The sequence below is a fragment of the Equus przewalskii genome, chromosome 17, assembly GCF_037783145.1.
Source record: "Equus przewalskii isolate Varuska chromosome 17, EquPr2, whole genome shotgun sequence".
NCBI lineage: Eukaryota > Metazoa > Chordata > Mammalia > Perissodactyla > Equidae > Equus > Equus przewalskii.
Window position 1 is genome coordinate 72572458 of NC_091847.1, and position 576716 is coordinate 73149173.

The 576716-nt window shown below is 39.6% G+C and overlaps 1 protein-coding gene, 1 long non-coding RNA gene and 1 pseudogene across 6 annotated transcripts; 1 reads left to right on the forward strand and 2 right to left on the reverse strand.

Annotated features, from left to right (window-relative positions):
* The first annotated feature begins 17576 nt into the window (after positions 1-17576).
* Positions 17577-327855, forward strand: PLCL1 (phospholipase C like 1 (inactive)). Of its 5 annotated transcripts, XM_070580508.1 has the most exons (7): positions 219951-220063; positions 221294-221355; positions 258150-260624; positions 262974-263177; positions 283295-283370; positions 285525-285634; positions 326197-327855. In XM_070580508.1, exons 2-7 carry the CDS (start codon positions 221326-221328, stop codon positions 326377-326379), a joined length of 3078 nt encoding a protein of 1025 aa, XP_070436609.1. In that variant the 5' UTR covers positions 219951-220063; positions 221294-221325; the 3' UTR covers positions 326380-327855. The 5 variants fall into 5 exon arrangements, with proteins under 5 accessions (XP_070436607.1, XP_070436606.1, XP_070436608.1 ...); XM_070580506.1 differs by lacking the exons at positions 219951-220063; positions 221294-221355; positions 326197-327855 and adding exons at positions 17577-18309; positions 286374-287504; XM_070580505.1 differs by lacking the exons at positions 219951-220063; positions 221294-221355 and adding an exon at positions 17578-18309.
* On the reverse strand, positions 31489-31908 carry LOC103563424 (large ribosomal subunit protein eL33 pseudogene; annotated as a pseudogene).
* A 186229-nt stretch (positions 327856-514084) lies between the features above and the next one.
* Positions 514085-534832, reverse strand: LOC139076668 (uncharacterized). The gene is made up of 4 exons (XR_011528505.1): positions 534411-534832; positions 526522-526600; positions 524322-524463; positions 514085-514793 (listed from the first exon to the last, which is right to left on the reverse strand). It is a non-coding gene; the product is annotated as an uncharacterized lncRNA (long non-coding RNA).
* Positions 534833-576716: the final 41884 nt, after the last annotated feature.

Genomic DNA, 576716 nt, shown 5'->3' on the forward strand with positions numbered 1-576716 from the left:
CGGGCGGCCTGGCCGGGACCCGCGGGCCGAGAGCCGCCGAGCAGCGCCTGCCGTCGCCCCGCCGCGGAGCCGCTCGGGATGGAGCCGCCGCGCCGCGGGTGAGGACCGTGCGCCGCGGCGGGAGCCCCGGGGTCTCCTTGAAGGAGGACCGAGTGGCGAAAAGTTTCTAAAAGGTAGCGGACCGTCATATATATCGCCGATGTCACCTGTCGACGACATGTGTATTCTATAGCCAGGTTGTCAGTAATTACAACTAGCAGCCTAGGTAATAAAGGTGATGGTGATGGTCGCTGGCGCGCTCGGGAGTGGCCGCATCTGCCGGCTCGCAGCGGCCCTGCACGTGGCCGCGCTGTCGTCGGCGTCTCACGGGTGAGGAGCTGGAGATGCAGCGAAGTGATGTGCTCACGCTCTAGAGCTGTGGACGATAAGCGGGGATCTTTCTGACAGCAGTTCCCCTTAACCGTTTTGGCATGTGTTTTAAAACAATCAGCGGCGACAACTGTTAAAAGTTAACGCCAGTAATAACTTTTGTACTCTATGTTGTAAAAGTTTGACTTTGGGTTATTTTACTTTCAAGGTAAAAGAGTTAAAAAATAAGCAGCGTGACTATATCAATTTTCAATCTTTTCAAAGATTAGCTCTCGTATTATTTACCAAAAATAAAATGGGAAACGAAATTTTTGTTTCGTTGAATACAGTTCAGCTGAAGCATCCTGAAAGTCATTATATATTTCTGCATGCAGTTTGAGCTCATTTTCTCAGGTTTTAGTTTCTGTGGAAACAATACAAACCTATTCAAATTAAAACATACTCTAGAACAGAATAATTTTGCTGTTCAATACCATTAGAACTGATGTTCTTTGGGCATCTTTTTCCAGTGGTAATGATGGATTTGAGTAGATATTACTATTTTCTCTGTTGCCCAAGTTTTTTCCGACTAAAACCAATTATTTTTGAAGACTGTTCACCACAATAGGTGTTCAATCTGCGACATAGAAAGTAATTAACACAATTTAGAGAACACTATTTCAAGGCCTGCGTTGGGTGCTAATGGAATATACTGTATTTACAGTATGGTAACTCTCCATTCTGTTTATAACCCTTTTAATTCTTAAAGCAAGAGGAGTTTTTTATTTGAGAACTTGAGTAAATCGTGAAATTATTCAGTTCAACTTAGTACACATTTATAGAGTCCTATTATGTGCAGTACATAAGGCTGTGTGCTGTGACAGGAAAGACCAAACGAGTTCAAACCTTTGTCCTTGAAGTATTTTCAATCTAATAATGATTATTATTCAAAATAATGATTACATCAAAATATGCTTATAATAAGATACAAGCAGAATAGGATAAGTCCTATATGAACCATGATCATAGGTCTTTGGGAGTGTGGAGGACAGCTTTGTGGAGCACAGGGTCCAAGGCTGGTAAGGGCATCGTCAAGGCTGAAATACAGGTCTGGGTGGGAAGGGGGGAGGAAAGATATTGAGTCCTGTCATGTACCCAGCACTGGGTATGACACGTTCTTTTTTAATCATTTTGGTTATTGTCCTCTTTCTCTCTCTCTGGAAATCTGAGCCTTAGGTAAAAGTGACTCGTGTAAAGTCACATTGCTAGTAAGTGGTAGATGCACTTTGCAAACTTAGTTCTATTTGACTCCATTGCCCTTGCACAGTGCACTCTGCCGTGTTATTTATCCCACAGTAATAAGGACATAGAATTTTATTCTGGAGACCTTTGTAAACAGAGGGCCATTGAAGGTTATTGAATCAGCAAGTTATAGAATCAGAGCCAGAATTTAGGAAGATATTCTCAGACCTGAGAGGAGTTTTTAAGGGACTGGAAAAACAGAATTGAATTAGGAGACTAGTCCTCTAGTGAAAGTACTGGGGAGCTAAACAAAAGTGGCGGCAATGAGAATAAAATACTGGGAAAGGGGTAAGAAGAAACCAGAGAGGAACTGAGACTGTTGGGCATGAGTGATGATGGAGAGGGCTTGGTGAGAATCCTTCAGAAGTCTCAAGTTTCAGATACTGGACATGACGTTGACAAAGGTAAATATAAAAGTATGATATGTAACATATTGCAAACCTAAATATCCCATTTTCTTATGTTTCCGGCTAGAATCCCATTGTCTCTCATCTTTTTCCTTCACACAGTCTGCTCAGAGCATAGTTCTTGTTTCAGGGAATTGCCCAAGCCTGCTCTCCTTGTTTGCCTCCCCTTACTGGCAGTTCACCTGTTCCTGCCTCCAGTTTTCTAGCTACAGTCTAACTCGTAGTATCTAATTCAGGCAGTCCTTTTCTTGATAACCCTTTTGATGCGTTCTCTAGCTTATAGACCTAGGTAACGGTTGGCCTCTGTGCTGTGGACCAGTGTTTACTCGAAGGCAGGGGATGTACCAAGGATTGAGACCTGGTTCTTGCTTGCCAGCAGCCCGTGGTCTAGTGGAAGAAAGAGCTAAGTAAGTAGAAAGTTTATATACTCCATGTGCTAAGTGTAGCAGTAGAAGAGTTGCCAGGTGCAGAGAGAGCCCAGACCAGGGAGTGACTTAACTTGGCAGATAAAACAGAATGAAAAGACGTGTTTGGAAGATGCCTCTGCTTCCATTTCATTTATTTCTTGTTCCTAGGTCTATTAACCTATTGTATTTCGGAGGATTATTAGGTGCTTGCTTTTTCTCTATGATGGTTGGATATTTGAAATAGGAGAGATGAAGGACAGGATTTAAAAGAAAATCTGCCTTAAGGAAGCAAAGCGGTCCGTTCAGATCTCCTTTTCCTCTATGGGGAACATAATACTTACACTTAGAGAGGCTGTTACAGAGACGGTCTAGGCTAGAGCAATATCTAATGTGTTGGAAAATTCCTTGTAAAAATTAATTGGTTTATTTGATTATGCTGTTTACTTTGAGCAATTACTTAGACACGAGAATATACAATATAGAACTTACTGTGCAGCATAAGGTAGGAACTCAATAAATATTTGTAGAATAAGAGACTAAATGAACAGACAAGCCTCACCTCACCCTCCACTTTTTCCCCACCTCTCACCATTTTACTCTTCCTTCTGGCATGAGAGTGAAGAACAGTCATTGCCAGAGAACCTTTTTCTTGATTCATTCACCCAAGTGAGGTTTGATAATTATGCACATGTTTCCAGTTGCTTTTTAGGGGAAGACCTTATGTTTGGAACATCTCACCTGCAGAATCCTTTAACATTCTCAGATACTTCCTTAAGAGCAAATAATACTATCAAACACAAAAATAAGACACATACAGCAAGACTTCAGCGCGAGAATGATCACCCAAAACATACCATCCACTCGTAGACTCTATCCTACACTGTTTGCCCTGGCTTGTCTCCCTTTATCATACCCTTACTTGCTCTCACCTCCTATCGCTAACTTTGCTGTTTTTTGGTTTGTTTGGGTTTTTTTTTGGTGAGGAAGATTGGTCCTGAGCTAACATCTGTTGCCAATCTTCCTCTTTTTGCTTGAGGGAGATTGTTCCTGAGCTAACATCTGTGCCAATCTTCCTCTGTTTTGTATGTGAGACTCCACCATAACATGGCTTGGTGAGTGGTGTTTAGGTCCATGCCCGGAATCTGAGCCCACAAACCCTGGGCTGCTGAAGTGGAGCTCAAGAACCTAACCACTATGCCACCTGGCCAGCCCCTAACTTTTCTGTTTTTTAACCTCTTTCCATTCTTATCTCCTCCTTAGATTTGATCTGTAGGGGAGGAAGAAGTTTCCCTCGACTCTCTTAGGGTCCCCGGCTGGGTCTGAAAATTAAGCTGACAAAGACAGATTAGCAGGAGAAAAAGCACACAAACTTTATTGAATTTTTACATGCACATGGGACCCTTCACAAAAGAATGAAGACCTGAAGAAGTGAACAGAGTGGGAAGCTTTTATATGTTTTAGACAAACAATACATTTGTGAGGAAGTGACAAAACAAAGGAGTTTGGGCTAGAGATAGTAAATGGTGAAGAAGTAACTAGGAAGATAAGGGTTAGTTTAACAAGGTTTGTTTGCAGATTCCTCTGGTGCTGGTCTCTGGGCTACTAAGAATCTGTCTCCAGTAAAAGGAAAATTCATTTCCTGCCTGTAGGCAGAAAAGGGGGAGCTTTTTCTACATTTACTGCTGCTTAATTTCTTTCGACTCAAAATAATTAGTATGTCAGAGACATATTTTGGGGTAACATTCTGGTTTCCTTCACATGCCTCAATTCATATTTCGTACACCCTTAGGCATCTTGGCAAAACTTCATATCCCTCATGTCCTATTTATGATGTTTCAAACATCTGTGTACAAACATTTGTTGAATTGCATTGTTGCTTGTTTACTCCTCCAGCAACTACAGTGTTTTCGAGTAGTGGGTAGTTGTTCTCTTGGTGCCCTCTGATCTTATGTACCTAACACAGGCCACCATGTACTGTTGTGTAGATTACTTAATGCCTAAGGGTGTCTGGCTAAAGGAGGGAGTAGGCTGAAATCCAGCCCTTGCTGCTCCACTCACAGAACCATGTAGCCACAGGGCCCCATCCATTCAATGGGAGGGCCATTTTCTAATTCATAAAAAGGTGCTGAATGATCAGTGGCAGCCCTGCCTAAATATAGCTCCTTCACTGTAAGATGGTATCAGTAAACACTGATTTCCATTCATCATGCTTTGCTATCACATTCTCAGACATCAGTAACTGCTTGACATTGGGAAAAATTTTTGCCTTGGTGAATGTTGAAAGTTGGGTTCCTCAGGAAACAGACTTTGAGAAATCTGACACTCTGAGAAATGCAGGACTTTTTTGGGGACCTGAGCTTAGGAATGCACCTGAGAGGAGTGAGGAAAGCAGGACTGAGAAAAAGAAGCTGATGCGATGTTGCAACCGAGTCCTCAGCAATCCTAGGATGACCTTCAAAGTTGTCTCTAGAGACCAGGCTTCCCTGCGTCACCCGACTCCCATCCAGCCATCTACAGTCATTGTGATGAGGATTTTTGGTCTGGTTACTTTTAAAACTGCAGATGAGAAACAGGCTCTGAGGAGCAGAGTTTGCTTGCCCTTTGTTGAGAGACATTTACATTGGTGGGTGAAACCTCCATCTGTAGAGATGCCTCCCTCTCTGTGCCAGGAAGAAGGCGGGATGGCCTTATCTCTGGAAATTCTTAATGGGGAAGGCAAGGACTTAAGTTGGTTACTGTCTGGCAACCTCATGTAACTGATTTAGGGTGGTGGCTTCTGGCCTTTACTTAATCCGATTTGATTCTTGTCTAAAAGTTGTGGGACCACCCCATGGCCAGACCCCACCTGCACTGATACCATTTTAACTTTTTTACATGTTCTTTCCTTTGTCTTGTAAAGAGATGGCTCACGTACCTATCCTTAAATTTAGCCTTACTCTCTCCACCCATGTTTGCAGCAGGAGCGGGGGCAGCAGCAGCTCCTCCTGCCCGTGGGCCCTGTCCCCACGCAGCAGCCTGAGTGCCCATGGGTCCTGTCCCCATGCTGGCAGCAGCAGCTCTGACTGCCCATGGATCCTGTCCTCATGCTATTCCACACTATTCTCTAAATAAAAGAGCACTACTGCAGATCTTGAGAGTCCAAGAAATCTTTCTTTCTACTCCTTGGCTTACTGACCCCACATCAATTGGATGCAGGCTGCTCCCAGGGAGGACACCTGACTTTGGACAAGATGGTTTTCTTTGGCTGAGGGCAGTTTCTGGAGAGGGACTCAGCTGAGAACAACCCACAGTCTCAGCATCTGGTGGAACAGGGGCTCAGTACTGAAGGGGTATTTGGGTACACCACAGCATATGCTAAAGTGAGTTTGTGCCATCGAATGATTTTTTCTCCACAATAGGATTAAGCAGGTTACTACTGCTTGCTTTTGGTTGAAGGAAAATATGATAGAAAAGTCCAGGAAAAATCCAAACTTCTTTTTTCTTAGAGAGGGCACCTCACAAGTTGCAGATGGGGTGAATATCAAGAGCATAGATTCGGTAACCTAAGATTGTGACACCGAAAGTTCAGATTGCACGTCATATTCAATGACTGCAGGCTTGAAAACATCTTTCCATGAGTTCGTTCTTTGTTGTTTCCATACTCAAGAAAATATCCATATTGGTTTTCATTAGAGAAATATAATTGGAAAACAAAAGCTTTGCCTAACCCTGAAAACCTCTCCACAAAGGTTAAAGAGACAGGAAACAGTTTCATTATTGAATGAACATGAAACCTGTGGTGTGCATCACAGGCAATCCACAAAGATGTTGCAGAGACTCTCACCCCCTTATATAGGCGAGCAGATACAACCAATTACATCACACATAGTTCATCTTAATTTTAGCTGGTAATTTGGGGGACCATCTTATTGGCTTTATCCAGAGGAAAAACAAATTTTTCATACGTTTATAACAGGAGGTAATTTTCCAAAGGGAACAAGGCAACCATGCAAGTTAGGCTTGATGAAACTGGGGCTATCTGCCTTGATGTTTGCATTTCAAAAAGATGGTTCTTGAGGACATATTCCTGAGTTGTGAGACTGGCAAGTGGCTTTTTTAGCCATTATAAAGATTTGCATACATTTCCAAAGAAGAGAGGAAATTCTGAAAGACAGGAAAGGGGGAGAAGTCTCTTCCCTTATTTTCAGTGGGGAGAATTAAGCCTCTTATTTTGATTTGTATTTGCCCTCACATTGTATATCTGGATCTGTTTAAGGTTGGGTCTCCTTGAAGCACTGAGAAATTTTATAAGCAACTAAAATTCAAAGCCATCATTCAAGCATGTGGAGAGCTTCATTGACAGTCATCTGTTGATAAGCTTGGGTAATGTCACGTTTTGAGAGGCAGTATTATAATATGGTGATTCAGTGGTGGTGGGGCTTTGGATTCTGACTGCCGTGTGCCCTGGAGGGAGTTATATAACCTGTGCTTTTCACTCCCCAAGTAAGGATAAGGATGATAACATCTACTACTTCTGGCTATTGTGAAGGTTAATTGAGATAATGCATGCAAAAGTCCTAGGACAAAACCCACATTCATAAGAATAGTAAAAAGTTGATTAACTTAAGTACTTTGTTTATAATACAAATATAGTCACACGAAAAACTCAGTTTAATTTAGTTTTTTTTAGGGTACTAGTTACTTTGACCCACTGGATTTATTAACTTAATTTGGGTACAGCTTATTTGATTATGAACTCAAAATGCCACATTTCCTTTAACTTACTCTTTTTTCCCTTGGGAACAATGGACATGAGCAATGGCTGTCCATTGTGGGAGAATGCCTTGGGAAATACCTTGACAAATGTGAATTGTTCTAATGGCTTGAATGCTGTGCTGATTCCTAGCAGAACAGACCAGTTTCTCTTCATGAAGCTTTTGCTTTGTTCCTATTTGCTTTCCTAGACTCTTCTTCATGCTTCCTTTCCTGTGATTCCACCATTAATTTCCCTTCCATCCTTTCCCCATAGCTTAATTCATTGTAAAGAAACTCCTGTCATTCTCAACATATTCAGTGAATGCTTTCTCTACCTTCTTTACCTAATAAAATATGAGTATACCCTGAGGACCTCACTCTTCTGCAGGGGTCTCAACACTTTGTACACTTTTACTGGTTTTTGAGGATTTCCAGCATCTATTTATTTGTTTATCTATTATATATGTGTTTCACTTTACTAGTATTTATGCACATCATAAAACACACAAAAGAATTTTTAAAAGGTGAAGCAAACATTACTTTAAAATGTTTTGCTAATGGTCATTGCTTCATACTACCATTAGCTATTGTCTTAAGATACAATATCCATTTAGGGCCTTCTGTTATCTTTAGAAGTGGGTGTACATCCACATAATAAAAAGTCAATTTTTTTTTGTTGACTTCTTGTCAGATATATTGTCATTGTTTTTACCTCATAATATGGCCAGTGATGTCATTGTACAGGAAAAGGAGAAGGGTCAGCTCTGCCATTTTTGCAATGTTCACTGGAATTTCTTTTTTTTTTTTTTAAAGATTTTATTTTTTCCTCTTTCTCCCCAAAGCCCCCTGGGACATAGTTGTACATTTTTCGTTGTGGGGCTTCTAGATGGCATGTGGGACGCTGCCTCAGCGTGGTTTGATGAGCAATGCCATGTCCGCGCCCAGGATTCAAACCAACGAAACACTGGGCCGCCTGCAGAGGAGCGCACGAACTTAACCACTTGGCCACGGGGCCAGCCCCCTGGAATTTCTTTAATTCATGATTTTTTCCAGGAATTTTTTAAGCCATTCATCCATTTTGAGTTAGGTTAGTTTAAACTACACAATGTAATTTTTAGATGTATTTAACTGGGTTCACGTATCAGGCTGAGTTGGCCATGTCAAATTCTCCATGTTCTGGAACTCCCAATCTCCCCTTAAAATACCTCCTTCTCTGACATAGGGATCAAGTGATGGTGCCAGTGGAACCTGCATATTAAACGTTGGCAAAGATTGATTTACTTCTTGTTCAATTTAGATAAATATAAATATAAGTCCTAATATTTTCTTACCACCCCCCTACAGGACCACTGCTCTAGTTCAATAGTTTAAGGAACATTTATTGAATGCCTGTTTTATATCATCATTGGGTTAAGTTCTTAGTGTACCAAAAAATGAGTTAGGCCTGAAATTTTACAGTCTAAAGCAGGAGGCAGACACACTTAAAAAGAAGTATCAATATAGTACAGTAGGTACAAAATGTCTGGGTTTTGGGAAGGCTTCACGGAAAAGATGATGTCTGAACTGAATTTTGAAGAAAGAATGATGGTTAGTTTAGTGAAGAGAGGTGTGGGAAAGACATTTCATGTAACCAAAGTGTGACAGCATGAAACAGCATGTGGTATTCAGTGAACTTCAAGTAGCCAGATAGTCCTAGAGTAGGAAGGAAGAGAAGTGGAGTAGCCGGAAAAGGAAGCCAGTGATATAGATAGGAGCCATGGCCACATATGCCAAAGAGCCTGGGCCCTATTCAGCTGGCACTGAGTAGCCAATAAAGCTTCATAGTGGGGAGTCAGATTTGCACTTTAAGTAAACAAAGTCAATAGACAATGGTTCTGGGAAAAAATGTTATTAAAGCAGATGATATAATGAGGATAACATCTATAATATCCTGATTGGTTTCTCTGAGAAGCCTGTGGAGTTAGAGGTGCAAAAGGTTTATTGGAAAGAAAGAAATATATGTAGAGGGAAGGGGGAAGAGCAGGATTGGGCAGGAAGAGCCGAGATACAGACCTGACAAAATCTCAGCCAGCCCAGGGGGCAGCTCTGGAGCAGTGATTGCCCGTTGGAGGCATAAACTTACGTGTCTGTATTAGTCAGGAGAGGCTAGGTTCTACTACAGTTCCAAATGACCCCCAGATCTGACGAGCTTACAACAAAGATTGTTTTTTTGCTCACGTTACATGTCCATTGTAGATTGACTTCAGCTCTGCTCCATGCAATTTTCACTCGGGATCTAGCCTCAGTCTGGTGAACAGTTAATCTGGTGGCGGGGAAAATGAGATCGTTGTTAAGTATGTGCTGGCTCTTAAAGCTTCTCTTTAGAAGGGGTTCTTCCACTCATGTTTCATTGGTCAAAGCAAGTCACATGGCTGAGCCTGTTGTCAATGGGATGAGAATGTATAACCTTCCCACAGAGAGGATCAGCGAACATCTCCCAGAGTAGGAAGGTCTGCTTCCTGACAGAGTGTTAATGAAGTGTTTCTATGTGATCATACTGGTGAATGTTATTAATGATCGGTGAGTGTGGAGAATTAAGATGAGAAATAAGAGAAAATACTTTTTTTATAATTAAATCAATGCTGTTTTTCTCATCCACTGGGTGTACAGGGAAGAGATACTCCTTTTGAGTTTAATGTAGTTTCAGTCACAAATCACAGACCATTGTTTACATTTTCAGAAAACGAAAAAAACCATTTTAATCCATATTTTAAAGATAGGAAAAATTAAGTAGATGGAAGGGTAAGGCTCTATTTTGTCCACATATTTTATTTTTCTGAAGTTTAGAATTCACAGCAGTATGTTGATGATAACTGTAATTATTAAAAATCAGAAAAATATTCCTTCCTTTAGAAATGATAGTCAAAAATAATAGTGTTAAGTACTTTTTGCCTAAAGTTTAAGTATTTGCTCATAAAGAATCTTCCAAATAAATTATATCTGCAGCTCTCAGTTTAGTTATTAAAATCCCATTTGGCAACGAGGAAGTTTAAAGAAAGCTCTATAGCTTCACATTAAACTAAATGTAGTATTTTATATTGTTGTTTATGACAAATAAAAATGGCAAGCAATAGGATATATTGGAGAATATGAGGAAGCCATTTGGTATAAACCTAATTCAGCCTAATTCCGCCTGACCTTGTCTCTCCAAAAGGGCCTGATCAAGGCCGTTGAGCATGCATTGTATATCTGCTTTAGATATTCCCTATGGCAAGAACAAAGGCCCTTGAGATAAAGGTGCAACTTCCCTCCCCCTCCCAATGTTGACATTTCTTTAAGGATTAAGCATCTTTCCTTAGGCTAGAAACTGATTGCTGCGCTCACCTGTGACCGCCCAGCTCGAGACAATAGACTTGCCTCCTGCTACGCCCACCAAGATGGCAGACCCACTACCTGCTGTGTCCATCAAGCGCTGTGCCAACAGGGCAATCTTGTGACTATAGTGGGAGGGACATTTCAAGCATATGTGAAACGTCCTGCTTGGGGGTATATAACCACTCTGTACACCTCACTTCTTTGGTGCCCTTTCTTCCTTTGGGAAGAAAGCCCCTGGGCCATGGTCCTCAGATTTCAGCTCAGAATAAACTCACCCAAATTTTCATTTATAGATTGGTTATGGATTGTTTTCGTCGACACATCCTAGGGTAGAAATCAGAGCAGATCCAAAGCAAGCCACTGCAAAATTAGAAGGATGCTTATAAATTGGAGTGACTTGAAATCTAGAACTAGACTGAAAGACAAGTGATAGGCAACTAGCCAGATCCAGCAAACCTGAGAATACCTAGCCTAGAATCAAAGACCAGATATGTCAACGTAGTCCTTGCAGCCCAGGGAAGTCACTCCAGAATGCAGAGCCTAAAAAAACAACCCAGCGAGAATATTAAGATTTTCTACTTACTACCAGGAATTCAGAGATGGGGAAGAGAACTCATTCTGGTAACTGCTTGCTATATATCAGATAAGCCTCTATGAAGTATTCTGATCTCCACTTTACAGATAAGGAAACTAAGGATCAAAAGAGTCAAAAGCTTGCTCAGAGTCAGAACCAACAGGGAGTGATGGAACCAGGATTTCAGTCCTAGTCAGAGACTTTGAAGCTTGTGTTCTTCCTGCTACACGAGGCTCATGGGGTTCAAGTCCAGTGACGGTCCTGTAGACTAAATCTATTCTGAAAAACCACTCCTTCAGATATGGGGCCACTCACATTAGCCACGATGACCTCTTCGCTCAACATCTGCAGTACCTCTATGTCATCAAGATGGAGTATGAGGCCGACTGATTTATCACTGGGTGAGGAAACACATTTATCCTCTCACCCACATATATGTAAGAGAGAATATTTTTATATTAAGAACCCATTCTCCTGATAAGTTCAAAGATGCTTTAAACATGAGCACAGGATTTTCAGCAGTCACATATACCTTTATATTCACCCATAGCACGCCTGGATATCCATTGTAATCATTTCAATTTGCTAGTTCAAGAGAACAGGATTTGTAGAATAATCTGTAGTATAAATATTATAGTAGAGTAAATATATACAAAGTCAATAAAAGAAAAGCAAAACTTAAATATATACTCTCTTAAAATTCAGAGGGTTTTTTTTTTTCTTGAAAGGTATTCCTTTGTCCCTTATATTAGCAATTAAGTGGGAAATTTCAGTAACTAAAACATAAAAGTCAACTAATTTTATTTCCAAGTACAAGTAAACTCCATTCCAGGATAATGGTCCTACAAAAATGAAAAGTTACAAATTGTTTAGATCCAGATTCACCAGTCTAATAACTCTTCAAAGTACTTGAAAGGCAAGAAATTTAAGAAATCTCTAATCACGGCCAATGTTCTTCAATGTCTGATGGATGCTTCTTCTTTCAGGTGTTGTGAAACCTATAAGATCCCAGGAGAACACAATGCCCAGGGGTCTGTCCATTAACACTGCCCTCTCAGGAATCACCCCATGTAGACTCTGAGGCTAGGATACACTATCGGGAGCCCCAGGCCAGTCATCTGGGAACAGTCTGTATGTGCAGGGCAAATGTCTTTTAAAAATAGACAGTCAGTGTTGATTTACTTTCTATGTATTAACTTACTTTGACATGGATCCTGGAGTTGGGGTTTATGTTATGATTATGCTCCCCACTGATGCAGAAGCCACAGAGGCATTGAAGACTAGTACCCCTGGAATGGCCCCCAGGAAAGCTTGTTTCTCTTCTTTCTCTATTTTGTTTGATGGCCTGGGTCTTTTCCAGGTATGAAGTTATAATATAAACCTCTTCAAATCATACTCCCGATGCCTGACACTTGCGATACAGGAGGGAATATGGGGTAGGTTCCACCTCTTCTCCTCCAACCCACGTAAATACCCCATTCTAATTCATCTGCCTGTGGTGGGGGGGTGGGGGGGTGGGGGGTCCTCCTATTTATGCCAAGACATGAAGTTTATTAATGCTTTTCAGCATCCTAGGACCCATTGGGAGAAAATACTGAATCTCATTTCTTTCTCTAAGGCACTCCTTTCCTTTCCTTTCTCCTTTCCTTCCATAATACAATGATGTATTACTCTTATACCTATCTTGTTAACCTTATTGATATGCCTTTGTTGCAATCTACCTCAAATCTTTTGAGAGGAAGAAGCAGAGTGCAATATTTAAATAAACACAAAATCATAATGCATGTTCTAAATTAAAACAGAAGATAAGAGTAAAGTATGGTCTCTTTTGTAAGCCCTTTTTAGTGCCTAGCAAGTTTTCAGGTTTATAGTTCTTTCATTAAGCATAATACGAGTTTATCTGCTTTACAAAAGCAGGAGTTATAAAAAGTGAGTCCTTTCTTTTAAAAAAAAAGAAATTCATTTGAGGCCAAATGTCTAATGAAAGCCGGATTGCTAGCATTTGCTGTGTCATTAACCCCTGTGAGAATCCCACCCTCCCTGACTCACCATGGATACAGCTGCCTCTACCCTTAGCCCACAGTGGAGGAGCACCAGCTGTGGAACTGCACTTGGGACTCCTGCCATTCTCTGTTCTCCATAAAATGTACTGGTGAAACTGTTCAGATAATGTCACATTGTTTTTGAAAGATTAAGGGAAAAAAAGCATGTTGCAGGAATCATCTGAAATATTAAGGAGAAGCAAAGGATTGAAATTTAATTTAAACTGTAAAGTGGGATAATAAATGTCAACGAAAACAATCCATAACCAATCTATAAATGAAAATTTGGGTGAGTTTATTCTGAGCTGAAATCTGAGGACCATGGCCCGGGGCCTTTCTTCCCAAAGGAAGAAAGGGCACCAAAGAAGTGAGGTGTACAGAGTGGTTATATACCCCCAAGCAGGACGTTTCACATATGCTTGAAATGTCCCTCCCACTATAGTCACAAGATTGCCCTGTTGGCACAGCGCTTGATGGACACAGCAGGTAGTGGGTCTGCCATCTTGGTGGGCGTAGCAGGAGGCAAGTCTATTGTCTCGAGCTGGGCGGTCACAGGTGAGCGCAGCAATCAGTTTCTAGCCTAAGGAAAGATGCTTAATCCTTAAAGAAATGTCAACATTGGGAGGGGGAGGGAAGTTGCACCTTTATCTCAAGGGCCTTTGTTCTTGCCATAGGGAATATCTAAAGCAGATATACAATGCATGCTCAACGGCCTTGATCAGGCCCTTTTGGAAAGACAAGGTCAAGCCGAATTAGGTTTATACCAAATGGCTTCCTCATATTCTCCAATATATCTTATTGCTTGCCATTTTTATCTGTCAGATGGAATTCTAGGATCCTTGAGGATGAGAAGTTCTATTGTGTGGGAAGCGACAGAGCCATTTTTCTTTATCAGAAATAGTTGTTTTGTTCAGTCAGAGGACTGCAAAGGTGAAGATTCTGTCCATAAACATTTACTGAGCACCTACTCTGTATCAGGTGCAGTTGTGGGAGCTGGACATACAGCAATGTACAAAATAGACAAAGTCTCTATGCACATGCAGATTATGTTCTTCACTTCAGTGGGACAGAGATAGGGGGTCAGTATGACAGAAGATATAAGTAGACAATTCCATGGACAGGATAGTTTATTCACAGTGATAAAATCCTACGAGAAAACAAAACAGAATAATATGTGCAACGTGGTATCTGTGTGGGGTTGAAGGAACAAGTTGAGATTTGTGGTCAGAGAAGGCCTTTCTGAGGTGGTGACATTTGAACTGCCAATTCATTACTCTTCTTCACATCCCTTCCCCCTGCACCCCTCAACTTCCAATCTGTCAATCAAGTGATTGCCGGGTGACTTGGTGAAAGGGTGGGAGGCGGGAACTGTGGGTGATAGTAATTTGGAAAATGGGGGTTGTTAATGGAGGATTATGAATGTGCCTGTGGCTGCTGACTTAATCAAATCTGGCTAAACCTTTCTCTTAGTCTCGGGAGTGGGGCCACAGAGTGGAATCTGTCCCCAGGTAGGAGCAGGTTCAATGGAGGGTTCATGTTTTTTTACCTGCAAGTATGAGTATCAGGAGAAACCTTCGGCACTTATGCTAGAAGACAACAGTATGACAGACTTGCAAGATCAGGATCGAAATATTTCCTCAAAGTAGAATGAGTTAGACAATAGCCTTTAGGAATAGACACTCAGAGTAATGGATTCAGAGGTGTGTGTGTGTAAGAGAGAGACTGAGCATGTACGTGTGTGTGCATTTGTGCCTGTACATGAGAGTGAGAGAGAAGGCTGCTAAGGGAGAGAAGAGAAGAGTCCAACTGGACATCATCAATTGAAACTTAAAAAATTTTGGACACTGTATGCTGTACTTTCTGGTTTCTTTTGTTTCTTTTTTTTTTTTTTTTTAAGATCACTGCCCTTAAATGTAAGTAAGGTGACACTAATTTTAATACTTTAGAAAACAAATTATTGAGGCCAGCCCAGCAGTTAAGTTCAGTCATTCTGCTTTGGTGGCCTGGGGTTCACCAGTTCAGATCCTGGGTGCAGACCTATGCACTGCTTGGCACGCCACGCCATGTATGCGTCCCACATATAAAGTAGAGGAAGATGGGCATGGATGTGAGCTCAGGGCCAGTCTTCCTCAGCAAAAAGAGGAGGATTGGTGGCAGATGTTAGCTCAGGGCTAATCTTCCTCAAAAAAAAAAAAAAAGAAAAACATTACTATCAGAATGGTATACAAACCTGTAGGATGGGAAATCCTTGTAAATGATATTAATGCTGTAGGACGAGACATTGAGTGAGATAAATGCAGTTTTACATTTCTCAGAGGACAACCCAAGACGGACTTTTTGTTAGGGTAACAAAGAAAAATGAATCCCTGAAAGCAACTGTAGAAGACAGAAGGAAACCACAGTAATAGTTGAATATCAAAGAAAAAAATGATAAGCTAAAATAGGTTGTGTTTGTGAGCATAGCAAGTAAAAATAGTTCCTATACAAGATAGTTGAGAATTCCCTGAACTAAAGCAGATGAAGGACATGTTTTAAGTCTGGGGCCCTTTTACTTCCTTCTTCCAGTCTGTGGGTTATAAAGGCAGATCAGTTGAAAAGAAAACTGAATTGGGTTTCCTCTCCTGTCTTTTACATATCAGGAAGAAAGAAAAAAGCATTTGCTATTATGCATGCAGTTCTCAGAATCTCACTAGAGGGTGGTGTTGGTTGTAAAACCAGAGGTTACTAATTACAGGACATTCATTGCTGGGCTGCATTTATATTTAAAGAAAAGGTAAAGTACAGCCTTTTCAGTCTTCCCTAAAAGTTGGTAAATGTCAAGTCTGAACAACAACCCCCCCCCCCCCCCCCGGCCCCCCACCCCGCCAAGGGCCTCTTCCAGTTCTGGCTGCTTGCAGGCCCCGAGGAGGAGCCAGATAAAGTAGTGAAGAGATTACTGGAGGAGTTAAGTGGCAGATTCTAATTTCAGCTCCTATGCTACCTACCAGACAAGAAACTAATGCTCCCTGGGCTTTCATCTTATCTGTAAAATTAAAGCGCTACCCTAGATGATCCCTAAATCTCCTTGTATCTCTCAAATTCTGAGATTTTAACAAATTCTGGGCCTAAAAGCTGAAGAATTTCTCATGTTCTTGGCCAAAGGAAAACATAACATATCTGTTAAATTATCAATAATTAGGTGCCCGCCCCATGGCATAGTGGTTAAGTTCGCGGGCTCAGCTTCAGCGGCTTGGGGTTCACAGTACCTGATCCTGGGCGCAGACCTATGCACTGCTCATCAAGCCACGCTGTGGTGGCATCTCACATAAAATAGAGGAAGAATTGCCACAGATGTTAGCTCAGAGACAATCTTCCTCAAGCAAAAAGACAATGATTGGCAACAGATGTTAGCTCAGGGCTATTCTTCCTCACACACACACACACACACAAATTATTAATAATTAAAATATAATTTAACGTTATAAATGATATTTAATATAGATTCTAACATTAAAAACCCCTTTAAATTAAAATGTCAAGTCTTCTGTCCTTACCAGGGAAACTCAGAGCCATCATTTGCATCTATCTGAGCATTGTGGGGTTAATTTCAGTGACAATGCACATCATCCAAAGATGTGTTTCTTCTTGGTGGCTAGCTTGCTGGAAATGAGCAAAATATGTTTATACAGCATTATCTAGACAAAGGAGGTGGAACCATTTTCAAATAGGGATCTTTTAGGATAGAAACTAAATCCCTCACCTCACCTTGTATTTAGCCAACTTCCATCATATCTGTGGTTTGTTAGGAGTCAGCTCTCCAAAGGGATACAGTGGGTTCAGTTTCCTATTACCGTCACCTGTTTTATCTGATTTCCTTTCCTTGTCATATTTATTCACATTGCAGAGTGAACTGAAGATCTTTTCATGGAAGCTAAAGCAAGTTATTCAGTTCCAGGGTTCCAGTAAACCCTGCTTTATCTCTGCATGGACTTAACTTCTAAGGGTTGGCGTGAGAGCCTGCAATTAACCCCCGATGGAGCAAAGCTGCACTCTGTCGCCTCAAACGCTTTGGTATTAATACTCAACACCCTCTTTCCTCGAAATTGCTTTTGCTTTGCAAGCTTTCCTTCCCCCACCCCTGGATTTTGTTGCATCTTCAGGCTCATTTCGAACATCTAAACTTCCCAAAATATACACGGAGAGCCTGCGGGTGCGCACACGCGCGCGCGCGCTCCCCACCTCGCTCGAGTACACGAGCCCGGCTGGGCCGGCTCCCAGTTACAGACCACATTCCATTCTTCGCGCTCGGGCACACCCCTCCTCAGTGGGGATTGGTCGGGCCGACCCCCGCTCGGCGAGGCGAGGCTCCTAAGAGGCCCAGACGCCTGCCAATCCCCACGGGCTGTCAAAACAAGTCTTCCCTCCCTGTCACAACAGAGCGGAGCGGAGGCCGCCGCCGCCGCACTTCCTGGGGCCGCTGCGCTGCAGTCCGCGGGCAGGTGGCGGGTGCGCCGGGCCGCGGCCGCGGTCGCCGGGCTCCGGCCCCTCTCCGGCCTTGCACGTCCCGGCCTGGGCCCGACCAGGCGCCGGAGCCCTTTGTCTGGCGCAGAGCGGGCGTTTGCATCACACTTCGGACACCTCCCTCTCCTTTTCGCCTCTCCTTCTCCTTCCCGCTCACATCTCCTCTCCATCCCTGCCGCCATCCCCCCGCGGACTGGCGGTCTCCTGGACCAAAGCCGCGGACGTCTCTACCCGAGCGATGTCTCCTCTCCAGAAAGTTGCCTCCGCCGCCGCCGCCGGGCGGTGAAACAAAGTCTGGCGGGGCCACCTCCCAGTGCGTGAGCGCACCCTTGCCCAGTGGCCGGGCTCAGCTGCCGGGCGTGCCGTCTCCCTCCGGGGAGCCCGAAACGCGCCGGGCCATGGCCGAGGGCGCGGCCGGCAGGGAGGGTCCCGCGCCGGCCGACGCAGCCGGGGGCGAAGACGACCCTCGAGCGGGCCCGGACGCCGCCTCCGGGGACGGCGTGGCGGCGGCCCCTGGGGGCCGAGGGAGGGACCGTCGCAGCGGGGTCGCACTGCCCGGCGCTGCAGGGCCCCCGGCGGACAGCGAGGCCGGCCTCCTGGAGGCGGCGCGGGCGACCCCCCGGCGCAGCAGCATCATCAAGGTAAGGGAGGCCGCGCCGCCCCGGGGCGTGGGCGTGGGCGTGGGCGCTGGGTGGGTCGGGGGCCGGGGCAGGATGTACGGCGTCGGGAGGCATCGCAGGCTCGGCATTGTTTTCTCCCACCTCCTTCGTTACCAAACCTCCCTTCCTCATCCGGAGGTTCCCAGACTCAGCTCTTGGCCCCGAGAAGCAGAAGTGACTTTTTTTCCCTGATAGCGGAGGAAAAGTTCCGCTCTGCGACTTTGCGTTCTGATGGATGTTTTCCTCATTTTCTCTGAGAGCTTCATTAAACCTTTGATGAAAGGAGGAAGGGAGGACTCAGCATAAATCAGACCCACGGGGTGGTTGTACACCCCTCTCCTGTGAAAGGTTAGCTTTTCCCGCACAGTAGCGGAAATGCAGAGTTTACCCTCAAGTGAAAAAAAAAAAACCCCAAACCCAAAAACCGTCCAGACTTAAATGACCTCAAAATCCCAAGAAGCGTGAACTTTCTCGGCAGATAGGCAGAGTTTTCACTGGACCCTGTGGCAAAGTGAAAAGCGATAGTGGAGCCGTGAGTTTTTGTGCTGCAGAAAGCGCGACCCAAAAGCAGTCAGTCCCCTAAATGTAGTCTCGTGTCCCTGTGGTTACCACCGCATCCAGGGAAAACGCTTCCTGACCGCTCAACTACCGGCCAGGGTTTCCCTCCATCCATTTGGCAAGAAATTTATTAGGCTTGCCTCTCCCTTATCTCTTTCTGTTTTCCTTCCACTTGGGGCTTGTTTCCGGTTGAAGATTTCATCTTTCGGGTGCATGACTTCGGAGTAAGGTTTCCTGGAAGTCAGAACCCTCCCACAAGCTTTGGAAAAGGGCCTTTCAGCATAAATGCATGTGAATGATATGCATATGAGATTAAAATCGATTTTGGTAGAGCAGTCAGTATGAAACTACTTGTATATAAAAGAGAAGCCAAAGATGATAATGAAAGATGGACTTGGAACTTACTTGCTGTGCTAATACATTCAAAACCCTTGTTCAGGTTTAAGCTGTGTAACCACTGCAGAATGCATGTCTCTTTCTCAAGCTCTAAATTGGAGCTCCCTCCTCCAGTGTGGGTAGACTGCTCTCACAGTACATCTATCCAGCTCGCTCCAAGTATGGTCTAGGCTTTTCCCCAACACTGATACATGGAAGTTTAAAACCAACAGAGAGGGAGATTTCTATATTGAAAGAAGAGTGGGTGGTAATTGCAAATGACTTGTAGTAGTTTCTGTTATTTTGTGACTTTTAGATTATGTGAAAAGAAGTGTTCAATTCTGGGTGTGAATTTGGATAAAAAGCAAATGATCCTTTTTTTTCCCTTGTAACCCACAGGTCAGAAAGCCTATTGTTTAGAAACTTAAAAAAAAAAGGTCACAATTAGGAAACATATATTTTGGATTCTAAGATACTGATAACTACATGTGGTCCTCTGTGTGTGAAAACAGGCATCTCAAGAGAGTTTAAAATATACCATTATAAAAAGCAGTGGGCTCTGTAGTGTTGTTAAAAATAAAAGGAACGAGTGTAAGGAATATACAAATTCTTGCAGCTAAATCTGCAACTTTTAAATTGTACTATGTGCTAGTTTATATTCTCAGAAGAGTCCTTGCTGACTAATGGTGCTTGTTTTGAAGGTCTTTTTGTGACAAAAAAGGAGGGAGGCATCAGAGTATCAACTTGATCTTTTCCCTATTTAATAGTAAAATAAGTGTTTAATAAATGACCTTTAAAATTAAAGATGCTAGAAAATGAACTGAATTATTATTATTATTTTAAATTAGATTTTATTGGAAAAGTAATATATGCATATGATAAAAACAAATGTCGCAAAGGAGTATGAAAAGAAGACTCCTAGCCACTCCACACTCTTGTATACATAGTCTACTACCATAGCTGTTAACACTTTCTTGTGTATCCTTCCATAAATATTCCGTGTATATATATTCTTAAGTCTCTATACGTGTCTATAGTGAACTACTGATGCTCCTGATTTATATAATAAAATTTGGCTAGAGTTTTACAGGGCTCTTATCTTCAGATTTGCTCCAGACATTTTTGATGCCTAGAAGGTTGTTTAAGGTCATTGTGATAGGTCAATTAATCTTCAAGGATAACCTGGTAGGTCACAGTGGGCATCGGTCCTTGGGGTCTATTCCCAGAGGCCTTCATTCCCTTCTAGTGGGGAAGGAGGCAGGTGGTGGGCTCTCTTTCACTCCCTCTCAGAGATCAAGGACCTTTCTGTCTTAAATCTACTGCCCCATAGTTTGTTCACTTCAGCTTACTAAAAATGAGAGTTCCTAAAAAATGTCTAGATCATATAAGAAATATGTAGCACATGTTCTGTATTGAGAGAAAAATATGTTCTTCATAGTTTTGCCAAGAGTTCTTTTTATTTGGCGTAGAAATATACACAAAAAAGAAAGGCTTTAGTACATATTACATTAAGCAAACTATTAAATGCTGTTCCAAATAGCCTTACTACAGTAATAATTGATATTCATGATCATAACTCTGAGCCACTGAAAGATTATGAAGCATCAAATATGAAATTATTTTCAGCTCATTTTAGGGTATTGTTTCTATTCTAATTATTTGACTGCTAATTCTCTATTAACTTGAGTATTAGATAAATCAGAATAGTGTTTTCCTCTGTCATGCCAGAAAACAGACTCTCTCGTATATTAATAAAAGGAATGTTTTCAGTAAATTTGCCCTCACTAATTTGTGAAAACATGTGTTTAGTTAATTTCCTTCTCAGCTGATGAAAACAATGACAACATTTATCTTTACACATCTTCGGAAAGTCTTCTTTTTACTATGATTGTGTTTCTTCCCTTCTATGCCCAGTCCTAAATTTTAAAAAATTTAATGTGAAAATTAAACTAGGTTCTTTTTACTCTGACCATTTTTTCTCTATGTTTTTCTGTGATTGTTTTTGACAGCATTGACATTGATAAATGTTGCGCGTTTTTTGGTTAGTGCATTTTTGTATACCACAATATTGCAATAGACTCCATCTTAATTGCTTCTTGATGACTTGTGGTTTAAAATGACAAGTTAGTTACATGTGAGATTGGTACCATCTAACAAGTATGTACTATTGTACCTTTGAATATTTCTACTTAAGAAATTAGACCATTTATGTATCTGGTACTTGATATCAAACTTACATGTTTAAAATATTTAACATTTTAGATTCTAATTTATAGCTCTATAACTCTGTAATGTTCTGAAAATAGAAAGCGGTGTAGCTTAGTCCCTGTACTAGATGATGGGGATTGAGATACACATTTTTTTTTTTTTAAGATTGGCATTTGAGCTAACATCTGTTGCCAATTTTCTTCTTTTATTCTCTTCTCCCCAAGGCCCCCCAGTATATAGTTGTACAGTCTAGTTGTAGGTCCTTCTGATTGTGCTATGTGGGATGCTGCCACAGCATGGCTTGATGAGCTGTACTAGGTCCGCACCCAGGATCCAAACTGGCAAAGCCCTGGGCCACTGAAGTGGAGTGTGTGACCTTAACCACTTGGCCATGGGGCCAGCCCTGCACATGTTTTTAAAATAGCAGTTGTGTTTTCTTCCATTATATGTAACATATGAAGGATTCAATTTTTTTCCATTTCCTTTTGATTCTACTTAAGTATGAATTCTCTAGAAGAAATTATCACATGGATCTCATGCACACAGGTGTGTGGGATGAAGACAGGAGTTGGGAGTGAGGTGCTGAGACCTGCGCCGAGGCAGCTAACATAATGGTTTTCGGGTTATGTATGTCCTGTCTTGTTATTTTTGTGTCATGGCCTTTGTCATTCTGTCCTGTTCATTGTGGGGCTGGCTGGCACAGTGGGTTTCTGAACCACAATCTCAAAGATGTGCTTTGGGTACCTGTTGACCCAAATCAAAATTATGGCTCTCCTCAGAGGGGCCAGGGGAATTTTATTCACTTTTATGAAGTGCTGCTTACTATGAATCAGGTACTAAACTAGAAGTTTCCATACATTATATCTCTTAATCCTCATAGCAAACCCTCTGAAGTAGACAAGGGAGGCACAAAGACCTACCGATTCAGCGTGGGGTCAGGATTCATACCTGTGTCTACTTGACTCCAGGACTTGTGCTCGTATGCTGATTCTCAGGTACAGGACGCCCACAGTCCGTGAATGCTTTCTAGGTTAGAAACAACACGAACATAGAAGAGAGGGGCGGAAGAGTCTGAATCGTGGGCCCCAAGGCTTCTGGGGTGAACTCCTCCCTGCTCCTCCCCAATTCAGAACACCTGGAGGTGGGTGACTCTAGCAAGGGATTGCAAACTTTCCTATCTGTCGTCATTTTGTGAGGCCTGCACTGTTTTTGAAAAGGCAGAGCAATTTGGCAGATGTTCTGCTTGTTGTCAGTATATGGAGAGCACATCTGTTGTTTTACGCTGGGCCCTCTTCTCCCATGCCCTGCAGACGGTTGAGTTTGTGAAGGGTTGTATTCTCTTTTAGATGGATATATAGAGGAAAGTACCTGGGGGATGGGAATATGTATTATTCTAGGGGAGTGATGGAATAGATGATGTTCAGTTGCAGCTCTGAAAGTATTTTTTTATAGAGACAGTTATGATTGAAAAATAACAATTTTAGGCACATTATAAGTTAAATAGGCTTCCTTAGATTGGCCTGGGAATTAATCAGCATTTATAGACTTTTCCTTTGCCTGTTGAAATATGTGTTAAAAGTTTCAAATAACCAACTTATGGGTGACTTTTGGAAAAACAACCTGATTGTACTACAGAGCTGGCCAGCCTTTATTATAAAGGGGTGCTGTGAGCATGCCGTGGTGGCTTCAGTTGGGGGGTGCTCCTTCTAAGGTATGACTCAGCTGTATTAATAGCATTAAACTTCTTGGGTGGATATGTTTTGTTTTCCCAGTAACTACAGTCAGTGTTTACTTTCTTTGAAATTGTCATAGAAACATGGTCACATTTCACCTTAGAAGTGGTTACTTCTCATTGTAGTGCCTTTCTGATGTGATTTCTTATAGCATCTCTCAAGAGAATTAGGAATAGAATTTAAAGAGGCCTGTCGTATTTTGATGAAAGATTTTAGAAGTGCCTGTTGATTACGGTTTGCTACTACTACCAGAATTTACACTATTTGTTTTCCTTCTTGGAAAATATATTAAGGTTCAAAAAGTTTAAGTTACATAGCCATTGAGGGGTTAAATGTACATTGCAATTAAGACCAAATGGTTGTTTTCCCAGCCTTTCTCTTTTTACATTAGAGATAGGTAATTAAATTTTGTGCAGTAAAATGTCAAATGAACATATATTGCCAAATCACACCTCAGGCACAGCAGGGTGTTATGAAAAGACATCGGGAGACAGCCGATTTTTTCTTCGGTGCTACTGAACAAACAGTCCATTAATGCTTCTAGGTAATGCTGAGCAACTGGTCAGGCTGCAGGCAGGGAGTAACTCCAGTTAAGAACTGCAACCATCTTCCCCGTTCCCCCAGGGACTTCTGTTCAACTTTAATAATTGTGGACATTAAACACAATTCCATTTTCAGGAGCAATGTTCAAACTGAGACATGTATAAGTTTGTACATTAAAAAAATTATCCAGCTTAAAATGACTAAACTGAAGTAAGAGGCAAGAGTAAAGTCACTTTCTGAGTTTCCTCTTGGGATCTCAGCACCAGTAAATGAAACATTGGTTTTTTGATGGAGAGAGAGAATAATCTGATTGTACTTTCAATCTAAATCTAAGGTAATAAATCAGTAAACCTTACTCCAGTGAAAACTGTCAGTTCTGCAAAATCTCGTATTTTGATATGTTTTGATAATGTAAAGAAGGTTTATTTGTAGTTTTATCGAATCTGATTTGTCTCTTTATCCCAGTTCATCTCTGTATCCCAGTTCCTGTAATAGGATACAATAGACAGAATTTACTGTAATTAATGAGTATGCTAAAGTGATGATAGCAGTTAGGAACATATGGTCAACTTCTATAGCAACAACATTTTGTCTTCTTTTGAGTCTTGGCGGATGTATCGTGTATTTCAGTTAACATTTGATGGCAACAAATAGTATGACAAAGAATTGGAATAGTCCCTTAGATTTAAAATTAGATTGGATTTGTAGTTTTATTTTGTAAGACCTTACGTGGATGTGTTTAAGAGAGACATAATCTAGGTTATTTTCAACAGTACTGTTTGAACTCACCTCACTAATAATTAGTCTAGCATTACTTTGAGAAAAGTAGGATTGTACATGGTGAGCCAAAGAGAATCATTATTTATATTATCATCACTCCAGGAAGAGGAAAGTCAAGTTAATTTTGAAAACAATTCAGTCCATCCAAAACAAAACAACACAACTAAACTATTTTAGTAAGTGTACTTAGTTTCCAAAGATTTCTTCCTTTGTATTTGTAAATTTATGGAAGTGTGTAGCTGTTACAGGCAAGGATATTGTGTTTTCCTTAACCATACAACTTTGTATTCAAAAGTTTAAAATATCTTTGAAAGATAATATCTGCTTTGTTAATTCTTTCATGCTGACCTGTTCAAGAGCCTTTAAAAGATGCCCAGTCTTGCGGCTGGCCCTGTGGCTGAGTGGTTAAAGTTCCACACGCTTGGCTTCTGTGGCCCAGGGTTGGCTGGCCCGGATCCCTGGCGCGGACCTGCTCCACTTGTTGGCCATGCCCTGGAGGCATCCCACGTACAAAGTAGAGGAAGACTGGCACAGATGTTAGCTCAGGGCTAATCTTTCTCAAGCGGAAAAAAAGAGGAAGATTGGCAACATATGTTAACTCAGGGCTAGTCTGGACAAAGCACAGGCGGTAGGTGTAAGTAGGCAAACATATTATGGTATGGTACAATGAAATGGGTAGAAATGATGGTGAGATTGTTTTCAGAACACCTTTCCTGTGAGCTGTTGAGGGAGATAAATGCACGAGGAAGGCAAAAAGAGACAGAGGACACTTTACTGTTAGCGGGGACCAGATTACAAGGCAGAACTCTAGAAGGCTGGTGATAACTTTGTAGGTGCTTTTCCCTAAGGCCCAAGTGACTTCAAACCGAAGCAGACCAAGTAGCCTGTGTTCTTAAAGCCCCCACCCCACATCCCGGATCTGACAGCTGGGGATGAGGGTGGGCTGCTCAGGAGCACACTCTCTGGGGTGGAGAGTGAAGGGTCAGCAGGGGGAGAATGCGTTTCCCCTCCAAGCTGCCCTTGGCTCAGGCTGGGCTAGGGTCTGGCTCCAGAAAAGGGCAGCTGGGTGGGAAGAGTGAGTGCAAACTGCCCTGCTCTGTTCCCCCTCGAGTCAGCCCATTGTTGGGTTGAGGAGAGAGAGGAGACCATGCTATGTGCACTCTGACCTTCGTCTCCTCACCTGCATGAAATATAGCCCATCAATGTCTTTGAACTTGCACTTTCTTAATCATTTATCATGACTAATTTTTGGAACAGGGAGTAGGGGTGGGGGTAGCGGGGAGGGAGTCTGTGCTCCCCCTAGAGGCTGACATACAAGATGCAAAGATATCTTCAGCCTTTGGTGAACTCTTGTTGAAATATTTTGGAATGATTGATTCCGTGCTATAATTAAATATTATGTATTTATAAATGCTATTAATAATTAAATAGCTTTCTTTTTATGTTTAATCTAATAGATAAACACACAGTAAACATCTTGAAGAGGTTTTCCTATTGAGAAATTTTCCTTATAATAAAAGCGAGTGCTTATATAGTTTGCATTATGTGTCTAGCATTGTTCTAAGCACTTCATGTGTGTTAACTCAGTCAGTCCTCACAATAACATATAACTATATGAGGTGAGTATTTTTTATTATTATCTTCATTTTTACAGGTGGAGAAATGTTAAGTGACGTGCCAAGATCACATAGCTAGTAAATGGCAGAGCCAGGAAATGGACCCAAATAGTCTAGTTCTAGATGTTGTTTTCAATCTTTATGGTATACGTTCTCTTAAATCATGTTAACTTAAACCTTAGCTATTGCGGATGAAATAGCAGACATTTTATGGTTACCTTAAAAACTAAGTTTAGCTGACAAATCAAAAAGAAATGATTCTGAAAACAGTTTTGGGAAACTTGCTTAAGGATCATTTGAGTATGTATTTTTAGTTTCATAACCTTTCCTGTAAAATACCCATGACTTTACATTATCTCATACTCCACTTTCCCTTGAGAGGAGTGGAACTCTTGTTAGTATATTTTTACTCTTTGACCAGAATTAGCATCTTTACCATGAAGCAAGAGTTTATGATCCAACTTTGGTATAAATGACATAGGCTATGGATTTTTGTCTTCTAGCAACAATAAATCAAGAAGGAGTATCCGAGTTTCTAATCCAAGAATGTTGCAATTTTGTTAAGTGGTGGTGGATATGATGTTGTATGATTGAAATTTCCTTCCAAATACACTTGAGGTGGATATAGTTCCTCACACATAGGAGAAGCTTGGTAAATATTTGTGGGATTCCATTAAACTGAAAGTCTCTCTAATCATTTAATTCCTTTTTTTGGTAGAAATTACAAGATCAATATGTGGGAAATTCAAATATATGATTATGTCATGAAATTGTGCTTGTGGCTGCTTTATTGTGTTAAAGGTAATGAGTCCCTTATGCTGTGTAGTGATACAGTATGGTGGCCAAATGGTACCCAGAGGTTTGTCCCCATCACTTGGAGACTGGCCAGGTGTTAAAGGCACAGTCAGCTTTCTTGTTGAAACACTCACATGTCAGCTGTAGTTATCTATCTGCGGTTATGTTAAATTATTGAAGGGTTATTGGACTTTGGCCTTTAGTTTCTTTCTCTCTCTCTCTTTTTTTCTATTGCAGCATTTGTACAATAAGATATTGGGTAAAATTCTCTTAAAGTGGGTTTTTGTTTTGGAAAAAAAAATAAGGCTTTCCTCAAACATCTGAAACTTTAAAGGAAATATTTTTCCTAACACTTTCTCATGTTCAGTTAGCATGAGATCAAGCTAGTTTTGTGAAAAATGCAGTGGTATGTGTGTGTGTGTGTGTGTGTGTGTATGTACACACACTTGTTGCTAGACACATTGGAAGTGAGAAGCCTCAACAGCAGGTGACCTTTTGATCCCCAGCTTTCTTACAGCTGGGATGATGGTCTTTATCCAAAGACATGTTTGTCACAGAAGTAGCTGCATGGGCTGTGAGAAGCACATTCAGAAGTGTTAGTAGTTAAACTTGACCGGAAGTTGAGATTTCTGGGGTTTGGGGAGAAGAGAAAGAGAAGGATCAAGGTGTGATTGAGGGGAATGGAGTCAGATGGGACCATATTTATAAGTGGACAGGGTAAATGGCTCGACAAATGTCTCTTTACCTGGATCATTCTGCCAGAAGTTATATATTTGGGATTTCAATTTTTTGGATTCCGATGGCTTTTTGGTTCTTCTGGAGAGCCTTTTAACTAATTAATACCTCACACCTTAACACACCTAGCAGTAGTTGCTGGGCACAAAGCCCTTTGAATCTAGAGATTCCTGGGAAGGATGTAGGAAGGATTGGTCTGGGTTGTTGGTGGGAATGCTTGGCATTAAAGATAAACTTTGTCTATTTTGCTGTTTTGCTACCCCTAGCCCTGGTAAAGTCCAAGGAAATTCTTCATAGTTGCACCCTGAGCATGACAGGTTCTCCAATATAGAGAAATGGCTTCTGACAAATAAATCATCATAGAAGTTGGTGTAACAGGATGGAAGTAGTTGTGAGTGCTGGAATTAACCATCACAGCTTAAAAACAAAAGGTCTAAGATTCCACACATTCAGGGGACTGTGAGCTGTTGTGTTCAGCCACCACCCCCAGTCTTATGGAGAGGCAGCCTTCACTACTCCTCTTGCCCACCCTTCCTCCCCAGGCTAAATAAGGGGAGGACTGGGAGGGAGGAGGTAACCTTGAAGGGAGGTTATGCTTCCTGAAGAGAGCCTGTTCCTTCCACTTTCCTCATTGGGGGAAAAAGTGCTCAATACCCTTTCTGAGATTGAGAAAGAAAGGACTCAAGAGAATGTGTGATGGTGATGGCATCCAAAAGACTGCCTCTCTACCAAGTATCCCTATAAGTTGGGACTGATGCTAATCTCTTTTCTGGAAGGTACTGAGTTACTGGACCATCAGAGCCCCTAATGCTATCCTGGGTGTGGAGGACACTATAGAAGATGGCCAGGCCTCTTGCTGGTGCCCCACCCGAAAAGGCCATTTGGGCAGAGGGATTCTATTAACAAAATGCTGAGACAAGGATTGGGAGGAAGAGGTCACTTTTCAAGCCAGATCTCTAACACCAGGGTGATGAATATGCAGGGAAGAAAGGCACCGTGGAGAACCAGCAGCTCCACAGAGGGTCACCATTTGGATGCCTGCCTCATATGGTAGAGACAACCAATGGCCAATTCAGTGTTAACCTGAGGAACAGAAAATACCAACCCAATGGAGCCTGCAGCATCCCTATGGGGCCATCTCTGGGGAAACCTTGGCCTCTCCTATCTTTCCTCCAGCCCAACCCTAGAAGGGAAGTCCTGGGAGGAAGAGGAAGGGAGAAGTGGTCCCAGGCACTGTAACCACCATTCTAACTTGCTTTGGGGGTTATAGGGTAGAGAAGAGCACCTTGAACTGAATATGAGATTGAAATCTTAAAATGAACAAGACTAAGTTTTTAAGGACTTGAAAGAACCCTTCTAATAACTGAAAGAGACAGAAACATTATGGAATCTGAGTAAGCTATTGGTAATAAGTAGAGTACCCGGGGCAAAGGGATCTGAAATGGCATAGTTTGGAGGCAGCAGTTGTGGGAAAAATAAAACTCACATGTTTATAGTTCAGCAACTTGAGACTGCTTAATTATCCAATTACATTATTATAGAATTGGAGAATTTAGAGGTCATTCTCTAATTTTACCCCTTCATTTACTAAGCTTGGCTGTTACCATCTCTCCCATTCTTCCAGGGAGCCATTAGAGAGATTGTTTATGATGCCAAAGATAGGTAATGGAGGGTTCTTTAGAGATTTCATGGTATAGAATAATCACGGGCACTAACATTGCCCAGATTGTACATTATCTTTCATTCTTATAACAGCCTGGCAAGACATAGCTATCATTATTATTTCAACCTTACAGATGAGGAAGCCAGGCTCTGAGAGGTGCGGAAACTGCTTCCGGGTCTCACAGCTATTAAGTGTGTGTGTGTTTAGTAGGGTGGTGGAAGGGCAGAATTTTCCTCCCTATTTTCTTTTATCCACCAAACCAACAATACCCCAAATTTCAAAAAAACAGTGATTTAAGAACATGTTGATCTGGTTGGAATTGGGCCAGACAGAAAGCAAAGTTAAGGTGGTTCAATCTTGCATTTTTCTACAATAAAAGCAACCACCATTTATTGAGCCAACACATATACCTCATTTCATTTAAGTTGACTTCAGAGGGATCTAAGAAACAGCAATATATCTGATGTGATTGTTTTGGCACGCCTCCTAGATCGGAGGTTTGGGTTTCTTACTTTTCAAAACCTGCATTTTAGAAACCCTAAATATTAATTTCCTATTGCTGCTGTAACAAGTTACCACAGACTTAGTGGCTTCAAACAACACAAATTTATTATCTTACGGTTCCGGAGGTTTGAAGTCTGCAATGCGTCTCACTTGGTTAAAATCAAGGTATTGGCAGGGCTGTGTTCCTTTTTGAAGGTTCTAGGGGGAAATCCATTCTCTTAACCCTTTCAGCTTCTAGAATCTGTCTGCATTCTTTGGATCATGCCCCTTCAGCCTTCAAAGCCAGCAATGGCCAGTGGAGTCTTTTGCATATCACACCATCTTAACTTTCATTTTCTGCCCTTCCCCATTCTAACTCTTCTCCCTCTTCCAATTTAAACATCCTTGTGATTACGTTGGGCTCACCCAGATAGTCCAAGATAATCTTCCCAGTTTAAAGTCAGTTGATTAGCGATCTTAATTCTATCTGTAATCTTAATGCCTCTTTGTCGTAGAACCTAACATACTCCATATTCAAAAGTTGTGGGGAATAGGACATATAAATTTGGGGAGGTCATTATTCTATCACATCCTAGTTTCACAACTAGGTCGTTGTTATAATGATTATTTTTTCCAATTCTAGATAAATTTTATTAGATTCTTTAAATAAAAATATAATTTGTTAACAAATATGAAGAGTCCACTGGGTTAAGATTTAGGATTTTGATAGTAGTTAAAAAAATTAGTTTATGGATTTTAGGAACATTTCATTTATAACTGCTGCTGCAATTTTACGTAATATACTTTTTATACTTTAATATGTAGAACATTAATAGAATATTGAACTGAAGGAACTTTTAGAGTTTACCTCCTAATAGTTGCATCTGCCTCTTTACGTTTTGGAAACTGAGACTTACTTCCTCAAATCATTAAGCAAATTACTGACTTCCTCAAATTATTAAGCAAATTGGTGGAGAACTGGTACCAGCGTCTTACAACTTTTTATGACCTCATAAGGTTTAAAAAGAAGGGGATTCAGATTTCTGGATTTTATTCTTACTGTATCTTTCACAAGAAATGAAGGACAATTTTCATACTTAGAACATTCACATGTGTTTGACTTGACTCTGAGTAGAATGTACCTCTGAAAACTTTCCAGGAAAATTGATTCAACTGATATCTATGTTTGGGCATATGTCCATTTCTATCCTCGCTATTAAAAGTGTAAAACTTCATAAATCATGATTGGAGAAAGGGATGATGTTCCAGACAGAGGAAGATTTTCTGTGGTTAAAGGTGTAGGTAGTTTTGTTTGGAATGAGTCTTTATTTTTTTCCTTAAGACATATTTTGATGAGTCCTGGTGGCTAGTGTTTAAAATCAACTATTTATTTTACCCCCTTTCAACTTTACTGAATAAGTTTCATTAGAAGAATCATATTGTGGAAGGTACTCCTAACACCCATACGTGAAACACGTTTACCTGGGCCTCAGTCATTATCCTGTTTCTGTCCATACCGTCACGTATTGCTTGGTGACGGGGATACATTCTGAGAAATGTATTGTTAGGCATTTTCATTGTTGTGTGACATCATAATGAAGGGGAACAATATTTGCTACCCTAAAATGTATTTCTTTATTTTCAAAAAAAATTTTTAGTTTTTACAAATCCTCACTTATTTATTTACTTTTTAATAAGTTTAAATCCTTGAAGACTACAGCATCACACGGATTCTGTATCCAAAGGCCTTAGCAGGAAGGTTGCTTCAGAATTTGGTACAAAGCATGCTACTGTTTCCATGAGCAGGAATTACCTTTCCCCAGGCTGCTCTGGTTTTGTTAGGTTTGCCGCCAGGAGTCACTGTGCTGTTCTTTGCTTTGTACACATAAGCACATCTCTTGCCTAGATGGAATTCAGTTTCACCTCGAGCATAAACGCCTTCAATTGTAAGAAGGGCTGTGTGCTCCCTTTGCTTCTGGAGACCCCTCTTATGGCCAGCAAAAATGGCCTTGGACCACAGACTTCCAGAAATACTTATCATTTTAGAAGTCCTGTCTCCAGCAGGCGTCCACAGCCTCCAAGATGGTGGAAAGAGCAAAGTGTATCTTTTTAATATGAGATTACTTTAGACTGATGATTTTTAAGAAAGAAAAGACTCAAAGTTTTTCTTGTTATCTCTCCCTTGACTGCCTAAAAGAATTTAGATTAAAAAACCTATCTCAGGAAGTGAGCTATCACCTTAGTTTAACATGAACTAGGTAGTAAACAGGGAGGAACCTAGAAAAGCCTGTTTTTGGGGCTCCCCTCTGTGTTCTTCTGTTTCTGTGTGACCAAACACTTGTTTTCTGAATGTTTTCTCCTTTTCACCTACCTGTGAATTGCCTTCCTTACCTTTGAAATCCCTGACTTGCTCTACCCCAACATCTTCTTTTGTCTTTAGCTGAGGTTGATATTTAAGGTGAGGGCTTTCACAATTTTGGCTAGTGACTTGATTTTCCTAGGTTTCTCCCATGTATACGTGTTGTTAAACTTCTGTTTGTTTTTCTCCTGTTAATCTGTCTCATGTCAATTTAATTCTTAGACTAGCCAGAAGGACCTAGAAGGGTAGAGGAAAATCTCTTCCTCCCCTACAATACTGACACAAACCTAGATGGTATAGCCTACCGTACGCCTAGGCTATATGGTACTAATCTTATGGGACGACTGTCATATGTGTGTTTGGTCATTGACTGAAATGTCATTATGTGGCACATGACTCTATTGTCAGTGTAAGGGGGTTTCCAGCCTGTGTGAAAATGTAAGATGTGAAAATAAGAATGAAGCCCACAGTTTCCTCAGTGCTGCATGTATTAAAGGGTAATTTGCATGCAAGCTCACATTATAGAGAACCAGTTGCTCTCTGGTTTCATGGATAATAAGACCAGCTTATGGAATGTTTTCCATTGCATAAAGCCTATTAAAAGCCAGAAGAGAAAAACAGTACTCTCCACTGACATTGGGATCAACTGAGAATGTGGTGGTTTTAGTGGCATTACATAACATAAAAAAAGTTGGAATCATAATTTTAAAAATTCCTAGATGTAGATAATAGGTATTTACTTAAATAATATGAAAACTCTGCAAAGGATATTTTTGTCATACTGGGCTCCTTTAAGAAAAGTCTGGAGAAAGCCAAACTGTGATTTAAGTCCTTTAACAACTATTCCTAGTATTATCTTTTAAAATTTGCTTTTTTACAAAGTACGAAAACATTGCTCTGAGGCTTTTTCCGGACATAAAACCTTAACTTCGTGTTTATCTGATTTTGTCTTAAGTCTTTACGAACTTTTATTCATGGTTTCAATTTTGATTTTTAGTTTTTACAGCTGAAAATGGCTAAAGCATTTTGAAGATCAAGTAAGTGACTAAGGTAGATTATTTGTGTTATTCCAATAAGGATCTTGGTGCTATGACCCTTGAGGAACTCTCTTTGTAGTTTTCTTCAAGTACTCTTTTTCCTTTATCACTTGAGTCTTTTTCTTTATAAACTATTCTGTTTCCAGATTTCAGGAAGTATTCTGTTCATGATTGTACCCGGTATCAACCACCATTTAGGTGGTTGGTTTGATCTACATTAGAATTTAAAATTTCACTATAAAAATGTTTATTAAAGGTGGAATTTACCTGAGAATATTTATACACAAATCTCTGAGGCTTTGAAATAAAGGAGTTCACTCTCCATATTTAGAAACACTTGCATTTGTTAGGAAGCTAAGTTGCTCTAACAAAGATCTCAATATATAGTGGCTTAAACAAGATACAAGTTTATTTCTCTAATAAATAACATTCCACCAGTAGGCAGGTTATTCTGAATCAGGTAAGTGGCTCTGCTCCAAAAGTAAGATGTTGTCTTGTCCCTTTGATTAAACTGGCCCACCATCACCACATCCTCCTTCTAGCCCATAAAAAGGGGGAAAAGGAAAGTGGAGGGCAAGTAGCTTTCTTTTAAGGAAGTAACCTGTAAGTTGCGCATATTGCTTCTACACATATCCTATTGGCCTGTTAGTCATGTGGCCATACCCAATTGCAAAAGGCTAGGAAATGTAGTCTCTATCTAGGTGGCCACCTACTCAGCTTAAAGTTTAGGAGATTCTTGTTAGTAAAATGAAGAAAAGGAAACTAGAAGTGTTTGTTAAGGTTCAAAGAATTAGTCATGAAATATATTCCTAACTTGGAGAAGGAATCAAAGTGGTGTGATATGAGGGAGTTAAACATTATGTTTTGAGTTTACATTGTTTTATCTGGTTAGGACAACTGACAAGAACATGGCTCATGTGCTACTAGGCCTGTTTCAATACCTGTATGAACCAGTTAACTTCAAAGTTATGTCTCACAGACATGGCCTGCACTTTTTATCCTTTATCCTGACTCGCAAAAGCGTACCATATGTGAAACATGGAGAAATCCCCCAAAGAACAATACAGGACGTTTTGAGTAACTACTGCGTGCAACACACTGTGGGAAAGACTCTGATGGACTGTCTTAGGTGAGCCTCTGGAGGTTGTCGGGTGCAGGTAACCACTCGGGAGCAGGAGTCCCTGGGACGTGTGGGTTTTGGTCTCCATTAGCAGGGAGTCCCTCTCTCACAAGGGAGCCAATTCCATTTTCAGGCTGCTTTTGTTGTTTGAAAACATTGTTATGTTGAGTCCAAGTCAAATTGTTCTCCAATACATTTTCTAGTCAGTTTAATTTCTACCTTCAGGGTCTAGAAAGATTAGTTTAAGTCCGCACGTGACAGTTCTTGACATGTTTGAAGGGAGTTACGCGGATGTCTCCTCCCACACTCCCACCACGACAATAACCCTGGATATTTATTGAGTGCTTACCATGTTTCCATGTTCTAAGCACTTTAGATGTATTAACTCACATAATTCTCACTGGGCTTATGAAGTAGGGACTGTCTACTCCATTTCATATAGATGAAGAAATTGAGGCACAGATAGGTTAAATAACTTGCCCAGATTCACACAGCAAGTGAGTGGCATGTTCTAATTTGTCAATGTTTCATTTAAAATGTTGTCCCTAGACCATAACACTGGTTGCTATACCAGATGCGCTATGGTCCCCTGTAGGGCACTGTTTTACCTCCCTTTCTCTGGATGCTATATTTCTATAAATATAAATCATCAGGAGAATTTTACTTGTGGGGAAAAAAACCATATTCCATTGACAGCAGTTCAGTAAGTTGTCTTTATATTAAAGAGGCTATGTTCCTGAATTTGAGATGATATGATGGGTTGACTGAATGCAGGCTTGATATGGCAGCTGCATTCAATTTAATATAATCTGTAAAGCCATTGCACTTTTCTTAAATAGGAAAGTAATTAGTAAAAAAAAGAAGTTAAGAAAGATTTTTATTAATACCTGTGTGAAACAATGGAGATAAATCAGGGATTAGGAGAAAGGCTAGAAGCTTCTAGAATTAGGTGCTATGTCCAGGAGGTGCCTGCCATTATCACACTGCCCTTAAAGGGTGGGCCCTAGTATGGGACTACCAGTATTGCAGTCCTGATTCTCTTTCTTTTAGCTCTGTGACATCAGGCAGGTTCCTTAATCTATTTGACTCTCAACGTCATCATTGTAGCAGAACCTACATCATAGGGTAGTTGGGAGGACTAAATGAAAGACTTAATGTGGAGTGGTTAGTTAGGTAGTTGATACTGGTAGATAGTCAATATATGTTGGTTATTATGTGGAAATAGACAAGATAAAATCTGAGCTGGTTTTGAGGTAAGAATAGTCAGGACTTTGCAGAGATATAAAGGAATCAATACTTAAAAATAATTCTTAAGATTTTGATCGTGAAGGGCTTTGAATAGAGTGGTACCTTTTGAGTCATGGAGCAAAGCCTGTCTTGTGGCTGCCGGGTATAACCTGACTGGGGTTGAGGTGGTCACTCTTCTGAAGTGATGGGGACTCCAGTGCCTCTGCTCATGGTCTTTGGAGTTGTAGAGCTTGGTCATAATTGGTTTTTCTCTGATTTCTTGCAGCATTACAAAGAAAAATGTGCAGAAACTTTTATTTTAGTTGATATAGTCAGTAGTTATTAAAAAAAAATCTTCCTATCCCTCCCAAAAGAGTTCTGTAGACCATCCAGCAGTATTTGTAATTGTGACCCTACTTGCTCCTTCTTGAAAAACAGTTGTACAATTTTTGCCGTAGGGTCGTTTGTTCAGAGATGAGTTTCAACTTCCTCAAATCATAGAGTAAACGTATGAACTATAAATGAATTTAGTTCAGCAAATGATTTTTAAGTACTTAACTGCATTTGACACTGTTCAGGTTGATTGTTTCATGTTGATTGAAATTTTAGGAAAAACCCCCTAACTCCTACCCTGGCACTAACTCAGGCTTAAGGGACACCTAAAACTTGGTAAAGGCCTCGATTAGAAATAGCTTCCTCATTAATTTAGTTGAACTGATTTCACCTTACAATTCAACTGAACCTTTCCTTTTTATTTAACAAAAGATCTCTTCCAGCTAATTACTTCAGACTCTTTTTTTCTCCTGGAATTATTCTCATTTTGGGAAAGTTTGGGAATATGTACAAGATGTGAATGAAAACTTGACTATTAAAAAAATCATGTCTGACTCAGACTCAGGTTTTCTGCATGTTTAAATTTCTTTTTTCCTTGTTAGGTTGTAAATTCTTTCAAAGCAAGACCTCTTTCAAACTGTTTGGTTTGTGGTCCTTGGATGGGACCACAAAAAGATAGAGTATAATGTGCTGTAAAGATGGGGGCCTTAAATAAATAATGACCAATCTTAAAATAAATCTTTAAAATTAAGGAAAGGAGTGAACCATAAAATTGGCAGCTATTACTCAATTTATTATGAGTAATAGTATGGTTAAGGGGCAACATTGTCTGTTTTTTTCTGCAACCTTTTTAATCAAGGCTACTGAGAATCTGAGAGGCCTCCTCCTGGGCTCCTGTCTTAGGTGTTGCCTCCTGCTAGGTTCTGATGGGTGAGGTGCTAGTCAGTGGGTGGAAGAGACTACAAAGGATGCAACATTTTCTGCCTCTTTATGTTCATTAGATTTAAACACAGCTTCCTTTATTAAGGCATTCAGAAAAAATTGGAATTTTGGCTGGAATTCTTGTGCAAAACAATCATGGATTCACTCTGAAAGGTTGTCATGAGAACTAGAAATAGTGTTTTGCTGAATGACACTGGGCCCAATCCCAGCAACCCCTAGTATTCTCTCAGCTTATCAACTATAGATAATCTTGATTTTGACAAGAAGGAATTAAGTTAGAAACTATGCTATAATCACTGGGAAATTACAGTGTCCTTTGTTTATTCTTCGTTAGAATCATTTTACCAACTCTGAAGAGAGGGACCACGTTTTAGACTTTTCTTGTGTCCTCTATAGCTCCTACTAAGTGTTAGGCACATGCTTGATTTATTTCTCTCCCCAAATTGAACCAAGATGACTTCTTCTCTTCCATATTCCTGAAAGGATCCTTGACCTTAGTTAACATGGTCTGTCATCACTAGGTTCACTTTACTTAAGAGGAACTTAAATATTTAGGGGATAGCTTGGGCGGGGAAGAGGATACAGACTGAAGAATTCCATCTTGGATCCTGGAATCTTGGCTTTGCTACTTACTAGCTGTGTGATCATGAGCAAGTTTTAAAATTTTTCTGAGCCTCAGTTTCTTCATTGGTAAAATGGGAATTACGCCTGTCCCTCAAGTTTGCTGTAAGGCCCGGAAGTGAGGAATACAACATATTTATATAAATATATTTAAGATATATTTTAGGCTGTTCCTAAAAAAATGAAGACTTGACAATCCACTTAACTAGCAGCTCCTCAAATAAAAATACTGCCCATTGGCCGGTATGCAAAGTCTGTAAGTCTACGCAAATCTTTATGACATGGTCTATATACGTTCCGAGCAGCTGCGGCCAGTACTTCCTTCTGAATGGCTTTTCACCCAACCTCATGACAGCGGTGAACTAGTGTTATAAGAAGCAGTCCTACTAGCTGCCACCATCTCTTAATCAAACCGCGTATGACATTCATTCAGTTACATTATCCTTCAGTTGTCTTAAGATGCCTTGCCTGCAATAGTTTGTGAATGTGTGTGAATATGGGCCATATCTGGCATCTGAGCCCTGTCATTTACCCACACTTCATTCTGTGAGTTACAACTAAAATGAAAACAATGTTAACTCTTTAGGTAATTATATATTAAGGAATTTCTTAGTTATGATAGATTTTGACTCTTTCATTCAAATATTGAAAATTGAATTGATTATAATAATATATATGTCAGGGTGGGGAAAGATGTGGCCTTGTGTCTCATTATTCGATGTTGTACATTATTAAATCTTTAAATATATGCTTAATATTTCTTCTGTGGAGCCAAGGTCATTGAAATTTGACTCTATTAACAGCCTTTTTGGTAAGGCTTATCAATTTCTTTTCACACTATAATACATTTGGCAAGGTTACTTTTACCTTTTTTTTTTTGAGGAAGATTAACCCTGAGCTAACATCTGCCGCTGCCAATCCTCCTCTTTTTGCTGAGGAAGATTGACCCTGAGCTAACATTCTTGCCCATCTTTCTTTACTTTGTATGTGGGTGGGATGCCTGCCACAGCATGGGTTGCTAAGCGGGGCATATGTCCGCACCCGGGATCCAAACTTGCGAACCCTGGGCCACCAAAGCGGAATGTGTGAACTCAACTGCTGCACCACTGGGCCGGCCCCATGGCAAAGTTACTTTTACTGATTGATTCATTCATTTGTCTGTTATTGATGCTTCTAATATTTGCGACAAGACCATACTTTGTAATATAGAAATTCAAAGATGAGGCAGACATACTTTATAGCCAATGTATTAAAACTATAGAAATGAGGTGCTGTAAAAGAGGTATAGATTGGACCTAGGTGCTTAAAAATGCTTACTGCATGAATGAATATATCCAGGGCTGTATATTTGTTTGCTGGATATTTCTACAACCCCAGATTTGCCCTTCTCTGTGTTCCCCATCCCATGACAGCACTATCATCTCCGCAATTGCCATTGCCAGCAATCTAGACGTCATCTTTGGTTCTTTTCTCTCCCATCACATCCAGTCTATTACCATATTCTTCTCTTGGTTCAACTTCCTGAATAGTTCTCACTGCTACTCTATTTCAGGCTACTCCCACGCTGACTTCTATCACCACGGCATCTTCCTAGCTGGCTTCTGCCTCCAACCAACTTCTTTTTCCTAATCCATTCTCCAGAATAGTAGCTAGAGCCTTATTTCTAAAAGGCAAATCTAATTGTATTATTTTCCTGCTTAGAACTTTTTGAATACTTCCCACTGCCCTAGGAATAAAGTGCAAATCTCTTCTTCACATGGTTCGGGAGGCCTGGTACAATGTGGACTCTGCTTATCTTTCCAGCTGCAGCTCCTACCTCTTCCTACCTCTCACATTCCATTCTACGAGATGACACTATATATAGAGCACAGTGCCCTCCCCATAGCTGCTCAATATCTGTTTAGCTAGTCTTAGTATTCTTGATGTGCCTTCTCTGAAAGTGGCACAACTGGAAAAAAATGTTTTCAGGAGCATTAAACAAGGGAGATTGAAAGGGAGAGAAGCTGAGTTGGTAAGAGTATGTAATAATATAAGCTAGGTGTTGGCAACTAAGTAGACACCATGACACAAATTAAGAAATTATTAAATCCATTAAACTTTTGAAAGACATGTTTTTGAGTTGGTTTTGAAAAATAATTCGGTGTAGCATATAAAAAAGGACTCTCTTGGATCTTAGGTTTATTTTTTCCTGAGATTATGATCTAGTTTAGAAAAGTCACCAGATATTCGCTCTTCAAGATTTACATTGTTTTCCAAAGCCCCTGAATGGTCATGCTACTGTTGTTAAGTGCTTAGTTGGCCACAGAATTTCCTTAAATTGTGGTTTTTATTCAATGGAATATGATGACTCACAAGGAATGTAACTATTTTCTGTTTTAGCTTACTGATCTTTATCTTTACATGGCCAAAAGTCTATGTTTCTATTACTCTCACAGATTAGCAAATGTGTTTGTGTATAAGGGAGGAAATAAAATTTAATTTAGCTAACATTTTGTGTCTAGCCTGACAAATATTATTAATAACTTGAGGTTGAATCATTTAGGTCATGCTTTAGAGATGACTGGAGAAAAGTTCATTACTACTGTTTTTCTGTAGTATTGTTATAATTTGGGTCAAAAGATTAATTTTCATTGGTTTGGAGTAAATAAATCCCTTGAAAATACCAGTATTTCGGTGATGTTGCTTTACTTAATGAAACGTTTTGCAAGAGATTGGTTGGTTTGTCTGATGACTGTTGTCGAATATCTTTGGAATAGTATAAATACTACGTAAAGGATTTTCTTATATTGTTGAGATGTTTTGATGATGAAAATTACCTTTGGGTTCAAAACTTAAGGAAACTGACAGTAAAAAAAAAAAACCCCAAAAGGCTGAATGCCTTTGAATTTTTAAATTGGATTCAAAGTTTTAATTTTTTGCTAATTCAAAATATATGTTTTTTTTTTTTTTTTAAAGATTTTATTTTTTCCTTTTTCTCCCCAAAGCCCCCCAGTACATAGTTGTGTATTCTTCGTTGTGGGTTCTTCTAGTTGTGGCATGTGGGACGCTGCCTCAGCGTGGTTTGATGAGCAGTGCCATGTCCACGCCCAGGATTCGAACTAACGAAACACTGGGCCACCTGCAGCGGAGCGTGTGAACTTAACCACTCGGCCACGGGGCCAGCCCCTCAAAATATATGTTTGATTAGGTAGAATTGTTATCTAGCATAGGATTTAAAAATTCTTATGCTTGGATGATTATGATTTAACAATCAAGTATGGATTTTGGAAAAACAATTAGTAATGGTAATTTGGAAGTTTAGAATAAATCTTTTGAAATTTCTCATAGCTTTGCTATGTCAAGGAAACCTTTGTAAAAGTATCCACATAGTGATGTGAAATGCACTTATATGTGCAGAAAATTGATTGCTGTGATTAATTTTATAATTATGTGCATAACTCCATAATTAAATATTCTAATTATTTCCATTTGGATAAAAACAAATACTAAAAGCTGTTATTCCCCTTAAGAGGCATATTAAGAATAGATGGCAACAGAGAATCTTTAACTGTCCTGAAACAATTCTATAAATGGTTACCACTTTCTTTCAAAAGTTAGAAATCCCATTGAATCCATTACAGTTCGTTACACGGGCTGCCAGCTGATTGTGTAATTACATGCCGTATAGCACAAACGATGATTTATGATGCTATTGTGATGGCGTTCTTACTAAATAGGAGAATCAAAAATAGAAAGTATAGTATTAGCAGAAATACTGTAGGTAAGGTCGTTAGACAAAATACAGGATGCCCAGTTAAATTTGTGCTTCAGATAAACAACACATAATTTTTCAGTATAAGTATGTCCTATGCAAAAATTATTTATTGTTTATCTGAAATTCATATTTAATTGGGCATCTTGTATTTTTATTTGTTGAAACTGGCAATCTTGGTTGTGAGTGATTGGGTAAAATATGGGTAACAGTGAAGGAATAGATTTTTCTGAACACACAGAATTTTTCCTTAAAATTCCTCCAGAACCAAATAAAGAATATCTTGGTCACCCAGCTGGTAAGGCAGCCTGGAGCTGGGATTTGAACCCAGAGTGTTAGCCTCAAGAGCCGTGCTCCATCACTACCTCTCATATACTGGTGTTTATGTTAGTGAGATGAACAGTAATTCTGATATTGCACATTATTTCATCCTATATTATATTGCAGTTTTGCATCCATTACAATATATCTTTTATTTTCCATTAAGAAATTAACTTGGTTCATAAATTGAATTTTTCTTTTTTCTCAAGTTAGGTGTTTTTGACTTGAGAGTTTTAAAAAAATATGTAGGCTTTTGCTGTTCTATTTTAAGTGGTGTTCATTAGTTTAACCAAATGTTTTTGTTTGCTGCATGATTAATAGTGCTTTGCTTTTAATTTTCTTGTTAAGACTGAATTGCTGTGTTTGCACCATGCAACTGGGAAGCAGCCATGATTTGGAGTCGCCCACTGCTCTGCTTGTTTCTTTAGCTTGGCTGGCCTCCAGCTCTTCTGTTTTAGCCATCCGTCATCCAGTGCTCTTTCCATGCTATACAGGACACATTTTTTCCCATGAGTGACAATGGCTGCCTTTTATGATTTAGCTCCCATTAATAATTAGGCGGGTACCACATATGATATCTTGCAATAATTCATGATCTGCATTCATTCATTTATAAATATAAATGCATAAAATCTAACACAGTCACAGAAGACTTGAAACTGGAACCTCTTAAATACAAAGGTGAAAACATTGCAAGCTACCTTGTTAAAAGTAAGCTCTTGAGAATGGTTGAAATGACTTAGTTCGATTTTTGTTTTTTAGCATCTTTTTGTCTTTTCTGTTCTAAGGGATCCTTTCCTCATAGGGACACCTGATAGTAATACCAATTTAGAATATTTAAGAGTAAAGAAGGAGAGGGCCGACCCTGTGGCTGAGTGGTTAAGTTTTCGTGCTCCAGTGTGGCAGCCCAGGGTTTCACCGGTTTGGATCCTGGGCGCGGACATGGCACCACTCATCAAGCCATGCTGAGGCGGCATCCCACATGCCACAACTAGAAGGACCCACAACTAAGAATATTCAACTATGTACCAGGGGGCTTTGGGGAGAAAAAAGGAAAAAAATAACATCTTTAAAAGAGTAAAGAAGGAGACACTTTAAGAAAAATTATTTTTTAATTTTAATTTTTTTGGTGAGGGAGATTTGCCCTGAGCTAACATCCATTGCCAATCTTCCTCTTGTTTTTTGCTTGAGGAAGATTAGTCCTGAGCTAACATCTGTGCCAGTCTTCCTCTATTTTGTATGTGGGACGCTGCCACAGCGTGGCTAATGAGTGGAGTAGGTCCAGGCCTGGGATCCAAACCCACAAACCTGGGCCACTGAAGTAGAGCACGTCAAACTTTAACCACTTGGCCATGGGGCTGGCCCCTAAGAAGGAGACACTTTGATTAAATAATAGGAGAACAAACTAGGAACTATTTAGAAAGATGATAAGGGCTTATTTACTGATTAATTAATTTAATCAAACATACTGTTATAGGACTATAGCAATAAATGGACTAATGTCTTTCAGAGTTTTTTTTTTCCTTAGTCTACATTTTATATTTTAAAAACAAACCCTGTGAAAGAATCTAATGAGATCCTAATGAGCGGTATAAAAAAGCATCAATTACAGTGATACAACATTTGCATTTAAAAATGTTTATCGTTATTTCAATCTGCAGCTTCAGATTATCTTGAAATTTCTTGCTAAGAAATCATGTAGCTGAAATATCCAAGATTTTTTTTAAATTGAGGCATAAGTGACATAATGTTATATTAGTTTCCATTGTACAATATAATGATTTGATATTGGTATACAGTAGGACATGATCACCACAATAAGTCAAGTTACCATCCATCACCATACAAAGCTACACGTTTTTTTTCCTTGTGTTGAGAACTTTTAAGATTTACTCTCTTAGCACCTTTCAAATATGCAGTAAGGTATTATTAACTAGAGTTACCATGCTGGCACTACATCCCCGTGACTTATTTATTTTATAACTGAAGGTTTGTATCTCTTGAACCCCTTCCCCCATTTAACCCATCGCCCAACCCCCCTGCTTTCTGGCAACCACCAGTCTGTTCTCTGTATCTGTTAGTTTGGTTTTATTTTGTTTGTTTTTGTTTTTTGTTTTTTAGATTCCACATATAAATGAATCATGTGGTGTTTGTCTTTCTCAGTCTGACTGATTTCACTTAGCACAATGTCCTCCAGGTCTATCCATATTGTTGCAAATGGCAAGATTTTATTATTTTTTTTATGTCTGAGTAGTATTCCATTGTATATATATACCACATCTTCTTTATCCATTCATCCATCGATGGACACTTAGGTTGTTTCCATATCTTGGTTATTGTAAATAATGCTATAATGAACATAGGGGTCCATATATCTTTTCAAATTAGTGTTTTTGTTTTCTTGAATAAATACTCAGAAGTGGAATTGCTGGATCATGTAGTAGTTCTATTTTTAACTTTTTGAGGAACCTCCATACTGTTTTCTACAGTGGTGGCACCAATTTACAGTCCCATCAACAGTGCATGAGGACTCCCTTTTCTCCACATCTTTGCCAACATTTGCTTTTTCTTGTTTTTTGGTAAGAGCCGTTCTAACAGCTATGGGGTGATATTGTGGTTTTGATTTGTGTTTCCCTGATGATTAGTGGTGTTGAGCATCTTTTAATGTGCCAGTTGTATGTCTTCTTTGGAAAAATCTCTATTCAGATCCTCTGCGCATTTTTTAATTGGATTGTTTGTTTTTTTGTTATTGAGTTGCATGAGTTCTATATATATTTTGGATATTAACCCCTTATCAGATATGTGACTTGCAAATATCTTCTACCATTCATTAGATTACCTTTTCATTTTGTTAATGGTTTCCTTTGCTGTGCAGAAGCTTTTTAGTTTGATGTAGTCATACTTTTTAATTTTTTCTTTTGTTGCCCTTGCCTTTGGAGTCAGGTCCAAAAAATCATCGCAAGACGTGTGTTAAGGAGCTTACTGCCTATGTTTTCTTCTGGGAGTTTTATGGTCAGGTCTTACATTCAAGTCTTTAATCCATTTTGAGTTAATTTTTGTGCATGGTATAAGGGAATTGTCCAATTTCATTCTTTTGCCTGTGGTTGTCCAGTTTTCCCAACACCATTTATTGAAGGGGTTATCCTTTCCCCATTGTATAGTCTTGCTTCCTTTGTTGTAAATTAATTGATCACATATTTCTGGGCTCTCTATTCTGTTCCATTGTTCTATGTGTCTGTTTTTATGCCAATATTACACTGTCTTGATTACTATGGCTTTATAACATAGTTTCAAATCAGGGAGTTTGATGCTTCCAGCTTTGCTCTTCTTTCTCAAGATTGCTTTGGCTATTTGGGGTCTTTTGTGTCTCCATATAAATTGTAGGACTGTTTGCTCTATTTCTGTGAAAATGCCATTGGAATTTTGATAGGGATTGTATTGAATCTGTAGATTGCTTTGGGTAATATGGACATTTTAACAATATTAATTCTTTCAATCCATAAACATGGAATATCTTTCCATTTATTTGTGTTCTTCAATTTCTTTCATCAATGTCTTATAGTTTTCAGTGTATACGTCTTTCACCTCCTTGGTTAAATTTATTCCTAAGTATTTTATTCTGTTTGATGCAATTGTCAATGGGATTGTTTTCTTAATTTCTCTTTCTGATAGTTGTATATATAAAAATGCAACAGATTTTTGTATATTGATTTTTTACCCTGCAACTTTATTGAATTTGTTGATTCTAACAATTTTTTGGTGGCCTCTTTAGGGTTTTCTATATATAAAATCATGTCATCCACAAATAGTGACAGTTTTAATTCTTACTTTCCAGTTTGGGTACATTTTATTTCTCTCTCTTCCCTAATTACTCTGGCTAAGATTTCCAATACTTTGTCGAATAAAAGTAGCGAGAGCAGGCATCCTTGTCTTGTTCCTGATCTTAGAGGAAAAGCTTTCAGCTTTTCATCATTGAGTATGATGTTAGCTGTGGGCTTATCGTATATGGCCTTTATTATGTTGAAGCATATTCCTTCTGTACCCACTTTGTTGAGAATTTTCGTCATAATTGGATGTTGAATTTTTTCAAATGCTTTTTCTGCATCTATTGAGGTGATAATATAATTTTTATCCTTCATTTTGTTAATGTGGTGTATCATTGATTGATTTGCATATGCTGAACTATCATTGTATCCCTTGAATAAATCCCACTTGGTCATGGTGTATGATCCTTTTAATGTATTGTTGAATTGAAACGTCCATGATTTTAAAGACTTCTGAACTCTATATTGAAGTTATAGAATTTGTAGGAAACCAAAAAAATGGGTATGATGTTGAACACTATTTTTTTTATTGTGGTAAAACATACATAACATAAATTCATCATTTTAACCACTTTTAAATGTACAGTTCAGTGACATTAAATACCTTCACGTTATTGTGCAACCATCACCACTATCCATCACCAGAACTTTTTCTTCATCCCAAACTGAAAGTCTGTACCCATTAAACAATAACTCCCCATTGCCTCCTCCCCTCAGACCCTGGCAACCACTAGCCTACTTTCTGCCTCTGAATTTGTGAAGGCTGTTTTTAATAGTGCTAAAAATTGATACCCACTATTAATAGGAGCAGCACGAGAAGATCTGGGACTGGAGTCAAACCCTTTCTTCCATTTTCCAGTTTGTAATCTGGATCAATATATCTGACCTTCTGAGCACCAGTTTCCTCACCTCTAAAATGGAACTAGTAATTTATTGTGCTGTTGGGACGATAAAATGAGATGATGTATGTAAAGCATCTGGCTCATAATAGGCATTCAATAAATAATATTATTACGTATATAAGAATGTTCCTAAAATATTAACTCACTTTTTCAGTTAGACAGTTTTTAAATGACTTCTGGAGGAGCCAGTGAAAAAACAGTTTCAAATCAGGGCACTGTGAATTCAAATCTACCTATTTCCCAGGTGGTTTATAATATGATACAAATGACATTGTTTTACCTTGGAAGGTAGAAATCGTAAATTATTGCATTTTACAAACTGAAGTTTTAAACTGTTTTGATATATCTACAGAAATAAAATTTTTAGCTACTGCCAGTAGAACAGTAAATAGTGATTTAACTCATGAATTTTATTTTTGGCCTCTTTAAAATCACTCTTTATCGTTCCTATTCAAATTATCCTATTTGTAAACAATCCATGTTCTTTTGTCCAAGTCACTATTTGTCACTTCCATCTTAGAGCATATAGAGGAAGTAAAAGGAGGTTTAACCTAAGTTTGCCAAAATTTTGTTAGCTCTAGTAAGGATTTATAAAACAGGTTTTCTGTATTACAGGATTCAAAGTGTGTGTTAAATGACCCAAATAATCAAGTTGTGCAAATTTAGTCAAATTCCTATATTTTTATAAGTCACATATTAACTAATTTTGATTTATTCATTGACAAATATTTACCGAGTGTGTTCTAATTGTAAAGTATTAGGGATTAGTTTCTACAAGGGATTAAAAAAAGTCTAAAAGATAGTCTTTTTCTTCAAAGAGTTGACAATCCCCTTGGAAAGGGAGACCACCTGTGCATTAAAGTTGACAGTTGCAGTTCAGCAAGTTCGGGGGCATGCATTTTGAGAGAAAGATAATGATTCAGGCTGTAGCCGTGGCGTATCTGAGGTGAAGATGGGACATCCTCATTTAAATGAGGCCCTGGGCCTCAGGACAAAAGATTGGAGAGTTAGCTCCATAAAGGGTTTTATACACACTAAAGATGAAAAAAGCAGAATCCTGGCAGAATTTATAAATCTGGCTCCCTAAATAGTAAGTATATTTTAAATGTTGAACAAAATGATCAAGTTTAATAATAGTTTTCAGTTGTTACTTCCCTCTGTGGTCTCCACTTGCTTAGCCATTTTCTCAGAATCGTTGCTTCTTAAAGATAGAGGAATCTGTGTTTGAAGGGTGTCAAGAATATATTAGGATTGCACCTCAAGCTCAGTCCAGTCAGGCCACATATCTTCACCACTTCCTCCAGACAGATGGATGCCAAAAATACATTTTGGCTGCACTAAAGGTGGGAATTGAAGGATGAGGTGTAGAGAGCCAGCACTGAGTAGGGCAGATAGAAAGGCTTCCAGTAGTGTCCAGAGGATGAACCATTGAATCAACTGAGTGGAGAATTTCAGTATACAAAGTTAGGAGATAACATGATTAACTAAAATTAGATTTCTGAAAAAAATTTGGGGGCTTTATTCCAAAAGTTATGTCAATCTTTAATTATCATAGGAATCATTTGGTCCATGTTGGAAGGGGAAGAAAATATTCATCCTAATTAGAATATTATGCAATTTAGCATCACTGAAGAGGGGAAACAGTAGAAGTATTTCTGTTTGAAATTGAGGCTTCTTTCTTCCAATTATCTTTTTGTTTTGTGAGGAAGATTGGCCCTGAGCTAACATCTGTTGCCAATCCTCCTCTTTTTGCTTGAGGAAGGTGGTTGCTGAGCTAACACCTGTGCTAATCATCCTCTGTTTTATGAGGGATGCCACCACAGTGTGGTCTGACGAGCGGTGCTAGGTCTGCGTCCAGGATCCGAACCTGTGAACCCTGGGCCGCTGAAGTGGAGCGTGCAAACTTAACCACTACACCACAGGGCCTGCCCCTTTCTAATTATGCCCAACCTTTTTTAAAGGCTGTTATAATCTGTGATTTTTTTTCAGAGAACAAAAAGTCATTAGTAAAATAAATTCAGTCGTGCATTTAATAATTATTTTATTCTCAAATTTGTATGTGATGCATAAGGTTTCTTTCCTCAGGAGGTGAAATTGGCAGGTCGAATTAACGATGAAAGTATCTAGCATCTAAACTGGTCTTGAAGGAGGTGGCATGTTTCTGAAGAAGCCCACGTCAGGGGCTGTGGGCTTGTCTGAGTTCTGTTGTTCCTGGTGACGCTGGCCCATCATCTTTCAGGGTTTTAGTTTCTACTTGGCTATCTCAAGAGGTCAAGTCTCATAAACTGGCTTTTGCCTTCCTCGCTTGGAGGGGAGAGCCCATATGCTTCTGCATCTGAAGAGCTTTCAGTCTCTCCAAAGAAAAGCACTTAACCAACTAATGAATCATGAGTCCTAATGCCTTTCACTGTTAATATTTAAATTCTACTTTGCAGTGGCAGAAAAATCTAGACAGTGGTTACTTCTTCAATTTTAGCGACAAGAAAAGATAAAGCTGAGATTTTCAGGAAATGAATGATTTTCTAACTTGAGAAGCAGTGGCTTACAAAGAACATGGGCATGCTTTCAGTTTCTTTTAGGAACAAAGTCATGAATTGGAAAAGTCTTAAAAAGCCTCTGTTTATACTAGGTACTTCTATACCATTAGGACCTAAGTCTGGGGACACTGTTCAAAGGAAATATAAACATGTACATCACAGAATGATTGAAATTTGACTTTAAGTGGGTGAGCGGCGGTGAAGCTTCTGCTAAATGCCTGTTTTCTTTCACAAGGAAGGATGGAGTTGGCAGTAGAGGAACTGACTTGGTTCTACGTGGCTATGTCAGTAGCGTGAGCCAGAGCTGGCCACATCCTGGCCCACAGCAGGACCAGTGGTTCAGTTTAAGTGACCCGTGAATGATTTTCTCCCTGATTCATCTAAAGAGGCCACTTTGAGAATTCTCTTAGGAACCTACTTTATCTTGGAAATATCACAACTGGTAAACTTGCAAATATGAACAATCTACTGTTTTAGTGCATATGCATTTAAGTAGAAGACTATTGAGTGGAAAAGGTATTGCCTTATATATCCACTTTTTTCAGTTGTTGAATCCCCAATAATGTTACCTTTTATAAAAGAAAAATTTAATACCACATCATTTCTTCTTATATCTAATTTTGAAAAGCAGTTGTTCTCAATACTACCCGAAATACTTAAAAAGAAAAGCATTTCACTCACACAAGATGGATTATTTAATATCTCCCTGTCAACAGTATACAGGGTAGTTTTATAAAAAACTTTGAAAACAACCTTTAGAAATAGTCCAGACTCATAGTTCATGTCAAACAAACTTATACTCTAAATAATAGTTCTAACAAGCCACGTTAATATGAAATGCAAGAGTACAGTGCATTATGGAATAAAATGTTGTGTAGAGAAACAGGTTTTATATTTCATATCTCTAGGGAGTCCTTTAAGTCAGTTAGCCTACTCAGAAAAATTACCAATATATTATTTTTTAAAAATTGCATTAGTATGTTCCAGACCTGCATTTTCATTTCTTTTGTGGTTTTAACCTTTGGAGAGCTCAGCTAGAAATACTTATTAGAGATGAATTCTAGGAAAATAAATGTAAACAGAAACTCAGGCTGAATTTATTTTTCATCTCTACAAGAACTGTTTAAAACCTGGCAGCAGAAGACTCTTCTCCTGTTTACAAAGTATTATAGTAGAAAATGCAAGGTCATCTGTAAATACACAAGACTGTGGATTTCTAAGGAAAGAATATATCTTAAGAAGAGTAAATGAGGGGCTGGCCCCGTGGCTGAGTGGTTAAGTTCGCGCACGCGCTCCGCTGCAGGCGTCCCAGTGTTTCGTTGGTTCGAATCCTGGGAGCGGACATGGCACTGCTCATCAGGCCACGCTGAGGCAGCGTCCCATATGCCACAACTAGAAGGACCCACAATGAAGAATATACCACTATGTACTGGGGGGCTTTGGGGAGAAAAAGGAACAAAAAAAAAAGAAGAGTAAATGAAAGAGTTGGCTAGAGAGGAAGGGAAATTTCCTTATTTCACCCTGAAACTTGGCAGCATTTCTGAAACAGAGCTTGAAACTTTGGGACAAATTAAAGATAATTTGATTCCCCTTCTTTGGAAGCTCTTTTGTACCCAATTTACTTTCCACATTTTGGGTCAGTAAGTGACTACATCTTCAGAGATTTTGCAAACTTTGCTGGTTGATTAAAATATGAATAGCAACCTTTTGATAAGAAAATAATTTCAGTTTTGTCAGTTTGGGAGATCTGTCCACATGCAACATAAGTGAGATAAAATATGTTTTCAAATCTGAATATTTATGTAGGCTTGTTCGTTAACTTCTGTTTACCAGCTGAAGCCCACTCTTTCAAGCTACTTTGCTTTGTGCATTGTGGGGAGACTGAGGATGGGTAAGTGAGAGATTTCGGCGCAGCTCAAGCTGATTAATTGTATTTTAAACAAGTCCTGACGAAAGGCAGAGTCCTGTTCTCAGCACCATCTTTTATAGAAATAAGATGAATAAACTCTTCTAAAATATATGCAAAGGAAGGAAGGATAGGATAGAGGCCATGGTGTCCGGGTCCAGAGATATATCTATCTCCAGATTGTCTCTCTCTCTCTCTCTCAGTCTAGATCTCGCTCCCTCTATATATGTATGTGTATTTCTATACAATTCGGCTCAAGGCAGACATTAGGTGGGTAAGTGTTTTGGTGCTATGTATATAGGCTATAGTAGATTAACAAACTATTTCAATCTTATTGCTGTGTTTTCACATTTGAATCATTTAATATTTGTGGAACTTCCATAAGATAAGATATTAAGATGTAGGGAAAAAAGTGACACAGGAACTCTGAATTCCTGCCTCTGTGGAATAGCATATAATTTTGTCAGGGGAACGACGAATATGAATAAGGAGACCACAGACCTCAAGAAACTGACAGTTAAATCCAGTAAAGGACTTAAGATAACTGGGATGAAAGATAAAATATTTTGTGATGCATGAGTGTCCAGCAATTTACAAAATAATTATTTCCTAATTTAATTTGACGTAGGTAAGAAAGAAGTAGTGCAAATATTTAGGGTAAGAAAGAAGAGTTGCACGAATATAGTGGTTTGATGGCAAACGTTGGCAAAGCAGAGCCAGATGTAGTTGATAGACTCTCAAGGATGTTTTATGGGCTTAATATATTGATGCTGAAAAATAGGTCCGCTTCTTTAGGGAGGGGAAGGATCTGGGGAGTTGGGCAGTTGTCCTGCTGGTATGGGACTCATGGCTTTTTTTCCACATTTTATAACTATGAAGTAGTGGGTTGGGTCATTGAGCAAATGTGTGTTCTTTGGTTTGCATGAATGGTATGTACTTTGAATTCTCAAAATAGAACTCCAGTTTATTTTCTCAGTAGTCCCAGCGAGAAAAGCTATATTTCTTAAATATGGTCAGAAAGCACTTGGGGAGGAGTGTTTACTATAGGAGCCTGTGATTGTCTGCAGTCACCGGCATAAATATGTTTCCATTCCTGAGCCCAAGGGATAATCTCGTTATTAAACCTGTGCGACATTCAAGTCAGTTTACGTCTTAGTGCTTCTTTTAGTATTGTAAACGCAACAAGTGAACATGGAAAAAAGTTAAACAATATAATGAAGTATATAATGAATAGGAAAACCCAGATCCCCAGCACCCAAGCGGCGACCATAGTTAACAGTTTCTAGTGGTCTTTCACACGATGGATGTTTTATTTTTATAGTGAGAATGGTTTTTATTTTACCTCTGGAAGATGTAAAGGTAACTATAGTTCTCCAGCAATGCAGTCAGCAATGATCTTCAACTTCTTTTTCCAAGGTGACTTTGAAACATGAGTTTTGAGGAGTGGGGTTAAGCGCTGTGACCTAAGAGATGTAGATATTTAGATTTCTGTGAAGACGTGTCCCCAGGGATAGTGACATTTGGAAGAACTGGAATTAATAGCTTTGTTCCTTGTGCTAATACATGGGGGTTTAATGCTTTGGCTCTAATTATGCATTTATGTTATATTCTGAATGATGCAAAGGAAAATATTCAAACATTTTAGACCATCAGAATACTTTCCCCGCTCTCATTGTATTTGTGCTGAAATGACAAGCTACACATAAGACAGAGGAAAAGTTGGCAGTCTCTCTCTTAGAATTAGCTTTCACATGCAGCTTCAAACACCTTTGTGGTTTGGGTTGTATTTTGACAGTTGCTAGGTAGCTTGAATCAGAGTACAGCTGTGCAATTTAAAATGATTTTTTCCTTATCCCAGCTTCTAAAGAGAGCTAAATGAAATGAAACTATAATCAGACTTCTAAAATGTTGAAGTTGACCAAACTATTTAAATCCACACAATCGAACAAAATGGATGAATTTCGACTAAAGCACGTATACACTAAAGTATACCAGTGAATTTAAGTCAGACGAAAGTAGGTAGCGTTCAGCATAAACAGATGAACTTCTGAAATTTTTAACTGTTTCACTGAAAAGGAAACGCGTCTTGGCACAGGTGTGTTTGGCGTTCATTAACCACTAAACTGCAACCTGAGCGTGCTGTTGATGAAGAGTCAGGGAGAGACTAAGACTTCTGAAAAGAAAGAGTAGAAGAAAATACAGAGATCCACCTTTCCTAGTAAAGTGGGAACACGTCGGGATTTGAAATTTAGAAGTGGGTTCTTGTAAAAGAAGAAATGAAGATAGCTATTAAAGGTTTCCTATTGTGAGAGTTGTTCTAGTTAATTTTCCTGGAGACAAGGACAAGGCTGAGGTATGTTTGATGTAAGTGTGGACAATCATTTGTTAGGACTGTAGTGGACTGCTGTTGGAGAACATTGTTCACAGAATAAACAGAAAAGGAGAATCAACTAAAAACTTCTTGGAAACTTATTCAAGGCCTATCCTACAGGTGGGCAGACTGAGAAGAAAAACTAGAACAAATGACTATGAAAATGGACTAGGTCAAGATTTTTGGGGGCAAGTGGGACGGTCACACCAGCTAGAGGTGTTGTGTTGCTGCCTCGAAATTGGTTTGGGCCTCATTCCTGTGATGGAATGCCAGACTGTTAGCCAGAGCAATAAAGGGCCATGGGACGGGAGAAGTGCTACCAGCACTGGGGATAGAGTAAGAAATAAAGGGAAGGGAAAATTCCTTCTTTAACTAGAGAGAAGGGTCCCTGCAGCCACCTGTGTCCTTACATATCTGTGTCTCTCATGCTAACACTTCAGAAGGTTTGTCTTATGCCCTAGGTGCTTGACTGAGTTCATGCTGAAGACTGGGTATTGAGGGAATTAAAGAGTAGGTGGGGCTCTGTTCCCAAGGCCACAGTCCACAGGGCATAACCCTCCTCCCTGCCATCTCTAATCCCTGGATAATGGTAGCAGGCAAGGGAGTAGCAAATGCAGGGAACTGTGGGTGTGCAGGACTGTGGGCATTCTGCCATACGTGTAATTTAAAAACCACAACAAAATAATAATAGAAAAAAACATAGGCTTTTTGTGTGTGTCGGGGGTGGGTTTCTTTTTTAAACTTTGCCTTGAATTTTAAAGGAATGATTTAGGGGCTGGCCCGGTGGCGCAGTGGTTAAGTGTGCACGTTCCGCTTCGGAGGCCTGGGGTTTGCTGGTTCGGATCCCAGGTGTGGACATGGCACTGCTTGGCACGCCATGCTGTGGCAGGTGTCCCACATATAAAGTAGAGGAAGATGGGCATGGATGTGAGCTCAGGGCCAGTCTTCCTCAGCAAAAAGAGGAGGATTGGCAGCAGTTAGCTCAGGGCTAATCTTCCTCAAAAAAAAAAAAAAAGGAATATTTACCCATCTGTATGATGAAACTAATTATGAGGTGTCCAGTTGGCAAAGAGTAAAGGGAAATTTAAAATGTATCGGTATTGCCTTTTTCCTTCTGCAATTACAAAAGTAATACAGGCTCAAAGCAAGAAATTTGGAGAAACAGAAGTAGAAGAGTGGCATTTTAAAGTAAAATATTTTTTTTTTTAAAGAGTTAATTTTTCCTTTTTCTCCCCAAAGCTCCCTGGTACATAGTTGTGTATTTTTAGTTGTGGGTCCTTCCAATTGTGGCATGTGGGACGCTGCCTCAGCATGGCTCGATGAGCGGTGTCATGTCCATGCCCAGGATTCGAAACCATGAAACCCTGGGCCACCAAAGCAGAGCATGTGAACCCAACCACTCGGCCACGGGGCCAGCCCCAATTCTTTTTTTGTTTTAATGCTTTTTCTCCCCCAATCTCCCCAGTACATAGTTGTATATTTTAGTTGTGGGTCCTTCTAGTTGTGGCATGTGGGATGCCGCCTCAACATCGCCTGATGAGTGGTGCCATGTCCGTGCCCAGGATCCGAACTGGTGAAACCCTGGGCCGCCAAAGTGGAGCACGCGAACTTAACCACTCGGCCATAGGGCTGGTCCCCTAAAGTAAAATATTCTTTTCTTAAAATATTCAGTGGTGGGGTGGAGTGGGATGAGGGGAAGAAACTTCACAGACTTTGAGGGACTCAAGAATGTTTAAAGAGTAATAAAAGAGATTGGACACATTTCCTTTAGGATGTATGGAACTGGCCTTAAGTCACTTTGACCAAACGTAGAAATATCTACCAAAGAAAGATCTCTCTGGGGAGACTCTTAAAAAGAGAATAAATTATCATTTTAGAGACTGGCTCAAGGTGCTTCTCAAGTGCCACTGACCTTTGAAGCACGTGTCTGATGTCACCTTCTCACCCAAATGTTCATTTACTTCTATTAAACACAAACTGTGTATACACACTCACACACACACACAAGATTGGCAGCCAGGAAGCCCGGCCCACTCACCAGATAGTGGTGTGCCCTTGGGTAAGTGATTTCACTTTACTGAAGTTAGCAGTTCCTGCATTAGTAGTGTGACAGAATAGGATCAGATTTTTTCCAAGGTTCCATTCAGCTTTAACCCTTCTGTTCTGAGGCACTGATCCCATTCCCTCTGTCTGTCTCACTCTGCCATTTCCTCTTGGCCCCACAGTAATTAAACAATTCCCAGTTCAGACAGTGAGCTAAGTGTTTTCTGAACATATGAACTCAAGGAGAGCAGGAATGATTTGAGAAAACGTAAACCCTGCCTGGAATCCAGAATACGTGAGTGCCAAATTGTCTTAGTAAATATGAGTGTGTGTTTGTTTGAAATAGAGAACGCACATAGGAGATGGGAACAACTGAGCAAGCTTACAAGTTTTAGTAATATTTGGAATGAGAAAAATTAGGATTGTGTGTTACTTCATGAGAATTTGGGTTTCATAAAGAGATTAAACCTGAAGGCCATATACACTTCAGGAGAGTTGCTTTATTGCTTATGCTTTTCTCTCCCTTCCAATCTTGAGGAAGACAGGTCATACTGTTTATACAACAACTATATCTAGCTACTCAAAGTCTTCACCTTTTGTTTTATGTGAATGCGATTTTTTGTTATATGGAGATAGGATTTCTGGAAACTTTGGACTCTGGGGACAGTTCTTTATATAAAAGTGAGTAGAACAAATAAAAAAACTCGCTACAGATGTTTTTGGTAATGAAGTGACTTATGGATATCAAGCAACAACCAGCCTCAAACCTGAAGATTTTTCCTGCTGCGCAGTGATGCGAGTATTTGTTACATTGGCTGCAGGGGTCTTTGTTTAAAGAAGCACATGAAGGACTTGGTGTTTATGAGAAGGTGTGGTCTGAACCACTGTGTTCAATGTCCTTGCTCTGGAAAATGTTTCCTATGACCCAAGTAACGACAAGAAAGACTTCTCCAGTGATCCTTGAAACCTGGCTAAAAGTGAGAGGAGAGAGGAGACAAGAAGTGGGGAAAGTGGTGAAAAGCAGCAGAGACGGTGAGGAAGAAAAGACAGTGGCTCTGGGAGAGCAACTTCACTTCTCTCGGCCCTCACTTGGAGGTCCTGGTGCAGAAAGAGGCATGGCAGAGGAGGCCAGGAGGTTAGGAGGGTACAGCTTTGGACCAAGTTCAAGGGGCCTTTCAACCCACATAAGGTGAAAAAGGAGATCTGGCACCTGGTTCCCTTCACTTGACTCCCTCTCCCGCAAGCTCTGACGATTATCTGTTCAGATGGAGTTTCTGCACCAGTGTGAGGCCACGTGAAAAATCGCTTGTGGCCTGGCATTTGGACTTGCCATTAGCAGAGAAAGGTGAATGTAGACAATTTCCAAATGACACTCCTCTCATGCATAAATAAGGACGGTTGGCATTTGATTTTGCTATACATTTGAAAGCTGTGGCAAATGCCGTGAATGAATTCTGTGACAGGCTTTGGCCATGTTTTTGATGTAGTGGGTGGTGATACTTGGAGGTAGGAGAGACATAACAGCATGCAGAATGAGGGCAAAAATGTCATCCAAGGCAATGTGCCTCTCAATTCCTGGCAACCCCGGCTGCACAGCTGCAGTGTGGCAGGGTGGGGGAGGGAGCAGAGAGGGATGACAGGGAGACAGTGCCACTATGCGCAGCCATCTGCCCTGGCTGGCCAGACTCTGACACATCAGCTGGGGAGTACCAATCCTGGCTCTAGATGGTCATCTGATTACATATTATTTTACCACATTTATAACTACTATATGTTTACTCTGCCTTTTGAATAAATCTTTGTGCATGTAGTGATTAAAAAGTTAGGCAGCACGTAATATGCTCATTCTGCATTTATGGTAGGTTAAAGGAGGAGACGAAAGTCTGTAACTATCCTTTTAAATCACTTTGCTATCAGGATTAATGCATCACATTGCTTCTTTGCATTTAGAAATTTCATCTTTGTACTGATTGATTTTTCTTCAGTATTCAAATACATAGAGAGATATTGATAGGTGTCAGTCACTGATAATTGATATTATGATTCTAAGGTGGTGGTGGGTTGTTGGTAGTTTGGGCCAAACTCTTTAAAACTCTATTTTGGCCCTAAGGATGAAACTAGTTAGTCCTTTCATGAATGAGCTGGCTTGAGTCCCAAAGCAGCCACTAGGACATATATTTTTGTTTAAAAAGTTTTTATTTTGGTAAAATATACATAATAAAATTTACCATTTTAATCACTTTTAAGTGTAGACTTCTATGGCATTAAGTACATTCACCTTGTAGTGTAACCATCACCACCATCCATCTCTGAGCTTTTTAATCTTTCCCAACTGAACCTCTATACTCATTAAATAATAGCTCCCCGTCCTCCCTCCCCCTAGCCCCTGGCACTATTCTACTTTCTGTCTCTATGAATTTGACTACTCTAGATACCTCATATAAGTGGAATCATACAATATTTGTCCTTTTGCAACTAGCTCATTTCACTTAGCTTAATGTCTTCAGGATTTACCCATGTTGTAGCATATATCAGAATTTCCTTCTTTTTTAAGGCTGAATAATATTCTATTATGTGTATGTATCACATTTTGTTTATCCATTCATCTGTTGATGGATACCTGGGTTGTTTCCATCTTTTGGCTAGTGTGAATAATGCTGCTATGATCATGGGTGTACTAATATGGTTCAAGTCTCTGCTTTCAATTCTCTTGGGTATATATACTCAGAAGTGGAATTGCTGGATCATAGGTAATTCTGTGTTTAATTTTTTGAGGAACTGTCTGTCTTAGTAAGTTTGGGTTGCTATAACAGAAGGTCATAGACCGGGTGGCTTAGAAACAACAGAAATTTATTTCTTACCATTTTGGAGACTGGAAGTCTGCGACCCTGGTGCCAGTATGGTCAGGTTCTGCTGAAGGCCCTCTTCCTGGTTGTAGATTGCCATCCTCTCATTGTGTCTTCACATGGCAGAAGGGGCGAGAGAGCTCTCTGGATTCTCCTTTTTAAGGGCACTATTCTCATTCATGAGGGCTCCACCCTCATGATGCAATCACCTCCCAAAGGCCCACCTCCTAAAATCATCACATTTGGGGTCAGGATTTCAACATACGAATCTGGGGGAACACGAACATTCAGTCCATAACACCGCCATAGTATTTCCCAGGACAGATTTGTGTGTGTGTGTAAAGAAGATTGTCCCTGAGCTAACATCTGTGCCAGTCTTCCTTTATTTTATGTGGGCTACCACCACAGTATGTCTTGACCAGTGGTGTTAGGTCTGCACCTGGGATCCGAACTTGGGAAGCCTGGGCCACCAAAGCAGAGCACATGAACTTAACCACTACGCCACGCGGCCTGCTCACCAGAACAGATTTTAATCTCTCTGAGCCTCATTTCCCTCATTTGTAAAATAGGAATAATGATCCTTAGTCCGAAGTGGGTTGTGAGGCTTAGAGACAACGTAGGTGAAGCTCCAGCATCATTTCTTGCCTCAAAGACTGTAGCAACAAAATGTGTAGTTTCTGCTCCAACTTTGCTGTTTCTCACCTGTCTCTGCTCTTCTCACCTCTCTGTAATATCCTCTCTTGCCGGGCTCCCTCCTACTTACCTATAAGACTTGACCAGGGGCCACCTTTTCCAGGAAGTTGTTCCTGCTTCTCCCCAAGCTATGAGACATGCCTCCTTTTATGCCTTTATGGCACCTCTATTACTACACCTACCATATTGTCTAGGGATTGTGTCCTCATTCCTCTATCTCCTGTTTGTAGATTCATTCAATACATACTGAAATATTTACTATGTGCTCAGTGCTGGGGATTCAGTGGTGACACACGTAGAATGTATTTGCAGGGAGCTCCATCTGGACCAATTTTTCAGGGTGTGGCTTAAAAGACGACCTACAGAGAATTACCTGGAAGGTTTGGGAAACCACTCTGGGCCCAGGCATCTGAATTTTTCACATTCACCTTGGGTGACTCTTGTGCACACTGGCCTGTGAATTAGGAGATTGCATGAGGGTGAGCCTGCGTTAGTTCAGCACCTCATCCTTAGCCCTGACACAATTCCCGGCATGAAGTTGGTACACAGAAAATATGTGTTGAAGAAGTAGAGTACTCTAGGACTTGTATACTGCCCCTTTTTGCTGAAGTATAGAAGAGATAGGTTTATTTTTGAGCATTAACGTGAAGGAGAAAAGGTGAGTAGACAAATTATTTAAGGGCCTGAAATTACTAGCAGTCAGGATCTACTTGAGTTAATTATGGAGTGGCTAAATATCATTCTGGATATTACTTGTGTTTAAGATAAAGACAGACTTTTTGCAGCCAGTCCCATGGTCGTTGTGAATATTCTTTTGGATAGCCAAGGTGGTCAGGCACTAGGACAAATATCCCTATGGTAGGTGAGGCCCTCTTTCAGCTAATACCCTGGGAGCAAATAATTTAATAAAACTCATAACTAGTTAGGTTAGTAAACTCTTTAGTTTAAGGAAAATGCAGAAGGAATTTTGATAAACTGAGCATTGGACCAAGAGAATAAGATCTTTCCTTGCATCTGTGCTTGTGATTGGCACCTGGCGTTAGTTTCCTCTCGTCTGAAATGCTTACCCTTCTTTCTCTATCTTAACTAAATCTGAGTCTTCATTTTAGTTTTGCTCTCTTTCCCAACACTCTGCTATGTTTTAGAGCTGAAGCCACTTAATTCCCACATGTGGGTTCTGCCCTCTTTTAGGTTTTGGTACCAGTCCTGTTCTTGGTCAGGGGCTTAGTCTTGTCGTTCACAACACATCAACCTTTGGTTGGTTTTGCTATGCCCTTGTCTGATTCTGAAAATAGACCTTATTCTTGTTCCTTGTGACCAAGCTTCTCCGTTATTGCCTTCCTTCCACCTTGTCTGCTAGCCCAGTTATTCTGGGCCTGGGCTCCTACTTGGCTTCTATAGTCTTCTCTGGAACAACCTAGTTGGCTGGGTTTTAATTTACCTGCTGCCACGTCTTCCTAATGCCAAGAGCGTGGTTCCTCAGACCTCTGTCTAACTCTACTGGTGCCTGAATAGGTTTGTCCACTTGATGGCCTTCACCTGTCCCAAAATATCTTCCCCTTGGGTGAGTCTATTTCATCTTTGTGTCCTAGCCTGCCTTAATATGGCTCATTCTGCCTCAGCTGAGTCCCAGTTTGGAGAACCAAAGACCAATTCAGTGGCTAAATTTTTGACATCTATGCTTTTGATCACTAAAAGATAAAGGTCCTGGTTAACTTCTATGTCTCAATCAGATGTTCAAATGTGCCATTTGAGCAGAGTAAAATATGTTATTTCGGAATGTTACTCAGTAAGGGCATCTGTTTTGCCTTGGCTGCCTCTTTTTGACTGAAAACAGAGTTTAGCCGTATCTAAGCAAAGGTCATCAATTTTCTACCATTGTATAAGCTTTACTTTCTAAGGTGATTCTGAACTGAACTTTAAGAACACAACAGGCAATTTTAATCTGCTTGTTCATTTGTGCTTTTTATTGTATGGACGCTAGAGAAATCATACATATGTACAACATTTTGTATACAAATTCGGGAGTTACACAGGTCTATAGGCCCAGCCCCATAGGCCACAGTGATGCCGTGATAGACTGTTTACCTTCCCCTAATGGTTGTCATGTACTATTGTAGAGACAATCTATAAATGAGGTGGAAGTTGAAGTAAGTTAGAAGAGAATGATGCTAAATCCTCTTTAGCCTCGTGGGCTCTCAGAGTTATGCTGTTCAGCTTGCTGTTACTACAGTGATAATTTTATAAATGTTACTTTTTAAAACAACCTATCAAAAGCTACGTATGCATGGAATGAATGTGAAAAAATAAGAGAAACATTTATTTTGAACAGCATGTTATTGTCAAAACATTTTTCATTTATTCTATGTATGCAGTTAGAAATGACATAAAAATGAATTTTGGCCAGCAACCAAAGACCATATTTTATTTGAATCATTTGGAATTTTATTAAAATTCAGATCTAGAATATTTTAATTGGAAGTAGAAGAATTATAGCTAGCCCAGGGGTTTACATAACGTATAAGATCTGAAAACCTCTTGAAAGGACAGTTCACTGGTTTGTTGCCAAGTTTCTATAACCAACGTACAGATAAAGATGAAATGAGCCCTTATTTTGCCATTATTTACAATATTGGTGACTTAGAATTTATTAGCTACGTTATCCTGTTGTTTAGACTACTAGTTGAAATACATTTTGATGAGGCTGTTTGAAGCTTTTTTGGAAAGTGAGATTTTTCAAGTCTTTGAAAAGATTGTATTTTTAGAATTCCCATATTTTAAAAAGTATCTATTGAAAATTGAACACTTTTTAAAAAAGATCATGTAAATAAGGATAAAGGAGAAAGTCAGTAGATTCGTAGAGTTTTACAGCTGAAGGGACCAGGCCAACCGTTTCTGATGGAGGGCCAGAGATGGCATGTGGCCAGTTGATGTCTCTGATCCCGTCCTGTGTCCTTTCTGCTGTACCAGGCTGCCTGGCCTGCTTTAAATCACCACCAGTACCACGTCTGCAGAGAGCTTCAGCCGTTTTCCCTCGCGGCTTAATTTTTCTCCCAAGGTTAAACCTTACACAGAAAGTTTGTTCTCTGATAGTACATTGAATATGCTACTGCAGTATCGTTGGTCAGGACTCTGACCTTGAAGCTGAGCTACAAAACAAATGATCAGCTGATTGTAATAGCTTAGTGAGGTGAAAAGCTAGGAATTCCTTGCAAACAAATAGCCTATGTAAATATTAAACAAGAAGAAATCTGGTTTCCATGCTGCAGTAATGGTTTACTGGTTTTCCAGTAGAGGTCATTTCAGAGGAGAGGGAACAGTGATGGATATAGCTGAACACAGAAGGATTAGAAATAAAAATCTGCCTTCATTTTGGGCTGATTCTGCATAGACAAGTTTAGATCTGGGCTTGTAGGAACTTGATACAAATAGACCAGGCAGGAGGGGACCATGCTAGGGAATGAATGGAAAAGTGCAATGGTCAAGGCACAAACAGGTAGAAAGCAGGATAGCTGTACTTAGTGTTTTTGGCCTCATATAAACTTGCCTATGATGAAATTGACATATTGTAAAAGGAATCATGAAAGAAAGAAAGGAAGCTAAAAAAAAGGTCTCTGATTTAGGGCATTCACCCTGCAGTTTCTTCACCTAATCAGAGAAATGGACAGGAAGCCAGGCTCTCTGGGCGCTGCTTCACAGGGCTGTTGAGCATACCTCATGAGATGAGAAATGCCTACATGGGCTTTTTCAGCCAACTTCCATTTCCTTGGGGATATGGAAGTAGGGGTGTTTTCAGTTGATATAAAACTTGGTGTGGAGTAGATCACAAGGTAAAAATGAAAATGTGAGTTGTACAAAGAGCACATGTTTTGGAGAGAAAGGAACCTGAGCTCAGATCCTGGCTCTTCAACTCACCATCCATGTGCCCTAAGATGAATGATAGCCATTCAGAGTTGTAGCTCCTCTTTGTAAAGTGGAGTGGTCGTGTAAACTGTTGAAGTGAATTTCCTATGAAGTTAGTGAAGCTTAGTTCATGAAGCTCCCTGGGAAGGACCCTAGCCATGTGTTCCCAGGCCGTGTATTTTTTTTAAGCTTCTTTCATTCTGATTTCTCCTCTATCATGCTTTCCCTTGTGTAGAGTGGCACTGGAGTGGCCTTGGACATCTTTGGCTTTAGTGTTGTATCTTTATGTCCTTTGTATTTGTAATTTTGTCTTATTTTCTTGTTATATGTGGTATTTTTCCAAGAGAACTCCCTAAATTGTAAAAAACTTCAAGCCTCACAAAATCTGGATTGGCCCTGGTTCACCTCCTAAGATTCTTACCAAGATTAAGTGAAATAACCATGTAAAGCACTGTATCTGTTATTTATTGCTGAATAACAACCCACCCCCCAAATTTAGTGGCTTAGAACGACTACAGTCATATATTGCTTAATGACAGGGATACGTTCTGAGAAATGTGTCATTAGGCCATTTTGTCATTGTGCAAACATCGTAGAGTGTATCTACACAAACCTAGATGGTGTGGCCTACAACACACCTAGGCTATATGGGACTAATCTTATGGCATGACTGTCATGTATGCGGTATGATGTTGACCAACACATCATTGTGTGGCACATGACTATATTTTATTTGCTCACAATTCTGTTGCTCAGCTTTTTGGCCTAGACTCAGCTTGGTAGGTCTTCCGCTGATCTCTCCTGGGCTCACTCCTGCAGTAGCAGGCAGTCGGTGGCTTGGCAGAGACAAGATGGTCTTAGATGGCCTCACTGAAATGTCTGGCAGTTGTCTGACTGCCAGTCAGATTACCTTGTTTCTCCTCCCTGGGGCCTCTCCAGTGGGCTAGCTGAGAGCTATTCACATGGCACTGTATTCCAGGAAGGAGAGTGAAAGCTGCAAGGCCTACACCCCCACAGTGCCACTTGTGTTGCATTCTATTTGTGAAGGCAAGTCACAAGGTCAGTCCAGATTTAAGGGGTGGAGAAATAGACTCCACTTCTGATAGAATGAGTTGCAATGAATTTGTGGCTGTTTTTAATCTACCACAAGTTCTGTGCCTGAAATAGAAGACGCTGATATATGTTAGCTTTCTTTTCTTCTTCCTCTTCCCACGTTGCTTCTTATTTCTGCTGAATATAAATACATAAGAATTGACGAGAGGCTTCCATGGAAGAAGAGAAAAATTGGACATAAGTAAGGCTTCCACTGATGTGTCTGATATTTAATTTTGTAAATTCTTAATCTGTCATTCAAATTAGATTGAATTTTTAACCCGGTTATACCTTTATAAAAAATAAAATGCTTGGGGGGCTGGCCCCGTGGCCGAGTGGTTAAGTTCGCGCGCTCCGCTGCAGGCGGCCCAGTGTTTCGTCGGTTCGAATCCTGGGCGCGGACATGGCACTGCTCGTCAGACCACGCTGAGACAGCGTCCCACATGCCACAACTAGAGGAACCCACAACGAAGAATACACAACTATGTACCGGGGGGCTTTGGGGAGAAAAAGGAAAAAATAAAATCTTTAAAAAAAAAAATAAATAAATAAAATGCTTGGAATTTTTATGGTATTTTAATTAAAAAGTATATATATGAGACATTAAACGTCTTACTTTTATTCAGTTTATATCAAATAGAGAATTTGCTAAAGAAAGCTTAGTTTTGGAATAAAAGTGAATTAATAATTTAAAATAAAGAAAAAGGGATATGGTTAGCTTTATTAATAAAGATTTGTGATACTCTTCTAGTTTAGTGGAATCATATACATGGCATTAGGACAATCTAATAAAGCAAACTTCTAGGATTTTCCCCTTTAAGTGATAGTTAATGAGGCAATTAACTTATTGAGCAAATCAATCAGTCTAATGATAGATGAGTTACGTGCTGTGTTTAATGATTTAGATTAGCATCTATAACTTTCACAAGCCTGTTAAATGGTTATGAGAGTCAACCAGGTCTTCCTGGTGATGCTATGATCACGCTAATCAGCATCACAACTAAAAACAGTCATTTGGAGGATTGATTTGAAGCACTTGTTCTTTATATAGTTGACAACGAAAAGAGTTTCTCTTATGAATGCTAAGTTTCACTTTAGGACTAGTGAAGAGATAGTAGGAGTGAAAAGAAATACAGCAATAACAGGAAAAGGATATACAAGCTGTTAGTTGTCTTTAGTTTCTTTAGTTGCAAAGGACAGAAAACAAAAAATGGGAAATTACTGGCTCCTATAGAGGGAGAATCAAGAGGAAGACGTTTGGGTACCACTGGATGCAGGGGCCCTAGTAGAAAATGAGGACCCAGTTTTTCTTTCTCCATGTGTTGCGTCTTCATCTGTGTTGGCGTCAGTCTCAGGCGTAGTGTGGGTCAGTTTGGCTGTGGTGGTTTAGATCCCTGCCTTCTCTTAGGTTTCAGTACAGTGGAAAAGAGTGGTTGTTTAGGAAAAGCCCCTGAGATTAGCTCTGACTAGTCGTGCTGGGTTTGGCATGAGTCATGAGTCTGTCCATCCCTGCAGAAACTGGTATGACCAGGAGGATGACATACATTACTTGTCTCAGGGCTCTTTCGTGCTTCACATGCTCTCCTTCTGGAGCCAGGTCAGCGACCCCCATCCCAACCCCACAGGCTGAGGTTGGGAAAGAGTGGATCCCAATCAACGATTGGGAGCTGTTGCTAGATGTAAGGTGAAGATATAATGGCAAGCCAAACACACCTAAGGTCTGTTGCATATGTAATGTACATATTCCCAGCATATAGTAGAAGCTCAATAATGTGTCTTGAATTAGAGATGGTTGTAAGCAAAGAATATTTTAGATACTTCTTTTGTGTAGTTATTTTGCTTTCAGATCTCTGCTGAGTAGACACAGGTAAGAATTTGCACTTTCTGGGGGCTGGACCTGTGGCCTAGTGGTTAAGTTTCGGCATGCTCTTCTTTGGCAGCCCAGGTTCATGGGTTCAGATCCTGGGCGCAGACCTACACCACTTGTCAGCCATGCTGTGGTGGAAGGAAGTGGAGGGAGATTGGCACAGTTATTAGCTCAGGGCTAATCTTTCTCAAGCAAAAAAAAAAAGAGGACTGTTGACAACAGATATTCGCTTAGGGCTAATCTTCCTCAGCAAAAAAATTAAAAAAAAGAATTTTCACTTTCTGATCATTTTCAAAGCATTTCAAAACATTTGTTAATGATTATGTTCCTTTCACCTAGCTATTTAGCAATAATAGTGTTCCCATTTTACAAACGGAAGACACTGTATGTGATGAAGAGGCTTGATGGACAGTATTGGATAAATGTAGAAGAAAATGTTTTCTCCATTAGGAAATTTTATAAATTGTGTTTAAAAAAGTACTCAAAATAGATAGCTATATTTATTATATTTGCCCTAATCAGTTTTTAAAGGTAGTCTCTGATTGTTAGTCTGCTAACAGATAGATAGATGTGATATATTATTGCATGCCTTTGGGAAGCTTGTCATATGATACTATTTGTAGAATTTTGGGGCACAATTGATGTATTACTTTAAAAACCAAAATAGATATTCTAATTTATTTTAGCTTTTAGTGAAATTCAAGTCAGACATGAATTAGCTTCTGCCAACTTGGCCTACTTAAGAAGTTTGGGGGCTTTATACCATAAGGTATTAGGAAACTGCCTTTCATTGTCACAGATTACTGTATAAATAGGTGATCATGTAATCAATTGTCCAAACCAGGACATTGTTTCAAGTGAAAGGAGAAAATTACACTGAGAGACCAAGTATAATCCAGACAGACCAGGCTTATAGTAGTCATCCTATGTATAAACAATAGAACTTTTATTAACTGTAAACTTGATGTTAAATTCTCTATTTGAGGGACAATGTGAGAGTACTTTTTTATTCTGCAAAGCACTGATGAGAGAGCTCTTAGTCATGTGACTTTTTTAGCATGGACAGTTTTTCCTTCGAGAGATAACGATACTTTAAACAGTTGTAGATCATGATAGCGTTGGAAAGCCCCACTGCTTCTTTCTGCATTTTCTGGCGGAGTATTTAGTACCTAGAAGAATTAATTTTTTGAGTGACAGATTTAGCTCTTTCACCATGTTGCTTCTCACCTATTAGATTGATTTAGGCCACACCAGGTAAACTATGAGAGTAATGCCTGGTAAAGGTGTCTTGATGGTGTAATTGACAATCCCTCAATAAGGCAGTGGAAGTTGGAAGAACACCATATCTGCTACTGTTGTCCCGCCTTGGCCTTGCCAATTTCAGTATATCATACGAAAGTTATTCGTCCCGTATCCTTGTCTCTCTGGGTGGCATTTAAAATTTGAGTATCATGGTAACAGAGAGCCAAAGAATGAAAGCAACAAATCTCATAGTAACTCTTCCTTTTTCTGTTGCTCTGTTTCTCTTGTTTATTTTTACTTTTTCAAGAATGAACTCTCTTTGTTAAGTATAATTTTTGTTCTACTATAGTAATTTAATCCATATTTAATGGTGTGATTTCATATGTCAATAGCATTTTTAAAAGCCATAAAATCGTGTTAAAACCCAGCAATTACAGAAACAGCTGGGATCTTCCTTGTGAAAGCCCAGTGCACAGAGTACTTATCTTCCAAGTCGTCTGAGTGCTCTGAATACTAATTGCACCTTGATCTGAGCCACTTTACATTAAGCCATCTAGTTAGTTGGATCCTGAGCCCACAGCACAGAGAGCTTCTAATTCTGCATAATGACTTGCACTTTAGTGCTCATTCAGTGCTCGAATCAAAGTAGTAAGCAGCACACATCTTTTTCTAATTGAAGAATCTGAGGTAGGGCAAAGTAAGTGACTTCTTGAAGGACAGAGAGTTGAGAATAAAATCTGAGGTGTGGTTGCCCACGTGGTGCTCTCGTGGGAGAGCTCCCCCAGTCCTGTGGTCCTTTAGTGAAACTGGGGAAACTAGCCGGGGAGGCGGGTCGGAGAGTTTATAAAGGTGAGTTACAGACTGAATATTATAAGGGGCATTTCTCAGCACTGGAGAAATTCCACTAGGTTCTGATTCTCCTTTTCAAACTATTAAAAACAAAACAGGATTGGCTTTTAAAAAATTAGAAAATAAGGCTTACTTCTTGTTAAAAGTTTGAGAAATACCGAGAAGTCAAACAAAAGAGAAACCTCCATGATCCACTGCCTGGAGAGATCACCTGTTCCTGTTTTCATTTGATGCCTTCTGGTTTTCAGGTTTTTTTCTTTTTCTCTGAGTATATGCACTTAAATGTTACAAAACAGGGGTTGCATCATACCTAGTTTTGAAGTCTGATTTTTAAAAATTTAATATACTGTGAGCCTGTTTTGATTACATCCTTAAATTCTTGTTACACACACACACACACACACACACACACACACACACATATTTTGCATAGAATTGTGATTTGGAGATACTATAATTTATTTAAAGATTCCGCTATTTCTTTTCTGTTTAAAACTGTTCTAAACACTGTATGGCTATTTCTTTAGTATACATTCCTTGACAGAAATGTAATTTCATAAGGTTTTGGACATGTATTGCCAAATTGCGCTCTCAAAGAGATTTTTTTTGAGGAAGATTAGCCCTGAGCTAACATCTGCTGCCAATCCTCCTGTTTTTGCTGAGGAAGACTGGCCCTGAGCTAATATCCATCCGTGCCCATCTTCCTCTACTTTATACGTGGGATGCCTACCACAGCATGGCTTGACAGGTGGTGGATAGGTCCACACCCGGGATCCAAACCCACGAATCCCGGGCTGCCGAAGCAGAATGTGCGAACTTAACCACTGTGCCACCAGGCCAGCCCCTCAAAGGGTTTTTCTAATACATTCCAGAAGCAGTGTATGAGAGCACCAATTTTCCTGTATCCTCCACAACAATGAGTAGTTATAATTTTAAAAACTCTTTCCAAATTTGGCAGATAAAAAGTGGTATTTTATTGTTTTAATTTGGATTTATTTGATTTTTAGCAAGGTTAAATATTTTCTTATGTTTATTGCCAATTTGTATTCTTTTGTGAGTTGCTTGTATAGAACCTTTGCACTTTGGGAGTTCATGACTTTTCCTTATTGATTTGTAATATTTTTAATGTATTAAGAAAAATAACTTTTTCTATCCTACACGGGCAAATATTTCCCTCCATTTAACATTTGCTTTTAATTTTAGGGTATCTTTTTAAAACAATGAATAGATGTTTTAAGTTTTTGTGTAGTTAAATCTATCAGTCTTTTTCCATATGATGAATTTCTGGCTTTACATGTGTGTTGACAAAGGCCTTTTTTTTAAAAAAAATTTTTAGTCAGATACATTCTTACCTATATTTTTTTATAGCTTTAAAATGTATGTATATATTTATGTCTTGAATCCATCTGGAATTTACTTTGGAGTATAATAGGAATTAGTTATGTAAATTAATCCTCCCCCAATAGTTAAATGTTAACTACAGACTATATAATAAAAAATCCATTCTTCTCTACTGATTTGAAAAGCAAACTTTATCATATGTTAATTTCCTATGTATAGTAAACCTCCTAATGCTTATTGCCGGCTTTCCATTTAGTTCTATTGATTTGCCCACCTTTTTTACTATCTGAAGATTGTCTAATTATCCCAGTTTTGAAAAAGAAGTCTTGTTTTGCAGCGTGGTTAGTGGTGGGAGTGAGGGCTTTCGAGTGATCAAAGTATGAACTCCAGTTACTCCCTCTGATGAGTGAGGCCCAAGGTTCCCCATCTGTAAAATGGGAATAATAGGTATCTGTCTACCTTGAAGGATTGCTTGAAGATTATGGATAATTTTGTTAAATGCCTGGTATGTAGGTATTATTTTTATGCTACTCTTCCTAAAACACTGCTCAGACATTCTAGTAGTTTCCTTTTTGCCTTCTCTGTTTGGCTTACAAGGCTCTATCAATCTGGCTGTCATCTAGAGGCTGGTGATAAGTGATGAAAAAGACAAAGGAGATCTCTGCTTTTGTGGAACTCATCTTTTAGTGATGTAGGTAGATTAAATTAACTAAGAATATTTCCAGTTGAGTTAAATGCCATGGGGAGACAAAATCAGATTTTATCATGGAGGGTGCTGGGGGTGGTTGACATTTGAGCTAAGATCTGAATAAAGAGAAGGGGCAGCCTTGCTAAGATCCAGCGAAGAAGAGTCCAGGCAGAGCAAATGGGAAGCACAAAGGACTGAGGCAGGCACAGAAATCAGTCCAGAGGGGTTGGAGCATGGAGAGTAAGGGAAAGAAATGTGGGAGATGGAATCAGAGAGATAGGCAGGGCCCAGATCATGTAACTTCCCAGTATGCATCCGAGTCTTCTTTCAGAGTCTCCTCACTGACCTCTACCCTGTCAGGCCCCCTGGATGCCTTCACTCATGCTGTTTTCCCTTTAACTGAAATACTTTCTCCTTTCTGTGTTTCCAACTTCTATCCAGTCTTAAAAGCCCGGTTAAAGTTTCATCTTCTCTCTCTTTGAATGAATGTAGCCCATACTGGTCTTGTCCTTCTCTGAGTTCCTGTTGCTCCTACGGTCATATCCATAGTTCTGTGTGTCGATCTCTCCCTGCGTCCTTCGCCCCCCTCTGCCTGCTGGATGATGATGTCTTTGAGAGTAGGGGACTGGATCTACTTTTTCTTTGGTGTTCCTTTTTAAATGTCTGGTATAGTGTTGGGAACACATTGGACACATCATTTGCTATTCTAGATCGAGGCTTAGGACCTTAGGTTTATCCTATTATAAATCTTTAAAAACAATTTTGACTTAAAAAGGCCCAAATATAGATAAAAATGCTAATAAGCACTTTAAAATAAATGAAACGTATCAATAGAACCAAACCATATGCTTCAAATGATATATTTTAATATTTTAAATGTTTATTATAGAGTAAGTTGAGCAAAATTGAATAGCTAGACAAAAATTTATAATAGCTTTTCTTAGATTAAACTAAAAATATCTTGAACATTGGCACTGGCTGAAAATGTTCTGTATAAATAGCAAGAACAAAGCTGCAGTTTTCATTATTTTTTTAAAAAAGAATCAGTTATATTTCCTTGTACTTTCACATTGAGTTAGTCTGTCACTTATTCTAGTGGACAGACAAAAGTAGAGCTTGTTTACCTGAATGTTGATATAGCAGATTCTGCCAGCACCCACCCTTATCCCTGGGACCTTTCACTCTGCTCCAGTGGTTTTCCAGCTGTCAGCATCTGCACCTCTGTCTGAGCACTGCCCCTCAAAGGCCACTTTGTCATGGTCAGCAAGTCAGTTTTGGGCAATTCCCCCTTCCCCTGCAGGCTTCATCCAATAACTTTCTAAGGCAGACATACAAAATACCCCAGCTCTCTGCCCTCAGATGAGATAATTCTAAGTCTGTGTTTTACACTATTTCCCAAGGTTTCCCCAGGGAATTCAACTCCAGGCATCCACCCTGGCAGCTAATTTGAGAGATCACCCTTTGTCAGATGCCTGTCCCTTCTTTGTTCCCCTCCCCACTTCCCTGCCATCGTCCCCTGTACCTCCCCGGTAAACAACTTGCACTTGAATCCCTATCTTGGGATCTGCTTCCCAAACTAAATCCCATTAGGCATGATTGTTATTACACTTCTATGCACCTCCTAGATTCACCCCGGGGAGATCATGATTTAGGAGTTCTCAAGTGTTTTACATAAAAGGCATTGTTCTTAAAGCCAAAGATGGCCCTGCAGGATCAATAGTGCACAGTAATGGATTGAAGAGTTATCTGGAGTAAGCCAAGATGCATCCGCAAACACAGGAAATCTGGCCTTTGGAGGAAGCCCTTGACCTGACCTGGAGAGTAAGACTCAAGTTAGAGTGATGAACCTTCCTTACGCTATGTCGACATGGCTTTGGATTTGCCGCAGAGCTAGCAGTCCAGGGAGGAAGATTTCTGCAATGACTTCTTTTACCTTACATTTCCTTCCTTGCCTGATTGATGTTGGCAGTGATCTCATCTTATTATTTATTCCTAAATCTTCCACAGCACTATACACATAGATAGTGATTACTTGTTGATTAATGGGCCAGTGTGTGCCGAACACTGTGCTGTCAGGAACTGTATCAAATTCTGTTACATCAGTTACTCTTAGTATCTGTGGGTCTCTTTTGGATCATAAGGCCCCTGTTCTTTGTTGTTATTACGTTATAGAGCATTGTCAAATATTTTATCTTCAAGCAATCCTTGGCAAGATTAGCTTCTAGTTATTTATTTTTGAAAGCTAGTGATGAAATAGTAGTGAAATAAATACTACTTCTGACCTTTGTTTCAACTCTCATTAGTTCTGTGCAAGTTCTGGCAAATGAGGACTTTGATATGCTAAGGAAATCTCCAGCCTTCTCTGGCTGTGGTTTGCTGGGATCCCCAGGGCAGTAGTTGGGTGAAAGCTATCATCCTCTGCTCTACTCTGCTCAAGGATTTCCAGCATGGCTCACCACGCCCAACCTGACGTCCTTATCAGCAATTCTTTAGAGCTGTCACTTTGACTCTTGCAGAGATCTCACAGAAATACTTGGAAAAATGGGAGACTTGCTCTATGCTGTGAGTTGCCCTTCTCAGTTGGAGTCATACCACTTTAACTGCCTTTAATCATTTCAGGGGCAACTGCCCGTGTGTACTGTATACTTTAAATATGACAACGCTGGATCCTATAGGTAAAATACCAGATGATAAGTGAAAACAAGGAGCAAGGATTTTTATAATTAAAAAACCTACCTACCCCATTACCACTGTATTATTCATTAGAAATGGGTATAGTCTTAGCTATTATAACTTCTTCTGGAAATTGTGTGAACCTTTTACGTCCCAACAAAACTCACACTCTGCATATGTTTATGAATATTACTTCAAGCTAAACAAGTGTTCATATCTGTATTTTTCTAGTTAAATACATTCTTAGGCTTTTACTGGCAAGTGAGCTGATTACCGCAGCCTCTTTCTTATCAGCTGTTGCTTATCTGGCAACCTCAAGTCGGTGGAAGCTAGCCAGGAAGCAGGCAAGGAGCGGAATTTATCTGGTGAGATGACTAAGAGATATCCCGTGTCTATGCAGTACCTATTCTTGTACACTTTTCTCACTGAAGAGCCCCTTGAAGACCTCCATGCAATATCTGTTTTTTTTAATTTTACAAATGATTTTAACAGGTTTGGTTCACTTATGCGATTTTCTGGTTAGTACCAAAGTAGAAGTGGGGGGAGAATATACTACTAGAGAAAAACACTAAGAAACTATATTAATACTTAGATTGTTAAACTTGGTGGAAGAGTGGGTTTTAGTCATATTTTGATTGAAAAATTGGTTACAGTTGTGTTAGAAGGCTTCAAACTGACCCTCTATTGAGTGGCTGTTAATGTGCCAAGCAATGCAAAGCCCTCCTTACTGGTGGCCTCTCTCATCCTGACAGCCTGTCTTTAGATAGACATCGTTATTGCCATCTAAAAAACAAGAAAACAGCTGAGGCTCATATGAGGGAAATGATTTGCTCAAGGCCAAGTAGTGAGTGACTGAGCCAGAATTACACTCCACACTGTCTGATTTAAAACCCTCTGTTCCCGTCATACCAAGCTGCTTCCGTGGGGAACGTGCCATAACGTACTTGGTGGAATTCTTATTTTAAGAGCACTGCTCTTCTTCGAAGCACTTAATACTAGCTTCCTCAGACTCTCCTGAGTTTACATCTTGTCTTTTTTGCCCCTGAATGGATATGTAGAAATCTTGATTTTTTTTTTTGGTTTACATTTGTATGAATAACTTTCCCACTGTGTGTAGATTGGGTTTGTGACTCCAACAATACTGTTTCTGGCCTCAGGCCTGACGCCTTTCGATATACTTGCTCTTTGAATGTTTGTGGTGAGGGATTGTGTGAAGAAAGAAGCAGCCAGAAAAGCGTCAGAACCCTTTTCAAGATAATTGTGGCAACTGCCATTGGTGGTACGGTGGTTAAAAAGAACAGATAGTAAAAGTGTCACTTGGTTGTCACTGTCACTGACGGTTGTCACTGTCACTGACGTAGAGAGCAAAATAACGGGCACAGATGTGACTGATAGAAGCTTGATGTTTTCGTAGTGTTTGGTTTTCATTCCTCTCCAGCCCTTAATACTAATGGTTTTTATATGTTGCATAAAAACAGCGGCCGCAACCCCGAGAAGGTCTTCAGCAATAACAAGTTTCATGGTGAGATTTCTTACGTAATTCAGGGATTGCAAGACAGAAAACCACGTTATCTTCTAGCTTCTTATCTGATTTAGTAAAAAGGTTTGAGCACACATTTTTTCATACGTGTCATTTATCAGAAATCACAAATGGTAGAAACCAAACTTTGTTAAACGTGAAGGGTTATAAAATTCCAGCGTGGCACAGAGGCCAGGCAGCACCGCACGGCTTTTGTTTCTCTCTGGAGTTAACTGGTTTTAGTACTTCTCTGAAGTTGAGCTAAAATGAATTAAAAAAAAAAAACAAAACCCAAACGAATCAGAGTTGGTTTATGCCAGAATTAGAATCAGTAAAGCATGAAGAAATTGGAGTAAATTCTAAGGGGAAGTCTGTTGTGAATTGTGATCTGGTCACTCAGTGCCATCAGTCTGCTGATTCCAGCCGGGTACCGTGCAAGGAGCACTCAAGCAGGCAACCTCTGAAGCCCTATCTAGTCTCACATCTGGGTGAGCCAGATTGACCTTGTCTTTCGATTTTAGCATAAAATGTGGACTAGAGGTCTATCTAGGTTATCTATCCTCTTATTTCCTTTTTCTGGTGTTAGAACCCCACCCTGGACCTGTTGAATTAGAATCTTGGTGTAGGGCCTAGAAATGTCCATTTTAAGTATCATCCCCAGGTGAGTCTCCTGAATGTTTGGGAACTGCTGCATAGACCTCCTAGGTATGATAGCACCTTTCAAAACCTTTAAACCCAACTTTCTTGGCCTAATTGTGTTTCGTTAAAAGAAAGGAAATTTCTGTAAAATTTTCCTTGAGCTCTAACAGCTCCTTCTCCTCAGGTGTGGAACTGAGGTAGAGTGGATGGGAATGACACTCTTCCTCAAGCAGAGATTCTTAAACAATATTTAAAAAAAAAAAAGACCCAGCTGCCTCTATTCTGATTCACTGTATTTGGTAACTGTGGTTCAGATGCTCAGCCCTGGGTAAGAGCGTGTCTGAGTCTGTTTGTGCTGCTATAACAAAGTACCGTGGACTGGGGGGCTTGTAAACAACAGAAATTTATTTCTCACAGCGCTGGAGCCTGCAAAGTCTAAGATCAAGGTGCCAGCAGATTCTTGGGGCTTTGAGAGCTGTTTTCCTGGTTTGCAGCTGGCCTTCTTGCTCTCCCTTCACATGGCGGAAAGAGAGGAAGAGAGCTCTCTGGGGTCCCTTATATAAGGGCACTGTCCCGTTCATGAGGGCTCCACTTTCATGACCTCATATAATCCTAATTACCTCCCAAAGGTCCCATCTCCTAATACCATCACATTGGTAGGTAAGGTTTCTACATGTGAATTTTGGGGGGGGGGTCGCAAACATTCTGTTCTTAACAGAGCCGTTTTTCTAGAGTAGCATATGTGATGAGGAGTGAACATTTTGTGTTTGTGTAAAATTCCATGTTTGGGCTGGTGTTAGAGTTGGGGACACTTTCCTGGACTTACTACCAAACAAAGAGTTTTGGCACCCTCGAGTAGAAATGAGGAGACACATTCAAATTTGTAGTCCCTCATTTAGCCTTCTCCTGGAGAGCTAGTCCAGGGGTGTAGGGCCTGGAGACCTGCAGACTCACTGGCTTGACCCCACCCCAACAGATCCTGTGCTGAGACTGGGAAGAAGTCCCTGGTCTTCTCCACAGTTCTTGCTTCAGGTTCTCTGAGACCCATTCTCAGAATGAGGGTCATGAGAGGAGGGCGGTGTGGCCTCTTGAGGCCAGAGGGTATAGGACAGGGCAGAGGTTCTCAGGTATTCATGGGCACCAGAATCACCTGGGGCACTTGGCAAAATGCAGATTCCCAGACACTGACCTGGCTCTACCGAGGGTGGTGTGTTAGTTTCCTAGAGCTGCTAACACATATTACCACAAACTTGCTGGCTTAAAACAGAATGTATTCTGTCAGGTTTGGAGGCTGAAATCAAGGTATCAGCAGGAGATTCGGAAGGAGAATCCATTCTATGGCTTTCTCCCAGCTTCTGGTGGCTGCTGGCAATCCTTGCTGTTCCTTGGCTTGTAGACACATCACTCTAATCTCTGCCTTCATCTTCCCCTTGCTTCTCTGCTCTGTGTCTTCTGCCCTTCTCTTTTGAGGATACCATTGGATTTATCACTCACCCTAGTCCAGAATGATTTCGTCTTGAGATCCTTAATTACACCTGCAAAGAGCCTTTTCCCAATTAAGGTCACACTTACAGACTCTGAGGATGTATCTTTTGGGGGTCGTTGTTCAACCCACTACAGGTGCCTAGGGATCTGCTTTTAAACAAATCCCCCAGCGAGTCTGATATAGATGGTTTTAGGACTGCCCTTTGTGAAACACTGAGATGGACGTGTCAGTCTCTGTGGCTGCCAAGGTTGGATTCTTTTGCACTATAGACACTTGAAAGAGCATATAATTGTTAGAATTTTTTATAATAATAGCTGCCAATTATAGAGCATTGTGTTAAATGCTTTAATGTACATGATTTTGTTTAATAGTCACAATACTCTGAGAAAGAGAGAATATGGTCTCATTTTGAAAGGTTAAGGAACTGCCAGTGTCACGTAGTAAGTGGCAAGGTGGGGATTTGAATCCAGGTCTTTGTGATAGCCAAGCCGGAACACGGAATCACTTTGTTATACCATCTCCAAACACTTGGTTCATCTCAGGCGTGACCTCCCCAGGAAGCCTTCTTTGAACTCTCCTCCCTCCTGCTCCCCCCAAACAATACAAAACCAAAACAACAAAATCCACAACCTAAATTAAGTTGGGTGGTCTCCTTAGTGGCCCCCTCCTCTAGCGCTCTGCCTCAGTCTCTGGTCGGTCTGGTAGTGTTTGATGGGGAAATTTGTGCTTTCCCTTCTATACCATATCACCCACCACCCCCAGAGGTCTGGAGAAGCTCTTCAGCCCGTCAGCCCTGTGACCTTCCTAAGCACCTTGCCTCCAGCCGGCAGAGCTGGGATGGGTAGCTCCTTGACTTCTCGTTGCTCAGCTGGGCTGCACCTTTATTGCTGTTGATACTAAATTCCAGTCTGGGTTAAAAACATTTTGTGAGCAACACTTTGAGTAATATTTACAATGCAGGCAGACATAAATAAAAAAATGTCAGCTGACCTGAAATAGTTTGTTAGGTTTTTTCCCCTGGCCTAATCCAAGAGCTTTTTGCTTAGGTCATCAGGCCCTTCTGTGACCTTAATTTAGTTTTAGGTAGCAAAATTCCTGCTCCACAGTAGTAGAGGAAGTTCTTTGAGTTAAAAACAGCAAAATCAGCACAATACCACACAATACCAATCACCTATCTAATTAATTCCTTTATACCAAGTCTGGAAGGCATTTAGTCTGTTGAATCTCTTTGCTTGCCGGCTTCCTCCCTCCCTCCCTCCCTATTTATATTCTCTCTCTCTTTCTGTTTTACCTCTTTAAACTGTTTGCGGACATCACTGCCAACCGTAAATTTATACCAAACATGTGACTGGCACCCCTTGCTGGGAGGCATTGTACCCTGATTGTTAAGGGCTGTGTTGTAGATCCAGGTTTGTATTCCAGCTCTACTATTTGCTAGCTTGTGACCCAGGGCAAGTTATTCAATCTCTCCAAGCTTCAGTTTTCCCATCTGAAAAGTGGGGATGATGAGAATGATGATACCTAGCTCATAGGATGATTGAGAGGATTAGGTGAGATAATCCTTATAAAGTGCTTGGCACGTAAGTTCCCAGTGAGTTTTAGGTACTTTTGTGATTACTGTTATTATGATTATTATTTTATTATTGTTGCTGTTGTTGTCTAAACTCTGCTTTCTCTATTCTGTTTTGTTGACAATCTATATAAGATAGACTTGAAAAAAAGTTTTCTCATAATAGAAAAGAATCCAATGACAACAGGATGATAGGCTGAAATACAGTTATTTGGAACTTGGATTAAGATCTTAATAGGTGTTAGCACCATTCTAATGTGTCTCCCATGCATGATCTTGTTTAATCATCATGCCGTGGTAAGAACTACTACTACTACCCCACTTTCCTGATGAGAAAGCTGAAGCACAGAGAGATTAAGTAACTTGTGCAAAATTTCTACCACGCACCATGTTAGAGTTATTCTACCTGCTTCAATACTCCAGAATAATGAAAGGAGAATTTCCAAATTACTTATTTTTATTATAAAATTATTCAACATGAAGTTTTTGGTTATCTAATAAAAATTGTTCACTGCAAAGTTATTAAAAAAACTGTTCCATTTCTATACATATCACAAACACATGTCCTTTGGGGAAGGGGTGAGAAGCCTCAGTGTCTGAACCTCTAGGTGGGAGCCTACAGGTGCAGAGTGCTTTTTTTCTCCCTGATGGCTTCTCAGGCCACATAACTAGCATGAAGCCCAGTGCCTGTGGCCGGTGGAGGAACAGCATGGACTCGGCAGTGATACGGTGCCTTCAAGCTGTGATGGTCAGGTTCCTAAACTCTGTGGTGGAGAACTTCCTTGCTCAAAGATGCTCTTCTGGGCTGTGGCTGCTCATAACCGGCTATAACTGGCCTCTGCAAAGTAGCAAGCACGTGGGCTTTGCTCCCCCCTACCCATCTGGCCCTGAGTTTTACGCATATGCAAATAATGGAACCCTTATTCGTGGCTATCCCTGGGACTTATGAGTCACAACTCATGCATCCATATGGTCTACAATGTCATGCAGTGAGGGGTGGGTGGGTTGGTGGGTGGGGGGATAGAGCTTTCAGATTCAGGCAGTCTGCCTTCACTACCTCTGTGCCTCATCACTGCATCTGACCACCTTCCTTGAATAGGAAAGTCTTTAAAATAAGTAAATAAATTAAAGACTTGAAATTGGTGTCTCAGTCTTTGCCAGATTTTTGGCATACCACCATCAAGGCTTGAATTGTGATGCAAAACATTCTGGACAAGACTTGACTAGACTGAAAAAAATAAAAACAAGCCTTTGAAGTTTAATGGCTTAGCACTTCTAGTTTACTTATTTGTTTCTTCTTGACCTCACAGGATAGTTCGTTTCATCTTCACACTTGATTGTGATAGATAACACATTTGTATTTGCTATCATTGGCTTGAGTAACGTGATACTACCAATAGTATCTAGAATGGCTCTTTTTTTTTTTTTTGGTTAGGAAGAATGGCCATGAGCTAACATCTGTTGCCAATCGTCCTATATTTTGTATGTGGAATGCTGCCACAGAATTGCTCGATGAGCGGTGTGTAGGTCATGCCCGAGATCTGAACCTGTGAACCCCAGGCCACCGAAGCAGAACACGTGAACTTAACTGCTACATCATTGGGCCAGCCCCTAGAATGGCTCTTTAACCAAAGTAAGCATAATTTCAAAGCAAGCTTATGAAATTTTACTTAGACATTTTCTTTGCCTCTTTCAAAGATAAAAATAAATGGATAAACCATTTATTTTCTGGTTTATCCAAACACTTATACTTGATTCAGTGGGGAAGGGAAACTGGATTAATTTCTGAATATTGCAGTTTGAAGACTGATGAAATTATTTTCATTAAACAAAAAAGTAACTTTTATGATTATAATAGTTACAGTTTAGAAGCTTTAGAATGTATAGATAAACAAAAAAGAAGAAAATAAAATAGTAATCTCTCCACTCAGAGATAACCATTGTTAAAGCTTGATTTTTATAATGAAATGACTTTTTAAAATTACTGTTTATTACAGGAAAATATATTAAGAGAAAATGAAATGATCTGTTTAGATTAACCTTGATAGATTTTTCAAAAGAGGCCTGAGTCCTACAAACCATTAAAAAAAGCAAGAAAAAGCTCATCTGAAATTTTAAAAGGCAGAAAAAATGGAAATTAAATATTAGATGTTTCTTACACAGATGTTTTAGATTTAGATTAAGTTTAGGATTCAATAGTTATATTTGTGTATCAGGTAGCATAATTTTGTGTTGGGATACAATTTGCCTATGATACACTGAGGTTTCTTATACACTGATAGTGTGTAGTATATTTGTACCTGTTTTCTAGGCTTTGGAGCATAATTTTATTAATTTAAATTTGTAATAGTCAAAACAGTCAAAATGTTCTTTAACAGAGCAGATAAATAGATAAATAATGGAATAGATAAATAATGATTTACATTATTATATGGAATAATATGCAGCAAGGAAAATAAGTGAACTATAGCCGTGCACAACAACATGGATACATCTCAGAAACATGTTGTCTGAAAGAAGCCAGACACAAAGTAATATGTGTACCGTATGACTGTATTTGTATAGAGTTCAAACATAGGTATAACTAAACGGTGGTTGGGATAATCAGGATAGTTAGCAAGTCAGGATACTTGTTGCTTTTGGGAGGCAGAAGAGGTTAGTGATTGAGAAGGGCAGAGGGAACATCAAAATGATCTGCTGGTTGACCTGGGTGGTGGCTACATAGGTGTTATTCACTTTTTAAAATAATTCCTTAAACTTTATTTACGTTTTGTGTGCTGTTGTATGATATACTTCAATATAAAAATGTGAACAATTATTAAAGAAGTCCTATTTATTTGATGTCTACTCTTTGCTGCCACATAACGTTCAGTCTTCTTATTGTTTCCTCAGGGAAATATGATCTGCTTTACCGTCATTCATTCATGGTTTCCAAGAATGCATTGGGGTTAAAAAAAAAAAAAAGGTAGAACTGTAACCATTTGCTTTTTCTCTATTGTGATAAAATTTCCAAGTCATTTAAATATTTTCTAGATGGTTGATAAATTTTGTTAGTTCTTGTGCACAGCAGATATGTGAGACAGGCTGGTATTGCTGTCTCCATTGTTCAGATAAGGAAAGTAGACACAGGGAGAGCAAACGTTTGGCTGAGCCTGAAATTGGAATGCAGTTCTTTTGACATTCCTCTGTGCTGTCTGATTATAGAGCTCTGCTACAGTCATAGATATCTTAGAATTTCAAAAAATCTTGGACTTCAGGGAAAAAAGATTTCCGTGAGCCTGAACAGACACTAACTATAAAAATATTTTTGTAGATTAAATTTATATTTGTCTCTAAGGACTATGGATCAGCATGTTGCAAGAGTGGGGAGCGTACTCATTGATTCAACAAGCGTTTTTGAGCACAGGTTACTGTGCCTGCCTCTGGGGGGAACAGACCCAGCAGTACCACTATAGCACGGTATGATATGTGAATGATGGAGGTTTGCGCGGACTTTGTGGGACCACAGATGAGGGGCCAGTAACCAGCTTCAAAAGAAAGGAGTATCTGGGAGGTCTTCTGAAGGAGGGAATAACTGAATCTAATCTTAAATATATAAGGTTATATTTAAAACTAGATAGGTTAGTTAGATTTCCTACATTATTCCATTGTGATATTTCCACCTCCCAGTTTTAGGAAACTAGATTCTCAGAGAACATAGATCTTTCTGAATTTGAAACACTAGGTTGATTTTCCAGAGATGGCAACTGGATGGTAGCTCCCTGAATACAGGGTGTCTTATTAATACTTTGTTTTTTTGACAGCTTCTAGCAGCATAGCAGTCTGTTCATTAAGACCATTTTGGGGCTGGTTTTGAAGGGACTTGTATTTTTTTTAAAGACTTGGTTTTTTAGAGTAGTTTTAGGTTTGTAGCGCAATTGAGAGAAGACGCAGAGATTTCCTATTCACCCGCTGCCCCCACACATGCTTGCCTTCCCATTATCAAAATCCCCCACCAGAGTAGTACGTTTGTTACAGTTGATGAATCTACACTGACACATCATAATCACCCAAAGTCCATCGTTTACATTAGGGTTCACTCTTGTTGTTGTACCTTCTCTGGGTTTGGACAAATGTATAATGACATCTATCTATCATTATAGTATCACAGAGTATTTTCACTGCACTAAATATCTTCTGTGCTATGTGGAAAGGGCTATTTTTGGTAGGAGTACTTTCTTCAGTTTTATACCGCATTTACCTTATTAGTCAGCATATATAAAGTGCTGAGCTGTTGGGTTCAAGGTTGTTCAGATGTTTTATTTCAGCCAAATTCTAAGGCCATCAAATCATGCATATCAAAATCCAATTGCAAATAAATTCAGTTGAGCTGCATTGAGCCTGTTGATGGTAATAATTTTTAAAAATAGGCTGTGCTGTAGATTTCCTTTATAGGCATTTAAATGAGCTTAAAGTTCCCAAGAACCAAAATCTCCTGTATATTACATAACGCCAAAACAGACGACCTCCCAAGGTTGACATTTTTGTTTGTCAGATCTGATGTCTGCATCATCTTATTCTTTTTATTATGTTCAGTACATGACCTCTTGTTTGTAAACAGAGGTCAGACCTAACCAAATTTCAGCAATGAGATTCAGTTATAGAAGGAGTATATAATTGTATCAGAACCTTTATCCAGAAGTATTATTTTGCATTTCCCAATAGATATATCCTAGCATCTCTAATGGCATTCACTAAGGTGGTTCTCTAAAGTGTTTTATAATCACTGCTGGAGTAGTTAGGTAATAAACAGATAATTCCTTGAATCCTGCCTCTTTTTTATAGTAGGAGTGCCTTGAAAGTTCAAGTGGGAGAGAGCAGTGATAAAACAAAGAGGACACTTGAAGGCTCTGTATTCATTTATGGATTTTGATAGTTGATTATACCATTAAAAAAAGTAAAATGGAAATATGGGGCCATCTCACATGGGAGCTGAGGGAAATATCTTTTGAAAGTGATGCTTTCATACTCTGCCACTTTTCCACATCACCTATTTGTAACAAAATAATAATGGAAAGGAAAAAGCACTGAAGTCCAGAAATTTAAAAAGCACACGTTTTAACAAGTGAATGGTAACCTACTCTTAGCCAATACAATAACCTAATTTATCTGCTCAGGCCTGACTGACTTAAAAATGATTGTAATTCTCAAACACGGAAGATTATTTGAATATATGTAAACAAGAAAAGAAATGCATGCAAATGTGCTGCCTTAACTTCTTAGAGCATATCCTGAAATAAATGTTTTTGGAAGGTTAGCATAAATGAAAGAAAAATGAAATTATAGTACTTTTGCAGTAGAGTTCTTAAATAAGAGCCTTTGGATGGACTTCTTCAGGGAGTCCTTGAACCTCTTAAAATTGTGTGCAAAATGTGGTGAATCAAAGCATTTTTTTCAGGGGGAGGGTGTGTCCTCCACTTTTATCAGGTTCTTCAAAGAGTTAGGAACCATTGATTAAACCAATGTGACCAGTGTGTGTTTATTAGAGATAATCAGTAAATAGTTGGAAAATATAACAAGCCTGTAAAATGCGTCCATGTATATGGTAACAAAGATGAAAGGTTCTTAGACTTCTGGGAATGCAATAAAAGCTGTGTTATTGCAATGTTTGCGTAGATTACTTTATTCTCTTGGTTGAAATGCAAAACTTTTATTTTCCTCTGTGCCATGTTGCTTTGCTCTGTAAATAGTGAGAAATAATGTTCTCCACTCTCAGAGCTGTGTGTAAATCAGAAGTTTGGACTTTTTCTGTTTGTTCTTCTCCTGTTACTGCTCTTTGCTTGTCCCACATCGCAGACTGAATGATGAATAAAGCAAGTGGACCTGGTAGCAGAAAGCATTTGACTTGTCCCTGAGAATGAGCTTATTGGATTTTGAATGGGTTTACTTCATACCCCTGAGAACAATTTGCAGCTAAGTACATTTTGCTTTTTGTTAAGACCAAAGACAACTGTAATTAAGGTCAACCTGTCTTTTGGGATATAAATGTGTTTTAAAGGATTTCCATTTTCTTGGGTACACACAAGCATGGTGTCCCTTCACTCAGTGATGGAAGTGCTTGAGAAATGATTTGTAATCCTGGATCTGTAAAACAAAAAAAAACAAGAAAAAAAGAAAGAAAAGTATGTGTGTGTGTATAAAATTTGTTGAAGAAAGAATGGTAGGAAAATAGTGTCTCCCTTAAGATCAAATTGAAGTCTCCAAGGCATCTTTAATCCTCCTTTGACTAGACTCCCACAGTGACCTCCAAGACTGTGCATTACCAAGTTGGTGGAGGGAGAGTCAAGGAAATATTTTACTTCTTTCTTTCTCCATAGTTTCCCTGAGATCTCAAACTGGCAGCCAGCTGGCTGAAAACTGCCCACAGACATGTTTTATTTGGCCCATGCAGTGCTTTGAAAAATTTTGTTTCAACATTTTAATAGGAAGATTTCACATGCTAATCTGCATTTTTGGCTTGTCTTGAGAAATCAGAAGATGGGGGAACAGCTGGCTGGAGCTGAGGGGCAGCTGTCCCCTCCTCCTGGGCTGCAGCCCGGCTCTGCAGCTCATTCAAGTGCCCCCACTCTCACAGTGTACTCACACAGTTATCTACCTGCTGGAACACGGAGGCATCTGAATTTCAGAGCGGTTTAAAGCTGCCTTGAGACTACCTTAGTCTTCTGATTAATAACCAGGTTTTGTGAGACAGCTATCTCCTTGATCCTTGAGAGTCTTATTATTTATCATCACATTGACATCTGACTATCAAATCTAATAATTTTCAGCTTCAAAGGATTTAGAATTTGGGCACAGAGTGCAGATAGAACAAAAGTGCATAAAATGCTTCTCTTTCCTAACAAACATCCAATTTCTGTTGTTTTCTACTCAAACTGGTCTGAAGCTGTAATTTCAGTGGTGCTATAGCTAAATCGTGCTTGCTGGTTTTGGAATTTGATAATGAAAAATGGTTTGTTTGTTTGTTTGCATTAAGAAAAACAGTTGATTTATTTAAAGGCATCAAAACATATAGGCTCCTAGACATTATAATTTCTTTATGCTTTGAAGTGCAGTGGACAAAATCCTGAGGAAAATTTAATAGATTTTGGATTATCTCTTTTATTTATGAGGTTGCAAATTTCTGATTTCTAAACTTTCAATTATTTTGGTCAGGATAGAGGGGTATGAAAAATGGTTTGTTTGTTTGTTTGCATTAAGAAAAACAGTTGATTTATTTAAAGGCATCAAAACATATAGGCTCTTAGACATTATAATTTCTTTATGCTTTGAAGTGCAGTGGACAAAATCCTGAGGAAAATTTAATAGATTTTGGATTATCTCTTTTATTTATGAGGTTGCAAATTTCTGATTTCTAAACTTTCAATTATTTTGGTCAGGATAGAGGGGTATGCAAATTCAGGCAGCCCTCCTTTCCAGTTCTTCTGAATAACCCTCTCTGGTGAAAACAGAGAAATCTTGCCAAACTCATATTCAACTTGGAGCTAGACTTTATCTTGTTCTCTAAGGTGTACTCAGACCACTTTGAATCCCGGTAAATTCTGCAGTTTAGTTAAGATAGAGGGGCTGACTCATGAGGTGTTTAGTAGTGTCCTGAATGTGAAGGTAATTAGTATTTAAATTTTAAAAGAGAAAAATAAAAACTTTACAAATGTTCTAACCTGTAGCTGTTATATTTCCTTCAAAACAATTTAGTTTTCATAAAGTGCTGGACTAGCAATGCAATAGAAGCGTAAGAGCATAAACGCTCAGGGGACTTGAATGTGGAATGGGTAAGTGTTTTATAATGAGAGCGAGAATTATTATCCAACTTTAGGAATAAAAGCTCCACACAATTATGAATGTCCAAATCAATAACATTTTTTATATCTGTAAATCATTTTGGGCAATGCTTATTTATGAACAGAGAAGTAATCTAATGATTATGCAATTAGGTGACTTGGGTTTTTTCCTCCCTCTGTTTTTCTTTTCTCATAGAGGCAGCCAAGGGACTTTGAGTCAACTACTTTAGCTTGCTAAATTTCCCCGAACAGTGAAATTTTTGGAAATATGTACAAATGTTCTGAGTACGGATTATATTATTTCTGTGATTTTTTTGAGACTGACCAGAGGAGACATCTATTTTTATGTGAAAAGTAAAAACAAGATACCTTAAGAGAGCTGAATTTGTTTTGTTTTGTTTTGTTTTGTTTTTTTACTGCTTTTCCACTTTTTAAAGTCATGCTATTTCTACTATACAGTGGAAAACACAAGAAAAAAGTTGAATTCCTTCCCTAGTCTATCAGGGGAAATGCAGTCTATTCCACGAGAACTAGAGGTGAGAATATACCCTGTTAAGATTTTATCCAGCATGTCTAGGGTTTAGGATGAAAACTTTTATGAATACAAAGAAACATTTGTAGTCTGTGTAATTTGGTCTTTGTTTCTTCACTTATGAAATGTTAATTAAGTACATTTTTACTCTATGCTAGTTTGTCCTAACATGGGCTTTGCCATCAAAGAGCTTAAATCTCCTTGAGAGTCATTCATCTAGCTCCCTTATGGGAATGTCACCTGAGAGAATGTTCCAAATATAGGTGTCACAATCAAAAGCAAACATTTACCAGTGCCTGACCATTTTTGTCTTATAGGCAGTTGACTTCACCTTATTAGTCCCTGATGATTGACTGGTTAGAATAGAACCATACCTGGTTTACTTATTTATGCTGGCTTATTTCTTTAAAATTAGGCACAAATGAAAATGTCAAAATGTGCGGAAGTGTAGTTTTTAAAGGTAAGTCAGTGTGAATCTAGAGCTATATTAGGGACTTGAGGTTGCTGGAGTACCCTGTGGTTCTCCTTCAGAACTGTTAGATTAATAATTGTCTGCCAGCCCGGGAGCTCCGAGGGCAGGGGCTGTGCTTATCTCTGCAGTCGCTCCAACTCTGAACGCGCGTCTTGGCATATAGTGAATGCTCACTCTACCCTGTCTGACTGACAGTGATTGGGAATCAGCCACGAGGGCTCCTGCTGCTAGGTCTCAGCACCCTGAGGAAGCCGTGTGACTTTAGGAGAGTCAGAGGTTAACTCCACAATCATGCCAATAAGCATAACATTCTTGCCTCACTGGTTTGATGTTCTCTCTTTAATAAGGGGGACAGCCCCTCTTAATTTTGTGGGCAGAGCACAACTTGCGAAATAGCCCCTGATTTCTAGCCCTGGCTGGTGTCTCTTTTGTCTGAATTCTTATGCATGTAGCTTGAACTAGCTTCATGGCCTTGACGTCTACCACTCTGCATTGCAGCAGTCTGAATGGAAGAAAGAGCACTCTGTGTGTGTGTGTGACCCAGTTTTCAGTATCACCTCTACCACCAACTGTGTGACCTTGGCAAATCACTTAACCTTTAGGCCTCAGAGTCACTTCTTTCTGAGTGTTGTCTTCACTTTAAAACGCCAAGGTTGGGATGCATAACTGCTATGGCCCCTTTAAATTCCCATTGGCTATTTGAGTGCATGTGTTAGCATTTGTATTAGTCCGTTTGCTCCTGGAGGTCAGAGACTGTCTTACACGTTTTTGTTTGTGTTTTAACTTTTTATTATAGAGAATTTTGGACACACACAAAAGCAGATAGACCAGCTTAATGAACCCCCTAGGATTCATCACCCAGCTCCAATAGCCCATTCTCATACCCTCCTTTATTTGGAAGCAAGTTTTAGATATATGTCATTTAATATGTAAATATTTCATCTTTGCATATTTTTTTTTGCTTCTCAGGCACCTAACGCAGAACCTTGTGCACATTAGATAATAAGAAGGTAAATTTTGAATAAATGAATGAGAGGGACCTGGAAATGGGTAAGAGGTTAGCACCCAATCCACATTCAAAATTGTACATATTTTAAACATTTAATAAAAAATTTGTTGGCCTTTAGTTTCTCAGAGTGGAGGAGGAGGAGGAGAAGCCTAAGGCTTCCAGTTATTGGGAATCTTTATAGGGTTGGAGTATTAAAGGGCTTCTTTACTTATTACATGTAATCGCCCCACTAGGGAGCCCCAGCATGCTCCAAGAAGTTAAGGTACAAAGATCGGCAAAAAGCCATCCAATTTTAGGGGTGCATCTCGAGGAACTATCTTAGTGGTAGTAGATGCACAACCCAAGGGCCAAACTGATTATCTAATTCACTGGAAGCTTGACAGTTCATCGGAAGGACTTGACCCAGCGACTTCTCTCTCTTTTCTGTTTTCTAGTATGTGTGTCCTAAGCTCTGTCTATCTCCTTTTCAACAGCCTCTTTACCCGCTTCCTTTTCTTTTCATTATTTTCCTAACAATGCTCAAGTCCTCATGGGAATTTTGCTCAGAGCACTGAATTAGGCATAAAACATTTTAGCCAAAGTACTGTGCTTGCTTTGGATGTATTACTCCCAAATGTATAGGCAATGTTTGTATAACATCACGAATAAAACAAAAAACAAGAATAAAAAACTCAAAAAGTGAAAAATCTCCCTTAGTATACACTGAAAGACTTGGACAAGAACTTTCATAGCAGCATTATTTATCATACGTAAAACTGCAAATAATTCAAATGTCCATTAGCAGAATGGATAAATGGAATATTCTATGCAGTAATTAAAAAGAGTAAGCTATGGTTATCTGGAACATTATGGGTAATTTTTATGGATGTAACTGTAGGGGAGGAAGACATTTCCTCTTCCCAAATGTGGGTTCGTCTGGCTGGAGAACGAATTAAATTCACATGAGACAGAATAGCAGGAGAAAATTAAACAAAGATTTATGAGGAACCATGGCCCAGGGCCTTTCTTCCCAAAGGAAGAAAGGGCACCGAAGAAGTGGGGTGCACAGAGTGGTTATATACCCCCAAACAGGACGTTTCACATATGATGGAAATGTCCCTCCCACAGTAGTCACAAGATTGCCCTGTGGTCACAGCTCTTGATGGACACAGCAGGTAGTGGGTCTGCTATCTCGGAGGGCGTAGCAGGAGGCAAGTCTGTTGTCTTGAGCTGGGTGGTCACAGGTGAACACAGCAATCAGTTTCTAGCCTAAGGAAAGATGCTTAATCCTTAAAGAAATGCCAAAGTTGGGAGGGGGAGGGAAGTCAGTTACAGGAGGTTACCAGACAAGCACAATAAAATGCAGATTTAAGTCCTTGCCTTTGGCATTGATTAAGAGTTTCTACAGAGAAGGTCATCTCCTTTCTTATTCCTGGTACAGAGAGGGAGGCACATTTTACAGATAGAGATTTACCTTACAAATGTAAATGCGTCCTAAGGAAGGGCAAGTTCCATTCCTCAGAGCCTCCTTCCCTGTCCCAGTTTATCAAAAGCAATCAGCCTCAAATAATCCTGATGCCGAAGAGACATATCTTGGGGTGGCCAATTTCAGGTCCCTGCGTAATGTTACGTGAAAAATTATGTATTGCAGTGTTCCGTTTATATTAGGTTCAAAACCAGGCAAGATGAATCTGTGGAATCAGAAGTCAGGACAGTGGTTAACTTGATAGGGGGATGGGTGGTGACTGGAGGGGCCTGAGGGAGAGTTCTGGGTGTTGGAAATGTTCTGTAACCTGATCTGGGTGGTGACAACACAGGGGTGCACACTTTGTAAAATTTCATCAAGATATCCACTTAAGGTCTGTATACTTCACAGTGTGTATATTATACTTCAATGAAAAAGTAAAAGAAAAAACTTTCCCTTAGGAAAGGAAACTACTTAGGAACACCTAAAATTTAAGCCAGTTGTCCACTTGACATTATAAGACAGAAGGCTTGCCTCACTAATCACATTTTCTCTGTTTTATAGGGCAGAACTGGGAGACTGAGGAAGGAGTGATGGATGCATAATGTTGTTATTGTACAAAACATTTGTTTCCCGGCTTCAGGAGATAATCGTCAATAACCTGTGAAGCTGTGGCCCAGAGGAACCGCTGCTCAGATCTGTTGGTGTTGGGGGCTCTGGAGAACTTAGCATTGCTGTCCTATGAGGGGCATAATCAATGGGTCACGTAAGGGATGGTCCTGGCTCAGAGTTGGAATATGTAGTATTAGAATCCAGAATTACCAAGAGGAATTCAGAATGAAGTTCAGCATATATTTAATTGCAAGAGACTGCGTAAATATAAGTAGCTTTTTAATAGCATAAATATAAAGCAGCATTTTAATACAACAGAAATAAATCTGGGGCTGAATGGATCAGGTGAATATAGTTAAAAATATATTGCCTTACGATAAGGGTAAAGCAAGCATGGCACAATACTGACATCGTGTAAGTAGTAACACCTTTATAGAGGAGCTGATTCTTCCTTCTATCAGATGAGGTAGGGCTATTTTGGGATACCATGTGCAGAACTGGTGCTAGTCACGCTTGTGCTATTGGAGACATTTGACTTTGGTGCCTTCCTTTTCCTTTCGTTTTTCGGTACAGGAGGGTATAGTGTAAAAACGTGAACTTTGAAGTGAGACTGCCATTGTCTTAAATCTTGCCTCTATCTCAAGCCGTCTGACTACGGGCAGATAACCTCTCTGACACTCAGTTTTCTCATACTTAAAATAGGGACTCTACCTAACTGGGATGTTTAATAGGCATATCATATCTATCTTTACATCTGTGTTTCGGTTAGGATTTTGTTTGGCTGCATGAATCAGAAAAATCAAAATAACTGTAAACATGCAAGAATTTATTCCACTTAAAAGAAGCCCAGAGATAGGCAGTCCAGCACTGGTATGTCTGCCCCCCAAAGGCACCGACAATTTAGGCTCTATTTAAACTCTTTAATCTGCTATGCTTAGTGGGTGAGTTCCATTCTGAAGGTTACCTCATGATTCAGGTGGCTGCTGGAGCTCGAGCCGTCTTCCTCATTACAGGCAGCAAGAAGGAAGATGGGGCATACAACTCCCAGCTGAGTTAGCTCTTTTCAGTTACCCTAGAAGTCCTATAAATTCTTCTACTTATTTCTTATTGGCCAGATTTAGCCACATGACTTCTCTTAGCGGTAGAAAGAGGCTAGGAAATGGAGTCTTTTAGCTGGAATAAAATTGAGGCTCAGTTACTTGGGAAGCAGTGGAAAGTGCATTTTGGGTTGCCACTAGGAGTCTTGGCCACAATGTTCACAACAGAACTTGCCCTCCCCTCCACTCCCTATCTTAGTAAATGGTACCACCACCCACCAGATAACTTAGTCTAAGAATCTGGGATTCATTCACCAATCCTTTCTTTTCCTTATACCCCACATCCAAATTATCACTAAGTCTCACAGCTCTGAAATATATCCTGAAATCTGAACTTTCTCTACTTCTCCACTATTAAATTCACAATTCAAGTCACCATGGTTTCTCATCTGGATTATTTCAGTTGCCTCCTGACTGATCTTCCTGCTTCTTGTCTTGCCTCCCTACAGATCATTACCTGCACAGTAAACAGAATTATTTTCTCATAAAATAAGTGAGATCCTATTATTCTCTTGCCCAAAGAACAGCTTCCCATTGCGGTAAAAATAAATGTCTTACCTTGTCCTACGAGGCTTTACATGGTTTGGCCCCTGCCTCCTTTAACTCATTGTCTACCTCTCTTCCCCGGGTCCACATGCTCCAAGCATAGTGGCTAAGTTTGTATCCCTTGAATGTACCAAGAATGGGCTACCTCAGGTCTTTGCCCTAGGACATTCTCTCTATTTGTGTGGCCAACTCCTTCCCACAGTTTTGGTCTCAGCTCAAACATCTCTCCCTCAGGTAGGCCTTTGCTGACCACTCAGCTAAAGTAGTTCTTTCTAACCTCATGTCTAAGTTGTAGGGGAGCAGAATTTGCCACCCCAAAATGTGTCTCTTTGGCTCAATTATTTTGAAGAACAAAAGACTCAGGAAGAAACTTTGACTTTTCCCTTAACTGCCTAAAAGAATTTGAGAGAGAAGGCCTGTTTTAGGAAGGAATTATCCCCATTGATAACTGCAGAACCTAGTTCTAACTATAATATGACCTAGGTAGATAGACAGGGAGGAAGCTAGCTAGGCCTGTTTGGCCACAGTCCTCTCCATGTCCCATTGTCTCTGCCTAGCATGGTAAAACATTTATTTACCAAATGTTTGCTTTTCCATCTCCATGTGAATTGCCTTCCTCCACTTTGAAGTCCCAAACCACTACCTCCAACATCCTTCTTTGCCTTTAGCTGCAGATGGTATTCAAGGTGGTGGCTTTGGCTATTTTGGTGGGTTACTCAGTTTTCTTGGGCTTCTCTCATGTATGCATGTTATTAAACTTTGTGTGATTTTTCTCCTGTTGTTCTGTCTCATGTCAATTTAAGTCTTAGACCAGCCAGAAGAAGCTAGAAGGGAAGAGCAAGATTTCTTCCTCCCCTACAAAGTCATCCTCTGTGTCACTACCTAATAATATTTGATTCAGTGCTTGACATGTACCTCCACCCAGCTCCACTAGCTAGACAAAAAGTTTGGCCTTGTGCTGCATTGACCATGGTGTGGGGAAAGAATCGCTCTCCTACGCCATCAGTGGAGAATGCATTGGTTAAAACCTCTTTGAAGGGCAATTTTACATTATCTATTAGAACTAAAATTACCTTTATGAGGGCATGGGACTGTAGCTGCAGTAGGAATTTGGTAGCTTGTTGAAAGAATGGTGATTCTGAGGATTAAATCACAAAGGGTCTGATCCAAGTTTTTTCTCCCTCATTTTTTGTCCATGCCGTTCATCTCATATTTAAAGTCTCCTCTGCTAAGATGTTAATACATGTCTTTTAAAGTCAAATTCTTCAAACTGGTGTATCTTGGCTCCTGGGGCAAGGGCCCAGGATGAACCTAGTGCATCTTCCTGGAATGTCAATTTTATTTGAAGAACTGTGAGAAAAAAATATTTTTCTACCAAAAAAAGTATGGACATATTAAGTTTGAGGGCCTTTTGATGTACCTTCTACTGGGGGACTGAGCTCAGTATCCTAGACATTAGGGCCAACTGGGTAGAAAGGTTTGAGAAGTAGTGCTTACAGATGTTACCTCTTGGGTGGATATTTGCATATTAATAGAGAATTTTCTATCTATCTATCTATCTATCTATCTATCTACCTACCTATTGTGAAGTGTCTATTGAGGAGTTGTGCTTGCTGGGTTTAGCTAGAGGCAGTAGGTGCTGGGGCAATAAAAAGTCTTCCAGAGTTGTTAGTAATAAAACAATGACCAGGATGCCTTACTGTTGTGTATTCTCTTCAGTCAGCAAAATACTTTAACAAATATTATTTTATCTAACTGGATTCTTACATCAGCCAAGTTGAGTATAAGCATGGAAGCTGCCTGCAGCCCACAAATCAAAGGATTACACTAGGCATACAAAGGATTAAACATTTCAGATGGTATTAAATTTTAAAATAACGAAAATGTAAGTCTTCCTCCCAAACTAGACTCTTGAATCCTCAGTCGCCTTCTATACAGGGGAATTTCTTAGGTATCTTTCCAGAAATATTTTAAGTACACACCATCTTGGATTTAGGGTACAATCTTTGCATACTTTTTTTCTTATACAAATGGGGAGTATACAATACTATTCTGCTTTTTAAAAAAGTGTAATGTTTTACATTGGAGCATGGTGTTCTGTCGTACAAAGTACACAAAATTGGTTTAATTACTTCCCATGGGTAGACATTTGAGTTGTCTTCAGGATTTTGCTGTAATAACAGATGCTTAACAAACAAACATCCTTTACGTGATGGGCATTCTTTTCATTTGCCCACATAAATAAAATAAATTCCTAGGAGTGGAATTGCTGTGTCGAAGGATATTTGTTTTTGGTTCTGCTAAATACTATAAAATTGCTCTTCGAGGAGGTTTTAACCAGTACCTTCTCCACTGACGGTGTAGGAGAGTAACTTTTTCCCCGTCATGGTCAATTCAGCATATGAACAATTTTAAACTTTTGTTAATAAGATAGTGAGAAAAAAAGTTTAATTTTACTTGCAGTTATTTAATTGAGATTGAGCATTTTTTCCCCAAGTGTTTCAAAGGAATTCGCATTGAATTTTTTGTAAACTCTCTTGTTATCTTTCTCTCCTAATTTTCCATTGAGTGTTGGTCTTTTTCTTCTTTTAATTTGTAAGGACACAAGATATATTAAGGATAGGAAATTACTCCTTTTATGTCATGTATTTTAAATATTTTTTCCCAAGTAATTGTTTATGAGCAATTATTTACTTTAGATTAGGTAAAAACATGCTTTATTTGAAACGTTAAAGATTTATGAACTGGTGGATGAGAGCCGAGACTCAGGAAAAGGTCAGGAGGTTGAGTCATGGATCTGGTGCTTTCTAGCCTTATGACCTTGGACTATTACTTAATGTCAGGGAGTCTCAGTTTCCTCAGCTACAGAGTGGAGATGATTCCAATACTTCCTCATAGAGTCATGAAGACGTAGTAACATCGTGCATGTGAAAGTGCTCTATACATAGACATAAGTGAATATTAGTTTTTATTACTGATTTGGTAACTGATCTATCTTGTACATGGGAATATAATATTTTGGGGAAATTTGAATTTCTGCCTCCAGCTATTTTTTTCAAAGACAAAGTTATTATTACTATATCTCAGATTTTTTTTTTGCCTTTAGCTTGTCTCATGATTCCTGTTGATTCAATAGTTAGGAAAGACAAATTTCTTTCTAGTCATGGGACTGGAAAAAAAGGTATGGTTTAATGAATAATAAAGGATGATGCAAATATTTAAAAGTGAAATAATTATGTTAAAATGATAGGTTTATGTTTTCTTTCCTTTTTCAAAATTTTATTGGAAAAAATCTGCTAAACCGCAGTTCTTTTATTTTCAGTTTTCATAGATTATAAAAATATGATGTTTTCAGTTGTGTATGTGTGGAGAAAATGTGTAAAATTAGAGCTTTAAAAATTTTTGACTTGGAAAGAACCTAGAGATAATTTAGCTCAAGCCTACGTTTACAGATGAGGAAGTCAGAAATTCTGAGAAGCAGAGTGACTGGAGTCATGTGGTCCCTGCAGAACAAAGGGCAAGAACTTTTGTCTGCTCCCTCTTGGCTTAGAGCCCCTTCCACCATCCTGTGACGTTTTGGATGCCCAGGTTGCACATCTACACATTGGGGGTTGATGACAATAGCTATACTTCTAAACTTGTCAAATGAGCAGCCGTGTTTCTTGAACCTAGTGGGTAATAAGTCATAGTCACATTTTTACCTTTTTGGACAGATTATTTTGAGCCAGGTTAAAAAAAACCCTGGCTTTAAAAATTCTTATATTTCAATTTACACTGAATTTTAATATCCTATCAAGGCTTTTAAAGTTTTTTTTCCCCTCTGTTTACTTTATGTTTTCATGTAGTAAGGACATTCTAGGAGAACCCAAGTAGGAAATATGTTTGACTTATTAACAGTACATATAATATTATAATACATACATAGAATAATACTGTAATAATACATATTTTTTGTTGATATTATTCAAGCAGAATATATATTTAAAGCATTCAAAATTGGTCCAAACTATAATAAAATCCTAGTAGTGACTAATAAAATTATTTCTATGTTTTCTCTTTGCAAATCTTTGTTTTATTTTTGCTTTAGATTGAATGTTGAAATTAATGACAAAAATACCAGATTAATTGATGTGTTCCTCCTGTTGTTGGAGGTGTGATTTTAATGTATTTTAGTTATTTTTCTTCAAACTATCTTCATTTCATGTAAAATATTAATTGAAATGAATTTTACTTGTAGGTTTCCCTTACAGCAGAAGAGAAAAGGCTGGAGGCATCTTTTATCCTCCCCACTCATCCTTCTCAGAGCAGAAGCAATGCCCCAATTTGGTGATAGTAACTGAAAGTCATTGACATCAGCTAGCACATCCAGTTTGGGTATTGTGCTAAATAGAGTAAAAGACAGTATTTACCAAATGCATGTTACAAAAGCGAGAGAAGAGCCAACAGGGGAAATGAGATGAAGTTGGAGGCTGATTTTTATAACTGAAAAAATTGACAATAGATCATTTCTTTATACTGAGACTAACTGATATTGTCAAAATTGTTTCCACTGGAAGCCACAGTTTTTATTAGTAAAGTGTTGTGTAATAAGATATTAAGGGACATTTAAATATTTTTCTAAATCCCGGACAATAGGAGGTACATTAGTGAGAGCCAGTTTCTAAGGACTACCCATTTCCTATTCTCTCCTTCTTAGCAACAACATGGCCAACTGTTGGTTCATTGCCAACCTTTGGATCACTGCCAACCTTTGGAAATCCCTGTCCTTAGAAGCTGAATAAGTGAAGCTATCATTTACTGTAACAACATTCATTCCATATTCCATTTAAAATAGGAATAGCTTTAAAATTTTTAAAAGTTATACATGCTTATTGTAAAAAATTCAAATAACAGACATAAAGAAGAGAATAATGTCATTCAAAATACCACCACTCAGAGATTATCATTGTTAATGTTTTGGTGTAGATTCTTCAAGATCATTTTATACTTATGTTTGCAATTTGCTTTTTTTTTGCAATATATCCTGGATATCCTTCCAATCAGTAAATAATCAGTCATCGTTTTTAACGAATGCCTAGTATTCCACTGAATGGTTGTACTGTAATTAATTTAGGTAGTTTCCAAAAGATGGAGTGTAAGATTGTTTTAGTTTCTTTTTTCGTAGCATAAGCAGTGCTGCAGTAAATTGGCATATATTGAACATTTACTCTGCCAGACAATGTGCTAGAAGTTGGGGCTACACAGATACATAGTACACATGTCCTGCGTTCACGGACTCAGAGAAGGAACAGGCATGGAAATATGTAATTGCAATACTGTGTGAGGTGGATAACAACAGAGCTGTGGATGGGGCCAGTGTTGGCACTAAGGATGGAGTAAGCCTGTCTGTTTGGGCACATTGGGAGAAACTTGATCAAGGATGAGAGACTTAGTCTGAAAGGATGGGTGATTCTTTACCAAGAATCACCTGGGAGAGCTGATTATGATCATTCCTCCTCAGTTTTATTTCCTAGAGAACGTGATTTAGAAGGTCAAGGGTGGGGCTCCAGGTGGTTCTGTTGCAGGTGGTCTGCTCTTTACGCTTTGAGAAATAGGCAATGGGGCACATGAAGGGGCTAGGGTGGAACACTGAATTGGAAAAGGGTTTGCTGCCAGAAGATGGAGGACCTTGGCTATCAAACTAAGGACTTTAGAGTTTATTTGGTAGATGATAGGAAGTCATTGAAGGTTTTGAGTATCATGATTAGGACCGTGTATTAGGTAAACTAATTATGGAAGTGTTTTCCAAGCCTCTTGTGTTGAGGTAATTAACTCTTCTTGGTTTGCTGTTATTTTCATCATCAATAAATCAGAACTAAATGCTGGCTGGGCAGGGATCAGTGCTTCTCAAACTTGAATGTGCCTATGAAGCACCTGGAATCTTGTTAAAGTATAGATTCCTATTCAGTTAAGTCTGACGAAGGGGGCTGACATTCTGCTTTTCTAGCAATCTCCCAGGTGATGTTGACAGTCATGATCTGTGGATTACACCAGCATAGAAGATGTACTAGTAGAGGGTTTTGGCTTAAATGAGCATCTCTATTTTATTTTTCACGTGTGAATGTGCCCTATGATCTCAGGACTTCAGTAAGCTCACTTTGCAAATCTGCTATGTTAATACCCCAACAAAGTTATATTTCAATTGATCCCTTTCTCTGTGCAAGTAACATCCTTTTTATTCATGATTTACTATGTGAAAGCTTTGATGCGAAGCCCTCCTATGTATGTATGTAACTCAGTCAATTTTTGCGTTTAATCTTAAGCATTTTCAAAGAACTGGAAAATGCTATTAAGTAGAAGGAGCTTTCACAGAAGAAGAGGTTTGGCATTGGTTCAGTGTATTGTGTCATAAAGCCACAATTACGTATTTCTTGCTATAGTTGTTCCTTAGTCAAATACAACCAACCAACAGATGAATTAAAAAGTATGCTTTAGAATATCCGTAACTTTAGAGTACCTTTTTGTTTGCCTTTACTACACTTATCCTCCCTCTCATTGAACTTGAACTCCTCCTGGTATACAGATTTTATGTTGACTAGAAAGGAAGCATAAGTATCTTATAGGGAAGAACAATTTAAAAACCCGTTAAGTAGTATCTTATTGAATGTTCTTCCATCAACTGAGGCCCATCGTATGTTTGCTGTAGGATTTAGGGGTGAGAGAGGTGGCAACTAAATACATACAAATAGCATGCAACTGTTACATTCATGTAGCACATTAGGGTTTATTCAGAGTCAGGTCCTTGATTTGACCCTCATAACATCATGTGAGGTAGGCAGGACACGCATGATTATCCGCATTTTACAAATGTGTGGAGACTGAGGCTCGGAGGGGTGAAATGATTTGCCTAAGGTCAAAAGCAGTAATTGTCAATGCCTGGTTTAGAGTCCAGTGTGTTATCCATCACAGCGTGCCAAATTCAGAAAGTAAGATAGGACTTAAATGCTCTAGTTAGCTGGACTTTAGGTGACATTGTATCTGTTAGGGAAATGTTCAACTTCAAACAACAGAAAGCTTGACTCAAAGCAGCTTAAACAAATGACGTTCAATATTTTCATGTAACTAGGAGCCTGGAAGTATGCATTTGCTGGTCCTGGTTCTGCTGCTCACTGACCCAGGCTCTTTCTGACTTTTCGCTCTGCCTTTCTTATACTCATTGACTTTCATCCTCATAGTTACAAGATGGCTGCCCCAGTTTTGGGCAGAAAGGGTATGGAGTGCGTGTGCAGTAGGAGAGATGCTACCTTTATCTGTCTCTCTTATCAGGAAAACAAATAGCTGCCCAGAAATTCCACCAGCTGACTTCTATAGAAGTTGTGTTGGCCAGAGTTGGCACATGTCCGTGAGTCCCCTCTCTCCTCCCCACAAAAGAGGCAGAGAAAGTCAATATTTGGCTTTTTCAACCTTAAAAATAGAGGTAGGCAAGGGAGAAAGGTGGTCGGGAGTGGGTGTTGGGTGAGCCAGCCTGCAGTGTCTGTCACAGCCTTACTGTAATTCCATTTGGAGCAAACAGTATTGGATAAACATCCAGTGAACATCCCTAAACATTCCTGCCATTGTAGGAAGTTTGTGATTATTGCTTCTGAGTGCTGGGTAGCTTTTTCTGATTACCTCCTGAGAAAGTCAAATTTAAATAACTCCCATGTCATTTATTTTGGCGTCATTACATGGGGGGAGCGAGGTGGGAGTAGTTTTGCTCAGTAGTTCTTTCCCAGCATATCTATTTCATGAGATTATTTGTGAGATAGTTACATGCCTACTTTATCATCCTTTGTAAACATTGGTTTTCTGCATGCTTGTAAATTAGTAAAGAGAAGGAATTAAAATGTGCTTGTTGTCTCTAAGAACGGGGTGTAGGATCAGCAGGCCTTGGATTCTGTGTTTGCCTAGAGCTGAGTGTTCTTATGAAGAAGCGCAGGCCTATTCATGGAGCTACTTTAAGTTGTAGCAAAATGATGACACATGTGACTCTCCCAGGTGAAGGGAGCAGGCAGCACAGTTCTGGAGTCAGATGGACTTGTGTTACGATCCCGGATCACCTTCTGAACCACAGTCTTCTGGTTTTTGAAGTGTCGGTAACGGTGCTCACCTCAGAGCTGGAGGATTCATGATGCGACGTGTGACTGGCAGCACCGCAGAGCTGGGTTAGAGAAGGAGTGTGCTGTGTCTCGGCTCCCCTTTCTCTCTGTAGTTCCTTGCTTCCTCTACAACACCCTGGCTTGTTGAACTTGGAAGCAGTTTGTTTCCCTTGATAGAAAGGTTTAGTTTTTGTTTCTTACGGAAAGGGGAAGTAATTTAGAAACTTTGGCCCAGTGGACTTCCCTTCTGATTAAATCCACAGTAATCCTGTCTAATGAAAGAAAGGCAAGTATCTAATTAAATGATCATTAAGTTATCACTTTGGAGAAAGGATACTCTCGACCCAGGATAAAAGTTCTGCCTCAAAATGGAATCCATTGCCGTCCCCTACCCTCCTTTCCCCTTCATCCCACCCCAGTAAGTTATCCGGAGTCAGAGGAAGTAAAAAGTGCTATTGTAAGGTCATTTTGAAAGGAAAACGCTAATTTGTATGTGTGAATCTAAATGACTATAGGTAAATCAAAGATCATTTTAATTTTTCTTTTTGTTGTATATTTTTCATATATATGTAACCAAATTTTCATATATAGAAATTCATGTAATTCTTAATGAAGTCAATGGGGGCTACTTTCTGAGACAGTTGGTTTTGTGATATTTATAAAGCAGGTTGTAAATTATAATTAAATGCTACCATCCCTTTGGTTTGCTAGTTCCAATGAACACTTTAGAAAATTTAATCATATTTACTTTGTTTTTAATTTTTTTTTTTAAAGATTGGCACCTGAGCTAACATCTGTTGCCAATCTTCTTCTTCTTCTCCCCAAAGCCCCCCAGGACATAGTTGTATATTTTAGTTGTGGGTCCTTCTAGTTGTGGCATGTGGGATGCTGCCTCAGCCTGGCCTGATGAATGGTGCCATGTCCTTGCCCGGGATCTGAACTGGCGAAACCCTGGGCCGCCGAAGTGGAGTGCATGAACTTAACCACTTGGCCATGGGGCCGGCCCCTACTTTCAACAGTATACTTTGAAAACAGTTTTTTGCACAAATTTGATAAACAACCAAGAAGTGCTTCAGTGATAAGTTGGGTTTCACCTTACAAAGGCCATTTGTATATAGTAGAAGCCAAGTTTGGAACTTTGCAGTTTGGTGTCATAGAATGATCATGAGAACCAAAATTAATGTGTGAAATATGGGCCTAGAGTGAGAAGGCTTGAGGAGAAGGAAACACATTGTGAAACTCTAAGGCATGGTGGTTTTAAAGCTTATTGGAAGTATACCCTGCACTTCCTACTGAATTGATCATCTTTTGGGGATACTGTCACATATAATGAGGTCTTTTTTTTCAGTAATTGCTGTCCTCATTCAAGGATTATATGTCACCCTTCATTTTATAGGCCAAAATGCATTTTTGAAATGACGAGTTGAGATTAAAATGATAAATCCGAGTAATAGAAGAAATCAAACTAGGTCTTAAGAAAATGAAACCTATGACTTTGTTGTCTAGTTGTCCCCAGGCTTTCACTGAACTAAATGAGGCAGATTATAAACTGTACACTATTTAGTGGAGGCATTTGCATCCTGCTCATACTCTGAATTTTAAATTATTGGCAGAGATTATTTTATCCGGTGTATGAATATATACCAAAATTAACACAAATGCAATATGTACTTTAAAAGCTCTTAAACAGATTTTTTAAAAAAATTTCTTTATGAGATGCATCAGATCTATGCATAAGTAAGTAGAATAGTATAAATAAAACATCAAGAGAATTGCATAGTGAACGCTCATGAATCTCCCCCCAGCTTCAACCATTCACAACTCGTGGTCTGCCTGGTTTCACCAACTCCTCCTTCCACTTCCTTCTTTTCCCAGTATGGATTATTTTGAAGTAAGTCATGTCGTTTCATTCATAAATATTTCAGTATGTGACTCTAAAAGATAAAGACTATTCCCAATATTACACAGTTTGAAATGGCTTTTTTAAATGGTAGAAGTGTAAAATGTGAGAATGGCACTTAACATCAGGCATATCGAGTTGCATATCCATGTGGTTTTTACACATCTGTCTGCTTCCAGCCTCATTTTCTACAATCCACCACTTTTGCTGCTTAATGTTTGGTGGCCTTTGTTTACATATAATTTAGTTAAAATGTTAAAACAGCTTTGAGTTTGTTTTCCTTTCATGGGTGACTTTTTTCCAGGTGGAAATTTTTGTCTCCACAGGGTAGTTGATCTTGGTTTACATGGAAATGTTACCTCTGAGAACAGTTCCACATGACCTCTGATGACTCTCTGACAGCACTCTTCTGTCATGAAACCACTCCATGTATTTGAGAGCTGATGGAAAGGAAACAAAAACCCCTAAATTTAAGATTTGGGATTTAAGATGGACATGCCGTTTTCATTTGAAAAACTGTATATTACTTTTAGTATTTTCTGATTAAGCTGCAAAGTATAGTTGAACATTTTCATAATGATACTTTTTGGGCCAGGACTATGACCCATTTTTTTTGTTTAATTCTGTTATGTGTAGTATCTATTTGTTCTGGATTAGAGGATTTGGTTTGACATGGGTGGATTTGCAGATTAGTGTGTAAGGACATACATTATAATGAAGTTTTATTTTTGTTAAAGACAATGGAGGCGATATAGAGTCTTGTGGTTCAGATTGTGGTTTTTGGGGTCAAACTGCCCAGAGTTTGAGTACCTGCTCCACCAGCTAATAGCCATGTGCTCTTAGCTAAGTCACATAACTTCTCAAAGCCGAAGTTTCCTTATCTGTAATAGAATAATAATAGTACTTACCTCCTGTATTTTTTTGATGTGGATTAAATGAGATAAGAACAAAAATTATCATTAGTTTTGCCTTAAATTCAACAGAGGTATTTATTTGTTACTGAAAAATTTTCTAATGCTGTATTTTCTTTAGTAACAAAACATAAGCATTGTTGGTTTCTGGATGTTAGGTGAATGTGCATTATAAATTTAAAAGTATTAGGAGGCAAATTTGTTATTCTGAGGTTTGGTAGCTACTTAAAATTTTCTATGAGAACTTTCATACCCTTCAGGCCTGTGATCCATTTAGTTCCAGTATTGCATATACTGTGCAACATTGCCTCAAGAAGCATGTCATGGAAGCTGAGGCTGGTCGTCTTTGTCATCCTAGAAGTGGCCCTAGTTTACCTTGAGTCCCATTTAGATTCATTTAAGAAGCTGTTAAGTGTGTTTGTGTTTTCAGTTTGTGCCACATGTTGTAGTAACGAGCGTTCACCATCTCCAATATAGAGCAACAGGCACTTTAGCTGAAATGCTCGTGTCCGCTTTGAGGAGGCACAGCTCAGCTGCAGTGTTCTGGCATTTGCTCCTTAGGACTAGGCCTGACAGGGCTTGATATCCTATCCTGAACACCAAGCCTTTGATTTGGTCAAATTTCAGTTCTTGGCTGGCTTGGTGGGTCCTTGGGGCCTTTAGTGTTAGTTAGCTTTGTCCTGGTCCTGGGATAGGTTACCAGGCCCAAGGGCCTCGATAGATCAGAGGACAGTGGGACACTGTAAAACAGGAAAGTAGTACTGAAATGGAAATTGGAGAGATACCTACCTGCTTCCTGGAGTTGCCAGATCCCATTCTTGGGTTATGTGAACTTAGAGCTTGTCACTCTCTAAGTATACTTTGTTTTATTTTTGTCACATTGGCATTTCACACCCCAGAGATGCTTACTGTGTCATTTGCAAAATTTGAAACATCAGATTACTCAGTCTCTTCTAGTCCATTTATAAAATGTACAGCGAGGCTGATTTTGGTATCACTCCAAGAACCCTTATGTTTTGCCCTTCTTCCATCTGAGAAGTAACTGTTTATCCCTAAATTTGTGCTCTGTTCCTGTTTCATGTTCCTGATGGGACATTTCTCATAATATCTATAACTTATTAAAATGGGATTTTGTGTGCGTATGTTTCCTTGTTCTTTGACTCAAACATCCTGGGTTCAAATCTGAGTTCTGGCACTAAAAAATTGGTCACGTTTACCTCTCTCAGTCTCTGTTTTCTAAACAGTAACATAAGGATAATGATAGTATCTGCTTCATAAAGTTGGGCATTCTACATAGTGTACTGCAGAGCATTCAGTACAGTGCCTGCCGTCCCTTAAGGACTCACGGAATATTACCGGTTTTGTTATTGTCATCACCACACCACCATCGCCTCTGACCAAAATAACACAGCACATTTCTATCTCCTTTTTCGTATTCCTGTTTGCTCTTCAATATTTATTGAGTGTCTAGTGGACAGCTCAGGGACCGTTTTTCTAGGCACTGAGAATATGGGGTTGAGCAAAACAGAGTCTCCATGAAAATCAAGCTTTTGCTTCTATTACTTTGGTAAAATTGCATTGGCAAAGATCTCCGGTGACCTTTTTAACAAGTCCAAAGAATTTTTTGGTCCTGCTCTTGTTTATGCTTTGTAATATTTGAAACTGTTAATTATTCCCTTCTTTAAACTCTCTCTTTCCTTGAATACTCTAACACCACACTTTCTTTTGATTCTCTTCCCAACTTTCTGACTGTTCTCTCTGACCATTGACCTAATTTCTTGCCCTTTAAATTATTCCCTAGATTTCTGTTCCTGATCCATTTTTTCTCCTTTACTTTTTCAGGGATTGTAAACTGGTGTCCTGTATGTCAAACCAGTATGCTATTGAGCTTTTTGGCTGGAACAGAATTAAAAAAAAATTTTTAGTGAGTTGCCAACTTAAAAAAATTGGCAGATTTCATATAACAATTTGAATTTCACTTGCTCTTGAAAAGAACACATCTCATTTTTTCCCAGTAGCTTCTAGTACTAATTACATGCTGTGAGACCAACATATTTTTCTTTACACCTGATGTTGTGTAGGCATCAAGACTCAATCTGTTCACAACTGAACTCATTATATACCTCATTTTGTCTTTTTTATTCTAGTTGATAAGGTGCTGTTTACTGAGGCACTCAAGCCAGGGCCTGATGAGTGAGAAGCCTGTGGGAGAACCCATGGCACTTCACTTGTCTGGTCTTCCCATTACCTCCGTGGCTCCCAGGGCCTTCTCATTACCTCTTTCCCCTACCCTGCACCATGGGATTCACGCTGGCAGACATCTAGCTCCCTGACATGCTTCTTATTTTAAATGCCAACTTAAGTGTTTTGGCTATCACTTTAGTAATTTTAGGCTTAATTCAATTCCTTTAAGAATCATACATTATTTCAACAAATGTTTATTGAGTGTCTGATAAACAGCTCAGGTACTGTTTTCTAGCTGCTGAGGATAGAGTGTTAAACAAAACAGACCCGTTGCTTTCATGGTGCTTATGTTTTAGTGGAGGAGAAACACAACATATAAATAAATATAATGTTAGTAGTGATAAGCATGATGAAGAATTCTTAGACACCTATCTAGTAATTTGTATACATTTAGGTTGTCACTTCATTTACTGAGACAGACTAAGGCGAAGAGTAAGAACAAGACTTTGGAGGAACTGAATTACTATCACACGAAGTCGGGCATCAACATCTCGGATGCTTTAGATCCAGGATCTGGTTTTGTCCATCTAGAACTATCTGAATGCTTGCTAGTACTCAGCAATAATTAATTCACGGGGATAGTGTAGTTTAGATTATTTTGTACTTTATATGGCCATTTTTATTGGAAAAGTAATTTAAAAAAATAGTATAAAGTTTATGAGCCTTAATTAAATGAAATCTTTAGTTGATGTAATTTGATGAGCTATAGCGTTTCCTAATGATCCATCGCTAGTCCTTGCCCAGACCAAGCAGGCTCCTGCCTCAGGGCCTTGGCACTTAAGTTCTTTCTCCCAACAATGTTCTTCTTCTAGATTTTTGTAAAATTGTCTCCCTCACTTCACCCTTCACCATGCTACCCAAAATAGTGCTTTCTCCCCAGCACTTTCTGCTTCCTTACCCTGCTTCACTTTTCTTTATAGCATTTAACACCTCCTGACATACATGTGTCTGTTATATGTCTATCTCACTAAAGTATATGCTCCTTATGAGCAAGAATTTGTGTGGTTTGATCACTGCTATGTTCTCAGCACCTAGAATAGTGAATGACACATAGTGGTCAATAAATATATTCACTAAGTAAATAAATCAATGCAAAAGAGTTTACTGACTTTGCAGAGGAATGTTTTAGAATGTGTTAAGTAGGACAGATTAAATTCTATGTTTAGGGGAAATCTATCTAAAGATCGAGATTGCTTTCATAAGAGGAATCAGACAAATAGTGATTGATGTTAAATGGAATGGACTCTTGGAGGAAATAAAATAAATCTTAGTTGGGGAAATTAAGAAAAGAAAAAGGAATGGGGCAGGCAATTTAATGTTATTCATTTGAATACATTGTCCAAGAGTACAAATACTCAGAAATATCTGAGTACAGAAGATGCTATGGAACAGCATCTCCATCTGTGAAAGAACAAACCATCCTTGGACCTTAGGATCATTGTCTAACTTAGCTCTGGTGCAAAATCCCTGAAGAATCTGGGCAACATAAATTGAGTGATTGGCATCTCATTTCAGTTTTTATTACTGCCTCTTAGTCTCCTGTGCTCTTATTGGTAAGTTTTTATTTTCCTCTCAATTAATGTATTTATTGGTTGCTTACAAAGTAAAAGTGTTGTCATAGATAACAGTTTTCAAATAAAAAAACAACTTCTGACCACCAGTAAAACCTAAGGGGTTTTCTGGAGGATGCTTGCTTGAAGGTGTAAGAGAAAGGTGGTTGAAGTGGACATCCTGTCCCCACCCCCAAAGTTTTCACAGCTACAGTGATTTTTCTCCAAAGATTGTAAACATTGTTTTTTTTTTTTTTAACCCCCCATTGCCATCCTCTGTCTTCCACAACTTTACCAGCTGGAATTTTGAAAAAAAGTCTCTAAACTAGAGAAACAGAAAAATGAATTAGATACATATACATTGAGAACTGATGTCTTTCGAGATTGAATCTGTGAATAGCAGGTAGTTTGTTCAATCATAAAGATACGTGTTTCTAAAGTGTACCCCTTTCGTGGTGGGGACTACAGATGATAGAAATTAAGCTTTTACTAATCAGAATCTGCATTCAATATGTGAGGAGCATTTCAATCTATTTTATTCATCATTACATTATTACTCAGCACAGGTTGAATGCTTATATGTGAGACATTATAAGGTGTACAAGACTAAGTAATAAGCAGTTTATAATCTAGCAGAAGGGATAAGGCAAATAAGCTACCACTGCAATACAGGTGAGTACTATAGTAAATGAATAAAATAAAAGCTGACAAAGGGACGGCTCCTAGTCAAGATGCAGAAAAGGCAAGAGGCAGGAAGTAGTGTTTGTGCTGGATCTTGAACAAGATTTTCTGATGAATGGATAGGCAATCTATATGAGCAGATACATGGAGGTGGAAAATTATGGGTCATGTTAATGCAACAGCAATGTTGCAAAAGAGGCAGAAGGAAATGAAGTCGAGAGCCAGGGTGGAAAATTTGCCAGTGATAAGGAAGGATACCGCCAATTTAGAGAGAGAAACAAAGACTGAATATACAGAACAATGTGAGGTAGAGGAGTGGAGGAGATTCGTTCATAGCTTCCAGCTCATTAGATTAGGGGGCAAGGTCATCTGTTGAGAAGGAGGGGGATGGAAGTTATCTTCAGATCCACTTATTCCAAGAACTTTATTTCAGAGATATATGTCTTGAGAGGTTATGGCCTTGTCCATGGTGACAGTTTGATTCAGGAAACTAGAATCCAGGTCCTCTGATTTCAACTCCAAGTGTTCTTTCTTGGCAAAAGTCAAAATCCCCCAAAGACCTATATACCAAAAATAATTTTCTAAGTTAAGCATTTCTCATTAAATATGTAACTTTGATCTGTGAACATGATAATGCAGGCTATAAAGGAAATCAAGTGAACTCTTATAAGAGTTTATAAACGTCTCTTTTTAAAGGAAAAAAAAAGAAGAGATTTATTGTTTTCAGTTGAAAGATCGTAACAGAAGCACTGTGTGTCAAACAAGGACAGCATCCTGGCTGTGGCTCAGGAGACTATTGGGGTCTACCGAATGGCCCCTTTTTCTTTGCTATCATACTGTTTTTGTAGGCCTGGTATCCAGCTATCCTGGTAACCAAGAAAGAGCACTCTTGGTCTGCTGCTCTTGTGGATCTGTAGATCCTGAGATGGATAGTTCCAGACAATGTCTTATCTTCAGTTACTTTCGTGGGTTTTGCATAATTGGAAGTTAGACATTCAAAATGGTTTCTGGTCATTCATGCCACTTGATCGTCCAAGGATGAAGGGGTAATATCGGTAATTATTGGACTTTAGGTAGCATGGCACGTTTGGGGTTGGCAGCTGTCGGTCTCAAGTGTGAATGCAACATTGTATCATTGGTATCGCATGAGGGTTTAGAAGAGAACAAGGAGTTAAGGTTATACAGAGCAAGTTTGCCTAGACAATATATCCCTGTTGTTTATCTCTGGCAGAGGAAGCTCCCCAATAGTTTTGTAGGCTGAAGGATTATTTGCACAGATATAAAAATGAACTTGCTGGGATGACGAGCAGGATGGACTTACCACCCTGGGCTTTTAAAAATGGCGAATGCCAAGCTTTTCCGTGTACATACATACGTGTGCTAAGAGACTGAAAATCTGGAGATAATCCTTGGGGAAACGTTGGATTGAGTCGTGGGAATGAACCTCTCTGATTCTCTAAGTGAACACTGACCCTTTGCAAGAGGAGGTGTTTTAGGTTTTGAGATTTCCTAACCAGGATTTCAGATTAGTTTCAGAGACAGATCTTAGCATCCAGAACATGAAATTGCTGATTTTGCACTCCTGTTACTATTGATCTAGAGGAAGTTGCATTTTGCACAAAATTCGTGTCTAAAATCTGTTGACATGGTTCATGAGATTTTACAGGCTGTGAGACAGTTAACCTAAACAAATGATTTATGGAATACCAAAAAGAAATTTTGGTCCATTAGTGGGCCAACTTGTGTTAGCATATTTTGATACAATATTTTTCTTAACATGAGTCTTTCTTAGTTAGGAGAAGTCATAATAATTCTCTAGCTCAGGATTGGGAGTCTTTTCTTAAAGGATCAGATAGCAAATATTTTAGGATTTATAAGCCATACAGTCTCTATTGCAAGTTCTTAACACTAGCTACTGTTTTAACACAAAAGCAAACACAGAAATTATGCAAACGAATGGGATTGGTTATGTTCAAATAAATCTTTATTATAAACGCATGTGGTGAGCCATAGTTTGGTGATCTTTGCTCTAGTCCAATGACTGTATTTTATTAAATCTCAGATAAGTGTCTGGCTAAAGGTTACACAAGGCAAGCTTGGGACAGAAATCTAGATATTTTCCTTTCTTCTCCATTGAAATTTTTTTAAAAAAATTATTTTAATTATTAAATAATTACAAAAGAATCTTCATTAGGTATGTAGAAGGCATAAAGAATAACAATAAAGTGAACATCTGTGTGACGTCAGGAGTCAGTTTAAGAGGAGAACGCTACCGTTTCATTGGAAGCGCTGTGCATGCCCCTCTCCAATCCCTTCTCTTTTCCTCTCCACCCCAGAGGCATCTACACCTGGATTTAGTGTTCTTTTTTCCTCTGTTTTTCTTTATGGTTTGACATCAGGTATTTATATTCTTTTTGTAGGGTTTAAAAAGTTATTCTTAGATAGTTTCATTTCATTTCTCTAGTATTAAAAGTTTGGAAGAAGACAGCCAAAGTTTGCTTAATGAATAGTTACTAAGCAAAATTTCTCCTTGGGTTTATTCTTGGCAATATGCTGAGAGGTCCAGGAAGCCAGAGTGGAGTGCCTGCAGTATCTGACTCTCATTCACTTCATGGCCTCTTCTTGGGTTTCTTGTGCCAGAGCAGAGAACGTCATGGGCTGACAGACAAGTGTAGGAGTTTAGTGGCTTTCTACTCCCACCTCTCTTCCTGAGGAAATTGCTGTGGTAAATGAGGGCTGTTTCTAGAAATGGCAAGGTCTATTGGTCTAACAGTGATTTTGTCTTTCAACTAAATGCATATGACAGTACCATAAGTTTTTTGGAATATATTAATTGGAGAAATTTTTTTTAAAGAAAAATTTTGTTTGTGGCATATAATTAATAAAAAAGATCAATCTCAAGCATAATATTTGGTCAACAATCAAAAGCATAACTAATTCTAATCTTTGTGAATATTAGATATGTGAATGTTAGATATTAGATTATGATTTAGATGGATACATTTCCTTGCTTTCTAGGTACCCAAAACTTTTTTAGAATCTAATTTTTCAGGGCTTGACTTTGGTGACTCTATATGAAAAGCATTTTGTGATCTACTTACACAAATGCTCCGATTTTTTCCCGTACATCTGTAGATGATTTGCCTGGCTCCCTGTAGGTTGTTCCCCAGGGATAGTGAGAAGCTTGAGCTGATCCATCCACATTCCTCATCTGGTCACCTCTGTGGGATGACCGGCTTGTGAGTTTTAATCTCTGACGATGGCATGGAATGAAAAGAACTGGGGTTTTGCCATGAGAGGTTGGCACCATGCTCCAGTATCTCTCTCAATTATCTCAAGATGTTTTTCAGATTTCCATCCTAACTGCAACTGCTCTAGTCTATAATTTCTTACTTTGATTACATCACTACTTTCCTATTTGACCTTTTTGCCTCTTTTTCAGTGGTTCTCAGTTAAAGCTGCACACTGGAATCACCTGAGAGCTTTAAAAATTATGCCTAGTCTATCCCTCAGAGATTTCGATTTAATTGACCTGGGATACAGTCTGGGCATATTAAAATCATATTAAATTTTTAAAAGCTCTCCAGGGGAGTCTCGTGGGCAGTTAAGTTGAGAGCCACTGCTCTAGTACAAGAGGGTCATCTGTTTTAACCTATCATCTGATGTAAGAAATATTTGAGAGGGAGAATGGATAGGACTTGGGGAGTGATCGCACATTTGGGATGAGGAAGAGGAATGTGCATAGGATGTTGCTTAGGTTTTGTGCTTGTTCAATGGGTGGATGGTGGTGCCATTTACTGAGATAGCAAAGATCGGCATGAGGCTTAGGAGAGAAAATAATGATTCAGTTTTGGATGACAATTTGAGCAACCCATAGAACATCTATTTGGAGATAAAGAAAGAGCATCTCAAGTATTAGAGCTGGCCAAAATTGGAATAGGGGTTTACTCTTTATTTGTAAATATATTAAAGAATCCTTCCAGGTGTTATTCACTTTTGCTTAAATATTTCTAGCAATAGAGAATGAATTACCCATTCTATCTTTGAACAGCTAAAATAGTTCAGAAGTTCTTTCTTACATTGATGCCGAATATGCCTTCCTCCTAAGCTCTCTCCAGTTAGTCCTTTTTTTGCTTTTGGGGCTTTGCATCGCAAGTCCACTTTCTCTTCCATGTCTCAGAAGAAATTTATTCTCAAATGTTCTCTTCCTTGGGATCAAGGTTACCAGTTCCTCATTTAACATGTTTACAATAGCCAGACTTTCTAATATATCTTCTTATCAAGCCTTCGAAAACATAAGTGTTAAATACCTTAAGCTTGATTAATTAAGAGAATAAGCATTTCTAGATCATGTCTTCATCTAAAGACATTACATGTCATAATTCTTTAAAAAACTCTGTATGTTTGCAGTGTAGAAGAGGTGATATTCTCCTAAATAGTTATTTTTCTCTCTTTCTATGCCCTATTATATTAAAACAAGTTAGATTTAAAAATAGAAAATTCATGTAAAATACATTATACTTTGTTAAATAAAAGATCACTTATAATTATCTTGACTTTATCTCAATCTGGAAAAATACTTGACCTCTTTGTTTCAAGAGAAGAATATGCTTATTTAAAAGTCTGTAAAGTTGGGGCCGGCTCCATGGCTGAGTGGTTAAGTTCGTGTGGTCTGCTTCCTGGCCCAGGGTTTTGCCGGTTTGAATCCTGGGCGCGGACATGGCACCGCTCGTCAAGCCATGCTGAGGCGGCATCTCACATGCCACAACTAGAAGGACCCACAACTATGTACAGAGGGGCTTCGGGAGAAAAAGGAAAAATAAAATCTTAAAAAAAAAAGTCTGTAAAGTTGTAGAATATCGTCACTTAAAAAAAGGCCAAAACATGAGACTTTTGCTGTTCCTCTTGTGGAATATTTAATCTTCAAGGATAAATGTGGCATTCAATTTCCCACTGCTTCTATTCCAGAAGGTACGCACACATTTGGACAACTGATCGCTCTTTTCTTCCCTCGGAAACTGTTTTGAGCTTGGAATTTGCTGTTTAGATCATGATTCATACGTCAGAGAGGAATTGGAGAGTCTCCTTTAGGTACTTGGCAGAGCCAGGACATGTTTCCATATATAGCTGGAAAAACCTTTGTCGCTCATTCTGGCTTGAGAGAATGTTATTAAAAGTTGATTCCTGAGTTCTTTTTTGCTAAGAAACAGCTGAAAATTTGTGCCTGGAAGAACTAAGGTTTGCTCCAATATAGAGGACTGGCTGTGTGTTCCAGAACCTTCCCTAGGTGTCCTCGGTCACTCCCTTCACAGCTCTTCCATGGACATATGTGGGTGGCTGTTGTTGATTCCTTCCTGGCCCACTTCCTACTCTTGGCCATGGGAAGCCCCACAGGCAGCCTTTGCAGAGCTGAATCAAGGCAGTGTCTAATCTCCTGAGTCACGGCCAGAGGCTCCTCAGTTACTCTCTGAGGATGGGATCTGTTTACCTCAGAGTTCCCTCTCTGAGAGGATATTTGGAATTTTGGATGGTGGCCTGGAATTTTGGAGAGTGGAGTTCTCTAGGGAAAAGTTGTGCTAGTAGCCGTCAGCTTATAAAGTTTATACTGTCTGCCCTTTGATAAGGGTCAGATGATGTAGTAAATGTTCTTTGGGAAAATGAAAAGTCCAGTAAAGCTTCAGTTCTGGCTTTGCACATCCCGTGCCCCGCAGGCATCAGTAGAGGGAATGAGGAGGGAGCCCTATGTGCCTTTCCTTCCAGCTCCACGGATTGTAGTTCTGCTCAGCTTTCAAGCTCGTCTTCAAGTCAGACTGTGATAGACCTGTGTTTGCATCTTGGTCCTTATCGAGTATGGAATTTCAGTCGAGTGAATTTGCTGCTTTGGACTTGTTTTCCTCATTTGTGAAAGGGAGTTAACAAGGTCTACTGCACTCGGTGTTAGGTGGGGATTAAATGAGATTAGATGGATTAATGTATATAAAGTGGTCAGCAGATCCCAGGAAAGCAAGTGTTTTCACTCAAAAGAGCATGAACTTAGGAACCATTCACATTTGGGTTCTGTCCTGTTCTGTTCTTTCCTAGCTGCGTGCTGTCTAATTAAAGATGTTCAAGCATTTATGTTCTGCAATCCTCAGCTTTATTCTGTGTAAAACTATCATCCTCAGAAGGCTGTTTTACGATTTAAGTGGACAGCCTTGCCCTACTTGGGCTGCAATTAGTAGACTCTTAACAAGCATTAGCTCTGTTTCTCACTCCCCTTCTCCGAAGGTTTTTCCCGAGCCCTTCCTCCATCCCACCGTTCCTCAGAGGTGATTATTCCTTTTCTGGCTCTTTCAGTTTTCTTTTTGTTTGTTTTTGTTTATAACCTTATGCCATAATTTATTTCATTCTCTTTCTCTTTGTGTGTCTGTCTCTTCTCCACTTGATGGCCATTACTTGGAAGCAGTCTTCATCTCGTTGTTCCAGTCAGCCTCAGATATTGAACCACATTCCTTGCTTCCCAGCAACTTGGAAAAGTCTCCCTAAATTCTTTTAAACTTGAATTCCAGGTTAATTCAAAGTTAATTTTTTAATCTTTTCTGCCCAACTCAAATATCCTGTAATAAACAACTAGAGAAGTGAATAGCGTTGTGTTCAGTGTAATGCATATTACATTTGGTATTTACTTCAAAGTCCAATAACTTTGTGTCATTATTGTTGCTCTTCAAAGTTGTAAGAGAGAAGCTAGAATAAATAAAGATTATCCAGAAATGAAAGCTTTACACTTTGATATAAAACTAATTGACATGGTGTTCATTTAAAACAAACTAAGCTTGCACACATTGTAAAATGAATCATAATCCAGAATGTTGATATTTGGGGTACAATGTACCTTATTTAAAAGCCCCAAGAGCACATATTTGTGATATTGATTTAGTTATCTTTTAATAATAGTTTAGCAATTCGGATAAGAGAAGATTTTGAGAGAATATCCAAAAATCAGATTTTCTTCAAGAGTAGAAAAAAATCTGGTTTCCCTCAGAGATGATAAAGGTTTAAATACAAATTCAAACTGCATGGCACAGGAGGTTTTATTTGTCTTTGAAGATCATGCCTTGCTTGCAGGTATCATATTAGGCAGTGAGAATTCAGAAGTTCCCAATACTGTGAATCATTCCTCTCTTTTTCTAGCATCCTGCTTAATTTGTGTGGAATGCATCATGTCCTGAGTCGGGTACCTGAACACTTTTAGAATATAATGTTGATTGGAACAACAGGTCAAGAATGGTTTTCGGTAAAACATTGAGCGTTTGCTTAATGACCTGTAACATAGCCTGTGCTTTTTCTCCTGGCCTCTAGTATCTGCTGCTCCTGAGTCTGTGCCAGAACACACAGAGAAGCATTCCAGGCACCCCTGGAATGCATTCTTTGCATGCATTGCAATCTCTGGAAAGTTATGCTTTTGAAGAAAATGGAGAGAAGTGCTACACTTCATACATCTTTACACGTCCGGGGTTATTTCCTAATACCAGACCCTTTTAGGCCTCATTAAAAATAGATTTGAGCAGCAGCATTGGCCACTGCTACAGGGAATACTGAAGCTATATTCACGGCCTTAGCTATCACGTAAAATGACGGCTGAGGAAAAGGGTACTGTCTGTGAACATCAGCTTGGTTTTCTAGCTAGGCAAGGAATACTAAAATCTTTTTCCTTTTTGCTGGACCTTCAGATTTTGGTTTGGGAAAGGACCATTGACTTCAACAATGTAAGCTGAAATACAGAGGTAAAATGATTGGAGAAAGGCAGGAACTGTGTTTTATCCTAAGGAATAGGGAGTGAATACCTTCCCCTGTGATGTGACTTCATGGGTATTTCCCACTCTTTCCTTCTGGAGGCAGAGGTGGCTTTTAGTTACTAGGCAAAAAATGCCTGTGTAAAAAGACTTGGAATTGAAGTCGGGTACCTGATGGTTACTATGGATTTTCAATAAGTTTTCTTCTTTAACCTGAGGGGTGACTCAAGGGTTCTGAGGACTTGTGAGCCCGTTTTGTGGAAGAAAGAGAATGCATTTGGGGAGGTTGCAATCACTGTGGCCAGCCCTCAGCTGCCCTAGACTCCCAGAAATCAGATTGCCCAAGGGCTTCTCTGGAGTGAAAGATTACCCTATTGTTTCTCTGAAACTCCTCCTGCCAAGCCCTAGCTCTATAAACCCTCCTGCTTTCCTCTCTTGTTAAGGCAGATTTGAGAGAATCTATCCTCCCACCTTCTCATTTTGGCCAATTCAAATGAAACTTTCTCTATCTCCAACCACCAGTGTCTCAGTGTTTGGCTTACTGTGTATTGGGCACACGAATTTGACATTAAGAGATTTGGTATCAGAAGGTTTTCATGTATATCTTAATCCTATTTGGTACTCCAAATACTCTAACTGGGCCAAGCTAGAGTCCTATACCCTAATGAGGTTGCTAATCTGTTCTCCACCAATGATATTCAGCTGTAGGAAAGGCTGCTTCATAGTTAAAGCTTTCTTAGCATAAAGTACTAAGAATAAAATAAAAACAAAAGCAGCAGCAAACAGCAACCAATTTACAGGGGTGTTGCAAACTGTCCTAAGCCAATGTGTGGTGTAGGACTATTAGGTTCTTTTTGATAGATAACAGCTACAGTAGTTAGGGGTGGACAAAGGTTAGCTTCTCCACTACAATCCCCATGCAGGTTACAGTGCAAGTAAGACTTGACCACATTCCATCACACACAGAGGCAAGTTTTAGATAAACATTTATTAGACAACTTGTTCTGTAAAGTTGATGAAGTTGCAAGTGATCAGCAAAGAAATGCTTTGTGCACACACTGCATGAGAGGTTTACTCAAGGCAGATAGAGCAATATTCTAGGAGCAAGATTCAGTTAACTCTTCCCCAGATTCCTCCAAACATGCGACTGGACACAGGATTGTTTAGATCAGACTTTGATGCCATCTTGGAGGGTGGAAGCGAAGGGTCTCTTAGGTTCCTACATCCTTTTCACATAAGGGTGGAAGTATCTCTGTAATATTTTCTAACCAATTCATGTAGCTTGAATATCCCTAATTGTTCCAATGACATTCCATTTTTAACATCTATTATAGTAAATAATAAGCCATTATTTTCACTTTTGAAAACTCATCTCTAACATTCATTATGTTAATTAGTAAAGCCTCTGGTTATGACCAGAGATAAAAGATTTGAAGCATTTTTAGTGGCCACTAATAGTGTGGCCTTTCTGATTAAGAGTTAGCTAGCCATCCAAGGGGTGTGAGTCCCTGATTAAGGTAACTGAAACACTTTAGTGTAGCTTAAGTTTATTCACATGTTCATAATGTTGGAGCATTTGGGAGTAAATTGCAGACATTGTGAAATGGAGTGTAAACAAAAAGGAAAAAGTGCATCACAGTGAATATCTGATTTATACTTTTGTGCAAATGCATAGGTCCTATTTGCTTTTGTATTATATTTTTATGTTGAAACATTTTCTCAGCACGTGAAAGAGATATTGTTCAACAGCTTTACCCAGTAAGGACCCCGTGTGTGTCAGGATGATTAAGTCAGTTAAATCAATAAACATTTATTGAGTACCTACTGTGTGTGGGGGATACAAAGATGAATCTTGTATTAAGAACAACCCATCTTCCTAATGAGATTGACATGATCAATAAAGTTGGAGCTCAGAAGAGGTTTAATCTTCAAATAATCTGCTAACTTTACATGATTAAAGCCGATCTCAAGGATCATCCAGTAAAAGAAGTAATGGCGGTGTCAACAATGCAAAATAAACTGGCAGGATTTGTATGTAAACAGCCTGATTTTCCAGAAAGCCAGGAAGTCCAAATCTTACTTTGCCTGTATTTAAATGGGAAATGAGTTCAGGAGGGATTTCAAGAGTTATGTGTGAAAGAAAGAGGAGAAATAGAAGACATTCTTTCCAGGAACTCTGTGGATAAAGGGAAGTTTTTGCTTAAACTCAAAATTTTACTTTCCAGAAGGAGATTAAAGGAAGAAAACAAGTCCCCGTGACAGCAGGATACGAAGCGCCCAAGTGGAGTGGCGCTGAGATTTAAGCTGAAGAAGATGGAGCATCTTTCTTAACAGCATGTGCTCCTTTCACAGAAGTGGCTGGCAAATACTCAGGGAGGATTTCAGACAGCCTAATGATGATTTCCAGCCCAGAAGCATTCCCCTCCGTGAGGCACTGATACGCTGTTTGTGTCTGAGAAGGTGGTGGTTTCCCCTCCATCTTGAGCTCCAACTTGTGCGGCTGCAGGGCCTTGGTGGTGGGGAGGCTGGGAGCATTGAGGAGTCATTCTTTTGCCAGTGACACTTGCTGAGGTATTTTAGTTGCTGTGATTTCTAGAATCAGCATAAGATTTTTCCAGGGACAATGGGAGAAATGGCTAAATTAGCACCAAAGAATACAGCAGCCACTTGCTACAGCTGAGGAACCTGGTAGGCATAGGTCTGTGCTGCTTGTGGTCCTACCATGCTGTGACTTGGAGAGGGTGAAACCTTCCTTTGTGCTAAGCATTTCATCCTTGAGGCAAGAACTATGCTTCTCTGTACCTTAACTTCCTCTGTATCTTGCTCAGTAGCAGTACGTTTCCAGCATTAAGATACATTATTGTGCCTGCTCATCAGTTATGGAGATGAGTGGTTTGTTCCATACCTGTTTCTTATGTAGTGATAATTTTTTTACCGTTTCCAGAAATGACTGATTTGGTGTCTCGAATGAAGTATTTTTAAGAACTGAGAAATAATATAAATTGTTTCTAGCTTTTTTGCCATTAGTTTCTAGGCAGCATGAATATTCCGTACTGGTTAAGATCACAGGCTTTGGACTCCTCCTTGGATTCAAACAGTGGGTCAGTTACTAACTATAAACCTGGGCAAGTTTCTTAGTGTTCCCTAAGTCTCAATTTCCTCATTTATAAAACAGGGACGCTGATAGTACCTACCTTTTAGGGTTGCTGTGAGGAGTAAATGAAATAATGTATGCAGTGCATTCAGAGTATCTGGCACATCGTTAGCACTCAAAACATATTAGCGTGATCATCATGATCATTGTCATCATCATTATCATCGCAAGCTGCAGCAGCTTAGAGGTCAAGATGGGAAAAGTGTAGGCTTTTAGAGAAGGCCAATTCAAACTGCATACCAAACACTCCCCAGAAATTAGAGTGAAAGGAAAAATCAAGGATGAACTCTGATACCCAGAGCCCAGGAAAATAATCTACACTGAAAAGTTATCACTGAACAAACCCCGCACTAAAGAAGATATACAGATGACAAATAAGCATGTGGAAAGATGCTCAAAGTCATTTGTCCTAAAGGAATTGCAAATTGAAACAACAGTGTGATACCACTACATATCCTTTAGAGTGGCAAAAAAACTGACAATACTAATCGCTGGCAAGGAGGCAGAGCAACTGGAACTCTCCTTCATTGCTGGTGGGAGATAGTCTGGCAGTTTCTTACAAAGCTAAAAATAGTCTTACCATACAATCCAGCACTTGCTCTCTTAGGCATTTACCAGACTGCTTTGAAAACTTATGTCCACGTAAAAACCTACATGTGAATATTTATGGTAGCTTTATTAATAATCACCAAAAACTGGAATCAACCAAGATGTCCTTCAATAGATGGATGGATAAAAAACTGTGGTATATCCATAGAATGAAATATTATTCAGTGATCAAAAGAAATGAGCTATCAAGCCACAAAAAGACATGGATGGATTTAAATGCATATTGCTAAGTGAAAGGCTATATACTGTATGATTCCAACTATAAGACATTCTGGAAAAGGTAAAACTATAGTGACAGTAAAACTATCAGTGGTTGTTAGAGGGGAGAGGAGATAGGATTCAATAGGAGAAGCACAGGAGATTTTTTAGATTGGGGAAACTATTTTGAATGGTACTATAATTGTGGATACATGGTACCATGCATTTGTTAAAACCTATAGAACTTTATAGCACCAAGAGTAAACCTTATTATATGAAAATCAAAAAAATCACTTAGGAGGTCAGGGGATTCTAGGATTAAATGCAGAATCTGACAAAACAATCTAACTGTATTACAAATATATGAAACAACTTCACTGAAGAGAGTGATAGAAAAAGGAGCTGACCTAAGTAATTTTAGAAATAAGTGTAAGACGAAAGGCAAAAGAAACTGTACATGAGCACTGTAATCTAGTTAAAAAGTTATTTTCCGTGGGGACGTGGGTTAACAATTCTGGAATTAAATGAGTGGTGGATGGTTGGAGCCAGGTTTCTCACTTTTGGAGTGGGAGTTTACAAATAAACCAGGAGAAGAGACTAGAATAATCCATATGGTAATGGATTAGAGTTGGAGACATCAGTATGAACTCATATTTAGCTTAGTATAGATAAAAGTGGATACATATAGAGATATTTATAGGTATGTGTATATACATGAGTTAGTATACACTCATGTATCTCCTTGCTCTGACAGCTGAGAGCACTTATAAACAATGACACACCAGTAGCAAATGAGCACACCTAATGCCCAGATCTTGATCTTAATACCATTCTCCAACAAAAGGAACCAGGGCTTCTTAGAGAAATGGATGATTCTACAACTGGACAGGAAATATACAAGATGAGCCCGTAGCATTTTGTACTGCTGGAAAGTAAGGAAGTGCTCAAAACTAAACCAAAACAACAATAACAACACTCCCCCCAAACCCCCACAAAAACAACAGCATCAAAAAACAAACCCACAATGATGGGTTATATCAAAGGGACACAGGAGCCAACTGAAAGACTCCCACCGGTCAAAACTGGAACTATTTGAGCAACAAAATAAAATAGTGTTGGATTATAATCTAAAATATAAAATAAATATCCATGGGTCCATACTGGTACAAGAGTAGAGTACAGAAAGGAGGGATGAATAACTTTATAGTGGAGATACCTGACAAACATCAGCCATGAGGTCAAGGTCAACATCAACAGTGATAAGTGATTTGATAATATATATTATTGATATGATGTGATAAAAATGGTACTTTACTTTTTTGTAATCTTCCTCTTCCGAACTGATAACCCCAGTCTGATCATGAGAAAAACATCAGACAAAGCACAATTGAGGGATAATCTACAGAATACTTGACTAGTAGTCCTTAAGACTATCAAGGCCATCAGAAACAAGGGAAGTCTGAGAAACAATCACAGCCAGGAGGAGCCTAAGGAGACATGATAATTAAATGCAATGTAGTATCCTAGACAGGTTCCTGGAACAGAAAAAAGGTACTAGGTAAAAACTAAGGAAATGTGAGTAAAGTATGGACTTTGGTTAATAATAATGTTATCAGTATGGTTCATTAACCATAAAAAATGTATCATTCTAAAGTAAAATTATAGGGGAAGTTGAGTGTGAGGTATGTGGGAACTCTTTGTACTATCTTCATAATTTTTCTATAACTCTAAAATAGTTCTAAAAATTAAAATTTATAAAAAATAATAATGGTTTAGTTAAAGGATAATTTTAAAAAGGTAAAATCACGACTCATACAGAAATAAAAATTATTGTAGTCTTAAAGCTTTTGTTTATCTAATAATGAAGGAACCAGGAAGATGTTATAACCCTTTAAAGAAGGGTCTAAAGATTAGACATATTTATAGATCAAGAATATTGAAGTAAATGTGCAAATAGAAGCAAAACTCACTTCTTTCTCCTTGAGGGAGGCAAATCAATTTAACCTCTACTGGACAAGACAGAGTTTGTGTGTCTATAGACAAGAATCATTTTGCATTGCAATCAGTTATCCAGAGATTTGTAAAATATTTATGGAGTTGTAAAATAATACCCATAGATTCAGAATTGGATAACCCAGAGGGATGTTTTCTAGATAGTGCATAATTTTCCACTGAAGCATTTTTCTTCCCTACAGCATATTCCCATTTACTGTAATGATATTTCAACATAACTGAAAAATATTGAGGTCCTTCTTGGAAGCTCCACCTTCTTGCCAATTCTAATGTTGTTCCCTTTGTCTTTGGAACCCCCATTCATTGACTTCCTTTATGGTTGTCATTAGTTCTCTTCCAAAATATTTTGGCTCCCTGCCTTCCTGGCACAGGATAAGATTGCATTTCCCATCTGCTTTGAAGTTTGGCATAGCCATGTGACTTATGATGACCAATGAAATAAGAGAGGAAATGACTATGTTCATTCTAGAAGGAAGTTTTAAGAGCTGTTTGAGATTTGTCACGCTTCTGTTTCCTGCCTTCATAAGGAAATATGTGTTTTCCTTCTGTATACCTTCCTACACCTCCTTCTTTGACTACGAAGAACAGAGCCTCCCTGACAACCTGTGTTGAACTTGTAGCAGGAATGAGAAATAGACTTTTGTTGTGTTAAGTCACTGGAAGAAAAAGTACAAGTTCTTAAGTCAGATTGCTTAGGTTTGAATCTTGGCTACACCATTTACTAGTTTTGTGATCTTAGACAAACCCCTTAACCTTTGATTTCCAAATATGTAAAATGAGGATGATAATAATGCCTATGTCTTAAGATGGTTGTGATGATTAAATAAGATAATACATGCCATCCCTTGACACAAAGTTAATAACAACTGGGTCCTTGTTTATTCTTTGGTGTTTTTGCTTCTATAAGTCAAAATATATCTGTGGTGCCACAAATTATGCATTTGAATATAATATATTAAGCACAATCCTGTTCAGAATCGTACAGCTATTCCTACAGGGTTTCACAGGGACAGCTGTTCCACAGACTGTCTCAGAATGCTCCCTGGCAGGCTCAATTGTATCGTCTTTCTCTCCAGTGCTTTTGATGTTGAGTGGTTTGTGAAACATGAGGAAACTGGATACCACAATGTAGTATGAGATGCTACATTAGCGACAGCCCCAGGACAGAGTGCCTGAGGAAGACTGAGATTTCTTTCTTGGAATTGGAAATTGTTACTATTTTTCTAGCTCCTGAAATGGTATCCTCATATTTTTTTTTTATTATTAACCAAATCACTGCTTCATTTTATTGTAACATTTCTGCTAAGTGGAACAATTAAAATTAATGAAATGATTGCAAAATAGAGCAAGTGTACAATAAAATATGCAAAAAATACCTAAAGTTGGTCACATAGGTTAATGGGTACTCAAATTGTGGTGTATATGTATTAGGGACAGTGTCTAGTGTGAAAAGATACACCTGCTATCATCTTGTGCCTAGAAGAAGTCTAGAAGAATATATATATAACTAAGAAAGAAATGAGTTGGCATGTTTTCTGTAAATTTGTTGCAGCTGTTTTCTAAAAGTGGACAAATATCCAGCATTATTTGCAAGCCAATTTAATATTCATTGCAAACAAAAGCACACAAGCCCTTCATACTTTGATTTATGAGCAGTTTAATTCCCCAGCTCAATGAAAAAGGATATAGAGGTGAAATTGAAGGTATTTTATGCCTTTACTATCTAGTGGTTATATTTCTTCTGAAAAGTTGGTTTATATTGAATGATAGCAAGTATCTTTTTCCATTTAGGCTACTATAACAGAATATCATAGACTGGGTAGCTTACAAACAATAAAAATTTACTTCTCAGAGTTCTGGAAGCTGGAAGTCCAAGATCAGGGCGCCAGCAGATTTTATGTCTGGTGAGGGCCCACTTCCTGGTTCACAGATGGCTGTCTTCTTGCTAAACCTCACACGGTGAAAGGGTTGAGGGAGCGATTTGGGGCCTCTTTTATAAGGGCACCAATCCCGTTCTTGAGGGATCTGCCAAAGGCCTCTCAGAGGACCCCCCTACAAATACCGTCACATTGGGACACAAATATTTAGTCTATATCAGTAAGCCACTCAGGTTATGTTAGGCATCTATCATTTGCTGAGTGTTACTTACAATGGCATGGAACCTATGAAACAGGTAAATAAAAGGCACCTTTATTAATTGGGGTCCTTTTCAAAATTTGGGGGTGAAAAGCTGTTAGATATGATAAAAATGTATGCCTTGATTATAAATACTGGCATGCAGAAAATGTACTCACATTTACTTCTGACAGATGGAAGCTTCTACTAAAGGGAATGTAATTTAATTAAACAGACAAAAGTTGAAAATAAAAGAAATAAAAATTTACTAAATAAATAAGCATTCCTTTAGCTCACGCTTGGAGAAATGTACCTGTACTAGCCCACCAAGATATCTCTGTTTTTGTCACTTAATTTCTATGCATGCTCCACTCTTGTCTCTACTTCTTTACCTTTGATCACACTATCTCGCCACATGAAATGCACTTCTTGGGCTTAAGGGCCAATAGAAATTGTACATCTTTTCCAAAGTATCAGCTACCTTCTCTGTCCCACACTGATCTTTCTCAGAATTTCTACAAATCTTGTCGTTGGTATCTTATAATCTAACAGTTAGGCGATCTTGTGTTATTATTTCTATATTTCATGTTTCTGTATTTTTTCTGCTTTGCATTTGGGCTGTGTTATTTAAGGAAAGCACCCTTATTTAAGGAAAGCACCCTATCTACAGAATTTTGGGTACTGATGGAGATAGTAAGTGCAGGTTGATGGATGAATTCTTAATTGCTGGGGAACTGAAGGCAGTTATATTACAATATACAAACATCTTTTCAGATAAACCTTCCATTGGCATTGACAATGGAGGAAACTGATAGATTTGAGTTAATTTGAGTTGTGGCAAATTTTAATAACAACAATAATAATAGTAGGAGCTAAAATGTGTATAGGGCATTATATGAAGAATTTTACATGCACCATTCTGCTCACTCCTCACAACAACCCCATGAGCAAGACCATTCTCGCCAACACTTTACAGACGAGGAAACTGAAGCACAGAGGGCTTAAGCTGTTTACTGAAGGTCCCACAGAGCTGGGACTGGCTCCAGAGCTGCACTCCCTCTCAGCTTGGGGCAGGCAGCAGCTTGGTTAAACATCCTTCTCGTTCTGTGGGTCATAAGTAGAAAAGTATTCATTATATTCTGAGGACTTAAGCGGTTGGCTGAAAATTCTGAGCACTTACAGATTAAAAGATGAGGGTTTCCATAATAATTGGGGATGATCTAGAACCGAATGTAGCATAAAGTGACAAGAACACAGATTTCTAGCTCTGGTTTTCCTACCAATTTGTTGGTCAAATTAAGGCAGTAGACCATATTGTGGTATAGTGTAAAATGTATGTTTTTGAGATGGAAAAAGTGGCTTATAATTCAAAAGATTAAGAATGCCTCTTGACTTTTCTTGATGCTCTTTTGTGAACAGTGATATAATTCTTAATAATCTCCAATTTATGAATGTACTGCCTAGGAAATTATCAATAATACATGCAGTTTCCCAAATTGAAAACATTTAAGTATTGAGAAAAAAAAAATCTGTGTTTATTTGGGTGATAAAGTAAAAAATATAAACTCTTCATAGATGCATAGGATTTGTATTAGGAAGTATTAAAAATCAGTTAGCTAGAAAAATCAGCTTGAGGGGCTGGCCCGGTAGCGTAGTGGTTAAGTGCACATGGTCCACTTCGGCAGCCTGGGGTTTGCCGGTTCAGATCCCGTGTGCGGACATGGCACAGCTGGGCAAGTTACGCTGTGGTAGCCGTCACACATATAAAGTAGAGGAAGATGGGCACAGATGTTAGCTCAGGGCCAGTCTTCCTCAGGAAAAAGAGAAGGATTGACAGCAGGTGTTAGCTCAGGGCTAATCTTCTTCTTCTTCAAAAAAATCAGCTTGAATTTTGGGTGGGGTGGCTCAGTTCTAGCCAGTCGATTACTTAATTAGTCATCCATGTTCAGCTTCTGGGAAGAAATTTATTCCCAAGTGAATACAGCAGATTCTTGGCTTTCCCAGATTTAACATTTTTAGTTTCCAGTACTTGGCAATGAACCTTAAGCTCTGCAATGCAGTGATTTATAATTCTGTCAAATAGTAAATATGACATTGAGAATGCAAGGCTGGTTTGTTGGAGCCACTCACAGCCAAGGAGAAAGTATGTACTCACATCTTCTCAATGTGTGTTTTATAGAGGAGATCATATACTATGCTAGTATTTACAAAAACCCAGGGACATCCATCACAAATGCTAATGGTCTATTAGTTGTACGTAAATTAATATTTTTTCCATTTACTCATTTACTCACTCACTCACTCACTCAGTGAGACCGCCTCTGTGCCTCCCTCCAAACTCTTCCCACACCTTTGTCATTGGCCTTCTCTCATTTTGATCTCTCTTACCGTTGGCGTGATTTTTCTGCTCAGTTTTAAATGCCCTCAAATATAATATTTAAGGTCACTTCTTTCTTAGCACATCCATCTTCTTTTCTCCTGTATTCCAAAAACATTCTGAATCAACTTTAATCTTGTTTTGAAGGTCATCTTTCATTGTACTCCAACTATCTGTCTGCCTGTTATGGCTTTTCGTCCCTCTTTGAGGGGCCTTGTTTTCTCTCTCATCTTTATGAATCCTTACTTTGTGCTCTACAACGTGCATGAGCTTCCTGCTCACAGCATGTCGGCACATAACTCGTCAAATTTCAGTGGGCTTTTTGTGATTCCTTTTAACCTCTAAAGAGTATATGGAGTAGACTCAATATCTGCTCCAGGACGGCAATGCTACAAAGCCCCAAACCAGCCCTGTGAGAGAGGTGGGAGTTGCCCTCAGATCCTGCACTGGAAACTCAGAAATGAGTAGTGATGTCTGAACAGAGGATATCAGAAAGTCGCAAGCATGGGCTGAAGCCACCTCTGGCTTTTCCACTGCTCTTATACTTCCCTAAGCAGAAGAACAATTTCTGTTCCCTGATGCCAGTCTCTTCTTCTAGAGCCTTTCCATGTTAACATTCTACATCTCTGTGCAATGTTTCCCAAATGTCAGCCATTCACGGCTGTTCACCATCACATTTTTTGTTTTGTTGCTTATAACAAAAAATAATTTTGACTTATTATGATTTAAACTCAAATTGTAATATACTTGATACTTAAAAAAATCTCTCTGTAACTTTAATATATTTATATGAAGTTTCTATTTTTAATCATTACCATAAATTAAAGAAGCCCACTGTCAATTGCTATAAACATAAATATGATGAAAAGAAAACAGTCTTTTAATATTTTCTACTGTTAGCCTGGGCATTTGCTGAACCTGAGCCTATTCTTTTTTTCTTGAAAAGGGAAAGAAGGAAGTGTTCTGGTTGCTGCAAAACAAACCACCCAAAATTTAGCGGCTTAAAATAACGTTTTATCACTATCTCTCATGGTTTTGTGGGTTGACTTGGGTCCTCTGGCAGTTCTCATGTGGGTCTCCTACAGTTTCAGTCAGCAGCTGGGGCAGGAGTCGTCTGAGGGCTCGATTGGGCTGGACGTCATGATGGCTCTCCCTTGGTAGGCAGTGGATGCTGCTGTCCGCTGGGATTTCTCCGGCGACTGTTTGCTGTAGTGCTCATTGCTTCTTCATGTGACTTGTCTTTCTCACACATGACAGCTGGGTTCCAAGAGTAAGTGTTTAAGGAGATCTGGATGGGCACCATGGGGCTTCTTATGACCTAGCCTCTGAAGTCCCATAACATCTTAATCACTTTCTATTGGTTAAGAAGTCACTAAGGCCAGTTCAGATTCAAGCAGAAGAATGGCAAAGGGTTTGTGGTCATCTTTAATCAACCACAGCTATACTTAGAGTGGTGTTAAACACTAGTGCCAAACTTAGATGTTCTCCATGATGTAATCAGAAGGATTGAAAGAGAACTGAAAGGGGAATGGCTTTCTCACATGTAATTCCATGTTATTTAATTCTGCCTCCATTCATTACTTGAACTCAGCTCGGTGCTGCCAATGGCAGTGAGCCCCTCCTTAGTGTATTCACCCTCTTCTGTGTGCCTCTTGCCTTTGAGATTTGAAGGGTTAGTTTGGCTGGTATATTCTCATGTTCTCATTCTGAGGGTTACCTTCTGCCTTTTGCTAGTGCTAGTCATACAAAAAAAAAAGGTAGAAAGCCAAAAGAAGCATTGTAAACAAAATTAGCTCTTTCAAATATTGTATAAGGTATTGTATAAGTCAACTTTGAGGACTTCTTTACAAAAATTCTGGAGAAATGGCTACACTGCATTCCAGATTAAGAAACTTCTCTGGCTCATTTGGAAAGACTATTTGGGAGGAGGGATTCTCAGTAGACATCTTTCTTCAGGGCTCAGATTTCTGATTCAAATGTGCGTGGGTAACATATTAGTATTTTCCCCAAGGGTTAGATGGTGTGGTTCTGTTTCTAAGATGAAATAATTCGATTATCAACATCCATGTGTATTATGGAAAATTTTAAGGTTATGTGGTTTGTCTGGAATAATCCAGATACTTATAATTAGCGTTAGTGAAGTTGTGGCAAGCTCATGTGAAAATTGATAAACAAATAGGTGTAGTTTTTTCCTCTCTTAGGGAAAGCACAAAGAAGGACCTATTTTTTGAGAAATGCACAAACTATTAAGCTTAAATTTGGAACCAAAGGTCATCTTAATTGATATTTGATGGTATGAAAATTTGTTTGAATTGGTATACTGCTTTAGATCTGCATGTAGTTATTATGTGCATATATTTCAAGTAAAGGTATAAGGTTTCAGAACCTTCCTTTCATACAAGTGTCAAGTTTTCCTTTAGCATTGCTCAATACATTCTGTTGTGGATAAACATACAGAATGATATATTAGCTCTTCATTTTGGACAAGCAATTTTTGCTAATTTACATTATCACTTAACATAAATGGCTTAAGTGTCAAGGGTAAATCTCCTCGGCTCTGTGCTCAGTGGCATTAAACAAGCAAATGTTGCTATCTGGTAGTGAGTCCTAATAGTGAAGAGCTGTTAGGAGCTTCTAGGCGGTTACTGACAGAAAACTTTTCCCTTGAGCCCATTAGATTTTTTAAAGAAGAAGATAGCTACTAGCCAATGTGTGGAATATATTTTGGATACATATTCAAGATGTTCTGAGTGGAATCCATGCTACCATTATTGTCACCGGTACAGTTTTTAGTTGTGAAGTTTCCTAAAATGGCTTATTTTTTGAAAGTGTGGTTAAACACTCTTAGGAACCTGTTTTTCTCTCTCTCTCTCTCTTAAATTACACTAGATCCCACAATTTAAAAAATACTTATGAGAATAATAATGATGAAATGTTAATGATGGAAATGTATCTTCGAACTTTCTTTTGTGTGTGTGTTAAATCACTGACGAGTCACCGTCTCTACTTTTGCTTAATTTCAAGATTAAATTCAGTGAGAAATATGATATTTATAAAGAGTTGTTAATAACTTAGATGTTGCAGCTGTAAATGAAATAACAGTTGCCACAATTAAGTACACATTTGGGCACAATATAAAAATAAATATACCTACAAAACTATCCGGGAAAATATACCAGCATGTCAATAATCATTGTCTTACTATGTTTGGGGGATATTTTTGCCCTTTGGTGGTTATTTTCTTTAATTTTAACTTTTCTAGGATGAGAACATTTTGGCATGGGCATGTCAAATAACTAAACGAGATCCTGTAGTTGCTAATGTTTATGCTTCAGCTGAATCCTTAGCTTTTAAATTATGTTCATGAATAAATAGTAAGGAAAAGTTTCTAGGTCAGCCGTTTTCTAGCTTCATTTGTGCCATAGTGACATTTATTATACACATCTGCCCCCTTTTACTTGTACACGTTTATTTTAGTGGTCTTATAAACATTCCAGGTGGAAACAGCTCCAGCTTCCAGGTGATGAGACTGTATGTTCCTCTCCCAGTGAATGAAGATGCTCTCCTTCTTTACTCTTTGTTTGGTGGCCAGGAAGTCTCCCATTCTTCACTTGGAAGTGACTGCAGCTTTGTTATTAGCAGACCAGAAGGAGTGGTCTGGCCTGTTTCTGTGGCTCACAGTGACTCACTGGGATCCTCAGCAGAAATTCCTTCCTCTTCTCTTGTCAGTTTTCAGGAGCTTCAGAAGGTTAGATAGAAGGGAGATGAGAGAGTAAAGGCTATTTTACGGGAATAATTGAAAGCTGGGCATTTTATATATTTTGATTCTAGGGTAGAGGACAGGAAATCTATGCATTGGATTCTGGGTAGGTGTGAGTTCTCATGGATAACCGTGTAAAACAATGTTAGGTAACCAGCAAAGTGAGTGATACATTTGTGCCTCTTCCATCTTTGTTTCTTATTCTTTGACTTGTGTCATCTGTCATTCTTTCTCTACTCTATCAGTGTGAGGTTATAGAATAATGGAAAAAAAGAGAAAACAATATGCTTAATACCAGTCCATTTATTGAGTCAAACTTATTGCCTAAAGTTGTTCTGTTGCCAGTTTTTTCTTCTGGAATACACAAATATCTCATTGAATGAGAGAGAAGAGGAAGTCATTCTCATGTGGTGAATCTGCGTGGAAGAGCGTGCAGTAATTTGTGCAAATGACTACTAGTCACAGAACTTCTGGAGTAAAGAAAAATCCATCACTACTGCTCTGTATAAGTATGAACAACCTAAAAGTAATTGAAATGGTTTGAAGTGGGATATGTGCCGCTTGGGTTCTTGTTACCAGATCATGCTTTTATAAGAGAAGAGAGTGGCCCTTTAGTATGTCAGACTTAGCACATATCCCAACCTCCCATTTTACAGAGATCCTTTTGAAAATTTCAGTCAAGGAGGACCTTCAGTTACCACGTTGCTTCAAGAAACCGTACAATTTTGGTGGTTAGGAACACTGCTCCAACAGATCTGTTCTTCACAAAATGGAATACATGCAAATGATGTGACTGAAGTCAACCTCATGTTTTACACTTGAGCTATTTGGTGCTGTATCTTGAGAGAAAGATGTTTTAGTTCTTTTATATTTGGTGACTTTGGATATGTGAAAATTAAGGGGTTGAAAATAAAATGAAATAACTGGGTCTTTTATTTTTCTTCTGAATAGTTTTTTTGTAAAGAAATCTCATTTTCCTACTATGCCTTATTCTTTGATACTTTTCATTTCCTCGTAAGCTTAGGAAAGATGATGTATGTTCGTAGGTCTCTAGTTTATCGATTTGTATAAGCAACTGCTTTTTTCAGTGGCCAGGCCTGCTGAGCTGCAGAGTGTGAACACTGGAGGGGCCTCTAATCCAGTAGGTCATCTGCCTCCATCATTTTCAGAGACCATTTTGCAACTGCCAGGATACATCCTGAGGGGCATGTTTGCAGTTTTATTAATTGCATTTGTGACTCACAGAAGTTCTTACACAAGGAGCAGGATGGGCAAAGTTTTTATTTCCTTCTGGAAAGGGTTTATTTGGTATATTGTATCTTCTATCTCCTTTTCTGTAACAATAGTTTACTGAATGATGTAGAATGTTACTCTTTATGATATTCGTGATTCGTTCTGTATCAAAGCTCTGAGTGCCTAGGGGCTGTGGACAGCAGGGTCATGAGGGAGGGGTGGGCGAGGATGGCAGGGAAGGTAAGTGAGGGGTTTGGGCCAAGTCACATTCTGTGTTCCCTCTCTTAAATTTCACATGGAATGAAAATAAGGGCCACCTTGACAGGGAAAGGGAGGTGGGAGGTGTCTCAGAAGGGAAGACAGAGCCTAAGCAGTGTCTGTTGCCAGCCACCAAGCCTGGGCTCCCTTTGTTCCTATAAAAGCGTTTAGGTCAGGCAGGTGGAAGTCATTGTCATCATACACTTCCCTGGTGCCTCACTCCTCTCAGAGCGGCAGTCTGGAACTGGTGCTATAATTTATACGACTCTGAGGATACTTCAGGTTTGTTTTTTTTTTAAGAGGATAAAGTCATGGACCTGGAGTAGCGTTATAGGGGCCTCAACTGTTGCTGTGGGTTGCGACAACTTATAAGGCAGTCTGCACTGGCTGGTCCTTAATTAAGTTACTAATTTCTCTCTCCAAATTTACTTTGTTCTTTTTCCTTTCAAGGCAGAAGCTACCAGTACCTTTACACAAATGGTCTTGGTGGGGATTCTGTCTTCCTGTTTAGAGATGTCCTTATTGAGTATGATTTCAAGGACTTTAGGATGGACCTCTTGCCCTCCTCCAAACAACCGACCAGCCAGCTAACCAACCAACCCACCTTCCATTCTTTTTACCCTGGGATGGGGCCCTTTATTCCCAGGTTTAAATTCAGTGTGAAGTATAAAGGACTAGGATACAGTTCTTTCTTGAATGTTTTCCTTACTACAAGGTCAGTTGAACATGAAAAGGGAAATGTAGAGGTTGAAGTTGTGGGGGAAGGTCATTGAAACAGGAGGGCTCTGGTCATTTTACACACTTTACATATATATTCTCAATTTTGTTTAGGGCTAGACTATCAAATATCCTTCTTGGATCAGGACTGGGCTATTTTAGAAGAAATTCTCTTGAATGGTAAATGAGTAAGACATGGTGCGACTAAAGGACCCAAGTGTCACCAGGTTCTCCGATCTCAGGCATCTGCGGTTCTCCCCACACTTTCTCTGTTTGGCCACTGGTACTCATGCTGATTGCTGGGCCCTGATACTTAGCGACCCTTCCACAGAGTTACCACCTGAGAGCATGTGGCCAGTTTCAGTGCTCTCATCCTGTGGAAAGAGGTTGTGCTGGGAACTTTGGTATTTTCTTCCGTTTGTGACGGTTTAGGAATTGCCATCCTAAGACATCTCTACCACACTGGGCACAGTTATTCCCATTTCTAGGTACTTATGCTTTCTTTGTAACGCATTATTTTGTGTGTTTGTGTGTGCATGTGTAGAAAAGGGTTTTCAATTTAGTTTAGTTCAAGAGCTATTCCTTGGTCACCTATGATGAGTAAGACACTATTCCAGGTATTGCAGGGGTTCCAAGTGAGGCATGAGTTAATGTTAAAGTAGGGTGGGAGATGGGGTTCAGAATGGTGAAGAGATGGAAGACAGCACTGTCAGTACTTCACTGTGAGTGTTAAACGGAAAGGAGGTCACATCTAATAGGAAGGCATCCTGATTGGCGCAGGTCTGCTCGTTTGGCTTTGTCTTCTCCTCCTCCTTCTTTTTTGGTGAAGCTTAGGATGGATCTATAAAATGTGAGAAATTAATAAAGGAAATAGTTTAAAGTACCCGCTCCTAGAAACAAAACAGGTTTGAGTAGAGCAGTTGCTGGCTCTCAGCTTTTTTAGAGGCTTGCCCTTGACCAAAGGCTATGGAAAGAGAATTTTTGAAAATTTCAGTGAGTGGGGTGGGCACTGTTTCTTAGCTGATTCTAATATTCAGGAGCTCATTGTCTAGTTGGAAAATTATCCCAGTTGCTGTCTTTTCTTCCTCCTTTTCTTTCTGCCTCTCATCTGATCTTTGTGTCATTTCTCTATATTAATTCCTCCGTAGCTGGTAGAAAAGAGAATAAAAAGATTAATTACAAATCGTTAGAAAGCTTGGTTGAGGAAAAAGCTGTGATGTTTGGGCAAAATGAGGGTAATTGATGAGTTGACTGTTTGTTGTGATTCATGATCATCATAGATAATGACTGATAGAAGTCAACGGAACTGGGCCTGGAGTGACTTTAAGATCAAGGTATGTCTTGGACAAGAGTGGGAGAAAGGATGTTCTGGATGTTCACAGTTTTTCCTTATTTTATATGTTGTCCTGAACGATAGCCTGCATTATATAATAACTTTGAAAGACTTTATGCTTATCTTTTTTTAAAACAGTATTTAAATTTCTGAGCCTAAAATAAACTTCCTGGAAGAGTAAGCTGGGTTAAAAATGGTTATAGCTGCAGAGATACATGCTGTGAGATGCTTCCAGAAATCTGTAAGGCAAATGCGAGAGCATTTTGGCTCAACACACTCAATTCTAATGCATCTCTGCCAATTAGAGTTTATGGCAACTGTCATTTAATATTAGCAGCTATAGTTAAAAGATGAGTACTTTGAGATGAAAGTGTTCATGGTTCCTTCTCTTATCTCAGGAAAAATGGTTTGGTTTACCAGCAAGCGGTTTTTTGTTGGGATCCTTTCTAGGCTGTAAATGGACAGAAGCTGTCTTCCAAGGGATATTTTTCTTCAGCTCTTTTAAGAGCAATGTGAGCAAGGGATAATATGATAAAATGCCTAATGGATCCCTGAACCCACTTCCACTGAGTTCATGGAAGTTTATAAATGTGCAGCTATAGTGGGGGAGTGCTCATTAGAGCTGAGAAGGAGATTTCTGTTCATGCTTTTGACTTTGTGAGGGCAGCATGTCCACTTCCACAATGTCTTTCCCATAACTATAGCAATCAAGCCAGAAGGTCTATCTCTCACTCATATTCAAAACACTATTAAGATGATTCGTACTATTTGAATGAGTACTTTCAGATAAGAGAGGCGTAAGTTTAATTTCTTATCTCTGGATAAAATTTCCTAAGTGCGTTTCTCTCCTCGTCTCACCTCCCTCACCAGCTGCTTCTATAGATTGTGGTCACTCAGCAGCCTGTGATGCTCTCTGCCACACTGGCCTCTACATGTTGCAGAGATTCTTTGGATAAAGACATTTTAGGAATAAACTTTAGACATAGAACTTTGAAAACAAACACAAACTATACACAGGTACAATGAAAGATTGAATAGAAATCAATTACATGTTTGGTATAAGGATTAAAGACCTTAAAGTCAGACCCAAAGAGAAAAGACTATAAAATAAAATGAGGAAAAAAAGTAAAAGACTTATGATTTCCCACGTAGAGGAGTGATTGGCTTGGTCCCTATACTGTTCCCTAAGCATTTAAGATGGGATTTGGACGGCTGTGCTCGGTTTGCTCTTTGTGCTTGGCATGGGTCGTGCAATGATCCAAGGCTGGTGATGAGTGGAGAAGTTACTCCCAAATTACCTCTGGAACAGACTTGTTTGAACTTTAGAGTCATGCCTTCAACTCTGATCTGACAGCTCCACATTGGTGTCTCACAGACATCTCAAGTTTTATATGGTTCAATTTCTTGATCTTCTCCTAGAAATGTGCTTCTCATCTAGTCTTCATGAATAAATAATGCCTCTATCTTCTTAGAACCTTGGGAGCCATCTTTTGCACCTCCCTCTACATCCAGTGCATCATCAATTCACATTGATTGTACTTTGAAAGTGTACCTTTGCCTCATGAACTTCCCAAGTCCACCTCCATTGCCACGGTGTCAGTCCAAGTCCCCAACTCCTGTGCCTGGACTTCCGCAGTAACTCCTAACTGATCTTGAAACTCCCACATTTTCCTGTCTTCAAACCCTTCTCCACACAATGGTTATAACATGATACAAGCTATTCTGCTGTAACGTAGAGTCCCCAAAATAAAGTGTTTCAGACAAGATAGACATTTAATTCTCTCTCAAGTAACATCTAAGCTAGATAGGGTGTCTTCAGCTGCTGGGCTGTTCTGCTAGCCTCAAAGCACGGTGTCTTCTTTGGGCCCTAGACTCCACCTGTTACCCTCTTCCACGAGCAGGTAGGAGGGAAGGGCTAGGGGGACACATAAGTAGTCCTTTTAAGGGGGCTGCCTAGAAGCTTGGAGAGTTTCTATAGCTTCCTGAATGTCACACAGCTATTTGGTGGCAGAGCTGGTTGGATCTAAGGTTTGTGTGACTTAGAAGCCACGAGACCACTCTTAGGGGAAAAGAAACAAAACATAGAGCTGTTGCACTCCAAATTAACATTGATCCTATTAAAATCCATATTTTGAAATAATTATGTAAAGTATTCAATTCTGTAAAGACAAAAATGGCAGTATTAGTGAAGAGATAAAGAATTACAAGTAAGAACGTTTGAAAACTACATCTGTGAATGATAGGAAAGAAATATATCACCACCGTAAGAAAAAAATAATACCTCCCACTGTGGGGGGTGGGAACAGAGGTGAGAAAGAGTCAATGGCACCATCTCTTGTGGGAGTTCTTAACTGGGTATAGCAAAGTCCTCAATAAAATAAAAAACTCAATTTTCTATTCAATTTCTTGGTTATATCCATGAAGCTATTAAATGAGGAGCTATTACAAAGTAAGTAGCTTCTCTCTCAAGTTAACATCAAGTAGAAAACTGCTGAAGTCAGGCTTCAGGATACCTAAAGCAGTGGCTCTCAACCCTGGATACACATTAAAATCACCTGAGGAACATTTAGAACGCCCTGATCCCCGGCCGCCTCCATGCCTATGGCATCAGAATTCCGGGGTTGGGACCTATATTAGTTTGCTAGGGCTGCCATAACAAAGTACCACAGTCTGGGTGGCTCACAATTATTTGTTGATTTTGTGCGATTTATTTTCTCACCATTCTGGAGGCTAGAAGTCTGAGAACAAAGTGTCCACAGGGTTGATTTCTTTTAAGGCCTCTCTTCTTGGCTTGTAGACGGTGGTCCTTTCCTCTCTATTCCTTACATGGTCTTCCCTCTGTACCTGTCTGTGTCCTAATTCCCTTTTCTTATAAGGACTCCTAGTCTTATAAGCATTAGGGCTCACACTGATGCCCTCATTTTACTTCTTTAAAGAACCAGTCTCCAAGTACGGTCACATTCTGAGTTACTAGGTGTAGGACTTCAACATAGGAATTTTGTGGGGGGACCCAATTCAGCCCATAATAGAACCAAAGTGTGTTTTTAACCTTTGCCCCCAAGTAATTCTAATGCACAGCCAAATCTGAGTGCCCTAAGTAGAATTCTTAAAACTGGCCACATTAGAATCATCTGGGTAGCTTAAAAAAAGTCAAAAACACCAATGCATAGGTATCGCCCTCAGAGATTTGATTTGATCCATATGGGATGAGGTATTATTCGATTCTAAAGGCTGCAGGTGATTTAAATGTGTAGCCAGGTTTGAACACCACTGTCCTAAAGTATGTGTTTCTTAACTGTATAAATGAAAGCATATTTCTTACCTTTCTCTAAGTTTTTTCTTTGACAATTTATAAGAAACACAGCTCCTTGTTTTTCTTTTTCCTGAGGAAGATTCACCCTGAGCTAACATCTGTGCCCATCTTCCTCTATTTTGTCTGTGGGTCACCGCCACAGCATGGCTGCTGACAGGTGGTGTAGGTCCATGCCCAGGAACTGAACCCTGGCTGCTGAACTGGAGACCGCTGAACTTAACCAGCAGGCCATGGAGCCGGCCCCACAGCTCCTTTTTATGAAAGATGTATACCCAGTGAAGTAGTATTCAGGTCTAAAAAAGAGCTAAATAGTTCTAAGGTGGTGTAGTTTCAAATGTCAAGCATGGGTTTTGTGATATAATTTTGCAGGCAACTTACAGGGTTTTTCTGCTTAAGGAAAATAAATCAAAGGAATTGGGCGTATCACTCAGAAAGCAAATGAAGTGATGTAACTGACACTTTAATGATTAAGTTGACCAAAATGTCATAACCTTTATTGAGGAAATTTCTTGATTAAAGAAATGGTGTTTTTCAGCTTTCAGAAGGAGGTTAGATTTTCCTTTCCAGATGATATCAAAATCTGATAGAAATCCATTGATTTAATCAGGCCAATTTCTGTGTTTTGAAGTAAAGCCACTTATCTGGCATTTTTCGTTAAGCCGTGACAACAGCTGGCTGCTTCCCAGAATGCAGTACTGTGACAGATTACTTTATGAAACCAGGGATCAGCTGCCTTTGTAATTTGCTTAAATTGATTATGTGTACATTTCCTTACTCTCTGGGCTTCAAAAAGGCTGCACTTCAGTGAGGAAACAGTATTATTGTTTCAGTGACAAAAGACCATTTCTACCCCGCTGTGTTACACACGGGTCCCCTGGCTTCCTCATTGTGCCTTCATAGTATTTTTGGTTTCAGTTTTTTTGGAAAGTCATTTTTAAATACTATGATTTCTATTTTGACTGAATTATATAGCTTTAATCCAGTGATTTAGAAGCAGTATTTAAGATCAGAAAAGCATTATTTCAACTACAGAAGTGTATAGTTCCAGGAGAGTCGTTGACTTCTGTCTTTTCTCTCTGCTGATTTCAGACACAGAGATTTGAGGAAGTGAGCTTTTAACTTAAAAAAAAAAAAGCAAAACCCGGCACTTTTCTTATGTCGCTATCATACGTGATCACTTTCTAAAGTTGTGGGGTACCCATGTCTTGCTGAAAGCTCTGCAAGAATTTCAAGGGCTGAGATTAAACTAGACAAATATATCAATAAGCTTAGATATCTTATTTTAAAACACTTAAGAATACAGCCTTGGAAGTTCACTAGCAAAGGAACCAAATTATGTTTTCCTTTTATTCAAATTGGGGATTGACCTGGGACACAAGTGCCCACGTGGACTGAGGTAATGATTTTCTCAATGAAGGGAGCTACTTTTGATTAGAAATGGGTTGAATAAAAACGAATGAGAAATGAGGTTTTGTGTTCTGGTTTTAATCATTTTTGCCGTGGAACCAGAAGGAAAGGTGTGGTCAGCAGCCCTGTGCTGCTCGAGAGTGCCCAGTTGTTGTGTGGATTATCAGCCTCGCCATTCCGCTGTCTCTCTCTCTCTTTCTTCCAGTGTTGGGAGTCTCTCTATCTTCCAGAGAAGAAAACAAAGCCTTAGAAATATGACTCATTGCAAATGTTTACATTTTGGCTTCACAGGTGCCTTTAATAAGTGTTTGGGATTCTTTTATTCACATCTTGGGGAATCCCTAGCCAGTGGCTTCTGGACTTAGCTACTCGTAAAGATCCCCTCGGGAGCCTGCTAAAAATCGATCCCCACTTTCATCCTGGGCCTGTTGAATGAGAGTTTCTGTTTGACCCCCTCCCTGGGTGATTCTTGGGGAAGTCAGCCTTTCCCTGGTCCAGGAAACTGCCTGTGGGGTCTCCTGGTGGTCCACCCTTGGAGAATGACCCTGCTCAGTTCCTTCCACTCTCATAAGTTCCCCTTAGAAGATGGCTGGGTCCTTTCACTCAAAAACTAAGGCCATCCAGGAAATATCCCTTATATTCCCTTCTGTTTCCCTCAGAAACCTGTCTCTAGATAGTTATCCTCTTTCTTTGAATTTCACAGGAAAGGGTTTCCTGGTTGAAAGGTAAACTCCTCCACTTTCACTTTTCAGTTTATTCATTTTCATCTTTAGTTTCCCTTCACATCATCATCTATCTAACCTTCTTTTTTTGGTGAGTAAGATTGACCCTGAGCTAAATTCTATGCCAATTTTCCTCTATTTTATGTGGGACGCCACCAGAGCATGGTTTGATGAGTGGTGCTATGTCTGCACCCGGGATCCAAACCTGTGAACCCCAGGCTACCGAAGTAGAGTGCACAAGCTTAACCACTATGCCAGTGGCCAGCCTCTAACCTTTTTTTTTTTTTTATTGCATCTTTCCCCTTTGCCTTTGAACAATACAGATTTCTCCTATCTAGAAATTTCTTTCTCCCAGAATCCCTGCTGCCATTGAATTTCTCAGTCTTTTCCCCACCAAAATTCCAGAAAGAATGATTTATTTCTTCCTTACCACCAGGTTTTGTGGCTCTTGTTCTTTCTACTCTAAACCTCCCTCCTCAGTAATTTCCTCTAATTATGAAAGCACTTTTCTAGAAGTTAAGTTAGATTGATGTTTCAAAGCAGGAAATAAAAAGTATGAAGAGGGAGGCCAGCCCCATGGCCTAGTGGTTAAGTTCGGTGCACCACGCTGCAGCAGCCCGGGTTCTCAGGTTCAGATCCTGGGCATGGACCTACACCACAGATAAAGTAGAGGAGGATTGGCATGGGTGTTAGCTCAGGGCTAATCTTCCTCAGCAAAAAAAGTGTGAAGAGAATTATAAAAAGAAAAAGTTTTTCTTCATCTTCTTTAGAAAATCAAATTAGAAATATACAAAGGATAGGTGAATTTTGTCTATTATGAGCCTTTGTTGAGTAAGTATGGTTGCCCCAGTAAAGATTCTGGCTTCCCCAAAAAGATAAGGTCAGAAGAGAAATCTGTCCTGATTTATCCTAGACATGTTCATCACAGGTTCTCTTGTCTAATGGTTCATAACTAAGGTTTTGATTATAATACCCAATGGTGGATACTTTCAGATTATTGCAAGATGTTTCAGCCAGACCTCTCCCAAATTGGAAATTTTTTTCTGTTGTTACAGTATGGAAATCCCTTTATTACTAGAATAGCATAATAATTTTCACATTCTCTGGAGTTGCCCATAACTTATAGACTTATTTTATTTTTCTTTATTTCTTAATTATTTAAATTAAAAATTATGGTGAAAGTATTACATGAAAATGATTAAGGCAAATGTTTCTGTAAAGCATATAACAATAGACAGTATTCTTTTCTCTCTTTTCTCACTGCCCTATTCCACTTACTGGAAGAACCCCTTCAAGGTTTTTAGCTGTGTGTTCCGGTATTGAACTCCTCCTTTGAAAACAATATCCCTCGTGATTAATCAGTTTACGTCCTATTAGGGTGTTGTAGGATCTTCACTCACTTCTACCTCCTCTTCCTTCAAGTTCAAAGTCTCACCATGAGGTGCTGTCCTTTCCCAGCATGCCTGGGCCTGAAATGTGTGTGCTGCACAGCTGCACGGAATAATTTGGTCTTTGTAGCAAAGCAAAAAACTTCCCTTCCTTCCTGTATAATTTATTATGTCTAAATTTTTGGTTACATCTTTTTCTATTATTTTATGACTATGTAAGTGTTTTCTCACTTGAGTGGTCTACTGTGTGACTGCATTTCTTTTTTTTTTTTTAAAGATTTTATTTTTCCTTTTTCTCTCCAAAGCCCCCCGGTACATAGTTGTATATTTTAGTTGTGGGTCCTTCTAGTTGTGGCAGGTGGGACGCCGCCTCTGCGTGGCCTGATGAGCGGCGCCATGTCCACACCCAGGATCTGAACCGGCAAAACCCTAGGCTGCCAAAGTGGAGCGTGTGAGCTTAACCACTCAGCCATGGGGCCGGCCCCTGCATTTCTTTTATTTTTGTTGTCATTTTTACCTCTTTTTTTTCCTTTGTTTAATTTTCCTTGGATACTGTGTGTGTCTTCCAGCATCTTCTAGCAGTTCTGTAAGGTATCTCTCAGTGCAGTGTTCCACATGCTCAAGTAGTCAGCTAATTTGCCAGCTCCTTTTTTATTCCTGCTTCTTGGAGCCTCTGCCTCCCGCCTCAGTGTACACTGTTTACTAAGCCTGAGGCACAGCTGTTACTCTGGAATGCCCATTGCCTCTCTCCTGCGTTTGCTAAATGCACATCCTCTTCTTTCATGGTGTACTCATTTGTTTTGGCGGGGTATATCCTGTAGTGGCTTCCTGAGAAAGTGTGCTTAGGAAATGAATTTTTAGACCTGCATGTCTGGGTGTACTAATTCATTGTAGGATGATCAGACAAGTTAGCTAGATTTTTCATTGAGCAACCCCCACACCCCCCAGTATTATTAAACATAAGTCTTTTTTCTCGGGCAGTTTAGTTCCTCCATAGAAGAATCCCCTGTCTCCTGACAGGAGAATGCAACCTGAATGCCAGCGTTCCGGGGTTGAAGGAATTCAACAATCAATATACAGATTCTCCCATATTCCTCCTATTTTCAGCGCCGTACCTCTCACTTGCCCTCTTTTGTCACTGCTGTGCCTGAGTCTGAAACCCCAATGGTTCACTTTCTTCGGAGAATAAACCTCAGATTTCTAGTGGGTGGTGAAGGTTAGGACATGGGAGCTGTGGTGTGCTGGTAAATGTTCAACAACTAGCTCTCTGGAAAAATCAAAACAAAATGAGACTCTGATCGGTAGAATTTGCCAGTTTCTGTAGTGTAAATATTCCCACTATGGTTGATTTCGAGCTACCCATGTGAGGTCACTGCCGAGGTCACTCTTGCAAGCTGGTATAAGCCAGCTGCAGCCCACCAGTGATGGAGAGTCTAAATATGTCTTCATTTTAGCAACTGCCCTTACTTTCATCTTCCAAAGTACCCAGTGCCTCCATTTCCTAAGCGTTTCCAGGGCAAATTGGCTTGGTTCTTGTAGTCATTGGCTTGACTTTTCTCCTCTCTGCTAAAATGTTTCCTCCATCTGCTTTCCATCTTCAAATGTTGGATTATAGTCACTTCTTCATTTCACTGAAGTTAGAGTTTTGTTTTTGTTTCCTGTCATCTTTGTGGTTTTAGAATCTTGAGAGAAGAAAGGAGCAAAATTGTCTTTACTTTGCCATCGTGAAGTACAGTCCTACTCATTTTTCCAAATGAAAACTAAAATTATAAAATAATACCTGTTGTTGTTAATAGTATTTTGAATAATCTTGTCTGAATCTTGAAAAATCTAATTTATTGTATAAGATGCTGAGAAGTAACTTTTGACTTGCTGCATAGACCGGATTATTCTGTGCAGCTTTGTAATACACACTTTTCAGATCGAATGCTTGGAAATTTCAGCATTTCATGGTGGGATCTGAACTTAAAAGATATGAAGGAATGTGGGTTAGTTGAGAGAGGTACAAAGTTTTCAGTTACCTTGTATTGGACGTTCATAGGTCCTTTATCAGATGTAAGGCATTAGAGACTTCTGAGGTAGGTGTTTTTTTTGGAGGTTGGATGAGGGTGGGGAGGGGGTATGTTTACTCAATTTTCATGTTAGAAATACAGAAGTCCCAATAAAACGTGTGCACTGTTTAGATGTTAATAGCAAAAACAACCTGTTGCTCTTTCCATTTTGTGGTCGACAATGATCTGCGAGGCAGGATTACAAGTGGTTAGGGCATAGGATCCTCAGTGCTTCCGTCCCAGAGTGCGCCTCTGCCGCTTGCCACTTGCCAGTCATGGGACCTTGAGCAAGTTTGTTCATCTTTTGGTGCCCCCATATTCTCATTTGTGAAATTAAGATAGGAATAGAAACTCCTCATAGGCTTGTTCTGAGAATGAAATGAGTTACCATGTTTAAAGCGCTTACAGTGTGTGAAGCATAACAGGTGCTTGACAGATGTGAGTTATTATTATTGTTACTCTGTTGGCACTAGCGATAACTAAATTGCTATTGTTTAACACCTGTCCACTTTATTCATTAAAATGTACATTAAAATACATTAATATCACATTAAAGTCATGTATGAACGCACGTTTTATTGGAATGTGTTGTTGTGTGTGATCCATAACTATTTTGTACCTTTGTCACTCTTCTGATAATTTAAACAAACGTAAATTGAGTGTCAACCATGTACAATTTTATTATGCTAAATGTAACTAAGGTTACAGCGTTTCCCAAATGGACTTGTTATTTGGAAAAAAATAAAATTGGAACCTTTCCTCGAACTTTACACCAAAATGAACTCCAGATGGATCAAAGATTTAAACCTAAAAAAAATTAAAAATAAAGCTATAGAAGTACTGGTAGGATATATGGATGAATATTATAGTGTATTTGGAGTAGAGGAGGTTTTTCTATTTATAGATGAAAATCAGACACTCTAGAGTAAACAGTTGGTATATTTGAGTAAATAAAGTTTTAACTTCTGACCGACGGAGCAGTCGCCAAAGCAAAGGCAAGAGGGAGACACAAACTGGGATAAATAGTGACAGCACATCTGATCGACAGGAGTAAATGATTACCAGTCAATTAGAAAATGGCAAACTGCCTAAAAGAAAAGTACACGAACAGGCCATTCCCAGAAAAAGAAGTTACAAATGGTGAGTAAAGTATAGTGAGAATGCAAAGGTTCTCACTAGAATTTAAAGAAATTTAAATCAAATAAAATGTATTTTTCATCTATTGGGAATGGCGGTGTGAGTGGAGGGTGGGAAGAGACTTGCACATGAGCAGATAGACTCAATTCCCAGAGTCCCCGAGTCAAGGGAAGATATCCCTCGGGGGCAGGATTATGTTGTCCTCTGACCTGAGCGCCCAGCCTCCTCCTCATCTCTGCTTTCAAGACACCCTCTTGAATGCTGTTCCCCTGTAGTTTCGTTTCCTTGGAAAGATGCCCTGGCAGGTTACCTGAGATTTAATGAGGGCTTTCAGCTGTGCATTAGTCACAGGTAGCAATTACTTCACATTTGTACGAGCCAAGCATGTTCAACATTTAAAAAGGTTTCTTCTGAAAGAGCTGAAGTTGGCTGTGTGACCATTTGGCTGGATTTTGATCTTGTTTTCTGAGACCTTCTTCTGTAGATACCTGTGCACATCTTCCTCAGGGGTCCTGTCTCTCAAGGAAAATAAAACAAATCCTCAGAGCTTCTCGGGGAGAAAGGGATTACATTGGTTTGTTTGTGGGTTCATTTGTTCAATAAATATTTATTAAGTACTTACTGTGTGTTGGACGCTGTTCTAATCGTTTCGTGTATAGGAGTTAACATAGGGCTTATATTTTACGGGGGTAGGGACAGGCAGTAAAAAAAAAAATTAAGATGGCTGCTATGAAGAAGATAAAATCAGGTAATAAAGAGTAGAGGGATGGCGGTGGTCAGATAAATGTATACACATGTTATATATATATAAAATGTACATACACACACACACACACCTAGTAGTGCTTCTCAAACTTTAGTGTGCCTCAGAATCACTTGTAGGACCTTATTAGACACAGATTGCTGGGCCCCTCCCTCGGAGTGTCTGATTCAGTAGGGGCTGGGTGTGGGGCCTGGGAATCTACATTTTTAACGAGTTGTCAGTGCTGCTGCTACTGCTGCTCTGGTGACTACACTTTGAGAACCACTGGTGTAGGGTATAGGGTGGTCCTGGAAAGCCTTTCCAAAGAGGTGGTATTTGGGTAAAGACCTGAATGCTGAGAAGGAACCAGTGATGTGAAGATGATCAGTGGTGGAGCGTGGTGAACAGCCATGAAGAGAGCTTTCCAGGTAAAGCAGAATCTGGTTTGAAGGAAGCTAAGAGGCTAGTGAGGTTGCAGTGTAATGAATGGAGGGGACAGTGGCAGCCGATGTAATCAGAGAGGAAGATGGAAAGAGGGCAGGCCATGGAGACCGGTGATCCTCTACTCTGAAAGCATACTTGCCACCTCCACAGACTCTGATCTGATTTATCTCGGTGGCACTTAGGTAGTTTTAAAAGCTCCTCAGGTGAATCTGATAAACAGCCAAGGCTGAGAATGATGGATACAGACCCTTTGTAGCGTGTAAAGTTAAGATTTTATTTCAAGCGTGCGGGGGAGCCACTGAGCAGTAGAGAACATAATTGGATTTAGTTTCTAGCTGCTAGAATGAATTTTATAAGAGATTAATAGCGAACGAAGAGACCAGTTAGACAATGTTACAGTTGTCCAGGTTAAAAGTGAGGTTGGCTTCATTTAGATGGTAGTGGTGGGGATGGTGAGAAATGGGGTACAGGATGGTGCATGGAATTTTGGGAGTAGAACAGAAAGGATTTGCTGATGGATTTGATAAGAGAAGTGAGAGAGAGGGAGTGGACTCAAATATGACTGCAAGGCCACCTTTCAACGGCGTAAAAGGTGACGCCATTAACTGAGAACATTGGAGTAGAAACAGGTTTGGGGGGAAATTAAAATTTTTATTTTGGACATGTTAAGTCTAAGATGTCTTTTCAGAACACTTAGGAACCAGATTGTTTTTAGGGAAAGGGCGTGGGACTTAGGGTAGACAGAAGCCTTGCTCCTTTGACAGGCCCATTCTGATAGCTAGCTAGGAAAGGGTTACTTTTCATGTGGATTTCCTGTGCATCTTGGAAAAGGTAACCTCTCCTGTAATGTGTGGCTTTTTAAATTGATGAATAGAATCATGGTAGGAGGTTTCTAGAGGCTTAAACCTGTGAGCTTAAGCTAGTGGGCATTCGATATATATTTGTTGAATTAATCACTGAATGAATGAGTAAACTCACTGTTATATATCAAGCCCATTTATCATTTTGATGGACAGTGTGGATTCAGATCACATTGTAGAGGGGACATCAGATACCCAGTGGTTAAAGATTATATCTTGATTAGATTATCATAAAGTATTTAACTGGTCAAATGAATCCACTGAATCCAAAAGGGCAGAGGGTTTTTAGTGTCAGCAGTGTTGTGTTGCTTGTGTTATGCAGGGCAAAGGGACAGTAAATAGGATCTCCTAAGACCTGTCTGGGTCTCTAGTTCCATGTCTCTGTCATTTTGCTTTTTCTCATGAGCCAATGCCATCTGTGATTTCAGCAGAATCAGATTTGGAACCTGACTTCACAGAAAGTCCTTCTGCTTCTCTGTATGCCAGGGTCTTCCAGGCACAGTGGGGAGAGGGTTCAGGGGTAAGAGCTCCTATTAGCCAGCTTGGTACAGTGTGGAATGTTGTAGCTGGAATCATAGCTGATTTACCTAAGACTTGAAAGAAGATCACCATTTACCTGTAAGTGCCTCTTCTGATGAACCAAAAGTCAGAATTATTTTCTGTAAAGGGAATTCAGTTCCACATTCACAGCGATTAGAGAAGTGCTGAGAACTGTTCCCAGACTGTATTCAGATGCCCAAACTTGTGAATGAGCAGGTGGAGTCTCTCCCTAGTCCAGACTGCTGTATCCCTAGATTGCGGAGTAGAGAGCCACCCAAACTCATTTCTCCATGTTAGCTCCATCTAGGGACCAATGATTCCACTTCAATCTTTTTCTTTTTTTTTTTTTTAAGATTTTTAAAAAAATTTTTTTCCTTTTTCTCCCCGAAGCCCCCCAGTACATAGTTGTATATTCTTCATTGTGGGTCCTTCTAGTTGTGGCATGTGGGACGCTGCCTCAGTGTGGTTTGATGAGCAGTGCCATGTCTGCGCCCAGGATTCGAACCTACGAAAACACTGGGCTGCCTGCAGCAGAGTGCACGAACTTAACCACTCGGCCACTGGGCCAGCCCAATCTTTTTTTTTTTTTTTTTGAGGAAGATTAGCCTGAGCTAACTGCTGCCAATCCTCCTCTTTTTTACTGAGGAAGACTAGCCCTGAGCTAACATCCATGCCCATCTTCCTCTACTTTATAGAAGACTAGCCCTGAGCTAACATCTATGCCCATCTTCCTCTACTTTATACGTGGGACGCCTACCACAGCATGGCTTTTGCCAAGCGGTGGCGTGTCTGCACCCGGGATCTGAACCTGCGAACCGTGGGCCGCTGAGAAGCGGAACATGCGAACTTAACCACTGCACCATCGGGCCAGCCCCTCCACTTCAATCTTGAGTAATGGGAGTTAAACGTTAAATCTGTGATCTTAACAGCTGTCACTCAAGTTCTTCTGAAGGGCAGAAAACTCTATTTGTGAAAATACATTGATGATTCACTTAGGAGCACAAAGTGAAACTGGAGAACATGTTGGAGGGTAGACTCAAGGTAGCAGAAGAGAATGGTTGACACTGTTGTGGGGAGGGAAATTTCTTGTGCTCTTTCCAAGGAAATAAGTAGAGAATGGCGGGAGGAGAGAGGAGCTTGCAGATGCCGCAAAACTGGGTGAAGGGACCTGTGGAAATAATCCAGTGGTAAGATGGCCACAAGATAATTTAAGAAGAGAGATGTTCAGTGTTCAGTTTGAAATTGTTTACTTTGCTGTCATGTAAACCCCTTTTATGCCTTCCTTTAAATAATTGACAAGGTCTCTTACATTCATGGAAGCTTTGTTGAGTGGGGTTTCGGGTGGGGAACTCAAGAAGCTTGAGCTCTGCATCAGGTCTAATGGTGGAGAGCAGAGGGTTATGGAAGTAGGAGTTGAGCTGACTTTGAGAACCCACGTGCTGCCCTCCATCCCCACCCTAGACACACCTAAGGAATCCTCAGAAACTTCGGGCAGGGCTTTGGTGGGAGGCCCAAACTCCAAGTGACACTTCAATTGTAAAATTTTGGATAGTAAAGATGATTTCTCTCTACAAAATTTAAGATTTTAGCTCTTTTAAGGTGATTTGGGCCTCAGTGGATCTTCTTCGGCTTTACTAGATGTTTCATTAAACCCATGCTTCTGACTCACAATCACGCCACTGTCTGCATCTCCAACTAGCTCAGTCTCCTTTGTCTGATCTTCCTTTGTTTCGGATCTGGTTTTCCTTCCCTTGCTCCTGCGGCCATGGGAGACCACTGCTTCAGTTCCACACCTGGGGACCTGTTGTACCCCGCCCAGCATCTGAATCCAGGAGACCTCTGATCAGCCAAGATGGGAGGTCAGACATGACTAACAGTCAGGAGATTGTTTTCCTGAGCATAAGTATGGGTGGGGCATTTCTTTTTCAAATATCATGTATTGCATGATCACCTGGATTTAAACAGGTAAGGATATGGCATATCAACTAATACTAATAGATCATTTCAATCAAGAGAGGAAGAGGACAACAAAAGATTCATTATTAGCCATATTGTAAACCTCAGAACCAGCATCTTGAAAATCCTTTGCATACTGCTGACATCAAAGTCAGTGCGCATGTTTTTGGAGGAGGTAATTACAAATGCTAATATAAGGTAATTAAAATATTTTAATATTGCTACTAAGTCTATTTTTCTACTTCACAATTTGCTAACTGTAACTAGATAGAATTTTAAGGTAGGAATGTGGTTTATATGTGGATATTGACCTTTTGACTTCACTCTAACAGTTGCTCAATATTCTCCTATAATTAAATTGTTTCCAGTAATAAAATTGCATTACAAAAACTTCTTAGGTTATCTGAGGCCAAACTTAGACACCCAGAATAACAAGAAAATAATTCTTACCTCAGGGCTGCTCTAGACAAAGGAAGCTTGGTTGTGAAATCATTGTAAATGTACGCCCTCCTGTAGAAGTTGCTACTTAGGAGGTTCATCGTGTTCCAGCTGAGTCTGGAGGTGGGGATGGTGGGAATAGTGGGCTGAGAAGGTCAGGGATACAATAGGTTACCTGGCTTGAATGGCTGTAAAATTTATGGCCTATGGTTAAGATTGGTGATGGTTTATTTACAAAATGAGCAAACATATATGTTTTCATACCGTGCTGATCATTGAAATAAAAATTGCATATAAATATAACTGTAGCGTCTGCCATTGTTGTCTGTCCAACACTCCCCTCAGCTTTTCTTCTGGGAACAGTGCCCTTTCCTTTGGGAATGGCTCAACCCTCCAGTGGGCACTCCCTTGTTCTTTATATACCCCTGTCTCTTCCCTACTCCCTTCCTTTCCCTTACCCGGGTCACAGTGCGCTGGCCAGGAGTGGGTATCTGACTCAAACTGGTCTTTCCCCTGAAATTTTCAAACGAATTAGGAAAGAGTCAATTCCTTTTGGCTGTGGAATTTATGAGATCTGGAACCCAGGAGGTTCTGATAGCCAGGTTTGCTGCCCAGAGAAGGAAGCCAGTCTGCAGTCTGCAGTGGCAGGGTCGGATCATGGAGAGAAGCATACTTCCTGCAGTTTGAGTGCTCAATCCCTTAGTATCATAGGTTTCTTTCATATGCTTCCCAAATATTTTCACTTTGCTTAAGCTAATCTAAGCTGGGTTTCTGTCACTTAGCAAAAAGAATCCGGGTGAACACATAGGCACTGTGCATAGGAAAAATATTTTGTTAAAGGCTGGAAGGCTGTTGGCGTGAAAGGAATCCTGAGGTTTATAGCACTCTGAACTGGTTGGTTGTTGGACATGACCGAGGGACAGGGACTTGTGTTGGTAGAAATCCTATTGTTTGATTGAGTGATTGATTGTCTTCTGATAAATATTTAACGTTACACAAGGCCAGTCAAGAGACCTAAAGACTAGTCAGTCTCTTTTGGTTAGTCAGGACAGTGGTCCAGACTCATTCTGTCTGTGTGATGAGAATTCATACTTAATCTGCTAGGACTGATAGGACCGGTTAACTGTGTTCCCTAGCTGAGAAAACATGTCGTTTCTGAAGCCTGAGTCAGCACAGGCTTGGAGAATATACTTGAGGCTGTTTGTTGGTAATATTCCATTCCAGGGACTGGAAGTTTCTGTTCTGTCTGGAACCTTCCCAGCCCTCAGTCAGTACTCTCCTGATGATCAGCTAAGGAATTGATAAACTCTCTGCTGAAATAAAATTCATTGATAATGGCTAATTTTGTCATCCCTTCCTGTTAGTACTCACCTTTAATTCACTGGAGTGAGTTATTGTGAATTTAAGGTACTGAAGTAAGAAGCAGGGGAAATGACTTTTTGTGGAAGCAGCGCCAATAGTAGAAGCCATTGAATTTGTTGATGCTGAAATTCTTCCTAGTGGTGAGCCTCTCAGAGATCATAACCAGTCTTGGTAAATAGTATTTTATATCATGTTTATATATGTTCTGATGTGGATCCTACGTCATTGCTCTCGTGTGGATGATCATACTTCCCTATAGTATCATAATAGATCCCATTTGTTGAAAGCTGCCATGTGCTACATACTGCTGGTGCTTTCCCACTTTATCTCATTGAATTCAATCTTCTGAACAATGTTAAGAAGTAGATATTATCCTCATCTTACAGGAGAGGAAAACAGCACAGAGAAGTTAAGCAGCTTGGCTAAGGTCATATGGCTAATGAGAAGGCATAACTCAGAAGACACTCACCAGTGCTGCTTTTTTCCAATTGGACTTCTTGCCTGTATGAGTTACCTTCTTACCTGCCTTTAGGTGGGGAGTGGACAGTGGTTGCCATGGTAATCCCATGGGAACAAAAAGCCTTGCAAGCCTGGCAACTTGCAAGGATCATGATCTAGTCCAGCTGTGGATGAGTCTTGATATCAACCAAGAAACACTAAATGATACACACAGACTGAGTGCAGATTGATTGTCTGCTGTTTTGATCAGAGGCTAATTCCTTGGGGTTATTGGGAATTATTAGGTAATACGTTATGGTGACTGAGTTACTGATTGAGAACCTATGGGTCTTTTAATAACTTCTTATGATTCTGATTCCTAGATGTATATCAGAGATAGTTCATACCTGAAAGTTCTAAATGAATCATACTTTTGCTTATATATTAACATATCACTAATCAGCTCTCATTCTCTGCTCCATTTTAGAGGCATCTGGATTAATGTATTGGTATTCTCCTACTAAACTGAATTAGACCTATAAGGATCAAAATCTAAGTGTTTTTATTATCATTTCGAAGTGTTTTTAATAATGCTTTATGTATTCCCAGAGTTTTTTAAATGTCCTGTTTTTGCTGGCTTTCTAAGTGGACACCAATGCCATAGTGGAGTAAATCTTCATGTAATAAATCTGCATGAATCTTTACTGGTCCACAATCTGGAAACAATACACAGCTCCATCATGAGACAAAGCTGTAGCAATCTTGCCTTGTGTGTATATGGCTGGTCTTTTATTTTTCTGCCTTGACTGTGACCCAGAATATAATACTGGGGCTGATACCCTGTCATTTGGGTACATGGATATTTAGAAATGAAGGCTTATGAGAGACAATGTGGAGGGTACTGGAAAGAACCTTAAAATGGCAGTGAAAAGACATGCTTTGCCATACCAGCTGTAGGACATTGATCCTCATTTTTCTTGGCCTTGGAATGAGGTGACTAAGAGAAAGGATCTGCAGGTTTCGTTTCAACCTGAAAGCTGAAATTCTCTAATGCCAGATAATTGGAGATTTATTTTCTGGTGTCTGATCACAAACCCTTTTGGAAATAGAAGAAAACACCACAAATTATGTTGTTCCTGTGTTGGGATAGATATTGAAGGCAGGAAGACATGCAGAGAGCCTCAGCTTAGTTTCTCAGATGGCTTGCCTCCTGTTCTCTTCAAAATGATGGGGAGAGATTTTAATCTCTATCGTTTCGGCATCTGTGGTTTCTTTCATGAGCAACCATCATAGTGGGCGTCAAGAACTGTGTGGTAATTTACAGTTATTCTGCTGCATCACGTAAGGTATACATTTGAGAATAATAGTTTTAGAGGTATTTGTTTACTGAAGTATGATTATATTCAGAAAGGAAGAGCTTTCTAAGTGACAGAATCTGCAGACTTCTATGAATTTCATGTTTAAGCCCATTAATGGCAGGGACTGTTTTTGGCTTTCTTCACTGTGCACTGTTTCTTCGTCTTTCCTCTACATGGCAATTGCGGGAGAACCTCTGACAGTGATAATGGTGATTTATTTTAAAGTAGAGGCTAAAAAGTATTGAAAGAAAATTTCTCTTTGAGAAGAAACATTTGAGGAATGTTTTAAGAATTTGAGGATGGTATGTCAAGAATTACCATACGGGAATGGGAAGTTTCTAATTCCAGTGGACATGTACGTATTCATTTTCTAGGCAGTATACATGCTAATTAATATCAGGACATTCCACATTTTAGGAACAGGTATCGCTTCCATTAATCTTTTCCTTCCCATACCTATATGCATTCCTTTAGTTTTTGTTTATTAACACTCTTCTGAAATAGTGTAGGAGTCTCCTAGTTTTTCTCCTGGCTCTCACTCTTTTCTAAATGCCACCGTGAACCTCATCATATAGATCAAACCCAGCTATGATCAGCACAAAGCCTTCAGTGGCTTCCTCCTGTCTAGCAAATAAAGCCAAACACTGTAGCTTAGCAGTGAAGCTCTGTGACAGTGGGGTGGGGTTCCAGCCTTGTCCCCATAACTCTCCAGCCAGTACTCTAGGCCCTAGTGGATTCAACTACTTACTTTGCTTGGTTGTTCTCTGTTCTTTCCTTCACACGCATCTTCTTGTGCCACTTCTTCATATATTGCTCTCCTTCCACCTTATAATCAAGTCAAGCCCGACTGTTCAGGCCTACTCAAAAGCCCTTGACTCCATTCATTCTTTCCAACTCACTTCTGTTAGAATAATCCTTCCTTCCTTTAACTTTGCTAGAATACTGCAACTCACTTAAACATTATGATTGTTCCTTTGTGTTACTGTTGTTTCTTGTGTATGTGTTCTTTCTGTTATATCCTTTGGCAAGCTTGTAACTTTTTCGGGCAGGGTCCATGTTTTTTTGTTTTTCATTTTGGTTTTCCTTTGAATAGTACCTTGCATAGGGTTGGCCTTGCTAACTGCTAGTTGAACGGGCCGGTAGCTGAAGGATTTTGATAAAATCCCTTCCCTGGCAGCTTCTTTATTCTTGTTTCTCTCTTTGATCTAGAAATCCCTCGCTAGTGTGAAGTAGGTGACTTTTGTGTGATCTTGAGTACATGTAAATGGGTTAGTCTGCCATTAGGTTGATAAGTTGTAACCACTGGTATTCTAGTCCTGAATCTAGTCTCAGATTGCTGATCCTCTCACATATTCTCATACCATCTCTTCTACAGGGAACAGCCACCCCGCCATTGGCCCATGTGCCCCCACTCAATGAGGAGAACCCTTCCTGGAGAGCCCCTTATCCGGATTCAAGATCTAAATGCAAGAGTGATACTTTTTATGCCCAAAGCCTTATTTTGCCTACATCCTTATTTTATATTTTTTGGCATCTTCCCTCTCTTCTAAGTCAAATCCTGTAGTAATTCTTGGTTTCCATCATTGTCATTTTTCACCTTCAACGCTTTAATTGTGCCACGTGGGATCTGCAAAATATTTCCCATGTTTTAAGTTGTCCTAAAGCAGATCCACTCTGTTAGAAGACCACTTTTAGCCTTCTCAAATTCAAATGCAAAGTGATCCCAAGTTTCCATTCAGTTCTAAATGATCAAAAAGACCACAGTATTTCTGGCCTCTCTCCATTTTCTCTCATATGGCTTCCCTTTACTTGTGTGCTAATTCCTGTGTTTGTGCAGGTTCAGTTTATTAGCTGATAACTGCTCTCTGGTTAAGAGTTTAGTGGGATGAAAAATTGAAAGATGAGTAAATTGCATTTCTAGGGGGGAGCAGGGTAAAGACTTAAATATTCCATGTGTCTGTATTGTTTCTAGCCTAATTTTAAACTACTATGTGTATATGTTTTAGATATTATCATGAGAATTTCCTAGTGAAAGAATGTTGGATCAAAGCTATTATGTTATGGTGAAAATTTAATTCAACAAATACTTATTTTGAATAACTGTTACGGAGGCAGTTTGAGCTAGGGGCTGGAGAGCCAAAACGTAAATAAAATGTAGCCTCAAGCTTTATAGAAATAGAGAAGAGGATCAGTGGATTACAGAAGGACCAGACTACCTACGAAAATGTCTCTCACCGTCTTTACACTGGGTGCTACACATGTACAGCAAACTCTCTGTTAGATGTTATCGTCAGCTGTGGTATCCAGGCTAATCGAATGTTTTAATCTCTGGGAAGTTACTGTAGATATTATACACAAGTTACCAAGTTGTGAACAATTTGCATAAAATGAAACACACAGCATCTAACATTGATATTTGCTTTAGAAAGTATTTCAAGATCTTAAAGTGCCACTGTGGTCATCACTATAAATATGGATTAGCGTGATATTGAAAATGTTCCAGAACACCTGTGACAAGAGTTTAGTAATAATAGCTACCATTAATTAAATGCTAATTATGCATAAGTGTTTGCAACCTTTCCTTGTTCAATCCTCACATATTCTCTGCCGTGCGAGGTGTCAAGTATACTCTACTCTGAATCATGGGGGTAAAGTAACTGGCCCAAGGTCACTGATGTAACTGGTAAGTAGTGAAGTTGGGCTGGCGATTTGACTCCGGAATCACTTAACCACTCTGTATTGCCTCTTAATCACTCCTGTGTTCTCACTTTGGTGTGCATAGGACTTGGGGAGGTGCCAAGATACGGATTCCTGGTCCCCAATCCTGGAGAGCTGGATTCAATCAGCTGGAGCTAGGCTTAGGAATCTGCATATAAACAAACAAGTACATGATTCTATAGTGGTGCAACTACACTGTCAGAAATACATGTTGTATGTACTGTCTCAGGTTTTTGTAATGTATATACACACACATAGCCATATCTGTAATGTCATCTTACACTCCACATGAATTACTGCTCCAGTATAGTATACTGGAACGTACACTGGACAGAGAGTTAGAGCAATGCTTTTTTTTTTTTTTTTTCCGCCCAAATTAGTTATGTGACTTTGGCCAAATCAATTGTGTTAGTCAAGGTTCTCCAGAGAAATAGAACCAATAGAATATACATATATATATACAGAAAGAGATTTATTATTAGGAATTGGCTCATGCGATTCTGGAAGCTAGAGAGTTGCAAATCTGTAGGATGGGCCAGCAGGCATGGGACCCAGGAGAGCTAAAAGTGCAGATGAAGTCTGAAAGCAGTCTTCTGGAGAATTCTTTCTTACTCAGGGAGCCCACTCATTTTGTTCTATTCAGGCCTTCAGATGATTGGTCGAGGCCCACCCACATTAGGGAGGGCAATCTTCTCTAAATTGATGGATTTAAATGTTAATCTCATCCAAAAACACCCTCCAAGTTGACAGGGAAAATTAACCATCGCATCACTCAGTCCCTATGGGTTCCATAGGTAAAATCCCATTGGTAAGATTGTCAGGGATTGGGCCAGGTGCTCATAACTATATAAAAGAGGCCCCGGACAGTGACCAGTGGGACACACCCTGACAACTGATGGTTTCAGCTTGGCTCACCTAGAGTTGTCCTACCCAGTATTTTTTAAAATTTGAATTACTGGTAGTTGCTAACAAATTTCACATGAAAATCTGTATTTCTGGTTTCTTTAAAAAAAAAAAGGCTGATCTGGCAACATTGCATGGCCACAGGGTAGCTGAGTCACAGATGCCCCATGTAGGAGGGGCTTGCCATCTCCTGGATCTCCACCACTCCCTGTATCTCACTCGCTTGGTGCACAGCATTTATTTCTTATTTTCTGTGAGCTGCTGAGCCCCTGTGGGCATTTGAGGTTTTGACCCTCAAAAACTCAAGCCAGCTTTGCTAGTTACTCTCTGTGGCAGCTCCACCTCCCTGATTAAAAACGACAAAGGGAGAAGTAGGATTTGTAAAACACATGAAAGCCTCCGCTTGGTTGGGCAGTGGCTTTGCTTTATGGTGTGCGGTGTGGGTTACCACCTTTCCCAGGGCTGCCTTCTTCTCTCTGGGCTCTCAGATCACCACCTTCTTTTGAATTAACAAGAGGGATGCTTTTATATTTCTGCATACTTTTTTGGTAATAGATGATAGAAATGGGGAACTGGCTTTTTCAGAGTCACTGAGTGGGGTCATCAGATAAAAAGATAGAGGAACATTGATGTGAAATGAGAATGTGCTAATTTTACACAGAGTTAAAGTGGTTTAAGAAGCAATTTCAAATGTGAGGTTTACCTTTCCTATGGCAAAGTTGGCTTTATAGGAAAGCAGAATGGGCCGTTGTTAACAGTAAGATTTCAAACGTAAAATAGCCTCATAACTTCCCCAGTTGCTCTCTGAATGCTGAAATTACTTCAACCAGGACAAAGGCTTTTATTTCATAATGGGAAGGAAAGCAGAGACCTCTGAGAGTAGGAACACATGGCCTAAATTGACACAGGAACAAAGTGGGATATTAGATCCATATTGCAAATACATTCTGATGGGAGCTAGGAAAAGGATGAAACCCAGAGGCCTTGTAGGTCTGAAATAGTAGAGGAAAAAAAGGGTACAGTAAGGGAGAGGCTTAGAGGACCAAAATTTACTTTACTCACTGCTTAGTATGGCTGGCCCAGCCACATCCTTTTTTTCATGTTAACATGCTTATGGCCATTTTTTTTTCCTGGACAAAATATATATAAATTGTCTTCAGGGCCTTGAAAATTAATTCCATCAGGAATATGGTTTGCAAATATGTTCTACTTTTCTGTGTTTAAAAAAAATGTATATCAGATGTGTAGCGTTATTATGGTTTCTCTAGAAGTCATCCTTCATACAGGTAATTCAGGAATGTTAGAATCTTTGTCGGTTTCTTGGCAAACAGTGTTCAATTATATATTTACGCTCCATAGGATACACAATTTTAGAAATGTTCTGGAATATTTTCAAATTTTATTTTGGAACTCAGCATTTGGTTACTCTTTATTAATCCCAATCAATAACAGTTTATAATAGTCATAAATATGTTAGCTCTAAATAGCTGCCATAGTCCATTTCAGCAAGACTGTTTTTGCTGTTGCTTTTCCCAGAGTCTATGTTTGAATATTGATTTTTGTGTGCCAGGGTCTTTTCTTTGATACTTGGATTCCTGTGGATAATTTGTATGAAGATCATCCAGAGAGAGAATGCATAGGTTTTAATGACTAATGTTAGATTTTCTGCTTGGGAGGCATATGCTTGCCTCTAGATTTTCCATTCTTAGAGCATTTCCTATTACTTTCTCTTTCTCTTTCTATTAATTTTTAACATATTAAGATCATCATTAACTCTAGCCGATTGCTTATTTTCATCTTAAATAGATTTGTAGCTTTCTGATTCTTAAATCTACCTAGTAGTTTATTTCTAAATCCCTTTTGCTTTAAATCATAGAAAGAGAAATATAGTTAGCAGAAGTTTTCTGCTTTCTATGCTGTCTTTTGGAGTAATTTTAGTAAATTACTGACTAGAGCTCTTGGAAGATTGCTTATTATGCCATTCTGTTAGGAACTGCAGTCTTGTTTGGCTCAGAGACAAAATAAGCTTAGGTCCTAGGGCCATGGGAGTTAGCATCTTTTTCCTTCAACCAGACAATAGACTCTATGTGAGAGGTGGTTTTGGAAATGAAATGTCAGACCTCAAGGGGTTATTTTTGATCTACAAAGATAGGTGATAATGGTGCTTTCTCTTGACTGAAAGCCTGAGATATTTCCTTCCTCTCCATCCAGGTAGAAGGTGGAAAGTAACAAGAAATCTATTGTGTTTTAGAGAAATAAATAAATAGACTTGGAGGAAGACTGCACCTGTTTAGAGGCATTCTGTTATAATTAGAAGCATGAATAATTTGTGTTTGAAAGAAAGAAGTAACTAAACTATCTTTGGAGTTTACACGGCCTAGTGTATAGTAAAGTTTTTCTTTTTAAATGAGAGAAAAATAAATTATAAAAAACTGTCCTCAGAATAGCTTGTAGATTTTGTTCGTAATGCCTTTATCTTCAGTCTTGTCCTCCTTCTCCCTTTAAAGATATTTAAACACAAAAAGAAAGACGTACATGTATTGATGGGTCATTTAGAGTGTCTGTGGAAAGACCACCCAGTGTGCCCACGAGCAGCCTGCTGGCGCGCAGGGTCACCGGGTGCAGTTCGGGGCATTTAAACAGGAGTAAAGTACACATGGTTTGTCTGCATTACTGCTTGATTACCCACAGGTAGGTTACCCATGGTGGTTTCAAAATCTCTGGTTAGTATTTTTCTTCAACTCAGTGTTCTTCTGGACCACTCATTGTTTGCTGACTAATGCCAACTAACTTCTTGTACAGCCTAGGCCCTAGGGTAGTGTCAGAGTCTGGGGCACAGCCAAACCGGGAAGAGATTGCTGCTCCAGCTTGGAAATTAGAGGGGCAGGGAGCTGAGCAGGCGCTGACAGTGCGGAGCCCCGGGGAGGGCTTGTCCCTGCGGCCTTAGGAAAACCTGCTTTTCTACAGTGTGGGAGAATCTCCATTTATGTTAGAGGGTTCGTTCACTTTCTGCTCCTTCATTAACAGCTGTCCTAAGTTGATAAGTAACCTGGCTATCATTAGATACATACCAGTAACTGGAATACATTCTAACCTGAGTAGTTAGGACTGAGGTTATTAGTCTGCTCAAAGGAAGGAACACTGCCTTCCATTTTGTTTCTTAGTTTATTTTAGGGGTTTCTGTAGTGACCCTCCAATCACTTATATGCATATTCATCATCTACTTGATAGTTAAAAAGTTGGTCAGAAAAGTTATGTTGCCCTCATGGTCCTAAATGAAAAGGTATGAAACCCAGAGGAAAAATTGTGTCTTCTCTCCTGGCTTATTTTTAATATTAATAAAATGTCAGTGCTTTTTAAATGCTGAACTTTGTAATGCACGTGTACTTTGAATTATTTTGTTCTATAGAGAGAAGTATGGAAAAAAATTATATGCTTCCTCATGTAGCTCCAACGTCTGAGCCATTAAAGCTGGAAAAGTTACAGTTGTCTTGGCTTTCTTTCAGTGTCTCCCTCCTTCTATAAGGCCCACTCTCTTCCACACACTAATGTTCTAACAGCTTCCCACTGATGGTCTATGTCTGGCTGAGGAACTTCTAGTGATCATAGTCATTAATTGTCTTTCACTTATTATTCCAGGGACATTCTCTTACCTCACAATAACTTACAAGTCTAATTTACCTATGTGGATGATGCTTTTGTACATTACATTATGTTCCAGAATTTGAAGGCTCTAAAATTATTTTCTAGTTTCAGGGGTCCCCAAATCAAACTGTTTTCCATTCTCTTCTCTCTCTCTCTTTTTTTTTTTTTTTGTGAGGAAGATTGGCCCTCAGCTAGCATCTGTGCCAGTCTTCCTCTATTTTGTATGTGGGATGCTACCACAGCATGGCTTGATGAGTGGTGTAGGTCTGTGCCTGGGATCCAAACCCATGAACCCCAGGCTGCTGAAACAGAGCATGTGAACTTAACCACTACACCACCAGGCTGGCCCTCCATTATCTTCTTTAATCTTCACAAGCAAGTTGGATCAGATTGCGTGGACCTCTGGTCTTTGGAGAGCTAAGCCCAAGTGGTCACATAAAATCCAGAAACTGTGAAGGCCCCGAGAGGCCAATCCAGAGGTCCCAGCAAGGTGAATACACTGCATAGAATGAGCAGGGACCTCCTAATTATAATAATAATGAGAATAGCTGTCATTTTCGTGGTTCTAACTAGGTTTTGGACTCTTTATGTATGTTATCCTAAGGCAATCAACTGGGAGCTAAGAATACAGTTCAAAATCCTTTCCTTTGCATTGAAGGGCTTCCCGCGTACCATGGTGGCTACTTACCTTTCCAGTCTTCGTTTCCATTCCTGTACTAGCAAAATTGTTTTATCTGGTCAGAAAGGTTATTTATGGTTCCCAACAAACACAGCTTGCAATTTTTTAAAGAACATAACCACACAATTCACCTATTGAAAGTGTACAACTCGTTGGTTTTTAACATGTTCCCAGAGTTGTGCAGCCATCACCACAATCAATTTTAGAGCATTTTCGTAACGCCTCCCCCTAGAACTCCATATGCCTTGGCAGTCACTCCCCCTGCTCCCCTCCACCCACTGATCTAGTCTCTGTCTCTATAGATTTGCCTATTCTGGACATTTCAAGTAAATGGAACCCTACCATATGTGGTCTTTTGTGACTGGCTTCTTTCATTTAGCATAGTGTTTTCAAAGTTCATCCATGTTGTAGGATATATCAATACGTCATTCCTTTTTATTGCCAAATAATGTTTTATTGTATGAATATACCATTTTTTTAATCCATTTATCTGTTGGTAGACATTTGGGTTGCTTCTACTTTTTGGCTATTCTGAGTGTGCTGCTATGAACCTTCACGTACAAGTTTTCGTGTGGACACGTTTTTATTTCTCGTGGGTATATATCTAGGAGTGGAATTGCTCAGTCATATGGTAGCTCTGTCTTTAACCCTTTGAGGAAGTACCAGACTGTTTTCCAAAGCAGCTGCATCATTTTACATTCTCACTGGTATTGCTTAGGGTTCTGATTTCTCCACATCCTTGATATTATTATTATCTTGCCTTGTTATTATTTACCTTTTTGGTTTTTTTTGAGGAAGGTTGGCCCTGAGCTAACATCAACTGCCTGTCTTCCTCTTTTTTTTTTCCTCCCCAAAGCCCCAGTATATAGTTGTATATCCTAGTTGTAAGTCACTCTAGTTCTTCTATGTGGGATGCCACCACAGCATGGCTTGATGAGCAGTGTGTAGGTCCATGCCCAAGATCTGAACCAGCAAACCCTGGGCTGTTGAAGCAAAGTATGTGAACTTAACCAATTGGCCATGGGGCCAGCCCCTATTTTTTTGATTATAGCCATCCTTGTGTGTGTGAAGTGGTATCTCACTGTGGTTTTGATTTGTATTTCCCTGATGACTAATGATGTTGACCATATCTCCATGTACTTATTGGTCATTTGTATATCTTGTTTGGAGAACTGTGTGTTCAGATCCTTTGCCCATCTTTAAAATGGATTATTGGTGTTTTTGTTATTCAGTTCAAAGTGTTCTTTATGTATTCCAGATAAAAGCCCCTTATCGATTATGAGTTGCAGTATTTTCTCTCCTGTGGGTTGTCATTTCACTTTCTTAATGGCGAAGCACAAAAGTTTTTAACTTTGATGAAGTCCAACATGTCTATTTTTTCTTTTGTTGCGTGTGCTTTTGTGGTCATAGTTAACAAGCCATTGCCTAATCTGAGGTATTAAAGTTTTACCTGTCTGTTTTCTTCTAAGAATTTTATAGTTTTAGCTCCTACATTTATCTTTTATCCATTTTAAGGTAATTTTGGTATATAGTGTCAGGTAGAGGTCTGAATTCATTCTTTTGCATGTGGATATCCAGTTGTTTCAGCACACACCTTGCATTTTTGAACTTTTATTTCTCCCCAGAGTGCTCTTCTCTCTTCTTCTTGGCTGTTGAAATCCTTTGGGCCAGCTTGCTTTCAGCAGCCTCTGAGATATCTTTTGACCACCTTAACTTAAAGTGATTCTCTCCTTTTAACTTTTCTTTTCATAGGGATATGCCTTTTTTTTCTGCAGAGCTACAGGCAGGGAACTGTATCTTACACTCTTTGTGACCCACAGTATCAACCGATCAGTGTGGCCTTATGCCACTGTCAAAGTCAGTGGAAGGCTGGAAGAGCAATAGGGTTTACTTCGCGCTGTAATTCTGACACTGTTAGTAGTCTCATATTTGACTATGTTTGAGATGCAGGAGGTAATCAGAGGTGTTACAGCTATTTCTTGATGATATTCTGTAGATTATTATGACCTTACTAACAATTATGTTAAGTATATTAAAAACTCTAGTATCTACTACATTTTTAAAGAACAACAACATTGATGTTTATTTAAAGCCTTCAGGATTTAGTAAATAATTGTCTAACATTTGATTTTTGTGTGAAAAGAATTAGGGGACAAGGTTTCTTCTGATGAGAAATTCTATCTGTTATTATGAATATCTAATATGGTTTTACCTTAAATGATTGATAGAATGAGAGGCATCTTTTCTGGATCACTGGATCAGTAGATATTCTTGAATTCTTATTGTTCTTTTCTGGATTATGCATTAGTGACCCTGCCATTTCCAGTGTTAATAGAGAATTGTCTCCCATTTGGTTTCTGGGTGAGGAAATGGTTTAGGGGATAAGGTTACATTTCGTGAGAAATACTATAGGTTATTTTGCATATCTAATGTGCTCCCTTTAATGATTGACAAAGTGGGATGTGTGTTATGCAATAGGTGGCAAATCAGTAGATATTCTACTAGGCATAATTGTCTTCTTCTGAGGTTTACATTACTGAGCCACCCACTATACAGACATGGGAAGACAGGTTGTCCTCTGTTTTCCATGAGATATTCTTGGGAAGGTGGCATTCACCAGTTCTACTGTCTTTGATAGTTTTTAATACAATACTCTCACAGCTCTGTAATATATAAAACATTCCCAGTTACAACTCGCATCTCTCTAAATGGTCAGGGGAGCCTACAAGGGCAAAGGAGAAGGTCTCTCAACCGGACGGTCTCTCAATAACTTCATAGGATGTTGCTTCGGAAATGGAAATTGTCCTCTTGATACTTTTCAAGTTTTTCATTGCATTTCTTGTTCTGCTGAAGGTTTTCAGTGTTTCCAGAATAGAGTGCACTGTTAGTCCCTGCAGATTTCTCCCCCCGCTTCCCCTCTTCTCAGATCTTAGAATGGTCTGGGCGATCTGATGGCTGGTTCCAAGACGGCTGTTTTTAAGACTTCAGAGTGAGTAGTTTAAAAGGACAGTTTACACAGAACTACCCTCAAAGTGCAAGTGCAAGTCTAGTATACATTTTTATAGGGTGTGTGCTGTGGCAATTTGTACTCTCTAATAGAGATGAGATAGCTGGTTTCTCAAGGCTAGCCTCTGAGTTAATTAGGTAGCACCGTCTTCCAGATGTGTAAGATAGTTCCAGGCAAGTACTTACTGTTTATAGCTGCTGCTCCATCGGTGCCAGAAGTAACTTGGCTCTCCCCTGAACACGCTCAGCATTTTATCTGTCCCTTGCTGAGTGCTCTCATCATCTCCCAGGCCCTGTTGTAGCTTAGCTCTAGCTATCTGCCTCTTTATCTCCCTTCTTGCATTTCACATTGTTTGACTCATGATGTTTGCTAAATAGATGTGGTAATCACTGGTGTTGGACAGCAAATAGTCCAGCTCTCAGCTTGCTGGGCAGGTGATATGATTACACTTCCCACTGCCTTTGGCTACATAACTTGCTTTGGCGCAGAAGTAATTCATGTCACTTTCAGGTGGAAGCACTTAATAGCCAGTGTTGAACTCCTACTTTTCCTTCCTGTTAACTGTGATTATATGTAGAGATAGAGCCTGTGTCTCCAAGTGACTGTGAAAACCAGAGGCCCCTGCTGACCCACAAAAGACGTGTTGTAGCTTGAGCGAGAAATGCATTTTTGATGCTTTAAGTAGCCGAGATGTTAGGGTTGTTTGTACACAGTGTAACCTAGCCTCTTCTGACAGATGCACTAGACCTGAGCTTCCGATACGATAGCCACCAGCCACATGTGGCTCTTGAGCGCTTGAAATGTGGCTAGTCCAACTGGAGATGTGCCGTAAGTATAAAACAAACACTGGATTTTGAAGACTTAGTATACAAAAAAGTATGTAAAATATCTCATTAGTGGTTTTGAACTGTTGTTTACATGTTGAAATGATATTTTAGATATATTGGGTTAAATAAAATATATTATTAAAGTTAATTTCACCTGTTTCTTTTTGCTTTTTACAAATTATGCCTGTGGCTTGCATTATGTTTCTGTTGGATGGTGCTGTACTGAGCTACAAGCTTATTGAAGAGCCCTGTCTGTTTCATCCTTGTTTTCCTACAGAGTCTCAAATATAGAATATATTAAATAAGTATAAGTTTAATGAGTGAACTGTGTCTCCGTTCACATTTAGTTTAACATTTAGAAAACAATGCCATCTTCAACATGAAGCTTGTTTGTATTTTTGTGTTTAATAATTCCCTCTTTTAGTTCGTTAAGCTGAAGGATAAAACCCCTTAATATTTTTAAGCCATTCAAATTGAATGCTATGTTTTTGTGTTATGTTTATATTATGTTCATGTTTTTAAAATATTTTACCCTGCAAAAATGCTGGGATTATGGTCATTAAACACTTGCCCTGATCAAATTCTTGCTGAGGTCACTCTTTATGGCTAGCATTTTCTTATCTTTGTAAGAGAAACCAAGAAGTCCCTCTTTGTTCAGTCATAATTGTGACCTTTATTTACTTGACAATGTCATCTATTTCTGTTATTTGTTATATTGTCTCACCCTTTTATGAGGCCTTGTGCTACAAATCAAAAGGAAACAGAAAGGGAGAAATAGCGCGGCCCTGAGGACCTTCTGCAATGGCAGGTGCATGTTGGGGGGGTCCCTCATGCCAGGAAGCAAGGCTTTCAGTTTCTAGACAAGTGAGACAGAAAGCAAAATAGGCAGTTAAAGGAGCCCTCGAAAGTAACAACACGTCTTTAAAAAATGTAAGTGGAGGAAACACAAAGTAACAAAGTTTCTGGAAAAAATTCTAAGCACTTAATGAATTATAGCTCTAGGCATGAGTGCATGAACCCTGAGGGAGTTATGGAAGGACATACACTAGGCTGTTCCATTGGCTAAGGAGGGGTGGGAGAGGTGGTACGGGGGAAGCATCAAACGACTACATCCAAAGACTGTAGGAGAAGCAAGGACTTGTCCACAAATCAATTTGTATACTGTTCTATTTGCACAAAATTGTATACATATTTTGTGTATGTGCATGGAAAGACATATGACATGGCAGTTACCCAAATATCAGTGATGATTCTTTCTCTGGTTGGTAGCTGAATTTCAGGTGATTTTTAATTTCTTTGTTATACGTTTTGAATTTTTTTTCTCAAATGAGCATTTACCATTTGTATTGTCAGTAAATAATCTGATCCGGCATTTTTGCATTTATGTGTAGCATCAGGACAAAAGCTTAAGGACCCTACTAGAAGTTGTCTATATTATTTGTATTCTATTGAAACAACTGTCAAATTATTATAAATAAAAAAAGAAGTCATCTGAAATGTACTCAGTGAACACATTCATTTCAGTTATTAGGGAATATTTTAAATGCACATATTTATAGGCATGGTACCCGCCTGCCTGAGTCAGGCTCCAGTTGACTTCCTAACTGACAAAGGGAAATAGCTGGCTCAGATCGTGGAAGCATCTTATCTGAAAGTGAACATTTCTTCAGAAAGAAAGAAAATACTTTTGTAAGATTATAGAGGATTTGGGAATTATGCCATGAGGGCACATGCTGAGTAATGTCAGTTTTCAAGGCAGGCTGCCAAGTTTTGTCAAAAAAAAAAGGCAAATATGGGGTTTGTTTTGAAATATCTGGAAAACTTGGAACTCTAATTTCTTGGAAAATCTTTCCAAGATAAATTTAGTGTGAAGGCATTCTGCTTCAAAAAATTACATGTAGCAAGAGGAAAGGAAAAACAAAGTGTAACAAGATGTGAGATGAGAAGGAGGTTTTCTTTCCCTCAAGAGATTGTGACCTTGTTGAATTCAATTACGTGTCTGACAACCTCATAGAAAACATCCTCATAAGGTTAGTTTTACTGAAACTCCTGAGCAAGAGCGAAATAAAGAAATTATCTTTCACGATCAGTTCGTTTTTCTTCATCTGTAGAAATGTGCACAAGATAAGGTGTTATGTATTAAAAACATTCTGAATTGCTAGGGGATCTTGTGCAAGTCATTTAAATTTTCTGGGTCCCATTTTTCTCATTTGTCAAATCTGGAGGATTTGGATTGTAAAACCTGCTATGATCTTTTCTAGGTTTTATCTTTTAAAGTAAAATAGAAACTATTTACTGATTTTTGACACATTCATATACTGTTTGATATATATCAGCAAAAATAATATTTTTAATCAAGGTCTAATTCTTCTATGGTGTGAAAAGCATTGAGCGTGACTTTATAGCATTGCCTAGAACTATGACTTCCCCCAATGTCCCTTCAGGTTCTCTGCACTCTTTGACAGCCTTTGCATGGTTGTTACAAGAGTCGTGGTAATTGACGGGAAGAATCCAACTGATACAGGTTCACGTCTGTACCTACCCGATGGCTATCCAGAGCAGCAGACTCAGCAATATTCTCCTCGTGGCAGGTGCAAGCATCTCTTGGAGCCACTCTGCTGCTGGTGACCCTGCTGGCCTGAGGGGGGAGGTCTGCTTAGGTTCTTCGAGAAGCAGAACCTGGGTCTTTGTCAGGCGAGTCCCAGCTGCTCTGAGAGGCTCCCAGCCAGAACAGCGCGTGCAGGGATGAATTATGAAGCTACAGAGGCTACAGGTGCACTTTTCTCTAGAACTGTTTGCCTCCTTACCCTCTCATCAGCTTGGGAGCTGGTGGGAATCAATCCAGCAGATTTCCGAGCAACTTTTGAACTGAAGGTGAACTCCAAGTGACCTTGAGACTTGCTTGTCCCAAGTAGGATGATACATTAAGCCTGTCTGATGTGTTCGCTATACCCCAATTGAAGAAAAATTCTGTGTTGTTTATTCATGAATTCTACATTTATTGAGCGCCTACTATGTACCATCTTGGTGACAAGTTTGAAAAAATAAAACAGTATAATGCAATAAAGACCAGAAGGAGATACTAGTTAAGATTGTTGGGGACAGTCTCACTGAGGAGGCAACAATTCCTTCTTGGTGAAAAGAAGGAGCCAGCTATAGAAAGTTCTGGTGCTAGGAAATTTCAGGCAGAGGGACTAGCTAAGGAAAAGTGGAGATGAGCTTCACAAGTTGAGAGCACAGAAGGAAAGCCAGTGTGGCCAGAGGGAGGTGTCTGTGGGGGAGAATGAGGGGAGTTGAGGTCAGAGAGGTGGGCAGGCATGAGATCCGGTGAGCCTTGTAGGGAAAAGTGTGGATTTCATTGTAAGAGCAATTGACCATTAGAGGGTTTGACCAAGAGAATGACACCATCTGAGTTGTGCTTTTCATGATTCCTCTGTCTGTTAGGTGGAGAATGCATGGTGGAGGAATAAGGAGAATGGTTAAGGAGTTAGTAGTCTAGTAATCCAGGTGCGATGACGGTGACTCAGACAAGATTAGTGGCAATTGAGAAGCAGAGAAGTGTCATGGCTTTGGGACATATTTTAGAGGAGAGCCCACAGAGCTTGTTAATGGATGCTTGTAGGAGAATAAGAAAAAGCATGAGTCAATGATGATTCCCACGTTTTGGGCTTGAATAACTGGGTGATGGTGGTGCCTTGAGGAGGGGGAGACCTGGGGAGGGACTGGTTTGGAGCCATACCAGGAGTTCTGTTTTTGCCATGTTAAGTCTGAGCTCCTAATCGATATTGAAAGGGAGATGTCAGAAAGGTCTCTTGGACCTCAGTGGAAAGGCCCGGACTGGAGATTTAAATGTGGGAATCATGGGCACCCATCTAGTATGGACTGTGAAAGCTAAATAAAATAAAACCAGTCCTGTAATTTATCTTGAGTGTGTGCAACTTCCAGTCAGAAAAAAATCTCCTTTGTGAAAGGATATGGTAATTATTACTTATTTTTGTAGTAGTTGATTATCAGGCAATTAGAATAACCACGTCACTTTTATCTGATAATTAGAGTTAATTTGCAAGTACTGACAGTAGGCTGAGTCACTGAATAAACAAAATACAGAGCATTAAGTTTGTCTCTACAGTCGTATGTGTGTTCTTCAGGTCTTTCTAGGCTCAGGGCTGCTGAATTACTGCAGTTTAATGTAGAATTTTCATTGCTAGGCCAATGGCCTTATTCTCTAATAGTACTGTATACTTTGAGAGGAATGCTGTTAGGGGAAATTCTTATCCCCCCACTCGCCCTCATCTGAGCTGCACCTTCAAAAGCTGTTTGCACTGGCATGCCCAGAAGCTTGGAAGCCGATCGTAGTAACAGAGTAATGCTCCACCTTACTGGGTGTCTGCTAAACACCTGTCAGGATGCTCCTTGTTTTGTATAGATTATCTTGAAATTTTATTAAAACTCCTGCAAAGTAGGCATTTTAATTTCCATTTCAATTGATGAGGAAACAAAAGCTTAAGGCACGTGGCTAGTAAATGGGAGAGCCAGGGCTCGGATCTAGGTCTGTCTGCTTCCAAATTTATTTACAAGTTTTATTCTGCCAGACTGTTACACTACCAAAATTCCCCTTGGTTTATTCTCCCAGCCCTGTTTTCCCCTATCAATGCTTTTATGTCTTTCTAGCCAAATACCCAGTTAACTACCACCCACATTTCTCTTTTTAAAAATGGTCACCCGAGGTGCACATGCCCACACTCTGAGGCTTCTGCTTTCTGTCTATAGATTTCAGCCTGAACCTCCTCTGCCATGCCTGCCTTCTCTCCAGCCATGCTCTTCTCCGGCACTCTAGTATTCTATTAGTTAAACAAAGCTCACCGTCTTTAACCTTTCCTTCAACATTTCCCTACACTCTTGCCAAAACTCAGTCTTGGCTTTATTCTCAGTTATAAGTTCCCGAGCCAAATTCGTCACTAGTGGTCACTTCTTCCACTTTCTCTGGCTCTCAGAGTGAGAAGCAGGGGTCAGCAAATTTCCTGCTTCCCACCATCACATCCAGACTATTGTTTGCTCATTGTCTCTCAAGAACTTGTGTTTTGAACTCTACTCTATCCTTGTATACCACAATTTTTCCATCTTATTTTCAACTCATACCTTCTGCTTGCTTCTCACCCCATTAAGAGTGTGCTTTTGCTATCTTCCTCTCCTTCTTCCACCATCTTCAGGAACCTGAACACTTATTTTGGGTTCTAATCCCCGTCCCTGGAGATCTTTGGCCGTTGGACCTTAAGGAACTTTATTTCCATGACACTCTTGCTCCTTATAGGCACAGCCATACTCCTCATCTAAACTTAACTTCTCAGATGGTGTTGGTTGTGGTTCTACTTCTTCTCAATCTTCTGTCCTATTGGATCTTAGTTTTATTCTTACTGTAAGAACCCCTTGCCCTCTCCATGGCCTTGATGTGCCGCATTGGCCTCACCTGCCTTCCTATCCATATGGACCTTTTGGTCTGCCACTTAAACTCGCTTCTTACTAGCTTCATGGCCTTCAGACTCTGGTCCCCACGTCCTATTTTACTTGCTCTGCAAATCTATGAGTCTGAATAGACTCTACCATCTGATTTCTCTACTCCTACTTTCACATTACTGAGTAAAAAAGAAAAAGTCATAAACTCTGATTCTTTTTTTTACAATAAGGAAAATCTATTATAACATTTTAGCAGATAGCCAAAAGTCTCATGGTTAGTTAACCAATGACTCAATAACATCATCAAAAGGCCTGAGATCTTTCCATTCTCTCCCTGCCTCATTCCTCCTGTTAGGTCAGCTTCGGTCTGCCTACTTATCTTCTTGATTGCAGGACAACTGCTGTAGGTCCAGGGGCCGTTCAGAGACAAGACCCAGCAGAAAAATTGGTCTGATTGATCTTACCACAAATATCAACCCACAATGAGACCGTCTCTGCCTCCATTGCAACGTCATTGCTAATTAGCTTCCAGCTGTGTTCCCTACGGGGACTAGTCTGAGTCTTTTCCAGTCCCAATCTTATCAAGCCCCACCTACTTTCTTTTTTTGCCTCAGAATTTTCTCCCGTATTTGTTCCTATTGCCTCTTCCTATGCTCCCACTCACTCGCTCCATTTTATGTACCCCTGACAAGTGATTCTTCCTGAAGCACAGTGTTGAGCATGTCCCTTTTTTGGTCAACCCATCTCTAGTGGGTCCCTCAAGTTCAGACTCCTCTGTGTGGCATTCAAGGTCCATCATGACCTGGCCCCATATTACGTTGCATTTTCAATATTAATTTCCATTATTCCTGTTCATGTACCCAGTGACCACTCAGACTGTAAGTCCCTGGCCATTCCTTCAGGGCTCCCAGATTTTCCCGCTTCTGTCTTTGTTCCCTTTTTCTGAGAAGGACTTCCCCTCAACCCTACAAATGAAATGACTGCACGCTTTAAGGTCTGACGCCAGTGTCATTTATTGTTAAAAGCTTTCCTGATCTCTCTCATTCCCAGCAAGAAATTTCAGTCTTTTCTGAATTCTGAAGTCAATTTGTTAGGTCATTTTTTATTGTACATGATTATTTTTATATACCTCCACTATCGATTGCCGTGTAGCCGCAGTTTTCAGTATTTCCCACTAATATCATTTGAACAGTTCTTCAAGTGCTTTGTGTTTGGTTGTTTTAGTTGTTGTTTAGACATTTTTTTCTGGCCTCTGATCCTACCAAACCTCATAGTATCTGTTCTGTGCTTAGAGGACATCCGGCTTTAGGGCCCTCTGGGATTGTAAATAATTTTGCCTGGAAAAAGCCCAAACACTGTAACGAAAATTGTTCCCCTGGGTACTTAGTTCTATTGATATGAGTTGTTTGTGTTTTTTTTCAGTTTTAATTCAGTGTTTTGCTTAAGAAACGCAGCAGAAAAGATTTAAACAAGTATTACCAAGTTAATATTAGGGTACCTGGTTTTTCCTAATATCACCCAACTCCACTGAGTCTACCTTTAAAATACGTGTGAAATCCGTGTCCTTCTCTCCATTCACGCTGCTGGTACCTCCTTTCTGACCCTGACCACCCCTCGCTGCCACCAATTCCTTCCCACTGCTGTCTGTCCACAGCAGAGTTGTCGCCACTCAAAATACATCTGGTTATGTCACTCCTCTGCTAATACATGTTTTCTGATTCTCTGTGTCTTCTAGAGTGACTCCAAATTCACTTGTGGGACCTCAAGTTCCCTTTAGATTCTCAATTGCCTTACCCAGGTTCATCTCTTGCCACTTACTCAGCTGTCCCGGCCATGCTGAGAGCTTCAGTACTCCCAGAAAAGCCCGTGATCTTCTGAGGCCTGAAATATCTTCCTCATTTCTTACCACCCTGGCCAATTCCCACTGACCATTTAAGACCAGCTCAAATATCACCTTGTCTGTGAGTTCTTTCCTGACATCTTCAGAGAGTGGCTCCTTTTCTGTTTTTCGATATAATTCATTCATTCATGTATTGAAATCCAGGTGGTGAAAAATGCTGCGATACAATGACACATATCTCCTTACGTATGGACTGTAAGAGGCCGTATAGGGAGATGTACAAACAAGTGACAATACAGAGAGAATGGAGGGGATCAAATGCAAACACAATGCATTAGAACAAAATACCAAGACTTAGTGCCTGATTAGAAGTGGTAAGATGCAGAAAGTGGAAGAGAATAGGGTAATCCTCAGATTTCTTCCTTGAGTGACAGAACAGATATGTGAACATCCATCGAGATAGGAAATAAAAGGAAAGAGCAGGTCAGATGGGAAGTATGAGTTTGGTTTTGAAGTGCCTCTAAGATATCTGAGTAGATATGTCCAGCACCCACTGGGATGCAGTGCTTCCTCTTATCTGTGGGGGTCACATCCCAAGACCCCCAAAGGATGCCTGAAACCGCAGATAGGACCAAACTCTACATATACAATGTTTTTTCCTATACATACATACCCATGATAAAGTTTAATATATGACTTAGGCATGGTAAGAGATTAACAAAAATAACTAATGATAAAACAGAATAATGATAGCACTATGCTATAATAAAAGTTGCCATAGATCTAAGTAACCTTTTCTTCCCTTATAAAGTCTACAACTTTCACCTTTTCACTTGAAGGAAGCATTTTATGGCTTTTCTTTGGCATATCCAAATTGCCAGCATCACTACTCTTGCACTTTGGGCTTATTAAGTAAAGTAAGGGTTACTTGAATGCAAGCACTGTGATACTGAGACAGTTGATCTAATAACCGAGATGACTAAGTGGCTAATGGGTGGGTAGTGTATACAGCGTGGATCCGCTGGACAAAGGGATAATTCACATCCAGGGCGGAATGGAGCAGAGCAGTGCAAGATTTCATCATGCTGCTCAGAATGGTGCATTTAAAATGAAAACTTATGAATTGTGTATTTCTGGAATTTTCATTTAGTATTTTCGGACTGCAGTTACCCACGGGTAACTGAAACTGTGGGCAGTGAGACTGCGGATAAGGGGGACTGCTGTATAAGGATCAAGAGCCAAGAGGAAGTAAATTTCTGGGAGATTCCAGCAAGCAAATGGCAGTTGATGTCAGGGTAGTTTCTGAGCTTACTGAATACTTGCTTTCTACCTTCCTTTTGTTTCCACACTACGTTGTAACATAATGATCTGTTGATATGCCTTGGTTCCCTCATAAGGACACAGACTCACTTATTAATTCACCTTGTGTCCTATCACACTGCTTTGTACATAAAAATTTCATTTCAAATGAGAGAATGAATATATGAGTTCACTGAAGTGTGCCTTAATCGTGAGTGAGAGAAGAATGTACGTAATCCATTTACTAAATAACTGATCGAGCACCTTGAATGTACTGGGCAGTGTCCTAGACACTGGAATACAGCAGTGAAAATGAAGTGGGGGGCTAATAAGAAAGTAAATAAACAAGATAACATCTGATAATAGCTAATACTACAGGCTCTGTTCTCAGCATTTAACATGGATTTAAAATGTTAATCCTCACAGAATCCTATCGGGTAAGTGGTAATAAGTTCTATGAGGGAAATTAAACAGGGTAATATGGTGGCAAGTGACTCAGGTGGTGGGTCGGAACTTCGGTTAGAATGGTCAGAGAAGGCTCCCCAAGGTTACGTTTGAGCTGAACTGTGAAGGAGCCAGCTATCGGGAGATCTGGAGGAGGGATGTACTGTGCACAGTTCAAGTAAATTAAAAGCCTTCCTTTTTCTTTTTGGTGAGGAAGTTTGGCCCTGAGCTAACATCTGTGCCAGTCTTCCTCTTTTTGCTTGAGGAAGATTGTCTCTAAGCTAACATCTGTGCCAATCTTCCTCTATGTTGTATGTGGGATGCTGCCACAGCATGGCTTGCTGAGCAGTGTGTAGGTCTGTGCCTGGGATCCATACCTGTGAACCCTGGGCTGCCGAAGTGGAGCACGTGAACTTAACCATCATGCAACCAGGCTGGCCCCCGTTCTTGTTTTTTTTTTTTAATGCTAAAAGAATAAAGACTTTTCTTAAGCATTGAAGTTGCATTCACTAGCCTTTACATGCACCACACCTCAATCCGCCTGCAATCAATCAAACCAGCAGTTCTTGCTGTACAATGTGAGGTTAGAGCAAAAGATCTTTCTATGTGCATTAAGACGCTCACTTAGTTCCTGTGAGTGGGAATTTGGAAATTACGGGTCATTTCTAATCACTAATACACAACAAAGATTATCAAGAAAATTATATGAAAACAAATGTAAAGAAATGATTCTGATTTTGAAATAGGCTAAGTTTGGAAACACAGAAACAGCAAAGTCAGAGAGGTATGCCTGCTTTACCTGCTCACCTCCTCAAACTAAATTCTCAATGAGGAAGTTCTCAAGAACAAGCAATTATAAGTTATCCCTTTTTTATTCATTTTTCCTTCATCTATATAGGTACTTTGCAAATACATCGTATTGACACATAGCTTTCAGTCTTTGTCAATCATTCAGGGTAACTATAAAGACTTGTAGTTGGAATTCTAAGTTTTGTTCCCCTTCCTTTTCTCATATGGAGTTTTTCATGAGACCGTGATGGCTAAAGGGAGAGAGGGAGTTCATTACGGGCCTGAAATGTCTGTCCTAGAAGGGAGCCTCCACTTTCCAAAATGAATCTATCTATAACAATTAGTAAAAGGAATCCATGTAGAAAGACCTCTCAGACTGGAGGCGTGATGAAAGTTAGTGCCGTGCTACAGGAAAGAGGTCGAGAGGGGATCCTCTAATCCAGTTTCCTCAGTTTACGAGTGAGGAAAGGCCAAGTGTCTTCCCAAAGCCACAGCCTTGAGGGGAAAGGATGCTGGGTTACATTTCTTGGCAGACTTGCGTGTTTGCCTAAAACTGTGCATTTATAATCTTATCTTTAGGTTTTGATCGTTTTAACTTAAAAAGGAGGCTTTGTAATACAGTTGTGAGTTTTAAATTTAATTATATTCTTTTTTCTTGAGGAGCAATGGCTTAATTTATGTGTATTTAACCATTCGAAAGTAAAAACTCTTGTTCTATTTGGCTTACTAAATTAATAAAGAAATTTATTTTTGTCTGAATTTTTATTAAAAGTGATGTGCTTTGACCAGTAGAATGTGTACGTATATTGTATTAGTCACCTTGGGCTACCATAACAAGATACTATGGACTGGGTGACTTAAACAATAGAAATTAATTTTTTTATAGTTCTGGAGACTGGAAGTCCAAGATCAAGGTGCCAGCAGGGTTGCTGTCTGGTGAGAGCTCCCTCTCGGGGTTATGGATGGCTGCCCTCTCTCTGTGCACTTGTGGTCTTTCCTTGGTGTGTGCACGTGGAGAAAGCAAGCGAGTGATTCTGATGTCTTGTCTTATAAAGACACTGATCCTCTGGGATCAGGGCCCCACCCTTATGACCTCATTTAATGTTAATTACTTCCTTAGAGGCTCCATCTCCAAATACAGCCACACTAGAGTTAGGGCTTCAACATGAATTTTGGGAGGACTCACACATTCGGTCCATAACATACACAGAAGTCTAAAACGAACAAAATAAAAAGACAATGAATGTTAAGGGGCTCTGTATAACTCTATCTTTTTGGCTTCCTATTTTCATATTACAGTAGTCACTTGGCATCCACGGGAGATTGGTTCCAGGACCCCTGCGGATACCAAAATCTGAGGATGCTTAAGTCCCTTGTATAAAGTGATGTAGTATTTGCATATAACTTCACACATCCTCCCATATATGTTAAATCATCTCTAGATTATTTTTATTTATTATTTATTTATTTTTGTTTTTCAGCTGTTGTCAATCTTTTTTTTTTTTTTTTTCTGCTTTATCTCCCTAAACCCCCCTGTACACAGTTGTATATCTTAGTTGCAGGTCCTTCTAGTTGTGGGATGTGGGAGGCCGCCTCAACGTGGCCTGACGAGCGGTGCCATGTCTGTGCCCAGGATCCGAACCCTGGGCCGCCACAGCGGAGCATGTAAACTTAACCACTCGGCCACAGAGCCGGCCCCTCTAGATTATTTTTAATACCTAATACAATGTGTATGTTATGTAAATAGTTGTTATATTGTGTTTTTTAGGAAATAATGACAAGAAAAAAAGTCTGTACATGTTCAGTGTAGATGCAACCGTCATAGGCCTTTCAATCTGGTTTGTTGAATCCTTGGATGCAGAACCCTCAGATACAGAGGGCCAACTATATTTCTACTTCTGTTGATGCCCAACACTTTCCAAATTTAAGTGCATAATCTCAGAGAACAGTTAGGAATTTGCTGAAGGACAGTAGAAAAAGCTATACTTTTAATGTCTTTAAACCTTCCCCCATGGAAACAAACTAAATGTCCATCAATGGATGAATGGATAAAGAAAATGTGGTATATACATACAATGGGATATTGTTGAGCCTTAAAAGAAAGGAAATCCTGCCATATGTGACAACATGGATGAATCAAAAAGCATTATGCTGAGTGAAATAAGCTAGTCCCAGAAGGACAAATATTCCATGATTCCACCTATATGAGGCAACTAAAATAGTTAAACATGTAGATTATGCACTTAAACCTTTGTTCAGAGTGTAGACTTCATGTTAACTGTTCTTACCACAATAATAATGGTGAAGAAAGCCTTCCTCATGTTTTGTAAGAAGTTTAGTCTTTTTCTATTTTTTGATTTCTTTCTTTCTGTTTCATTTGGTACTTGGCCAACTCTTGCCATTCTCCTGCAGTTTAATCTGAATTCTGTTTCCAGAATTTTACCAATTTCAAAAGTTTGAAAACTACTGACCATTCTGGATAATAATCAGTTATGGAAGCTTATATATATAAAGATTAATGTACTACTTCATATTTTAAGTGGGCTTTCCCATTGTTCTGCTTCCTTTCATAATATAAATATGAAGTAGCCTGAGCTATTGAGAGAGTAGCTGTGATCCGAGTTGAGTGACTTTCCCCGGATACTACAAGCCAGGGTTGGAGCCTTGAATGAACTTGATTCCATCCTTAGCTACAAGTCAACCAGCTTCTCACAAGAAAAGAAAAGCCTCAACAGTTTGTTGATTCAGCCCTTTTAAATATCATTATTTTTCCATTCATAGTTTTACTTGTCTAACTTTTAAGATATGATCTTTCTCTCAGCTAAATGTCTGCTTAATTTTAAAGAGGAAACCAAAAATTGGCTTAAAAATAAACCATCTTGATAGAATAGATTTTAGTTTATCATTTGTAAAATATTTTTCTTCCTCCTGATACCTCTGTTCAAGTGAGGAGCTAGGGAGGGGAGTGGTTATTTGTGTTGTAAAACTTCTCTTGGGTTTATAAATGGGCTTGCTGAGGAGCTCTTTGCAAGAGTGAACTCCTTATTTCATTTAAAATAATATTACAAATATATAGGTCAGCATATTTGTTCATTCATTTAAAGTTTACCTAGTATTTCGTACTATCAGGTTGTTTTGAGGCATAAATAAGCCTTTTCTGTAACAGACTTATTGGCACAGAAGCTGGCATATGGAAAGGCTAGAATTAATGTTAGCTGTTGTTTCTACAGTTATTATTGCAAGACCCTGTGCTAGGCACTGAAGACAGAAAGGAGATAAAAGGACACTCTTTCAAAGAGATCAAAGCCTGCTATGAGGCCTGTAGGGAAGGAGTTAGAATTACCATTGTTCTCTGAAAATAGAATTTTGGCTATTTTGTAGGTTGGGTCCAGAGCCTTCTGTCAGCTCACACTCCAGGTCTATGCATCTACAATTTAATGCATAGATATGCAAAATGCACAAAGGCTTACGGGGGATGAATAAAGTGTAATATTTTCACCATGACATAGCATTAAGCCTCAGAATCCTCTAGTTAAAAGGTTTGACTATGCTCCCAGGTTTTTGATTTTATTTTATCAGTTGCATCTTCCGTATCCGTTCGAGGGAAGTGTAGCTGGACCGCAACTACTAGTTGTGTTTATATTAACCTTCATCTGATTGGTTATCAAAGCACGAATCTTGCTTTGCTGAAGAACTTTTTAGATTTGTTTTTATTAGTGTACTGATTAAGCAGATCTGTGGAAAATGGGTACTTTCCAATTTCTTGAAAATCTAAACATGTTTTGATGGTTTGTTTCAACATGTTTTACTTTCTATGTTTCAGTAACTGAAGGCAGATTACTGATTAGAAGACAAAGAAACTCTTTGGATTTACTTTATTAATTTTACATTTATCCCTTATCGTAATTTATAGTTAGAAAAATTTGGTAACCTTCAAAACATTTGAAATTAATTTTTCTTAGCACCTAAAATGGTAATGTTCAGATGTGTTACAAAACCTTCAAGAGTGACTGGCTCTGATTTCCAAGGAAGTTAAAGGTACATTACTTGGAAATCAAAGCCAGTAGATTGAATTTTACAAGTGGTGAACAAAAATCTGTTGAAAACATTTTCAGTATTAAGCAAATGCATTAAAAAAACCCATTTAAATATGATTTACCAAATCCTTAATATAAAGAATATCATATTCATAGTGTCTTTCTGCTACATATTTGGATTTTTTAAATAATGAGGTTCTTTCCTTTTGATGATTGCCTCCTGGGTGGTCCATAATATCTATTTTTTAGATTTGCAAAATAGATTTGTATTTCAATTTTAAGCACAAAAAAAGGCAAAACAAGTTTCTGGTGACATTGTAGCAAGAGGGTGAGAAGGCCCAGTGAAAATGCCAGAGAAAGGATTTATCTTATCTAGAAAAATCTACTGCATTAGAAATGGTCCTGTTACTACTGCATTGACTTCTTCTACAAGAGAGTTTGTAAATAAACCTTGTAGGCCCAGTTGAAAATAAAAGGATAGTGAATGGAATTTAGTCTTATTTTTCCTCTTGTTTTCAAGCATGATTCATTTCAGCTAAAATTTTTTTAATGCTCACTTTTATTATGAACATTCTTTAATGAAAGTTTAATGAGTATCCATATCTCAGACTAGCTCGGGAATTTTTGGAGGCATTCAGAAATTCCTGAGTATACCACATGGGCAGCTGAATGCTTGGGTGGAAGGGCAAGGCAGGGTCAGAGAAACCTAGGATGAAATCCTGACTCTGTCATCTACTAGCAGTGGGGTGTCGAGCCAGTTGATTAAGCTTGCTCAGTCTCAATTTCCTCACTTGTAAAATGGGGAGCAAAATAACCACCTGATAGGGTTGCTTTGAGAAGAAAGCGAAATCCATTATCTAGAGCATCTCGCAGTGTTTTGTTAGTTTTACTTGGCATCCTTTTTCATAAAAATAATTATTCTTCAAAAGTTCAATATCAAATGATTTAGGATACAGCTTACAGAATGAAGCGAATAAATAATCCTAGCCAGGGGCTGACAAACTACGCCTCTGCCTTTTTTGTAAATATGGTTTCATTGCAGCACAGCCACGCTCGTTCATCAGGTACAGTCTACGGTTGCTTTCGTACTACCACGGCAACGTAGTTGCAATGGAGGCCTTGTGGCCCATAGAGCCTGCAATATTTACCATCAGAAGAAGTTTGCCCATCCCTGGTCTAAGCTGTTGTCAAAGGATTGCTGAATTGATGTTGTAAAGTGTCTTGGTTTGCACAAATGGGAGGATCCACTTTAAGTGAGGCGCCATGGGAGTAGACTGCAGTATTACTTAGCTATTCCTGGGGTTAACCAGAGAAGTCTCAGGATTATCTGTGATTGGTGGTGAGGTCTTCTGGAACAGTTGGTAAAAACAAATCTAGGCCCTGCAGAAGAGGCTTTGTACAGGACTGAAACTCTTGTGGTTCAGTTTCAGAGTGGGGAGGAACTAGAGACTGATACCACATCTCACTGTGTGGCGTCCTGTGTCAGCCTCCCGCTGTGGAAATTGTTCAGACCGCTCATTACAGTGTGCATTCAGACACTCTCAACAGGTCCTGTGTATCATTCTAAGTTCTGAGTTATAAGATTGCCACCAGGTAATCTAACTAGAGACCTTGAATTGAGTGGATTTTAACCTGGTTATTGGAGTGGATGCTTCAGGTGCCAGAGTGGGCCAAACTAGAAAAGGCTGTACGTCTGCTACAAATTACCTGAAGGTTTGAGACCACATTCCACTTAATTCAGTAATTTTGATAGATTTGACATCAGAACAATTATTGGCCTCTACAGGAAGTTTTGAGAGGTCTCTCTCTTTTATTTTTCACAATAAGTAATATTCAGCTAGTCTCAAAGTCTGTTTTCTCTCTGGAATTGATCTTTGGGGAGTTAGACGGTGCAATAATCGTTCCTGGGAGCTGTTTGGTGCTTTAGAGCTTCAAAGTGCTTCCATTTACACAATTTCATTCAAATGTCCCCATCACCCTACAAGTTAGAAGGATTGGAATTATCCCTGTTTTACAGATAATGAAAACTTCAGTTTCTAAGAAATTAAGCTACTTGCCTAAAGCCATACAGCTCGAAAGGGTGAAGGAGGTACTTGAATTTGTCTTCTGACCTCACATCCTGTGTTTTCTCTGACTTGTCATTTTGTCTGATGTTCCCTCTTAGCCAAGTTTATTGAAAAATGGGTAAAATATAAAATCTCATTAGTTTATAAAAGAAGTATCTAGAGGAGAGAACATAGAGAATTTTATATTAGAAAGAAAGAAAGATCGTCTAAACCCAAGGTTGTAAACTGTTGGCGTATGGGTCTCATCTGGCCCACAGATGATGTGTCTGGCTTAGCCTAGACAATATCAGCCTGCAGACAGTTTTACTCAAAAAATACATAGGCTTAGCTATCAATTAATAACACAGATGAGTTCTGATTTCCAGATTCTTTAGACAAGTCAGAAGATCTGGCCGTAATGGGCCCACATTCCTACATGGCAGGAGGCTGGATTTAAACACTTGTCTCATTTGGAGCAGGCACTAAATTTCCAGTTTCCATCAGTGCCCAGCACTCCCTATCATCCTCCCAGCCAAACCTCGCTTCAGTCATTTATAGTGCCTATCTGGCTCGTGTAGGTATTTGAGCTTGTGACCCCTGATCTGGACTAGAATACTCACTTTGTGAATGAGGAAATGAAATTCGAAGTAGTAAGGTAATTTGGCAGCACCAAGATTATATCTCGTTTTCCTCAGAGCCCTTTCCTGGGCTCTGTCACCATGTCCATAGTATTCATTATTCCTGAAGAATAATGGAATAGCTAGGGAATAGTAATTAGTCAAGAAATGATGCAAACTTCTTAATAATTGGTAGTGTTTTGGTGAGGGTATGCTATGTCTTTTATATTTATGCTGCATGAGCCAGACTTCAAGTTTTTCATTATCAGACTATGATTTATAGGTTTCAGGTCAGAAAACATGGTCATGTAAATTGAACAAATGAATTTTATTTTCTATATTGGAAAAGTGGTCGGAAGGTGCATTTTTGAATGGATTTCAGCGTAGAGACTGAGTTTTAGTCTAGAAGCAGAAATATGTTTTTCTCTTGTGCATAGTGGAAGCATTGTCAGGTGTGTGATAAGTGCCTCCTTTTTGAAGGCCTCATCCTGGGCAATAGTGTCTGTTAAAGAAAAACTCGGGGGGGGGGCCGGCCCGGTGGTGCAGCGGTTAAGTGCGCACATTCCGCTTTGGCGGCCTGGGTTTCGCCAGTTGGGATCCCGGGTGCGGACATGGCACCACTTGTCACACCATGCTGTGGTAGGCGTCCCACATATAAAGTAGAGGAAGGTGGGCACGGATGTTAGCTCAGGGCCAGGTTCCTCCGCAAGAAAGAGGAGGATTGGCAGTAGTTAGCTCAGGGCTAATCTTCCTCAAAAAAAAAAAAAAGAAAAGAAAAAACTGAGGGAAAGTGAGGCAATTATAGATAATCCTGAGTATATACTGAGAGACAGGAAAGAGGAGTGCTGGCTGGGCAGACTAGCACGCTGTCACAAAGAGGAATACGGCGAGGCTGAGTGAGTGTGGGCGGTTTAAAGGAATTGATTGTGGGACCTACCCAGTGATAAGAAAGGGTGTCAGGTGTACAGACAGGCCGAGGGAAGCACAGTGTTTCGCACTTGTTTTTTCTGAAGTGTAATTTCTAGGATGGATTGTATAGTTCAAACCCAAAGGGATAAATTATATCCTATTGAATGAAACAACTAACTGGAGGGCTCACAGAAAAGTAACTATAGTAAACAATGAACAGCTGACCTTCTTGTTTTGAGTGAAACTTTAAAATGCGTAAAGCAGACTGTTAGAGGAATACATTTCCAGAAAGTTGTGATTGCTCTCCTTGTTATTCATTCATTCAGTAATTATTTATGACAGTTTGCTGTGTGTGGGGCACCATACTGAGCAGTGGGGAGTATCCAAAGGGAGAATCGCTAGTCCCTGCCTGTGGGCTGCTTTCAACCTGCTTGGGGAGTTAAGATAGGAAGATGGGAAAAATTCCGCACAAGCCCAGCCCTCGGGAGTCAGTGTTGGCAGTTTCCGGGAAGCAGACTCCCCTCCTCCAGGCTGGATCTGGAGAGAGAATGTCTGACGGATGGGGACTAGGGATTTGAACTGGACCTTGAAGGATGAGTAGAATTTGAAATACCAAAGGAATGGTAGAAGCTTCTTTAGAGAAGTCTAGTGGCTGAACAAAGACCCCGCGGCAGTGAGCTGCAAGGAGATGAATGTGGCTGAAGGGCGGGAACTTCCTGGCAGAGTTGGAAGAGAGAGCTGGGCAGGTTGGAGTGGGCCAAATTGTGAAGGGCCTTGAGACCTAGGCTAGAGAATTTGCATTTTAAAGATATGGTTTCCATGGTTGACCAAGGGAGTTTGGTGCCAAGATTATGGTATACATTTACAAGCGTTTGGGAGTGGATAACTCTGCATGGAGCTTGTAAAATGCCTTGGTTAATAGTTGCAGTTTAGAAGACAGTTTGCTCAGGAGAGAATCCAAACCTTCCTAAGCAGAAATAACTCCCCCAATTCTCACTTGGCATCCACTTGGAGACACTCCAAGGCATAATGTAGGAGGGATGGAGACCAATGTCTTACATGGAGGGCAGATGTACGGGACACTGCCTACCAGGTAAAGGTTATGGTTGTAGGACCTTGTCTTGCTAAAGATGGTATGAATCTGGAATGTCATTTTCTTTTCAGTGTCTGTATATGCCTACGGGAGTCACCTTATATTGGAGTCCTTATAAAGTCTCTCATGTTACAGGGCACTTGCTCAATTACCTTATTTCGAACAGCCAAGTACTATTTCGGGAAGACATGGTAGACTGAAGTGACCTCAATCAGTGCTATTTTTATTTGCTCATAGAGGTGTGCTGACATGGGAGTGAAAAAAAAAGACAAGGAAATTTAATGCAGTTTCTCTTATTATTCCTGGAGCTATGAGTCTGCAGTTGCAGGTGCTGGATATAATTTTAAACAAGCAGGACAGTAGGTATTTATATTAAGGATATCACAAATGTACACCTCACAACAAAAGGAAAACAAGTCTCTAACCTAATGACTGGGAACTCCTGGCTTGTAATAAAATTTCCAATGAGAGTAACTTCAGAAAATGTTGTTTCTCTAACAATTTAGGCAGATGGGAAGATGGGTTTTTGGGAAAACACAGTTTGAGTAGAAGTTTGGGTAGAAATGGAGAGTCTCAATAAAACTGTTTCATGAAATTTGCAATATTCTAAACTTAATATATCATTTTATACGATGTGTGTTTGAAAACATGGACAATTAAATTAGCCATATAACCAGTAGGTTTGAACAAGTATTAGTCACAGAAGGTAATCATCAGGAAACTTAATTTTTGTCACCTGCTGTTCTTTTAAATTTATTCTGTGTTCCTACTTACTCTTCTTGCTCTAGTTTGAGGTTAGATAAAGCCTCATGACTCCTCCAGTCACTTCCACTTCCTTTGGAAGGTTGTGAAACACAGTCTCTGTTTAGTAACTAATATGTCCAGTCCAGGGTATCCATCTCAAACTTCAAATTTTATTAAAGTTAAAGCTTCCCCTTCTCTTAGTGCAGGGCTGTTGCAGACTGGCCGTCTGCAGTGGGAGATGTGCCGAGAAGCATCTCGCTTTCCCACTCAATGCTTCTACTTCTCCTCCCAGCTTTCGAACCTTGAAGCGCGGTGGGTGTGTAGTCAGAGAGGAAAGGTTGGGGGAGGAAAGCACTCACTATCTTCTGTGGGTTCTGGAAATGCCTCCATCACTGGGGATTGCTTGCTTGTAATTTTCTTACATGGGTGGCAGCGTTTCTCCTGGCTGGTCCCTCATGATGCTTTGCTTGGCTCCTAGCTTGTGGTTGTACACCTCCAGTTCCTTTTGTTGATGCTTCTCACCTGCTCATTAGCATTCTTTTTTTTCAGTTGTGATAAAATATACGTAACATAATGTTTGTAAATTTGATGATTTTTAGGTGTGTAGTTCTGTGGCGTTAAGTACATTCACATTGTGATGCAGCTGTCACCACCATACATCCCAGAACTTTTTCATGTTTCCAAATGGAAACTGTATACCTATTAAATACCAACTTCCCAAAACCGCCGCCCCTCAGCCCCTGGCAACTTCCATTCTCCTTTCTGTCTCTATGAATTTGGCTAGTCTAGGCACCTCACATAAGAGGAACCATACAATATTTGTCCTTTTTTGGCTGGCTTCTTTCACTTAACATAATGTCTTCAAGCTTCACCCATATTGTAGAATATGTCAGAATTTCCTTCCTTTTTAAGGCTGGATAATATTCATTAAATGTGTATACCATATTTTGTTTATCCATTCATCTGTTGATGGACACTAGGGTTGTTTCCACCTTTTTTCCGTTGTGAAAAATGCTCCTGTGAGAATGAGTATACAGATATCTGTTCAAGACCCTGGGTTCACTCTTTTTGGGGTATATGCCCTTAGTATAATTGCTGGATCCTATGGTAGCTCTAGGTTTGATATTTTGAGGATCCACCACGCTGTCTTCCGTAGCGGCCGTGCCACTTACCGCTGTGCATCAGCAGTGCACAAGGCTTCCCTACCAACACTTGTTATTTTCTGTCCTTTTAAAAAAAATTTTAATAGTTATTCTAATAGATGTGAAGTGATATCACATTGTGGTTTTGATGTTTGATTTGTATTCCCCTAGTGACTGGTGAGGTCGAGCATCTTTTCGTGTGTTTATTGGCCCTTTGTATATCTTCTTTGGAAAAATGTCTATTCAAGTCCTATGCCCGTTTTTTAATTGGATTGTTTATGTTTTTGTTGTTGAGCATCAGCATTCTTGGATAGGATATTAGGCGACCCCAAGCTGGCCCCTTTGTGCTGTATCATCTGGGTCTAGGAAGGGTGGCACACGCCAGCAGAGGATTTCAGGAGAGTTTGGTGAAGGGACTATTCACAGAAGTGTGGGCAGAGTTACAGGACGCCAATAAGGGATGTTAAAACACCCATTGTTAACAGTGTAGAACCATTATTGCCCCTGGGCCTAGGGGACAAAGGGAAGAAGTGATGACAGAGAGCCTGGAGAGAGGTCTATCTGAAGGAGAGGACTGCCCAGCAGGAGGGGTGGGCTTCCCGGAGAGCCTCTGTTAACTTACAGCCAGCAGGGAGGGAAGTGGGGGGATAAATAGCCCATCTCTCTCCTCTCTTGTTCTCATCTTTTGCTGAGACCTCCCATTGGCCCAGCCTAACTGGAAGCCTCATTGATACAGTAAACAGAGGTCAGCCTCCCTCCAGGGCACGGAGCAGGATGGTAAAAGGTGGTGGCTGGATCTGGATTGCTAAATAAGACGTCCAGATAGCATTCCCATTTGGTCCACAGGACCTTGTATCCATCACTGAAGTGCAGTTACTTCTCAAACCGCAGCCCCTCCTTTGCTGTTCCAGGCCATTCAGCCAGCTTCTTGCCCTTTAGAGTTCTCAGGTGTGTGTCAGTTGCCATTCCACCGCATCCAGGAAACACAAGTCGCTCTAATTCCATTGAAGCTCCTCACCACAGGCTTGAGGTGAGGGGCAAGTCCTTCCTGGGCCCCTCCCTCATGGAACGAGGATGAGGCTCACAGCACACCAATAGCTTTCTCAAATAGGCTCCTTTATTTTACAACTACTTAGCCTTTTATGCCCTCAATATGGATGAGGAAAAGCGGTAAAAGCCGTGAAAATGCAGATCTTGCACGGTGATCTCACACCTCATTATGAAATGTATCAGCTATGGTCTAGGGACATCAGCAGAAACTGGGGCTGAATTAGTGCTGTTTTATCCTCTTGTTACAAACATCATATGCAGTCTGTATCCCTAAAAGTTTGTATATTTGAGTTAATGTAAACTTTTTTTCTAATCGTCTCAGTGGGAAATGGGGAAGACTGCTTCATATTTGGGAGCACTGTATTTGGGGACATAAGATATGCTTTCTTTGGAAGCTTTTCTGATGTAGAAACACAGGTCAGTTAGGACAGTTCATGATTTCCATGGAATTTACTCAGATATTATTTAGCTTTAAGGAGCTAAAGCTAAGTTAGGTAAATAAAAATTTTTCAAATTTGATAAGGTGTGCCTAAATTAAACTTTATACTAGAAATATTCTTGTTCAATTCCAGGTAAGTTCAATAGAGCCTCTTCCTTGGAATAAATAATTTTACATCTGATTTGTTTATACTTTTCGATTTGTTCTGATTGTGATGGCCTACTTTCTGAATTTATCTTAGAATGAGCTTTAGGCCTTTTTCTTCTTCATGTATATGCTCTCTCGAAGCAGATGTGTTCTAGGTGCCGGTCTTCTTATCTGGTTAGAGTGACAGTGGACAAAAGCGGATCCTGTCATCTGCGTTCAGAAACAAGGTATTAAGCTATCATTTCTCGAAGCCGTCTCCTAATACTTGCTCCCTAATTTTAAAGTTTTAAAAAGATTTAGTGGAACTTTGAAGCTTTAACTTGTGACATATATCCATGACTTTAATACGTTACAGATATTAAAGGTTGTCTTTTCTGGTGTAGATGTGATGTCATTTTGCTCTGTTTTCGCTTAAAGCTTCAGCCTTCTTTCTGTTACTGATGTAGTTTCATGTGCTCCCATTTTTAGGTAAAGCCCTTCCTGTTGTCTCCTGTGAGTCTCCTAAGAATGGACCCATTTTGAGAGCCAGTGGTTCCGGGAATGTGGGAGGGGTAGAGGGCAGGGATGGGTACGTGGAGCACAGGGCATTTTTAGGGCAGTGAAACTCTTCGGTATGATGCAACAATGGTGGATGTATGACATTATGTGTTTGCCAAAGCTGTAGAGCTGTGCAACACAAAGAGTGAACCCTAATGTCAACTATGGACTTTAGTCACTAATAATGTACTGACATTGGCTCACGTACCACACACTGGTGAATGTACCACACTAATGCAAGATGTTAACGATAGAGGAAACCGTGGAGGAGGGGGAGGGAGTACATGGGAACTCGGCACTTTCTGCACAACACTTTTGTAAATCTAAAACTGCTCTAAAAAATAAAGTCTATTAATTAAAAAACTTTTGCCTGTGGAGATCAGTTATATGCACAGCAACTTTACTTTTGCAGAGTCTCTTTGGTGAGCTTACTCTTTTCAGGCTTACATAATACAGTTAAGAGAAAAAAAACCACTCCTCTCGAAGAGAAACAATCAGTTGAACAAATCGGTAGTTATCAGAATGCAGGCTGTAGTACATCCTGTTTTTCTAACTCCTCCAATTTTCTAGTAAAGCAACCCAAACTGCATGGAGGAGGGGAAGACGTTGCTTGCTTTTAAGGCTGCATTAATGCTATTAGGACCCCATTAGAACACTGGAGGAGAGTCTTCAGTCTAGCAGATTCTAGCATTTTTGAAAGAATCTTGTGTCACCTGAAGGAGACTCAACTGTAAAATATTTTCAGTGTAGTCTTTTGTGCTCATCGAATACCAAGTACCACTGTGTGCTAGGCTACTGCCGCGCTCTATTTTCTGGTCTTGGTGTCAAAGCTCAAATGATTTCTTGTGGTCTGTGGGGGTCAGTCTCTATAGTGAGTAGTGATAGGTGGTGACTTTCCCTTTTAACCTGCAACCAAGCAGTGTTCTGTCCCACGCTGCACTCCCAGTTCTGAAACAGTGTGTAGTGGAAATGGTCCTTTGTTAATGGAGTGTGTTCTCAGCACTGGAAGATCTTCCTGATTCACACCCACAGAAGGCCTTTCTGAGGCCCTGTGCCCAATGTCTGTTTGAGGTCAACAGCTCCTCTTGAATCTCTTCAGTTCAGTTCAGTTCATTTCAAGCTGGTTTCTGAAATTTAACTAGGTTCAATTGAGTTTGGTACATTGTAGGTCTGAGGAAGCATGCCATTCCTGATCTTTTTCTTCTGTTTCATGAACCCTTGGAGTAGACCCATCAAGAAAGAAAAAACAGAAGAAAAAAGGCCTTGCATTGGTTTGACAAGGTTGTGACCTAGGTAGTGAAATTTTGAGCCACAAGAAGGGTCCCTTTGCCACCAAAAAAGTACACTGAAGGCCAGTTCCTTTAATTCTATAATAATGCACTTAGTAATAGTTTAGATCAAGGATTGTCTTACGTTAAAATATAAATACCTCATGGGTATAACTCGTTTCAACCATCTTCTTTATGGTGAGTGAGTTATTGAGCTCAGGCATTGATAAGACAAATGGAGGATAAAGAATGAGGGTTTGGTGGCCTGATTTGGGTGGGAGTGGAGGAGAGTGATATTGAGGGACACAGGAAGTGAAAACTGAGGCCAATGGAAGAGAGCTCTGCTTGTTTATTCAGTTTTCCCTGGGAGTTTCCTTGAGAGGAATTGAGCAGGGTGAGTGCGTATTATATGAGAGATTTTGTGTGTGTGTGTGTGTGTGTGTGTGTGAGAGAGAGAAGAGAGAGAGAGAGAGAGATGTGTATGGGAAGAGCCGGACATTTAGTCTATTCTGCTCAACTAACACGCATCTTCTTAGGATGATGCTAGGTTCCCTGGAGACTTCATGATCATGGGTACAGAGTCTTTGAGGGGTTGTGCATGTGTGTGTGTCTGTGGGTAAGGGGGCAGGCAGTACACAGTGATGCTTTCATAGATGTCCAACACACCACTTTTGTGAAGCCGCTGTTTGTCCTTTCTTGATCTCTAGCCCGTTACAGTAATGTATTTATTGCCCATCCAAACCACTTCCTCCAGTCATGGGGGCCTCTTGTTTCTATGGTAACGGAGGAAATCAAGTCTGTGGATGATGTTGCATCAGAAAAGGTTTTGTCTCCACTTGGTTTGAGCCTGACAGAGGAGTTGGTGGCATAGCACCTCCACAATCAGCTGATCCAGGGACTTAAAATGAACCTGCCCCTACGCCCCAGCCCTCCACAATTAAGATCTGCTCATTCACCCAATCCAAAGTGTACAACTCCTTTACTTCTCTCTCTTCACTCTCTTAAGACCTTATCAAACTGATGATGCACTCAAAGGAGTAATTGAAGGGGACTTTACAAAGATGTGCGTGGGAAAGGAACAACAAATGATGTTGAATCACCCAGGGACGAGCAACAGAAGGAAACATTGCACCCTTAAGCCTGAAGGGGACAGAGGAGACAGAGTTCATTGTTGGAACTAGTGAGAGCTGCAACTCCGAGTGAGGGACCCCTAAAAGGAGCTGTGGCCATAGGTAGAAGAATTCAACCACTTCAAGGCCACCGCCTGGCAGGGAAAGAGCAGGGAAGGAATCAGTATCCTGATATTTCTGTCTTCAGCAGATCCCTCCATTGGTGGAAGCCCAAGAGAAGCGTGAGGAGCAGGGTCCATAGGGGTCAGCTTCCTGGGGCACAGAGCAGGACAGAGAAGGGTGTAGGATCTCAGTTTCCCCATCTATAAAATGAAGATGTAGACTGCCAGGATTAAATATAAAGATCTATATAATCATTTAGCACAGCACCTGGAGAGTAATAAGTACTCTATAAATGTAGGCTCGTAGGAGTAGTAGTAGTGATAGTAAGATTAGGGCATTTTTACTGCGTTTTAGCTATATCATCACTAAGCAGCTCTCCCTGTACCCCAATGGTTAACTTGCCTTTCATATCCCAACATTATCATGGAACAGATTTAAGTAAGACCTGTTTGTTTTGTCACACTGATACTTATAGGTACGAATTCATAGCTACATGCCTCTTTAATTTTGACAGATGGAAATGTGCACAGTTGTAATTTAATCCTTATTTCAACTGTACAGAATTCTGTAGATTAGATGCATATAGCATTGCAGCCCTAATGGATATGCATCACAAAGAAATAGCCATTCTATTCCTTTCTCAATGTATATCTCAATGTAGATTCTGGAAAGGAGGGGATGGACCATGAGCTTTAAGTTGAATGGATAGATATGGCTATGGAAATTATACAGAACCAACAGTCCCTTTTTTCTCCTGTCTTTCCTCTCTTTATGTGTGTATATGTGTGTGTATGCACAGAATGTGTGAGTTTGAGAAGGAAAACAGAGATACAGATGCCTAAGATGATGCAGCTGCACATAGCTAGAAAGCCTAATGAGCTGTTAATTATGTTTCTGTTTGGAGCAAATTATTAAATGTATGAATTGCCCATTTTCATTGTCAAATTACCCAAAGTATTATCTCCAGTAACCTTTGACCTCCCAGAGTTGACGACAGTTTTATGGTGAAAGTAGAATCTTCTTTTGTGCACCCACAGTGTATCTTAAATCACCTATAAGAAAGGTGATGTCAGAGTAGCTAAGGAGCGAGACTTCAGTTTTGTCCCATTTCAGGACCTATAATTGCAATGCTTTGCACCCCATAGATACTTGTGGGTGCAGAGATGTCTGCTTAGTTTGGAGTTTTAGAAGAAAAAACTAATGAGATTCTGTTTAACATGAGAGATATTCCCTTCTCCCCCAGGCCCATTTAGTGAGCCCCAAGTTGAAAAAGTAATGCTATAATAGCATTATGTACTTTTTAGAAGTACTTTGACATTTCATAGCCATTTGTGGTGCCTTCTGTGGGGTCATGGAGGCCTAATATATTACACTTCGAAGGGATCAGAGAAGTCATATGGTTTAGACACTCATCTTATGAATGAGGAAACTGATAGCCACAGGGACGCAGTGACTTATGCAGGGTCACAGCACCAGTGAGCTAGAGAATAATCAGTCATCACTTTATTTACTTTCAGTTTTTATGTTAGAGACTTTGATTAAAAAGTACCAAATTTTCGTTTAGACCCATATTTATGAGGTCTGAGTGTTCTAATTTGGTTATTCATTTGAAAATATTTATTAATCTTCTATTGCATGCTGGGCACTGGGCTAGGTATGTAATCTGTATATAGTGGTAAAAAAATATATATGGTTTCTGCTCTCATGGAGCCTGCAGTTGATTTATGGATATTTATCCTTTTATGGTATGAATCGTCATAATAAATCACTACATGCCAGGCGCTATGTTATACAAATATAAAAACAGGAGCTGAGTGTTATGTATAGCCTCTCATTTATTTAACACTCAGAGAACTCTGTAATAAAGATGTCTCTAACACCAACCACAAGGGGTAATTCAGATCAGACTTTCCAGACATGATGGGTGGTATATGAGGCTGAGTCAATTTTGTTCTCCCAGGTCCGCCAAACTGAGTGTTAGAAGACTGAGGTGGTAATAACTTAACTTCTTAAGCCAATTATTAAGCTTAGTTAAGCTAATTAACTTTTCAGAACCTTAAGTTTACTATAGACCCAGCAAACTTAGTAAAAGCTTGGGCTTTGAAAGCAGAAAGGTATGGTTTGAAGCCTGGTTTTTCTGTTGACTAGCTATGTAACCAAATCACAGGGGAAGAATAGCCCTATTATGGGGCTGCTTAGAGGATAAAATGAGGTAAACTACATAAAGTACGTGATGTTTGTTTCCTCCCTACTGCATTTGTACATTGGGAATAATCTTGCACAACCTGTCCACCACACAGGATTGCGATTGCCGTGGGGCCATCGGATGGGAAAGGGCACTGTAAACGATGAGCATTACTGTTATACTGCTTATTGAAGGATTTTTAAAAGTTTATTTAGTTATTTTAGTATAATCCTTCTATGAAATTTAACATGCATACAGAAAAGTATACACATCATTAGGTGCGATTCCATGAATTTCATAAAGTAAACATACCCATGTAATCAGAAGCCAGATCATAAACTAGAACATCCTAGAAGGTCCTGTGGCACCACTTCCCAGTCACTACCTCACCACAGAGATAACTATCTTGACTCTAATGGCACAGGTCAGTTTTCCCTATTTTGGAACTTTTTATAGATGGAATCATACAGAATGTTCTCTTTCATTTCTCGCTTCTTTAGATCCCATTGTGTTTGAGAGGCTGATCCACTGTGTTCCGTGTAGTTGTAGTTCTTTCGTTCTCATGGCTTTAGGGTATTCTGTTGTATGTATACCACAATTTATGTATCCTTTCTTTAAGTGATGGATATGTAAGTTGTTTCCAATTTTTGGCTTTTATGAATAGTGCTGCCATTATCATTCTTATCCATGTATTTTGAGAACATACATGTGTATTTTTGTCATGTATATATCTTGGAATGAAATTGCTGAGTGACATATGGGTATAAATATGTTTGATTTTAATAGATACTGACAAATAATTTTCCAAAGTGATTGTACCAATTTGTACTGCCACAAATAGAATGTTTTAACATCTGTAAAAATTCTGTTAAATCCATAATAGGATTTTACAAAAATACAGTTTGCATCATGTAAAAAATGGATAAGTACAGTTTGAATCATGTAAAAAATGGGTACATGGTTTTCTCTTTTGTTGCCATGCTATTTTAGCTATGTTCTTAGATTGCGTGGAACAGAGCCTTGTTGCCATTAACTTAGCTCATGGGGAGGGATTGTTATTATGGAGATTCATATGCACGTGAAATTAGAAAAAGCTGAGCTATATAGCTTTAGAAAGATCACAAAAACGCAGAGGGTCTAGGCTGTGGGATCTTGAGTGTTCTGCTCTTTAGTCTTGCTTCTTCCTATAAGGTGTGCTGGTATCCTGAGGGACAGTCCATCCTCGCTGGGCCTGTGTTCAGCAGGCAGTTATTACAAGTACTGCTGTGAGCTGGCATCCATGCTGACTGTTCGGGCATCTGTTCTGGTCGATTGCTCCTCTGCCATATGCTTTGTTAAACATTTGATTATCACCTCTGCTTAAGGGGAGCTCTTCTTTGCAATCAATTGTTGGGATTTCCAGCCTTCTATCTGAGCTACATACCATTCCTAAGGCAATCAGCCTCTGGAAGCTACCTGCTCCCATCAATTCCCAGGGAGCAGATGTATGCACCAGCTAGCCTGCTAGATCCAGGGGTTGACAGATACGCTTTATTTATGTTAGATGCTACATGAAATACATAGTAGTAAGTGAATCATAAGAAAAATTTAGCTGTTTTTTAAACTTAGAACATGAGATCTTGTTTTACAATAGAAATATTAATGCAGGCCTGTACTAAGACTTACTGTTTCTATGGATCTTTATAGCCTACAAACCAGGGATAGGGCTTGCCATTTTGTGCTAACTTAGTCTACTCTGGTTCAACTAGTCTCGGTCACGGAAGAAATCTCTTAAGGGAGACAGGGAAGACAGGTCTAAACACTTCTGCACTTAATGGGCAAATAAATGGATAAAAGAGGTTCTCCTTATGGAAGCCAGGCATGAAAACCATTCCTGAAACTGCCACATCTTGGAGTTACTTTCTGGCTCAATGGGTTTAGTTGTAATGTGGGAAGTGATAGCCAGAAACGTATACTCTTGCTTCCAGCTTTTAGACTCCACTCAAGATAGAGGACCCATCTGTTTCACCTCATCCACCTTCCAGTCCACCTTCCAGATAATTTCCCCTGGGTGTTTTCTTGGCCCAATTTATACTTAATATTTTTAGCTAATCCCCACTTTGTCATCATCTGGGTGGTTTGCTGAAAGATATATGGCCTATGCAAATAATTTCTTACTTTATGTTCTTTATACAGACCTATACAGATATTTCCATAGCACTTCTGAACTGGAGGTGAGGCCCTTATAAAGTGTTGTCGTTGGAAAAGTTTGGACTTCTGAAGAGTTCAGGTTGTCCTTCAAGACCTCTTTCTACCATAGGCACCCAACTGAAGGTCCTAATCAGAGAATATGTGAAAAAGAACTTGACCTAGTCTGTGTCTTAATTTATATGTGTGAGGCTTTTCTGAAAGTGAAGTGATTAATCTTAGTCAGTGCATGCATAGGACCAGAAAGTCTTGTTCTAATAAGTTATTAAACTAACAGGGTAATCAAAAATTGAAACTAAAATGTCATTTCACTGCTGTATTCCTATAATTTAAATTAAACTGTAAGCATTATTTAAAGGCTTCAATGTAATATTTTTTAGCTTTTTTTTTTTAAAGCAAGTCTGGAAGCTGGGTCTATTTCTATAAATGTTCTGCTCAGTAGCCAGCCTTTTGTGGAAACATTAGATTTTAAACACTTGGATCATTTAAATTACTCCTCTTTTTGCTTTCAAGAAAGATTGAGAAGAGTTACAGGGAAGTTCAGTGGATTAGTCATGCAGTTCCTTGATGGATCATTCACAGGTCCCAATGCCAGCAAACATTTAACTGATTAAAACGTTCTGAATGAATTTGTTATTTGACAGTACTCTTTGAATGAATGTACTTATTATATTGAATATATCCTACTGATATTATTTAAGCTTCCTTCCAATATTAATTCCTAAAAGGCTCTGGCTAACTTCTCCATAGAAGCTCTGTCCAGGTCAAGTCCATGATGTATTTGGTTAAAGAATCTTTGTGGCTCTTGAAAGAAATACAGGAATTTAACAGTCAGTATTGTTTATAAAATCTAGGGTGGTCATGTTTAAATGATAATAAATTTAAGAATGAGGCGATTAATTTTACAACTTTTGTTTGGTGACAAACCTTAAATACTGCAAAAAATAGATTCTTTAAAAAACCCCTAATATTTAAAACTCAAGTTTTGAAACATATATCAGTCTCAGTCTCATATACAGAAAAATCTAAACTTATAGCATTGTTGACCAGCCTCAGCGCCTCCTACATCCTTTTGTATGAGAGGTTTCTTGAGAGATAATAGATTTGCCATGTCAGACTGATTATTTGAAATCTAAGTTCTGTTTCCAATTTCAGATTCTTAACAAGGTCTGGCTTAGCCAGTGAACATAAAAGTGCTTACTGCTAAATTAGCTGCAGAACATGAAAGGAAATCACGAGGCCATTAACACATCTAGAAATAGTCCTTTCTAGCCTTCGGTTCCTAAGATAGCTTAGCGAAAATGAAATATTCAGATAAGGTAGGGCAGGGAGGGGAGTTTTTAAAGTATTTTCTTTTAAACTTTCCTTCCTTCCCACCCTCCATTACTTCCCTCCCTCCCTTATTTCTCCTTCTCCAAGTGTCTTCACTTAAAACGTCACATTCAAGATCTTCCTAGTGCTAAGAGATGGGGGCAGCGAAGTACACACTTTATCCCTGTGTGTACAATGAGGGAAAAAGACGGGATAAACAGCGACTTCACCACTAGATTTCAAAGATTAAAGTGCCCTTTTTGTACCAGGGTTCGATGTGACTTTCAGCAGAACACGCCCACTCTGTTGATGGGAAAGGAAAGTTCTCCTTGAAGGGCTGAAATAGACACTGCACTTCAATTACACCCTGAGAATCCCTCCAGGCTAGTACTCAAGAAAGATCTCCATTGCCCTCATCCTTTTATTTCTTCCGTACAGAATACTTATAGACTGCCCACCGTATGTTAGACACTGAGCTGGGTCCTGGGGTCTGCCCACAAGATTAAAGTGTTGAGGGAGAGGCAGGCATTAATTACAGACTCACACAGATGCCAACTGACCCTGTGGCATGAAAAGGTGCACGATGCTGTGAGAGTGTCTAGCAGGGTGGGAGGTGGTCGGGGAAGTCTGAGACTGGTCAACTGGGTGAAGCGGGCAGAGAAAGAGGCTCCAGGCAGATCTCTTGAGGAGAGGGAGTCAAGGCTGCTGGCCGGGAGAGTGCACTGTCACACAAAGTGATGCCAGAAGATGCAGAGGACCGAGGGCCTCTTTCAGCTGGGCAACCAGTGCAGATTTCTTCCACTCAGACTATCCCTTTTATAATAAGATGGGAACATCCACATCTGTATGACACAGCCCATGTGTGTATATAACAGCTGCTTAATAAATACTTGTTGAAATTGGAAGGCTGATTCAGGCTCTAAGGCCAGCAGTTGAAGGATGCTTAACACATTCAGAGATGATACCTGGGTATCTAGAAAAGAATATTTTAAACAAAGAGAAGGGAGAGACAGTTTAACAGTTTCTCCCCTTGAAAAGAAGTAACATAAAGGCCGGGGGTTGTTAAAAGTGGGGGTGAGATGTCTGATGACAGAAAGCATGAGAAAATTACGTTAGTGGTGCTATGATTCAGAAGTAAGTTACTGTCATTATTAAGAGTGATAATGGCTTTGGTTTTGTGAAGATGAGCAGTTCTTTTCTCCCATTAAATGTCAGTGTACGTGTGTATACCATGTATGCGTGCATATTTGAGGCCAAATTAGATTTTGGTGAAAGAGGGTAGGGTTGCCAGATTTAGTACATAAAATATGAGATGCCTAGATTTGAATTTTATGTAAACCTAAAGAATAATTTTTAGTATACATATGTCCCAGATACTCTACAAGAGGAGCATTTTTCCCCTAAGAACTTCGGAGATGAGTTGTCCATTTCTCCATATTTTAAACCATTGCATATACAATGTTTATGTGTACGTTCATTTATTCTCAGTTCATTTCTGCCATATATGTTTTTAGAATTGGATTTTCCAAACCTTTGGAACCTCTGGTGATCAAGGATCCCTTTCCTGGGGAGCCTGATGATTTATAGCTGAGACTCTGCCTCCTTGATCTGGGCTTCTGTCTCTCCAGTGTTAATACCCCAAGAATGAGACTAGAGGATTTTACTGACGGTGGTGTCCTTTGGAGCGCTGAAACAGGGGGCAGCCTTCACGCAAAGGCCCCGCAGAACGATCATTGATCTGCCTTCTAAAAACTGAGCTGTGGCTCCAAAGCCGCTTAGTGGTCTCAGAAGGCATCTGCTGCTGCTTCTTGAGAAGATCTTTCAGATGAGGGAGGGGAACTCTTTGGCTCTAGAATACTAAGTAAACAGCTCACTGTGTGTAGATACTGTGAAAGAGGAACAGATCCAGGAAGATAAAGACTAGAAGGTAATCTACACGAAGGAAAACAATTTTTGCTTTGGATGGCAGGATTTTAAAATGTTTCTCAATATTGATGATGATGACGATAATGAATTAAAAAAATAGATCATATTACGACACGTAGAAGCAGCTGTAATATGCATAATGGTCTGTTTTACTAAAGAGGAAAGTACAAATTTAAATGTTAATATGAGATGTTAATGTTAATATGGGATGTTAATGTGAGAAATGATATGTCAGATGAAATACTGTCAATGAAAATGTTTTGTAAACCATGAAGTACTCATACCCCTACAATTTAAAGGCAACACATTATTAGAATTAATAAATGCCCTAAAGTGAGTAAATTCTTTTGCTTTAAATGTTAGGACACTTTGAATTAAAATTGTAAACCATCAAATCCAGCAAGTGGTGTTAAAGATCAACTGAGCTCTTATTTCATTGATGAGGCTTAGAGAAGGGAAATGATTTATTTTAGGGTCACCTGGCAGATTAGAACCTGGTATAGAATCCACATATCCAGATAAACTCTCCAGTGCACTTCATACCTCACTTGGCTATGTCAGTTTTTTTTTTTGAGGAAAATTAGCCCTGAGCTAACATCTGCTGTCAATCCTCCTCTTTTTGCTGAGGAAGACTGGCCCTGAGCTAACATCCATGCCCATCTTCCTCTACTTTATATGTGGGACACCTACCACACCATGGCTTGCCAAGTGGTGCCATGTCCACACCCGGGATCCAAACCAGCGAACCCCGGGCCGCCGAAGTGGAACGTGTGAGTTTAACCACTGCGCCACTGGGCCGGCCCCAGCTACATCAGTTTTGAAGCTTCCACTATGGGCCTCAAATCCATGTTGTTGAAACTTTCATACAAGGAAGTGGCTATTTAGCATATTTTGCGTATAGCACAGATTATAGTTCACAGGGATTACATGGTGTATCAGTTTCCTGAGGCTGCTGTAATAAGCTATCACTAACCTGGTCACTTCGAGCAACAAAAATTTGTTCTCTCAAAGCTCTGGAGCCCAGAAGCCTGAAATCCAGGTGTCAGCGGGGCTGCGCTCCCCCTGCCTGCAGTATCCTGGGGAGGGCTGTTCTTCACCTCTTCCAGCTTCTGGTGGCTGCGGGCACTCCTTGACCTGCGGCTGCATCACTGCAATCTCTGCCTCTGTCTTCACAGCGCCTTCTCTTCTGCGTGTGTGTCTTATCCCCTTCTGCCTTTCTTTTATAAAGACGCCTGTGATACGTAGGGCCCACCAGCATAATCTCCTCATCTCAGGATCTTTAATTTATTCACGTCCGCAAAAACTACCACATAAGGTCATATTCACAGGTTCTGGAGGGCTGATATCTTTGGGGATCACCCTGCAGCCTGCCACACCCAGTAAGGAAATAAAGCTCCTGGGAGACCTAGAAATTGAAACAAAAATTGTCCTATCCCCTTGATTTGTCTATATTCTCTTCTGATAACCTACTAGCTGTTTAGTTATATTATAAAGTGGTTTTGAGTTTCAAGAACCCACACAGAATAGCTGGACTTACCAGTCTCAACAGTGACAACCAACATACAAGCGTGTAACTTGATACATGCATTAAAAATACCAAATTTACAATATTACGGGCAAAACGGCACCCACTGAGGTGAACTTTCACTGAAATGATGCAAAGATGTTCATTAAATGTCACTATCTCAAAGTAAAGGAACCCTTGTATTAGTGGGGTGTTAGCCCTCTCTTTTATGACTCAGTTATGCCAATTTCATAAAACCCTAAAAAAATACATTTAGCACCTGGAGGTACTAAAGATTTGTATAAGTATTTTCATCAACTGGTTGTTTAAAGTTCAGATTCCACTCCTCATCCTCCACAGCCATTGATATTTCCTAATTTATTTATAATTTCTACCCTGACCACCTCCAAAAACGATATAAAGTGTCTTACCATGAAAGATATATGCCATTAGAAATAAAATTTCAAGCAATTGTTGAAAGAAAGGGAAATAAATATGCTTCCCAAACCTAGGCTAATATTTTCGTTGAGAATGAGTACAAATACTTATTTCTAAGCTTCCCGGCAGCCGAAGCAGATGGGGTCTCCAGTACTCTAGCAGAATACTCATTGTGTTTACTTTGCTGCTTTCCCACATCCCAGGCTGAGATTGTTATAGAAATGTTAGCGATCGCTTCCAGTCGTAATTATTGACTCCAGAAATAAAGTTAAATTTTGATTTGCAATCCCACTGAACTCTTCCAATTTTTACATACTAGATTACATTTGCTTGACTAATTCTTTGGGCCTGTTTTAGATTTTATATAGTAATAATTGAAAATCCACCTGTGATGATACATGCGATGACTCAACGACACTGTCATCACCATGCTTCAACGGTGGGCGCTTTATTAGGATTGTTGCTTTTCCCTCAAGGTCTGTTTTTGTTTTCAGCTGAATCCCATTAAATGACTCAAGGCACCTTGAGAAAATCTTCTTCCCCAGAGACTCTAACCATGTCTCCGTACCATGTTTATAAAATATTACACTGGGAAGGGGTTTGCTATTTTATTCAACCATAGCTTAACTGCACGTCTTTTGACGTTGACTAAGGAAGTCTGAAAAAGCATTCCACAGGTGGTCTGAACTTAAGGCAAATATGAGCAGTGATTAGACAAATTATAGATGTGTGTAAGGAAGCTGTGAGAAGGTGCATGAGATGAATCATTATTAAACTCCAGTAAACCAACACAGGTGGGGATTTAGACATCTGTGTAGGCTTAATGTATCATTTTATATATACAAACCAAGTTAATTTTTTTTTTTTTTTGCTGAGGAAGATTGGCCCTGAGATAACACCTGTGCCGATCTTCCTTTATTTTGTATGTGGGTCACTGTCACAGCATGGCTGCCATGAGTGATGTAGGTCCATGCTTGGGAAATGAACCCAGGCCACCAAAGCTTGACCATTAGACCATGGGGCTGGCCCCCAAATTAAAACAACCTTTTGTGTGAGCATTAAACTTTTCTTTCTTAAGGCTGAATGCTATGGGGATTTGGCATCACAGAATTACTAATTTTCAGCCCTGGTAGTTCACCCCTCTTCTGAGATCTTTATGTTATTTGTGGCCAGTTGGGCAGGTGGGACTGTGAAGCAGTGATCTCTGCTTTCTTCATGGCCACAGTTTTTGCCCCTAATTCCACTGGCCTGTTTCAACCTGTGTATCACTGCTCCTAGGCCGAAGCAGGCAAAAGAATGTTGATGGATCATCACTTTTGGAAAAGCATCTCAGAGCATATTTCATAACAACAATTGGTTAACAAAGTAATCTTTTTATTTTATAGGAAGTAATACAGTCTCATGTAATGCACCGGTGTGCTATTTATGAGGACGTGCCCTGGCTTAATGATTCTTTGGCTATCTTAGGAAGGAAAGTTTGAGTTTGGAAGAAAAGTGACATTTGTTTCAAAGGAGTGGAAATTCTTAGGTTTTAACTATAGTTTATTAGTTAAGAGCTTAGCCCTGGCTCAAGGGTTAGACTGCTTGAATTCAAATTCAAATTGCTCCATTTACCATCTGTGTGACCTTGGACAAGTTGCTCCTCGAATCATTAGTTTTCTCATCTATAAAATCGGCACAATGATAGGACCACAACATAATGGGTTCTGATTAGAATTCTGTATCCTACTCTGTGTAAAGCACAGTACCGGGCACATGGCAGGCGCTCAAAGATACTAACTCTTTTTGTTGTTGATGTTGTCTTCATTATTATCATGTGGGAAGTTCGTGCTGAATGATAAATGGTACTGGATTTTTTTATAGAGAATGTGTGATAGCATCTGTAATGAGCACATAAACAATTCTTGCTTTTCCCCAAGTGCCTAATTCATTTAAATGAAAGATTCATGACTCAGTTCAAATGTACAAGTAGATTAGCCTTTGCAAATAATTCACTTACTAGCAGCTACACTATGTACCATTGTTTTAAAGTCTTTGATTCTCTGGGAGGTGTACAGAGGGGGTCTCCCTGTGCAAATTGCTTTCCTTTTTATTTCATCAATTCTGAATACATAGGTTGATTACAGGAATTTTTTCCCCCCAAAGATTTTTGAAGTTCATGCAACTGTGTATAGCTGTTGCCAGGAAAGTGGTCCTAATTGCTTTCTCTGGAATAGTCACTGAGCCATTTTGTCCTAATGTTTCAGAACTTGTTGTCTGCTTTACCCTTGGCACTTATGTGTTCAGAGGTTCAGAAGAAAAAGAAATGAAGGGACTCTCTGATTCCCACCCCACTGGAAACCGGGCACAGAAAAAAGTGACAAGATGTATATCCTATTTTTATTTTGTTTTATCAGATCTGAACCCTGGGGGAGATTGCATGTTGGACATCTTCCTGCTCATGCCTGCTTCCCTCCCTCCCTCCCTTTCTATCTATCTGTCTATCGTCATCATCTGTCCATAGCTATCTATCCATCTCTCTATCTCTATCTTTCTCTATCTCTATATCTGTCTATCATCTATGTATGTATCAGCTCTATCTCTCATCTCTATCTAAATTTATCTGTTTATTTACTTATCTAATCTATACAATTCATTTTAGGGGCACAAAGAGGAGTTTAATAGGAATACAAAAGCAGAGTAACAAGTCTCATTGGAAGATACATTTATAAGAGTGGGAAATGGTAACTACTTAGCAAAAGAAATTTCAGAAAGCACGTTTTTCACAAATTCTCCACAATTTAAATAATCACTTGAAAAATCAGAAAGCAAAATTTATTTGGCCTAAATCTAGTTGGTTTGTAGTAAATCTTATTGGTTATGGTGAGCAATCAATTAATAGCTATTAAGAAATACTTGACTTAATAAGACACATTGACTGTGTTTTTTGGTGTGGAAATGATTTGTTTATTTAAGAAATATTTATTGAGCAGTCTAGATACTGTCTTAAACACTGGTAATACACAGGGTGAATAAAACAGTCTACAGGACAAAGGGGGGGGACAGACAGTTCCAAGTTAATAAATAAATAAAAATATAATTATATATGTGATACAAGTAGTGCAGACAATGAGGGGCGGTCACGCTGGTGGTGGTGGTAACCTACCTTAACTAGTGTACTCAGAGAACTGGGCTCGGTAAATGAAGTTGTTGCAGCATGTTTAAAATGTTGGAACCAAAATTTTGAGTACCCGTCCAAAATCACTTTTTTATAAGAGAGGAGCTGCACTTAGAATGATGCATTAAAAAAAATTTGTATGTATGTATGTATACATATATATATATGATTATCTCTTTGAAGGTAAACTTATCCTGCAACTTTACCTGACATGATCTTTCCAAGATTACAATGGATTTTATGTATTGGAAAACATTTACGTGAAATGTACAAGTTTGACACGTGACTTAAAAAGTTGTTTTTACTTTCAAGATTGCTATTAAGTGCTGTCTAATATCATAAAACAGTGACACGAACGCCTCGCTCAGCGGGGATGCAGAGGCTGCCGGGGAGGGAGAGATGAATGGTTCCGTTGGTAGCGGCGCATTTGAAGTTCTGGCTGATCAATAGCGTCTTTCACTTCTAGGGTCAACGTGGTAGCAGCCAATTAAAAGGAGAGCAGGCAAAAGAGGAAAAGATCCACACACTGGTGTTACTTGTGCTGTTCACAGAAAGCAAACCAGTTTTGTGTGAGAAAATTGCTTTCCCTGGACTGGAAAGCATTGAGAATTCACTCCCCCTCGACCTTTCTTTGCTGTGCCTCCCTCAACTCCCATATGGCTCTCTCCGTTCTCAGAGAGCCTCTATGAACTGCAGCGCTCTTTACCACTGGGAGCGTCTGAGGCTGTGGCCTGGTGCAAGTGATTTGGGAACAGAGGTAGTTCTGAATTCAAATCCCAACCACGACTCTTTCTAGCTGTGTGATTTGAGCAAGTTATTTAACTTCCTAGATCGACTTCATTGACTCTAAAAGGGGGGAAATATGGGGCCAGCTCAGTGGTATAGTGGTTAAGTTCCTGTGCTCTGCTTTGGTGGCCCAGGGTTCACAGGTTTGGATCCTGGGCGTGGACCTACACACCGCTCATCAAGCCATGCTGTGGCAGCCTCCCACATACAAAATGGAGGAAGATTGCCATAGATGTTCGCTCAGGGCCAATCTTCCTCACCAAAAAAATAAATAAAATAAAATAGGGGAGAATAAAACGTCCTTTACAGGGTTGTGTGGGGATTACTGAGATGACCATAGGTAAGGCTTCTTGTACAGTGTTAGGCACTTGGTTGGTTCTGCTTAATACTTAAGGCTCAACTCTGAAAGCACTTGAGGTTACAAAGCTCAGTGCCAGGTTATTTTCATGCTGTTTCATCTGTGTCTCATTGGCCCCACAGTGTGGTGAGAATCTTGAGGGCAGGAAACATATTTCATGCCTCTTGTCTACCTTCCATTGCAGAGTCCTAGCAGAGTCTGCAGTGCCAAATCAGCACTTATAAATGTTTATATTGCAACTTCCAGACTGTCTTTTGCAAAGTTTCTTAAAATTAGGGACCACGAAGGATTTGGAGAATGGTGCTTTTCACACAGTGCTCCCACAGATTTGGGTAGGGATAGGGGAAAGAAGGTGAAATCATATGAAATCAACTCTTAAAATCATGATGGGAAGTAGGAAAATAACATGTGCCATATCGTTTGGCAATCCCTATGTGTAACCAAAATTGCGTAATGTGTTTTATTATGATTAAAACCACAATGATGTATGTTGCCCATTTAGCATGCTCCAAAACACAATGGGAATTCACCTTTATGAAGAACAATAGTCATGGGGCCAAGACCTTGGATTCTGGCCAATTTTAAACATCTGCTTCCTCCTGAGACAGTCTGGAATTATCTTATGGGAGTCAGCCCTAGAACTGGGCTCGGGAGCAGAGGGCCTGGGTTAAATTCTATCCGGGGAGACCCAGGTTGGCTGAATGTGCAGGGTGGCAATATGTCCTGTCCTAATAAATCTGCAGCGGCTGTATTCTGTCCTACGGTGGAGATTTTCCAGGCACTCTGTCAGCACTGCAGTTACCTACCGTAATACAGGAATCCAGGAAAAGTGTTTCACATAGCAGGCCCTAGATACTTATTTAATGAACGAAAAGTGGAACAAAAGAGGTGTTCTCTTTGTATACCAACATGTAACCCTGAGATTTCCAAGCTGATTTTTGGCATTATTCTAACACAGCATAAAGATTTGGACAGACTCAATTAGCATGTTTTAATGATATTTGGCTTGTTGATTTCTCAGCTCTCAGGAGATCTTAGCTTTTGGCAATAGAGACAGATAATAGTGTTCTTCCCTTTAATGCTTTGGGAATAATGTAGCTGTCCAAAATGCTAAACTTTATTCTGCAAAGTTATAACCTGAAACAGAGTTTTAAGCAAGTTTATATGTATTCCCTGAGCAACATTGGTCAAACATTCATTTAACAGTAAACGTTTATTTAAGTGCACACTATACACTGTTCTAGGTTGTGTGGGAGTTTCAAATATAAATGAGGTTCTGTCTTTGCCACTTGAGACGTTACAGTTATTTACTATATAGACACTATATTTTCATGTCTTGAAGAAAGTGCTGGTTAAGAATTACTACGAGTGGTAAATATTTTTATACTAATATCTTCCTTTATGTGGCATCATGAGAAATTATGAATAGATGAATTTCACTAATTAACTTAATTCCATTATTCTTAGAGACTTTAGTATAAGTTCTAATGATGTTACCATAAACAACAGCGCTATCAAATATGATTTTCAAGGTTTCTTTGTGGTTATTTTTATCCTTAGGATATTTCCTGTTGGGATGTATAGTCAAAATTTGGCATTTTATTTATTAATTTCTTTATTTTGTTGAGTTCATAATAGTTTACATCATTGTGAGATTTCGCTTGTACATTACTTCTTGACTGTCACCACGTAAGTGCTCCCCTTCACCCCCTGTGCCCCCCCACCCCCCTCCCCTGGTAACCACTGAACTGTTTTCTTTGTCCATGTGTTTGTTTATATTCCACATATGAGTGAAATCATATGGTGTTTGTCTTTCTCAGTCTGGCTTATTTTGAAAATTTGGCATTTTAAATTCAACTTGATATACGATTAGGTTCATTTGTTTCTTATTTTTAGACATTGCCTTATTTTTCCCTTTTGATTTAACTTTGATTTTTAGTGATCTAAAACTTGTATGTGGTTCTAAAATCAAAGCTATAAAACAAGGTACCTTTGGAGAAATTATTCCTGTCTACTCTTTACCCCTATTTAAAAAACTAATTTTTAAAATTAATTAATTTATTTTGTCTTTTTGTTTCTTTTGAAAATATAAGCAAATATATACACACATGCATATAAAATAAAAGATAAATATATGAATATTTATACATATATCTATTCATAAATCTCTTCCTATTCTTACACAAATACGGTATACTAGACACTCTCTTTTGGACTTGCTTTTTTCACTTAAAAATAGATCTTGAAGGGGCTGGCCCCGTGGCCGAGTGGTTAAGTTCGTGCACTCCGCTGCAGGCGGCCCAGTGTTTCATTGGTTCGAATCCTGGGTGCGGACATAGCACTGCTCATCAAGCCACGCTGAGGCGGCATCCCACATGCCACAACTAGAAGGACCCACAATGAAGAATATACAACTGTGTACCAGGGGGCTTTGGGGAGAAAAAGGAAAAAAATAAAATCTTTAAAAAAATAATAGATCCCGACGATCACTCCATTTCTTTTTTTTTTTTGAGGAAGATTAGCCCTGAGCTAACACCTGCCAATCCTCCTCTTTTTTTGCTGAGGAAGACTGGCCCTGAGCTAACATCCGTGCCCATCTTCCTCCATTTTATACGTGGGACGCCTGTCATGGCATGGCTTGCCAACCAGTGCCATATCCGCTCCTGGGATCAGAACCAGCAAACCCCGGGCTGCCAAAGCGGAATGTGCGCACTTAACCACTGCACCACCGGCCTGCCCCTCACTCCATTTCTTTTTACAGCTGCGTGGTATCATATTATGTGGTTACACAATATTTTATTCAGTAGCTTGCTTATTGATAGACATGTGGTTGTCATATCAGACTTTAAATAATATTTTCCGAGATGTAAAGGAAATGGGCTTATCGACCGACCTGAATGTCTATCCTGTTGGTGGGTATATTTCTCATTGCAGACTAATACTTAATATAAATCAGTTGTTTTGTGTGAGTTTGAATATAATTTTTTCAGTTTTGGCACAACTCTGAGGAAAACGCTAGAATCACAGACTTTTTGCATCCAGTGCGACTAAAGCTGCCAAGACATAACCTTCCACGGAGGACTTCTCCTGGATGGACTAGGAAAGCTCCTATGTAAATGTTAAGAACCCAGAAAAAGGAATGTTTAAGGGCTGGTAGTTATCACTTAGGATTTTTTTCTCTTGAAAATCTGAAAAATGTTAAATTATGAATTTTTAAAATAGTTATTAATAATCTGTTAGATGACTTGTTCTGGAGCCATTGGACCAAAAATTTTGTTCAAACTGAAAATAAGGTAGAGTTTATCATATTTGTGATGGGGCCATTTGTTGGTTTGATTTACAAGGTTGGCATTAGAGTCTTTTAAAAAAAATTCCTGGGCGCTGTGTCTGAGATCTTGGTAGAGGCAATCAGGTGGGTGGTGGTGTATATATTAGCTTCGTGGACTCATGCAGCATTTGCTGCAGCTTCCTCTTGGGAACAACGTATATGCCTGGGAGCAGAGTTCCATGATCGAATAAATTTGAAAAATTCTGACTTAGACAAGTTTCTTTATTGCAAAATTTCTCAGAGCCTTTAATAACCAATACATATGTGACTTCGCAAGACAGGGGTATAAAATGCTGCTCTTCACAGACTATTTTCTTTATAGAGCCTGTTTTTCATGGAGCAAATTTTAGGAAAGTTGGATGTAATGGTTAAGCTTATGGTTATGAATGATTTAGAGAGTGAATTGCAAGGGGAGAGAGAATCAACAGGGTAGCTATCATTCCTGTGTTACAGGGGAGGAAAACGAGGCTCAGGTGTTCATGATGAGCCTATCATGGATTGAGGGCAGATCTTCAGATTGCACATCGATAGCATCACCGTATGTAAAGATTCGAAGAAATAAAAAAATCTGGAAAGAGTTTAGTAATTTTCTTAAAAATATCCTTTCTTAAAAATTTCTTAAAAATATCCAGTTGCTACGTCTAATGCAAAATTTTTCTGGTGTCACTAGGACTTTTTATTTTAAAAGTAAAACATTTTCTAGGCCACAGATATTTTCAGAAGGAAAGACACTGAGATTGCCACCGGCCTTCCCTCTCTGTGCGGAATTTTAGATGAACGTACAGACATCAGATGTTGGTGCCTTTGCTTCAGACGCCTTGTAATCAAAACCCCTATAGGAGGATTTATCCTGTTTTCCGCTTAGCAGAAAAAAGGAATTATTTTATCCTTCAAACAGTTCCGTTTTTTACTCTATTTCCCATTCCCTAAATTTTTTTTTCCCTGACTAGAGTAAAACTAGTTATTCTTCATGTGACACTGGAAGAGAGAAGTCATAGTCGTTTTTGTACACAAGCTTTCTGTACCTTACATCATTGTTGACCTTTTTCTGTTCAGGGAGAAGGGTATTAGTTGCCTGCCTTCTCACCAAGTTCCTTTGTTTTTGGTGTTCAGAGTTGTTATAAAAGCAAATTTGAAATTTCACGGAATTGTTTTCTTTGATTGAGGCTGGCCTATTAATACAAACTGTTCTGTCTCAGAATTTCCTTTTTCTTTTTACAGAACATACATTTTAAGTCTATTTCAAGAGAAGAGATTTTAAACAAATATACAATGATTGTCAAACGTTCTGAAATTGGATACAGATGGATTCAGAGGAATTGAACCAATAAATGAACGACAGTTCTTGACCTGGTATATTTACTGCATGTCAGTGAAGGAGTAGCTAGATTTCCTTGTTACTCACAGCGTGGTCACGCAGCTCAGCTGGTGTGGCCATCTCTCAGATGGTGGGACTGAGTAACGCATCTTCGGAAGGATGTCCTGTCTTCAGGAAGGAGATAGTTCCTGTCTGGCTTTTCTGATACTTCTCACAACTTAATTGTTCTCTGCATGCTCATTGCTTACTTTACTTTGTTGGTTAGGTCCAGCACTAGAAAGTCAGATTGATTTTGTCTGTTTTATCAAGCTCAGAAAACATGATGTTTGAGAATGCAATTTAAAGATTTTCACAAACATAAGAACTTTTCTACTAGATAGCATCATTAGAAATTATATTTTTCTTAGAAGTGAGGAAGAGAATTGCATTCTGTTTGGGATCTAAATTGCTTTGGTGGCAGGCATTTTGTGTATCGCTATTCACTGTTTCTTTGAGGAACGACTGGACCACAGGAAAAATAGTATTTTAGACAAAAGACAGAGGGGTATACCATGTGGGCAGATGGCGACAATTGGCATCACCATATGGAGGCTTGGGCCCCTTTGCAAGTAGAGGAAGTGGAAGCCCTCTGCAGCCAGTGCCAGCGTGGCTGATCATTCTCCCAGCATGTCCCTTTCTCTCTGACTATTGTTGAGTTAGGGAGTGGGGAACAGTGCCTGGTGATAATGCTGTCACCTCACACTGTCCTCCAAAGTTTTGGATCCCAGAATTACTAAAAACTACGTAAAAGGCTTTCCTCAAATTGGGGGAAGGAAGATGAGAGAAGTTTATGAAGCAGAAAAGGTGGTAATGGAGTTGTTAATAGCCTTCCCCTCTGTGTATGTATGGGATTGACGTGGTGATTGAACGTATATGTACAAATGAAGCAAACTAGCAATAATATGATGATAACGATAGTAGAAATTATAATTTATTGAGCACTTACTGTGTGCCTGACACAGTGTAACTACTTTACATTCATTAGTGCAGTGAATTTCCTTAACCTCTCTGTGAGGAAAGTGCTTTGTTACTGTTACTCATGAGAAAATTGCAGCTTAGAGAGTTGAGTGGAGCAACTTAGCCACGGTTATACATTAGAGGGAGAATTCTCATCAAAGCATTTCCTACTGCATTTTCTCTGCTTGGACCCAGGAGGTGTGGTAGGTACCTGTACATGAACTAGTGAATGTTGTACCAGAGAACATAGACTTCCAGGGTTCAAAGGGCACATGGGTCTGCCAAAGATTTCCTCTTTTGCTTCATTTTACATTTTATTCAAAGATTCAAAATTGGTAAGCTTGATTAAAATATCAGTTCCTTAATACGTTTCCCTAAACCATGTTTAAACAAAATCTTGTACATCATACTTTAGTTGTTTTAGTGATATAAATGAATGGTAAATGGTAAAAAATGTAAATAAATGGTAGAAATATGGTAAATAAATATTTTCTACTTTTTGTGATTGCATCGTTGTTAATTTTTAAAAATATAATTTAGTTTTAACATGTTGAATAAATATAGTGATTTTGGGATTGGCTCATATGCTGGCATGCAGTTATCAGAATCTTTTGAGTTAGTGGGTATTTAGTTTAAAACAACATTTTTGGTATTATAGTTGGTTATTTTAAATTATGATGTCTACTTTAGAAATAGCAGCAACATTAAAGGAAGGGGTAAAGTTTTATATTTATCAACTATAAGGATTACCGTTCAGTGGCACTTTTTCTTTATCTCTTCTTACACATCACTTTGGTTTTATATTATTGTTACTCCAATATATGTCTTCTTTCTCCCTATTGAATTGGAAGCTCTTTGAGTTTTTTTTTCATTTCATAGGCCCTCAATAAATATTTGTGTCATGAATGACTGAATTTTTACTCATTGCTATTAAACTCATTCCTCTCAGTATGTTGGATGACAATCAGAAACTGATGATAATTATTGGTTATCAAAAATAATTTGAGAGCACAAATCCTATAGCCTTGTTGTGTATAGGATGGTATGTATAGATTTAGGTTATTTTTCATTCTTTGGGTATGTGGAATGAATCCATAAAATTTGCTGATAGTAAAGCTTATTTCTGCATGTGTATTTAGAGAGACATAAAATATTGATTCTTCTCCTTGGGAAAAAAGAAAAGTTAATGACTAAAATTTCTTTGTGATCTCTATGACACTTTTATCACATATGTCTCCAAAAAACTAATCATTTTCTAAGAATGAATCTGTGTGCTAACAGACTGTGAAAATCTATCCATTGGTTTTCTTTTCTTTTCTTTTCTTTCTTTTTTTTTACCCAAAGCCAAAAGAAGTCAGCCTTTAAATATTTGGACGTTTTTCTCTAAGATACAGCTGTCCTAGGCAAACACACTGGCATTAACATTTCTAAAGCAGGCTCAAAATAAATGAGATTTTCAAAAAAACCAAATGCCTTCCAATCCCTATGTTAATTGTCATTTTAATTAAAGCTTCTGGGTGTCATCAGTGGCAGGAGATTGCCTCAGAAAGATAAAGTAAGACTGATTCTGGCTTTGGCTTTCATAAGGGCAAGAGGAATGTGCAAGAAACCAAATAACCAGATAAAGCTGCCATTGCATTAAAATAAAATTTGCCAAGCATCAGATAAACTATATTGTTAGTTGATTAACATCCTTTTCTTTAGATTATTGCATTTCCTAATCTAACTTACAGGTGGATTTCTTGGTCTGGGGGCTTAAGCTAGTATGTGCTAGACTCTTCTAACACAGATGTTTTGTGGAGATAAAGGAATCTGGAAACGGAAATCACTTTTTTCAGTGACTTTTGATTTGCAATTTTATTTATTCAAGTTACTACAAGGTTGTGAGATCAAATAAGAACATGCTTGAAAGAGCTTTGTAAAATGTAAAATGTTACTTGTTATCATCTTAATTATTATTATCTGGACAACAAAGTAAAATGCCTGTGTTTATTCAACCCCTCCTTCTGACCCACATTGCTCTGTTAGGAAACAGGGAATTTTTTTTGGTCCATCAGTTTAAAAGGTAAGAACTAGGGCTCGGGGTTTGCTGCTCAAGGATTCCTAGCCCAAGAATCCTAAACTTTACAAAATGAAATAAATATAGGGTCATATAAATATACGGTCGTATAAAATCGTATAAATATAGGGTCACTAAATACAGGCAGCATGCAAAGAGCAGTGTCATCATTCCTCTCAGCTTCTGGGCCAAGTTGAAAATGTGTTTTGTTGTAGAATAGGTAAAATCTGATTCTTGTTAGTGGAGAAAAAAAGAGTAGTTTTAATGTTGAAGACAAACCTAGAATCGGAACCTCAAAAATGAAATACAGTCAGAGAAGCACTGAAGACTACTCAGGGCACTCAGCACCCAAAAGTCCCAGGCGCGGCATTGGCATCTCTCGAAGGCCCTATCTTAATTCAACCCAGTCATCTCAAATGACTTTGGCGAATGCAGGTTCTCCCACGAAGACTCTCATTCCGTGCTTCAGGGAGAGGCAGTTTTCCAAAGAATTGCATCTTTCCGGGAGGGAACCCAGACAGGGGGGCCTGGACTCACTGCCTTCAAGAACGCTCCATCTGAGAGCGCTGTGAAGATGGAGGTTTGGAGATACCAGATGTTCTCAAGTGCGACAGATTTTACAGATACTGTTTTCTCATAGGAGCCAGTACAGTGTCAGCCCCTTGAGGACAGTGTCTGAGTTTCTGTGTGTCCATCATGAATGCCCACACTTCACATATTCACAACATACATGTGGTTGAATGAGTACTTTTGTGCCCAAACTGCAAACCTGTAACTCTTTATCCAATCGCACGTTGTTTACTTTATGCAACTTTGGAAATCACCCAGCCCTCCTCCTGTTACACTGTCCTTAACTTTCTCGATTGTCCTTTTACATCATTTATTGCTACTTCTTCTTTCTTTTTCTGAACCCCAGATCCCACCCCCTCAAGCTGGCTATCTCCTATGATTCTGTTCCTAGCCCTCTTCTTTATATTCTTTGTCTGGCTGATTGTGCATTAGAATCACCTGGGAGCCTCCTCACCCTCCATCCCCCTCTGTAACACGTGTGTGTGTGTGTGTGTGTGTGTGTGTGTGTGTGTGTGTGTGTGATGTCCCTTTATACCTCTGTAGACTTCCAAAAACGAGGACATTCTCTTATATAACCAGAATACAGTTATCAAAATCAACAAATTAATAATACTGTTATCTAACCTACAGACTTCATTCCAATTTTGCCAGTTGTCCCTAAAGACTAATGTCTTTATAGCAAAAGGAAAAAAACCCCACAATTTTTGTGGTCTAGGAATTTAGTCCAGGATCACAAGTTAATTTCGCTCTCATTTTTTGTAGTCTCTTTTAATTTGGAACAGTTCTTCCGTATTTCTTTGTTTCCATGACCCTGACATTTCTGAAGTGCACAGGCCAGTTATTTTGGGTTTATCTGATGTTTCCCAATGATTAGTTTTAGATTATATATTTTTGGCAAGAATACCACAAAAATGATGTTGTGTCCTTTTTAATGTCTCATATCAGGGGCACGTGCTATCTACTTGTGCCATTATTTGTGGTCACTTAGTTAATGTGGTATCTATCATATTTCTACACTGTAAAGTTATTCTTTTTCTCTTATAATTAATAACTATCTTGTGCGGAGACACTTTGAGATTATGAAAATAAATACATCTATTATGGATAATGAGGGTCTTCATTGTTAGAGAAGAGAATTATAAATATGGAAGGGCAGAAGGCTAGAATGAACCCATGTGGTATTGGATTGGGATTGGATATATCAGTAGGGGCTCATGGTTTTTTATATCTATATAGATATAGATGTATGTCCTTCTGTCTATCTGTCCATCCTCCTAGTTCTATCTTCTGAGAGGATAAAGAAGCAATGATAACTCAGTCACAATGAGCACAACTAGTGTCATATCTTGTTTTCTAAATACCATTCTCCAGTAAAAATCAACCAGATCTTCCTTGCTGTGGTAGGAAAAGAACAAGAGAAGCTAGAACAGCTTGTTTTATCAGAAAGTAAGGAAGTGAGCAAAGAATGACGCAGACGTGTCAGAAGGACACAGGAGTCAGCTTGAAGGGCTAATTCCCACAGAACCTAAAAAATAATTGGTAGTAACAGATGGAATAAAATAAGAATCTACGAGTCCATAAATAAATAAAAAAGGAAAGTTATTCCTTACAATAGAATTCCAATGTAGCAGGGATGGTTGAATGAAAATCACCGTTTGTCAGCTACCATAGTAATTGTTGTTTGAGGCAAGAATCATCAATGGATTCTTCCCACTTTTAATAATGTTAGATTTGCTCTTCCTGACTCCTCCCTGACCAGTCATTCAATCCACAGCTTTTAGCACGCAATTATATCAAATTTGCTTTTAAGCTGGCCTTCCCTCTGTGCATCCTGCCATGTGCCCGAGTATCTAAGGCCAGCAAATACCCTGCTTTCTCACTATTGGATTAATGTCTTATCCCATCTGTTCAGATTCTTCAGACTTTCCACGGGAACATTTAGGTTATTTTATATCAGTCTGTATCAAGATGAGAGCTAGAGAAAGTCCCTGGAAGCATCTTTTCCTGTCAGCTAACATGAGTGCATTTTCAAACACTCTATTAGTGAAATCCAGGTAGGGAAGAGGGGGCTGTCTGTCTGGGAAGCAGATAGAAGGGAATCTGTCGGGGACAACTAAGACTTTTGGGTCTCTGCTACATCATAGGATAGATGGGTAGATAATTTCTTCTGCCTTGGAGAAAGGTGTTAAGAACTGACCTAAGCTGATGGCCATGCACAGCCCTGAGGGTCTTTTTCTTTTGTCTTGTTTGTTTTTCTTTTTTCCCCCTTGTTTCTAATTCAGAAGAGATTTGAGGTGAGTATCATCTACTACCTCAAACTTTGCTTCTATGTTATGATAAAAGCAGGTCTCGTACTAAATGCTGCTACACACAGAAACAGTAAGTAAACACATTAGCAAGCAAGCAAAAAACAGTTTATACAGCATGTTATACAGTCTCGTTCCACTACCTTACATAAAGGTTCTTTCAAGGCAAACAGAGTAACGTTTACAGGCTGAATTCACGACCAGCAGGCAACCCTAACGCTTTGTAAACCAACAGGTGGATACTGGATCATTTAGAGATCAAACTTCAGGGCATCTCCATGGGGAGAGCTTCTGTGCATCCTTATATTCTGTTCAAACTAGAGTGGAGAGTGTCTCCTAAATAGTTTTGCTACTCCACATTATTCTTTACTGTCTTTAATTTTACTTATGAGAGTCTACTTCTAGATTCTTCATATTAATTAATAAGCCACTAGTTTCACCAATTAAAATACGTTGCTAACATTCGTTATACTGGTGATCAAAGTCTTAGGTGTTAATATGGACAATAGAAGTTCTTATACTGTAATAAAAAAATGGATAATAGAAGTGTTTACAGTGGTTGCTTCTGGAGTGTTACCTTGCCAATAAAATACGGGCTGAACATGGAGTCTTGTTTAGGGCAACTTACTGCCCCTAGAGTTAAAACTTGAACTAAACTAGCATGTACCCACTATCACACTATCCATGCTGAGGTTTTAAAAAGAGAAAAAAAAGTTGGAATTGGGGGAGGAGGAGATGGTCTAAGCACCAGGATGTACCCAGGAACCCCAGTCCCAAGAGGTGCTTTGTGGAAACAAAGTCCTTGATCAAATATATTGGGAAAACACTACATTCTATGACACCACCTTAGAAATTAAAAATGCGCGTTAGCTGTTTAGAAGTTAATGTCCTACAGTATAGGGACCTACTTAGCTTTGTTTCGTTTCGTATTTCCCCAACTTAGTTGACCACAGAGTCCTTTTGTTCATCTCACTCTTGAAATTAATTTTCCCTGGGACGTACTTTAGAAAACACTGCTTTAAAGATTATAGAAGTTTTCTTGACCAACATCCACTTATCTGACACTCAGCATTCCTCTCCTGAAACTTGCGATCAATAGGCTCCTCGCTAATATGCCCTCCCATCACTTGAGTTGTATGGTTACAAAGAGTCAATTGAATTTTCTCAAAACCTGTTTATTCCATTTGTACTTGTAATTACAATTACATAACTTAATTAAATATTACATAATCCTGTGACTTGTGAGTGTAAACATAAAGAGTTATTGTTTCTTTGTAAAATAAATTGAATGCTTTGGAAAGACACAGTAAAGGATAATTGTGCAAGTTTTGTTAAATTAGGTGAGAGCTGGGCAACTATCAAAGATTATGGAAAAAAGTAATACAAAAGGATTTTTTATGTAGATTGCTTTGCAAATGTCTAAGTTACTGATTCATTTTAATTAAAAAAATTTTTTTTCTGCTTTCTCTCCCCAAATCTCCTCAGTACACAGTTGTATATTTTAGTTGTGGGTCCTTCTAGTTGCATGTGGGATGCCTCCTCAGCATGGCCTGATGAGTGGTGCCATGTCTGCGCCCAGGATCCAAACCAGCGAAATCCTGGGCCGCCGCAGTGGAGTGTGCGAACTTAACCGCTCGGCCATGGGGCCAGCCCCCTGATTCATTTTAAAGAAACTGAAATGTATCATTATTCAAGAAAGATTAAGTAGAGAACTTGAATTTAGTGGCGCCATACTCAAAGCCTTACATTTAAATAAGGTACATATATACCAATTTTTATTATTTCCCACTTTCACTGAATTTTTTGAGTAAGTGACAAATTATAGGCCCTGTGAGTGTCAGATAAAAGGGCTTGTGTTCTAGAGACAGAAGTGAAGAGGTGCCTTCACAAAGGGAAATGTATATATTCTCTGTGGTATGTTTTAAAATATTCAGCGTGGATTTTGTCCACTTCACTAGAGCCGGGCTCAGCTGTCTTTAGAACCTTTGCCACCCTTGAGCTGTTGCCTTTGTTCTTTTGGTTTTCTTGTAAGTCCATGTGACTGCTTAGTGCCCATAATGCTGTTAAGAAAGGAGGATTGAAATTTTAATTTCTCTCTGGGAGTGGTCCATACGTATACACATGTGCATCCTTTTGATTCCCATTCTCTGTCTTTGGTTTTGTGGCTGGGAACAAATTTTATTTATTACTAGTGTATTTTTCCAGTCTTATTTTATAGTAAAAGTTCTTGAAAGAATGTGCAGTAAATAACATTTGATTTCTATCTGGGTTCTCTTAGACTTGATCCCACGGCAACCTACAATTTAACGTCAAGGTTATGTAGCTATTTAAGAATTTTTAGGATCTGTACTCATACATGCTATGTAAACAAAACAATTACTCTATTGTGGACCAATTTTTTCTTTTGAAATGCATAATACAGCAGTCATTTTTCAGGTTTCGTTAGGACTGTGTTTGTAAAGAGATATCTGTAGTTTATAAACACCTTGAATCAAGGAAATGCTTTTATTATGTATAAAATGGGACAAAAAGAGACAATATTGCCTGATCCTTTGATGAAAGAAAAAAAGGACACTCTTAGGCAAATTTGGAATTCACTCAATTTTTTATCTTATTTTTTTTCACAAATACCAGAAACAGAGCCGTAAGAGTAATTTGTCAAACTACATATTAAACTGGTATTTGAATATGAAAAGGATATTTCCACCCAATGTGATATTGCTTTTTTGAAACATTAAAAACCTTTATTTTAGGATGGTAATTGAATGAAAGATTAAAAGAAACAACCCTGTGTGCTTTATTTTGACAGAGTCTTTGTACGTTTTCTTTTTAGGGTAACCATGTCAGGATGTAGTGGGACTAAGGGGGGTGGAATTGAATAGCGAGCGGTGTAGGGAGATAGCTCTTCACTCTCAAGAAGACTAGTAGTTGGCAGGAATGTTTTGGGATCTGCATGTAGTTGTTTTAGATTCAACATGGAAAAATTGTTCTAAACCCTAGCTATCCATCTGCCCATACTTTATGCCAAATAGCGTAGGTTACTCGCTATCAGTACCTATAGACTTTTTAGGAGCCTTCTTGATGTAATGTTGAAATTTTATTCCTATAGTTGTTGACCTGATTTTCTACAAAACTCCTTGTGGAACTGATATATAATTATTTCTCAGGATTAGTTTGTTACCGTAGTAATGGAATCTTTTCCTGTTTCTTGGTATACCTACATGTATTGTTTTCTTTCTTTTCTTTTTTTTTTTAAGATTTAAAAAAATTTTTTTTCCCTTTTTCTCCCCAAAGCCCCCCGGTACACAGTTGTATATTCTTAGTTGTGGGTCCTTCTAGTTGTGGTATATGGGATGCCACCTCAGCATGGCCTGGCGAGCAGTGCCATGTCTGCGCCCAGGATTCGAACCAGCGAAACCCTGGGCCGCCGCAGCAGAGCTCGCGAACTTAACCACTCAGCCACAGGGCTGGCCCCTGTTTTCTTTATTTTCTAAGTCCAGTGAAATAGGGATGACTTTTTGTGCTATTGTAATTAAACTCTTGAACCATCTTCTTGAGGGGTTTTCATGTTTCTGATCATTTTGTTATGGTTACCTGATTATTTTTTGTTCCTTAGGGCAATTTATAGGATCACAATATAGCACTTTCAGAAATTTGGGGAGCTTTTATTATGGTAGGAAGATTAGACGTTTTAAATGTGCAAATACATAACTCAGTCACTCATTCACTGATCTGTGGGTCAGATAACTGCTAAGCCTAGAGATTTTAAGATAAATGAGAGAATTTTCTAGAAGTTTGCTCAATATTCCTTTTTCAGTTGCTACTTTCTAGAAAATGTATAGTGCTACATGAAAATATCATTGAAATGGAGAACCTAAGTTATTTTCTAGAATGGGCAAACATATCTCTTGATCTACATAAAAAACATGGGAGTGAGATTGAGATTGGGGTTAGAGAGAGAGAATGCACCAATACGGACATTGTGGCCTAAGTAGGGCAATCAATTGTGTCCTAAATAATACTCAGTTCCAAATTCCAAGAGTAATATTTGCAGTAATATTTCTTTCAGGTGTACTTCCTTTTTTAAATCTTACTTTGTAACAGAAGTCATGAAACATGCTGGTGTTCCCAGCATAGAGTGCTGGTTGAGGAGTGAAGGGGAAAATATAGGCAAAGTGGGACAGAATTTTTGGCAGGTGAGCATTGGCTTGCTTGAAAAATTGGCTTTTGGTCTATGGCAATCAGCATAGAGGTCCCTCTCAGCCATTATTTCACAGGAGGTAATATTTGCTCTTTTTGAAAAAGCAACCACTGTAATACTATCACGTGGTGTTGAGAGCAGTGCAGGGGGAGAAAGGAAGTCCTTTTCAGCTTTGCCTCAAGGACTGTCGTTGAATCTTCCTTGTCCTGGTGGAGACAGGGGAGGAGCTGCAGAGAGAAACCTGGCAGCTAGCAATGGTGCCTGCATGCAGACTGCCCCTCCGTAGAATTTCAGCTTCTGGGGAGGACCTGAGGTTTAAGAGCCTTCCTGTGAACTGCTTCCTTCTGCCAACTTCTGAAAGGCTCTCCTCATTCAGGCCCAAGAGGAATGAAGCAAATGCTGCACACCTTTCTATTCTGTGAGCTCCATGATGCGTCGTGAAGCTGCAGGTTTTCTCGTTGGAGAAAACATATTCCCACACATTTTAGATGATCTGCTCAGGAAATAGGACAAGGAAAGGGCCACAAACAAATGATAAGGACTGTTTAAAAATCTGGTCGCTGGGGCTTGGGGGAATTGTGTCTCTTGCATAAGTTGCACCAGTCTGAAATCTTCGTGCACTTCTAAGGCTGCTCTGTGGCTGACAGCAGTGTTAGGCGGAGATCTCTTAATCCCCGCATAGATCAGCATCTCTCTAAAATAAGTCCCTTGACTGCTCTCTGCTTCACATTACATCACAGGGAATGGCTCAGAAGACTAGCCTGCAGATTTGAAATGTCTGCCAACTGCTTCTCTACCTGATGATTTGGAATTTTACTTAGCTCTGCTAGTCTTTAGAGTTTCCTCAAAGGAAACAGATTATATTTTTCTACCTTCGTCACTAGAGTGAAAATATAATCATTATTATTTTCTTGTCCGGTGGAGTATATTTTGACTGAAATAAGTAGATAATGTACTGTTTTCAAAGACCCAACCACAGTGTTTTTTTACATTTAGTAATTCATGTATTGTTCTTTCTGGGCAATTAGAGAATTTTTCAGTCAGTCAGTAATTTACTAAGCACATATCATGTTTTCAATGCTGTGCGAGGCACTGGGGCATGCAAAAGAAATCTGAGGCACAGTTCTTGTCCGTAGATAGGTTCTGGTATTTGCAGAGAAATGAAACTAAGTTACAGGAAACAGAAAAAAAATTAAATGTTCAACTGTATAGTACTCACTATAGGAACCACATGTATGTAAATACTAAATATGGATGAATGAATGAATGAAGTGTTTGTTCAAGGAAGAAGTCAATGTGGACTGGAGTATGTGATGGAGTAGATGGGATATGAACAGAGCCAAGAAGGAGGAATAGGATTTGGCAAGCAGAGAGAAGTGGAGAAAAGGTGTTCCGGGCAAAGAGAGTGAAGGCAGAAAGGTGGAGGTGAGCATGGTGTATGTTTGGGACTGTGAGAGATGAGGCTAAGCTGACCAGAGGACAGCTTAGTATGCAGGAGGAACAAAACTAAAGTTGCGCATCCCCCTTCTTCCTGGATGAGTGAACCTCAATTTTGTGCCCACCCCCAAGTGATGGGTCATGAGAGCTCTAATCCAGCCAGCCTCCTTTCCAGACAGGACAGCTCTGTGACCTCATCCTGGCCAAGCTGGAGAATGCCGATGCCATGTCTGGATGTTTTTGTTCTCTTGATAAAAAGGTGGAACTCACTTTCCCCTCTTCCCTCCCTTGACAGAAGATGCAAAGTCTCAAGCCATATAGCAACTTTGCTGCAACAAGGAAGAGACTAAGAGGTGTTGTCTCTGACACTGCTGAACTCCTCTACCTATACCAACAACTGTCTACTTCCGGACTTCCCTTTATGTGAGAAAAACCAACCTTGTTTATGTGAAACCCTCTAAGTCACGGTTTTAAGTTACTTGCAGTGCTTTAACATTATTTTAAGAGGACTAATCTGTAATAGTGTGCAAGGTGAATTGGAAAGGGATAAAAATTGAGGTGGTTGTTGTAGCAACATAGGCCTGAGGTGAAGAGGTTCTAGACAAGACTTCTGGGAAGGGGGTTAGGGAGGGAGGCAGACATCTCAGAGAAGAAGTAAAAGGATTCAGTACAGAGTCAATGAAGGAGAGAAGAAGCCAGATAACTTCAAAGTTTCTAAACAGGAAGTTAAGTGGGATAGCCATACAGCTTTGGGGAGAGGCAACTGAGGATAAAGATCAATTTTGAGTTTGAGATGATGATGGGACATCCAAGTAGAAAGGTTCTATAAGTACTTGGAAATACAGCATTTGAATTCAGGTGAGTCTATAGAGACCTTGGACATGGAAAGAGAGAAAAGCATTGCACGATGCCTCCAGTTATGAGTTGAGAGGAAGAAAAGAGGTCAGTTGTGTAAACATGGAGACAGAGAAAGGAGATAATAGAGGATTAGAAGATTAAATAGTGTCCAATGCCGTCAAAGCAAAGGTCACATAGTGGGACATCAATAAATACATGTTGCAGGGATGAATGAGATAATCATCAGTATCCAGTTCTCTAGAGAGGTCAAGGAAGATGATAGCAAGGAGAGAACAAGTGAATCTGGTAAATGTAGGGCACCAGTGATTTCCAAGGAGGAGTTTCTACAGACTTAAGAGCCATATATCAGCTGCCTACAGGAGGCATGGGGTAGTAAGTGGGGAGAGAAGGGAGTACAAGCTGAAGGTGGTAGAGAAAGATCATTCATTGAAGGAGTTGGGAATTGAGATGAAGGGCTGATTCTTGCAGGGGTGGTAGACTTAGCAAAAGATGGCTTTCAAAAGATTGAAAACCAAGAGGGAAGAAGTTAGTGGAAAGGTCCAAACACACATAAAAAGTAAATCTATGGGTGGTGTTGGAGAAAGACTTTAGTTTTAGAGAGGCTCAGATGTTCCTCTGAAGTTGGAGGCAAAGATGATGACAAGGGAGCTGTGCAAAGATCAACAGGCCTAAACTAGGTGAGATGGCAACAGTCTGTCAAGGGCAAGGCTGCGTGATTTTGTCTCTTCCTCAGGCAGGACAGTAGCAGAGAACCAGGAGCCATGGAGGAGACGCAGTGTCACCTGGAGGTTTCATGGGGGGGTAGCAGAGGGGAAGGAGGCTAGAACAATGTTCTTGGGGAGGGAGGAGGATGAGGAGTCTCGTGTGCCAGGAAGAGGGAAGATTGTCCAGGGGACAGAAGACAGATTTGGAGGGTGTGGTGGGGGGAAGTGACAGAGAAAGTGGTGGTGACCTGAGAAGAGTAAATGCCAATCTCAGACGTGGAGCAGGACCTTGAGAGGGTGAGGCCCAGGCACTGCCTGTTAGTACTCAGACACAGTGGCTTGTTACAAGCAGAGATTTCGTTCTTTTTCTAATATTCTTTTTTTGTAGAAAAACACTTGCGCAAAACTACATGGCATTTATTTAAAATATACTAGTATATTATTACAGTTTAGGCTGAGTATAAGTTAGGCACAAATCTAATGAGGTTTATCCATTTTGGTGAGACTTCCCAAATACGAAATAAAAAGCTACTGATGTTCCAATTCTGGCAATATTTTGCCCTTCACACAGTCAACCACACTCTTGCTGGATTCAGCCTTGGGTTTCTGACAGCATTGCTGAAAACTGCCATCCATTCACAGTGGCTTCTCCTAGTAATCTCTATGAAGCACAATTTTTAAAATGTCCTTAAAAAAGCATGCTACTTTAATGAGATGCCAGATGGTATGTTGCGTGGTTTCCTAACTGGTGTTACTTCCACACTGTAATTGAACTATATAAAGAACTTGCTCTCAACTCAAGAGGAATCCTGTGAAACTCAAGTTTATATTAACTTATAAAGAGATAACTTCTGTGTATTGGGACTGGTTTCGTAGCACCCGTTTTGTTATGTAAAAACTACGCATAAATCATGAGGGATAAAAATGATAGATGCAAATTGTGAGGACTTTGTACGTATTCACATTCTTATTTTCTTCTGATTTTTAAAAGTGAGGCAATATCATGGTAGAAAATTTGAAAAATAGAAAAAAGGGGAAAGGAAGTAACAATTGCTCCAACTTCCTAGAGATAACCACTATTAGCTTAACTTTTGGTGGGGGGAGGGGCACATTTTTTCTGAAACTGGAATCATATTAAATGTAACTTTGCATTCTACTTCAGTAGGTCAGTTCACTTCTGATTTTAGTTTTGTTTTCTGAAAAATCTCTAAAGTCAGCAAGAAAAAGGAGGTAGCATGTAACGAAAGAGTCAGCAGAAAGCTTAATTTCTGTGGGAGATAGAAAAACTGACTAATCTGTGACCTCCACTAACTTTCTACTCAGAAAAATGTGGTTGCAATGAGTCAAGTCTCCATTGCCCCCAATCTTTAGAAGATAATGATTTAACTGTTATGATTTATACTATATTCTTTTCAAGATTAACTGTGAGTATAAAAAAATCTTAGTTTTATACCTTGATAGTAACTATTTACAGCTCAAAATATGGGAAGTAATTTTGGGTTGAAAAGTTCTTTTATGTTGTCAGTTTATTTTCCTTTTGACATTTGTGTATGGTTTTTTGCATTATATTTTCTAATGGAAATCAACTGTCCATGCGGGTAAATCAACTGACTATGCAAGTCAGATTTGCTTTAGTCTTTCAGAGTTTATTCAGTTTTATTTAATATTGTAGCTTTATGAGGGTTATGAATCATAGGAATGTACAGAATATGAACCACGTGGCGTTATCTTAGATGGAAAGTTAAACTGTTTGTAATTTGGATATGTTGTCCAATTTTTATTAGATAAGATATTTTCACTGTTACTTTAACTATGGAAATATTTAATGTGTCAGTTCATCTTGCCTTTTAGAATTTCCATTTTGAAATTGACAAAGAAAAGGAGTAATTATTTTGCATTAATTTATATTTAATATAAGCACTTGAGAAGTAACCAGGAGTGGGACAGAAGGGAGACGACATTCAAGGATATGCACTCTAGAGCACGTAATGAATTTTAATTGCCAGAAATCAGTGGATCAGCCAAAAACTCAAATGTTTATCTTTAATAAATAGACATTTACTTAGGAACTGATTTCTTTGGGCTCACGTGAAACATAAAAATAACTGAAAATTGTCAATAATGGTATATAATTGCCTATTTGAGTTTAGCTGTGATTATTTCTGGAATAAAATACTCAGGGATGAGGTGGGATGTAAGAGGCCACAAAAATCTTGGAAGTGAGCCCTCCCAGGATGCAAATGTACCACTTAATGTGACAGAGATCTTCATTGAGATTTATATATGTTATCACTCAATTTCACTTTAATGAGCAGTGACAAACTTCTTGCTGAGCTGAGTTTGAATTACAGTGGGAAGTGGCGGAGCGGCAGTATATCATTGTCTCCTCTGATGTTTTCGTAGTTTGAGTAATGTTGGCAAACTGGCCTATAGGCCTGGTCCAGCTGCTGTTTTTGTAAATAGGGTTTGATTAGAACACAGCCACACTCATTTATGTATTGTTTGTGGCTGCTTTCACACTACAATGGCAGAGTTAAGTATTTCCACAGAAGCTATGTTGACTGCAAAGCTTAAAATATTGACCATCTAGCTTTTTACTGAAAAAATTAGTCAACTCCTAGTTTAAGTAAAAGTTTTAAACTTTTTTGTTCTAGTATTCTTTAAACCTGACTGTGCTGTGGTTTGCATGTCAATATGGAATCAAGTTACCAAGACGGTAAGAGAGAGAGGAAAGAAGTGAAAAACCTGTTCCCTGCCTTGGAGAACTTTTCAGACAAGACATACATAAATGAAATAACCAGAGGAAAATATAACACTTTATGATCAAGGGCTAAATTGTGTGATAGTAGCAAAAAAAAAAAAAAAAAGCCCACTACAACTGTCCTACATTTTATATCATAAACGTATGTGAATTGAAAGTCATTTTAATCTGGTTAGAGTCAGAGTTCTCAAAATTACAATGTGAGCACACTAATATATTAGGATATTTTTGACTTTATGACTTGCAAATGGGAGCATCAACTTTTTGCCACATAGTTATATAGTCGAATGTCATTTAGGCAGGGTTCTAAAGGAGTCTGGACCTTTTCTAGAAATAGTGGGGTCAGAAAGGATGATGTACTAGGCTTTCTTGAGTAAGCACTAGGAAAGAGGTAGTTACTTCAGGATAGTTCTGTGATCAGTGTATAGGGATGCCTCCTCAACTCTTTCTGAAAAATGTAGTTTTAATAGAGACTTAGGTGGAGAGGCATGGGATCCAAACATAGTGGATCTCTATCTTCAAGGACTGAATGGAGCTGAGAGAAATAACCTGGCACACAATTGAACATACGTGGGGAAAAGGGTGAACTTGGAAGGGGCAATTATAAATTGGTGTGAACTTACATGCAAGCATGAGCAACACGAGATGATGTATGTGTAATTTGTTTCATTTACATTTAGTTTGATTTTGACTTTCATGCGTTATAACAAAGCAGCTCCCAGCTTTAAACAGGGGAGTGTTTCTCTTCTATATTGAAAGGGCTATCATAGGGCAGGGAGGTTAATATCAGAGTGGGGTACCCACTTGCCTTATCTAACTCTTCTATGTGAATGTTGGCAGATTAAGAACCTTCTATAGTAGAACTATTTTGTCACACTATACCAACTACAAAATGCCACAGGGATCGGATCAAAAGAAAGGAGAGTCAATGTGGTAGTCTCGACTAGCTAGGAAAAACTTAGTGGAGAAATTGGATTTGATCTCAGTTTTTTGAGAGAAGTATGAATTTGGTTTGATAGAGAAGATGGTGACTGTGAAATTTGAATGAACATGGTTTGTGTGGAAGAAGAGCTTGGGTGCAGCAAATGGTTTGTATAATTAGTTGAGCAGCAAGAAGGGTGGGGAGATAAGCGGTTAGATGGGTGGGTTGTGGAACATAAAGGAACTAAGCTGGTTTCTGCGATTCCATTATATTATGGGCTTGAGGGTTTAATGCTCAGAAGCACCACCTGAAGAAAAGCATAGAGAGGTCATGTGGTGTGAGCGGGTCTGCCTTGTTTGGGAATCAACAGCATGGTTTGCCTGCTCCTCATTGTAACTGATGACAAATCACATTCCTGGATGGAAGGATCATCAGGTGCCTAAAATACAACAGCATAAATCCTCTTTCTTATTTTTATTTTTTTTTAAAATTTTATTTATTAATTAATTTATTTATTTTAAGGAAGATTAGCCCTGAGCTAACATCTGCTGCCAGTCCTCCTCTTTTTGCTGGGGAAGATTGGCCCTGAGCTAACATCCATTCCCATCTTCCTCTACTTTCTATGTGGAACACCTACCACAGCATGGCTTGCCAAGTGGTGCCACGTCCACACCTGGGATCCAAACCAGCAAACCCCAGGCCGCCAAATCAGAATGTGCACACTTAACCGCTGCACCACCGGGCCAGTCCCTAAATCCTCTCTCTTAACAGGCAGCACCTGCAGCTTTCTGGCCCTCTGCTCTAAACCTTTTATAGGGGCATATAGGGTGTAAATAATGAATAATAAAATTATCTCCTGATTTTATTTGACTGTAGAGCTGGTTGGGAATCTCTCTCCTTTTGAGAGCAGTCACAGAAAGAAGGAAAACAAAACAAAGTTAGGACCCTTTCTCTCATTTCCCCAATTTGACTTTCCTGGTGAGTGTTGCCTTTTTAATGGAGGTACATGGCAGAGCAAGCTTTTCAATGAGTTTAACCATAAATTCTCCTAAGAGGGAGGGAGTGCTGTCCAATATCCCAGGGCATGGCGGTGGAGTTGGCAGAGGCTGCAGAAGCAGCAGGTGCTTACAGGTCCAGAAATCCCCAGCTCATTAGCACTCCTGTAAATCACAGCATCTTTCACGCCTTTTGAGGGAAACTTGGCACCTCTAGTTCACTACTGTGTGGTGGTCACACCATCCCTGTGTTCAACAATATTAATAGATGGCGCCTTCCATTGAACAATGAAACTGGGTGGGCCTGAGCCAGTATGATGGATTAGGAGGCTAAAGGATTCTCTAGAGGAGAGAGTAAGAGGATGCCAAGGAAGCCTGCCTTTTTGTAAGTAAAGACTAGTAAAGATGAAGACTGGATGGGCGCATCTGTCACCCACAGTGTCACTGCATTCTGGAAGAGCTTGTGTGAAAGCTGTGGGAAAAGCTTTGGCAAGGATGAATGTCCCAGCACCTGGATGAGTGTGGGCCTTAAAGGCAGGGCTGGTTGGGGAGGGGTGAGGAGGTGAGGTTTATAACATGCAAGTTGGCCTCCTGTCGTGTTCAGTCTGATGTGGAAAGAGTTCTGGTTCACTCTTGCCTGGTTGGGCCTTGGAAATGGCTCCAGCTTAATATTCAGGGCTTCTGTCTGCCAAGGCTGGTTTCCTTTTCTTCTTTTTTCTTCATGGTTATTATTGTATGTAGACAATGGTAGGTGGGATTTGGGAGAAATAAGAGATTTGAGGAAAATAGACTTTACCACAAAAGTAAAAGTAACTCTTTTCAGTATGTAATAACATGACTAATATACAGATGCTTAAAGATCATTTATCCCTCTTGCATCCCTTGGAGGCTGTGGGATGTGGGGAGCAGAGGGAGAGAGAAAAGAAGAAAAGAAAAAAGGATGTCTTCTATTTGAGTATATAAAATGAAGATCTAGGAAAGGCATCATTTTGGGAACCTTGGGAGTGATAAAAAGAAAAGAAAACACTTAATAGAACTCTTTTAGTTTAAAGCTCAATGTTAAAAGATTGTTTTGTCTGATGTGTGCCACAAGAAGGTTTTAAAATATGTCATAGCATTCCTTTGCCTTAGATGGTGGCATCTAAGACTTACGTATGCCAGGTGTTAAGCACTTGGCCAGTTTGACAGATATGAAATGGTCTCTAATTAAAAATTCCTCTCTCTAGCTTTCTGCCTAAAAAGTCCCTGGCTTCTTATACTGTTTTGCTCCCCTTTGCCTCTTCTTTCCTACTTCTTCCTTTATTTTCTGTCATATGCTGAAGAACATCTGGAAACTCACTTTAGAGGCTTCTAGGATCCTAGATTAAGCAGATTGTTACCCAGTCAACACCTTTGTGAGCTATTTTTGATTTTCTGAAATTGGTTATATAACTTCAAATATTATATTTGAAGGTGCTATATAGTATAATTATTATTTTTATTTTTCCTTTTTCTCCCCAAAGACCCCCAGTACACAATTGTGTATTTTTAGTTGTGGGTCCCTCCAGCTGTGGCATGTGGGACTCTGCCTCAGCATGGCTTGATGAGCGGTGCCATGTCCGTGCCCAGGATTCAAACTGGCGAAACCCTGGGCTGCTGAAGCAGAGTGTGCAAACTTAACCACTCAGCCACAGGGCCGGCCCATAGTATAATTATTTGAAAGGCAAACATTTTAACATGGTACAACCACAATGTGGAGAATGGAAACTAAGCTGAGTGAGTTCTGTTTCAAGTTCAAATTGCCATATTTTCCTGACTTGAACACAAAATGAAATCAGATGGAAGGATCAGGGGTGACAAGAAGGCTATGAGAAGAAAAAGCCATTGGCAAGGGGACTGAAAAATGAACAAGAGGAACAAACACGGGGGTCTTCCATATCAATGGAACGGCATTCTGTAGGAAACATGGAGATTTTAGATACAGAGTGGATTTAAAAATAACATTTTTATTTTGCAATAGTTTTAAATTAACGGGAAACTTGTAAAGATAGTATAGTAGTTCCTTTACCCAGCTTTTCCTAATATTAACATAGTTTTGTATTTTCAATGGTTATGATAAAGAGGAGTCTGTGGTTTATAGATGTCACTACTTTCTTATATTATTAGAAATAATAAATTTTCTACTCAAAACTTCAAATTCTTGTTTATACATTAAGGCTGTATAATATCTTTTGGGGCTCCTAGCGCCCATTGGTGTGGTCTGTGCAATTTGGGGAGGGAGAATTGCTTCCTTCACTCTATCACAAGTCCTCTACCCTGGCCTTTCTACCAGAGCAAAGTGGGTAAGGTTTGTTTAGGGGCCCTCACACCTGTTTTGTACCTTTTCCATTTGTTAATGGCAACTCCTGCTTAGCTCCATAGTCAAACTGAGGCACTCAACATCTCCTCCTTCTCTACTGTTAAAACCTGCTTTAGGAAAGACTCCCGACTACCTTCACATCAAGAAAAATAAAAAAGACATAGCAATAAAATCTGATAATAGCCTAAAGAAACTTCCTTCTCCAGAGTTACTTACATTTTAGTGGGGACACAAAGCTTTATGCCTAAGCCTATGCCTAAGCTTCCCAAATTTAGGCAGGTTACCATGGCACATTATCTGGGAAATTGCTTCTACTGAAACATTTTTTGGGCAAAATCTCATTATTTTTGTATTAAAATGCACGTGGAATTATTATAGAGCATAACGTAAAATTCATGCAGTTTTTAAGGTAAGATTTATCTTGAACTGGGACTCTTTGGTTGTCTCTGGCAGTGTGGAAACCCCAGAGGTAGAAGTTTACCCTGCCTTAAAGTATGGCTCATAGGTTGAAAAAAAAAACTGAAAAACTGCTGCCTTAAGCTAACTGACCTAAACTTTGGAAGTAAAATTTTAGCACCAACCAGTGCATGTTCCCCAGCTTTTTATAACTCTTCCTCCCTTTGGGTAAACATTTAAAAAAACATGCATACATACCCAGAGTCTGACTAACCCTCTCTTATTGAATATCATTGAATAGGCATGTTTCAGCATTTGATAAACACTTTGTAAATAAAGAATGAAAAGATGGAGTATGATTTTGGAATGTGGGGCCTTCCCTGTGTCTCCTGAAATCCCACCCAGGAAAGCCAGGCTCCCCTGATCAATCCCTTGTGTTCTGGGCCTTGGCCGGGAGAGAATTGACCACTGCAAGCATCAACTTGAGGGGATGAGGGCCTTTGCAAAAGATGCGGTACCTCACTCTTCATTTCTAGCCTGGGAGAAGGCTGGATCCTCGGGATTAAAGTTCTAGTCCCTGTTTATTATTTAGAAGTAATCAAGTGCCAAATGTCGTTATGGTGTAAATGTTATAGCTGAAAAGTGACTAGCAAGAGAAGGCAGTGAAGGCTGGGGAAGAAAAAGGAGTTCAGAGCTGGTGAGACCAAGGCTCAAACCTCGGCTGCACCACCTGAGACCAGGTATGGTACTTATCCTCTTGAGACTAAATTTCCAATAAGTAAAATGGGAGTATCAGTTGTCTCTTGTGAGAACTAACTATAAGAGTAGATTTAGCTTCTGAGCTGGTCTTTGGCCGTTTCGCTATCAGATCTGTATCTTGTCTCCTACTCCCCTTCTCTGTGTGGCAGACGGTTCAACCCCTGCAGGCAGACTTCCCAGCTTCCAGCTGATGGGAGGCACTGGTAGGAGATGGGAGAGTACAGCAGCTGTGTTTGCTTGTGGCTCCAGCTTCTGCAAGACAGGCCTACTGTGGTTCCAGCTTCTTTCTTGACCATGGCCCTTGGGTACTGGGAACACCACCTCCTCCTTTTGTCCCTCCAGGTAGGAATGGAGTAACTGCCTGCTGTTTCTAATCTCTGGGTTGCCTCTTGGCTTCTCAGCCTTCCTAGCACTTATATATCCAATGTCTTATATTGAATTCTCTCTCTTTTAAACACTTGGAGTGGTTTCTGTTTCCCTCATTAGACCCTTATTGATATGTCTATTTCAGTAGTCTGTGAGCTGAGGGGAGCTTCAACTAGGCTGGTTGTGATAGGAATAGAAGAGAAAGAGAGATGTGTTAAGGGAGGAAGGGACAAAGCAGCGACAAATTAGATAAAAGAAGCAAAGATCAGGAGAAGTCAGGCAGTTCAGATAACGGTGACTGCCACTGATGGAGATAGGCAGTTGGAAGGGGAGCTGGCTTTGGGGTAGAAGCTATGGGTTTGGTGTAGAGCATCAGAGAAGAAGCTCCATGATTTCACTGTCTCTGTGCCCTTTGCCTTTCACACTCAAGTGTATCGCAGCCGCAGGAGTATTTACGGAGTTGCCTTTCTCTCTTGGGAAAGGGCAAGGGGAGAAGTTCAGAGGGAAGAGAGGAGAGCAATGTGTGGCCCAGAAGGGAATGTCTTCTGGTGCCCTGCTGAGCCTGGAACACATCTTTCTGATACCATTGCCTCCAGCCCCATCCCTATAACCTTTTCTGGGAGTAGAATTGGAGATGGGCTGCCCAGAACCCATTCTTTGCCAGTTGGGCAGCAGCTCTTCACCAAAGGGACTGAGATGAGCAGGCTGTTCGTCTTGCCAGTGCAACATTTGCAAAAGGAGCGCTGTGGGAGGAGATAAAAATTGACTTCCAAATGGCCTGCAGAAATCAAGACACATTTTTGGGACCAGCTTTTAGGTCGAGACTTAGTAAACAAAACAGCAGATACTCAGGATTTTCTTTTCCCTGTGGGCTAAGATAGTTCATAGCAGGGACAGTCTGTAGCGCTATAGCAGGCTGGAATCTACCTCCTCAATGTGCATGGCACTATGGAAAATAATCTCTGAGGGAGAAAAATGAGTCTCTTCTTCAGGAACAATGTCTAGATATATTAAGAAATGACCTCAGATGAAAAGCGAACATAAACCCATTCTGGAAAATCAGAGAGAGCACATTAGGTGGCATTCATGATGTGTTTTATATGTGTGTTGGGAAAGAGAAGAGTCTAATAAATGAAGACAAACAGGAAGCCCTTCCCAAATTCTCGTCCCAGATACTTTTCAGTCACGTTGTGCAGGTCGAAGGTTCTGGGAAGAAGCAGCTAGTGCTCTGACCTGCCTTCTGCAAATATAACATTTCCTGTTTTGTAGGAACATGGGGCTGAAAAATGCACAAACCAATTGACTTAAACTCTTAAACTCAAAATATTCACGAACTTCAAGGACTACTGGCTGAAGCCTTTGTGTGTGTGTGTGCACGCGTGTGTATGAGAGAGAGAAAGAAGGAGAGAGGCAGAGAGGCAGCAAGGGAGAGAGTCCAGATGTCCTTGCAGTGTCACATTATATCTAACTTCCAGATAATCTCCAGTTAATTGAATAATTGATTCAATTGAATGTTAAATGCATCAGTATTTTATAGTTTCCCAAAGTAATCTTTTATTTTCTATGGTCTTTTTCAATTCTGAGTGAATTAGGTTTGGCTGGAGAAAACTATTTATGTTATGTTCTATAAAATAGGATGAGGTAAGCACGGTTCTCCTTGGATTGATGTTTACATTAATAAAGCTTTGTTCACAACAATCTAAAGAATATAAAATTAAAATCAGCTGCTGACCTCAGGGAACAAGCAGATTTTTTGATAAGGGTTGTATAGCCCCCTTTCTATTTCTTCCTTTTCTTTTTAATAAATGATGAAAGCTCCAGTGTTGTCATAAAGTTGCATTTATTTATAGTGATAAGGATAAAGCTAATCTGATCAGCGGTCACACAAACACAATGGAACCTGACATGCTGGCAGCTTTTGCTTGTTACAGCTTTCCAACCAACCTCCAAGCTCATGGCTGGAAGTCAAATGGGGTGGGCTGGTTCCAAGGAAGAAAGAAAAATAATTGGCTTTGGAGAGAGAGGGATTATTAAAATTTCCATATGAAATTTCCACTACTTCTTGGCGGAATGGTCGTTACACTAAGGTGCCTCTGTTTCAATTTTGAAATTAAAAGCATTCCAAGAGACGAAGAAAATTATTATAGACAACAACTACTTCCATAACATTTCCCTGTCTAATGTTGTTTATCCCATTATTAATTACCTGCTAATTAAAAAACAAAATAACTACAAAAATTCTAGCAACAAAATTTTTCAGCAGGGAAGCCTTTGGTTAAAGAACTTTTTCCTATCCTTACAATGTCTAGCTGTCCTCCCACCCAAAAGGGATTGATGAGGTTTTTAAATTGCTGTAGACATCAGGGAAAGAGCTTTATGAAACATCGGTGCGGATAAAGGCAACTTTTCTGGACTTCTTGTCTTTAGAGACAACCGCTTTGGGAGTCCAACAGACCCAAGCTTAAATGTTTCATGATCTCCTTGACCTAAGCTTGAACCTCCAGCCATGTCTGCTGTGTGGTCTCAGGCAGGTTACTTCATCTCTCTAAAGCTCAATTTCTCCATCTGCGAAATAGGGATAATGAAACTCCCATGAAGACCTGTTGTGAGGGAAAAATAAGGCAATGTATGTAAAGAGCTTACGTGACAGAGAGGCTGGCACATAGTAAGATGCAAACCATAGTAGCTGTTTATGACTCTTATTATTTGTCCATTTGTTTTTGTGACTGTTAGCGTTTGGCAGTCTGCTTACTGTGTTACTAAATTTTGTCTTCATAGAATAGTCCCTGAGTGATGATTGAGACTTCACAGATGAGATCGAATCGTGGAAGTGTTGGGTGTTGCTGACTCTCATTCGGACCCTTGGGTACCCCATATAGCACCTGTATAGATTTAGCAGCAATGGCAAAAAATAAATTCCATTTCTGTCAGTGCTACCCACAATCCTTGATTTTGGCTTTTTGAATAAAAATAGGATTTTATGCTTGAGGATATAACACCCTTTGAGCTGCTGAGTGAGACTGCACCTGGCTTGTGTGGGTACCCTGGTGCAAACCCACAGAGCTTTGCCTTTCATTATATTTTTAATAAAACTTAGCAAGTAGCAGAATTAAACTTGTGAATAATTCTAACAACTACTTTCATTAATGGAGATGAGCCTTTTCATCTCTTAGTAGTTAATACTTTGTGGTTCTAGATTAGGATCCTTGATGTGATTGTATCCCTCTCAAGCATTATTAAGAAATTTTACGGTAGAGAGGCTCGTAATTCAAGAAGTCAGAGGAACAAGGCGATCCAGGCTTTTGGTGGCTTTGGATTGAAGGAGAGGACGAGCTCGTTGGGATATGGCCAGGATGTGCTCTCTCGTGTGGTGAGAAGTAGGGAGGAAACTCATTTATTTTCTGTGTTCTAGAAGCTTTGCATATATTGTTTCGTTTAGTCCTCTCAGTGCATCTTTAAGCCATGTAGTATCATGCCCATTTCATAGACTCAGAGAGATGCTTTGTCTGGGATTACAGATAGCGAATAGAAAAGCAGTATTAAAAGAAGAAAATATCAGTTCTGGTTACACAGTGTATTCTGTGAAAATCCATCAAGATGTGTATTTATAATTTGTGCTCTTTTCTGTGTATATGCTGCACTTCAGTAAAAGTTGCTTATTAAAACAAACGGATCTGCCTGGCTCAAAGTCTATGCCCTTTTCTTTCTATTGTGCTGCCTCCAAAGAAGCATATGATGGATGGAACTGCAAAGAATTTCCTCCATCAATCACAGCCAGGTGTGGCCAGAAATAGTGCTACCCTTATTAACTAGACCTGGCTTTGAAAGACTTGAATATTTCCAAGGACAGATACTCTCAGAGGAGTGCGGTTTCCAAAAGCTGAGGATGCGTATTTGTTAGACTTAAAAGAGAATTCTAAAGTGGTGTTCTGAAAATGCATTGAGCCTGTTGGAGAGTTGTTCATAATAGTGAACAATTGGGGGGAGCATGCTGAAGTATCCATAAGGAGGAATTAAGTAAATAAATGCTATGTGGTTTAAAAAACTGCTTAGTTTGAGTGATGCTTATGTTGTGGGGTGAAAAATGGTTATGGAATTGCTTATATAGTAGGATGACATTTTTATAATTTTTTTGTTTATATAATAAATGTTTGCAGAAGTAAATGTCTGGAAAGATATTTGCTAAAATATTAATAGTGGTATGTCTGCATTTTGTGATATTGGTTGAATTTTACTTTCTGTTTTATGTCTTTCCATATTATTTGACATTGTTTTCCCATAATTCTATAAACAGGAATTGTTTTAATTTTTAATAAAATAATACCTTTAAGCAAAGGCTGCATCCTGAGTTAAGTATATCCCTTGTCAAATTATCTACTGTGAAGGAGGAGATGCTCATTTGACTGTGTGAGTTCTGACACATTAAAACAATATCATATTACCTTATAGTCAAGCCACAGGAGAGCATTTTCAGAAGTACAAAGAACCATTTTGTGAGATCAAACGTGCAATTACCAGACTGCTTGGTTTCTTTAAGCATTTTTAAAAATCATTTTAAGGAAATAGTTTAAAATATTAAAAATAATAAAATATTTTAGTTCTGTTCTATATAAGAAGGATGTTTTACCTCCCTCTACCAGGTAGTATAGCAATCTGAAAAATAGCTGTTTTACTTTCTCAGGTATGTGTCATTTATGGCTCAGTTTCCAAAACTCTCTATTCTCTTTAGATTTTAGTGTAATGATCAAGACATATGACTGCTTTATTTTGTTTTATTCCATTTTATTTCATTCTAGTGACTTTCTTCCTTCAATCAGGCTAAACAAAGACAGACTTGAAATCATACAGATTACATTTCATGCAAAAACATCATAGAGCAGGATATGACTTTCTCTTTTGTCTTTTTCTTAAAGATTTTCAAGTAACTATTGGAAGAGAATCCTGAGTACATCTCTGTGTGGATGTCATTAATATAGCTGTTTCATCACCCGCACACCGCATACACAGCATGAGATCTGGCCGAGTTCCTATAATGACTACCCCTTGGGCAATTAGCAGTCTCGACAACATTTTCCCCTTTTGGATAAGAAGATCCCCAATTTGGAATGTTGTCCCCTACACTTAACTGAATTTACCTATCAGAAACCATCTCAAGCGTTTTGGGCCCAGCAAGCTCTCTCCTTTGAACACATATAGCTGTGAAAATGGACAATGTGGTCTGACAAAATTCTCTTCCTGTTTGTGAATTGATGTGTATGAAAAGGTTTAGAATATATAAAAAGAAAGCCAAAAGTTTGTCTTTAACAAATTGCATTGATTAAAAAGAATGTATGAAGGATCAAAATTTTTTTCTGGGAAGTCTAGCTGTTTGGACTCTGTAGAGTACCATAACATTGATTTTTATATTTTATGTTTTATGTATCATGGGGTAGGAAAATGTCTTTACATTAACTGTGTCTGACTGACACCATCTCTTTTACCTAAACAAGGTATTTTGTTTTGGGAGAAAGGAATACTTTGCTCACCCGAGAAAGAAGAGATGCTTACCAGAGAAAGAAGAGACCCTGAGGAGTCCGGTTGTAGTTGGAAGACATAGTTTGACCTTTGAGGGAGACGAGAGTTGAGGGAGGACAGAGAGAGTGGAGTTGGGGCCAATGAAATGGCTGTCAGGTGAGACCCCTGCCTCCTCTGCCCAGGACACATACGTTCAGAATCTTAAGTAAAATCATGAAGTTTATTTATGTGTGGATTTCTGAGGAAGTTGGCAACAGTTCTGAATTCTATGTTTGGCATGCAGGAACCTTCTAGAATAGAGGTAGCCCAGGCAAACAGAGGCCGGAGATGGAAGGCAGCATGAGGGCGTTTATGTTGCGAGAACTTCAGAGATGCCTGTGGTCAGGGAACTTTGGGCCGTCATGGGCTGTAGAGTTGTATCCAGGCCACACCGAGCCCCGTGTCTGAGCGTGTGGGTTGGCAGGGCTGGGCAAGCGTGCCTGGCTGCGCGCAATGTTACAGGCAGGGGATGTGCCCTCCCCACATACACACGCAGGAGTGGTATATGCCACTGACAGTTCACAAGCTTCTGATATCCTACTGGATTTGAATCCTTTAAAAAAGACCACCAGTCAGCTTTTCTTACTTCTGTTTCCTTAAAAATGAAATCGGAAACTACCATTCCACTTAAAATGCACAGAAGGAAAGCCTTTGATGGTCTGTCGGTTCACTTCCCCCCATCTTCACAACAGAAGCATGTACTAACTTTAAGGGACCAAGGTAAAGGCAGTGGATCCAAATTCAATATTCAGTAGAAAATTCAGTTTCTAATTCTGATAAAGGTGCATGATTAGTCAGTGAGTTGAAGCTGTTTCTGTGTAAGTCACTACTGATGTTAAATTTAGCATAGACTTAGAAATTCCCAGACTGCAGAATATTGCAGAACACACTCCACTCAAATGAGCTGCTTGTTGAGTTGTTCTCAGATGAATTTTCCTGCTGAGCTGCAGCAGGAGTTACAGATGAATCGGAACACTTCAGTGCGATAGTCCACTATCACGCTGTCAGTGTGTCCATGGAGACGGCTATGGGAACGCGTGAACACACACGCGCTCCTGAAATCTTCATGGTGTCCTTCTTTCCCTCCCCCTGCCCAAACTTTCCTACAGAACTTTTTGATTAATACATTTCAAATTATGTCTTGAAAATAATTGAATTAGGTTAAATTAATCAGAGCTTTCTGCCTTTGCATTACTATTCGTTTAAGAAAAAATGCCAAACTCTTTGTTATAAGATAGATGTAGACTTCATTTCCTGAGGTGACCTGAAAAATGTCTTTCTCATGTCACCCTCCTTTAAATTACCATTAGATAAAATGAACGTAAGGAATGTTAATAGGAGTGTTTCAGGATCAAGGCACTGATGTCGATATATCAAATATTGTGGTTATTAGCAGAAAGTGTTTGTCAATACTGTTGGGTATAGAAGACCCAAACCCTCTTTAGAAAATTCATTAGCAGCTGTATTGAACTTTCTGTTTAACTTTTTAGTCAGCTACTCTGGCTGTAAACGAGTCCCACTTGGAAGTAAGGATTGCAAATTTGACTCAGTAAGTGTAGTGATTAGCATTGGAAATGTCCCATTGTGGAACTCTGGTTCCATCTGCTAGTGAAAAAAAGATTAGGAGTAATTACAGTTAGGAATTCAGTGTGTGGCAGTGGATTAGATGTGAGAGGAATGACTTCTGAAAGCCACTGATAATGGAGGGAGGCGTAAGGAATGTGAGAATTTCATTTGGAACCTATGCAGCACATTTTGTTAATTAGTGACTCTCAATACCTTTATCCTACAGGTAGAATTTCCGTTATTTCTTGAATATTGGCAAACGTTAGGCTGTGAATGTTTCCTGGTATACTTTGTACTACCTACACATATTAAAGGGATGTTACCCATTCACTTCCTCTATAACGACCCCCAACAGTGAAGGAGAGTGGTGGGGGTGGGGAGGAGCAGCTGTTCCTGAAGAGGGAAAATGTGAGAAGGGAGCTAAGAGGAATCCGTGAAACTGGCTTCACTGTTGTATAGGCTGGGAGAGTGGGAATTGTGAAATTATTCCTCTCTTTCGAATGCATTATTAAGATCAACAGATATGTTGATTCTTACTTTTTCCACTGCATACATATTGATGATGCTGACAGAGAAGGTATTTTACCCTGCCTGGTTGACGTTAGTAAGTGACAGCTCCCTTCCTCTTCATCTGAGTACATTTAACAGCTACAACCTATTAACCAGAAATTTGAATCTTCTAGAACATGGTGGACACTGGACACTACTGCTCAGGAAATTTAAGTGGAGATTTAAAGTAAGCCCCAAACCAGCCCTTCAAGTTATTTATTTATAATAGGGTTTGCCACACTTACACATAACTATTTTTGTGTGTGTGTGTGTGTGAAATGGCAAAGATTATCCTTCCTGGTAAATTTTGTGCATTAAAAAAATAAGTTTTACCTACACTAGAAGAGCTCCAGATTTGTATAAGACTGTCGTGATAAATTTTTTCTTAAAGCAAGAAGTCCTTTATGACACAAATAGAAACCCTTTATTAATTTCTCTACACTTGAATAGATATTGGGCTTTTCTCAAAGCTGCTACAATTATATGCAACTATTAATCTCTGGAACTCTGGAATTATATTAATTATCTAGAACTGCTTATCTAAAGCAGTATTTCCTAACATTTTTCAAGTGATGGCTCCCTATTATTTTTCTTGATTTTCTGATATCCTTCCTCTTCGTCTTGAACTAACAATAGATTTTAAAGTGTTGAAAAAAATATGGTTTCAATATACAGATATTCTTACCTTGGAACTATCACATAATTATATGGAATATTTACCTTTTTAAAAAATAAGTGTACAAAGTTGAATATCCTGATTTGGTGCAGTGTTTTCAGCTTTCCCTGACCGTAAGAATCCTTTGCGGGTGAGAGTAGGTTGTCATTTGTTAAAAATGTGTATTCCTGGGACCTACCTCAGACCTACTGAATCACAGGGGCAGGACCTGGGAATGTGTTTGTTTGTTTTTTTTTTTTTTGATTTTTTGTTTGTTTGTTTTTGTTTTTGTTTTTTTTTGGAGGAAGATTAGCCCTCAGCTAACTACTGCCAGTCCTCCTCTTTTTGCTGAGGAAGCCTGGCTCTGAGCTAACATCCGTGCCCATCTTCCTCTAGTTTATACGTGGGACGCCTACCACAGCATGGCTGCCAAGCAGTGCCATGTCCGCACCCGGGATCCGAACCAGCGAACCCTGGGCCGCCGAGAAGCGGAACGTGCGAACTTAACCGCCGCGCCACCGGGCCGGCCCCGGGAATGTGTTATTTTAATGAGTGATCTTAGGCGATTCTTATGGTCAGGTAAAATTGGGACAAGGGACGTAATGCAGTAAAACTTTAGGGTGCATGAGAATTATCCTTGTCTTATTAAAATTCAAATTTCTGGACACCACCTCAGATTAGGTGGATCTGAGGTGAAGCCTGCAAAATCTACATTTGTCAAAAATTCCCTGGTGGTGCTTTTGCTGCCGGTCCAGGCACCACACTTGGGCAACCAGCGATGTAGTGAGAAGAATGTAGGCTTGAGATCAGATACATCTGCATCCCAATTTCATTTATTAGTTGGGAAGCTTTAGTGTAGTTATTTAATAACCCTTAGCTTTTTTCTCTTCTTTCTCTGTTTTCACTTTTTTTGCATATACTTAAAGTTAAATAAATTTATAAAATACATTATACATAATATGTATGTATATTATGTTTGGGAAGTGCAATATCAGTGACACTGGTTAATTATGGAGCACAGATGGAAACTGAGAAGGAGAAGACAGACATGAAAGACAGGAGGCTGAGAAGTGGGTAAGAGGGAGGGTGAGTGGTCAGCAGAGTAGAAACTGTGCTGGAATAACCAGATCCTCATAAAACAACATACTCTGACTCTCACCCAAGAATACGGAGTGAACCTGTTAAAAGTCAAGCTAACTGTTAACTTTGTGAGGAGGGAAGGTCACTTGGCTGTATGAGTTTGACAGCACTGATTAATTGGAATGCTTTGTCTGAAATCGTATTGTCGAGATTCTGTAAGTTCAGATACCGAAGAGAAGAAAATAATGTTGAAATGGAGAAACCAATCATCTCAGAGCTCTTTCCCATGTCACTTGAGGCTAAAATCATTGCTACTTCCTCTCTTTATACATAAATGATGACATATTTGTAAATTCAGTTGAGTTCTAAGAAAGAAATATAGTCATCACATTTAGGGTTTAAACACCATTATTTAGATATGTATGCTTTGTTCCATATCTTCTCATGGAAGTCAAACATTTAAGAAGTATTTTTTTCCCTCATGATGTGAGAACTAAAAGCCAATTCGAATATAAGAATCCAATGTTCACATCGAAGCTGTGTGTCGTATGGAGATAGTGTTCTCATGGAGTGGAACTCCGGGAGGAGCTGTGAAGAGAAAGGGCCCAGGAGTCAGGTGCCTGGGTTCAAATCTTGCTTCTCCCTCTTAGGCTGGGCCCTTAGCACAGTGCCTGTGCCATAGTAAATGCTCAATCAGCTAATAATAATAACCATAGCACGCAGCTATGGGATTTCTACAAGCTTTTATTCAATAAATATTTGTCAAGTGCCTACAGAGAACTGGGCATGGTCCACGTACTAGGGACATCTATCTACTCAGAGGGCATGCTAGGAGACAGGCAATAAACTTGTGAATGGGGAAGTTGCTATAATATTATTAGGTGCTAAGCATGGAGCAATGGGCAAAACAGAGACAAGGTCCTTATCTTTGTGAACTTCCATTTAATTCTCTTATATTTAAGTTTATTCATATTATTCTGGCTCACATAGCTTAGCTTTCCTGACCAGAGTTTTCTGATTTAACCATCACACTGAATTCCTTAATTCAATGATTTAACAGAGATTAAGTTTGCAACTTGAAAAAAATATTCATTTCCGTCCTCTCTTAGGCATCAATAAATTTTGTCCAGATTACCAGTAGAAATAACAGTGAACTTTCTATATTTTTACTCTCTACTTGACATGGCTGTAATTTAAGACTTACCCACAATTAAATATTATAACAATAATTCTAAAATTTACGTTCATTTTATAACTTCTTAGGAATTCTGTTATTTATAATTTAGTAATTTTCATTTTCCTGAGGACAGATTTGACTAGGAAATCTAGGAAACTATTGATTTCTACTAACCTCATCATTTTTATAGTCTTATGTTTGAAAATTAAGTGAAATTTGTTTCCTGGGCCAAAAGGAGAGTGCTATTTTAGTTTTGCCAAAATATGCCAAAGTTGTATTAATTATTAAGCATGACTTATTTATGACTGTACTTCCTTCTGTAAGATTGTAACTAATTTAAAGCAAAGACTAAATGAAAGTCTTTATGTTTTGCAGACAATAGAGCACTCGTTTGTCCTCAGGCATATGAATTGTTGGAAAAATAATTGCGGGGCACCCTTTGGAATAGGGAATATTATGGAGGCAAATTTCCTTCTGGCCTAGGGACCAACCCCATTTTCTCTATGACACAAAGAAGACACCGTAACATTGTTTCTGCTCTAAAGTCTACCCACCTGGAGGATTTTCAGCGTGATCAGTACATACTTTAGTGGGATAGATTTGCCTATTGGCGTGAATGTTGAAAGCTAACAGAGCCCCAAGGAAGCCCCCAGATCAAAGGGCAAAAGCGGCTTAGTGATGGCAAGAAAACACCAAAGTGGAAACTTTAAAGCTTAATGTAGATATGAAAAAAATATGACAGAGTTATTTAGGGTTGCAATGATAACTGGAATGGATCAGCATGTGAGATACAAAAGCAGTATCATAAAAGGTATGTAACAAGGAGTACTGCCCTAGGAGCCTTGAAGTAGTAGTAATTATATCAAATGGCTAATTATACTACATATCAAAGGATTAGGTATTATTATTGAAAATTGCAAGGAATTTGGTTTGTTTAGTGGAAATCCTGAGGTTACTGATATCACCATAAGTTAATGATAACCAGCATCCAAATGGACCCTCAACAATGCCTTTACTATCATTTCTCTAGTAAGTTATTCTCCCACTCTCCCCAAGGATTAGTATCACTCTATCAGTCAGGATGCCTTTGCTTGCAAGTGTCAACGATCCAACTCATACACTCATATTCTTTCAAGCAGAAGGGGGTATTGGCTCAGAAACTGATGTCTAGGAATATCTAGCTGAATCCAGGGCAACAAAAAGTCATCAAGATCTCTTTTTCTTTCTGTCTTTTAACTCTGTGTTCCTCAGGTTTGCTTCCCAGATGGGATAAAGACGGCTGCCAGTAGTTCTAGACGTACATCCTACCGTGTTAGGAGCCTCAGAGGAAAAAGTGTGCTTCTTCCCCAGGGGCTTCTTCTTTCCCAGTGGTTTCATCAAAAGTTCTGGGTTTGGGTTTCACTGGGTTGAAGCAATGACTAATGCAAGGGTGGTGAATGCTTCAGTTGACCTGACCTGAGCATGCCCACCGCAGGATACAGGTTGGTAGTGGGAGGGATGGGGATGGGAAGGGAGGAGAGACTAGTGTCAGCTCCATCTTGCAACCATAGACTGAGGATGAGGAAAGGTGATTCCCTAGGGAAAACACTGTTAATAAGAGTGTGAATGGTGGCTGAGTCAGCGAAAACAACTGAAGACTGTTTCCTTTCCACTTTTGTCAAAACTCTGATTTTTTTCTATCTCCTTTGCTACCCTTAACAAATGAGGTTGCCTTGTTCTTTTTTTTTTTTTTAAAGATTGGCACCTGAGCTAACATCTGTTGCCAATCTTCTTTCTTCTTCTTCTTCTTCTCCCCAAAGCCCCCCCGGTACATAGTTGTGTATTCTAGTTGTAGGTCCCTCTGGCTCTGCTATGTGGGATCCTGCTTCAGCATGGCTTGATGAGCGGTGCTAGGTCTGTGCCCAGGATCTGAACTGGGGAAACCTGGGCCACCGAAGTGGAATGCATGAACTTAACCACTTGGCCATGGGTCCGGCTCCTGCCTTGTTCTTTAGAGATAAAACAGAAGCCAACAGATGGGAATTCCCCTATTTTACCACCACTCCTTCCTGTCACTTACTTATTTTTGCAGTCATCCTCCTTTCCTTTCTGTTAGAACAGAGGAAGAATTTCTATGATCAAAGCTATTCCCTCCACAGGAGCCCTGGATCTCCTTTTCTGCCTCTTCTCAGTTACCTACCCACCTCCCCCTGCCCCTTTCTTTCTCCTTAGCACAATAGCAAAACAAATAAAAAACCTCTTTAATTCATCTTCCTCTCCAGCCGTTGTTCTGTCTTTCAACTCGCCTCCTCAGCCAAACTTTTGTAAAGTATTCTATACATATTCCTTCTTTGATCTACTACTTTCTATTCTCTATATCCACTCCACCTCTCCGCTGATACTGCTCTTTCTAAGATCACCAATAGCATTCATGCTATCAAATCCCGTGGACACCTTTCTTCATCTTACTAGACCTCTTACTAGCGTTCACCACGGTTCACCACCCCTCCTTCTTGCAGTGTTCTCTTCTCTTGGCTGTCATGACAACATAGTCTTCTGGTTTCCTCCTACTGCTTTGGCTTTCATTATCCATCTCCTTTCTTAGCTTTTCTTCTTCTAACTGATCTCAAAATGTACTTTCCCAAAGGTCGTGCTAGATACGTTTCTCTTTTTATTCAGCTCTCTTTCCCTAAGTTATCTCATCCAGTCCTATGGCTTCAGATACCACTAACAACCTGACAGTTCCTAACTCTCAAATTCATATCTTGAACCCAAATGTCTATTCTGAGGTCTAGTCCCTTTTTTGCAACTTCATTCTCAACACTTCCAGAACCACTCACAAATCTGTTCTTCCTCTGTTTCTACGAATGGCTCCTCCAACCTCTCAGTTGCTCAAACCAGAGATCTGAGGGTCATTCGTGGTATTCCCGTCTCCCTCTCCACATTGCCCCACTCCAGATCCAGTAAGCCCTCAAATAAACCACTTCTCTTTTTGCACGCTAGTTCAGTATGTTCTGATCTCTTCTGTAAGCGGCACCTAAGCGGAATTCCCCTTCATAGTTTTGTATCCCCGAAATCCATTCTCCAGCAGCTATATATGAGCTCATATATGTACGTATTTATGAACTTTCACTTCTCTGCCTTAAAACGTCCATAGAATAAACTCCAGGTTTTTAAGAAATGGCTTCCATGGCCCCACCTGTTCTGGCTTCTGCCTGACCCTCCAGCTTCGTTTCACTTTTTCCTCCTCTCACTGCGCGTTTGCCGCACTGGCCTCCTGTCAGTGCAGTTACTTCAGGGTCTTCCCGTCTTGGTTCTTCTGCGTGGAATATTCTTCCCACGCTATTTGTCTGGCAATTTGCCTAGCTTAAAAGTTAGTTCCTCAGGGGACCTATAGGACCTCGCCTTAGTCTAAATTAGCCCCCTTTACCTAAAATACCCTATATTTTCTTTCAGAGCATTTCTTATCATTTTTAATTACATGTTTGTTTGATTATCCTTTAATGTGTCTTCCTCCTACAAGTGCTATTACAGTGTACCTGCCGTATACCTAGCTCAGTGCCTGGCACTCACTGGGGGCTTCATAAATGTATGCTGAAAGCATTTCAAATATTCCAAAATTAGGAGGAATTTTCCATACCATATCCTTTTTTTGTGGCCCCTCTTTGTGAGGGGCATTTTTGCCAAGAAATACAGCACCATTGGGAAGAGATAAGTAGTGTAAATGTCAGTCCTTTTTATTCAACATCCAGTGGGAGAAAACAGCAATGGCTGTAAAACTTGCACCCCTTCCCAGGGTGAAGGGGTGGAGAAACACACTAGGAACTGGATGAGTATAGCGGTAAGTGCAGAGGTAGTGTGAGCTTGTGGAAAGAGACCCCGCCAGGAAGGGGAATGGCTGGGGGTGGAGGCCGACTCTGCCCCTGATCTATATGCTTTGGGCATGTTCTTCAGTTTCCATGTGGCAATCTCATGAGGAAATGAGTGTGGAAGCCTTTCGAAAAGTATAAAACTTCTTTAGGGCCAGCCCCATGACCGAGTGGTTAAAGTTCTGTGTGCTCCACTTCGACGGCCTGGTTCACAGGTTCAGATCCTGGACGTAGACATACTCCACTCATCAGCTGTGCTGTGGAGGCATCCCACATACAAAATAAAGGAAGATCGGCACAGATGTTAGCTCAGGGCTAATCTTCCTCAAGCCAAAAAAGAGGAGGATTGACAACGGATGTTAGCTCAGGGTGAATCTTCCTCACACACACACAAAAGTATAAATCTTCTTAGAAATGTGAGATGCTCTTACTCTCCTTATTTTGATTTTCGTTTATGAACATAAAATGATTTTACCTGGAGGTTGTTAAAAGAATAATGAACTTAGTCACTCTCATCAATAGGAATAGCTGTCACTTTCTCTCAATTTATACAAGTTACCATGAAGAAACCATCTAGGGATGATAATATGAAAGTAAGTAAGTGTAGTGAATTCATTATGGATTTCCTTTTTAATTCTTTACAAGCTTTCCTGGTAGCACTGCTAATTAAATTTAAACATGTTGATGTGTCAAGTCTCTTTTTCGAAGAGATTCACTAGAGATTAGTCTCTAAGCTATTTGTAAATTACTGTGCTTTTTCATTGTAAAGTGTTTAGGAGAAATGCTGTTTCAGGAAAATGATTATAGATTATATATGGTTTCATTAAGTACTTTGTTTTCCTGTCATTCTACCAGTTCTATAGTAATAAATGACTTTAATTTTTTTTTTTTTACTGATAATTTAGATGAAATTTAAGAGATGAAACATTGTTTTGAAACAAGTTTGGTTTAATTGACCCAGCATGGCTTGAATTCTTGCTGCCCATGATCATTTTATGATTAAGTACTAAAGAAGAATCTGTAATGTGAATATTTTTCTTTTATTTCTTCACAATGGGATTCATGCTCCCTGGGATAAAATATCTTATCCTTTTCAGAGAACATTAGTAGACATTTAGAAATTTGTCCTCTCAGGCCTTGTCAGATAGTTTCATCAACAAATGGGATTCGAAGCCCTTTGGTAAAACTAATGACTTTATATAACAACTCCCCCGACAACTCAAATTGTGTTTTAAATATCTCCATGTTCAGACAAATTGATAGCCTAGAGATCAGTACGTGTTAATTTATAGTCCTGTAAAAGTCTGTGATGTTCATCCCATTTTTAAAACTGCTAAGATGAGCAAGCCTAACCATTTCAAATTTCACAGGGTTTTGTAAACTTCTCTCGGTGCCAAGAAAGCAAGCCACCTGGCAGTTTTTTCAAACAGTGAGCCAACGTTTAAGAATGTGCACCAGAATTGACTGCTAGTATTTCAACCGAATTTGACATAGATTTACATGGGATATGAGAGTATTTTTGTTTTAGTTACCATTTCTTAGCATTTCTTATGATTATATTTTCTTGCTGCAGATTACATTCTCATGAGGCAACCATCCTGGTAGTAATTGAGCAGATTTAGTATGTTTTAGTATATTGGCAACCATGATTTTTCCTGAAAGTGTAAAAATGATTTGGAAAAATATTTGTTCTTTTATGTAGTATTCAAGGTAGAATATTGGGTTCCTTAGTTGAATGTCCTGAGATTGACGAGTTGAATGTAGAGTTAAGTGCAGCTGGTGGAAGAGTGTTTTAAGTTGCCAGGATGGACAGAAGTTGCTTGGTGAGTTGAGATTAGTTGGGTTTAGACAAGGAACCTCTATTAAAGAAGAAACTCTGTAGCTATACTTAAAGAAATAAAGGAATGTGGGTTAGGAGACAATGAATGACACTTTTTTGCACTATAATATATTTTCTGAACACTTGGGAGTGTGTTAAGGAGGATAGATGGCCAAGGGAAGTTTGGAGTCATGTATCTAGACATGAAAATAGAAGGCTGGGCCAAGGCCACCTGATGAAGAGCTTTTAAGGCTATACTTTGCATTCAATGAAAATGGTTGAAATTTTTATAATTAGGATGTGTGCTCTGAGAGATTATAGTTCTTGTACCTTTATGGAATTTTTGCTGAGTTCACTTTCTTTGAAATATATTTAAATCCTAATTTAATACAACAGATTTGAATATCATTATCAGTGGAGTGCATTTAATTGAAATCAAATTGATTTAAATAGCTAGCCAAGAAATCTCAGTTTAATCTCCTTTTCTTCCTCTGGGAACATTCATTTACTTGTATCTACTCTCAAAGCTTAGAGGTAGCAAAAGTTTGATTTATGAGGAGACATAATTTTCATTTAAATTAATTGTTTAAGTACTTTTGAGGTTAATTTTATAGGTACATTATAAAATTGAATTGCGTGTTGGACATTCTTTTCACCAAGGCTAATTGAAGTTACTAGTTCTAAAGTGTAAGATTCTACAATAATTTCCAAATCAAAGGTTTGTCATGATATTTAAGGGATATTTTGCCATGCTGTATAAGGAATGCATTGACCATTCCCTAGTTCCAAGAACAATAAATGTTTAGTATGTTATATTTAACTAAAATAACAGCAGTGTAATTATTTTAATAAAAATAAACCCATGCACTTTAATATTTTATCCATTTTTGTTATGCCTCAAGTAAGTCTTAAAAGATAGATATTGTTAAATATCTCTACAGATAATTTTTGCGTCTTTCTGATAATTAATGAGGTAATTATTGGATTCGTGCTATGGAAATAGCTTTATGTTTTCTTATAATATATGCTAATATATGCTAATTTTAAATAATTTGAGCAAGATAGTGAAAACTAATTCCATAATTCTGCTTCTTTTTCTCTAGAGATAACCACTATTACCAATTGGAATATATCTTTCCAGACTTGTCAAATATAAATAATGAGATCTCATACTGTATGTATTCTTCTATATGACCTACTTTTTAAGTACACACACACACACACGCACACACATACTATCCATTTTAAGATTTGTAGATCTGTGTCGTCCATTATAAGGGCTGCATAGAATCCCGGTGCATGCATGTACCATAATTTATTTTGCCAATCCTTACTGAGGATGGGTATTTAATTTATTTCTAATTTTTTTAATATCATTGACAGAGTGGCATTGAACTGCCTTGTACATATATATTCGGCCATTTGTTCAAATATTTCCGTAAGATACGTTTTCAAAAATGATATTGCTAGATCAAAGTAAATGCATTTTTAACATTTTGAAACATATTACCATATTGTCTTCCAGAAAAGTTGTACCAGTTTATGTTTAATATAACATTGTATGAAAACCCCATTTCCCCATAACCTCACATTTTTAAACCGTTGATAATCTGATATGCACAAATAACTTTATTTGTATATCTGTATATATACATATAATTATTTGTGTTTGAGCATCTTTTCATGTGATTTTTGAAGCAGTTATATAATTTTGTGAATTTGTCTTTTCCAAAATTTGTTTGTGAACACTTTTTATAAATTAAGGAACCCATAGCAAATATTTCCCTGTTTGAGTTTTTTAAAAAAATATTTGAGCATAGTTTTAAGTTTTTTGTTTGTTTGTTTTGCTGAGGAAGATTCACCCTGAGCTAACATCTTCCTCTATTTTGTATGTGGGATGCCTCCACAGCATGGCTGACGAGGGGAGTAGGTCTGCACCTGGGATCTGAACCTGCAAACCGGGGCTGCCATAGCAGAGCACACAGAACTTTCACCACTTGGCCACAGGGCCGGCCCCAGTTTTAAGTTTTTATGTGGCAGATCTATCAGTCTTTTCCTTTATGGTTTCTGGCCTTGATGTATTTGTTAAGAAGAGATCTTCCCCACCCCAAAACTATACAAACATATACTTCCTTATTTTCTGGTACTTCTATGTTTTATTTAATCTTTAATCTATCTAAAATTATTTTTTGGTCTGACATAAAGCAGAAATCTAGTTATATCTTTTTGTTCAAATGGATAGTGAATTTTTTTTGACACTGATAATTGAATAATACATTGTTTCTTTTGTTACTTGAAATGCCACTTCCACCCCTACCCCTTGAACAATCCCATGGGGCTTTTCATGACAGTTTTATTGTATTTGTCTACTAGTTAGTGGAGAACTTGAATCTTGTCAATGTTATCTTTCCAGTAAGTAATTTTTTCTGCTTTCATTTATTTGATCCTTCCTTTTTTGACTTTAAATGAAATTAAATTCTGTGTATAATTTTTGCACATATCTTGTTGTTTTTTTCTTGGCTTGTTTATAATATCTGTGGTTAATTTGAAATCCCCTCACTCCCACCCACCCCTGCCATTACATTTAAAAGTAGGTTGACATAAGACAGCTATTAATTTTTCTATATTTATATTTTATTTTGCCACCATCACTTTTAGTCTAATAATTTTTCAGTTGATCTTTTCGAATTTTCTAGGTAAATAATTATATTCTCTGCAAGTAGTAATGACCTCTCACCTTCTTTATAATGTTTTATACTTAATATTTCAACCTTGCCTTATTGCTTTGGCTTACATATCCAAAATTATGTTCAAATTATTTATTTGAACCTATTTATTTATTGAATTACATTGACGGATTGCCTAATGTTGATCCATTCTTACATTCCTGGAATCAACCTGAATTTTTGAAGAATATATTGTTCTTTTAATATACTGCCTTATTTTACTTATGTTCATAAGTGAGATGAACCTATAATTAACTATTTTGGAATTTTATGCTTTTCAAAATGCTTTAGCATGCTTTTTCCCCTCTGATCCTTAAGCCAGCCCTATGAATTAGGCCAGGAATTATTATAGTCTTTTGCAAGTAAAATCAATAGTCATAGAACTTTTTGCTTGGCACGAAGTCACACAAGAAGGTAGTGATGGTGAAAGTAAAATCCATTAGTTCCCAATCCAATGCTTTGGGGAGAAGGAATTTATTTCATTAATTTCTATTAGTAAGGTATTTATGGACTTTGAATTTTATTATCTCAAATAAAAACTATCCTTACATAGTTTCCTTTTATGTTTGTCTAAACTGAGACAATACATTTGCTTGCACTTTGACCGTGGAGACCTCACTGGGTATCAGCGGGAGAGGGAGGGTGTTCACCCTACAGGAGTCTCTGTGCTGAGAATGTGCATTCTCTGAGATCTGCCATCTGTTTGTTGCACTTGGGCAGATGCTGATGTTCAGTTAATCAGAGATAATACAATAAGGATTAAAGTGTTAGATGGTTCTAACCCATTGCGGAAGTTATGGATAAGACTTAAACCTTTAATCAGATTCATGTTGATGTTCAACTTAAGTTGAGCCAAAGCTTTTATATGTCCATGGTAACTAGTCCTGAAGCGCATGTTCTGTTATCACGATAAGAGAAAAAAATGTAAAGGATGTGTTTGCACATTGCTTTGGGTCAAGAGAATTCACATTCTATTTTATATGTGATTCAGGGATTACCTTAGAGAAAGCTCACAGATTGCTCTTAGGGATTTATTACAGAAAAATGTTCAATTGGGAAGTTTAAAATAATTTAAATGTAAGTTTTGGAATCTATAAAGACTTAATACAAATGCAAGAAATGGTCCATTTGTTAATATATACATCCATTTACTAAATGGTAGACTAGACTTCTCAAAGTCTAGAGAAAAATGAATTTAGACTATAAATGAATTGTTTCTTAAGTTTGGTTAGAATTATGCAAGTTTGAATAGAATGATGCTTTTATAAAATTGACATTTAATTTCCGTGTCCCAAGTCACACACATTTACAAAATGTTATTAAAAAGTAAATTCATTGTTTTTAAATCTCCTGTAAGATTTTTTTTCTTAATGAGAAACCTACATGTGTCTACTCCTATATAGTACAATGGCACTGATTCCATCTCTAAGAAATATCATTAGTAATTATATGTTTCATATATACCCTAATTGGAATTTATAAATGATCTTTATAATCTGAAGTCTTGTCCTTTCCAAATATTGCACAGAAAACTCTGAATTCCTGGAAGTTGACTTTTTTTCAAAGTCTATTTTGTTAATAGAACTTTATGCTCTGAAGCAAGGCTGATTATATCTCTCATTTCCATTTATGCTAATATAACTCTATGATTTTTAAAAGTTGAGATATAATTGACATATAACATTGTTTTAGTTTTAGGTGTACAAAATAATGATTTGATACATGTACATATTGTGGAATGATTACCAGAATAAGTTTAGTTAACATCCATCACCACACATAGTAAAAATTTTTTCTTATGATGAGACCTTTTAAGATCTACTCTTCTAGCCACTTTCAAATTCTAAATGATTTTCTTATTTTCATAAATTACATCTGTTTCTGAAACTCAGTCCCAATAACAGCCTATGATAACAAATGGTAGCCCTCACATAGTATTGAAATATATTGGGTATTTCTTTTTCAGTTTTAAATATGCTTCATTCAAATTTAGATGACTGGAGAATATGTTTAAATTCCAAAATAACTAAAATCCATGTAAATAATATATTGGGTTCCCTTAATTGAAGGTAAATATTACCATTAAAAATTGAAAAGTCACAATGAAGGAGAAACTATTCTGTAAACTGGCTATTTGGTACACAAAGGAAAATGGGAAATTTTGTCAGGAATATTTGTGAAATGAACTCCATTTAATAATGTTCCATCAAATAAAGTAGTGTAAGTAAGTGTGCAACATTAGTTAGAATGAAAAAAATAAAATTATGCCTAGATTTGAAGGCCTAACTAATTATTTATCAGTTTCTGATGGATGGTCTAATTAATACCTATGAAATAATTAGGGCATTACATTTAATCTCTACAATAATACACTGAAAGACATGCATTAGTTATAGGTGTTAAAAGTATACGTTTACATATTCTTCATTATAGATTTTCTTTTTAAAGGGACCATAACATGCTGCTTTCTCTCAAGAGCCCCTCTGATTAATCCTCACACCAGAAACAACAAAGTCGGTGCTGGCCTAAGTTCAGCCAGGATTCCTGGGCCCTGCTGTGCAGGGAGTCTCGTGAGGAAGGACCGAATCATATCTCAGTCTCCAGGCCCACTTGGTTCTTGGCATCTCCGCTGAGAGTTGCTCAGGCTACTGATGAATTTTAAATGCAGTGTTTTGGAGTGTGAGGTGGACATGTCTTGTAGGAACAGGATTGATAGCAGCATGTGATTCCTCAGAGGCCGTGGAATAACTGGCAGATGACCTTTACTGGTGTCTACCTCATTTTGTTCAAAGTGGGCTGCTAAGGCACGGTACTGCAGCATATTCTCCTGGGACTTATAATAAACGAAAGCATGCATTGCAGCAGTAGGGTTAGTTGAAAAGGTCATGTTTTAAACTAGGAAAATGAGAGTGTTAATTTTCCTTGTAACTGTGTACAAAGTAGATCGTGTAGGATGCAAGAGGAGATTGCTAAGATTGAAGTGAGAAATGAGGCCTTTTCCGTGAAAGCAGTTGACACATAAAGGAGCATCTATGCTTGTGAACTTGAAGGGAAATAAGAGTTGAGAATAGAAAGCTCATCAGTCAGTGAGGTTTCACAATAAACAATTGCATGGTCTGTGCCCTAATGCTGTGGGGAAAACAGCAATGGCAGGAATCAATGGAACAATAGAGTGAACCGGGTGTCCAGAGATACAGGCTTCCAAAGCCATTGTCTACCTGGACTCCTCTGTGGCCAGTCTCTTCACCTATATGGATTTAATTTCCTCATTAAAAGAGAAAGAAAAATTCCAAACAGGTGAAACAGTCTTTGATTCTACCTGTGAGTGTTGATCTATAATGAAAGGTCAGTGATTTTCACTAGCTTTCAATGATTTTGCTTCTTGAATGAATTACAGAGATGGAGGAATATAGAAAACGGTTCAAGGAGAGGTAATTCTTCACCTTCGCTCTACTGTTGTTGAATAAACATCATGTAAGTAGATTTGTTTCAGATGTTTAATAAATAACATTTTAAATATATAAATCAGGATATGGCGTTCTTTAAATTGTGACTCAGAAAAGATATTTTGGTATCCTTTACTGTTATTCCTACCCTTCGTTTGAGTCAATTTCTACCCAGTTTTTGTTAAAAATTTCAAACCAAAGCCTTTTTAGTCTGAGACAAACATTATGGTCTAGAGGAGGATAAAGAAACCTCTTGCCTCAAAAACGAAAATGGAAGAATGTGACTTCTTAATTCTAATTTTGCTCTTCAGTTACTTTAGGAGGCATTGTAAAATTATTAATCTGTTGAAAATCTAGTACCATTTGGGTTAATCATGTGCTTTCTAGTCTGACGTTTAGCAGTCACTATGAGAGCATGATAACAGGACCTTGGTGTGACTAAACGCACTGATGCCATCTTCTGGGTCCCTGCGGCACACTCTTACAAGTCACACTGTTAGTGGCTTGGTCTTTCTAGCACATCTAGGAATAATGGGTTCCTGGGTAGAACTGCGTAATTTAAGACTTTTTTCCATGATGTAAAATTATAGTGAGGATCCACATGGAAGTTGGCTTTTTTCTTGTTAAATGACAATGCTTTTAAAATTATTTTTCCTAAGACCATCTTGATAGATTTTGAACATTTCAATGCTTAACTTGTTTTTTGTCTGGTTTTAAGTATCTCAGCAAATTAAAGATATAACTTCACTATACATAATTGCTGTAGCACTTCCTTTTAATATTGCCTCATCAGCTCTTGTGCCCCTTTGTGGTCTTGGTTCTCAAACGTCCTTGATGTTTTTTAAAGCTGTTGTCATTTATTTAGAAGCATTCATTATATGCTTTGTTCTAATCATTAAATTTGATGATTTTTGTCATTATTCTATTTACTAATTTCATCAGTTGTAAAAACCTAGACATTAAAAGAGTGATGGAGAGAAAGCATTAATTCCAGGCACTGTTAGTATTGGGATTAATGATCCTTTAAACAACGAATCACTAGGACGGAGCCTTGCACAAGGTAGGTGCTCTGTCAGTCTTTGCATAAGCGAATGCTGCATTTTGAAATAATACATGGACATGCATGGTAAGAGTCATACTTGCAGAAAAACTCTAACTGGATGGAAGCCATGCAGCAGAAGAGCTTGAGATAGTCCCTTTTATTTAGAGGCGCTTCTAAATGAGTTCTAAGGAGTGAATGATTGCAGTGAGATAGAGCGCAGTGGAACCTTTCTCTGCTCTACACAGCAAATCAGTGGCATAAGAACCCACCGTGAAATGGACTCATTCTGTTCTCTATCCCCATCTTTGCCTATAGAACATCAATTATTTTTGCTTTCAAGTGAGGAGAATCATTTCAGAGATGTCATTTGGGAGAATGTTTAGAGGGCCACTGGCTTCCTATAATTCAATTAGTTTCCTCTCCCTTCCGCAGTGTGTATGTATTGGAGTAGGTTTCCTACAGGAGATGGCTTTAGTGCATTTTAGTAAATGGATCACCTTTTATAAATAAAATGTAATGTTAAATACAGACATAAAACTTAATTGGCAAGAGATATGTGCACGCATACACTTAGCATTGCCGTTAATTAATTTTGTTGAATTATAAGATAGTGTCGAGAATGAGTGCTTCCTTTATGGATAATAAAATAGCTATTCAGCTTTTTACCAACGAGGCTTAGGGAGCCACCAGGGAGAGCCGGTGGTTCACAGAGCTTGGGTCAGACTTCAGCCACTTCTCAGCAGTGAATATCAGGACCTCCACCTCCAGTGTACCATACAGTGCCATCAGGGAGGGTCACGTGGTATTAAAAATAAGTAAGTTGTGTCACCTGTTTGTGACTTTGCATTAAGTAATTTGAACTTACTGTGAGAAAATAACTTTGGGAATTTTAATGTGGAATGAATGGTATAATTCTATAGTTACCTGGGCCTTGGAGGCAGAGGATGTGGTGAGGATACACCTCCCCCATCTCCTTGAGTTTTGTGTGAAGAGTTAGACCTTGTGTGTGGAGGTGGGTTTTCTCTGTTCTGCCTAACTGCCAAACCTGGATGTGGATTTGGGCGTAGGCCCTTTGGACAGGATACATTAGGTAAATGTGTATGTTACATATATTGGATGTATACATCAGACCTGAATTCCATTCCTTGAGCTATCACCAATCCAAGCCAATAGAGACAGCAGTTTTGAAGATTGTCTTCCCCTGCATTATCACTCACACAGTTGGGGCTACTCTCCCTCTCACTTTTGACACTTTAGTCACCCTGGCCTTCTTTCCCACTGAAGGACCTTTGTACCTGCTCTTCTCCTTTCCTGGAACACTTTTCTCTCTTTTCAGGCTACAGCTGGGCTCTCAGTACTATCCTCACCAGCTTGAAGGCAACATAAGACATTCTCCCATCAAGGTTACCAGTAAACATCTTAGCGGCTGAATCCAACAAGCTGTTTTAACATCTTATTTTCCAGTACTCACTCCTTAAAGCCTGTATGTTGGCTTCTGTGAGAGCTCATGCTCCTGGTTCTCTTACCTCAGGCTTTTTTCAGGTCTTCTCCTCTGTCCAACCTCTTCACCTGCATGGCCCGTGGTCATCTAAAATCCACCGTGGCACAAAGTCAACTTAGGTCCACTTCAACTTCTCCTTTCCTGGTATTCCATGTCTCAGTTAGCGATATTTCCACTCACTTGTCGTTGAAACTGGAAACCTAGAGGTCATCCTAGACCCAGTCAAGAACTTATGATTTTACTTCCTATTTTGTGATACTTCCCGCTTATCCCCATCCCTTTTATTAGTAGCCTACCTCAAGCCATCACCATCTCATTCCTTTGATGCTGCAGTAGTCACCTACTGTACCAGCTTCAGTTGTGTCCATATCAAGTCCTTCTAGTGCACATGCAGAGTGAACCATCTAAGGTAAAATTCAGACCTTATCAGTTTCTTCAAAACTGTACAATGTGCTAGTCCCTAGCATGGAGTAGGTACCTATTGTTTGTTGAATGAATGAATGAAGAATGGAGACCAGATGCCTCTCAATATCCACAGTTAGGGCTCAGTTGGATTCTGGAATATATTGTCCACAGTCCTTTAAAGATTTCATGTTTTAACCAAACCTTTTATTTCTGAGTTTTGTGCTTATAAGTTTGTAAAACCAGAATGAATATTGTTAGTATAGTGTTTAGTTCATAGGTTGTCTATAAGAACAAGATAGGATCCCTATGGTGAAAATAAGATTTATGTGCCTATATTTTTGTTTGTCTTTTAGTTATTATCTATTAAATTTGTATATGAAGACTTTAAGAGAACTCTTCAAAAATAAGTGTGTTCCCCCCTGTTATGTTAAAAGAGAAAAGTGAGCATCACTCTTACTGTATCTGCATTTATGTAGCTGGATTTCTGCATTATGAGACAAAGATCCTTCTATTCACAGTTTGACAACTGGTGTTTTGGTTGCTATTCTTTAAGGTTTTGTAAATTTGTTCTGTTTTAACAAAGAATCATCTTAGAACCATTTGCTTGAAAACAACTTGCCAAAAAAGTGAAAAGAAGACGTGACAATGTAATTAGATGTCTAAACATGTTCATCAGGGCGGAGGTGGGGAAGCATAGGTATGATGTCTCCTTTACTCTTAGATTTTCCTACAGTGCTTCAGTATACTCTTATTTGTGGTAAAATATATATAACATAAAATTTATCATTTTAACCATTCTTAAGTGGCCTTAGATAAATTCACATTTTTGTGCTACTTCAGTGTACTTTTTTCCTGAACTTTATTATATTGAAATAATTCAGTACTTTCATGATTGAGACCTAAAGCTGTGCATGCATTGGATAAGCCAAGTTCTCTCTGGGGCTGATCAGAGTCTTTGAAGAAAAATGATTCTGTTTGTTGAGTTTTTGTTAAGAAACTTGCAGCACGTCCAACCTTGTTGGGCTCAGAGAGCAAATGCCAATGGGAAATTATGGGAACAGGCTTAGAAATTTGGCTTATTTGAACATTTTTTTCCAATTTTAGTTTCATAAAACATATTTAGGGTGCCATAAAGCCTCTACAGTTGTGTAGGAATCTCATTTAATCATGATTGGTGTCCTATTTCTAATAGTGAATAAGCAACAATATTGTAGAAAATAATGAAAAATTAAAAAAACTAAAACAGCATTTGGCTATTTCTCCCTAGTATTTTGAAGTTATTTCTGAGATCAGAAATCAACCCTTACATCATGAGATTATATGGAAATTATTTTTATGATATGAATATATTAGAAACAGTGCTCATTGACAAATCAGTGTCTTATATTGTTTCTTTTTTTTTGGAGGAAGATTAGCCCTCAGCTAACTACTGCCAGTTCTCCTCTTTTTGCTGAGGAAGCCTGGCTCTGAGCTAACATCCGTGCCCATCTTCCTCTAGTTTATACGTGGGACGCCTACCACAGCATGGCTGCCAAGCAGTGCCATGTCCGCACCCGGGATCCGAACCAGCGAACCCCGGGCCGCCGAGAAGCGGAACGTGCGAACTTAACCGCTGCGCCACCGGGCCGGCCCCAGTGTCTTATATTGTTTTAATAAAAGGGTGAAGCATTTGTCTGTTTTACTTCACTAGTTTATGAGACTCTTCTCTATTCTGATTAAATCCTGATTATAAAGTATTAATTTAAGTAATATAAAGTAATTAATTTAAGAAGATAGTAGTTCCAAAATGTAAAGTATTATCTGGAAATGTTCAGAGACCATATAAACACAATTTGGTTTATTTGTTTTTATTATTCAACTCTGTTTAAATGTAATCCCTTGTTGTGAAATGATAATTTGGAAACAAACATAGAATGTTAGAAAATAGAAAGGATTGAGCTCAATGCCTAATTCTTGGACCCACTAGAATATGAGGCCAAGCTCTAATTTAGGAGACAGAGGTATCACAATGTGCTGTTCATTCTAATAAATTTAAACCTTTTTTTGGTAAGCTGCTCTAAGAGAAATTTTGGGAGGAATTGGTACTTTAGCCTTTTTCCTTCATCCCAGAGTGAGGAAGTTTAGCTTTGAAATAAACAGAAAGTCCTTACTTTATAATAATCTCCCGGATGGACGTTATGGTCATGAGAATCAATTCAATCATCTCATATGCTAGAAGCTGACAAGAGCACACCTGAACTGATAACAAACTTGGTTTCTCTTGGAAAATGCCAAAAGTACCTGTCGTCCTACTATACACGTAACTGCAATTGATTTGCTCTAATTTCATCATCAAACTTTTTTGTATTTATCAACAAGGAAGATCTACAACCAACGCTTCAACTATTTCCAGTTGAGGATATCCCCTGTCTGTTTGCCTGAACAGTCCCCCTTCCCCACCGCCAATCTGCCAAGATCTTCTTGAGGGAAATAAAGATGTGGTGGTGAAGGGCTCGGCAAAGAGTCCATGGTGGTGAAGAAGCTCAGGAGATCTGGAGTTCTCAATACTCCCTGCCCACTCTAACACGTTTTCCATCTCACCTCCTCCCAACTCTTCAGAGCTAGTGCATAGCATGACCATTGAAAGAACAGACCTAGGCAAATATCAGAGCCCTGAAACTTTTCCAGGATATTTTGAGTATAAATAATCTTGGCTCTAGTCAATGGCAGACAAGCTAATTATTTGTTCACATGTGCTTTGGCCAGTTTTTTTCTCATTTGGGAGCTTGTAATAACTTTGGATTTTGTCCTTTGCATGAAATAACACCCATAGGTTGCACATTTTCCACTGGTTCAAAGTTTTAAGGCATTTTGGGATGTCTTATAATCATGTAGGAGTTGGAGGTCAAAGCAAGAAATAAGCATTACGTGAGGCAAGTGGATTCTTTTGTAGGCTAGATATAAAACATTTATCTCTTGAAGGCTTAACTTACTAGGAGAGAAAGTCTTGATTTAAGGAGATATCACCACAAAGTAGAGAGGCTGATAAGAGAAAGCTATTCTGAGAGCAGTAGTTTTGTTCTCATAAATGAACAGAGGCTCAAGAGCGTTAGACTGTGAAGGTTGGTGCAGGGACTATATACATGCGTTTAGAGGAACACTAATTTCCCATTTAAGGTTTGTTAGGAACTATTATAGGTTTTATAACTCTGTTGACAGTAATCCTATTTGGAACATGATCTGCTTATATAAAAATAATTTTTAATATGAAAGGTCTCATTAGCTTAAAAGACTAGTTGAATGGTAGCTTTCAAAGCTGAGTCACAGTCTAATTTACCAGCACAATTCACAGTTTCCCTCTTTATTTTTCTTGGTAGATTAATCCCATCTCACTAGTGCCATTAGGTGCTTGCCTTGATGGTGTGGAAAAGTGCATACAAACATCTGATGTTTCTCAGCATGTGGGTTGTGACAAATTTAGATGTGTTCTAATAGTGCATCTGCGTGTAAATAGCTGAAGATTTATAGTTGTTTTTTAACTTATGCATGAGGAAATTGACCACGATGGGATAATTAAAAATAACAACTCTCTGGAAAAGCAGGAGATAAGTTCTTAAATGCTAGAACACCAAGGGACAATATTCTCTAACCTAAATTGGATAATTTATATCTTTGTCACTTGAAGATCAGATATATATGTTTGAGTTAATGAATTATCCCACCAACATCCTATAACTAAAGCAAATTTTGTTTCCTTTTCACAGGCAAGGTTTTAGTCAATTGAGTAATAAATCATCCTGCCTTTTCCTGAATTATAGGACAGGGAGCTTCTTACAGGCAAGACTGCAGTTAAATGAGGCCCTAGAGGAGAGAGTCTACCCGTGTAAAAAGAATGCCAGCGAAGAGATGGCCCAGGCTACTTTGGCTAGAATTTTCAGTGTTTAAAATAGTAATATCATGTGGCTGTTTTTAAACATTTTTAGTTTATCAGTGAAGATGTATTTTCAATGCTCAAAGGTCAGGAATGAATCAACTTCTTGATAACCCCAATATCCTGGTCACTGCCTACTGATGGTCCTACAGTGACCAGATGTATGAGAAAATGTTCCTCTCCCTTGAAAAAGAATAACCTTACAAGCACGTACAGTTTACAAAGAATATTCATGCTCATTTTCTCTTTTGAGTCTCACAATAACACTGTGTTATATATAAAGATTATTAGTTCCTATTTAAAAGCAGAAATTAAGATTCAGAGAGGCTAAGTGACTTGCCCAAGGTCATATATCTAGCGAGTGGAATAATCACAACTTGAGACTAGTTATTTTTGTCCTAAGGACAATGCTTTTCTCATGCTACTCTTTGTTGCCTGTTTGATATGCTTATCAAATCGGTCACTATAAACATAGATGAAGGTGCTTTTGGGAAATTTGTTCCTGGGAGAATTGTCTGAATCGATGATGTGGTTGAGAGCATTATTAACCTGAGTCTATGACCTGAACAGGAATGTATAAAGAAATATCCAGTTTTAAGCGGCATCGGTCAGATATTCGGTATAAATGAATTGGGACTCGGTGGACTGTCCGGGACTAGAGCAAATCCGTCATCTTATAATCATGAGTATTCAGAGGACTGGACCTGTAATTTAGGGAAGACAATAGGTGAGAAGGCCTGGATGCACCCGAGAAGGAAACAGACGCAAGAGATGATTGACCTGCTAAGGACACACTAAGCTGAACGGGTGAAGTTGGTGCCCTGTTGGCACTGTTGTGCAGGGATGGGTGAAACGGGCTGAGGAGACCCGGATTCTGTGAGCCTGAGATCCATGGACTCTTCCAGACGTGGGTGGAAGGCAAACTGCAAGTGTCCCCTGGGAAATCTTATGGCAAATGCTTGGAAATTAAATTTACATCGGAAGAACTGTAAATGTTAGTGGAGCCATTCATATTTCTCTTTGGTTCTAAGCTGTGACTGCTAATAGCATTATACTGCACTGCAGGTGTGAATTCCCATCACGTTCATTTAAAATATTTACCTCAGTCTGAAAATTTGCTCAAGTGAGAGTCATTTGTCTATCGTTAGCACTCAATCTGACTTTCAAGACACATATTCTTCAAAATAATTTGAGAAAAAAAGTGATTTTTAGTTAAGCTATATTGTAAGTCCTTTGTGATGTAAAATGTGTTCAGGTAAAAATCTTTTATTTGAACTAGTGTTAAGTATAAAACTTAAACTGTTGCAGAATGTGAATGAGGAGAACCTTTTAAAGAAATCCAGCTTTATTGCTTTCACAAATCTCTAGGGACTTAGTTGGGTTATCAAAGTACCAACAGGTGGGGTTCTTAGGACATCTGCTTCAGTGGACAAATAACAGTGATTTGCAGTTAACTTAATACTTGATTTTATTTCAAAGAACATACAGGCATTTGAAAAATAAGCTTTTTTTTCTGAACCTAATAAGATAATTTTCTTGGCGATGTCTCTTTTCTGAAACAGTGAAAAGGTAAATTTTAGGCTAGCGTCTGTCCAGATAATCACGATGTCTGAATGGAGTCTGAAGAGTTCATAGAGTATTAACTGAATTTGTCTGTTTTCTAAAGGAAATTGATTATTTTTAAATTATTTTACAGGATCCTTCAAACCAAAAATGTGGGGGAAGAAAGAAAACTGTGTCTTTCAGCAGCATGCCATCGGAAAAGAAAATTAGCAGTGCGAGCGACTGCATCAGCTTCATGCAAGCTGGCTGTGAACTCAAGAAGGTCCGGCCAAACTCCCGCATTTACAACCGTTTTTTCACCCTGGACACAGACCTCCAAGCTCTTCGCTGGGAGCCTTCCAAGAAAGACCTTGAGAAAGCTAAGCTTGATATTTCTGCCATAAAAGAGATCAGACTGGGCAAGAACACAGAAACGTTTAGAAACAATGGCCTTGCTGACCAGATTTGTGAGGACTGTGCCTTTTCCATAGTCCATGGGGAAAACTACGAGTCTCTGGATCTGGTTGCCAATTCAGCAGACGTAGCAAATATCTGGGTGTCAGGGTTACGGTACCTGGTTTCTCGGAGTAAGCAACCCCTTGATTTTATGGAGGGCAACCAGAGCACACCAAGGTTCATGTGGTTGAAAACTGTGTTTGAAGCAGCAGATGTTGATGGGAATGGGATTATGTTGGAAGACACCGCTGTAGAGTTAATAAAACAGCTCAACCCTACCCTGAAGGAGTCCAAGATCAGGTTAAAGTTTAAAGAAATCCAGAAGAGCAAAGAGAAACTAACCACTCGAGTGACAGAAGAGGAATTTTGCGAAGCTTTTTGTGAACTTTGCACCAGGTCAGAAGTATATTTCTTACTTGTACAGATATCTAAAAACAAAGAATATTTGGATGCCAATGATCTGATGCTCTTTTTAGAAGCTGAGCAAGGAGTCACCCATATCACTGAGGATATGTGCTTAGACATTATTCGGAGATATGAACTTTCTGAAGAGGGACGCCAAAAAGGGTTTCTTGCAATTGATGGCTTTACCCAGTATTTGTTGTCACCAGAATGTGAGATTTTTGATCCTGAGCAAAAAAAGGTTGCCCAAGATATGACCCAGCCCTTATCTCACTACTACATCAACGCCTCTCACAACACCTATCTCATAGAAGACCAGTTCCGGGGGCCGGCTGATATTAACGGGTATGTCAGAGCTTTGAAAATGGGCTGTCGAAGCATTGAACTTGATGTAAGTGATGGTTCAGATAATGAACCAATCCTCTGTAATCGAAATAACATGACAACACACCTTTCCTTTCTAAGTGTCATAGAGGTGATAAATAAATTTGCCTTTGTTGCTTCTGAATACCCACTCATTCTGTGCTTGGGGAATCGCTGCTCCCTGCCACAGCAGAAGGTAATGGTCCAACAGATGAGAAAGGTTTTTGGCAATACGCTCTATACGGAAGCACCTTTGCCATCAGAATCCTACCTCCCATCTCCAGAAAAATTAAAAAGAATGATCATTGTGAAAGGAAAGAAATTGCCTTCTGATCCAGATGTTTTAGAAGGAGAAGTAACAGACGAAGATGAAGAAGCTGAAATGTCTCGAAGGATGTCAGTAGATTACAATGGTGAGCAGAAACAAGTCTGGCTGTGTAGGGAGCTCTCTGATTTGGTATCTATCTGTCAGTCTGTTCAGTACAGGGATTTTGAACTGTCTATGAAGAGCCAAAACTACTGGGAAATTTGTTCATTTAGTGAAACAGAGGCCAGCCGAATTGCAAATGAGTATCCAGAGGATTTTGTAAATTATAATAAGAAGTTCTTATCAAGAATCTATCCTAGTGCCATGAGGATTGATTCCAGTAACTTGAATCCACAAGACTTTTGGAATTGTGGCTGTCAGATTGTGGCAATGAATTTTCAGACTCCTGGTCCGATGATGGACCTTCACACAGGCTGGTTTCTTCAAAATGGGGGTTGTGGTTATGTTCTGAGGCCGTCCATCATGCGAGATGAAGTTTCTTACTTCAGCGCAAATACAAAGGGCATTGTACCTGGGGTGTCTCCTCTGGCTCTTCACATCAAGATCATCAGTGGGCAGAATTTTCCAAAGCCCAAGGGAGCGTGTGCCAAAGGGGATGTCATAGATCCCTATGTTTGTATAGAGATACATGGAATTCCGGCAGACTGCTCCGAGCAAAGAACTAAAACCGTACAACAAAACAGTGATAATCCTATTTTTGATGAAACTTTTGAGTTTCAAGTAAACCTGCCTGAGCTGGCCATGATCCGCTTTGTTGTTCTGGATGATGACTACATCGGGGATGAGTTTATAGGGCAATACACAATACCGTTTGAATGTTTGCAGCCTGGATATCGGCACGTTCCCCTGCGCTCTTTCGTGGGTGACATCATGGAGCACGTAACCCTTTTTGTCCACATAGCAATAACTAATCGAAGTGGAGGAGGCAAGGCACAGAAGCGCAGCCTTTCGGTGAGAATGGGGAAGAAAATTCGGGAATGCACCATGCTCAGGAATGTCGGTCTTAAAACCATAGATGACGTCTTTAAAACAGCACTTCATCCCTTGCGAGAAGCCATAGATATGAGAGAAAATATGCAGGTAGGAAAAATCCCGTCCTCTCCCCCCGGCCCCTACTCCCTCCTCCCTTCTCTTACTGGTGAACATTGTGTTTTATTAATAGTCTGATTCCTCAAAAAATTATCAGAAAGATTGTGTAAACCCATATACCACTGAACTAAGTTCAGTGTTGCCTGTAATAAAGCAGATGTGTTTTATGTTTCTATTCGTGAATGCTGTGTTAAATTTGGCCTGAACTAAGTGAGCCAGGTAGTGGAGTATCAATGTAGCAAAATGCCATATACCCATTAAACATCGCTAGTACATAACCAAATTGATATGTGGAATGTGTATATGAAGAGAATAGAGTACAAAGTATTGTATGTGTGTCATACATAAAATATTAAATAAACACGCGCATACTGATTAGGAGTGTATGTGTAAAATATTTGCTTATGTGAACACGAAAGGGAATTTTAAGTCATATGAAACAAATGTAATGTCTGTTGTTACTTTTTAGTTAGGTGTACAACGATAATAATAAGTTATTCCCCACAAGAGCAAACAAAACTAAACAAAATTTAGCACTTGAACTTGCTGAAAACTATGTAGGTTTCTCTTAGAAATGCGGTTTAATCAAAAGGACGTGGATTCTGGATTAAACTCTAGCCCCATGTGATCTTGAACAAATTATTTCAGCTCTTTGATCATCAGTTTTCTCTACATAAGGTAACAAAAATAGTAATACTTACATTGCAGGATTATAATGAGAAATAAGTGAGAGTTTCTGTAAATTGCGCAGCCTTGGCATGTAGAAATTCAATGTTAGTTTCTTTCCCTTCATTAATGCTTGTAATCAGAGATGGCCACAAACTTTTTTCTTCAATATCGTTTAACGTATTTATTCCAGGCTCAATGTCACTGAGAGTCCATCCACAACAATACTGCGTTTCTGCACCAGGCAAGGAGGTGCTGGTGGGCAGAAGCAACAGCAGTCTATGTACGAGAGTGAAACAGGAGAGGAATATTTTTCAATGCACTGCATTTGCTCCTTTAGCTAACATTTTTAAAGTAACCCTCACCGGAAAATCCCCACTTCAAGACAGAAAACAAGCTTGAAGAGATTAAATAATTTCCCAAATATTGCTGTTAATAAATAGCAATGTCGGGCTTTAAATCCAGACCTACTGCCACAACCATGGTCCTTCCTGGTTTTTAGTCATGTGATGCTGATCCTCAAACCCACGACTTGGTGAAAACTTTATTTTTACATTATTTCACAGAGGAATTCTAGGATTGACTTAAAATCAATTTTAATAGCCAAAGTGGTGGAAAATAGTGTGGTACATAAATGATATGTAAATCCTCAGACTGTAAGCATTTAATTTGAGGTGGGGTCTCTTAGCCACTATTTTAAAAACAGTCTCCAAATATTAGCATCTTCTACCTGCCTTTTCCTGACATAATTCTGTAACTATTATAAATCCCTCTATGAGATTAGTTATAAATCATTTCTACATCTAAATTTATAAATAGAAGTAGATTTTGTATATTTCTATATAATTCTTGAAATATATCCTTTATATATATTATGTGTTTAAAATACATATTAAGGAGAGTTGGTTATGGATAAAGTTTTTCCAGGTAGTACTGATAATTTATATCGTCTCAACAGAAACTCTTTTGGGTTGAGGATTATTTGGAGCCTAATCAGTAGAAAAATGAGTACTATCATTGTCACTAAATTCAGGAGACATATAATAGGTTAGGTATTATTTGCTGTTAATAAAACATAAAATAGTCATAATTCTTATTTCAAATGAATTTTTTAAAAGCCTGTAACATGGACAAACATAGCCCAACATGAAATGTGTTTTAGTATGTGCATCTGTGAGGTGCATCTCTGATGGGATGACAAAGAGTACCATTGATGGTTAGTTAAGTGCACGTGGTGAGTGATGGCAGCCTGCTCCCTTGAGGGGAAGAGCCTGAAGGAGATGCACTCCGATGGACAACCACTGACATGCTTTTATGACCATCAGGATACAAATAAAATAAGGTGTTCATGACTGGCCAATGCTAGTTTGTATGAATATTCCAGTGCTTGGCTTTGAAAAGCACTGTGTAGCCTTGAGTCTCAATCTGCTTTGCTTTGTGGCATATTTGTAGTGGTTGCTGAAAACTGAGAAAGATGAAGTCTAATAGTGAATTAGCTCTGTGTTATCTGTGTGCATAACACAACCTTTCTGGTTGGTTATAATCCAGTTTGCTCCACACGATATCTGTATTTAAGGGTGTTCCTTTATGAATATGGTTTTGTGTAAGCCTAGGAGTGCTGGGGGTGAAGTGTCATGTGGTCAGAAGTGTAATTCCATGTTTTCTTCCCCGCAGAATGCCATCGTGTCTGTTAAGGAGCTGTGTGGACTTCCTCCTATCGCCAGTCTAAAGCAGTGCCTGTTGACCCTGTCCTCTCGGCTCATCGCCAGTGACAATTCTCCCTCAGTCTCTCTTGTGATGAAAGATAACTTCCCTTATCTGGAGCCTCTGGGGGCAATTCCAGATGTGCAGAAAAAGATGCTGGCTGCTTATGATCTGGTAGGATATTGTGACGCTGTATTTCTTATCTATGCATGTGGGAGATCATATGGCAGGGCTCTTTCATGGAACTCTAATGAATAACACAAAATCATTGCCTTTGAAACCTGGTTTGGGGGTAGCAGGCAGAGTTGGCCCTCTCTGCTTCCCATAAGCCCCAGTGGAGACTCCGAGGAGGTGCTCTGAACCCAGAGCTCCACAGAATGCAAATGGAAAATCTCCGCTTTAGCGAAGAATGAATTATTGATTAAGTCCTCAAGGGTATAAACAATTTCTCATCCTCCAAGTGACTTTAGCCTGAAAATAATCATTTAATTGCACACCTCTAGCAAGTAAACTTATGTCTCAGGGCTGCCTTATGATGGTTAAAACTAGGCATTTCTCTGGAGTTTTTATTTCTAAGCTCATAATGTTATCTGACTTTTCTGAATATATAATAGAATTTATGTAGCAATTAAATTTAAGAATAACTATATTTTTACATCTCCTAATTCCATAAAAAAAATTAAGGAGCAAATGAAAAACTGGGAAAATTTGTAACATGTGTGCTAGATAAAGTGTAAATGTCCTTAAAATAGAAAGAACACTTAAAAATAGATAAGGAAAAAAATACCGTGAAAAGAATCTTACATCAATCAGGATTAAGTTCAGCTTCATGAACCAAAAAATGCAAACCAGTCATGGCTTAAAAATACAAAGTTTTATTCTCTCACATAAAAATCTGGAGACCAGCCATTGAGAGTGGCACGTCCACAGTCTTAGGAACCTGGGCTCCCTCGAGCTTTCTGCTCCACTGTCCCTAGACCATCCTCAGAGTCCAAAATGGCTGCTGAGCTCCAACCATAACATCTGCATTGGAACCATCAGGAAAGATGAAGAGGAAAAAGAGGCATATCCTCTCTTTTTAAGTATATTTCTGTGAAATAGCGTGGATCACTTTTGCTTATATTTCATTAGCCTGGAATTGACACATAGCCACACTTAGCTGTGAAGGAGAATGGGAAATGTCTTTATTTCAAGGGGCTATGTGCCTAGCTAAAAGTTGTCTCTTCGGTTACTAAGAGATAGAGGGAGGGTGGATATTAGGGGACAGCAGATAGCTGTGCTTCAGGGGTGAACAGGCAATTCATGTGTCTCCTCCCCCTAAAAAAAACCCAATGAAAATGCAAAGACATATTTAACGTTAAAGTAAATTTTTAATTAAAGATATTAAAGAAATGAAGTGAGATACTTGCCCTCTCCATCAAATTGGCATTTTTCTTTTCTTTTTAAAAAAGTACCTCTGATAAAGAATTTAAGGAAATGGATACTCTCATCCATCCACTTCTAGCGGGAAAATAAAGTGAGATAATTTGGGGGGAAAAATTTGGTGATGTAATTTAAAATGTTTACCCCATTTGAGCTACATATTTCCTTTCCAGGGATTTATTATAAGTCAATAGAGATTTACGTAAACATATAGGTTTAATGATGTCAACATAGAAGGATTGGTTACAAAAAATACAGTAAACCATGTTATAGACTCTTTTGAAACCATTAAAATAATGTGTTAGAAGAATATTTAATGATGTGGGGAACTCCTTATAATATGTTTTGTGAAGAAGTCTGGTTATAAAAAATATACACTATAAGATTTAAATTGTATTTATATGTGTACATAGCTAAAATACTAGCAGGATATTAATAGTGATTATTTTTTTTCTAGGTTTAAATAAGCTTTTGTTGGTGAAACTCATGATATATTTTATAGGGTAAATCAAAGGCCTGGAGATTTGTTAATATCCTTTCTGTTTTTGACCTGTTCTTACTCTCAGGATAATCACTGACTACCTCTTTATAAAACTGATTATGTACTTTAATAGAAGATTCTACCCTCTTCTCTTCTTTTTTTTAATTAATTTTTTTATTGTGCCATAACAGTTTGGAACATTGTGAAATCTCAGTTGTACATTATTATTTGTCATACACCATATAAGTATGCCCCTTCACCCCCTGTGCCTACCTCCTACCTCCCTTCCCCTGGTAACCACACTGTTCTCTTTGTCCGTAAGTTTGCTTATGTTCCACAAATAAGTGAAATCATATGGTGTTTGTCTTTCTCTGTCTGGCTTATTTCACTTAACATAATACCCTCAAGATCTATCCATGTGGTTGCAAATGGGACAATTTTGTCCTTTTTTATAGCTGAGTAGTATTTTATTGTATATATATATATGACATCTTCTTTATCCAATCATCAGTTGACGGGCACTTGGGTTGCTTCCGTATCTTGGCTATTGTGAATAATGCTGCCATGAACATAGGGGGTGCATAAGCCTCTTTGTATTGTTAATTTCAAGTTTTTTGGATAAATACCCAGTAGTGGGATGGCTGGATCACATGGTATTTCTATTTTTAATTTTTTGAGGAATCTCCATACTGTTTCCCATAGTGGCTGCATGAGTTTGCATTCCCACCAGCAGTGTATGAGGGTTCCCTTTTCTCTACATCCTCTCCAACATTTGTTTTTCTGTCTTGGTGATTATAGACATTCTAACGGGCGTAAGGTGATATCTAAGTGTAGTTTTGATTTGCATTTCCCTAATGATTAGTGATGTTGAGCATCTTTTCATGTCCCTTTTGGCCATCTGTAGATCTTCTTTGTAAAAATGTCTGTTCATGTCCTCTGCCCAATGTTTGATCAGGTTGTTTGTATTTTTGTAGTTCAGTTGTGTGAGTTCTTTATATATTATGGAGGTTAACACTTTGTTGGATATATGATTTGCAAATATTTTCTCCCAGTTGGTGGGGTTTTTTTTTTATTAAGGTTGTGAAAGTTAACATCCTTGTGAAATTACAGTTGTACATCATTATTAGTCATGTTGTAGGTACACCACTTCACCCCTAGTACCCTCCCCCCACCCCCTTTCCCCTGGCAATCACCGATCAGTTCTCTTTGTCCATATGTTAACTACCACCTATGAGTGGAGTCATACAGAGTTCGTATTTCTCTGTCTGGGTTATTTCACTCAACATAATGCCCTCAAGGTCTATCCATGTTGTGGTGAATGGGACGACTTTGTCCTTTTTTATGGCTGAGTAGTATTCCATTGTATATATATACCACATCTTCTTTATCCAATCATCAGTTGCTGCGCACTTAGGTTGGTTCCATGACTTGGCTATTGTGAATAATGCTGCGATGAACATAGGGGTGCATGGAACTTTTGGAATTGCTGATTTCAGGTTCTTAGGATAGATACCCAGTAGTGGGATGGCTGGGTCATAAGGTATTTCTATTCTTAACTTTTTGAGGAATCTCCATACTCTTTTCCATAGTGGCTGCACCAGTTTGCATTCGGGTGGGTTGTTTTTTCATTTTGATTCTGGTTTCCTTTGCCTTCCAGAAGCTCTTTAGTCTGATGAAGTCTTACTTGTTTATTTTTTCTTTTGTTTCCCTTGTCTGAGTACACATGGTATTCAAAAAGATCCTTTTAAGACTGATGTCAAAGAGTATACTGCCTCTATTTTCTTCCAGAAGTTGTATGGTTTCAGGTCTTACCTTCAAGTCTTTGATCCATTTTGAGTTTATTGTTGTGTGTGGAGAGAGATAATGGTCTACTTTCATTCTTTTACATGTGGCTGTCCAGTTTTCCCAGCACCATTTATTAACAAGACTTTCCTTTCTCCATTGTATGTTTTTGGCTCCTTTGTCAAAGATTAGCTTTCTGTGGGTGGGTGGTTTTATTTCTGGGCTTTCGGTTCTGTTCCATTGATCTGTGTGACTGTTTTTGTGCCAGTACCATGCTGTTTTGATTACTATAGCTTTGTAATATGTTTTGAAGTCAGGGATTGTGATGCCTCCAGCTTTGTTCTTGTTTCTCAGGATTGCTTTGGCTATTTGGGGTCTTTGCTTGCCCCATATGATTTTTAAGATTCTTTGTTCTATTTCTGTGAAGAATGCCATTGGGATTCTGATTGGGATTGCGTTGAATCTGTAGATAGCTTTAGGTAGTAGGGGCGTTTTAACTGTGTTTATTCTTCCATAATAGTGATTATTTTTAACTAAGGAGCATGAATTTTATTTTCTTATTTATGTTTTTCCATATTTTTTCTCTATTTGCCAAACTCTTTATAGTGAACCTGACTGATTTTTATAATTGAATAAAAAGAAACAGTAAAGAAGAAAAGAATAATGTTTTATCATCAAACACAACTGGAAGATGTTTAGGATAACCATTCTACAGCTGAAAAAGGAAAAAATCCCATAGAGTGTATTTTGCTTATGAGTGATTGAACCTCTTATAAACTGTACTTCATGGCTGCTGGGGGAAAAGTTCGCCTATTACCTGTATCTCATTTTTCATGAAATCAATTTTTTCATCATAAAAGTAGGGACTGAAAGCTATTCAGTGAATAGGTATAATTGCCATCTGAGAGGTGAAATTAGGGTACTAGTTGCCATAGAAACAGACAGTGGAAATCACTCCAATTCCCTTTTAAGCTAAGCAAGAAGAATCATTCACTGAGAGGGGAGCCTGGTCCCCCGGAGCTGGGCCTATAAGAAGCAGAAAAGCACCTGAACTGTGTTTGGCCCATTTCCATTTCACATCCCCAAGTGTCCGATGGGGTTTTGTTTTTCCGTTTTATCTGCTGGTGCCAAATGTGAACATGAGCTTTTTCTCATTTGTATTTTTAAAATGCAATTTGTAATTATAAGCATAGCATAGTTTTCCAAAGCTTAAAATCAAAGGCTACCGTGGACAGCAGAAATACTTATAACGATGTCTTCTTTTATAGTTCCCTATGGAAATGGCTTTTCATTTTGGTAAGGAGTTGAGTATAAATATCCTTACATCAAATGGTAAACTCAGCAGACTGTGGAAGTGATCGAAAATCCTGCTGACGTCTCTGTTTGTTGTTTCTTTTAGGGGGTGGGTGGGTAGGGCCAGATGAGTGTTGTGACAGTATTGAACGTAAAAATGCCATTTTTAGCTTTTAGGTTTTGCTTTGTATTGGTTGGCATTTTTAATGCTCTTGATGTATCAGTGTTAGTATTTATTTTAAAGAGGTCCCCCAAGATATTCTGCAGATCCAGAGTGATCATTTAAAAACATAAATCTGACCATGTCACTTTTCTGCTTAAGATCCTCTGGTGGCTTCCCATAAAATAAAATAGAAACTCCTCACTGTGGCCTGCGGGGCCATTTATGGTCTGGCCTGGCTTACTTATCTCTCTTGCCTCTCCCAACCTCACCCTGGACCCTCGCTTCTGCTCACTCCCCCAGCACATGAGCTTGCTTTCTTTCTGCAATCAGACCAAGCTTGTTCCAAACTCCGGGTCATTTTATTTGCAGTTCTCTGTGCCTGGAACATTCTTCTCTTGCATGGATAATTCCTTCTTATCTCTTAATTCTTATCTGAAATGTCATATCCTCAGAGAAGCGTTCTCTAACTGCTGTCCCCAGCTGTCACTCTATCACATAGCCCTGTTTGATTTCCATAGTCCTACATAGCAAGAATGAAAAATATTTTGCTTGACTTTTTGTTTAATTTCTGTCCTCCTTTACCTCTCAGTTTGAATGTATACTCCATGAGGGCAGAGACCCTGTCTATCTTTCTTTACTACCATTATCTCTAGCTCCTAAAAGAGTGCTGGCACATAGTATGTTATCAACTAATGTTAGTTGAATAAAAAGTAAATAGAGGCATCTGTTGTTGGTGAAAATAGTGTAGTTCCCATGCTATAATTGAATGTGTTTTATGGTAAATCTTTAAGTCCCCTTGTTTTACTCCTATGATACCACCCTAGCCAAATTATTCCCTGTCTTAGACATACAGTTAAAAACCTAGAGACTAAGGCAAAACTATGGAGACAGTAAAAAGATCAGTAGTTGCAAGGGGCTGCGGGCAGGGTGGAAGAAGGGAGGGAGGATGAATGAGTGGAGCCCAAGGGATTTTTAGGACAGTAAAACTATTCTGTATGATATTGTACTAGTGGACACCTGTCATTATGCATTTGTCAAAACCCATAAAATGTACAACACAAAGAGTGAACAGTAATGTAAACTATGGACTTTAGCTAATCACAAGGTGTCAATATTGGCTCTTGAATTGTGATAAGTGTACCACACTAGTGTGAGATGTTAGCAGGAGGGAAAAGTGGAGGTGGGGTGAGAGGGTAGATGGGAACTCTCTGTACTTTCTCCTTAATTTTTATGTAGACCTAAAACTTCTCATAAAAAGAAAGTCTAAAAACCCCCCTACAGACTATTAATAAAAGCTTATTTGGATGACTAAGGCAGAAGGCAGATCTGGGGTTTATTGCCTGGTGGTGGTGTGGGGGCAGTAATTCCAAAATGAACATCGTGCCTGTTCAACTTAGACTCAAGTTGCTGCAACATTTGGATTTCTCAGAAATGGTAATGAACTGTATAGATGCCGTCCAAAAGGAAAAGTTGTAACTCCTAAAAAAATATAGAATATGTTTAGAACAAAAAACCTGAAATCCTTTCCAAAGGGGTAGGAATGTTCAGCTTATTTCGGTATCAAAAGAAAACAAATCAGGCAACCAGGTAATCTTCGCATATTGAAAGCCAGCCTGAGTGTGTCAGTCTCTACTGCTTATCAAGAGGAAAGAAAATGAGACTATTCTAGCAAACCTTGACCCCGAGTTTCTCTGTACGGATTTTTTCTACATTGAGCTTTTCCCTAATGAGCTGAGTTGTCCTTATTTCTTACCAAACACTAGCTAATTTAATATTTGGAAATATTTCTTCTTGAGAGTTTTAAAAATTCAGTCTTAAAGTCATTTTAATAGTAATATTGTAATTATTATTCTATTATAGCATCTGTGTTGATATCAAGTAATCAAAACCCTAATATATTTGTAGTAGAGTGGGCTTATTTCCACAGCATAATATCTGGAGACATCCCCCTTCCCCTTTCCATATCTTATTTAAAACATATGTTTTCTATCTGCCCACTGGTACTCAAAATTTCCAAATTACAATCAATTTCTTTAAGCCTTTTTATCTCTTTTAAAATGCAAAGAAAATCTCTGTGAGTAGTAACACATTGGGTTATCAGTAATTTGTACCTTCGAATGAATTTCACAGATCCTGTCCTACCAGCCGGTTTTTACCTGGGAAGGGAAGAGATCCTAATGACTGAGGGTTCCCCAAGCCTGGGTAGGGTGAAGGTGAGGCTGCTCAAGGAATTGCCATTTTTCCTAAAGGCAGTCCTGTCTGCAGTCGCCCTTAATATGCTGAGTTGGGATATAGCCACATAAATGCCTGCCTGATATTTAGGGCAACGAAAGCAGAGGTGACTTTCCTGGTATCAAGCACATGTCACAGCCAGAGGTGGGATATGACAGCTTCTGAAAAGCACTAAAGCAAACTGGGAACATTATTAATCAATAACTCAGACAAGTAGAACAGGCCCTATAAGTTGAAGGAGGAACTGACGCCTCCTTCCTGGGCTAGGGACACACGGAGGAGAGCTGTGCGCAGGGGACTGCTCGCCCAGCGCCGTTTCAGTCTCTCTGTGGTCATCAGGGCAGTTTTTCAGAACCTCTCCCAAGAACTTAATTTAAGAGCAGAACACCATTTCTAAGTGCCTGATCCCTTTATTGCGCTGTGATGGCTTTTGGCTCAGGCCTCTTGAAGAGTGAGCATCACTTCCCCACTCTGGATTTCCACTTTTTGAGAAAATACACCACTGAAGTAGGTAACATAGTCATAGAGTCACTGCTAAGTCTTTTAAGGCTGTGAATGCAGCATAATTATGTTTGCTAATAAAAGTGATATGATGTGAGGTGCGTTTTTTTTTTTTATCATTGAGGATTAATCTTATTCTTGAGGTTGTTAAAAATGAATATTGGTTGCTGAAAGAGTTGCCTAGTGTTAGAGCCACGAATGGAGATGTTTAATTTCATAAACATCTGCTGAGCTCCTCCCACGTGCCAGCCGCTGTGTTAAGTGCCGTGGAAGGTCCAGCAGACCCTGTGCTCTGGTGGCTGACAGTGAGGAGAGGCCACCAGGCACCGTCCATCGCAGGCATGTGAGTCTGTGATTGGTGATGTGCTTATGTAACTCATCACTGAACTGAGGTGGTAACGGTTGGTGATTACACTGGAAAATACTTTGTAGTTTCAGTAGGACGCTATCAAAATTAGTTTGTTTGAATGGGTTTGACTTTTTTCTTTTCTTTTTACAATAGTGCTTTTATGCAGGTAGATTGAATATTAGTTTTGAAACCTGTCTTGAGCCCCAGCCCTAACATTTACTCTAGTCACGTTTCTACATTTGATTATGGGACATCATCTGGGTGTCTCAAGAACAAACAACAGCCATCTAATATGTCAAAACCTGGGTTCATCTTTTTATTTCCTAGGTACTCATTGACCCTTATCTGACCACTGTGAGAGAGACCACCGTGCCAACGGTCCTCAGTTCCTCCCAATGATTTCTGAATGTTCTCTCTCTCCATAGTAACTCCAGCAAGGTCTTGTTACCTACTCTTCAATATTAATGAGATCCATTGCTTCTTACCTTGTGGTGTTTCTCGTGTGTATCCATTTCCTTACATTGACTACGCTTCTCTCTTCTCCTCCTGCCTGAATTTTTCAGCAGGCTGAGAAGTCCTCCATCTAGTCTCTGCCTTTCCCTAGTTCAGCGATTGAAATAATCATCCTCAAATTCTGCATCTGATGTTTGGCCACCTTGCAAAGCCCTCACCCCCAGTGCGGATTGTTTGAAACCCCACTGCTCATTTGCTTCTGTTTGAACCCTCTCCTCAGGCAACCTGATTTCTCTTCTGCATCCTTTTCATTATCCATCCTTTGTCTCTATGTTCCGTGCCACCTCGAATGCCTTCCTAGCCTTAATTGCTTCTCCATCAATCAAAGTCCTAACCTCTCGCAAAACTTACCTTATTAAGAAAAGATTCATTCATTGACTTTATTCATGACATTCGATACATACCATGTATAAAGAACTTTAGTAGATTCTGTGCAATACGGAGATGAATAAGCAGAGAAGGTATCAGCACAAATAGCCATGATGCGAAGCATGACAGCTCTTTGACTCAAGAGAAATATGAGTAAAATGAGATGGAAACATGAATATTTGGCACTTTAAAACACCGCTTTCTCCTTGGACATGTCATTTTGTGTGTATCTTTAGGCTTTTGATTAGCCAGCTCAACAAAGACATTTTGGCTGCCCGCTGTTGTGCAGGGTGCTGGGGGAAAGGAATGGTATGAAGCACAATTTCTCCCTGGAGGAGCGGGAAGTCCTGATGGGAAGGCAGGACTTACACCTGAAAAGGGAAGGAGCAGAGACACACAGGGTCCCGAGTGGACCAGATGGCGTTTTAAGTCCTGGGCTGGATGGAGTCTAAGGACGTTGAGGCCTGTGATGGGCTTTTTACAGTGACTTATAATACACCCCCCCAACTCCCACCTCATGCTCAGCAGAATTTTATTTGCAAATAATTTTTAAACAAAAATATCGTTGGACTTTTCTATAATTTTTTCTTTAGATAGCTGAATTTTTACTCTTCTAATATTCTCAGCTGTCTGATTTTTCATGCATAGTCAAGAAGCATTTGTCTAACGTATTTGGTTCTTTGCAGTGTTTTAAATGAATGTGAGAACTTTTGGAGAGTTAGTGTTTGGAATGTAGCATTCCGAGGTGGAATAGTTATAGGAGATTGTGACTGTAAAAATAACCCAAAGCATTCTCCAAAGGTGACTTCCGTGCCGAATGATTTAACATTAACATAAAAGTTAAAACTTTACTACCGTAAGCGCAACTGATTTTCTGAAGATAAAAAAGAAGTGGAAACAATCTAGAGGACATAAGTCAAGGGTGATTTAATCTTTTACTGCGTCAGTGGGGTGTGATGTGGAGGGCAGTTGTTCATTTCTTAGTACGTCTTGAAATCTAGCAAAAAGAGCCAACCGCTGTCTTTAATCACTCTTCTAGTGTAACCAGTACGCTGGCAGGTATCACAATAAAGCCAAGTGTAATGGGTTGGATTAAATACATTCTCTCCTGTCAGTGTTCTTACCAAGATATATTGAGTTTAGGATAGGAAAAGGTTGGAGGAATGTCTGCAGTCCCCAGCGTAGTTTTGCTTATTGAAATCAATAAATTGAAATCAGATAAGTCAAAGATACTCTCCTTCCCTCCCTCTCTCTTATTGTGAAGTTTGTGTGGAACTTTATATTAGTTTGCATTTCAAAAAGTATATTGGCTTGTATAATAATAGAACCCAGAAAAAGAACAGTCTGCTGGCATGTGCTCAAGCAGAGCTGGCTATTTAAAAACAAGATGTCCTACCCTTAGTGCATTGAAACTTCCTTCAGTCGAGGGTGTGGCAATATCTTCTGATTCATTTTCTGTATAATGTGGGAACTGTCAGCATCTTGAGTCTTGGCAACATTTCCACTTGGTACCAGGGTCCCAAGGACACTGGATATCCCAGATGCGTCAATAAGCGAGTATTCAGGCTGGCTCCTTTGTGGAATATACATCCTCAGAATTCACTTTGCCTTCTCAAATACTCAAGTCCTTGCAAACCTTTTAGTTAAAGGTAGTTAATTGGCCCGAAAATTCTGGAGAAGGTTCAGGAAAGTTAGTCCCCTGGTAATTTTATGAATGAGCTAAATTTTAATCATAGCTGGATAAAAACAAACATTTCTAATGATTACTCAAGATATGGCTGACAACTGTTTGGGAAACAGAACAACTAGAGAAAAGAAAAGGCAAAACGATCCCTTTACGCAGAAAGCAGCTCACTGAGGTGGATCCTGTCACTATCATGAGTGTGGAGACAATGTCCTGTGGTCTGCTCTGTGCAAGTTCTCTTGTCCTGTGCCATTATAAATCAGGCTTGGAATTGTGGCTCAGAGCTAGTCCCAAGGACTGAAAATACTTCTTTGCGTACAACAAAGGCAGCAGACTTGCACTAAGCTTGCAAATGCTCAGAAAAGTAACGCTCTTGATTGGATCGATTTTGCTTAAAAACAAAAGATTTCAATTTGTTAACAATGCTTTTATTCATCTGATTTAAAATTTATTTTTATTTTTATTTTTTTGAGTAAGATTAGCCCTGAGCTAACATCTGCTGCCAATCCTTCTCTTTTTCTGAGGAAGACTGACCCTGAGCTAACATCCGTGCCCATCTTCCTCTGCTTTATATGTGGGATGCCTGCCAAGCAGTGCCATGGGCACACCTGGGATCCGAACCGGTGAACCCCGGACCGCTGTAGTGGAATGTGCAAACTTAACCACTGAGCCACCGAGCTGGCCCCTGATTTAAAATTTTTAAGGAAATTAAAAATTGAAGGAAATTATCTTCATTCTAGTTAGGAGATATATATGTAACAGCAATCAGATTTTTAAAATGTACCAAGTTTAATAAAATTCAAGTCTTATTTCAAGCAATCTGAACAGATGAGCCACTACAGAACCAAAAACTAGAACTCAGTGTTTTGATTAAAAGGAAGGTGAGAGATAGATTAATTATTTTGCTCTTCTTAAGAGGAGAGAACAAAATAGGTCTAGAATAGATTGGCTTTTTATTGACTCACATATTCTTAAGTGACTGCCTTTCCAAATTTGACAACTCCTTCCTAAAAAAGCAGTGGACTCAAGTAAGTACATTTCCTTCTAGGTTTTATAGGATGAATATCTATAACGGTTGATACATGTTGCAAATTAGACTTGGAGGGAGAAGCAGTCATGGCAAAAACTTGTTTTCACGATGCTTTACTTGGTGAATTCTACTTTATTAATGTTTATCACCAACTTGCACTTGCAATAGGAATTCTACACTTTAGTATAATATCTGTATCACAAAACAACTTATAAGCTTAGGTCTGTTCCTCAAGAATGCTTGGATTCTAGTCTAAACTATTTCACTAACTAGCTATGTGACTTTAGGCAAGTCAACTTTGGGCTCAGTTTTTTCCACCTGTAAAATGGGATTGTCCATGATACATGGTCTTTAAGGTGACTTCTAAATATAAAGTTCTGTGGTTCTAGGAATTTAGATATAATTCAGGAGAAAATTGGAATCTATGGAAGGTTTATGAGTCATGATATGACGATGAAAGCTCATCTCTTCAGTTCCATTAAATAGTTACATTGACTCTAACTATTGCAATGATCCAAGGCAATTAGTTAAAATTCCTATAGGAGAAAAGCTGGAAGGACAGGTTTTTTTCATACAGATTGGACAATTTAATCCATCCTTGAGCAAAAACATTACTTTTAAAAACATTCCCTTTCTGTAAAGTTTTCATTTTAAAATAAATGATTTTGATATTAACTGACGACTTTACCCACCCCTGTTCAGGACACATCTCATGCTTAAAGTAAGCTGACGTTTGTCCTGCTAAGTCCTCTATTCTTTTAGATTCAAAGTGGTGGCAAGGAAATGAGATCCATTAGGAGATATTCATGTGACAGAACCAGAGGAAAACTCTTTGTATTAGTACAACCCCAAAGGCAACTAGGGGCTCAGGCTGAGACATCAGATATGTAAATCAGGCCACTGCCAGATTCTATTGTTTGGGTCAGCTCAGCTTTGGCTGGCTAAGTGTACTGACCACCCAGCTGGGGGATTATCTGAAGACACGCTTCTCACCTTCTCTCCTTGGCTTTTGCACTTTGTATTTCATTTCTGTCAGGATCTGTAGAGACCTAGGAAGGAGATGAAACACAAATCAACCATTTTCCTTCCTAACAACTTAGATAAATGACTGAACTGAGGGGGAAAGGTTGAAATTGTTGATTTCAATGTGGTTTGGAATGTCTGGTACATTTCATCCATCCATCTTATTTGTTTTCTCTACAACTACTAATAATTGAAAGTTGACTGCGGAAAATGGAATAAAATTATTCTTCTAAATACAGTAGAAGCTGTTATCATAGAGAAGATCAAATGCTCTTATGAGAAAAGTTCGTATGAGCAATGATTTTATGTTCTGAGACTATTAATGATGAGGTGTTTTAGAGTAAAAGTGGTGACTTTTATTACGAAGGGATTTCAGGTTACCGTTGTCGACGAAAATAATCCATAACCAATCTATAAATGAAAATTTGGGTGAGTTTATTCTGAGCTTAAATTTTAGGATTATAACCCAGGAGAGTCTTTCCACAAAGGAACAGAGCACTCCAAAGAAGTGGGTGGTTATATACCCTCAAAGAGGGTGTTTCACATATGATTGAAATGTCCCTCCCACAATAGTCACAAGATTGCCCTGTCGGCACAGCACTTGATGGACACAGCAGGTAGTGGGTCTGCCATCTTGGTGGGCGTAGCAGGAGGCAAGTCTATTGTATCAAGCTGGGCGGCCACAGGTGAGCGCAGCAATCAGTTTCTAGCCTAAGGAAAGATGCTTAACCCTTCAGGAGATGCCAACGTTGGGAGGGAGAGGGAAGTTGCACCTTTATCTCAAGGGCCTGTGTTCTCGCCATAGGGAATCTCTAAAGCAGATATACAATGCATGCTCAACAGTCACGGTCAGGCCCTTTTGGAAAAACAAGATGAGGCCGAATTAGGTTTACACCAAATGGCTTCCTCATATATTCCAATATATCCTATTACTTGCCATTTTTATTTGTCACCCTCTAAGGGATCTCCAGGTGATGCTCTTCTGTGTTCAAGGCTAGCTCACGCTTCACTGTCTCTTTAAGAAGTCATCTGTTAGACAACAGGAAAACAAACTTACTCAGTGGGGTTCACAATGTTTACTTGGGGGATTTTTAAGAGAACTCGAATCATAGGGTTTGTTGTATGTTTTGGTCCTGAATTTATTTTACATCAAATAAGTAATAAAGTTTAAAATTTATTTTTTCTGATACTTGAGTGTTATATTTTTATAGGTATAATCCTGTGAAAAACTTTATGTTTATTTTTCAGTACTCAATTTGAAAAGGAATTAAGAACATGTAAGATTATAGAAAAATGGAGAAGCTTGGAGAAAAAACCAAGACAATAAGAGAAATTAGAGTTCCAAAAAGACAATTTTAGGTTTGAGAAGTGATCGAGAATAAATAACCTACTCTACTGTGTGTGCATGTGTGAGTAGTCCGTACACAGAAGAAATAAATATCACCAAGAAAGATAGGGGAAGGTGGTTGTACAAATGGATGATGGATCTGGGGATGGAGAGATGAATAAGATGGGGTCCCTGCTCTGCTGGAATTACAGTTTCCTGGGGAATTGAGGGGTGAGAGGTAATATAGGTCAACAATTGTAATTTAAGATAGAAAATAAAAAATTTTGTAAACAGACTGAAAAAATAGAATGTTCTTGGAATTTGGAGGTGAGAGGGTGAGGGAAGGGGAAATCAGGACACCAGTCGCAGAGGGGGCGTTGAAGTGAGCTTTGCGGCCTGAAGGGATTCTGACCAGGGGAGATGGCTTAAGAAGACTTCCCTGGTAGAAAGAACTGTGTAGAAGGAGGAATGAGGAGGGCGTGTTTGGAGAAGCGTGATTCACACAAGTAAACTGGGATCCAGGAGAATCGGGGAACCATTAGGGGGAAGGCTGCTGAGGTCAAAGGGAGTCTCAAACTCTAGGTTAGAAGCATTTTACTTCATTCAATAGGCAAGGGAGACAGTGACAAAGCCAGGAGGTAACTAGTGCTCTGCTTTTGGAAGATGATTCTGCAAGTGGTATTTGGAAGGAATGAGGTGGGAAGAACCTGCTGGTAGCAGAGTATGGAAGCAAAGCCACCTCTGAGCCTCAAATGCAGTTTTGTGAGAACGGGAAGAAAATAGGAGATATTTCATTTTTTTAGTGTTGGGGGGATGGGGGATGCGCCGGGGAGGATGAAATGGAGCACAAAATATTTTTGAAGTTGACATTTGAGCTGCCTCTGGAAGGATAATTAAACTTTGAAAGATGGTCCACGCAGTGAGAATAAAGTCTTAAACCAGGAGTGTTGTGGTAAAGAAGAAAACAAAGGGATAAAAGTGGGAGGAGGGGCCGGCCCCGTGGCCGAGTGGTTAAGTTCACCCGCTCCGCTTCAGCGGCCCAGGGTTTTGCTGGTTCGGATCCTGGGCGCAGACATGGCACTGCTCATCAGGCCACGCTGAGGTGGCGTCCCACATAGCACAACCAGAGGCACTCACAACTACAATATACAACTATGTACTGGGGCAATTTGGGGCGAAGAAGAAGAAGAAGGAAAAAACAATTGGCAACGGTTGTTAGGTCAGGTGCCAATCTTAAAAAAAAAACAGAAGTGGGAGGAGAGGCAAGATGATGACTGACAACATGGGGGCTCACCTTCTGGATGCAATGGAGGCAAGAAGGATGTCTGAGATTGAGCCTGGGTCTCTGGGGGAGACAGAGAATGCTGGAAATTACGGGTACATGTATCTAGTAGCTAAGCATCTCCACTTTTTTGGATCAAGCACTGTCTCAGACTCTTCATGGATAGCACACTCTAAAAGGGTGACTAAAGATGGGGGAGTGGTTATAAAAGCATGGGCAAGGGTTAGGAAGCAACAGTGGATGGTGAGCACCCCAGATTGAGCAATGGTGGAGAGCTGTCATCACTCCCAGGCCTAGAGGGGTAAAGGGAAGGAGCCATTCCTGGCACTCAGTACTCTTTGTACCTCCCAGAGAAGGGCCACCTGACAGGAGCTGTGGCCTTGCAGAGAGGAAGCTATCAACTGCAGTCCAGCAGCGAGGTCATGGTCAAGGGAGTAACTACCCTAAACCCTCTTGCCTCCTGCTTCCTGCCCTTGATTGCTTGCTGCTGGTTCCCATTGGCTGATCCCAATAGAAATGAGAGGCCACGGAGCCTGGTTGATGTTGCCTCAGCACAGAGCGTGGCTGAGAGTGGATCTGGAGGGGCGAACAGAGAGGACCCCAGCACAGGCAACTCCTCAGTAAAAACATTTTGAGAATTTATTCATTCATAAACTATATAACTTACTAACATACCAATATATACAGTATAGAACATCAAGATAGAAATTAGCATTGGATTTTAAAATAGTTTCACTTATGAATAATAAAAATCTTCTTGCTCTCCTGGTGTGATTGCACAGGTCGGATCTGATCAGCCTGCGTTGTTTTCAGTTCTCAGTGTTGCTGAGGAGGAAATTGTGGTTGGAACAGGCTGAGCAGCTGCTCTGCCATGTTTGTGTTGTTTACTTTGCTTGCGTTATCTTCATTTTCCTTTCAGGAATCCATATTGGGAAGCTTTTGTTTATTTAGAACAAGATGATATAAGTGGTATTTACTTTACTATTTTTCAGGCATATGTAAGTTGAAATATTCTGGTGGAAACTAATAAATAAACGTGTTGCTATCAGCCTTCTCCAATGTGGAATTCCCTTCTTACCTTTTCTTACCTCACTTACCATATTGGAAACACATGATCTTCATTTGGTGCGGGACCAGGATCAATCTGCAAAGCTTAATGTCTTTTCTAATTGTACAGATAAAAATAAACGTGAATAAAAGTCCTCGTTGTTTCTTCTCACACCTCAATGGACTATCATGTGCCCTCACCCCCGAGTGCATGTTTCTCCCTACTTTGGAAACCACTGTTGTAGACCATGGGAAGTATAAATCTGGAATTCAGGAGAGAGGCCAAGGTGGGAGACATTAGCTTTGAACAGATCTCCGTGGGTGCAATATTTGATAGCTCTAGGAATGGACGAAATTACCAAGAGGAGAGATAATAGTGAAGGGAAAGAATGGAGAGCTGAGGCCAGGGCACTTGGAGGATCCCTACGTGTATGAATATAAAGGAGTAGGAAGCAGTAGAGAAGACAGAGAGAGCAAAGCAGGAAAAGAACCAGGGTCCTGGAAGTCAAAAGGAGGGATGATCAGTGGTGTCAGCTGCTGAGCTGGAGAGAATGAGGGCCAACGATTGGCCAGGGAGTGGTTGATGATGAGGCCAAGGCTAAACTTTGAGGGTCTCGGTGGAGTCCTGCCTGAGTGAAAGCAATGAGCATGGGCTAGGTTTTTTAAGGAAGAATTGATGAGGACAACCATTCAAAGGCCAATAAAATATTTTGTTATTGTTTTTGTTTGCTTACTTTAAGGTTGAAGATGTTATTTGGAGAAGGGAAGAAACCAGGGGAGAGGCAGAGATTGTAGATGAAAAAAGGAAGGGGCTATTAGGAGTCGGTTCCTGGGGAAGCAGGCAGAGGTAGGATTCAAAGTCTAGGAGGGAGAGTTAGCTCTGGTGAAGAGGCCACTTCGTCTTCAGGGTGTTCCAAAGAGACTGGCATTTTTGGATGCAGGAACTGTATTCCTTTTGTACTCAATGCTGAGAAGATTCTTAGTAAAATATGGCAAAGAAACCTGGCCACAAATCAATAGGTAAAGAGTTTTTTTTCTTTAAAAGGATACATTTGAGTCTGGTTGAAATGGATTGGTTATGGGCATGCCCTCAAGTCGGGCCGGGCAAGGTGACTTTGGAACGCTGTATTTCAGGCTCAGAAGATTGCATATATGTGAAGGCATGCATTCTCTCATGGAGCATGGCCCAGCCAGACAAAATCAGAGGGGTGCTATTATTTTTATGAAAATAAGTGGATGCCAGGAAACCCAGATTTTAGTTCCAGCTTGATCATTAATTAGCTCCATTTTTTGGACAAGAATCTTAAGTCCTGTAAGTCTTAGTTTCCTTTTTTATAAAATTAAGGGGGTGGTCATGATAACTAAGCTCCTTTTAGCCTTAAAATTGATTCTAAAAATGTATAGTATATTATCTCTTTTGCTCATGGTAAAGTCAAAGAATGTGTCCATTCTTTATGAATGTTTCCCTTGCTTGAATTTCATGAAAACTCATTTTGTCTACTACTTGATTAATGGTGACATCTGGTAACTTTCGAAAATATTGTATAAAAACTCAATGTTGCATGTATGGATGCTAATCTTAGAAAAGACTGAAACCAACTGCCCTCATATGAAGTCTTCCTCTGCCTGTAAATTTCATTCACGTGGAAGCTGCAGTAACTCGGGCTACTGTTAGCCACTTGATAAATTGTTATTCACAAGCATTCCAATTCCTCTTGGCAGTTGAAAGAGTTAATTAATGCAGTTAAAAAATCTGACTCAGGGGCTGGCCCCGTGGCCGAGTAGTTAAGTTCGCGTGCTCCGCTGCAGGTGGCCCAGTGTTTTGTTAGTTCGAATCCTGGGCGCGGACATGGCACTGCTCATCAGACCACACTGAGGCAGCGTCCCACATGCCACAACTAGAAGAACCCACAACGAGGAATACACAACTATGTACTGGGGGGCTTTGGGGAGAAAAAGGAAAAAATAAAATCTTTAAAAAAAAAAAAAAAATCTGACTCATATGGAAGCAACCCAAGTGCCCATCAACTGATGAATGGATAAAGAAGATGTGGTATATATATACACACACAAAGGAATACTACTCAGCCATAAAAAAAGACAAATCATCTCATTTGCAACAACATGGATGGCCCTGGAGGGAATTATGCTAAGCGAAATAAGCCAGACAGAGAAATCAAACACTATATGATTTCACTCATATGTGTAAGATAAACAAACACGTAGACAAAGAGAGCAGATTAGTGGTTATCAGAGGGGAAGAGAGTTGGGATGTGGGCATAAAGGGTAAAGTCACCGTATATATGGTGACTGAAAAATAATAATGTATGGCTGAAATTTTACAATGTTATAAATTATTATGACCTCAATAAAATAATTTAAAAAAAAGTCTGACTCAGTCCAGACCTTGTTGGGTGTCTAGTTTTACAGTTTTGATAGTCAATTTAGCCCTCCCAATAAGTCACTTTGAACTATCACTTTAGGCAGGAAACATGAGTAATTGAATTCTATTTCGTTGAATTAATCAATCATATTTCATTCACTCATTGGCGTAGACTGAGCTGCATGGAGATAGGGATTTGTCTGTTTTTGCTCATCAATGCCTCAGACCCAGGCGCTTGCCGCAGTGCTTACACATCGTGGCTGCTGAACAGGTGCTTGCTGAATGAATGAATGGTATGATTTTGCTCCTATGGAATTGTTAGGCACTGAAAATTTGTGATCCAATGTTCTTTTCCATTTGAAAATTTGTAGTCATAAACCACTTTGTATTTGGAAGTGATCCTACAAGGCTACAATCTGTTCAACAGCCTCGAATTATGAAAAATGTCTTGCTCAAGACCTTTTGTGTCCACTTTGGATTCTGCCTTGGACTCCCTTCAGAATGTTGAGCCAGACACATAAAACATGGACTGGCCAGATGAAATGGGACATTTACTGAGAGTAGGAGAGTGGTTGGAAATTCAGGAAGTGTTAGTTTGCTTATTGGTTGCCTTTCTTAGTCACTTCTTCCAAAGGCCCCAATCCCTTATATTTCTGATCACAACTTCTTTACCAATATTCATCTTGCCCCTTCTTCACATACAGATTTTCTTTCTCTGTCCCTCCAACACTTGTCTTGTTTCCCCTACTTTACTCAGTATGTTAGTTACCTCTTGGACATATTTGCTTTCTACCCAAACATGGAAGGCAGGGACAGCCATTTCCGTGTTATTGCCAACAAACTCTGCAGAATTAGTTCCTCTGACATCTGACCCACTCTTCATTCTTGCCAATGGAGCGGGAGCCCTTCTAGAGGGAGAACCAGACCTTTACCATCTTTGGGCCACCCAAATCCAAGCTCCCAGCTTCATTGATGTGTTCAGGAGTCCTTTAGCTCATCACTAGGTGATTCTCTATTCTGATTCTCATTGCTATTGTTCCAATGCCACTTGCCTTGATGTTGCAGTAACTTTTGAGGTGAGGGAGTGGAATAAGAGGTGTTCATAAATGTGGTGATCTGGAACTTAAAAAAAATGTGTATGCGTTGACTCATTAGTTATTTATTTGGCACCCATGGTGTCCCAGGCATGTTACATAACTGGAGCAATCGTAAGGTAGGTGACTCTAGCTGTAGTGTTGGGATGGATGGAGGTTGGAGCAGAGATTGTCCTCCCCTCGCCCTTCTCTTGTGGTTAAGGCCATGGTTCCCCATTACTGCCAGCATCCTGTGTGTCTCCCTGTATGTCATCTTTCCAATGAGCCAGTTTAAGGACTTCTAACAGCCACCTTTTTTATGCTTATTTTGTGACAGATGATTCAAGAGAGCCGGTTTCTCATAGAAATGGCAGATACAGTCCAGGAAAAGATTGTGCAGTGTCAGAAATCAGGTAATCTCCCCAGTTGCCCCCCTCCCTTATTTTGCTTAGAAACCTTAATGATAATTCCTGGCAGATTTTTAAAGTTTCTGCTTTTACTCTTAAAATTGAAATATTTTATGTCATATTTTAACTATATGCTGAGTTAAACATAAGTCTTTGTTTAGTACAAGAGAAATCTAGGTGATAGTAGGTGGGCTATATGTGAGTATCTACGGGGCTGGTGTCTGAAGATGTCTAGAGAGGTGAGGGTTCTGAATCTACTTTTGTGGTTTGGAAGCCTATCAAGCCTTTTACTACACATTCCCCCTTAGAACCACTTCATTTTTACAGTTTGAACCGTAATCCTATTAATACTCTAGATGTTTGCCTCATTTATTAGTCTTCATTTTAGATTTAGATTTCTTCTTCTTTTAAGTGTGGCATGGGGCACGTGTCTGTGAGGGCACACCTCTGCTTAAGTTCACCTTCATTCACATTCCTGCACTTTTCTCTCTCTTGGATTCACATTCTCCTTGATCTACACACACACAATAATGATTTTGATGAGGAAGATGGCAATATGACGAATGCATGATTTATTTTCATGTGATATACTAAGCGCATACACAGTGTTATTTATTCTCATAACAACTCTGCAAAGTAATCATTGTTACATCCAATCTACAGATGAGGCATCTGAGATTCTGAGAGATTGAGTGAATTACCCAAGATCCCATATCAACACGTGGTCGAGCTGACCTTTGAACCCAGACCAAACTTTAAAAATAGTGCTCTTCACTGCCTGGCCTGCAGGCTTAAATGTTTCAGTTGAGAGGAAGCACAAAAATATTAATACCAAATGCTTATGTAGCACTCCCATGTGCCGGGCACTACTTTGAGAGGTTTGGATGTATTGACTCATTTAGTCTTCATCACAATCCCTTGAGGTAAACACTCTTGCTATTGCCATTCCACCAAGGAGGAAACTGAATCACAGAGACTCTCAGGGACTTGCTCATGCTCGCGTAGCTGGCTAGCAATAGAGGTAGAGTGTAAGCCCCGGCTCCATAGTCATGCCCTTACATGTGCTGTGTCATGATGTTAGCACCAGGAAAGTTCATGTGGTTTTAGGCTGTGTTAATAAAAGCAGAGTAACTAGAACAGGAGGGTGATGGTAAATCCCCACCTCGTGTGGGCCACCTCGAGCCCCCTTGGAGTGTGATGTTCCTGGGTGCAGATCCCTACATATCTCAACTCCAGGGAGCTGTGCAATGCAGTGGCCCTGCCTGGATGTCACCATCCTTAAAGAAGAGACATTATGAGTAAGCTGAAATGTGTTAGAATGTTTAATCTGGAGAAGAGAAGACTCTAGTGGACTTTATCTAACATCTTTCTTTGAATATTTAAAGGGCTGCACTGTGGAAGAGAGATTAGATGTTGTTGGTCTGGGTCTAGCTAGTGCCAAGGAGTGGAACTTCCAGGGAGGGATACTTTGGCTTGATATCAGTCATAGCTTTCCAAAGATGGAATTAGCAGCCCAGAAGAAAGTGTGATTCCCGTCTCTGGGGTGCTAACACAAAGACTGAAGAAACAGATGATGGTGATGTTTTTTATAGTATTCAAGCTTGAGAAATGGTTGAGCTAAAAATAACTAAGGCCATTTCCAAATCTGAAACATGTAGGTGTTTCTAGGAATGCTATTTTTTAAAAAATCTTTTTATTTTTGCTCAACACTTACTAATTACCGTTGTTATCTCTGTGGGCTCCAGGGCCTCCTATGAAGCCATATGGATGGTTCATAAGGAAAAGTAAGATGTGTACATCCATCACATATGGTTATCATTCACATATTTCATTGTTTCATATAAAAACCAGGTAGAGGACAAACAAAATATGTGTTACCTGTTGGAAGAATTTGCTTCATAACTTCTCATGTCTTTATCTATGGCTCCTAGCTGTTTAAAATGTAATTTGGTCTAATGCGTTGATTATTGTCAGTTTCCCCTAAGGTGAACCATTTGATGGGGATGAACAGACTGGGAGGGAGAATCCAATTCAGGGATTTAGAAATTATGAGAGAAGGACAGGAATGGGAACTATATTTTTAATGATAATATTTTCATAATAAAAGCCCTATTTTTCTGAAATTTATGCTAAGAATTCTTATGTGTTCTCTTTTCAAAGGGATGGAGTTCCATGAGGAACTTCATAATCTGGGGGCAAAGGAAGGCTTGAAAGGAAGAAAACTCAACAAGGCCACTGAGAGCTTTGCTTGGAACATTACAGTGTTAAAGGTAAATGAAATTCACAGGCATCCCCTCTGCCTATATTTCTCTCCCCCTCATCTCTCCAGTGTGCAGAGAAGCATCAGTGATTACATAATGGGGATTTGAATTTTTCAGTCACATGTGGCCTAATCACCACGTTCACGCTCTAAGTGATGGCGAGATACATACTGGGATTGACACACTTTTTGCCATAATAGGGCAATGAGGTTTGTGGCAGAGGCAGAGGACAACACGACCTAACTCCTTTGCGTGATGTTTGTGTGTGTGTGTTTTCACTCACATGAACATTTCTGTTCAAGCCAATATGGCTGTTCTTGTTTGTGGAAAGAACAACGCCAAGTGTTGCTGGAGAAGTATCCAACACAAGTGATTTGGAAGAGGCTTAAACTACAGAATATCTGGAGCCATTCAGGATTATTTTATTTTGAGAACCGTCTCTATAAATAGACAGTTTTGCAAACAGCTTTAGAAGTCAGTTTCTTGAGATTATGATTTGCTCTGCTGAAAATTAATTTTAGGATTTTGGAGTAAAGATGCCACTTTGCATATTTTCTTACATGAAAGGAGAAATGATTTAGGCAGTTAGAATAATTTATTCTTGACAGTGTGATGGGAGAAAAACAGCCACAAGCAAAATTAATAACTGCTGACATTTAAAGAACACTTTTTATGTGCCAGGTACTGTTTTATATGAATTAACATTTTAATACAAAAACTCAATACAGTTATTATTCTCATTTTACAGGTGAGAAACTGAGGCATTGAAAACTTATGTATATTACCCAAGGTCACTCAGCCAGCAGCTGGAGGAGCTGGAGTTTGAACACAGGCAGTCGGTCGGCTCCAGAGCCTGGGTCTTTAACCTGCTCTGCAGAGAGATGCTGCATGTGTTTATGAAAGTGCTAGGGAACTCTAGGACACATCACGAATGTTTCTTAAAGATTGAGTCCACAAATATTTGTTAAGTTCCTCTTAAGTACTGGGCCCTGGGTAGGCATTGGGGATCCATGAAGAACAAAGGAGATGCAGACCCTGACCACATGAGTTAGCAGTCTAGAGGCTGGGGGTAGGGTGGGGAAAATAGGCATCATTTGTTTACAGGCAGGGAGGAGCTATGGGGTTTATATAAAGAGGAGTTTATTTTATGCTAGTAGAGTACCATGTGGCAGCGTGGATGCAGATACAAAGCTTTCTGTCCAGCAAGTATTTGTGTGGGCTTGTTAATGTGCCGATAACTGAGGAATGTGGTAGGGATACAAATATTGGAAGAGTAATTCTTGGATCTCCAGGACTAGTCTACAAGGGGAGACTGACATGCAACTAATAATGGCCTTTGGTGGCTCAGCACTTCAGTGTGACAAGCACTCTTGGCTACATAGTCTATATACGTTTCCCCATCCTTCTTTGCGACAACCGTGTGAGCTTGAAACAGCTCATCCTGACCCTGATATGACTGTCTCCATGTCGCAGAGGAGGAAACTGAGGCTTAGGGAGGTTTAAGTTTCTTGCCTTCTGCTGAGCTGAGATCTTAACTCATGCCCATGGTTCTAACACTACCCTGTCCTCCTCAGTCCGTGTGACAAGTCCCGGCAGCCCAGTACAGCGGGGAGGGCACAGGCGCTGCATGCAGACTGCCCCATAGCTGTGAGGCTTCAGCCAAGTTATGTAATTTCTCTGAGGGTGATAATAGTACCTATACTTGGTTTATGAGAATTAAATGAGATAATATGTACAAAAGAGCTAAGTGACAGTGCGCAAGACACTATATAACACTTATATATACACATACATACGTGTGTGTGTGTGTGTATGCTATTACTTTATACATATATAAGCTATTACTTTTGCCAGATGAAATTGACCATTGGAAGAACAAGTCTTTTGTTGTTTGTTTCTTTTTTTATTTAAAATTTAAAAAAATTAATTATTATTTTTAATTGAGATATAATTGTTTGTTTCTTTGTTAACTTCTGACTTAAGCCCATTCACTGTTTTCTGAGGTTTGTTTGTGTGTTTGGTTTAGTGACAGGAGTTGGCTGCTAGATGGGGCCAAGCAAATGCTGTACAAATTATTCCGAGACAGATCTTTTGAAACAGAATCAATCTTCCATTATTGTAGCTCATGTACTAGCTGTTGCTATTTCAGTCTGAGCACTAGGAAATTGAACACGAATAGTGAACTTTTCCAAACTTCTAATATTTCCTTTCTCTCCTCCGTTGCGTTTGATGGGCCTGCTAATCAGGTGACCTTTCCCCAGGTGCTGAACAAATGACCTGCTTGGAGTTTGAATTTTAGCTGAGGGACACAGAAACGGGGCTCTTTTGGAGACTATTTATGCCAGTGGTACCTCTGAGAAGATCTCCTCTCTAAGACTCTTCCTTTATTTCTCGTATCTTGGATCTGGAGCTCTTAGTTCTTGCTTTGTTCTCTAACCTTCCTATTGATTTTCCAAGTTCTTCAAAGTCATCCAATAAATGCCCTTTTCCTTACGTTTACTAGAGTCAATTTCCATTACTTACAACTGGTTGAATTAGTAATAACCACACTGGTAAGAAATAATCACTGAATTAGTAGGATGTGGCAGGACTCACCTGTAAAGTTTTGCATTGCCTACTGAAAAGGTTTCCTTATACACAATTTATAGAAGTACTCCCCACTGTCTGGCAGGAGGAAGTGGAGATTGACCAATATTGGTTGAAGAGGTGGGTTCATGTAGCTAAAAATATTTAATTTCAATGTAATTTCCACCAAGTAAAGAAGTAGCTAGAAAAAGTGAGAAGTATGCCATCAGGGAAGTGGTGGGTTGGCAGCATAGAGTGGTGGAAAGGGGCGTTGGCTTTAAAGCAAATTGAGCTGAGACTAAAAAATGAACTCTTTCTGTTGTCTGCAATTCAGGATTAGATTGATGCGGTATTAATAAATGATGGGGAAACTGGAGAAAAATTTGTGGAGACAAAGATGAATAGCTCTACATACAATGAATATGAATCAGACTCACAGTGTCCAAATTTTTCAAGCCAGAGATGAGGACTTAGAAGCCAGCAAGGAGGCTGAAATCGAGATGGTCCTGGAAGCTCCCATACATGGGTCTTTCTTTCATTCATATTTTAGCACCATGCATGGGTCCAGAGTGGGGACTTCCTTAGCAGATTTTTCGCACTTCCCCACCCTTTTGCCATATGCCAGTAGCCAACTATAACAGTCATTTTCCTCCTATCCCTTTCTTACTCTTCACTGCTGAGCACAGAATCAAACTCCTTAAATAGCCACTCTGTCCATTTGGGATGATGTCATGGTGCTTGTCTCAATGACTCAGTCTTCAGTGTCTTTTCCAGATAATCGCTGGACCAAGATAGCTCCCTCTCCTCCCACCCTCACACATTAACAATTCTTCCCATCTGTCTTTCCTCCATGCTGTCCTTCAGAAATGAGTTTTGTTTGGTTATTAACATAATATTGAAATCTTACAATGGGAATTTTTTCTGTTTTTAAGTCTTCCAGAAAGAGATAACTACATCACTTGCATAGCCAACCTATTGTAGTGAATTGTTAGTAATTTTGGAAGTGTCTCACTCATGAGAATTCTGAAGCTCTCTTGGAAGAGAGATATGAATTTATGCTGTATTATTGATAAAACACAATGTGTTATGAGTGGAATTCATTTAAGCTCTTGGACGCCATCGAGAATATTTGACTCTTTAAGTACAAAAAGAGCTTCATTGTAAGGTGGCTACACCTGTATAACTAAAATTAGAAAGAACTCGAGAGTAGAATTTTAGTGAGCCTTTCCCGTTATATATTTTTCTAACTTGGCCTGTTGGCTATTTTAAGGAACTAAATTCCATTATTTTTACATTATTTTAAAGTTTGATGAAAAAAAAAATTTAGCAGGCTAGAGAAGTATCAAGTAGAGATATATAAGAAATAGTATTAAAAAATATAATTAGTAAACATCATAAAGGAAAAGCTATGAAGTAGGTGATCACTAGATCTTAAAAAGAAATAAAAGGGTTAAGAAGTGGCTGGCTTCTTATTTGTTCATGAGTCTCATTGATTACTAGTTGAAGGATATGTATTAAATAAGTGATGAATAAAAGCTATTTCATCAGTGAGCACTTCTATTAATTGATATGTATTTATACTTTCCCTAGATAGATTTCCAGCTTATAATTTAATGCATTCCAGTGTGTGCCATTAAAAAACGGAGTCTCCTTTATAGATTTATGTTCGGTAAATATGACTAATCTTTTTTCACCTAATTTTTTGGCCTTTTATCACTGCTTATGGCATTGCTTCTTCGGCTTTTATCTTCACAACATTTTCCTTTTCCTTGGGAAGAGCAGAGGCTGAAGCCTTTCACTTCTCTTTGAGTATTTGTGTTTCTAACCTAGGCAGATTCTCTCATTCAGCCCCCAAATTTCGGGCCCTCACTTCTCTGGGCAATATTGCTATGAAAGGGAAATTATATGGACGACAGTGTAGTAATATGCTTTCTGAGAGAGCCTGCAAAGAGGCTTTATTAAACAAAGACATTTAAAGTCTTTGCTCAGGTAGAGAGACAGGAGAAGAAGGGAAACAAGATGATGGGCCAATGGGAAAAGAATTATGAGGAGAGGCATCTATCTCTGAAAGACTGAGCGACAAGAATGAGTCTCCCTCAACTGAATGACCATAAATATTTTAAATCATTCTATGAGATACTGTGTGTGTTTGGGAGGGGGCGGGGAATCAAACCGGCTCTTCTGGCAGCCATGATGACTGTACCCCTGGGGGCTGCTCTGAGGTTATATAAAGAAGAAACATTTCCAGCGTCCTTCATATTGTCCATCGAGAACTTTTCCTGTGGTATTTCTGGCAGCTGCTGGCTATTGTTGCTATAGAAGCTGAGAAAGGCTAGGTTTCCTCCTGAGCCAACTCATTCAGAAAAGAACAGCTTTTTATGAAGTGTAGAAACAGATCCCCAATGACAACAATGCATTAATAATAAAGTATTCTTCGTACTGATATTACTTTCAATTATTAAGAAACATAAAGCAAAGTGGTCAACAGTACAGCCTCTGGAGCCAGACACTTTCTAGCTGTGTGGCCTTGGAAAATCTTTTGTCTCTATGCTTCAATCAATTAAGATGTGCTAGGTTGTGTTGTGGTAATAAAAATTTGAAAATTTCAGTGGCTTAAAACAGTGGCTTATTTCTTCCTTGCACTGAATGTCTATCACGGGTCAGCAAGGGTCATGTAGGAACTCAAGCTAATGGGGGCTCTTTCTCAACGAACACGTCTACAATCCTGGGGGCAGGGAAGCACAAGCTAGTTTTAAACACTTCCGCCGAGGAGTCTCACATATCTCTTCTGTTCACATTTGACTGGCCGAAGCAAGCCACATGGTGAAATCTGACTTCAGTGTAGACTTGCTCAAGGAAGGGGAGATGATATTGGTGAATATAATCTATGAGTGATAGGTTCCTCAACTATCCCCACCTCCTAGGGTTATAGCAAGGACTAAATATATATAAAGTGGTGTCTGGTATATAGAAAGTGCTATGTAAGTTTCTATTATTTTTATTATTAATAATGAGCATTCAGTGCCTACGATGAGCAGTTAAGTGATTTTCACCCATCATCTTAAGTAATTTTCCAGGTAACTCTGTAAAGTTACTGTGATTACACCCATTTTACAGGTAGGAGAACTGAGGCTCCAGAGGTTAGGTAACCTTCTCTTTAGCATGTAGGTAGTGAGTGATGGAACAAGGCTCTAACTCCAGAGCCCATGCTGTTAGCCCACTTTGCTGTGTCTCAGAATATTTATAGCACCACAATAATGATGTCTTGTATTAACTGAGTGCTTTCTATGTATCGAGTATTGCACTAGGTGCTTTGTATCCATTATCTTAATCCAGGGGAGCGGGTGTCCTGCCTGGCTAACATGAGTATTCCAGTCACCTTGACAGTGTATTCTTGCAGTGCAGAAGGGTATATTGAGAGAGTGTAGCTTGAGACCATGAATTCTCCTTGTTCTGATACTGCATTCACCAAGCAACTCTCTGGTCTCCACTTGGCTTCCAAGTATACTTTTCTAGTGTAGATAGAGTGGGTTGACTAAGGGACATAACTAGTCCCATCTGCCTGGCAGTCACATTTCTCTTAGTTAATGAGTCATTTAAGTTTCTTTTTCATCTGTCCATCTCCCATGAGTTTGGTTAGCATGAATCAGCTCCCCAGGGCCTCATCACCCCTGAGTGATTGGATACAATTGAGCCCCTGGCCAGATACCATTGAGATTATGAAAGCAAAACAAAACAGCAACAAAAGTACCAAAGCAGAGGGCCAGACCCTCGCCCCACCCTGAGAACCCAGCCAGCCCCCTCCTGTTTCTCTTGGACAGCTTCACTCTTCACTGGCTTTTAGTCTGGACTTCGCCAGCCGCCACATCTTCATGAGATGGAGGAAGTTTAAGAGCTGTGCCGCCAGCAAAAACTTTCAAAGGCGTGCTCCCTTTCATATTCCTTCCTCAGCTCACTCCTCCACAGCCTCAGTTTTGCCTCTCAGATCTACAATCTGTCCTTTATCACCTAAGCTGTTAGAGCAGAAGTTCCGGAATCTTCTTCCTTTGAATTACAAAGCCCAGACGATATAGAAAGGAAAGGTGACGTCCCTGTAGGTAAAGGCTTCACTGAAAAGAAAGGAGCCTGCCAAGAGGCCAAGGTGAAGAGCCTGTAAGTCACCAGCCTTGAGAAGTGAACAAAGCTTTTAATCCTGTGAAGTCTAAGGAAAATACTTCCCAGTGATATGTATGAAATAACAAATTCTTGGGCTGTGAATTCCCATCTGTTTTATCTTAGAATTATCTAAGTGTTTAGGCCTAAAGGAAGTGGGACTACGAGTCTAGAAATCTATAACCAACTAATATAATTTTTCAAAATTATCTTATCTTCTCTGGGGCTAGATTTTCTCACCGAAAAATGAGATCAGACATTATGATTGCTAGGGTCCTTACAGGTCCTCACATTTTATGATTATGTGTTATTTTCCATCCTTTTCTGTGGCTTAACTATATTACATTGCTTAAATACATTGATCCTTTTGTCACTAAACTTACCAATAGTGTAAATGTCTCTACTTATGTATTTTCCCTTTTACGTCTTGCGCCCCCACCTTTGTGTTTTTGGTTTTCTAACCCATGGCACTATGAGTCCCTAATTATATTCTTTCTCCACTCAGCCTCCACTGTGACCTCTCTACTGCTATCTTCTCCCTTCCTGAGTTCTCTTTCCAAATAAGATGGTCTGTACTTACTATCTTGTTGAGAAATTTTTTTCCAATGTTGTTTTATTGTGGTAAAATATACATAACATAAAATTTATCCTTTTAACCATTTTTAAGTGTATAGTTAGTGGTATTAAATACACTCATAATGTTGTGCAACCATCACCACCATCCGTATCCATAACTCTTCGCATTTTCTAACACTGAAACTCTATACTCATTACACAACTCCCCATTCGCCTCTCCCCCAGCCTCTGGCAGTCACCATTCTACTTTCTGTCCCGATGATTTTTGACTACTCTAAGTACCTCATAGAAGTGGAATCATGCAGTAGTTGTCTTTTTGTGACTGGTTTATTTCACTTAGCATAATGTCCTCAAGGTTCATCCATGTTGTAGTGTATGTCAAAATGTCCTTCCTTTTTAAGGCTGAATAATAGTCCATTGTATATAATTGCCACATTTTGCTTCTCCATTTATCTGCTGATAGGTACCTGGACACTTCCATGTTTTTCCTTTTGTGAGTAATGCTGCTAAGAACATGGGTGTACAAACATCTCTTTGAGATACTGATTTCAATTCTTTTGGAAGTAGAATTGTTGGATCATATGGTAATTCTGTGTTTAGTTTTTTTTTTGAGGAACTATCATACTGTTTTCCACATTGGCTGTGCCATTTTACGTTAACATCAACAGTGCACAAGAGTCCTAATTTCTCCACATCCTCGCTGACACTTATTTTCTGGTTTTTTGATAGTAGCCATCTTAATGGGTGTGAGGTGCTATCTCGTTGTAGTTTTGATTTGCATTTGCCTAATGATTAATGATGTTGAGCACCTTTTCATGTGCTTTTTGGCCATTTTTATATCTTCTTTGGAGAAATGTCTACTCAAGTCCTTTGCCCATTTTTGACTTAGGTTGGATTTCTTTTTTTAATTGTTGAATTTTAGAAGTTCTCTATATATTCTGGAATTAATCCTTTATCAGATATATGATTTGCAAATATTTTATCCCATTCTGTGGGTTGCCTTTTTGCTATGATGATATTGTCTTTTGGTGCACAAAGTTTAAAAATTTTCATGAAGTCCAATTTGTCTATTTTTTCTTTTGTTACCTATATCTTTGGTATCATATCCAAGAAATTGTTACCAAATCCATTGTCATGAAGCTTTCCCCCTGTGTTTTCTTCTAAGAGTTTTATAGTTTTAAGTCTTGCATTTAGATCTTTGATCCATTTTAAGTTACTTTTTTGTATATGGTGTTAGGTAAGGGTGCAACCTCATTCTTTTATGTGAATATCCAGTTTTCCCAATACCAATTGTAGAAAAGACTGTCCTTTCCTCATTGAATGGTCTTGATACCCTTGTCAAAAATCATTTGACCATATATATGAGGGTTTATTTCTGGGCTGTCTATTCCATTGGTCTGTATGTCTGAGTTTATGCCAGTACCACACTGTTTTGAATACTGTAGCTTTGTAGTAATTTTTAAAATTGGGAAGCGTGAGTCCTCCAGCTTTGTTCCTCTTTTCAAGATTGTTTTGGCAGTCAGGGTCTCTTGGGATTTCATATGAATTTTAGGATGGGTTTTTCTATTTCTGCAGAAACGTCATTGGGATTTTGACAGAGATTGCATCGGATGTGTGGATTGCTTCTGGTAGTACTGACACCTTAACAATATTGTCTTCCTGTTGGGAATTTTTGCAAACAGAATGATCTTTTATCCTTTCTTTCATTCTGCAAGGCTGCCCTGCAGTGAAAATACTCAAAAAATATTTTAGAGGTTCTGATCATTAAATTCAGAGGATAATTCACAGAATTTCTTCCATTCTTGAAAATTAGACTATAGTCTGTTAAGTTCCATGGGTGAAGTGCTCTATAGTAAAAAGCAAATCGTACAGAATTGGCCGTGTACGTAATCACTATCTCAAGACACACCTGTCTGTCTGTTCCCGTTCAGCCAGCTAGCTGTGTATCCATCTGCTCAAAGACTTCCCTAGGCACCTAAAGAATGTCTTCTGTTGTTAGGTTAGGTGTGCCCAATAGCTAGTGGAAGGAATGTTGTGTATTGACCTGGTCTACATCTTCTCTAGGCTACATTTATTTTTAAAATTTTCATTTTATTTTTTAATTTATTTTCATGTTTTGGCCTATTAAATGTTTTAAAAATATTTGAATTTTGGCAAGCGGTTAACAATATTTGTCATGCTGTAAATGTTCACGGATTGCTACTGGGAAGGGCAAAATAGTGATGATGCCAAAATTGAGGATCTGATTCTAGTGGCAGCTGGTTTAGTCTCACTCAGCCTAGCAAACCCTAGACTCACCTGTAATCTCACGCCTGCATTACAGTGTGTGCCGTTTATCACGAGGAAGAAGGTGGCAGGGAGAGACAATGGATAGATTAGTTCTAGAAAAATACTCTAATCTCATGTGTCTGTACCATTGTCTTAATACACAAAAGAAATTTTTATTAGGCCTTATAAAGTGAAGAGTATACATTGAGAGGCATAGCATTTATTCCTGGGGTTTTATAAGCTAAGTTTGCTATACTCAGACTAGGTGTTTGAAAAAGTATTCCTAGACACATTTTTAGAAACTTGTTATTATTTGGCTTATTCGTTCAGAATAAAGACCTTTCTCTCCCCTCTCAAGAAGTTGATTTAATTTATCTTCACTTCGACATTTATAAATAAGACAGTGCAAAGTGTAAAAGAGGCTTCTAATCCATAAATTAGCAAATGGTAATTTTGTGTGTGTGTGAAACCACATTCATCCATTCAATAAATATCTGTAAACCCCTACTGAGTGCTAGGCTCTGTGCCCGGCGATGTGCTGGTGAATGAAAACATGGTCTCCTCGTCTCAGGGAACTGACAGTCTAGTGGGGGCAGTTATTGACAATCACGTGCTGCATATGAGATTTGTCACTGTGATGAGTGCCCTGAAGGTGAAGTTGCATGGCACTATGAGGCTCTATAACGGGATTTGACCTAATGGGAGAGGTCAGGGAAGTCTTCCTTGAGGAAGGACCAGTTGAGCAGAGAGTAAATATCTTTAGCCTTTCTTGGATTCCAGAATCCTGCCTTGTATCTTGATACTTGAGTGTAGTTGCCAAAGCAATCTGAAAATAATGGTGAAAAGAAACAAATCAAAATAAAGATGTGCTGGACCTCCTCAACTTAGTCCAGGGGGTTCTAAAGTGTCTGCCTCACTCATTTAATTACCACTCATTAGCATCAGAGCTAATTTGTTAGTATATCAAATCTGGTCATGAGTCATATTGTTAATTACAAATGAATTTAATCATTCATCTTCTAAGAAAATCATCTGTAGCAACATTCTATGTCCGTGTGTATCCATAGAATTTATTTGACAGCTTCAAGTTGCAGAGGAGGATGTTAAAAGTTTGGTTTTTGAGAGATTTCTGTGATTGAAAGCTGAAAAGATGCAGAGAGAGACATATATAATGTACAATATTAGCTGTATTAGCATTAGGAAAAAAGGTAAATTCTTTTTAAAAGAGTATAATTAGTGCATCTATGATAATAAAAATGTCACGAATCTAAAACATTATTTCAAACAGCTCTTGTCCAACAATATGCGACAATTCAGATGGAATATTAATGCCTCTTAGCAAGAAGCAGGCTGGTTACATGGTGTCCAGATTTCTGCCTTGGGTGGCTGCATCCCAGCTGTGCTGCCCAGGAGTTTAGAAGAGATAAAAGCCAGACTGCTGACATGATTATGGAAACACAGACCTCACTTTATCTCCAGTGGAACTAAATTTAGTGTCTCTTGGAGGTACGTTTCTTTTTCAGATGAAAGCTACATTTTATAATGATTTTGAATAATTCAAAAGTGGCAGAATCCTAATGAATAGATGCATCATAGACCAGAGGACGTGGCTCCAACTTGTGAGGTTATGGAAGGGCTTACTTTTCTGGCAGAAAAACTTTCTTTACAGAAAATTTGTCTCTTACACACAGAGTCTTAGTCTAAGGTGAATCTTAGCTAAGGTGAGTTTGATGTCTTAACTCTGTGAGCTATTTTCTACAAAGATATAAGTGGAATGAAGACCTTGATAATGATGGCGTTTCATTCTATATTCTTATAGCCCTTTTAGGTTTTTCAGACACCAGCTCCACTTCTTTCCTTGTTACTCTAGGGAGAGGAAGGTGGGACACATCCATCTAATATCCTTATTCTTAACCCCAAACAGAGCAACGTGACCTCACGTCTCTGAATGTGTATGTAAGTGTGGTGTGTACTTTGTTGAGTGAAAACAAATCCAGGTTTCAGTAAAGAAAGGTTGTATTCCGGGGCCGGCCCTGTGGCCGAGTGGTTAAGTTCCTGCACTCCACTTCAGCAGCCCCAGGTTTCGCTGGTTTGGATCCTGGGTGCGGACATGGCACCATTCATCAAGCCATGCTGAGCGGCATCCCACATGCCACAACTAGAAGGATCCACAACAAGAATATACAACTATGTACTGGGGGGATTTGGGGAGAAAAAGAAAGAAAGAAAAAAAAGAAGATTGGCAATAGTTGTTAGCTCAGGTGCCAATCTTTAAAAAAAAAAAAAAAAAAGGAAAGGTTGTATTCCAAAGGGTTATTGCAATATGGGGAAGGGAACTGATGCAATAAATAGGGAGAATACTCCTTCCATAAAATCTGTAACCTTCTCAAAGGTCAGGCAAAAGACCAGATTTTTCTTTTACTGGGAGGGGCAAACAAGGCTAGAAAGAGCCTGATATGGGGACTGGGTGGCAGGGTGGTGTGATGCTGAGGGAAAATTAAGAAGGGGCTGTGTGTGGCTCAGCCTGGGGGAGGACAAAGTTCAGAAGACTGAAGGAAGCAGAAAAGCTTAACTAAAGTTTGGCTGAGTCAAGAAAGCAGATTTTTTGTCCAGATTTGTTAGTGGGTACAGACAGTTTAGTTAATCCTTTCTGGAAGGAAGCTGGAGGGTCGGTGTCTGGCCCTGGCATAGGTAAACTGGGGGGTTGGCGGGGACCCCCATGAGTCCTGTCAGTCAAATGGGGAAAGCTGGTCTTTTGCAGAGAGCCATTTCCTGGAACACAAATGGGTGGGAGATTTCTTAACTTGCTGTTTTCCAGGAGCACAGGGGTCAGGTAACATTTAACATGGTCAACATACATAAATAAATATGTATATAAACATATTGTATATGTGTGTGTATGTGTATATATACACACAGGTATATACATATCCGTAAAGGTAAATATGTAAAGGACAGTTTAGGTTAAGAATAACAGAATTAGACATTACTCTTTAAAGCCATATTGAAAAGATCATAATGAGCAGCAAGAAAATTTCCCTCGATCCGGAAGTGGTTATCTTCCAATTTAATTAGATTTCTCTTATTTCAGGTAGGTCCAGTGTGCTCAAATATACATCATGTGTGAGATTCCATCCTCTTAGAACAGACTAGGGTGGGGTGGGAGGGGGAACGGATCTTTTTTTCCCCCTTATTTCCCACTTCTTGGAAAACAAACTTGAATTGTTAATCACTCCTCATGTATTAGTGATACTCGGAGCATTTGTAATAAGTAAAGGTACCTATTCACCTAAGCAGAATAATTAGGAGTTGAAATTTTCTTTTAAGGAAAAATCCATAGCTTTATGAGAAGATTAGTTATTGATTTTTTGAAAAAGAAATCCCCTTGGATTTTTAAAAGTAGGTTTAAATTCATAAAAAATTTACACATAACTGTTCAGAACACTGTTTGAATGAGGCAAGAAACGTTCATCATGATCATACGAATGTTTTGAAAGAAGGTGACTTCTGAACGGAAGAGACTCCCTGGCACGGAACTGTGACTTAGAATTGCGTCTTAGACTTTTGCATTACCAGAGGATTTTCTGGAAAGGTTATCACATCATTAGGTAGAAGCTGCTTGCTCTCAGAGACAAAGAAGAGTGTAGGTTTCTTTCAGGCTGGAGGGAGTCCTGGTGTGCAGCAGAATACACTAACCCCTCTGATTCGCTTTGTAAATCTGCCAGGACAAAGCTATGTGTTCTAAAAATAGCCAAACTCTTTGTTTATTTGAAAGATATTATTCTCAATGGACTTGTGAGTCAATGGACTCTGGGATGGAAACTTCTTAAATTGCTTTACAGTGTACTCCAGGATAAAAAAGATTGTAATCCAGATCTCTCAGAGCTATCCCTTAATCAACTAGAATATTCTAGATCTCCCAGGTGTCTGCTACTCAGCAGCTGGCATTGTGGAACTAGCATAGAAGTGATTTGTGGCTCTTGTTGCCTGGGAAAATTAATCTTCTGGGCCAAAAAGAAGGTCCTGATCAATTCCCAACAAATCTAGTTTCAAGTTGAGCTTTTTTTCTTAAACATGCATTAAGAGTTGTATTTCTCATATACATTTAAAATATCCTAGATACCCTAAAAGTATGGCGTGGGTTTCAGCAGTTAATCTGATTGCCTTGGATCAGAAATGTGGTTTGTCTCACTGTAATTTTCTATTTCTCCAGATTTAATTGAGCATCACTTTTTTTTTTTAAAGCAAAAATATATAGAGAGGGAGGGTTGAATGTTTTGGAGAGTTACTTATATTCTCTAGGGGCACACAAATGAATCAGTAGTTTATTCCTTCACGCTGCCTGGATGAGTTCACTTTGGACACCTGATAGAACAGTCAGATTGACATTCAAGAGCTGTAGACAGTTTATTTGCTTATGAAACCATGGCTGGTTGCACACCACTTCCCCATCTCCTCACCTTCCAGATGGTTTCTTACACTTACACGTGTTAGAGGAAACAGGCTCTTTTGTTTATTGTGGATTTCATATCAACCAAGAAACTATATCCAGGGCTGCTAAAAATGAAGCTGGTGGGTATATGCTTGTGTTTGAAAAGTGAAAAGTGTATTTTAATAGTAACTATGTCCTAATATTAAGTCTGAATAAATGAGACTAAAGATTCTTAACAACGTGTGTTGTGTATCCTCTGAGTCCGCCCATAGAGTCTTTTCATGTAATGTGAAACTGGATAGGGAAAAAGCTAGCAACTTCCTTCCTGTTCTCTTATCTGTAATACATTTTTGCCTGGGAGAGGAAGACTGTCGCTGAAGGGAACAATTATATGTATATATAGTGCATGCTTGTATGTGTGTGTGCGTTACAACATAGCCCCCTGATTCTTATATTAAACAATACGTTTATGAACCACACTCATTGTAAGCTCTGTGATAATACATGTAGATATAATAAGAACAATATTGGAGAAATGACATCTTCCTCTGAGTTTTGGGTTATCTAAAACTATTCTCAGTGGTTCTTGTGAAAAACATAAAAATGCATAACAATATGGTAATTGCAAGCACTGCCCGGATGGAAATTCCATTTCTGAATTTTGGAAAGTACTTTTTTAGCTACTAAATTGTGGTTATATCACTCAGACCAAATCATTTCTGCTGTCCTTCACTTAATAACTACCACCTTACAGATTATTGGGTTCATCTCAGAAAGTATAATTTTGTTCTAGAACTTCCTTTCTGGTCAGAGGGAGAGGGAGCAAATAGTGAAGTGATTACCACTGTCCTTATTCTTTAAATAACTGCTCCTGGGAAGGTCATTTCCTTTGGCTGCTTTGTCAAGGATACCCAGGAAGAGTTTTCACAGGAGACCCTGAACTACAGCTGGCCTTGATGATTAATTACTTGAAACTTTATGAATTTCATTGAAGTTAAGCATCAGTAAAACCAAAATGGAGCTCTTGATCAGACATTTCTGCACCAGTGCAATTTTTTTTTTGCAATACAAGTTTTAACAATCTGATCCCTGAATTGGCCAAAGCTGACACGTATACTACCATGTAAGCTATGTACTACCCAGCTCTGGGGGGTGCCATTCCCTTTGAGTCTGTGGTGCCCTCTGGATTTCTCACATAGCTGCCATGAAGTTGTCAGTCTCAGCATTTTCCTATTTTTAGCTTTCTGTTTTCCATGAAGTTTTGGAGAGTGTCTGTGAGTATTTATTACTTATATTAGTTGTAATTATTGTCTACTACAGTGATTTTCCCTAATAAAGGTTTACATTTAGAAGTCCTTAGTAATTTCAGAAGGATTCACGTACAGTGTGTGTCTTCTTGTGAGCCTGACATTTATTTATATATTGAAACACAGTGGAGACTCTCAACAATCCAGATTATTCCATATATCAGATGAGGAAAATTTTATTTGTAGCTTAGTGAGATCTTAAGTGTGATTGGTTTTGACAACCAAACAAACCTGATTCAGTTTGCAACTCCAGATGACAGAAACAGAAGGCATTGGGAAAATAATATCTAATCCTCTTTTCAAGTCTAATACAACCTTCTTATGAGAGAAAACTTAATTAAAATTCTTTAATCTTCAGAAAAAATGTTCTAAATTCACTTGAGGATTGAAAAACAAACAAACAAACAAATCTTTTTGACAGCCCAACTAGACTGCAGTGAGATAAATGTTTTGATATTTCTGTCATCTATAGGAAATAATTCCAAGTTCTTGGCCTGGATAGAAGGCCCTCTGGGACGAGGCCTTTGCTTAGCTCTGTACCTTCGCGTGTCATGCTCCCACACTCCCAGAGTTCCGTGGTTCCTGGAACATAGCGGGCAGTTTCAGGATTCCATGCCTTTGCACATGCTGTTCCTGGTGACTGTACGGTTCTTTTCCTCCTCGTCAACGACCAGCTCCCCCTCGTCTCTCAAATCCAGCACAAGTGGTATCTGTTACCTTCCTAGGGAAGCTTTCCCTGCTGTTTTCTCTCCATGATCCCCATCTCCCAATTCTCATCAAGACCAGATACTCAGTCTCCTTTTTAGCGCTATATCTTAGCAATTTCATTGCTGTGTTCCCCACTCTGACTCACTATATTGTGATGATTTGTTCCCATGTCTTTTCTCATACAAAGTTACTCTCTGTCAGTGGGGGGACTGTACCTTAGCACGGTGCGGAGCTTAAACGGAGAAAACAGAGGATTCTGGAAGCAGGCAGTTTGTTCAATATAACGTAACTCACTAGTAGGCAGTGGAGCTGGATGCAAACTGGATCTGGGTGACTCCAAAGCCTGATTTTAAAATCCACAGTCATGTTGTCCACGGTCACCATTTGATGCCTGTGTGCCACTTGGGAAGGTGGGCATTTCGGCAGTTCTCGGCAGCTCCCCTTCTCATTGCAGCTCATTGCGGTTCTTGGCAGCTCCATTTTCTCATGGGGTTGACATTTTGTCCTCTTCCTTCTTCCTTCTGCCTCTGGGGAGTTTCATTTTCCCTGGCCTGACTCAGGTTTGTCTTTTCCTACCAGGGTGTTCTGTCTTCACAGAATGCAAGCAGGTGCCCATGTGCACTAGACTGGTAACCTGGTCTTAGCCTTTTCTCTCAGGAGGCCCAATGCCCACCTTTAATTTTTTCATCCTCTGGGTATCCACCTTCTGTCTGTCAGGCAACTAGAGACTATTCTCAGGCTTATTTATCGAGGTGCACAGCTTTCCAGGTCACTGCTTGGGCTCCTTCCAGCCATTTTCCCGAATTTGTGCAGTATAGGGGGGGAGTACGCATACATACACAAATATCTTGAGTATGCGTTATATGCACTTTTTGGTGGCCCTGTTCTACATTTTACAAGTCTAGTGCACACATTCAATTTTTTGCTATTACTATAGAAATAGCACATGCTATGTGCGCAAGACATTTTGTTGAATTATTTGAATACAAACCTAGATAAGAATATTAAAAATTGTCCTGGTGCAATAAGACTTGAGTCACGATAGCCTTTAGTTGCTCACAAGAGGACTGAAAAAAGATTCTTTAATTCTCCTTGGGTTTCTTGTCTTTTTCCAGCATGGTTCAGATATCATTAACAATCCAAGTGACTGAACTTTAGAATTTTTTATATGATCTTTTTTTAAAATCTGGGTAACTTTTATCCTTGAGTTCCTTCCTCCCTTTGTGAATCACCACCATCTTCATCACTGTCACTCTTTAAATATTTATCAAGAGCTCATTGTATACCTAGTGCTATAAATATATGAAAATGCCTTGAGAGTTTGCGCTTCTAGAATTCACTTATGCCCCAAACAGGCAAACCTTCTCCCATTGGCCTTAGTTACACTTTTGGAAAAATCCTCTCATCTTGAGAACATCATTATTTTTATCCAATAACTTAGAGTGTTACTGGAAAACAACTTGTATACACCAGAAAGAAATGGGACATTTTAGGGAAACTCAGAATATTCACCGTAAAACATGAATCAAGCATATGACTAATGGGAATTGATGAATCTTTCTTCCAAATATGTTTCTTAATACAGAATGCACTTTAGCAACAGCAACAAATAATAACAGCTAACAGTTAAAAAATGCTTATTCTCTCCTAGACAATATTCCAAGTGCTTCATACTTATTAAATCATTTAATTCTAATAACAATCATATAATGTAGGCATTATTAATAGTTCTAATTTATACATGAGAAGACCAAAGGACAGAAAGGATAGGTAAGAGCTCACCTTTAACAAGGTGAGCTAGCTGATGAGCGGCAGAGCCAGAATCAAAACCTAGGCAGTCTGGCCCTAGAGTCTTTGTCCATAGCATGACGAGACTGCCCCACCTGTTACACAGCTGTTTCATATATGATGTATGAAAAAGCACATTGACAACCTAAAGCCATACTTTATAATAATTAAAATCCTAAACTTACAGGTATATAAATGCAAGGGGGGTTCTGGATGGTCAGAGAAGGCTTTGTTATTCAAAGTACAGTAGGAAAACTATGCCAAAATTTTAAAAACAGAGGTTTTCAGTGTGATTGGATGTAGACAGTAAGTTAACCTGAGATACAGATTGGAACATTGGGAGGGGGAGACTGTTATGGGCTGGATTGTGGTCCACCCCCACCCCCGCCACATTCATATGTTAAGTCCTAACCCCAGTATTTCAGAATGAATTTCAGGTTTTTGGAGATAAGATTGTCACAGAGGTAATTAAGTTAAAATGAAGTCATTACGGTGGGCCCTAATCCAATAGGACTGGTGCCCTTATAGGAGGAGGACATAGACCTACCTAGAAGAAAGACCCTGTGAAAATATAGGGAGAAGATGGCCACCCACAAGGCAAGGAGAGAGGCCTCAGAAGAAACCAGCTCCTCCCATAGGTGGATAACAGACTTTCGGCCTCCAGAACTGCGAGAAAGTAACTTTCTGTTGCTCAGTCCACCTGGTCCGTGGTACTTTGCTGTGGCAGCCCTAGCAAACTCATACGGTGACTGTCTGAGTCAGTTTGGGGTTCTATAACAAGAATACCATAGACTGGCTGGCTTAAACCACAGACATTTGTTCCTCGCTGCTCTGGAGGCTGGGAAGTTTGAGATGGGGGGTCAGCAGGTCAGGTACTGGTGACAGCTCTCTTCCAGGTTTCCCCACACGGTGGAGAGAGCGTGAGCTGGAGTCTCTTCACCCCCTTAGAAGGGCAGCAATCTCATCATGGGGGCTCCACCCCCATGACCTCATCCAAACCTAATTACCTCCCAAAGGCTTTGCCTCCAAATACTATCACATTGGGAATTAATGCTTTATTAACATGAATTTTGGAAGGACATGTTCAGTCCATAGCAGTGACCCAGGAAGAGAAAGATTGAAAGCTAAAGTTTAGGGAGTTTTCTAATGTAAAACTCATTAGGAATACCTCCCCCACCCCGGAACTGCACACACACGCAATTTCTGTTGATCATTGGCTGAAAAATATAATTTAATTAGAATGAGTTTTTATGTGAAGTGGGTGACTTGTTCCTGATGGGGCCAGATAGGACAGTGTCCTTACTGGTGTGATTAGAATTCCACAGCTCACATCTCCCACCAAATGTATTCCTTATTACTACACTGGTTCCTGCCTCCCCCAGTTATACCTCCTGTCACTCCATCTGACCTTGAAATTGCAATTAGTATCATGGTCAGTTTTTTGGTTATTTTCTCCAGAAAATTCTTGTCAAAAAAGTCCTGAGTAAACGATAGGGGCAATATTGGTTATAAAAGGATGGGCTAGTTTTTGGGTGACTTGACTATTCCTTGCCAGAATTAAAAAGCTGGAAAATGAGATTTCGCTGGGGGTAGGAGGCAATGGTCCTGGGAAATTCTAGGCTGAGGCAAATGTGTATTCAGTGGCACCAAATATATTCTTTCACTCAACAAATGCATTTGGATCCTGCTTAGCAAGGGCCTGTTCTGGCTGCTGGGGATACAGCTGTGCACATGACAGAGCAGCTGCTGCGCTCACGGAGTGTACGTTCTTGTGGGAAATGCAGTGTTACGAAGTACAAGCCATAATTAGTTATTTAACTGTAATTGTGGTAAGTGCTATGTCGGGAAATAGGCTGGAGAGTGTGAAAAATAATTTTACTTAATTCACTATATTGCTGAAGGTCGGCACCATCTTTTAGCCTGAGCTCTCCAATGCAGAAAACACTGGCCACAGGTGTCGATTGAAATAAAACTAACTAAAATTAAACAAAATTATATATTCATTTCCACAGGGGCACTAGTCACATTTCAAGTGCTCAATAGCCACATGTGCCTAGTGACTACCATACTGGATGGCAGAGATAGAGAATATTTCCATCATCACAGAAAGTTACTTTGGTGACATTGTCTAGGCTATAGAGTTATGCCAGAATTATAAAGTAAAACAAGAGAATCCTTAACTATTAATTCCTGAGAGATTAGAAGATATATATATCTCTCTCTCTACCAAAGGAGGCCACTTTTGGCTGCAGGCAACAGCACAAATCTCATCTTCAAGATGAGGAATGGGGCTTGATTTTAAACTAGAGATAGATTCCTTTTCTTTTGGTTCTGTGAATATTGAGTTTTTGCATTCTTAGAGGGTTCATTTTTTTATTTTTGAGCAATTTGTCCATAGTGACAGAGATTTTTATACTTTTTCTTTTTATTTAAAGAACATGACTATATAAAATAAAGATCCTGTGGTTTATAGACATGAGGCGTGTTGGAGACTGACTTTCAAATGGCGGAGCAGCATTTGGACTCCACAGCTGAGAGAACGAACTTCGGCTTCAGCACAGGCCGTGTCCATTCTTGCGAGTACAGGAGAAAAAGAAGAGAACGATATGCGGGCAGGGAGGGGGGGAATCAGCTGTGATGGTTCAATGCCCGTGAAGTTGCCATTGGTGGAAGACTTTATTAAAATGTGCAACCTGAAGCTGAGGATTAAAAAAGATAGTATGTTGTGGTGGCGGATGTGCTCGCCACGCCTAAAGGTTGCCCTTGGAAGGAGCTGAGATGGCCGCCAGGATCCATTGATTTCTCTCTGGCACTGAAACATCCTCTGTCAGGTGTCAGCCTGGCTGTTCCAACACATAAATATTGGAGAGTTAAAGAGTAAGCAAGAGGGGCCCATGGGATCCTGCTGGTAGATAGTTGGAAGTCTTTGGTGTTTTTTCCGACTAGACGTTACGTCAGTTTTTACTTAAGCGGCACAACAAACATGGCTATATGAAATAAATATTGATAAACAAATATTTTCCTTGGAGGAATACAACTTCTCAAGTCTCTAGGGTAACTAAGTTTTAAAACCCTGTCTAAGTATATACAGTTCCTTTAATTTGTCTCTTGCGAGGTTGTTTCATCTTGTAAAGCAGGTCATTTTCCTTAATGATACGCTGTCATTTCTCTTGGATTAGTTTCCACGTACCCCCTACCCCCCAGCCGGGCCATCTCTCTGCAGTTCTCCAAATGGTCATTCCTTCCTTCTGAGGTGATTTTCCCCAGTGGCTAATCTTGTAGATGTATTTTTTTCAATTTTCTCAGCAAATGAGGAAAGATGGAAAAGAGTAAGGGGTAAAATGATCTGCCGTCCCTGGCCACGGGGATTTCCCACGGGGCTGTGTGGAGGGAGCCATCCCTATGTGGGCACTTCTCTCATTTCCACTTGGATTCCAAACGCGAAGAGCTAACATTCATTCTGCGCTATTAGCAAGTTAAAAATGATAGAACTGTTTCCTAAGAAAATTGGCTAATGAGGGAAATTGGTTTGAGCTAGTATGTTGAGTGTGTGCATGTGTGTTCTTAGTCCCTTTTGTACACCGATAATTGTAAAACTGACCTTTGCCCTCCTTTCTCCCCTTTTATTTATGGTGTTAGTGGGAGTTTCAGACACAGCAGGATGGGAGACAGGCAAAGGGAAGTATCTGTGGGGTGGACCTTACTAATTGCCCTTCAACCTACATCTCTTCCTTATTGTGAAGATTCATAAATGCATAATAATGACATTTCCCGAATGCTAAATAATGCTAATAACCCCTATCAAGCAAGAGGAAAGATCATTATGTCTTGTTAAACCTGAGAGCTTTACATCATATTAGACTAAATTGTGCATGTTAAAATTCTCCAAACAGCAAGTATGAAGATACTACCATATACATACAAGAGGCATTGATATTTTAACCTATTTATTTTGTATTATATCAAACAAGTTTATTGGACATTTTAGAGTTATCATTTTTTTCTCCTTTCACCAAATTGTGAAAACAAGTAGTTAGATTTTTTTTTTTTGCCTTTGAAGAGGCATGACTATGTCAGATTTTGCTAAGAAAGATGTTTTCCATCTGTAAATTTGTGTACATAGTGTTCACTTCTAATTTAAATGCTCACTTATACAGGCTGGTGAAGCACTAATGCTTTTGATGACTTTGTAAGTTTTCAGAATGTATTTGAGGCCATGTTTACGTGCTCAGAATGATTGAGGTGCAAATCTTCATGGAAGCAGAGGAATAAGCAGCGGTTTTAGAAGCTCTCACCATTGAACACAAGCTTTTTGTGGACAGACAGGAACTCCCTACTTAAGCCCAAAACAGGGGAGCCACCTGGTGGACAACATGAGAATTCCTTATTTTCTGGAAGTGGTACTAATGCATAGACCATATGAAATCCCTGCTTTTTTACTTTTAAGTTTAGGTAGATTCACTTATATATTTAAATTAATATGCTTTACATGTTTAATTGCTGAGTAACTTTCCCGCTTCGTACCAATAACAGGTCTCTGAAATAAGGAGGAAAACATTAGGCTGCTATGAGAATCAAGCGAGGACTGTTAATCCTAGAAGTAGAGGCTTTTGGTTGCTCCATTTTATAGTTTGTCTTTTCCCTTTCACAGTTCATTGTTCAGCCCGCCTGTGTTTAGACACATAAAAAGGCTTTTCTAGAAGACTTCCAGCTCCCCTCCAGTTACTCCACTTCCTATGGCTCTCTTCGCCCACACGGCCGCCCAACTTCTTAACAACGTTGTTTAAACTTGCTGTCTCCTTCCTTACCTCCCACACACTCCTTAGCCAACGGTAATCTGTCTTCTTCCCCTGACACTCCATTAAATCGTGCTCACCAAGGTCACCAGTCACTTTCTTCTCATGAAATCCTGTGGACAGTTTTCAGTTTTATGTGACTTGACTACTTGGGAATGTTCCACATGGCCCCTCGCTCCCTCCTTCTTGGCATCACTGCTTCTCTTGATTTCTGGGAACCCACACTCCCTGGTCTTCCTCCTCCATCTCTGGCTCTTTCTTCCCAGTCCTGTTTGCAGGTTACCCTTCCTCTACTCCTCTGTTAGATGCCCGTGTTTCTTAGGGTGCTAGCCTAGGCTCTCTTTTCTTCTCACTCCACCCTCTTTCTACACTGCAAATGGTTTTTAGTACCCTCTCTAAGCTGTCAAATCCCAAATGGACATCTTTGGTCCATGTGTCTCTCTTTATCTCTAGATGACCGCTACCTGCCACCCGTCCTTCTCCATTCCCCCCCAGGCATGGCACATTGGAGGTCTCTCAGCCACGGCGAGGTCAGCATGTCTCAAACTGTGCTCATCTCCAACCACATCTCCTGTCTGCCCTCCACGACACCTCTGGTATCCCTACTTGAGTGAATGAATGATAGCTCAGAGTTATCCAAGAAAGAATCCTGGGAGTTATCCTTGATCTTTTCCCTAAACCTTCATTCTAAGCAGTTACCAAGGATTATTGGGCCAGCTTCCTAAGTATCTCCCTAAGAGATCTCATCCCATAGCTATCCCCTTGGTTCTTCTCTTCATTTATCACCTGAGTTAGTGAAAAATCTTTCCTTCCCCATATATCTCTGCCCCTCTCTGCAGCCCAGCAGCTGGGGCGACCTTTCTAAACGTAAGTCTGGTCATGGCCATTCTCCTGCTTAAAGCCCCTCCAAGGTTTCCCACAGCTTCTGCAAGCTTCTTAACTTCTCCCATGGAGCTCTTCGTGACCTCCTTCCGCTCCTCCTTCCTCTCTCATCGCCTTCCTCTACCATGCATTGCTCCAGCCATGCTTAACTTGTTCCAGTTCTTCAGTGGCGTCAGTTTTGCTCTCACGCTGAGCAGTTACGTGGCTGTGCCTTCTGCTTCGAAGGCTTGTCTTGTACCCCTGCTCCCTCAGAGCGCGTCCTCCGTGGCTTACACAGTGCACCCGGGCACTGCGTCTGTGCTTCAGCTGGTAGCTCAGGTGCCAAGTCTTCAGGATCCCTTTACTGACACGGAGTCTTCTCCAGCCCGTCCCCCCTCAGCAGGGGCAGGCACCTCTCCTGTGTGTGTGTTTTCATGGTGCCCTGTTCTTCCCTATCTTAACACTTTAATTGCCTCTTTATCTTTTTTCGTACTTGATAGTCTTTCTTCGTTAAAATAATTAAGTGATGAGTTTTAACACGGCAATTTTAAACCGAGCCATAATTAATAAGTGATAGGCTTTCAGTATATAAGGTGAACTCAAAGAACATCTCACTCAATCCTCTCGTTTAATAGAGAAGGAAACTGCAGCCTGCAGGAGTTAGTGCTATTCCCAAGGTCACACAGCCGATTCACAATTTGTTAATCATTCCTCCACTGCAGACAGCAGCCACAACCCCTGTCCTCTCTTTTCTTTTGACTGATTCTGGCTTTCTCTGCCAGAAGCTTGGAAAGCCTTAGCGCAGACAAAAGCATGCTTTAAACTCTGTTTTGCTTTGCTTATGAACCAATTAGATACTGTGATTAAAATTGTAAAAGGCCTGTCATTTCTCATTTAAAGTAAATTTTTTTTTTTTGGCTGAGTTATAGGGAACAGGGACTCATTCATGCTTCTTCAATGAGGCTATCGGTGACAATGCAGGACATGCATCTCCTGGGAAGAAGAGAAGGATGGGCTGCCTCACAGAAATCGGGCCAGAAGATCCTGATGATTCAAGCAGGCTGTAGGGGACTGTGTTACCTTTTCCTCTCCCTCAGCAGCAAGAGTTTGTGGATTGTTACTCTAGTGCCGAGGCCTTAGAGGGGCTTAGCTCTCTCCTCTCTCTTCCTTTCTTCTGTATATTTTCTAGCACCACTTTCTATTGGCAACTGACTAAGGCTCTTTGAATTTCCCATGCTCACTTTCTGAGAGAGTTAATCTGATTGGTTTGACTAATAACTGTCATTGCTGCCTGGAGTCAGGACAGCTCAGAGGTCACTGGCCAGCTACTCATGGGCCACTCTTGGGCCACGTGTGAATGCTCTGTCCAACCAGTTGTTGCCGGGCAGGTGGGCACCTATAGCACAGAGCAGGGCCAACCCAGCTCAAGGTCAGCTTGGGGCTAGTTTCTGTAGCAAGAATCTGTGCACATGGACAGGACACAGAAGGCTTGTCAAATGAAGTTCTGGATTTTCTACATGGTGATAATTTAAAGTTCCTCTAAAAATGTAGCTTTTTTGATCTGCATATCTAAAAATATCAGCTGAAAAATATCAGCTACTGAAATATTGGAATTGCATAGGAATGTCCTCTTCCACTAGTTTCTGATAGTTTGATTTTCACAGCCATTTTTTCTGGGAAGAAACCTGAAGCTGGATAGGAAGAGCATTTAGGGAGGTGTCTGCAAGACACTGACAAAATCGATTGGGTTTGGTGAATGTATGATGAATTTTTCCAGGCATGTATGTTTATAAAGTTGATTTAAAAATAAGATTGTAAGAGTGATGGTATTTGACAATCAGAAGAAATGTTTTGACAAGTGTATGTGATGATTTGATGGTGTGTATTCTATGAAGTGGACAGCGGTGCAGCCGTGGAAAGGCGTGTCTTTCAAGGAAGCAGCCCTACTGCTGTGAACGGGCTGTAGAGTTCCCACGCCCTCCTCTGTCGCTCGAGCTTTGACTCTCTCTTCACCACCTCCATCGTAATTTTCAGAGATGCTAGTTGTGTGTGAACCTTGATTGGATTCTGGATTTTTAAAAAAGCTATAACAGGGGGCCAGCCTGGTGGCATAGTGGTTAAGTTGTGCGCTCCACTTCAGCAGCCTGGGGTTCGTAGGTTCGAATCTTGGGCACTGAACTAATGCCACTCATCAAGCCATGCTGTGGAGGCATCCCACATAAAATAGAGGGAGATTGGCACAGATGTTAGCTCTGCACCAATCTTCCTCAAGCAAAAAGAGGAAGATTGGCAACAGATGTTAGCTCAGGGCCAATCTTCCTTATTAAAAAAAAAAACAAGCTTAACAGGTGTTTTGGGACATTTGGGGAAGTTAAATATGTACTTCATATCAGATGAAATTGCTGAATGAATGTTAATTTCATTGGGTGATAATAATACTGTGGTTATATAGAATGTGCTTATTTTCATGATATGCTTGCTGGGGTATTTAGGGTGAAGTATACATAGATGGTGGGAATAGATGAATTGATTAAGCCAATGTAACATCATATGAACAACTGGGAAATATAGATGCTATTATTTCAACTTTGGTGTAGTGTAACTTTTAAAATAAACACAAAAAGTTGGAGGAAAATGTGTTGCTAGTGGTTTGGTGTTATAGATGGCTTGAGTTTGAGATCTGAAAGTTGAATGAGTCTCAGATGGGGGAAAACAGGCTTGACCTTTCCTTGGAGGAGCAGTAGTCTGGTGTTTAACCAAATGCCCTGCTGGATTTGGGTCCTCAACAATGAATACTTCAGTAATGGCCAAATCTCCAAAGAGTCCTTGTGGAGGGAGCCAAGTTGGCCACTTCTCAATTAATTAACTATTAGCAAGAAGTAGCCCATTTCATTTGATAGTTGCCTTACACCATTAATTAAAAAATACCCCATTGGGTGGATGGCGCAGGGCAGTTGCTCCTTTGACAATGTTTTGCTAATAGCTATTTGGCCACTGCAACTGACACTGAACCCAGAACTCATGCCAGCGTAATTGGGTGCCCACAGGGCTACTGGATGGGCTAGCCCTGCACACGCCACAATGCACTCCTAAAGGGGACAGTTTCAGCCTATTTAAAAGCATTATAGTTTCACAGAGAATAAAGAATAAATGTCCTTGGTAAAAGGACATGTCTAGACCAGATGCAGTATGGCTGTCATTGGGCTGCAGGAAATGCCGTACACATAGAAGGCACTGTGAATGGTGCCCCTGGAGTTGTGCAGCACAAGACCAAATGTCACGAGGAGCCACTTGCTTGCTGAAATTCTCAGCGCTGTGGAGGTGGTGAAGTAGCTGAAGGCATTTTGTGATCAGTTCCTTCTGGTCGTGGACTGTTGTTATTGCTGTGCCCTCTTGTTCAGGCACTTTTGCAGATTTATTTTTTGGATCAAGTAGTCAATCATTTAAGCAATATAATCAGTAATTTCTTAAAGTGAAACCTTACCAAACAAATACCAGAATGCATTTTAAAAATGTCTTTCTACTATTAGTAACTGTCTCTCTAGCCTTTGTCTGCTCTGGGGTTTGGAGCATCCCACATCTTTCAAGCTGCTGTAGATGATCGTTTTGAAATGGAAATAGCACGAGTTGGCTAAGTAGAGGTTTCTATAAAGCTCCTTCTGCGTTTGGCTTCTGGCACTTAGGATAGTAGCATGAATTCAGATTTCAAGGTCATTTATTATCCAAAGAAAGTTAATTTGAGATATTGGAACTTTTTAACAGTACTTGTTTTTTGTGCTGATGACCATCCATTACTAAAATTTCATTTGAAAGGCAATTAATTACCTTTGTCGCCTTGCTAAAGGTTGATATTAATCTTCTGTCCTTTCTTATTAGATCTATTGACATAGATGCAGATGATCACGGTAAAGGGAGGGAAGGAGCACAGAGCAGAGGAATCAGGCAGTGCCCTCGTATGGTTTTATTGAAGGGCTCTTTTGTCAAAATGACTGAGAGAGTGTTCAGGGTCCCAGTCTCATCACACAAGCCTAAATTCATAGCCTTCTGCAGTTGAATCATATTTTTAAAGTTTAGCTCGAGGTTTTCTAATATTCAGCTCACTGGTGTTGCAGCGATTCTGTTGACATTTTCTCTAAGCAGATTAGGCCCGCGGTCCTTTGCCCAAAGCAGACAGATGGCTTCGTAACCAGAGCACCCTCGCAGGAGGCCATCTTATGGTATCTTCAGAAATATAACAAGTCTGTCACAAAGGATAATGTTTGTCATTAATTTCTTTTGGTGACAGATGATTTCAGTTCATTTTTATTTTCTCATCTGGCTTAAATGAAACAGCTGTTTAAAATTTTCTATTCCAATAGCAAGCAATGCTTCGGTGTTTTACACTGAAAAATATTGTAACCTCTCAATTACAAATACGAAAATAAGCTTTTGGTAGGGAGAGGACGACACGCTCTGAGATTCCCCAAGGGAAATTCCCACATCAGAGCATTGTTACTCCTTCTGTTTGAATCATTATGGGGTCTTTCATAGGACTAATGGGTGATCAACCCTGAATTTTATTCTCAGTAACAGTTTATTCTCTTCACTTCACCAACTTGTCTTTTTTATGTTTCAAAGTGGTTTTTGTTTCCTCACATTTTATGAGGTAAACTACTGTAGATGTCTGTAACATTGTCATTACTGATAGTGAAACATGTTTACTGAAACCTTCTAATTTTTTGTTTATAGAATAACAATAGCTAACAATCATTAGAGTTTGCCACATATGCCAGGCATTGTTCTAAATGATTCACATATATGATCTCACTTAATCTTGCCACAAGCCTAGAGATGGGTACAACTATCATAGCCATTTTACAGATGAGGAAACAGAGGCACCAAGTGCCCTTGCCCAAGGTCAAAAAGCTAGTACATGGTGGAGCTGGGATTTGAACCCACTAGTCTGACCATGGAGATCACACTGTAAGTTTACCTATAGAATAGCAATATGGTTACAATTCAAAGCCTCTAGGCCAGATTATTATTATATGAGAGAAATGTGGAGTCCTGAGAACCAGATGTATTCCTGCGTCCCTTCTGGAGTCCTGGTTCTCTGGCACAGCTGGCGCGTGCCGCCATCAGGGCAGCCGACTTATGTGGGCGGATTTCAGGGGCTCATGGGTGCTGCAAGGAGAATCAGTATCCCAGCGATCTGAGAGCTAACTCCTGAGTCCTCACGTTAACAGCATCCTTTAAAATGTTCAGCGGGTGCCTGCAAAGAATTGGATTCTTTTGTAATCTTCTTTTCTGTTGGATCTGTTAGGACTTATGATGATATCTTTAAAGTGAAAACCGATCGTCTTCTCCACACCTCTCACACCATGAATCTTCTACCATTGCTTTTGTATTTTACTTTTCTGAAAATATGGCTTAGATTAAAATTATTACGTTCTTCCAAACTCTGTATCCACACTGAAGGCAAAAATCAAACATTGAAGTGTCATCAGCACAAAGGCAGTATTTCTGTTTGGGACATTCATAGGCTTCTATCAGAGGATTTTTTTCTTTTTTAAACCAAACAGGTCTTAAGCTATTTTTTCTTCTTTACATTTCTAACATCTATTTGATGGCAGGTGCAACATATTATGTAATGTACCTAAATGCAAAGAAAAATAATACAGTGAAGAAAAGCATCTATTGGCCTGGGGAGCAGGCATTATTAGTTATTTCCTTCATATTTCTTTCCTGTGTGAACCTGGGCAATATATTTATCTAGCTTTCTTGAGTCCTTTTCTTCATTTGTAAAGTTAAAAAAAAAATTATAGCTGTTCTTCAAATGTCTCAAAAATTTGAAATAATTGCTAAGAACTCTTACTTTTTGCAGAACAAAATGATACCATCACTAAATGGTACTTTATTGAGTATTTTCCACTTTCAGTGTTTCTTTTAGGTATAAATTTCACGGAAACAAAATAAATTCTAAGTGGTTAAAAAATATAAGAAAAAATGGGATATCAGGCAATTTTGGTGCTGTGCTTTGGAGGCAGCATCATTCCAGAACACTCTCCCATGCAACCTATATCTGTATCTGTAGGACTGTGGGAGGTTGAAGAGTCAAGGCAAGCTTCAAAAGATTCTTATACTGTATTTGTACGGTAATTATACAATTGCTGATTGTAAGATGCCAAGAAAGAAATGAAGGTGCCTCTTCATCTTTCAAATCGTTGCTCAACCGTCACTTAAACAGGAAAGCCCAGCCTCATCCCCTGGACTACGTGTTCTCTCAGCATCACATTCCTTTCCTTTAAGCGTGTACTGCAACTTGTGATGAGATGTAACTTTATTTTTGTGGTTTTTCGATTTTTGCCTGTGTTTCTAACTCAGCTTAAGTTTTATGTGAGCAGGAAGGGTATCTGTGCTCGCCATGGTATCCCCACTGTCTAACGTGATGGTTCCTAATGGGCTCAGTACTGCCCCCTAGAGGGTGTTTTGGAAATTGTGGAGGTGACAGGGAAGATTCCCCTGGCGTTTGGTGGGAGGGGCCAGGAATGCTGGATGTCCTGCACTGTGCAGGACGGTGCAACATGAGGAAGAGTGTGTGCTGCAAGACTTTCTTAGTCCTGCCCAACTAAACCCTCTAAAATACAAATCGCAGTGCTGCAGTAAATAATGTTAATATTTTTACAGGAAGTCATATGAAAGGCCCAGTACATGAGGAAAAGGCAGTTACTGAGAGGGAAGTCTGAATGAATAAAGATGTTGTTTCCAAACTATTGAGTAATTTATTCACTCTGGGCATTCTACTTGATTGTATAATTGCTGTGCAGTAATATTGGAACACACTGAAAGTGACATAATTGATTTTAATGTGGTACTTTATTTGTTATTATTGACAATTCATGGTAGGCATCCCAGAGTGTCCTGTGAAGTAGAAGCCGATATTATCAATCACAAGAAAAACGTCGTTTGAGGTACTTTTGAAGGTTTGGCACCTTTGGTGGGGTGTATGGATGTTATTTACTTCCTCACTTGTGGGGCTGACAGACCTTTTCTCCGTAGTGAGAGTCTGTACTTGTCTTTGGCATGTTATCCCTACCTTAATTAAGGTTATTCCCTTCCTTCTTCTATTATATGCAAATGAGTCTGGTCTGTTGCCATTATTTGCTTTCATACTAATGTCTATCTGGTATGTCTACACTGTCATTTCCCCATATTCTATGTGTTTGTAGAATGGCATCTGATCTTATTTCTCTTTTAAACTTAAATGAATTCATATTAAGTAAGTGCAAGCATCTGCCTACTTCATTATGGTTTCTTGTGCCTGCAAGGGCATTTACATATTGCAATACATATTGTTCTAAATGACCATTCTCTTATTTCTCCTTATAGTATAGCTAAGATACTATATTTAGTTAGTTTTTCATAATGTATATAACTAGGTTATATTATTTATGACTTTCACTTTAGGGTACAAAGTATTTATTTGAAAGGGGCTTGGTTTTGATAAGAGTTCAGAACTATAGGTCAAAGACAAAATCTGGTATATAGTAAATGTTTAATAAATATTTGCTTGATGGGTATATAGGTGAATAAAGCAAAATTGAAGGTCCTAGTCCTTATTGATGGCTAAAGGAGACCACCATTGTTCCTAAGTCAAAGGGTGGAGGTGGGAGTGTCTCAGTTCACACATATGTGGCTTAGAACAACGAACAATAGGGACAATGAATGGGAATTGGACACGTTAAATTCCACACTTCTTTCTAAGCTCTGCTCAACAAGGGCATCTCAATGCAGTAGGTTTTATTGATGAATGCAGATGATATCCATCTTTAACAGTATCTGTGGTCAGCACTGTGGCTATTAGATTATTATTAATTTTATTATAATGATATTAGTATTAGTTTTCAGCTTTATTGAGATATAATTGACATATAACGTTGTGAAAGTTGTAGGTGTACAACGTGATGATTTGATATATGTCTATTGTGTGAGATCATTACCACAATAAGGTTAATTAATGTGTCCAGCACTTCACATAGTTTAGTTTGTGGTGAGAACTTTTAAAATTTACTCTCTTAGCAAGTTTTAAGTATACAATACGGTACTGTTAACTGTAGTCACCATGCTGGACGTTAGATCCCCAGAACTTATTCATCTTGTAACTGGACGTTTGTACCCTATGACCACCTTCACCCATTTCCCCCAACACCCTGCCCCTGGCAACCATCAATCTTCTCTCTGTTTCTATGAGTTCTGTTTTTTAGATTCCACATCTAGTGATATCATACAGTATTTGTCTTTCTCTGTCTGACTTATTTCATTTGGTATAATGCCTTCAAAATTTCATCCATGTTGTTGAAAATGGCAGGATTACCTTCTTTCTCATATAAATTGAAGATGTTTTATATACAGTCATGCATCACAATGACCAGGATACATTCTGAGAAATACATCATTAGCCAATTTTGTTGTTGCGTAAACATCATAGAGTGTACTTACATAAACCTAGATGGCATAGCCTACTACACACCTAGGCTATGTGGTACTAAATCTTATAGGGACCACCATCATATATGAGGTCCATTGTTGACCGAAACATCGTTATGCAGTGCATGACAGTATAAAAAGATGTTATATGTTGTGTGTGTATGTATTATATATATATGAAATGTGAGATATATAGATATAGATATCTCTGTACAGATAGATATAGATAGATACATATCTATATCTATCTCATATATATCTATATATCTATCTCATCTTCTTCATCCATTCATCCATTTGATGGACACTCAGAATCCTTTCATGTGTTGGCTATTGTGAATAATGCTGCAATGAACATGGGGGTGCAGATATCTCTTTGAGATCCCGATTTCATTTTGATATGTACCCAGAAGTGGAATTGCTGGATCATATGGTAGCTCTTTTTAAGTTTTTGAAGCAACTCTATGCTGTTTTCCGTAGTGGCTGCACCAATTTACATTCTCACCAATGGCACGCAAGGCTTTCCTTTTCTCCACATCCTCACCAGCACTTGTTATTTCTTGTCTTTTTGATAATAGCCATCCTAACAGATGTGAGGTGATATCTCATTGTGATTTTTATTTGCATTTCGTTGATGATTAGTGATGTTGAGTACCTTTTCATGTATCTGTTGGCCGTTTGTAGGTCTTCTTTGGAAAAATGTCAATTTAGGTCTTTTGCCTATTTTTAGTCAAATTACTTGATTTTTTGCCATTTAATATATATTTTGAGTTATTTTATATGTCTATATATCTATATCTATATCTATAGAGAGAGTTCCTTATATGTTTCAGATGTTAACCACTTTCTCCCATTCCATAGGTTGCCTTTTCATCTTGTTGATTATTTCTTTTGCTGTGAAAAAGCTTTTTAGTTTGATGTAGTCCCACTTGTTTGCTTTTGCTTTTGTTGCTTGTGCTTTTGGTGTCATATCCAAAAGCTCATTGCCAAGATCAATGTCAAGGAGGTTTTACCATGTTTATTTGCTAAGAGTTTTATGATTTCAGGTCTTACATCTAAGCTATTAATCCATTTTGAGTTAATTTTTGTGAGTGGGTGCAATTTTATTCTTTTGCATGTGAATATCTAGTTTTCCCAGCCATTTATTGAAAAGACTATCTTTTCCCCATTGTGTATTCCTGTTTCTCTTGTCAAGTATTAGTTAGAGGTATATGCTTTGGTTTATTTCTGAGCTCTCATTTCTGTTCCATTGGTCTATGTGTCTGTTTTTATGCCAGTGCCGTACTGTTTTGATTACTGTAACTTTCTAATATAGTTTGAAATCAGGAAGTGTGATGTCTCCAGCTTTGTTTTCTTTCTTGGGATTGCTTTGGCTATTTGGGGTCTGTTGTGGTTCCATAAGAATTTTAAGATTGTTTTTGTCTTTCTGTGAAAATTGCCATCAGAATTTTGATAGGAATTACATTGAATCTGTAGATGACTTTGGATAATATGGACATTTTAATAATATTAATTCTTCTGATCTGTGAACATGGGGTATCTTTCTATTTATTTGTGTCTCTTTCAATTTCTTTTATTAATATCTTGTAGTTTTCAGTGTATAAATCTTTCACCTCCTTGGTTAGATTTATTCCTAAGTATTTTATTGTTCTTGATGCTATTGTAAATGGGATTGTTTTCTTTCTTTCTTTTTCTGATAGTTTGTTGTTAATGTGTAGAGACAAAACTGATTTTTGTGTGTTGATTTTATGTACTGCAACTTTACTGAATTAATTTGTTAGTTCTAACAGTTTTTTAGTGGAATCTTTAGGGTTTTCTATATATAAGATGAGGTTATCTATAGTCAGAGACAATTTTACTTCTTCCTTTCAGATTTGGATACATTTTATTTCTTTTTCTTGCCCAATTGCTCTGGCTAGGACTTCCAGTACTACGTTGAATAGGAATAGTGAGAGTGGGCACCCTTGTCTTGTTCCTGATCTTGGAGGAAAAGATTTCAACTTTTCACCATTGAGTATGATGTTACCTGTAGGCTTGTCTTATATGGCCTATATTATGTTGATGTACGTTTCTTCTATATTCAACTTGTTGAAAGTTTTATCATGAAAGGATGTTGAATTTTGTCAAATGATTTTTTCTGCATCTATTGAGATGATCATATGATTTTTATCTTTCATTCTATTAATGTGATGTTAATTATATTATTATTAGTGAGTAGTACTTAAATAATGTTTTAAAAGACTTCATTTATATCAGTATTCTATATATACAAAGACACAAAAATGATCTCTCTATATTAAAATCTTTCTTTTTTGGTGAGGAAGATCAGCCCTGAGCTAATCTATTGCCAATCTTTCTCTTTATGCTTGAGGAAGATTGTCGCTGAGCTAACATCTGTGCCAATCTTCCTCTATTTTGTATGTGGGATGTTGCCAATGCATGGCTTGATGAGTAGTGTGTAGGTACATGCTTAGGATATGAACCTGTGAATCCTGGGCTGCTGAAGTGGAGTGTGCAAATTTAACCACTATGCCACTGGACTGGCCCCTAAAATCTTTTTTTAAATAAAACATGATTAATACAAAGATTTTCTGCTTAAGATGCAATTAGCTAATGTTTTGAAGTAAATAGGGTCCTTCATTCCTTCAAGTTAGTCAAGATTTCCTGATGAGAAAGATATTGTAACCGTGCAGGATGTTATTTGAGAAAGAAATGCGGAAAAAGAAGATCTTAGGGGCTGGCCCCATGACCGAGTGGTTAAGTTCACACGCTCTGCTTCAGTGGCCCGGGCTTTCACCGGTTCGGATCCCAGGTGCGGACATGGCACTACTCATCAGTCCATGCTGAGGTGGCATCCCATATAGCACAACCAGAGGTACTCACAAGTAGAATATGCAACTATGTACTGGGGGGCTTCAGGGACAAGAAAAAAAAAAGATTGGCGACAGTTGTTAGCTCAGGTGCCAATCTTTAAAAAAAGAAGATCTTATTTGCCAGGTCTTAAAACACATGCTTTCAAATTTAACTTTCAAATGTAATTTTCATTATGTTGAATTTTAACAGAGTATGACTTCAAATTTTTTATAGGTTTTTCTGTGGTTGTGCTTTAATAAACACATGTCATTCTACTTTATTTTGCAATGTTGTGTTCTCTTTGGCACTAAATTATTCTTAAAACTTCTTTGAAATATCTTCTATACCTTGTAAATCATTCTTCCTTCAGAACTATATTAACACGTTTTAAAAAGACTTATTTATCTTATGTTTTCATAGTCTTCGGAAACATTTGATTAATTGGAGTTTATGACCAATACTGAAATGTATCAGCCACAAAACTAATTTTAAAAAACTGAACTTTATATAAAATTATAAAACCTAATGGCTCAGGTGAACATGTCCAATGTAATTCCCTTTCTGTTCCTATAAAAATAAAATAATTGAATTGCATGTAATAAATATTTGAAAAGGAGTGTTTGATGTGTTTTGAGTTCAGAGTTTCAGGAGAAGAGTAACATAAAAAGCTCCATTAAGCCAATATTCTTGGACCAGAACTACTCTACAATTATTCATCTGTATTTCTTGTGTGTTCCTAGAGTAAAAAATTGAACTTTTTAAGTAGTGAGTAGAATGCAGTTGAAATATTTGGTTGCCAAGGTGTTGAAAAATAATAAATCTGAGTGTTGATAACAAAATGCAATGGAAACTTCCATTTTTGTGCAGTTAAGGTATTTTCTACATACTCTCCTAACGACTACACCTTTGTGCCCTGTAACTCTTCTTAACATCTTGGATACATTCCCTACATGGCTAGGCCTTCATTCTGGAGAGTCAGTATTCCAGAAACAGAACATCAAGGAAATACATCTGTCATGACATCAACACATTCTTGACCTGCTCTTTGAATTTCTCAAGTGAAAGACACTGTTAGTTGTTTCTCCCTCTTCGGAGCAAAACATTTAACCTATTTAGATAATATAGAGATTCCCAAAAAACATGGTTTGTGAACCAGTGAGATGGCAGTAGTTCACAGCCCATCGCAGTATGGTCTTGTCCACCTGACGGTAGCTGAAATAAATGAAGAGCTGCTGATTCCTCTGTGCTGTCTGTGGCCAACTTTTACTACAGAATTACCCATGGGTGACTCTGGCTGTGGGTGTGGACTCTCACATGGAAAGAATATCAAGGGAATCAGTCTGACATTGAGTGTGTGCTGAAAAATACCCACATAAGTCTGCCTGGAGTCAGGGCTGCATTTGTTTATGTGTGTAGTTGTGTATATGAGAGTGTCTCTCCATTCCCAGAGTCTTAATTAACTGCTTCAAATATTTGTGGTGTGCTCTGAGACAACCCACGCATTTCCTTCATACGTGACAAGGACACAGCTTATGATGTCCTTCTGCTCTTTCACGCACTAATATCACAAGGGATAGTACAATTCATGGGAAAAATAGGTGTGAAGGAGCCCCAGATATCTTCTGTAAGTTGCTCTGCTGGACTGTAGCCAACGCTATTTTCAAACAGTGGGGGGAACTGCGTTTCTTAGAACAGGAATAACAAGAACCCTAAATGTCTTTCGATAGATAATAAAATATATTACTAACAGATAACTTACATGTATATGACTAACAGATAACTTACGTTTAGCATTCCAGCCCCTTTTATGGTTATGATATAGAGAGGTAATATGTGCAAATTGGTTTACACTTAGTATATTCTGTTCAATAAGCGTTAGCTTCTGATAGTATTGTGTTGTGATAGTATTTTATTGTCAATAATAAACTTAGTAGTAGTATAAAAATTGTGATGGTATTGTACAGCAGCCCCATGTACAGTCTATACTGCATCAGATCTTTCTTGATTTCTACATAATATATTTTAAATGCCATTTAATGCAGTTGAAAGGATTTGGCTATGAATGTGTAATGTCTCTTTTTAAAAAAATTGTATTAATCGTCACTAATTTTCAGATTCAAAATCTCTGTAGTGATCTCCCTGTGGTTTTCCATGATTCCAAATGTTACTCTTTAACTGTGTTGGGATTTCTATGGACTCTTGCATTCGGAAGCCAAGTAACTGTGGAGGCTGAATTGGTGGCCGTTGCTCTTGAGACTTTTGCTAGTCCTCATACCATCAGCATCAGTGTACCTGAGATACCCTCTCTTCTTCTTCCTTTTCTTTGGATTAAAGCAGTCCTTCTCATTTTTTTTCCTGGAGCGTGAAACTACAAATTCCCATGAGATCGCTGCTATATCGAAATGTTGGCAGCAGCTTGACTTTTCTTTCAAGTTGGATGTTCAATGATCAAATCATACATTAATTTTACTTTCCAGACCATAACAATCCCAGGTTTATTTTAGTATCCAAGAAACATTTCAATTTATATACCACCAAGTAAAATGAATTCTCCTGGGCTTTTCTCCTTTCTCTTTCTCTACCAAGACCTCTGTTTGAGGAGAATTTTCTAGCATATTCTCTAGAAACGCCCTGTTAACAATAATCCTTAAATGCATATTACACACCAATACCTTTAAATGGCTTAGCTGAGCTGAATACCTAGTACATCTTGTGGGAAATGATGCACAGGACGGAGGAGTCTTTTTGGAGGAGATGTGGTATAAACTGGCTAGTGAGGAGGAGTTTGAGAGGGACAGTGACAGAGAAGAGAGATGGATGCGAGTTGGTCAGGGCAAATTGCTGCACATAAATGGGAAAAAGTCAGCATGAAAAAGGAATGCCATCCAGGATGGGGGTTGTTAATAAACTTCACCCTTTACAATTTTGCCTAAAATGCGTCTTTTCTGGTTCTGGTACCCTAATTGGGAGGACTCAAGGAGTTGATTCCTTAACGACAGAACAGAAAGATGACCTTTATTCCTCCTTCTTAAAAAAATAGAAAGCAAAATTTTTACATAAATGTTTCCATAAATAGAATGTTTACATAGCATTACTAAATGCTTCATAACTTAGTCTTTCATTTTTTCTCCTTCTCTTAGTTAGCAGTTTAAATTCTCTGTCTGTTCTTTTCTGCCTGTATTGCTCAGCCAAAACTTGTTGCCTCCTGGTTATCAGGAGATGGCGTGTTGTGTTTTTGTGCAGTGGCACAAACTGTTTTCTCCAATTGGCTATTGTTTTCTAGAGAGACTGACTTATATTTACCAGAACTGGCACAGTCTGGCATTTAGGCCTGGATGCCACCTCTCCAAACTGATCAGATGACCTTCTGGCTGATTGAGGAGACATGTTTTCTAGCGTGCTGCAGGAGAAGGGATGTGTGAGCATTATGCATCAGCAGCACCTAGCTTGATATTTTTCATGTTTCACTGTTTTTTTGCAATTAACGAAGATGCCAACTTTGCATTTGTTATGCTTTTTAAAATGCTTGATGAAAATTTCAAAACTAAAAGAAAAGGGAGCACTTAAAAGTAATACTCTGAAAATGAGTGTGGGTATAATCTCTTTATTAATACAGTTTGGTTTTTAAAGGAATCTTTCCATTTGTAAAACCAGTAGCAATATACTGTACATGTCTCTGTGAATCAGACTCTTGTAGATCCATTTTAAACAAGTTAGTAAAATTTATATTAAAATATGCACAATGCCAAGATATTTGCTATATCTTGTTTTTTTATAGGAGTAGAATTTGTTAACTGTTTTTCATATCATTTTATACTATAGTTTACTTATGATTATTTAAATCACAAACAACTTTTCAACATATTATCTTTAATCCTTAGGGAGGCAGAAGAATATTTTCGTTTTTTCAGAAGAGAAAATGGTCCAGGGAAAAATTTTTGGAGCTAAAAACTGAACTAAGATCTTCTGACTTTTGTCCCCGCCCGTGGGTTCTTGGCATCCCTGATCTTCCTGAGTCTCCAGATGCCATCTCTAAGTCCTGTCAGATGTGCCACCGGGCACTGGTTTTCCTTTTATCTGTGTGGTTTTCTTGGGTAACAGGAGCAGGAGGCTTTCCTGTGCTCTGTAGAGAGTGCACGATTTGCCTTGAAGAGACACCATATCGTGGAGTGGTTAAGACTATGGGCTCCGGAGCCGGCACTGGACTTCATTTAAGCCCCAGCTCTCCCACTTAGCAGCACTGTGACTCTGGCAAGGGGACTGCTCTGGGCCTCAGTGCTTTTCATCTGTATACTGAGAATAAGAAAGTGCCTATCTCATAGGGATGTGGTGACAACTGAATGACTGAACATATGTAAAGTGCCAAGAAGAGTACCTGCACAGAGTGAGCACTTTCTATGTTGTACTGTTATTATCATTACTTAAGAACTGCAGTTTTCAAAGTGGATGTGACTTCATTTTTCAACGTCCAGAGGGAACGCATGTCTACACTGTTAAAACTAGTTCCCAAAATTCTGCTGGTGTAGTGAATATTTTTCCCTTAGAAAATCTGTCTCTAGCTGACAGATTGTTTCTTCTCTAGTCTTTAGTCTTAGTCTAAATTATAAACATAGTATGTGGAATAGGCTGCTGAACCAAGAGGGAGAGGACCTGGACTTTCGTCCCAGCTCAGTCATTAACCAGCTATGACCTTGGGTCAGTCATTTAACGTCATCGGGCTCAGCTTCTTTCCTCCTCGTGAGAAGGCTAGACTACAAGATTTCCAAGTTTACTTCTAAAACCCCATTCCATGACTTAGCCTTTCTCCGAGTCTCCACTGTGTGGAAGAACTTTCCAGCAAAGGAGGTTACACTGAACCTCCATGTCCTCCCCTACCATCCTTCACAGTTTCGGGGTCGTTCGGTCAGGCACTGCCGTGAGAATGGAGAGGAGGGAGGGAAGGAACTGCTCCCTCTTTTGTCTGCACTAGCAAAACATGTTCTGGCTTCCCCACACTTAGTCCTTCATGCCCCCGGGCCAGCGTCAGCACATACGCTCGATCATTATAACGATCAACTAAAATAAGAAATAAAAATAATGGGAAAAGCTCTTTCTTGGGCCCTAATGTAACTGACAGCTGGTGATTTCCTGTGACCCTTGTTTGCTTTTTGTTTTGATTGACATGCTGAGCCTCTGGAGCCTCTCTTTCTCCATCAGGCAGATGGGAACATTGTCCTCAGGATGATGGGAAAGACAGAAGGAATGTCGGCAATTAATAATTTATCAAAAGGCAGATTGCAAGGATAACCCAATAGGTAAAAAACGAGCTCATAAGGCATGTGATTTACTTTAAAGGAGATGTTTTGCTTTGTAAGCTCTTGGACACTGAGGGGCTGATGTAATTTTCAGTTCTTTAAGGAAGAGCTTCTTTGCTTGTTTTCTCTCAAGCCTAGGAATGCTGGACCTGGGTGGGACAGGGCTGCAGTAGTGTGTGAAGTCTCAGACCACAGTGATGGAAGGGCTGACTGTGCTTGGTACATTCGGAGCAGCGTCCCCCTGAGGCGGTTCCCTACTACAGGAATCTCAGGGGGTTGCTGGTAACCAGAGAGCCGATCAAGAAGTTTGAGGTCTTCGGCTTAAAGAGCAAAGACCGTCAATAATGCTAGGAAAGAACCTTGGGCTCAACCTTGGAAAAGCGAGCTTTCGAGTCTGGGTCTGTTTCCTCACTGAGTAACAGCACTAAAGCTGTGGAGTGATGTCTCTCAGGATATGTCTGGCCCATAACTCTCTTCTTTGGTGTATATTTCTGCCTGTTTGTAGGGCCAAGGAGATCTGTTGAAGAATGCCAAGAACGAAGCTATAGAAAACATGAAGCAGATCCAGCTGGCGTGCTTGTCTTGTGGACTTAGTAAAGCCCCCAGCAGCGGTTCCGAGGCCAAGAGCAAGCGCAGTCTGGAAGCCATAGAGGAGAAGGAAAGTGGAGAGGAGAACGGGAAGCTGTGACCCCGGGCAGGTCACCCGTCCTTCCTGTCGTGGACTCTGGTTTTTCTTTCTTGTTTTCTTTCTTTAAGCTTTTTAAAAGTTCACAAAAAGATGCCCTCTGTGGGGTGTTGGACATAAACAGATATTTTCACAGTGTCAGTATTTTATCGTAGTTAATTTATCTAAGTTAAAATCTTTAGTAACAGTTTTAAATTCTGAGGTGTGTGTACACACCCATGTATGGATGTGGGTGGAAGTGTGTGTATGTGTATGTGTGTGTGTGAGAGAGAGAGAGAGGGAGAGACAGAGAGAGAGAGAAAGAGAGAGAGAGAGAGAAAGAGAGAGAGAGAGACTGTTAAAATCTATTCTGTGTTGCATTATTCATTAGTAAGTTATTACTTATCATTTGGGGACAAATTTGTTAATCTGAAATCCTAAAGAGCACTTACTATAACCTGTTGCTGTGTTTAATTTTACTTCTCTACATTTGTCATTTAATTTAGAGATCTTAACATAGCTTCTTATTGAAGGAAGCCAAATTTACCAATGCATAGATGCTTTGATAGATTAAATGTAGATTAGGAAAAGTCCTAAAAATCACAGTAGAAACAAAAGTGAATGAAAGATAAACAAATGATCAGAATTTCTGAAAAGATCAGCAAAGTCATTTATTTCTTCAGTTAGTGAACTCTTTAAAGTATTTATTAAATAAAATCAATTTTTAGAAAGTTTTCTGTAGTTGTTTACTAAACAGATATGATTTCAAAGGAAAAGCTGATCATAAGTGAATTTATTTACCCACCACTGTGGTACTCTGAAAGGCTGAGAACTCTGTTGTAATTAGGGTTTTGGTGTGACAATAAGACTCAGTTATGAAATTTCAGGGTTGAGATTTGTGGGAAGATCTCATTCTTCCAAACTGGGAGTCTAGCATTCGTTTTCTTTAACAGACATGGCAGCTCGGAGGTTTTGGCTTTGCTCAAATTTAATTTAGAGTACTAAATTTAAAATATTGTTCAAATAATACCATAGCACATTGAGCTGATAGAAGTTCTGTGGGTCGGATAACATCTTCATGATGGTTTAAGAACTAACTGATTACAAAGCATCTGTGATATGACTTTAACACGTGAAGAAAAACATACACACAAAAGAAGCAAATGACTCATTAGGGTACATTTATAATTGCATCCAGATCATTTTTACCCTAATTTCTTCATGAAGTGCTTGAGTGTAATATGTTTGTTACCTCCAACAGAACTAAATGTTCTATGATTATGAAAATATATTTATTTAAAACATTGCTTTTATTTTGAAAAGCTTCTTAATTAATTTGATTAACAAATACGCGAATTTGGGGGAACATAGGGAAGATAATTGTTGAAATTTTGCAAATATAAACATCTTATATAGCTACCGTGTTAAGTTATTTCTGACTTCTTAACACTATTATGTTCATGTTGCACATTACTGAAAGAGTAAAGATATGAAACAACACTTTTATTGTTCTCTTTTATTGTGAATTAATTGAAAAATGAAAGATAAAGAAAATGGGTTATTATATCAAAGATATCTTAAAGAGTATGATATTTTTATGGACCAGATATGATGAAATTTCTCCTTTGGTTTAAAACTGGGCACTTGGGGAAGTACCTGAGCTCATTTTAAGGTAGGTTTCCAATGATACTGCAATAGCCTGAAAAAATGTCTTGAGCTTCCATTATCCTTAACCTGCATGGTTGAAGGAATAGTGGAATGGAGGTATCTAAGTCCCTTATGTTGAAAAAAAGGTGATATAGTCAGAAACAAAAGCTACCATACATCGGCCAGCTGGTTGGCTTCACCTGTGGACCTCTTTACTTCCCTGCATTCACTTGGTGAAATCCTTGCCTTTTCTGGTGATAGAGAGAGATGGGAAGAGAAGATCAAGGCAAACTCTCCAAGAATATTTATTCATTTCTTTACTTGACGGTCAAATCCAATCCATGAAAGTGGCTTCCCTAGTTTATTCCATTTGTCCTGGAGCTCCACCCACACTAAGGACCTATCCGATTCTTCTTGAGAACATGATATGGATTCCACCCCATCTAAGGCTACTTCTGGCAAAGAGTTGCCAGCTGTTCTCTGCTCCGTTGCTTTGAGTATCATTGCTAGATAGGGAGTGAGGTGTGGGGCAGGAAGGAGCTTTAGATTGTGACAGTAGAGAAGTTGCAAGGGAAAAGGTCCTGATGATGGTCTTGCCTCTGGATGGAATAGCAAAAACACACAAAACTTTTTACGTTATTACAGTCTGTGAGTGTCTGTCTCCTTACCAGACTTGAACTGAGGTAGAAAAAGCCCTCTTCTATGCACAGTTTATGGGTGAGAAAGCTCAAGGCCATTGGCATCGTATATGGAAGAACCGACTTTGAATTCTAGTCTGTCTGATTTTATGTGCAAGAGTATTTATTCAGTGATTTTGATTTTTAATTTAATTCTCAAAATTTTAAAGTAAACTATTAACTTTTTTCTTTATAACCACAAGTGAAAAGAACTTTATTGCATTTTCTGATACTAAAATACTAATGATCAATATAAAAATGCAAAAAGAGAGAAATGTTTAAAAAATAAAAATCACCTGCTATTAACATTTAGATTTATACACCTTCAGACACTGTTTAGAGTTTATACATACATGTAAATAAGCTTTCATTTTTAACAAAAATGAGGTCATGTTATACAAACTATTTTGTAACAGGCTTTTTACAACAATAAAAATGCTACATCATGGATCTCTTTCTATGTCAATAAACATGTATGTACATTGGAGTGCTCAACCTTTGAATTGCATCTAGTCCATAAATGACATATTTTATTTGGCCACTGAATCTTTTAAAAAAAATTTTAAACAATAAACAGCTTTTAAAAATCAGGAGATTTCACATAGAAAATATGATTTTCGACTTCTTTTAAAATGTTGGGTATTATGACAACACCAGACACCCTCTCTTCTTACTTGGCATCAATTAATTGGAGCTGCCATCTCCAAAAAGGGCATGTGCTGTCCAGTTTGCCAAGAGCCTCTTCATTCCTTTATGTTACATCCTGCCCTTCTGGACGTCTTGGGTGATGTTCCTCGATCCAACTCATTATTTATAATACTGGCAATGTCTTAGATGGATTATTATATTTAACCAATTCCCTATTGTTAGACTTTTCTCTCCTAATTTCTTGTTATATAAGCACTGCAGTGATGAAAATCCATTTTTGCAAAGTTTTTCAACTCTTCCTTTAGGATAAACTTTTAGAAGTAGAATTATTGGGTGAAAAGATACATATATTTTTTAGGGATTTTGAGATACATTGCCAAATAGTCTCCAGAAAACTTGTCCACTTTAAATTCCCACCAGGAGTTTATGAGAGTGCTCAAATCTTGGCTAATACCAAATTTATTTTTTCTTATTTTCATCTTTGCCAATCTACTCGGTTAAAAAATCTTATTTCTCTTTATCTTTACTCTCTAGTGAGATTGAACATGTTAGTATGTTCACTGACTATAAAAAATCTCCTATAGATTATCTATTTTTGTTTTCTGCTCACTTTTGGGTAAGGGTGGTAAATGTTTATCTTTTTATTATCTATTTTTAAGAGACATTCGCTTAATGAGAATCTTAACCCTGTATTTGTCATATGTATTGCTAATGTTTTTTGATGTACAGATCCCTAATTTAAGTTATAATTTTTTTCCTTTGTGGTTGGTGTTAAGACGTCTTTGCCTTTCTATGCTCGTGAAGATATTTTCTTATATTATCTGCTAGTAGCTTTCTTGGTTTTCACATTTAAATATGCAATCTCCCTAGAATTGATTTTTGTGTATAGTGTAAGATAGAGGTCCAATTTTATTTTTTCCCAACATGGATAATCAATTGACCCAGTCCATTTATTGTAAAGATAAATGTCCTTTGTCCATGCCTCTGTAGTGTCACATTTTCCTTGTGAAAAATGAAGCACCCATGTCTGTGTGTGTCTATTTCTGGAATCTATTTGGTTATGATGGTCTGTGTCTGTCCTGGCAACATTACTGCGCTGTCTTCGTTGCTATAGCTTTATAATGTTTTGATATCAGAGAGTGTAGGCTTCCCACTTCTCTTCTTCAGCATTTTCTTGTTTATTTTTGGCTCTTTGAATTTCCATATAAATTGTAGAATCAGCTTGTCAATTTCTATCAGACACCTGCTGGAATTTTGATTGGTCTCACATTGAATGTATATTTCATTTTGGGGAGTTCTGACATATTTACATTATTGAGTATTCTAACCCATTCACATGGTGTATTTCTCTATTTATTTAGGTCTTATTTAATTTCTCTTACTACACTTTTATAGATTTCTGTGTAAAGGCCTTGCACATCTTTCATTAGATTCATTCCTAGGTTTTTGATGGTTTTCATGCTATTAGAAATAGTAACATTTTAAAATTCAAATTTTCAAATGCTTATATATGGGATATAGAAAGTACAATAGATTATTTTATGATGGCTATATATAATGTGAAATTGCTAAATGTACTTGTTAATTTTAATTATCTATATATTATTCTGGATTTTATAGGTATACAATCCTGTTATCTGCAAATAATGACAGTTTTATTTTTTTCCTTTCTGATCCTTATACATTTATATTTATATGTCTTATTGATTTTTCTTGCTTTGTTGAACTGGTTAAAATTTCCAGTACAATATTCAATAGAAATGATGTTAATGAACATCCCTTCTCATTCCCAATCTCAGAGGAAAGCTTCCAATATTTCATCATTATTATGATGTTTACTCTGGGTTTTGGAGATTGTGCTGGGGAATTTAAAAGTTTTTAAATGCAATTTCTGCCACTTATAAAGAGATAAAACTATAAAACTCAGAAGAAAATATAGGAGTAAATTTTGTGATCTTAGGTTAAGATCATGAATTTTAGATATGACACCAAAAACACAAGTGACAAAAGAAGAAATGAGATTGGACTTCATCAAAATGAAAAACTTTTGTACTTTAAAGGACACCGTCAAGAAAGTGAAAAGATGATCTACAGAATGAGTTTGCAAATTATATATCTGATAAGGGACTGGCATCCAGAATATATAAAAAACTACTACGACATCATAAAAAGAAACCCAATTTTAAAAATGGACAAAAGATCTGAATAAACATTTCTTCAAAGAAGATATACAAATGAGCAATAAGCACATGGAAAGATGCTCAATCTCGTTAATTGTAAGGAAAATTTAAATCAAAACTCAATAAGGGTCTGTCCCAGTGGCATAGTGGTTAAGTTCATGCACTCTGCTTCAGTGGCCACAGTTTGCCAATTTGCATCCCAGGCACAGACCTATACACGACTTATCAAGCCATGCTGTGGCAGTGTCCCACATACAAAATAGGGAAAGATGGGCACAGATGTTAGCTCAGGGCTAATCTTCCTCAAAAAAACAAACCAAAAAACCCTACAAACTCCCACAATGAGATACCATGTCACATCCACTAGGATAGTTATAATAAAAAAGACAGATAATAACAAGTGTTAATGAGGATGTGGAGAAATTGGAATTTTATATACAGCTGGTTGGAATGTTAAATGGTACAGCTGCTTTGGAAAACAGCCTGGCAGTTTATCAAAAGGTTAAACATAGTTACCATGTGACCAGTAATTCTACTCTTAGGTATACCCAAATGAAATAAAACATATGCCCACACAAAAACTTGTACACAAGGGTTCATAGCATAATTATTCATAATAGTGAAAAAGTGGAGACAATCCAAATGTCCATCAACTGGTGAAAGGATAAACAAAAATAGTACATCTATACAATGAATTATTCAACAGTAAAAAGAAAGGAAGTACTGATACATGCTACAACATGAATGAACCTGGAAAACATTTTGCTAAGTGAAGGAAGCCAGGCACAAAGGCCACATATTGTATGATTCCATTTATATGAACTTCCTATAACAGGCAAATCTCTGGAGACAGAAAGTACACTAGTGGTTGCCAGGGGCTGGGAGGAAGTGGAATGGGGAGTGACTGCTAAGGGGTAAGAGGTTTCTTTTTGGGGTGATGAAAACATTCTGGAATTAGATAGTGGTAATGGTCACCCAACTTTGTGAATGTACTAAAAAATATTGTGCAGTCTAAAAGGGTAAATTTTATGGTATATAAAGTATCAGTAAAAAAAGTTATAAAAAAAGAAATATAAAGAGAAAAGAGAATTTACATAATGAGCCAGTGAATAGTGAAATAACTCCAAGAAGTGTAATATATATGAAATTGGAGAGGGAGGGAGAGAAAAAATATTTGAAGAAGTAATGACTGAAAAAACCTCTCATTCTTTTATGAAAACTATAAACCCACAGATCCAAGAATCTTTAAAAAAATCTCAAGGACAAGAATGACGAGGGAAACAACTAAGGCACATCATAATCAAATCAAATTGTTCATAAGTAGTGATAATGAGAAAATCTTAAAAGTAGACAGTGAAATATGACATGTATGTACAAAGAAAACAAGAAAGACGACAGATTTATTATTGTACACCATGCAAGTGAGATGACAATGGAGCAACTTTCTTTGAAGTACTGAAAGAGCTGCAAAAACTTAACCCTAGAATTCTACACCTAGAAAGTACCATCAAAAAATAAAGGTGGCATAAAGACTTTCAGAAGCTGAAAGAGTTTATCACCAGCATGCCTGCACTGCAAGAAGTGTTAAAGGAAGATGTTGTGACTTTGTTAAATTATCATTGTTCTAAAGGAATGAGACAAGAGTGCCCACTCTTGCCACTCCTATGCAACATAATATTGGAAGTTTTGGCCAGAGCAATTAGGCAAGAAAAAGAAATAAAAGGAATCTAAATTGGAAAGGAAGAAGTGGAACTCTTGCTGTTTGCAGATGACGTGGTTCTGTAGATAGAAAACCCTGAAGAATCCATGAAAAAACTGTTAGAAATAATCAACAATTACAGCAAAGTTGTAGGGTACAAAATCAATTTAAAAAAATCACTTACGTTTCTATACACTAACAACAAACTAGCATAAAGAGAAAACAAGAATACAATCCCATTTACAATCGCAACAAAAAGAATAAAATATGTAGGGATAAACTTAACCAAATAGGTGAAACCCCTGTACACTGAAAACTATAAGACATTATTGAAAGAAATTGGAGAAGATATAAAGAAATGGAAAGATAATCCATGCCCATGGATTGGAAGACTAAACATAGTTAAAATGTCCATACCACCTAAAACAATCTACATATTCAATGCAATCCCAATCAGAATCCCAATGACATTCTTCATAGAAATAGAACAAAGAATCCTAAAATTTATATGGAATAACAGAAGACCCTGAATAGTCAAAGCAATCCTGAGAAAAAAGAACAAAGCTGGAGGCGTCACAATCCCTGACTTCAAAATATACCACAAAGCTATAGCAATCAGAACAGCATGGTACTGGCACAAAAACAGACACACAGATCAAAGGAAGAGAATTGAAAGCCCAGAAATAAAATCACACATCTATGGAAAGTTAATCTTTGACAAAGGAGCCAAGAACATACAGTGGAGAAAGAAAAATCTCTTCAATTGATCGTGTTGGGAAAATTGGACAGCCACATGCAAAGGAATGCCAGTAGACCGTTATCTTCACCAGACACAAAAATTAACTCAAAATGGATTAAAGACTTGAATGTAAGACCTGAAAATCATAGAAGAAAATATAGACAGTACACTATTTGACATTGGTCTTAGCAGCATCTTTTCAAATACCATGTCTACTCAGTCAAGGGAAACAAAAACAAGTTAACAAATGGGACTACATCAGACTAAAAGTCTGCTGCATGGCAAAGGAAACCATGAACAAAATGGAAAGACAACCCACCAACTGGAAGAAAATATTTGCAAATTATTTCTGACAAGGGGTTGATCTCCAAAATGTATGAAGAACTCATACAACTCAACAATGAAAAAATAAACAACCCAATCAAAAAGTGGACAGAGGATATGAGAAGAGATTTTTCCAAAGAAGATATACAGATGGCCAACAGATATATGAAACAGTGCTCAACATCACTAATTATTAGGGAAATGCAAATCAAAACTACAATAAGATGTCACCTTACAGTGGTCAGAATGGCTATGATTACCAAGACAAAGACTACAAATGTTGGAGAGGATGTGGAGAAAAGGGGACCCTCATACACTGCTGGTGGGAATACAAACTGATGCAGCCACTATGGAAAACAGTATGGATATTTCTCAAAAAATTAAACGTAGAAATACCATATGATCCAGCTATCCCACTACTAGGTATTTATCCAAAGAACTTGAAATCAATGATCTAAAGAGATTTATGCACCCTTACGTTCATTGCAGCATTATTCACAATAGCCAGGATGTGGAAGCAACACAAGTGCCCTCCACAGTCCTAAGTGTTTATGCAGCTAATATCAGAACTTCAAAACACATGAAGCAAAAACTAATAGAATTGCCAGGAGAAATATACAATTACACAATTAGAGTCAGAGTTTTCAATATAACTGGCTCAATAATTGATAGAACACATAGAAAACAATTATGGATATAGGAGATTTAAATAATATGATCAACTACCTTGACATAATTGGGAACACGCAGCTTGGCAGAATACACATTTTTTTTTAAGTGTACGTGAACATTTACCAAGATAGGCTACCTTCTGGATCATAAAACAAGTCTCAATAAATTTAAAAGGATTAATATTATACAAAGTGTGTTGTTTGACTCCAAAGAAATTAAACTGGAAATCAACACTAGAAAGATCTTTGGAAAATCTCCAAATATTTGAAACCTAAAGAAAGTACTTCTAAATAACTCGTTAGTCAATGAAATCAAAAAGAAAATCAGAAAGCATTTTGAACATAAATGACAAATCGTCAAAATTCATGGGATGACACTAAACCATACATAGGAGAAATTTATAGCAGTTAATACTACAGAAATGAAGAAAAGAAGAAAGTTCCGTATTAGAAAAGAAGTTCTCAAACCAAAAATCTCAGTTTCAGTCTTAAGACACTAGAAAAAAGAGGAGAAAATTAAATTCAAAGTAGGAAAAAGGAAATAAAGATCAGATCAGAAATGAATGAAGTAGAAAACAGAAAAACAATAGAGAAAAATCAATAAAACCAAAAGCTGGTTCTTTGGGAAGATCAAGAAAATTAGCAAACCTCTAGCCAAACAGATGAGGAAAAAAGAGAAGACATAAATTACCAATATCAGGAACGAGAAAGGTGACATCAATACAGATTTTAAGGATATTAAAAGGATAACAAGGGAATCTAAAAATTTTAGGCCTATAAATTCTACAACTTCTGTGAAATGCGTAAATTCCTTGAAAGACACAAATTGCCACACCTCAAAACAATTATAATGAGTAAAAGAAGTCAGACAAAAAGTACATACTTTATATTCAATAGTAGACATTTTTGGAAATGCAAGCTAATGAATACTGACAGATGAGTAGTTGTCTGGGGACAGTGGAGTGGGGAGGGTGGGATTGCAAAGTGGCACAAGGACACCTTTGGGGATGATGTATATGTTCGTTATCTTGATTGTGGTGATGGTTTCACATGTTATGCATAGGTCAAAACAATCAAACTGTATACTTTCAATATGTGCAACTTATTGTATGGAATTATACCTCAATGAAGCTCTTAAAACGCACAGTAGTGTCTACATTACTAACAATTTTGAGATAGCTCTATTTATATTTATAAATAAACTTTCCCCTGCCTGTATATGGTTTCTTTTTTCCTTTGATGTTCAAGATGCTGCCTTTGTGTATGTTCAGATAGTTCAGTTTTACTTTTATTTGGGAAATATTGACTTTGTAGAGTTAGGTGTTTTTTTTAGCTTGTAAAAGCTTTCGTTTTGCGTTTTCGTGTGTGTGTGGGAGGGGGTTAGAGACATATTTGCTTTTGTGTGTCTGCTCAAGTCTCTTCAGGAACAGCAATCAGTCATATCATCTTACTGATACCAAGCAATGGGCTCGCTCTGCTAGCTGCCGCCTGAGCCAGTCAATCACGACGCCTTAGAGATCAACAAAGGAGGTTTTAATTCGATTAGCTGGCATAATTGGGAGGACGGCAGACAAATCTCTCAAAAAGACTCATCTTCAAGGATTACAGAATCTTGAGGCAGCTATATAGGGAAAATGGGCAGTAAGGAGGGGGTTTCCTTCAGGTATGGTTGACTCCAGGGTCTTTTATTATTCCATTCTTCTGTCAGCTGTGATGGATAACCTGTAGGTGTGTTTCCTGCCTGTGGTCAGCCTGCTCCTGGAGAGAAACTCATAGAACAAAGTTTTTATTTATCAAGCTATTGGGGAGTACATATGTAAGCAGAGGCCATAAATCAGGAGAGCATGCGAATTTTTTAGAGTACGTCCAGAGCAGCGAGTCCAGAGCACAGAGGAGGGGCTGGGGCCATTTAGCTTAACAAGTTGGCTTCACTCTGCTCACTTACAATTTCCTCTCCTTCATCTTTTCTGTAATCATGTTACTTTCATGCACTTTTTATTGTATCCTGGGAGATTTTCTTGTGACTTTCCTTTACAACAAAAATTCCGTTTTATACGTTGTCAATTTTGCTGTTTAATATTTGATCACATTTTTCATTTCAAAGTGTTTCTTCTTTCTGTCATTCAGCTCTTTATTCAAATTGCTCCTTGCCTCTCAGACAGCTTTTTCCCCTTTTCTTCTATTTTCTGATCACAACTTAATAGTTAACATTTACTGTGTCTTCTATGTACCAAGAACTGTGCGCAATGCTCCGTGCATGATGTCATTTAGGTCTGAAAACAGTCTTAGAGATTGACATTACTATAATTCCCATTTTAGAACGGGGAAACTGAGACTTCGCGTATGTTCAGCTATCTATTGCTGCATAACAAATCACTCTAAAACCTAGCAGTTGAGGAAATCAAGTCCGTTTATTTTGTTCACCTATCTGCCTCTGAGGTAGAGTTTAACAGGGGTACCCATCTCTGTTCCACTCAGTGTCAATTGGGATAATTTGAAGGCTAGGGGCTGGAATAATTTGAAGACTTGTTCCCACCCGTAGATGGTAGGTGATGCTGGCGGGCTGTTGGCTGAGACCTTAGCTGCAAGGCCCACGGGCGAGCCAGGACGAAGATGTATCACCTTTTATGACCAGCCTTGTAAGTCACACAGCGCCATTTCTACCACATTATATTCATTGACGTGGCTGCAAAGGCACATGGAGTGTCAGGGAGGAGGGGTGCGGTAGACTTCCACTAGTGATGAGGTCTAAGGGTCTGAGGGAGCATGTGGAACCGGAAACGCTGCCGTTGTCATTTTTGGAAATTTTCATCTTCCACAGAGAAATTAAGTAATTTTCCCAAGGTCACATGATAATGATGGAGCAAGATTTCTCATTTCATAGAAATCAGGTTCTTGAGTTTCACTGAGTGTAAAAGAGATGCTATCAAATTTTCTTACAAACAAATTTATATGTATGACCTTCCATACCTCTTGTCACGTTCCTTTGTGTTATAGGGATTTTTATTATGATCTTTACTTTTACATTATGAAATATTTTTATAAATCCATACTGATTTTCTTTTCTGATTACTCTTATCCAAGCATTTTGTTTTCTTAAGAAATGGCATGGGGGCCAGACCGTGGCTGAGTGGTTAAGTTCACGAGCTCCGCTTCAGCAGCCCAGGATTTTGCCGGTTCAGATCCTGGGCACCGACATGGCGCTGCTCATCGAGCCATGCTGAGGTGGCGTCCCACATGCCACAACTAGAAGGACCTACAACTAAAAAATATATATATATATACAACTATGTACCCAGGGTCTTTGGGGAGAACAAGGAAAAATAAAATCTTTAAAAAAAAAAAGGCATTGAGTTTATTCTTGCTAGATTTCCTCACTTTTAGCTTCAATGCTGTTAAAACCCTTATGTAAAGTTTAAGTGAAGAACTGAATCTTTGCTCTTAAGCTGCAGGGTCTCATGTTACCTATTAGTGATCAGATTATCTTGGGGTTAAGGCCTTGACACTGAGCAAGGACTCAAGTGTTCCAATTTCTAATAAAAAGACAACTTTGTGGTAATAAAAAGGAATGATTTTATGTGTTTTTATTGATTTTATTCCTAAATGCTGTAGTGTTTTGTTTTGCAACATTCTTATGTTTTGTGACAGGTTTTATAAGGCCCATTCGTCTGTTGGGGAAACCAAGGCAGATTCCTTTGTCCAGGGGGCCTACAAGTTATACTTACCAGCTCTCAGCTTGGTGACTTTTCATTTCTCCACAGCTATTTTAGCAGTGTCTTCTCAACAAGATAGAAGGAAGTGGACTAGCAGGTCATGGTCGATTGAAGCTTAAACTGAAGGAAGTTCCGAGGATGCAAAGGTAGGAATTTCTTCACATTTTCATCACAGTGAACATGTTACTGGCATCCTGGTGGCATTAGGGGTAAATGGACTTCTAGGTTCCCAATTGTTTATATTTCCCCAGGCCCTAATTGGAATGTATATTAGAATGTGTCGGAATATATATATGTGAAAATAGATATGAATATGTGTTTTATATAGGTATTTTGTTTGTTTGGAGATTGGTAGATTTGATGCTGCTGTACTAACTTTTTGTGTCTGCATTTGTCCGTTTCCAAGTGTGCCGTATAAACATTGTCATCTCTCTGTACAGTCTCTTTATGAAATATAATGCATAAATGTTTAGATTTGAGGATTGCTGAAGTAAACAAACATACTCACAGCCCCTGGCACATTGCTTAGTAGTCTGTTTTATCTGTCTTTTATTTATGTAACCACAGATTTCGGTATTTCTCAACAAGGAATTCACAATTACTTGATGGATCAAACAAACCACTGACATAGGAAAGTATAACAATAGCTTTTACAAGAATGTTGTACAGCGCTTCTTATCTCTAAAGAAAGCAACGAGGCACAGCTGAATGGAAAAGAATGCTATTCAAATAAAATCTCAAGGGCATTGTAGCTGTTCAAAGATTAGAGGTTTTGTTCAGCAGCTAATATTAATGTCCTGTTTGTTGAAAGTTCTGTTTATCTGTTTTACTTAGAAGATGCAGCTGCTGCTAGTCAGCACATACTGTAGAAGTTACTTGACCTTGTAGGCTGGAGGGTCTGGATTTCAGACTTTCTGCACAGTGCCCTTCAGTGTACCCATACCCAGGACACCACGTGTTCTGATTTTCCCTCATGAAGTCCAATCCTGCTGGGCCTGTGGGGCCAGGAGAATAGAGGAATCCTAGCACTGAAACCATAGGGTCAAGTTTCAGTGCACAGTAACCATGAAGGCCTTTATTCCTTTTGGGAGAGCAACAGGAGGACACATGGGGGAAAGGTCTAGAATTATGATTAAAGGCTAACCTTCAAAACCTCTTCTCTTTCCGGGGCCGTCTTCCTTCTGTTTCCCCGCCACACTCTGGATGTTTTCCTGTTTCTGTGATTTGTTCATTGATTCCTTCTTGGGCCCAAATTTTCAATTAGCCTTTCAAGCAAGAGAAACACCAATCTCTCTGGAAAATTTTTAAAAATCTCACCCGCAGGCCACCAGGCAAAGATAAATCAACTAACACTCTGAGTTTGCTCCTTGACCAAATCAAACCCGCTTTTACCCTTGTACCGTCTTCATTTGATTTGGACTCCTGTGTACCATTCGCACTTCTCACTCGTTACCTCTTCTGTTTGCTCAGAGAAGCTGTGTTGCCCATACAGCAGGTGTTCCACAGCAGACTGTCCTCCACCGTGGAAACAAAGGGCTTTCGCACCAAAGCTGTATATTTTAGCAGTCACCAAATTAGGAGGGTTTTCTTTTCTTTTTTTTTTTGGTTGAAATAACACAATGGATTTCTTTACTATCAATTAATTTCTCTGTGCCATCTGTTCAACTGAGTTGTGAGAAGGAATTCAACATGACAATTTAAGGAATATAATTCTGCTATTTTAAAAAATTGTAAGGAATATGTTTTTAAAATTGGTTTCTATATTTGTTCATCTGTTAATAGTGTCAGATTTTACCCCAATTTTTGTGTATAGAACATTTTGATACCTCTGAGATTTAAAATAAATTTATGAGTAAGAAAATATTGTTCACTAATTCTATCCTTCTTGAACAGTTTCTAAATAATCATGAAAAATATATTCCACAGATAGATAAAGCTTTATGGATTATGAGCTCATTCTTCTGTCAGTGATGAATAGATTATGTTCTTTACTCAAAGTATGTGCAAGGAATCATAAGATGGCAATACCTCTTTGTCTCAATTTACAAAATAATGCTTTATTCCCTTTTATAGTCACAAACATGCCTGCAGTATTTCTGCCATTGTGACTAGGAGAGGTTTAAAGTCAAATTATCATGTAATAGTCTTGATTTCTCAACCCCCCTGACCCCCTTACCACCTGTTTTTCCCTGTCTTTTTCCTTCCTACTAAATAGCATCACCATCTCCTCAGGAACTTCAGCAAAAATCCCGGAGGGCCATCTCCATTCTACTCCTTCTGTCACACTCCTATATAATCCATAACCAGTGCCGTTAGCCACTTCACACAAATAGATCTAGAATCTTCCTGCTCCCTTCCATCTCTAATTCTTTCACCTACCTCCACTATTGTCTTGCCAGGATTATTGAAACAGCTTCCAAGTAGACCCTTTAGTCTATTTTTCTCCACAGTAGTCAGAATGAATGAAAAAACTATATGTATGCATATATCTGTATGTGTATATATGTTTATGTATGTGTGCATAGATCTCTCTCTCTCTCTCTCTATATATATATTATATATAGAGAGATATATATCTCTATATAGATATATGATTTAGATATGTATTTATATAGAGATATATATGATATGTATCTATAGAGAGAGATATATATAACTGTATCACGTTTCTACTTAAAACCCTCCAATAGCTTCTGAGTGCACTTAAAACCCAAATTCCCAGCCAAGAGCCTCATGACCTGTAAGTCTGGCCTCTTCCAACTCACTACCTGTTATGGACTTCATGTTCGTGTCTCCTCAAAATTTCTGTGTTGAAACTCTAACTAATGGGATAGTATTAGAGGTGGGCCTTTGGGAGGTAATTAGCTCTAGACGAGGTCATGAGGGTGGAGCCACTGTGATGGAATTGGTGTCCTTATAAGAAAAGAGAAAGACCAGAGCTCGCTCTTTTCCATCATGTGAAGATACAAGAAGATGTCTACAAACCAGGAAGAGAGCCTTCATTCACTCCAGAACTGTGAGAAATCAACGTTGTTTAAGCCCCCCAGTTTCTGGCATTTTGTTATGGCAGCCCGAGCTAAGACCCTGCCCTCGTTTTCTGCTGGCCCCTTGACCACTATATTCCAACCTCAAATCCATGAAGCTCATTCGTGCCTCTGTACTCGATCTTTTCTTTTCTAGTTTTTTTTGGGTATGACTCTGGTCTCAAATGTCATCTTTTCAGAAAGACCTTCCCTGGCTACACAATCTGAAATAATGTCCCCGAATACTCTCTAGCCCATCACTGTTTGAAGCATTGTGTTTGTTTGTTGATTTCTTTGTTTATTATCAGCCTTCTCCAAGTAAAATAGAAACACTATGAGAGCAGGGACTGCATCTGTCTCCTTCACCACTATGACCCCAGCTTCCAGCACAGTGCCTGGTATGTAGGGAGCACCCTGTAAATATCCATTTCGTGAATGTTCTAAAGCAACTGGCACAACATCATAAATGAGCTGACAGAAGCTGTGTGGGGAAAATTATATATATAATTTGCTTCAGGAAAATGTTTGACTTTTACTCAAGGATTCATTCTGGAATCTTTTCATCCCCTGGGGTATTTTTCCAAGACCAATAATTCTACATTTTAAAATTGAACTTCTTCCCAAACACATCTGCTGTCACTGTGTCTCCTATCTCCATGAAAAGAGCACTTAGCTCCTGTGATCTAGTTCAGTACAGTAGGCTGCCCCTTCTATAGCAAGGGTAGCTGATGTCTTCCATGTTTGTTTTTCTAAAATTATTTTCTGAAATTTTTTTTTTAGGAGGTGAGGAAGATTGTCCCTGAGCTAACATCTGTTGCCAATCTTCCTCTTTTTGCTTGAGGAAGATTGTTCCTGAGCTAACATCTGTGCCAATTTTCCTCTATTTTGTATGTGGGTCAGTGACATAGCATGGCTTGATGAGTGTAGATCTGCACCAGGGATCCAAACCCTTGAACCCTGGGCCGCTGAAGCAGAGAGCATGAACTTAATCACTATGCCACCGCGCCGGCCCCTTTTCCATGTTTATTTAATCAAAATAAAATATTTCCCTTGTTTCTAGATTTGGTACCTCGAAATAATGGCTAACATTAGCAAGTTAATTTTCTGTAATTGGCTGTAAGAGTTAGCTCTGGGCTTCTAGATAACTTGGGCAAAAAGCATGACAGAGTGAATAATAAAGCTCTCATATAAAGCAAAGAAAAATAAAAATTCATTAGTAGAGAAGAATTTTCACAGCTCTGAACCAAACAGAAGTCTTAATTCAATACTATTCAAAAAATATTAATTGAACATCTATTACGTAGTAGGTACATTTATTGAATACATATTATTGAATACCTATACTGTAGTACCAGGTACTGTATTTCATTGATCTAAGGCACCATAAATTATAAGATGTACCATTATTTTATGTACTACTTAGAAACAACAACAAAAATTCCTATCAATTCAGCAATAGGAGAACATCAACTCAAAGGTACATCCTGATTAAAAAGAAAAAAAATTGTGGGTAAAGATTCTTTAATGAGTTTGTGGTCAATTAGATGAAGCAGAGATCTTAGTAAATAAGGTTATAATACAGTTGGATAATGACTATAAAAATATATGCAAAATCCTGTGATAGCACAGAGGACGGAAGGATGAACATGTGTACAGGGTACCTGTGTGGAGGGGGTGCACTGTGTATCAGGGAAATTTGCCTGAAAAAGTGCAGTGGGTCTCCAGGAGGTGAGTTTTCTAGGTAAAAATTGTAGAAACAAACATTTCCAGCAATGATTTATACTATAAAATGGCTTGATGAGGTCTAAGGTTACAAAGAGCATTACTGGAATGTAACGTGTGTGGTTTAAGGGAGGCGAGGAAAAGTGAGGAGAGGGTGCTGCTGTAGTCAGCCGGGAGCCCTTCCCAGGGCTTGCAAAATGATTTGGACTTATCTAATGGAAATCCACCAAAAGTCTTTAAGCAGAGTGAGGCATAGTCTGATTATTTGAACCATGAATTAACTAATTAATTAATATGATAATAATTTATTAAGCAACTATGATATAGTGGGCATTGGAATAGGTCTGGAAATTCAGTGGTGAGCAAATTAGATAAGTTCTTCCCTGTCCAAGGTATAGTTAGAGGAGAAGATTGATAGTTGAATAAAGCAACCACTATAAATGTTCTTGATACAGTATATGTATACAAAAAACAAAGGAAGCAATGTAGTCAAAGAGCACAGGCTCTGAAATTAGATTTACTAGGTTCATATTCAATCTCCTCTACTTAATAGAAAATAGAGTTTCAATATCTATAAAATGTTAATAATAGTAGATACCTCATGAGCTTGTGGAGGGAATTAAATGGGAGTCATGCCTGGTACATAGTTGGCACTTAATAAAAGAATTCTTTTAAGTATCATGATAGCGGAAGGACAGGATGCCAACACTGCTCATGGGGATCTCCTAAACTCATGTAGAGGGAGTGTGGGAAGACATCCCACAAGAAGGGAAGCCCAGGTGGAGCCCTAAGGATGAGACCAAGAGTGGGGTTGATACTTGAGTGTTCTAGGCAGAGAGTGTGGGGTTAAGAGAGGGTTTGTTTGTGAAGAAACTGTCAATATATAAAGAACTATTACAATTCAACAATACAAAGATAAATGGCCCAATTTAAAAATTGGGCAAAAGATCTGAAATCGACATTTCTTCAAAGAAGATATACAACCAGCCAACTAAGACATAGAAAGATGCTCAATATCATTAGCCATCATGGAAATGCAAATCAAACCCACAATGAAATAGGCATTTATAATAGAGTTGAAATCTTGGGCATAGGAGATCACTCAGGAAGAATGTGGAGCCAGAGAAGAGTTCCAAGTCTGGAATCCCAGGAAACCCAATCTTCAGAGTCCAAGGAGGTGCTGAATGATGATCTGTGCTAGTCTACACGATGTAGGTACCTAGTGAATGAATGTCTCTGCCTCTAGTCCTTCCACATGACAGTTTTCTGAGATACTTTCTATGCTGCTCAGGAGGTCCTAGTGAAATCGAGCCTTTGTTGTCCATAGTTGCAATATCAATAAAATATATATACAAATATATACACATTTTTTCCCCCTTTCTCACACTTCCTGGTGGTTCACTTCTCTTCCTTGGAATCATCAACTAAATAAGCTACTACACAGAAGTGTTGTCTTATGTGGGGATGTGGAGGGAACTTGGAATAAGCCAGTGGTATCAAGAATAGCTCTAGAAAGCAGACCTTTAGGATGGCATTCTGGGACACTCACTCACTAGTCAAATAGCAACAAGGACCTATTGCTGGTTGTAAGTGCATGGTTCCTGGTAACAACCTGGAGCATACTGAAGCATCACAATAAAAAGGACTCACCTGGGGTAGGTTAGGAGGCAGCACAGGGAAGGTGAAGTAGTTGCTCTAGCACCTGAAAGGTATAGGGGTATTAGTGATTTGAGGGACTGTGGCACTGGCTGTGGAAATCTTCCAGAACAAAAACAACAGGCTCAGTTCAGCCTACTGTCAACTAGAGTGAGCCATAAAACCAGAGGTCCTTCAAGGCAGCATTCAGGGAGATTCTCTTCTCATGAGGCCACAGGGAAGACTAGTGTTGAAAATCATGCCGACGCGGTAGAGCTAAAGGGGGCTGAATGCACAGGTGCGACAGGTCCCTAGGCAAACACAAGGGCCCTAATAAGGAAGACTTGGGATGGGAACATTTGGATGGATGAGAGATTGAACCTCTAGATCCTTCTGAACTCTGGGCCAGCATCAGTAGCCTCTTTCCCCTAAACATAGGGTGGAGGAAAGCAGCCTTGTTTTCCTTGGATCTTATTCAAAGACCTGACCTGAGGAAGATGCCTTGAAAGAAGATGCTTAATCTCCTCAAGATCCATCTCCACCTTGCCTCCTTCCTCCAGACCAGTAAATAAGGTAAAGTCCCTTTGTAGTCCAAGAAGGGGAGTGACTTCTCTTGGAGGAAATAGTTTACTCACTGAAAAAAAATTTGCTAATATATAGTGGTGAAACCAGGAGAACCCATGTAGGATTGGATCTTGAAAATATTGGATCGGGGAACAGAACATAAGGCATGACAGGAGGGTGTATATTCACATGGTCTCCTGGAAAGGGAAAGGACTTGGAGCCGGCCATTAGATGCAGCTGGCTGGCTCCTTGAGACTTGGACACATCAATGGTGTACAATTTTACAAAGGTGGACATCCCTGGTGGGGTCAGAAGGCTCAGGGAGTCCCCTGCTTTCTCTTGGTTCAACCAAAGCGGCTCTGCTCCAACTCTTTATCACCAGCACTTCCGTATAAAGTGCCACTTCCTCAAAGGCTTTGAGTGTGGTAAAAAAAAAAAAAATTGGAAAATTACTAGATGAGATGCTCTCCACGGCCCTTTCCAGCTCTACCATGCCGTAGGACCCTGGTCAGTTAAGTTTTGGAGTCTGACTGCCCAAGGTCAAATACAGCTTTTACCTTTTCTGGGCTGTAAGACCTAGGGCGAGATACTTCACCTGCTTTAGCCTCAAATTATCTGTAAAATGAGGGTAATAATTGTATCTACCTAATAGAGTTATTGTCTTAAATGAGAAAAAACCTGCATGGTACATAGCACAGTATCCAGCACATAATAAGTGTTCCATACTTACTGTAGAAATATAGAAAGGTCTAAGAAATAAACTCCTTTAGCCAGATTAGATACAGCATAAGTAGATGATGTAGTTATATCTATACATATTTAAATAAATTTTAAACCATACAGGATTTTTTATATCACAGTATTTAATATCTGCATTCCAAATAAAACCTTGCAGAATAACAATATATTATCACTGTAAGAACTTGCTGTTTTTGTAGCTCAAAAATGGTTGAAGATTGGCAATTTGTTTGTTTCTACGTAATATCTGTAAAAAGCAGCAATATTTGGAAAAGGCTGAACCTTGCCAGGGGGCAGGCTGGCCAGGGGGAGGTGGCCAGTGATGACGCACTCCTCTGAAGAGCAAAGCTGTACCTTGGTGAGGATTTCCTGCACAGTGTCCACGGGCTGCTGAGCAGGCCAAATTTTATCTTGTCTTCCGAACGTGGGTTCCATAATAAAGAACAGAGACACAGCAAGTCAGAAAGACTTCCTGGTCTGGTTTCTATTGCAGCAGAACCGGTCAGCAAAGTCCTTTGAAGTCTTATTTGAGACCCAGATTATGGCAAAATGTGCATGACATAGACAATGGTGTTATTACACTCATACCTACTGGCCCTGTGATCATGTGAACAGCAAAGCTTAGTACTGCTTGTCTTGGGGTAGAGTCAGAGACGTGAAAATGAGAAGTCTACTGGTGTCTTCAGTGAGAGTTTTATTATCCCATACATTTTACTTCAGGATTTAATGGTATTAAAATTTAGGTGATCTGTTGTTATTTTCTCTCATTTTGTCTTTTCGCAGTTTGTGTACCTGCTGAAAATAACAGTTTTGGGGGAGCAACCTTGTAATACCTGAGCCACATAATGGAGTACTTCTATATTCCTTTCAATTTGAGTTTTCCCTGCCCCAGAGTTTTACCAGAAAAATATATGAACATGGGGTTGGTGTCTGAGAGGCATCCTTTCCTCTTAGCTCATGTGGTCCTGGGAAATGTCATAGAATCTTTGGATTCATTCCCATGGCAACAGGCAACTGTATCACCAAGGACACTACTAGCTTTTCTCTTTAAGAAGGTTTGCTCTATATTTGAGATTCAAAGCTGTCTTCTTTATTAACATTTATTTTTGGATGCATTGTGATGCACTGTGACTACAGAAATGACTTATTTGTTGCATACCCTTGAGATGGGAAGGCAATCAATGCTCCTTCACTAAGGAAGCAAAGCATGGATCATGTTAAAGGGCTTTGCAATACTGTGTGCTTGGAGTTTTTGTTTGGCTAGGCAGAGGAGAAGCAAAAGGAATGGGGATAGACGGAAAATAACAAACTAGGCACTACTAACTAGAATATACACACAGATACACAAACTTACACATCAGCCCCTGTGTGCACATGCACACACATCAACAAAATAGAGTAGTTGCCATGGTATAATAAACAGCTACTCTGCATACTTAAGCACTGAAGTGGAAAGGGTTAAATCCAGCCTTCTTGACTGTGAAATTTGTAATGGAGATGAAAGCCATAATCAGTGGCATATTTCCCTCCAAGTGTCTGTGCTATTAGGGATGTTAGCAAGGGTCACTGTTTGGGGTATGACTGTTTTGCTATGTCTGGACCCTCATTACTTTATCCCATTCTCTAGGATGTGATATGAAGGAAGCAAATTATGGAGACATTACTAGATAAAATCTATTAAAAGATTCCATTTCATGTCTTGTGAAATGGAAACAAATATGAAAGGCTGCGCAAAGGAGAGCCTTGTTAAAAAAAAAAAAAATGCCAATGCTTCTCCCACCCCCAGAGGCTAATCTAGGGTGGGATTCATGGGTTCTTTTGCTGAGAAAGGTTGGCCCTGAGCTACTATCTGTGCCAACCTTCCTCTGTTTTTTGGGTCACCACCACAGTGTGGCTGGTGAGTGCAGTAGGTCCACGCCCAGGATGCAAACCTGTGAACCTGGGCCACTGAAGTGGAGCTCGTGGAACTTGACCACGTGGTGGGCTGGGACTCGTGTTTTAAAAAAGGATCTCTGGTGATTTCAATGCGTGACCAACACTGACTGATTAGCTTAATTACCTTGGAGATTATTAGCATTTCATTTGATAAAGAAATGTTTCATTTTACATCATATCACTCTGACATAAGGGCCCACATTCCAGTTTTAATCAAGATACCCTGGGTGTTTTTAAATATTTCAAAGTACATATATACATGTGTGTAGATATATATATGTATATTTCTCATTAAATGTTCAGAATCATCTCATTAATAGGGAAGGCACTACTTCCTCTTGATGGAAAAGGAAAGTGAGGTATCCTGTAACTCAATAACTCAGTCACCTTTGTGACTCACAATCTGATTCTGAAGCTGATGTTCTTTTTACTGTTTCCACCATCTTCATCAGCATCAGGCCAGCAGATTATATTCCAGGAACCTGGTAACAAACAGGTTAGGTAAAGGAGAGTGGGGAATGTGAAGGGCAGGTGTGGGCATATTGAGGTGGACCGTCTCTCTCTGTATTAGTTTCCCAAGGATACTGTAACAAAGTACTACAAGCTGAGTGGCTTAAAACAATAGAAATTCATTCTCTTGCAGCTCTGGAGGCTAGAATTTGAAATGAAGGCTTCCAGTGATCTCAGGCATCCCTCGGTTTGTAGCTACATCACTTCAGTCTTTGTCTTCATCTTTATGTGGCTTCTTTGTGCCTCCTCTGTGTCTCTGTTCCAAGTTTCCAGATGATTTCTCTTATAAAGTCATCAGTCATTGGATTTAGGGCCCAGCATAAACTGGGGTAATTTCATCTCAAGATCCTTAATTATTTACATCTGCAAAGATCCCATTTCCAAATAAGGTAACATTCTGAGCTTCCAGGTGGACATGAGTTGTTTTTGTTTTTGAGCTAACATCTGTTGCCAATCTTCTTTTTTTTTTCTCTTCTCCCCAAAGCCCCCCAGTACATAGCTGTATATTCTAGTTGTAGGTCCTTCTGGCTCTGCTTTGTGGGATGCTGCCTCAGCATGGCTTGGTGTGTGGTGCTAGGTCTGCACCCAGGATCCAAACCAGTGAAACCGTGGGCCACCGAAGTGGAGCATGGGAACATAACCACTTGGCCACAGAGCTGGCCCCCTGGACATGAATTTTAGGGGAGGCCTATTCAACCCACTACACTTGCAATAGACAGTTTGAGAAACTAGTCATTTCTTGATGAGAAAACTAGTGCTCCTATCTCTTGCGAGAAGATTTGCATAGAATGGAAGGAAGAGCTGAGAATGGGTCGCTGAGAGGTAGCCTTTCTAGAAGCCCTGGGACAACACAGGTAGGTCCTGAGGAAAGTTCCTAGGAGACCTTCTGTAGGACTCCCAGGGAGAAACAGAAATTACTCAAGGGACTTAATCATTTATGTATAGTAGAATAAGAAGCCTTGTCTTCCAGCTTGTGCAAATAGCTTCAATAGGAATTTATTGGACATTTAGTTTTTGTGGACATTAAACAAGCTTTGGGGACGTAAAAAAAACGCTGTGGGCCCTGATCAGGAGAGTTGACTACCTGGATTATGAAGTAAGCTTGTCTCTCACCAGAGGAGATAAAAAGGCTTGTGGTAATACCAGTTTACTTGTCAGCTAATGATAACGGCCCTGATATGGTTTCCCCAACATCAAAGCCAGCCTATATGGGGTTAAAACCAAAGCACTCATCACCTTTCCCTGCTTACTCTTTGGCTTCCTGGCACCAGAATTCACCATCCACTGTGGAGGCAGACAACCAAGGACATCCACCTGCAGATTCCCTTATCTTGCCATCCTCCTTCCTACGAGCAGCCTCACAAGGCCAAACGCAGATTGGTGGGGAAGTGCCAACCAGCAAGGCCATAGCACAGTCCCCCGACCCCCGCCACAAGCAACCGCATTCCTTGCAACCTTTGAAACCCCTTGCCTCCCATCTTTCGGGGAGATGAGATGAATTTGAGGGCTCTCTCTCATCTCCTGGCTGAAATATCACCTGAAATAAAAACCCTTTCCTTGCCATAAGCGTTGCATTCCAGTTTTTATTTGGCCCCTCTTGTGTGGTAAAGAACCTAGGATTGTATACGGTAACACTAATGACAAGAGTTTTAAGTAAAAAGAAATAATACACAAAGGAAAAAGGCAAAGACTTTGACCTTGCAAAGCGACTCCTACCCTGAGGATATGAGCTTTCCAGTTGCAGGAGGTTCCTTCCACAAAGGATGGATCCGTACCACATGGAGAAGTGATGTCCCTTGCTCCACTGGAATGTAAGAAAGATCCACAGGTGTTGGTGGGTGGGAAGAAATCTGTAACTATCCCCAGGAGGAAGAACTGTTCCATATAGACAGGTGTTTGATGAGAGATAATGGAGGTGGAGAAAGTGGAATTGCCTTGGCTAATTGGAAATACTGAGTTTGCCACAGGACTGGAAGTCCACCAAGACTTGTAAACTCAACAAGGCATAATTTCACCAGTCAGCAACCAAGGTTAGGTAACTAACTGAAGTGAAGGTTGAGAGGGAGTTCCAGAAGCTTGTTGGGAGACGTGTAGAGCTCAGATATGTACTGTTGTGTCTGGGTCCAGTGATCTATAATTTTGCCTTCAAAGTTTTTAGAAAGAAAAAATAAGAACGCAATTTCTTTCAGAAAAGGCGTGTTCTTTTAGTTGGTTATTTAGAAGTCAAGCAAATACAGATTGTTTCTGTATCCTGTGATATTCTCATCAATTTCAAGTCACTTGCAGTTAAGAAAATACCTTGATGTGTCAGTGTCTACCATCGTTCCCAAGGCATTTCTCTTTACCCTCCCACCTCCTGTCTCTCCACTTGTACTACATCCTACAACTTTCCCTGTGCTTTGTCACTGGTACACGGCTTCCCATTTGCCTATAATGCATCCTTGTTAGAGACCGAGACTTAACCAAATGAAACAGCTTAAGATAACGGCTTTAGTTCAAACAGTCCAGGTTTTTCCATTAATGTATTTAAGTACCACATCTGGTTTCAGAGTTGGTGGTGATTCTATTTTCTTCCTAATTAAAATATATTCAGGGAAATTGACTTTGAAAGGATTTAGCCTAATTCACTTTGGAAATTTTCTGTTGAAGAACTTTACAAGACTTTAGAAAGGCTGAATGGGCAAGGTGGAGGTACTTTGATCAGTCTTTTGTTTCTTTGCATTCTACTCCACCGGAATGTCTATAGATGTCAGGATGTTTGTCCAGGCTTCTTCAGCTTGTGATACAAGTGGTGGTCATGTTAAGCAAAATAATCCATATCTTTCTACCTCTTGCCCTCTCAGCTGACATAGAACTTGCAGTTCCATTTGATGAAAATCTTACCCAGTTATTTCTGGGAGTCCTCGGGGAACTTCACATATGCTCGCAAACACCTTTCTCATATAGCCTCCCATGGTGACCCCTCTCCAAGAATTTGTTCTTTAGGAGCACCATGTGACACAGTTATTGGAACAAACAATAGCACTCTCATAATAGTGCATACAGCAGTAGTTGTACCAGTTTGGTATGGACTTCCTTCTGGAAACCAAAATTTAGTTTGAGTGATATAGGCTACAGTATAAGTTCAGATATCTTCATCCAAAAGTATTTTGGCCAATTTAAGAAATAAGTGTGATATGTTGTAAGGTGCTAGGTGCATGTGTGAATTTCCTAACCTCAGTAATTCATTCAATATTTGATATTTTCATATTTAAAATGTTGTTAAAAACATATTTGCTGTATTTAAATTTAAAATAAAATGAATGAGTTCAACCTCTTCAACGTAGGCAGTATCTGAAGCCAGGTTGAATTTTGTATCTGGAGGAAAGTAGGATAGCTAAAAATCAAGCTATTGATTCTTGTACCAGTATTTCTCAGTTCTCCTCTTGAAGTTCAGTTAATAATATTTTCCTTTATGCTACTCAAGGGATTTCTAGAACCATGATGTTACACTGTACAATTTATTGTTACAAAGCCATTTTATTTGTATTTGATCTTCATTATGTTCCTCTGAAACAGAGAGAGGCATGGGGTTACCCTCCTCTTACATTTGAAGACCCCAAGGCTCAGGGGTCCAGGACCACGCAGCTTACATGTGGCAAAGTTGGGCCAGATCGCCCAGCTCCAAATCTGGCACTTTCCCTTAGGTGACGTTTAGCAGCATCAGAACAAGTATCCCTTTTCCTTTGTATTCAGTCCCTGGGTATTCTTTCCATGGGGCTGGCGAGATTTGGTTGCTTTTGACAGGCTGGCATGCAAAGGAGAACACACGGCCACCTGAGGCATCTCTTCATGACTCTCTGACTTGGAGAAAAGAAACTGACATCAAGAGCCCACATCATCACGAGCACATGTTTGGTGCCAAGCGTCAAAAAGTTCTTGTCACGGCTGCCCTATAAAGTAGATATTCTCACCAATTTTTACAGATGAATTACAGATTCAAAGAAGTTTGAGTAACTTGCCTAAGACCTCATCTAGAAAAGTCAGGACTGAGATCCAGGCTTCTTGTTCTTTCCATACATCACATTTGCTTCTTCCGTGTGTTTAGAGGGAATTGAAAAATAAAAGAAGGCAGGAAATTAGTCATGGAAAGAAAATACTGTCCTCAAGATGAGAGGAGTCGGGAGGGTCTTCACGTGTATATGAACCTTAGCAAAGGTTAGACCCTGGGCTAGCCTGGCTCACAGGCAAAGAAGTCACTGCTTACATTGCATGACTTGAGAATCCCTGGAAGACTCCTAAACAACCTTAAAAATATTTCCCCCATACACATGCTGAGAGCTGTGTCTTGGAGGCCTTTTTAAAAAATCCATGGGCTTCTGGAAGGATAATATACATAGGGTTAATTTGTTTAACGAGAGACTAGTAAAGGGGTTTGGTGGCTCTCTGCTGTGCGTTCTCTGTTAAGGTCTCCAGGAGAAATAAACACACAGAAGGTGTGATGGAAAGTGATTGGTGCCTGTGGGCTGATCAGGGCAGAGCCGGTGAGGAGGGGGCCACACAGAGGAAGAGCAGCCATAGGCTGCCAGGGCCCCTAGGCCCCATGTGAGGCTGTGGAAGAGACCAAGGAAGGAGAGAAGATGCCTACCAGAGGCCCCTCCTTCCCTATTTTACCACTTATTCCACTGCCAGCACTATTTACACTTGTCTCCTGATTTAATATCCGTGGAAATTCTAGAAGTTTTCTTTCATCGTTAAAAGCAATACATTTTATTTTCCTAGACCAGCATTTCAAATGTTCTGTGAATTCTGATTCATTATTTTTCTACACTCTGTGAACAGTATCCTTGATTAATAAAAGCTTACTCCTGACAGTTCATTTTTGAGAAATACCAACTCACAGTCACTTGTTTCTATTCTTGTAGCATGCTCACTTTTTGCTATCAGTATTTGGTAAATCTTACTACTGCGGCAACTGTTCCTGAAACTCTCCTGTTGTCAATCGTAGAGCTGGCAGCCCCCGGCCCTCCTGCTGCTTCTGCCCACACTCATTTTAAGAGCAGAGACCCGTAAATATGATCCTCAGCCCCTGCTGGCTGCCTCATTATCTTCTTCCAGTTTCTGACTGCATCACACCTATCTGGCTTCCTGTAACCGGTCAAGCATCCTCATAATTAATGTACTCTTCTCTACTTTCTTTCTGGATACAATATGCAGTTTCTTCCTAATAGGTCAGGTATGTGGTTTTACTTTTTTATTTTTAGCTAGCTCTTAAATCTTCCCCCCAACATCTTCTCTCTCATTGTGACAAGGCTTGGACACCTCGGGCAGCACATGAAAGGCACAAAAGACAAATTAGTGAAGCTGATCTGCTTGTAATTAATTATGGGACCCAGATTGTTTTCCCATGACTTGGGTTTCCTGCCTAGCAAAATGGTGGAAGAGACCACATTTATATTTTGCAGTCTGATTTGTTTTTATGTAATAGTTTTTTAAAAATAAGAAATGAGCATATATAGCTATTTTAAGTCACCCTGACTCTACAAGGACTGGGTGGTGACAGACAGCAGCATCTAGCCTTTAGCTCCTTCAGGGTCAGCCTTGTTGCAGAGAGGGGCTCAGGCCCTTTCCACAGTCACGCCCTTTCCCGGTCCACTTGTATCTAGTAACTGAGTGAGGCAGGGGTATAAGTCACCAAACATCTGGACCCGACTTGGGACACTTCTGACGGTGGTGGTGGAGGGTCCTTTAGAGTTCGCCTCCAGTTGGCCCAGGCTTTGCCGGACCTCCATCACAGTTTCATCATCCCTCTGCCCAGTCCTCCTTCCATCCCTTCCCTTTCACAGGTTGATCCCTGATCAGCTGCTTGCATCCCAATTCAGTCGACCTGCTTCCAGAGACCCCAGCCTGCAATGGACACTATTTTAAATGTCCGTACTCCTCTGGCTTCTTGGAGTCTGAACAGTAGAAGTGTCAAGGCCTCTCAGGACTTCGGAGACGCTTGGTCTGGGCCAGCTGAGGCAGTCAGGGCCAGATGTGGGGGCTGAAGCCAGATGGGGGCAAACACTGCAGGCCCCTTCATAGGGGGTTTGTGGCTCTGGCTCTGATGACTACAGAGGAGCCTGTGAAGAGGCAGCTTGTGCCACTCTAACCAGCTCCACCCGCACGATTACAGCATTTGGGATAAAAGGACTACAAGCTGTTATTACATGAAAAGCCCCAAGCTTTTCATGACTTAGCTCCTTCCTGTCGTGAGAGGGAAGGCAGAGCGTTGTAGTTAAATGTGTGGACATGGGACTCAAGTGGGTCTGGGTTTTTAATAGCTTTATTGAGATATAATTATGTACAATAGACTACACATTTAAAGTGTTGACTACATATATACACATACACCTATGAAACATGACCACAATCAAGATAATAAACATGTCCATCATTCTTAAAACTTCTTGCCCATTTGTAATCCCTCCCTCCTGCCCTTCTCTGCCCCTTCCTCCATCTCCAGGCAACAACTGATCTACACTTTGTCATTGTAGACTATTTTCCATTTTCTGGAACTTTGTATAATTGGAATCATTCGGTATGTACTTTTTTTTTTTAGCCTGGCTTCTTTCACTCAACATAATTGTTTTGAGATTCAGTTATATTGCTGCGTGAGTCAATTATTCATTCCTTTGTATTGCTGAATACAACTCCATTGTATGGATTTGCCACAGTTTATCCATTCACACTGAAGGACATTTGAGTTATTTCTAGTTTTCCTTGGCAAGTATGAATAAATCTGCTAGGGACGTTTGCATGCAGGTTTTTGTGTGAGCATTTGTGTTCATTTTTCTAAGGAGAGATCAGCAAACTTTTTCTGTAAAAGGACAGATAATAAATAGTGTAGACTTTGTTGGTCATATAGTCTCTGTTGCAACTCCTCAATTCTACCACAGAATATGAAAAAAGCCATAGTCGTTACATGGATGAATGAGAGTCACTGTGCTCCAATAAAACAGTATTTACAAAAATGTATGACTCTTGCTCTAGAGTAAATATTTAAAAGTGAGAATGATGGGTCATATGGAAAGTGTATAAGAAACTTCCAAACTGTTTTCAAGAGCAGCTCTCCCATTCTGCAACCTCACTGGGAACATACGAGAGGTCCAGTTCCTTCTAATCCTCTTCAACACTTCGTATGGGCAGTTTTTTGTTATTATTATTATTTTTTAGCCATTCTAATAGGGTACAGTGGTCTTTCATTGTGGTTTTAATTTACATTTTCCTATTGGCTAATGTCTTATGTGGTTACTTACCGTCAGTATATCTTCTTTAGTCAAATGTCTATTCAAATTTTTGGTCCATTTCTTAAAAATGGGCTGTTTGTTTTCTACTTTTAGAGTTTTGGGAGCTCTTTATTCTGGATAAAAGGGCTTTGTCAGATACATGATTTGCAAATATTTACTCCCACTCATTAGCGTGATTTTTAATTTCTTACCAATCTTTTGTAGAGCCAAAGTTCTAAATTTTTATGAAATCTAACTTGTCGATATTTTTCTAATATAGATTATGCTTTTGTTGTTATATCTGAGAACTTTTTGCCTATCCAAAGATCATGAAGATTTTCTCCCATATTTTCTTTTAAAATTTTTATATATTTACATTTCACACAGATTTATGGTCAACTTTGGGTCAATTTTTGTATAAATTGTAGGGTATGTGTTGAGGATCCAGCACCATTTGTTGAAAAGACTATCCTTTTTCCATTGAACTGCTTTTGCACCTTTGTCAAAAATCATTGTTGCGTTATATTTGTGCTTAATCACTTCTGGATTTTCTATTCAAGTCCATTAATCGATATGTTTCTCTTTTCACTTATATATTACTGTCTTGATTGCTGGAACTTTATGCTAAGTCTTAAAATCGGGTAGCATGAGTACTTCAACTTTGTTCTTTATCAAAATGTGTTTGGCTGTATAATTGCTTTGCCTTACAACATCTGTTTTATTTTTATTTATTTTTTATTGTGGGAGCATTGATTTATAAAATTATATAAATTTCAGGTGTACATCATTATATTTCCGTTTCTGTGTAGATTATATCATGTTCACCACCCAGAGACTAATTACAATTCATCCCCACACACATGTGCCTAATCACCCCTTTCGCCCTCCTCCCTTCCCCTCTGGTAACCACCAGTCTAATCTCTGTATTGACGTGACTGTTGTTGTTTTTACCTTATATTTATGAGTGAGATAATACATTATTTGACTTTCTCCTTCTGACTTATTTCACTTGGCATAATACCATCAAAATCCATCCATGTTGTCACAAATGGCCAGATTTCATCGTTTTTTATGGCTGAGTAATATTCCATTATGTATATATACCACATCTTCTTTATCCACTCATCCCTTGATGGGCACCTAGGTTGCTTCCAAGTCTTGGCTATAGTGTATAATGCTGCAATGAACATAGGGGTGCATGTATCTTTACGCATTCACCTTCTCATGATCTTTGGATAAATATGCGTCAGTGGAACAGCTGGGTCATATGGTAGTTCTATTTTTAACTTTTTGAGGAATCTCCATACTGTTTTCCATAGTGGCTGCTCCAGTTTGCACTCCCAACAGCAGTGTATGAGAGTTGCCTTTTCTCCACATCCTCTCCAACACTTGTTATTTCCTGTCTTGTTAATTATAGCCATTCTGATGGGAGTGAGTTGATATCTCATTGTAATTTTGATTTGCATTTCTCTGATAGTTAGTGATGTTGAACATTTTTTCATTTGCCTGTTGGCCACTTGTATATCTTCTTTGGAGAAATGTCTGTTCAGATCTTTTGCCCATTTTTAAATTGAGTTGTTAGTTTTTTTGTTGTGGAGATGTATGTGTTCTTCTTCTTCTTCTTTTTTTTTTTTTAGGAAGATTAACCCTTAGCTAGCTGCCGCCAATCCTCCTCTTTTTGCTGAGGAAGACTGGCCCTGAGGTAACATCTGTGCCCGTCTTCCTCTACTTTCTATGTGGGATGCCTACCATAGCATGGCTTTGCCAAGTGGTGCCATGTCCGCACCTGGGATCCGAACGGGTGAACCCCGGGTGGCCGAAGTGGAATGTGCAAACTTAACCACTGTGCCACTGGGCCAGCCCCCTGTATGAGTTCTTTATAAGGGGTTAATATCCAAAATATATCAGATATATGGCTTGCAAATATCTTCTCCCAACTGTTAGGTTGTCTTTTTGTTTTGTTGATGTGCAGAAGCTTTTTAGTTTGATGTATTCCCATTTGTTTTTTTTTTTTTGTTTCCCTTGCCCCGTCAGACATGGTCCTTGAAAATATGCTACTAAGACCAATATTGAAGAGTGTACTGCCTATGTTTTGTTCTAGAATTTTTCTGGTTTCAGGTCTTACATTCAAATTTTTAATGCATTTTGAGTTAATTTTGGTATATGGCAAAAGATATTGGTATACTTTCATTCTTTTGCTTGTGTCTGTCCAGTTTTCCCAACACCATTTGTTGAAGAGACTTTCCTTTCTCCATTGTATGTTCTTGGTTCCTTTGTTGAAAATGAGCTGTTCATAGATGTGTGAATTTATTTCTGGGCTCTTGATTCTGTTCCATTGATCTGTGTTTGTTTTTGTGCCAGTACCATGCTGTTTGGATTACTATAGCTTTGTAGCATAGTGTGAAATCAGGGCTTGTGATGCCTCCAGCTGTGTTCTTTTTTCTCAGGAATCCTTTGGCTATTTGGGGTCTTTTGTTGTCCCATATATATTTTAGAATTCTTTGTTCTATTTCTGTGCAAAATCTTGTTGGAACTTTGACAGGGATTGCATTGAATCTGTAGATTGCTTTAGGTAGTGTGGACATTTTAACTATGTTAATTCTTCCAATTCAAGAGCACAGAATATCTTTCCATTTCTTTGTGTCGTCCTCAATTTCTTTCAACAATGTTTTATAGTTTTCAGTGTACAGATCTTTCACCTCTTTGGTTAAATTTATTCCTAAGTATTTTATTCTTTTTGTTGCAATTGCAAATGGGATTGTATTCTTAGTTTCTCTTTCTGCTGCTTTGTTGTTAGTGTATAGAAATGAAACTGATTTTTGTATGTTGATTTTTTGTCCTGCAACTTGACCATATTCATTTATTATTTCTAAAAAAAGTTTTTTGGTGGATTCTTTAGGTTTTTCTCTGTATAAAATCATGTCATCTGCAAATAGTGATAGTTTCACTTCTTCCTTTCCAATTTGGATGCCTTTTATTTCTTTTTCTTACTGGATTGCTCTGGCTAGGACTTCCAATACCATGCTAAATAAGAGTGGTGACGGTGGGCATCCTTATCTGGTTCCTGTTCTTAGAGAGATAGCTTTCAGTTTTTCTCCATTGAGAGTGATATTAGCTGTCAGTTTGTCATATATGGCCTTTATTATGTTGAGGTTCTTCCCTTCCATACCCATTTTATTCAGAGTTTTTAATCATAAATGGATGCTGTATCTTGTCAAATGCTTTCTCTACATCTATTGAGATGATTGTGTGATTTTTATTCTTCATTTTGTTAATGTGATGTATCATGTTGATTGATTTGCAGATGCAGAACTGTCCCTGCATCCCTGGAATAAATCCCACTTGATCATGGTCTATGATCTTTTTAATGTATTGTCATATTCAATTTGCTAGTATTTTGTCGAGGATTTTTGCATCGATGTTCATGAGTGATATTGGCCTGTAATTTTCTTTTTTTGTGTTTTTCTTGTCTGCTTTTGGTATCAAGGCAGTGTTGGCTTCATAGAAGCAGTTAGGAAGCCTCCCCTCCTCTTCAATGTTTTGGAAGAGTTTGAGAAGGATAGGTATTAAGTCTTCTCTGAATGTTTGGTAGTATTCACCAGGGAAGCTGTCTGCTCCTGGACTTTTATTTTTTGGGAGGTTTTTGATTACTATTTCCATCTCCTTACTGGCGATTTGTCTATTCAACATCTCTATTTCTTCTTGATTCAGTTTTGGAAGTTTGTATGATTCCAAGAAAGTATCCATTTCTTCTAGATTATCCCATTTGTTGGCATATAGCTTTTCATAGCATTCTCTTATAATATTTTTTATTTCTGAGGTGTCCATTGTAATTTCTCCTCTTTCATTTCTGATTTTATTTATGTTAATATTCTCTCTTTATTTCTTGGTGAGTCTAGCTAAAGATTTGTCAATTTTGTTCATCTTTTCAAAGAACCAGCTCTTGGTTTCATTATTTTTTTCCATTGTCTTTTTAGCCTCTATTTCATTTATTTCCGCTCTGATTTTTATTATTTCCTTCCTTCTACTGATTTTGGTCTTTGTTCTTCTTATTCCAGTTCCTTTAGGTGCACTGTTAGATTGTTTACTCAAAATTTTTCTTGTTTGTTGAGGCAGGCCTGTATTGCTATAAACTTTCTTAAAACCACTTTTGCTGTATTCCATAAATTTTGGCATGTCATATTTTCATTTTCATTTGTCTCCAGGTATTTTTTTTATTTCTCCTTTCATTTCTTCATTGACCCAATCGTTGTTCAGTAGCATTTTATTTAATCTCCACATATTTGTGGTTTTTCTGATTTTTCTTCCTGTAATTGATTTCTAGTTTCATACCATTGTGGTCAGAAAAGATGCTTGGTATTATTTCAATCTTCTTAAATTTATTGAGACTTGTTTTGTGGCCTAAAATGTGATCAATCTTGGAGAATGTTCCATGTGCCTTTGAAAAGAATGTGGATTCTGTGGTTTTTGGATGGAGTGTTCTGTATAAATCTACTAAGTCCATCTGGTCTAATGTGTCATTTAAGGCCAATGTTTCCTTATTGATCTTCTGTTCAGATGATGTATCCATTAATGTAAGCAGAGTGTTAAAGTCCCTTACTATTATTGTGTTCCTATCTATTTCTCTTTATATATCTGTTAATAATTGCTTTATATTTTTAGGTGCTCCTATGTTGGGTGCATAGATATTTATAAGTGTTATATCCTCTTGTTGGATTGTTCCCTTTATCGTTATAGTGTCCTTCTTTGTCTTTTCTTACAGTTTTTGTTTTAAAATCTACTTTGTCTGATATAAGTATTGCTACCCCAGCTTTATTTTCTTTGCCATTTGCATGAAGTATCTTTACTATCCCTTCACTTTCAGTTTGCAAGTGTCTTTAGGTCTGAAGTATGTCTCTTGTATGCAGCATATATATGGGTTTTATTTTTTTACCCAATCAGCCACGCTATGCCTTTTGATTGGAGCATTTAGTCCATTGATATTTAAAGTAGTTATTGATAAGTATGTACTTATTGCCATTTTGTTACTTTTTTTCTGAGTGTTTAGTAGTTCTTCTCTGTTCCTTTCTTCTTCTCTTGTTCTCTTCCCATGTGGTTTCATGGCTTTATTTAGTATTACGTTTGCATTCCTTTCTCTTAATTTTTTGTGTTTTTATTATAGGTTTCTGGTTTGAGATTACCATGAGGTTCATATATAATAACCTACTTAAATAGCCATCTATATTAACTTGACGGTCTCTTTAGTTTGACCTCTTGCTAAAAGCTCTACTCTTTTACTCCCTTCCTCCCACCTTTTATATTTTTGATATCATATCTAACCTCTGTTTGTGTATGTGTGGATCTGCTACCTTCTTATCCTGGAAATAAATAATTTTAGTACTTTTGTCTTTTGACCTTCATATTATCTTCATACGTGGCTGATCTGCTACTTTATTGTGTATTTGCCTTTACTAGTGATTTTATTGCTTTTTTTTTTTTTATAATTTTCTTATTCCTATTTGTGGTCTTCTCTTTTCCACTTAAATAAGTCCCTTTAGCATTTCTGGTAGGGCTGCTTTCTTGGTGATAAACCCCTTTAGTTTTTGCTTATCTGGGAAACTCTTTTATCTCTCCTTCCATTCTGAATGATAACCTTGCTGGATCAAGTATTCTGACTGTAGGTTTTTTCCTTTCAGCACTTTACATCATACCACTCCCTTCTAGCCTGTAAGGTTTCTGATAAGAAGTCAGCTGATAGCCTTATGGTGTTTCCTTTGTATGTAACTTGTTGCTTTTCTCTTGCAGCTTTTAGGATTCTCTCTATCTTTAATTCTTGACATTTTAATTAGGATGTGTCTTGGTGTGGGCCTCTTTGGGTTTATCTTGTTTGATGCTCTCTGTGATTCCTGTAGCTGGATGTCTGTTTCCTTCCTTAGGTTAGGCAAGTTTTCAGCTATTATTTGTTCAAGTAGATTCTCTGCCCCTTTGTCTCTCTGTTTTCCTTCTAGGGCACTTATAATATGGATTTTAATGTGCTTGATGTTGTCCAAGAGGTCCCTTAGACTGTCCTCATTCTTTTTAAAACTTTTTTCTTTTGTCTGATCAGCTTGGGTGATTTCCTCTAGTCTTTTGTCCAGCTTGCTTATCTATTCCTCTTTATCTACTCTGCTATTGAGTCCCTCTAGTGAATTTTTTATTTCCAGTTTGTATTCTTTATTTCTGATTGGTTCTTTTTTATATTTTCTAATTCTATGTTGATGTTCTCACTGAGTTGATCCATTCTTCTCCCAAGATCAGTGAGCATCCTTATGACATTTTGTTTGACCTCTTTGTCAGGTAGATTGTTTACTTCTATTTCATTTAGTTCTTTTTCTGGGGTTTTGACCTGTTCCCTTACTTGCAACATATTCCTTTGTGTCCTCATTTTGCCTCTTTCTCTGTGCTTATATTTATGTATTAGGTAGGTCAGCTATGTCTCCCAATCTTGGACAAGTGGCCTTCTGTAAGAGATGCCTTATGCGGCCCAATAGTGTGCTTTTCTCTCATCATCAGTTCCAAATGTTCCAGGAGTGTCCCCTGTGTGGGCTATTTGTGTCCTTCTGTTGTGGCAGGGTTGCTTTTGTTGCAGGTGCACAGGGAGGCTAGGCTGTCCCCCTGGCTGGCTGGTTGTTATGCTCAACTGTTTGTGGCTACTGTGGACACTTCAGTCACTTTATCGGGTGTGAGGAGCCCCAGAACATTTGGCTACATGGTCTAATAGTACATTCCTGTTGCAATTTTTCTGTTACGTGAGTAGGCCTCCAGCATGGCTGGTTGCTTAGCTCGGGGCTTACAATTGCTGTAGGCCTCTGGCCTGCAAGGATGTTCTCTCCTCTCTCAGGATTGCAGTTGAGCGGGGCTGGCCTCAGGCATGGGAGCACCCAATTGTTTGAGGCTTTGGAAGGTGAGACCAATCCCCTATGTGGCTGTTTGAGAAGCACAAGTCTGCTGCAGCTGACAAGCCCCACTGACCATAGGGTCACACACCCCATCAACACAGTCCTGCTCCATGTGAGTCCCCCAACCCACTGAAGCAGACCCAGTCACCCCACTTCACAGGGCCCCCACACCCCACCAATGCCCCACATACTCCACTGGCTTCTTGTGTATGCCCTACCATGCAGAGGTGGACCTACTCACCCTTCTCCAGAGGTTCCAGACACCTCACCTACGAGGGCCCACATGTTGCCTAAGGGCTTACTGGTGGGTAGGGCCAGTCCCTAGGGCAGGCTACATGCCCTGGGTGAGCTGGATTAAACCAGTGTTCTAGTGGGTGAGGCAGACCCCTGGGCTAACAGGCCAGCAGAAGAACTCCAATGGTGTCTGCCAACATCTGTGTCAATATGCCTGCACAAGCTCACACTAATGACTGCCAACAATGTCTCAGTCCCTGGAGAGGTCTCACCTCTCTCTGAGGTGCACCCAGAGCCTATCAGGTGGGTCTCTTTTCACCCAAGGACTGTATATCTTTCTTTCTGGTGATTTTAGGTTTCTTTCTAAAATGGGTAAATTTGTGCATGGGCCCTTTAAGAGCAGACTTCTTTTCCCTTGTGTCTGTTAGCTTCTCTGGGGTATTCCCTGCTGTAGTTAATAGTCAGCAAAGCCAGATATTATGACACTCATCTTGACTGTGCTGAGTCCAAAAGCTGCTTATAGCAGCAATGCTGCTCTGCTCAGATCCCCTGCTCCTTCAGGGAAGGCTGTGTACTTAGGATTGCTCCCACCTGGCTGTGAAGCTCTGCAGCTTGCAAAGGGGGCATTTTTTTATCTCTAGAAAGGGATTTCTGCCTCTTCCACCTCAGTCATCACTGTCCCTTATTGTGGGGGTTCTTTTCATCTAGTTTTCAGTTCTTTCTCAGGGGCAATTGTACCAAGAGTAGTTGTAAATTTATTGTGTGTGGGGGAGGAGGTGAGTTCAGAATCCACCTACACCACCATCTTGACCAAACTCCCAACAACATCTGTTTTAGAATTTAGGCTTGTCTGTATATGAAAAAACTTCTGGTACATTGATTGGAATTGCATTAAATATATAGATCAGTTTGGGAAGAATCTATGTCTTAACTATGTTGAATCTCCCAATCCATGAAGACATCAACTTTCATATTTATTTAGGTCATCTTTGATTTCTTTCATCAGCATTTCATAGTTTTCCACATACAGATACTGCCCATGATTTGTTAGATTTACACTTGTGTTTTTTGGAGCTAATGTAAATAATATATATTTTTTTTTAAAAAAGTTTAATTTCCAGTTGTTCATTGCTTGTGTATAGAAACATGATTGGTTTTGCATCCTGGGACCTTGCTACACTTAGTTCTAGGAGCTTAGTTGTACAACCCTTGGGATTTTCTGTACCATAAATGATCATGTCATCTACAAACAGAGGTTTCTTTGTCATGCCTTATTGCACTGCCTAGGTCTTCCAGTATGATGCTGAATAGGAGTGGGTAGCATAGACATTTGTGCCTTGTTCTTGATCTTAGAGAGAAAGCATGAGGCCTTGACCTTTAGGAGTGATGTTGACTGTAGATTTTTTTTTTTGTAGCTGTCCTTCATCAGGTTAAGGAAGTTCCCTTCTATTCCTAGTTTATGAGAGTTTTTTTTTTTGTTAGTATTTTAATCATGAATTCATGTTAAATTTTTTCAAATGATTTTTCTGAATTAATTGGTAATATCATATGGTTTTTCTATTCAGTTAATACAATGGCTCAGATTGATTGATTTTGTAATGTTGAATCAGCCTTGCATTTCTGAGATAAACTCTACTGATTGTGATGTGTTGTTCTTTTTATGTATTGCTGGATTTAATTTGCTACTATTTTGTTGAGGAGTTTTGCATCTATGTTCATGAGACAGAATGGCCTATCGTTGTCTTTTTTGTACTATCTTCATCTAGTTTTGGTAACGCTGTTTCATAATATGAATTATTTTCTGAAGAGATTTATAGAATTGGTGTCATTCACCTTCATTTTTGAAAGATATTTTCACTGGTTAAAGAATTCCAAGATGCCCTATTTATTCTTTTGGTACTTTCAAGATATTTCTCTGCTGTTTTGTAACTTGCATTGTTTCCCACAAGAAATATACTGTAACTCTTATTTTTTTCCTCTTTGCATAGCATACCTTTTTAAATCTGCATTCTTTTAAGATTTCTCTATATCACTGCTTTTGAGAATTTGAATATGATGTACCTTGTAGTAATTTTCTTCATGTTTCCCATGCTTGGGATTTGTTGAGCTTCTTGATCTGTGGGGTTATAGTTTTCATCAAATTTGGAAAAATTTTTGCCATTATTCCTTAAAATATTTTGTTAATTTCTTCCCTTTTAGGACACTAATTATCCTTATATTTAGCTCCTTGAAATTGTCCCACAGTTCATGGATGTTCTGTTCATTTTTTCGAGTCTTTTTTTCCTTGGTGTTTCATTCTGGATAGTTTATATTGCTATGTTTTCAAGTTCACTAGTCTTTGTCCTGGAATGTCAAACCTGCTGTTAATACCATCTAGTGTGTTTTTCATCTGAGACATCTCTAAAAATTTCAGATTGGGTCATCTTTATAACTTCCATTTCTCTACTTAATGTGTTTACTCTTTCCTCTAATTTACTCATCACGTGGAATACAGTTACAATAATAAGGTAATACAATACTCTTTTATTGTCCTTATCTACTAATTATTGTCTGTATAATTTCTGGGTCAGTTTTGATTGATTGATTTTCCTGTCATTATGGGTTGTATTCTTTTGTTCTTTACCTCCCTGGAAATTTGTGATTGAATGCCAGATATTTTATATTATACCTTAGTGGGTGCTGGATCTTTTACATTCCTTTAAATATTCTGCAATGCAATTAAGTTACTTAGAAACGGTTTGATCTTTTTGAGCCTTGCCTTTAAGCTTTGTTAGAGTGTTTAGTCAAGGCTTACATTTTCCCTACTATTTTAGGCAAGAGACTTAGTTCTCTAAGCAATGCTCCATGAATTATGAGGTCTTCTCCTCTGGCTGTTGGGAGCAGTCACTGTTCTTGATTCTGTGTGATCTCTGGGACTGTTCCCTCTAATCATTTCCATATGTCTGCCATTCCCCAGCCCCCTCATCCCACCCCTGCCAGGCCTCAGGTAATTTCCTCAACTGCATATGCTGATCAGTACTCAACTGAATACTTGAGGGGGCTCTTCTGAAGATCCTCTGGGTTCTCTCTCTGTGTAGCTGTCCCCTTTCCAGTACTCTGTCCTGTGAACTCAAGCCACCTTGGGCTCCCTAGATTCCCAACTCTATATCTTCAACTCAGGGAGACCACTGGGCTCTCCATCCCTACATCACAACCTGGAAACTTTCTCTAGGCAGTGAACTCAGGTGTTCATAGGGCTCATCTGATTTAGTTCCTGTCTCTCAGAGATCACTGTTCTTTACTGCCTGATGTGCAATGTCATGGGAGCCTTTGTTTCATGTATTTTGTTTGGTTTTTTAGTTGTTTCATGCAGGAGGAGAAACCTGATCTCTGTTATTTCATATTGGTCTGAAGTGCAAGTTGAAGTTCTGGGCTCCATTTTTCTCCTGTTTCCTCATCTTCTCCCTACTCACAAGTCTTGAATCCTTCCATATCCTTAGATGTGGAATTGAAAAAACTTTGTAGAAACAGCCTCTGGCCCGTGGTCCCTAGGAACTTGTGTCTGGCTGAGTTTGGCAAGGGCCAACCCTCCTGCAGTTTATACCTTTCCAGTGTGGCCTGACACTGTGGGCTCTGACCTTGACCTTTAGCTCTGTGGCATGGCTGCCAGGCTATATTCCTATCCAGGGCTGACATAGGTGTGTTCCTTTTGCTGACAGCCCTGTAAGAAAGCAGGTTCCTATTGTCAAGAATATTTTATTTTTTATTGGGATGTAAGGCTCTACCTTCTGTTTTTGTGTAGATATTTTAATATTTTTACACAGAGTAGCTCAAGGATGCCCTGACTTTACTACAGTGTGTCTCTAACTTTGTAGTAATAGATTTTGCAAAAATTGGCCTATAACATAAAAAGACAGAATTTGAATTAGAAAATATGGTGCTGCTGTCCCTGGTCTAAGAGGGAGGAACTCTGGAACTGTCCTCTTGTATGAACACAAGTGATTATGCTTCTTCCTTTTCTGAGTACCAACCCCAGGTCCTCCTATAATAGATACTGGCTGTTCCTGTGTCCCTGGGGCCCAGGATGACAGCTGTTCTCCTGAAACATGTCCTTAACTGCTATTTCAGGAGAGCACAGAGTGCCCGTGAGCTAAACAGCAATATTTTAATTAGTGCCAAATTTACTAAAGAACTCTAGCAAAATAAACAGAAGGGGATAGAAGAAACAAGAACAGCAGCATATTATTCTGCTAGGGCTTCCATAACAAAGTACCACATACTCGTGGCTTAAACAACAGAAATTTATTTTCTCACAGTTGTGGAGGCTAGAAGTCCAAGGTCAAAGCACTGGCAGGTTTGGTTTCTCCTGGGGCCTCTCTCCTTGATTTGCAGGTGGCTGCCTTCTCTCTGCATCCTCACATGGCCTGTCCCTGTACAAGGGTGTCCCTGGTGTCTCTCCTGTGTCCCAATCTCTTCTTCTTAGAAGGACACCATTCACATTGGATTAGGACCCACCCTAATGACCCTATTTTAACTTAACCACCCCTTTGAAGGTCTTGTCTCCAAATACATCACATTCTGAGGCACTGGGGGTCAGGGCTTCAACACATGAATTTTAGGAAGAGAAAATTCAGTCCATAACAAGCAGCGTGTTGATGAGTACATGGAAATTAAACGCATATTTCCACTTTTGTATTATGTTTGAAAATTTTCATAATGAATAAAGTTAAATGCTAAAGAAGGTAAAGGGATTTGCACTAACCTGGGGAAAATTCTGCCCAAACAAATATTTCTTTGTATAATTGCTCGTGAAAACATTCCTTTTCTGTGTATTGTCCTCCTGTGACATGATCAACACACACACACACATACACACACACACACACACACACATACACAAAGCATTGAACCTTAAGTACTCTAAGTTCTTAGAGCACAGTCCTTCTATCCTGTCTAGGGCCATATCTCAACCACTGCTCCTCAGGCATTGACGACAATAACAACAATGGGAATTAGCATTTGTATGGGGTTTTGAGAAAGGATTGCATATATTTCTCACATTCCCGCAGTCCCTGGGAGGCAGGCAGGCAGTATGGGTGATACTATTCCCAAGGTAGGGATGAGGAAAGGGACTTTTGGACCAGTGACTTACCCAGGTTCCTCAGGGTGGTGTCTGCAGTACCAGATCAAGGATCCAGTCTTCTGATTCCAGCCCCTTGACTTCCATGGATGTGTTCCCTTTTTGATGGAACAAGGAGTCATAACTTCCACATTATTTTGCTCTCTCTACATTGAAAGAAACTGTGGTTGAATGATGACACCTCTGGCAATGACCCATTTAAAATTGCTGTCAGGTTTTATTAAATGTTATTGCTTCAAGTTGGCACTTTAATCTATCAATATCAAAACCTACTTTTATATTTAGTTCATTGTGTTTAATTTCTGAAGTGCTGAGCCTTAAAAAGTTTTTATCTTTTTGGAAAGGTTGAAATTATGAAATGGACACGTAGGACAATTTTATGCGGTGCAGTATATTTTGCTTTTTAATGCCATAGGCCCTTTTAAGAATCACCTTTGTTAGGAATACTGCTCTCTTAGGTCTATTAATTATCCTGATATGAACTGAAATACTGTTCATTTCAAGGGAAGGCTGGGCCATAAATAAGGAAAATCTTTTCTGTGAACTTTTTACCTTCAAATCTTTCCTCTGATGTATCCTTTCATCGTTTTAGTTCAAGAAACAATTTATATGTACTGCAAGAATTCGGAACGATTTTTTTCCCTATGGACTCAAGACCAAATTTTTTTTTTCTCCAGTAAACACATGCAATAGAGTGAGCTGTTAGAATATGGAAAATAAAAAGTTTTTCTCCTTCCTGTGGACTCACTGTCTCCTTTCACTCCCCTTCTTCTACCCCAAGAAAGAGAGGCCAATTGTGGTTCCTGGAGGCTGAGTTCCTTCCCTGCCCCTTGCGCCCTTTCCCCATCCTAACCCTCAGCCTGCAGGGTGGTGTAAATAGTTTAAGGGTTTCTAGATCTTTGAGATGACCCTGGATTTTCCCAGAGATAGATGGGCTTTTGGGTTAGATAAGGCAGAAATGGACAGAGACCCAAGAGACAGAAAATCACCTTCAGAGAGTGGAGGGATAGTGGGGCCTAGGGCTTTCCTGGAGCAGCAGCACCGTGCCCAACTTGCATGCAGTGGTCTCAGAGGGACTGCTGGGCAATGGCTGTGGCACTGGATGCTAAGTGCTGAGGCCCTGAGCACAGCAGTGAAGGCCTCTGTGGCCAAGCCTGGTGTTGAGGATCCAGCCATGGGAAGTGGTGCCTGTGACTGCACTCAGACAGCAGAGCTCGAGGGATAGCGACAGGCAAGGCACAACAAAGCATGTTGGGTAGCAGAGGGAACGACAGCAATAATGGCAACCGCCATGGACTACCAAGTTCCTGTTCTATTTATATCATATTCATTTACTCATTTATTGTCTGTCTCCCTGCCCTAGTAAATTTCTCATTAAGTATTTGTTGAATGTGTAATGGATGAGTCAATGAATTTTTCTCATAGCTATTATTTAAAGCTCCCAGATTATTCTGTGATACCAGGGAGGGCTCCGAAGCATGTCGACTTCCAATTTATTGCCACCCTGTGGTTTCTGTTTACGTCTCAAGCCTTGGCAGCACCATTTGTCCTGTGCAGCCGTACAGGCTCTTTGAATGGCCCTGGCATTCTTTCCATATGCCACGTCAACACTTGAATTCTTCAGAAGATTCTTGTGTGCAAAGAAATTTGCTCACAGCTTCTGGATCTTTGTATCATTTGGAATGCTTTCGGCTGTGTTCTGGTTTTCTATTGCTGCTTAACAAAACCCCAGAAAACTTAGTGTTTTAAAAAATTTATTACCATCTCTCAGGGTTCTATTAGTTGATGGGGCTCAACTGGGTGGTTTTCGTTTAGGATGTTTTAGGTGATTGCAGTGAGATGACAGCTTGGACTGGAGTCATCTGTGTGCTTGATGAGTGCAGCAATAGGAAACTAATACAAGGATGAAGGCAGAAAGTTAGAATACAAAGTAGAAAAAAATGATAATTAACAGTTGTAGGGTACTTTACGTGTGGGGCAAAGTCTTTTCTATATCTGTTATCTCATGCAACAACACATTAACTATATTATGAGTCTTAATCAGACGATAAGGCAAATATAGACGGTGCCTACATTAAGAAAAGCATTTACAAGAGGGGCTATTACAACATAACCTTGAAGGAAGAATGTGATTTCTACGAATGTAAAAGATGGGAGGAAGGACTCTCTACTCTGCAGGAACAGCGTGGACAAAGATTCCGGAAGATGAAAATGTACAGTAAAGGAAAATGATCTAGGAGCTGGAGTAAGTGGGACCTGGAAGACGATCTGAGGGAGAGAGTTTATGCAGTATAAGTGAAACTTCATGAGTCTTACTAATTCGAGAGAGAAGTAAACTCATTTCTTCACAATTAGGAAGTCCCGGCTAAATCCGACATGTTCAGAGCAACACACCTGACTGCTAGCCGTGTCTTCAAGCACGTGCCTGTTATCGTATTACTAAGTTGGCAAATTGGCTTCTTATTTGAAATGGTGGCACCTCTGGCTGGAAAAAAGTTTCTTTTTCTCTATTCATCAAGAATAGCTCCCTGAGCGATATAACAATGTCATATGTTATTAGTGACCTAGGGTTAGACACTAAGCCCAGCACGGGAGGTAGAAATGATGAAGTGTCAAACAACCTTTGACAATCCCTTAGGAAGGTGTCATGGTGGAGGTCAATATACTGCCTCATACAGGTCCAACAAAGTGTTCCTGTAATTGAGCACCAGAGAAAGTCCCTGTGTTTAGATGACTTACTCTACGAAAATTAATATTTGAGTATCATAGCTTAGCAAGATGTTCATATTGTGAGATGCATGTGGGTACCAATTGGCTAAGTGAATAGTGGATTCACAGCTCCCACCTGAAGAAACTCAATGTGTGGAAAAACATGTGTCTCTCTCTCTGTCTCTGTCTCTCTGTTTCTCTCTCATTTCCTCTAACCGCCATTCCCTCCACCACTTGCTCCTTGTTGTGGAGCAGAAATAGGCAAATGTGTGGAAGTTAAGCATGTATACAATTGTTCATTTCATGGTTGCAGGACCCTGCCAGCACCCCCAGCCATCTTTCCTCCCTGGAGAGCCTGGACTGAATATGCTCAAGGAAAGTTTTGGAAGCCTCCTTATCTCTCTACCTCTTGAGTCTGGCAAGCAGCCAAACTCCCTTCCTCCCCGCCCTGTTCCCGGCTCCTCTCAGCTCTCCAGAACCAAAAACGACTGCAGATGGAAGGTATCTCTAGCCCCTAAATGGGCCTCTAGCAGCCAAAATGGCCACTAGACACCCTAAAGCAGGTTCCCAGGGCTCTTCAGTCAGCTTCCCACTTGACAAGCATTTATGGAACTCTTTATGGTGCCAGGCTATGTGCTATGTGGCAAGGACACTGTGGTAAACAAGACTTGGTCACAAACCACATCCCATCTAAACAATAAGAGTGTAACTCCGTGCCACCAATCTCTGCACCTCATGGCACACATAGAAAAATCATACCTGTATCACATACTTGGAGCTGTGCTGTGTGGTAGCTGTCTGCAGACTGCTATTCATACAACCGTACCAGCAAAATAAGAATTCATGAATCAGGACACATACAGAAGAATATGACAAAAACATTTGTCAAGAAAATTGAAATGTTATAAATTTATAAGTAATTGTTTTAAAATCATTTAAATTCATCATCACTGTACAAAACATATAACCATCAATATCTTGTGGCACATCTATTATCTAGTTACAGAAGCTCTGGTTTAATTCTTATACTTTTCCCCCAAATCCTACCCACAGCCCTGTGAATTTTAGGGAAGGGGAAAGAAGATTCAGGCCACCCTCAGCCTCCTGGCTTGGCGTTGTCCTGAGGCCCCTATTGCCATCTCTCTACTGGTCTTTGGTGTTTGTCCTCATTACGGGTTGTTTACTTTCAATTCTTTCAATCCTCTAATGTAGGACCAATAAACCCAGCTCAGACATACCCCAGGCCCTCCTTGTCCCTTACTGCTATCTGCCTGCCACCTTCACCTCTGCCCCCACCCCACTGCAGGGTGTCAGCCCTAGCCTTTCTCGGCTACCTCGCAGGACCCATGACCATAGTGGTGGGCACACACTCACTGGTGGGAGATTGAGCATGGGAAGGTTAATGGCTGTGTGAGTGGGAAGGAATTAGGGGCTGTCAGAATCCTTTCTCTCTCATCTTCTTCCATGACAATAAAGACGTTGGATGATAGCACTGAAGCAAGCCAAGACTGCTTCAAGGTTTTCTTCCTCCTCAAAGCGCTTGCTTTTGGACGTGAGGAAATGGGCTAGATTCTCTCTTCAGTCATTCACATCCATTTCGATTGATGCTGCAGGCTGAGCAATAAACAGCTGTCAGCTCTTCTCTTTGTCGGCTTTGCCAGAGTCCTTTGGCTTTAGCACGTCTACAGTTGCCTGGTCCAAGTTACCAGAAAGAGATCCCCTCAGCATTCTATGCCCCCCTCGGAGCTTATTCTTACTTTAAAATCGCACACCCGCTGCTGCTGCTGTAGTCGAGTCTATCATGCTTTCTCATCTGGATTATTGCAGTAGTTTTCTAAGTGGTCCTCTACCTTTCATTAGCCTTAACTCCCTCTCTTGACACCAAACCATCAGTAGAATCGGCTTTCAGAAGAGGAAATCTGATCAAGTCACCTGCCTGCTTGAAGTCCTTCATGAACTTTCCCTGTTTGTAAGATAAAGGCTTCCCTCATTTAAGAGTCTGTTCAAATGCCTTGTCAGAAAGGTCTTCCCTTACCGCCCTTACCATCCTATCTCAAACAGTCCCACCCCACACTCTCTATCTTCTCACATTGGTCTATGTTCCTTCTTATCACCATACACCACATTATATATCTGTGTACTCTCTGTCACCCTCCACTAGGAGGTAAGCTCCGTAAAGGGCTTCTGTCTCTTTTACTCATGGCTGTGTGCCGGCAGGTAGTAGGTGCTTAATAAGTAGTTGGTGACTGTTATTTGTTGAATGAAAATGAGATAAAAATATTTTTCACAATCAGTTCACCACTCCCAGTGAGAGTCTCTAGCCTGCTGCACCCCATCCCCGTCGTCACCACCATCTGCCCACACAGAACATGCCACGAACTTTCAGACAACTGGAGATGGGGGCATATTCTTCACTTTGCCTGGGCTTGTCGTCCCTTCCTCAACATCCCCAACCCAGCAATTATTCAGAAAATCCTTCCTAGTATCCAAGATGAAGCCCAAACATCACGTCTTCTCTAAACATCTTCCTCAGTCTACTCCTCAGCCCCACCCAACAGCCTCGCTTCTCCCACCCTGGGCAGAATACTCCTTCCTTCAGCACTGGGAACAGAGTCCTCCTTTGACATGGAACACTGTAGTTACCTGTTTATATGGAAGTGACAAATAAAAATGGCAAGCAATAGGATATATTGGAGTATATGAGGAAGCCATTTGGTATAAACCTAATTCGGCCTGACTTTTTTTTTTCAAAAGGGCTAGACTGTGGCTATTGAGCACGCATTGCATATCTACTTAGACATTTCCTATGGCCAGAACAAAAGCCCTTGAGATAAAGATGCAACTTCCCTCCGACATTAGCATTTTTCCTTAGGCTAGGAACTGATTGCTGCACTCACCTCCCAGCTCACCTGTGACCACCCAGCTGGAGACAACAGACTGCCACCCTGCTGTGTTCACAGAGACAGAAGACCTACCTGCTATTTCCATCAATCGCTGTGCCAACAGAGCAGTCTCGCGACTATTGTGGGAGGGACATTTCAATCCTATGTGAAACATCCTCTTTGAGGGTATATAACCACCCTTATACCCCCACATCTTTAGAGTGCTCTGTTCCTTTGTGGAAAGACTCTCCCGGGTTATAATCCTCAGATTTAAGCTCAGAATAAACTCACCCAAATTTTCATTTATAGATTGGTTATGGATTATTTTCGTCGACAGAAGGCAGCAGAGAGTCCTAGTTACGAGTGTAGAATCTAGACTGGGATTGTAAGGTTTAAACGAAGCTTCATCACTGACCATGACTCTGGGCTTGTCCCCTCCCTCTCTCTTTCTTTCTGGAACAAACTATTATTGATTATCTATTCTGGGTCAGGCACCATGTTAGATGCTATCCACTATGTATAAAAAAATTCCACTACGGTGCAAAAAGTATGATAATAGAGGCAGAGGGCAAAAACAAAGTCTGGTGCTTTGGGAATTGTCTTTGTGGATGAGATTTCACGGGAACTAAGTCTTGAAGGACAACTAGAATACAGACTGAAGTCGTTTAGAACTTTAGTGATAAATATATTATTTTGTAACAATAGTTTAAAGTGCATATTTAACACGAGGGAACAAAAGTATCATAGACAAAAAAATTTCATTTTTAATATCTTGGGTCTCTAAAGAAATCTGACATGATTGTAATTTAAGACCCACTGATTTTGAGAGTGTGTTGGGATTTATTTTGGATTCTAGTTAAGGGCAACTTTAGACAAACTTTTCAGCAGCCAAAGGATAAAATGGAGCTCTGGTTCTCTTTCTCTCTCCCTTTTTCTCTGTCCTCACACCTATTCTTACCCTGCAACCTAGTTTTCAACTTAGTTTATCCAAGTAGTTTGTGATCTTTAGGAAATATATTCTGCAGTCAGTGTCCTTATTTATTAAAATCTTTAATGATTCATATTCTTATTTTTCACATCTTTGAGTGGAAATAATCTTTCAAAAATCTATTGTAGATTCTTAGCATAACTCAGTATCTTTTGTGTGTGTGTGGTGGTAAAGTATAGATACCGTCATGTCTCTGCCACGTATTAGCAATTTGATCTTGGGCAAATTAATCAACCTCTCTGAAAGTTGAGTTCCTTGTTTGAAACTGGGCTAACCCTCCTTACTTCACAGAATGAGCTTTTTGGAGAAGTGAGTCTACTCATAAAGTTCTTACCACAGTACCTGACTTGAAAGACAAGCAATTCATGAAAGTTTGAACTCTCAGGGACTATGGGGAACTTACTGAAACAGCTCAGATTGGTGGTAACAGCTGTTTAGTCTTCCAGAGTAGATGATTTAGTTTTATTAACTTTCTTATCCAGCCGCATTCCCACCTTCCCTCTTCCCAGCTGGCTTCAGTAATATCATCAGAATAATCTGGAGACAGACATGGAGGGGAGGAGGCAAGCATGTTCATAAAAGCCCGGAGGTTCTTTTAGTAAGGATTGGGCCCTAATTTTCTTCTGCCCTTATCTATGATGTCACTTATTTATAAATTTTTGGAGACTAGACACCATGTCTTAATTAGATTCCTCATTACCTTTCACCTCATTTTTTTGGCAGGACATACATTAGAAAGTAACTCCTGTCCACAGCCACACATAGTGTCTTAGAGGCCCTCTGGTGATAGGCGTGCTCTGATTGTGGTTTCTCACCAACATGGGCATAGCTTAAGCCTCTGAATGTCAGCGACGTTGGGTATGCTGCATGCAGAGAAATCAGAGCTGGAAGCGAGGCAAAGCATGCAGTTCCAGGCTGTCTCCTTCTGTTTCTTCCTTCATTGCTTACTAATTAGAGTTTAGGAAGAGTGCAAATCAGGAGGAAACAAATGGAAAGCAGAGAGGTTATCCTAGGGTCATTTCTATAGATTCAAAAAGGAGCAAATGAGTGAAGCAAAGGAAAGCTCGGAGAACTGCCCCTTGTCTTTCTCCCGTCTTCAGTCTCAGAGTTCTCTCACACTCTTGGACACGTCCCAAAGGCAGGAAGCTTACCCTTCCATGATCAAATCTGGCCAGTTTAAATAGCCAAAAGAGTGCAGTGTATTCTCTCCTCTTAGTTAATTGCTAGAATCACAACTGCTCAATAGTTTAAAGTAGATGGTAGAATGTCAGTGGTATTTTACTGACTCAGTTTAATTAGCAGGGTTATAAATAATGGAAGTTTGCTGGGGTAATTGCCAAAATGTGATCACAAAGCTCCTATCATTACTGTGAAACAGCAGCCAGGCAAGCAATGCCAGGGAGATAAGATTGTGTGGTCTGTTGTATACACAAGCTAATCTGTATCAGCAGGGCTTCCACGTCTTTAGGTTTAGTAAGCCTTTCTGCGGAAAGAGCAAAGTGCTTTGTCAGTTCTGGAGCATGAGGAACAAACATGTACAACCAAAGAATTGACGTCTACTTCCTCAAGATTGATCATTGCTGTGGTGGAGATTACTAGTCATTCACTAAAATTGTTTTTGCTTATATACTGAGCACACGGCTGGACTACATTTCCCAGACTTCCTTGCAGTTGTGTGCACCCATGTGACTAAGATCTCATGATGGAATGTGAGTGGAAATGAATGTGCCCACTTCACCTGGAACTCAAGGCAGTGGGTGATGCTCCTCTCTGTTCTCTTCTCCTCTGTGACAGTCAGTTCTACGTGTCAACTTGACTAGGCTATGGTCCCCAGTTATTCAGTACAACCCCAATCTAGGTGTTCCTGTAAAGGTATTTCGTAGCTGTGATTAATATCTGAGTTGACTTTAAGTGAAAGAGATTATCCTCAGGATGGAACTGATCCAATTGGTTGAAAGCTTTAAGAGCAGAGTTGAGATTTCCTTGAGCAAGAAGAAATTCTACCTGGGAACTGAAGCTTCAGTTTCTGCCTAAGAATTTCCAGCCTGCCTTTCTGGAGAACCTGCCCTCTGGATTTTGGAGTTGCCTAGCCAGCTCCCATAATCACATAAGCCAATTCCTTGCAATAAATCTCTTAATACATATTTATCCCACTGGTTCTGTGTTCTGGTGAAATCCTGACAAATATATCCTGTGTGTTCTTTTCTCTTCTATGTCCACGTCCTCTTCTCTTCTGTGTCCTCTTCTCCTTTCACACTAACTTGAATCCACGGTGATCCAGTCTTGACCATGTATGTAGTGATGTCACTTATTTATAAATCCAAGAGTAGAGGTGTAGCATGGGGGAGGGACTCAGGTCCCTGATTGTCCCTATGCAGAACTGCCTTGACAATCTGGCAACCCACATCAGAACTGTTATGTGAGTGGGAAATTAGTGTTTTTGTTCTTTAAGCCGTTCTCTTTATAAGCATCATTTTTACAGCTATCTACGTTTTACCCTAAGTAATATAATTACTATTTCATAAGTACTGTTGCTTTCAGTGTTCCTATTAATGGATATTAACATGGCTGAGAACTCCAATATTAGTCTCTATATGGGGTATTCACATAGCTTTGTCTACGGTCAAATCAAACTTTGTCTGTCAGATACTCAACAAATATTGACTTAGTGCTAACTTATATCAAATAGTCTGGAAATACGACAGCATAAAAATTAGATGGTGTCACTGCCATCACTGAGCTCACTCGTAGGAGACAGTAGCAGAGGGAAGCACAGCGCCATGATCTGTTCACGGAACAGAAAGATGTTCAGCATGGTAGAGGATTGAGTTTGACACAGGACAGGTCTAGAGATACGTGAGAAACAGATAATATAGGGCCTTTTATGTCATGTTGAAGTATTTGGGCTCTCTCCTCAGAATAGTGGAGGAGTCACATGGTTATATTTGCATTTTTCCATGATCAATCTGACTGCGCTGTGGAGAACGGATTGGAGAAAAGCAAGAATATAAGCAGAGGAAGCAATTTGGAGAGTATGGCAGTAATCCAGCAGGGTGACGATACCTTGGATGAAAGCAGTGGGAGTGGGCACAAAGAAAAGTGGGGCAAAGAGAAAAGCGGTTTGATTCCAGAGCTCACTCGATGATTGCCCCCCACCCCGATACAGGAAAGGAAGGGCCCAAGATTGGCAGAATTCCCTTTTTGGTAATTAAGTGGATGAGGTCATTACTGAGAGAGATCAGAGCTGGAGGAGGAGGTCAGGTGGTGAGTGGAGGGGAAGAAGATGGGGATGAGTTAGCTTCGTGTCTGGTTGAGTCTGACACAGCTGTGGAAGCAGTTAGGTCTATGGGTCTGTAGTAATTAAGGTGAATAATGCTAGCTGCCGAAACAACCTCTTAGTAGTTTAACACAATAAAAGTTTATTTCTCACTCACTTGAAAGTACAGTGTGGCTTGGAGTGGTGGAATGGAATCTGCTCCATAAACTAATTCAGACTCTTTCCATCTAGAACTTTCTTCTAGATGCCTGGCACTCTTTCATTCACCTGGCAGCATGAGTATTGCACTTGGGAGGGTTTTACGGGCTAGCCCTAGAAATGGAAAATATCACTTCCTCTTATTTCTACCATCTAAGACCCATCACATAATCCCTCTGAACTGCCAAGGTGGCTGAAAAATACATTCTAGCTCTGTGCCCGTATAGAACAGGAGAATACAGATATTGGTAAACACCAGCCGTCTCTGGCAAGGTTTCTGAACTTGAGAATGAATGGGGTGGAAGACATACAGTTAGTTGTCATTTGGTCATAAGTAGTACTTAAAGTGATGAATGCAGAAGAGATTGCCAACGTAAAACATATAGAATGGGCAGAAGGCCTAGGATAAGAACGTTGAGGAATACTAACCTAGGGAGCAGCCAAAGAAACAGAACTCACGAAGGAAACTGAAGAGGAGAGGTAGGGACGTTGAAGTGTAGTGTCATAGAATCTAAGCAAAGAGAGTATTTCTAGGAGGAGGAAATAGTCATGAATGTCAAAGGATTATCTAAAGTGTAAAGTATGGATTAAGGAGACTATTCCTGCCCCTGGTAGGAGGTATTAGGGGTGGAAACTATATTTCAGTAGGTAGCAGAATGTTTAGGAGATTATAAAGCAGAAGCAGTGAAGGCAGCAGATTAGTGAACTCTTTCTAGAAGACAAACGCAGCAAACACATAGAAAATACTCCTTTTAGAAAAAAGTAACTGTGACATTGTGATTTATAATAAGAAATATATATTTGGTCTTTGTCCCCCTTCTTGGCACAGAGCTCCTTGGAATTTCCTAAGTGAGGAGAGTGATAAAGATGTCTTTTGTTATTCGAATGAGGTGACTTTTGGAAACATCTAAGGATGGGGGCTGGTTGCCAGGAGAACCAATCATGTGATTAGAGGTTTGGAACCTTCAGTGTCACCCCCCTGACCTCTGGAGAGGGGCTGAAGTTCGAATCAATAGCCAATGCCAAGAATTTAATCAATCATGCTTATGTAATGAAGCCTCCAGAAAAATGCAAAAAGAAGGGGATTTGAAGGGCTTGCCAGTTGGTGACATGTGGAGATATGAGAGAATGATGCACCTGGAGAGGGCATGGAAGCTCCACGCCCTTTCTGCATACCTTGCCCTGTGCATCTCTTCCATCTGAATTTTCCTGAGTTATATCTTTTTATAGTGAACCGATAATCTAGTAAGTAAAATGTTTCCCTGAGTTCTGTGAGCCACTCTGCTGAATTAATGGAACCCAAGGAAGGGGTCATTGGAACCTCTGATCTATAGCAGGTTGATCAGAAGCACAGGTGACAACCCGGACTTGTGATTGGCATCTGAACTGTTGGGATAGGGGCAGTCTTGTAGGACTGAGTCTTTAATTTGTGGGATCTAATGCTATCTCCAGGTAGATAGCGTCAGAATTGAGTTGAATTGTCAGAGAATTGCTTGGTGTGGGAAAAAGCCAACACGTTGTAATTAGTGACCAGAATCATAATACTATTTACAGTAGTGTTAAATGCTTAGTAATAAATCTAGCAGAATTTGCTCAGCCCTCTCCTTCTATTCTCCATTTACAGCATCCCATATGAATCTAGGGCTTTGATTTATAGAAGGGCACACCACCTAAGGTGGTTCAATCAGAACTAATCTGGAACTTTTGGAAAAAAGTGGCTCTTTCTTAGGAGATAACAGAGGCTGTTGGATACAAGCTTGGAGCTCCATGCCACAAGTGGAGGACTTGCCTTGGAATAAAGTCAGTATGGAGGAAGCTAAGGGACAGGGAGAGACTAAGACTTGTTGGCTGAGACCTGATATTTCATCTCCTGGATCCATCCAGCGTAAGAATCTACTCTTGAGCTGTTCAGTTACACAGGTCAATACGTTCCATTTTATTCTTCTTAAGCTAATTTGAATTGAACTTGTGTCACTTACAATCAAAAGATCTTCTCTTACAAATGCATCAATAAGATTTGACTGGCATAAATAAAGGTCAAAGGTGGAAGGGAATATTTTCCTTCCTGAAAAGAATTACAACTTGACTGTTAGATGGCTTGCTCTGTGTATTGCCAGTCTAGATGGATTTAAAAGAACAACAAAAATCATCCTTCTCCGTCTAATTATCTCTATACTAGTTTATCTCTGTACTATACATCTATAGAGAGAAATATAAAATATATCTCTACACTATATACTTTATCTCTATACTATTTTAAAGAAATGTCTTGAAATGAACCTGCATAGAACTCCAGTGCATAAAACAAATGGAAACAGAGGTCCTTTGGTGACTGAGAGAATTGTGGAGCTTCAGTCATCTCCATCTATGGAGCTCCATAACACAGTTTGGAAACCACTGCTTTAAGGCTCTGAGGACTCAGGTTTCTCTTTTTCTTCCTGTCTTTCTTTTCTTTTTTTCTAATTCATTTTTACTTTATCTGAGTCAGATAAGCATGTTTTTAAGTTATATAAAATTTAACACTCCATAACAAAAGTAAGTTTGAAGTCAATGAGAAAATTGCTTACTATCGCTGTCTTCCCCAGAAGCTGTTCCTTGCCTCACTCATGCACACCCCTAGTCCCACTCCCCAATGAAGAAACCACTGTCAACATTTTACCTGTTGCTACTGATATTACTTCCACATTTTTAAATGAAATTCTTAAATTGCCACTTTTTAAACTTAATTCTAGACATCATTTGTTGAACAAAATAAATTCTAGACAAGAATTTAGCTTGTACATAAATATCACTTCCAGTTCTTTTCCAACCATCTTCCCAATGTGGTTAAAACGCAGTTGTTCAATAGCCAGTACGAGTTTGAATTACTTTGGCAATTTAATATTATTCTATGCTAGTCAGATACTGTGTTGTTATTATATTTTTCATAACTCTTTGCTTTTCCCAAACTTAATAACTGCTTCAATTTTTTTCATTTGCTTAGTTTGCAAAACATTACTAATTAGACCTCAAATTCAAATAGACCTCTCAACCGCTGTCAATACGACTTTGCAAATGGTCAGCTAAAACAAAATCTTTCAGTTCTTCCTCCTTCCCACTCTCCTACCACCCTCTCCCTCCAGAGTCCTCTTTTCTCATCTTCTATTCTATAGCGGATGCTCTTAGACTGCTGCACAGTCATCCCGGAATTTCTTTCACCATCATCTTAGGATTTCTCCCTGCCGATCACCTGTGTTGAATCTCCTATACACTGGATCTCATATTTTTCCCTTTCTGTATTCATTTTAACTTTCTATATTCATTCATCCATTTATATATTCATTCTCTTTCTATATTCATATTCATTCATATAATTCTATATTCATAGCTTCCTGGTAGTTTTCTGTAACAGGTGCACAGAAATTAATTTTTAAAAAATCTGTTCATGTCTGAGAATGTTTTTATTCTGTTACTCAATTGATAATTTGTCTGAGTATAGAATTTTAAGTTGGAAATAATTTCCCTCAGACTTTTAGCATTGTTTCATTGTCTTCTAGCTTCTAGGGTTGGTAAATAAAAGCCTGAATAGACCTACTCTTTCCTTGTAGAAACATTTGGAATCTTCTGTATTTTTATTTATCTCTGATTGTTGGGAGACAATTCTTCATGGGTCTCTAGCATTTCTACATGTATTGTGAGCTGAGGCACTGATAGCCTTTTGTTCTGAACTATCTTTTCAAAGATGTTTGTATAGAAAACAGCCTTGGAAGATACTGTCTCTCTTTTGAACAGAGGGCATGCTCGGTTGTTAACCAGCATAATAAAGACAGTATCTCCTTCTGGTGCAAAGTTTGGGCAGGTTTGCTTGAAGCCCACTATAAAATAATTGGTTTTCCCAAGTTCAGGATTTCTCAGCTGTGACACAAACCCACAGCATGTGCAGCATCCACCTGGGTTGCTTTGTGTTACCCCCGTGGGACTTGGGGAGCAAGGAGAACCATGTGAATATGAAGCTTATGCTGCTTGCTATGTTGTAATAAAGTCCTTTGTCTCTCAACCAAGAGTCTCATGTCTTCTGTCAGAATCTATGAAACTATGACAGGCTAACTTTGCTTCCAAGTTGGATAAAATTTCAGATCCTTTATAGCTGACAGTGGTGAGGCTTTTTAAATTTATTTTAAGGGCACTCAGCGAGACCTTTTGTATTAGTTAGGGTTCACCAGAGAAACAGAACCAATAGGATATACATATACATATATACGCGTACATATATAATAAAGAACTGGTTCCTGCTATCATGGAGGCTGGAGGCTTGGAGTCTCAAGATCTGTAGTCAGCAAGCTAGAGACCCATCAGAGGTGGTGTGTAGTTCCAGTCCAGGTCAGAAAGCCTGAGAACCAGGAGTACTGATGGTGTATGTTCCAGTTCAAAATCTGGCAGGCTTGAGACCTGAAGAAGAGCTGATGATTCACCTAGTCTGAAGGCTCGAAAAGACTGATGTTCCAACTCAAACAGTTAGGCAAGAGGAGTTCCCTCTTACTCCACCTCTTTGTTCTATTCAGGCCTTCAATTGATTGGATGAGGTCCATCCATATTAGGGAGTCTGCTTTACTCAGACTACTGATTGATGTTACTCTCATCCAGAAGTATCTTCTTGGACACACTAGAAAATAATGTTTGGCCAAATGTCTGGGCATCCTGTGGCTCAGTCAAGTTGACACATAAAATTAACTGTCACAAGCCCAACCCTTGTCAACTTGGCACCTATATGCATCTCATTAAACCACACTTAGTCTCCAAATAAAGACAATAATAAGGTTATAATTCCACCTAACATGATGGAACTATTCTGCATATAGCCAAAACGCACCTACTCCTTCCCCAGAAGAGGAGGGGAAGTCTTTGAATGATGTTTACTCTTCTCTTTGATATCCTGTAGCTTACGTACTATGAAGTAAAGTCAGTGCATCTTTTATTACATGATAAGGGAATAAGAGAAGGAAGAAAACAAGGATATTTGCTTAATATGTACACATACACAAATATATTCATCAGAAAATAAGGAGAAAATACTCATGAGAATTACAGTCCTCATTTCTGTAACTGGCCATGTGGTTGCAGCTAGTATTTATAACTACCTTCTTCCACTACCCATTCTATATTCCTTTTGCCTTCAGCAAGCACCTCAGCTGGTAATGTTCTTTACCTGGTGGGGTGACCCAAACCTTCCTTCCTGAAGGCTCTGAGCTATTAATAGTCCTGCCTGGATTGGGTTGTCGTAGTTTTCTGTTGACCTTGATCACAGGGCGTGGTAATCAGTATTACCTAAGGGATCTCCTGTACTCCAGGCTTGTTCTTCCTCACCTCCTTTGTGGAGCAGTAGTCCAATTTCCCCTGTAATCAGGATCAGTCACCCTAGCCAGCACAGTAACTCCCTCCTTTGCCTGTTGATTCAGACATGAGGAGTTCAAAGTGGCCAGGTGGCAGTCTTAACATCCTATTCAATGGAATCATTACTGTGTGTCCTAGAGGAAGCATCTGTCCCTTTGGAACTAAGACCTCTAAGCCATCGAGCATAAGGTTACAGGGACAGGAAGCAAAAATTTTGCTAATGAGTCACTAAAGGTAATAGTGAGTGGTACCACTCCCATTTCCACCTCTTGGTTCTTGGCTCTGAGAGAAACAGCATCATTTTTGGATGCTGAGTCAGAGCATATACAGCCTTCTAGAGAACCTTGCACCAGCCCTGCAAGGTATCGCCACCTAGCTGCTGCTGTAACTGAGTCTTCGAAAGGCTATTCCATGGTTCGATCAAGTCAGCTACTTCACGATGGTAGGGAACACGGTAAGGCCAGTGAATTCCATGAGCACGGATCCATTGCTGCACTTCTTTTGCTGTAAAGAGAGTTCCTTGATCCGAAGATGGGAACTACTAGGATGTGGTAAAGACATTCTATAAGTCCAGGGATGATAGTTTTAGGTTGTGTTCAGAGAAGGCAAATCTGTATCCAGAGTAAATATCTATTCCAGTAAGAGTAAAATGCTCCCCTTTCCATGATGGAAGCAGTCCAGTGTAATCAGCCTGCCACCAGGTTGTCATAGTGGGGACTCAGTGTTGGTCTCTGCTGCTGGCAGATTGAGCACTCAGTGCTGGCTGTAGCTAGGTAGGACTTGGTATGTCCATGTTGCTGAGCCCATGCATAACCTCAATCCCTGCCACCATGGCCAGTTTGTTCATGAGCCCGTTGGGTGATGACGAGGTGGCTGAACAAAGAGGTTGGATGGTATCCACAAAACAGGTCATCCTAATCTCTTGATTATTAAATCATCCTCTGCTGATGTCATCCTTTGTTGAGCATTCATGTGGGACACACATATCTTCAAGCTTTTGGCCCATTCTTAGAGGTCTATCCACACACTTCTTCCCCAAATTCTCTTGTCATTAATTTTCCAATCGTGTTCCTTCCAAGTCTCTGATTGTATAGCTGAACGATTGGCTAAAGCCCGTGAATTGGTATACAATTGCACATCTGGCCACTCCCCTTGCAAGCAGAGTGAACAATGAGGTACACTGCTGGAAGTTCTGCCCAGGGGAAGATTTCCCTGTACCACAGTCCTTCAGGGATGTCCCAGAAAGCGACAGCTGCAGCTGACCTCTTTTGGGTGGTGCCTGGATATTGTGCACACCTGCACACCTATAAATGAGGCCTGAGTCCTCTCTTCCTCTGTCAACTGATCATAGGGAACTCCCCATGACGCCATAGGTACAGGCTGAGAGACAGAAGATGGTGCAGCAGGAGTGGGGACCGTGGCCATTTCCTCATGTAACTTACTTGTGTCTTCAGGGCCTGCTTGGACCTGATTGGTCCTCCAATTTTTTTTTAATCTATTATATCCTATTTAAATGTCCTATTTTCTAGATTTCCTTGAATTGACCTTCTAGTAATTCTTTATTATTTTCTAAATTAAACTTTTTGTTTTGAGGTAATTATAGATTCATGTCCAGTTGTAAGAAATAATACAGATAAATCCGTGTATTCCTTACCCAGTTTCCCTCAATGATGATAATTTGCAAAACTGTAGTACAATATCATAACCAGGATATTGAAACAGTCAAATGGAGAACTTCTCCATTGCTACAAACATCCCTCATCTAGGCCCTTCAGAGCCACAGCCACTTTCCTTCCCCACCCCATCCCTAATCCCTGGCAACCAGGAATCTGTTCTCCATTTGTATAATTTTGTCCTTTCGAGAGTGCTATAAACGGATGAATACAGTATGTAACCTTTTGGAATTTTTCACTCAGAGTATTTCCCTCGAGATTCATGTAAGTTTTTTTATGTATCAATTGTCTGTTCCATTTGATAGCTGAGTAGTACCCCCTAGCATGTTTACTTAACCATTCAAGTGTTGAGGGACATCTATGGTGTTTCCAGTTTTGGGCTATTAAAAATAAAGCTGCTATGAAAATTCAGGTACATATTTCTGTGTGAACATAACTTTTTCATATTTCTGGGATAAATGCACAGGAGTGCAATTGCTGGATTGTATGGTAGTTGCATATTTAATTTTCTAAGAAACAAACTGTTTTTCAGAGAGATGTACCATTTTACTTTCCCAACAGCACTGTCTGAGGGATCCAGTTTTTCTGCATCATCATCAGCATTTGATATTGTCACTATTTTTAATTTAATTCTTCTGATAGGTGTATGATGATATCTCACTGTGGTTGTAATCGGTATTTACCTGATGTCAAATGATGTTGAATATCTTTCCATGTACTTATTTGCCATTTATATATCGTCTTTGGTGAAACGTCTGTTCATATCTTTTGCCCATGCTCTAATTAAATTTTTGTTTTTCACTGTTGAGTTTTGACCAGTATGTATTTTGAACTTTTTATTTTGACTTTCTCCCTTACCAAGAGATCTTTCTTATCTGAATTCCAATGATAGATGAAACAGATCCTGGTCTATTTTTTCATGGGTACAATGTCTTCTTTTATCTTTCTGAGATTATTAACCATATAGAATTATTAGAGAGAGCTTTGACATGTGCATTGGTTTTTTATCCTGGATATTCCTTTCTTTTGTTTGTTTTATTCTCTTTCTTCATTTCCCTATTGAAGCTTTCCTCTGCGATTTGTGGTTCAGGCCTGCCCCTAAGATTGGGAGACCCCGCACAAGACTACAAACGGAAGCCCATAAGCCGTATATCTAAATATTTAGAAATTATAAGTCAAGCTAACAAACTGTTCAGTTCTCCTACCTTGTCAAGTAGACTTTGAAAACAATTACAATAATAATAAAAAAAAGTATATAAAGCTGGTTTTCATATGACTTAAAGTCATCAAAACATCAAAGACAATTGAATTGTTATAGCTCATGTCTGGGTGTTCCATCCAGCTATAGATGTCTGGACCAGTAATAAAATAAAGATATAACTTATGAATTATTATATATTTTCCAAATTATTTTTCTTGCCTTTATTTCAGAAAATATACTAATTATGTTGTTATAAGCAAGATTTTTACACAATTTGTGTTATTGACAGTAACATCTAAAGAATTAAAAATAGCCATAATTGCATTCAAAGTGTGTACAACTTGAACATATTTTCATCAGAAAATGTAAGTTAAAGCGAATGTAAAAAAGTAAAAATTTCATTGTCCTGTATATTGTCAAAACTTGTTTTTATTCAGTATGTTTGGAATGCGTATTTATGGTTGTGGTTCACTATACTGGCTCTGTGGTAAGTCCAGAATGAGAGTTATCATGTGTAATTTAATACACTTAGTTTTTTGTGCTTCTGATATGTGGGGATGTCTAAAATGGAGGGCCAGGGAAAAGGCCACTCCTGTCTGGGCCAAAGAGTGGTTCTGCTCTCGTCTTCCGTTGATACTTGAGTAGGGCACTAAAAAGACATCTTTCTGTGTGGAACAGTGGAGCTCGTCAACCTGTAGGGTTCTCTCTGTGGTGAAAAGGCATAAGCCGGGCCTTTTCTTGGATTCCCAGTCGTTAGTGCCTTGATGTCTTCTCTCTGGGCAGGTCATTTTCTCCAGAGGAGAATTCTCCAGTCCCCGCTGGCTGCTAGAATCTGCAAGTAGAGTAGGTGAAAGAGGCGGGGTGGGAGGGGAGCAGGCCCTTTGTTCAGCCTCCCACACAATCCGCCTGAGTTCGGCCATACTTTATATACCCTTCCTCCGCTTTTTCTGGTGATGTTTCTTGAGAGTAAAATCTCCTGGTGAGTCGAGGAGGAGACCTGGAGTCTCGATAACTTCATATCCAGGCTTTCAACCAATCCTCCTGGCCAGGGCCAAGGTCTCCCCTTCCTCTACCCCTCCCTGGTCCTTCTAAGTCCCTAGTTTTTCGGGGCTGTGAGGGGGGGAATTAGCTTGCCTCTAGGTATTCCCCTCTGCTGGGTTGGTTTCCTGTGCTGTGTTAATTTGGGCATCACTCCTCCATCCACTTAGTATCTTCTAAATCTCACGACCATCAGTAGAATGCTGTGGCCTTCCCTCCCATTCGTTGCTTTTGTGGATTGATACCTTTTAAACGTTTTTGTTCTGTTATTCAATGGAATTTTGAAAGGAAAGGAGATAAATCTACCGTGTTTAGCCGAAAGTGACATCAGCTTTTGGAATTTAAGGGGCAGCATCTTTTAGTTAATTCATGTTTTCTTGCAAGGGCCACAGTCCAATCCTAACCAACTACCATTACTACTAGTAATGGGAAGAATTATTGGAAGGTGTCAGTCAGGGTTCCAGCTGGAAACAGAATTCACCCAGCTGGTTCAGATGAAAATTAATGACAGGAATGCTTACAGAGGTGTAGGTAGGGTTACAGATATAAACAAGGGCTGGTGAGGCACCTGGAGACCTGTAACAGTAAGGAGCCAGTACTACTTCTAGGGCTAAAGGGAGAAGGGAGAAAGTAGTGTTACTAGAGGCTGGTGAGAGGTGAAACCTTGGGGAGGGATTGCCTGGTAGGAGTTGTCGTGGGAGGATGCAGCTACTGGCAGAGAAGGCACTGAAGCCTGGAGGGAGGGAGCAGGGAAAAAATACTCTGGCTTCTCTCTTCTCCACTTTCTGATGACCTGCAGGTGCCTTTGCTGGCCAACTCCAATGGAAGCCAGGCAGCAAGAGAACAAAAGTGATGCAAGGGGTCTTGGTCAGCTCCTGGAGCCCAGAGTAAGTAAGAGAAGGGAGGGAAGATCTGGGGAAAGTGAGGTAAGCATAGTATAACCACACTAAAGGAGAACAGAGTACCTTGTAGAATCAACAAAACTACTAAACTTCAGAAGAGTGGGAACCCAGCCGATTTCAGGAATCTTAGGACTTCACTGACCTTTATTGCTAATGTTTGCATTGATATGATTCGGTTCCCAATACTCTTAGTCTCCATATCTCTTAGTTCCAATTCTTGACAACGATTTTTATTGGCCATGAGTCAGCCCGTCTAGTCTCTTTCCCTTGTCAGGTGTCACCCATGATCTAATTAGCTATGCCCAGGGGCTTATGTCACGTAGTAAGGATATGGCTGTAGGCATCCACTCCCTTAGGTAAGAAGGCAGTTTTAGAGAGAAGGCCATGGCTGGGAAGGCACCCCAAAATGTATCAGCTACTCAAATGTATGGTGGTTATCCTACAGTGCATGAAGTCATTAGCATAATAGCAGCGATCTCTCCATAAGACAGAGGGTAAGATGGTTAATTTGAGGCACTCTAACTAAGGGTAAAGAATAAAAGAAAGTACAAACGGTGTGTGTGGAGGTGGTGGAAATAGCATTGTCTACTTCATGGCCAGGGTTATTGTGAGGAGTTTGCAGGCTGTGCACAGTGCAACTCCAGGCACCGCCATTCTGCAGCAATGTGAACGATGCCTCCTGTGAAGTGGCAACCTTGTTCTCAACTTTGCCTTAGGACTCATTCTACCATGAAATCACTTGTGTGCTATTTATAAACTTTGTACCACAAGGCTGGAGCAATCCTGGATCCAAGTGTTACCTCTCCCTACATCTACCACCCATGAAAGGTGATAGAGCCAAGCAGAACCTTAAATGCCTTAACAAGGTAACTGTCCATAAACACCAAAGGGCAACAGAACACAGACAAGAGGTTTCAAGAGCCAGCCATTTGGGAAAAGTGCAATCCTAGTGAAATAGCAATTGGTAGCTTTCCTATGGTGAGATGAAATGCTCCTATCTACTCACTGCATACTGTCTCTACGAAAGAAAGAAAATCCGCAAAAAGATTTTTCAATAACTGATAATTTTACTCAAATTACTTGGGAAGGTCTGTTTGGCAGTGAGAGAATTTTTAAAATACTGTAGAGCAGTGGTTTTTAATGTGTGGTCCCCAGACTGGTAGCATCAGCCTCTCCTGGGAACTTACACATGAAAATTCTTGGGCTGGCAAAAGTTTGAGAACCACTGCATAAGAATCATCTGATGGACTTATTAAAACACAGCTTGTTGGCCCCCCACCCGCTGAGTTTCTGATTTAGCAGGTCTGGAGTGCGGCTCAGGAATATGCTATTACTAGAGAGAAAGTTTTCTTAAAATATGGTTTCCACCCAAAGATTGGTAAACGTATTAGGAATAGTTTTCTGGACTAGTGACCCAGCATGTGTTTCACAGAGTCCTTAGGCAGACACTTTCCAAACAGTTGGGTTGTCTACATCAGCATACAAAGATTCTAAATTTGGCAAGATTTCTCATTTCTAACGTTATTTGCTTTGGGATGGTGATGCCTTAAGAAATCTTTTATAAAATATTAATCCAAGAATAACTTCAACAGCTCACAGAGTTTGTTTCAAATTTAGAAGAAAAATCAAATCAGACCCTGTGCAGCACACATGTAAATAGTCACCATTGTAATTAACTGACCTTGAGAGGTGATTTCTGATGAGCAGTTGCTCTCTATATGCATCAGAGGGCCGTGCGGTTACTCACACAGATGCACCAAGCCAGTGAAACAGCTTTGGAAAAACGTCAGTGAGTCTGGTAGGACACTGGCTATCATCGCAGCATCCATTACTAACTGCTCTACTATCTTAATAGGAACAAGATTTATGTTTTGTAGTCATTGAGAGCAGCCATAATACATATTTCCCTCCCTTTCGTAATTTAATTACTGTCACACATATTATTATGAGCCATTACCACAGATTCCAGAATGTGGAAAGTCATTGGAGCTCGAGCAGCAGAGCCAAGGAAAACACCTGCAAGGGATTTCAAAAGTGATTACAGTTGGGTTGCTGTATTTTGAGTGAAAAATACTGATGATGGAGCAAAGAAGCATCTGCTCCCCCTCTTCCGTCCCTGTGCCATAGTACGTCGCGCATTCGTCTTGTGACTTCAAGCAGCCCTGCTCCCTCGGAGCACACTGTACTCATTCATACATATGGTCATTCAACAAACACTGAAGCTTGATAAATATTTACTAAAGAAAGAATGATCAATGTCTGTAAACAACTGTTTTCGGAGCAGATGCTGTTTGTGGGACTTGCTAGTCACATGGATGACAAGAGTCTGACATGTTTCTATGCTAACACCTGACAATTATATGATTTTTCTCAAGTTCTTAAGGAGATTTCGTGCACAACATTTTATGTCCCTCCAGCCCCAGTCCTAGGATTGGACCAGAAAGCAATGAGCCCCACAGGGAAGCAACAGAAACCTGTATTGAGTGACTTGACCAAGGGCTCAGAGCCGTCAAGGAGTGGGACGGGTACTCATAGGCAGGTTTTTCCTTCTCAAGTTCAGCATTTAACAATTAAAACAAATAATAAAAGCAATGCTATTAGGGTTCAGTATTATCACTTTCTCTTTCTAGACTATTGAGTTTAGCTTGTCCTTTTTTCATTTGGCAAATGAGAACAGTTTTTCCCCCCAGTTCCTTTCCCAAGATACAGCTGGCTGCAGTATTAAGGACAGAGGTGAGAGAAGCCTAGCCTTGGTCCCCAAAGTCCAGGTACATCGCAGGTGCTGGGGCCCCCGGGTGTTGGGTGCAGTGGTTAGGGGACTATCGCCATTCGAAGGCGAGTTCCTTCCACTGGCCTCGTAGTGCTCCTCACTCGTCCCCGCTGCTCCAGCGCCTGCCCAGGCAGCCCACAGCAATGCGCTGTTCCCGTAAAACAATGGCCCTTGTGTAAAACCAGCTTCAAATGCTGCCCCCTCCTTCCTGAGATGTTGAAAATTGCTGTTTCTAGCTGGAAGGGAAAACTGCTGTTTCTAGCAGAAAATGCCCTGTAAGAAGAGGGGCTTAATACATATCCTACAGAGTGGCCCGGCTTTCGGTTTTGCTGCAGGGCACTCTGAGAAGCTTCCTTAAGATTTCTCAAATGCCATACTTAGTTTCACATAAGCTAAAGTAAAACTAGACAAACAAAGAGAGGGTATTCAATTTTAGCTTGGACTAGAAAGTAAAGCAAGAATAAACAGAACATGATTCAAGGTTTCTCAGGAGGTGCCTGCAAGTCTTGCACAGAGCATATTGGTATAAATAAAGTCATATTTGTGCCTGATGATATAGATGGGTTATATTTCTAAGCATCTTGTGTATATAGCCAGTAGGAGATATCATTGAATGTTTATTTTTAAGAAGCTTAGTTTTTAACACCAAATTTACTGACCATAAAACATGCTAGACACTAAAATCTTTAGCAAAAAAAAAAAAAGAAAAAAAGAAAAAGAAAAAGAAAAGAAGAAAGCCAAAAAACTGCCAAAAACTATGTGCTTGGCCACAGAAATGGAGATTGCTCTTCACAGGTCCTGACAAGCTGTGTCCAAGGCAGCCTTTTCGAGGTAGACAAGGATGTGTTGGTTTTGGTGAGGGCAGGAGTCAAAGAGTCTTCTGCTTAGTTTAAGCAGAAAAGGACTTATTACGGGGTAATAAACGGTTTACAGAAGAGTTGGGGAGGTTAAAGAGTGAGCCTTGAAGAATGGCTTCAAGAGCCCGAAGGCCAACAGGAAACTGCAGAATTGGGAAGCTGCTGGTGCCAAAATCAAGCTGCTCTGCCACAACCAGGAGGCCTGTGTGGGAAGGAAGCCCCAGGAGCAAAAACAGCCTTCTTCAGGATGCTGCCTGCTGGCAAAACCAGCCGAAGCACCAGAATCCCAGCCACCCCTCCCTGCTGCCTGCAGACGTTGTGAAGGTGCCCTTGCGGAGCAGCCTCAATGGGATCCACGGCCCTAGCTGCAAAGCAGGCTGGGAAATGGGAGATATATCTATTTTTAAGATTTCTAGCGTGAACTCAATAACACGTGTCCATCATATTTTACGTATCTGCTCCCCTAGTTTGGGCACTGAAATTGCTTGCTTTCTGCAACCACCAAACTGCAATGAAGATTCTTGTAGACTGTGTAGTATTTTCTCTGGGATATATACCCAGGGTTGGGATAGCCTGTTTAAAGCATATATGCACACTTCTTTTGACTGCCAGAAACTTCCTCTCCAGAATGGTTCCACTAGTCTTACTCCCAAAAGTTTAATGCATAAATAACTTTATGTTTATGTGTACTATCACCATAAAATAGGAATAGTTTCTTTCTGCTTTCAAGGAAGAGCTTATTTATATTTAAAAGCAAACAGATTTTTATTTCTTAAGTATTATGTCTGAAACAGTACAGTTAAATAAAAGATAAATCAGTCGGTTAACAGAATACCTTCCTTGAAATTTTATTTTCTTTCACAGAAGTGGGCAGTAGCATAGGGCAGGAGAGAGCGCACTGCAGCCTCTTGTGTCAGATGACACAGATCAGATCCTGCTCCTGAGACATGGGGCAATAGATTTGTTCAATTATTTGGCCACGTCCATGCTTGATCTCCCTTTCTGGAAGGTTCTGAGACTTTTAGGTGGCATATTTTGCGTGATTTTTCTATCAGTTCAGGTGCAGTCAGCAGGTAGAAACCAGAACAGCTTTTTTAGAACAGAGTGAATTTAATATAGAGAATTGATAACTAGGTATAAAGTCGTTAACTGGGAAACTGGAAAGGCAAGAAGAGAATATTGATGTATCTTGGAGGCAGCAAGGCAGAAGCAGCCGCCAGCCTTAGCTAATGCTGGGGGCACGAGGCCTGAGGTTGAAATTACTAAAAGGCAGAAGGTCGGAGGAGGAGCCCATGGAGGTACAACTCAGGTGTCTGAAAGGTGGCTGCTGAGCAGTCGCTGGTGTTGGTGTCCCTGAGGAGGGTGCCATGAGGCCAGCCCTGCAGGCGTTAGAAAAACTGCAAACTGCGTTCAGCTGCTGATACAACCCTGGATGGAACTGCCAGGCCCGATGAAGAACGTTGCTGGGGTGACACTGGAACTACAAGTGTACAAAAAGCAATATGGGGGCCAGCTCCATGGCCGAGTGGTTAAGTTCCTGCGCTCCGCTGCGTTGGCCCAGGGTTCGGATCCTAGGCGTGGACACGGCACTGCTCGTCAGGCCACGCTGAGGCGGTGTCCCACATCCCACAACTAGAAGGACCTGCAACTAAGATATACAACCATGTACTGGGAGGTTTGGGGAGATAAAGCAGAAAAAAATAAGGATTGGCAACAGATGTTAGCTCAGGTGCCAATCTAAAAAAAAAAAAAGAAGCAATATGGATCAACAAGGAGGGAGTTCCCGCTTCCTCCTCCAGCCCACCATGCTCCCTCTAGCGCCCCCTATTGATAGATCCTAATAGGGAGTCAGCAGGCAAAGCAGAAATTAGATTTACATTGTCTCAGTCCCATTAGCCTAAAATAGAGTATAAAGGGTGGGTTTGGAGCTAAGAGACAACAGCATAATAGCTGACACATTTCTTAAAATACTCTCTATTAAACTTAAAAAAATAAGACCCACATCCAGATGTTCATCCACAGATGAATGGATGAGCAAAGTTTAGTATGTATATTCAACGGAACGTTATTCAGCCTTAAAAAAAGAGGGAAATTCTGCCACATGCTACAACATGGAGGAAGCTTGAGGACATTGCAATGAAATGAGCCAGTCACAAAAAGACAAATACTGTATAATTCCACTTATATGGCATATTTGAAGTAGTCAAACAAGTAGAAACAGAAAGAATGTTGGTTGCCAGAGATTGGAAGAGGGGGAAATTGGGAGCTGTTGTTTAACGTGCGTAGGGTTTCAGTTGGGCAAAGATGAAAAAGTTCTAGAGACCTGTTGCATAACAATGTGAATATGCTTAATCCTACTGAACTGGACACTTAAAAATGGTTAAGATGGTAAATTTCACGTTGCATGTTTTTTTACCACAATTAAAATTTTTAAAAAAATATAGAAAACTTAGGAGCCATATGTACTGGCTATATCTAAGACATTTTAGGTATCTTCACTAACTTCTCAGCCCAATTGCCGTAGGTTTCTTCATATTGCTTTGTGGAGAATCCTTGATCCTTACCCTGTACTGCTATGGGATAATCTTTGATCTTCTCTTCATTGTTACTTTAATGATATTCAGGATACAAATGATAAAAGCAAGCAAGTGTTTATGAAATATGGTTGCAAAATAACACATAGTCATGTTGCAAAAAAGCTCTGCTTTACAACTGCTTTTAAGACCCTGTATCAATAGACTGGTCCAAAGTAAAACAAACTGTTTAGGAAACCGGCAAAACCATTTTAATTAGGTTTACAGGACACAGTGAAATGTCTTCGTTGAAACTGTGTGTAGTAGAGCCAGATTTGTGCTGTTCCCTGGTCCATTCTTTGATAAACTGCCTGCTGGAGCCAATCCTTGCCATGCTGCCTCAGAAACTTCTACAGTAAATATTCCATTATTGGACACTGGGGTGGAGAGTGCTGGAAGGGAATGCAATGTTTTAGCTTTTAATTTACCCCTGTCCAAATTTGTCTTAGACATACGGTGCAAGAAGAGCCTGTAAGTCATGAAGGTGTTCACCTCCCTCGAGGCTGGATCACATTTAAACCATTCCAGACAGATGAGGGAAGTGCCCGCTAGGAGAAGGAAGAAGTCATCCCACAGCCCCTCTTAGTAACTCATCCCGTGTTTGACAAATCTCGCCACCGGGGTCTTTGTAGTTAGCTGTGTTTCATCCGCTGCAATCCCCCTTGCTCAGGTTACCTCATGAGTGCAGATTGGAACCAGCTGGCCTCCTGTGTAGAACAGGCTTTTGTAGATGTGAAAATGATTATTCAGTTTCTCTCCAGCTACTTTGTGGAACAATACTTTCCTCTATCTTTATCCCGTAAATTTTATTTTCCAGCTCAATGATCTCTTCATGCTTCTCTGAACCCTTTGTAATTGTACCATACTGCTCTCAAATTGTGGGGTTCCAGCTTGCATGGGACCCTAAGACATTTCCAAACACATTGAGATTAATGGAAGGATAATTCATTCTTATACAATATTCATTTAAAAAACAAATATCATTATTAAATTGCCTCCTAAATCTTCACCATTTTTCTGACAAAAAGGAAAAATGTCACTCTTACCACTCTCTGCAAAGTTACAAGCCTTCGTCAACTCAGGTAGAGAATCAGCTTCTCTTTGGGAGATTAATCTATGCATATGTGAAAAATAAGATAGGATTATAGAAAATATATAAATATATATTGGTGGAAATGAGGATTAATTGGGATGAGTATAACTGTGAGAGTCTTTCCCTATATCATAAAAAGACTTTTTGTTATTTTCTTATTTCCTTTTAAAAACATAAATATAAAGAAGAAAGTTAAAAACACCTAAAATTGCATCATTTTGAGGTATCAGGATTTAACATTTTAGGACAATTTTTTGAGCTTTTATTTATGTTTGTTTTTATATACATAACTTATCTTAAGTGTGATCGTATCATTATTTTTATTGATTATGTTTTAAAAACACTTTTCTGTGTATTCTTATCTCCATATGCTCCCCAAACCCCCAAATAACTAATGAGTTTATCATTCCAGTCCTGTTCCATTGACATGGAATCATATTTGAGTATGTATTTAAAGGCTTATCCTTGTTTGTTTTCGAGAAAGTTACATATAGTCTTTTACATACTTTTTTTCTTACTAAACAAATCTTTATAGAAATTTCTGCCTAGGAATCTATATTAATTTAACTCATTTATTTTCATGGCTGCATAATGGTGTGGATGTGACTCAATCCAACCAGTCCCACATGTGTGTTTGGAATGCTCTTAGTTGCTATATCAGGTTAGATCTTCAGAATGTGGTTCAGCAATCATTAATACGTCAGAGCACGAGTACATAAGGCTGTGAACATGAATAGCAATGTCAATAAAAGTGAAAGTGAATGAATTATACGCCGTAAGCAGAAATTAGAGAAAGAATTACAAAGGAAATTAAAAAGCAGAATAAGGGGATTAATAAAGATTAAAATGGAAAATAATGAATTAGAACACAAAATAAAACAGAAAAGGAGGACTAATCAATAAGTGCAAAAGTGGGTGCCTTTGCAGAAAAATCAACAAAGTAGACAAACCACTGGCCAAACTAACAAAGAAATAAAAAAGAAAAGTTAAATACACAAAATTAGAAACCACAAGATGGAAGTTCAGAAGAGAGAAACTTTTAAAAATTATAAAAGACTATTTTGTACAACTCTTTGCAAATAAACTTGAAATGGATAATTTTCTGGTGTAACACAATTTGCTGGTAGGTATGAAATGCCTAAATAGAGCAATTAACAGAGAGGAAATGGGAAAATCAAAGAGCACTCTGCTGTAAAGCCCAGATGGTTTCACACAGGAATTTACTAAAACTTTAAAGATCAGTTAATCCTGATAGTTCTTAAACTATTCCAGAGCATGGTTAAAAAAAAATCTTCTAAATTCTTTCCATGAAGTAAATTAATCCCAAAACCTGACAGAATTTGCACCAAAAAATAAAACTACTGGTCAGTCTCATTACAACCATCAATTAAAATATTCTAAATAACAATATTAGGAAGAGAAATCCAACAGCCTATTAACAAAATAATACATTAGGACCAAATGAAGTTTTCTCCTGCAATGTAAAGGCCCAACATTAGAGTACCAGCTAACATAATCTATCATTTTAATAGAAATAAGAAGAAAAATCATAGGACCTTCTCCATAGGTGCAGAAAAATAATTTGACAAAATTCAACAATGGTTCAATAAAATAGAAGATGGTGAATACTTTCTGAACAAGATAAAATATATATCCCTCCACCTAAAGTCGGTTGTACTTAATGGTCGAGCATTACAGGATTTCCTGCTAAACACAAGCAGGGTAGACATCTCCCCACTGTGTGGGAGGCAGGAGGCAGAAGACAGTGAATTTAGACAAGACAAGTAATCAGAGGAATAAGAATGGAAGAAGTAAAACTACTCTATTTGCAGATGATATGACTATCTGGATAGCCCAAAAGAATCCATCGGAAAACTGTAAACAAAAAAAAAAATTCCGTAAAGTAGCAATTTATGAAATCATCATCAAAAATTAAGTAAGAATCAACTCTACAGGTAAATATCTATTCAATGTTCAGTGACATTCATTTTGCCCCTGCCTCTCCAGATTCCAGAAAAGCTCATTTTCTAGAAGAGTTCTCAGGAAGTGTTGTGGGAATAACATTCATTCTATTCTTACCTGTTGACAACAGCTTTCCTGTGGCTTTTATATTTAAGGTCAGTTTGACTGGATGTAAAATACTTAGCTCACATTTTTGTTTCTTGAGCAACTTGCATATGTTACTCAGTTGTCTCCTGCACACACCATTGCTGCTGGAAAGTGTAATGTCAATCTGAGTTTTTTTCCCTAGAAGTGACTTGATCTGTTTGCCTAAATCGCCTCCTTTTTTCTTTTTAAAATGCCCGGTAGTTTTACTGGTCAATGTTTTGATGTTCGCCGCCTAGTATGATTTTTTCCCAGAAATACAAAATGTCCTTCAAAGATGTAGATTCAAGTTTTCCTCCATTTCAGGAATTTTCATTTAATTATAGATCGGTTGGTGACTTCTATTGTATGTGTGCTGAAGCTTCTTTGCCTGTCTTCTATATAGATCACTTTCTCTTGAATCCTTTCAAAAACATTTTCTTCTTCTTTTCTTTTAGATTTCTAAAAATTTCTTCCTTTTATGTCTTATTTCTTTTATGGCATTATTATTGTTTTTATTTTTTTTTTTTAAAGATCGGCACCTGAGCTAACAACTATTGCCAATCTTCTTTTTTTTTCTTCTTTCTTTTTTCTTCTCCCCAAAGGCCCCCAGTACACAGTTGTATATTCTAGTTGTGTGTGCCTCTGGTTGTGCTGTGTGGGATGCCACCACAGCATGGCCTGATGAGCATTGCCATGTCCATGCCAGGATCCAAACCAGTGAAAACCTGGGCGACTGAAGCAGAGCACACAAACTTAACTACTCACCATGGGGCCGGACCCATATGGCATTATTATTGGCTCTTATGTTCTTTCTAGTTTGTCTTAATTCCTGACTTGCCATATTATTCTAATTTTTCTGCTCTGTTAGCTCTCTTTTGCCCAATCATCTCATTTCCAAGATTTTCAAAATTCTGATTTATGATGCTCTTTTATAGCTTCTATAATTTTCTTAAATTCTTTTAACTTGCTCTAAAATATTATGATATATGTGTGTTTGTACATGAATTTCTGAATGCCTTTATTGTTTGCAGCAGTATTGTTCTGCTCTTTACTCACTCTCTGCTTATAATAACTGTATAGAAAATTCAGTTGCAATTGTTTTTGGTTGCTAGTGTTTAAGTGAGATGTGGTTACCTGAATGTTTCAGGAGGGGAGGATGAGGACTAAGTATAGTTTGCTTAGCTTCATCCCTCTGGGGCTCTCTTTTATTCTTGTCATGAAGCATATAAATGTTACGACCTTGTGGTTTCTGAGACCTGTTTTCTCTACTGCCCCTTTCTTCCCTCTTGCCACTCTGCTCTTGCTGCCTCCGCTGTTGGAGGGTTCACCACTGGTGTCACTCACTCATCCTTTTAGCATGGCCCATGGACAAAGGTCTCATCCTGCTGACTCAACCAACCCGGGCTCTTGGTGGAGCTGTAGATTCCCCCAATATTTAGCTGTGACTCTCATTTAAACCTTGATTTGGGTGGTCAATCCTCTAGCTCTCTGCTAGACGGTCACTTTGTCCCTGTTCAGTGACACCTTCCTCCTCCACAAGTTGGCCACCAGCACTCTCGGCTCTCCTCTCAGTGCTGCCTGCCCCATGCAACTAAAGGGTTGAGGAGACAGAGTGGGTGGTAACCTTTCCAGGCCCTCTGTCTGTTGACACCTGCCCTCCCTGCTCTTGGGATCTGGCGTTTCTCTTGACGCACTGCCACCTCTCCAATGTCTGTTTTAACTCTGGTTGGGGTAGGACTAGAGCCCTTTTAGATGCTCCCTGTGAGTAATTCTCTCTGTCTCTGTATTCTGACCATTTTTTTTTTCTGTGTGTGTGTGTGAATATTGTATTTTGCATCTTTCTTCTAATCCAAATGCTCCAGATTCTCCAACTTTCAGCTCAACACATTTTTGGTCTTTCAGAAGGTCTGGTTCTTTTAACAGAAGGTCTGGCTTTTGTACTTTAACTTTCCTGTGATTGCTCTTGATAGGCATTTCATAATAATATTTAGAAATTTGTCTACCTGATTTTTTTCATGCTGTATCTCACTTCCCTCAAGAGCTGCACATATGAAAGACTATCGTTGTTTTTGCCTAAATGCTTGGGGAGAGGGTAATGAATATAAAGAAGTGTGTCATGGAAGTTGTACAAGAAAATTGCCCCAGATCTGATTTGATCTGGGATAGAACTTCTGTGTGATGTACTTCACAGTCTCCTTCCAGGGGGAAAAACACCACGCCAGATAAAATGTTTAAGCCATTTCCCAAGGAACTTTAATGGGATTAAAACTTATTCTGGGAATCTAGTCACCTACATACCCAACTGATATCTGTCGAGAATTTAATAACCTTTAACCAACCATTCTTTTCTTTTTTCTTTTTCTTTTGCTGAGGAGGATTAACCCTGCACCAATCTTCTTCCACTTTGTATGTGGGTTGCTGCCACAGCATGGCTGACGAGTGGCATAGGTCCCTGCCTGGAATCTGAACAGACAAACCCAGGCCACCAAAGCAAAGCATGCTGAACTCAACTACCACGCTATGGGGCCAGTCCCTTTTCTCTTAGATTTGAGTCTAACATTGATAGTCTCAACCAGAGGCAATTTTGTCCCCTAGGGAACATTTGGCAATGTCTGGGGACGTTTTTGGTTGTCACAGCTTGAATGCTCCAGATTCTCAAACTTTAAGCTCAACACATTTTTGGTCTTTAAGAAGGTCTGGTTCTTAGAATAGAGTAGGGGAACAGGCGACTGGCATCTAGTGTGGAGAGGCCGGGGATGCTGCTAAACGTCTGTAGTGCACAGGACAGCTCCCTCAAATAAAGAACAATCAGGTCCCAAATGTCAATAGCGCTGAGTTTGAGAAACATTGATCTAGCTGTTCTCTTTTCCTATAAATTCCTTATTGACTCTTTGAATTGGTTTGCTATAGGCCTTTTCTTAAAGCAAGATTTAGTAAAATTTTTGTATATTCTCATAACTAATTTGTTTAAAGATTTTTTTGTTTGTTTTTTAAACAAGGGGTTGGGGGATAAACATCGGTTAATTCCTACAAATAGGATCCCACTACCCTGGGTGTCAGGCAGCTGAGACCTGAGCCGGGGTTCGCAGGTGCGTAATCTGCAGGACAGGCAGGAACCTCAGCCTTTTGCTTTAAACAAGGACTTCCTGGGTCAGAGCTGATAATAAACTGACACAGACCTGGTTTGCTGTGCTGATGTTGACTGTTGAGACTAAGCCCAACAGCATGTCGTTCACTGTTGCCTCCTAATCCTTCAGTTCCTAATTCAACCCATCAACTTGTCTCCCGGTTGCCTGAGCGCTTGAATTTATTTTTTGTTCTCAAGCCAATGTTCCCAACAGCATCTCTCTTTTTGCCTCTCCTGTCACCAAGGGCACACTGCTCTGTAGACACTGCTTTTCTTTCTGACCAAATGCTGTACTTGTAGAAACGAGCCTTCTTTCCCTCTCCTGCCATCAGGAAGGTCCAGTGGGAAGATCAGCCTGTGAGGTGGGGAGTGGAGGAGCCAAGTGCCCTGCATCCTGTGTGTGGGAGAATGCAGAGAGCATGCGCAACAGCTCGTGAGGGAGACGGCACAGCCTCCTCTCTGAGTTCTGCCAGATACCCAGGAGAGGAGTGAATGTGGCACATCCTCAATTTTTGCAAAGCAGATGGAGGTATTAGTAGTAACACATGGGTTCACAAGACGAAGAAGGCGAGGAGAGAAAGAAAATTCTACAGAACTGTTTCAATTAGTGTAGGGTCTTTTTCTTCTATATTTTTCACGTGAAAAAGGAAATGTTTTTTAAAAACACAGTTCACCTAGCAGAGACCCTGCGTCTAAACAAAACTGATACAGTTGTCCTAAAAAAAAGAGAGAAAACAAAAGTCAAATATCCATGTATTTAAGGGAACAAAAAGTTGGTATGGAAACTGGGAGAGAACATACTTTAATAAAAAATACTTTCCTTTAAAATGATGGCTTGCATGTACCTTTGCCTTGCTTGAGGAAAAGTGAGAATATCGGAAAAATTATGAGATTCGGAAAACTTACCTTCCATTTGACATCTTCTTCCACAATATCCTTAACGGAAATTTAGGCAGCTTTCTAGGTATTTGTGATTAGTACCTTGTGCTGTCGGCTCACATCTTGTGGTCGTATTTTTTTAGGAATAAGAGCCTCTGGTTTTCTTCCAAGCACTCTCACACCAGTGAGTGTGCAAACCCCAGCCAGAACTGCATGTCATCATCTAAAAATTCTCCTGTGTCCCAGCCAGCGGGGACAATCTGCTACTGAAGCCTGTGCTCACTTTTCAACTCACTTCCCTTCACATTTCATTCTTGTTTTTAAGCAATAAAAACCTTGGTAATTCTTTCTGGGACAATTTGGGCTACATTCTTAAGTCTTACTCAGTTATTCATTGTTAGGATTTTTTTTTCAACTATTAGACCTGGTCCAAACTTCCAAGGCAGTTCTGAAGGTGTTGTTATGTATGATGACAGTGACACGGATCTGGGGGAGCACATGTTCCTATCGTGTCCCTTGAAGTGGAATATGTTTTGTAACAGAGAAATTAGGATATTTGACTCCATGCTTGCAAAATATGACAGTCACTTGATGAAAATGAAAGAAGCGCTGTTATCTCCCCTAAAATGTGGTATAGTTCCTGGCGCTGGGGATGCGAGGATGAACAACAGAGTACAGTCTCTGCTCTCAGGACACTGGAGTCTAATGGGTAACATTAGGATACTGTAACCGGGCCGAGTGTGGTCTGAGAGAGGAAGTAGACGGGGTCATGGGACTACAGAACAAGGGCTTTCACTTAACTTGTGGGGAAACTGGGACTCTTTCTTGGGAGAACAGACATCTAAGCTGATCACCAAAGTGACCCCCTTCTCGGTTTCTCCATTGGTAAAAAGAGGAAAGTGATGTAGCTAAGGGACCCTTGTTCAAAGCAAGACTTGGGCTTAGACAGAAGATTTATCTCTGTCGTGTGTGTGCCTAAACTTTAAGATGGACATGTCTTATGTGGGAACAAAAAATTAAAGCTGTAATATGCCAAAACACCTATGGAGAAGTGGGTAGATGGTTTAACCTTCTTGAACCCCATATGCCACTCTGTGTGGGGCAAAAGTTCTTTGGCTGCTGCGCAGCTGCAGGCTAAGTAGATCTGGCTTCCTTCAGTCCTCCTTTTGAGTGGGCTATAGTTAACCACAATGACTTTTTTTAAGGTGTCTAAAGTTAACAACTGGAAAATTCCATTTAGCCTTTGCTTTGGGGAAGAGAGGCAGAGAACCTGTGATATTGTTCCCAGTGAGAGATTCATATATGTATATTAAAAAGCACATTCAGAAATAACGCTTGGTGGATCTGGTCATGATTCTTTCTGGATTGTGATTCTCAACCCCGGCTGCATCTGACAAGAACTGCGGATGCCCTACATCCACACAAGTCTCATTCATTCACAATTTCTAGGCATGGGGCCCTGGTATTGGTATTAAAAAAGCTCCCTGGGTAATTTTATTGGCAACCAAGATCTATGCACATTGTACCAGGGAGTGGTATGCCAGGAAAATTGACTCTAAGTTGACCTAGCATCTCAACTTCCTAAGAGGCATTTGGGAATGTGTCAGAGTTGTCAGCAGCTACTTGTATCTGCTGGACAAGGCAGCAGGGCAGCCCCTGCAGACTGTAGGCAGGGCCACAAGACTGTAAAAACTTGGTGAGAGCGGCGAAGGAGAGCTTCTCCAAGGAGCCCCCTGGAGCCCACCCTGTTTCCGCCGCCTGCCCCCAGTATCGTGGGGTGCTCATGGGGATTTAGAAGCTGGGACGTGCTGCCATGTAACTCCCTGTCTGTGTCCTCCTCTGCAGTGAGCTGTGTCCTTCAAGGACATTAAAGGAAACTGCGTCCATCAGCATCTTTCTGTCAATTGCTTTCTGCCAGCCTTGTGATAATCCTGCAACCGTACTTTACTCTTACAGAGAGAGAAAATATTTGAACCATTAAAACTGCGGTAGGATGAGATTTTCTTCCCTTTAACCACTTCTTTGCTTCCACTCCTCACCACTGGAGATGGGAGCTTCCTAAGAGTAAGGAGTCAGTGTTTTAGCACAATAAATTATTTATGTTTTATTATGACAGAGAGCTAACAGTAGCAAAAAGACTTGTTTGTCCTTGTAAATGTTTCAGTCCTAAGAACCTGACTCTATTTCTCATGATGCATTATATCTACATGCCCTCCAGACAACACGGGCAGGAATAGCAATATAGAAGATTTTACGAAAGAGCAGAGATTTTTTGGCCAAATGTTTGCAATAATTGCTTCCTTTTTAAATATATAATTCTTAGAAACAACTTTTAATCTTTAAAATATAGTTTTATTGAAACATAGCTATGTCACTCACTTACATATTGTCTGCAGCCACTTTCTCGGGACCACTGTAGCCTTGAGTAGTTGTGACAGAGACTGAATGGCTCGCAAAACCTAAAATGCTTACTATCTCATATTTTATAGAAGACGTTTGCCAAAGTCCAGTCTGGATGATCAACCAAACAGTAAATCAAGCCCTGATTTGTAGCATTTGCTGGTTTCTGTGGTGTAAATCCTACCATCACGGCTGATTTCAAGCTATCAACGTGATGTTACTGAAAGAGAAGTTGGAAAGAGATGCGCACTATTTTATACTTCTGCCATACAGATGTACTGGACATAACCTCAAGAATATAGGTAAGAGTAAAATGTAGTAAAATCCTTAGCAAGTGATGCGTTTTGAGTGTGTATACCCATTGTTTGTAATATAATTTATTTAATTGTAAGCTTATTTAATTTTTAATTATGGTTGTGTTTAACACCCAGGTTGCAAAATTCCTGAAAATCTAACAATCAGATCTTGCAACCCTGTGTGAACCAGCTCCAGCACTAGATTGTTTATGCTGCATATATTGTATTAAATTAGTGCTCAAGTGTTATCAGCAACATGAGTGAATGAACTGGATACTATTGGTTGCCTATCTGCATCCATTCTTCCCTGATCAGATATTTTGAAGATTGGGGGAGACTGACTCTCCTACAGCATCTCTAGCACAGAGATGTGCAGATAGTGCTTGCTCCATGAATGTTTATAGAACAGCTCTGGTGATCCTGGGACATGGAATACTTGCCTGTATGCCTCAGTCATCTATAAACTGATCCTTCTCTTCTAATTTGTTGTGTGTCTCACTTTGGCCATTATGATTTTACGTAAGCCTAAGCATCAGATACTTTCTCTCTAATGGAAATGATAATAACTGCATTTATTTTTCCTCAGAAAAGTAAGGAAAAATAGCTGAACTTGTTTGAGATCTATTCACGATTAGAAACAAGTTAAGTGAATTTGGAAGAGAACTGAGTCCGGACACTCAGATTTTTTACACCTTGAATCATGTCCAAAAGAACTTCTACATGGAATGATGCTTTAAGAATCAACATATGGGGGTAGTGATGTCAGCAACATAAGATATCCCTCATTCATACTCCCCCTCCTATGACAGCAATTTGGCAGCCTTCCATGGGCACAAGTGCCTTTGTGGGAGCTGTGGGATCCAGCACCGTATACCAAGGGACTGGGAAAAGTCTCACCTACTCAATCATTGGGCGATAGGCATACGGACCTCAGTCCTGGCTGTGGACCTTGCGGTCACCCGCGAACCCCCTATAGTCCCTCTTGGCTGGAGTCCGGGAGCCCCTGGAGAACACTGTCATGGACAATAAACCAGGAACCTGTGAAAGTCCAGGTTTCCAGTGGAGAAGTTCTAGTACACCATTGGAGCAAAAAATATGAGTTTGGATGCACTGGAGAGGGTAAGAGGAACAGTTTAACTTTACGTGCATCATGCCTTCCCCAAGGCGGCACAGCTCAGTGCCAAGAGAGACCTCTTGGCCCGTGATTTCTCCTCTGGGGAGAGTGAGAGCATGTGAGTGATCACCTGTCCTCCTCAGCTGTGCAGGATGCTGCCAAAGAATCCCATTTCTCTCTCACCCCACGCAGAGTACTGAGTTGTGAGCTGCATGCCTTGGAGGTGGAAAGAAGCTAAGAGAGTGGCAGACAGGACTCTCACAAGGCATCAAAGGGACATGGATCCTACTAACTGCATTGTGGACTCCAGCAAGAAGCCCACTCACTAGCCAATGGAGACGCCTTGCCCATGGATCTCCCCAACTGGCCCAAGGGTGTCCCTGGTGCTCCGCATGCCTCACCTCCACACCCCTTGAATCTGTGGCCAGCTCCTAACAGCAGTGAGAGTGAGCATTGGTGGACGGCTAGTGAGCAAACAGAAAGCTAGCCCAAATCTGTGGGCCACGGAGAGACTACAAACTTGAGCTTTAGTTCTGCCCTTGGGAAAGCAAAAGGGAGGCTGTCAGTACCTGACCTTATGCATTGCAGGACCAAATGAAGGCATACAAGCTTAAGAATTCTGCCATAAAAGGGAGAAAGAAGCATGGAGCAGGAGTGTCCATAGACAGTCTGAGAAAGCCTCAGAATTCCTAGCAGGGCTGACGGTAGGGGTTTCTCTCCTGAAGGCAGCTAGTAAAGAGTGGAGAAGGCAACTGCTGCTTCAAGCGCAAAGACAGCAGTGCAAGACTTTGAGGAACATGAAAAATCAAGAACACATGACAGCACCAAAGGATCACAAGAATCTTCCCGTAACTGACCCCAAAGACATGGAGATCTGTGATCTACCTGACAAAGAACTCAAAATAGCTGTTTTAAGGAAGCTCACTGAGCTACAAGAAAACACAGAAAGACAATTCAACAAAATCAGGAAAGCAATGCACAAACAAAATGAAAAATTTAACAAAGAGACAGAAATCATAAAAAAGAACCAAATAGAAATTTTGGAGCTGAAGAACATAATGAATGAAATGAAAAATGCAATAGAGGGCATCTAACAGAATCGATCAAGCAGAAGAAAGAATCTGTGAATTAGAAGACAAAATATTTGAAATTATCCAATTGGAGGAGAACAAAGGAAAAAGAATGAAAAATAAGTGAAGAAAAACTCCGTGATCTATAAGATATCATCAAATGAAGTAATCTGCTAATTTGGATCTCTGAATCAAAAGAAACAATCTGGAGTCCCAGGAGGAGAAGAAAGTGTGAAGGGGACGGAAAGATATAATGACAGAGAGCTTCCCAAATCTGGGGAGAGACTTGGATCTCAAAGTTTATGACGCTCATAGATCCCCCAAACAAACTCAACTTAAAGAGATCTTCTCCAAGACACATAAAATCAAAGACAGAGGGAATCTTAAAAGCAGCAGGAGAAAAGAAGCTTGTAATTTAAAAGGGAACCCTCACAAGGCTTTCAGTGGATTTCTTAGCAGAAACCTCACAGGCCTGGAGAGAGTGAAATAAAATATTCAAAGTGCTGAAAGAAAAAAACTGCCAATGGGAAAAGATATGTTCAAATCATCTATGTGATAAGGTGTTAATATTCAAAATATATAAGGAACTCATGCAACTCAATAGCAAAAAAAAATCTGATTTAAAAAATGGGCAGAGGGACTGAATAGACATTTTTCCAAAGAACATATACAAATGGGCAACTGGTACCTGAGAAGATGTTCAACATCACTAATCATCAGGGACATGTAAATGAAAACCATAGTGAGGTATCACCTTACACCTATTAGAATGGCTGTTATCAAAAAAACAAGAGATGCATTGGAGAGGATGTGGACAAAAGGGAACACTTGTGCATTGTTGGCGGGAATGTAAATTGGTGCAACCACTATGGAAAATAGTATGAAGGTTCTCAAAAACTTGAAAGTAAAACTACCTTATGATACAGCAATCCCATTTGTGGGTATATATCTGAAAGAAATGCAATCAGGATCTTGCAGAGGTGTCTGCATTCCCATGTTCATTGTAGGATTACTCACAGCAGCCAAAATATAGAAACAACCTAAGTGTCCATCTATGGATGAATGGATAAAGAAAATATAAATTGTGTATGTGTATATATATACACAGGTATATATACATATATATATACACACACACGCAATCACATATTATTCAGCCATGAGAAAGAAGGAAATCCTGCTATTTGCAACAACATGGATGGACCTTGAGGGCATTATGTTAAGTGAAATAAGTCAGATAGAGAAAGCCAAATACTGTATAGTACTTATATATGGAATTTGAAAAAGCTGAACTAATAGAAACAGAGAGTAGAAGAGTAATTGCCAGAGTAGTAGAATAGGTGGGGAAATGGGGAGATGTTGGTTAAAGGGTGCAAACTTCCACTTATAAGATGAATAAGTTCTGGAGAGCTAATGTACAGCGTGGTGACTATAGTTAACAATGCTGTGTTGTATACTTGAAAGTTGCTAAGAGAGTAGATCTTAAATATTATCACCACATAAAAGAAATGGTAATTGTGTGACATATTGGAGGTGTTAAGTAACCCTACTATGGTGATCATTTTGCGATATATACATGTATCAAATTGCCACACTGTATACCTTAAACTTACACAATGTTATATGTCAACTATAGCTCAATAAGGCTAGAAAAGAAGAATCAACATATCTAAAGGAGGATTGGTGAACAATTTTAAGGTATATTAGATGTATGAAAATATAGGTCATTCACAGTGTTACGCAGGCTGAGTTAGGATCCCTAGCTGAGGCAGAAAATACCCTCCAAACAAGGCCACCTCCAAACCAGGCCTCCTGTGGGATCCCACGTCTGTTGTGCATGGGGAGGTTGGCCTACCACATCAGATCTCTGGGAGTTTGGCCAAAGAATCTGTACCCTCCGTAATTCTCATGGGCAGTCAGGTTAGAAGCCACTGTAGTTCTGTTTTTCACGGACAGAAAACCAGTGTGTAGTGACCTAGTGGAGGCCACTCACCTAGTCAGTAGAACAGCTGAAGTCAATGGCCACATCTCCTGACTCCTAGGTTAGTGTCCTTCCATTGTCCCACACCGGCAGCCTGTCCCTGCCATGTTGTCCCTTCCTATGCTGATTGGCCGACACTGATTAGAAAGAAGGGGACACATTTCTCAACTCCAGCTTTGTGTGTTTAAGAGACAGTCACTGTAATGTAGGTCTTCCATTGTTCCAAGTGCTACCTATTATACTATTTCATCTCTATGATTTCATACTTTTCTAAATAAAATGTTTATTATAAATCTCTCTTTACGGCTTTCTGAATAAATAATTGCAAACTCTTTAGCTGCCTGTGAGACACGCTGTGGCAGAATGGTCCAACATGCGTGCCAAAGATTTACGGTTTAGGACGAGAATATTATTATGAAGTTACATGTAACCAGAGATCTTCAGGTTATTGAAGCCACAGGTAGCTTGTTGTCACTGCAGAGAGCATTGACTGAGACTTGCTCTTAATTATCGCAGTGTGTCTCACCTGCAAGCATCACCGGGGTGCTTGTTAAAAATGCAGATTCCTGGGTCCCAGTCAGGCTCACTGAATCAGAACTTGTGGGACATAGGGCCTGTGAACTTTAGCAAGCATGTTTGACCAAACATTAAGAAATCAGCGTGACCTTCCATGTGGCATTGAGCGAAGTCTTTGGGCCTTGCTTATAAAATGAAGGGCTTGAGTTCTACGATTTTATGCAACACATTAAGATTGCATGTTTTCTCACAGTGCAGGAGACTCCAATGTGAAGGAGGCAAGAGCAATAATTATGCCTTTAACTCAGTTGTTTGTTTTAAAATATATGCCTGCACCCCTTTGCGCTGTAAGCATTCTAACACACGCTCTTCTCTTGCCATGTGTTTTTGGCAATGGCAGGCATTCCGTGGCAGGACTACTGTTTACACACAGCCTCTTGGGTGTCAAATGGAGCATCATTGAATCCAGACATGTTTTGGATGACGGCATCCACCCTACACCTGCTGCATTAACTGACGGCACAGCGGGGAGGACCCGCTGGACCAGTTAAAGATGGAGTGGACTGCTTGAGGTTGCTGCAGAGGCTGTTCTCAAGCTAGCCACGTTGGACCAGGTATGTGGCCTGCTTCAACTGAGTACACCAGGTGTGGATTCTAACAAAAGGCTTCTGCTGCCAGTGATGAGTCAGATTGGTGACATGAGAAACAAACAACACCAAGACTCTCAGCTGGCTTGTGTTTACGGACCAATTCCCACTCTTTTTTTTTTCCTACTGGGGCTCCACAGATTGCTTGGTGGCCACAAGTGTGGTAGTCTCTATAAAATCCTCAAGGTCAGACAGAGTAGAAAGGTATCCACAAATTAATGTGATAGCTAAGAAGCAAGAATTGGACTACACAAGGACACGACATTGTGTTCCCATTGTCATCTTTCCACATAGATAAAATTGCCCCTTTAATGTCTCTTGAAATAGAATGTGGGTCATCCTGCGAAGCCATCCTTCATAAGGTACTTAATTTTCATATTTCACTCCTTGCTTGCTTAGGACTGTACAACCTCTCCTACTCCTCCTGGTTTCCGGGCTGTTTTAACACAAATGCCTTAACTCAAGAATGACTAAACCTCTTTGTCTGCCTGCCAACGGAAAAGGAGTTGCCACAGGGAAGACATGTGGTGGCGGCAGGCAGGAAAGGACTTGGACTGGAAGGTTGCTCTTAAATTACTGCCAGCTTGCACTCAAACTTTTCCAGGCACAGCCTGTGGAAAAGACTTGGTTGTGTCTCCTTGTACCATTTCACATCATGGTCTCCATCTACAAGCCTGCCTCCATGCAGATCAAAGCGAAGTCCGGGCGCCAGTGGGAAATAGGCCCCCAGCTCTCATCTGCTCATGCGAATTCTTCTTATTGCCCTCTTCACTACAATTCGGAGAATTCACAATGAAGTCAGACGGAATGAATGCTGAGATCCTAAAGAGAAAGAAATTTCCAGATAGAAGGAACTTCCTAAAGAGATGTTAAAATTAGGAACAATTTCTAAATAATAATCTCTAAAACAAACTGGGTACATTAGTTTGCTAGGGCTGCCATAACAAAATACCACAGACTGGATGGTTTACACAACAGGAATTTTCTCATAGTTCTGGAGGCTGGGAAGTCCAAGATCAAGGTGTTAGGTTTGGTTTCTCCTGAGGCCTCTCTTCTGGGCTTGCAGACAGATGGCTGCCTACTCGCTGTGTCCTCACAGGGTCTTTCCTCTGTGCACGTGTATCCCTGGTGTCTCTCTTTTTGAGTATCCAAATTTCCTCCTCTTATAAGGACACTAATCAGATTGAATTAGAGCCCACTCTATCTGCTGCTTTTAATTAATTAATTAACCATATTATTATTATTTTTGTGTGTGTGTGAGGAAGATTGGCCCTGAGCTAACATCTGTTGCCATCCTCCTCTTTTTGCTTGAGGAAGATTGTTGCTGAGCTAACGCCTGTGTGCCAATCCTCCTCCACAGGCCTGCCACAGCATGGCCTGATGAGTGGTGCCAGGCCCATGCCTGGGATCAAAAACTCCAAACCCTGGGCCACCAAAGGGGAGCGCAAGAACCTAACTACTACGCCACCATGCCACCCCCTATCTGCCCCTTTTTAACTTAATTACCACTTTAAAGTCCTAATCTCCAGATACAGTCACATTGTGAGGTACTCGGGGTTAGAGCTTCAACATATGAATTTTAAGGGGCACAATTTAGCCACTAACACTAAGTAACCCAGATTACCAGCAGTCCGTGAAAGAGACCTAGCACAGGAATGATTTTAATTTTCTATCTAAAAGTTCTCCTGAACTGTTTTTGGTTTTTCTAATAAGCCAAAGCTATAAGATTAGAAAAATAAGCCTATTTAAAAAATATATTTTATTCTGGTTACATGGGCTTCATCTGTTGACAAGCTTCAACCTTTCTTCCTTTATTCAACCAGTTCCCTTTTTTCCAGATTTCTTAAATGGAACAATTGCAAGTGACTTCCTTTCATCCAATAAGTGTTCTTTCATCCACTTCAGCTATCCTTTCCCTTGGTCACACCTTTGACCTCATCCACAATAGGAATGCACACCTCTGAAATCTCAATTCCATGCATCCACTAGTCTATTTTAGGCATTCCAATCAGCCATTCTTTGACCTTATTGAGACCTTTAGCCTATTGACCTTTCCACAGTCTCCTTATCAATCATCACTTCCACTCTCACTGTGTCTTCCCTTCCTTTCTTATCAACTCAGAATCTAAGATCCATCATTAGAATGATCTCCTCTCCCTTTTTGCCTCCAGGGTTACAATCCTGTAAAACCAAGCCCTCTACTTCCTCTATGCCTTTTCCCCTAGCAGCTGTAGGAAAGTACAACTTTTTTCACTGTTCTCACTTCAGGGTCATAGAATGTGGTAGACAGAATAATGCTCCCTACCACAGATGCCCATGTTCCAAACCCCAGAACCTGTGAATAGAGGACTTTGCTGATATGATTAGGTTAAGGATCTTGGGATAGGGAAGATTATCCTGGATTATCTGGTGGGCCCAATGTAATCAAAAACGTCCTTATAAGATGGAGGTAGAAGGTTGGGATTCAGAGAAAGTGATGTGATGACGGAGGCAGAGTCAGAGTAGGAGATATGGTGATGGAAGCAGCAGTCAGAGAGGGAGGGATTTGAAGATACCACACTGCTGGCTTTGAAGATGGAGGAAAAAATCATGATCAAAGAATGCAGGTGGCCTCTAGAGGCTGGAAAATGCAAGGCAACAGTCCCCTAGAGCCTCCAGAGGGAGTGCAATCCTGCCAACACCTTGATTTTAACCCAACGAGACCCATTTCAGAGTTCTGACCTCCAGCACTGTCAAGGGAATCAATTTGTGTTGTCTTAAGCCACCAAGTAATTGGTAATTTATTACAGCATCAATAAGAAAGAAATACATGGAACAAATCTCAAATGCCCACTGAACACATCTGACAATCATATTTTACCTCCCAGTTTGCTTGTTTTCTACTTGAAAATGAGTACTTCAAGGCTACTGTCTTCTCAGATATTCTCTCACAGCCCTTCCCACCCTAGCAGCTGACATGGCCTCACATTTCATTGAGAACCTGGCCCTCATTATGATATATGTATTTACTTGCTCAACTACTTATATGTAATCAGTCTCCCAACCACATTGCCACCTCCTTGGTCTTGCCATATCTTTAGCCCCTGGCTGTGCCACTGTCTTCAATGGAAAGGAAGAGAAGAGAAGAGGAAGAGGGAAATCAACATGCTACTCTTGAATGTTAGCTGAGCATCTGCTTGCGACATTACATGACATAACCGTAGTACATAAACTGAAGCTTCCTCATATACATGCCCGAAGAACAATTCCTGCTTTAATTTCTAAAACATGGGTTTTATTCTTATAAAATTACAGCCACACATTTACTACACTTGGTGGTTTTGTGTCATGGTGTTCCATCCCAAACAAAGATGTTACTAAAAATATGGATATAACCAGAGACCCTTCAATGACTTGAACTCTTTACCATAATAATAAGCGTAAGCCAACATTATGCCCATGCCTGTTACCTTAATGCTAGGTTTTGCAATCGTTTTTAACCCTAACTTTAAAAATTTACTATGAATTTCTTTGTACAGAAAAAAGAGTATGTAAGTTTATATTTGTAGTTTAAAAAGTAATAATCAATGGACGCTTATATAAACCACCCAGATTGAGATGGAGAAACTTAGACCATCTCTGCGACCCTCCCTCGGGGCATCCTCCCTCCTGTTCAAGTTAACCACCATCCAGAAATTTGAGCTAATCATTTCTGGCTTTTCTTTATAGTTTTACCACCTATGCAATAAGTGACCACGCATCCAGTTCACCTGAGACAGTCCTGATTCGAGCCTGTCGTCCCCAAACAACTATTAACCGTGCTCCTTTTTGCTGTCCAATGTCATTCTGTTTTGGATGATCTAAATTATATGGACACAGAACTTATGTGTGGATCCCTATACAGCATGTTATTTATTTTTAGAAACTGAGTGGCAAAGCGGAAACCTAGTTTGTAAGAAAAGGGCATTATCGTCATAGTTAGAGGAAGGCTCCCAGAGAGCCTCTGGGTCATGGTTTGGCTTCACTGTGCCTGAAAGTTCCTGAGGGCAACTTTTGGCGAAGTCAGTGGACCAAGCAGCAAGAGAGCTTTGAGAAACATGGGGTTCACCACAGTCCAGGCATTTGTCAGGCTATAGTGTGTCAGGTTGTTAATCAGACTTTTAAATCCTCTTTTAAAAGGGTTTTTAATATTTATGGAAGAATAATATACATACCATAAAGTACCTTCATCTTAAGTATACAACCTGAGGAATTTTAACACCCAACATACTTGTGTATCCAGCATACAGACCAAGATATAGAACACCTCTAACCCTAGAATCCTCCTTCAGGCTTCCTCTCGCTCAATCACTCCTCTCAGAGAGAACAACTGTTCTGATGTTTGTCAGCAGTGGTTTGTTTTATCTGTTGTGAAATTCATATAAATGAAGTCAACATGTACTCTTGGTCTAGCGTCCTCTGTTCATTGATTATGTCTGTGAGATTCATCGCATTTGCTCAATATACCAGTTCCTTCTTTTTCTTGCTGTGCAATATTCCATCATATGACTATACCACAGCTTATTTATCCCTTCTACTGTTGATGGATTTTTTTCTTTAGTGTTTCCTGGTTGTTCACTCTTATAAATGAGTACCAATGCCTCTATCACTAGCAATATAGAATTCCAGTTGCTCTGTATCTTCATTTCTACTTTGTCACTCTTTTTGATTTCAATGATTTTGGTAGGTGTGAGACCATTATTTTTTTCAGCAGTGAAATCTCAAAAGCCCGGGTAAATTAAAATGAAATTCACAAAAGCAGTTCCTTACAATAAAATGAATTCAGCAAATGTTAGTATTAGTCATATTGTCAATTATTTAAAAAATTTTACCATTTCAGAAATTTTGATCAAAGTTTTAATGAGAATTATAAAGATGTATACTACCAAGAAAGTATGAGTTGGCTGAGTTTGATCTATAACTTGTTCTGTTTTACAGGGTTATGTTAATCTGTGGACTGAATTGTGTCCCCTCACATTCATATATTGAAGCCCTAACCCCCACTGTGAGGTTATTCGGAGATGGGGCCCTTTGGAGATTACTGGGTTTAGATGAGGTCATGGGGCCAGGGCCTTCATTCTGGTATCAGTGCCCTTATAAGGAAAAACGCCAGAGAATTTTCTCTCACTGTCTCTCTGCCATGTGAGGACACAGTGAGAAGATGGCTGTCTCCAAGCCAGAAAGACAGCACTTACCAGGAAACAAATCTGCCAGTACCTTGATCTTGGACTTCCCAGCCTCCAGCACTGTGAGAAATAAATGTCTGTTGTGTAAAGCCTCCCACTCTATGGTATCTTGTTATAGCAGCCCAAGCTGACTAATACATTAAAAACTGATATTCTGCCAACATGAATCCCTATAGGATGCTGCATAGAGAAATACGTTTAGAATTATTTCTCATATAACAAGTATAATTCTTTCCAAATGACCCATCCTTAAGAAGAGTGTGAAGAAGCACTTCTCTTTCCAATTTCCTGATTACACTGAAGTCTATTTGGCCACAGACAAAGAGGTGGCTCTACAGTATTTAGAAGTGGGCCAAGAGAAGATAGCATTACCGACACTGACCTTTAGACCAAGGAGTGGGTCTCAGGGAGAGTGTTTGTCCAAGTGTTTAAAGTGTAAGCCCGCTGTCTAAGTTTCATCAGAGAAAGTTTCTATCAACTTCCTTTTTCTCCCTGTGTATGGGCTATAATTTCCTGGATTTTGGTGGTCTGTTTTGTGTGTCTTATTATTTTTTCTGTTGAAAATGGGACATTTTAAATAATATAATGCGGCAACTCTGGAAATCAGACTCTCCCCCATCCCTGGATTTATTTTTTCTGTTTAACTGTTTAGTGATATTCTTGGGCTAATTCTGTAAAGTCTGTACTCTTTATCACATGCAGCCACTGAAGTCTCTAGTTGGTTTTCTTAGTAGCCAGTTAAGAATTGGACAGAGATTTCCTTAAATGCCTGGAACCAATGTCTCAGCCTTTGCTGAGGAGCTCTGTGAGTGTGTTGGGCATGAGTTCAATGCTTCAGTAGGCAATTTACAACTCTGCCTTAGCCTTCACTTCCTGCTTGTGCATAGCCTCAAGGTGTGTAGGATGTGAGAGATTAGGATCTTCTCAAGTCTTTCCTGTGCATGCACATAGCCCCTGAATATGGGCATGACCTTCTAGATTCCCAGGAACGATAAGAGTTTTACAAAGCTCTCATTCCCTAGTTTATCCTTTCAAGTTTTGTGGTCAGCCTCTTGTTACCCCAGCAGGTAACACTGCCTCAGAGCTGTGATGTTACAAACAAACAAATACCCTGGGGATAGAATTGTTCTCACAGAATGAGCTCTGAGTTAGGCCAAATAAAGACCAGCCCTGAGAATGAAGCTTTTCAGTAAGCTGCCAGACAAGACACACAATGACAATTCTCTGGGAATGGGGCTTTTAAGGAGTTTCAAGCTCATTCTTTTTCCTCCAGTGGCTGCTAGGCTGCTGGTATTTATAGCCACTATAGCTACAAGGCTATTGTTTCTCAAGGACACCAAGAAGCTGGAGAGAAGAAGACAAGATCAGGGCAAGTTAAAATGCCACAAAACTCAATGTTCTTGCTAAGATTCAGCCATTTTTATTGAATAAAATTGCTTGGATTGTTGCAAGTTTTTAGTTAATACCCAGAGTTCTGAACAGGTTGATCTGACAATTTTTGCCAGTGTTCTCATTGCTTTTATAAAATAGCAGATTTTCAGATTTCCACTATTCTGGAAATCATCCATGAGGCTGCAACCTTTAAACTAGATTTTACTGTGAGTTTGGATGTAATCAAAGGGAAGTTTAGCACAGAAAAATATACAACCGCTACTGGATAGGTTGACTTTCAGAATCCAAAGATCCAGACTTCTTATACTGAGAAGCCTTACCAGAACTTCCATGCTTAGTTCTAGAACAGATGGGGCTTCTCCCTGATGCGGGATCGGTGAGCCGAGGAGTCGAAAGAAAGATTTCTTAGACTCTCAAGATCTGGCAGTAGTGCTCTTTTATTTAGAAAATAGTGTGGAATAGCATGGGGACAGGACCCATGGGCAGTCAGAGCTTCTGCTGCCGCCGCTTCTGCTGCCCCCGCTGGCATGGGGACAGGATCCATGGGCAGGCAGAGCTGGTGCGTGGGGACAGGACCCACGGGCAGTCAGAGCTCCTGCTGCTGCCGCCCCGAGTTGAGGGTTAGGACTAAATTTAAGGCATAGGTATGTGAGTTATCTCTTTACAAGACAAAGAATATGTAAAAAAGTTAAAATGGTAGATAAGAATCAAACCGGATTGAGTAAATGGCAGAAGTCACCGCTTGAATTTTATCCTCGGCTAAAGACAAAGGAGGATTTGTGGGGGGGAGGGTCAGTTACATGAGGTTGCCAGACAGTAACCAACTTAAGTTCTTGCCTCTGGCATTGACCAAGAGCCTCTAGAGATAAGACCATCCCCCCCTCTTCCTGGCACAGAGAGGGAGGCATCTTCACAGATAGAGGTTTCCCTTAGAAATGTAAATGTTTCCCAACAAAGGGGCAAACAAATTCCATTCCTTGGAGCCTGAATCTTATCTGTAGTTTTAAAACTAACCAGCCTAAAAATCCTCATCATAAGCCATTTTAAAATTAAGCAGCCTAAAAATCCTCATCATCCCCAGACCATTTTCATGTAGCTGGCAATGACTTGATCCTCATTACCAGGAAAGCAACAGAATTCGTCTCTTACTTGTAGTCTTATTACAAATATCTGTGAGGCACCGAAATAGGTAAGACGTTTTTGCCCTCCCCAAAGTCCAATTTTTCCCTTTCCTGTTCTTGGAACAACCTCTTCTCAGGTGATGGACAGTAGGAAATTCACTGTATTCGAGGAAAGTCCCAACCTTACACGCAGGGTGTGAGTACAACCTCATACTCTGGCCTCAGGGAGTTAATCATCTCGGAATGTAATGGTCCAAAATCAGAGTATTCCTTGAAGTCTGGGTTGTCTCATAAGAAATAGCACAAGAAGAACATTAACAGGCTATTTCTGCTTGAAAGTTATCAGGTTCCATCTAGTTTCTTTTGTGTCCTTTTTCCAATTTGACTTGAAGAAGGCTGTAGAAATGCTCTTCCCATGTTTCTTGGTTTCAACTCCTCATCTTGTCTAAGAGTTTACATGGAAACAAGAATACAACTTCTTTACACAAACCAGAGACGAGTTTTAGGCAGAATGCACACTAAATTACAAAGGAAAAAGAAACATTTCTCTCTGTCCAACAAAAAAGCACCAATGTCCACAGAGACTCCATCCAGTCTATATCAGAAACCCAACTGCTAGTTGCTCATTCATAATGCCAATGGAAGGGTTTATGGGACTTCAGAATTGTTCCCAAAGAGAATGAATTAATATTTGTTCTTTATTTTTGTAGCTAAGGACGCCCATTCAGCAGTAAGAACAAAGAATAAGCAAGTCTCAGAAGAGAATTTAAGTTACTATATCCCGCAAGACGGAATATTTTTTCAGGTTTTAAATATCGGTTTTCAGTTTCTTTACAGCTTCTACCGATAGGAATTTAAAAATTCTTAAGGATCTGGTTTTAAAGAGGTCATCCTGTTGCAAATGCTCTATTTTCAAAAAATTAATCTAAACACACAGAAACACAAAAAGCAGGGTGACCCTTGGTTGAAAATAAAATATCAAGGAGTTTGCATTCTCCAAAATCACAAAGACAACTATTTGTGAAACAGTGATTTAATGGGGGAAAAGAGAAACCCCCAGCTCACCTATTTCTGTTTAGAGGGAATTCAGTTTTCCCACAACTGTAAATTCTAGGTTGAGTGTTTGATATTATAAGAACTTAAAGACCTGACAGATGGAGACAGAAGTATGAACTACTCCCATACAAGTTGTTGGAGTCTAGTATCCAGGCAACAGTCACAGAAGGTTCCCTTTAAAAAGAACAGAGAGAACATGAAGTTGAACTTACTAGGGGACACTGTAACAATGCGCTCAGATGTCTAGTTGAGGGCAGTTTACTTGTGAGCAAACAGGTGATGGCTCCTTTTATAGTCATAAGCAGGATTACCAGCACACACTGAGCACAGCCCTGCCTGCCGTAACTCCATCTTCTCCTTGCCCCGATGACTTAAGCTTTGGGACTTATTGTCCTGGATGTTTAGGGAGAAGCTCCAACAAAGGCATTTAGTAAAAACAGAAAAAACCTAATTTTAGGATTGAGAGAGACTGGTTACATTTTTGCTTTACTCTGTAATCTACTTCACATAAACAGAATGGAAAATTTTGTTCCGATTCTATCAAAAGTGATGAAGGACTTTGATTCTGGACTCATCTTCACAATTCCTGCTGCCCCATCTACCATTTCTGTGACCAGCACTATAAGTGCTTATGGCATGCCAATGTCCTCAATCACAAAATGGAAATTAATATCTGATATGTATGCATTTGAAGATCAAGTGAATAAAACAGATGCACAAGTCTTACAGGGGTTACTTTGTTTTCCGTGACACTGCAGTTGTCTGAGTTAGGGAAATAAAATACATAGATCACAAATACATAGTTTCCAATCATGGGTGTCATAGTGATGAGGCCGTGGTAAATACTAAATAAATATCTGTTGAATGAATAAGTGAAATAAATGCCAAATCATTGCATTCTCTAACTATAATTGTAATGCACATAGGATTCAGATATAAAGCTATCTTTCTTAAAAAAAAAAAAATCACAAAGCAGCCCCAAATCCATCACCCAGAAAAATTCTTGTTTTTATAATGAACCCTGAGAGAACCTCTTTAGTTTTACTATGAAAAGGCTCTGGCAAATGAATCTCTTGGGGAATTTTTTTAAGAATTTACATTCACAACAATACACTAAATTTTCTAAGATCAATGACACTACAATCTTGTGAAGAATGCAACCTGGAGTAATCTTGGGGCTGGTAATTTCCCCAATGATTAGCTTATTTGCTCCCTACAGGATTTATAGGGTGTGGGGGAGGCGTGCAGGCAGTGGCGGTTGGCAGAGGGGTATTGATTTACTCCTGCCAGTGAAAGCAAGTTGCTACTTTATTTTCTGAGCAACAACAACCCCTGGTGCTGGGCATAGCTTTTGTAATTCATAAACAGTCTTTCAGGAGCAGTACAGAAAGAACTGAAAAGAATAAAATAGATGGATTTCACTTAAGAATGCTGGAAGTAGTTTTTAGGGAATGGTTCACCTTCCTATCATTAAGGATTAGCAGGAATAGGATACTGAAAATCTGGCAAGTTCTATATTGAATTTTCTTGGAATCTCATATTGTCTTCCTCTAGAGACCAAAGGATTAATGAAAAGATTAGAAGAAAGGCTGCTATGTTATTTTGCAGGGTCAACCAACTCTAGGCTCCTCAATGATCTTTCCATTCCTGGCCCCTGGCCTTCCAGCCCTTGCGCTTTGGTGCTCGTCCCTGACACAGGGCCTTTGTACATGATTTTATTTGAATACTCTTCCTGCCCCTCTTCACCTACTTCACTGCTACTCTTCAGATCTTTTAGGAAAGCTTTTTTTTTTTTAAAGCCTAAATGATCTTATTGTACCATGTTCCTCTTCTTGTCATAGTTTAATTTATGTTTGTGATATTGATTGATTAACACCTGACTTGCCATTAAACTGTGTACTCCACAAGGGCAGGGATGGTGTCTGTTTTGACTCCATATTGTATCCCCAGCACAGTACTTGAAATGAGTCCTGTACAGGGTCAGAGAAGGAAAGGATTCATTCTGCCTGGAAGCCAGTGAGAGATGAATCAACACGAAGCATAACACAGACAGCATATCAGTTTAGCTTGGCAGATTATAATACGCCAGATAAGGAAGGTATTCCAATCATGGGGACCACGTTAGGAAAGGAATAGAGGCAAGTAAGTACAGAATTTGTTCAGAAGTCGGAACAAGGACAGAGAGGAGGGAACGAGCAGAGACGAGCTCACAGGGGCAGATTGTGACCAGATTGTTTAAAGCCTTGGGCTTGTTAAGGAGTTTGGACATTTTCTAGGCAGTGAGGAGCCATTTGAAGACTATTAAGCAGCAGAATAACACAATCCCATCTGTGTTTCTGATATAGCTCTGGCAGCAGTGTGAAAGACAGCAGAACTAAAAATAGGCTTATAAGTAATGTGCTCATTGCTTATCCCCTATTTGCACAGTAACCCAATTTTTAGCCTTGCCATACATCCTGTTTGTACAGGAAAATCCCTAAGCCTGAAGAAGCATCTCCTGATACTATCTTAAGGAGAGTTTTGTTATAAAGCAAAAGGGCAAATTGGCCATCAGCCATTGTACTCTATATGTGCCAGTAAACGTCCAATAATGAAATCATCTAACAAAAGTAATTAACTTAATTTATGGAACTGTAAAACTCAGGTATTGTTCAGACATTCTCAGAAACTGAACTTGGAGAAATATTGCGGAAAAATAGCTTAGGGAATTAATGTTATACATCTTCCAACAAAGGTCCACGTCCTCAGGAGAAGTCAACTAATTCTAAGAAAGAGGTCAGCAGTATCCTAGAATAACAAGTTATGGAAACCAATAATATATCTTGATATTACTAGACCTCTTGAAAAATGTCAACATTTAGGTGCCAGAGACATAGTAATATTTATTGAGAACCTATTATGCAGCAGAGGCTCTTCTGTTTTAACGTGATTAGCCCGCGTAATCCTCACAACTTTATGAGACACTATTATCAGCTCTATTTTACCTAGCAAGGGTAAGTAACTTGCTCAAGGTTTCCTAGGTCATAAGTGATAGAGATGGAATGAAACCAGGGAGTCACACTCCAAGTCCACGTTCTTCACAGTTCCCACTCTGCCTGTCACATGGAGCTGTGCTCAGCTTTGGAAGGACCCCTCTCTCTTCTTCATTGTCACACCTCTACTCATCCCTTATTCTTTTCAACTAAAGAGAAACATCAATTTAACTGAGTTCATGTTTGACTGGCTTTCCCTGTCTCTCACATAAGGTCCAAGGGATTTTTGCCTCATAAGCTTTTGTAAACACCTGTTTTTGGTGGTTATCATTTTTAAAAATCAGGTCAAGCTGGTCCTGGCTCAGGAGGTAAGAAATACTGGAAACACAGGCTGTTAGAAACTCCAACTCACAAAGTATCTGCAGAGGCTCGCAGCTCTGACCCAGAACCCTGACTTTTCCACCTCTTGGGTGGTGTCTTAGAGCTGATTATATCACGTGGTGTCTTAGAGCTCATTGTATCACTCTTTAAAAATTATTTTTTGGTGAAAAGTGTACGATTAAGTTCTTTTTTCCTAGTGCTCTGTTCCTAGAATTCATACTCTCAAATAAAAACACAAAAAAATCTACATTTCCTTGTGCCTCAATTTCACATACCACTCATCTAGCAAAACCTGTATAGTAACAGACACATCTGAATCAGGTTTGCTACAGTGTTCTTTCTCGGTGTGGTATTTGAAAGTGTTCTTATAAAGAGCCTGACAGCTCCAGGTGGCTTTAACACAGTGATGTTCAGAGTCATTGTATAAAGAAAAAAAAGTTTAGACTGCTAAGTCGTGTGAGCTATTTTGACAGAGCCCATATAAGTTCAAGAATGAGAATATTTGGAACAGTTAAGTATTAATAAGAGTAATAATTTCAAAACTATTGTTATATGATGATACCCTCTTATTGTGATAGCCTCCTAATTTTATGCATGCCTTGGGTGACTGAAACGACTAAATATAGTCTAAAGAAATCAATAGGAGCTATTAGGATACACTGTATTTTTAAGTTATAGAATCTTAAGACCTTATGGATAATGTAGTTCAACTCCCTACCCATCCCCGACCATTAGTCTCTTCTACCCCACCCCAGTTGTATGGCTACTCCCAGGCTTGTAAACTCGAATTCCTGTAGAGATCAGGCCATGATATAGATGAGTAAAGCAGGCCCAGAGATCTCACCCTCCTCTTTCTTGAAACCAGCAGTAGTCTGCTGTCTTTAGTTTTTCTGTTTTTGATAGAGACATGGGTATGGGAAAAAGGTTCTTCACTGCGAGGAAAAGCACAGTGCAATGAACTTGATAAAAGGCGTTGCCTGTTTCCATGGTGATGACCAGCCCCGGCGCTGGAACACTGGGTTCCACACTGCCCTCTGCTGGCCCTCTTCCTCCCAGCCAAGCTTGCCTTTTAGGGGTTTATTTCCTCATTCTTCACCATATTTTCCATCAGTTTGCGTGCTTTGAGTTGTAAGTAACAGAAAATAGAATTGAACTGGCTTAAATAACAAAGTCGTTACGTGGTTTACCAAACTAGAGGTCGCTGGTAGGGTTCAGGCGAGGTTTGATTGCAGCTCTCTCTCCCTGTCTCTGTTTTCCTTCATTTGTTGACTACATTCTTGGGCTGATTTCTCTCAGGTAGTCAAATGGCTGCAGCAGCTTCAGGAATCACTTGGGTACACTGTATCGTCCAGGACAAGAAAGGGGTCCTCTTTTACCGCAGCCATCAAACAGAAGTCCTGCACGTTCCACTGGTGCCACCATTCACTGTGGCCAGGAGGATAAGATTACACTTGTGGCACTTTGGGTCCGTCTCTGGGGTTGGGGCTTGGGCCAATCACACCAAACTATGGCTGCTGCTTAATTGGGAAAGAGTGAAAGGATGCAGAGAGCTCTAGGCTTCAAGGTTCTCCCAGGCCACAACCCCAGAGAGAAGAGAAACAGTCACTCAGGGTCCACAGTCTCTGACTCTGCATGGGGATGTGGTCTTGTTTGACCCTATGTGGCCCTTGGACCAACCACAGTTGGAAGATCACAATTGACAAGGCTTTGGTCACTTGTTCACTCGTGAGGCCAAACGTCAGGAAAGGCCCTGTGATTGGCACTTTCTGTCATATTACACGGGTCAGGAAGGAGCATTTTTACAATGGAAAGAGGGAGGTTAATGGGTGTAAACAACAGATGCTCACTCTACCTTATATTTGGGTTTTCTGCCCTTCAACAAGGAGCTGATGTCTCCCAGAGATGATACCGTATCCCCAGGCATTGATTTTAAGGACAGAATCACAATGTGAACTAGTGTATTTTCAAAACACTATGAGAACAACACCTGGAATTTATGTCTAAGTGTATCTAACAATCAATACTGTTTGGGTATCTTATGTATGGCAAGCTTGCTGAGCACAGTCCGTGAATCATTCCATGTACATATGTTCCTTAACATATGTCCAAATTTTAGTTCTTAGCACAATGCTCCACCCCACCCTTTTTCCCCCACAGCATATAAACAAAGAAATCATCAGAGAATCAACAGACAGAAGTGGCTTCTCATTCCACTCTCTTAAGAATTTCTCTTTGCCTAGAAGGAAGGGTGAGCACTATTCAGGCTCTGGCCGTTGGTTCGTATTAACCCACCCCCAGAGATCCTTGCTCAGTGGATTTGTGGTTTTTTAAAATCTCCCCCAGGTAATCTTGACAATTAGCTGTTTTTGGAAACCTCCGGAAAATGATGCGCTGTGCTCTCCTCACCAAGATAATTAGAGCCCAGTGCGCAGATGACGTAGCGCTGGCCTCTTCAGTATGGGAAGTCAATGAGCCTTTTATGGAAGACTTTTAAAAAATCCCCTTTGATGGAGACGTGTGTTTCCTACCCTCACCATGTGACCATTTCTGCTTCTAATGGAAATGAGTGCCATTAGCTGACTGTCGAGCTGATCTATTGTTCCTGGGCCAGGTTTACCCACATCTGTATCCCCTTCCAAGACAGAGATTAGATCTGTGTCCAGAGGAACACATGCAACTCTGGCCAAGTTCCTTTCTGAGCCTCCCTCTTTGTTTAGGGATTCTGCTCATTTGCTTTTCATGCTTCTAAAAAGAAGACGCCTGCCCCTCCCCTCCATGTCCCAGCTGATGTAACTGAGGGATGGAATATCGTAATAGGGCCATAATTTCTGTTCCATGGAAAGTAATAAAAGAAGTCAGAGCAACTCCCATCTCCTCACCTGGAACACTGCCCAGGTAGGCTTGTGTTCCTAAAAGCTCAGCTGCAAGCTGTGGGCAACTCCTTCGCCCTGTGTTCCCGACCATTGAGTGATAGGCCAGTGCGAAAGCTCAAGACTCTGGATGGTTGAAAGAATCCTACCTTCAGGGGAAGGGCAGTGCAGGGCAGGAGGGTTCCAAGGGAGATGCAATGCATGCCACAAGTGTCAGCCATGTAGGTAATTTTAAATTTTCTCATAACCACATTAAAAACGTAAACAAACGTTACTTGGCATTGGCTTTGATAGGGATTAAAGGGAAAGTGCAATCTTTTGACTGATCTCTTTCTTGATAACTCAGAATTTTTCCTTCACTTTGATTAAATAGAGGAAAACTAATCTGGAAAGGTCTGGTCTGGAGAAAGGAGGCAAATCTTAGTTTGGCAGATGCTAAGACAGAGCCCTGGTACCTGCTACTAAGAGTGCAGAGGAGAACGGACTGTAAGTCGTTCCCACAGTGTGCACCGAGGGCGCCACAGGATGATTCACTGGTGGATTAGAAGCGCAAGGGGAAGAAATAAGGTACGCATCTGAAAGTTGAGATCCACAAAGCTTTGTCTTATAAACCTGCCTGAGCTCCAGGAGGTTAAATGATATTTGGGATACTGTGTATTTGTATTATCAGTGCATGGTCAGAGAAAAATATTTGTTTTCAACTCCAAGGGACATTGATTATTATTATTTTTTATTTTTATTTTTTTGTGAGTAAGATTCATCCTGAGCTAACATGTGTGCCAGTCTTTCTCTACTTTGTATGTGGGATGCCTCCACAGCATGGCTGAGGAGTGGAGTAGGTCCACACCTGGGATCTGAACCCATGAACACCGGGCCACCGAAGGGGAGCACGTGTAACTTTAATCACTCTGCCTTGGGGATGGCCCCCCATTGAAGATTATTTTTTAAGGATTTAAATCTATGCATACAAGGAGAAGCAGCGTCCCTGCATGGTTAAGAGTAAAAATAACAATCTCTTTGCTGTGGCAATATCATCCCTGTCTTGCTTGTTTTGGGGGTATTGAATGTCTAGGTTTGTACAAGTTAGTGTACTCAACAAAGATTTGCATGAATTCCATAGCCAACCTCAGTTAAAACTGAAATATTGAGCTCGTTACTGATTCAAACATCTAGAAATTACAATAAACTCAGTTTAGCAGTGATGGCTCTATTTCCAAGACAAAGTGAACATTGGACAATGTACTTTGACGTTCATAAGTTGGCAAAAAAATATTTAGTATTTCCCAATTATCCAAAAATTTCCAAAAACTATCTGCCTGATCAGGGAAAATATGCAAATGAATCAGGTTCAAGATTTGTTGTTAAAGGTACTGTAGGATCAAAGGAAATTAAATGCCGAGCCTTAGCATCATTAATTTTCTTACACCTCTTCTGGTTGTTGTCTTATACGATTACGTAGTCTGGGAGATTTAGAGGAATAATAAATCTGTAAGAAATAGTAAAGTTAAAGAAATGGTACATCATTCCTTTGAGTTTTCCCAGTGTTCAATGATTAGGGTGCTAGCTGATGTGAATGGCATTTTTCTTTAAATAAAGGCCCATGTGGTACTAAACACCATCACCTTTTGATAGTTATAACACTGCTCAGTTCATAAACAGGTGCAGTCTTCCATTTCTGCCCTTTCCTTCTCCCAGATTTGCTTCTCCATAGATTTGCTGTTTCTGAGGTATGAGCGATCAGAGGGTGGATGCTCCGTTCTTATTTTCCACCCCGAGCTCTGGCGGAGATTGGTGTGTACATAATATGCAGCACTTGCTTTTATTAAATGGAATATATTTCATGTATTCTTCCTTCTGTGAGTCAGGAATGGTGCTGGGTGCTGGAGGATACAAAGATGAGTAGGATGAAATCCTATGCTTGACAAGTTCACAGTCTAGTTGAGGGTGAAACATAGACACGTCATAATTACAACGTGATGTGAAAACTGTAAGAGCAAAGGACTTTGGAAACATTTCATACCATCAGCACCAACTACTGTTCTTATTAGAGTACTTTAAGGTGACAACATCACGGTTCTTCAATACTTCATTCTCAAACCCCATTGTGTATTACTTGGTATGAGCTGACAACTGAAAGAGGGAAATGAGCATCATAGGAGTTTGAACCCAGATGGGGAGGGAATAATTTGGGGGCATCAGGCAGCACATAATGAGGCAGGTTTAGAAGGAGTGGTGATGCAGACAGCTCTGGGAAGCCAAGTGGGGGTTTTTATTTATTTTCATAGAATTTCCTTTTTAGGACAGTTTTAGGTTCACAGCAATACTGAGCAGAAAGGACAGAGATTTCCCGTATACTCTCTGCCCTGTCCCACACGCACAGACTGCCCATTATCACTATCCCCCACCAGAACCGTACATTTGTTACAGTTGACGAACCTACACTTCCACACCAGTAAAGTCCACCATTTACATTAGGGTTCGTCTCTGTTGGGATTGTATATCAAATGGTGTGTTAAGGGAGCTAAGAACCAGGGGGGATGACCGGCCAGGGTGTTGAGCAGAAAAGTGGAGAGGCATCTGTTTCTCAACGTTGACTAAGACGGGCCCTGACTTGGTCCTTCTGTTTTGTTTTCCACCCACATGCTCCTCAAGCATACAGCAAAGCTTCAGAGAGTCAGGGAACAGGTCTTGCAGAGAGCAGCGAGGGCAGCGGCTGAATGCTCATTACTATGCAAGAGGCCCGTGCAATGATGAATACGCTGCACTTGGGATCTTTTAGGCTGACAAAACAAGTAGGGCCAGGGCACAGCTCATTACTCTGAAAATTGATAATTAAAGGGAAAGAATTAAGTATTCCTCTTGGCTTTCTGGTATAAACTATTTTTCAAGGTAATCAAATGGTGTTGGTAGATGAGGGAAAGGTTTTCTGTACAGAAGAATTTCAGCTAATAAATGCAGGAGAAATGATAGAATTGGAAAAAAATACCATTTTGCAAGCTCTAATGAAATAACTCTTGCAGATAATGGTCATCAAAGATGGTAAAACCATTAGGTAAAGTGTTGATGGGGACATGAACTCTCTGATCAGTCTTAGCATCACTGAAAGTGAGAAAACCAGACAAGAGGTGCCTCCTGATATGAAGCAGGATGAAATACATGCACCACTTATGAGGTATGTGTGTCAAAAAATCAAACCTGAGGACCAGGCTTGGTGGCCTAGTGGTAAAGTTCAGCATGGTCTGCTTCAGTGACCCGAGTTTGGTCCCTGGGCATGGACCTACACTGCTCTGTTAGCAGTCAAGCTGTAATGGTGGCCCATATACTAAAAAATAGAGGAAGATTGGCACAGATGTTAGCTCAGGGCGAATCTTCCTCAGTAAAAAAAAAAAAAAAAAAAAATCAAACCTGAAACTAATCAACATTACTTAGGTTATTGAGTTAGGAATCTTCCAACTCATAGGAAACACTGGGGACAGACCCAGTTAAGCATTATCTGGTGAAGGTCATCAGCCAAAACCAGGGTGTGGGATGTTTTCTATGTTAGCTGACCATGTCTCAAGTTTTAAATAGACTTTTCCCAAAGGATGGAAAATTTTGAGTAAATTGACTTTAGAAAAGCTGACTATGCTCCTATAGGTTTGTGTATTTTAAAAACTGGTAGTGGTGGTGCACCAAGGTAAATTCCAAATTTTGCAAACCACAACGTAGTAAGTTGCAGCGTCCAAATTTGAAAGATTTGCAGGCAGATTCATCTGCTAATGGAAGAACCCACATAGCTTCTGTTCACAAACTGACTTTTTGGATTCCTGGTTTCTGGTTGGAAATCTGTGTACGGACAAGGAAGAAACTTGATCCATATCTTGAGAAATGAGTTGGTTATCATGTCCAGTTGGCCAGGTTAGTCCCCTGTCAATTTGTTAACCTGATATTTCTGGTGAGATCTCAGCAAGTAAACTAAAGAGACTGAGACGAACCACTTAAAAATGGCAAAAAAAAAAAAAAAAAAATTAAAACAAATATTCAAATTTAATATTTGATCTTGATACTGGAGCTTATAGTCCAATGGGTTCTATCAGTTAGGATATGGTTCAGCTATAGCAACTGAGAAATAACAGTAGTTTAAACAAAGTGAGATCTATTTCTCTCTCAGAAATAAAGAGTCTGGAGTTGGGTGACTCAGGGCTGGTACAGCAGCTCCCTGGTCATCAATATCGTAGTCTCCTTCCTTTACGTCCCATGTTGGTTTGCACCCCTGGGAGTTCCCAGAGGTGAGACTTGAAACTGTCCCCCGTACATGGAGGACAAGGAGAGACTGAAGAAAGAGTCAGAGCACTGCAGATTGGTGGGTGGCAGGTTTAATAAGCAAGGGATCTTAAACAGAAGGCTTATCTTGGGTGGCCACAAGATGCATAGATTGTACACCTGCCGGCTAGAATCGTAAAATGTACATAGAGGCCTCAACAGGGTTCAGTCAAGTACAGTCCAGATGGTCTCAGCAAAGCATTACTCTCTCAAGCCTGCATTCTTAAAATGGCTCCTTGAGTGGGAACAGTGGGCAGAACATGCATTCCAAGGGCAGGGGTGGGGGTAAGGAGTGTCCAGTTGCCCAGATCCAGCTTGCAGGACAACCGATGGTCATGTCCTCTCGATGACCTCCTCCAACACCTCGCCATCCTAACTGCATCTCTCTCCATTCTGCCTGTGATCCAGCCAATTAAAGGAAGAAGGCAGAAGGACCAAGGTTCCCCCTCGCAGCTGAGTCCATTTCCCTTAAGCAGCCTTCCTAGAGTTCCACACAGGAGTTCTACCTACAGTTGCACTGACCACTTAGCAACACAGCCACACCTAGATGCAAGGAAGGCTGGAACTGCATGTAGCCTTTTAGCTGGGTGCACTGCTGAACTAAATAAAGCTCAAGTTCTGATGCTAAGAAGGAAGGGACACATGAATGGGGGATCTCTGTCCATGAAGAAAACAGACGTTTGAGAGAAAACTACTCTGCGTTATTTTTAGCAGTATGCCAGGTCATGAGATTAAAAGTATAAATCTGTTGCATGTACTATTTTAAATGATTTGGGGAAAGACCACTGGCCCTTGTTAATGTGCATAATTTTATTTGTGTATTCCATCCGTTTTGAAGACTTCGTGGTCCATTATTTTGCTACAAACTCTTGTGTAATTTACTGACAAATACGTTGAGTCCCCATTAACTTCACTTTTCTTCTCTCATCCTGCCTCCATGTATGGCCTATTAGGCCAAAACAATGGCATTTGTATATCAGAGGTTGTTTAATTGTTGAGTGGCACGGTCATACTTTCCTGTTTAGGAAATCATGAGGTTGACAAACTAGCAACGGTCTGCCCTGTGGCTTGATTTATTTTGCATCCATTTCTGTCATGGGTCACCTCTGTGGGAAAGTGCATGCACAAGAGGAAGTCTGTGTAGACTTCCAATCTTTGAAATCTCGTGGGCATAGGCCTCCTTAGCCTTATTCTGCAACACTCCATTCATGGTTGAGATAGCTCAGGATTTGAGGTTATCCAAGAGGGCTTCTGAAGAACGAATTTCTGGGGAAATTCTCCTGCCCCTAAATGCCACATAGCACAGTGATGTATTTTGTAAAGTTTCATTTATTATGTCAAAGACAGAGTTACTCTCCTAAGCCAATCTCTGTGTTTTTATTCATATATCACAGCTTTATTGGACAGAAGTGATGACCTCTTTAAACATGTGGAGTGAAACAGCATCTGTACATCATGTTGGAGTGAGCAAAACATGAGTTTCGGAGCTTGAGGACCAGAGAGACAAAGCTGCCCTCTCCTGACTCTCTGATTCTCAGCAACTGTTACTTCTCTGAGCCTCAGTTTGTTCCTTGTCACTTCTGCTAGATCCTATTTTGATGACCAGATATTACTATGTGCCAGTCGTGTCTTAAGCACTGGGAGATGACTGTGAGCAAGATACAGAGAGTGGTCTTTATAAACATTGGTCTTTACAAATGTTGAAGCTGAGGCTGTAAATTCCATTGCTTTCGTAGGTCAGGCAGGGAACATAAATGCCTGAAGAGCAGGGAAGCCAAACCATCACGGAAAGGTGGGGATTGTGGCTGAACGTGAGGCTGCAGCTCCTCAAAAGGTATTTAGATTTAAAAAAGTTTTGAGGGGCTGACCCCGTGGCTGAGTGATTAAGTTCGTGCGCTCTGCTTTGGCAGCCCACGGATTCGCCAGTTCCGGTCCTGGGTGAGGACCTAGCACGGCTCATCAAGCCATGATGAGGCGGCGTCCCACTTGCCACAGCTAGAAGGACCCACAACTAAAATACACAACTGTGTACTGGGGGGCTTTGGGAAGAAGAAGGGAAAAAAAAGTTTTGAAACACTAGACAGTCCTGATGATACCCCTGCTGGGAGCAGAATTTTTAGCAGTCTACTTTGCAGCCCACACCAAGTATGGAAGAAGACAGACAATGTGGATACGCTCACAGGTTTTAACATCTCGCCTTGGTTCTCTGCCCTTTGGGTGAAGAGCAGAGGGGAGGCCACTGTGCTTCATCCCTGCTTTGCCATTTGTCCAGCTGCGGCGATCACCTGCTTGATTGAATGCCTTCGGGCAAGTTACTTAATCTCCACATATCTCAGTTTTTTCCTCTCCAAAATAAGAAAAACAATAGATTAGTGACCTTGTAGTTAATTGGGTTAATGGCTAATACACGTAAAACAGAAGAGTGCCTGGCACATAATATGCACTCGAGAAATGTTAGCTATTGTTATAGGAATGCATAGAAAAAGGACTCCCCAAGAAAGCTTTAAAGAGTGAGTTAGAAATAGCATGGACAAAACACTGGTAGCTAGAGAGTGCCTGCTTTGTAGCTATACCAGAAAGGGCGAGTTTGATGAGAATAGCTAGACATACATAAATTTCTTAAAACAAATCTCTCTATGTATACACATACCCTGTTGGTTCTGTTTCTCTGGAGAACACTGATTAATTCAAAAACTTCTTTTTTTAGTAAGGAAGATGGGCCCTGAGCTAACATTGGTGCCAATCTTCCTCTATTTGGTATGGGGGATGCCACCACAGCATGGCTTGATCAGTGGTGTGTAGGTCCACACCCAGGATCTGACCCTGCAAACCCCAGGCCATCAAAGTGGAGGGTGTGAATTTAACTACTAGGCCACTGGGCCACCCCCAATACAAATGCTTTTGTTGGCAGGATAATGGCCCCCCAAAGATGTCCACTTCCCAGTCTCCAGAACATGTTACATTACGTGGCAAAGGAGAATTGAGGTTGTGGATGGAATTAAGGTTGCTAATCAGTTGACCTTAAGATAGGGAGCTGTGATATTGTGATTTATAATAAGAAATATATATTCGGTCTTCAGCCCCATCTCTGGCACAGAGTTCCTAAAACTCTGGGAATTTTCTAAATGATAAGAGTGATAAAGGTGTCTTGAAGTTCATAGCAAACCGCTTTCAGCCACACTTGAGTTTGTTAATAAAGTGACTTTTGGAAAGCATCTGAGGACGGGAGCTGATTGCTGGGAGAACCAACTGTGTGATTCAAGGGCTGGAACCTTCAGTCCCCCAGAATCCTCCACACACCTCTGGGTAGGGGAGAAGAGCTAGAGGCCGAGTCCATTGCCAATGGCCAGTGATTTAACCAATCATGCCTGTGTAATGAAGCCTCCATAAAAACCCCAAAAGAAGGAGTTCGGAGAGCTTGCAGGTTGGTGGACACGTGAGAATTAAAGGAGAGTGGTGCCCTCAGGGGGCATGGAATCTCTGCGCTCCTTCCCACACACCTTGCCTTATGCGTTTCCTCTATCTGGCTGTTCCCAGATTATATCCTTTCATAGTAAACTGGTGATTTGGTAAGTAAAATGTTTCTCTGAGTTCTGTGAGTCTCTCCAGCAAATTAATGGAACCAGAGGAGAGGGTTGTTGGAACCTCCAATGAATAGCCTGTTGGTCAGTTGCACAGGTGACAACCAGGACTTGTGATTGGCATGTGAAGTAGCAGGTTGAGGGGGGGTAGTCTTATGGGACTGAGCCCTTAACATTTGGGATCTGATGCTATCTCCAGGTAGACTGTGTCAGAATTGAGTTGAATTGTCGGACGTCTAGCTGGTATTGGAGAATTGCTTGGTGGTGTGGAGAAAACACACATTGGAGTTGGTGTTGGAATTAGAGGAGCCTAACCTGATTATCAGGATGGGTCCAATATAATCACCAGCATCCTTAAAAGTAGAAGAGGGAAGCAGGAGAGTTCAGAGTCAGGGGGAGATGTGACTAGAGATACAAACTACGCAGTGACTTTATTCATAAGGAATGGAGCGTAGACACGGTCAACTCTCACACCCCTCCCTCGCCTCCTCTTGCCTATGCCTCCCCTCTGGCACTGAGGTAGGGAACACGATTGGCAGAGGCTGAGGTTTTCCTGCTTGATGACTAGTTGACCTCTCCTCTGTCTAATACTGACCACCAGTTGGATGTGTCTGTGGGGCAAGCAGTGTCCAGAGGTGTGCCTACCTGTGCTTGCTGGACAGGACCTGTGGGCGACCTCGCTTGGGCTCTGACCTCTTCTTTCCCACTCCCAGCCCCCGCCCTAAGAGGTATGCTCCACAACCTCTTTCTGTTGGGTTTTACTTGACCAACAGCGAGACATCTTAGTTGAGTACTAGTACGACTGCTCAAACCCAGCCTTCTTCCTTCTGGTCCACTTACCCCCAGGAAACTAGTGGATTCTTGCCCCCACAAGGTGGAAATGTGCCCCACTGGCAATTTCAGTAGCATCAGAGGTTCCAGGATTCAGTGACTGGAAGGCTGTCAGAAAAGAGAGGACATTGTCATTGGTACTTGACTTATGGGGTAAAGGTACCCCTATTCTCTGAGAGTTATTTTATCAGCCCTTGGCTTTGGGGATGATAATAAGTCCCTTTACTTCCCGTCTGAGTTAGCTTAGGGAAGGGAGAATCTTTTCACAGACATTCTATTCCAAAATGTAGGCTTTCTCTTTCCTCAGTCTTCTTATTACTTGGTTGTGCTGATAGTGATGATGGGGCTGAGAGCAGAAATGGCACCTTCTGCCAGCCGTGAGGGGAGCCAGAAGGCCTTGACAGTAGGCAGTTCTTTGGGTCTCTAATCTTAGACTGTGGAGTAGTTAGTCCCTTCAGCTCTCACAAGTCCATGAAAATTGGGGGAAAATCTCACTGGGCATTTGACACCATCCTTTACCATAAGGCTAGCGAGGTGGGGTCTCCCAGTTCAGCTGAGGTGGGGAAAAGGGAAGGTGGGATTTGCAGGCCATATTAAGGAGTTGGGGCTTTTTCTTAAGAGCAATGAAAAATCATTGAAGGATTTTAAACAGAGGAGTGATATGATCAAGTGGTAGGATAATCCTTTAAAATAATTTTTTCCCCTCTCCCTTTATTTTCTCCTGTCTTGTCTCAATTCTGGTATTCAGGTCCTTTATATCTTCTTGCCTCAGGACTTTTGGTGGGGATGGAAGGTGGGCAAAGGATAAGCTGCTTAATTATGAGAGGTATTTCTCGATTTTGTAGAAGGTAAACTCACAGAAGAAACAATACCTGTCTTTGAGAGGAGAGAGGGGAGAGCCTGTGAGAGTATCGAAGGAGAGAGTAATTTCTCCAAGTGTGGGAAGGACCTGTAGTCAGAGGGTTCTGGAAACAGCAGGACCATACCTGTATTCCTGACCCTGTGAGGGTTGATGTGTGGACTGCATTGGTGATGAATGGATGAGAGATGCTCCAGGTAAGGCTGGCTGAGCACGGGGGCTTCCAGCCTGGCCCCAGGACACAGAAGCAGCCCTGCTTCAGACTCTGAGGCTCAGGAAGGCTTGGACACTGGGCGTTTCAGTAGTGAGCCTTGTTGGCAGGGCCTTTGTAGGAACCAAAGGAAGAGGGAGCCCCATTCATGACTGACCCTGAATTTCTTCATGATGTTTCTGACTATGGGCTCAGAATGAAATCTAAGCTGATTTAAAGAAACATGATATTTCCTGTCCATCTGAGCTTACGGTTATAAACTCATATGGGTAACAGTCAGATATGCATTTTAAAAAGATAATTCTGACTATAAGGTGGATTAGAAGCGAGCAAGATAAGGTAAGGGAATCCTAAACAATGATCCTATTCTGGTCAAAGTCTATCGGCATTTTCAATTTTTATTACTATGCACTCAGCATTGAAGACAAGATCGTACACTTGTCAGATGAGATTTTTGACTCTGCATTCTATATTTAGATAATATTAATATTGGTACTGGAGCCTGCCCTAGACTTTTACTTCGTTGACTTTCTAACAAAATAATTTTGCATGAAGTGAATCTTTGTACATTGATCATGTCATCTTCTATTGGATGGTTTAAGGTATTGTGAAGAACAAAGCTCCGATGTATTTAGGAAATCAGACGGTTACAGAATTGTTGAAAGAAGAATCTTTCATCAGGCAAGAGCAGCTTGTGGGTGGCTGAAGGATGGACACTGCCTCACCTGCGCTAGGGGGTTCCCAGCCGGTCCTCAGAGCCCACTGGGGACGGATTTGGGGCAGAGGTAGGTGGAAAGGGGCTAGTGTCCCGGAGTCATAAGAAAATGTTAGGGGCTCAGTAAGACTTTCTCTGAGTACCGTTGGGTTCTAGTTTGTACCTGATAAACCAAGAGTGAGAGAAGGTCTTGGGGCAGCCAGAAAAGAGAGCCTTCATCACTTACGATGCCTGCTGCTACAAAACAGAAAACCCACCAAGAGTGGCTTAAGTAATAAAACATTTAATTGTCTCAAGGAACCAGAAACCTGAAGGCAGGAAGCTCAGAGGAACTGTTTCATCCGCTTAGTGGTATCAACGTGGCCTGGGCTTCTTCCCTGCTTCCCCCTGCCAGCTCCAGCCTGACAGATTTTTCATCCTCAGGCATGTGATCTCATGGTGGCAAGGTGGACTCAGGCATCAGGAGAGTATCAGTTTTGCTCATTTTTCCTTTCTTTGTTCCCAGTACCTAGTATAGTACACGTACACAGCTCTAGCACAAAGTAACTGCTCAATAAATATTGTTTAAATGATTGATTATTATGTTGCTTCCAAAGACAAAGTTGAAGCTTGTCACTATCTGCTGGTTTTGTAATTAACTCTGTAACGGGACTTTACAACTGGCAGTAACCACACAGTTACCATGTTCTGACAAATGAGGATAGTGAGGTAGAGACAGGTAAAGGGATTACCAAGGATAACGTAGGTAGTTAGCAGCAGAAGACTCAGCCAGGGTGGAGCAGAATGCAGCGTCTAAGCTTTTCTTTTCCTCTCTCTGAAAGTCTTGCCCAGACTTTCTCTGTGGAGGTGGGTGGTCTGGCTTTTCTCAGTCCATTTCCAATCTTTTGTTATGGCAGAAACTCTGGGCCTAATTGCCTTGAAGTCTCGGTCTTGAAGTTCCCAAACACTGGATCTTGCAAATCACAGTCTTGGCTTGCAAGATCATTGCCTCTCTCTCTGCTCAAGGGGAGGAAGGCAACAATGACACATGGGAGGCAGGGACCCACAGTGAGGTCTTCACAGTCTAACCAGCCAACTTGGATCTTCCAGACCTTAACCCATAGTGGACTAGATGCATACCAGACTTTGTGATCATTTAAACACAGGAAGAGATTAACACATCAGCAAATCAATGAATTAGTCAAAATCCCGAAGAAGAGTGGAAGATCTGGCTGAAGCTGCCCTGTCTTGCTCTGACAATGCTGTGTAGTTGGATGGAATAGTCAGCCTGGTAACAGTGCTGCTGATGCTGATTCAAGCACCGCCTTACAGAGTCCTGAATTCTACTCGGAAGAACTCCTACCGGAGAGAATGGGGCCAAATCTGTTTCTAGGGAAAACATTTGGTTAATATAACCCCTGAGAAATCAGCGACTCCCTCCTCCCAGCCTGAATAGTGTCTTGGGATTCTTGTGAAGACAGAACAGAAGCCAAGCTACTGTGAGTTTTCTCACAAGTGTGCGTCGCAGCTGCTCACCAAACAGTGAGAAATGAGTCGTTCGAGGCTGTCCTGCCCTATATTCTTTTGTCTTTAGCAAAGTTCTGACTTGCTTACGGTTGAGTGTCTGCTTCAATTTTCGCCCATATGTTTCTGAAGCTTTGGGAAGTGAAAGTGCAAAGTATTGTAATGGAATGAGTCTGCAGATGATAAAAATTTTGGAGGAATTACAAATAGTTTAGGAATTGTTCTTAAAATGCAATTTGATCTTGATAAATGAAAGACATGGGTTGAAATCAGTAAAAGGAAATTTAATAAAGTAGCTCACGTAGGGAGAAATCAAAACATAGTATTCAGCTGGGTAAAATCTAGCTTCAATAACACTGCCAATGGGCTTTTGGGGATTTGGCTATTAAAGAAATGATTATGAATCGTGTGTGTGTGTGTTAAAATGACAATAAGTAGACTGTTTTACCTTAATGAAACTATCACTAATAAAGTTACTTTAGAAAGAACATTTCACCATATATGAGACAATTAAGTGGCTGCTGTTGATTGAAGGAAGAAGAATAGTAGATTTAGAAAATAAAGTAGCCCCCAAAAGACTCATATTGGTGGACTGAATATTTGCTGATGCCCAGAAAAAGCACTAAGAGGAACTATCAGAATTGAGGATGACACAGCGCCTCTCTACTGTCTAGTGAAGAGGCCTTGAATTGCCTTATTTGTAAACACAGAGGACTTTCTCCTTAGCTTTTGCTTCTCTCTGTGCACCAGTCTTCTTTCCTCTGCTTCAACTGTGGTGTTGGAGATAGCTGTGTAATCAACAGAAGTACTCTGTGACGGTCTGAAGATCATTGCAGAACTGATCGACCGAATTCTCCCCTATACCCCCACCCTGGCCATTGGCCCTCAGGCGCACAGACTTGGGTTAATCATAAACATGATTCGCAACATACTCCCGAGTTAGATCTATTCATAGCTTCTTTTAGTATTTAGTTACATTTATTTTTCACAATGTGTGAAACCCAGCACTTGAAATGCAAGCTGGGAAATTGCAGTAATCTCCATCCCAGGTTCCTTCTCATCACCCTGCCTCCTTGACCTGAGCTGATCATCATCCAAAATTCTATGTTCATCATTCTTCCTTTTTCCCCCTGTTTCATATAGTTTTATCACATCTATTTAGAATCCTAAAAAGTACATTTTAAAATTTAGGAAGAGTATCATAATTTATGTAGTTGTTTGGGATTTATTTTTTTCACTTATATTGCCAAGATCCTCCATATTGTTGTGTGTTACTGTAGTTCATTCGTTTTTACTGCTGTGTAATGTTCCATGGTGTGACTGTGCCATGCTGTATTCATCTTCTCTCCTGTTGATGGATATTTGGGTTATTTCCAGGTTTTTCTACTGTGAACAATACTACTCTAAACATTCTAGTAGATCTATTTTACTAGAAGAAAGAGTTTCTCCTGGATCATTTTCATCATCACTCACACTGCTCTAGTGCCTCTGACGCTAAGTTCACCCGTTAGATCTCTATGTGATCCTTTCTAGCCAAGAGCCTTCTGAGAGGGCCAGCCCCATGGCCGAGCGGTTAAGTCCGTGCACTCCACTTCAGCGGCCCAGGGTTTCACAGGTTCAGATCCTGGGCACGGACATGGCACCACTCATCAGGCCACGCTGATGTGGCGTCCCACATAACACAACTAGAGGCACTCACAACTAATATACAACTATGTACTGGGGGGCTTTGGGGTGAAGAAGAAGAAGAAGGAAAAAGAGACTCTTCTGAGAGTTGTATACACACTCTCTCTACCTCCTCAATGTCTACTCACTCTTCAGCCCAATCTCTCCTGGCTTCTGCACCCATCTCTCCACTCCAACTACTCTTGCTAAGGTTATCAATGATTTCCAAGTTGCCAAATCCAATGGACACTTTCCTGAAATCTTATTAGAGCTGTTAGCCATATTTGACACAGTTGAGCTTTCCCTCCTTCTTAAAATACTTGCTTCTTTTGGCTTCCATGTACCATATTCTCCTGGATTTCCTCTTTATGTCTGAAATTTGTTTCTTCCTCCTCCACCTACTACTTAAAGACACCTATTGGAATTCATCAGAGGTCAGTTCTAGGTCTCTTTCCTTTCGCATTCTATTCTCTCCCCTGGATGGCTCTGTTTTTGCTCACCGCCTCAGCAAAAGTTTTAATAGCATCCCCTTTCACTTTCAAAAGTGTGCCAGTTCGGATGATAAATTATATGTTCTCCCTACCTAGATACGAATGACTCCTAATTCACCCATGACTTCTTATTTGTCAAACCTTCTACTAATCATCTTTCCTTGGATATATTATGGGCACTTCAAACTTAACATTTCTAAAATTAGACTTTTTCTTTTCATTTCAAAATCCATTTCTCCCCAGTGTCCATCTCAGAAAATGGTACCTCCACCCACTTAATTGCTCAAGCTCTAAACCCTAGAAACTTGTTTGGTCTTTTTTGTTTGTATATTTTTTGTAATTCCGTATTCTTCAACCCATCTATTTCTAAGACCTGTCAATTCTAGCTCCATGACTGTAATCAAAGCCACTATCTCCTCTTGCCTGGGAGCTGCAGAGGGCTCTTAACTGACTCCTGGCTCCTAGGCTTGCCCACCTCCCTCACCCTCATCCATTCTCCTATCCTGATATTTTGAAAACATAAATCAGATCATGTCATCGCCTGCTTCAAACCATTCAATGGCTTGTCATTGCCCTCAGAAGAAATGCACACTGCTTCCTCTGGCCTCCAAGGCTCAGCGTGCTCTGTCCCACGACCACTGGTCTAGTCTCAGCCTGGGTCACCCCGTTCCTTCTCACCCACTCTGGCCTCGGCATCTCTGAGCTCTTCCAGGGCAGCAGCTCTTCCCTGGCCAGGCGCCGTGGGACATGGAGAGCCCTCCCACTCCTTACCTGGCTGACACTTATTCATTCTTTAGGTCTCAGCTTAAGTATCACTTCTACTGGAATGTGGAATCATTGTGTGTGTGTAAATAACACTTTTTTCAATTCCGAAGTAATACATTTTATTTTTTAAATGAGAAAATATAGGTAAGCAAAAAAAAAACCAACCAACCAACCAACCAACCAACCAACTAAGTCATCCATAATCCCGCCACTTGGAGATAAATACAGTTAACATTTTGGTGTGTATCGTTCCAGACTTTTCTCTTTCTATATAGCATAGATATCAGCTGCTTAGATGGCCCCAAGTTCTATAATTGGTAGGAGTCATTCGATCCTGTAAATGTTAGGTATAATTCACATCGGAACCACGCCTTTACACTGGAAAACTTCTCCTCCTCAACGTCCCTAGGGATTCTCGGGTCAGGCAAATGGTTCTGCTGGTCACATCTTGCTTCAATTTCCTGCTTCCACTGATGTCTTATCTCCCTTGTGTCTAGTCTCCTGTGGAGACCCAAATATAGAACACAGCCCCTTATCCTTGATTCTGTGATTCTCCTTTCTGGGACGGGGCTGGAAAATGTTATGGAAGAGTACATGCTTAACACGTCTCCATTTTCAAAATTCCTTTGCTACTTCATCCTGGAGATGCTTCCCTATCTGGAGTGTAAGGTGCCTGCCGCGTTGCTGGACTGGGACAGTCACTCTGTCCACCACTACATCTCCTCACTCAGTCCCCCAACTGCCCCAGATCCTGTGACTCTCCGTATGGAGAGCAAGTCAACGTTCTGTCTGTCTGATGGTTAAAGAACCCTTTTCTGGAAGCTCTCAGTTTCCACCTTCAAGCCTATTCAGATGTCCTTCCCAAACAACAGGTATTTTAGGCTGGAGAGGAATGAAGCCATTCCCCTGTGGGCAGAAACAGTTCTGACAGGTTATTGTTTTAAATAGCGGGGTTTTTTTTCTCTTCTTGTCGTATAGAAATGCCTTTTCCCAAAAAAATATTATCATACAATATATACTGGTTAGAAATCTGCCTTCTTCACTTAGCGATTGGTAATGAATATCTTCTATGTCAAAACATGTACACAGTGTAGACAGTGAGTAAAGCAGAGCGAGTGATAAGCTGTGGTGGACAGTATGCCCTGGAAGGTTGTTAGGAATGCACATTCTCAGGTTCCAGGCCCAACGTAGTCCATTCATATGTGTATTTTGATCCCTAGGACATTTGTGTGCACATAAAAGTTTGAGACACCCCAGAGGACATTTCTATGGCTTTAATAAGAACAAAATAGCAATTCTCAATTTTTCTTCATTGGAAAATATATAAAGAACAATTCTGGACATTTATAAGGCTATTTAATTTGTGCTTTGACACACCTAGCTCTACTTATTAAATGTGACATAGATGCCAAAATGCAAAATACTGTCCTAAAATGTGATGTCTTCCACAGCTCTCCGGTACCTCTCTAAAGTGAACCGTGGTGTCCGAGATTTCCAGGTTACGTTTTTATAAAAAATCAAAGCAGCAATTTAGTGGCTTTAAAATTAGCATAAAATCATCTCTTACCTTTCTAAATATTTAGTATAAAATTCTAAATCAGACAGGGTTTTTTTTTTTAGCAATTTACAAATCTGCATATTTAAGACTAAGCTCCCTGTTGATTCTGACTTACTGAGAGTATAATTGCTGAAGTAGGAGCTCTTTGGAAAGGCGCGACCATTGCTCACAGCGAGGGTGGGGTATGCTCAGTGGGTCAGGTCAGTGGAATTGAAAGCTGTGATATGGTTTAATTTGGAAACCTAAGTAAATACAGAAAAAATAAAATTCCACTCCTGGTTCTTACATTGCAGAAGTTTATAAGGGAGTGAACTGCTCTTCCCTTGGAAACAAATATGTTAACTTCACAACATGACTTCTCATTTGTTTCCCTTTAGAGTTCTTAGAAACTATCAATTTAACTAGTAAACTCTTTGCACTGCAGGAGCAGCCCTGAGAAAATCTCCGTTTTTGAAACCCCTCCACTGGAAAGTCATCTAGCACATTTTTCTACTCACACTTGCAAAGTTTCAGTTTCCCAGCTGGCAAAAGCATTCAGTGTGTGCATGCTTCCAATTAAACGCCACATTTTCCCGATGCGCGGTCCGAGCTTACGCAGCGGTCCACAGAGGATTTGTGGAGCCCTTTGCCTCTTTGTCTCCTCATTTTCTGCTGCTGTTTCGTGGACACTTTACAGAACTTTGGCTGCTGAGAAAGATGGAAAAATTTCTGAGCATTAATTCATCAGGAAGTAGCAATTCAATCGGAACAAACAGAATGCCACATTCATGATTTGTTTCCTCGGAAATAGCTCTCAGGAAGTCAGAGAGTTAAAAACCAGAAGGGCATTGTTTCACAAGTGGAAGCTATTTGTTCATGCGCTGGTGGGAATTGGTTTATAATGTTCCTATCTGAACAGAACAGAATTAAGTAATGCATTCTGAAATTTTTCACCAAGTAATCGAGTTACAAGTTTTCACAAGTTGTAAAGGGAGCAGAGAAAAGCCAAAGCAAAGACTAAAAAGTATTCCTTAAGTCAAGCCTTCATTTGTAACAAAGCAATCACTCCTAATCAGGCCAGGAGGATAGGAAGAGGATGTTCGGATACTGCACTCGGGTATCAGAAAGAAATAATTTCACACTTTGACCTCAGCCTGCCAAACATACTCTTGACAAAAATCCTTGTATATGTTTTTAGGTTATGATATGTCACATATCACTTTGAAATACAGACCTGAGGCTTGGTAAGGAAGCCACTCTCACATCTTTACAAGACGTCCAGGAGGGGGCTGGCCCCGTGGCCGAGTGGTTAAGTTCGCACGCTCTGCTTCGGTGGCCCAGGGTTTCGCCGGTTCGGATCCTGGGCGCAGACATGGCACTGCTCGTCAGGCCATGCAGAGGTGGCATCTCACATCCCACAACTAGAAGGACCCACAACTAAAAATATGAAACTATGTACCGGGAGGCTTTGGGGAAAAGAAAAAAAAAAAGACATCCAGGAGCAGCTCGTACTCCAGAAATCAAAGAAACTTAACCTGAACCTAAAAAACAAATCTATCTGGAAAGAGATTAGCATATTTCCAAGTGTTTAACACAGAGAAAGGAACTTTTGCACAAATAATATTTAAAATGGCAGTAAGCTGGTTTTTTTGCTATATGTATATGTCCTGCAGGTTGAATAAAAGTCTATCTACTTATACTGTAAAACATTTATTGTATAAAATTCACTGAGACCAGCGAATATTAGTATTTATTGAAATAGAAAGAACCAAATCTTTAGGAATATTCCAATGTCTGACATAGAAAAGTTTAGAATTGACAGGACCTGTATTTTTATCCAATTTCTTTGTGATTTTAAAGTATCCTTTACATGAAAAAACAGCTGGAAATCTGAGCTAACAGCCCACGTAGACTTACGTGAGATTTTTCCCACTTTGTAGAGTGTGGTACTGTGCTCCTCGTCTGCAAAGTGCCTGCACGCATGCATCCACATCCACAACACTGAGCAGCATTAGTTTTTTTTTTTTTTTTAAAGGATTAAGTTGATTGAAAGTAGAACCCATTGGAATAGGAATGTAAGTATCCTTGCCCCACCTACTTGTGGCAGTGGAAGTAGAAGATATTTGTTTCATATTGTTGCTACAAAATCAGTTATTAAAATGTCCTTGCCAATGGGAGGAGTGACTTCTCTCTCTCATCCAAGCCGCCATTTTCTTTCACCTCAACTGCTGCCGCAGCCTTTCCACTTTTGTTGTTGTCAACTTCCAAACCATTCTTCACATGACAGCCAGAGTGATATGTATTTTTTAAGGTCTCTAGCATTTTTTTTAAATTGTGGTAAAATATACATAAGATAAAATTTACCACTTTAACCGTCTTCAAGTATACAATTCATTGGCATTAAGTACATTCCCATTGTTGTGAAATCTTTCCCACCATCCACCTCCGGAAATTTTGCAGGATTCCAAACTGAAATTCTGTACCCATTAAACCCTAACTCCCCTTTCCTCCCACCCTCCAGCTCCTGGTAACCCCTATTCTGATTTCCAGCTCTAGGAATTTCACTATGCATGGTCCCTCAAAGAAGTGAATCTGCCCTTCTGTCTGGCTAATTTCACTTAGTATAATATCTTCAAGGTCATCCACATTGTCTCATGTGTAATTTTCTTCCACTTTAAGGCTGAATAATATTCCATTATATGTATATACCAAATTTGTTTTTCCATTCATCCCTTCATGGATATATGGGTTGTTTCCACTTTTTGCCTATTGTGAATAATCCTGCAGTGAACACTTGTGTACAAACAGCTATTTGAGTCTCTGCTTTCAATTCTTTTGAATATATACCCAGAAATGAAAGTGCTGGATGATTCTATTTTTAGCTTTTTTAGGACTCACCACTGTTTTCCACAGTAGCTGCACCAGCAATGCACAAGGGTTCCAATTTCTCCACATCCTCGCCAACATGTGTTACTTTCTATTTATTTATTACTATTTTTTAATAATAGCCATTCTAATGGATGTGCAAGTGATATTTTTAAAACAATAACTAAATAACATATCTTTCTGCTTCAAACTCTGTGGCTTTTCATGCCTCCTTACCATAGCCGTCAGGCCTGAACTTATCCAGCCCTTGCGTCTTTTTCTAACCTCATCCTGTGCGTTCCCCTTGCCTTAACTCTTCCCGTGCGGGACTTTGGTACTTGTTCATCCCTCTGCCCTGACTGCCACTCCTTCACTTTGTATGGATGGCTGCTTAGCATTCTTTGGGTCTCCACCTCCACAGGGGTCCCTAAGCACCCTTGGTAAGGATGCTCCAGCCTTATTCTCTCCCAGCACCTTGTTCCTTTCCTCTCTAGCACTGACCAGCATCTGCAATGACTTCATCTCTTTGCCATTTCCTTCCTGCCTTTGACAGGAGAATGGAAGCTCCACGAGGACAAGACCAGGTGTTGTCTTCACTCTTGCCTCCTCAGCCTGGGAGGCTCCTAAGAAGTGCTCAACAGCGAGTTGATAACCAAATTGCAAAAGGGTCATGGAGAGGCCTCATATATTTATGACTTTTCCCCTCTACTAATGAAACATATGTGTAATTTCTCTGATTTGTCAAAATAAAAGCATTCAGAGACTAAATTTATTGTCTAAAATCTTGTAACAATTTTCTTTTATTATACGTGTTTAATATTAACTTAATTACATAGCTTAATACTTACATTACCAGACTCAAAGCTGCTAAACAGGTTACAGCTAGATTGGCTGCTTTCTAACAAGTCAATTAAAATTACTTCTATTAAAAAAATCTGGTTAATATATACAAAAGGTAACAAAACTCAAATACCATTTAATTTAAGCACTTTTGCCTCATCAACAACAAAAAAATGTTGTTAAAACTTTTATCTGAAATCATGCCTATTTTGTCCCAGTGTTCTTCAGTAAGTATGAAAACACCAAGTAATTTGCCAAGACAAGTTTTAAATCTATTTGAAGGGTTTGTGGGAGGGAAATTGAGAGGATTTAATCTCTCCTCATTTTACTTCCATATTCCCATCTTGGGCCAAAGATTAGAAGCACTAACATCAGTTATAGAGTTTGTGAATTAAAAGGGTAAAAGAATTGTCTGGGATTGATTGACAAAAAAATGTGTCCTATAGAGACGATTTTAGAACGATCCATTTGCGCGTTTACAGGCTGGTATCTGCATATGGTTTCTTTGATTCATCCTGCTCAGCGTTTAATGGGTCCTTCGACCTGGAAACATCTCTCTTCTCACCTTCACTGCATCTAGTCTCATCTTCCATGACCTATTCTGACAGTTTGTCTAGCATCTAATGTTTTACCCTTTTCTCACAATTTCTTTTCTCCTCTTTTTTTCTTTCTTTTTTCTTACGTATTCTGGGAAACATCTTTACTATTTCTAAATCAGTGATTCTCAAACTTTGGTGTGCGTTAGAATCACCTGGGGGCTTATTAAAAAATAAATGGACAGGCTCCACCCCTAGACTTTCTGATTCAGTAGTTCTGGATGGGGGCCAAGAAATTGCATTTCTAACAAATTCCCAAGTGACTCTGACACTACTGGTATGGGGACCACAGTCTGAGAGAGACTTCTGTATCCTTCCTACTCAAATATATCTGAGGATCAGCCTGGCACTCCTAACAAGCTCCCAGGTGATGAAGCTACTGGTGTTTTGCTCAGGCTTTGAGTAGCACGGATCTAGAACAGTGGTTCTGAAGTCTCAATCCTGAGCCAACAGCATGAGAAACACCTGGGAATTTGTTAGAAAGCCAATTTCTCAGGCCCCATTTGAGACCTACTAAACCAGCACCTGCATTTTAGCAGGATCCCCAGAAGACCAGCAAGCCCAATACAGCTGAGAAGCCCTTCTCTAAATCACCTAGGTAGTTCCCACTGTGCCAATGTTGCTGTATAGCTCATCTGTTGCATTTATTTCAGATAAAATTTTAATTTTGTGCACGCTTTTTAAATCTTTGATTACTCGTTTTTATCATAGTCTAATCTTGATTATGGCTGCAATATCATTTCAGATTCTGAGGCCACTAACGTTCCTTGCAGGTTTCCTTGTTCATTTTGCTAATCTCGTTCCTTATATTTATAGCCTTGATGTGGTAACCGGTGATGGCACAAACCTCCCTCGCTTCTGAGAACAAAAGTATATTTCTTGTTTATCTTTCTGTTGGCTTAGGGTCAACGCTCCCGCTCCGCATGTCTTTATCTCCCAGGAGGGGCCTTAATGGGCTATGCCTTTCTTGAGGAGGAAGGAAAAGAGCATGAGGGCTGGTGGAAACCTACCAGGGCTCTTAACAGTTTTGCTGGGATGCGGGCTCCATCACATCTGCTCACGTGTTGGGGCCGAAGCAAATCACAAGGATAAATGCCATGTCAATAGAACGGAAAGTGTGCTTTTCCCACAGGAGGCGTGTTACGGGCTGAATGTTGTGGCCCCCCCAGATTTGTACGTTGAAATCTAATCTCCAATGTGATGGAGGTGGGGTCTTGGAGGCATAATCAGGTCATGGGCCAGAGCTCTCTCGACTGGGATTGGAGCCCTGCAAGGTGATGAAGGGACAGAGCTCTCTCTCTGCTCCACGTGAGGATGTAACAGGAAGTTGGCAGTCTGCAGCCGGAAGAGGGTGCTCACCAGAACCTGACCATGCCGGTACCCCAATCACTGATTTCCAACCTCCAGAACTGTAAGAACTAAATCCCTGTTGCTTAAAAGCCACCCAGTCTGTAGTATTTTGTTATAGCAACCTGGACCAGCTAGACTTACATAATTCTGTTACAGGAAGGCGGAGTAAACAATCTCAAACAATAATCTAATTTACCACTTTCCTCCTCATTTATGATGTTGATTTTCTTCAAAGACCTGATATATATGCATAATATATAATGAAGCATATATATTCATATATGCACATTTATACATATTCATAATATGTAATGTATATATATTATATTCATAACATGGCATGAAATATATTAGATACGCACACATACTGTTTATATATATATGAAACCAAACTATGCTGGTTGGCCCAGGCGTTGGGCCTGGGTTTCCTCCGAAGCTGTATGGATCTGTTTTCTCTCTAGACTTCTCCCTTGACGGTACTTCTTGCCATGAAAGTGGGTGGTGCCTTCTGGTCTCCAGGCTTCTCTGGATGCTTCCCGGGTGTGAAGCAGACAGGCATCATGTGCTAACAACTCCAAGCGTGATTTTTGCTGAGTGTTCCCGAGGGCATTTCTCACTGAATCAGGAGGAAGTATATGGGAGGTAGAGTACAAAGAACAGGACATCTTCACATCAAAGAGGCTTGGTCTCAAGGCTTAGAAACTGTGGCCTTTGTTGTGATAAACCTGTGTGGAAGGAGTGGTGAGGGTGTTACCCTGGAGAGCCTTTGCCCAGGCTTTGAGGTTTGGATTCTCTCCAAGCACAGGAGGAACCCACGAGAGGGTTCTACGCAGAGCAGTGGTGGGATCTGATGCACAGACCTTTCATTTTGGAAATTTTGAAAGGTTTGATAGAATATTGTTATATTCATAATGCATGATGCAGAACATTCATAAAAAGAACAGCTATGGACACTTCCAACACAATCTAAGCAACATTTGATCAGTCAGGGTCTAATCAGCAGACTAAAACCACACTAGTTACTTGAAAAAGTTAATAGAAAGAAATACTACCTATTACAAGATTGTTAACCAGATACCTGAGGGGGTGAAAGGAAGCGCAAAGGGGTCATAAAGGCAGCGGCTGTTGGAAGCAGCTCCCACCGCTGAAGCTGCAAGAACTAAGGGAAGAAGGTGGAATGATTGTAACTTAGCAGCCTAGAGACGGGCCTGGAGAGGGGCCTAGAGACGGGCCTGGAGAGGGGCCTAGAGAGGGGGCTAGAGAGGGGCCTAGAGACGGGCCTGGAGAGGGGCCTAGAGACGGGCCTGGAGAGGGGCCTGGAGAGGGGGCCTAGAGACGGGCCTGGAGAGGGGCCTAGAGAGGGGCCTAGAGAGGGGGCTAGAGAGGGGGCCTGGAGAGGGGCCTAGAGACGGGCCTGGAGAGGGGCCTAGGGAGGGGCCTAGAGAGGGGGCTAGAGAGTGGCCTAGAGAGGGGGCTAGAGAGGGGCCTAGAGACGGGCCTGGAGAGGGGCCTAGAGAGGGGGCCCTCCAGCATTGAAGGTCAGACCTCTGCGGAGCAGCACTGCTGGCGGGTGTTGCTCTCAGTGCCTTCCAGTTCCCAGGGAACCTCTCCCTGCTGTACCTCCTGGTGTCCCCTGCAGGGTCAACCCCACCCTAAATGGATTCTCATGCGTTTCTTCAGAGTTTTACCACATATGTATGTATCCTACGTTATATTGTTTAGTTTCCCCTGTTTTTGACTGTTGAGAATAATATCTTCTAAATGTTTTCTTCTAAAACTGGTACAGTTTTAGCTTTTCTTTTAGGTGAATGATCTATTTTGAGCTAATCGTTTTAACCCTTGTGTGAGGTGACAGTGGAGGTTCATTTCTTCCCATGTGGAGACCCAGTCTCGTCAGAGTCTCAGCAGAGGCACAAAACTGGACAACTGTCAGCGGCCAAAGAAGATGGGTGCCCCTCTCTAGACAGCAGTGAGGCTACTGAAGCCATCGCTGGCCCAGCAGGGTTCCTGGTCCTGATGGACTGTGTGCATCCTAGTGTGGGCTTAAGTTTTCTTACATTTTCTCGTTCACCAGTATTTCTGTTTGGTGGTTTGTGATGGTTAATTTTATGTGTCAAATTGGCTAGGCTACAGTACCTAAATGTCTGGTGAAACACTACTCTAAAGGTTTCTGTGAAAGTGTTTTTTAAGATGAAATTCACATTTAGATCAGTAGACTTGGAGTAAAGCATTTCCATAACGAGGGTGGGCCTCATCCAATCAGTTGAAGACCATAATACAGAAAAGATGGACCTTTTCCAAGAAAGAGGGAATTCTGCCTATAGGGTACCTTTGGACTTGAGCTCCAACATCAACTCTTCCCTGGGTGTCCAGCCTGTCCACCTATCCCACTGACTTTGGACTTGCCAGCTTCCACAATCACAAGCCAATTCTTTAAAATAAGTCTTTCTGTCTGTCTCCATATAGATATAGATATATAGAGATAGATACATAGATTTCCGATTGGTTCTCTTTCTCTGGAGAGTCCTAATGCGTGGTCTTATTTTTAGGGTTTTGGAAATAGGAAAACTGAATCTGCAAGGATGTCTCAATATGTCTGTTGAGATTTAGACTCTGTTTACACTTAGGCTCATGGACTGAGCTTTTGTGTTTGGTTCCACAGTAAATGGTTGTATCTAACTATATTGGCAGAAGGGATGGTGGGACACTGTCTGCCGGGCACTGGGCCCAAGGCTCTGTGACCATTAAAGAAGGTGGGATGGAGAGCAGGGAGGCCCCCAGCAGTCTTTGCCATAGACGGAAAATGACCTGCTTGCCAGCCCTCCCTTCTCTGCATTCAATTCTTCTTCAAAACAGGTCCAAGTCGTAGATGCACTTCCATGTGTGAGACCAAATCTTTCAAGATTTACTGTGTGTCTTAGCCCGTTTGAGCTGCAATAACAGAACACCATTGAGCGGACTTACAAGCGACAGCAATTTATTTCTCACAATCTAGAGTCTGGGAAATCCAAGACCAAGGTACCAGCACGGAGGGGCTCTGGTGAGAGTACCCTTCCTGGTTCATCGACAGCTGTCCTTTCAACATGGTGGAGGGAGTGAGGGAGCTCTCCGGGCTCTCTTTGATGAGGTCACTAATCCATTCTCAAGAGAGCTCCACCTGCATGACCTAATCCCCTCCCAAAGACCCCACCTCCAAATACCCTCCCATTGAGGGGCACATGTCAGACACGAATTTCATGGAGACACCAACATTCCACCCATGCAGTGTTTCTATAATGGGCCAGGCTCTGGAGAGCTGATGTGGAAGCTGGATGCAGTAGTTTTAGCTCCCTGGAGGGGGCGTCTCTCTTCTCACTACCACCCTTCCCATCCCCTTCTCTGTTCTCTCTCTGGACACACACGCTGTGTAAGCATCTCGGCTTCAGCGGGCAGAGGCTCCATTTCCCTGCCTGGGGCGGGAGAGCGGGCCCTGGAGCACACGCACGGTGAGCTCCACTGCCCTGGGCTCTACGATGATGAAAGACACGTCTTCTCATATTCCTAAAATATTCTTCACTTGTCTACTTAGAGGCCAAGTCCCAACAATTTAATATGTGAGGCTTGGCCAAGGCCCTGGACTTAGTAAAAGATTGATGGGATGTGTGATGTCTATGTTCTAAGGCCTTACCAAGGAGGTTCTTAGGCAGCACTCCTTATATGCTTTGGAAGACAAAGGCCGAGCCAATTTTGTAGTCTGTATTCCAGATAATCAGTGGATGAAACAGAAGAGCAGAGACTATTAAGTCATCTTTGTGGCCTAGCCTTTAAAGTCCTAAGCCTTGACTTGTCAAGTGCTCTCCAGAGCTGGAAAGCAAAAGCAATAAACTTTAGGTCATTTTGAATGGCTAAAAAGAAAGTAATTTAAAGCATATAGCCAGGTAAATATTTACCTTTTGATGTTGCAGAGTTGGAAAATGCATTCTCCAAGGATGTTGACCAAGTTAACCCTCCTTTTAGAACTAATGCCTGAAAAGGGGAGACACGTTTGTCTCATATCTAATTTCAGACCCCCAAGGCTGTCTTCTGATGTGTATAAAAGCCACTCGCAAACTCTACCAGAAGAGGCAGGTTCCCTGTGAAAGCGTGGTGTCAGGTTACTTGATAAGTACACTTGCTTTACAAACGGATTATTAACCCATGAGTATTTCATAAACTCTCCTTCACAATGTAAGTCATTTCCTTTCTAAGGGTGCTGTTAAAGATGGTGTATTTGCAATCTTTTAACAATGTAACCATAGGCCAACTTTATAACCCAGTTGTATAAGGATATAAAACAACACTTAGGCACATTATAATATTTAGCAAGTTACGAAAGTAAGGCTTGCCTTTAACAATATTCAGAAACAGACTTATTCCAAGGAGAAAATCTTGTGCATTCTTCATTTTCTATAAATTTACAAGTCATTGCAAAAATAATTAATCCTCACCCCCTGCCTCCTGTCCCTTATTATTATTATTTTTAAATGAACCATGCCCCAGTTAATTTACATGCACCATTTAGAATGAAGTCAGAAAAGCCCGAGCGTAGCTGAGCAGGTGTGCCAACCATGTGGGAAGAGGAGAGGCTCTCTCCAAATGAGACCGGGGCCAGGGTAGGGGGGCTGGGGGTAGGGACTGCAGGGAATTGAGAGCACTGATCAGAGACACACAGAGCTTCTTTCTTTCTCTCAGAGATAAAATGACTCCACAGACCAGCATTATGAAGATGAGACCTCGTTGAATTGTAGAAATGCCACTGAGCCCTGGGAACCTGGAATCAGGACAGACCAGAGAAAATAGACAATGGTATTTAGAAAAATTTGGTTTTTCGTTCTATTTTTCCTCCCTCTCTTCTCTTGCCCTCCTCTCCCCTCCCCTCCCCTCCCCTCTCCTCCTCTTTCCTCCTCCCCAACCCCTCCTCTTTCTCCCTCTTTCTTTTCCTTCCTCTCCTCTCTCCCTCCCCTCTAATGGTTTGTAGCCACATTCAAAAAGTAAAAAGAATCATTAATTCTAATAACAAATTTATTTAACACAGTCTACCCCAAACATTATCATGTTAACATGTGATCAATATAAAATTGTTAATGAGTTATTTTGCATTCTTTGGGGTTTTTGTACTAAGTTTTGAACTGGAGTGTATTTTGCTCTCACAGCTCGTCTCAATTTGGACTCACCATGTATCAAGTTGGACTCACCATGTATCAAGTTGGACTCGCCAGGTATCAAGTGCTCAGTGGCCGCATGTGGCTCATGGCTGCCTCATGGGGCAGTGCAGGTCAGAGGAAAGAAAAGAGCGGCCTTGACAAATATGTGGTTGCTTGCAGATTGAGGAGAAGTATTTATGACGCTGTGATAAGAAATAAGTGCTGCTTTATAAATGTCTTGGTCTTTACTGTGCATTTAGATAGTTAACGATCTCAAACCTACACGGCAATGATGTATCAATCAAAATCTCCTTTCAGGGAGGCCACAAATGAATTTACCCGGCAGAGTGTTCCCAAATTCACTTGAGGTCTGTGGGTAGACGCAGGGAAGTGGGACTCTGAGCGTGGCTCGGCGGTCCTGGAGCACACCACCATGTCCCTCCTGGTTATCATGATGAAATGAGACAAGCTGTCAAGGGCTGTGAGGGAGTCATAAAACTTTGTAGCAACGATGGGCTCAGAAACCCTGAAAGGCATAAAGGCAGTAGTGGGGTAAAGTTAAGAAAAGATACTGAAGTGTTTATGAGAGGAAATCTCTCCGAGAAGATCCATATGGAACAAAATTGCAGAAGGCAAGTGAAGTTTTGGGTAGATTTTGCCTTTTAATTAAATATGGCTAATTTGAGGACACAGCCACATTCCCCTTTTAGTGTTTCCTTGAATTGAAGTCTTCAATACGCTATTTGGGTTTGTTGGGGCCACGGAGATAAGAATATGGAGTTTGAGGTGATGTGACCTGGAGATGTGACTGGTCTACCCGCTTCCACGATGCACCCCTCCAGTCTCTTCCCTGTGGGGCTGCCAGCGGGAATTTACAAAAACATGAATCAGATTAATTTGTTCAAAAGCAAACCAGCAGAAGCAGTCAACAGACACTATACTCAGGATTCTCGACCCTACAGAGGAGTCTACGGAGACCCCGTGGCGTCGGGTCTCAGCCGGTCCCTCTGAGTATCCTGTACAACTTCCGACTTACTCACCACCTCCAGCTGGTTGCTTCCTCCAGCCACCCATCTTCCTCCAATAGTCCCTGCTCAGGACCTTTGCACTTGCTGGCAGCATGGCAAAGGGTAAAGAGGCAAACCTGGGAGCTGGACCAACTGTAGGACCACAGGCAACTTCTCTGGGTGTGCCTCAGTTTCCCCATTTGTAAATGGTGATAATAATAGCACACCTGCTGCATGGAGTTGACATGAAGACTAAACGAATTAACGTATGTGAGCCTTTGAAACAAGGCCTTCAGTTGAAAAGTGGAAAAAACGTTGAAGGTTTATTGCAAACTCATTTAGCAGCAAAATGTGATCTGACAGGAGACGGTTGGTGTTTATTTACACTGTTTAGTGTACTAAATAAATGTTTTCTGGAGAAACATTGAGAAGATTATGAGATGCTGCCCACATCCTGCTGAGGGTGTCAATATAATATAGGATGTGCGCCGTATTTTGTTTCTAAAATCCAGAACTCTCATTCTGGAACTTATCTTTCCCCAAGAGTTTTGTACAAGGAATTGTGAACATGTATTACTATTGTTCAAGACCAGCTTACCTTTCACCTCTCCTGAGAGGCCTCCGACCATCCTGCCTAGGCAGCCCCCTCCTCTGCACAGCCTTCTGTTATATGACCCTGTTGACTCTTCCCCCAGAACTCTCACTATCTGTAATTATCTTACTTGTCTTGTGGCTTTCATGACCATTTACTTCCTGACAGGTCCAGAAAGTATACCTCCACCAGCGACTTCTCCCCTGAACAGATCGTATTTGCCAGTGACACCCTGATGTCTCCACTTGGCTGTCCACAGATTTAACTTCTGATGCCCCCTCACCTGCTCCTCCTGTACTTTCCCCATCAGCGTTAGTGGCAGCTCCATCCTTTCAGCTGTTTAGGCCAGAGTCTTTGGAGCCTCTTCATTTCCTCTCCTTCTCCCACACCCCACATCCATGCCCAGCAAATCCTACTGGCTTTGTCATCAAAGTCCATCGGAGGGGTGACCCCCTCTCCCCAATCTGCCATTGCTTGTCTAGTGGGAGTCATCATGGCCACATGCCTGGATTCCTGCCAGAGCCTCCTGTCCCTTGTGCCTCCTCTTCCATCTATAATCAGTCCATCCTCTAGAATGATCTTCCCAGTGCTTCCCCTCTCAGAGCTAAGCCCAGCATCCACTGCTTATGAGCCCTTCCCAGTCTGGCTTCCCTCATGGCCCCCTCCATCCTCTGACCTCCTCTCCGCCCCTCTCATTGCTCGTTCTCTCTGCCAGCCTCCCTGCTGTCACTCACTCTGTCTAGAATGTTTCTGCCCTGAATCACCCCATCATGTTTCCAAACACTTGTTCAAATGTCAGACCCTTCTCAGAGGGTCTTGCCTGACTGCAAAGCTCTTTCATCCTCACGGTCCCAAGGTCCCGTGGGAGATCAGAATTGGCCATCCCAAAATGTGTCCCTTTGGCATGAGAACTATTTGGGGCTGGTTACTTTTAAAGACTGCAGATGGGGGGAAACTTTGAAAAGTAGAAGTTACCCTTGGTAAGAGACATCTACATTTATAAGGGACGTCTCCATCTGTAAAGGTGTCTCCCTCTCTGTACCAGGAAGAAGGGGGTGATCTTATCTCTAGAAACTCTTATCATTGTGGAAGGTGAGGGCTTAAATCTGCATAACAACCTCACTCTTGTTTACTGTGCTTTTCTGGGAATCTCTCATAACTGAATCCCCCCACCCCCAACATCCTCCTTTGCCTTTAGCTGAAGATGGTATTTAAGACGAGAGCCTCTGCCGTTCTGGTGAGTTGCTCACTTTTCCTGGGTCTCTCCCATGTAAACACGTTCTAAAGCTTTGATTTTCTCCTCTTCTTCTGTCTCACGTGAATTTAATTTGTAGCCCAGCCAGAAGGACCCAGAGGGTAGAGGATTTGCCTTCCTCCCCTACAGCCCCTTGCTGCTTATTCTAACACAGTCACAATTCATAAATATCCACAACATTTAACCCTTTCCAACTACTCTTCTGGACCCAGTTTCTGCCGCTTCCTGGATTCAGTAGGCGCTGCCCTTCTGCTCAGTGCTGCTGAGGACCCTCTGGGAAGATCACGTGGCACCACCACATTCTGATGGCCATGACAAATAAAAATGGCAAGTAATAGGATATATTGGAGTATATGAGGAAGCCGTTTGGTATAAACCTAATTTGGCCTGACCTTGTCTTTCCAAAAGGGCCTGACCGTGGCCGCTGAGTATGCATTGTATATCTGCTTTAGAGATTCCCTATGGCAAGAAGAAAGGCCCTTGAGATAAAGATGCAACTTCCCTCCCCCTCCCAACGTTGCCGTCTCCTTAAGGATTAAGCGTCTTTCCTTAGGCTAGAAACTGATTGCTGCGCTCACCTGTGACAGCCCAGCTCGAGACAATAGACTTGCCTCCTGCTACGCCCACCAAGGTAGTAGACCCACTACCTGCTGTGTCCATCAAGCGCTGTGCCCACAGGGCAATCTTGTGACTATTGTGGGAGGGACATTTCAATCATATGTGAGACACCCTCTTTGAGGGTATATAACCACTCTGTGCACCCCACTTCTTCGGAGTGCTCTGTTCCTTTGTGGAAAGACTCTCCCCGGTTATAATCCTAAGATTTAAGCTCAGAATAAACTCACCCAAATTTTCATGTATAGATTGGTTATGGATTATTTTCGTCGACAGCTGCAGAGGGGAGGGTTTGATCTGGCCTGAGAGCAGGATCGTGGAGCCTGCCACCATGGCAGGGCAGCAAGGCCGTGCCACTGCCTTGGGCAGCTGGGCCCTCAGAGGTAGCTGCTCCTGGTCCCTCAAGCCCTGCTCAGGCACAAGCCCAGAGAGCCTTGCCTAAGTCTCACACTCTGCACCTCTGGCATCCTGTTGCTGCTGAGAATTAAGACTTCACAGGAGACGTGTGCAGCCCTCCTGCACAGACACCAGCTCACCTGGTCAGGCCCTTGAGGCTGCAGGAGGGAAGCCTGTAGCTCACCCTGCACTGAGCTCACCTGCTACAGAGGCTGCTGTTTCTGTCCTGAGATGCTGCCTCTCCACTGGCGACCTGGAGAGGCTAGAGGGCACAACCTGGAAGTCAGTGGGGTTGACAGTTCTTGGGGCAAAGTTTGTCTAACGTGTCAGAAGAGCCTTCCTGTTCTGGTTATCTATTGCTGAGTAACAGACTACCCCAAACCTTAATCACTACCCCAAACAGCAATCATTTATTTCTTCTCTTGAATCTGTAATTTCGCCAGGTGTGATATTGTGACTTATAACAAGAAATACACATTTGATCTTCATCCTCATTTCTGACACAGAGCTCTTAAAACCCTAGGAATTTGCTAAGTAGTGAGGGTGATAAAGGTGTCTTTTGTTGTGTTAATGAGGTGACTTTTGGAAAGCACCTGAGGGTGGGGGTTGGTTGCCAGGGGAGCCAACTTGAACAGAGGGTTGGAGCTCAGTCCCACTTCCTCATCCTTCCCACCCCTGACTTCTTGTGGGAGGAGAAGGGCGGAGCTTGAGGTCAACCAACAATGACCAGTGATTTGATCAATCGCGCCTGTGTGACGAAGCCTCCATAAAAACCCAGAAGGATGGGTTTTGGAGAGCTTCTGGACTGGTGAACACATGGAGGTGTGGAGAGAGGGTCGTGCTCTTGGAGAGGGCATGGAAGCTCCATGCCCCTTCCCACGTACCTTGGCCTATGCATCTCTTCCATCTGGCTGTCTGTGAGTTATATCCTTTTATAATAAACTGGTAGTCTGCTGAGTAAAATGTTTCTCTGAGTTCTGTGAGCCATTCTGGCAAATTAATTGAACCCAAAGAGAGGGTCGTTGGAATCTCTGATCTATAAGATCCATAGCCAGTTGGCCAGAAGCACAGGTGAAAACCTCAGCTTGCGACTGGCAACTGGCATCTGAAGTGGGGTCGGGGAGGGACAGTCTTGTGGTACTGAGCCCTTCACCTGTGGGATCTGATGCTACCCCCAGACAGGTAGGGTTGAAACTGAGTTGAATTGTAGGACCCCCAGCTGGTGTCGGAGACTGGCTTGTTGGTGTGGGAATCCCCCCCATGTTGGAACTGATGGGTGCAGAAGGTGCCAGGGATTATTGAGAACATCTTGTCTCTGCCTCCCTGGGGCTGGAGGATCCACTTTCAGGCCTGTTTGCTCACATGGCAGGTTGGTGCTGGCTCTTGGCTGGGAGCCTCAGTTCCTCTCCAGGCAGGGACTCTCCACAGGACTGCTTGAGTTTTCCATAGGGTGGCTGCTGGGCTCAAGAGCAAATGTTCTAAGAGCCACGAAGTGCAAGTCGCCAATCACTTAAAGCCTAGGCCTAGAAACTTGAACAGGGTCGTTTCCACTATATTCTCTTGGTCAAACAGTCACAGGCCCATCAAGATTCAAGAGAAGGGACGCAGCTTCCAGCACGCAAAGGGAAGAGTGTCAGAGAAGCTGTGGCTATTTCCACTCTGCCATACTTCTTCCTCTAGACAAATTGTTCTGAGACACAGGAATTCACAGGCTTTGCAGAAGACTGAGTAACAGGCTGCATGGTTAACGAAGCCATAGCTGGCTGGGGAACCCACCCCCTTCCATATGTTCTCCTGCTGGCCCTGCCCCATCCACGTATCTCTCCTGCTTGTCTGGATTTCACTCTCAAAGAAAGTGTCGGGCATAAGTTTTTGCCTCAGGTTCTGTTGTATGTTCTAGGGAACACCGTGTAAATCACAGACTATGTATGTCTCAACTGTATTTATTATCTATCTGCTCTCCTAGTATAGAAACTCCTTGGAGCAGGGGAGTGTGTGTGTTCCATTTAGGGTTGTACCCTCAGAGCCTAGAACAGAGTCGGGCTCATTGAAGGTACTCAGCAAATAGTAGTTGAACCAATGGATGTTTATCTGAACATTATCTGTTCCTTCAACTGGGTTCGTGCTGCCATCTAGTGGTCAGCCCTCTGTAAGCCAGCCTCCCTTCTGGAGTCTCCGGTGGGGAAACGTGATCGAACCTGAAAAGGTCCAGGGAAAACAGAAAGACAAATATCAGAAACTCTCCAGATCAGCAGGTTTCTGGAATTGGGCTAAAGTTCAACCAGTTGTTTGGTATTCTGTGTTTTTTTCCCTTTGTTAAGTACAAATTCAACTCTCTATATTCAAGAAGTGTGCCGGATCCCGGTGTGGAAGGTGAAGAAGCTAGCAGCGTATTCGTGCCTGGAGAGCTCCTTCAGAGAGTCTGAGGAGCAAGGCACGGTGCCATTTATCTACCAGCCCATTGTGTTAAAAACAAAAACAAACAAAGAAAAGAAGCCTGGAGGGAGTTGTAGAGCGTGAGGGATTCGTCTACAGTGACAGGACTGGTTAGAGGGAGGGGAGGACGTAGAATTCGGTTGGGTCCGCTTTCCACAAAATGCTGTTTCCCTTCTCTCCTTAGAGAAAACCCTTCCTGAGGATGCTGAGAAATCCTCCGTCTTCGTGGGAGGGCTCACTGGAGCATATTCCGGAAATGGACGAGGGAGGGAGGTCAGCTCATTTCGGCCGATGGTAACTCCAGCCTGACTTAAATCAGTCAGTTCTGCTAAGAAACAGGCTCCGTGAGTGCCCGGAGGTCAAGGTGGTATAAAAGGTATGTCGTGTTTGTAATCTATGCAACTGACACGAGAGAAAGAGAAGCCATAACTTACCCCTCGTCCTCACGCGCACAGTGGTCTCACGCTCTCCTTTCATAAGGGAGCTGCTCCCCACTTCAAGTCTAAGAAGACCCCGCCTGGCCTAAGGGGATCGCCACCCGGCCCTCCCCTACTAATTTCTGGACGATAACTTCATTTTTCTAGATGTAGGGCGTTAAGTGTTCACCAACAACACATTATGTTGGTGCTTCTTGTTCAAGATAAAATAACAAACTCTAATAAGGCAAAGAAAGCTGATTAAGGGCTGAGTAAATTGCATGCATATTTAATATGTAATGTATGCAATTTTTGTCATGAAAATTTTCAAACATGCTCAAATGTAGAGTTTGCAATAAATCTCAACATAATCATCATGCGATTTATCAACATTAGCATTACTCACTTAGCAAGATTCTGCCATATTTAATTCATCTTTCTTTTTTCCTTTTTTTTCCCCTGAAGAATTTAAACAAATCTCAGACCTTTCTGAGAATTGTTAGGAATTCCTTAGCAATATGAACTTTTTTTTACCGCAATTTCTAATACAATTAACAATAATTTCTGCGTATCAGCCAATATTCAGTTTATAATCAAACTTCCTGAAATGTCTCAAAACTATCTTTTCTACTGTTGGTTTGTTCAAATCTTGATTCAAACAAGGACCAAACGTTACTCTTGATTGTTATGTCTCTTTAGTCTCTTTAGTCTCTGCAATCTTCTGTCTCTCTCCCCTGCTCTGCCGTAGGCTGGTTACATTCCGTGTCTATTTTTTCCCACCTTTTTACAAGAATATTTCATAGGTGGGCTTTGTGCTTCATACAGCAACACATAGGAGGCTCACCATGTCTGGGTAGTTCAGTTCTGGTGGGCATATGTGTTTCTGCAAATTATATTAAAAAAAATTTCAAACAGAAATTTTGAAAGAATAGGACCACACAAATACTCATCTAGTTTCACGCATGGTGACGTCATGTTAGATTTTTGCCTTGTTTGCTTTATGTTTTCTCTCTTTTCATCCCTAAGTAACTACATTGTCGTTGTCTCTAATAAATTGAATGGTGATACAGCAATATCCTATATATGGTCCAATTTAAAATTTCCCAAATTGTCCCAATCATGTCTTTTGTAGCTTATTTTTGGTTCAGCATCCAGTCCAGGGTCATGTTCGCATTTAGCTCTCCTGTCTCCTGAGTCTCCCTCACCATTTCTCTTGCTTTTCCTTGTCTTCATAGCTTGCCATCTTTGAAGAGCCCAGACCAACTGTCTCCTAGATTCCTTTTGAGTAGATTCAGGTTAAGCATTTCTGGCAAGAATAATTACATGGGTGATGTTGCACCCTTCCCATTGCCTCAGATCTGAACCATGTGGCGTCAATTGGTGCCATTACTGATGAGGTCAATGTTACCCCTCTGATTAGGTGGTTGTATTAGTCAGGGTTCTCCAGACAAACAGAATCCCCAGGAGATATACATATATAAAATAAGGAATTGGCTCAAATGGTTACAGAGGCTGAGAAATCCCACACTCTGCCCTCAGCAAGCTGGAGAGCCGGAGCGGCCAGTGGTGTAGTTCCGGTCCAAGCCTAAAGGTCTGAGCACCAGGAGAGCCGAGGATGTAAGTTACAGTCTGAAACCAGCAGTCTTGAGGCCCATGATGAACTGATTTTCTACTTCGAGTCCAAAGGCAGGAAAAGACCAATGTCCCAGCTTAGTAGTCAGGCAGGTGGACATCCCCCTACTTGAGGGAGGGTCAGCCTTTTGGGGTTAGTCAGGTCTTCACTGGATGAGGGCCACCCACGTGAGGAAGGACAATCTGCTTTACTCAGTCCACCGATTTGAATATTAATCTCATGCAAAACCATCCTCACAGAGACACCCAGAATGATGTTTGACCAAGTATCTGGGCACCCCGTGGCCCAGTCAAGTTGGCAGATAAAATTAACCATCGCAGGGGTGTCCACCAGGTTTCTCCGCATCCACATGCCCTTGCCCAGTGGGAATGAACGAGGACTCCGTGTGGTGATGCTCTGTGACTGTGAAGACCCTGCTCCCAACAACGGAGTTCTGGATTCTTAAATTGCTAACAGGTGCTACAAAGTGCTTAGGATCATTGAAAAGATGGAGATAACTTCCTTCAATGTCAAGAACTTCCTGCAGAGTTGGGTTCAAAGTCAAGGTCCAGATTAGGAAGCTAAGGGTCACAGGTGTATGTGGCTATGACAAGGAGCGACAGCCTAGAGCCGGCCAGGGCAGGCACAGGTGCTCGTGTGAACCCAGAGTCAGGCATAAATGGAGGAAACTCCCAGGTTGCTCATCTGACTCTCCCCGAAGGCAAGGGAGCCAGGGCCCCTTGAAGAGAAGGTGAAGGAGGCGGGGACCCAGCTCAGCAGGAGTCTGAGACGAGGCATGCAGCTCTTGGTTTTGCTTGGAGAACTCTGGGGCTCTTCCTGGAGAAAGGACTGTCTCACTTGCTGCATGGTGACATCTTGTTTGCAAATAAGTGTGTTACAGTGCCTGGCCTGGGCTTCCCGTCTCTGTCACCCAATGCATGGAGCCTGGTGGATGGGGCGGAGCCTGTGGCAGAAAGACAGAGGCCACGCCACCTCCTCACTCTGTTGTAATTGCTCACGGGTGCTGTGGTGGGGCACCAACGTGTGGCCTTGCCTCGTCTGGGCAGTTGAAACCTCTTCTTTTATGAGAGAGACTTCTCTCCAGTATCCTTCCTCTCAGTGAAAGCTTTGTTGTTATTGATCTTTTAAGCCACTCTGTAGGATTGTTAACCAACCAATGTCACTTGCACACCACTTTGTGGCCTTCCAAACGGTTATTTCATCTTAGGCACTTTATTTATCCTTTTCCCATGTATTACTTCACCTCTGCCCCTACGGCTTCTAACTGCCTTAAATTGTACAGCATTTTATACTTTTAAAAGAGGAATTCTGCACTCTTTTATTTTGTCCTTACAATAACAAGGAGATATTGTTTCTTATTTATTTCCTGTAAACTGAGGCAAAGGCAAGTAAAGTAACTCACTTAAAATTCCAGAGCAACAGCCCAGGCTCCCGAACACTGGTCTGGTGAGAGGGACCCTTGAGCAGAGGCCTCGGGCCACAGCGGTGTTTCTGAGGGCATCTTCGCGCTTCATTGCTGGACAGATCACAGACCACAACTTTCCTAATAACTCTTACCTAGGCGCAAAAGGACTCACTGGTCTTTCCGAGTGATATCTATTTCACGTAGACATTTTGACAAGTTTGCTCACCTCTACCTCCTCCTCAAACACACACATACACACAAACAAACCAGAAAAATCTGACTTTGCTATGTCCTTGTCTATTTATTACTCTAGGAGGTATTGTTTTGGGAAGTACTGGAAATAGAATCAGTGGGAAGATGACCCAGGTTAATTTGCTCATAAACCCTGATGTACAAGAGGTTCAAGCTAATTTACATTAGATTTTATCTTGAAGAAGAGAATTAAATTTATCGAAACGAGTTATATTTAATATAATGCAAGTAAAGATTGCAACTCTGCATTAGTTTTAGAATGAACAAAAGATGGATAGTTTCTTCTCCATCAAAGGGCTTTTTGATTGTGGAAAGGTATGCAAAATCTCTTTGTGTGGCACTTTATTTATTGAGCTTAATTATCTGAATATCGAACTATTGGCATTTTAAAAAGTAAACAATTGCACTAAATATTCACATGCTACTTACAAAATGCATTTTAAAAATAAATTTTCCCACCATTTAAATAATAATTGTACACTTAATTGAACACTCTAAACAATTAATTAAAATCACAAGTTTAACATCAGGTTATCTTGATACGATTGAAAACAGTTAAAAACAGACCACACACAAACAAGGTTGAGTACTGACCGTTCACATGCTTGAGCACTAACAGTCGTCCTGCCGTTCTGATGCACTGGTCTAGTCTGTTAGCATCATTAGAAACATGTGCTCCTTTTTTTTTTTTAAGATTTTATTTATTTTAAAGCCCCCTGGTACATAGTTGTATATTCTTCCTTGTGGGTCCTTCTAGTTGTGGCATGTGGGACGCTGCCTCAGCGTGGTTTGATGAGCAGTACCATGTCCGCGCCCAGGATTCGAACCAACGAAACACTGGGCCGCCTGCAGTGGAGCACGCAAACCTAACACTCGGCCACGGGGCCAGCCCCACATGTGCTCCTTATTAGTATTTTATAATAATTTGTGGGTTATCTAAGGGTTTTATCTCCTAGGAGATGAGGAAGTCCTGCTTGATGAGCCCTCCTCTTTGGATCATCTTCTGTTTTACCATTTTGCAGCCAGCTGTTGAAACTTCCTTCTAGTTGGTTATTTCGTGTGAGCATCAGAGGTGGTCAAAAGTGGGTCCCCAGGATGCTCATCGGCCCTTCCTGTTCTGGGTAGAATCCCTTCTATTTCTGTATTAGCTCAGTTCCCTCCCAACTGTTTGTTCTACTCTTCTTTCCTACTTCTCTGGAACATATATTATATATTATACATACTCATACACACACACGTGTATTTATAAACTAATGTAGCAGCGAAATATATGTGTGTAATAGACATATGTGCATACATATGTACACTGATATACATGTAGGAATATCTACACATATACATCCCTTACTTAATGAAATAATGACAAACATAAATCCTGTTCTCATCCTTCGGTTGTATCACAGCTTCCTTTTTGTACTTTTTAAATTTTCGCTTTTGACTCTGACTTTGAATTCATGAAATTTTATAGATCAAATCATTATAATTAATGAAAATACCAAAATTAGTTATACAACATTTCAGTGAGAACCCCTTCAGTGGGGTCCTTCGATGTGTCCCTGTCCCTCTTATTCGTGGTATTAGCCTTGTTTTCGGAGACTCACAGGATGATCTGGACCCATCCTGAGTGTTTTTCTTTAGTCCGAAAACTCTGACTTCTCCCTCTCTCCTCTATCCCTCTCAGCCACCTGCCGTGCTCATGCCCTGGCTGCCGGATCAGCCCTGTGGCCATCGGCGGTCCCACACTGCTGGCTGTCTGTCCAGTCACCTTCTGAGGCAGGACATGAAAGAGCTGCACCTGCAATCTGTGCGGCTGTCCACGGGCCCTTTCACCACCTCCATGAAAGCCAGCATCTTTTGCAAGACACTCATTTCCCTTTGCAGCCATTTGCAGTATTTCAGCACTGTGTTGTCCACTATTTACAACAGCAGACCATCCGGGGAAGAATTCATGAACAAAGACTTGACTTTACGTGTTGGGTGGACCCAGCCAGGAGGCTGTGGGAGTGGGGACGCATTTGTATTAGTGGTCAGATTTTTAGTAAATATTTAATCTTATGATGACTTTTGCCTTCCTAAGCAGTATGGCAACATGAGGAAATCCCATGATCAATTGGATAACAGAGATCTGTTATGTTAAATAAATCTGGTGGACTGAATTCCAACGACTTCCAACTTAACCCACTATTCAAAATATAAAATGAATCATCAACCTGACTGGCCATCTGGAGGGTGGAGCAGCATCGTTGTCTTCTCTCCGAGGCTGGAGACTGCCCAGGCTGTGAGCTTAGGAAGCCTCATGACCTTCCCGGTCTTTCCTGTGCACGTCTCGGCTCTTCCTGCTGGTGCTCACCTTTTACTGGAGAAGGGAACTCTCCCCCTCCATATCTGAAGACTTGACGCACCGACTAAGAGGCCAGCAATGTGGGATGTTGGGTTCCTTTTGCCTCCTGGTATTGCAACAGGCCTGATGCGAGTCATTACACAGAGAACCTCACTTATTTGCCTCATCAAAGAGGGATTGGGAGGCTGGTTCCCATGAGAAGAGGGCGGGAAACAGGCCACACTGATCAACCAAAGGGCCAGTGGATGGGCATTTTTGCTTTCGCCTTTGAAAGTGCTGGTGGCCCCTCATCTAAGGATGCCTCCCTTGGGAGAAAGCTCTGGGCTTTGGTAATCTGAAGAAAAACAGGGCTGCCCCCACACCCAGTCCTAGAGTTCCTAGAGAGAGAACACGTTCCCTGTTTGGAGATGATGTGTTTTCCCTTAACTCACGGTCAAGTGATCCCTGAGGATTTCCTCTTTGCCAAGCATCTCCAAACTCTGCATACCATTGGTTTCGTCCTAATTGTTACTTATTTAAGCTATAAGAAAATGTCATCCTTATGCACCATATTCCATAAATTTAACTCATAAGAATTTTTTTTATAAGAGCCTTTTGAAGTCCAAGAAAACTTCGGAATAATTTTTATGAGACTTTAAAAATCTTTCTTCTGAGGGTTCAGGAAGTTCCATTTTGCCAAGAATAAATCAACTCAAATAGCAAAGGGATTGGGCTTGACTTGAGATGCCAAACCCACAGTGTTTCAGTGGCTTCCTCTCTGAGCCAAATGCATCTTTGGTCCTGGGAGTCAGCACTCATATCTTAAGTTTCAGATGAACATATTAGCACTTAGAAATAATTATTTTAGTATGCCAGTTCTTAATATAAAACATTTGGCTTCTTTTTTGAACCAATTTGACTCCAGAGGCAAGGAGAAGAGAGATTATTAATTTTACAAGTCATTCTTTTATTAGGGTTTATGAAAGTCATGTAGAAAACAATTGAATTTAATTTCCTCTTTGATATTTCCTTGAATATTCTTATTTTCTTCCTTCATATTAATTTAAGGCAATTTAATTTTTTTTCATGACTAGATTCTGAAACATTTTCTAGGAGTGTTTCCTAAAAGGAAAATTATGGTAAACAATGTAATTAGTTTTGGCAGCCATAAAAAAAATCCATGGAAACTTCAAAGAAAGCATTTTAGAAGTTTTTCTAAAAGACGAGTATAAAATAAAATCAGCAGCAATTCTGTTACCATCTTAAGACAAGTTACTGATTTAAAAAACAAAAACGTTCAGTGGTCACCCTTTTCTGTACTTGTTGGCACTTCATCTCCTGTCAACATGAGCTTCTCCGCTTGTGTCTGCTCATCCTCTCTTTCTGTGCTCTCCCTGAACTGCCACCGGCCCTTCTGATCCGGTCGTGCTTATTATCCCTGTTGTTGCTGTCATTGTCGTCATCGGCATCATCATTATTCAGTTTTCCCTCGTCCCAGGCCCTTCAGTACTCTGCAGCTGCCTTCCCTAAGCTCAGGGCCCGGGGCCTCTGTCTTCAGCGCACCCCCTCCCTCAGTGCACACCATCCTGCCCTCTTTCACCCTGTCCGTTTCCACATCCCCTCATTCTCCACCTCTTTTTAGTCCTACACACTCCTCAGGGCCCTTGTCCCAGCCAGCCAGTCACTAGATCACTAGCTCCAGGTCCCTTGACCAGGCCTCAAAGAAGGATGTGGAATCTTTCGTTGGGCTCCAGCCAGGGGTGTGCACAGACCCCTCCCCATCCCCGCAGCCCTCCCCCGGGTGAGCGGTCAGGGCAGCAGCTTGCGCTGGGCAACCCACACGTTAAATCCACTTCTGTCTGGTAATCACTGAGGGAGGCCAATTGTGGGCCATGCGTGGCAGCGGGGGGCTTTGTAGGCAAAGACGGACAGATCATTGTGATCAGGCGCAACGCAAAGAAGCCCCTGGAGGGGGCAGCGATGAGTGCTGCTGCGAGAGGAGGGCAGGTATAGCTCCCCGCAGGAAGTGGGGTTTGCCCTGGATGGACAAGAGATGCTGAGCAGATGGGGAGAAGACCGTTCCAAGAAGGAGCCATTTATGCAAACATGTGAGGTGGGAAACAGCAGGCTGTGTGTGTATTTTACTCATATGCATGCCTATACAGGTATGTGTTTTATATACCTGTGTATATGTTTTTTATATGTGTGTGTGTGTATATATGTTTTGGTCAATGAGGGACTGCATATACGACAGTGGTCCCATAAGTACCGTAGAGCCTAGGTGTGTAGTAGGCTATACCATGTAGGTTTGTGTAAGTGCACTCTATGCTGTTTGCCCAAGGATGAAATGACACATTTCTCAGAATGTATCCTCGTCATTAAGTAACACATGATGTATAAAGCACACATATATATGCATGCTCACACATATATATGCACGCATATGTGTAAAATACATATGTGCGTGTGAGTGTACGTGTATATGTATTAGCTAGAGATCTCCAGAGAAACAGAACCAATACGATGTGTATATATAGAGAGAGATTTGTTTTAAGGAATTGGCTCAGGCCAGTCCAAAATCTGTAGAGCAGGCCGACAGGCTAGAGACTCAGGGCGGCCAATGTAGCAGTTCAGGTCTAGAGGGCTATCTGCTACAGAATTCACTCCTGCTGGGGGAGGCCAGTCTTTTTGTTTTTATAGGCCTTCAACTGATTGGATGAGGCCCACCCACATTATGGAGGGTAATATGCTTTGCTCAAAGTCCACCAATTTAAATGTTAATCTCATCCAAAAACGCCCTTACAGAAACACCCAGAATAACGTTTGACCACATATTGCACACCATGTCCCAGCCAAGTTGACACATAAAAATAACCATCACAATATGTATGTATTGTTTCCATCAGAGCTGAGCAAGTCTCCAACATCCATTTTCTTCCAAATCTCATAAACGCTTCTTTTTTCTCCTTTTCCCTGACTATTCTTCTTATCAAAAACCGTAGTCTCCCTCCTGGGGGGAGAGGCTGGGAGACGTCTGGTGTTCTCCTTGTCTCTATCGGGCAGCTCACCCTCTGTGGTCGCCCATCTCAGGTGCTGCATCTATCTGGAAGGGTTATGGGGGCAGGGGTGTCTTTTTGGCTTCCCTGAATGCCTGTGCCTGATACTAGCTCAGGGCTCAAGAAGTGACAGTCACACAGCATGGCTGGTGGCTTTAGAGCCGAGAGCTTGGTCGAGCCCCCTTCCTCCCATCCCCCCTCCTCCTATCTTTGTGACCTTGAATAAGTTGTTTAAGCTCCCGTGATTCTGTTTCCTCTCGCATAAAATAGGGATTATAATAGTACTTACCTATCTTGAGGCTCCCATGAAATGATGCTTGGCAAGCCTCTGGAAGAGTGCCTGGAACACAGGAAGTGTTCAGTAAGCGTCAGCTCACTGTTTGGTACTCAGTAAATACTCACTGAATGAATGAATGGATGCTAAGCCCAAATCTGTCTCCACTACCTTACCTGTATCCACGCAAAATCAGCCTATAGGCTCAATTACCCTAGCTTTGCTCTGCCTCATGAAATGTGTGTTAGTCAGGGATATATATATGAGAGTGATTTATTTTAAGGAATTGGCTCGTGTGATTGTAGGAGTAGCAAGTCTGAAATCTCTAGGGAAGGCTGGAAGGCTGGAAAATCAGGCAAGGTTGATGCTACAGTCTTGAGTCCAAATTCTGCAGCACAGCAAGCAGGGTTCTGTGTTGTAGTCTTGAGGAGAATTGCTTCTTCTTTGGGAAAGCTCACTCTTTGCTCTTAAGGCCTTCAACTGATTGGATGAGGCCCACCTACATTACGGAGGGTCATCTGCTTTACTAGAAGTCTGCTGATTTAAATGTTAATCTCATCTAAAAAGTACCTTCACCCCAACTTCTGGACTGATGTTTGACCAAACAACTGGGCACCATGGCCCAGCCAAGCTGATGCATAACATTCATCATCACAGACTGCTTGCTTTATTTTCTTTCTGTGCCCCCTCCACAAAAGGGAGAATTTTGGTGTGTCACATAATCTGATGACTTCACTATCTGTGTTTGGCTTCTATCATGTACTTGCCAAACTAAGGGGTTTTGTTCAGTTCTGTGCAGTTTACAATTTGCTCAAACGTGCCTTGTCTCATCCGATCTTGTCAACCATCTTGAGAGATACAGCGATTCTGTTAACCCACTTTACAAGGCAGGGAATCGAAGGTCAGGGCAGCTTCTCCACTTGCTCCAGGGGTGAAGGCACACTCAGCACCCTCAGCCGGGACTTTGGTCCACACCCCAGGCCTTCCCCCACGCCTGGCAGTCTTCCTAAGGCGTTACTCTAGGCACCTGGCAATTAAAATAAGATGAACAAGATATGGTTCCTACCCTCAAGGAGCTTGTGGTCAGACTCAGCTAGCTAAATACAGCCCGACTTTAACTTTAATAGAGGCAAGAACGGAGTTTCTGAAACTCCGGGGATGGAGGAATCCGTTCTCGCTGAGAATGGGGAAGGTTCTTAGAGCCGACACTGAGCGGGAGGCGTCAACAACCCACTTTTATTTTCAGGCCCACTAGGAGGCCTTCTGATTTTCTGTACCACTCATTTGCATTATTACTTGTTTATCCAGATGGTGAAGGATTTAATGATTAAAATACTTGGCCAAAACTCTTATCTGGGAGGAAAGGAGTGGGGGAAAGCAAGGAAGGGAGAAGGAGGGAAATAGTTATTAAATGAAATCCTTACTTGTTCCTTTTGTTTTAATCACTCAAAAGATAATTTTAAAAAATGATGAGAGAGGCAACCTGTGAAGATAACATCTATATCACAGTATTTGACTTATGAAGAGTAGGAAGCCTGTGTGTGTGTGTACACGCGTGCATGTGTTTCACAGTGGGGTGAAGAAATGACCTAGGAGTGTTTCTCCTGGTGAAGTGTCCTCCAAAATCCACACCAGAACTTCCTGGACTTGCCTAGGGAATGTTGTACTTACCTCTGATTTCAGACTAACTCTCAGTCTGACGAAACAAAGCTGTATTCTCCAGAATGAGGGAAGTATTAGTGTAATTGCTTCTGGCCTGTATTAAATATCTAAACTGCACTGATTAATCAGCTGCATCTTTTTATTGTACCCTTTTCCTTGAGTATTTATTACATGCTGTCTCATTAATAATAATAAAGTAAAAATTACCCCCATTTTACTGGAGATGATACAGAGGTTCAGAGAAAGGAGTAGATTTGACCAAGGCCCCTGACTTGTGCGCGACAGGGTTGTGATTGAGGCCCTAGTTCTTTGCCTTGATGTCACATGTTCTTGTTCAGCCTCACAGCTGCTTCTGCTGATAGCAGCTTCAAATTGCTTCTCTTTGTTCTCAACGGTTGTCAGTCTCTCTTATGACTTATAAGGTATTTATTTTGCCATTGCATCTTCTGGAAGCTTCTGAAATAGCCCTTATTTGTCAGTTTGCCAGTCCCCTTGCCTTTGGAGTTAAGTTGAGTGAATTCACTTGGGGAGTTTAATGATGCCTTTAGGAGAAATAAAGCCCAGGCCCCAGATGAACGTGGTTAAACGTCTGAGTACAGTGTAAATATAAATTAGGTGGTTAGATTTTGATGTCTGCTATTTGAACTAAATTTTAGTAATGAGAAATAGGGATAGGCTCCGATGGTTTGTGATACAGATGCCAATTCATATTTTATGATATCTACTCCAAACAAGGAAATAACCAAGGTGGATGCCTATTAGATCTGAATTGGGGAAATTAACTTTAATGTGCTATGTGACCCTTTGTACTGTAATCACCAACACCCTCAACTAGCCTGCATGAGGTCATGTTCTGGCAATTCCTCATATTTATTCATCTTTCTGGTGGGAATTTCAACGGTGGCATTAAAAATTGGTACTTAAACAAGACTGTACAGATATAGTCATTGAAGACAACATACTTTAGGGTTTAATTCGCAAAAATATTTTGCACAATATTTTTCACTGTGAGTAAAAATTAACGCTTTTTAAAGGGTACTTGGAGGAGAGATATTTTAGAACTAAAATTTTGAAGGATTAACAAATCATTATGAATACCTATTAACTATAAGAGCAAAAGAAAAAGCTTTTGTCTATAATAATCTACAGAAAAGACAGCTCAAATACTCAGGGACTCAAATGGGTACAGAAATATTTATTTGAAACTTGAAATTTTGTAACATGATATATATTTTAACTGGGTGGTATTTTTATAAATGGTATAATTTGTGTAGAGGAGGGGAGTTTAATTTCTATTGAGTGTTCTTTTGCAATTTTTACGGGTTGAGTGAGAGATGCTGTGGGGTGAATTGCTCAAAAATTCTGCTAACAAACCTGTCCCGAAGTGGACACAAGAGGGCGCCAAGCCTCTACGTCAAACGCAGCCGCTGAAGGAGATTTAATGGACGAAATAAACTCTGGCACTTAAAAATGAAGCCATGTTTATTTTATTCTGGGTAATATATTATGCACCTGCTTGTTTTATTTTTTAGACTGATTCGTGTCAAATGACTTTCCAGAAATATGACACGTGTACTGGATCCAGGCAGAACTAATCTTTCAACATGCAAATAGTCTTATTTTGTACAAATTATATGCCATGATATAATGAAGTTTTACTTTATTGTACTCACTCTAAAGGGAGTTAAGAGAATGTAGCAAGTTGCCACATACCTCTCTAAGCATTTTTTTTTTCTCTCTAACTTGCTAAGAAATAGTTTTGGGTCATGGGCTAGTTACTAAACGCACACATGCACATAACACACACACACACACACACACATTACAGCTCCTTTGTTAGAGGCAAAGAGTAGTGAATGTTTGTCCAGAGACTGCAGGGGCTAATTTAGGGCTGAGACTTCTGGAAAAAAAGAGGAAATAAAATGGTACCTGAAGGAACTGGAGTCTGCAGTGGATGGGGAAGAGAACGAAGGCGTTTTTGCCAGGTAAATATTTGGCTTGTGTGATAGTTTACTAGGGTGCCCACACCCAAATACCCAGACTGGGCGCCTTAAACAACAGACATGTGTTTCCTCCCAGTTCTGGAGGCAGCAAGTCTGAGCTCAAGGTGCTGGCAGGGTTGCGCTCTCCTGAGGCCTTGCTCCTTAGCTTGCAGGTGGCTGTGTTCTCGCTGTGTCCTCACACGGCCTCTCCTCCGTGCACACACAGCCCTGGTGTCTCTTTGTGGGTCCAAATTTCCTCCTCCTTCAAGGACATCAGTCACATTGGATTAGGGCCCACCTAATGGCCTTTGTTTAATTGAATCACCCGTCTAAAGGCCCTGTCTCCAAATCCAGGCTCGTTCTGGAGTGTTGAGGTCAGGGCTTCAGCATACTGGCTTGGGGAGGGCACAATTCAGCCCCAAACAACTTGTTTCCTATTTGTGTAAGTTTAGTCTTGGGGCTGGGTCATGGTCTCCCTCCTGTCTGAGTGTGTTTATGGACCAGCCCTACACACATGAGATGCTCAATATGCATTTGTTGAATGAATGAATTTCTGCCTTGAAAGGCTACACATTTTACTCTGCTCAGGCGAGCCTGAAATCTTCAACTGCCTTACAGGTAGTAATTAACTGCTGAAAGAAAGGCATAAATACTTCCTTTTAAACATTGACATTATGTCCATCTGGTGAAAGAAAAGGATAGAGGCAAATAAAGAAAGTTCAGGAAATACTAAAATTTCTTAGAAATAACTTCATTGAAAATTAACAAGTTGATTATTGTGAAAACAGATTCCCATTTGCACATAATGGCCAATGATCTAGCTTTCCCGGCCTCTGATGAAACCCTTCCCACCCAGAGCGATCTGCTTTTTACCCACCTGAATGGTTATCAGGGGCTCCTGAGATTAATTAGCCTTTCAGACTTCAACCGCTTAAAGATAATGCATTTAACTCAATTATAAGCATTCGTCTAGTTCACAATGCATTTTCTTCTGCCCGGCAGCCCCGCCCCCACACTCCTGCTGCTGCGCCCACGCCTTATTTAAGGTGTAATAACTGAGTTCTTTGCAACTGGACAACTTCCACAGGATCAGCAAAACTCGAGCAGAGAGGCCAGCGGGGGCAGAAAGCAGGAACTCCTGTTTCCAGGAGCTGTTCTGCTATTTGAGGAAGAATTCCTGGCCACGGGGCCTCAGAGTGAGGTCTCTGCAGTGGATGAGCTGCAAGTGGGTGGGAAGGCTGGCCTCACGGGGCAGCTTCCATCTCCACTGCTTTGCGGGAGCTCTTTCTTCAGGGCCCGTGGGTGGACACAGGCATAGGGCCCTCCCTCCCCAGGCTCAAAGGCCTCGTTGGGGGCCCAGCAGAGAGTGAGGGACCTTCAACTTGGTCGGCTGCTTATAATAACGCTCCCTCCCGTGAAGCCTGTTTATAATAACACTCCCTCCCTTGAAGCAAGTTTCTGTTTCTCCCAATAGCTGATGGATTATCTGTGGATCTTGTAAATCTCACATTCTGTAATTGGGGGCCTGGGCTAAAAGATAAGGCGGGGAGTTGCTCTTGGATTTAAAAGGGAGCACCTCATCCTTCCAGCCTCATCCTTAAGGTTCCCCTAACCTTTCAAAAAAGATGGCTTTTTGCTCTCATCTTTTAGGCTTCCCTTTATCAGGCTACTGTGATAAAGTTCTTGATACTTTCTTTCACAAAAGACTTAAAAAAAGTCCTTGATGCTGGCAGGGAATTAACTCATGAATAAATGGATAATAATATCGGCTGACATTTTTGGAGCACTGACTATTTGGCAGGCGCTGAGCTGACGGATTTGCTCGCATTATCTCACTTGATCCTCTCAACAGCTTTACGATAAAGCCCACTTCACAAACGAGGAAACTAAAGCTGAGAGAGTTGAGTAGCTCGTCCTAGGTCATAGGATTAGGAATCGGAAGTGTTGGGCACTCCAGGAAGAAGGGAAATGGGTCTGGGAATGAAAATCCAGGACTCTGAAACACACAGGGTGGAAGGTCAAAAAGCTAATGTTTGTTACTTTCACTTAACAAAGATGTGTTAAGTACCTACTTCATACCTGGGGGGTGGGGAGGGAGTTAACAAAAGGACCAAATCTGCCCTTGGGAAGATTTTTAATCGAGTTTGATGGTTCCCAAACTCTGGTGCACATTGGAAGGATCTGGGGCATCTGTAAGGTAGACTAATGCCCATTAGACCCCCAGCAGTCATATTAAGTGTTAGGATGGGGGTGCCACCTGGGCGTCGGGAAGTTTAAGTGCTCCCCAAGTGACTCTCATGTGCCATCAGAGTTTGGGACCCGCTGGTCTAGTTGAAGATTGTGAAACAGGAGATAAGCACATGTGACGTGGAGTGGTTAAGGTGTAACTTCCACAGGCATTTTCATAATTCCTTTGCCGTTGAAGTCAGATGAGGGGACCCTCAAATCTGCTTTTCCGTGTGTCCTTTAACTTTGGATAGCACATTCCTTTGGTCCACAAAGCCTGGGTCACAGTCGGTGTGTTGATTCCTTTGTTTTTTCGTTTTTTTTTTTTTGAGCACGAGGTTAAGTAGAGTCTTTGGGTCTGGGTTTCTGAGGCTCCGGTCGGCCCCTCTTTCCTCCCTGTGTTTCCCCCACTGCACACCTCGCGTCCTCTGTAAACTTTTCTTCTTCATTTTCACTTGTTTCCTTTCTGCCCATTTAAATGTTCTCTTCATTTACTGCCCTTCATCTGTCACTCATCTATCTCCCTGATCGAAATTTGACAAGCTCAGTACTAAAAAAAATAACTTTTTTTTTTAGAAGAACAAAAGCTCAAGTGTCTGTTGGGCACTCATTTGCTTAGGAAATTCACACATGCTCTGCCCTCCTTTCTATAAAACTGTATTCCATCCACTTGTGCATTTCCCGTGCTCCTGTTCAGACCTGGTCACCTAATTATTTTTCAACCGGTATCTGTTGATCCCTGTGTCCAAAGCACGCCATTCCTCTTTCCATGGTAGTTTTTAAATCATTATGAAAATACAGAATTTTCCTTGCCTGTTACCATTACTCCATTTGGTGTTTAACTCTACTGAACATATTGAAAGGTTGAAAGAGACATTACTATTTTGGTTATTTATCTGTTGCCGAATGTACATGAAAAGATGTAGCTTTTCTTCCAACGTTCATCAACAGCAGCTAGCATTTTATGGCTGTGGAGATTTTTAAAGCAATTATAGCTATTTATGCACTTTTTAGTGATTGTTAGATTTACTAATTTGGATGACATCAGGAAAATAAAATGTAGTGGTGGTTTAAATGAGGAACCACGAGAAGCCAGTTAGGAAAAAAAGAAATGCTAGAAAAGGAGAGTAAGAATTAAAGTATGAAATGAATTCCAAACAAATGTCACCCGGAGAACTCAGGACATGAAATACAACAAAGTGGCAGACACACACACCATGTGCGGAGAAACCATTCTTAGGATAAAATGAGTAGGTAGGCATAGGCTGAGATCAAGGTAAAATACCAGAAATTAAAAATAAGAATGGCAGAGTGGGAAAGAGAAATTAAAATAATTGAGCAGCTGGAGACAATCAGGGAGTTTTCTGCTCACAGAAGTGTGTACATCAAAGGAGAAAAACACAGGAGGTAAGTTGTCCCTATACTAGTAACAAAGGCACACGTCACGCTTATTAATAAAAAGGACTGTCTTTGAAAACCTCGCTGAAGATTATTCACTAGCCGAATAACGAACCTGCAGCCCTTTGACAAAAGCAGAACATGGAGATTGCTGTATTCGAGGAGCCAGAAGATGGCACTGTTGTCAACGTTTGCACGCCATCTAGGTCTGGGAGCCCATGAACAGAATGTGTCACGTTGGTTTCTGCACAGTTCAGCCCAACAGAAGGGACTTAAAGGAGAATTATGTGTAGGCTTTTTTGTTATCTGGTTTCCTGTAAGGTACAACAAAATATTCCAAAGCAGTTTGAAACTCAAGGAAGGTGATACAGGTAGATATTCTAGATCCTTATGCCCGCTACTCACCTTATGGCCAATGTAGTTACATCTTTACGTTGGCATCCTATTTTGGTTAGGTTTTTAGTTCATTTTCCCAAGAATGAGAAAAATCTATTTCTAGCTGATTAAGCGTAAGTGATAGCCTAATTGTATTACATTTCTAAGTTAGTATTATTGGAAATCTATAGAAATACTGGTGTTGCTATCGTTTGGGCAGGTTACCAACCTCTGCTCTTGCAGGATGACACCATGTCGTCCAGCTGTGGCTGCTTACCTTACTGTGGGAGGACACATTATTACCACGCTTTGGACAAAAAGCTGTACAAGGAAAAACATTTTGATCTCATTTAGAGTAAATCTGGAGCAAAATGTGCCTCACTGTTGAAATTCCTTTGCATTAACACATTTCTTGGTTTGTTCTCTCCAAAATTTAAAAAAAATTAAATGAGTATCAAGCAAGTTAGACTTGAAGAATAATTCCTGGACATAAAAGGGCAACAAGAATGAAACTCTCACACTAAATCTCTTGTTTCATTTAACCGTGTGTGTGTGTGTGTGTGTGTGTGTGTGTGTGTGTTGGGGGCATGGTGACGAGGAAAAGAGGGGTGAGGTTAAGGTCAGGAGATGGGAGAGTGGAAAGATATTGTAGCTTTGGCTATTTTAGTTTCATGTATCGAATACTGAATTTACTCACATTCTTTGATTAAATGGGACTCTAAAGCTATGTCCTTAAAAATCACATAATGCTTAAAAAGAACATATTTGCAAACGACTTTAAAAAATTAACCAATAATTAAAGAATAAGGATCCAGTCTGCCATGGGGCAGCCTTTTGAAAAACTGCATTTGGTTTTCTATTAAATACATAATCCAGGTAAACTTCTTGCATTTATTCACACAGGTGGGTACATTTCATTGCAACCCATATGACTCAGACTCCTAAGAAGTAAAAACATGACATTTTTGGTTAATAATTATTTCAGCAACATTTCCCAAGCATCTTTTGTATCATAAACAACGTGGATCCTGATTCAGCTCTTCTGGATTCCATAATAACAGATGGATTGCGAGACTGTTTACTGCTGCTTCCCACAAGCTTCCTCTTTGTAAACTACTATATTATTTATGAATCAGAAAAGTTTCAAAGAAACCTCCTATCTGATTACTGCTTACTGATGAACTTGCATCAGAGAAACTTTTAGTCCAATTATACCAGTTTGTTATAAAGAACTGTTATTATTCCAAAGTCTGAATTTGTTAACTGGTTACTATGCCTGCTTCTCTGTGCCATTTACTCACAAAGACCTTGTCAGACAGATTGTATTAACTCTATCCACAGGAAACAAGGAAGAGTGAGTGCATCGGCACTGAAAAGTTAAGGTAGACCAATAATAAAAAATGTTTGTAAGTAGCATTGCTACGCCAGACACTGAGATATATTTAAAATGGACCTTAGACAATATTGCAAATAATTTTAGTTTTGAATTGGTTTATATGGATCCTTGTGGAAAACTGTATCTAGTCTTTTGCTCTGACCCAGTAACAGACACATATAGACACCTTACAGACGTTTCCAGCCTCCGACCTTGACACAGAATTGTCAGTTTGAGTGTCAGGCAGGAATATGTTTGGAAAAAGAATGAAACTGAAATGCACCCCTTTAAAGTTTTATTTGACCCATCTTGATTTTACAATTTACTTTAGCAATAGAAACAATTTTCTTTTCTTTATGTGTGTGAAGTGAGCACAAAAATATCCACACTCATAAGATTTTAATTAAACGTAAGAGAGGACAAGACAAAACAAACCAAAGCAAAAATCCCCACTAAAATAACCCTAACCTCGCCTTAAAATTTCTACCCTCTGTGCTACATCTCGATATGCAGCATGATTATGATTAATTCATCGTGACCTTGACAAGAAACATATTTTTGGAGAAGTGTCATCAATTACAGTGGTTCTTGGGCTAAACCTGAGCTAGTTTGTGTTAGGTGTGTGTGTATGACAGGGCTGGTTGTGTCATCATCCTATCAACAATATCACTGTCAATATGCCGATGGTGCGCTGAGTGAGGTCTCACCCGGCCCCTAGATGCCATCCTTGCTGGGGACTCTGCCTTCATGGGAACCGAATGCTGAGGCAGACCAGCTGCAGGACCCCTAGATGCTAAACTCACCAGAGAGGATTCTGTGACAGATGCTTCTGCATTTTATGCAAATAGCAACTTCATGGATCAGTTTTCCTTCCCTCTGTGGAATATAAGCATCTGCAAAGTAGAATTCCAAGAGCCTTAGCGCATTAACAAATGAACAGAAATGACCAAACAAAACAGGTAACAGCACTGAATGGGAATGTCACAGAGGAATGTGTTCATTAAAGCTCTGGTTTCACTGTAATTTTTTCCCCCTCAAACCATGTACTTTCATCACTTGCTAGTACTTTTCTTTCCATAAATCGGTCATAACTGAAAAGTATACTTTTTGTATCTGTCTGTCTCCTAGTCACTATACAGTAGTTTCAGAGTATTGCAGGTCTGTATTCACAGTGAAGAAATCCACACGTCGGCTGAAGATATGTTTAAAAAAATTCTAAACAGAAACAAAAAACCAGAACATTCTTTCCCAGAAAGAAGTTTCTTTTTTTCAAAGTAGAAATAAGTTTCAAGTCTTAATGTTTCAGATATATTTGCAGTTAAATAATTATATATATTTGTTACATTACTGTGCCACTTAAAATATACTTACGAAAAGACATCAGCTCTATGATTAAGGACGTAGCAAATATTTATGTACATTCTGACATTCAGCTTCAGCTTTTAAATGGAGATTCCTACTATTTAAACACATAAATAATTTTATAGTGCTCATACATTTGCTTTAATAAGGCTTTCACATTATACCTAATTTTATGTAAATGTCATTCAGATTTCAATCCAAGAGTTTTGCAGGGGAGGTTAAAGGGTGTTTATCTTGATTTGTTGAAAAGCACTATTAAAATTAAGCAGTGACAAATATTATGACTTTTAAAATTGTTCTAAGTGGTTGCATTTGTTTACTAGGCTTGTGTTTATACAAAATATTTTAACTCTTTAAATGTAACTTAATTTAATGAATTGTTCATACAGGAGCTGCAGTCAGGAATAGATTTAGTGATCTCACAAATTCAACAATCAGCCAGTATTCTTAGTAAATCCCTCTTTATGAGTACTGTTTAATGAAATAAAATGGTATACATTACATTTAGAAAAATCAACGAAGTGAATCTAAAAAGAAAGCTTAGATTACTTTATTTTCTAAACTGCTCATCTTTATTTAGACTTATCATAAAGATTAGTGCTTAAAATGTATTTCATAAACATACAGTTTTAAAATTTGGGAGAAATATATTATTCAGAATAATCATACTAAAAAATAAATGCAAATTGACAAAAAATATTTCATTAGTTCATTTAAAAATACTTCTGAAATGAAATTTTAAGAGGGGAAAGAAAAGTGCTCAGAAATCTGTCTCCATAAGAATACGACTATTGTATTCCTACATGTTACTTATTAAAAGTAATCAGAAAAGATAGAGTATAGATAAGACATGGCTCTAAATGAAACCTTAACCAAAAATTCAAATAGCATTTCAGAATCAAGTATTAATAGGATAAACTTAATTTTAGTTTCACATAAGTGCAGCTGCATTTTCTATTTAATTATGGGTTTTCAGCACTAGTAATTTTTCCTTGACCTACTCAATCTCAAAAGTCAGAAAATTGCTTCTTTTTAAAAACTGACAATGGCACGGTATGTTTCCAAAGAAAAAAGACAAATTATGGAAAACCATTAGTTTAAACATATTTAAATAGCCAGAAAGAAATTCTAATAGAAAACTTGGTTTGAATATGAGGAAAAGTTATGAGTTACTTTTACTGCATGGCACAATGTGAATGTTAAGATATTATATTATTATTTTCTTTTTTTCTAAAAGCAAAATAAAAATGTGTTATATAATTATAAAAAACCCAATGCATTAAATATAACTTGTTTCTTGCTCTGGTAAATGGAATTCTTTACGGTTGTAAATTCATGGAGATTTCAGCTGCAGCCTGCGTAGTAGATGAACAGAAAAAGGTATTTTAAAAGAGAAAATAAAGAGCAAACCATTGGGCTTTGAAAAGATAAGATTGGAGCACAGAGTTTATTGACAAATACAGGAGGAAAACATATTTTTTAATCTACGTTGTTAAATTGAAGTGCAGAGTGTAAATATTCAGATTTTCTCTGAATGAAAAACTAAATAATCTTCCAGATTTAATAAAGTAGACTTCTCAACCGCAGAGAGGAGGGGTTGAGATTTTTTGTATATTTGATATAGAAATTTTATATAATATGTTTTTATCACACTAAGTCTTCTTTTGTGGCCAGTAAATAGTTTGTGGGCAAGAGCTCTGAGTCATTGACTGATTACAGACAGAAAAATTTAATAATCAATGCATAATTATTTACTGTTCACTTTTCTTACTTTTGTCATGCTCAAACCATTTTTTGTATGTTAAGTATTGAGATTTCCTCTGACTCTTTAAATGGGATTTAGAGCAAACTGCTCACAAATGAGTTGAATTTGTTAAAAGGAGATTCTTTCTAAAGCTTAGTTATTAATGATTTTTTTTTGATCATTTGTGGTGCCAACATAAATTATGTCTTCACAGCTGAAACATGGCTTCAATACCCAGGTTAATTAAAAGAGCTTGGTTATAGAATCTGGACCATCGGTACCATCAGGATCTATTGAGAGCAGTACATTTAGCAAGGAAATCAAGGGAAACTTTTAATAACAATCAGGTATGTCAAGACATTCAATGCTAATTTTGATAGAGTTGATCTCAATGGAATGACCTCAGACCTCTTTCCAAGAGCATATTTGCCAAAAACCCAGGTTGCCTGGGAAGTCGGAGGCTCACATTACTGTGAACTTTGTGTGGCAACACCATTGACGTTCAGCTTCATTCTTTTCCTCTAGAGTTCCAGATGGATGTGTTATATTTTTTAATTTACTTAGTAAAATGTTTCTTTTACAATCTATCCTTGCTTGTGAGCAAGGTCCAATAAGGGTGGCGCTCCAGTGCCCACAGCTTCCTCAGAGGCTATGAATTAAAAGCAAAAACTTGTAGCTCAGAAAGAGAGGCTTCTCTCCACTGGAGAAGAGCTGAGCTTCAGTCGGATGGGTCAGTGGTGACTCTGCCTTTGAAAGGTAATCACAGCGTTCGTTTGTGGGATAAAAACTCACGTAAAAAGAACTCTTTGGACTAGAAGGGACCATGAAAATCTAAATAGCAAAATAAATACACATTTACACCCAAATTCTTGTAAATTATCAACCCGTAAGAGGCTGAGTTGTGGGTCATAGTCAGTGACTATAAATATTCTTACCAGTGGATGACAATATATTGCATTGTCCTCATGAACAGTTGGGCCATAAAACAAATGCATACTAATTTTGAATGCTTTCTTTTTTATGGCGTCAGGAATTTCATAAGGAAGTCCTCACAAAGAGACGTACAGATGCAATGTGATAATGTTTACTTCCTAATTTATTGAGATATAGTAAAATGAAAGTTATAGGTGAAAATAAGCCAGAGGTCTGCAAGACAGAGTATTAGACCATACTTTCGGAGTCCTGGGATCTAGGATTATGTCTGACTGAGCTCTCTCTGTGTCTTAGTTTCCCCACATGTAAAATGAGAATTTAGGGTTAGGTGATGTTTTGGGTCCTAGTAAACTCTATAATTCTATGACTTTGAAATTATGAATAAAATACCGATTGATTTTTATTTTTATTTAAAAAATGTTACTCATATTTTTCAGTTGGTTGATTCTATATTACCTTATTGTGTTACATGCCCAGCTTTGTCAACGAGTTAGAAAATGCATTTTGGCAAACAAAGGAATCAATTAATGGTCATGTAGACAATGAAGAGTAAAATGACTATTGAGAGCAGTAGAATCGCTGGAATGTATTTGTACGTATTACCACAAACACAGATAAATTCTTAGAAGCCATCTCTCATTGAACCACAGACATTCCAAAGTGAGTAAAATATTTCTCCCCACTACCGTAAAAGGGCCAAAAAGACAAGAAGAGAAGAGAGAGAGGGAAGAGAAACAGAGAAGAGAGTGATAGTGAGCAATGTGGCCTCCCTACGTTTGCGTGGGAGATTTACCACACGCGTCCCATTTAGGATCAAGGGAAGTTTCATCTCCTGAATGCTGTATTTTGTATCCACTAAAAATATGTGTACACACATTATTAAAATGGCAAGGCAATAATCTTGAAAAAAACTTTTTTTAATTAAAAAAATTTAAATGGGTCAAAATGAGTTTGTGCAAACGTGCACACCCGTCTCGAGATCGGGGAAATATCAGAGCCTGAGTGGCTTCGTGAGCATGTGAGGAGGAAGTTGAGTGGTAAGGAAAGACAGAGGTGAGACGAGCAAAACAGCCACGTGATAGAAATCACTTTATGAATAATTCACCGATTTAACCCTTCTTACCAGTTGCCTCAACCCTGTGCCTTTAGTCCTCTTTAAAATAAAAAAATCAGCTACAACCACTAAAATAAAAACCTTTTTCAGTCTCACAGTTGTGATCCTGCTGTGAAGGCTCTACTTGCGTAGGAAAATCCCAGTTGACTTCTGTGCCTGGTATTTTAAAGTCTTAAGACCTGTGATGTTACATCATTGGCTATCGGTGTCTGCCAAGCAGCTACACGTCAGTACCTCCACACCAACAGCATTCATTATTGTCTTCATTTGCGGCAGACACTGGCTGTCAACCGAGTGCTCTGGTGGATTATTTTAACTGAAGTCTAGCGATGATGGAATTGGCGTAAATCTTTTCCACAGGAGAAAATTTCTTACAAGGCTGTGAGCTTGGACTAAAATTCTTGGTATCTAGTGTTCACTGACTCTCCAGTGAAAGACGTCCTAGTAAAGGGCTGAGTTAGGCTGTCTGATAAAGGTGCCATGCAGGGGACGTGCCCCCAAAACTTAACAATCAGGAAAGCAGAAGCCCTGACCAATAAGAAAGATGGCCTTGAACTAGGCACAGGTCTGGGCTCTCTAGACTCGGCAGTATGGGCTAGTGGTCAGCATCAAAATACAGTCCTACAGAATGTTAACTTAAAAATTAAATACATGATCTAGGAAGAACTCTCTATTTTTAGGGACAGTTATTATTGTAATTAATATTACTATTACTTAGGTTAGAATTTCTTTTTATATATTAGACTCACAGAGAGTTCTTATGAGTGTCCATTGAGTAAATTTTAAAGATCATATTGGCTTCATTCAGCAATTCATGAGTTGGGAAGCATCCAATCTAGCAGATAGAAAGGACCTCTGACAAGCTATATAAGAGAAGAGATTTTAAAGGCAGAAGGGGGCGGGAACAAGGGTGTTGTACTAGGCAAATGAGTGAATTGGTTATTGCAAAGTTCCTTTCCTTATCAGGAATGGCAGGGGTCTGTCAGGCAGATTCCCTCTCTAGTGCTGACCAGGCGATTCCTGATTGACCGGTTTAAGATTCCGTTTCTGGGAGCGCCAAGACTGTAATTAAGTCTCAGTTTGGTAATGTGGGATTTAGCATAAGTGACTCCATTTTAGTCCTGTAGTCGTTAACATGAAAAGATCAGAATTTAGGGTTAATTTCAGAGTCATCTTGGAATCTTTCAATTCATAATTCTTAGGTTATTTTTTTTATTTCCTTAAACTTTATCGTACTTAGAAAAAATTAGGAACAGTGCCTCTGTGTCTCCCTCCCTCTTTCTCTGCTGCTCCTTTAGTCCTTTTCCCAGTCCCAGAGTCACTTGCTCATTACTGGCCACCTATGTTGGGTTTGCTGATGGGCTGTGTGCATCTGGGGATGTCCGTGTTTAGCTTTCCTTATCTTTTCAAGTTATTCTCCTTAGTTGTCTAAACTTTCATCACTTTGAAGTTGAGAATATATTTTGTTTTAATGAGTAGTGTATGCAGGGACAGCAGTTTGATTAACTTTGTGAAAAGAAAGAAAAGCTGGTGTTAAAATTTTTGTAATTTAGGTCTCATTTCCCATTTATTTGAATTACAATTTTGAAAAAAGTCTTTAGATTCATTTCAAATATCTTTTCAGATTGAAAAATTTCTGAACATTAAGCTTTTACATTTTTCTTTCCACTCGACCATCCCCACTCTTCACTTACTGACCTATGCACTAAACCAGCGCTTCCATCCACAAGCACAACGACTTCACCTCATACAGTTGTCCCTTGGAAACAAGCAATTTAGTTCTTATCACATGAAATATTATAAAATTTAATACTCTATCATCATGACACGGTACCTTTATTCAGTTTTTTCACACATTTTATTTTAGTTTAATTTTTTATTAAGGAATCCTTATGAAAAGAACAACTTTGTTCTTTCACATTACCCAAATACTTGTAGAATCATAATTAGGATGTGAAAAAATATCTTTTTCTTTGAAACTTCGTAATGATTCATAGTGGATGCAGAAACTGACATATTCTCTAGGTCAAATTGACCATGGAAATGTGGCTTTTGGGACTGGACACAGTGAACCCTCCCCAGATAGTAAAATTGTCATTAGAGGAATAAAATGGTGTTCATAGCATGAGCTCTTTCTGTTTTTCTTTACTTGGTAAAGCTTCTGCTTTAAATTCAGGTTGCTTTGCTTATGATTGGGATCATCTTTAATGTCGCTGAGATGAACTTTTAACAAATCTATGAAAACTTGTTAAAAATAGCAACAAAATTTGTGAAATGTAGTGAACATCCTGTGGTATTTGTATATCCTATACATGTTTGTATACATGTAGAAGTAAGACATGATCAATATTTCTGGTTTTACTCACTATTTACCGTATAGTTTCCTTTCATGGATAGAAAAATCATGGGGAAAACGTAATACAGGAATTTGGGGAGGAGGCATAAGGTTTACAGAACTGGGATCTTGGATATAGGACTATATGCAGATTGCTATTCTCATTTGAGTATTTCCTCGTGGGTTTAACTTTTTATTAAATTTAACACATCCCATCATTTTCTGTGGCATTAAATACGGGTACGTAAGGAAAAAATGGTCCTGGAAATCAACTCCTTGGTGCAGTTGCCTTGTACCTAAGTGATGAAGCAAATCTAGAGAGAGAGAAGTGGCCCAGAGACCTCTTTGTGTGAAGCATCTCAACATATTGCTGTCTGTTATATTGTACCGAACACATTCACTTCTGTTTAGTAATATTTTGGGGAGCTGAGATTTAGGGCAGAAAAGACTGGAGCATCTTTGCAATTAATTCAAAAATTTTATAGGGTTATTTATTTATTGGTACTGTGATGAACATGCATTATTTGTAATAACATTTTCAGTTTAACATCCCTTTTTTATTTAACTCTGAGTTTTAGACCTTCGAGATTTTCTTTGCTTTAGCTTGGGAAAACCAAATAAGTGCAAGTTTCCTCCAAGACACCTCATGAAAACATTTTTTTTTTTTTAAATAAAATCAAGAGTGAAACGAGTCTATATTTATTTGGAAGATCATCTGATGCTGCTAAATGGAGGGCCTCAATCTGAAAGTGAAATCTGTTTCACTGCTAAAAATTGCCAAGAGTTTTTTGACTGAGATTTGGGAATCTGCAGAAAATGTAAAAGTTTTTTTTTCTACAATAATCTGTTCAGTGAACAAGCTGTGAAAAATAGTTCTGTATTTTGTCCATGTGATGCAGCAGACGGTAAATTTCCATTTTAAAGAACGATATGAGTAGCTTCTGGCATCCATCTCTATTGCCTTACTCGAATCTACTTACACTGAGTTACAACAATGCAGTTTATTATTTCTTTAAAGCAAAAAATAAGAAGGGATCTTATATTCTTTCTTTTTTTCTTTTTACCCACAGCTCAGCTCTATTCCTTTATCTGGGATCAGTAACATGAGGGCACTTAGAGGCCTTATGAAATGTGCTTTAAAATACCACAATTGTATTAAGAAGATACCATTTCCCTGCATTTAATGCTTTGCATTTGAAGAGCATTAGAATTAATTTACTATTTCTTTCTAAACATATTCTCTTGGGGTAGGTGGTCCCATAATAAACATTCTTATAAACTGTTAGAAGTTATATTTTTAAAAAAGGTATAATTATGATTCTCATATTAACACAAAATGAACATGCTTAAAGATTTTATTTACTTATTAATTAATGAGGGAGCAGTAAGATGTTATAACCTGCTCAAAGGAGAATTGGAATTTGCATTCACCACATATAGGCAGATAAAGAATGCTGAAATGAATTGAAAAATAGATGCAAAATTGGTTGATATGTACAGAGTAATAATCAGTTGCATTCTACAGGTCATAACATTTATATTTCTATGGACCAGAATAATTTGCATTATTATTAATTTTCTACAACTCAAAGAGATGTAAATTAGCTCAAAGACAATGAAAGGCAGAGATAACACGGAAGGTGTGCTAGACAGGACACTTAATGATCTTTTTGGTTTATTTCAAAGTCTTTCCCAATATTTACGTACAGATCCAATTAAAAAATACTTTTAACACTTTCCATTCAAATTAATCAGTTTTGTTTTCTGGTTCACATTTACCTTTTAAATCAAATGCCTATGTGGAACAGCATCCAAAACAAGTAGGTGATCTATTCGTATTTCTTGAATGGATAAAACTTTTCTCGTTATCTTCTGCTGAACATTTCACAAATAACCCAGTAGTGCAAATGAGTGTGTTCTTTGTTCCCAAATCTCAAGAATGTCAGAAAGATTCTGAAGGAAACTACGGGCAGATTCTGGAACATACCTTCCTTTTGCGTTGGATCTTTTTACAGTCAATGATGCATCTTCTGACAGAACATGAGATAAGCAGAAGGAAATCAGGAGCCAAACTGCCACTGTATTCCCAGTCCCCCAGGGGAGGATCATGAACTCTGGGGTGAAACCAACATCAAATGGACTGCAGGGTGGTGACTTCAGAGGGCAAAGAGGTCTTACCTTTCTGAGGACGTTGGTGTACCATGCTGGCTTCCAATTATTGCACATCAGATGCTCCTTACTACTTGGATTTTGACAATGTTAGATTGTCCCTAGAATTTATTTTCGTTCAACCTCAATTTATTTCAACTAGGTGATGACCTGAGGAGTTTCGTTTCACTCTTATCAGGAGGGCCCCAATGTCCATACAATCTTTTTCTTCCTCACTAGTCTGATGCCTGAAATTCTACCAGTGTTACTCCATCCCTTGGAATTATCCATTGCAATGATCCCACTAAGGTGCGTATACATCCTCTTGGGAGAGGTAAAGTTCTTACTGTTTTCAATGTTCCACACATTGAGAAGAAAAATTAGTGACCAGGTTTGTTATCCTGTTAAAATTTTGATGGGGAAATAAGGGAATGAGACAACCAGCATCAAACACCGGGGATAGGTCAGAGTGAGGCAAAGTCAGGAATAATGGAGTGGTATGAGGTAGAGCTCAGGGTCTCCAGCAAATTCATGCATTAACCCTCTTCTTGCTGATGTCTCCAATATATTTTTTGCAAAAATATCCTAGTGTCAGCAGCATTACACAGGTGGAGGGCATTCATTTTACTATGTAGAAAGCTTAGCAACACTGAAAGGTTTTCCATAAGAGTGGCTGTTTCAAATCTTTAACCAACCGTTGGATTTCTTTGTTGTTACTAAAAAGCTTGTGAACTTTCCCTTCAGATATTTTCTCACACTTATCACTGGTCTACTGCACATCTGAATATTCTCTTATAGTTTACAAAGCATTTTCATATACATTATCTCATTTAATCTTTACAATGATCTTGTAGTCCTTAGTTGTGAAAGATGAACTTTGACTCATAAAGCGTTTTTCCCCCACTGAAGGCAGGCTTTTCGACGTGAAATAAATGACTGTAACACAATCAGTTTGTTCTCATCAACCATGTGAGTGCTGGATGTTGATCACCACTAATTATTTGTGTGTGGTAGTCCATATCCTGTGTGAAGATAACAAAAAAGAAAAAGACTCTGGAGCCACAGCCTGATTCATCGGCCATTTATAGGTGTGGTTTAGTCTTTCCTTCCTCCCAGGATTTGCTGTTCCCACTGAAAAAATTAGTTCTATAAACACTTCAAGTCTTGACTCATTGTCACTTTGCACTTTGTCATCCAGTATTTTCAGATACTATAAAATTTGAGTGAGGAAATCCTGGAACATAGGTTATCCATTATTCTCCTCTATAACCCTCTATTAAAGCCGCAGGAGTGTGGGATGAAAGTTAGACTTTGAAAAATAATATAACTTTTAAAGACAAGCATAAGTGATCTGGTAATTCCCACTCTAGATAGTAGTATGGCTTGAGACAAGTAACTCAATTTTCTAAAGTGAAAAGAATAATACTTTCAGTTTAGGGCATAGAGGTATTGTGAGGATTAGGGACAGTGAAATATTCTTAGTTAAAAGATGTTATTTAAATGTAAGGCATTATGAAAAGGAAGGGAAATAGAAGGAATCCTATGAAAGAGAATAGAGGACATCAGCTATGTTATAATTAAATTTGTTTTTAAATTCTTGAAACTGAAAAACTAAAGAAGTCTGTCCGTGTATCATTTTGTGTACAATAACTGTTTATCTCAAAAATGACTTTGGAGGAATTTTCATTAAATGAGTGAATAAATTTCATTAAAGTATTTCTAACTGACTTTATTCTTTCTAGATCAGTAGACAGTTTTTAAAAGTTTGGGTGGTTCATGGGGGCCGGCCCCGTGGCCAAGTGGTTAAGTGCGTGCTCCACTTCAGCGGCCTAGGGTTTCACTGGTTCGAATCCTGGGTGCGGACATGGCGTCGCTCATCAGGCCATGCTGGGGAGGCGTCCCACATGCCACAGCTAGTAGGACCCACAACTAAAATATGCAACTATGTATTGGGGGGATTTGGGGAGAGAAAGCAGAACAAAGAAAAAAAAGGAAAAGAAGATTGGCAACAGTTGTTAGCTCAGGTGCCAATCTTTAAAAACAAAAAGTTTGCGTGGTTCAGGCCATGGACAGAAATAACTTAGATATATCCTTAAACAGCAGTTAAGTTCAAATTCTTACACACTCATTGAAATTCTAGTTTGGAAAATTCTTAACCTTAGCGTATTTCAAACCATCTTTATTTTTCCATTCTTTCCTTACAATAAAACTTGAGCTTATCTATATTGACTCTAACATTTGTCAATTTTTGGCTGCCCAGAATCTCTACTATTTTTTAAAGCATTTTCCCCCTCCTTTTAGGGAACTGTATCTCCACTGTAAGTAGCCCTGGGAGTGATCTTGAAATTTTATCCAAGACACTAGATTCTGTCTTTCCTCCTCCCTAATTTTGCCAGGGGGTGATTGAGTGGCAAGTATGGTTAATTAGGCACCCTCTCTGGGAACAACAAGGCTCGAGATGACCAGGTCTGGGGTGTGACTGGAGGCTTTTGGAAAGGCAGCAGAGGCAGACACGGCAGCTGTAATGGTAGTGGCCTCCTGACCAGCAGTTCCACCCACAAGCTGGGCACTGTGCTTTCTGCTTCCTTTTTCCTGTTCCTTTGGAGTGTCCTTGGATCCTGCCCATCCCAATCTTCCAGCTTCCTGTTCATTTCATGAGCTCCACATAATCGTCCAATAAATTTTGCCTAAATAGTCAGAGTTGGTTTCTGTTACTTACATCCAAGAATCCAGACTGAAACAGTATACCAGTGCTTCTGAAGAAAGTAAGTTAATACCGGAAAAGTACTTGAACACTGCTTGGTTCCAAGTAACCATTGGAATGTTGGCCACTGTTATTATTATTATTATTATTATTATTATTATTCTTTTATCACCATCACATGATATTGTAACTCACTTGTTTAGTTTATCAGTTGTATAGACTAGAACACAAGCATTTTGCAAGAACTTTGTCCTAGTCGTTTTTGCACCTAGCTCAGTACTTGGAATGTAGTTGTTTTTCAAAACTTATTGGTTGGACTAAAAATTAAATTAAAGTTGGCATTATTAAGCACACAATAGACAATCAGTTATTAAGTCCAAGCAAACTCATTCTTTAGTTCACTCAATTCATTGAGCCCTAACATGTCCAAGTTACTAAGAAGAATATAAAGATGAATAAGACACGTCCTTTGTTTTTTACCTTTAATAAATTTGTAACTTCATGATGAAGAAAGGATTAAATAAGAAACTCATATTTAAATTTATTCCTCTACGCGCACATTTTTTTTTGTGGCTTTGATACTATAGATACAATAAATTAAGCTCTGCCTTTAAAACTGGCTTCTTTCAATCATGGATGTAATTTAATGTGAAATATGTTAAAATTGATTACAAAGTCAAAATGTACATATTCTGTGGTGTTATCTGGTGGTTTGGATTAGAGTTGACCTATTACCTTCATAACCATGGATAATTGAGATTGTACTATATTTAATTGACATTATGATTTAAATTGATTCTGCTGAAAGTAGAAACACTGTTTTGTATTTTATCCTAAACGCTTATTTTATTCAATGACCATGCACAGTATGATCATTCATAAACTATTGATAAGATTGAATGAACCTGGAAATTGGACTGAGTGCCAGGAAAAATTATTTAAGCCTACACATACATATCTCTCATGAGAACACCCGGAAAGAATTGCAGCTGTATTTCTACATTGTAGTATATTATAGGAAGCAGCAGGTAGGACAAGGGTGGACGCCCTGAGGGTCTCTGTTCTCAAGGATCTGACCTTACAGTGGATCACAAGAGGGAGAAGTCTTTATGGGAATTGGTAACCCCACATTTCAGTATTCTTAGAGTGAGGTTTTTCCAAGTACGGCTCCTTAGAGTGTGGGATGTGCGTGAGTACTCTGGTCTCTCAACTGCTCAAGATAAGAAGCTCGTTTCAGAATGTAAATCATCTTTACCAAACACACTAAGTTCAACTAACATTTTATTTTTGCAGCAAGACTTTATTGACGAAGGAAGCTATGCATTGATTTACAGTCAGCTCATGCTCCTTATTTCACTGTAGACTGAAAACAAGCATTTTGTAGCCTCACCGCTTTGAACAGCGCTGGTTGATACCACTACCACTTGGGCTGCCGGTTGGAACCTTCGTGCAGAGCTGGGAAGCTCCACATAGAGCGCCGGCTGAAACAAGCATTGACGGAGGAGGAGCACTAGGTTTCCTCGTTTTTTAACAAGCTCTCAAAGTCATCCTTCTTCACATTTAAAGTTTGAGAACCATTATTCTAAATAAATAGCAAAGTGTTCCTCAGAGCATTCTCAAGACATGGGGCAAAATCAATTTTTTAATTTCACAAAAATGTGAAATTACGCTGCTTTGCAGATTTCCACGAAAAGGAGAGATGGAGTCAATTTCTCCAAAGTGAACACTAATATCTCTATGGTTTAATCTGCATTTTTCCGGTTTGTGATGTTACACATACTGAATGCTACGTACGTTAACCCAAAGGGCTTTTTAAATTTTAGGGAAATTTTTCTGCTTTCTCTCACACCTCCATCTATTCAAAACAAAGCCCTTACTTACTAATTAACCTACAGAGAAAAATATAAAAGTCTAAATGAGATTCTTATAAAAGCCTTATTTGGGCAGGATGGGATGAGAAGCTTTCTATAACTTTGAGGTACTATTCAGGGGTAATTTTTTTTAATAGAAAAATAAAAACAACCAAATCTCAATTTGTCTTCTCTGATAGTTAAACTCTCTTGACTATTGAGGATGGCTAAATATTTGATTAATGTTGGTTGACGTGAATTGTGAAGGTCCTTCAGTTTGGGGACAGCATGAAGACAGATCCATAATCTGAGAGTTCCAGGTAAGCTCCTTAGAGCGTCGGAAGGCAGGTAGGCTATCTAAATTGACATCCCATTGTTGGCCACATGCAGTCTAAGGAAGGAGCGAGAGCCTTGCCAACATGACAAAGGGTGACTTTTCTTTTGTCATGAAGGATTTGAAGTACAGATTGGAAGGCAGGATGTCGAATAGACTGGGCTGTAACAGGGTTTCTTGAGACAACTGATCTAAGAAGTTGGCACTATGATTAGTTTTTAATGACTCAAACGATTCCTTCTGTAGAGAGTGGAATTTAATGATTTTGATTGATATTGCTAGTGCTCATCAATATCTGATTCTTTTCTCCTCCCTGGCACTTGGCAGACTGCAAGTGTTAGTCTTCTTGCAATTGGGGGTGACATGTGACTAGTTCTGGCCAATGGTCCGTAAGTGTAGGTGACGTCCCCTTCAGACTGAAGCCTGGAAGGGTGAGATGATGTCTCCAGGCACTCTTCTGCCTCAGCAACTTATAAGACCTCCTATTGAGAAGACAGAGCCACAAAATTGAAGGAGCCTAGATTTTCCAAGTTACTGCATGGAAGACAGTTTTGCTAGAATGCTGCCTGAACTCAGAAGAGACTTTGCATAAATGAGAAATAAACCTTGGTGGTGCTGAACCACTGAAATTGTGTGGCTATTTGGTACCACAGTGCGGCCTGACTAGGAAAATGATTTATTAATGCTGCCTTAGATAGCTCAATCTTTAGATTCTAGAAATACTTCAGATTATGAAGTCTGGTTAAGTCAGAAGAGATAAACTATTTCTTTGTGTCCACTCATTAATTTGTTCTACTACTCAGAAAAATGTCTAGCACAGATTGCGCGTCAACGCTTCAGCTGTGCTGAGGCACGTGCTCTGGAATCTCGGCCTGAGTTTGAATCCTGGTTCCACCGTGTGTGCTCTGTGTGAGTATTGTCAAGTCTTTAACTTTCCTGTGCTTTAGTTTTTTAATCTCTTTACTTGTAAAAGAACAGTTATAAAGTACCTACCTAACAAATTTGATGATAAAAGGAGACAATGCATGTAAAGTGCTTGACATTGTGCCCTAGTAAATAAATGATCAACAACATTAGCGATTATTATTTGATAACCTCCCTGTCTCCCAGCAGCTCTTATTCCAACTGAGAATATCACAACCTAATAGGAAAACTCATTTAGATTGATAATTCCTGTATTGTATTTTTATTCCTGCCATAACAAATTACTGCAAACTTAGCACTGAAAATGACACAAATTTATTCTCTCACAGTTCTATGAGTCAGAAGTCTGGCTTAACTTGGCTAGTTTCTCTGCTCCCAGTTTCACAAGGCTGAAATCAAGATGTCAACTGGCTGACTCTTATCAGAGGCTCTGGGAAGGATCTAGTTCCAGACTCATTCAGGTGTTGGCTGAATCCAGGTCCTTGTGGTTGTAAGACTGATGCTCTAGTTTCCCTGCTGGATGTCAGCTGGGGACTGCCATTAGCTCCTGGAAGTCTCACTCTGATCTTTGCTTGTGGGCTTCTATATCCCAAAACCAGCAACAGTGAGTTAAATTTTTCTCATGCTTGGAATCTCTTCGACTTCTCTTCCTACCTCATCACTCTTCTGCCTCTAGCTGGGAAAAGTTCTCCGCTTTTAAGGCCTCATGTGATTAGATTGGGTTTACTTAGATAATCCAGGATAATTTCCCTATTTTAAGGTTTTTAATATTTGCAAAATCCCTTTTGCTGTGTAATGTAACATCTTCACAGGTACCAAGGGTTAGAGCATGGACATCTTTGGGGGACCATTGTTTGGGGCCTACCACAATTCCCCTGGGTCCACAACCTACCTTTTTCCTGGTCTTAATAATTTTACTACTACATATTGAGTGCTTTCTGTATGCTAAGTGACCAACTCTATCTCTATCTCTCTATTTATAACTTTTGATCTAATTTCCCACAACATTGCAAGCAAGTTATTATTATTTTTCCTTTTTAAAGATAATGAGCTCGTGCTTAGGAAGATTATTAAACTTGCCCAAGTTAAAGATTTAAATAGCTGATAAATGGTAGAGAAAAGATTCCAAACCAAGTCTGCCTGACTGCCTGCCTTGGAACTTCTACCACACTACGCATCCATAATGGCCACTATGGCCCCTCACAACAGCCCTGCTTAGTCCATTATGCTAGACCAGTGGGTTTCCAAACTGGTAGTGGTTCAATAATTGAAATTATATTGTACTCTCTAGAGACATCTAAATGTTTGCATGTGTCCAGAGTCACAGATTTATTTTGGCAGTCTCTGGTGTTTTGGATCAACATCAGGAAGAGAGGTGGGATGGTGCCCATGGTCAGGGGATAGACATTGTTCATATTACAGTAATGATAATAATAGCTGATATTTATAGAGAACTAGTTGTGTGCCAGGCATTGTGCCAAGCACTTCACATGGAGCCTGAGCACTCTTAAATTTTCAAATAAGTTTATGAGGTAGGTGCTCTCACCATCTCCATTTTACAGAGCATGACACTGAAGCATGGAGAGCTTATGCAACTTACTTAAGGTCACACAGCTGGAAGGTGGCAAAGCTAGGATTTGAACCCAAGCCCTAAAGCTTCCTTTTACTTCAATATTGCCTGAGAAACAGGAATAGTCTCTCGATTCTTATACTTTAGGTTGTACTCTAGCTATTTGTCATTCCTTCTCCTCTCTGACCTCCGATAAAGTAGACAGCAAGAGGTTCTGTAGTCGGGACGGGGGCTGAGGCTGTTGGCTAGGGTCAGTAAGATGATAAGCCGGGGCAGATGTGGTGGCCTTGCCCCTGGGTTAGAGTATGGCATCTTGCCTGCCAGCTCCACTCCCCAGCATGGGAGTGAGTGAGCCCCTGTGAATGGATGGCTTGGGCTGCCATTAATATATCCGAGAGTCAAGAAGAGAGGCCCCTCTGTGATATGACCCTGACACCACGTTCAGCAACCATTTGAGACGGTTACCCTTCTCCAACCCAGAACACTTCATCTGTGCGGATGGTTTTTATATCATTATAAGCAACACTTCCTTCCTTTCCAGATTGTTGTGCTGATGAGCTGCTTTTTCTCACCTTTATTCCTTTCCTTTCAAATGTGGTGACATGGTAAAGCATATTCCCAAGGGTCTATAAGTACTTTTATTTATTTTTTGGTTCCGATTTAGGCTCCTTTCACAAATATCTTCAAAACATAGTCTTACATATGTGACTGTTTTAAAATGCTTTTGAGGAAAGTTGTTGAAAAGTGTTACAGAGGTGTGTGTGTGTCATTGCCACATGAAAAGCTCTCAGCCATAAATTAAAAGAACAAAAAAGGAAATTAAATACATGCTTTTAAAATGATTATATTCTAGAGAAAAAGGGTACATAGATATTTTAGAAAGACTTTCATATCTTCATAATTTTGAAAGATATAAATTATGAAGACAATGACAGGTTTGGTCGTAATGACAGAATTGACTTGAACTTTTTTGTACCATAGATGAAATCTGTAATGGTGATATTTGAGTGGAACTGAGAATTTCTTGTGATTTTGTATATTAATAGATGAAGAACTCAGAAGAAATGCAGATGACTTTACATCCTTATGTGGACTAACATTCCATTGAAAAGATGTTTTAACTTAACATTGAAAAACAAGGACAATTAAAATGCATTCTTAATTATTGGGCTAGAAACGTAAATTTGTTATAACTATCTGTACTTACTTTTTCTTTAAGAGCTACAGATATCTTGCAAGATACATTATATAGGACTAGATTTTACTGCCTGTAATCTGAACTGCAGTACTTTTATTCTAAAAGTTCCCCATGGATAGGTCTGATATTATTTGACTTAACATCATGCACAAACATATGAACCTCAAATTGACAGAAGACGATCTCGCAAGGTTTTGCTCATTTTCATTAATGGAAACTCTTTGTGAGATGAAAATGTTTCCTGAGCTCCTGCCAATTAAAAAACACACTAGAAAAGTCATCTGAAATATAATCAAAACATAACACTCAACAGCTGAAGGCTGCTATTTGTAAACTTTGATGAGGCTGAAGAGAGGAGGAGTCGATGTCACCTTTGACAGTGGTGGAAATGTGGGTCAGAGGTTTTCAAGTTGTGAGGTATGTTTTCATTCCTTCTAAAATTAAACTGTCAACTTATTTTAGAAACTCACTCAAATTCAATTTTAAATTCTCCTTTCTCTAGTATTTTAAAACCGTCATGCAGATGCTACTTTTTGTTTTCTAACTTTTATGGTGGATTATTAGGTTAACAGGCGCTGGCCTAAGAATTGAACAAGGCCTTAAAGCATCCCTTGAAAGAAGCAAATTTGGGATTCCTAATAGACTATTGGGTCTTGATAGGCGTTTGTTCAGACCTGCTGCATTCTCCATGAAATGGGAAATTTCAGTTTGCTGTTCCTAATACAACTGTAGGCTGAGGATACTGTTGCAGTTTTCAGCAAAGCTTAATGCTGTTTTGAACATAGCAACCTTACCACAGGGGCTTTAAAGAGATCCTAAAACTATTTAGTAAACTACTTTGGGACAAAGTCCTTCCGTGTCAATTTCTTTGTATCTTTGGCTCCATAATTTAATACAGCATGGATGCTTAACACTTATTGACTTAATAATTTATTAAAGACTAGTAGTTGATAATTACCCCCAACAGAAAACGAAATCATGCATTCATCCATCCAATAAATAATTATCGTGTAAAACACTGGCTGAGTCCTGGAGATGCAACCGTGAGCAAAATAGTCTTTGCTGTCGTGGAGTGTTCAGGCAAAGAAACTAAACCTCTTCTCCTTGTGGGAAACACTTTCCACTGAGTCTAGCGATGTTAATTTTGAAAATAAAATCTCCAGTTATAAGATAAACTCCTTCAGCTGTTTTCAAGCTATGATATATTCTTAAAATGCCAACATACTGACTGGTGATAGCCACATATTGCTATTTATTTTATTTACTTTAGTGAAATTTTTTGAAAATTAACAGGTGACTATAAAACATTCTGTGCTTGCTTCCTGGTATGACATATCTGAAATTAGCTCTCCCTTGCTGCAATCTTTTCAGCTTCAGGTTTACCCGTACAACAAACAAAATCAAAGCCATAGGTCTTACCTTTAGGAGGAAATGGTGAAATATTCTTAAATTCTTCCTCTGTGGCTTCTCCCAGTGTGTTTTAACTGGTTATGTAAACCCTGCGTGGGAAGGACTCCTGCCCTGATTAATCTGGGTAGCCCCAGTGATTAGCATAATCACTAGTACACAGATAATATTGCAGAACAATAAATCCCATTTGTATTCGCTTTGTGCTTTGCATTGTGCTAAGCATTTTACACGCCTTATTACATTGAATTCTTACAACAACTCTATGGAGTAGTTACTCGCACATTTTACAGATGAGTAAACTGAGCACAGAGAAGTCACTTGACCAAAATCACAAAGCCAGAAAAAGAGGAGAAAGACTCCAGAGGTGATGCTCACAACCCCTGAGATTAAATATTTGTTGAGGAAAACCCCACTTTTACAGCGCTGGAATTCTGAGATGCAGGAATACAGGCGGGACACATAAAAGAAGAAGAAATGTCTCTCAGATGGTACAGCCGTGGTCCTCCAGTTGGGGGAACAGGACCTGGGGAGGGCTCCTCTTCCTCACCTGTGGAACCATTAATTCCAGCGTTCTGCAAACGGGCAGTATAGGGTTGTTTTCTTTCTCTCCTCCTTCACTACAGCTCCAACAGATCCAGCGAGGTTAAAATTCAAGTCGCTAAACTTTGAAATCAGGAATTTCTTTAATAGGAAACAAATACAGCCATAATAGCTAATTTAAGAACTATTAAAAGTCTATCAAAACAGCCAAAGGAGCAACAATATAAATTTATATTACTGAGCTAACCAACATAGCCACCTTGAAAAGTTATGTGATAGGAATAACAACAAATGAACTTCCAATATTTTTTCTTGACTCCTCTGTCCCTCTCCAAGCTTTTTGCCAACTTTTTCTTTTTCCTTTTAGTGAGATTGGGTGGTTCTGTGCGCAAAAACACAAGCATTTAGGTCTTCGTGCTGCAAAAGAGAAAAGTGAGCTAGGATTTCCTTCATGAGAATTTTATAATAGTTTGAGAATATAACAAACCTTGAAAAGCATGTCTCCTCCTGATTTCAATAAGCCATATTTGTGAGAGGCACAATAATGTCTTCATTTGCTAGAAAGATGTGTTCAAATATAATGCCATAATGAGTTGTGAATTTGGTTACGGAGATAGAAAAGTCTGTTAAAGTGGTGTCATGCCCTGATCGTATGGCTCTGTCTCCAGACACTTTCATTACCCGCATCTGTGATCAACTTTTGGACAAAAGGATATTATTAGAAGTTTTAACTTGATGCTGGGGATGGTGGGTGTCTGCTCACGGATTTGTGTATGTGTGTGTGTGCGTGTGTGCCCGCATGTATGTAAGGCAGTTAATTAATCCAGGGCAAAGCAGCTTCAGGTCTTTAGAGACGGCTATTTGAAAACTCTTCCGTCCTAGGTAAGTCTCCTGAGAATGAGCAAAGCAAAGAGGATGTTGGTCTGATCTAAAGATCAGTTAGCTTCCAAATAGAGATAACCTACTAACTCACGTCGGAAGCGCCCAAGACTCTGATTTCTAGTTGCAGCTTGGCATGGGAATTTAGGAAGCTCTGTGGCCGATGAGCTTTACAAATGCCAAGTATGGGTGCTGGTCAATATTGGTGCTTTGAAAATGACAGTCTGTGCTTTCCCTCCCAGCCGACAGAGCTGCATTTGATTAGGAAGCATCAGAGGTGGGAGGGAGGAGGCAGTTTTTTGATGAGGAAAACTTTTCAGATTTTCAGGAGAGAGAATTGGGATGAAATAATTAGTAGTAGTGCCCAAGACTCAAGGGGACAGACTATTTCTGAACATAGGCCTCAGAGGTCTCCCATGGCACCAGGCTGGTATTCTTAGGCTGGTGATGCCATTTACCCTCTTGGGTGAAGCCTGAGCTCTAAGAGCAGAATATAAATACAGCTTCTTGACTTGCTCCAGACCAAACTTCAGGACATATTAATATCAGAGACAGTTTAAACAGAGCAATAAAACGACAATGCACTGCTTTAACTAAACCCAGCTTGCAGGCTAATTCTAAGGCAGCCCAGTTGGAGGAAGCCCATGCATTAATTTACTCTAATAGCAAGGGTTGGGGGAGGAGAGGGGAAAAGAGGTTGAAAGGCATTGTCAAAGAAAAAAAATCCAAAGAACTCGTGCTCAATTTCTTTCTATCTTTTTTTTTAGATGTTTAACACTTGTACAATTTGGTCAAATTATGGACAGGACAGCAAGAGAAGCTAGTCAGCTTTAAAAGACAGAGAGCGCGTGAGACAGGACATGATTACCTTGCTGAATCCCTACTTTTTTTTTCCTTCCCAAAGAGACAAAGGGAAATACTTAAGAACCAATAGTGCCGGCGACGAAGCAATCATTGAGGTGCGGGATACCTTTGTCTCGAGGGGGCACGCGGTAATTTTTACATGTCTACCACTGAGTGTCAAACCTTTCCTTTTCTTCCTCTTTCCATTCTGGACGGCCAAACTGATTATCTAAAATAGAAAATTAGCACACAATGGGTTTACTCTGCGATACCCCTTATGCAACTAATGGCAAAGCTTGTTAATTGGTTGTAAATGCCAGCAGGTTGCCAGGATAATACTTCAGAAATAAGCGGGTATTCTGATAATTACAGCAATCTTCATCTATAAAAGCTTAAGTAGATGAAGTAGTGGCTGGCTTAAAACCAAGATTTATCCCGCTGCACTCACATTAAAAGAAAAAATAAGATGAAAACAATAATGTAACAAAACAATTATATAGCAGGAAGCTTTGTAGGTTTTAGAGATTGTGAAAACTCAGAAAGTAAAACAGTGCTGTAATAACCAGTTATGGAAAAATAGGCCATTTACATTTGTGTATAATTAAATAGTAGGCTATGCAATTTCACTTTTTAAAGTAAACTGCCTTTTCCTTTTTTTATAGGGCAACGTAGCCATAATTGCTGCATTAAAGCTTTAATGAAAGAAAAAAGCAGCAGATCAAGATGACATGTAACGTCTACATTTGTACCGTGGTACTCTGCTTGTTTAGTAATGGGAAGCTACTGAGGAGATTAAAATTGCAGAATTCTTCATAGTTTGTTCTAAAATTGCTATAGGAAGATCATTCAGGGTCTAAAATACACACAATTTATTTTCCCACCTTCAATCTGCAAGAGTTTAATGGCTTTCGTAACTGGTAGGCGGTTGGAGATATGTTTCATATTAGAGAGAGAACTACTTTGAATCATAAAAATTATCAGAAGGGACTGGATCAGAATTTAAACCTTAAAGGCCTTCCTTAGTGCATTAGAATATTGCCCCAAATGTTATATCATAGTTAGTGTTTAACTTAGTGCAGTAGAAGGAGCTTTTTCGTTCAAAATATCAACAGGTTGGTTTGTAATATTGTTTCTTTCCACTTTGCGGTCTCTTTATCCCTCCACTAACATCAGGAGCTGGTGCAGAAGGCAGCCAGCTCATACAAGGAGGTTGTGTTCTGGTAAACCGTAAACTGGCATGGGGGCTGATTTAGTTTAAAAAAATAGCAATGATCTCTCCTCTGAGCTTCTTGTCAATTTGAAATATTCCTCAGATGTTATACTCCATATAGGTTGGCTATGTTTTCTGTAAACCATCCCTGGCAAATAATGTAGGCAGAGATTGGAAACCTTCATTATGTGTTACAGTACTGAGAAGAGGGGATGAAAACACACTAAAAACACGTTAGGCAAGAGAGCTGGGAGAAAAATACCAAGGACATTAATGCCAATGGCTAGAGCAATAAAAAGTAGCCTTAAGAGAGTTAAAAAAATTTGCACAAAATCTGCATGATTTTATTCTTCCTTTTGCAAAAATAATACAAAAGCAACTTCTTTAAGAGAACCTCCAAAATGGACATTATGATGGCCTAGAATTTTGGCTTTTTGGGTTCTCACTTTAAGAAAGTGATTCAGTCGCTTCAGGGTTTCGCTTTGGTGTTTGTTTCTCGCAGGGTTGATGAAATGCATCTTCATCTATGTGCAGTTCTTCTGGAAACTTTAAATACATAGCCTTCTGGAGTGGCTGGCTTGCGCACAGAAGTCAGAATATGGTATTGGCATGGGGGCCGGAGCCGCGGGTGCGCAGAGCTCTCCGAGAGGGAGGTGCCCAGGCAGCAAAGCCTGCGGGGCAGAGCATCCTCGAGCCCGGCAGGCAAGCCCCTGTGACAGTGCGTCCGCAGCAACTTTTTGTGCAAATGCCACCTGAAGCGGGATGAGGGGAAAAGGGAAAGGAAGGAGAAGGGTTTTGGAAGACGTGTGAAAGTAAGAAGCGATCCTTGCCTACCACCCATTCCGGAGTTAAAGAGTTAGTATGTCCGCCCTCCTACTGCTCAGCTAAGAGGCGGCAGGAATGGCCTCGCACCCTCACCAAGGATATTTCCCAGCTCTCGGAGGCGGGCAGTTTTTGCATTTAGGATGAGGGAAAGTTTAGGCGGACTGATAGAAGATGTTCTTTCATTGCCCTCTTTAGGTGTGATTTGAAGGAGCAGGGAAAGAGCAGAGGGTGACTTCCTTCCAATGAGCTTGAAACCAGCAGATTTTTGAGGAGTGGTAGATAGGGGTCAAGAGGTAAGCTTTTAGGGGAAGAGAAACTAGACAAAGCAAACTGTTCAGAATGAGAAATATGAGGGAGGGAGCATAATCCAGGGTTGTCGTTACTTCTCCTGTCAAAACTTCAGACACAACTTTCCTCAGTGTGTACCTAATCCTCAATGAGAGGAATGCGAAGAAGGACATTGCAAAATGAATCATGCCTACATTCAGGGAGAGAAGAACTTCCTGAAAAGTAAAAAATATTTTTAAGAAAGCAAATGAAATTTAAGGCCAAGGGCACATGTAATTTTTGCAAATGTGAAAACTTGTGGAAATTACTCATCTAATATAGTTTTACTTTTTATGAAAGAAGAAAACAACTTTTTTAAGTCTGTTTCGTGCTTCGCTTAAATTCTTTATTATTCTAGTTATATGACATAGTTTCCCATAAGGTAGGGAAATGGTAAGGGTAAATTTCCTGAAGGACAAATAGAAACGAACAAATGGGAGAATTCAGTGCTTTGTCGATTTGTCTCCTACGTATAGGATGAATATTATCTTTCTCTCTGATGCTTGAATTCTTTCTTGGTTTAGGTTACTCAGCCTTGCTGAACTGTTTCTGCCCTTTGACGTGTTGAGAACTGTTCAATATATGAGTAATGTACATGATCTGATCAATTTCTGTTTTAACTTTATGCTACCAGCACATTTTTTTTCTGTCATTTATACTTTAGTGAAGTACACAACTGCACGGAGTAAGCATTTGAAAAATATTTGTGAATGAATTATTTTTAACTGAAGAGTAGAACTTTTCTGCTATTTTTGAAGGTTTAAATGATGAACACATTAACTTGATAAGCATTTTTGGAGAAATATTTCCAAGTCAATTTGAGGGTTTAGTACTTAAAAGGCAAAGTTCTTTGATGAGAATTTTCTCCCAGGAGAGGAACATACTTTCTGTATGTACAAAATGTGTAGGATGCCGTCCTGATGGCACTCCTGCGCGAATCGTGTGTTCGTCCTAACAGAGAACATTTTCTCTGTTTCTGTGTCAGTTGTCACTAATCAGTTCTGCATCTGATGTGCAGATCCATCAGGGAATAGGATTTAAGTCATTCTGGCTTTAGCACATACGATATGCTTGTACAGGAGTTTACCAAAGCCCCTTTTGATCCATTTTGAGAAGTGGATGTGCATATGTTATGGTACCTCTACAGCTGCAGTGACTGAACTAGCTGACAAGTGACAGGAGGGTTTTTTCCTCTTTGGTATTTCATGGAAGTGTGCACAAATCATAACAAGTTGCCTCTCTTTCCTAAGACAGGGAACATTTCCCTTAAAGAGCACATGGCTATATGGTGTGTTTGTGTACATGAAAATTCATGCTGCGATCAATTTTAATTTTGCCATTTTGGTTGTTTTTAAATTTCAGGTTTGAGAGTTTTGAAGAGGCATAATTAATTGCTTTCAATTTCATCTTGACTGAGTTTGTAAAAACCCTATCAAAGTCTTGGTGGAAAAGTAAAATTCTTTACCCTTGAGAGAAGCTATAGTGTTCAGTGACCCATCCCCCTGGGCTGTTGTTTTCTTTATTTGTCAAGAAAGCTTGATAAGTAGTAGACACCTAATGTATGCCAGGAAGTCATATGCTAGATGGTATGCAGCAGGTCATGGTTCACAATAATCTGTCTGTATTTTGAGCTATGCGTTCAAGCAGTGTTAATAGCAACAACAACAGTAAGCATGGAACTCTCGCTTCATTATTTCTTCACTGGGTACAAGGTACTGAGCTTTGGGCTGAGAGAGATCCTGTGACAACTGTAAAAAGTGTGAATTAAGGGGGACTGGTGGAGTGGAACAGAAGCAGGCTTTGGCAGCAAGATCAGGGTTCAAATCCAGCCTTCAGCACCTATGAGCTGTGGTTTTTGCCTGGGCCTCAGGATCCTCATCTATGAAACAAGGAGACTGTTGGGAGGCACCAATGTGCAAATGACTTCCTGTATCACTTGACACACAATGGTACTGAATGACTATTGTTCCTTTGAGCTCCCTTTTCCCTGTGATCCCAGAATAGCTGGAGACCCTGTATAATTCTATCTAGGTAAGCTCCAATCTAGCTGCATTGTTTTGGGTGAACTGACATCTTTAGCGGGTAGCTTCCTGGACCCACAGAAGCTGACTATCTGATTGTGACATCTAAGGTAAGTGCCAGTAAAGTGATCTGCTCTAAATAGCAGGTACATATATACATGTGTATGTGGTTTTCCCTTTTTTCTGGTCAAGAAATGTGTTCTTTTTCGATTACTCAACCTCTCTGTAATGACCAGGGACAGTGAGCTATGCTTAAAGCACAGAATGGCAGCTTTTGATGGCCCTTGATTTTCCCTTTAATGGAGTTCACTTGTCTAAACCTAGGAATTCAAGGGACAGGAGGAGGGGAAGCGGAGGGGAGAATTGGCCATGAGCCCATTCTGAATCCATTGATAATCTCATGGCTCTGAGGTTAGAGGTTGCACTATTTTTTCTGAAAAAAAGCCTGCTGTACCTGCGTCGGGACACATAGTATGGTATGATTTTCTGTCATGAATAAAATGAGAGCAGCGTTCCAGACCTACTAAAAGCACTCGTTTAGACTTGACAGTAAAGTCTCCACTGTGAAATCACTTGCAGGGGCTGTCCCCGCTGGTGGTATTTCCTCCCTCTCCCTTCATACCTTCTCTGTTGCTCACCTCACTCTTCCCACCGCCGGGATGGTGAGTGTGAATCCGAGCTTTTGAGATCTTGAGGAAGCGTCTTCTTCCTTTTTCTTTACATATGAAGTGGCTTCTTTTCTGTTTATATCTTCATGTGAACATTCTGGATGGTAAGAATGACAGATTATTGGCTCTGTCACAATTTGCCTTACACATAACCTCACTGCCAATTTTATTAGAAAAAAAAAGATGTCTTCCTTTATGGAAGAAATAAGCATATCTTGGTTGTGGTTAAAAAAAATCTCCCAAAAAATTGTTCTGTGGACCAAAATCTTCCATAAAAGCAAATACACCTGATTTCTATTGTGAGCCCTAGACCCCAGGCCTTCTTTATCCTACTTCTCACCCTGCCCTCTCACATTGTAACTGGTATTTCAGGATGGTCGCTAACGTAATGAGAGAGAGCTCTTTTGTGGCAAAATAATGCGAAAGATGATGATAATAATAATAATGGTAATAATAATAGTATCATCTTACAAAGGTACTTTCTATTCCACCTTCCAGGCTGAGCAGTGAGCCCGTCACAATGTTAGACAAGGAGGTAATACTGCCCACTGAATGTGTCTGTGCATTGTTTCATCCTCAACAGGCTTAATTAACACAAACTTCTCCAACCTTCTTTTTGCAATGACTCTGAATGAGGATAATGAATAATTTGCTAAGACCCCCAGAGGAGAAGACAGGGGAAAAATGAATAATTTTAATTCAGGTAGTTTGGTCTCATTCTTGTGCTTATTTAGTAAAACTCTATTGGGAAGCTTTTTTAAACTGCAAAATACAACTGAAAAAAGAAGAAATGTTAATTAAATTTCTGTATTATTTAAACGGTTTTATGGAGAACACCAAATAACTAGCTTGTCCATGATTAGAAGTGATGGGGGATGGGGTGGATAATAATTAGTTGTTTCGTGGTCTATCTGTTCTTCAGAGGTTAATTTGTTTTAGATAGAAAGATGATGTTAACATTCTTTAATAGATTTCAGATTCCCCGGGGTAGCTTTTACTTTATAACCCTATTCTGCACTTAATATGACTTTTATCATTGTGTCAGTGTGTCACCCCTGACAGAATGCAGGATTTAAGTAAACCACAGTGACCCTGTTTCACAGGATGATTTAGGGTCTTATTCTAGTTCTCTTGAATCTGTGCAGAAACCTGAACTAAAAATTTCATCCTCAAAGTTTTAAAGACAGCTTTGTTTTCTAAAGAGACAACCATCTTGTAAATGATAATAAAGAGAAGAAAAGATATTTAAAAAAATATTATTTTGGTTTGTATCGCATTAAAGAAAGCACATTTGATCTTCTAGAGTTTGGGCTTTCCTCCACTTTTAGGCTGCACTCTTTTAGCTTCTTTAGGACTAGAGGAAGAGGGTCTTAGGATGAAAGAGGCGGCTAGCTGTAGACGGCAGTCACCAGACATACATTGCAGAGACTGCACTTTTCATCTTGAGTATGCACTGAGAAGTTCATATGCTGCTGTCACTCATACAAATAATGTTAAAACACTTGTGTCATTGGAGACTTATATGGCTTACTTATAAAATCAGATGGGATATTTTGGGGGGCACACCGAGCAGTGTGGGTTCACTGATGCATTAGGACAGACAATCTGTGAAAACATACTTTTCTGCTCAAGGCTATAAAGCGTGTCAGGTCTATTGTACTTGGCTCTGGTGAGCTGTATGTTTCTTTAAGGCACTAAAGCCTTTAAGAGGTTTGAGAGTGATGATGTCATTAATTAATAACTGACTGCCCGCTGATCAATACAATAGGTACACACTGTAATGGCTTATAAGCATGATGGCTTTTTAATGGCTCATGTATAAATGTTAATTGATTTAAAACAAAGGGAAATTTCTGTCTATTGGGTCAATAGTTTATGGATTATGACTACCTTTTAGTTTGAGATTGCTAATGAATGCTCCCTCTTCGCCCCCCTCCTGCCTTGTTCTTGTGTATTTTTTAATCAGGAATGCCTGTAAACAAGATACATTAGGCCAGTTATTGGGACTGGAACCCGATAACATTTGTAAAACCCCGACGGCTTCCACGAGATGCCACTCTCGGGCTTCACAGGGTGTATCCTACAACATGGAATATATACGAGTCAGTGGAAAGTTCTGTGTTTACTTCTTTCATAATATATTTTGCACAAAAGATATATGTCATATAAATATGAAACCTTTGATATATTATCAAGGATTTTATGTTTGGATTTTTTATACATCAAATGTGTAACGTGGAGAGATATATAGTGGATGTGTTATCTGTCAGACTAAGTGACTGAATAGATAAAGCTATGATATTTATTCTAACATCTAAATTAAGAGTCAAATAGACTTAGAACAGATTCAACATCAGAAACAAGAATTGGCAGATAGAATTCTACCTGGGAGATTCCTGCCGGCCAGCACGGCAGTTGCTTATGACAGAGATATTCTGAAGACTTAGGAGTTGATACTGTAGCACAGTTTTGTGCTTAATAGGAAAAGGGTGTGTGGTTAATTCTCCATCATTTCAGACGGCAGTTAGTGCTTCCTCTCGTCCTTCAATCACCATGCCAGCATTTTTTTTTCTGTTTTATTGCTCCATATTCAGGTCTGCTTTGAAATGGTGCCAGGTATCTTTTTTCATTTAGGCAAATTTTACATCAGAATACTGATTTTATATATAAGGAAACTGGTAGCTTTGGAATAGTATCCCTGTCACCTTTATACAAGTGTGCATGAAATTTAAAAAGCCAAATGGTGTTCCAAGGGGTATTGTGAAAACAGACGTCTTTGCCCCACACGCTTCCAACTTCCCACAATACTGGCTCCTCAGAGAAGCGCTTTCAGCTCTTCTACATGCCTGTTCCTGGTGTTTACCTTCATATTTAAAATAACCTACTTACATTACAGACTCGTCGCTTTTCAGTTTTAAATATTATGTATTAATTTCTTTGTTGGAAGATAGGAATTTAGCACCTTTATATCATCCCCTCCCCAAGAATTCTCTTACTGTACCTTTCTTAGAAAGTCTCAATGCTTACACTTCTTTCCTTATTATTAATCCATATCCAAATTTTTTAAAAATGTATGAATCTCCTCGTAGTATGTTCAAACATCTCAGATAATCTGCCCAAGAATAGTGAGGAAAGTGAAACAAGAAGTCTCTTGTCACAGGTGGCAGTGCATGTGTGTGTGTGTATGTGTGTGGTTGCAGAGGGAGATTAATTTTAAGGGACAAACAGAGTCAGAGAAGTGAAGGAGACTGAGAAGGAAAGGCAAAGATGCAAGAGGAAAATGAGGAGAAAATGGAAGTCAGAGGAGAGCGTGTCAAGGAGAAGGAGGTGGTAAAGGAATGTCAGAAGCCACAGGGAATAAAAGAAGAGGAAGACGAAAAGGCATCCAGGAGTGGCTGCCAAAAATACTGGGGTCCAGAACGTCCGTGCAGTGGGAAATAATAAATCACTTTATATTAGTCACCTGAGGAACTTGCTTCCAGGTAAAGGAGGGAGACGGCAGCTAAAAAACAGCTAGACGTAGATGAAAGACTAGGCTCAAAATTTTTTTTTTGGAGACAGAAAATACTTGAGCATGTTTCTAGGTGAAGGTGTACACTGAAAATCCTGTGGGTGACCAGCAGTCTTTTCCAATCAAATCCCTTTGACGATTGTATTAGGGTTTAATGATGATATTTTCCTATGTTTATGTTGTAGTACCTTACAATGTTTAAATGGCTGTTAAAAGCATTATCTTATTTTATCTACACACACACATGTCGGAAACTGGCAGTTTAAAGGGGGAAGTGCCCACTTTATAGATTGGAGGATTGGAGCCAAGACTCAAATCTGCCCCCCACCCTCAGCCCAGAGCCCTGGTTACCATCGTGCAGCCGCCCTTGGCATTCTCCTCTGCCTCCTGGTTGATCTTTGCTGTTAGAGTCTCCCCTATTCTTACTTTTTTTGGCTAGGCTTGTCTGTCCATCTGCCTGCTACTATCACTTCCTTGAAATCCACAGCTATATCATGTGTTGACTAACTTCATCACACCATAAAGCCGCTGTTACTATTCAACGGTACACAGATCCAGACATTGTGCAATGGAAAGAGATTTTCTCCAGTCTAGTAACCTATTTTGAGGACATATTTTTGTATGACTGTCACTAGAAACACCATTATCTTAAACAACATGTGGACCTAGAGCCACACATCAGGATAGATAAGAAAACCATTTTATGTAATTGGAATTTAACTTGGATACCGACAGAGTTTTGGTGCCAAACTCTATCTACAGATCTCACTAGGAGTATATCTGCTTCTCATTTCACTTTTTTAAATGACTTTGGCCAACCAGGGCTCCAAAGTTTGGCTTATTAAATGGATAGTAAAAATCAGTGATGGTTTTCAGTTCTGCATCATCAATGAAAATATTTGGCTGTGTGTAGGTTTCCTGGATGCAGGATAATACATTCCTCAATCATTCACTCATTTATTCATTCAGTCAGTCCACAAAAATTTCTTGAGGGTCTGGGTCTACTATTTTCCAGTAGTATGCCAGACATAGCCTTGCTTGCAAGGGGGCATCTCAGTTTTGTAAGAGAAACAGAGAGTCAACGTATTAGAACAGCACATGATAAGGGCAGGATACCTTCATCGTGAATAATGGGCCCACACTTAGCCTTCATCTTGGTGGAGAAGCAGTTCAAAGAATGCTCTCTGGAGAAAGCAACACCTGAACTTGGAGGATGAATATGAAGAGTGAGGGTGCAGAGAAGGAAATGAGGGCTGCCAGGCAGAAGGAGCAATATGCGCAACGTCATGGAGACATGAGCAAGCAAGAGAAAGCCTGGTGCATTATAGGAAGAGCAAATTGTGATGTCTGGAGTTAAGGGTGCATGTGGAAAGGGTGGCCAGTGGTAATGCTGGGGAGGTAAGAGGGTCCGGATCCTGAAAGGCTTGGCTTTCAAGGAAGCTGGATTTCAGGAAAGCCTCGGGAATTCACAAAAGAGTTTTGAGCAAGTGTGCCATGTAATGCGATCAGCCTTTTAGAAATACCAGTCAGGAGAAGGGATTAGAAGGAAATGCGGCTGGGGTCATGAGACTAGAAAGCCAGGTGAGACATTCCAGCCTGAGTTAAGGTTATGGGTGTGGATGAATAAGAGGGAAGATGAGAGAAACACTGAGAAGATAGCATCACCTGGCTTGATGACCAATTTGGTGTAACACAGAAGGAGCGACCTGGTCAATGGTCGTGCTGGCTTCTCAGTAATTCCTATTCTGAATTCCTAGAATGAATGGTGCTGGGATATGCTCTGTGGCACTCGGAACAGCTGGTTTAGACACATTGAGCATTCAAAAATTTCTGAATGACAGTGTCCAGTTAGTTAAAGTTTCTTAAATACAATATATACAAAATTCTCAAGTGACTATACGTGTAATTCAATGATATCTTTAGCACTGCTGGGTACCTAGATTAAAAAACTAGTCATATTCTATAACTAATGATTAACCATGTGATAAATGCTATTGCAATTCTGAAATGAACTTTTTTGCTGCTGTGACTGAAGAAACAATGATTTGAATTCTCAAGGACACTTCTCCCTGTGTTGCAGAAAAGTGTGTGAAGATATGTTGAAATAAATGTTAGGCATTTACTTTCTTTTTTCAGTTATGATATTTGATCCTAGATATTTAAAAGTTTTCATAAATTATGACAATGTGAATACTTCAAACTCACCAAAAAAGCCAAAAAACTTCATTTTTTGGATTCTAGCCAATTGACCTTGGCATTCTGAAAACTGAACCAGATAGTTAAATTTAGTCTTTACATTTTTGAGAGTAGAATGACTTTTACATTGTTTAAAGGGGAAAATATTTATTTTTTGTTTACAACCTCAATAAATGTTCATTGCAAACAAAAGGGAAATACATAAAATGGAAAATCAAAAGTGCCTTACAATCTACCATAATTCTATCACTAGAAACAGTGGTTAGAGTTTAGGGAGTATCTTGCAGATAAACTCACATATAGTTTTAATGATATCAAATTATACATAGTTTTCCACAATCTGTCTTTCTCAATTGCCAATGTCATAGATGTCTTTCCAGGCAAATACGTAGATAGCTATCCTTTCATTGTGTTTTTATTTTATATATGGATAATTTATTCACCCATCCCTTATTTTTTCCCCCTAAATTTTCAACTAACAATGCTGCTGTGAATATCCTTGTACATATTTATTTATTTATGTATTTTTCCATTTAGATAAATTTCTGGAGTAGAACCATTGAGTCAAAGTGTACATACAGTCTAAATTTTGATAAGTATTTTCAAATTAACACCTCAAGTGGTACTACCAACAAAGTATGAGAGTACTTCTCGCCACATACTGTTACTTACTGTGGTATAATCAACTTTTGATTTTTCTTTCTCTATTTGATAGGGAAAAAACCTTATAACTACTTTAATTTGGATATCTTTTATTTGTAATGATGCTGTTTATCTTATGTTTATTGTTCTTTTACCTATTCTCTTTTGCAAATTATTTGTTAAAGTTCTTTGCTAATTTTTGTTATATCATTTATTTATAATTGATTATAAAAAGCTCCTCATATATTAAAACCGACTTTTTCTTACAACTTATGCTTTGGAGATTTGCTAAGGGAGGCCTCCCCTTCCTCAAGATTATAAGTAGAGTAAGTTTTAATTAAAAAAATCCCCAAACAACTAGGGATAAAAAAATCAAATAAAAAATTAAAAAAATAATTAGAGAGTTTATTGACAAAAAACATAGGCAACTGGAAAAGATTGTGGATAGTCTCTAAAAAAAGGAGAAACTTGTTTAGTTTCACAATAAAATGGAAATAAGGACTAGGGTATAAATTGCGTGAGGGTGGCGATCTCTCTCTGGTCCAGGGCGCTGTCCCCGGATAGCTGCACTCAGAACAGAAATTTCTTAGTAATATTTTTGATATTAGTGAAGGAATGCATGCGTCCAAGCTTGTAAGAATGAATACATGAAAACTGGAATCGGGAAACATCTAAGACTCAGTAGGATTTCTACAAGTACTGAGGAGATAGTGAACACCACCATTGCAATGGCCACTTTCACAATACTGTGAAACTGGAAATTTAAGCTTTAAAATTCTTATGTGTATTGAGACTTTTTTTTTCTTGACTGAAGATCCCAAATTTTACTAATGTTTGTGAGGACACTAAATTCATGTCCCTTATATACCGTAGTGTTAGTCTCAGAGTAATATAACCCTAAGGAGGATTTGAGTATTAAAAAAGAATCAACACTACACTACAGAGTCAAGGGAAAACTGGTCTGATCACTGGAATATTCATTATTCAGTGATTTACCCCCAAATGTTTTGGAATCTTCCTCATGTGGGGTTCTTGAGCAAGTCCTAAGGTCCGACAAAAATGTAAAGTGTACTGGGAAAAGGGTAGAAGACAATCTAAAAAAATTTTAAAAGGCAGGAGAATGACTTAATGTTTTCATTTTAACCCATTGTTTGATCGTTTTAAGATAATGTTATTATAAATACAACTAGGTCTAAATTCTGAGTTCTAACTTATGGAAACATACAATAACCCTACTTTTTTTTTTTTTTGTAATTTAGATACTTTCTTGGATGATTAAAAACAGCTTTTTATAAACTGTGTTCTCTAGCATTTTTTTCCCTGAAAGAATAATCTTTTTTTTTATTAGTATAATAGCTAATTTTAATTCTATGTGACACAAACCCCTTTAACTTTATATGGTATTTTATACAGTAATGTTTATTTCCTATACAAAGTCTCTAGGATGTTTTATCTGTTTTATATCCCATTGAATTCTCCCTGAAACTGCACTAGTTTACAATAATTTTATTACTTTATTAATTAAACGTTTTCCAACAAGCTAGCTATGGCATTTCTTATCATCAAGGGTTCCATTAGTTTTTAATGGTGTGAGACAAAATTACCATTTACCCACATGCAATTTAAGAAGCATCATTAAGACAGGAAAAGCACCAGGTGGGATTTCTAATAGTTACTGTTTCTCATTTTTGTTTTTATTTAAAAGGAATAACTGGTTTTGAGATTTTTTTTTTTTGCTGCTATATTGCCAAATCTTCACTTGAATTTTATGATCGAGATAATTTAAAATAATGTTCTTCTATTTCCTTAGGCACTATTCAACAATATTTTACTTATGTGCACATAGCTCCAGTCTAGCACTTTTTCTATGCAGTTGGGTGACTATCGTCTGCACAGACAACAAAACAAAGACAGACCTACATGGACTCAAGCAGTGTGTGTGACCCTTGTATGGGCAGCGTCAGTGGAGTGGCCACAGAACTGCCTCTGCCATCAGAGAAGCAGGGACATTGGGACTAAAAAGATCCAGGAGTGCCTCAAACCAAAAGAAATTCTACGACTCCTACAAAATGGACATGCATTTATTTTTTTCTACACATCATTTGAACTCTTGAAAAGAGGTCACATGTCATATGTTAGATAATGCTTGCCGGCTTGGAGAGTGGAAAGGACCCATTCTTGTAAGGCGAATTTAAGAGAACCAATGAGGAACTGTCAGGCACCGAAGTTTGTAACAACATAGGTACTCTGGGAAGATTGGGAAAATACAGATATCTTGCAATTCAGGGGATTGTAAAATATACAGAACACAATATAGACCCCTATTGCCTATAAATCCTAACTAGAAGTGGAGGTTTATTCAATCAAGACTTCAGCAAAATGCTCATCAGCTATTAACAGAAGGCAAAACCAAAACCAGATATACAAAAAGAGGTACACAAAATGCCAACCTGGGCAATCATTTCCTGGTTTGCCTTTCTTGGGCAGTTACTGTTCTGGGATCTAAAGGAATTGGAATAGTAGAGGAAAATTACAGTTTCCCAAAGTTGTTTCTAAACTGTTTGACACAAAATAGACAAAATTTAATAAAATTGACTAGTATTTCAAGACATTTTTCATTAAAGGGTGGGATATATTCAAGAATTGTATACTCACTTGCCTCAGGAAAGGCAGATAAAAACATCTTTATCATCTCCTAGAAAATGTTCTAAAAATTTTATTACCTGAATGATCTGTTGAGAAAATGAAGAAAATTGTCGATTCAGCATCTAATGTGCATGTCCTTTCTCTGTTTCGAGTGGTTTATAAAAGAATGGATGGATATTTTGGACTTTAGCACATCAGAGGGGGCTGCTGTTTATCCGTCTTCAAAGAGTGGGCTACTCTGGAGGGTGTTTGTATAAAAGTATTAAATTTAACTCAGTTCAATACATATTGGTTGATCACTTACTATAGGTTTGTCATATGATAAATATTACATCTTGCTTAGCACACCACACATGACAAATATTTGTTTCATTCCAAAGAGAATTGCTGTAATAAAGGAGTTTTAAGCAAAAAGTGGGGAGAAAAAATACAAATAAAGTCTTCTAAATGTGGAAGTTTAGACACCTAAAAAGAAATAGTTTACTTCCTAAGATTAAGGTATTTTATATTAAGCTAAATTTACACTTCCCTCTTATACCAATCTACATTTTTAGTTAATTGCCCAATGAATATGTGTCTGAATACAGAAAATATGTAAGCTCATTCACAACAGTATTGTATATGTGGCTCTTTTTTCTCTTTGTCTGCACAATGATCATGTGCTACACGGTTTTCTTGTTAGCATATCAATTCCATAGTTGTGTTGCCTACAAAAGAAAAAAACCAACAAAGTTATTAATGAGCTTCTGTGTTGCATTTGCCCTGTAATATTTCTCTATTTTGAATTGGACCTAAATCAGTTATTAAATTTTAAACAAATCATTATCACTTTGAATGAGAACTGGATAGATTGCTTTCAGCATGGCGTATAGAAGACTCGCTCTGTGAATTCTTCTCCGGAACAATTAAATTATTACCTAATTTACCGGGTAAGTTGTGTTTTATTTGGGCTGTTGCTTATCAACACTAGATTTCCAGGGATCCAGTCAAACCTCCTGGGCGCTGCTGGATTCCCAGCATTTGTTCTCTTCCCATTCAGTGCGCTTTTATTGTGCTTGAAGCTGACAGAAAATTGCTATAGCCAATCACCAAAAAGTGCTTATTTTTTTATGATGTTTTATTTTCATTGCTCAACATTAACATAATGAAACTTTAGATTTTTCTATTAAAACAGTGCAGTACATGTGAAGTGTCATGATGAATGACAACTTCTTGTGGTATACATTTTGGCGCTTGTAAAATAAAGATTGACATTAGAGCTTCCTGGATTGGATATTCTCCAATTTTATTTAGAAGCTTTGTAAAAAGCGAACACATATGATACAAACACACACGTGTGAATATGCTTGTACGTAATATTCCTAACCAAAAGTAATAAAAATGATTGATTAGAGCACTGTCATCGGTATCAATGTTATTATTCAGCATCTACTAAACTTCCCGTGCTGTGAAAAAACCCAACCTCGTTCCTTTGAACTGACATTTTCCATAGAAAGGGATGCCTGCAGTATGTGCTTGTACGTCATTGTAGATACTCAAAAGCGGTACCTGTGAAGGAAAGAGTTTTTTGGAGGCAGTGAGCCACCAATAAAATGCTTAATTTTTCTGTCTGTGGATGGCATAAAGTTGATGAACTTAAAAAAAAATCCATTTCTTGAGTTTACCTAGAATGAGCTTTAACCGCTTTTGTTTTGAATCATTTTTAGTAAAATGGCACAGAAATTAAGATATAATAATGGCAAGAGAAGACATGTAATGAAAGTCTGAAATTACAATCTACACTCTGTGGAAGGAATACACATGCTACAACAAATAAGTGGCATATGTCAAAGGTCCAGTTCTCAGGCAGTTGGGTGAGGAGAAGAATCAGAAGGGTCATGGGGAGGCTTCAAGTTTCGCTGTCATGTATCACGTTCCTTGTTCTCTGTGTGCGTGGGCTGATTGTCCACCCTCCAGAGCTGAGCACATTCTAGAGAAGGAAAAAACAAAGCGGTTTAGAGACAAAAGGCTTTGGCGTCAGACCCCTATAGTTTCCTGTCTTGTCTCAAAGTGATCTTGGGCAAGTCACCTCGTCTCTTTCTGACTTGGTTAGGTTTTCTCATCTGAAGACAGGAAAACAGGGTTGGAGTTAAGGTGCAAATGACTCAAAGCAGCAAAAGCTGTTACCACAATGCTTGGCACCCAGTGCTGGTTGATGAATGGTTGCCATTCTACACATCATGCTTGTGTCACTCCTACTCCCAACAAAGAGACAGTGACCCACTTGATGGCTTGATTTGTGACATATGTTTATTTACTGAATTTAATTAAATAGCCAGGATTTTGATAATTAAATATACTAGTCTTGGAAATAATAGGTGGCACTTATTGATCATTTACTATATGCCTGGCATAGTGCTGAGCATGCATGCCTTGATGCATGTGGTATGACACACACACACACACACACAATTCATTTTATTCTCTCCAAAAACCTATGAAATGGAGGCCAGGGAGCTTAAATCTCTCTTCTGACATCTCTCCATTATTACATGATGACAGTGGGAGTCAAATTCAGGTAGTCCCAGAGCCCAAATATTTAACACTAGGAAGAAAGCTCCAGACTGAGTGATAAATGAACACAAGTAATTCATTTCAAGGATGAATCATAAGAAGGCTAGAACACTGAGAAAGAAGAACCAACAACAGAAAAACAACCAAAGAGAATGGTGCTTGGTCCTTTAGAATGAAAGATCATCTTCAGAAGGTGAAGAGATAGTCATGTGCAATGGCCATGATTTAGATTTGCTAAGTCTAAATTTGTTAGTTTTTCTTCTTTGGGGCTCAGTCTTCTCAGTTGAAAATGAGCTTGTTGGACCAAATGAGCTCTAAGGTTCTTTCTCTGGTTCTAACCTACATTTTCTTCATGATTACTAATCGGCTACAAATCAGACTTCCCACTTCTCCGTGTATCACTCAGGGAGGATCCCAACTAACATTTGGTCACCTCTTCTTATACGTCAGAGCTATAAGTTGACAAGTAACTGACTCCACTACCTGCCTATCAGTTTGCCAAGATGTCAAGAGCGGTTTGGTGGTGGTACAGCGGGAAAGAGGCTGGGAAGCATGGTGACCAAAGGGATCCCTTATTAGTCATGGAAGCAATATCAACATAGTGTTGGTGCGATTCTCTCGCATACAAACTCTTCTGTGAATATCCAACAAAGAAATCCACTTAAACTGAATCTGGTCACATTTAATATTTTAAGCTAGCAACCTAGCTTTTTTCCTTAAGATTTTGGGTTTTGTGTTACTGAGAAATGAAGGATGGGCTAAACAGGGTCTTTTAGCCTCACCTGAATGGTTAAAGTTTGAGTCTCTGTCAAGAAGTCTGTTACTTCAGGCTTAACAGCATTCTCCGAAAAAGAGGCATTTTATTTTGCCTGCACCAGTGGTGCAATATGAGATGGAGATACAGAGGTGAACAGTGTGAACGTGGAGCTTGAAGGTAGGAGCAAGAGGCACTAGGTATGTTGAGAGACTCATTCTGACAGGTAGGTAATGTGGTTGAGTGGACCAAGAATCAGACAACTGAGGTCCTACGTCTAGTCTCAGCTCTCAATAGCACTGCTAAGCTGCAGTTTCCTTTCCCTAACATGGTGATAATCCCTGACATGTGCTAGGAGGTACCACGTGGTACCAGAGGGCTGTCCTGAAGAGTGAGATGATGTCGTGAAAGTGCTTTGTGAGCTATAATCACAGATGTGAAGTAGTTCTGTGACTGGCTTCATTGTAGACAGCTTAGTTGAAGGTACTCTTACACAATGATAGCAGCATCACCAAAATAAAATCTGCATAAAAGCAAGATAAGTGTTTGCAGAGATCCCTGAGCATACATAACAAAACAAGTGGTCAGAGTGTACAAGAATTTAAATGCTGGAGAGGGTGTGTGGTATCAAAGAGGAAAGTTAGCAATGAAGTCAGTCAAGGTAAATTTTTATATCTACTACATTATCTTCACATTTTAATAGTCTGGAACTGTGAAGAATGAACTGGTTAATGGAATTTTGGAAAACAGAAATTTAGGAAAAAGAATTATGACACAATATTGGGACATTTTAAATACCTGAAATTTTAAGTGCATGCTTAAAACTATGTACTTATCCAAATTGCTATGGATATTACTTTATGGTAAAAATTACCCTAGAAAATTCTAGTGTCTTCTTTGTATCCTGAATGACTCTCTGAAACACTCAAATAACAGTCAGGTAAATATACTAGCTCATCTCACTAGTGAACCTTACTGGTCAGCTACCTTAGATGATATTAAGCAAAGTGCTGAAATAACTTTGTAGTAGGGTTTCTCAACCTCGCCACTATCAGCATTTTGGACCACATAAGTCTTTGTTGTGTGGTGCTGTCCTGTGCCTTGTAGGATGTTTCGTTAGGCGTCTCTGGCCTCTATTCAGTAAATGCCAGTAGTGCCTTTCAGTTACGACAACCAAAAATGTCCCTAGATATTGTCAAATGTCCCCTGGGGAACAAAATTATCCCCATTTGAGAGCCACTGCTCTACAGTGATATCTGAGAGGCTTCAGCTTTCAAGACTTAGAATTCCAAAAATTCTGGGATAGTAAAATTAGTTAGAGATATTATATTATAGAGAACAAATGTGCATATATTTAAATTTTGTGTTATTAACACATCTCTCAGGTTAACTCTTACTTTCTCTTTTTTTTGGTGTTGTTATGAAGATACACACTTCTCTTCATGGTTAGACAATGTGCTTCTGAAGGCAGGGACTGGGTTGTATTTGTAAGAATCTCTGTTCTCTTCTAGCTCTGCAGTCTCCTACATTTTCATCTACCTCGTATGTTTCTTTATTACACCTTCTCAGATGACTCAAAGTAGACAGAAATACAGCTGTGCCTGCCTGTCCCTTCAGCACTTTGAAATGACTACTATTCCATTAAGCTCATCTTCCACTTGCACCTGCACCTCCTGTGTCTTTAAAAAAATTATTTTTCTTTGTAGCTCATCATCTTGTAGGCATTCAGGCACATGGTAGGGTCAATTTTATCTTCCTTCCCTCCTCAGCTACTCAGTTAACAAGTTGTATTATTTCTAAATCTGCAATCTCTCTCCTAACTCTCCTTTACTACCAACAATCTCTCTAAGACCCCCTAGCTTTTACTTGGACAACCATCGCTCTCGTCTATCTATCCTTCCTGCCTCCAGTCTTTGTCCATCATGTATATCTTATACGGTTACACTGATATCCCTGAAACACCCTCACCCCAACAAATCCCTTAGCCCTCTACGGACTGACTCTCCCCTACTTCTTCAACCCTATTGCTTATCACTGGAGCTGGAAATAACTTCTCCTTAACCTGGACTTCTTTAGGACTTTCTCTCTAATTTCTTTGCATAGCGTCATTTACTCTACACCATTTTTCCTTTTGTGTTTTTGATAATTTGGATTAAATTTGAGAAAGAAACACAAACTCCCTTTAAAGTCTGAAATATGCATGGGAATCAGAAAATTTACTTCAACTTAAGTACTCTAAAGTTACTTTAAAAAGTATTTGAGAGAACTACAATACGCAGATGGTTATAAAATACTTTACACGGAATTCACGCATCCCTGATGTTGATACTGTTTATTTTGCTTCTTGGAATTTAACATACAGCAGGCCTTCTTTACCTCCTCATCTTATGGTGGGACATGAATATGCAAATTTAGTTTCCATATTTTAAAAAAAATTATACATGAATCTTAATCTGCATTCCACTTCAAGAGGTATTAAAAATACTTGCTTAAGAAAGGCTGACTCTACAAAGTTCAAACGTGAAGGTAACACAAAGAATGAGAGGTGGCTGCGATTGTTTAGTGGCACTTATTGCTGCAGCCGCTGGTCCATTTATTGGAGGGGAGTGAACACACATTGGACTTGCTGTTTGTCGTCAACAATGCTAAAGCAATTGCGTGGGAGAAGGCCTTGGCTTGAGCCCAGGTTGGTAGTAAACATAGGCCATTACTAGCTGATGTCTGTTTGATGGTCTGTGTGAAATGAGTTGGTGGTCTCAATCCAGTTATTAGAAGACAGGTGTCTACATCTCAAAACATCATGACAATTGACACTAATTGGCACCCTTGTTGGGAGTCTCAGTACAGAAGCAGAGGAATCAGTTGGGGGAGGGGAGACATGATTGCTGTCCTGCCCTTCAAGAGTTTCCTTTCCAACAACAGATGATGGAAAATTCCCCTGCCTAAGATAAAGAGGTTTTTGGGAATATAAGCAGAAAGTAATACCTATGGCTAGAAGAAGAATATGTTCAGAAGGTCTAGACATTTCTAACAGGGAAAGGAATTTTAGATATTTGTCCATCATGCTCTTATTTCCCTTTCCACTCCTACATCCCTTTGCATTTTAGAACAGAACTTTCGGTCCCGCTTTCGCCTCCCTTATCCCAGGGAATATGTTGTGAGAAGAAAGAGCATCTCCTTGGGTATCCACTACATTCTTTTTTCAGTTCAACCTCAGACTTCTTCATGCTCCCAGTTTTCTCCCTGGATTTATGATACCTCCATTTCATGTACATAAAAGAGCTGATCATATTGGTTCAACGGCTCCCCATTAACGGATTTTTCTTCCATGGCATATTTAACTTGCGTCTACTGGGATACATGTCTCTTAGACTCTGCTGTTCATCTTTCCCCACTGTTCTGAGCTCCTGGAGGACCGGCCCTGGCTTGATTCATTTTAGCATCCCCAGCACTTGGTACCCTGCAGGGCACATATTAGATACTCAGTAAGTAAATAAAAGAAAGAAACAATGAATGAATGCATTCTTAGCCTGGTGGAGACATATATTTACATTTAGGAGTGAAGTGAAGAGTAAATATGAAAGAGACAGATTTTAAGAGACAAAGTGGCAAGAATTTGTAATTCCATTCTACTTGGTGCCTTTGAAATTCTTCTGCTCGCATTTTGAATGATTGCTTAGTGTTCCAATCCATGCAAGCTATCTTACACAATTGCTTTGTAATCGGCATAATTTAGCTTTCTAACCGACGAGCTTGCTCCAATGTGTGTTTATAACGGGAATTTCTGTGTTCTCCCTTAGAGATCATAGTCTCCCCACTGCTAAATCTATGTGAATTAATTTTATGTGAATTAATAATTTAATCAATGTGATTTTGGTTGTCATAACCAATGAATTTATTTAAGACAAAGGGGAGAATTTCATAAATACGAAAAAACATGACTATATTTTGGTGCTAGAAATAAATATATTAGAATGGTTTTATTCATATATATTAGAACTGGGTAAATGTTTGCAAGTATTTTGCTTTATTTCAAAATATAATTATGAAAATTCAAAAAAAGTACTATTTAAATTATAAACCTAAAAATAACTGTCAAAATGTCTAAAAAAAGAGCTTAATTTCTTATTTTGATTATTTATTTGAATAAATTACTAATGTTCAAAATAGGAGTATTAAATGTAGCTAATGGTGAATATAAATTAGTATAAGTTGAAAAGATATGTGATAAAGTACATAAACTGAACAAAATTTTTAAATTCTAAAATTATTTGTTAAGATTCTTGACTAGAAAAATGTTTTCTTTCTTTCTGTATATAAATTTTGACTAGGGTAGTTCCCTAGAGATTTCTATGAGAAAAAAGTCAGTGTCACCTGAACATTGATTCGAAACAACTTCACAAATATGACAACTTTCATGTTGTAATTCGCAGAGGTATATTTCCTTAGTTCAACGTTACACGTTTGTTTTGAACATTAGACTACCAAGCAAATAAATAACAAACCTTTACAAGTCCCTTTAGTATTGGAACCAAATAACTCATGCATTAGTTGTCAGGAGTGTGCTGTGTATTATTAAGAGTCACCATTGCAGGGTATTTATCAAAGCATGGGGACATCCAGATGCTCAGGTTGGTGTCATGGGACAATATACATTTGAAATCAAAGCAAATCAATTCAGATATTGAAATCTTTAGTAAAAAAACAAGAAATGCAGATGCACTGTTGCCCTCGTTCATTCTTTAAATTTACAGGTAATTTAAAATATTTTGAATTATGAACTAAATGATACATGTCAGGCAAGCTTCCTCCCAAGATTATAGCTTTGTGTAGAGTTCACACGCATATTAGTGCTGTGTTAAATAATTCAGATCAGTTTCAAGCAGCAGAAGTTTCTGCTAAGCACTTACCAAAAATTATTTTCAGTAAAACATATGATATTGCAGACCCAGCATAGCATTTCTATTAACAATAATCAATTTGTAAGCTGATCAATGTAGGATTCACTGTCTAAGGCATCTCAATATGCTATGCTTTCATGCCTCTTGGTATCATCACTAAAAGACTCATTGGATTTATTTCCTTGATGCTCATTGCAACAGTCTCTAGAAAGCAAAGCTCATGGAATGGTTTTAAATTTCATCCCTTAATTCAGTTTATGGCGCCTCACCTTCAAAGTTTTCACGTTCCCTTAAGACATATTTGCGCTCGCCTTTCTTTTTGATGGAGTTGTAATTAGTCCTGGGGAGCAGTTGTTTCCAATTAACCAGAAGGAGAAAATCACAAGTGAAGTTTTATAACAAATCATTAGGCATTCTGATATCAGACCAATGTATTATGAATTTCTGTGATATAAATGCTATATATTTTTAAAATAATTCTGCCTATTCTTATTTATTTGTGATTATTATATTTTTTTTCTTATTGGCAATTATGGAGAAGACAAATATCTTGTTTTTCAAGCTGGCCAGAGGGACAGAATTTCTACCATGCACATACACAGCATTTTGCTGTAACTTATTTATTTCACACAAACAATAAAATGTAAAATATCCATTCTAACGCTGCGGCTTGCACTTAAAGGTCACAGCATTAATTTATTTTAAGTTAACGCATTTTTAAATGAAGGACATCAAAGTACTCTTTTAAAAAGACAAAGAAGGTAATTGTTTTAATGAAATAGGTACCTGATTTCATCTCACAGTCGATAACTTCATGCTATACTTTTGAATAGTGGTGGTCTCTGCCCCCGTTACTTCACTTTCTTTTTTCAAAAAAAAAATGTATTACAATTGCAAAAGTTTGGATCCCAACATTTGGATATTTAAATTTTTTTGCACGTGATTCTCTTTCTGTAAGACGAATAGTTCACTGTAGATACCAGCAAATATACCCAAGTAGAAATAATGTGCTACAACTTATCTTTGGTAATCATAAACTCTTTAAGGAGAAGAAAAATGAAAACAGTCATTTAGTGTGAAATAGCTTTTGATAAGATACTGCAGGATACACAGAGACTGGAGGTTATTATTCTTCTTGTATAGTTAAAAATACACAAACACATATACACACAGATGTAAACAATATACTGAGGTGTAGCTCACATTGATACTAAGGGAGCATACATGGGTACATTCAGGTCTTGACGGTGGCCCCTCAAGGTGGGATTTAATCAAAATTTTGAAAAATTCTGCTAAAGCTGGCAAGGGAAGTTAATGTTTCCCTGACCTTGGAAGTTAGTTCTGACTTTTCCACTGCAAAAAGCTAGCATTTTGTAATGAAATTGTATCAGTAAATTTTAGCAAAGGCATGTACTTTTCATGTTCTGGCTCCAAGTAAAAATTGAACAACCTTCGGTGCAAGAGCGTGGACGACTTCTGTGCCATTTATAGAACACTTGAAGTGAGGTTAAACATCTCCCTTGCTATTTGGGAACCAGATAAAAAAAGTTTTGGCAGGGCCCCTTATTAAGTGTGTGTCTGTGTATCTCCCTTTTTCTGTGTGTTTGTGTGTCTGAGGAAGGGCATGAATTGGAGTAGAGGGAGTTCTCCATCAGCTGTCTCTGCAATGTGCCATATGATTAAAGAATTTATGTAGAATGTTACCCCGTGGTCTGTCAGATACATTTTCCCTTCAGATGCAGCGAAAAAGTTTGCTTGATGTCTAATCAAGGAACGCTGCTTCTTCAGATTTGAAGGAGAACTCAGAAAGTTAGTCTTTTTTTTATTCTTCTTCATTTAAGTATTATTTTTTAATTGCAGCGTATTAAACATAAAATCTGGTACAATCTTTAAAAATAAATAGGACCTAACTATAAATGGGCCCTGTTGTGTTTTTATCTTTGACAAGCAAGTAATTGCTTCTCAAATTTATCAGTTTGTTTATGCAAAAACCATTTACCAAGCCTAGCTCAAAAGCATCAATTTCATCATTATCATCTTATTAATTTAGCCAAGCTATAACACAGCTGATTATTCCTGAGTAATATCCTCCGCAGCACATCATGTGTGGCAAAACCATCTGTACAGTACCTATTTAATAAATAAACCCTCGGCGAAATGTCTCTGTTTATTGAGAACTAATGTTTATAGAAAATATAATGGAACTCAATAAATAACTCAGCTTCATCAACCTGCATATGAATCAGTGCGAAGAACGCTGACATCATCACCTTTCAAGTACCAGAGAAAGCAAAATTACCCAAAAGAGCTATAGAGTCAATATTAAGGCATTAAAACTGCAATGAAGGCATATTAATGCTTAAAACTTCATTGTTGGCGGTGGAATTGGCACAATGGACATATTTTATAACTCTAGGAATACTTAAGCTTTATGGCTGCTGCTTTGTTGACTGCCTTGCACTTAATGTAGTTTTCCACTTTAAATAAAAAAAACCCTCAAGATCTTTAAAAAAAAAACCAAGAAAATTGCTGATTCTAAGCATTCATTTTTAAAATAATGCAAATTGCTGATTCCAATTGTTCAGATTTAAGAAAAAAAAAAGCCAATTTCTTTAACTCCATGCTTCCTGAATTCATATCAGTAACAACTAGATATTTTGAGGCAAAGCCTTTTTTAACAAATCACAAATTTTTAAAAGAAATTATTCTGAGTGATATCAGTAGTATGGAGAATTTGACAATGATTAAATCATTTTGCAAAGAAAAGCCAAGTTAGCATGTCTTAGATCATTATTATTAACAATGTATATTAATAATTATATATATGCCCCAAATATAAAGTGCACAATTACTTAGCATATTCATATTGAATCTCATAACTACTATATTAAAGAAATTCAGATTAATGACCTGAATTTTTATGCTAGTACAAATCTAATGAAGCAAAGTAGATTGTTCTGAAATAGATCAAGAAAATGGGTTCAATTCTTATAACTTCTTTTAAAAGTCTATCTGTCCACACTTTGCTTTCCAAAAATTAAAGTTCACTGAAAAGAGAGAAAAGAAAAACCCCAAACAAAATGGTTTTCATTCACATCTAAGGAATGACCTTCATTGACCTTTGAATGCAACTCTATTTTTGAGCATCAATCTGGTCCCCTTCCACCTTGAAGCCTCCTTGTCACGCAGCTTAGAAGCTCCCCATCTCCCAGGGCCCACAAGACTACAGATTTTTACCAAGGCCCAAACCTGATGTAATTTAAAAGCGAGGGAAATCGCAGGCACTGACCTGTTGCTATGGCCCTCTCACCTCATTCTGCAGGCCTTGCTTCTCCTCCACTTGGGCATCTCGGAGACCCACCTGGCTGACTCTTCTAGGTGAAGACTCGTGTGTTCACACGTTGAAGACGCTTTCCTGGTCCCTGAGATCCCTGCAAAGTTTGAACAGTAAGGGCACAGAGCTCTGATAGATCTTTCAAATGTCAATCTAAAAGCAGAGTGTTTTTTGTTTTGTTTCGCTGTTGTTCAAAACATTTATTTGTAAGTTTTACCAGGGAAGGGGGCCAAAGTGTGACAACTCAAGAAGGGGTAAGATCCTATAATCTGCAGACATCAGCTTTGTTTCCTAGATGCTGGTTCCATTATTTTAGATGTACAAATTTATTTATTTATTTTTTTTAGTGTTTCAATTTATGCAGTGGGCACTGTGGTTTGCACAGAGCCTACCCATTCCCCAAACCTAGGAGGGCTCGGGGCTAATCCTAACAGAATCCCGGTACCTCCTAAATTAGGCCAATGCCTCAAACAAAATGAGTACCACATCAGAAGAGCAGAAAGATAGTGAAATGGTGCCAGTAATTGCCTTGTGGGGCAACTCAGCTTAAACAACTCACAGCTTGCAAACACTGCACCCACACTACCCAGAAGAATACTTTTGTTCCAGTGTTTAAATTGCAAGCTACAGAGCCAACAACTCCGAAACCCCTCTGTTTGAGAGCCAGAGCACGCAGTGTGCCCCTGACATATGTCTATAAGTAAACCTGCGTCTGGCACGTCAGCAGTTTTGGAAAGCTTGGGTTTGGTGACCAAAGTCAACTTCCCACATATTCTGTCACAGTTGGGCCCGGATCAGCAAAAAGGCTGTTGGATTGACTAACTGATTACATTTACTTTAAGATGACCTGTGGTTTAAAACAGCAAAAATGGAGGAATGCGAGCAAAGAAGCCTCATTCTGTCAAGTGGCTCACACCCAGAGGGCTCCTGAGATTAAGCAGAGTAAATTTTTATCTATTTCTTCGGGAGTCTACTTCAGTGTCTAGCCTCCCATTGTGTAATCCATAATGTCACTTTCATTCCATTTTAAGAAATCAATTTTAGATATTTCTGATGAGAGGTGATGTCAGGCCTTAGCATTTTGAGGCAAGAAATCAAAATACCAATTCCAATCATGCAGCGTACCATGGGCAACAATCAGGCTGTGCACGAGAGAGAGGGAGGGTGGGCCTCCTGTCAAACGCGAGAAATTTGGGTAGTTTTCATTGCATTGGCCTGACACAGATCTTAAACAAATCCACCTTGATCTAGTCCTTAGGACCTATTTTTAAAAGAGTAGTAACTTAGCTTATATCTGCTAAGAACCAGTAGCAAGGACCACTGAGCGTGACAGACCACAGTTCAAGGTTATAAAGCCAAAGCCACGGATTCAAAGGCGAACCCTCCCCATAGGCGAGGCATCCTCTGCAGAAATCCAAGAACTGGGAAATCAAGTGTATATCTGTGAAAAATTCTCAACTTGATAAATGGGCACCATTATGAAATAGGTGGCACATTTTTGGGGCTTTCTTTCATCTTTACAAGGAATGGAAGAATTTAGAGTTCCAAAGAAAATATTATAATAAATACCAATAAGGAGATGGTAGTTTCAGTTGGACGATTTTAGCCACAGTAAAATATATTCATTTGTTCATCCATGCAATCATGCCACGATATTTATAGGGTGCCCACACCGTGCCAGGCGCTCGGACACAACAGTGAGTGCAAGAAAACATTGCCCCAGGTTCACAGAGTGCACAATTTGGTGGAAAATTGAAAGGTTATAGAAATAAATGCAAAATTCAACCGCGAGAAGGCTATGAAAGGCAGACTTAAGATAGGGGTGGGGAGAACATTTCAGACAAAGGAAACAGCCCCTTAAAACACCCGCATGTAAAGGAATCCATGGGGCATACAAAGAATTGAAGGAATAGTGTGATTAGATAGTAGCTAGTAAGAAAAATCTGGTGAGAGACGGACCTGGAGAAGTTGGTAGGGTTTGATGTTAAGAACTTTGGTCTTTAAAGCAATGTTATAGTTAATCCATGCCGTCCATGGCTCTATTGCTCATTGTTCAGAGAACTTACTACAGAGTCCCATGGCAGAAATTATTTGCCATCAGCTGGCACTACAATATTATTCACTCCTTCAACTGACATTTTATTAAACACCTTACCATGCAAGGAACAGGTATTGGAAATATAATGGTGATCCACACGGACATGGTCCCTGCTATCATGAAACTTGCAGTGTATCTGAAAAGACAAACTTTAGATAAATACAAGTGTACCAAGTGTTATAAAAAAAGAAGTGCAAGGTTTATGACGGGAGGCCATTTCAGTGGGGTGAGTTGGGGATGCTTCCCTGAGGACGTGATTTAAGCCGATGTATAAAGAAGAACCAGAGCTGAGAACCATAAGATGCCCAGCATAGATAGCAAGGAAGAGAGTGGCAGGAGGTGAAGTGAAAGACAGAAGGAATGCAGGGCTTGCAGCCTCAGTGACTATTTCCAGCTGACCATGAAAACTATGGTTTTGCTCAACCCTGGACAAAGTGGCTGCTTTCTTACATTTTTCTTCTGAACCTGCAGGAATACATGTGTTTGGAAGCACGAGGACTTTGTCAAGGAGTTCATCCTAGCACACATGGGTTAGCCTGGGTGAGGGCCCCAACGCCCACTGCTGTGCGAGGGCCATGCTTGTCCACAGTCCCGTGGTAGGTATGGCTGCAGAGACCCGTGAGTGTGCTCTTTCTTGATGGGTCATCTGTTGTCCTTGGATCCCAATTAAAGCAGTGGGATCCTGCTTCCGCGGTCAGCATCACCTAAGCTGGGAGTGGAATGTGGTTGATGATTATGACTACCTCTCATTTTCTCCTTTGTTCTTATTTTTTCTTTTTTTGGGAAACTCACATGGACATACATAAACCCTCTTTCTCCCATTTTCCTCCCAGGAAAGGAAAGGAAGGAAAGGAAGGGATTGGACATCCTGGGCTGAAGCAGACAGAATGGTGGGTTAAGCTGAAATGGACTCACTGTGGTTTATAGACTTCCTAAATGTTCCAGTTCTCTGCACCATTCTGACAGGGAACGCATTGCTCTGAAGGGTTCCACAGTCTTCGCTGCTCCTTACTTGCACTTTATTTCATATAGGGGCTCAGACCAAAAACAACAGCCACAGGAAGAGGTACTGGAATAATTGAAAATCAATCCAATACTGCAGAATTCTGAGCACTTATGTGCTACAGGCTTAGACACCACTATCCACACTATAGGAGTTTCTCTTGTGTCCCACACCACAAGAGAATAACCCTTTATTTCACAGATGGACACGTTTATGGCCTAAAATGTCACACTGACCAGAGGCCTGTGTCTTAACATGTTACATTGATTGTTTCAGCTTTTTACTGGTTACATAGAAAGGGATGCTTACACTAAAGCATTAATGACACTAAATATTAAATTAGTTGCAGCCCAGGAAATTGAAACTGTTAGAGTAAGTTTATAGAAAAAAAACACATTTTATACATTTCTTTTAGATTCAACCTCTTAGTTTAATAAAAGCTATTTACTATTTTTTTAAAGTTTTCATACAACTGTTCATACTGCTGAGGTAAGCGATATGAATGTCACTTTGCTTGCAGAAAGGAAAAAATAAGATTTACAAATACTTTCTGACATTGTTTATAAAATTTACAATGTAGTTTAGTCCAAAGAGGCATTTCCTACTTAATGCATTTTAAATTATTTGTGTTTGTTTTAACCTCTCTCCTATAAATTTGTAGTCATTCTGGCAAGCCAGATTATAGGCATCCTGGTGGTTCCTGTTTACCAAAAGGGGGGGACAGATTTGATTAGAGAGGGGTGTCTTGGGTGAGATGTGCCATTCCTGATACAGTGAAGTCTTCACACAGCAGGGTGATGACGAGCTTGTTGGAACTGGGCTGGGCATCACTTCATTATCATTTCTGCCTCTTCATTTGCTGATAGAGTATTGCAGGATGCTAAAGATTGATTTCTCTTGCTGTGCCCGAATTTGCAAAAACAAGAGCTATCTCAGGAACGTTTCATCACCAATGTAAATCAGCATAGGATAACTGTTTAAAGATTTTGCCTAGTCACGATCATTCACAAAAGAAGGTAGAACTTGGTTAGCGTTCTTGTGATTTAGCACTCCAATGAAGAAAAGCGCTCCCAAAGTCTTGAATTGTTATTGCTTTTTAATAGCATTTGAGTAATTTTTATTTCTTTACTTGGTCCTTCAAAAAAAAAAGATCAAGAACGTACCTACTTGTAGGATAAATCTTGGCTACTTTTTTTTTTTAAGTTTCTCTTACTGCTGAATGGGGCCGAGTCTAGATAATATAGCTATATTAAAATAGGCAGTTTGATTTTTTTTTTTTAAAGTCATTTAGAGAATGATCGCCACCTGGTTGGTCAGAATGTCCTCAGGGTGACAGAGTAGGTGCTAAGTAAAGCCGACTTAATAGTTGATGTACCTTTAAATCTCTCGGTCACCTGCTATCATGTAGACACAGTATTTAACTACAGACCACCAATGCACGTGTCTGAAAACGATGTGAAAACTTTTACTGACTAAAGAGAAGTTTACAGTAGAATCAGGAGATTGTTGGTGAAATTACTTACTCCATTGTTATACATTTTTTTATTAAGCAAATACTTTGTAAATATCACCGTGCTTATGCTAAGGGAATCTTCAAGTTAATGTTAAAATATTCGCCAGGTCAGGGATTTTCAACCATATTAGACCCAATGCCCCCTTTTGATAATACATATTTTGTGATGCTGAGTTTAATAATCAAATCAAATTCAAAGATAATACCTACCTACAGACATCATTTAAAAAAAATGTGTAATTTCGTAATTATAATACATAGTAAATATGAAAGAAAAATATATAACAAGATCATATATATGTAATCTGTAAATGCTCTGACACCACCATGCTAGTAGACAAAAACACCCATCAAAATGTTTAAAACGCCCCTAGGTAGTGGGGTCATTCCTCTTGAGAACCATTACAGGAGTCACAGAGTTCCCAGAGATCTGGGAACATACCTGTTTTATTCTTTGCTAGACATCCAGTTCTATATATGGTATTTGGCATGGAATAAGTGCTCAATAAATATTTATACAGTAACTGTTGAATGAGCAAAAGAAAAGAAACCCACCCAAATCCAAACCTTCTCCTTCAGGAATTTATCATCTAGCTGGGATGGCAGTTCAGTAACACACAAAGCAAGGCGTTGGCTCCCCACGCGTTCCAAGCCTCGGGTGCATGGTATGCGCTGAGGAATTGCGCGCAGCGGTGAGCTGAGAAGGCTGCTGCGGGGCTCAGACATGGGTGCCGAGGTGCGGTTGTGCAGTTAAACTGCACTCTGCGAGGCGCGGCTCTGTGCCGGGCGCTGGGCCAGGCGCAGGGGACACGCAGCTTCGTATGGCCCTGTTCTCCCGGAGGGTCCCCAACCTCCGCGTGTGTCAGAAGCCCTGGAGGAATGGTTAAATGCATATTCCTAGGCCCAACCTCAGATCTTCTGATCTGCATTTTAAGCAAGCGTTGGAGACAAATTCTGGCCTAGCTCCTGGGTGTCACTACAAGAAACAACAGATCGGGTGGACAAAGATCCCAATGTGTTCCTCCTGAGAATTTTCAGTATTTGGAACATGAATGGCAACCCTTGGGCGAGTTTTGAGAATCATCTTGAAAGAGAATTTCTTATAGTCATTTCGTAAATAAAGTGAATGCAAAAGATAAGAGTGTGTATTTTTAAGACTTCATTTATAAGATTGATGCTGTTTGTAAAACACTATTGTTTTAACATTCTTGTGACAGTAAAAATAGTCTTGATTATAGGTGGGACAATTGTATTTGGTTTTTTTTGCTAGTATTGCAAATAGAAATGTATTGAGGATGGAAATATATTGAGGAGGAAAAAGTTCTTCTGCTTTGTAAGATGATTTTTTTTGAGTGGGATCTTTAAATATTTAAAATCAAGTTCTGTTTCGTTTTTTCTTTGTTTCCTGCTCCCTGCCATCTTTATAAAAGCCATTTTGACTTAAATGGTGATGTGAGGCATAATTTAATAAAACAAATTAGTTATATCTTTCATTAGAAACTTTAAAAGTTGTCTTATTAACACCATCTTATACTAAAATTATTTCTAGGAATTTTTTTTATTGCCTTACAATTTCTTTTTAAGAAATGTTTTAGGGTTAACCAAAGTGTTTACAGTTTTTCTCATTAGGTTAATACTTTATTTTCATGTGCCTTGTCTGAAGTTTTTAACTGTAATTAAAATCATAATGTCTCTCACGACACATGCCCTTCTAATAATATACAAAATTATTGACAAAATATTTAAATATAATTTAACTGCCCTGTTTACAAACAGAGCAGCTCACTTCTCAATATATCAAAGGTTTTTTGACTTTATATATTTGAATCTGCTTTTTAAAAAGATAAATGGGTGGAAGCAGAATGAAAGACTTTGCAGGTTCTATTATAGCATACCCCATAGCTCAAAATAAAGGGGAGACAGTTATTCGGGCAAATAAAGACACACAGTTGTGGATAATTCCATTACCTCTTCCTTCAGGTGAGGCCCCCACCCTGATGGTCGCTCACTGCCACACCCTCTCTGAACCTCGTCCTCAGGAGAATCAAGCAACCAACCAAAGAACTCTAATTGTGAATCACAGACGATCTGTCTTTTTTATAACCACATTCAAATTAGTCACAAATTCACAAATTAGAAAAAGCAATCAACTGATAGTGCAATCAATAGCTTTGTCTGCATGATGCTAAACAATTGGTTTTATTAATTTTCTGCACTGATTCTTTTTCTTTTTAAACTGGTTTTAGTGCCTCTAATACCCAGCCTTTTTTTTTCTCAATAAGAGAATTTATAGAGCCCTGAAGATTATAGTCTTCTTTCTTTCAAAACTAGTAATTCTCTTTGCATGTTTAAAGTAAGCAGGATGATTGAAAAAATATTCAGTTTATTGCTTTAAGATTGTAAATGATATGAAGGTTGCTTTTTTATTCTAAGTTGTTAAGATAAGCTTAACATAAAGGACTAGATGTGTCTTTAGTGAGACACATTTTTACAAAAAGCTTTCCAAAGATAATTTGCATGGGGGAAATCTTTTGCTCAGATGTGTTATTTTGTGGGTATAAATTCAATTGGGTGGTGAATATTCTGAATAATTCCTGATTTTCAGTTAGATTTCCTTATTTTATTTTGTATATGACCACTGAAAATTTACAGAACAAAATTTGATTGAATTTCCACTTAGACCCTTTCCGAGGAGACTCAGTGATGGAAGTTAGCAAAAGGTTACATTTTGAGAGGGCCTTCTCTTTCCTATCTATTCTCAGACTGAGGATAACATTTTAAAAAATGACCCAGCATATATTATATTCAAATGGAGAAATGATTTTTAACATCAACATATGTAGATTTCCATAGACTTTCTGATGTTCACTTAATGACTGAATACTCAAGGAATTAGGTACAACTATACACAGACAGGCACACACAGAGGACTGGCCCAGGGCAGTCGACATTGTGCCTGGGACTGACTCAAACTGAGCTGATAAGAGTGGAAATGTGTGAAGCCTGGGTGCTCCAAAGATCAGGCCATAGTTACTCAAGATAGGTAATAGGACACAGGAACAGTCCCTCCTGCAGGGAGAGTCCAAGAAAGTTTAGCGAGTAGATTCTAAAGTTCTGTCCAGAGAATCCAAAACCATCACCCATGGAGCTTAATTCTGAATTTCCGGCCCAGACAAAACTCCGATTAAATTCAATGAGTGTTTCTCATTTTAGAAAGCCGTGCATGTGCATGCCATGTTCTTTTCTTAGATAAAAACATACCCACAGCTCCTTCCATACAAAATGAAACCAAACACATTTAGAACACATGTAAGCCATTTCTCTATGGGAAAGGCCATTTGTGGTTAACACAGAAAGTATTTATGGTTTCACTGTTAATTGTGGTTTCTTTGTATTAGCCAAAAAAGGTAGCATTTTTCATGGTAGGAATCGTATGAAAGCAATAGCCTTTCTAAAAAATGTCCGAATTTTCTGGGGCATGAGGAAGGGGCTGAATTTACGATATCTTCTAAACACCAAAGGAGTATATACAATCTATGATTGTGTTTTCAATTTGAATAAAAGTTTACTTAAAATTGTGTTAATTGCACTTTGGTACATTTCCACAAGTCAAGTCTGTATAATCAACATTATATAATATTTAAGGCTTGGGTGCATTTTAGTTTTTAGTTTAAAATTGTTATCTAGGTATACTAAAGTTTCTTTCTGGACCAATGCTATTTTTGGAAATTGTTAATTCCAATTTATTTTGGAAATTGTTAATTTTGCAAATGTTAATTTGTAAATGTTAATTCATTTAATCAAATCAGTGGTCTGGCTGGCTTCTTTCCTTTCTTCCTTCCTTCCTTTCCTTCCTTTTTTTCAATTAAAAATTGAAGAATCATTACCATGTCAAAATATTTTAATTACTTCATATTACTAAAAGTATAATTTTAATTTCACACTGCATTTTCGCAAGGTTTCTTTAATGTGGGTGAATGAATCTAAAGGTTAACCAAATATGAAAACAGCCAGATTCATTAATTTAAATGTACGTTTGTGGGGTCTGCCCACTAATATTTTTTTTAGCAGGCATTTCTACAAGGGCTGTGTTTTAACATCTGAATGTATCCCAAATACATTATTAGAAGATGCAAAGGAGAGACAATTGTGATTATTAGGTCAACAAGCAGAATACTTAGGAAGATTACCATAGCAAACAGTTTTTCTTAAGTAGTCTAGCTTTTATTACCTACAGGAAAGAATATATTTTATAATTTCATCATTATACAATTTTAGTAACAATTTCAGAGAAAGCAATGATATAAAAATATTAGTTTATACCTTATTAAATTCCATAAGAAAACACAAGTGTTTAAACCATATGATTCTAATTGCCTCTTTTTGAGTGCGAAAACCATTCTTTACGAAAAAATACTTAAAGTATAATTTAACAATTTAACCACATACATTTATGTATATCCCATGAATGTATGTGAAATTGAGTCTAAATGAACATTTTATGATGTTAAGCACAGTTTTCCAAAGATCTGCATTTATTCAATGATCATGTGAAAGGCTGTTAACTTCAATAAATACTGCAGTGCCCATCGCTAAGCATTTATGTAATTCTGGGTTTTAATTTAATAGTTACAAACACCAGATACATGGGTGCTTTTAAATTTCACCAATATTAGTATTCAGAATACTTCCAATAAAAATTTTTAGAGGTTTTGGCATATATTTTGCCTCTCCTTTTTCTTACAAATGGAAAATCAAACCGGAATATATTATTACATATGAAATTTATTAACTTTGATTTGCTGATATACTCTAAAACATTATGCCTCTCAAAAACATATTGCAATATATTTTATACAGTGTATAATATTGAATATTAGCATAACATATTTGACATAATATTTGTATGTACATTAAGATAGTATTTTGAAATATATTGATAACCATGGGATATGTCTTTCATACCTTCTTGTGATTTTTATATTGAAAGTCACTAACAATTTAAGGAATAATGTTCATAGAAGTAAATACTTTTCTGTGCAGTCTTTACAAAAAGGAATAAAATCTCAACCAGAACATTTCAATAAATATGTTGCATTTTCTTTTTATGTTACTAACATGAGATGCAAATCATTTCTGATCCTAGATACGGTTTTCTTTTGCATAGCAGAATACAATGTGTTCCTTTTCACTATTATTTTCATGTTTATTCAAATATTGATGTAAAATAAGCGAAGACCAAAAACAGGCTTCACTAATACATTGTATTTTCTTTAGTTGTAGGCAATAGGTGGTGAGAGTCAAACAGAAGAAAAAGCCCTGCAAAAGTTTTTCATCTTTTGCTGTCACAAATATGTCAAAATAGGAATTCACAGTGTCCACATATTTCTTAGGCTTTAAAGTCACATTTTCTCAGCCGAGGTTTCTTACCTTCCTTTCCCTGCCGCCTTTTTGGGAATCCTCAAACACGCCGCTCCGTTCTTTCCTTGTCATCCGCTTGCGTTGCGCACGTCAGCCTGTAGGGGGCACTCCTCAGCTGCCACAAAGACAATCTTGTGATCAGTGCTTTTTGTGGCTGTGAGACGTATTTAACATTCATTATTTTATCAAGGCGTTGAGTCTAAAAAGACTTCGTAGTTCATCTTTAAAGCACATATAGCCATAATTGAGTAAAAAAAAAAATCTCACATAGGTGTCAAGGTGGGCATTTGGATTCCTGAGGATGTTAATAATGTTAAAAATGTATAATACTGCATTATGCCTGGGTAAGTAAGTACTTTTCAGAGCTGTCTTCTTGTTATTCTTTTCTTCTTGGAGCTCAGGGTGGATTTTATAATACCCAGATTTTTATTACTGTACCTCAGGTCTTGTCTCTTTGCCTTGAGGACTCCCAGAGAGCAGAGTGTAGAATGATCATGATTTATGTTTGGGAAGAGGAACCACAGAGTTTTTACATAGAATTACTGTGCGTGCCCTACACTGAAGCTTATAAACAGCTTATCTTTAATGGGAGTGAAATATTGAGTTTAAGATTGTGTGTGGCCTTTTCTCTGCTCCCTTCCCTCCACTTTCACTTCCCTTCACCGCCCATCCCAAACAGACTCTACTTGTGTGGCAATCCTACGAACTCTTTCCATGCATAATGACGTTGGCCTCTCACATGTCTACACCTTCTGGGCTCATGTCAGCCGCTGGTACGGCTGCTTTGGCCTTTTACAGCTTTCATACTTACCTCTCAGAGAGACCAGCAGCATTAACTAGTCTATGCCGGGGACTGACTTTCTTTCCACGTTCAGTTTCTGACTTGCCTCTGGGCCAGCTGCCCGTCACCCTGCTGAGGAATGTGGCTCCCTGTGACTGCACTCTCCTCACTCCTATCTGAGACCAGCCCCTCCACTTGGTCGCAGATTCCCTCACTCTTCCTGACGCCGGATGCTACTTCCACAGTTGCCTGCTCTCTCCCCTCATCAGCAAACTTTCCCTCTCTCTGCTTGCATTCTAACGTCCATTGCTGTTTCCAACATCAATACAGCAGCAGTTCAACGTCAGCTCATGTTAACTCTTTTCTCAGAACCTGCCAGTGGTTCCCTATCTCACAGTCAGTCCTGTTAAGGGCCCACCATCTGTATGGGATCTGGCCCCTGAGAGACCTCTGGCCTCATCTCCTACTCTTCCCTCTGGCTCCCTTCACACCAGCCACATGCCTCTCCTTGTACTGGTTTAATAATCCAAGTAAGTGCCCAACTCAGAGGCTCTTCAATTGTAATTTTCTCAGCCGGGGTGCTCCTCCCCCAGGGGCCTTCCTGAGTCACTCCCTCAGGTCCATAAAGATCTTTCCCCAAAGTCACCTCCACAGTGGGAAGAACTTCCCTGACCACCCTATTTAAAACAACAACCCTTGCCTGCTGGAGCCTGCATTTCGTTTCCCATCTCCTGTCTTTATTCTTTTCCATGGCACTTATCAGCATCTGACTACCAGATATTTCACTTGTTCATCGGTTATTGTTCCAGGGGCAGGGGTTTTTCAAAGTTTTGCGTCTGCCGTGGCATCTTCGCTAAAGATACCCTATGTGGGGTAGGCTCTCAGGAATATTTGCTAAATGAATACCCCCTTTTAGTATATCATCTGCTAAAGGACCTATGTCCAAATTTGGGACTCAGCCAGGATTGGAATTGTGTTTTGTCTTTTCTGTTTCAAAGCTTGTTTTTTGCTTTAGATAAGTTCCTCAAAGTGACGCCACTTTATCTTGTCTTGGTGTCTTTGGTTATTCTCTTTAGTTGACTTAGAACACCTTGCTCTTTTTACCTTTAATAAATATCTGATGCAATAATTTGTTAGAGACGTCAGGACCTTTTTTCTTGGAGGGGGCATCTTTTTGAGGGGGATGGTGTTATTGGGGCTCAGGAAATCAAATCCCTTGAGGAAGGACTTCCCCACTTTGGGTAGAATGATAAATCACTCCTGAGTTGAGCAAACTTTCTTGAGCAGAAAAATTCAGTAAAAGGCTTCTCCTTCTACAGAATTTTGAGGATTTGGTAGAAGTAGTTGGTTATAGGCCCTTATCTTTCCTGCTTCTCCTTGCCTTCTCCTCACATCCCAATGACCTCAAGGTTATTGTGACCACAGGGATCACTTTTTAAATCTTTCACCTACAAGAGAGTGACATGTTTAATTCTGTGCATCAAATTTTATGACCGAAGGGTGCTACTTTACCTCAGTGCAGAAGATGCTATGGAGAAAGGAACCAGTATTTGTTTAGGTCAAGGATTGTGCTAGGCCTGTTTCGTATATCAGCTTAGTAATCCTTAACACAACCCATTATGTAGACAAAGAAACTGACATTGGAGAGATTGTATAACCTTCCCAAGATCTCATATTCAGTAAGTTAGGGTACTTGGGTTCAGAGATTTGCCTGTTTCTCAAATTTGTATTCCTTTCAATGCATTATGCTGCCTTCTGTATTATCAGCTTGACATAATTTGCTGTAACATCTGAAATGCTTTATAGATAGTGTTCAGAAAGTAATATGTGTGTCTACTGGATGTTGACAGTCAACAAAGTCACATAGCTATGTGAGATAATAATAGCTGTGACTTACTGCACCAGGTCCTATTCTAATCTTTTGTTAGATGTTCTCTCTAATCTTTACAACAATCCTAAAGTGATGGTATTGTCATCATCATCATTTTACAGAGAAGGAAATTGGAGCTTATAGAAGTAATCTTCCTGATTTTAAAGATGCTGATACCTGGGCTGCTACCTAGAACAATAAATCCTATTTTTATGTCTTTTACTCCCTCACTTTATTCAGGTGTCTACTCAAATGCCACCTTGTCAGAAAGCCCCTCTCTAATCAAGTTATCTAGATAGTTCTACCTCTGGATAGTGTCCTCTTAGTCTGCTTAATTTTCTTTTAAAACCTATTACCACCTATACATTATATATTTACTTATCTGTTGTCTGCCTTTCTTTCCCAGCTAAAATACAAGCTGTGTGAGCTTAGGAACGCTGTTTGCTTTCTGCTGTATCTGCTGCACTTAAAACAGAAACATGGTAGATACACAATAAATATCAGTCAAGTTCATGTGAAGAAGTGTGGAGCTGAAAGTGCAGGTGAAATTGGATGAATCTGGGTGAATTGGATAAAGGGGATGAGGGAATCTCTGAATAAAAGAGGGCAGAAGAGAGAGGACTAGATCAGAATAGACCGTCAGGTGAGAAGCATTAAAGAGATGAGAAGATTTCAATTCTTCTGAAAACAGACCTTGTGAACATGGGAAGGAAGATTGCCCTTTTATATAAGATGATGGGGCTCTTAGGTAATATGTATTTTATGTCAGAGAAGATTATTAAAATTCTCAGCGTCTGTTGTTTAAAAGAGTAGGGTTTCAGAGTAAAGGGGTATTCAGAATCTGAGATAAAACTTTGACTCTAGAATAAAGAGAAAAAGACTATTTTGGGATACTGATAAGAAAAAGTTTTTAATTGTAGAATTAATCTGAAGATATGTAAGCTACTAAAGAGTTGAAGATGTCTGTAATATTTCATAATCAAAAGAAATGAAAATTGAAAAAAGAAAAGACTCGGAGGAAATTAAGGTACTGAGACAGTAGGTAACTTGCTGAAGGTCACATGGCTTGTGAGTGGCAGAACCCAGATGAGGAACCCTGGCCAATGGTTGTCAGGGACCCACACTCTGAACCACTAGGCCGCCTAGTCTTTTCTGACAACATTCTGTTGACATTGAGCCCTTCACTGTTTTTGAAATACTCCTACATGCACAGATTTTCTATTTTCTTACCCACTGTACCTTGCCACTGATATTGCCCTACTCCTGGTAAGCCCCTGTGTGATGTGTGGCATGAAGGGGCATTCCTGCCTTGGCTTTCTAGACATGAGAGTCATCAAGAATTCTTTGAATGATTAAGTGATCACTATTGCTTGACCATTTGGCGGTGGGAAATCAATCAGAGGCCTTGGCAGGGGCAGCTTCTGAGAGGAGTTTTAATTCTTATTAATAAGATTTTAAAAGAGCTGATAGAGGAGCTGGTTCAGTGGTGTAGTGGTTAAGTTTGCGTGCTCTGCTTCAGTGGCCTGGGGTTTGCAGGTTCAGACCCTGGCCCTGGCCCTAGCACTGCTCGTGAAGCCACGCTGTGGCGGCATCCCACAAAAAATAGAGGCACAGATGTCAGCTCAGCACAGTCTTCCTCAGGCGAAAAAGAAGAAGATTGGCAACAGATGTTAGCTCAGGGACAATCTTCCTCACAATAAAATAAAATAAAATAAAAAGAACTGATAGAAAGGAGATGTTATGTAGCATGGAAAGTAATAACATCCAGATCCTCTATGACAGGGGGTCGTGCAATATGGGCTCCATGTGCCATTGTTTAGGAACTGAGGAATACTGAATGCACTGGATACGCTGGGGAAGAGTGGAGGAAATGTAGCATTTGAAAATTAATAAAAGAGAAGAAAATTAAGAAATCAATGTTCTTAAAAGGTATCAGAGAATATATTTCAGACAACAGTGGACAGTTGGGTATTTTAGAAGAATGAAAGTTAAGGGAACAATATGTAATTAATCACAGCTAGTCTTTCATCCATCTTTCCATCCATCCATCCATCCATCTAGTCACCTTCTACACATCTGGGATCTAAATGGTGATGGAAATGGAAACAATAAATTGATCAGGAAGGGCATTCCAGGCATCCTGTGTATTGTTTACTTTAACAGAATCGAAAAGACATTTTATTGGAAATAAAATTTTCGATAGTGTTATAATTAAATATAAATGGATGCTATCCCACATACATTTTCTTTGTTTAGTCTTATAGTCTAATATCAAACATGTGGCCCTTTCTATTTCTCGTGTTCAGTTTTAAGAGCATCCACTGGCTCTGAGAACTGAGATGCATAGATATGTGTTGTTTATAGAGGAGGAATGATGACCCAACCCTTGAAGCTACATACTTAGTTATGACTGACGATAATTCAATCTCCGTTACCCGCATTTATAAGTTGTATATATGGTACAGCCTATGTTGGAAACTTGCCCATAAACAGGTAGATTTCTCTTCCCATGAGCCCTCCCTAGTTGTGGAGAATAATTTAAGAACATGTAAAGACAACTGTGAAATTAACACACTGGGAGAGACATGTAATAGTGATGCTAAAATCGAAGTTACCTCTGCCTGGTGCCAAGAGCAACTGTATCGACAGAGCTTTGTATTTCTCACAGGCCCAGCATGTGGTATTAAGTGAGTATTTGTTGAGAGTTTGACTAAGAAAATGAAGAGATCTTTTCCCATGTAAGAACAAGCGTTAATGCATTCTGTGCCTCTCAGATTAATTTAGGAACATATCTGGAAGCCTTTATGTTGCTGTTCTCAGCTCTGCCTCTCTGCCTTGTTAGACCATTTCCTTTTGCTCTATATGCCATTCTTTGCCTGCTATGTGCCAGATGTGTTTCTTTGTTCCTCCTTCTTCATGACGCTGTAGAATTATGCCACATTTCTTAGGTTGAGCTTGAGTTTTTCCTTAAAGAGTTGTTTCTTTTTGCCCTGACTGCAGTTTTTGCAGTAAAGCATATGACTTGGCAGGTATCTGGGAGTGTCTGAGTGGTCTGTGGCTTCCTGCGTTGTAGGCAGCATCCATTGTGTTTGAAGGGGCACGCCTCTATCCCAGGGCATCTGTGTTGTTGATCTTCATTTCATTTCCATTAATTTTTTTGTGAAAGGGAAGTATTTTTCTGCCTTCAGCCACCTAGGACTGCAGACCACTTTTGGTTTTCTAGGTATTAGAGAACAATCATAGAGGCATGCTATATATATGATTCATGATGTATATTCCGACTCCACCATGATAGGTTTTTTTTTCCATTTAGGAAGAATGTCAACTCCTTTCTGCTGCTCTTCTTCTGAAGGTCATTGTGTGAAAGAATAGTGTCTATAATATGAAGCTACTCTGGGTTTGGTTGGATGTCAAGCCCATAAGAGACAAGGAGAAGAAAAGCTCATGAGGCAGACAGCTTACCTAACATGATTGTAACATTGGATTTACATGGAGAAGAAGGCAGATATAAAAGAATGCCTAGAGTAACATGGGTCAGCAAAGAGAAAGAGAAAATAGTTGTCCTCATTAGGAGACAAATAAGTCTTTGCTGTAGACCATAGGTCCAACCTGGACTTTGGCACTTTTCTGATGGGAAGGCAACGGCAGAATAACAGTGGTTATCAAGGCTAAGGGCTGACTTTGGAAATGGCGTCTCATCTGGTCTCCGTTTAGGATCACTGCAAAAAATGAGATTCAAAGATCATAGCTATGAAAATTTTGGGGGGTTGGAGAAGGGCAACACAGAAATGCAGAACACTCTGGAAATGAAACCACCGTTCATCTCAGGCATGGAGAGGTGGTAGTCTGACAGAGCCTGTATCTTCCAGTGATATCCAGACTGTGGGCTGAGGATGGGTTTGCCATGGTTAAAATCAGTATTCCAAGACTTGTTTGTGTAAAATGGAAAAAATACTAGTGGTTAGAAACCTCATTTTTCTTTGTTACTGTTTTTGAAACATCAGGACATCAGCTTGTCTCTTGGGACTGTGCCCAGGAGGTCTAATTTTACTGAAGGATCCAGTCAAGACTTTGGAGTTAGTTTAGTATTCTAAATTAGTTATATTTTGATTTTACTTGGATTTGTGGAAAAACTAAAAAAGTCAACATCTAAGAGAGGCAATTCCAGGTTGTTCCTACCTCCCATGAAATTGTATTTTGGTTGTTCTGTTGAACACTCAAAAGTAAAAAATATCCCTCTGAAAATGTTCATGCAGCACAAGCAGTTCCCTTTGAGAACTCATATTCCCTTGGATGAATGGCATAATTTTATTCTTAAAAGCATAATAGGGATTCCCTTCTCCCATTCAGTGATTACAGTGTTGGAATAAAACCTCGCCTCCACTGTCTCTCTAAAGTGTGCATACCTGAAATGAATATCCTGTAGATGCCTTTACACCACCAGAGGAATGGAACAGAACGGGGATCGGATGGGGAAACAGAATTAGAGATTCAAGCTACAAACCAAATCAGTGAAGGTTGAAAATAGTGAATCAGAGAGTCAAGAGATTGTCTGGCTCCAGGAAATAGTGAGAAACTGAAAGTCAAAGTAGAGAAGTGAGTCAGAACCAAAATGGCATTGTACATGAACTGGAAGTGCAGATGGAGTGTTTATAAAAGCAAGTGAACATAAATATGTATGGTTGACCAGGTAGATGACCCTGGAACTTTGTCTTACCTTATCATCTTTCTGACAGAGTAAGGACCAACGTCTTCTGGCTGTGGTGTGAGGAGACTGAGGGCTCAAGGATGTGCATCCGACAGCTATATACTTTGCTATCCAAGGGTTGGGAGGGGGGCTTTCTGGAATGCTCTAGAGGTTTGATTTTGGAAAGGATGCCTGTACTATGAATCCTTGAGCTTTCTGTAAATTACATCAGCATTCCTTGGTCCACGCCATTCGGAAACATGTATTGCAAATTTAATTTGGTTAATTCACAAGTCTATTTTTTACCTGTTCAATTTAATACCGTTCAGATTTGCCAACAAGTGATATGCCAGTTTCCTGCCAGACTATTCAAGGCAAAATGTGAATCATCAGTGGCTAAATGGCTTTTCTTGACATTGAATAAATTTTCAACTTCCTATTTAGCAATGATGCATGTATATAGCTGACCTTAATAGGAAAATAAGGTCTTTCTACACTTTATCTAACTCAAGTCTTCACATAATTCTGCTTCATCCTGGACTTTTGTGTGTGTTAGTGTAGCTGGCTTCATAAGTAAAAACAGACGTATAACATGAAAAGAACACAAGTAAATTTACATGTAAAATACCCATAGCTGTGTAGAATAAAATGACATAAAACCATTAACTTGCTATATTATTTAATATTAATTGATTCTATGTATCCAAGATATAAGAATTTTCAAGCATGTTTTATGTAAGCCTTTTAACAGCTTTTTGAGGTAGGTAATATTATTCCCATTTTCCAGGGGAAGAAATATATTCCAAGAGGTTGAAATACTTTCTGTAAAACTCTGATTCAAAGTCTGTTGACTGCAAAGCCCAGGTTTATTTCCGTGGCCTCGTGTTGTTACTTTCTGTCCTTACTGGGTTCTTATTCCCGCTGACCGTGTGGATCCCTCTGTTTTGCTACTACAGCCCACAGATCTTGAATGTCAGTGTGAAATTTATTGCCAAAATACCTTCATTATTACTGCTGCCCTCCATTTCTACTACCTGGGGCTGAATTCAGAGGGGGATAATCTTGAAGGTAAAATTTGCATGCCAAGTTTAGCTTCCAAACAAATTTTCAACATGTATCAACAATACGTATTAGGAATAAATGCCTAAGCATACCAAAACTACTGAATTCTTTTTTGATAACCACATCAAAGGCAATTCTTGAGGTTTAGAAAGACAAAAATATTCCTTGGAAAAACAAAAGAAAATTAGCAAAAATTAGGCCAAACACAAACACCACAAGAAAAACTGTATAACTATATGCCCATAAGTATATGTTAATAAATTTAGCAACAAAAATATACAGTGCTCCATGATGTGACTCATTAAAAATGAATTTAACTAGATGGTGGCAGAATACAAACGCATGCACAATGGCCGCAGTGAATGTGCAAGTGTAGCCTTTCTTTTAGACCAAGTATTAGGGAAGAAAATTGCATACTTGATGTCTGGCGGTTTCTAGAATGCTGTTTTTGTTTACGGGTTGGGCAAATGCCAGTGGTTTCAACAAAATAAGAATAGAAATCATACATTATTGTAAAGTTATTTTAAAACAACAGATGCAAGGCAGGTCATGGAATGTTTTTGTGACGGTTGGGCAAGGAAATGGAGCCTATGAAATTCCTGAAGGATCAAGGGTATAATTTTTATTTGAATATCCCCAGAATTAATATTGTGGGTGCCTCCTCCTCTGATGCACCTGGTGTAGAGGAATATCAGATTATTGGAATACTTGACCTGACTGGGTAGTCGAAAACTGAATATGTTTTTCCCGGATGTAAATGGAGATTGTTTGTTTCAGTGAATTTGGAACAATGCTAAAGTCTATAAATCTCTTTTTCCCTTTTGAACATTATTTTCCTCAGCGCTAATCTCAAAGAATTTGTGGATGGCATTTTAGCTTCCTGGCAGTAGCTCCTTAACTCGTTCTAACTATGCCTAGGTAAGCCCTTCTGAGTATTTGATAACGTGAATGTTCACCATCACAAGCCCTGAGGTAAAGTAGTTGTTGCCTGTGGAAAGGGATGAGTCACAGAAATTATTTCCAAAAGCATGTTCCTTTGAGTTCTAACCCATGGTGCACATTTGAAAGGACGCTTTATGGGGCAATCTATGAAGCACAAATGGATAAGAGCTGTTCGTGGAGTGAAGCCCGGGTCCCCAGAATGTCTCTTGTGGAGTGTTGAGATACCTCATGTGTATCATATGGTCCCAACGATGGGTTACTGACTTGAACGTTTTTTTGAGAAGCTATTGCCAAAGTGTTTAATTCATTTCTTGAATCATCCATTTACTGTAATGATTGCCTTCCGGTGGAGATACTGAAGGTTAAAATGTAATATGACATTTTTATCTTTTGAAAGAATTTCCAAATGCGTGTGGTTCTGGCAATCTCTCTCTCTTTTGTAACACAGTTTCTGAACCATTATGTTGTCTTCCTCATCTCCACCTCAAAATACGACATTTAAAATGTTTATTTGTCATGGTTTGATTGTTCACTGTGACCCCTAACTGTTCCATGTATTTCCTGGGTGGGTAACCCCTGGTGAATGGACACATTTTTTTCCCTCCTCTGATGTCTGATGGTGTCTTTTTGGCTCATCTGTGGCCAAGGCAGTAAAGGGCAGTGTTGTGCTACTCAACTGGTTCAGGCCAGACCAGGGTATTCATGCCTGAATTCATTCCAGCTGATTTCTAAAACCACCAGCGTGATTGTCCTCAAACATAAACATGATTAAACCATTGCCCTTATTAAAATCCTTTAAAGGCCTTCAGGATACCCTTCCCACAGAGTATAGAAACTTCAGGATCTGGCTTATTGCTCTTGGCTTGTCTCCAGTGGTCTGAAGAATTGGCTTTGAACATGCTGAGACACCACTGCCATCAAAGCTGCCTTCCCTGTGCCACAGGGACCTGGGTTGGCTTAGCAATCTCCCCAATGGTGAGCAGAGAACTCTCCTCCTTCCAGGGTTACTCTCGGTGAGAGGTGCCCACAAGACATTTGATTGGGTCCTGATGTGCTACTAAACTTATGGAGTTCTTTCATTTGATGAAAGGATTCTCCCCTTCCCAATGACACATGTGCCATCAAATTTGCTGAGTCTAGATGGGTTCTAGTAGCAGCCACAGTGGACCTGCAGCCATTCTTTCCCTCTGACACACTCACTGGTGGGACCTGGTTACCCTTCTAGACACTTGTCTGTATGGTACATTCTCTCTAAGGGACACTATTATTCCTGCTCAGGATTTTGGCTTTCCCTTAGGCAGTCAGATGAGTATGTGGTTCAAGTTGCTTTATACTCAAAAGCTCCTCAGCACCATGTAAATTAGTGGATGCAGAACAGGCTACCGGAGTACGGGAGAAAGGGGTGCACCTGGCACCACATGCCTCTGCATAATTCCCTGTCACACAATATGTTACATTAAAATCACCTCCTGGCGGGCCAACCTTGGTTGTCTAGTGGTTAAATCTGGCATGCTCTGCTTCAGCAGCCTGGGTTTGGTTCCTGGGCGTGGACATATACCAGTCGTCTGTCACTCGCCATGCTGTGGTGGTGGCTCACAGAGAAGAACTAGAAGGACTTACAACTAGCTTATACAACTGTGCATTGGGGCTTTGGGGAGGGTTAAAGAAAAAAAGGAAGACTGACAACAGACGTTAGCTCAGGGCGAATCTTTCCCGGCAAACAATCAAACAACTAATAACTCAGGGAAAAAGTGGGCTAAGGACTTAGACAGACATTTCTCCAAAGAAGACATACAAGTGGCCAACAGGTATATGAAAAGATGCTCCATGTCGCTAATCATCAGGGAAATACAACTCAAAACTACGAGTTAGGACACTTGTTAGGACAGCTATTAGTAAAAAAATAGACAGCGAGTGTTGATGAGGATGTGGAGAAATTGGAGCTCTTACACATTGTTTGAGATGGGAAATGGTGTAGCTCCTAAGGAAATGGAGTATGGAGGTTCCTCCAAAAATCAAAAATAGAATTACCATATGATTCAGCAATCTGACTTCTGGGTATTTATCCACAAGAATCGAAATCAGAATCTTGGAGAGATACTAGCACCTGCATGTTCATTGCAGCACTATTTGCATTAGCCAAGATGTGGAGACAACCTCAATGTCCATCAACAGATGAATGGATAAAGAAAATGTTATATATACACATAATGGAACATTATTTAAAAAAGAAGAAAATCCTGCAGTATGTGACAATGTGGATGAGGACATTCTGCTAAATCAAATTAGCCAGTCACAGCAAGACAGATACTGTATAGTTCTACTTATACGAGGTAGCTAAAATCGTTAAACTCATAGAAGCAGAGAGTAGAATGGTGTTGTTGGGCTGGTGGATGGGGAAATGAGGGGATATTAATCAATGTGTGCAAAATTTCAATTACGTAAGATGAATAAGTTCTGGAGATCTGCTGTACAACATGGTAACAATATCGTATTGCACACTTAAAGATTTGTTAAGATGGTAGATCTCATGTTAAGTGTTGTTACTACAATAAAATAAAAAACAAAAAAGTTGTCTGTTGCCTTTCTCCTCCACAAAGCTGTAAACTCTTTGAGGGCAGGCATTGTGTCAGGTTCATTTTTGCATTCCTGGGTTTAGCAAGTCAATGGCATCACAATAAATGCATTTGGGGGTAACGAACATAGAGGTACAGAGCTGCCTCAGTGTGTTAAAGATCAAAGCTCTTAACCGGGAAGATTTGAAGTGGAGGACGAGTTCTCTGTGCCTCTGGGAATGATTCTTCAAGACGTTTGTTGCTAGTTCATTTTTCAGAACAAAGCGAAGAAATAACTTCTGTTGTACGGACCTGTCCTCAGTGGTCAGAGTGTGCATAAAACTTTAGTCTTTTTGTTCCCACTCTTTGTGCTAGGCCTGTTCAGCGGCGATAAACATCAACATTCTTGGAAACAGTGTTTGCCTACAAATCTTCTATTAGTCTGTGTTGCTTTTGGCCATATTATAAGAAAATAGGCATAACTGGATTTACCAAATCTCTGTCAGCTGACAGATCTGTTTGATGTATATTTAATCACAAGAGATTAATGTGTCACAGCAGTGAATGTAGAGTAATGATACTTTTAAAAAGCATTATGTTAATGTCAGAGATGAACAAACTGGAAACTTAATTAATATATGTGCATTCTGCGCATTTGTCTTCATGTAAGAATTGGTTTGTGAACAATCTTAACAGAAATAAAAGTGCAGTACAGTAAAAATCAGTTGACAGAAACATAAATAATGCCATAATTACAAATAAATGCTAAAACAAGTTTACATTTTTAAACATGTAGGTCAAGTTACATACGGAAAAGCATAAACAAATTGACTTCATTGCTTCGTTGGCTATAATTATTTCCAGTCAATTAGCTTATAAATTCCAGATTCTTTTTCATTTAACAGCATAATATGGTGTGAGTAAATACCTGTTTTTCAGAAGGAAAACAGTGCACTGTGGGTATTGGCCTAAAGATATAAGCATCTCTCTGTAATTTGTCTGTGTGCTGTTTTTTGCTAGCCATATAATTTAGCTTTGATAAATAACACATGATACAGTTGGCCTTGCTGGCTGACCACCTCCAAAGAAGATGCCTAGAAGACTGTAATATTTGCATAGGAGATGGGTCAGTGACCACAAGACAATGGCCACTCCAAAGCAAATAAGCAAGCGGAAGGCCAGTGGTGGTCACAGTCAGTAGAGGACAGGCAAGTCAATCTACCGATGAGAGAAAGTAGAGAAGACAGTGAGTCGGGAGGCCTGTTCCACTCTAGAGAAAGTGCTTCTGAAGGGAGGCAGTGTTCCACTTACTGAGCTTGCCTTGTTTACCACCAGAGACCATTTTCTTTATTTAAGATTTAAAGATACGTTAAAAGTCATAGTGTAAGAAGGAACAAGGAATTAGATAGCTCTGCACTCAAATCCCTGTTTTCCCAATTTCCCAAATTCTCTTTGGCTTTGTGACTCTCCTTTCTACGCCTTAATTTCCTCATCTGCAAAAATGGGATAATACCTAAGTTTTAGAGCTGAAAAATAAAGTCAGGTCACATAGGTCAAAGTAGCACAGTCGCTGGCATGTCCACCAATGCTAGTTTTCTTGCCTCCATCCATTCATCCATCCATCTTTCCACCCAGCATATCTTTATTGGCTCTGAGATTTCAAACCACGTGATTCTATGGGATTATAGTTTCCACTCAGATATCCTAGCTCTTATTGTTATGAATGAATACCAAGCCTATGAGAGACAATTTATATTTTTCAGTCAGACAAATGTCTGCAGCATCCCAAACTCTCACCTCCTAAATCTTTGCATATGACCACTGACCCATTTCCATGGTCCTCCTTGCTCTTCTCTTTGACTTCTTCTAACTTCTCATGGAAAACTCTTTCATAAGCTCCCCTCTTCTTTGGGGTCTTTTTAGACTAATTCAACCTAATTTTGTCACTGTGGTCATTTTGACAACTTCCTAGAATTTTGCACACGGTTGTGTGCAATTTTGATTAGCAATGCATGTCTAATAGGTTTTTGGCCATTTGAAATGTTTTCCATATTAAATTGTATGCGGTGATGTAAAATTACTTTTCCTTTGGACTCCCAAGCCTAATAGCTGCTCTCAAAGCAATGGGTTTCTGAAAATGATGACTGGCCATTCATTGATCTTCCTCCATCGCTGATCTTTATTGTCATCATGATAGAGAATGGGGTGCTGCTTCATATTCACACTTTGGAGTAGTTTCTGTGCCTTCACCTTACTGCCAGAGCATCCATCTCTATTTATCAGCACACTTTGCCTCGATGCTCTCCAAAACCTTTACCTGAATCTCATGGCTTGAATCTGGCTTCCAGCAGAGTTCTCAGCAGCCTTTGGTCATGTTGATGGTAGCGATATGATAAATACGCTACCAACAGTTAATTTTTTTCTATCTGAAATATTTAATGATAAATTTTAATTCAAAATGACGGCATGGAACAATCCACTTATAAAGAATATGTCAGTCTCTCAAACCTCTAGCTTTACATCCAAGCATATACATCAGGAGATACAGCTCTTGGTAGCCAACCAAAGGGTTTGGAAGAAAAGTTATAATTTAAGAAAATAAAAAGTATGCACTGTGATATTTTAGGACTTATTACTTAAAAGTAGTAAACATGCCTTTCCATTATCTATGTTAAAGTACATGGTAAGATAGTTCATTAAATTAAAAAAAGCCCTAACATAAAACACACTGTTGTGTTTATTAACCTTCTAGAGAACGTACTTTTAAACCATCATTTCCCATACACCCTTCAAAGGAATTAAAGGAGGACCCAACATCAACCATGGGCACTGAAGGTTGGCTTTGTTTTAGACAGATAACATGATGGAAACTACCAAAAACCTGATGGGCTTCAACAGGAGAATGTGGATTTCCTACTGCTGAGAGGCTCATAGAGGGAGAAGAAAGAGGGGAAATAAGAGGAGTTTATGTAAATCCATGGAGTTGGTCAACAGCAGATTCAGAGTGGCTATGAATACAGTGATGAAGCAAACGCGAGCCCAGTCTGTCCTCGGAAACACTCCCAGCCATCAAAAGGCAGAATTTGCCTTTTAAGCAAATGTGATAAGAGGCAAAAAAGCAAGGAACTGGCAGCCGGTTAAGCAAGTTATTGGGTAAGCTTTTGGAAGTGTTTGGATACTTGAATTATTCTCCAAGCAAACCCATGAGAAATTTGGAGGCAAAAAATTAGGAGGTAGGAAGGAAAGAAAATGAGTCAACTTATTTTTAGCAAAAAAGAGCAGTTAAAATGTTTTCTAAATTTTCACTTTTTGTATTTACTTTATACATATCTGGATGATTCATCTAAGGAAAACCAGATTTAATCTAATATTATTGCAAGGAAACGTTATTATCTAGCAATGTCATTTTAAAAACATATATAGTGAATTGCATTAGACTCCATTCAGAAGCATCTGAAGCTCAGCTCCATAAAACTAATTTGACGTTTTCATACTGGTCTGCACACGTAGCAACAGCTATGCATGCTTCCTTTTATTATTATGAACTTTTTACGTAGCAGGCTTCCCTTTGCTTGGCTTTGAAGGATGCCTAAGCTAGATGCATAGCATCCAGGGCCTTGTTTTGTCCCCTTAAGTTTCCTTATGCCTGGGGAGTTGTTGGTTGATTTAAGACCTGAAGTTGCTCCATGAGAGCCAATTCTGGCTGTTAATATTCTGGGACGTGATTTACTCTCTGACCCCTATCCCCCCTAGAGCCTAACATACCTTGGCTTCCTAGACTGTTGTGATTCAAACCAGACAACTTGAGTATGAACATTTGACTCAGAAAATTGCTTAATTAACACAAAAGTGCTGGTCAAATTGACCAATGCTGCTTTTCTGAGTGTTTTCGACATATTGAATTCATCTTATACATGTTTGTAGCAGTTTGAGCTTGGAGCGAATACAGTTCTCCATTCTTCACTTCTATGTTATTGCTCAGGGAAAACCCCTTTGGCACCATCTTTCATTTCTTCCCCTGAAGGAAGGTCAAGGTCATGTGTAAGGTCTCTTTGGTTAAGGCTACTTATATGATCTTAACTTTTGTTCTTTCCTCCAGGATGCTGTTTTGTTACTAAAGGCTAAGCTTTATTCACACAGCTTCTCTGTTACTCTTTCTTTGTTTCTGATTTCTCGGTCTGTGATTTCATTATCCTTCTCTCTCTCCCGCTGCTATTTGATTGGCAGTTCACTCCTTTTGATTTATTCACTACTGTGTGTCTCCCTAACACCCAGATTAGATGGTACGACAGTGAACAGGACACACCTGTTGCTCTCAAGGAGTTTACAATCTTGTAAATATAATAAACCTCATAAATTTAGGGAAGAGTTATCAGCAGTTTGAAGAAAGAAATAGAGCATATAAGAGGCATTTTCTAATGTAAAGGTATTTTTTGCAAGCAGTTTTCAGCCACACACACACGTGTGCATGTGTGATTGTGTGTGTGTTTGAACAGGCTCACGCTCATAAAAATTTAGAGACCACTGCACTAGTGAATGCCAGATGAGTAATATATGAGATCATGATATATAAAATTAATTGGTTTGCTAACTCGAGCTCTGAGAAGGGAACACTAATCTATCCTTTAGTGAAAGCAAGGTCATATGGAGGGTTGCGCCAGACTTTGGTGTTTGCATGTGGATATGTGAGTGCAAATTACAGTTGTCCATAACTTTGTATTGCCTGGTAATACGGGTTTTGAAATCTCAAAGCTTGCACTTCCTTCAGTCTTAGAGAATTCTCATATCTCTGCTGGGATCTCCAATGTGCTGACTCTCTTCCATACTCTTTGGATAAAGAATGGTAGATTTAATGAAAAATGTCTATTCCTGCTACTTCTATATTCCATGCATAGAACAAGACAGGGGACATCAGTAGTGAAACCCTAAAATTCTAAATGAAGCACACCATTGATTTATCAGACTGAAATACAGACATGTGCCAATAGCAATTGCTCAGATAAGAGATTATCCAAGTGCTCATCTGAGAAAAGTAGTTGAGAAAGCACTGTACTCGGACAACATCTAAGTAAAAACAGAGCCCCTGAGATAAGGTAAGATGAAGAAAAGAAGCAATGTGTGAATTGTGCAGAACATGTACTTTAAAGAGCACCTAAGACTGTATACCATAAAAGATACATAAAATTTCTTGGAAAAAAGTGACAAAATTGCAAAAAGAATCTTAATTATAGTCTGGGGTCATCAACACTAAATATTAGAAAGACCTAAGGAGAGAGGAGTTGGAGAAGGAGGTAAACACAAGTATTTTAACAGTCTCATCGTGTTGGGTGGGAGACCTGGGGAAGGAAGGCACCTTTGTTGGTGATATGAAGTTGGCTCTCAATAGCACATCGATGGCAACTGAGCCATTAGACAGCTTTGCTCTCCTAGGTAGAACACCTTACTCTTCTATTTTTCCTTCTGCCTTACAAGCATTTCTTTGGATCTCTTTGGTTCTCTAACTGTGTTCACAGTCTTCTTGATTTCACCCTAATCTCATCACATTGAAAAACATCTATACACTAAAAACTCTGAAATTTGAATATCCAGCTCTGACCACTGCCCTGAACTCCAGATTCTAAGCTCCCGCTGCAAATCTGCCCCACCCACAGCCTTCCCTACCACAATTAATGGTAACTTCATCGTTCTGCTTGCTCAGTCCCCAAATCCTAGAGTTGCCCTGGATTGTTTTCTATCATAACCCACCTCCAATCTATCAGTAAACCTTGGTGATCTATCTTCAAAATAAGTACAAAATCCAACCACTTGTCATGCATTCGTACACTCTTATCTGGGTCACTTCAATAACGTCCTACCTGCTCTCCCATTTTGTGCATTTGTCCATTATTCTCAACAGTCAGAGTACGCCTTTCAAGACTTAAGTCTGATTGTGTACCTCCACATAAAACCCTCCAATGGTTACCCACACCAACAAGAGGAAAAGTCGGTGTTTTTACAGTGGCTCTACCACCATACACACTCGGCTCTCTTTAACCTATTGGAATATATTTCCTATTTCTCTGTCCTTTGCTCTCCAACACCCATTTCCTGGAAATCTCTTCCTGTAAATACTTTGATGGCTCAAATATTCACTCATCTCCCTCAGGTCTTTTCACAAATGTCACCCTCTCAGTGGCTGACTCTTACCAAGTTACTTAAATTTGCATCTCTGTGATCCCTATCCTCCATTCTTGCTTTGTTTTCCTTCATCAGAGTTATTACCACTTACTATACCATACATTTTACTTTTCTTTTTTCTTTTGGTCTGTATTCTCCCAGTAGAATGTAACACCAGGGGTTTTGTCGATGGTTTTGTTCCCCACTGTATCCTAAGTGCTCAGAATATTCAGTGCAGTGCCTGGCACATAGAAAGGACTCCCTAAATAATTCTTGAATGAGTGTCTGACAGTCAATAGACAAAAGAAATATAGGGAAATATATGCAAAACAGATAGCAAGTAAAAGATTAATATCTATATAAAGAGTTTTTACAAATTCATAATAAGAAGACAACTCAACAGAAAAAAGAGCAAAGAATATTACTCTACTGGCCAGTTGGTCTACCCAATGTGCATTGTCTCCCTCTTCCTTACTTCTAAAGCTCTAATCCCGTGCAGGGCATCCTGGATCGAGCTAACGAGCTGCCTCTTCCCCTGCAGCTGGAGCATCCTTGCAATGTGGTCTCGGCTGAGGAGACAGAAGCATAGGTTGCTCCGTGGACTTCTGAGAAACTGCTTTTTTGCCTTTCGCCATTCACTTTCTTCTTTGATTAACTGGAGCTCTACAGCAACCTTATGAGCCTCAGGAGGAGTTTAGATTCCAAGGAGGGTCAAGGGGAGAGCTCAAAGCAGTCAGGTCGCTGATGACCTTCGGGAGCCTCTGCGCCAGGGCTGGACTGCTTGCCTCTGTACTTGTTTTTGCATGAAAGAAAAGTGAATCCTTGTTACATCACTCTTATTTGGGCTTTCTGTAAAGGCAGCCAATTTAATCCTAACTGATGCAAACATGAGTAAATAATTCATTAAAAAATACACCTAAATGAGAAATAAGTATTTGACAAGAAGTCCTACCACTTTAATATTCAGAAAAAAATGAAATTAAAAGATCAGAACATATCACTTTGTACCCATTATACTGGCAAAATAGTAAAGCAAAAATAGCGTGAGATCAAGAACATGGGCTGTGAAACAAGATAGCCTGGGTTCAAATCTCTGCTTTTCCACTGACAAACTGTGTGTCCTTGGGAAAATTCCTTAGCCCCACTGGGTCTCTGCTTAATGAACTAATATATGTAGAAAGTTTAGAATTATGCCTAGAATATAGTATTTTAAGTATTGCTATTTAAACCCCCGCTCAGCAGTGGCTTTTGAATAAAAGTCACTATCATACATTTCTGGTAAAATGGAGTCATTTAGGAAAGAAATCTGATGATATCTTTTAAAAATAAAAATATACATATATAACCTTCAAACCAGCATTCCCACTTGTGGAATCTATTCCATAGGCATAATGGACCCAATATGTAAGGACATGTGTGCAAGTATAATTAGTTTGTAGCAGCGTTTGAGGCAGCAAGAAACAAATCAGCTCCATCCCCCAAACTAGAAATAAAGTGACTGCCTATCACTAGAGAGATATTGAATCATTTATGCTATGAACATGATGAGATATTATGCAGCCATTAAAAAGAATCCATTTGATGTATATCAGTTAAGTTGGAGAAATCTCTGCTCTCTAGTTATGCAGGGGGTAAGAAAGATTCAGAACATCTGTATAATGTGCACATGTATCTTTGCAAGCAATTATATGAGCAGGAAGACATGCAAGAAGGATTCAGACCAGGTTAATATTGGCTCCCACAGTGGGGTGTGTTGTCATTTTGAACGGATGGGAGAGTAAAGAAGAAAAATGAACTGCATTTAAACAAGATGATCATAATGGAATATCATGCCATGTGTGTAAAATTATAGATGCGAGCAGGCTCAGACACAAGAATTGAAGCATGGAAAGGTTTTTCCAAAATGGTCATGGTGGACAACTCAGGCGGTGAGGTTTCAGGCCATTTTTACCTCCTTCTTTGTACTTTTATTTGGTGATTGCTTTTTAAAAATTACCATGTATTTTATTTAATCAGAAAATAGCTTTGTCAATACAAAATTTAAAAAAATAGAGAATGAGAAGTAAGAGAGTCAAGAAAGCTTATGTATATTTTTCTGTTTTGAGATGCTTGGCTATAAAGAGAAACAGAAGTAACATGGAAGCTAGACTTGAATACAGGCGTCAACGGAAGTTTGGTTAAAATGGTAGTTACCAGTGTGAGTTTGAATGCTCAGGGTAATGACTTTGTAGAGGGGGAGAATTTGAAGATTCAGATGACAGATGGGATAACTACAGGAGAGAAGTTCTGGAAAAGGTGAGAAAGTATGAGAGAATGAGATCCAAAACAGATGTGGAAGACCTGGACTTTGGCAAAATGAAGGACACATCCTTAATGGTAAGGGGCTGGAAGCAGTGGAGAGAGCGGAGGAGGAGGAAGAGGGGAAGGCAGATAGAAGAGACAGGAAGATTTGGAGTCTGAAAGAGGAGGAAGTTCCCAGCTGATGGCTTCTATTTTCTCGTGAAGTTTGAGGAGTCTAGAACTTGTTGGGTGTGGCTTAGAAGGAAATTTGATGAGGAAGCTTCAAAGGCCATAGGGGAGAGTGGGGCTCACTAGAGAAATGTAGAAGAATTGCCTGGCAAGAGTAAGCCCTTGTGTAGTGTGAGGGGCCTCTGTTTCCAGGCCAGCTGCATCTGTGTCCTGACTCTGTTGGACAAACCAAACGTATTAGGAGCTGCTCCAAGTGGTGGGAAAAGCGACTCCATATTGGATCTGAGTTAAAACAAGAATTCCTCTGTTGTGCAGGAACATGAATGTCGTGGCACTTCCTATGTTATACTGTTGAGCACCAACCCATGATCATGTGTGCTACAGTAGAAATGCCCAGAAAATAGAAGCAAAACATGGCCACTGTTGCAGGGGAAAACCCCATAATTGGTAAATACTTATTGAGCACCTTTTGTATATTCAGAATAGTCAGAAATAAAGAAGTTTAAGATACAGAACTTCTGCTTATCAAAAATCACATGAGACAATTAGAAAATAGTCAGGTGGCAAAAGGGATGTGTAACCCGATTTCAGACTGGAAGTCAGATGGCCCATGTTATACTTCTGGATCCCTCTCAGCCTCTGTTGTCACGAGAAAGTCATTCAGAGTTTTGAAATTCCCTTTTGTTTTCTCTCGAGGTGGTAAAATTAAATTATGTCAGAGTCTCCTTCTAACTCTGACATTCTGCTCTCTGTGAACGCTGCACTTGATGGGTTTTACGTGGCTCAGGGCTTCTTCAGGTGTTGGCTTAAATGTTGCCTCATCATTAACTGCCCTGGCTAAGTCAATGCTCCCCAAATATCCTCTATCACTGTCGCCTCTTCGTTTCCCCCGTAACATTTATTACGATGTGTGATTATTTACTTATTTGCTTCTTGATTTTGGGGTATTTATCTGAAGGCATGGATTATGTCTTTTAATTCACTGATGTGTACCAGTGAGCAGTGCAGTGCTTGACCCACTGACATGACTCAGTAAATGGCTTAATAGTTGGATATAGATGCAACTGATATTTAGACAAGCAAGAGGCCTGTGGAGTAGTCACAAAAGGATTGGTGAGCCTGTCCTTGAAGTGTAGAAGGTTTAAGTGAGAGAGAAGAGAGAAGGATTAAGTGAGAGAGAAGAGAGAAGGTTCCAAGTGAGAGAGAATATTGGCTGTGATACAAGGGAGATGGATGGGTGGAGCGTGGGGGGCAATGAAGAAACTCACTAGGTGGAACTGTGTTTGTAACAGAGTAGTAGGCAATAAGATAGATCAGGGTGGGCAATGGAAAAAGGAGTTGGGACCTTAACTGAGAGAAACTTGGGCATCATTGTTGGTTCTTAAGAGGTAAAAGTAGCATGCCTCATAGAATGAAAGCGGCATGACTCAAGAGCGCCAGCCAAACAGCCTGGCTGTGATCCACTAGTGTCCGTACGTGGCTGATAGGGAAGGGGAGAATTAAGTGGGGTATGGAATGCTCAGGATCTCTGGATCATAAATTTAATCCAGGTTTCTCCTCAGAAACCTCAAATCTACCTCTTAGAATTCCAAACAACATGGCGTCCTCATTTTTAAGCCATCGGGAAGCCCTGGCTGGTTATCTGCGCTAATGGGTTATCTGGCCGGCATTAAACTTTTCCGTCTCCTTGACTCCAGTGATCAGCTCTCAGTAATACAGTCCTGACCGTGGGAGTCTGAGTCCTTCTAGCCTCGCCTTTATCTAGGAGTCTCTTCTTCCTTGTTTCTTTTTACTTATTTAAGAACAAGTTTTCAAGTGATGTATCAATGTGTAATTTCGCGGCTTTTGCAGGTGTTGCTGTGGTTATTCATGAGATGGGTTTTACGTGACCTGGAATGGAGGGCAGAAGCTGCCTCCATGGGAGTGTTCCTTTGGCCCTCAGACTCCTGCTTGCTAGTCTCAACACCTGACTCAATATCTTTGTTTACACAGATTTATAATCCAAACCAGGGCACTTTGGGGAGAGAATGGGGACACTGCTAATGAATAAGCTGGGATAATATGTATAAACTGAGACTGGCCAACCCGGGATTTAGAGTCTCCTGAGTGATACTGCACATTTTCCATCCATTCTATTGAAGTCATATCTTTTGCATTAGTTTCCTGTTGCTGCTATAAAAAAATGGACAAAGATTTAGTAGCTGAAAACAACACAGATTTATTCTCGTACAGTTCAGCAGTTCAGAATTCTGAAACGAGTCTGACAGGGCAAAAGTCAAGATGCCAGCAAGGCTGGTTCCTTCTGGAACCTCTACGGGAGAAGCTGATTCCTTGCTTATTTCGTCTTCTGGATGCCACCTGCTTACTTTGGCTCTCGGCACTGAATCATATTGCCTTTTCTTTCCTGCTTCTGGAGTCATTTTGCCTTGTTCTTCCTTTACCTTCCTACCTCCCTCTTATAAGGACCCTTGCGATTACATTTAGGGCACCCAGATAATCCAGGTCAATCTAGCATAATCTGCCCATCTCAACATCCTTAACTGAATCACTCCTGCAAAGCTCCTTTTTCCATATGAGACAGGATTCGCAGGTACTAGGGCTTTGGAGGCCATTATTTAGACTACTACGCCCATCCTTGGGGTAACATCTTTCAGGAAGCCATGACTGCCTGACTCCCTTTTGCAAGTGACCTCTCCCGAGGCTGACTTCCGAGAGCATCCGCCCATTCTTCTCTTAGGGCTCTTATGGCTTGTTGTGCTGCCTTAGGGTCAGTCACGGCTCTGCTTTATTCCCCTAAGAAGCACAATATAAAATGCAAGGATGAATTTGATGTGGATCCCATCCTTCAGAGTCTTATATCTGAGGCAGAGAATTGCTAAATGTTTACCAAATATTTATTTCCCCTAGTCTCTCTCAGGGAAGGCTAAGCTTAATTTTTGCTGGCCATCTTTCATGGCTTTCCATTGCCCTCAGAGAAAAGTCCAAAGTCTTTATATTGACCTACAAGGTCCTGACCTCACACCTTCTCTGGTCTGGCCTTGCACCACTCCCTCTCTTTTACATCCAATCCTGGACTTCTTTTATCTCCTCAGATGGTTTTCCTTTCTTTTTTCTGTCCTCCTTCTGTCCCCTGCTCCCTTCTAGGGTCATGTGTGTAAATACATGTGTGAACACACACACACACACACAGACATTCCTACCACCTGAACGTCTTCTTCAATCTTGAGGTCTCCCTTAGAAGGCGCTCACTTCTACACACCCTTCCTGACCTTCCAATCAGTTAGAAGTTGGTACGCTTGTTATACACTGCTGTTGCAACTTAGGTACTCCTTTAACATCTTTTTTCCCAGTGGTAATTGTTTAATCTGTCATCACTTATTTGTCCATCTTCCTTTACTTCCTCACTAAACTGAAAGCATCTCTAGGGAAGTTGTCTGTTTCATTCACCATGAACCCTAGCGCAATCCTTGACACATGAAAGAAGGTACTCAGCAAGTATATACTGACTGGTGTAGTGTGAAGAGGATGCTTATTTTGGTAACATTTATCTTTATATCTGCTTACTTGTAAGTCACTTGACTTCTACAGAAATTACATTTTTTTCTATTTTTTAAAGATCTCAGAAAAATCTTGTATCTTTTAAGATACTAGGAAACTTTTGCCATGTGTATTAACGAGGAAGCTGATTCCTCTGAGATTACTCTTGTTCTCATATCTCTGCTCCCAAAGGGAAGGCAGTACTGGTACAATTCCAGGGCAGGAATCATAGAGTTCGCATCTTTGTTCTATGCATTTTGATGATTCTCCTCCACGTAGACTTATAGAGACTTAGATCTGAGCTTGTGTGGGGACCTAACTGGTGTCCTTGAACCTCCTGGGAAGGGCTATCCACACTGGTGTGTTCCAGGCTCATCCTCTATCTCCAATGTGTGGTGTCTCATGGGAGGCCAGATGTTTTTCTTCCCAATGATTGTCTATCTTGTCCGGCTACTATCAGTTTTTCTTTTGTGTGTGTTTTCTATTTTATTATACAGATGTTATTCTCTCTCAGTATTAAATATGTGTGCTTTTGCTATAGTTGCCAAAACCAGGAGTGTGCTAGGATCATATCTCTCTTTCTAGTAGATAGTTCTTTCAATGTAGAAAATGATTCCTTCTCAGCTTCCCAGAGACTCTGACAAAGGTCTCTTCTGCTTTCTGAACCTTTCTGGGTTGTAACAATGTGCGCCATATGGCCTCAACAAACACTTCTTTGCGATTCCTAATTTTTTTGCAGCCAGCTTTCCCTCTTGAATGTATGTACTCGATGTGATTTTGCATAGGCTTCTTTTATATAATGATCCAGATTCTTTGCTCTTCTGTTACATTCTTTCACCATTGCTTCAAGGTCTTTAGCTTAAGCAAAAGATGACAGTGTCGTCTACATATTTGAGATGTCTCCGGTCCTTGAGTCCTTTTCTTTATCTGTAAAAACCTTGAAAGTTTTCTCAAGGCAGGAGGTGAAGAGTCTTAGTGAGATACTACCTATTAATTCTACACTACAAGCTGACCTTTACCACCCAATCTTCGAGTTAAATGTCTCTCTATCATTCGTGAAGATGTGTTTGGGGCACTTACCATGTGGGCCTTCTACTGCTTCTCTTACAGGGCTTCCAACAAAGCATCAGTTTCCATTAAGTCAAAATTCTTTTCAAGTCCCACAAAAGCCATATAAAATGACTTGTTTATTGTCTATTGTTCAGCCTGCTCTGCAGTTTGAAAGCATATAAAAAATAATACCCACTTTAACTACCCACCTGTACTGGGTTACATCAGTTGTTACATGTTGTTTATTGTCTATAAAAAAGGTGTATCTCTAATTGAATTTACGGGCCACAGATAATATTAATCAAATGATTAATTAAGAAGTAGCAATCTTAAATGAATAAATGGCAACTAAGGAAATGGCCGCACTTTCAAACTGACTCAGCCAACACTGTCACCCAATCAAAGCGCAAGTGTGACGAAACAGAAAATAATAAATGGAAGCTATGTAAATATCAGGAACACTATACGTACCCATAAAATGCAGATCCAGCTCACATCCAGGCAGACTCTGCACACACAGGCTCATGCATTTCAGTTAAGAGTTTCTCTCTGGGTCAGAGAATATGCTCAGAGATGCCTTTGTCGTATCTTTTGTTTCCTCCTTCCGTTCTTACCGATCTCCCTCTTTTCCTTCTTTACTTCCTTCCTTAGTGCCTTCCTCTCGTCTTGATAAAGGTTGTTTATTCACATAGGAGTCTATGATGAAAATCTGTGTATGGGTAGTTCAAAATGGAATATTATAGGAAAAGGCTGAAGCGCTGTGGAAAGATGCTGTATTTATTATCTATGTCCAAGTAACAAATTACTCCAAAACAGCAGCTTAAAACAACAAATATTCATTACCTCACAGTTTCTGTGTGTTAAGAATCTGGGTGCAATTTAGCTGGGAGCTTTGGACTCAATTCTTTCATGAGGTTGTAGTCAAACTGTCAGCTGGGGCTGGAGTCTCATCTGAGTCTCAGGTGGCCAGGGGCAAGGGGACAAAAGCCACTTTCAGGTTTACTAACCTGGTTGGTGGCAGGTTTCAGTCCTTCACCATATGTGCCTCTCCACAAGGCTGTCTCAACATGTGGCAGCTGGTTTCCCCCACTGTGAGCACTCCAGGACCAAGTGAGAGGGAGAACCCCAAATGGAAGCCACAGTCTTTTTATAACCTAATATCAGAAGTGACACCCTTTCAGTTCTGCCATATTCTATTCATTAAAAGTGAGTCATTCAGTCCCTGACACACTCAAGGACAATGTTGCATGAAGGTGTGACTATCTGGAGGTGGGGGTTATTTAGGGCCATTGTAGAAGCTACGGACCACAAAGTCCAAAAATTTCTTTTGTCTCCTCACTCCTCCTTTTCCTTAAAATGGAATTTAAATTTAATTCATGTATTTCCTGCAGTTAAATGCAGAAGTGATCACTTGTTCCCATTTTGGTGCATTTGCAAATATAGTAATTTTCACAGGTGAATGCTTTTTTCTTCCTAATCCCTGCCCTACTTCATGCCTTTTTAATGAAATGCTACCTATGCATCAAGTTGGCCCATGTGATGTATTTCCATTACTTATTTGCCAGTGTATCTGTTGTGTCTAGCATAGTGTCTTGTGCCCAATGATACTCAAATAGTTGCTAAACGAATGAAATATGCCACTTCTTTCAAGAGCCATTACAATGACCTCTTCCAGTCATGAGCTCTCCTTCCTGTCAATCTCCTTGAATTCTAAGAAGGAGTATGGTTAGACACATAGTCGCTGGAGACAGAATTCCTACTTTTGCCTCCTAATTCTGCTCCTCACTGTCCTTTGGGAAGGTACTGAACCTCTCTGTGCCTCAGTTTCTTCACCTGTAAAAGGTGATAGGGTTACTCTGAGAGTTAAATTGAGATAACGCATGTGAAGCTTAGAAGAGTATTTTCTCATAACTGAAACATTGATTATTATACTCGATTATTTCTCATTACTCAAGTATTTCCATTACTTGGTTATTCTCATTATGCGTCTCATATGAAGTCTTGCATTATTGTTGTTTACAAACTTACTTTTATCTCAACAGGTAGAATATGTCGGAACAACTACAATGGGATCACTCCTCCATCTCCTTCTCCTATACTCTGATTTTCTCAAAACAGAGACCTGGTCTGATTTGTCTTGGTGTCCTCAGAGTTGGACTGACATACAATTACATTTTCACCTGCATTTGTTGGACTTCAGACTAAGTACAAGCAGGAATGGTCACTTATCTTTGTGCGTGTGTGTGTGAAACCCTCACGACTCTTGTAATACAGTGCCTTTTATAAAGATGCTCAGTGTTTTTGGATTGATTTGAATGAAATGGGTACCTGTCCCTTTACTCCTGCCTAACCCCAACTTCTTTCCCCTGTAGTCTGCGTGGTCTAGCATGGTGCATCCAGACCTTCTGCTGTATACTATTTTAAGTTGCCATGAATACTTTTTAGACTAAGGAGGGGCATGTCTAAATAAGTGAACCTGACTCATTATGTATATCTTTGGTTTTTATTCTTTATTTGCTTTTGGGCATTACCTATTTCCCTGTAATCTCAAGGAAAAAAATCATTGCGATTTAAAAAATTTTTCTTATTAACCCAAAATACATAATTATAATTCTTTTTTATGATAGATGATAGTGGTTGATATTAGTGAACATGGTAATAAACCATGAAAATGCTGCTCCAAACAGATATAAACAGAGGTGAGAATGCACGGTATATTAATATTTCTACAACAGCTTTCTCTGAATCCATTTTTCTCATGCAAAAATTATGCCAAACCCATACTTGGAGAGTGAGAGCCTCGAGGGCTGGTACGTGATGTTGAACTTGATTATGCATATAATAAAGGAAAAAATTTAGAGAATTCAAAGATATAACCAGGAGAAAAGCAGATAGCATCCAATTATTTATTTTTAAGATTTTAAAGTGGAAAGAGAAAATGGCAGCTAAATAAAAACTAAAATATTCATTTTATTGTAAGTAAGTGTACAAGTTAAAGAGCCTGGTTAGATGCTGCATTTAGAAGTTGTTTAGAGGTTGAATTCATTAAAATATATCATAGTTTGGTTAGTATTATTTCAGAAGGGAGTTCCAATGAAAATTCAAACAAGAGATGCGCTTAGGTGCTTAAGAAAACACAGGACCAAATTTTAAAATAACTTATTTTCCTAAAATGTAAAGTATAAACTTCTCATTTGGAGTCGATTTCTACCAGCTGTCTTTTAAGTATTTACGATTATAGCATAAAGAAAGCTAAAAATGAATAAAGTAGCATGATTCACTCTCTCTAAGTTATTTAAAAGATTATAGACTTTCATTTGAGTTTTGCGTTGGGAACACATTTTACTTTTTATCATTGTGAACATGTGCAGACAGAATTAAAATTTTGAAAAATGCTGGTGATGTGTGAAGGTGGAAAATAATGGTACAACAACGCCTACTTTTTAGCAGTAGGAAAATCATATCGTTTACCGTTCTAATTTGTACAAAGGGCACTCTAAAGTTCTCCTGTCAGAGTCATTCCGAGACTATTTCAGGTCAGTATACTCAGTACCATTCAAGAGCGTTTGGGGCCAGGCCGATTGCTGAGTGGTTAAGTTTGCGTGCTCTGCATCAGCGGCCCAGGGTTTCACTGGTTCGGATCCTGGGCGCAGACATGGCCCCGCTCATCAGACCATGCTGAGGCGGTGTCCCACATGCCACAACAAGAAGGACCTACAATTTGAATATGCAACTGTGTACTTGGGGGCTTTGGGGAGAAGAAGCAGGAAAAAAAGAAGAAAGAAGATTGGTAACCTTTAAAAAGAAAAAAAAAGTGTTCAGATATCTTTGAGTCTATTGACGTGACTTTGAATTCTAAAGAAGCTGAAGAAAAGAGGATGCTTAAAGCATTACAAAGAAACATGGGCATGGGAGACTAATGCTAAATAACACTTACAGCAAAATAATCACCAATATAGAAAGTTAAGAGAAAGAAAAAGAAATATTTAAGTGAAGCACCAGCAGTCTGGTCCTAAGCTATATTATCAAGTGAGGAAAGTGTGTTTTATAATCTTTCACTCCTCAGTTGAAAAAAACTCCTTCATTCTGCCTCCCCAAGGCTTCATAGCGGTACCAAGATACACTTTCCTATCACAATGTCCTCATGTCGTGTCCTATTCCCTCAGGGACCATGTAGTGTTAGGTGACAAATCACGGAAATGGATCAATTTATTCCACAATATTAGCACTTCAGAAAAATTAAAATATTTGTCCTTTAAAGAGATGTTTTAGAAAGGATGTTTACACTGGAAATTTCTAACCCTGTGACAGTCAGGATTAAGGGAGGCTTTCTTCACCTTTCTGGCAAGGAGCCTGAGCTACTTCCCTGTCCCATAGCACTACTGAGAAATGACAAAGTATTGGATTTTAGAAAAATAACGTATTTTGCATTCTTAAAATAGAATTCTAAGGAGGTGTCTATTGTTATAGGGTAGTAGGACATCAGACACATGACTAAAACACTGTCCCTTTATATCAGTAGTCATTGTTTCTATATAGTTTAGTAGAATGATGATTAGATACTCCAGGGTTATTGAAGTAAGTGGAATAGTATACTACATATGATCAAAATTATGTTTAAAAATACAATATAGACTCAACTTGCTTCATTCTGTATTGTTTTGAGCTTGAATTTAACTTTTGAATAGAATAAACCAACGTTTAGATTGTGCTAAGTCCACATAGTCAGAAAGGGTCATATTTTTAAGAGAATTGTTTTCATCCAAGTCTTCAGGCTTATACTAGTAATGTTAATAAACATAAAAGGTGTCATGAGCTGCAAACTGACCGTCTAATTAATGAAGTCTTCCCTGCCAGCTGACGTTAAATTCTAAGCACTGGTATTTTTCTTTGCTTATATTTAGCGTTTGGTTAAAACCTGGAACCAAGATGGGGTAGACACAAGTTTCTTCTGAGCCCTTGTTTCTGTTAACGTTGTAGTCATGGCAAATTTTCCTTTAATGTTATTTGAGTTTGTGAAATTTCTTGGAGCAGGTATTTTCAGTGTTGGCTGCAGATTCAATGATTTGAGAAGACCGATTTGACTCATCTCAGCCTTTGCCCCAACCAGACCAGAGGGTTGATGATGCTTCTCCCACTCTCAAGGTGGGCAAGGGGAGCTCTTGCAGCTGCTCCTTCGGAAGCCTGGGGCTGCACACAGCTGTTTCTTTAAATCTTTTCTGGCTCCCAGATGCCATTGCAAAAAGGGAATAACCTCACTTCTGATTATGTTTTGATCTGAATCTCGATTTGGCCTCCCAGATATGAGCATTTCCAAGCTATCGGTTGGAGTCGGGCATCACAGGGTCGTCCCCCGCCATGGAGAGGATAGTGAGGTGTTAGGAAACAGCACGGATTTTGGAGCCACAGCTTTGGCCAACTAGCTGTAAATTGGTTAACCACTCTGAGCCTCAGTGTTTTCATCTGTGAAATGAAAATTTGGGGTAATAATATGTATTTCATAGGGCTGCAGATTGGAGTAAATTAGGTGACGGATGAAAATATCTAGTCCAGGGCTTAGTTTATTGTAGACACTCAATTCTCATTTATTCTCCTTTTCCTCTTTTGTGATCTGAGAGCCAGTTTGACTCCCTGTGGGCCCTTAGTTGGGTATCCTGGGCCTTTATGCCTTTCTTCCCAGGAAGCAATATAGACGGATGGCATTCTAAATGCTTAGTAAATTGGGACAAACTGACACTAATCCCAAGACAAAATCTATCTATCTATCTATGTATCTATCATCTACCTATCTATCTATCACCCATATATCCATATAGAGAGAGATTTATTATAATGTATTGGCTCAGAAGATATTGGTTCATGAAATTATGGAGGCTGTCGTGTGATATGCCATCTGCAAACTGGAGGCTCAGACAAACCAGTAGTGTAGTTTGAAGCCCTGAAAGTCAGAGAACCTATGGTATAGATTCCTCTCCGTCTGAAGGCCTGAGAACCAGGAGCTCGGGGGCAGGAGATGATCGATGTTCTAGCTCAAACAGTCAGGCAGAGAGAGACACTGAGAATTCAGACTGCCTCTGCCCTTTTGTTCTATTCGGACACTAAATGGATTGGGTGATGCACACACACACTGGGGAGGACCACCTGCTTCACTCAGTTCGGCAATTCAAATAGTATTCTCTTTGGGAAACATCCTCACAGACACACCCAGAATTAATGTTTAACCAGCTATCTGGGCATCCTGTGGCCCAGTTAACTTGACACACAAAATTGATCATTTCAGCTTCCAAGGGGCAAAGGTTGTATCAACTTACATTATCATCAGTGGAGTACGTGAGTGTCTAGTTTCCTAAAATGCTCACTGACGGAAGATATTTTAAATAATTAACAAAAATATGGTGGTGACACTGTGGGGCAATGCAATTTTTTTAGGCAAAAAAAATGGTATCCTTTTACTGTGGTTAGTATATATGAAAGATATTGGTTTCTATCTATTTTGTGAATTCGCTATTTGGAAAAGATGTTTAATTTTGTTATTATATTTAGATATTTTAAATTATATTATATCCCTAGATTTCTGGGATATAAAAATAGATATTGAGTTTTACTAAATTTTTTTATCCTTTATTGAGATGTTTTCTCTCCCTTTACTTTACTTTTTAAAAACAAATGTTAATATTTTCTTGTGATTAGTTCATGTATGTTCAAACTGGAGTGCAGTAGCCATAATCTAGTTCCTCAAGGGTCCCCTACAGTTGGGTTCTTACGAAATGATGTTTTTCCTTATCAAATTTCAGCTTCATTCTCTGAATATTCAAATACATTTGTCAACTGCTTTTAGAGGAGAGGCTGTGAAAGAATGATGATAAATCTGGAAAAAAAATTCTGATCTTTTGAAATATAAAATTGTGATACAAAGAGCAGTGGTCCAGAGATTCTAAATCTAGACCGTGTCAGAATCACCATGGGGATGTGAAAAACTATCCAAGCCTTGGTCCCACCCAAGATCAACTAAGAATGAGAAGAAGGGCTGAGCCCTTTGATTTTCAAGGCTTCCCAGGTGATCTAATGGGCAAGCAGGAGTGAAAAACAGCTAAGGTAACAGGTAATAAACTTGGTCCCTACTCAGCTGGGGCATCTTTGTCAAATCACCTAGGATATCTGGGCCTTCAGAGAGGTAAGTTGAGAGTGAAGGGCGACTGAGACCCGAGCTCTCTACCTGGTCTAGAACAGCAAGGCTCCCCCGAGGCGTGACTGTCCACAGCCGGATGGTATCAGGAAGGAATGTATCATCGCAGGTACACGTCTATGTATTTGATGGAGCATATTTGTGTGGTTTATATACAGAGTATATCATTTGAAATTAAAATAGAGGAAGTTTTAAGTGATTTCACTTCAGGGTCCTTGGTAAAGGCCGGGTAACGCTGCCAGTTCTTCTGTGAGAATTTCAGATTAGCAAAGTGAGAATTGTAGCAGTTTGGCTGTAAAGATATTAAAAAGTCTAGTAAGTTTAAGTTATTTTCACTCCAGGAAAACTATAATCATTTGAAAGATCGAAGAACAAGAGTGAAATTTAAAATAAGACTCCATATTCACAAATCACTGTAGTGCTGCTAAAGAAGGCATCAGCAATCGTTTACCTGCGTTATTCCAAGGGGCTAATATCTTTATATTCAAAACAATTGGCAGGAGCTACTGAGAATGCTTTAAACCTATAAGATTTAAAAAACTCTACTTGCCAGACATTTTTGGTGGTGGTGGTGGTGTAAGGAAATCATCTCATTTCACACCCAGAATAACTTTTCCTTTATTGAAATGTCAGTGTATTACTGGACATAAATGTTAAAATGTCACCGAGCACCTTCTCTGTCTGGTTCTCAAGATCTGAGCCAATACAATATTCTTGATGAATCCTTTGCGTAGAAATTCTAGAAGTGAGAGTTTGCTGACCAAACAGCTCAAAAGGAAACACATTAAAACATAACATTTCAGAGTGGGGCTGAAGAAAATCCCACAAAACTAGCAGTTAAAGTGTCCACATGTCTGAATTCATAAGTGTTGATGTGAATTGATGTAAGTTTCCACGGCCTTATTATTTCATCTTTGTCGATGTGCATCGTTATTAACTTTTTATGCAACAACTGTTCCTGTTTTGAGTGCAAACAACGTAAGAGGTGGAGACGTCATAAGTGGCAGGCACAGAGTTCTCCATCCGACTCTTAAAGGGATGCTTGTGAGAAAGTAGCATAAAAGATAGAAGAACCCAGGTTTCTTATGAAATTTAAATTGTATAAATTCATAAACTAAAATGACTGCTTTTAGCACCCCTGTTTTGCCGGTATATTTTCTAAACTAGGGCAAGTAAGCTACAATTCATAATTTATAAACAATCTGTGGAAAAATTAGTGAATTATTTACAAGACTTTTGAAAAATGTGTTTGTATCTTATACAGAAATTAGCTACTCTGTTAATCACAGTGGTGCCACAAATATGCTGGAAATTAGGACTTGCAAAAGTGAGTTTGGAAAAAATAGTCCTGTAACTCAATCTGAGATTGGTCCTCAATGGTCTCTTTAAACAAGTGCCAATTATTGAATAATTCTCTGACCTAAACAGAATGTTATTGTATATGGAAGGATTTTTTTCCCGTGGAGTGCTTTATTCCAGATGCCCTTTTAAATTGTTTTTAATTCTCTGTGGGCAGTAGATAACTAAACCTACAGAACGTAGTAATGGCAAGGAGGAAGCAATCACATTGGCCACTTCTAGTTAAGAGTCATGGAAAAGGCATCTGTTATATATGAATTGCAGACTATAAGGACTTTGACAGTTCATAGACCAGACCTAATTTATTAAACTAAGTTTCTAATATAAACAGTAATTTGTTTCAGGCACTGACACTGCAGGTCTGGATTATGTGAACCAAATAGAAAGAACTGTATTTCTCTTTTGGAAAGTGTGTGCCTTTCGAGCACTGAAAGAAAATAATCTAATATGTCATCATAGTAAATATGATGAACAGGGCCCACCTTCCTGAGCATGGGCTGATTCACACTCTCTCCTTTTGAAATTTTCCAGAGGTTATTTTGAAAGTACTGAGGCATGGCTTAAAATCTTCAAAGCGCACCTGTGCATTCTATTCCAAAAGGATGAGAAAACGGTGAGACGACTTACGGAGGTTCAATCTTTCCTGCATTTTAAATCCGAGATATAGTTTAAGTTGGTGAAAACATTCTCACTACAAAATCAACTATTTGATTAGAAAAATATGAAGATTCCAGCACCCTATTGTGTTATTTTGCAGACGATGTTTGATAGAACAGGCACCCTAAAATTTACATATTAAAATAGCCTGGAGATTTGGAAAAAACTGTGGACTAAATATAGCTTTATTTCAAGACTTTTGAAAGTATGTTTCAATTAGGTCAAATAAGATGTAGCTAGATTTTTCAACAGCTGTATTCGTTGTTTGTGAAAGCATTAACATATATTCTCACGTACACCCAGTACTCCTTATCAAATTATTTATATGCTGCCGGTTCCCATGTAAGGCAAGAAAGATCTTCAACTGCTTGCTTTTTTCTTGTTCTGAAGGGTAGCATATTAGCTAGGATGATTTTGGCTGCAAGTAACAAACTCATCTTAAAATGTGGCTAAAACGTAAAGAACATTTTGTTACCTTACAAAACAAGAAATGAAGTGGATGGCACTCCATGACTGCTTAATTCAGTGGCTTTCTTCTTGTCTTGCTCAGCATTGCCCAAACATATGACAGGGTGAGTTTCTGTCGTGTGTCCCTTTGTAATGGAGAAGAAAACTTGCCCTGGAATCTTAAATCAGATATTCCCTTCTGACTCCGTTGGTCAGTGGTTAAGTCAAGTAACCATGCCTATGTTGACCACGGCCTGGAGAATGGAATTATCCCAATGGGCTTAAACCAATCAACATTCCACTCCCCACCTTGAAGCATAAGGCTATCCAATACATAAACAAAATCAGGGTACATTTAACAAGAAGGAAGGGGGAAATTGCCATTGGGTAGGCAACCAGCAGTGTCTGCCAAAGGTAGGAACAAGAAATAGAATTAATTTATTGGTAACACCTGAACAATAGATGGTAGGATTAAAAGGAAAATCTATACAATATTATTTTATTACCCACATGCATCTGAGAACTGTTTGAATACTTTTCCATGACGCATTTTATATAATGTTAGCAAAAATCTTTGTAGCATAATACCTTTACAACAAAGTAAAAATCCAGGAGAAGTAATGTGGTATACTTAGAAACATTTAGATCATTCTAGTTGAATTGACTATGCTAATTAGTCACAATATGGTTAGTTTTCTCAAGTCATTTTGACTTATGTAACCCCGAATTGACAAATTATTGACTGAGTACAACCAGCCAATAGGTTGTTTTCATGTTTCAGAGAAGCAGTCTGAATTTTCCTCCTACCTAATCACTCAGTTGTCAGGGGCAATGTTAGCTTGGTGTGAGGAAAATGTGAGAAAGATGGGGCGGGGAGGGGAGTGTGGTGCACCCGTGATGCTGAGGGAACCCACTGGGCACAGTGAGCTGGTCAGAGTTCCTTTATTTTACTATATTGGTGGTAGATGTTTTTGTTCTTGTTGTAAAAAATTGATTGAAATGATTTCTTTCATTATTTTAAAGTTAGAATCTTTAAGACATAGCTTGAACCTAATATGGTATATCCAATAGCTTAAAAAATGTATTTTCTTCTTAGGACATGGGCTCTCCTTATTCCCAATGGCAGCGATCTATTGGAAGGGATTATTTGCTGCCACACCTTAGGGTCTTGAGATAATAGCTTAACAAAATCCTCTTCTTCAGTCAATAGATATTGAAGTCCTACTAGAACTTCCAGAAGCTGCACTAATCCTAAGTGTTCCTGTCTGTGACACAGAAAGCATGTGCCCCGGATCTTCAGAAATATTTTAAAGGGGTAAGAGAGATATAGAAATAAGAAAGAAAAAGCTCCTCTAATCAGAAACATAGTAATTCAGGGCATATCTTTCAACAGAGAGATGATCTCTGGAGAATTATTGCCACTGTTTTCCCCAATGATACTCCACATAGGAGGTGGTCCTTCTGTTGGATACAGACAGAGGCTCACCTGGCCATTGACCTGATGCTGCCTGCGAATGTGCCGTGTCCCTGAGGTTTGATGCGCAAAGCAAGGAAATGGAAAAACATACAAACAAACAACAACAAAAACAAACCCAGTCTTGTTTTACACAGCTGCACAGGTTTTTGGATTCAAATGTGCACGTTTACATATGCAGATAATTACTTGGGGAAGGCACATTAGTTATACAGAGGTTTGTAGTTCTTAAGACTAAAATTTGTTTGGTCAGGGTTATTACTACTTTTTTATTTAGAATAACTTGCTTTTTCTTTAAAATCTAACTTTAAAAGATTTTTCTTGCTGAGGAAGATTTGCCCTGAGCTAACATCTGTTGGCAATCTTCCTCATTTTGCTCCTGGAAGATTCACCCTGAGCTAACACCTGTGCCAATCTTCTTCCGTTTTGTATGTGGGTCGCTGCCACAGCATGGCTGCTAACCAGTGGCATAGGTCCGTGCCCAGGAACCGAACCTGTGAACCCAGGCTGCTGAAGCAGAGTGTGTGGGACTTAACCACTTGGTCACAGGGCTGGCCCCTAATATCTAACTTTTTAATACTGTCTTTACATTGAAAAACCTTGGCATAATAGCATCAATATATAGGAAAGTCAATCTGGGATTTAAATCAGCCAGGAGCTCCCATTAAAATGAGGTTGTGTAAATGCCAGTTTGCTCTGCTGCATCCCCCACTCCACCCCCCCCCCCACTCCACTCCACTATATTCTTCTTTTCTTGAAGAAGAATTATAAGAGAAAGTTGTTTAGAAACAAGCATTTTACTTGGGGTCAGGACACTTGAATTGCTGTTCTGCCATCTCCCTGATTTTTACTTTCATTTATGTTTTAGCTGGGATAATATAATTTGTGCATTTCTGACTGATTCACATTGGTTGCCATTTTGGACAAGACAATGTGCTTCAGTTTCCTCATCTGTAGGAATAAAACTCTGTGATTCTTAGAAGCTTAGATTCCTGTTTATGTATTAATGATCTTTGTTTTGCACACTATGCCTAGAATCCCCCAGGAGATTTTGTGTGTGTGTGTGTGAGGAAGATTGGCCCTGAGCTAGTATCTGTTGCCTATCTTCCTCTTTTTGCTTGATGAAGATTGTCACTGGGCTAACATCTGTGCCAATCTTCCTCTATTTTATGTGGGATGCTGCCACAGCATGGCTTGGCAGGTGGTGCTAGGTCCACGCCTGCAATCCGAACCTGCGAACCCTGGGCCTCTGAAGCTGAGTGTGCAAACTTAACCACTAAGCCAACAGGCTGCCCCCACCCCAGGAGACTTTTTAACATTTCAAGGAGAGGATTTCAATTATAGATTCGTTGTTCTCACTGCCGTGTAGCTATGTGGCAGTTTAATCCATGGAATGAGGTGTGCCTGTCCTCAGTGTAATCTGCTAATTAGAAGAATAGCTCATTTCTACCATACATTTTCGAAAACCAAGAAGTTGCAGATGCAGAATCACACCTGAAAAAAAATTTTGAATCTGAAAATTTCCCGTGCATGTGTTTAGCAGTGAGTTTGGTTAAAAATAAAGTCAATTCTGTAAATTCGCTATGGTTTTCCTATATTAGGAGGCTTTTATTCGAGCTTCTCTTTGCTTCAGTGTTATTCTGGTTTCCGTGTAAAACTTTAAAAGGAATTTAAAAAGTTAGGTGCTTGCGTTGATTGCTTCCCTTGAGAGAAGCAAAAGCAAAATGAGCAGATTTTTGCAGGTTATAAAACCTGCGTCATTTTTAAGTTGAGCTTTTAACAAGTACAAACTTTTGGAAAGAATCCGTTTAAGTTCTATATTTAAAAGAATTTCCATTTATTAATTTTAAGACGTTATCTTTTTAGTCAGGTAATAAACGGTAGAAAATCGGTGCATCTTTAAGCTATATGATTGTTTTATATTTTTACTGAATCTCATATAAAATGAGAAATAATTATTGCCACTAGTTGCTGCTTGGAACATGGAATCCAGTCAAGCACAATGTGTCTTTTTATTTGTGATTGTGTTTTAATTGATTACAAACTTTTTGATAGGGCTTAGGAAGCAGGCGTAAATCATAATAAAGCACATTATTGATCAATTATGTTTAAAAGCTTTGGGGTCAATCACGTCAAAGAGGAAACTCAATTCACACATTCTGATCTGGAACAAAGCATATTCCAAATGGTCTCTTTATTTAGTCCTGAGGGGATTAAATCTGATGCATCAAATTTCTAAAACAATTTTCTAATATTTGTCTTCCATAAAATTCGGGCATTATTTTCCCCTGATTTTGATTGCTGTTCATGCTTTAGTTGGGATGATATAATGGATGTATTTCTGATTCATTCTCATAATAAACTATGTATTTTTTCTTAAATCTTTTGTCCATCTTTTAAAAATTACCTTAATAGCGATGTTTTTCTTACCAATGGCTTTATTTTATCAATTAGGGAAGTATCTAAATATCAAAGGTGGAACTTGATGTAATACCCCAAGTGTGGCAGATAGTCACACCAGAGTCTAAAGGGGGAGAAAGTGGTATTAACTCACCGCTGATGGTTCTGCCCTTCAGCCATGGTGATGGAGTACCTGGTTCAGGCACGGATTTCAGTCCCTCTGATGTCTCCACCTCACAGGATTTTAGGGGTCAACAGCCGAGATGCTTGGTAGTGACTTTGGGTCCCAGGGAGAGAAGGGGGGCAGAGGGAGAGGACCTGGCAAAAGCAGGGCATCATTTCTTATTGCATTCCCTGACCAGCTCTCATACTTCCTGTGCTGGCCCAGCCTGTGCCCTTGGGACCCTGAGGGATTATTTCTGCCTCATTCTCACCTCCTTACCCTGTGGATCATGCTCCTGAACTCTGGGGACGATATACCAGGGAACACACTGAGTAAACGGTGGTTATTGGGGTGAGAGTTGGGTAGGTTACTGGTGAGATTGACTTCTTTGCATAAAATCAGATGTAGGAAGCCTATTATCTTTCTAATTTTTAATAGTATTTCCAAGAAATATAACTTATAAAATGACAAGCTTATGTGTGTTAAAGAGACCAGGATAGTAAGAATGAAAAAAAATATGATGCTGTGATCTAAATATTTATGTGCCTCCAAATTTGCATGTTGACGTCCTAACCCCAAAGGTGACAGTAGTCGGAGGTGGGGTCTTTGGGAGGTGAATAAGTCAGAAGGCCAGATCCCTCATGATTGGTATTAGTGCCCTAATAAAAGAGACCCCAGAGAGCTAGCTCGTCCCTTCCACCATGCGAGGACTCAGCGAAAAGGCAAGGTCCGTGAACCAGGAGGGGGCTTTCCCCGACATCTGCCTGTGCCATGATCTTGGACTTCCCAGGCTTTAGAGCTGTGAGAAACAAATGTTTCTTGTTTACAAGACACCCAATTTGTGATATTTTTGTTATAGCAGCCTGAATGAACCAAGGCGTATTGTCATTTATAAGCTATTTTGGCTCACTTAATCTTTCCTTACGCATTTATATTTTGCAAATGGTGCTGTCTTTGAAAGCTCTGAGAGCAACCTATGTGGAAATTATTTTCTGGAAAGAAGAGTGGAATAGGAATATGACCTTACAGAAGTAATGACAATAAGCACATTTCTTTCCTGCCTGGAAGGAAAGGTGGGCTGCTCGATGCCTGTCTTTGTTGCTCCAAAGCAGGGAAGACAGGCTTAGTTTTCTCCACTGCATTAAACGCAGGCAAGAGGTGAGGGCTAGAAAATAACAGCCTTATCCCACAGACAGACCCTAACATCTACTCCTCAACATGAATTTTCCTAGTTCTGTGCCAAGAGCGCTGCAAACAGGGCCACTCAGATTAATAATGGTATGATTGTCTCCACACACTTAGATCCCAGCATCCCTCATGCTCTCAGCATTTATGCATCCAATACACCTAGAGTTTGGGGTGAGCAAACTCGAATGCTCCACGGGCCCGGATAAGTGCTCTAAATGAGTCAACTGAGTTGGATTCAAGCTATGGCCACTTGGGGAACACATGCCCTTTCTCAACTGGGTCCCTGTGACAGCTTTTTGTTGTCAAGTGGGAATGTAATTCTCAAAAGAAACCACAAGTTTGGATTTTCATGGAAAAGATGGACTTTTTAATGTGAAATCTAACAATTTTTAAATGTTGGCAACTGAATAAAACAGAAAAAAGAAAAAAAGAATCCATCTACCAGTCAGATTGGAGCAGTGAGCCTGATATTTCCGATATAGTCTATCTGCTGGTGATGCCAACAATGATGGTAACCAACATTATCTTCTGACAAGCCGTTTGTGCCCCGCCTGCAGGAGAGGGATCATCATTGGCCACCTCTGTGCTTGGAAACACTTATGGACAGTTTATGTCCATAAAAGAAGTTGACAAAATCTTTTTCAGATTGTTAATACCCAGAGTTAGCAACACTAGTTTTTGGTATTCTAGTACATATTTTTATGCATTGAAATGCCACTGCTTTTGTTAGAATAATATCATTATTTTGGCATTATAAATCTGAAAGTTGAATCATTTACATTTTAAGACATACCCAGAATGAAATTTTTTAATCACATAAAGTTTAGGTTGTATTTTTCTATACTTCCATAACCCTCATAAGGGAGAAGAAATATGATAATCAATAAAACAAAAATTTCTTTTTCAACAAACTTATATATAGTCATACTTTACTTCAAAGATTTCTAAACCAGTGGAGGAGACAGCCACATTAAAATTAGACAACTGCATCAGAATCTCTACCTAATGTGATAATAACCAGTGACTATGAAGTTAAACCGGAGCTAAATTATGTCTCACTATCAATAAAATGTCTACAGTGGTACTACAGGTATTTGGGAATTAGATAAAATAGTGACACATAGTACTACCGTTTGCTCTGGATTACAACCAATATGCGTACTGGCCAATGGTGGCTAGTTTGAACGAATGGGTACATCATGTACAAGTGAGGCATAATAGGATAATGTTAGTAGTATGATTTTTTTCTTTATTTATCTTTTCCTTTTAGTGATTTTATATACATTTATTTTATTCACTCCTTTTTTTTTATTGACCCTGAGCTAACATCTATTGCCAGTCTTTTTTTCTTCTTCTTCTTCTTGTATATTCTAGTTGTAGGTCCTTCTTGTTCTGCTATGTGGGATGCAGCCTCAGCATGGCTTGATGAGCAGTGCTAGTTCCATGCCTAGGATTTGAACTGGCAAAATCCTGGGCCACTGAAGAGGAGCATGCGAAGCCAAATGTTTGGGCATGGGTCTGGCCCCCTATTATTCACTCCTTAATGAGGTCACATACTTTCACCTAAATGACCTATTCAAGAGCAATATTCTAGTTAGCTTCCTAAAGCTTGCATGACATTTTTGCAAATCCTATTTCCCTAGACACGTTTCCCCGTGATTTGCAGTCTGAATAATTGAAGTACATCTGAAATGTATTTTTGTATAGATGTGCTTTCAATCTCCAGCAGTCTGTTTTCTTTTTGTAATTCACACAAAATTAATTTGTCATTTTTTCAAAGCTATTACTATCTATTTCAGGTTATGAGAACAATACATGATACCCAATAGTGCTAATTTGCTTTGTAAAAAATGAAATCTATACAATGAAACATACTACCAAAAAGATAGTAATTATCAAGCAGAGAATGCATTTCATTTGTGGGACAAAAAGGCTAAATCTTGGAGCAGACAGATTCCAGATTTTCCGACTGCCACTCAGGTACTCAACCAAGCTGCTCTGTACCACAACCCTTGTCTTTGAACTAGAGTTCACTCACGGCAGCTTTTGCTCAACCCCAGGGATGTGTGTCAGCACTTACTGGAAGGGAACAGAATGTTTAATATTTCTGAATAGATTCTCGTGGTTATGAATGTTCCATTCTACTTTTATAGAGATTACTACACTTTGTAATTTACTTTATGCATCTGTAATATATTAGTTATTTTGCTTAAAAAACAATAGCAGTGTTCACAGCTGAAATAGAAAAACCAAGGTCAAAATAAACAACTCTTGTTAAACAGAATAGATAAGGCAACTACCATCGTGATTTTTTTCCAATGTGAAAATCTGA

Excerpts from the sequence above, each read along its gene's own strand:
- PLCL1 (XM_070580505.1), top strand. The coding sequence starts at position 18,067 with ATGGCCGAGGGCGCGGCCGGCAGGGAGGGTCCCGCGCCGGCCGACGCA. Across the intron at positions 283,371-285,524 it reads TGTGCAGTGTCAGAAATCAG|GGATGGAGTTCCATGAGGAA; the intron begins GTAATCTCCCCA and ends CTCTTTTCAAAG. Across the intron at positions 285,635-326,196 it reads GGAACATTACAGTGTTAAAG|GGCCAAGGAGATCTGTTGAA; the intron begins GTAAATGAAATT and ends GCCTGTTTGTAG.